The sequence below is a fragment of the Lepus europaeus genome, chromosome 14, assembly GCF_033115175.1.
Source record: "Lepus europaeus isolate LE1 chromosome 14, mLepTim1.pri, whole genome shotgun sequence".
NCBI classification, from domain to species: Eukaryota; Metazoa; Chordata; class Mammalia; order Lagomorpha; family Leporidae; genus Lepus; species Lepus europaeus.
The window spans coordinates 51,724,697-52,283,950 of NC_084840.1; the positions used below are offsets into that span (position 1 = coordinate 51,724,697).

Below are 559,254 nucleotides of genomic sequence, written 5' to 3' on the forward strand. Positions count from 1 at the left end.
CTGAGGAGCTCTGTGCAGGGAATACAAGGGGCAGGGGACAGGGGAGGTCAAAGATTCTCTTTTATACTTGATCTCAAAATGCCTACTAGTCAAACAAACCAGGATATCTAAGTTAGATATGAGTCCTGACTTAAAAACAGCACAAAATTGACATGTATTGCTTCTATGATGAGCTTCAGCTGGAATAACCAGGTTGAATGGACGAAGCAGAATCAGTGTAGAGAATGCTTCACTAAGTAATTCTTTCCTCTTCCCCATCCTAGCAAGCACTTCACACAAAATAGTTTACCCATCTGTCTGCTTTTGCCTCCAATTAAGAGGAAGCAGGGAAGCAGGGAGATAGTTAAGTCTTTAAACTGATAAAACATCATCTCTCTGACTATTGGGGCTGACAGAAAGACGTTCCCAGCAAAGTTGCAAGTTCAGTCACTCATTCTGCTCCCAGCACTAAGAACACTGAGCGGTGTAGGAGTCCAGAGAATGGAGCCTGGCCTGAGCCCCCTTCTCTTCCCCGCTAGCTTGGAGTTCATAGAAGGTTTTGTCTGGAAGGCTCACCCCCTGTGAGTGTGCCGAGAGCAGAGGCTTGTGTAGCGTGAGGCTATGGGACAGAACAGTAGAGAGGTGGAGGAGCCTAAGTAAACACATGTTGCATTGCACATTCTATGGGCAGAGTAGTTGGAACATCCAGTGATTATAGAAAGCTGCTTGCTAGACACAGATGATTTCAAGGCACAGTGAAGAATTTGGAACAAATAATGCCATATTAGCCACATGATTTATATGAAACCAAATGCTACAACTTTTACATTATCTTTAAGGGAGAAACCATTGTGTTCAGTGTCCAGATGCAAAAAGTAACTTCTTGTCTGTATGTTGGCATGAACATCTGAACAACCCAGGCAAGAGACGTCAACTCCGGAACCTCTCCATAAAAGGGGGGGCTTATAATTCAACTTGCAGGGAATATTCTGAGAAGCAACTGACCGCCTGAAGAGCCAGATTGACAGGCTCCTGAGCCATAAATATAAAAGTTGTGTATGGCAAAGTGGAGCTGCATGGTTGATGCTGGCCTAACAGCCACAAAGGGTCCTAGAGGCACTCCCAGGTCAACCATCTTTCCTTCTCTGTTGTGTGAACCCGTGCATGTGAGTGTGCACCGATACACCTGTCAGTAGGCACACACAAGGTGATTGTGCTCTCCTAGACAAGAGATTCAGCAGTTGAAGGAGCACTCACAGACCTCTCTGGAATGAGATGCGGGAGCTCTCTGGGCACTGACGTAGCAGGCGAATCACCATTTCTCTACAATTTGGGTTTCCCACTTTGGAGAGATTGCCTTTTCTGTGTTTTCCTCTAGGCACTCAGGGGTGACCTGACCACAGCTCAGGGCCTGAAGGTCAGTTCTTGTGGCTTGAGGACTGCAGGAGCCGCCAGCTGAGCGTGGCCTGTCTCAGAGAAGAGCAGCAAGACTATCAGCTTCCTGTTAAGACACATGGACTAAAGTTTGCATCTCCAGAGATTGCTGACCCAAGAATAAGGGGGCGTTGAGTCTCACTTATAGGGCTCACCTACTGTTACTCGTTGCTAATTCTTAGTTTACCAGGAAAAAAAAAAAGCATTACCATCTTCTTGCAAGGAGTATGGGATTCCCTACAACACCCTCCCTCCCCATCATCTTTCTCCCAGTTTCCAAACCCCTACATGCTTTAGAGAAATGTGAAGGCTATTTCCAAATTGAGTATCTCTATTACCTTTTCTAGAGGGATGGCTCAGCAGGTCAGTGAGTCCGTGGTGATACCCTTCATGGACTGTGTTTCTGCTTCCCTCATGTCAGCAAGAATCCAGGTTTCTGCCCCCTCCAACGGGAGGCAAGACAGGGAAAAAAGCCATCTCAGGATTTGCCCAAATGCCCTCACAGTAGAGGATCCGTTTTTAGAATAAAGTTTCAGCAAAACAAACGCCAGACACAGCAATAACTGTAAACATTTTAATTCCAAAAACAAAGGTGTGTGCAAGTGTGCTGTGATCCGTGGAGGTTGCTCAGCTTGGAAGACGAGCGGATGTTCCCGGGAAGCTCGCGGGACTGCGTGGAGGAGCGCCAGGTGGCTCCGCGATGCTCTCCACGCGCCGACCGGACTCGCTGGCCACTCACATCGTCACGTAGCCTGGCTGTTCCTAGAATACCTTAGGACTGCATGCATTGTCACGGTTCGGGTAGTGAAGCGGCCACTATTGTACACGGAACAACTGCGTAAAATGTTACACACAGATGAGGTTTTCCTGACACCTAGATGTTAACCAGCTGATGGTGTCTTACGTGGTGCTTTCCGTTCCTGCCTCGTGGTAACAGTTAATGTGTAAAATGCTGATTATTTAACATGCAGTTGTCTTATTTTCACCAGGGCACGAAGGAGTTAGTTACGGGCTCTACTTAACTTCAGTTGTTTGAAGATACTCAGTGGCTGTTGTTTGAAACGCCAGTCTGGGGAGTCGGAGGTGCTGCCTGCCTCCCGCTGCCCAGGGCATGGAGCTCTTGGGGGAGGAGGCGTGGTGTCTTTTTTTTTTTTTTTTCCCTCTATCATATGAGGTTTTTTTCAAGAACCTGAGTTAAAGTCATTCAGTTTTCTCGACAGCTCCCACTCTCCCACAGGATCAGCCCTACGTGGGTCGCAGTGGTAGCGCCAGCCGGCTGGGGGAGCCCAGGGAAGACCTAGGATGCTGAGAGCCGCGGAGGAGTCCGGCTCTCCCCGGAGCCGACGCATGCGCGCTACTGTTCGTCCGAAGCGCTTTGCTGGGAGGCCGTGTCGTCCAGGCCCATGTCCTCCTGGCTTGCTCTTCTGCAGGTCAGCCCGCGGCTCTCTGCCACTGCCTCAGCCAGACGCTGGTCACCAGGCTGCCCCTGCTCCGTGGTATCAGGTGGCTCACAGGGCTCGGAGAAGTGCTGCCAGGGAGAAGACAGAAGCAGTGAGCCGCTCAGCACTCGTTCACTGCCCACTTTTTTTTTTTTCTTTTCTTTTTTTTTGACAGGCAGAGTGGACAGTGAGAGAGACAGAGAGAAAGGTCTTCCTTTTGCCGTTGGTTCACCCACACCCCCCCAATTGCCGCTGAAGCTGGCACGCTGCGGCCGGTGCATCGCGCCAATCCGAAGGCAGGAGCCAGGTGCTTCTCCTGGTCTCCCATGTGGGTGCAGGGCCCAAGCACTTGGGCCATCCTCCACTGCACTCCCGGGCCACAGCAGAGGGCTGGCCTGGAAGAGGAGCAACCAGGACCAAATCCAGCGCCCCAACCGGGACTAGAAGCCGGGGTGGCGGCGCCGCAGGCGGAGGATTAGCCTATTGAGCCACGACACTGGCCCACTGCTCACCCCTCCCACCCCCCAAATCCTCCAGCTCTGGCCTCACTGTAGCAACCCAGGGCTGCTGTCCCAGCATCCCCAAGGGCAGGTTCTGAAGTCAAGTCAATGACATAGGACTGCAGGGCTGGCCTTTGAGGATAGCGTGCACGCACGCGCCTCTGAAGCCCTGAGCCTGACTCCAGCAGGCCATTGGATGTGGGACCTTTGCTTAGGTGACCTGGTCACACTGGGAAGAGGTGGCTCATGAGAAAGGCCAGTCACATGTCTGACTTCTCCAGGTCTTGCCCAGTATCACTTCGTACACGGGTACCTCTGTTACCAATGCCTAGTTCCTGCAGGTTTGACTGGACACACAGACCCTAGCACTCAGCCACCCTTGCCGGACAGGGTAGGAGCATTTGCCAGAGGCCCAGAACTATATCCACAGATTGTGACTTCAACTCAGACTAGGGTGCAGGAAGTGATGGTTTGTGCATTTTTATTGAGGAAAGGAAAAAAAGGAGATGAGGGAGTTAACACACTGAGTTTTCCAAACACAGGTGAAAGTCCTGTGGTGGCCAGCTCCTTGTGTGTAGCCAGTGTGGCCTGGGGTTTCCAGGAAGCCCATAAGCCACCCCGGTGCCAGCACACACAGATGGCACACTATTGCTGCAGCTCCGTGACTCCAGGCCAGGCCCTCCCACCCCAGCCTTGGTTCCCACTGGGTGGGAGGCACCTGCCTGGACAGCAGCTCCTCATGGAGGAGAGGGCAGGCGGCACCTTCTCCCCTACCTCCAGATCCCTACACTCAGAGCAGTGAGGGGCCAAGCTTCTGGGACTCCCTCCTGCACACGCAGAAGCAGCAGGAGGAAGTTCCAAACGTGGCTCAGTTTTGCCTCAATGCCACCTAAAACGTTCCCTCCCTATCACTCTACTTAAGGCAGCTGCTGGGTATTTGCTTACACTGGGGAAGCTCATGCGTTCATCTAATGACATCTAGCCGGGGATTCTGAACAAGTCATGACTGATTTGCATGATGTCCTTAAAACCTGCTGTCTAGTATTTAAATCACCAAATGTAGTAGGCCATCTCAGCAGCTTTAAAATTAGATCTATTGGATGAGAAGCAATGGTAGTTTAACTCCAGTGTGGATGTTGTCTTCCTGCCCTCCCTACTTGGACGAATGGGGAACACTGTCCCCCCACCCCGCTACACCGTGGCAATTGAGCTGCACACCTGTGCAGTGCCTGCCTGGTGTTACTCAGCACAGGGTACGAGTGCCCATCCTGTCCGCTTTGGAGATGAGCCATTGGGAGTCTCTGTACTTGCTGTCAACACTCTGGGAGCTATCAAGGAGGTGATGGGGTCTGCCGGCAGAAGGGCTGGGAGCCCTGGAGCAGTCCGTGGTAAAGCAGCCCAGGCCTGGAGCCCCAGCTCCCACCCAGACCAGCTCCTTACCCGGGTGGCCTGGCTGGCAGCCCTGGCCGAGGGGCCCATTGCGATGTTGACGCTGCTGGAGGACTGGGTGTCGCTGGTGTTGCCCCCCTCGGCGGCAGACAGTCCCGAGATGACGAGCGCGCTGGAGAAGCTCCTCTTGCCAAAGAGGAAACTGAGGGTGGAACTGGTGGAGGAGCCCAGGCTGGACCTGATGAGCGCCTCCGCCCGCTCGCGGACACTCAGGTGGCCCGTGGTGGTGACAGGCGGGGGCTGGGAGTGCAGGGATGCAGCCGAGGTGTGCAGAGAGAGCCGGCTGCTCGAGAGCCTCTGGGCCAACTCATGGACCGACGTGGACGCCTGCAGAAAGACCTGGCGGCTCTCTAAGATAGGGCCGGAGGAGCTCAGGGTGGGCAGCCTTTGGCTTAGCGCAGAGTGTGCCTGGACAGACTGGCTCCTGCCTTTCCTCCTGCCTTTAAGAGAAAACAGAACATTGCAGCAGGTGGTCACCAGCGTCAGTTTCTGTGCGATGCAGGCTGCCTGGTCTGTCTGGGCCCAAAGAGCCCAGAGCAGTCTGCCAGGTACTAGGCCAAAACAGCTCCCCCCTGCCTGGCCAAAGAGTCAAGGCCCTGAGAATGGAAGAACCAGCCCCAGGGAGCCCCGCTGGTCGAGGTCACCGTGGGGTGGAGAGCTGCAGCTTGGCGACCTACCTGCCAATCTGCCTGTAACGTTCCTGGTTTTAGCACAGAAAACCCTGCAGCCCTGGAAGACACTGTAGTCCAGGCAAATCAAGAGGATGCCACAGTGTAACGAAAGCACACTTGAACAAATCTGTTCTTGGCTCAGGCCCTTGGTTCTTATCTTTCTATGCTTATCTGATAAGTGGTGATAAGGAAAACGCAATGCCTAGGGAAATCAAGGGGGATGCCTTGGAACCACATGTTGAGGCCTCTGTGTTCTCAGAGTTCCCCAGATATCAAAATCTTGCAGGTCAAACCCTGAAAGGTGGTCCTGGCCAGCCCCAGCCTCAGGTCTTGTGGGTTTCTCCCCTGGTGTGGCCCTGCTCCTCTTGCCAGTCCTTCCCTCTGGGCCCCTCTGGCCCCAGCTCTTGCTGAGACTGGGCTCAACAAAGCCTTTTTTGAGAACAAGGAGTAGACTGCCCCTAAAGGTTTGGTCCTGTCCATGCCTCGGCAAGAAGGAAACTCCAGGTGGGTTTTCTGTGCCCCAGTCCCCTCTGCAGCATCTAAACCAGCTTCATCAGCTAGCGGTTGGAAGGAAAGCAGCTGCTTGCCAGAACACTGGGCTGCTTAACTTAAGCACCAGTGGTCACTAGGGTCTAATTTTAAGATACTACTCGGAAGAGAACAGCTGGCGATGTCACAGCTTCTACCAAGTGCCTCGGGGGTGTGTCTCCTGAAGCTGCCACCCTCAGGCAGGAAATCCACAAACATGGAGGAGCCTGAGAAGTGGGCACCGGAAAGGGCTGAACTGTGCGTTGTCTCAGGTCCCACCTCCCCGCAGCGCCCAAGACACTCCATGTGCTTCTGGTGATTCCAAAGCATTCGCATGTGCCCCAGCAGGGTGGGGGACGTCCTGTAAGACTCATGAAATCATTGGGTCTGGCCCAGCCGAGGCGACCGCATGCTTGACTCGAAATTCAATAAATCTAGAGCAGGCTCATTTTAAGTTGATTATTTCGTATGGCCCAGGGATGGTATAAATATCCAAATGGCCCTTGGCAGAAAAACGGCTCCCCAGCTCTGCAAGGGAATGGAGAAGGGCCACAGCATTTGAAAGCCAACCCCTTAGGGGACAAAGCTCACAATGGAAGGTCCAGGGGTCCCCTCCAGCCCCACTCCTCCCCGCAGCAGCTTACGGGATGAAAGGCCTTTCTGCCACAGTGCCCACTTGGATGCTGCCGTGGTGGGGTGCCTGTTGCCAGAGGGCATGGTGCCCCCACCTCACTGTCTCCTGCCCAGAGGCCGAGAAAACGGGGTGCTAACCCCACATTGCTGCTCATGATCCTCAGGTCTGGCATTAGCCTCCCCAGGATGCGTGCGCTCTGGGCTGCACACCTCTGCTGCCTAAGGGTGCATGCTATGGAGTTGAAAATGTGGCTCTTACAGAGCAAAAGGACCCTGACAAATCAGAACCAAAAACAGGGATGGTGTTTGCTGGTTTATTTCAGAATCTGGAGAGACCAAACATCTGTGTATAATTTTCACTGTCAGTGTCCAAAACTGTGCCACAGTCATCTGCAAGTCAGTGACTTTGATGCCCCAGAGAGGAGCCCCAGGCTTGGTGGGGCTTTCCCAGGTTTTTCTGGGAAAAACCTGTGTGGCAATGGGGAGTGGGCTGCTGTCCATATAGGACAAGTACCCGCCACCTCCTCCCTCCAATTGCATGGCTTTGGAGTTTCTCTTTGTTGTTGCTGTTGGTCTTTTGGTTTCAATTTTAATTCTGCAAGGAGAACAGCACCAACAAATAAGCAAACCATCCTAAATTCCTTTTTGCTACTCAGGATTTTATAATTTCACTTATTTTTCCAATGACTGCATTATCAAATTAGAAGTCTTTCCAGGGCCAACCTTTTAAGACCTGAATGGGAATACCACACAAATGACTTGTCTCGGCTCATTATCATAGCACTTATTCTCTGGCCTTTGACTGTTATCCGTAAGGTGGGGGAAAATCTTCACCAATAAAGAGCCTAGCCCTCCCCTACAACTTGGGATTCAAAGTGGCCATGATTTGGTAAGTAGGTCACCAGCCTCCAGGGCTGGGCCAAGCTCCTCCAGCCGTGATGGACACTTTTTGCCCCAGCATGAACCTTCTGGGTGGTCTGGCCCTGGCTGAGGTTGGCATAGTGAGAGCCTGACAGCTGGGCACGCAGGCAGCAGCATTCTGCTTGTGGGTCTCGGCAGGATCCCTGCGGATGCTTGGTGGGAACTGAGGAAAGGGCCTAGGAAGGGAGGGGACATTTGGGTCTCCAGTTATAGGAGTTTGGTCTTGGTCACCGGTAGTGCAACAAGCCCCTTGTTAGTATTTGGTTCAAATTCAGCACAACTGCTCACTCACTGCTATTTGATTAAGCCTCTCGGTCATGCCCTTCCCAAAGAGTCAGCTGCTCCACCTCTGAGAGGCCCCGTGACTACCTCTTGAACAGTACTTAGCACGCTGCCACAGCTGTTTGACACATCGTGCTGGCCACCATTTGCCCTTTCTGTAGCAAATGACAGCGGCACCGTTTCTATAAGCTCAGAACTCAGCACACTGACCGGCAAACAGGGAACATGAGGAACCAAACTCCAAAACTAACCTGGCAGGGACTCATTGAGTCCTAGAGTCTGGGGGTGGGAGAGCTTCTCAACCTTGGCTGTTAGGACCACTTGGAAAGAAGAAAAAACACCTTCACTTAGAGGCTGAGACCCACAAGTAGGCACCTGCAGACAGGCCTCCAGGGCCTCCAGTGAGGACAGGAAGTCCATGGGGTTGGGAAGTGAAGGTGATGTTCTAGAGTCAAAGATCAGGATGAGGAATGTTCTCCCTGTCACCGGGAAACGGCCTCAACATCCCAGGATGGGCCGAGCAGGTTCCTGGCCTCCTTTCTGGGGACTGCATCTCAATTCAGGTCACTGTTATATGCTTCAGCTGGGAGGAGGGCGAGTGGAGGCCAGAGAAGCCACGAGTGCAATAGAACCATTATGTCTGCAGCACTGACGGCTCCCCACCTGCGAGGTTGGGCTGATGGTAGATGGCTGTGGCACCTACCATCGCGGCACTGCCAATGAATCTGCTTTATTCTGCAGAAGCCACTGTTCAAGAGATTCATGTGGCTTGCTGAGCCAGGGAGGTACCCATGGCAGCCCCTATGCCAACTCTGTCCCCTGCCCTGACCACAGCAAGGAAGTAAAGGAGCCCTGGCTGGCTGCTTCAGGAAGAACTGGGGCGTCAGCTTTCCTGCTCCTGCCTGTGGAGCCCTGGCCAGCCTGGGCACAAGACAAACTCGCTGCAGGTGGGGACATTGTCAGCAGCACAGATGGAGTGCTGGGAGTGAGTGTGGTGTGCGAGGTGCTCAGTCAGGCAGTCCTGCTTCTCTCGCCTCACTCCCAGCACTGGGAGCAAGAGCTGTCCGCAGAGGAGGCAGCAGCCCATGACCAGCGCCATGGAAGGATCCCAGGTTCTGGGGCCATCGTGTCTGGGTCTGAATCCCAGATTAGCCCCTCAGTTGTTGAGCACCTCTGGTTAGTGCTTGCCTTCTCTAGACCCAGGCTCTTTGCCTGTAGAACAAGGATGGTGAAGGGGGATCTGCAGAGAAAGCATCTGGATGCTCCTACAGAACCACTCTGGACACCTGCTAATGTTTATCAAATATTAGCCCTGCAGCACGGGGCACAAAAGGATGGCGCAGCAGCAAGGTGGGTTTGTTCAAAACTGCTGGGGCTTGGCCAGGGACTTGGGAAAGGCCCCAGAATCCTGCAGCAGGTGTCAGAGCCTGGGGCGCACTCAGGCTTGGGCAAACTGCCAGTGGTCAGAAGGACTGGGAGCCCTGGCTGGTGGGTATTTTTCTAGGCCTGCTGTCTTAACTTGTAAAACATGGAAAGTCAAGGGTGGCCGTGGTAGGAACAGTTTTAAGAAGCAATAATGAAAAATTAACAGCTGGTTTGGGTGCTGGAAGATCTTGCTCCAACATCTGCCACAAAAGCTTATGATTTCTCAGATGGCTTCCAGCCACAGGCCCTGGAGGGGTGGGGCTTACTCCCCAAGGCCAGTGGATTAGGAGGAGCGGAAGGAACACCAGCTTTTCCAGGTCAAAGCCAGTTGCAGGTGCTGTTTCACTCACTTGTGAGAGAAGGAAAAAGGCATTTCATGAGGTCTGAGGCTTGTGGAGCCCTGATGCCCCCAGGCCCTCCCTAGACTCCAGCCTTTGTCTGTACAGACGAGTCAGCCACCTGGGCACACTGCTGCCTGCTGAACCCTGACTCACCTACCTTGTATTTTCTCATCTGCAAAATCACTTCCGTGATCTTGAACTTTACATTTTTCATGTGGTCCCCAGGCAGCCATAGCACTGGAGGCCTGGGGCAGGTGCTCTGCTGGGGCTCAGGGCAGGCAGCATCCAGCTGCAGAGGGGGCCTTTTATTCTTCTCTTGAGTAACTGAGATCATGTATTTGCCCATGTAGCTACCTACCAACCTACCTACCTATGTTTATTTATAACATGTATCTATTAATTCTCTACCACGTACCTGTTTTCCCCACCCCCTACCCCACCTTATGTATCTGTCTCCTCAATCTTGCCTTGCTCTGGGTGCTCCCAGAAGCCAGTTCTCCTAGCTTGTTGGGTGCACAGCTGGCCAGGAAAGCATGCACAATGATGCTTATTAATGTTTCTGGATGGTGAGGAAGAACTGAGGCCATAGGGTGAAACCATGAACAACCTTTAGAGGGCCATACCAGGGACCAGCAGGAGCCAGGCAGAGCATCTGTGTCACCTGCAGTCCCAAGACTCGTCCACCGTGAGCCTCGGACCTCCTTTCCCAGGTGAGCCGCCCCTTCTCCCTACACGGTGCCACCAGCAAGATTTCAGAACTGCACCCATCTGTTCCAGACTACCTATCTGGGCATTAGTTTAAACACAATTTTAAACTCTGGATTCAGCTGAACTTGGCCCCAGGCACCCTTCCTCCCCTTTTCTTAGAGGAAGTGGAGGAAAGGGAGAGCCAGAGGGATGCAGGAGAGGGAGGGCAGGCTGTGTCAGTGCACGCACCATAGGTGCTTGCAGAAGGGGAGGACACCATCCAGAGCCAGAGCTCCCACACAGCCAGACCCAGAGAGCACATGATCCAGCGGCCACAGGGACAGAGACGGCCGGCCGCTGCACATGCAGAGACGGATGTGATGGCCAAGGTTATGAATGGACAGACAGATGAATGATAAAAGGTGAATCAAACAGTTTTTTTTTTTTTTTTTCTGAGCACAGCCAACAAAAGTCAGTAAATTTCAGGCACCTGTTGGCCTGATGCTGATTTTTTATTACAACCTCTCAGGGGTTAGAATGACAACACAACCTGTGGCCTTGGTTGCTGTGACCAAATGGGCTTTTACCTGTGACCTGAGGTCCTGGCTGCACCTACCTGTGCTCTGCACCCCTTCCTGGGGTGAGGCCCAGTGCTGGGAGCCATGTTTCCTGGGCTGCTCTGCACTGCTCTCCTGGCTGTCACCACTTGGGGCGTTGCTGCTGCCTGCCGACGGGGCCCCGCCGCCGTCCACATCCTCAATGTTGCCGCGGCTGTGCTGGCCGGCACTGCAGTCCTTCCGCACTCTGTGTGAGGGAGAAATCCTCAGGGGACCCTCAGCAACACGTTTCCAATGCCCCTCCATGGCCCATCAGAGCCAGGTCTACATCAGGATCACACACCCTGCTCTCCAGGGGAGCAGCAAACTCCAGATTCCAGGTTGGGGAGGGGGTTTGGTTTCTCCCACCTCACTGTCTAACAAATAAAAAGACTGCACCCTCTCAGGGGAGCCCTAAGGCCTGGTAAGAAACTCAGTTATATTCAGGCAAACTTCCTAGAATTCATCCCAAGCAGGCAGAGACTTAGGGCTACAACCAGTTTAGCAGCCATATTGGATAAGAGCTGTGTGCTGGAGCTCAGGCCTGGTTCTTTCCAGCTGATGCAGGACAGTTCTCCCAAACACCCACAATCTCAGCAGCACTGCAAACATGCAAGCAGGCTCTCAGAGTGAAAAACGGTTAGGGGGAAAGAGATTCTCATCTGCATGAGATTGCCCACGGATTCCGAATCTGGGGTTGCTTGTTGAGACAAGTGATCTATCAGATGTCTCTCAGGTCCAGCAGTTTGAATCCACTGAGATGATGGTGACTGGCAGTGAAATTCTAACCCAGTTATGAGGCTGCTCCATGACCCCACACCCACCACAGCACCTAGCTACAGAAGGCTGTGTTGGTAAAAACCTACCGCAACCACTTGGTGCAGAACCACGTGCTGATCCTGTCCAAGGTGACGGGTCCACCCCAGACGTTCTTCAGCTGCCTGTGGGTCCCTAGATAGGATGTGGTCAACGGGGAGACAAACATGGGGTACCCCAGAGGCTGGTCACAGGAGGAGTTGATGAGGTTTCGGAGCACCTGCTTATTGTTCTGGATGCTACCGCGCTCCGGGTTGCGGTTGCGCAGGAAGATGAGCTCCTGCTGCTGTCCAGCCCACAGTCCTCGCACGCACTCTTTGTTGACCTGCAGATCATGGAAGGAACAGGGGACAGAGGCAGATGGTCTGTGTGTTTTTGAGTCTGTTGGATTTAGTGAGTGAGCAGAGCTCTGGGGCTGCATATCTGTGATGACAACACTTTGGCCTAAAGCTCTTTTCACAGTCAAGCCAGATGGCAGCCCTCTGAGACACATATGACGCTGTTTCCATAGGGAAACTGAGAGAAAAGAAAATACAGTAAGTTTCTGTTATAGTCCAGAGGTTTGAACTTCCATGAAGGAGAGTCGTTGGGAACAAGGCTCTCAGATTCAGAGAAAGGTTTGGAGCTCTGGAGGTCCTGACCGCCATCCACATGGGTGTCTGCCAGGCCTTCTTCCCACGTCCTTCCCCCAGGTGAGAAATGGTCTTGCCAGTGGATTCAGCACCCACCTTGACCGACCCTCCTCTAAGACTATGCCTCTGAACAGAGGGTGCTGGCCCATGCTAAGCACTGTTCTCTTTCTTCTCATGCATACCCACAAATAAGAGACGTGTGCCCATGGGAGACCTGGAAAGCATGGCTACCTTGCATACCTTGATCACCTTGAAGCTCAGGAAGCTTTTGTGCAGCATGATGACCTTGTACTCGTCGGAACCCTCGTCTACCACGTGCCGCAGGGTGAGCAGCTCCTCCTTATTGGACAGCACGGCGCCCCTCCAGGCGGGATCGCCCTCGTGGCAGATCACCACTTTCTTCTGGAAGGACTGGATGGCCTCGTAGAGGACCACTGGGTCCTCATACTCATCAGGGCAAGTGAACTGGTCCTGGTGGGGAGAAGTTCAAGCGTGGGTGCGGGGAGGTCCAGGGCAGTGTGCAGATGGTGGCTTGCAGGGAATTGCAAAGCCAACTTCTTTCCTCATCTCTCCCTCTCTCTCCCTCTCTCTCCTTTCTCCCTCCCTCCTTCCCTCTCGTGCTCTTCTTATGAATCCTGAGCTGGGTATAGGGGACATGCTCTCATCTCACTAGGCCTAAGAAAGGGCTTCATGGCTTAGGTTCATAATTTTAAATGCACTAGGCACTTCTGATATGTCACTGTCTCTGGCCAATAGCCCACCTCCTTCCTAGTAGAGTATGCCACTACCTAGCAGCTGTTGAGAACAGGTTGCCACTGACCAGTGTCAAGAGTATCTGAACGGCCTCAATGCTTAGTTACCTAATGAGTGAGTCCACTCATAATGCCATACAGAGAGAGGACTGCATTTTTCAAAGGTCATTTAATTCCCCTAAAGTTTCAGCTTCGTATATATTTTTAAGTGGGCTTTCAGGGGCTGGCACTGGAGTACAGTGAGCTAAGCTGCACCCTGCAGTACCATCATATCATATTGGAGAGCAAGTTCGAGTCCCAGTAGGATTTCTTATAATCCAGCTCCCTGCTAACGCATCTGGGAAAGCAGAGGATGATGGCCAAATGCTTGGGCCTCTGCCACCAACTTGGGAGACCCAGATGGAGCTCTGTGCTCCTGGCTTTGTGGATAGAAGATTTCTTTCTCTTTCTCTCTGTCACTCTCTCTCTCTCTCCCACTACTGCCTTCAAATAAATCAATGAATCTTAAAACAAAAGTAGCCTTTCACCTGGTGAAGTTTCAGGGACATCCTGATGGCTGGAGCAACAACTTTGTGCAGCAGGTCCATGTCAGCAAACACCCACTCGTCCCGTGCTGTTACCCTAAAGTCGCCTTTGAAGAGGGCATGGAGGCCATACAGGAAAGAATCCAGGCTGTAAGACAGAGTTCTAGTTACTATCAGTTCACAGGCAGTAAACATTCAGAATTTAGTCATTGTGAGCAAGGTTTGTAGCTCCCATTCACCCACATGAAAACCTAGTCGATCACCCCCAGGCAGAGCCAGAAGGGAAGGAAAGATGAGTCTGCACTCACCACATGCACCAACTGCCTCACCCAACCACCTGGGCTGAGACTCACAGGGCAACTGGTCATGCTGAGGCGTGAGAGTCACCTTCAGTCACTATAGGGGCCAGCAAGTACTTGATCTCTGACATACTAGAGGTCCAGGTCAGAAGTGACCCAACACATGTGCACACAAGGCCAGGGTTTGGCTGGTGGTTGGTTGGTATCGTTCAAGGCCAGTCTCAACCAAGAGCCCACGTCTCCAGCTTGCCACTTCTCAGGAGGTGACCATGGCTTAAGGACCAGGGTCCCTTTTAGTGTTTCCCTTCACATGGTAGACACTGTTTTTGGACTACATTACTCATAATAAAAATTGAAACCTAAAACAACACAGAGACAGGAAATAAAACCAAATGAAGTCTCATAGTGGCCACTTAGGTTCGCAGATACCATCCACTTCCTGGTGCCACCCAAGCACAGTGGGGATTAAAAATGGATGATGCTGTGGTGCGGCTGGTTACGCTGCTGCTTGAGACGGCTGAATCCTGTGCCAGAGTGCTTGGTTTGGGTCCTGGCCACTGTGCTCCAGGTGCCGTGTCCTACTAACCCACTTGGACAAGCAGCAGCAGCAGGCGGCGGCCCAAGCACTTGGCTCCCTGCCTCCCATGAGACAGACTTGGATGGAATTCTTGGTTCCTGGCTCCAGCCTGGCCCAGCCCTGACTGTTGTGGCCATTGGGGAGTGAACCCACAGATAAAAGAACTCACTCGCTCGCTCTCTCTGCTTTTCAAACAAGTAAAGAAAGAAATAGAAAAAAATAAAGAAAGAAAGACTACAGGAGCTCCCAAGCTTGTCTGGGTTTGCCCATTTCGAGTTTCCCTGCTTTGCTGCATTCCCTACACCTGAATGGAGCACAGTAGTGTATCCCAAAAGAAATCTCTCAGGGCCTGCAGCCTTTACATTTTTGATGAGCAGGGGGAGTAGGCTTGGAAAGTGACCCACCCTGCACTCTGATGAGAGGAAGAATGGTTCCTCCTTTTCTCTTCCCCCTTATTTCTATTACTATCCTCTATGGCAGCCACCTCTAGCAACCCTGACCTCCGGCTTCCGTGAGAGGTGGTTATGAGGCAAGTAGAAGAAACAGCATCCCTGTTGGGCTGACTGGGACAGGATGAGCAGGATGATCCGTGAGAAGGAGGCTCTCTGGGGACGGCTGCTCCTAAGGATTGAATGAGCTGGCTCACCGAGCAAGACGTTTCATTCAACAGCTCCTCTGATGACTTTGCTAGCATGCTGTCATGAAATGTGCCACCATCGCTACTTTCCTTCATGGACTCCCTTGAGAAAGTCGCTGAGGCTTTAGCAGACCAGGGGGAACAGGAGTGGTCAGTGTCTGGCCCCGGTGGAGCTCTGGGTGCTGTGCCCTGAATCTTCCAGAAAGAGATCCAGGAGGCAGCCTTTCTGGAAAGTCTCTCACCTCACAGAACAAAAGCTTCCTGGAGCTGTGAGCTTTCGCAGCTGCCTGGGACGCACTGACAGCGAAGTTGGAGGATAGCAGAGCAGGGCTGCAAGAACGCCAATGCCGAGAGTGCAGGCTTCAGAAAGTGAATAATGATTACTACCTGATCTCAGCTGATAACGTTAGAAGATGCTCACCAGGTAGAGGGCTCAGTATTAAAACGGGAGAGCTAAATCCTATACACAATGGGGGAGAGTTACTCAGGGAAGGATCAGGAAGACCATGCTACTTGTTCAGACTGGTCTTATACATGCCTAAGAGAAAAAAAACTCCCTCAAATGAAAGTAATGAAGGCAAATGAAGAGTAAGAGACTTGCCCAGAGACCCAAAGCAACACTGCCGAGGACAGGAGGGAGGTACTGCAGGCATCCGCCTATTGCAGGGCAGCCACTGACTGCTTACTGATCAGTAGGGAAACTGCTTCCAAAGCAGCCTCACTGAGATGCTCGCGTTCACACCTGAGGCCCCCACAATACACGTCTTACCTGATATTTCTATTTTCAGGGAAAATGACTCACTGTGGTGCTTAACGCTGTTCTGTTAAAATGATTCTCAACATAGAAAGCAGAGTCTGAGTTAGAATTACACTAGATGGATAGTATCCCTAGCACCTTAAAGATCAAGGCTTCCTACCACTAAGGTGTTTCATTACCTGCCTTTTCCCCTTGAGAGAATGAAGAGGAAGAAGGCAGCCAGCGAGCTATAACCAGCAGGGGAGGGGTGGGAGGCAGAGAGAGCTGCAGTTTCCGGGACACCTGCAGTATGTTTCTGACATGGAACTTCCCAGGGCTTGGTCTCTTTAAGACTCTACAGAGAAATGACAGCTCCTGCCTCCAGGACAACAGCTGGAACTGGGCTTCTGCTCTCAGGAACCAGTGTTGCCTCTGAGTCAATAGAGGGTGGCCTCCAGGGGGCTATGACAGCCCCCATCCCCACCCCTCTTGAGGATGCAAGTGAAGCAGGTCATCCCATCATCAAGTCTGGCAGCAGAGTGATGACGACCACATCCCCTTGTGTGGGATTTACATGGGGGCAGAGAGGGCAGGCCCTGGAGAAACTTGGCACATGTGTAATCAAAGGCTGTGGCTGTGATAGATGTAGGGAGTTACACGGCATCATGTGTGTAGTAAGTACTGTAATATTAGTAAAAGCCACACTAGGAAAGTATTACTCTTTGAAAAGATCATGAGTATCTAGGACTGAGTACATTTACAAAACAAAAACAAAAACAAAAACAAAAACAAAAACAAAAAAACAGAAAAGTCTGGTGAGCATTGCTTTGACCCTAACACTGCACTAGTCCACCCAGGTTAAACCCATCCCTTGTTGTCTTTTGGGTTCCTGCCCCAGCTTCTGCTAAAGGAGGGCATAACCAGTGGTGATGGGTATGGATGAGAGGCCGGGGGTGGGGGTGGGGGGGTTCAGTGGAAAGCACAGGTGTTCACAGTCTTCCTGGAAATGATGATTTTCTGATTTGAAGCTGGGCTGTTGCTAGAGCAGCTGTAGCTCTCACAGTCTCCTTACTTCCGCACACCTAAGCTTTCATGGCACTCACATTTTGGAGAGGGCCAGTTAAAGCAAACTTATGCTCATGCTGTTGTCCCTCTGCTTTCTTTATCCACTGAGGAGCCTCATAGCTCTGCTCCAGCCAGAAGTTCCTTTTGTCTCTCTAATATCCAGTCTTGTAGAACATCACTCACCAGCCTAGCCTAGTCACCACTTGCACCCTCTCTCATAGTGGTTCACAACTTATGGTGATCATTGAGCCCCAAGGAACATCTGGCAAAGTCTGGAGACATTTTTGGTGTCACAACTGATATAGGGGGTGGGGCACTATGGGCATCTAGTGGGTAGAGGCTGAGGAAACTACAATACACAGGGCAGCCTCCACAGCAAAGAACACCATCCACTACTGAGTAAACCTGCTATTTCAGAAACAAAGGAGCACCTCTGGAGGGAAAGAATTTCAAGTGGGAGATGATGGGATCATCATCTCAGATCAAGGCTTAATGTATCTTAGGGTTCAGAGAGAAAAATCTGAACACTTAGGTAGTTTCTGCAGGACACATAAGAGGATTCCCCAACACGATCACTCGTTGATTTCTGCGGATTTCCAAACAGGCTTGGATACTATGGGTTTACAGCGGCGCCTTCTGTAGCAGCACACTGCCATCAGTGGCAGCTTGTAGACATATGCAACCATTAAGTGTGATGTGCAGGCTGGGTTGCTTTGTGTTTACCTGAGTTCCTGCCCTTGGCTCAGAAAGCATCCCCATCTTAGGGACTGCAGCGAGCTCTCTTCACATGTGGCTTATCCCCTTTGGAGCATCCAGCAACCACACAAACATGCACTGGTTTCATGATCATTTCTATGACTCCTGCTATAGTTCCCCAAACAAAACCAGCAGCCCAGGTGACTAGCACCACCTTCTTGCATAAAAAATAAGGCAGGGTTGGCGTTTGTTACAGCACTTAGAATGACCACATCCCACTTCCAAAGTGCCGGGGCTTGAATCTTGGCTCCAGTTCCTGATTCCAACTCCATGATAATGCAGACTCTGAAAGACAGTAGGTGATGGCTCAAGCAGTTCAGTCCCTGCCATCCGCATGGGAGATCTAGGTTGAGTTCTCAGCTTCAGCTTGGACCAGATTTGGTTATTGTGGGCATTTGGGGAGAGAATCAGTGAATCAGGGATCTCTCTCTCTCTCTCTGCCTTTCAAGTAAATAAAATGAAAATGAAAAAAAAAAAGGCAGAAGAAAGGATAATACTTTTCATTTTTCTGGTGATTTGTGGATAACTAAGTGTTTTCCATTCCATAAACTCCAGTCATTCTCACAGGTGTCTGTTCAACATATAACTCTTTCAATTAATAGAAAACAGGGCAGAAAAAGTTGAGAAATTGAGAATTGGGTGGTAACAAATGCTTGGGACTTTGTATCACAATAAACAAGCATAGGAGCAAAGTCATGGCTATCTCCACACCTCCCTAGGAAACACAAAGCAGCTTTGAAGCCAGGTAGCTGGAGTTATCTTCTTAAAGGCAGCCCAGGTGCTGGTGTAGTGGGTAAAGCCGCCACCTGCAGTGCCGGCATCCCATATGTGCGCTGGTTCTAGTTCCGGCTGCTCCACTACCAATCCAGCTCTCTGCCATGGCCAGGGAAAGCAGTGGAAGATGGCCCAAGTCGTTGGGCCCCTGCACCCATGTGGGAGACCTGGAAGAAGCTCCTGGCTCCTGCCTTCGGATTGGCACAGCTCTGGCCATTGTGGCCATCTAGGGAGTGAACCATCAGATGGGAGACTTCTTTCTCTCTTACTCGTTGCCTCTCCTCTCTCTCTATGTAACTCTGACTTTCAAATAAATAAAAAAAACTTTAAAAAAAAAAAAAAGGCCAGCCCAGAGGTTGTGTTAGAATGACCTAATCCCTTTAAAGGCTTTGGGTTAGCCGCAATAGTAAAAATATTAAGAGAATACTGTTTTTGAATTCTCCCAGGCTTACCATCCCAAGGTCAGTCACCAGCAATTTTCTCACATTTAAATCTTTGCAGATACTCTGCACACATCTGGAGTTGATAGTGTATTAATATTGTTTTCCTGCACACTTCATCCAGGAAGTTATTCCATTGGCTCTAAAATCAAAATAACTCCTGATCGGGATCCCGGTTCTCTCCTACCTGCTGAAGAACATGCAGATTGAAAGCCACGGTGCCCTTCAAGGAGCTCCAAGCTATTCCATTTCCTTTAGAGTTCAGGGTCATCACTGGGAGGCAGCATATAGGCCAGAAGAGAAGCTTGAACCTTGGCTCTACTACTTGCCTGTTGTCCTCATTACCATCTATTTATTTCTTTGTTCATTTTTTCTTAATGTCACTTTTTTTCAGATTTATTTATTTGAAAAGCAGAATGTCAGAGAAAGTGGGATACAGTGGGGGGGGGGGAGGAGGGATGAAGGAAGGGAGGGAGAGAGAGAGGGAGGGAGGGAGGGAGGCAGAGAGAGAGAGAGAGAGAGAGAGAGAATCTTCCATTTGCTGGTTCACTCCCCAGATGACTGCCATGGGTAGCATTGGGTCAGGCCAGGAGCCTGGAAGCCCATCTGGGTCTCTGATGTAGGTGGCAGGGGTCCAGGCACTTGGGCCATCCTCTGCTGCTTTCCCAGGACATTAGCAGGAATTGGATTGGAAGCAGAGCAGCTGATACTCGAACTGGTGCTCCGCTATGGGACGGTCACCTTGAAGGAGGTGGCTTAACCTGCAGTGCCACAATGCCAGCCCCTTCTTTGTTCTTGAGATCAAGTACATCCAGGGGTATTTGAAGGCCTGGTAAGGGACTTGTGAAGAATCTCTTTACAAGCAATATTTTGAGTGATACAAGCAAGGCTTGAGGACAATGTGCGAGTGTTGGTGAGAGGGTGGGGGACGATCTTCATTCATGCTAGTGTCCACTGTTCATCTTGGCCTGTGAGCCCAGTGCCTGTACGCTGAGAGACACAGCAGATGTGTCTAAGTGAGCTGGGCAATCTGCATGCAGTGGGGTGGCAACCCCTATAGTAATGGCACTGGGCCAGCAGGAAAGGGTGAGGTGCCACCTTGAAGAGTGAAACATCTCAGAGCAGAGCCACACTGAGAATCAGCAGATAGCAGGCACCCCCAGTAGTTCTTGGCAACACGATCCAGCACAGGACACGATGACAAGGGAGTGCAAGTAGACAAGGAGGACATGGTGAATGTCCACACAGGCCTAGGGATGTCAAAGGCATTTCTACGGAGCAGATGCAGATGAAGTGCTGGGAGCTGATGTGTGCCGCACGGTCCAGGATGACGGCTGGCCCCAGTGTGGGTCCTCGTACTCAAGAGACGCTGAGGAGAAGCAGATGCCATCCTCTATGTCTGAGGAGTGCTGTTTCTTGGGGCCGGTGCAGTGGCACAGTAGGTTAACCCTCCGCCTGCAGTGTCGGCACTCCACATGGGCGTCGGTTCCAGTCCTGGCTGCTTCTCTTCCAATCCAGCTCTCTGCTACGGCCTAGGAAAGCAGTAGAAGAAGGCCCAAGTGTTTGGGTCCCTGTACCTATATGGGAGACCTAGAAGAAGCTCCTGGCTCCTGGCTTCTGATCAGCACAGCTCCAGCCGTTGCAGCCAACTGAGGAGTGGACCAATGGAAGGAAGACCTTTCTCTCTGTATCTCCCTCTCACTGTCTGTAACTCTATCTCTCAAATAAATAAAATCTTTTTTTAAAAAAAAGCATGCTGTTTCCCTTAGTCTGCTATGGGGGTGAAGAGTGGGTCGGTTAGACACAGAACCTCAGAACACAGCAGGGACCTCCTGCCACAGGGCAGCATGTGAGGGCTAAGCAGGGCACCTTTAGGCCTGCCTTGCGCTCTTGGCACTTCTGAAGATCAAATTTGCCTGACATCTTCTGTCCTCTTGCAAACTTAATCTCCTCCAAGAGTCAGTACAATTTCTTCTGTAAGCAAACTCTGTTGCTGCTGTAAAAGGCAGCTGTCTTCTCTTGCCCTGGTATCTCTATAAACTGAGCACTGGCCCGGGCCCACCTCCTCACCTTTCATGTGCATGAAGACAGTAAGTCAGTGAGGTCTTGGCTTCAGGGGTCAAGCATTGAATCCTATTTGTATGGCCTTCGTCAGCAGGAGACACAGTCCCTTAAAGAAGTTATGTCCCAAACCTCAAGTTTAAAACACTACTGAGTGCTCGTCATATCCATAACGGCCAGTTCCATCTCCACAACAGATCAATATTTTATCTCAGACATTTCATGGAATTGTACTTATGGAATTGTACAGCTGTGTCTAGCATATCACGTAAGATGACTCTCAACTGACTCATCTCCTTTATTTCTGCATGCACATGTCCACCCACCAAAGCTCTATCACTTTCATAAACACAAAACATTTCCCCAGCAAATCATTCCAGTGAAGCAGAGCTTGTGGCTTAGGCCACGCTCCTACATAAGACTTACCCAGAGAGTCAGCATTCAAAATCATCTATGACTCTTTAACCGCGAATGAATGGGTAGGGATGACTTGTTGAGTCTTAAAAAGCATGCCTAAGGGCATACTCCTGGCTTTAAATTATATGATGACAGAATCCTTGCACATGCACACACACACACATACATTATAAGCCACGCTTACTTGGAATATGGATCTAATGATTCCAAGTAAAATATTAACAAATTAAACCCACTGTTGTATAAAAAGAGTAAGCTATCACAACCTAGTAGAGCTTATCTCAGAATTGTTATGATGTTTCAACATGAAGAAATCTATTAACATAACCCATTACATTAATACATTTAAGGAGAATAATAAAGTTATCAGAATTCTTGCCTCAAGTTTAAAAAAAAATTCAACATACTTTCCTAATAAAAGCTTGAGCAAGCCAGGAAGAAAAGGGAATACCCTGACTTGATAAAAATGGTCTAATAGAAATTTAAAACAAGTCTCATTTTTAATGCTAAAATATTAGTCTCATTCTCCCATTACTGAATTAAGGCAAGAATCCTTTGCTGCTCCTACTTCCCTGCCCACTCCCGGGCAAATTTTTTTTTTAATTTATTTGACAGGTAGAGTTATAGACAGTGAAAGACAGAGACAGAGAGAAAGGTTCACTCTCCAAAAGGCCATCACAGCCGGCACTGTTCCGATCCGAAGCCAGGAGCCAGGTACTTCTTCCTGGTCTCCCATGTGGGTGTAGGGGCCCAAGCACTTGGCCCATCCTCCACTGCCCTCCCGGGCCACAGCAGAGAGCTGGACTGGAAGAGGAGCACCTGGGACTAGAACCTGGCGCCCATTTGGGATGTTGGCACTGCAGGTGGAGGATTAACCAAGTGAGCACAGTGCCAGCCTCCCCGGCAAAAATTTTTTTTTGATAGGCAGAGTGGACAGTGAGAGAGAGACAGGCAGAGAGAAGGGTCTTCCTTTTGCCATTGGTTCACTCTCCAATGGCCGCCACGGCCGGCGCACTGCGCTGATCCGAAGGCAGGAGCCAGGTGCTTCTCCTGGTCTCCCATGCAGGTGCAGGGCCCAAGCACTTGGGCCATCCTCCACTGCACTCCCTGGCCACAGCAGAGAGCTGGCCTGGAAGAGGAGCAACCGGGACAGAATCCGGCGCCCCGACCGGGACTAGAACCCGGTGTGCCAGCGCTGCAAGAGGAGGATTAGTCTATTGATCGGACTCCCCAGCAAAATTTTAAGAGGACCTGTTCCTGAGCACGTGGCTCTTTCTCAACGTCTCCTGATCTCTCTCCCTCTCCATGTTTCTCTCTCTCTCTTACTCTCTCCTCTTCCCTCTTTTCCTTCATCGATCCTTCCCTCTGGTCTGTCGGGTTTCCCCCAATAAACCCTTTCCCTTAAAAAAAAAATCCTGTTGCAGTCAGAATGAAGGACTCCAAAGTTATTCATGTCCTAAACCTTGGAACCTATAAATGGGTTACCTTACATGGAAAAAAGAATTTTGTAGATGTGATTAAACTAAGGACCTTGTGATGAGAAGATTATCTAGCCCTAGTCCCTTTGTAATAGTCAGGGTCTTTAGCGGGAGGCTGTAGGGGCAGTTTTTGCGTCAGTACAATGCTGCTGGCGTGAAGGTGGAGAAGCAGCCGCTAGAGCGGGGAATGGATTCTCCCTTCAGAGCCCCCAGAAGGAGCACAGCTGGGAAGACACCTGGCCTTAGCTTTGTGAACCCCATTTTGGCATCCTGACCTCCAAAGACTGAAAAACAATGTATCCAGGCAGCTTTACATCATGACATTTCTGATAATCTTCTACAGTAAGAAGAAACTAAGACTGATGCCAACCTGCAGCACTGCTCTGGAGGTCACAGCCAATGTAATCACAGAAAGAACTGAGTTATAAGTACCAGAGAGAAAAAAGTCAACATTGTCCTTATTTTCAGATGTCTTTCTATCAAAAACATAAAAAAGAACTTAATTGAAATATTATTGTTGTAAATACAGAATTGAATAGAAGTGCCCAGAATGAGATCAATATAAAAATATTATATAACTTTCCTGTATACAAGAAGTAACTAATTAGAAAATGTGACATGAAAAACAGTTCTATTCACATTCACAATAGACCTATAAAATAAACAGAAATAAACTCATCAAGAAATTACAAATCTCTAAAAAACAAAACAAAAAGAGAGAAAATTTTACTGAAGGACATTTTTAAAAAATCAAATGATCAGAAAGATATATCACATTATTAAATAGGATTGATTTTATCTTCTCAAATGAATCTGTATACTCAGTACAATCTTAATCAAAATTCCAACAGAGGTTTTACAGAATTTCACTTGAGGAGAAATATATGTGCACAGCATCTGGTGACAAAACTACAATAGACACAACAAAAATGAAGACAAGGGGACTTGGCTTTTCAGACATCAAAACAGTGTTTGTTTCACTCCAGCAAACCAAACATGACACCATGGTAAGAACAGACAAATTGATCACTTACACAGAAGTGTAAATCCAGGAGCACACTATTTATGTAGAGGAAAGTAGCATAGTTACATGTTGCCTCATGGTGGGGACATATTTGAGAGATGTGTTGTTAGGAGGTTTATGTCACTGTGCAAGCATCAAAGAGTATACTTACCCAAACCTAGACAGTTTAGCTCAATCCCTCAATGTGCTCTCTTGATGCAATTAAGACATGTGGTAAACATGAGATGTGTGAGGCTGTGCTGGCATGATGTGGCATACTGTTTTACAGCAAACAGTGTTTATAAGTAGGAGGAATACATCCTAAAATAATGACAAAAATTGCAGTATAGTAAATATATGAACCAGTAACACTCTCATTTATTTTTGCTGTCAAGTACTGTGCATCAAAAAGTAATGAATGGGCCATCCTTGCATATCATAGACAGCACAGTAGGTTCTTTTGCACCAGTATTGCCACAAGCACATGGGTAATGTATTGTGCTACCCAGAAAGATGACTCCATTATTTCTAGGCAGTAGGGATTTTTCAGCTGTATTATGAACTTAAGAGACCACTGGACTGAAATGTCAGCTGTGGCACATGACTGTAAATGAAAAAGTAAGGTTTCAAATCACTGATAATTTTTACTTACTAATGATGAGCTACTTAGCAAATGATGTGGGACTATCAGCTACCCTCTTAGGAAAATATTGAATCCCTATCTACTTTTCCTATAGTGCACAGAAATATGCCCTACCTGGACTCACTGGGAGGCAGAACTCTATGGGTCCTTCATTCTCTGATGCATCCTGCTGTGTCCACCAACAAGGCAAGGCCCAGGCTGACACTCAGGGTGGAGTTTGAGGTAATTAGACTAAATTATCCTAAGGCACAAGGTAACATCTCCCTCTGTTATAAAGCAGCAGGTTCCCCTAGGTCAGTGTTCTGTTATAATACAGAACAGGTACTCTGTGTCACCCCCATGAACTTTGGGGACAAAAGAACTTAGACAGATACTAGCATGCTCATAATGCTTGCTGTATTGTGAGAAATAAAGCCCTTTGTCTCTGACCCAGAAGTCTCATTATCCTCTGCCAGAATCCATGAAACAGTAAAAAGCTAGCTAATTAATTAATAAGTAGGGTAAAATCAAATCCCAGACAGGTCCATCAGGATTCAAAAATTAAATGTAAAGAAATAAAACAGAACTATCAGAAGAAAACAAAAGCTAGTATACAGATTTCTGTATCATGAGAAAGACACAAAATCCAAAAATTACAAACAAAATATTTAAAAAGGTGTCATAAGTAAAAATAAAAGACAAATGCAGCTTGGCAGAAAATATTTTTAACACTTATAACACAGGTTAATATCTTCATCCTCGAATACTTCCTAAATATTAGATAACAATGAGTACGGAATGTAAATGGGCAGCTCACTGAAAAATATAAATGACCAGTACCTCACTATTAATCACAGAAATGCAAATTTAAATGAAAATGATATAATTTGCAACCACGAGTCTAGAAAAATTTTAAAAGGTTGGAATACCCAGCAGAGGTGAGGGTATGGTGAAGTACTCTTGGTGAGAGTACAAATCAGGATAGCTTTCTTTGGAGAGTAATTGGACTGTATCTATAAAAATTATGTTTTGAAGTTTTTTTGGGCTCTGGAAATATTTTTTTCTAAGCAAAATCATTTACAGAAACCTAGTATATGAAATATCAGGCACAGCTGTTTGGTTCAAGAGAGGTGGGGGCTCTGCCAGGCTCCGGCTTCCACTCAGCACTGTCCCTCCACATCCCCAGGTCTGCGCAACCAAATCAGACCTTCATGGACTTCTGACTCCAACCATCAGCCTAGGGCAGACTGTAAAGAGGATGCTTTTCATAGATGCGGATGGAAAATAAAGTGCCTGGTAGGATTTTGCTGTGCTATGGGATCTCTCAGTATCCTGAACTAATCTCAGATGATTGAGTCTTTTCCTAAATTCTTCCCAGAGTTATCGCATCATTATGTTCACAACGAGTAGGGCTGACATAGAGTCGGAGAAACTATTTGAAACAAAGATCCCATCAAAGTAACATTTTAAAAAAGCAGTGGGTACTTAATCCAGGAGAAAGAAATCAAGTGGACCCACGAAGAAAGATTCACTGAATCAGGAATACTTGAACAAGTAACACAACGAATAAAACTAAAGAAGTCTTTGAAAATATATCTTAGATGGAATTGGAAATAATATTTGCGGCACTTATTTCCAACTTGTAAGGAAAATTTGAAATTTATGAAACACTTCAAATTGACCAAATGAGAGACCTTTCTAAGTATTTTAACAACCTGCCCCAGTGCTATGCAGTCTCATCTTGTGACGCAAGTACAAGAGCCTACGAAGCCCTTCTCAAACATCATTCTCTATAGTTCAATAAGAAGCCCATTCTAAGGGCCGCCTTATTCTGTTTTACACAGCCCATGAATGGGTCTTCTGCTAGACTCCCAGAAATCATCAGATTTAGTCCCATATGGTCACAGAGGAACTGGCCTGGGACCTTGGTGAGGCTGAGCCAGGTAGCAGGAGAGGGGCTGAAGGTCAGTCAGCTCCTCCCTAGAGAACATGCCAGCCACAGGTGCTAAAAAGATATGTTCAGGATCAGACATTTAACATTTCTTCCTTGTGAAGAAAATCACACAAGTCCAAGATGGAGTTGAAAGAGCAGCTAATGTCACAAATTCTAACTACCTTTGGATCTTTCCTTTCCATCCTGGGGACCCCAGGCTACTGTCTCCAGAGAGAAACAGAAATTGCTGCCTGTCACAACACTTCACCATTTATCAACTCAGAACTTACAATCGATGATACCTCTTGACACCTCACCACCAGCAATGACTCACAGAAATCCTCTTCAGGAAAGACATTTGGAAACAGTGGACAACAAGTCTCCTTGGGTTTGCTTATCTGATGTCCCAGAGTTATGAGGCAGTGCAATTAGACAAATACATAAATAGGTAGGGTTTTTTTTTTTTTTTTGGACAGGCAGAGTGGACAGTGAGAGAGAGAGAGACAGAGAGAAAGGTCTTCCTTTGCCGTTGGTTCACCCTCCAATGGCCGCCGCGGCCGGCGTGCTGCGGCCAGCGCATTGTGCTGATCCGAAGCCAGGAGCCAAGTGCTTCTCCTGGTCTCCCATGTGGGTGCAGGGCCCAAGGACTTGGGCCATCCTCCACTGCCCTCCCAGGCCACAGCAGAGAGCTGGCCTGGAAGAGGGGCAACCGGGACAGAACCGGTGCCCCGACCGGGACTAGAACCCAGTGTGCCGGTGCCGCAAGGTGGAGGATTAGCCTATTGAGCTGCAGCGCTGGCCAATAGGTAGGTTTTGTCCTTTACAGTTTTATAATCCATTATAATAACACAAAACCTATTCAAGTCTAATATAAGAAAAACCATTTTTGCAATAATATAGTGCAGAAATATTGAAGAAAATCTAGGTAGAGAAGAAACCAAGGAGGGGAAAGTTAAATAAGGAACCCTCTCTTTTTCAAGCTCCCTTGCTCCATGATATGGTTCTCAGTCTTGGCTATGTATTGAAATCACTGGGTGAGTTTGGCAAAGTCATGATATGTGTTCCCACCCACAGATGTTCTGATGGAATTGGTCTGGACAGGAAAGGCAGGGTATCAGGATATGTAAAAGCTCCCAGGAGATTTTCATGTGCATGGAGGGATGTGAACCACTGATGGAAGTGGTTTGAAGATGATGGATGAAATTAATCAGAGCAGCTGGGCTGCAGAGCTTAGGAGCTGTTTCAGATGCAGTGTGGCAGCAGGGAGCACAAGTACCTTTTCACTTGTGAAAGACACCCCCATGAGTGACAGAGGGTAACAAAGGGACAGGAGAGGGCTTAATTCTTGTTCTGTACGAAGAGATACCTGAGCTTTTTATGTACAGATGCATAAGATTCAGCAGAAACAGTTCAAAAAATAGGAAAAGAGGCAGGCAATTAATCAAAGCCCCACAGAGATAGGACAGTGGAAGGTCTGGATTACATGTGAGGAATTCTTTTGTGAAGAAAAACAGGGAAAGGGAACTAACATTCATCGGGCATCAGTTTCTCCGGGTACAAGCCAAGCACTTCATATGCATAAAGTTATTGAGTCTTCCCAGCAAATTCACAAGGACACTTGTAAGACAGAGGGCCTTATACTCAGAATCCCTGGGTCCTGACTGTTCAATAGTAATGATATTTCCAAATGTAACATTTGAAAAGATCACAGTGATCCAAAAAAAAAAAAAAAAAAAAAGAAGAAGAAGAAAGAAAGAAAAGAAAAAGAAAGAAGAAAAAAGTCCCAACATGATTTATCATGGAAAGAATATCTGAAAGAAGTGGAAGTAGAAGACGATTGAAAAAAAATCTGTCAAAAAGACAAAATGTGAGTGCCTAGAAGAGTCCAAAGCATCCCACCTGTCTTCCCCAGGTACCTGATGGCCATGTTGTGAGCTGCAGTTCCCAGAGCTCTTCTCCCCAGGATGCACAGTGCAAAGGACAGAGTCACCAAAGGAGAGTCCTCGTCACTGTCCAGGGTCTTTGAAGGCTGAAAGAGCAAGGACAAATAACTCAGCTTTCAAATAGGTTCCAATAGGTACCAACACAGACTCACATATGTAGAAGTAGAAGAGGATTTCTTGGTCATCCACTGTGGTCATCACGTGCCCTTGTTTCAACTGGCCTCAGAGAGAGGGAGCTAACCTTCTGCTCCTGAGACAGTTTCTGTTATGGCTGGACATGGACAAAAAATGGGAAAGATACTTTTGCAAAGAAAAGGGGACAAGATGTGGTTTAACTGATTTCCTGGGATTTCAGGGGATCTTCAAACATGTGCTCACCTTAGTGCTACCAAATGCAAGGGGAGATGTGCAATCAAGCAGGCAGAGAAAAAAGTACAGGAGTCCAGTGCAATCTTTGGTTCTCTTTAAATTGAGGGGCCCTTTGAATTGGTCATAAATCTACAGTAACAGCTAAATTAAAAGAAGCAAAGTCAGCTCTGTAAAAATGGCTGGCAGGGGAGATGCAAAAGAAATTTAAAGTCAAAATATCTTTTGCAAGAAAATGGCATTTCATAAACCAACTGAGGAGGGAGTTCTCATTAGAGAGGCAAGTGTATCAGTAGGTTCTCTGGCCATCTCAACCCCTGGAAGAGGCTAAGCATAGCTGAATGCTATCAGCATTTTCTCCTTGCTCTGTCTGGAGAAAGCAGCTTCTGCCACTTGCATTTTCTGCCACCTGCTTAGAATCATTCATAATGAAGTCCAGGACCTGTGCTAGTGTCACAGCTTGGTTTCCTCCCTGTAGACCATTGTGCATTCTTCAGCAGCAACTGAGGAAGTTGTTTCCAACTTGGACCCACTTTCTCTATCCACATCCATTGACTCAGCTTTCCAAATCCAGAGAAGCAAACCAACTCCCTTCATTCACCTCTATCTCCTTTCTCCCTACACCTTGCCTCTTCTGTCTTTGTGTGCTCTCATTGTCCTTGGCTTCATTTCTTTTTTTTAAGTTTTTTTTAATCTTTTTTTTTTAAGATTTATTGATTTATTTGAAAGTCAGAGTTACACAGAGAGAGGAAAGGCAGAGAGAGAGAGAGAGAGAGAGAGAGAGAGAGAGAGAGAGAGATCTTCCATCCAATGGTTCACTCCCCAATTGGCTGCAATGGCTGGAGCTGCACCGATCTGAAGCCAGGAGCCAGGAGCTTCTTCCAGGTCTCCCACATGGCTTCAGGGGCCCAAGCACTTGGGCCATCTTACACTGCTTTCCCAGGCCACAGCAGAGAGTTGGATTGAAAGTGGAGCAGGCTGGCGCCGCGGCTCACTAGGCTATCCTCCGCCTTGCGGCGCCGGCACACCGGGTTCTAGTCCCGGTCGGGGCGCCGGTTCTGTCCCGGTTGCTTGTCTTCCAACCCAGCTCTCTGCTGTGGCCTGGGAGTGCAGTGGAGGATGGCCCAGGTCCTTGGGCCCTGCACCTGCATGGGAGACCAGGAGGAAGCACCTGGCTTCCGCCATTGGGGAGTGAACCAACGGAAAAAGGAAGACCTTTCTCTTTCCACTGTCCACTCTGCCTGTCAAAAAAAACAAAAACAAAAACAAAACAAATTTCTCACAGCCAGTCTCCACTTCCTTTACCTACCTCTTGTCTTTTCTGTGCACAATACTGAATCCATTCTAGATAAACGTTGCAGAAGCTAGCTCGTGTTATCCCCTGGAGACATGGGACGTAGTCATCATCAATGTTAATGTTGAACATTGCGAGGTCACGCTCGATGTAATGCCACTTGGCAAAGGGCTGCAGAGACTTCAGAAGTGATTCATTTGTGATCCAGGAGAGGATTTTGGGGGATGTTACCATATAGAATATTATACTCTGCAGGGAGAGAGAGATATCAAAATTTTGAACTCCTGCACTTATTTGAAAGCTAGGAAGGTTTATTATTATTATTATTTATTATATATTATTAATATTATTATTAATCATATATTATCATTAATATTATTAATAATAATATTAATAATAATATCTCAAAATAATCCGAGGAAAATAGAATACAAAATCTCCACATGTGTTACCATTTGTTCTTCTCTCTAGGCTCAATGTATCAAACCAACGCCACTGAGACACTCTAAAATGTCCTCCCTTAAGGGTCACTGCAAGGAAGAAGAAAATGAGCAGGGAATGATGCGGATAGAATGTCACCGCACAGAATCCCATGATGAGGAAGAATGGTAGGCAGCCCTTTCCTTCCCGAGAGGGGCACAAGCCCACCCTTGGTGTGGTTGGCTGCAGCAATCTGTGGATGCCAGGCTAGACTGCTGCAGCTGAGAGAGATGGACAGAGCCTCCTCCAGGGCTCCAGTCAGGGAGGATTTAATACTCGAAAACAACTCCCTGCTTGTGGAGAGTAGTGATGATGTGAAATTGATCCCGGGTGCCCAGACAGTGAACATCTGTGACATGCTCCAAGATAACCCACGTTTTCTCCCTAATCAGACGATGTACTTACGGGGGTGGGGGAGCTCACCCTCCTCCTCAGGACTTATTATTCTGAGTCACAGCATTATTGAAGGCCATTGTGTAGTGTTTGAATGAATTCACCCTTCAAACAGGCCTGCACCTGGCCTTGAGAAGTGTAAATGTGACAGAAAATGAACATCCACGCCCAGCGTGGCGCGTCAGCAGCAGATCAGTCTGCTACTCCAGAGTCCCACGCAACAGGCACAGCGTTTTCATTATAACAGAAACATGGCGGTGGCGCTCAGGGCGACCCTGGGAGCGTGGCCGTGCATCTCATCCTGAAAGCATGAGGGGCGAGGGGAAGCAGCGCTCCGTGCGCCGAGGCAGGGATGTGTGCTCCCAGTGGAAGCAAACACTTAATTGATAGCCTTCTCTGTTTATAGAAACACATTCTTCCCAAGTGGGAGGACGGAACGTAATGAATACCAGAGGGCTGGGGACAAAGGCGTCAGTGACTGATGCCTGCAGAGAGGGCACAGAATCCCTCGCTCTCCTGCCCTCCCTTTCCCTGGGCTGGGAAATGAAATCCAGAGCTGAGGGTCAGGTTGCAGAGGTGTCTGGTGTCAAGTTACTCCGGGTCTGAGCAGCTGAGAGGACAGCCCCCTGTCATCTCTGATTTCAGAGAAAGGGCTGCAAACCCCCATGAGGCCTCTCTCTATTGTTAAGAGTGAAGACAGCCCAGACTTGGGAGAAGCTAATCTGTGGCTACTGGTGTATGGCCTTTCTTCCTTGGGCGTATTTTCTATTAGGCTCCCAACATAGGCAAGAAAGAAAAATGAAGTCTGTAGAAAGCCACTAAAATTAAGCAGTGTGTGTGTTCTCTGACTCTCTGTAACCCTGCACTCCAGGATAACCATGCCGGCCTTAAGAAATTCCTGTAGTACAGGGAGGAAGAAAGGGGCAGGGGGTTTAGGATAAGTGGCCAAACACAGCTGGAAGCAGGAGGTGAGAAAGACAGAAGCACTAATGATGTCCACTTGGCGTCTGTTGAGGTTAAAATGAGATGAGGCTTGTGAAGAACTTAGCACATGGCACATACGCGAGAAACAGTTCGAACAGTCATGTTGTTGGCATCTGTGACTTACCTACGCAGCAAGCAGGATGTGGGTGAGGCTCGGGGGAGGCAGCCAGCGGCAGCGGTAGCAGAAGCCCAGGAGAGGTTGAAGCAGAGGGGTGAGGGAACGGGGATGGCATTGGGGACATGAGACAGCTGCAGCTGTGGTGGCCATCAGAGTCACATGTGACATTCCAAAATGCACATTCTGAATCTGCAAAGGGTTTCTCTCGACTGGATCACTGACAGCTTCTGTGAGCAGGTGCTTTAAGTAGTTGGCCCAAAGTTGAGAGCCAAAGAGAACACGGTGGTCACCACCCATGGCCAACCACGGGCTGAATATTAAATGGAAAATTCCAGAAATAAAGTCTGTAAATTTACAATTGGAAGCCGTTCTCATGAGTGTGATGAAACTGTGTGCCATCTTGCTCTGTGCTACCCAGGGTGTGGACACGCTGTATCCACTGCCTGCCTGTGTTCCACCCAGGGTGTGAACACGCTGTATCCACTGCTAGCCCGTTAGTCATTTAGTAGCCTTCTGAGTTATCAGATTGTCTCAGCATTGAGGTGCTTGCATTCAACTAAATTTTATTTAATACTGGCCCCAAAGAGAAAGGGTAGTGATCCTGGCAATTCAGATATGCCAAAGAGAAGTCATAAAGTGCTTCCTGTAAGTGAAAAAGTGACAATTCTCAATTTTAGGAAAGTAAAAATATTACATGATAACATTGCTAAGATCTACAGTATAATATTATGTGTGTGAGAGATCACATTCACATTCATATAATTTTTATAGAGTATATTGTTAATCATTGTTCTACTTTTTAAAAAGTTATTTACTAATTAGAGAGAGAGAGAGAGAGAGAGAGAGAGAGAGAGAGATACTCCCATCCCAACCACTGGTTCATTCTCCAAATGTCCATGACGCCCAAGATTGGGCCTCAGCAAAACTGGGAACCAGTATTTAATCCAGGTGTCCCATCACGCAGGTGGCAGGGACCCAACTATTTGAGCCATCAGTGCTGCTTTCCAGGGTCTGCATTAGCAGGAGGCTGGAAGCAGGAAGTGGAGCCAGGAATCAAACCCAGGCACTCCAGTATAAAATGTGGGTGTCTTCATCAGCATCTTAACCAGGAGGTGAAACACCTACCCGCTAATGGTTCTCTTTCATTACTATTCTTGTTAAATTTTACGGTGCCTAGTTTATAAATTAAATTTTATCATAGTTATGTATGTTCAGAAAAACAAACAGTATATAAAGGGTTTGGCACTATTCACGGTTTCAGGCATCCATTGGGAATCAATCCTGAGGATAAGAGGGAGGGTTGGGGGGCTACTGTAATGATGCCCAAGATCTGTGCCCCTGGTCACAGGCACTGCTTCTCAGCTGAGCATGACAAAGAGAAAAGAAAGAAATTTGATCTCTCTAAACATCTGGCTCCAGCAAACATCTGGTCTAGTTTCCCCCAGTATATACTAATTACGTATCAGATAGGAAAAACAAACAAAAATCGAAAGACAAAAGTTTACCTTTTCATTCATTTCTAGGGAAGAATTAAAAACAACCCCACAACTCCATAACGAATGAAATCAGAATGGTTAATGAGGACTTTGAATTCCACAGGTTAAAACTCCCTCCTCTTGTAGCCCTGGCGTTGACTTTAGCACACAATTCGCAGCACAGCTCCAGCCCTCTCACAGCGCCCGACCCATTAACTGCCAGCCAGACCCCACCTCCACTTTATCTGGGCAGGAATTCTGTCCTGGAGACAGCCAGTGAGCTGTCAGGATGACATGGATCCGATACTAAGCACAGTGGAGAAGTCAGGATGGTGAAAATGAATTGACTTTGTAAACCTGAACTGCGCTGTGAGCCGAACGTCTACTGAATTAAATTCACAGTATCAGGCTCCTCCAGCAGGGCTCCTCCTGGTTTCTCATTTTAATTGTAGATCAGCATCTTCTATCAGACAACTCATTCCAGAAACGGGGCCTGGCTGGCAGGCCCACATGTGGGGTTTTCTCACTCCCTGCTCTGCCATGCAGGTGATAAGCGCATCTTCTCTCTCAGGGAGCCGCCCAGAAACAATGGCGGTGGGAAAACCAGGCCCCCACATTAAACTGGTTCCTTGATGGGTAAAAGGGTCTTCTGCGCTCATAAATTGAGGAGAGAGGGAGGGGACACCAGGGAAAACCACTAGTCATTGGGAAGGAAATGATTTCAAATATATTCAGAAGGTGGGGGAACTGACCCAGTTTGTTAGGAGATTTAAAAAAAAAAAAATCCTTTTGTGTAAAGGAATTATCTCAAATTTTTCTTTCTTTCCCATTTTCCAATGTAATTAGCAAATAATAAAAAGAACAAGGCTGAACTCTGGAAACTTGAAGTAATTCAGAGCTACAAAGGCTTTGCTTTGTCCCCCAAGCATTGGAGGCTGAAGAAGGCAAGACACATTGGTTCTTCACCCCAAAATGCCAACTCTTCGGTGCTAGTGGCTAGTCAGCCCTCCTGAAATCCTTCCTACCTGGCTGCAGCAGGGGGAGTGAGGGCAAGCTCTGAGCCTTCCCTCGCTGCAGGGCAGGTGCCGCACCTAGACAGCCAGCCTCATGCAGAATGCACCTGCTTGTGTGTGAATTACACAGGGAGGCAGTGGGAGGGCCCAAACCTCAGCCCCTCCTGAACAGCAATTTGGAGTTAAGAAAACTCTTGTTTCTATAGAGCAGAAATATCTGTGTAGTGGTTCCCAAACCTAGTTATGTTTCATGTCACTTAAGAAGCTCATGAAAAAAATATAGATCCCTGGGCCTCAGCCCAGGTGTACAGAACCAGAACATGATAGGACACAGCAATCTGTATTCAGCTAACTAGGGAGTCTGAGTGCATGGCCGGCTGCAGCTTGTGAAAAGTGCCATGGAAGACATCAGAGTGCCTCTCCTACCACTCCTGCAGCTCTGTCTGCCTTCATCCTCCTTTCTTGGGGAAGAGAGTTAAGGACACTGTTTTCCCACAAGCCACCCATATTACTTGGGAGGTTCTGGGGGACCTCCCTTGGCCATTTGTCCACTATCTTGGATTTATGTGTCAGATGTCAAATTATCATCCTAAAACTGAAGAGGGCATTGATAGGCACGTTTCTGGGAGTTAGGCGAGGAAGAAATGAGTATCAACTACAAGTCCACAAGAGGGAGGTATCAAAAATCAGGTCCAGGGCTGGTGTTGTGGTGTAGCAGGTAAAGCTGCTGCCTGTGATGGTGGCATCTCATATGGGCTCTGGTTCATGTCCCATCTGCTCTCAGCTCATGCTTTGGAAAAGCAGCAGAAGATGGCCTCAGTGCTTGGGCCCTGCATCTACATGTGAAACTCAGATGAAACTCCTGGCTCCTGGCATTGGCCTAGCCCAGTTCTGGCTGTTATAGCCATTTGGGTAGTGAACAAGCCAATGTCAGATCTCTATTTCTTTCTATCTCTGTAACTTTGCTTTTCAAATAAATGAATAAGTCTTTAAAAAAAATCAGGTCCAGGTGTGAGTCTCTAGTTTGGGCAAAGCTCAGAGGGAGGATTAGGCCAGATCCAGACAGGGCATCTCACCCGCATCCTCTTCCTTCACCATTCATTGTGAACTGCTGGCCACATGATGGAGGAGGTCTGTCTGTTACATACCTGGCCCCTGCAAAGGCTGTTTATGGGTTATTCCAGAGTCAGAGGCTTGGCTTCATATTGACCCTTGTTCTCAGCACCATGCCTGGAGCAGGCTGTTCAGACCCCTGCCCAGGTCTGGATCTCTTCTGCCCAGTCTCGGAATCCACATGGCCTGGAGGCTTTGTCCATTCTGTCCACAACATGCACTGGGCATGTCCATAAGCAAGTCATCCCACAGGGCTTTTGGGGGAGGGTCCCAAAGAGGAGTCAGGTGTGGCTCCTTTGCCTAGGAGTTAGCACTACAGGAAGCAGGAGGGTTTGCCGAGGAAGGGACCCTGGGCAGCATGGGAGAAGAGCTGTGGTCTGAGCTGCAGTTGGAAAGGAAGCTGTGGGCATCTCGGAGTGAGAGGAGAGAGAGTGCAGAAGCAGCAGAAGCAGCAGCATGCCATGCCTTGGGAGGCAGGGAGCACAGGGACTGTGTGTCTATAGATGCATGTTAAGTGGTGAGAGAGGCAGTGGGAACAGAAAACAGCTGGAAGTAACTGGGCGGGGGGAGGGTCATTGTAGCGGCACACAAAGGGGTCTAGCCGGATTTTTTTTTCTGATTTAAAAAAAACCTTTATTAAGCACACAGGACAGATCTATTTTATTTATGGTCCAATGCAAATCGAAGGAAGTGGTTCCAGCTCTGAAGGACTTGCCAGTTTCTAACTAGCAGCCATGATCAAACAAGACTAAGATGTAGCAATTAAAGGAATGCTCTAGCAAAAAGGGAGCTGGGGTCATTGGGTCTGAATTTCCTATGGGTGTCCCGGGGCTGCTTTGTGCACAGTGAGTAGCTGCATCCTGGGGCATGACTCAGGAGGTTCCTCTCCCAAAGGTGGGCAATGCCGGGGGTTGGGAAGAGTGCATTTGGGAAGGGAAGGCCTGCAGGCTTTCTCTACTGTTTGCACTGAAATGTGTGTTGCGTTTGGGAGTGACTTTCCTGGGGTTCTCCCCACCCTGCTGCCATTGGCTGGTCCTTTCCCTGTGGTTTGCCCTCTCCAGGTGCCTGGGAAGCTCTGCTCCCAAGGTCTCACCTCTTTCATTTCCTTTGGCCTCCCTGCACCTGAATTTTTCATGTGACCCTTCAGCACCTTAGCTCTGTTCCCCACAGCTTGACTTTCCCTGAGTACCCTCACCTGCTTTCGGTTACCTCCAATGGGGACCGTCCCTCCTGTACTCCATGCTTTTACTAGCCCAATTCTTGAAGCAACAGGGGATGATCAATTCCAGGGCCCATCCATCTGTCCTGTCTAGACTCCCACTGTTGGCCCCTGCTGCTGCTTCCTGGCCATTTGCCTAGTGGGTCCCTGTGTCTCCTTAACCAGTCAGCCCCTGGATCCAGCCCTTCCTGCAACACTGCATCCTGCTGCCTCCAGAGAACTGAAGGACACATTCAAGGAACACTTCCTGCCTTAAGAGGGAAGTGACAAAGATGACTGGCAGCTGTTTGTCTCCTGCCTTCTCCCTATACCATGCTCATACAGTTTCACTATGTGCTCCTTGCTGCTCAGAATACCTTTTTCAGGCCCCTTCCCTGGATCCATCCCAATTATATGTGACAACATTGTGGGCAACAGGCCACAGCAGGAGTAAACTGCGGCAACCCCTGGGAATCATTTGTGGGCAGCCAGTACGTGCCCTTGGCCATCATTTCCTTTGTCCTTTCCTCCCTCCTTTTCAGCTTGGAACTTAATCTTACAACCTGAAGATGGGGAGTGCACTTCAAGTGGTGGAGCTTGAGCTGGCAAGACTCAAGAGCTGGGTCCTTGAGTACTTTGTAGGGGCAGAGCTACCCTACCAGCCTTCCTCTGTGTGTGTGAGAGAAATGAACTTTAACAAGCGTGTTTCACTGTTAGGTCATGACCCACCAAATATCACCCCGTTGGTCCAACGAGTTTGCCTAGAGTTGACACAGTGTATGAAAAACTTCTTATAGTCTCATTTGCAATGGCCTGGGAAATACATTTGCTTCCCAAATCTTCCCCAACTTCTGTATAGCTGAACAAAATATTTATGGTTTTGTATGAAATTAGGATATCAAGGTCTGCCTCTTGCTAGCATCACAAAAGTGATGAATATGGATGGCTAAGTCTGTCGTACATCTTTTTCCCCCACAAAGGGCGTCACAGCATTTTCTGTTGCGGTCACCTCTGTTGTCTACCTCTGGGGATGGTAACTCAGAGTCATGTACCCTTGTGACTCTCACAGTCTATTTCCAGCAAACCTCTGCAGCTGTTGCAGACACTAGGGATCATCATGATAGCTATTTCTAACTTTGAAACAGCTGGGAGAAACTTCAGGTGCCCAGGTTGTCTTTTTATTCTGATTTCCTCACTTCTGCGAGACTACCTCTCTCAGTCTTAGCTGGCAGAGTGTGCAGGGGTTCCCCGGTAGATGAGCAGCCTCTGCTGCAACAGCATTAAAATGTGAACCCCTCTGTGGACCATCCAGGGTTTCCACCATGCAAAGGCTTCACCCAGAATAGGATGCACTACAGAGACTTCCTCAGCCATGCTGCCTTCCCTTTCCAAAAACACCTGAGTCCCAGTTAGCAATCTGCGTCCTTGTTCAAGTCCCACACTTGTTCTCCAGGAGACTGAGGCCAAACTGGCACATTTTCTGGAGTTGAACACAAGCGGGGCAGACATGAGCAATGAGAAACTGAAAAAGTGTGTTATCAGTCTCCACGTGTACAAGGAGGCAAGGCTGTAACAGCTAATCCTGATTTGCTTGTTTAGCTGTATTGTTGAGTTTTTATTAGGAATGTAAAACGTAATTCTGGTTCTAAAGCAGAGCATCCAATCTGACACAACCCAAACACTGAGGCTTGTTACTACTCCTAGGCTGTTTCAATTTGTCAACGCCATCACCACAGGCAGGTCCTGCTGTGATAGAAGTGAAAAAACAAACCCAGACAAGAAAATAGATTGTCTGCTGGTGTCTAGAACTAGAACGAAAATGTAGTCTACAACAAAGCCTTGTAGGGAACCAAACCGGGCTGGATCTCCAATTCAGAAGTGGAGGGGGAGCATCAGTATCCAGCTTTCTACAAAGCCCACCATTCTCAGACAAGTGTTTGGGAAGCAGAGCGATACCTTGACGTAGTATCGGATGAGGATCCTTCGGAGGTCAAACACCTGCAGCATGGTGGCTGCATTGTTGTCTATGATGCTGTAGCCCTCCAGGATGTACTGGGTTCTCATGATTTCCCACGTGAGCCAGCGAAGGTGAAACGCCGCGTTGCAGGACAGCAGATGGGGCAAGCGGCCCGGCTTACAGCAGCAGCAGCCTCTGTCATCCTCGTCGCCCTCCATGATGGCTTCCACCTCTCTCTGCTGGCAGTAAGTTCCTGGCCAAGTACAAACACGATGGACATCAGACAAGAGTCACACTGAAACTTGTGTTTAGAGCAAATCTCTCCTTGCTTTCATTAGAGTGGAGGATGCTGAAGAGAGGGTAAGAATTAGGACATTTGTTTAGTCTTAGTTCAGAGAGTGCTTCCCAGAGAGGCCACAGTTCCATAATAATTAACTCTCTCATTCAGTTGGTGCCCTCTAATTCTCATCTCTTCCTTTTAGTTTTTTCTTTGTTTTCTTTTGTTGTATTAAAGGAAGCCATGATCAGTAATAGCTAAAATTCAGGATGGTTGTAGCCTTGACTTGTAGACCATAACTGAGCAGATGGGAGGCTAAGAAAGTGGCAGATGGACTTGTTTGGGAGTATCCAGGTACCTGCAGAGGCACTGCCAGGAAATGTGACCTGCAGGAGGCGCCACTGCCCAGCTGCAAAGACACACTCCCTATTCCCACTTCATGGAGACGGAGATGTGGTGTGCACTGGGTACACTCCCAGAGTCTGCGATCTTTGAACGCTTCACACCATACCTTCAACATTTCCATCAGTGACTTGGAGAAACAACATGGTAAGGCCAATGGCATGAGGTCAGTTACAGCTTGAATGCAGCGCTGTAAGCTACAATTTTCTTAGGTGAGGAGAAAGGACAGAATCTAACACACTGAAAATTAGTAGGAATAAAGGGAGTACCCTTCATATAGAGTAAAAAAAACAAGTTATATGTTATGAATAAATCTGTATTAATAATTTGTATTTTATCTTTTTTTCTCCTTTAGTCCAGCTAAAAACTTTCCAATTTTATTGGTCTTTCCAGAGAACCAATATTTGGTTTCATTGATTTTCCTAATCTTATTTTTTTTTGGAAGATCAAAGTTTATTTACTACCTGCATACAAAAACATATTGCACATCAAACAACCAAAAAAAAAAAAAAAAAGGCTGGCGCCGCGGCTCAATAGGCTAATCCTCCGCCTTGCGGCGCCGGCACACCGGGTTCTAGTCCTGGTCGGGGCACCGATCCTGTCCCGGTTGCCCCTCTTCCAGGCCAGCTCTCTGCTGTGGCCAGGGAGTGCAGTGGAGGATGGCCCAAGTGCTTGGGCCCTGCACCCCATGGGAGACCAGGAGAAGCACCTGGCTCCTGCCATCGGATCAGCGCAGTGCACCGGCCGCAGCGCGCCTACCGCGGCGGCCATTGGAGGGTGAACCAACGGCAAAGGAAGACCTTTCTCTCTGTCTCTCTCTCTCACTGTCCACTCTGCCTGTCAAAAATAAAAAAAAAATAAAAAAAAAATAAAAAAAAGGTGGGGTGGTGGGGGAGAGATACTCTACTGAAGACTAACATGTAGTTTATACAGAATAAACCTTCTGGAAATTGATCTTTTCAGTAGTTCAGGTTATGTCTGAATGGACATGACTAATTCAGCTTAGTGTTTTTTAACTAAAGCTATGTTTGATTTTTAAATACTGTACACTTTAATAAATAAACCAAACAAAGCCTCAATGTAGAACAGTCACTGACAATATCACCCAGTGTCCCTGCAGATGAGTTTAACAAATGTATTCCAGTGGTCTGCAGATTTCTAATCTTAGTAATAGTCCATAGATTTTCCTCTCACCTCTTTTCTTTTACTTTTTCTAGTTCTTGAGGTTGGGACTTATGTCAGGGGTTGCCAATTTATTATTATTATTTTTTTGAAAGGGTGAGAGAGTAATATTTAAATCTTTATTGGCCACATAGGATCTCTGTTGCAACTGCCTCCTCTTCCTCCCCATTCTCTCCTGTTTTTCCTCCACTCATCCTCCTTCTTCTCTCACCCCTCTCCTGACTTTGAAAAATGCAAAAAGCCATTCTATGCTCATGAGCCATACTTTACCAAACTCGGTTTAGATCACTGATTTTAAACCTTTCTTCTTTGCTAATATAAACTTTTAGCGCTGTGAATTTTCCTGATGCATTGTTTAATTTGCACCCCAGTGTTTCATATAGGCTTTGTTTTTGTTTTTGTTCAGTTAATTTATTTTGTAATTAACCTAGTTACAATAAAAATATTTATGTATTTGAAAGTAGAGTGATGTTGGGGTCGGGGGAGAACAGAGATCTTCCATTTGCGGGTTCACTCCACAAATGGCTGCAGTGGCTGGGGCTGGGCTAGGCTGAAGTCAGTATACTGGAACTCCATTCAAGTTTACCACATGGGTGGCACATGGGCCATGGGTACTCAGATCATCATCTGCCACTTTCCCAGGCACATTAGCAGAGAGCTAAGTTGGAAGTGGAGCAACCAGTATTCAAACTGGCAATTGGATATGGGCTACTGGCATCATGAGCTGAAGCTTAACCTACTCTGCTAAAATGCTGGTTCCTAGTCATTTCTTTCTTTTAACTGATGGGTTTTGAAGTATGTTGCCGGGGCTGGTGCTGTGGTGTAGTAGGTTAATGCCCTGGCATGAAACGCCAGCATCCTATATGGGCGCCAGTTTGAGTCCCGGCTGCTCCACTTCTGATCCAGCTCTCTGCTATGGCCTGGGAAAGCAGTGGAAGATGGACCAAGTCCTTGGGCCCCTGCACCCACATGGGAGACCTGGAAGAAGCTCCTAGCTCCTGGCTTCGGATCAGCGCAGCTCCGGCCATTGCAGCCAATTGGGGAGTGAACCATTGGATGGAAGACCTCTCTTTCTCTCTCTCTGTCTCTTCTCTCTGTGTAACTCTGACTTTCAAATAAATAAATCAATCTTTTTAAAAAAAAGTACATTGCTTATCTTTCAAATATTTGGGAATTTTTGTGATATATATCTTTGTGAGTTTTAATTTCAATTACAGTGTTATCAGAGAACATTGTATTATCTCAGCTTCATGAAATTAGTTGTATTATATCTTGTTGCTTAGCTTTACTCTTAAAAAATTCTGTATTCTGCTGGTGCTTACATATTCTGTAAATGTCAAAAATTGTTTAAAATGATCAATTAAGTCATTCAAATATTCTGGTGCTAATATTTTATTTACTTTTCCTAGAAGTTACTAAGACTGGAGTGTTGATGTTTCCAAATCTGGATTTTTCTGCTTTTCCTTTTAATTGCCATTATATATATATACACACACACACACACACACACACATATATATATATATATATATATATATATATAGTTCTGTTAGGTGTATACACATGGAGGACTATTGTGCTGACTCATTAAATATCCTTCTTTATTTATTGATACAACTCATCTTGAAGTCTGACATTAATATAGATAATCTGGTTTTCTTATAACATGTTTAAAAGGGATACAATTTTCTTTTTTTCAAAATTTATTTTATTTATTTGAAACGCAGAGTTACACAGAGAGAAGGAGAGACAGAAAGAGAGAGAGATCTTCCATCTGCTGCTTCATTCCCCAAAGGGCTGCAATGGCTGGGGCTGGACAAAGCCAAGGCCAGGAGCTTCTTCTTGGTTTCTCATGTGAATTCAGGGGCCCAAGCACTTGGATCATCTTCTGCTGCTTTCCCAGGCCATTAGCAGGAAGCTGGATTGGAAGTGAAGCAGCTTGAACTTGAACTGGCACCCATACAGGATGTTGGCATCACAGGTAGCAGTTTTATCTGCTAGGCCACAACACTGGCCACAGGATATAATTTTCTATCCTTTTACTTTTTTATGTAGCAAAAATGGATGTGAGTGTCTAAGACTATATTTTTATATTTAAAATATATTGTTTATCAACAACATATGTTTATGACTTGGTTTTCAAAACTAGACTCCAACTTTTAATTATAGTGATTAGTCCACTTACATTTAACATGATTATTTATATGACTGAGTGAGGTCTACCATCTTGCTATTTGTCTTTATTTCTCTGATTTTTTTCTTTTGAATTATTTCCAGGATTTTTTTTTCTTTGAGAACAAGGTTTACAGTTAACTTTCATAATAAAACTCTTTGAGGACAGAGGTTCTGTATGGTAAGTTAGTGCACAGTGACTCCTGTTGTTAATTTAATAATTCACATTCTTATGTATGATGTCAGTGATCACTCGAGGTTCTTTACATGAGCTGCCTATGCTATGGAAGCCTTTTGAATCCACAAACTATGTTAGTATTTAGACAAGGCCATAAGCAAGGTGGAATTTCTCTCCTCCCTTCAGAGAAAAGTACCTCCTTCTTTGATGACCACTACTTTCCACTGGGATCTCACCCACCAAAGTCCTTCATGTAGGACATTTTTCTGCCACAGTGTCTTAGCTTTCCATGCCTAAAATGCTCTCATGGGCTTTCCAGCCAGACTAGAATGCTTTAAGGGCTGATTCTCAGGTCAGAGTGCTACTTAAAGTGACTGTCATTCTATTTATCTCCCGGTTGGAGCATTCACTCCTTTTTCATTCTATTATTATTACCAAACACATAATCCTATTTATATGATCACTTTAACACTTAATATATGATCACTTTAACACTTAAGACGGCATTTTTACCACCCAGCTTAACGGGATTTGGGGTTCCATGGCAAGCTTTTAAACCATACCCTTTGAAGTAAGTCCATAGGAATGTATGCAGAACTATACATATTTATAGGATTTTTAATGAAATTAACTTTTAGTCATTTATTTCAAATCCTCTATCAGTATTTTATCTATAATTCTTTATTTTTTATAGTTTCTCTAGGGACTACAATGTACATTTGTATTTTATCACCATCTACCACAAGTTAATTTAATATCAGTCATCCTATAACGGAAACAATTACAATGATATTTACTCTGTTATGTTCTTTGTATTACTTTTGACAACCATTTTACTTCAATGCACAATTTAACTCCACAGAACACTGTATTTATCTTGTTTTAAATAATCAGTTTTAGAATGCATTTTGAAAGGAAAACTCTTTGCTAACACTTTGCTATTTCTAGCAATCTTCACTCTTTTGGGCTGAATCAATTTTTTATCTGGTATTGTTTTCCTTTAGTCTGAAAAACTTCCTTTAATATTTCTTGTAGTGATTATTTCAGCTTTTGTTTATCTGGAAATATTTTCATTTTGACTAAATTTTCAGACAAAATTTTTATTTATTTTCATTTTTATTTGCAAGACAGAGAGAGAGAGAGAGAGATATCTTCCATCTCCTGGTTTGCTCTTAGAATGCTTGCAACAGCCAGGGCCAAGGTAGGCTGGAGTCAGAAGCTCAGAACTCCCTAATGGGTTGGCCCTTGGGTGGCAGGTACACAAGTATTTGAGCCATCATCTGCTGCCTCCAAGGGCAGTGGCTGAAGACATAAAGCAGGCACTCCAACATGGGGTGCAGACATCCCAAGTGGTAACCTAACTGAGGCACAACACACCCTCCATTAATTTAGACTTTATTTATATTTTTAAAGCTTTATTTATTGATTTGAAAGGCAGAGTTACAGAGAGACAGAGGCAGAGAGAGAGAGAGAGGTCTTCCATCCACTGGTTCACTCCCCAGATGGCTGCCAACAGCCGGAGCTGTGCCGATCCAAAGCCAGGAGCCAGGAGCTTCCTCCAGGTCTCCCCCGTGGGTGCAGGAGCCCAAGGACTTGGGCCATCTTCTACCAGGTGACAACAGAGAGCTGGATCGGAAGTGGAGCAGCCAGGACTCAAACTGGCACCCATATGGGATGCGGCACTGCAGGGGGTGGCTTGACCTGTTACGCCATAGCTCTGGCCCCTAGCCTTTATTTTTAAAGGATATTTTCTTATTTGTGGAACTATGGGATAATAGTTTTGTTTTTCCCTTAACACTTAAAAATATCATTCCAGGGACTAATTTTTGGCCTAACAGTTAAGTTGCCATTGAGATACCTGCATCCCATATGGAGTGCCTAGATTTCAGTTCCAGCTCCACTTCTGATTCCAGCCTCCTACTAATGTACACCTTTGGAGGCAGCATGTGATGGCTCAAGTAGTTGGGTCCCTGCTACCCAAGAGGGAGATCTAGATCAAGTTACTGACTCTGGCTTTGACCTGATACAGCCCCAGTTATTGCAGATATTTGAGGAGTAAAGCAGCAGATGTGAGCTTTGTTTGTCTGTATGCATGTCCTCTCTATCTCTGTTTCCTAAATAAATAAATTAAATCATTCCATTGTTTTCTGACTTGCATTATTTACTATGAGAAACGTAATTATGCACAGTGTTGCTTCCTTACATATGTGTATTTACATGTTTTTAAATTATTTCATGCCCTTATACAATGATGAAACAATTTCAAAAGCTTTTATGATTTTTCTTTAATCTTCAGAAATTTGGTTATTTTAGGCTTACATTTAGATTTCTTTGTGTTTATCCTGCTTGGGGTGTATTGAGCTTTTAGAATCTATGGATTGATACTTTTCATGAAGTTTTTAAAATTTTTGGATATTTATTCAATTGATTTTCTGCTCCCGTTTCTTACTCTCCCTTTTGTGACTTTAATTACTTATATGTTATCTCACAGGTCACTGGGTCTCTATTTGCTTTCTCCTTTTTATCATTCACACCAGAATGGATAGTTTTTCTTGCTTGTCTTTGAAGTCTTTGATCTTCTCTTCTGTTTAGCCCATTCATTGAATTGTTCATTTCAGATTTTGGTGTTTTTTTTTTTTTTTCAGTTCTAGAATACAAATTTTTGGCATACTTTTTCTCTCAACTAATGTTTTCTGTAAGTTCATTCATTATGATTAGTTTTCCTTTGATCTTCTAAACATATTAATATCTGTCTGAAACTTCTCTCTTAACTCCAAAATCTCTGAGGTGTGTTTCTATTTATTGATTTGTTTTACTGGTTATGGGTCACTTTTTCCCCTGTATCTTTGCATATCTCAAAACATTTATTAAATTCTAGGTAGGTATTCACAGTATAGGTTGAAAGTCTGGAGTTTTTGGTCTTAATTTAAAGAGAATTATGTTCTGTCAGATAGCTAATTTATTTTCACATCAGCTTGTCAGTTTGATCCTTTCAAAGCTTGTTTTAAATCTTTGAATGAGAAGGTCTAGAGTCATCCTTATTCTAAGGTGATAATATCTCTACTCATAACTTGGTCTTTCTGAGGGTTCAGTTGATTTCTTAGGATGCTCATTAGGGTTTTCCACTAGATGATTGGAGTTTCCACATCTCTCATCATTGTGTAGCCTACAAAGTCTTTATTTCTATCACAACTATCCAGTCATCATTCTCTGTCAGGCCTTGCCTGCACAAAACTGGGGTAATATTAATCCAATTACCAAAAAGTTTTCCATACAGGTTTCTGCAGCTCCTTCTCTGTGCAATTCATTCTTTTCCAGTTGCTCACACCTGAAATGTCCAGGTATTTCAGCAGCCTAGAACTCTGATTCTGTCCCCACTCACTCAACAAGAGCACAGTACTCTGGGCTCTGCTTCCCTGTACTGCAGAGAAGGAAGTACCTCTAGGCAGAGTGGGGGCAATTACAGAGCTCATTTTATGTTTCCTTTCTCTTAACGATCAGAGCTTTGCTCTGCCTCTTTTCTAATATCTGAAGATTCAATTAATATTGTTTCCCCAGTTTTACTCTTGTTTATTAAAGAAAGGAGAGTCCAGCACTGGTTACTCAGTTTTAGCCAAATTAGTAAGTCTTGGGGCTGGTACTGTGGCGTAGTAGGTTAAGCTTCCACCTGTGACACCAGCTCAAGTCCTGGCTGCTCCACTTCCAATCCACCTCCCTGCTAATGTCCTGGAATAGCAGTTGAAGATGGTCCAGGTGTTTGGGCTACTGCACCCATGTGGGAGACCTGGAAGAAGCTCCTGGCTTTGGACTGACCCAGCTCCAATGGTGCAGTCATTTGGGGAGTGAACCAGTGGATGGAAGACCTCTCTCTTTGTCTCTGCCTCTCTCTCTGCCTTTCGCAAACAAATAATTGTTTTTTTTTTTAAAAGTAAGTCCTGTAATTAACACACAATTATTCTTAGGTGTTTAAATTTAACTGAAAAGTGATCTCTGTTAAATATAAGAGTGGGAATAAGAGAGGGAGGAGATGTACAATTTGGGACATGCTCATGCTGACTTGCCCCAAGTGGTAGAGCTAGAAATGTGCCAGGGGATTCCAATTCAATCTCATCAAGGTGGCATGTACCAATGCCATCTCACTAGTCAAAGTGATCAATTTCAGTTCACAATTGATCATACTGATAGGTCTAAGAGTCAAAGGGATCACACAAACAAGACTAGTGTCTGCTAATACTAACTGATAGAATAAAAAAGGGAGAGAATGATCCAACATGAGAAGCAGGATACATAGCAGAATCATAGTCCTAAATAGCACTCTGGCCTCAGAATCAGCCCTTAAGGCATTCGGATCTGGCTGAAGAGCCCATGAGAGTATTTTAGGCATGGAAAGCCAAGACACTCTGGCAAAAAAAAAAAAAAAAAAAAAAAAAAAAAAAAAAAAAAAAAAAAAAAAACCTAAATGAAAGATCTCTGCAAGTGAGATCCCAGTGGAAAGAACGGGCCATCAAAGAAGGAGGTACCTTTCTCTGAAGGGAGGAGTGAACTTCCACTTTGACTATGACCTTGTCTGAATAAGATCAATGTCCACAAACTCAAAAGGCTTCCATAGCCTTGGCAACTCATGACAAGAGCGTAGGGTGATTACTGATGCCATAAACAAGAGTGTCAAATTGTTAAGTCAACAACAGGAGTCACTGTGCACTTCCTCCTCATGTAGGATCTCTGTTCTTAATGTGCTGTACATTGTGATTTAATGCTATAACTAGTACTCAAACAGTATTTTACACTTTATGTTCTGTGTGGGTGCAAACTGTTGAAATCTTTACTTAACTTATACTAAATTGATCTTCTGTATATAAAGATAATTAAAAATGAATCTTGATGTGAGTGGAATGGGAGAGGGAGTGGGGGTTGGGAGGGTTGCGGGTGGGAGGGAAGTTATGGGGGGGAAGCTATTGTAATCCATAAGCTGTACTTTGGAAATTTATATTTACTAAATAAAAGTTTTTAAAAAAGTAAGTCTCTGAATCTTTTTATATGTTTTTAGAGACATAATTGAAACACAAAGTTTTAATTATTCCCACTCTCACCCAATTTGTCATTCAGTTTTTCCAGAATCCCATATCATTATTTAGAGTCTGACACTTGATAGATGCAAACAAAGTTGTTGATTCAATGATTGATTGAATGAATGAACAAATGAAAGAATTCTAATCCAACCCATTGCATGTACTGCCAACAGATACTGTTTTGAGCAAATCCTTAGCAGATGCAACATACTGTATTACATTACATATGGAGGCAGATAAAGAAAGGCTATGTTTAGACTAAGTTTCTTTATAGAACTGTTGAGTGAGATGGCCATAATACATCAGAGACAGAAAACTGCAACTTTCAGATAATAATGCACACACGGAGCTATTAGGATAACAGTCTATGAAATAGGAGTCCATATCAGGAATGGGAAAGGAAGCAGGTTGCGTAACATAAACAATGAGACAGTAAATGGCTGATTCCAGATCTTAGGATTCCATTTTTCTTTCTATAAGACCTCACTGCTTTGAGTCTTAGCTAAAATATTCTTTTTAAAAACATTTCAAGGGTCTCTTAGCTCATTCTGTAATATAAAACTATCCTTCTCTCTGGTGAAGATGTATAGCAATGCATAGCTGGACAATAAACTATAAACATTATGCCTTGGTACGTCCTCAGTGAGTAATGATTTTGCCTCCTCACTGATCCACTCACTGGGACTCCAGGCTGCAGACACTAGGTTCCAGTGGTTGGGGAATGTCTCACCCCACCATAATGGCACATTAACAACATTAGTTTGCTGTGAGTTAATATTATAATTTAGGAGGCAAGCATTGGCTATTGATTAAGATACTTGCATCCTACTTTGGAGTACCTGGGTTTGATTCCTGGTCCTGGATCTTTTTGTTTTTGGTGTTTATTTATTTTCATCTACTTGAAATACAGAATGACAGAGAGATTGAGAGAGAGATCAAAAGAGACCTTCTATCCACTGGTCCATTCCCACATGGCTAAAATGACCAGTGCTTGTCCAGGGTGAAGCCAGGAGCCCAGAACTCCATCTAGGTCTCCTACATGGGTGGAAAGGGTCCAACTACTTGGCCAATCCTCTGCTGCTTTTGCAGACACATTACTAGGGAACTAGATCATAAGGAGAGCAACCAAGACTTGAAATGGGGCTCCTATAGGGGATGCAGGTGTTACAGATGGCAGCTTAACTCACTGTGCCATAATACCAGGCTCCTGGCTCTGGATCCTGGATCCAGATTCCTGCTATGCAGATCCTGGGAGACAACTCCCCACCACCCATATGGAGACCTGGATTGAATTGCCAACTCTAAGCTTCTGCCTGGCCCAGTGCTAGTTATGGGCATTTGGGAGTAAACCAGCAGCTGGGAGCTCGCTCTAGCTAAACCTGAAAAAGATGCAACAAAGAGAATGACAGACCAATTTCCCTGATGAACATAGATGAAAAAATCCTCAACAAAATTCTAACCAATCGAATCCAATAACACATCAGAAAGATAATCCACCCAAATCAGGTAGGATTTATCCCTGACATGCAAGGATGGCTCAATATGGCAAATCAATCAATGAGAACATCACATTAACAAACTGCTGAACAAAAAACATATGATTATCTCAATAGAAAGCATTTGATAAAATACAACACCATTTCATGATAAAAACTTTAAGCAAATTGGTATAGAAGGAACATTCCTCAACACAATCAAGGCAATTTATGACAAACCCATGGCCAGCATCCTATTGAATGGGGAAAAGTTGGCAGCATTCCCAATGAGATCTGGTACCAGACAGGGATGCCCACTCTCACCACTGCTATTCAATATAGTCCTGGAAGTTTTAGCTATAGCCATGAGGCAAGAAAAAGAAATCAAAGGGATACAAATTGGGAAGGAGGAAGTTAAACTATCTCTATTTGCAGCTGACATGATTCTTTATATAGGGGATCCAAAGAACTCCACTAAGAGACTACTCGAACTCATAGAAGAGTTTGTAAAGTAGCAGGATATAAAATCAATACACAAAAATCAATAGCCTTTGTATACACAGACAATTCCATGGCTGAGAAAGAACTTCTAAGATCAATCCCATTCACAATAGCTACGCACACACAAAAAAAATCAAATACTTTGGAATAAATTTAACCTACGATGTCAAAGATCTCTATAATGAGAATTACAAAAGAGAAAAGAAAGTATGTCTTGAAATCTGATATTCTGTTGCCTCCAGCTTTTTTTATGATCAAAACAGCCTGGTACTGGTACAAAAATTGGCATGTAGACCAATGGAACAGGATAGAAACTCCAGAAATAATTCCATGCATCTACAACCAAATTATATTTGGAAAGGAGCTAAAATCAAACCCTGGATAAAAGACAGTCTCTTCAACACATGATGCTGGGAAAACTGGACCTCTGCATGCAGAAATATGAAGCAAGAGCCCTACCTTACACTTTACACAAAAATCCACTCAAAATGGATCAAAGACCTAAATCTATGATTCAATACTATCAAATTACTAGAGAACATTGGAGATATTGGCACAGACAAAGAATTCTTTGGAAAAGACCCCAGAAGCACAGAGAATCAAAGCCAAAATTGACAAATCAGAATACATTAACTTAGGAGTTTTTTCATTGCCAAAAAACACTCAGCAAGAATGTCAAAGATCTCTATGGTGAGAATTAGGAAACATTAAAGAAAGAAATAGAAGAACATACAACAAAAATAGAAAAATCTCCCATGTTCATGGATTGGAAGAATCAATATCATCAAAATTCCATACTACAGAAAGAAATTTACAGATTCAATGCAATACCAATCAAAACAGTAAGGACATTCTTCTCAGATATAGAAAAAATGATGCTTAAATTCATATGAGAACACAGGAGACCCCAAATAGCTAAAGCAATCTTATACAACAAAACAAAGCCACAGACATCACAATACCAGATTTCAAGACATACTACGAGGGCGGTTATAATCAAAACAGCCTATGGCTGGTAAAAAACAGATGGTTAGACCAATGGACTAGGATAGAAACTCCAGAAATCAACCCACATGTCTACAACCAACTTATTTTTCACAAAGCAGCTAAAATCAATCCCTGGAGCAAGGACAGTCTCTTCATCAAATGGTGCTGGGAAAACCGGATCTCCACATGCAGAAGTATGATGCAAGACCTCTACCTTTCATCTTACATAGAAATCTACTCAAAATGGATCAAAGACCTAAATCTATGACCCAATACCATCAAATTATTAGAGATTATTGGGAAAACCCTGCAAGACATTGACATAGGCAAAGAGTTGTTGGAAAAGACCCCAGAGGCAGAGGCAATCAAAGCCAAAATTAACAAGTGGGATCATTTCAAATTGAGAAGCTTCTGTCCTGCAAAAGAAACAACAAAATGAAGAGGCAATCAACAGAATGGTAGAAATCATTTGCAAGCTTTGCAACTGATAAAGGGTTAATATCCAGAATCTATAAAGAGCTCAAGAAACTCAGCAACAACAAAACAAACAATGCAGTTAAGAAATGGGCAAAGTACTTGAACAGGCATTTTTCAAAACAGGAAATTCAAATGGCCAACAGACACAAGAAAAAATGCTCAGGATCACTAGCCTTCTGGGAAACACAAATCAAAACCTCACCCCAGTTAGAATGGCTGTCAGGCAGAAATCAACAGAGAATAAATAAATTCTGCCAAGAATGTGAGGGAAAAGGTACCCTAATCCACTATTGGTGGGAATGTAAATTTGTGCAGCTACTGTGGAAGACAGTATGGAGACACCTCAGAAATCTGAAAATGGACCTATCATATGACCCAACTATCACACTCCTGGGAAATTACCCAAATAAAATGAAATCAGCATATGAAAGATTGATCTGTACCCCTATGTTTATTGCAGCTCAATCCACAACATAAGATATGGAATCAACCCAGTCATCCAGGAACTGAAGACTGGATAAAGAAATTATGGTATGTATACACCATGGAATACTACACAGTGATAAAAAAAATGAAGTCCTCTTGACTTTTGTGACAAAATGGATGGAATTGGAAATCATTAGTGAAAAACACCAATCCCTAAAAGACAAATATCATGTGTTTTCTCTAATCTGTGGTAACTAATAAAGTATCTAAAATGTAACATATAGGAGTGAAATGGACATTTTGAGATTTGATGATTATTTCTCAACTGTTAAGGAACAGTGTTTTTTCCTTCATATTATTTGTTGAACTCTTTACTTTGTTATCCTTATGAGTATAAAATTAACTGAAAAATAGATTGTAAAAATTTAGAATGGGATTGGGGAAGGGAGGAGTAGGAAAGATGAGGGTGTGGGTGGGAGGGAGGACAGGGTGGGAAATATTGCTATGTTCCTGAATCTGTATGTAGGAAATACATGAAAGTTGTATACCTTAAAAGTAAAAAAAAAAAAAAAAGAAAGAAAGAAAGAAAGAAAGAAATAGGTACACAAGAAAGATTTTCACTTGAAGAGACTAACAAAACTCAACAAATGGCATACCTCAAAACTCTAAGTTTCTTTCATATTTTCCCCTTCATTTTTTTAATTTTTATTTATTTATTTATTTTTTTGACAGGCAGAGTGGATAGTGAGAGAGAGAGAGACAGAGAGAAAGGTCTTCCTTTTTGCCGTTGGTTCACCCTCCAATGGCCGCTGCGGCCAGCGCATCGCGCTGATCCGAAACCAGGAGCCAGGTGCTTCTCCTGGTCTCCCATGCGGGTGCAGGGCCCAAGGACTTGGGCCATCCTCCACTGCCTTCCTGGGCCATGGCAGAGAGCTGGCCTGGAAGAGGGGCAACCGGGATAGAATCCAGTGCCCCAACCGGGACTAGAACCTGGTGTGCTGGCGCTGCAAGGCGGAGGATTAGCCTGTTGAGCCACGGAGCCGGCCCCCTTCATTTTTCTATCCTAATCTAGCAGTTATCACATTAGGCTGAAAGCCAGGTCAATTTTTTCTTTATCTTCAACACAGAGAGCAGGATCTGTGCAAGTGTGCATCTACATATATATGAGAAAATGAAGAATTTGGATTTCTAAGTATCCAGGTAAAGTACATCATTAAAACAACAGTTAAGTAAAGCATTTGCAATGAAGGGTCACTTAAACTCAATAGATATAGTCTAATTGTCAACAGTTCAAATTCACTGCTGAGGTAGGTGTAGGGTGACCTCTCCTTAGGAACAAACAAGTCACACTCAGAATCATGCTGTAAAAGAGTATGAAAGTACTGAAACCTAAGCATTTTTGCAAGCATGCTAATTTTTTTCTGTACAAATAAAAATCAAGGTTCATACCCTCAGCAAGGTTTACAAGCTCAGTGTGTTCCCATGGGAGGGAATGCTGAAGGCCATTCCGCCCCCACATGGTGGCCTTTTGTAGCATGGGGGATGGAAGCCAAGTTGGCATGGCTTTTCTCTATCTGGTGTTTCCATTGACAATGACTCTTGGGACAGCTGATGGTGCTGTCTTCTCAGTGTCTAAGTTAGTGGGACAGAAAAGGCATTCAATAAATGTTTTCCTGATTTATTTTAGGAGAATCTTGAGTCCTTTAATTCTGATAGATGAGATTGCTTAATTAAAGGTAGAGAAGTTGAGGATTTGAACTGAAAATATGCCTAGAAGATCGCAGATATTTTGCCTCACAGGGTATGTACTGATTTTCTGCACGTGGCCACACTGTGGCACAGTCACTTCTGCTGTGACTGATCACCTTTTTAACCTCTTGCGTCTTTCCTTCTCTTGTTTCTTATTTCCAAAGGAGCAAGCATGCCTTTCTTTAGGTGAACTTTGTCACACCTACCAGTGCCAGACTTGGCCAGGCTTTTTTCTTACACTTAATTCCAGAAAGCAATCAAGTCAATCTAAAAAGGTAGGCACAATATGAAAGCAAATGAAAGAAAATGTAAGGGAAACCAGAGGCTAGAAAAACACCATAAAAATACAAGTAATGTCAAGAGTCTAATCTCCATTCTGTCATATTCTGCACATTTTGTAAAGGTAGGCCACGGATTTAATTTTAGGCTTTCTAGCACCCAATGCAGAAAAAAAAAATTGAGTGGTTTCTTGTGTCCTTAAGAGAAAAATAAAATAATTGCTTGGAAGGATCAGAGCTATTTCGGGCAGCGACGCCAGAGAGATGATATCCCCAAGATCCTCGTAAAGAGAACATTGTGCAATATGGTGAACAACATCCATAATAACACTGCATGGTAAGTGCAAACACAATGTGTGCTGAACTGTTTTAATATTTCACAGCACAGGGTGATAGAATATGGAAAACTGCAATAACGCAAAAACATTCTATAGGCAACAAAACAAGTCAGACGTGGGCATGTGGTTCTCTAGAGGGCTGGCATCATCCAAGGGCCATTCCAGACATTCTTGACAACTGGAAGAACTTCATACTTTTCAGTAAATTCTTGAGATGTGTAATTTCTGCTGTGGACTGAATGCTTGAGTTCCTCCCAAATTCATATATTGAAACCCTACCCAATTAAAGCCATTATGGGAGACAATTTGAAGATACCTCAAAAATCTGAATATAGCCCTACCATAAGAACAAGCCAACCCACTCTTTGGAATTTACCCATGGGAAATGAAATCAGCAAATAAAAGAGCTATCTGCACCTCAGTGTTTACTGCAGCTCAATTCACAATAGCTAAGAATCAACCTCAATGCCCATCAATGGAAGACTGGATAAAGAAACTATGGGATATATATGCTATGGAATACTACACAGTGGTTAAAAAAATGAAATCCGGTCATTTGCAACAAAATGGAGGAATCTGGAAAACATCATGCTGAGTGAAATAAGCCAGTCTCAAAGGGACAATTATCATATGTTCTCCCGGATCTATTACAACTAACTAGAGCACCTAAAAGGAAACCTGTAGAAATGAAATTGGCACTATGAGCAGCAATGACTTGATCAACCCTTGTCCTGACTGTCGAGGAACAGCTTACTATTTTATTCTTTTTAGTATTTTCTTTTCTACTTAATATCATTGGTTTAATACTCTACTTTTTTTGGGGGGGGGCAGGCAGAGTTAGACAGTGAGAGAGAGAGAGAGACAGAGAGAAAGGTCTTCCTTCCATTGGTTCACCACCTAAATGGTCACTATGGCCAGCACGCTGCACCTATCTGAAGCCAGGAGCCAGGTGCTTCCTCCTGGTCTCCCATGCGTTTGCAGTGCCCAAGCACTTGGGCATCCTCCACTGCCTTCCCAGGCCACAGCAGAGAGCTAGACTAGAAGAGGAGCAACCAGGACAGAATCCGGCGCCCCAAGTGGGACTAGAACCCAGGGTGCCAGCGCCACAGGCGGAGGATTAGCCAAGTGAGCTGTGGCGCCAGCCGGTTTAGTACTCTACTTAACACAGAATTATTCTTAGGTGTTTAAATACAATTGAAAATTGATCCATGTAAAAAATAAGAGTGGGAATGAGAGAGGGAAGAGATGTACAGTTCAGCATACATTCCCACAGACTTACACCTAGGGGTAAAGCTAAAATTTGCAATGGGACTCCAAATTCCATTAAGTTGGCAGGTACTAATGCCATCTTATATGTTAAAGTGAGCATTTTAAGTGTGTAATGGATCATATAGTTAGGATTAAGTGTTCAAAGGGATCATATAAATAAGACCAAGTGTCTGGTAATAACAATAGATAGAATTAAAAAGGAGAGAATGATTCAACATGGGAAGCAGGACACATTGCACACTCATAAAATGACAAATGCCCTTAATAGCACTCTGACCTCAGAATCAGCCCTTAAGGCATTCAGCTCTGGCTGAAAAGCCCATGAGAGCATTTCAGACCTGGAAAGCCAAGACATAGAGGCAAAAAATGATCTACATGAAGGATCTTTGTGAGTGAGATCCCAATGGAAAGAAGGGGCCATCAGGAAGGATGTACCTTTCTCTGTAGAGAGGAGAGAACTTCCACTTTGCTTATTTCCCTGTCTACTGATGGAGTTTGTGGACTCAAAAGGCTTCCATAGCCTTGACAGCTCATGATAAGTACCTCAGGTGATCACTGACATTATAAATAAGAGTTTCAATTGTTAAATCAACAACAGGAGTCACTGTGTACTTGCTCCCTATGTAGGACCTCTGTCCTTAATGAGTTGTACTGTGAGAATTAAAGGTAAAACTTGTCTTCAAACAGTACTTTTTACTTTGTGTGTATGTATGGGTATAACCTGTTGGAATCTTTAGTTAGTATAGAATTGGTCTTCTGTATATAAAGATAATTAAAAATGAATCTTAATGAAAAATGGGATGGGAGATGAAATAGGAGGTGGGACGGTTTGGGAGTGGGAGGGCAGGTATGGGAAGAAGAACCGCTATATTCCCAAAACTGGACCTATAAAATATATATTTATTAAATAAAAGATTTCTTAAAAAAAGAAAAGAAAAAAAGAAACCCTACGCCACAAGGTTACGGCATTAGAAGGGGTAGTTTTTGAGGATGTCAACAGGTCAGGAGGGTGGAGCCTTTGTGGATGGGATTGGTGCCCTTGTTAAGAGTAGGCATGAGAGCCACTTTGCACAGACACAACAAAAAGATGACCCCTTGCAAACCAGAAAGTGGGCCCTCATCAGGCACCAAATCTGCCAGCACCTGTTAGTTATTAAAGTGACTCAGCATATGGTGTGTTTGTCAAAGCTGATTGTTATAGTGATTAGGACAATTGCTCTCCACTTGGTTTTGACAATTGTGAATGAATGGCCATGAATTTGAGTGCATGCTCCCTGGCTAGCACATTGTTTAGCTTTTTTGTGTAGTTGACCAAGCGTAGACACATCTACTTTAATGGCTGACCAAGTATGGTGGATATTCTTCTGGAACAGTTGGGAAGCCAAAGGAGAATGATGATGGGAACTGAAGGTCCAGCCACCAAAAGTCAACTGAAAGAACACCTCCTGCCATTCACTCCAATGATCCTGTGGGAGGTCCCTTTCTGGCTGGAATCCTGGGTCAGAGGACCAGTTTCTCAAAGCCAGAAAGGCAGTGGAAGAAGGTTTTGGCAGGCTGACTGGAGCTAGATAAGGTAAGAGGCAGGCAACAGAGATTTTCAAGTCCCAAGGAAACATGTAAAAAGCTCTATTTGAGAAAGAGTCTCTGCAGCAACCAGGATTCAGGGGAACTAGACCAGGGATGGAGAAGTCAGCCTCTATGTCCCATTCCAGGCAAAAAGTGATGGGAAGAGGCTGGCGCCGTGGCTTAACAGGCTAATCCTCTGCCTTGCAGCGCCGGCACACCAGGTTCTAGTCCCAGTTGGGGCGCCGGATTCTATCCCGGTTGCCCCTCTTCCAGGTCAGCTCTCTGCTATGGCCCGGGAAGGCAGTGGAGGATGGCCCAAGTGCTTGGGCCCTGCACTCCATGGGAGACCAAGAGAAGCACCTGGCTCCTGGCTTCGGATCAGCGCAATGCGCCGGCCGCAGCAGCCATTGGAGGGTGAACCAATGGCAAAAAGGAAGAGCTTTCTCTCTGTCTCTCTCTCTCTCACTATCCACTCTGCCTGTCAAAAAAAAAAAAAAAAAAAAAAAAGTGATAGGAAGAACTAAGTGCAGATTGTTTACCAAGAGATAAGAAGCAGCAATGAAGATGTGGGGACTTCAAAGGGACTTATAAACATGGTCCCCCTACAGCAGAAAGCCTGCAGTGAGAGAAAAGGTTGGTGTGATTGAAAACCTCCCAGCAGAAACATGTATAGTAAAACTCACAACATGTTTAAAGATTGAACCCTGTGGCCCTTCAATTTTCTCTCTTAGTTGATATGGGTACTTTGAGAAACAGCTCTCAGTTGTTCTAAAGAATCTAAGTGCATTCCACAGAAAATCCTAAATTCATCAGCCTGATCATGTTTGATGTTTTCCAGATGAATGTCACAAAATAACTTGAATAGGCATTGATTTGAGCCAAGTTTTTAAATGGTCAGCACTGTGGTACAGCAGGTTATGCTTCTGCCTACAACACTGGCATCTTTTATGGGTGCCAGTTCAAATCCCGGCTGCTCTGCATCTGATCCAGCTCTCCGCTAATGCTCCTGGGAAAGCAGGGGAATATGGCCCAAGTGCTTGGGCCCCTGACAACCACAAAGGAGATGCAGAAGAAGCTCCTGGCTCCTAGCCTGGGCCTGGCCCAGCGCTGGCCATTGTGGGTGAGTAAGTGGGTGGAAGACCTCTCTGCCTCTCAAATAAATAAATAAATACTTCTTTAAAAAAAGTATTCACAGCTTTCAAACTTTTTGAACTTTAAAAAAAATTTATTTAATTTTATTTATTTGTGTTTGAAATGCAGAGAGACAGAGAGAAATAGAAACAGAGAAAGAGATTTCTTAGGCATTCTCCAAACATCCACAATAACCAGGGCTGGGCCAGACCAAAGCTAGGAGCCTAGAATTCAATCCAGTTCTGCTATGTGGCAAGGACCTAAGGACTTGGGCCATCACATTCTGCCTTCCAGAATCTGTAACAGCAGGAATAGAAGGAGGAGCTGGTACTCAAATCCAGGCACCTCAATATGGAATATAGGCATCTCAAGCAATGGCTAATTTGTTGCACAAAAGGCCTAACCTTCAATCAATTTTTTTAAAAAAGATTTTTATGTATGTATATATGTATATATTTCTTTTTTATTTTTTTTTATTTATTTGAAAGAGTTACACAGAGAGAGAAGGAGAGGCAGAGAGAGAGAGAGAGAGAGAGAGAGAGAGAGAGAGAGGTCTTCCAACTGCTGGTTCACTTCCTGGATGGCTGCAACAGCCAGAGCTGGGCTGATCCGAAGCCAGGACCCAGGAGCTTTTTCCGGGTCTCCCATATGGGTGCAGGGGTCCAAGGATTTGGGCCATCTTCTACTGCTTTCCCAGGCCATAACAGAGAGCTGGATCAGAAGTGGAGAAGCTAGGACTCAAACCGGTACCCATATGGGATGCCAGCACTGCAGGCAGCAGCTTTACCCACTATGCCACAGAGCTGGTCCCAATGTATATATTTCAAAAGGTAATGCAAGAGAGAGAGAGAGAGAGAATCTTCTAACCACAGGTTCACTCCTCAAATGGCCACAACAGTCAGGGCTGGGTTAGGCTGAAGCCAGAAGCCAGGAGGCCAGAACTCCATCCATGTCTCCCATGTGGGTGACAGGATCCCAAATACTTGGGCTATCTTCCACTGCCTTCCCAGCTATATTAGCAGGAAGCTGAATAGGAAGCCAAGCAGCCAGAATTCAAATTGGTACTCCAATACGAGATGCCAACATCCCAAGGGGCAGTTTAACATGCTGCACAATGCTGGCCCTCCATGAACTGCACCCGTATTTCAAGAAGCCTCAATTTGCCTTAAGATTGTCTAATAGGAATAAAATTCATATAGATGTTTCAATGTCTTCTAAGATTTATTTTTCTACCCATTTAATTATAAAACAGTGTGCTGAAAATTTGTTATTCCCTTCTATTGCTAAAAAGAAAAAGAAAAAAGAAGTCCTAATAAATGAGCCCCAAGGAGACAGCAACACTTACTTTTGCTCATCAAAGTAAACTAAGCAACAATCCTCCTGTAACCTCTTGGTTGTTTATTCTGATTCCAAAGATTCAAGTTTTTCCCGACTTGCAAAGGTGCAGCTCCCAGCTATTTCAGCTTCCCTGAAACCATCAGATTGAGAGACCGGAAGGCGCAGCATCTCTGGGGACTGTCTGTGCCAGCTGGGTCTCCACTGTAGGAGCAGCAGTTGCTGCCATCACCACCAACAGTATGTGTCCCAGGAGACTTCCTGTTCCTAACTGCTAAACACCCATTTGATAATCATTCACTTTACATTAGTCCTTCCTTAAAGATGGGCAAATAAAGTACCAAGAATACAGTGACATGACTAAGGTCACAGAGTCGAACTAAAGCAAGGAATAGGATCATCCTTTTGAGCCATTGAATGAGTTCCAGCATTTATTGGGGAGTGGACAGTTTCTCTTCTTGTTCCTATTTCCAGTCCTTTATCAACACTGGAGCCATGTACTTTTAAATGTGACACTGAGAATCTAGGAGAGGTATACTGGCACAGTGTGTGGTAGAGAAAAAAGACAAAAGTGTGTTAGAATAATATGTAAATTGTTTGATTTCTGTAGGCAAACAGAAGAAATGCTTTGATTTTAACCATTTTCTAGTCTTAAGCAGCCTCAATTTGCTTTAAGATCTGTCCATACGAATACCATTATTTCTGTGACCTATCTGGCAAGCTAGACTTAAAATGTGGTATAATGCCTTTAAATGAAACTTCATTGTTTTTGTCAAAGACATTTTATTTCTTTTTTTTTTAACTTTTATTTAATAAATGTAAATTTCCAAAGTACAGCTTATGGATTACAGTGGCTCCCCCCCCCCCATAACTTCCCTCCCACCTGCAACCCTCCCATCTCCTGCTCCCTCTCCCATTCCATTCACATCAAGATTCATTTTCATTTAAAAGACTTTTTATTTCATAATATTACTTACGGGACACTTATCATCTTAAAAAGTGATGTCTCAAACACTCATTTAATAACTTAGTTATGCCAACTAAAGTTCCCCTTTTAAAAAGGTGAACATTGACTCTCAAAACAGATATGTCCTTTGGAAGGGTCTAGTCTTTTGGATTTAAAATCAGTGTTTTTCTTTTATCACACACTGTCTAATAAGGTGTGACAAATTACAAGCCAAAGTTTCCCAGCTTTCCTAGTTTTCCTACCATTTCCTAGGATAAGATGAAAGTTTTCAAGTCACGAAGTACACAGTACACTCATATCGGTCACTTTCGGAGCATGAGCAAAAGGATTATTATAAAGTATGTCTGTGATTACTGTTATTTCCACTCTTACCCATGGGAAGAGTGAAGCTTTCGACTGTTCAGAAGAGTAGAGTCCTTTCTAATTCATATTTAGTTTGAAGTTGTATTGTTTTCCTTTTCTCTCACAAATTTACCTTTCAATGTTAAGATACCCAGACTGTCAATGGTCAACTGGAAGCCCTCAAAGCTCTCAGACTTGCTATTTAGACAAGCATAGTTTTGTTTCTTCTTACTAACAGGTCACATAACTTAAAGAAAGACATGTGTTGAGGAATTCTGAATGGATAACTTATTATTTTATGGATGAAGTTTGGAACCAAGGGATTTACAGGCTACTCAAGTTCTGCAGATATAAGAACAAAGGACTTGCTAATGACCTGATTGTTGTTATAGAGAAGAGAGAATATCAGATAGTTTCCAGATGAGTGGGAAAGCTACAACTACATGGATTAGCCAGTTGAGATAAAGGTTTGGGTTGGATTAACTTTAGATAAGATTAGGTTACACAGATATTTTAAGATGTCCCCATAGGCCAGTGATTATAGAGTGTTAGCCAAACTATGAGATAGATGGCTGATAACATGTCACAAAGACAGGAAAGTAAATTCTATTTTTTGATATTTTCCAGACCTGGAGGTAACGTATAGCTACATCCTGACAACTGTGCCTTCACTTTCCATGTTCGTTCTGCAGAAACTGTGCAGGTTTCATGGCTGCTAAGGCAGTCAGTAATTCAAGAAGCTGAGTTGCTGAAAGTATTTCATAAAGGTGGTACCTGATTAACATTTAGGAGCATATTTTGGTAAAACTTGTATTGTTTTTAATTACAACAAATAGATTTTAAGAAAAACTAATCATTCTTTTGTTTTGTATTGTTTCCTTATTAACCAGCCTTCCTCCTGCCTGCCCTCCTGCCTGCCCTCATTCCTGCCTTCTTTCCCTTCCCTCCGAGACTGTGGGGTTGACTGTAAAGATTATGGACTTGTAGTCAGCCACATTTAGGTGTTCATTGCCCCCTGACCCCCACCCCATCATTGGGGACTGTGAGGCCTTATTTACCCTCCTTCCTTTGATTCCTCACATCTAAAATAATGACACTTAGCTTATAAAGTTGCTATAAGAAACATTTTCTTTTTTTTTTTCTTTTCTTTTTTGTTTTATTTTTTGGCCAGGCAGAGCTAGACAGTGAGAGAGAGAGAGAGAGAGAGAGAGAGAGAGAGAGAGTTATAGACAGTGAGAGAGAGACAGAGAGAAAGGTCTTCCTTCTGTTGGTTCACTCCCCAAATGGCCGCTACGGCCAGTGTTGCACCGATTCGAAGCCAGGAGCTGGGTATCTCCTCCCGGTCTCCCATGCGGGTACAGGGACCCAAGCACACGGGCCATCCTCCACTGCCCTCCCGGGCCACAGCAGAGAGCTGGACTGGAAGAGGAGCAACCGGGACTAGTACCTGGCACCCCAACCAGGACTAGAATCTGGGTGCTGGCACCGCAGGCAGAGGATTAGCCAAGCAGGCCCTGGAACATTTTCATAATATAAGTAAAGTGCTTAGAATGGTACCTGGCATGTAACTGGTGTTTAGAAAACTTCACACTGCCTATTTTCTCACCCAGTCAATACGTAGTGGGCATCTCACTATGGGCCAGTCAATGCACCAGGGAGAAGCAAATGAATAAGGTGAGGGAGGAGCCTCAGCCTTTGAGGGGCTCACAGTCTAATAAAACATGGTTTAGTCAATTTGCATAACCTACAAGAATAAGCAACCAAATAGGCATACTTTTGAAGGAATACTGAAAATAAACTGGATTTACTTTTAGAATTGTTATTTATTACACTGATATCAAGAAGCATTTATTGACTGCCTACCATGTGGTCACATATCAAGCCCCATGGATTCATGGCCTTGCAGATTCATGACCAATTACATAGAAACACCTAAAAACAAATGTAAATTTTGTCACACTTTTCTTTTAGACAAGGACAAAATAATCTATAAATTTTTTTTTTTAACTACTAGAAGAGTAAAAACTGGAACCATACCATCTCATGGGAATGTAGAAAGCTTGTACCATATATAAATGCTGGACCACTCATTACAAGGAAATATTGAGAAATGAGTCAGTCCACAAGAAAAACATAGTTACTCAAGTAATAAAAAGAGCAAGTGCTCACATAACCCCATACGTTTCTGATATCATTGTTTCTCTTGAGCTTTCCCAAATCACACTTCATTAAATGACTCTTTTCTATTTCCTAAGTCTTCCTTTTAGACAATTTCTGGAAAACAGTTCTTGTTGTGACAAAAGGTAACAGTCCTATATTCATGAGGGTAATAAAAGCTGCACAAAGAATGACACGCATAGGTAAGCTTCCTTTCAGCAGTCTGGAAACTTTTCACACAGGGGACCTGGCCTTAGATTACAGGATCTGCTTTATCATCCCATGCATGTTGCTTCCCTGAAGCTCAAGTCACTTCCTGTGGGAAGCCCAGAACATCCTAACAACCACACTGGTCTACAAATCACATTGTCTGATTCTACCCTAACTGTCCAATACAACTCCTCCACCCCCTACAACCCCAAACTCTTGAAAGCATTTGACTGTGCCCTCTGGATCCCATGATCTATTCCAAAACAACTTCTCCAAATGTTCTCTTCTTCTCTTTACCTGACTCTTCTTCCGTCAACACTGCTTCCCTGCTACCCTGTCCCACCATGGATTGGGGTGGCTACTGTCCCACATGCCCCTCACCATGAAGTCTCAGTAAGAAGACATTCTCTTGTATTGCTCATTGATGTTCCAGGCCAGTCTCACCTTACCATATGTATTCTCCTCTGCCATATTCTACAACCTCTTAGATGCCCTCCCACTCCTTTTGTTAGATAGGAAGTTAAAATTAGCCTATGTGTGTGTGAGAAGCCTGAAGAAACCAGCACCTACTGCTGAAGCTCCCGAAGTGAGCATTTTGCACTTCAAATGCCCAGACCCCGATAACGTTCCAGGTGGTCCCAGCCCTTCCCCCAGTGAAAGCTCCCAGGAAAATTCTCTCTACTCAGGACCAAATAGGTTACCTGATAACATGGGGCAATAAAACCTTCATAGATACCCCTCTGCCCCTCTGCCTGGCTCTGAACCAACAAACCTGGGGAGGAATTTGCTATTTACTCTCCACAAAACTCTTTATCCTAAAGGAGAAGGATGAAGGAGTAAAGAGACTCCCTTAAAAACCCGGAGTCTAGGCCAGCGCCGTGGCTCATTAGGCTAATCCCCCACCTGTGGCACTGGTACTCTGGGTTCTAGTCTCGGTTGGGGCGCCGGAGTCTGTCCCGGTTGCTCCTCTTCCAGGCCAGCTCTCTGCTGTGGCCCGGGAATGCAGTGGAGGATGGCCCAAGTGCTTGGGCCCTGCACCCTCATGGGAAACCAGGAAGAAGTACCTGGCTCCTGGCTTTGGATCGGTACAGCGCCAGCTGTATCGGCCATTTGGGGAGTGAACCAATGGAAGGAAGACCTCTCTGTCTCTCTCTCTCTCTCACTGTCTAACTCTGCTTGTCAAAAAAAAAAAAAAAAAAAAAAAAGGCCAGCGCTGTGACTCAATAGGCTAATCCTCCACCTGCAGAGTCAGCACCCCGGGTTCTAGTCCCAGTTGGGGCGCCGGATTCTGTCCCGGTTGCCTCTCTTCCAGGCCAGCTTTCTGCTATGGCCCGGGAAGGCAGTGGAGGATGGCCCAAGTCCTTGGGCCCTGCACCCGCATGGGAGACCAGGAGAAGCACTGGTTCCTGCCTTCGGATCAGCGTGATGTGCCGGCCGCAGCAGCCATTGGAGGGTGAACCAATGGCAAAAAGGAAGACCTTTCTCTCTGTCTCTGTCTCTCTCTCTCTCTCTCACTATCCACTCTGCCTATCAAAAAAAATAATAATAATAAAATAAAATAAATTAAAAAAAAACCGGAGTCTAAACAAAGACTGCACACTCAGCTCTCTGCTCTCTGCTGAGTTGCCCAGGTATATTCTATTCTCTCCATTCAATGATGTAACCCCACTTTCCCTGAGTCCGAGTGGCTGGGCATTCTCTGTCCCTTCCTTTCTGATGAATGCTTTAACCCCAATAAAATCTTATTACTTCACTCTCTGTCTCACACCTGAATTCTTTCTTGCATGAAGACAAGAACTCCATGGCTTTTCCCCACGGCTTTTCTCTGGTGACACTTTAATGAAGATTTTTGCATTGGCTCACTTTAACTTCTACCATCATGCTTTGTCATCATTTTAATCATCTCATCTTCCACTCAACCTGACCACTCATACCCATGGCAATAGCCCCACCCTTGTACTCCCTAAAAGCACCTCCCTCTATAGATATCAATTTCTAGCATCCCACCCTCCAGCCTTCCCTTCCTAGCTGTCCAGCTCACTTCTAGTATTTCAATTTCGACAGTCCTTGTCTCCTTTCCCAGATCCACAATTTATTGGTCCCACTTCTCACTTCCCTTATACACTCACTTCTCTCCTTTTGCAACCTACACTCCATGGCCAAGCATGATAATCATCAACACATCCTTGCATAAATTCTCATTCCTTTGCCCTGTGTAACTTCATGATATTCACTTGGCTTACCTAACCCTGGTGAATTCCAACTCTGCCCTTCTTGGCTTGCACCCACAGAGCTGCATATTGCTTAGAATAAAAACCCCACAGTAATCTTAATAAATCTCTCTTTAAAATCATGATCACTAACCTCAAGTATGCTTCTCATGCTGTCCAACATTCATATTCTGTTTCCTCACTCCATTCATTCTCCTATTCTCATGTATCTCTAACTCCTACCCTTGTCCAGCATCTGCGCTCCACATCCTCCCTTCTCTCCTGTTACTGTGGGTGAAGGATCACGGATTCGATTCTCTCAGCTTTGTTCCAGCCTTCAAGATTCCTTCCTTCACTTGCCATTATATCAAGCCTTCCTCTTCCCTTTGCTTAAAATCCCTCTGCTCTTCTCCCTCACTTGATGGTCCTTCTGAAGCCCAGTCCTGTCACCAGCTGGTGGATCACTGTATCAGCAGGGACTCAACAGTCACTCAACTTCTCCACTGTGGTCCCTGCCCTGAAATGTCTAACTACTCCCTGAGAGGGAATTATATGCAAACTGTACCACAGAGGACCAAGTTTAACTTTCCTCCAAGTAGATCATGTAGTGTAAGCACGTTCCTGGAACACAGAAATCATAATGAGGCTGTGATGAAGAAACTGAGAAGACGATGAGCCAAGTCACTCATGATACTCTCTTGAATAGCCTGATAAAATGTGGGTTTTGTTCCAACCAGAAACCTGATATGGAGCACTTAACAGGCCATGCAAGTGATAGAAAGAATTATCTCCTAGTTACTTAGTGTTTAATGAATCAAATATATACTATAATGTACAAATTTCAACCAAATGTCTACTAGGAGGAATGAAAGAAGGAAGAAAAATGGTTAGGTAGAAATGATATGGTATTAGGGCCAGTGCTGTGGCACAGCAGGTTAACGCCCTGGCCTGAAGCACTGGAGTCCCATATAGGCGGCTGATTGGAGACTCAGATGGTTCACTTCCAATCCAGCTCTCTGCTATGGCCTGAGAAAGCAGTAGAAGATGACCCAAGTCCTTGGGCTCCTGTATCTGCATGAGAGACCAGGAAGAAGCTCCTGGCTCCTGGCTTTGGATTGGCGCAGCTCCGGCTGTTGAGGCCAATTGGGGAGTGAACCAACGGATGGAGGACTCTCTCTCTCTGCCTCTCTTCTCTCTGTGTAACTCTTTCAAATAAATAAATAAATCTTAAAAAAAAAAAAAAAGAAGTGATATGATATTAATTGTGGAGATAGGATTAGGCTCATGAGCTGGAGGCCACATCCCCACCCTGCCCTCTGGTGATCTCACACCTGTATAGGCCTACCTGTTAATCAGACTACATAACCACTCCCCTTTTGGAAACAAATAAAAGGCGTGGAGTGCCCAGGGGCCCGCCCCTGCTTGCTCCTGCACTGCACTATTTTGCCATCATTCCTGCCCAGTTTTTAGCACGCAGCTTTGGCCTGTGAATTCCTGCACGTGGCCCCTGATTTGCTCTCTGCCTGGTATGAAACTCCTGGTTCACCTTTCTGAATCCCCTCTCCCTTAAATAAAGCTTTCACGTTCATATGTATTTCTCTCACTTCCCAAATACATTACATTTTAAAATATGTTCCCTGATATGAGATGTTCTGGTTGAGAGAAAGAGAGACAGAGAGACAGAGAGACAGAGAGAGAGACTTAGGTGGGTCTGACTAACTCTACTACTAACTGGGGTAAGCCTTAGGAAAGCCTACTTATCCCTTGGCTTCCTTTTCTTTTTTAGACAGGCAGAGTTAGACAGTGAGAGAGAGAGAGAGAGAGAAAGGTCTTCCTGTTCTGTTGGTTCACCCCCGAAATGGCCGCAACAGCCGGTGAGCTGCGCCTGGCGTGCAACACAAATCCGAAGCCAGGATCCAGATGCTTCCTCCTGGTATCCCATGCAGGTACAGGGCCCAAGCACTTGGGCCATCCTCCATTGCCTTCCCGGGCCACAGCAGAGAGCTGGACTGGAAGAGGGGCAACCGGGACAGAATCCAGCACCCCAACCAGGACTAGAACCCGGGGTGCTGGCTCTGCAGGCAGAGGATTAGCCAAGTGAGCCGTGGCAGTGGCCCCTTGGCTTCCTTTTCCATCAGATGCTAGGAAGGGAGGGGCTTGGGCCCTTTCTGAGGGTAGTTATCACCTTCAGAGGTTTGTGTTCCCTCCTTAGTCCTACGTTTGAAATCCATACAAATGAAGGGTCTTCAAAAAGTTCATGAAAAAATATGCATTAAGGAAAAACTATGCATAGATTTCAAAGCCTTTTTTTTTTTTGCCTCAACATGTATCTTTTAACTCTATTATCTATCACCTTTTTGAAGTACCATTGTATATCTCATTAAATATCCTCTCCATTGCTTTCAGCTTTTTGCCCTTATCCTTAGCCTAAACCTCCTTAGACAGCATTTCAAGTTGTCTGGCTCCTGTTTTTGATTCCACATTCACTTTTCTCTTCTTCTAATAGATATAAGTGAACTCATTTAGCCTAGGGGACTGAAAGGGAACAGGAATGGGTTGAACAGATAATCAACTCTCACTTTTCCATCTTTTTGTGTCCATCTACTAGAATGATGGATACAAGGAATTTATAATCCAAAAGATAACATTTCTTTCCAAAAAAAAAAAAAAAAAAAAAAAAAAAAAGCAAAAACCTTAAAATGGTATCCTGGGGGCTATTGGCTTTCTAACATGAATTATCTCTTACTTTGACTTGGATTTGAAGCCAAAATCAATCTGTCAACTTTTGAATGTTTTCCTTAGTTTCCCTAGTTAGCAAGATCCAAGTTATTACTCCTGAACCCAGCAGTAGCAGGGCACTACAGTCCTATTCTCTTATGTCAACAGTAAAGTATTTACTTCCATTTCAGGATACATGGGCCCAATAGAATAGAAAAGAAAAATTTGGCTTCCCTATTTGCATTTTTGATGTAGAATTTGTACTAATCATTCACTTTGGTCCCACCCAGAGAAACAGATGTGCCATGGACTTTGATCATTCTGTTGGGTTATCCAAGATCTAAGCTCCTACTCTATGTTTGGGAAATTACACACTCTGCCAGAGACTGGCTAGCTGTGGTGTCACCACTGTTTCGCACATTTTCTACTGGGCACTCAGACAACATTCCCTAGCTTCTTTTGTAGATATACCAATTATGGACAGTAGATTATAGGAAGAAATTAAGTATTGCAGGGTCAAGCCTAGCACCAATCAATTTTCCGCTTCCTGCCAACTTGATACTACTGAAGCTCAAGGTGACCTTGAAAGCAACATTCTAACAAGTAGATAGAACTTCTGTTAGCCAGGATCTCTGGTGTAAAATCGAATTATTCACTATCCCTACTACCTTCATTCACTGATTGGACTCTGTGAATGCAAAATAAATCTATATGTCAATCACTGCAGGTGATTGTCATAGTATCTATCATTACTCGACCAATATACCCATATTATGAAGCTCAATGAAAGGTGGCAACTGTCTCCTACTGAAAGAACTCAAAAGTCAGACACTACTTTTATTTGGTTTCCTTGCATTTCAAGTACCCAGACATGGTCTTGATCTTGTCAATCTAAAGCATTCACATTAAACTTTGACCAAGAATTAGCAACAGAAAGAAGCAAGGGCATAGGGAATACATTCTGGAAGGGAGGTGGCAGCAGAGGCTGCTCACCCCACGTCTGTGGGCAGCAGTGGTGGTAGTAACACCATCCAGTATCCAGACTCATGGTGTCAATGATGTGAGGGAGGTAGCTGAAGTCACCAGCTGAGCTGTGCCGCCTTTGAAGCTGTGCTGTGATTTCAGACATGCCTCCTGTAGGGTAGCTGTCAGGTATGCTTTGCCTGGCTTCTCAGCAAGTCTGTGCCCTCTGCAATAACTACCAATAAATAAAACTGTCTTCTGCTTCCATTAGCTTATATTAGTTGATTACATTAGTTGATTTTGGTCACTTGCAGCTAAGAGCTCCTATTGACACAAATGTATCACTTTTAGAGAGAAGGGCAGTGGGACTGAGTGTCCCATGGCCTCAGGGAGTTTTCATCCTCTGGGGTATATTTTTCATTTCTTGAGAGATTCAGAGCCTGTGCCACGATTAGCCAAAGTCTCTACTGATTGCTTCAGAAGATTTCAGGAGAGAGAACCAGTCCATCTATATTTCGACTGCCCCAGGTTGTGCTGAAGTAGATTAAATTTGACCAAAATAAACCCTGCTATTTGGGAAATAGGGAATTGAAAACAAAACTTAGAAGAATACCCAAGGAGCTAGAAGAAAACAGGCATTCCTGGGGAATACTGTACCATATGTTGCAAAGAGAAACATCACAGAAGTCATTTTAGGTCAACAGGATTCTTTCTGGAACAAAAACAAAATCTAGATTTAGCCAAGCTTTATGCTCTTTCAAAGTCCCTATGTTCCAAACTATGGTCAAACTAGGTCAAAGAAAATATATTGTACAAGAGTGAGTGGTATTAAGGCTGATTAGCTGGTATTTTATGAAGACATCATGGTTGTGCCAAGGTGACCCTTCCAGCCAGTGTATGATTCTGCTGTGGTGGGCAGGAAGAAGGAAAATCAAGGATTGGGGCCGGTGCTGTGGTGCAGTGGGTTAACGCCCTGGCCTGAAGTGCCAGCATCCCATATGGGCTGCTCCTCTTCTAATCCAGCTCTCTGTTATGGCTTGGGATAGCAGCAGAAGATGGCCCAAGTCCTTGGGCCCCTGCACCCATGTGGGAGACTTGGAAAAAGCTGCTGGCTCCTGGCTTCGGATCGGCACAGCTCCAGCCATTGCGGCCATCTGGGGAGCAAACCAACAGATGGAAGACCTCTCTCTCTGTCTCTTCCTCTCTCTGTAACTCTTTTTCAAATAAATAAAATAAATCTTAAAAAAAAAAAAAAGAAAAGAAAATCAGGAGTGATGACAGAGAAACTTTCCCAAGAAATCTCCCTACATATACATGCTGCCTCTATCTGGGGCGTGGTCATAGCTGTTCCAGTTCTGAGCCTCCTTCTGAGTTTTCACCTGCTGAAGTTTTGGGAGTTTGGTATATTGTTGTAATATTGGGTTCTGGGGGAACCCATTCCACTGTGCACAGAGACAGGGCCACTTAATTTTACTGCCTGAATCTGGGTTATCCTTGGGAATGACTTTGGCCATCACAGTTTGGCAGAAGTGGTATCTGTCCCACATTGCCTGTGTCCCCCCTTTTTGCAACACTGAGACCGCTGTGTTATAAAGATACCTTGTCCAGGGCCTGGAAGCTGAATGGCCACATGGAGGAGATACAAGGTTCCAGGTTGGCAGCCAGTCCCTGGTCACAGCACCCTGCACATTCCAGCCAACCTCATTTGCTGAATGAATATGGTTGCATGAGACACCCCAGGCAACAGCAGCAGCAGAACTCCTGACCAACCCACACAAACAGTGAGAAACTGTATAGCATTTTTGTTCTAAACCAGTAAGCTTTGCAGTAGTTGGATATTCCCCAAAAGATGTTGTTAACATGTGACACTGTTAGGCAGGAAGTCAGAAATGAGCTTATGTGTGTGTGACAAAGGCCTAAGGAACTGACATCTAGATCCAGCGTCTGCATCTCAAAGTCACCCCGATAACCTTCCAGGTGCAGCCCAGTATCTGCACTTCAAACATCCTGTCCAGATCCTGATGACCTCCCAGGGGATCCTGCCCCTTCTACCTGATAACCATCCTTCCTCTAAGGTGGGGCCACGCCAGCCAGGCTTCCCCTGTCTGATAACTTCAGGGGGAAAACTCAGAAAGGAATTTTTCGCATTTACATCCAACAAGTCCTTTGTTCGGGAGGAGAAGAAGGAGAGAGGGAGGGAAGGCAAGACCCATCCCCTTAAAAGCCCCAGACTAAATGTAAACTGCGTACTCTCTCAGGTCCTGTCTGGAAAGGTGCCCATTCATTCTTACAGATGTCTCTACCCTAATAAACCTTGCTATTTTGCTTTCCACTACTCTCTGTCTCACACCTGAATTCTTTCTTGTGCAAAGACAAGGAAGCTTTGCTTCTCTGGTAACAAGACCAACACCTTTAGTGCGGTAGATTAAGAAGAACCCTTGTTTGTGTTGAGGAGCTGGAAGATAGAAGTACTGCAAACTTCCAAAATCTAAGTACCTTTGGAACTTTTATTGACTGCGATTATGAGTCTGTTTAAAACATCAAAGCTTAAAGTTTATTCAGCTATTCAAACTGAGCATTTAAACTGGAAAGAACCAATTGTCTCAGTTGACTATTCCACAAGCCTGAGTTTGGTTACAGTTTTTATATTTTTCTAACCATGTGCATACATGCATTGAGTCACATTTAAACAATACAGATTTATGTGTGGTTAGCAATCACATTGAAAATAGAATATTTGGTAACAGCTAATAGACTTGATTATTGATTAAGGCGAGGCATTCCATTCCCACACTCAATGTTATCCATACACAGGAAAAGGCAAACAATGGGGTCATTAATCACTCTTCCTACAATGGCCCTAGGCATGAAGCTCACTCCTTCTTAAAGTATAGCAGGTGTCTCCTTGGTCACAGTTAGATTTTGTTGAAAGGTCATGTTATCTGGGAACCAGGTGCAGGTGTCTCCAAAGCACGGACAGCATCCTAGCTGACTTAGGCCACTGCAGTCCCTGTTCCATGCTTAGACCATACTTTTAAAGATTGGTTAAATTTGCTAAAGGAGCAAAAACTGCATAGGATTTGTGATAGAAATGATAACTCATATTCAATTAAGCTAGTTTAAAAGTTCTTTCTTTGAATTCCATGAAAAACCGAAAAGTTTTCAAAATAGATAAGATACAGAAACTCAGAGAAAGTTTGTTGCATCATTGCACTGAACACTTAATTTCCACCACATCCTGTGGCATTTTCCTGCATTGCTGAGAAATTTAGGGGCAACACAGTTTCTGTGATTATTCTATAGAGTCTGATCACACTGCCTTGCCCAATAACCTTGTCCAAACGAAGTCCTTAAAATTAGATTTCTGAAACTCATAAAACTGCACAGAAAGTACATCTAAAACAGAACCAACTACTCTAGAAAAATAAAGTCTTCCATGCAGTGTGTTTAGGAATGTTAAAATCCACACAACTAATGCTTAGAGTTCTCATCCGTAGCATTGAGAGACTTAGTCCTCTTCAGGTAGTGGTTTGACAATTTGTTTTTGTCCTTTTGTCACAGTGAGGTTCTAGCTGGGTATGAGTTAGCTCCTGCTCATCTTTGTAGCATCATTTTGACGACTTTCTCCTAAGCTACTTGCTGGAAACCAAAGCTGTCAACTTGGTGCCTCTCCATCATCACACCTGCTGCCCCTTGGCAAGAAAAGCCCTGCCCCCTCTCCCTCTCAACCAAGGCTTCTCCCTTAAGAGCTAAGCCAGATCCTGACTTGACCAGAATGTCCCTCTGAGCCTCATAGAAGTGCTGCCAGAATGCTACCATAACATTCATCTCAGGTAAAACTGATTTCTAATTACATGTCTGATTTGTCTTCTCTGAGAGGCATCCAGAGTCATGGAGTAGGAGCCCTTACTTCTGTATTCAAAGACTTAGTATCAGTGCCAAATAAAAGCCTCCTGAAAGAACAGAAGATGAGGCTGCTATGTCCAATTAGCTGCTTGATGTATTCACTTGTGAAGCAAGGGCATCATAAAATTAAAATATACAAAATGGAGCTCCCATTTCTAGACTAAAAAAATCCTGTTTCTCATTCAGGTTTCCCTGTTTCAGTAAACACACCTCTCCCAATGCAGAACTCGACCTAGAATCTTGCCCAGCATCCCTTTCCCACAACTTCCTGGCTTGCTGTTTCTACTTTAGAGTCTCCTGGCACTTCCCTGTTTCTACTATCATCCTCTACTTGAACCACTACAACACATTCCTAAATGGTTTCCCTGCTTCCACTTTTGCCCACTCTAGTACATTCTCCACATGATCCATAAGAACAATCTCAAAGTGCAAAAGGGATCAGCCATCCCCCTTTCCAGATTCACTGCATGGTTCCCATTATACACAAAACAAAATGCAACCCCCTCACCCCGGCTGTGAGATCTCTTATCTGTTGACTTCCCTTCTTTTCTGTATCATGTTGTCCTCAGATTTACAGTCAGTTCTGGTCACTTTAGTCCTCTGTTGGGGGCTGGGAGTGCTCCAAGTTATTGCTTGACTCATACATTTAGCACACATCAGTTCCTACACCTGGAACCTTCTTCTTCCTGTATCCTCCTCTGCAGGTTTTCCTTGGTCATCCCATCCAATGTGGGACCTCGCATTCTCACCCTTTGCAGTGACTATTGGTCCCAGAACCCTAGTTACAACTTTCATGGCATTTGCCCTAAATCCTGATTAATTTGCTTGTTAACTAACTGATTTTCTATGTCTCTCGTTGGAGGTGAACGTCATTAGAGTTATGCTCTTTCATAGCATGTGTCCATTACATCTCCAGCCTTAAACATGAGAACATCCTCAGAAAACATGCAACAAATAAAGGAACAAATGAAGACTGAGAAGAGAACCCAAGGATGCATCAGTTATGCTACTCCCTTCATTTTCTATCATACAACTCCAGCTCCTGGTTCAGAGAAACAGTGGAGTCTCACTTTCAAGAGCCAGGCAGACTCAATAATTGCAAAGTAATGAGTATTCTTATAGTGCACTCATTTACATGATCTCATTTAAATCACAAAACAACTTTATGAGACAACTATTTTTATCATTATTATCATCTTGCAGATGAAAAAGAGAAGCTTAAAAGACATGAAATGATTTATGCATAACAGACCCCAGCACCAGTGACTAGCACAGTAGGTTCTATTTTATGTCTGATTAACTCCACATGGGGCCTGTGCATTGCTCTGGATTCTTCCCATAAGGATTAAAACCGATGTTCTGCTTTGCTAAATCACAGTTTTACATGGGATTATATGTTTCATGTCATTATTATTCCCTCAGTAGACTAGGGTTTATTAATACCAAATACATCACTGAAGGTTGTAGTAGCAAGCTTCTAACTCTCATTCAATAGGACAGGCACAACATTCTTCCCCCCTTTACAAATGACTTCTTATTAAAACTATGCCTGGCCATTAACTCAAGTGACTGAATTCTAGTGAATCGCACAATGAAGTCATTCATACCTCGGAATTCCAGTCCTCGAAGTTGAAAGGTGACAAGACCATTTCCAATTTCAATCAGGTGAACAAAGGCATTGAGGTCCTCTGAAGCCAGAATAAAGCAATCGCCAGAGCTGTAGTTACCCCAGCGACCAAGAACTAAGTCTCCACAGAGGGACTCCTGGAGGGTCCTTGTCAAGTGCTCATAAAAGATGGAATTGAGATTGTTGTCATCATTCCCTAAAGGCAGACAAGAAATAGGATCATTGAATGGTTACTCCCTGTGAGCTCAGGTCCAAGGAAAGACTGAGTTGTCCTCTGATTAAAGAGTAAAATCAGTCTCTTTGTATATGTAAAAACAGTAAGACTTGTTCCTCATCCATTTTAGTGGATTATCTGAGAGTCTCCTATTTTTTTTTTTTTCACTCTATACGCTCTCTGGCAATCTTATCTATACAAATGGATTTAGTTAGTATCTAAACAGATAACTTACAAATTCAGATATCCAGCTGAGATCTCTTGTCTGAGCTCTACACCATATACCTACTTTTCTACTTAACATCTTCTCTTGAATGTCTCAAATGCTCCTCAATTCCACGTGCTCACATCAGGGAACCCCTCGCCTGTGTTCCTATCCCATCCAGAAAGCAATAACATGGACCTTTTTTTCCACCTTTCTCAATTTTACCTTCTTCAGTTTATTTTTTGCATTTTCTACCTTTCTCCATTATTTCTACCCTATTCCAGGCTACTACTATTTCTCCTGTGAACAAACCCAGTAGCCTTGTGACTAACCTATGTTTATTCACTGGGACCTACTGTTCATTCTCTACACTACAGCCAGAATGAATGTCTCACACCGTAAAGCCGAATGTATTACCCAAGACCTTCCAACTTCATAACTTAAAATATTTAGTGACTCTTCAAGCTCTTAAGATAGAAAAATGACCCCTTAACATGGTCCATAATAGGGTAGTGATACAGCTTTTCATTCACAGGTGTAAGCCAGGACGTCTCTGAATAAACCTTGCTCATATGATCACACACAAGGCTCTGCATGACCTGCTTCTCACTTCGGCCTCCAGCCTCATCTTTCACTAACTCTCTTCTCAGTCTTTATGCTCAACAACACAAAACTTCTTCCAGCTGAACAACTCAAACGTCCCTTCCCACTCCCAGCCTTGCTCATACGGATCTCTTTACCCAGGATGCTCTTCAATTCTCTCTGGTATATTCATTATACCATTCTTCAGAGCTTAGCTCAGTTACCACTTCAGGGAAGCTAGCACTGACCACTGTGACAGGACACTGGTACAGTTCTCAGCACTTTAGACCTCTGCTTTGAAGTGCTTGTTCCAGTTGGAAGTTTACTCTGTGTGTGTGTGTGTGTGCATGCTTGTGTATGAAAATATGGTTATTTGATTAACATCTGGTTTCTCCAATGCACCATAAATTCAATGAAGACAGCTCTGTGTATGAGTGTGTTTATTTTTGTATCCCAATACCGGCAGAATTCCAAACATCTGTAGTGTGGACTAACTAAGTATCTGTTGAATAACATGTAGCACCATAGATCACATAGCTTCCTTAAGAGAAATGTTATTTTTAAGAACATCATCAGCAGGCGCCGCTGCTCACTAGGCTAATCCTCCACCTGCGGCGCCGGCACCCCGGGTTCTAGTCCTGGTTGGGACACCAGATTCTGTTCCGGTTGCTCCTCTTCCAGGCCAGCTCTCTGCTGTGGCCAGGGAGTGCAGTGGAGGATGGCCCAAGTGCTTGGGCCCTGCACCCGCATGGGATACCAGGAGGAAGCACCTGGCTCCTGGCTTTGGATCAGCGCAGCACGCCGGCCATAGCAGCCATTTGTGGGGTGAACCAATGGGAGGAAGACTTTTCTCTCTGTCTCTCTCTCACTGTCTAACTCTGCCTGCCAAAACAAAACACACACACACACACACACAAATCATCATCAAGTAACTCAGGATTTTTTAAAAAATCAAAGTCATATTATATGTTATATAATATGTTATATATAAAACATATAACATGTTATATATAATATACATTCTATGTTATATAATATGTTAAATATGTCATTAAATCTAAGATAATGCATATATAATATATACATGTTATATATATTATATATTATAATATGTACATGTTATATGTATATATTATATATGCATATTATATAAGTATACTAAAATAATTATTACCAGTATATTATACACAAATATAGATTTAATATATGACTATATATTACAAATATATATCCAAGTTATGTTGTATATAAATTGATGTCATTATTTATAATTTATAATGTATATAAAACAGGCTTACTGAATAATATTTTACATATGATAAAATTAATCTTTTCTTAATGAACTATTGTATCAGTCTTGAAAAATGCATGTATCTTTGTATCCACCACTCAGAATCATGCATTCATCCATGTTGTATGTAATGGTATTTTGTTCAGTTTCCACATTGAGCAGTATTCCTGCACTGTAGTTTCTTTATCTATTCATAAGCTGAAGGACATTAGGCTTTCCAGTTTCAATGATCATAAGTAAAAACTACTACAGATACTCATGAACATGAGTTGGTGTGCATTTGACCTTTCATTGTTCTTGAGGACACACAGATGGTTGTGCCACCTTTGCATCCACCCTTCAGTGATTGAAAGTTCTAGTTCTGCATCCTAGCAGGACTTGGTGTCACCAATGATTGTTTGCTGTATAATTTCAGTCATTCTCATGTGATGGATGGTGACAGGCAAGGAAGGCTGAAGGCAGGATGCAGTGAAGTAGCTGGAACGATGACGATCTAGCTTCACAGTGGAAGCCCATAGCTATGTGTTGGCAGGGGGTGGAATGGGGGTTACACAGTGCATTTCCTGTAACCTCCCAGATGGGCCCAGACTTCTTTCCCTCCCTCTATGGGATCTCTCAAGATGAAGGATATAAGCTTGGTTAAGAAAAGACTGGGAAAATTTGGAAGCCTTCCTGCTCTATGGCCTTGTGGGTAGAGGAAGCATTGGGAGGGACTAGGAGAAAAGTTTACCTTTAGGGGTTCTTGTTTTGGGAATGGCTTTTCTTCTGAGAGAAAATTCTGGCTCTGAAAAGCCAGAGATGCATACATGCACAGAGTTTTCACACAAAGGAAAAGCCTAAAGTAAATCTAAAGGATCCCTTCTGTTTTACTGGAGTGGAAACAGAATCGGGGAGGTGTGAGAGAATGACTACAGATCTGATCAGAGCACCTCTGTTCTTTACTCACATGAACCAGGATGCAATGGAGGAGTACAGATAGGTTAAGACACCCTACTGCACTTGCATAAGGCAGATGCCCATTCATCTATAAGAAATCTCTTAAGATAACACTATCAGAGTATGAATACTCTTGCCAGGCATTCATAATGGTTAAAAGCTGCATTGAAATTACTGCATTTATAGCTTAATTATAACTAATGGGAAAAAAACTGCTCTATGTACTGAGTCATGCCAGTAGTCTAATAAAGTATCAGTATGCTTAGTCATCAATGGATATGAAACCTCCTTGATCTGACATTATACTCATATTCTATAATGAGTCAGCACACATCCTGAGACACTAATGGAAGATTAATTTCAGTCTCCAGCACTTTTAAAGGAAAGCCTTGAATGAGAAAATTAGCCTTTGCTTAACTGTTCAAACTGTTGAATGTTTAAATAAAACAAAATAATTTAAATCACTTAAAGTAGAGATTAAACTCAGGGCATCTTAGAACATGTGGACCACACATCTGAATAATTAGATTAAAATGAAAAAAAAAATTTGCAACTGGCCAGAGCCACAGCTCACTTGGCTAATCTTCCCCCTGAGGCGCCGGCACCCTGGGTTCTAGTCCCGGTTGGGGTGTCAGATTCTGTCCTGGATGCTCCTCTTCCAGTCCAGCTCTCTGCTGTGGCCTGAAAAGGTAGTGGAGGATGGCCCAAGTGCTTGGGTCCTGCACCCACATGGGAGACCAGGAAGAAGTACCTGGCTCCTGGCTTTGGATCGGCATAGCGCCGGCCATGGCGGCCATTAGGGGAGTGAACCAAAGGAAGGAAGACCTTTCTCTCTGTCTCTCTCACTGTCTAACTCTGCTTGTCAAAAAAAATAATAATTGCAACTGATTAGAATGATGATGTGTTTGAGAAATGGTCTCTATGCCTAACACCAATAGTCCTGTAAGGTCACAGAGCCCCACAACTGCAGGTCAGAGATGCTTGTATGTCCATCCCCTTTCTGCTGTACTGACAGAGTTCAGCCAAAAATACACCTGCCTCGCTAGGTATTTTCACATCTCAAAATCTGATTTTAAATTAATCATGTATATATAATTCAAATATAGATAATGTGCCCAGTACAATTCTTCCTAGACAAAATTTTTGACACAAAGGAGAGAGTGAGATAGATGAGAATAGAGGCAGTTAAAATTTGCATTCTGTATGAGTAAGGTTATAAATGAAATAAATCATGAAAATAACAAATAATAATTTGCTTGCAGGCAAATCCCTCTATAGCTTACTGAAGTTTCTGAAAGTGTCTGGATGCTGCAATGGTTTTCCTTGAAGGACATCATAATGCTGACTTTTTTTTCTAAAAGATTGATCCCAAGGTTTAGAGTCTATGTTTGACATTTACCATACACAAATAAAAATGATTAGCAGACTCACTCAATACTGAACAAGAATCTAATCAATTCAAAATAATGGAGGAATGCATTTCCAAACCAGGATGTTTGATCAGTCTCCTCACAGTTTTCTTTTACAGTTGGCATATTTACCAGGATATGCATTGTCTCCATGGTGATTAAAAATAGTGAGTAGTTAATTCCCCTTTTTCAAATCCATCTATATAGCAAAATAAATAAATATTTTAAACAGAGGGAAGAGAGCTTACCTGGATCCCTTTCAATTTGAACTGCCAGTCTTGTGTTGGAATTATCCACTCGTCTTGTACTAGAAGAGGCCACAAAATGGTAAAAGATCATGATTAGATCCTTCCATGGGAGAAAGCTAGTTTACAGAACCAACTGTGTGAGTGAGAAATGCAGAGGAGTTGAAGCTCACACACTCAGATGATCGCTCCAGTTTGACATACTGCAAGAAGAGAGGAGCCTCTTGACAGCAAAGAGAGGTAAAAGCACAAGAAGAACATGGAGGAGAAAGATGAGTAGTTCCCTGCTCTGGGGAGAACAGTCTGTCTTCATCAGTTTTGAGCACCAGATGCACAAAATAAAAACAAGTATTTGAACTGCCAATGGGATGCCGCTAACTTTGAGAACTTGAAAGCAGTACACACATAGCTATCTTTCTTTTCAAATTGATTCCAGTCGCCACTGGCTTTTAAGAATAGGGTTCTCTTAGAGATCTTTCCTAGGTCAAACCCAACAACAGCTCTTAAAAACTTGAAGAGGGCCAGTCTGCAGCCATGGTAATGAATGGCCACCAGAACCAGTTATGAACATGCTCCATCATGACAAATGACATCCCAGCTTTTGTAAATCAGCCATTCCATGACAACCCTTTGCTTCTGAGAGCCAGTCAGTGAGGAACAGGCTCACCCCGACTTCTGAGCCTGTCCAGTAACCTCTTGAGCAGATGCTGTCAACCCATATATGTCTCAAAAACTTCTCCAGTTCTTGAACTTCATGTATCCCAGAAACCCTTTATAAGTGCAACAACGGGCTCTGCTCAGTTCCGGAGCAGCTTTGTCTCTTTATGTCAGTTATTGAGACGTGGTCTCCTCAACCTTCGAGGGATAAAATATGAAATTGATATTGATGATATTTAATAGTTTATGGCAATTTCATGTGGCTCCTGATATATCAGCCACTAAAAAGGAGTTTTCCCAAGAAAAATATCATCATTGAACATTAAGTTTATGTAAAGATTTCAATATAATGAGGGTCCCTTAGCATTTGTGAAAAGGCAGTTTTTCCACATGCCTGTCCCCTGCTTTTGCTAATGCACTCTTTTATTTTCTATGCTCCGACCATACTGACCTTAAGAGGGTATTTCAAAAGGTTCATGAGAAATAAAATTGACAGATGTTTGTTTTGGTGCAAAAATATTTTAAAGTCCATGCACACAAGGAGCCTTAAAAAAGTTTATGAAAATGTATGTTATGAAAAAAGTTATGCACATATTTTAATTTGTTTTATACCAAAAATAAACCCATCTTTATTTTTTTAAAAACGTATTTGAGAGGCAGAGAGACAGTGATAGGGAGACAACTCCAATCCACTGATTCACTCCCCAGCGACCACCACAGTTGGGGCCTGTCCAAACTGAAGCTAAGAATTCAATCTAGGTTTCCCACATGGGTGGCAGGAACTCAATTACTTAAACCATCACCACTGCCTTATAGGGTCTCCATTAGCAGGTTACTAGAACTGGGGCTAGAGCTAGGAAAAGAACACCCACACTCTTATTCAGGAAGTGAGTCTTAACTGGCATTGTAACCACCAGACTAAATGACTAAACTCGTCTTTTACTTTCATTTTCCCACTAACTTTCTCAAGTAGCCTCGTATTTTCCCACATCTTCAGTACGCCCTAAACTCCTACTCTTGTCACCCCTCCTTCCTCTGCACTCCAATACGTGCAGTAGTCCCTTTGCACTCCCACTTATTTTCACTTGTGTACCACTCTCATCCACGTCTCAGCTAAAAGGTCACTTTCTAAGGGAAGTGTCCCTAGCCCTTGATCAAGGTGAGATTCATGGGCTGTGGGCTCTGTTCTCCCACATGTCATAGCTCTTCCTTTGGAGCACTTGTCAATGGTCAGTGTTGATAATAATGATGGTAACTCACATTTACGCAACACTTGTTTGTGGTATGAGCCTATTCTAAGAACTTAACATGTTTTAACTCATTATATCCTCACAAATACTCTCTGGGGTGGATACTATTATTATTGCCACTCTCACAGAGAATGATGCAGAGCCACAGAGAGATTAAGTAAAGTGCCTATCATCACAGATACAGCAAGTGAAACCAGGTAGGCCAGCCCTGGAGCCTTACTCCACATCACACACATTTCCTTGTGTGATTATCTAATCATAGCTGCCTCCTACTCCAAATCCTAAGTATGATCAGAGTTAAGTTTTTTTTTTTTGCTCACATGATACTTAGGAGTCACTCAAGCAGTCGTTGTTGAATGAATGAAGATGAGGCTGCCTCTGGAGTTTTTGCTCTTATGGGACTTGCTAAGACAGGAGACTAGCTAACCCCTGATGCTGCTTATCTTGTTTATGTTCAAATGTGATCACTGACGGATCACTATGGTACAACCAGTGATGAACATTTGTCAGTAACGGTGTTTAAGGAGAAATGTCAGAATTCATACTTCTTTATGAACTTGTCCCTTGGGAAACAGAGCAGATAAAAAGTTTTGGATGGCATTGTAATTTGTAAATGAAAAGGCTGTCTTCAGACAAAAGTATTCTTGTTTTTCCTTGTGGCTCTCAGGCATTTGAGAACAATCTAGGCAGCATCCTATTTGAATAGATTTACAGATGGATTAGAAAGAGGTATATACTATTAATTCCTCAAAACGTTTGTGACCACCAGCATGGCATTCCACAAGTGTACTTTCAAGGTGTATTAAAAATAGAATCAAAAGACAAATTTATTTCAGCACAAAAATTTTAAATCCATGCATAGTTTTTGACATGGTATGTATTCCCCACAAACTTTTGGGAGATTTCTCATATTACTGCTTCAGCGTTCCTTCCAAATATTCTCACAGCAGCTTTGAAAATAAAAGAGCTCAGGGTAGCAGGAAGTAAAGCAAACAAAATTCTTTCTGATGAAGGCAGAAATCCCATGTCTGCATAGTTAGTCCCTAAGTGGAATTTTAATTTCACCTTAAGACCTAGGACAAATGGAATTTCCAGCAGCAGAATAAACAATTTTTAAAGTGGGATTGAGCCAAAAGAAAATAATTTACAAAACTCCTTAGGGAATTAAAACACCTTCTAAAACTGTGTTCACCAGAAAGCTATCTTTTCAAAAGGTTACAGCCTTTTTCTGAAGGCAAAGTGCTAACTTCTGATGAGCAATAGCTAAGTTGAGCTGCCGGGTACCCTAGGGCTTCTGGCTCTCCACCAATTCTCTAAGAAGGTGAACTGTCAGCCATACTGGGTAATTTGAGCTTTTCTCCAGCGCTTTCCTCCAGTAAATTTGGTGCTTACCACTCAAAGGTGCTAATTAGCTCAGTAATTGGATTTCTGCCTTAGCTGTCTTCCTGCATGAACATCAAATGTGTTGCGGGAAGAGAAAGTGGGTTTATGTCTCACTCCCCAATCTCAGTGGGCGCCTGCAATCCTGGGATGCTTTAGGTTTGCATCTGTACTTGTGCTCTTTGAGCACTTGCCTGACAAAGTCACTGTGCACTGGTGAGTGATACTGCCCTGAGGGCTGCAGGCCAACAGTCACAAAAGAGGCCTCTGCAGAGAAGGTGACTTACTTCAAAGCAAACTTGACCTTCCTGTCTCCCTTGGTCAAGCACCTCCTCTTTCAGATGGTTTCAAATGAGCAATTTAAAAAATTGAACAATAATTTTCTTTAATAATATTGCTTCAAATTCCCTTTTGGCAGCACTCAGGGGCTATTTATGGTAGAACTAATCCCACTTTGTGATGGGGAATTATGGCTGGCTAGAGTGAGAAGTTTGGGGGGGTGTCTGCTTCTATGGCAAACTCGAGATGGAGTTAGGAATGGGCTACAGTTCTATTCACAGGCAGGACAGCTTTCAAAATACCTGAACAATGAGAAAGCAGCAGGAGTTTGGATAGAAGGATACTTTCTTCCTCATTTATTTATCTATTATTTGAGAGTGGGAGGGAGGAAGAGAGGAGAGAGGGAAAGAGCACACTCATCCTATGGTTCATTCCCCAAATGCCATTGATGGCTGGAGCTGGGCTGGAGCCAGAAGCAAAAATGTAATCCAAGTCTTGCACAAGGGTGACAGGAACTCAACTACTTGAATGATCACTACTGGCTCCCAGGGTGTGCATTGGCAGGAGCCTAAGTGAGGAGCTAGAGACAGGCATCAGATCCAGGGACTCCAAAATGGGACACAGTTCTCTTAATCACTAGGCGGAAAACCTGCCCTGTCTCCTTCTAACTTGAATACATACACGAGGTATATACAGGCATGGGTTTCACCTTTTATTTCTGCTGCACCTACCAACTACTAATTCTTGCAAAGTGAGTGGCACTCTTTTGGCTGTGAGGCAACCATGTCCCGAAATGACTTGGTATGAGAAATATTTCCTGGGAACACATTGCTGTAGGACCATAGGGAGGACACTACGTCAAGTCAAATCATTCAGATGAACTCTAGTCTTGCAGGGCTTAGGCTTTGACTCCATTTGTCCTTCAAGACCATATAGCACAGCTGTGTTTCTCTTTCCTCTTCCGGTTGGCAGAGGCTACTGAGGTGAAAATGAGTATGAGGTTTGGGTGCTTGTTTTTGCCAGGATTTTGCTCTGAATTCAATAGAATTCTTCAAAAGGTTTTGAGAAATCAACAACTTGAGCTTTAAGAAAGTTTTAAAAACATGTATATTTCATCCAGTTTTCTTTAGTTGCTCTCATTAGGAGAATTTGGTCATAAATACCTAATATGTCATTGCTAGAGATTCACCTACTATTGCAGTTCATAGAAATGAATGGGGGAGGGGGAGGCGGTGCTGTGGCATAGTAGGTAAAGTCACCCTCTGCAGTGCCGCATCCCTTATGGGCACTGGTTTTGAGTCCTGGCTGCTCCACTTCCCATCTAGCTCTCTTCTATGGCCTGAGAAAGCAGTAGAAGATGGCCCAAGTCCTTGGGTCCCTGCACCTGCATAGGAGACTCAGGGGAAGCTCCTCGTTCCAGGCTTCAGATTGGCTCAGCTCTGGCCATTGTGACCATCTGGGGAGTGAACCAGTGGATGTAAGCCCCCCACCCCCACCCCGCCTCTCCTTCTTTCTCTGTGTAACTCTGACATTCAAATAAATAAATAAATCATTTAAAGTATTTATTTATTTATTTGAAAGAGTTAGAGAGAGAAGGGGACACAGAGAGAGAGAGAGAGACATTTTCTATCTGCTGGTTCACTCCCCAAATGGCCATGATGGGCGGGCTGGGCCAGGCTGAAGACAGGATGGAGGAGCTTCCTCCAAATCTCCCACATGGGTGCAGGGGCCCAGGCACTTGGGGCATCTTCTACTGTTTTTCCCAGGTCATTAGCAGGACTGGATGGGAAGTGGAGCAGGACTGGATTGGAAGTGGGTACTTGAAGTTCTAGCACACCTAGAAGTAATAAAGCCACTGCTCTATTTCTCCTGCTAGAGTGATGCCAGATAAACCAGCTCAAAGGTTTCAAAACACCCTGTCTCATAATACACAAACATGTCCAGATCTTAAGCAAATTACTTGTCATAATAGGAAACAGGAAGATCTCAAAATGAATGAAGAAGACAACTAGTAGATATCATCCTCAAGATCTTAAAAATAAGAGAATTATGGGGCCAGTGCTGTGGCACAGTAGGTTAATTCTCCACCTGTGGCATCGGCATCCCATACGGACGCTGGTTCTAGTCCCAGCTGCTCCTCTTCCAATCCAGCTCTCTGCTGTGGCCTGGGAAAGCAGTGGAAGATGGCCCAAGTCCTTGGGTCCCTGTACCCACATGGGAGACTAGGAAGCACCTGGTTCCTGGTTTTGGATTGGTGCAGCTCCAGCCGTTGCGGCCATATGGGGAGTGAACCAATGGAAGGAAGGCCTTTCTGTCTCTCCCTCTTACTGTCTGTAACTCTACCTCTCAAATAAATAAAATAAATCTTTTTTTAAAAAAGATAATTATTTGGCAAAGATTTTACATTAGTGATTATAAAAATGCTTCAATGAGCAAATAAGATCACTGGAAGTAAATGAAAAAATAGTCTCACCAAAACATATAAAACTCTTAGCAAAGAAATAGAAGATACAAATAAGAACCAAATAGAAATTTTATTAGTGAAGAATACAATCACCCAAATAAGAAGTTCAAAGGAAGGCCTCAACAGCAGTATGAAATGAAGAGAGAAAATAATCATTGAACTAAAAGAGAGTACAATAGATTGTTATTCACAAAGTGAACACAGAGAAAACAGACTAAAGAAAAAAATGAACAGTCTCAGAGACCTGTGAGACTGCAATAAAACAAAATCTAACATCTGATTCCCAAAAGAATAGAAACTGAAGGTAAAACCAAAGGAATTCACACTAAGACACATTATATTAAGCTTTTAAAGCTTAAAGACTAAGAAAAACTCTTGAAGCAGGCAATGTGGTATAGCAGGCAAAGCCACCGCCTACAGCACTAGCATCCCATATGGGTGCTGGTTCGTGTCCTGGCTGCTCTTCTTCTGATCTAACTCTCTGCTATAGCTTCAGAAAGTGCGTGGGCCCCTGCACCCACATGGGAGACCGAGAAGAAGCTCTGGGCTCCTGACTTTGGATTGGCTCAGCTCTGGCTGTTGTGGCCATTTGGGGAGTGAACCAGGGAATGGAAGACCTTTCTTTTGGTCTCTCTATCTCTGTGTCTGTAACTGTGTCTCAAATAAATAAATATTTAAAAAGAAAAATAAGGAGAAGTTTGGGGTGAGAAAGAATTCTATGGGTCCTAAAAGGGGAACAGGAGAGATCTTTCCGGTGATTGGAAATGTTCCAGAGCAAATGTTCTTGCATCAACCTCAATATCCAGGTTGTGATGGTTTTGTAAAATGTTACTATTGAAGGAAACTGGTAAAAGGTTCACAGAATAGGATTTCTCTGTCAACTGCATGTAAATATATCATTAGCTAAAAAAATTTTAAGAAAAAAAAAATCCATATCTAAATAGTAGGCCTAAATTTTGTGACTAGAAAACATTTACATGCAATTTTATCTTGGATTCTCACTTGCTTACCCCTCAAATTAGGATTGCTTCTCCTATTTCAGTCAGAAGCATCCAAGAGTACTCAACATTTTAAAGGCAGGATATGAAGTCCACCAATTCGTTCACTGGAAAGTCATAAATACTTAGAGGGTGAAAAGTTTTTCTTCTGTTTCTGCAAATGCTACTAATAAAAATAGTAATAAAAAAAATCCAAGTTGCACACATTTGAGCAGAGTCAGCCAAATGGGGACTTGAATAAATGGAGCAGCAGAGGATTGTAACTGGCTCAAAAGGATGAAATTCTCAGGGTTTTGCTGCATTCTTCTTCAGTCTTAAATAGCCTGATTCAAGGTTGTGACTTTTGGGTCTTATAGACTTCTGACTTTTTTAAAAAGGCCAGGTCATTTATTTGAGTGCTTTCTTTGTTTTCTTTAGACTTATAGGTGTAACTTCTCATGGGAATAAAGGCAAACTTTTTTTATTCATTAGTTACTTGTGATGTGCACAGAATTTGGATCAAGATGAATCAGGCTCTTGAGATATAATTCCCCCTATGGATAAAAACCTGATAATAATCCTTGGTAATGGAACTGCTGTAATTTGTGCAGAGACACACTCAGGACTGCCAAGCTAACTCGGTTCACTCTGTTTCATGCCCACTTGTCTCGGGAGAGATAATCACTTGGGAAGACACATTCTCTGGGTGCACTGTGTCACCAAAGGACATGGCACTTAATAAAATCACACCAATGCTTCTCGTTGAGATGAACTTAATTTTTCCTTTCCTATTTCCTTCACTTCCAAAGCATAACAAGGCCCTTTGTCCACATTAAATCTTAAAATGTATTACAAAACAAAGTCCAACTAAAATTATGCTCCTCACTCTACAACACTTTCGTATCTCATCAAAACATTCAAACATTAACTAAAATTTCAGATGAAGAAATTTATTTTGCAGTTGGCTGTGGCACAGCCAGCTAAGCTTCCACCTGTGATGCCAGCAACCTGTAAGGGCACTGGTTCAAGTCCCAATGCTCCTCTTCTAATCCAGCTCTCTGCTATGGCCTGGGGAAGCAGTAGAAGATGGCCCAGGAGCTTGGGCCCCTGCACCTACATGGGAGACGCAAAAGAAGTTCCTGACTCCTGGATTTGGGTCAGCCCAGCTCTGGCCATTGCGGCCATTTGGGGAGTGAACCAGAGTAAGGAAGACTTCCCTCTGTCTCTCCCCCTCTCTGTAACTCTCTCTCTCAAATAAATAAATAAACTCTTTTAAAAAAGAAATTTATTTTATGTAAGTTTGACATCTCATTCATATATTTCATGATGTCATACCCTACAAAATAATCTGGCCTGGAACTATCATACTATAACCAATGATGCCCAGAGACCCCCAGCTTCAAGCCACCAAAGTTGATTTCTAGTCATGATTCACTATATTATTTGAGGGGTGTAAGAGACAGAAGAATATCATTTTTCTGATCCTTGGTTTTCTGAGTGTATCAAATGCTGAATACATCACAGGACTTCTTGTAGGAAATTAAAACACAAAGTCATAGCTCTAACTGCCTACTGCAAAACATCGCAAGTCAATCCCTTTCACCATAGACCCAAGGGCACGGCACGTGGCAAAAACTGATCTTGCAAAAGCACTATTTCAGGCATGCCGATGGAAGCAGCTCCTGTCCCTGCTGTGCGCTTGCTACTTGCAGGTGGGGAGACTGTTTGGAGAGTGACCTTGCATCTTGGAAGTGGTGGTGTGTCCTCAGGAGAATGTGCAGTGTCTTGTAACAACTAATTTCAATGCAAATTAGGGCTCCATTGTAATGCGCTTTGTTAATGAAAATGATAAAATGATATATTGATGAGCTAGGGCACCTGTGATTTTTTTAAAAAATTGCGTCTCTGTCGGAGCATTGCTGTTTCTGGGACAGTACAGTGTGGAAGAACATTAAGTGTGTGTTTGCTCGCGCCTGGGAGCTGCTGCTCAGCTGTGAAATGGGGAGCGGGTGCCACAGATGACATTGGAAGTGATTGTCATTAAACATCACAGGCATAAAACACTTTGAACAACATAGAGGTGCACAAACAGTCAAACTTAGAAGTAGCAGTTACTGGCTTTATGTAATAAAGGAAGCATTTATAACTTAAAAAAAAAAAACTGATGAGAAAATGGTTTTAATGGCACTGCATCAGTTCAGTATGCCTGGGAATAGACTTTTAAGGGGAAAAAGGAAATGTAGTTTTTATTTGGACAACAGTTCACATTTGTTTTAAAATACTAAAATATGTTTCATTGAATCTTGGCTCTGGAGCACAGGGACAGAAGCCAACAGAAAATCAGTTCATTTGTCTCTCCCAGTCATGCTCCACCCTGCCCAGCTTTTCCCCAATAGCAGTTCTTCACCAGTGGTGGAACATCCTCAGGAGGCTGCCCCAGCACTCTCACTTGTCAATAACTTTACCTAGATAGTGAGTGCTCTATCATTCTGAAATGCTCTTACAATTAGGCTTTTTTAAAAATCCAGACTTTCTACCTGAACAGTTTTCTCCTAGGATCCTCTAAGAGCATCTCCCCCACCTCCTCCAAAACTCAAAGTATACCTCTCTTGCAAAGTCTTCTCTCATTACAGTATCATAAGCTCCAGCTATGCAACTTCCAAATAACAATTCTGAAAAATCCTACTAAGCCTTTATGAAATGTAAAAGGAATATAGTGCATTAAATTGTCCCTGTTTTATCGAGTAATTTTTCTTCTGATTCTCTCGTATGTAATTATTTTTACATTACTGGTCATTTTTCATTTAAAAAAATCCTGAGAGTTTACAGAATTGAGTGAGAGAGAGCCAAATACAGCAATGTGTACAGGATACAGTGTAGTAAGCCCTGTGGAGAGGGGTTGATAACAGAATGCTTTCAGAGTGACAAGAAAAATAAGAGACACTGTCTTCCCATGTTCACATTGTATATGAATTCCACTAATGAGTTCAGGTTGCTGTGTACTAAGAAGCAATGAAGCCAGGCATAGAAACATGCTTGAAGTAGGAAGATTAAATAAGCCCCACCTGATTACAAGAAGCCTATGGGAAGACTGCTAACAGAGAGCCTCAGATGCGAAGATCCCCCTGTACTCAAACCGGTTACTTAACAACGTGGAGGATGGGAACACCTCACAGTGTGGCCTGGACCATTCACTTCCGGTATTGACCAATCTCAGGGAAGGTGTTTTAATTTGAAGCACTCAGTGTTCTTGCTCCATAAATATTAGTTTTCCTTTTATGCACTCTTTTTATTTCAGTACCTATCAGACACAGAGTCCCAGTTCTGTTCTTTGAGCATCACAACCTTTCCAGGAGAACATCAGAATCTCTAAAGGCCACTATTTGGTGGTCTATCCAACAATAAACTGCATGATTAAACAACTTCAGCTACTTTCAGTGAGTGCTCAGGAATCTCACCATGTTATTTTCCAGCCTCTTCTTGGGTTTGGAATTTACAAGTGAGGCTATCCCCATCCCTTAAGAATTACCACCTCCCCTCTCTCCTCTCCACAAAGGGCTATCATGCAGCATCTTGTCAGTCCTGAGGGAACGGGTCTGTGCTTCCCTAGGCAGCCCTCAGGAGCTCTGTGCTCAGCTGTGGGCTCCTCCTTGGCCAGAGTCTGCTCCTTGTGGTCTCATCTGAATACCACACCCACTTAGACACACCTGCTGATCCTGGTGCAGTTTAGTTCAAGGCTGCCTCCTATACATGCCATCCTTTACGAAGTAGACGACAACCCTCCTCCCATATGCCACCTTCTTTTTCAGGCTGAAGATTCCTAACTGTTCCTTGTGTGATACAGTCCATACCTTGGGCAACCTATGTGCCCTACTTGGGTGCTTAGCGGCTTGTCTCCAGCCCTCCCCATCTCAGCCCCTACTTCATTACTTGCTCCAGACGTCATCTAGTTAGTTTGCCTTAGACAGCCCTGTTACTTCTGTGAACCAGATGGTCTGCTCTCTGCCTGCGAAATTCTAAAAGTTCTCAATTAATTCACTAACATTTTGACAAAGCTTCATTGTTCTGAGCAATTTAATTAAAATATTTATTCTTTACTTATTTGAAAGTGAGAGAGAGAGAGATAGAAACTCCAGTTTACTGGTTCACTCCCCAAGTATCTAGATGAAGCTATAAGCTCAGAACTCCATCTGGGTCTCCTACATGGGTGGCAGGGTCCTAATTACTTGAGCCATCACCTGCTGCTCTGAGGGTACACATTAGCTACAAGTTGGAATGGGGAACAGAGTCAGGTCTTGAGCTCAGGCACTCTGATAATGGGATGTGCGTGTCCCAAGCAGGGTTGTATCTGCTGCCCAAAATGCTCAACCTGTCATACTACCCTTGTGTGCGTGGTTTATGGAAAGTAAGAAATTCATATTTCCTCTAATGACTCTCATTTTATTGGGTTTAACTTCATATTCCAGCCTACAGGAATATCCCTCCTCTGCCCTCCAGCTTCCTAACTTTGGCTGCAATGGGATTTACTGTCAGCATCTGGGCCCTCATTTATAATTTGTTCATGGGCACGAAGAGGATGTAGACAGGTATCCTTGACTAGAGCAGTCAAAGAAAGAAACTCTCAACTTTAGACTTGATGTTCTTATTTTTTCAAAATGGATTTTGTTGAATGTTCTCTACCCACCAACCTCTTTTAGGGATAGCATTTAAGATCTTTGTACAAAACACTGAGCTCCTTAAAAGGTGATTTTTTTTCCTTAAGTGCCAAATAGGCACCTTATTATATCTTATGGGCTAATAGTAAAATGCAGCCCTATAATTAAAATTTTCCCTCCCTTTAAAGTTATGGAAGGAAGGGATTTACATAGTTTAGTCTGCAGTAAAGTCATCCCATAATTTATTCAGATATGTTATCAGGTGCCTGGCTATACCCTGGCAAAGGATTCAACATAGTTTCATTTGTTTGATGCTCTGGCTTTAGTTATTGCTGAAATAAAAAAACACAAAGCTCCTTTTTCCATTATGCTGATGGGCCCTGGATCTATTATTATTGATAATAATAAAGGTAGGAAGAACAAAGTAGCCTGCATAGCCATAACAATAGTGATCCTCATCCTTTATATTTATTGAACACCTGCTCATCTTCTCTAACATATTCATTCCAGCCTTCACATCTATTCTTCAAGCAGAGCTTCATTTTTCTTATCTGACAGATCAGAAAAAGGAAACTCAGGGAAGTTAAGCAAGTTGCCCAAGGTCACAGAACAAGTAAGCAGCTGAGCTAGGATATTAGCCCAGTTCTGTACTTATTTCAGGCCTTGGACACTTTCTATTATGTTCCAAAGCCCATCAAATCTCACACACACACACACACACACACAGAATGCCATTTGTGAAAGTGTCTGGCCCACAACAACTATGAAAGGGAGGCACAGTCACAAACGCCCTGTGTGGTCAAAAAGGTTGGTGGCAGCTCAGTGGCCTGAAGTCACTGGCTCCAAGGAGGGCTTTTTTTTAGTTTCCCAAGGAAGTATTCTGCAGAACCCTCACAGCAGGAAAGCTGGTAGTATGGATTTTGGTTCTGAACCTCAGTGTGATACTCAGGGCAGAACCAATGGGGTAAGAGTCAGTGCAGCTCACCCAAGACCACCCTTACAATCAGGCTGAGCTGTCACGCCTGTGATTACTGGATCACAAAAGTGTGGAGTGTTCCTCTTCAGGATATAGTTAGCAGCTGGCAAGTCTGGCTTGCCCTGTTCTTTGTGCTTCCCTGTGTACCTGGCCAGGTTCTCAACAGCTCCAGGCCCCAGTCAGGAAGGTACAAGAACAGCAATGAAGTTCAAGGATGCCCTGGGCAATGAGTGACAACTCGGGGTCCTGAATAAAGTCTCAGGAACCAAAATGAGAAGTCTTTTAAAGTGAATGATTAGAGAAATTCCTATTTAAAGCTGCTTATGGTTCTGTGTGCCCCTCTCTCATCCCCCCAAATCCATATGTTGAAATCCTCATCTGCAATGAGATGGGATGAGGGGTAGGGCCTTTGGGGAGGTGATTAGAAAATGACGGGGGCCAGCGCCGTGGCTCACTTGGTTAATCCTCCGCCTGCAGTGCCTGCATCCCATATGGGCGCTGGGTTCTAGTCCTAGCTGCTCCTCTTCCAGTCCAACTCTCTGCTGTGGCCCGGGAGTGCAGTGGAGGATGGCCCATGTGCTTGGGTCCCTGCACCCGCATGGGAGACCAGGAAGAAGCACCTGGCTCCTGGCTACGGATCGGCGCAGCACTGGCCATAGCAGCCATTTGGAGGGTGAACCAACGGAAGGAAGACCTTCTCTCTGTCTCTCTCTCACTGTCTATATCTCTACCTGTCAAATTTAAAAAAAAAAAAGAAAAGAAAAGAAAGTGACGGTAGAGTCCTCATGAATTGTGTTAGTGTCCGTATGAAAGGGACTGCAGAGAGCACACCAGCCCTCTTTCAGATATGCAGGAAGATACTGGGAAGTCAGCAGTCCCCAGCCTGGAGAGGAGCCTCACAAGAGCCTGACCACATTGACACCCTGATCACAAACTCCTGCCTCCAGGACAGAGGGAAGTAGACATTTGTTGTCTATAAGCCTATATTTATGTATTTGTTGTAGTTGCCTGAATTGCAATAACACGTGTGTGTGTATATATGTGTGTTTGTGTGAGTGTGTGTGTGTTGATGAGCTGCACACAACACTTAAGTGTGGGTGTTGACGAGAGAGACATGTTGAGGAGTTAAGATGGGTTAGCCATCACAGGACTACATCTGGGAGATAGTGGGTCCCCGGATTGACAGATAACAACCCAAATGGGAATGTGGGCCATGTCCTGAACATTCCAAAAGGAATGCAAGCAAAGGAAAAGCAGCAAGAGAAAGTCTTAGTTACACATAATAAAATGGAGGTGTTGAGTCAGGCTAAGGAGCCAAAAATGAGCTCAAGAGTTTAATATCAGAAAACCTCAGCCAAGTGGCTGGGGACATGTGAGCTGCCTCTGTGAACGAACAGGGCAGTGCCTGCCTCATATTTCATTTCATTCTGCTAAGACTCATGTTTGGCCACAGTTAGAAAGACACTGACAAGTAAGTGAGACTATGGCCAACAGGGCCAAGGCAACAGAAAGAAAAGGTGTGAAGCCTCATGTGCCAGACATCTACTGTTTCTGCCTGGCCAGAGTGACTCCCAGAACTTCGGGATAGGAGACCTGGCAGGTGAGGAGACATTTCTCTTTACACTGGACCTGGCAGGGTGGGATGCAAGCTCAGTGCTGCTGGCAGCCCTGTTGTCACCACTATGAGAACTGGCCTGAGGATACAGCAAGCACAGAGGAAGATAGGGCCAGGGGACATGGAGATTGATTCCTGATAACACCACCCCCATCCCAGAGTCTGAGCTGGGCCCAACAAGGCCTTTCAGCTTCATGAGCCAATGAATTCCTAATTTTGCACAAGTCATCTTGAGTTGTTTTCTTGAAATCAAAAGACTCCTAATAAAAGCGAGGGATAGCTTTTATCAAAGGGATTTCCCGCACCTTTGTCCATACCTTTTACTTTCAGGGAGTGACAGCACAAAGGCCAACCTTCATTTCTAAAAATCAGGGGATCTATGTGGTCTGGAAAGCTAAAGAAGGTGCCTGGAGCGCCCCGTGGTACCTCCAAGGCCAAGTGGCCAGTTTGGAGTTGGAGCCTCCTCCACCAGCTCTATTGCTGATGTGGCCTAGGACTTGGTTCAGTCTCTCTCTCTGCTTTCTTTTCCCATTTCTGACTTGAATTTTCTTAGCTGGAGTTCCAGGTCTGTGTCTCAATGATGTTGCTAAGTGGAAAATAAAATGATGAATGTGACCTCATCCTGCTGTTTTGCTGATGGCTGGGAAGGCTCTCACATGCGTACTCAAGGGTGAGATTTGACATTTGAGGTGTTGGTGATGAGCTATTATGCAGATATATTCCAGAAGGAAGTCACTTTTGAGGAACTCCAGTGCACTGAATTTCTCCAACAGCACTGGTTTGAGCTTGTTCTTCATTATGCTGTGGTGTATAATTTTACTCAGGGTCCTATTCCATTTTGCTGAGCAGTGAAAGTATTTGCAAAGTGCAGAGTAGTGAAGCAGGCCACGGGCTGCAGGATGGAGTCAGCCATGCCCACCTGCTTCCCAGCTGTCTGGTGCTGCTGACTCTTCAAGGTCACCCACGAGCGAGGCTCTGTGACTGATTCAGGTTGATGGATGGTTGCAGGGAGCTAAGTCCAGTCCAGCAGGAAGGCAGACTCTGGCTTTGAATCATTGCAGCAAGAGAGGAGAACCCTCAGCTTTCCCAGCTTTCAGGGAAGTGCAAGAGATGGGACTGAATGATTCTTAACAAAAGAAGGCAGGAAATATGCAGCTTTTAAATCCACATTATCTCAAATCCTTTTAGTGCCTTACTCAAAAATATGTGATGTGGGAGGTTTACAGGGTAGGTCTGAGGCATCCAAACACTGAGGTTCCACTCCCCTAGGCCAAGAACCTTGAGCACATCTAATTAAAACATCTTCCCTGAGACTGGTCAATATTCAAAGTGAACATTACAGGCTATGCTGTGACATGTTCTCATACTTTGCATTATTAACACATGACCACATTGAGTACATGGGTTTTTTTGCATCTAAGGCTCTGTGGAATCCATAGAATTCCATTATGCAGGTGGGGCTTGTTTAATCTTGTTGCTCTGAGTGTACTTCAAAGGCTGACCTTAATGCCCCCAGTCTTGCTGTGGATGCTGGCTATGGTTGTGATGGTATAAGATTTATGAAGGTGTTGATATGACTGTTCTCTGCCACTTTAGAAAGAATGCAGGTAGGTTGCAACGACACATAAAATATGTCAAGATGCAGTTGGATGAGAGAAGGTAGACATAAGAAAGGAGGACAAAATTTGGCTGAGAAAAAGAACAGAAACATTGCTAATGGAAAGGATCTACACATTCTTGACAGAACCATGTCTTCTTTGATTTTTATGACTTCTGAGAAGCACCTAGTCACCCCATTTTCCAGATGAGCTAACCAACTAAATAATTTCCCCAGCACCTAACCAAGCATATGAGCTGAGATTTTATTCAATGTCTGACCAAACCCAGAGCTTATATACCATCACTCCATCAGGAAGAGCTGAGGATTAAGCAGAGACAAGTACCTTCTTGCTGTTCAAGAAAGGTCTAAAGACATAGCCTGAAAAGTTGCTGCATTTGTGAAGTCACACAGACTGATTTCCTCCTGGTTAAAGCCTAGCACAGCGGCTGGCATTGTGGATTAGCAGGGTAAGCCACTGCTTGTGGTGCTGGTTTCCCATATGGGCACCAGTTTGTGTCCCAATTGCTCCACTTCCAATGCAGTTCCCTGCTAATGGGTCTGGAAAAGCAGTGGAGAATGGCCCAAGTGCTTGAGCCCCTGCACCCATGTAGGAAATCTGGAAGAACTTCCTGGCCCCTGGTTTTGGCCCAAGCCAGCCCCAGCTATTGAGGCTATTTGGGGAGTGAACCAATGAATGGAAGATTTCTCTGTCTCTCCCTTTATCCCTCTGAAGCTCTGCTTTTCAAATAAATAATAAATAATAAATATTTTTTTATTTGAAAGGCAGGAGTTACAGAGAGAGGTAAAGACAGAAAGAGAGAGAGAGGTCTTCTATTTGCCAGTTCACTCTCCAAATTGCTGCAACAGACAGAGCTGAGCCAAACCAAAGCCAGGAGCCAGGAGCCAGGAGCTTCTTCTGGGTTTCCCATATGGGTCCAGGGGCCCAAGGAGTAGGGTCATCCTCTGATGCTTTCCCAGGTGCATTAGCAAACAGTTGGATCAGAAGTGGAGGAGTGGGACTCAAATCACTGCTCATATGGGATGCCAGCACTGCAGGCAGGGGCTTTAACCTGCTGCACCACAGCACCGGCCCTTAATAAATAAATCTTAAAAAAAAAAGTCTAGAACAGTGAACTCACACACACACAGATACTTAACACACATTTGTTGTGAAGGATGATGCCCAAAACAATATAACATTTGTAAAACAATACAGAGAGTAATCTAGAGACATAACCACTATGATAAGCTATATTTTTCTTACAGTTAGCTGTTACATACCCATATGAGTTACATTTCATAAAAAAATTGACAAATCCAAGCAAAATCACTGTTACAGTAACTGAAAAGAGTTAACTCATTTAAGACAAGAGAATGTGGATTTAAAAGCTACACATTTCCTTTCTTCCTTTGTTTAGAATGGGAGTTTTCATTCTTTAAAGGAGCTGAAAATATTCAACTCATTCAGAGCAAAGATGTTGGCTGAGACAATTGGGCACATGAGTCATGTACTTTCCAGCTCAAATGTTTGTTTCGTGTTAATGACAAAGGTTGATTATTTAGTAACTATTTATATTCAAGTAGAATGATAAACAATAATATCTGAATATGTTTCTAAAGCTTTTACCAGAACACAAAGACAAATCGTTATAGGAATTCAGAAAAGGAATTTCCAATTGGAGAGATCAAGACAGCTTCATGGCAGAGTTGCCATTTAAATTGGACTCTGCCAAGTAGCTGTGGACAAGAAATGAAGAAGCAGAGGTACAGGGAGGGTAGGTCATTCTATGTGAAAGGAACAGCTCAAGGAAAGGTTTAGAATGAAATAGCCACAGTATACAACACATAGACAAGTGGTAAGAGATGAGATGGAAAGTGAGGACAAGGAGGGTCTGTCTATATCTGTACAATATGGTAGCTGGCTATTTAAGCTGAAAAGAATTAATTTTAAACAGAGCTGCAAATTCAGTCCCGTATTCAGAATAGTCACATATTTCAAAAGCTTAGTGGCCATGTGGGCTGGTGGCGCCATGTTGGAAAGCACAGACATACAGTGTTTCCATTGTCCTGACTTTCTTATGGGGGACAGTCTCGTCTGTGTGGTGCTTCTCCTTGTTCCTCAGGCAGAGTGAGCCAGCACAGGTTTTTGAGGACACTGACATATTGAGAGCTGTATTTCAGGACCACTAAGCTGGAGCTATGTGTGGGAAGAGATGAGTGAGCAGAGGATCTGGAGCCTAAGGTAATGGGGCGTGTAGGGGAAGACATGTTTGTCTCATGTGTCAGAAAGACACAGAATCAGGGGACAGGAATTCTGCACATTTCAGGACAGGCCATGTGGGGAAAACAGATGAGCCATAGTTATTGCTTATTACTTCCTTGACTTTTCAAATAATTTCATTAGAGTGCAGGGTTCACTGGAGATCTGTGAAAACCAAAGTCAGCTTTAAAAGCCTCAAAAAAGACTGTGAAGTAACAGGGTTGAAAAGGGAGAGGCATCCTAGAAGAGGAGACTACAAGTGACCCCCTAGAGGTGACCCCGAACATACACACACACAGGGCAGTGTGCTTCACCGTGGCTAAGTGCTCAGCAGAAAGAGCCTATGGAGGCCCTTTAAAAACGATGGAATGGCTTCTAAAAAATAAAGGAGAATCAACTACACAACTTGATCACTCCTTTGTATCAAACCCAAAAGAAGGGCCGGCGCCATGGCTCACTTGGCTAATCCTCTGCCTGTGGTGCCGGCACCCAGGGTTCTAGTCCTGGTAGGGGCGCTGGATTCTGTCCTGGTTGCTCCTCTTCCAGGCCAGCTCTCTGCTGTGGCCCGGGAAGGCAGTGGAGGATGGCCCAAGTGCCTGGGCCCCTGCACCCGCATGGGAGACCAGGAGGAAGCACCTGGCTCCTGGCTTTGGATTGGCACAGCACGCCGGCCGTAGCGGCCATTTGGGGGGTGAACCAATGGAAAAGGAAGTACCTTTCTCTCTGTCTCTCTCTCTCACACTGTCTAACTCTGCCTGAAAAAAAAGAAAGAGAGAGAGAGAGAGAGAGAGAGAGAGAGAGAGAAATTAGAACAGGTTCACATAAACTTCTCAATAAGAACACTAGAAAAAGCTTTAAAACAGAATGTGATTTCCAGAGTGTTTGCAAGCATGCAGATGAGATTTCCTGCCACTTCCTCTTCTGGTACCTGCTACTCTGCTGTCCTGAATCTCAACCACTGATTTTTTAAGCAGACGGGACACTGGATTCTATAATCTAAAGTATTCGCAGGAGGCAACAATAGATTTTCAGCAGACTGGGTTTTACACCAGGAACTCTTTCCTCTGGTGCACCTGAAAGCTTTCTTTCCCTTGGCTCCTTCAGCAAGACCTTGTAAAGGGAGAACATCCTTATGCATACCCACAGACCTTGACGTCCCCTTCCAACCCATGAAGTGTCCACCAACAATAGATACCCCTTCCCAACAAAGGACTAAGCTGTGTTTTTTCTTGATGAAAAGAATGGACTACAACAGAATCTGTTCTTTGTGAAACTGAAAACTCGGACCCAAACATATCCTAACAGGGCTGCAGACTTGTAGGAGTGAAGAGGTTAAATAGCAAAACACACTACTCCTACTTCCATGAAGATATTAGAAGTTCTTTGATATTTTCCTATATTAAACCTTAGCCTAGCAAAAAAGACTGATTCTCTGAGAACTGGAGACAAAAAGCAACATTTTTTTTATAGTGAGTCAATTTTAAAATGTTTTACATTTCTTTCACTGAGTAAGGAAAAATAATGAAATTCCAGCCCTGTTAACTGACAGCAAGTACAACTTTTAGGATTCCAAAAAGGTGCCCCAAATTGCTTTCTCCTCAAAAAGCTTATGGGCAAGCCAGTTCTGGTGATGGTCTTTTCCTCTCTACGTCTGTTCGTATGCATACCCGTTTAGACAAATGCAAAATTGAAAATTTGTGTATAACTTTCCAGATGACTTTACTTTCATTGGAACAAAAGATCTACTACTATTAGAAGAGGAGGAATCTTCCAGAAAGTTCCTCCCCTATCTCCTCATGATCTCCCAGCACTGGCTCATGGTAGAGCCCTTTGGGAGGGTTAGTTTTCCACAGGGCACCCCTGAACACAGACTTCTGAGCTTGCTGGGAGGAGAAGCACACACTCACGGTGAACACCTGTCACATGGGCCATGGTGGGACCAGGGCTTCTCTACAGAGCAGGCAGATAATATTGCCAGCTCAGGCACATGGGGTGCTTACTGTATGCCAGGCCCCAACCTAGGAGTTTTATGTATGGTAACTCATTTTCTGTGAAGTAGGTCCAATTATTTCACCCCAACTTTATCGATGAGGGAAGAGAGGCATGATGTCACCAGTGGTCAGTGGTGGAGGCGAGATAAGAAATCTGTCAGGCTGCATCCCCAGCCTGGATCAGAGGAGCATTTCACAGTCACATAAACCATCTCAGGAGAAAAGCGAGACTGTAAGGGATATGCGGCACTTGGTAAAGTGTGAGTGCTGCAAGATGTTAAGCACATCAGAGAAAAAGGATTAGGGCTTGGATATCACAGTAGAGAGAAGGCCAGAAGGTCAGGGCCCAGGAGATTTGACATGGAGGCCCACCCCAGCACACAGAGCAGCCAGCAGCCTCTGCCTAGCTGGAGTCAGCCTGGCTCTTGGGCCTCCTGCCTTCTGTCTCGGACTGTCCTCGAACCCTCCCCGCACATCCATTAAGAAGTCTTTAGAATTACACGGCGAGGAGGAGTCTGTATTGTGGTGCAGCAGGTAGCTTCCTGTTCCAGCCTCCAACCCAGCTCCCTGTTAATGTGCCTGGGAAGGCGCAGGAAGATGGCCCAAATTCTTGGGCCTCTGCTATGCACAAGAGAGACCTCCTGGCTTCTGTCTGGCAAAGCCCAAGCTGTTGTGGGCATCTGGGGAGTGAATCACAAGTGAAGAGCTCTTCCTATCCCTCTCCCTCTCCCTCTAATTCTGTCATTCTGCCTCTCAAACAAATAAATGAATATCTTTAGAATATGCATATATATGTATATGTATATAATTACTTAGTGAACTACTTCTCTTGTCTTTACCCCTTTCCTTAAAAATAACACCACTCACTCCACCCCTGCTCCAAAGAGTCAAGAAAAACTTCTACAAGTTCAAGAGTTTTTGTGCAGTGGGTCGTGTATGGCTACATTTTAGGAATGCTCACCAAGAGGGAAAGCGTGCCATCCAGGGACAGCCCCATCACCAAGAATGGCTTATTCAATAACCTTTCCTGGGTCAACGACCATAATCTGGCAGCCAGAACTCACTTTTCCTTCACAGCTGGTGAAACTTGGACTAGTATCTGACAGCTAATCTTCAATCAGTCATGTTTTTCCCAGGGCCCTGAACACCCAAGAAAGACAGGCCTGGCCCCATCCCACCCCACAGCAGGGCAAAGGCTACAGCTGGGGACCTTTTAACAGAGGCAGGAAAAGGAGCCCTCCGCAGTGCAAATCTGAGTGACACAAGTTAGCATAGATTGCAGGATCTTACTTGTAGTTTTTCTCCCAGAATTTCACTGGCCTGACATATGATGTGATGAAAATGACACTCCCAAGAAATGGGCTCAACGGAGTAGAAAAGATTGACGTGGCAATCGCCTGAAAGAAAAGCATGGCAGAGTCTGAGAATGTTGAGTTAAGGCAAAAAATATATATATGTTTTCAATTCTACTTCAGATTTTGCCAAGTTGTCTCTAAAGCTGTCCAGAGAAAGGACAATCTCTCTACACACAGATTTAGAAATATAAAACTTTCAGCAGCATCCTGCGAGGTCTCATTTCACCATGTAAACCAAATGATTCTCATAAACAAACCCCAGTGCTCTCAGTCTAATTCATGGCAAGGAGTTAATATCTAAGAATTGAAAAGAACAGTTTATTTGTTCCAGGATGTCATCAGCTGAACAGAACACACTGTGATACATTTACTAAAGGACTCAGTAGCTTAATAGATTATTAAAATTAAATTATACTCTAAAAATAGATAAATGGCATTGTCTGGGAAGGTGGAATTTCTGTTTCTTGAAGAATCTTTTGCCACTATTAAAAATTATATATAATATATATATATATTTGGAACAAGGACATAAGCCTCAGCCATTTTAGGTTTCTTATTACCTCTGCCTTTTTTCACCCCATCCTTGCATTCTTCCCCAGATTTGGAAGCCTGTGGACCAGACATGAAGAACCAGTATGGAGAAGCTCATCTCTGCCTAGCGCCTCCCCACTCCCACCCCTACCCACCTAAGATATAAAAGGGCCCATCGGGCAGATGTGGTCCAAGGAGGCCACACAGCATATCCTTCCTGTTCTACCAGGTGTGAAGACTAGGATCTCTCCACTCCTCTACTCCTGTCTGGTCCACCACCTACAAGGCTGATCTTGCCTACTGGAAGAGAATGACAGTGGTGCTCTCACTGCTGCACAAATGGAGGTCTTATCCTGCAGCTGGGTTGTTCAGGAAGTTTGGGCACTGAGTAAGAAAGAAATGCTTGGCTCTGATTGGGAGGCATCATCTGTCATTATCAAGCAGGACAAGGGTGTAACTCAAGCTTCAGTGTTCTAACAGAGTCTGATTGGCAGGGCCTCCGGTTCCTAGGTAAGGGTGGGGGTGGAGGCAGGAGTTCTTTAATGGCCCCATTTATATGTAAACTATAGAAAGGCAATTGAGTATTGTGCTGTCCACATATATGGTCCCATATATTTTCCTAGATTTAAGATCAGATTTTTGCTTTAAGAGTGGAGGTGCCTCTTTATCCACTTTCTATTTACTCGTAAACATCTTCAGGAATGAAATGATCTATTTTCTATTAATAATCCATTCCCTTGCGGAATTGTTTAGGTACCAAAGCAATCTCTGTTGTGCTGCAATTTAAATCCAATTCCTTTTATTTTGACCTGGGTGCACATGGAGAAGCAGAGAACAAGGTGCTACTAAAAGCTGAAAACACCTGTCTAGTGGCAGGAGTATTTAGCTATTTTCAGCTTTCTGCCTAAGGAAACTGATGAGTGATACGCATGTAGCATTCCTGTGCCTGTTGTCACTGGAGGAAAAGGGAATTGCATGAGATATCACTGAGTAAAGACATTGAAAAGTATTAGAAGGCAGAGTCAGGTTGCAGGAATGGGTTTCTGAGGGCAGATGTTAAGGAGGAAAGGAGAGGTAAGTGCCCTCTAGGGTGACAGAGGGTTGCTCCGCAGCTTGCAGGGGACCTAGGACAAAGCCAAGGGAAGCTGGGGCTGGGCAGGGTGCTATCGGGCATTGCTCTTTTTCTGAATTCTAACATGTCCCCAAAGATTATGTTGTACATTTTTAAATGCCAGAAGCAATTATCTAGAAATTAAGAAGTGAGGAAGCAGTGCTAGACTTTAAATAAAGTTCAGTGTGGTAGGAAAGGAAAGGAAGTCTAACTTGCTAGGGAGGCACAGAATTGAACAGATGGCCTCAGGGAATGTTTGACTGGGGAAAGATCAATAAAGAAATGCAGCTGGGTCTGGGCAGACAGGAGAGATGGTGATTGCTCCTGGGAAAGCTGTGCAGGAGAGAGGGGCTCCAGACACCCCAGGAATGCACAGCCCTCCTGTATTTCTTTCTGGGAGAAACAGCCAACTGAAAGCAAAATCACTAGAAGCTCAAAAAGATGTACCACATAGAAAGTAGCCTTCTCGACACACGAGTTTAGTAGAGAAAATCCGGCGCAGTCTCTAATTATGAGGAGACAGCCATCTTGTATGGTCTCTGTACATATTGAAAGGGTAGGCACTCTCATCTTTCCCTGGAGATTACAATCTCTGCAGCTAACAGCGGCTACCAAGGGAGAAAACGTGCTAGTACTAGAAAAAGCAATTTACCAAACAGTGCCCCGCTGGCCTAAAAGCTGATTCAGTTCCAAAATGGAGCAAATTAGTCCCTTCTCAATGCTGAGATGGAACCCACAGCTTCGTAATTGGGCGATAAAACAATTAAGGCTTCAACATTAGTCAAGATCCAAGACTAACATTTAGGAATGCAATAGCTTTGTCTGGATGGCAGACACATCCAGTTTTCTCAACTTGTTTATCTCATTATATTCTGAACAGGATGCTGTTGTGCTCCAGGTGGTACACATCCACCTTAACAACTGAGCAACCATGGGGAGGTGGCTGAAGTGAGAGAGAAGCAAGAAAGGCCCCCTAAGCCCCAACTGAGGGCCATCGGAAGCCTCCAAGGAAGCAGGTGTCACTAATAGGGCACTTTTAGGAACAAAGCATGGGGATTGATCTCCAAAACAGAACAACCAGATGCTCCATGAAATCGGTATTTCGGCCGGCCCCGTGGCTCACTAGGCTAATCCTCCGCCTTGCGGCGCCGGCACACCGGGTTCTAGTCCCGGTCGGGGTGCCAGATTCTGTCCCGGTTGCCCGTCTTCCAGGCCAGCTCTCTGCTGTGGCCAGGGAGTGCAGTGGAGGATGGCCCAGGTCCTTGGGCCCTGCACCCCATGGGAGACCAGGAGAAGCACCTGGCTCCTGCCATCGGATCAGCGCGGTGCGCAGGCCGCAGCGCGCCTACCGCGGCGGCCATTGGAGGGTGAACCAACGGCAAAAGGAAGACCTTTCTCTCTGTCTCTCTCTCTCACTGTCCACTCTGCCTGTCAAAAAAAAAAATAAAAATAAAAATAAAAAAAAATCGGTATCTCAAATGTTTCAGTTTTTTAAGAGAATGATTCTACACATCATCAACTACTTAAGATGCAATGTGTATAAGCTGAGATAAATGCTAATAGTACTTTTATTATTAGAGGAGATATTAAGTGCCAGGTATCATGCGCTTGTGTGTGAACCCTCAACACACACATAGGAGCCAAAGCAATTGACAATTATGGCTCCCAGAGCAATCTTCATCTGGAACTACAAAGGAATAATTAGCACTACTGAATTCACCTAACAAGATGTAATCACCCATAAAAAATGCTGCAAGATAGAAGTGAACCCAAAGTTATGATAAAATTGGGAATAATAAACTTCAACTTTTAAATTCTTAGTGTAACTCCTCAACTACAAATTTGCATTAATCTTATAATTTTCATTTAATAAACATGCTTTAAATTCTAAACAGGGAACCTTATACATACACATCAGAAATAAATAAAAAAATCATCTTGCAGTTCCATCTCTTTGTATTCATTTTAAAGGACTCTTTTAGAGAAACTAAAATGGCTGGCATTATAGAAAATACTTGCAGTTGAAGGGAAGGGGGTGTGTGCAAACTTAGGCTTTTACAAGTAGTTTTTTCCCCCTTAGTTTTAGTTTTGCCAAATATACCTGAAACACTTTAGAAATATCTGAAGATCAAAGAATAGAAACATGAAACAATGTGCATTGTGTGGCCAGTTCTTGGTATGCTTAAAAATATTTTTTAAACAAATGAATCTGGAAAATAGCCTTTTTAAAATATATAAAAATGTATAATATATTATCATTTATCTCAAGTATGTTTCTACTCCTGTATACAAAGGTCAGGTCCCAGATGCTCCTTATGAATTGTCTTAATGAGCCTTATGGAAATTTCATACGAAAGGAAGCTCCAAGTAGGCTTATTAAAACTGGCTAACATTCAGCCCAACTTCCAAAGTGACCACTGCAGCTGAGGGTATGGTCAAGTAGGGTCAGCAACATTGCAGGCAGAACTGTAAATTTCTTGTTAGAGATGCCCCCTGCCTTTACCTGGCCAGCTCTCCTCCCAGGCCAGCCAAGTAATGAAAGTCACAGCTGAATTTCTATTAAGAGCTATGGGTTATTTAAATATGTGCTTTTTTCAAAAATTTGAATAATCACCTTGTAACAATGATCAAATTTGGTCTATGTTATGTCATGATTTTAAGAAATCTTATTTCAACCAGATATTTTGGAGACATGATAGTTATCTTAATGAGAAAGCCCCAGAGGCTTAAAGGGTTAAATACTTGTAAAATCCTACAGGTGCTTTCAAAAATACTGTGAAGTAAGCAAGTGCCTCTTGTTGGTTGATGAGTTTATAATTTTAAATTGTCAGCAAGCGATCTAGGACTTGCTCCCTCATTTCTCTATTCTAAGCCCAACTTGTTCTTTCATTTCTCTATTCTCTTCAAGGTAGGAAACTAACTCTATTATGAAGGAATCTGTAGGATGCACAATTTAATCTTTAGACCTTATAAAAGAGATGGCTAACATTTTTCTGCAATAGCATAGCCAAAATAAGAACTCAAATAATAATCTCATAGCTAGATTCACTTTGCCATCAGCAAAGTATACAGTAAGTAGAAAAAAACCTCCCTTTCAGACCAAAGGGAAAGAAAGTTTTAAAGTGAGAATATAATTTTCCTCATGGGCATTGTCTACCTTAGAAAAACTACTACAGAACATGCCTGTGACTATAGACTTGTAGTTCAGGCCACCGAAGATTAGAGATGGGAAACGGGCACTCCCTTGACTTGCATCCTCTGGTCTGCTTTAACACAAACCAGGAGGAAAAGAAAGCTAGGCATCAGAAGCAATGGGTGGCAGGCCTATTAATGGCTGATCTGTACAGTGATCTGCCCTCAAGGAGACCCAACAGGCCAGTCCACTGCAGTGGCTTTCAATGTGGTAAGCCTGGGCTTCAGCAGAAGTCAGCTTGTGAAGAGCCCTGGCAGCTCTGCCAAGAGTTGGATCACTGGAAATGGACCTGCCCTGGAGTCGAAGGATGCCCAGGTCAGAGCCACAGATCTTATTGGCTCTAAGCTGAAAAGCCCTTCACTCAGCCCAACTTCCAAAGTGACCACTGCAGCTGAGGGGATGGTCAAGTAGGGTCAGCAACATTGCAGGCAGAACTGTAAATTTCTTGTTAGAGATGCCACCTGCCTTTACCTGGCCAGCTCTCCTCCCAGGCCAGCCAAGTAATGAAAGTCAACAGAGTGCCTTCCCCTAGGAGGTTCACACCTCCCTTAGGATATACCCCATGTGAAGAGATAGATAGGTCTTGGCCTCTGAATTTACAAGGCCTGAAGCCCACCAGATTATTATCAAGCCCCTTCTATCAGGTTCTATTTGCCTCTCAATCAGAAAACTTCATTGTAGCTTAGACAGCACCTTTCTTAGCTCCTCTAATAATGACTCTGTCCTTTGTTCTAGGCCCTGTCTAGTGCACTTGGGCCTCATTCCTTTGTAATCATAACCTCTACTCTACCACCAATGGCTCTACTCCCAACCTGTGTGTACTGATGGTCCTCTTCCCCACTTAATGCTGTATAATTGTTCAAACCTGGTAAATGCCACTCTTAGGATCATTGGTTACTATCCTCACTCTGTCTTTTATGACCTTGTCTAAATATGATCAGAGTCGGCAAACTTGGAAGGCTTCCATAGCCTTGGCAACTCATGACGACAGCCTAGGGTGGTTACTGGCGCCATCAACTAGAGTGTCAATTTGTTGGGTCAACAACAGGAGCCACTGTGCACTTGCTCCTCATGTGGGATCTCTGTCCTTAATGTGCTGTACATTGTGATTTAATGCTATAACTAGTACTCAAACAGTATGTTTCACTTTGTGTTTCTATGTGGGTGCAAACTGTTGAAATCTTTATACTAAATTGATCTTCTGTATATAAAGAGAATTGAAAATGAATCTTGATGCAAATGGAAGGGGAGAGGGAGCGGGAGAGGGGAGGGTTGCGGGTGGGAGGGAAGTTATGGGGGGGGGGAAGCCATTGTAATCCATAAGCTGTACACTGGAAATTTATATTCATTAAATAAAAGTTAAAAAAAAAAAAAAAAGAAAGTCAACAGAGTGCCTTCCCCTAGGAGGTTCACACCTCCCTTAGGATATACCCCATGTGAAGAGATAGATAGGTCTGGGCTTCTTAACTTACAAGGCCTAAAGCCCACCAGATTATTATCAAGCCCCTTCTATCAGGTTCTATTTGCCTCTCAATCAGAAAACTTCATTGTAGCTTAGACAGCACCTTTCTTAGCTCCTCTAATAATGACTCTGTCCTTTGTTCTAGACCCTGTCTAGTCCACTTGGGCCTCATTCCTTTGTAATCATAACCTCTACTCTACCACCAATGGCTCTACTCCCAACCTGTGTGTACTGATGGTCCTCTTCCCCACTTAATGCTGTATAATTGTTCAAACCTGGTAAATGCCACTCTTAGGATCATTGGTTACTATCCTCACCCTGTCTTTTATGACCTTGTCTAAATATGATCAGAGTCGGCAAACTTGGAAGGCTTCCATAGCCTTGGCAACTCATGACGACAGCCTAGGGTGGTTACTGGCGCCATCAACTAGAGTGTCAATTTGTTGGGTCAACAACAGGAGCCACTGTGCACTTGCTCCTCATGTGGGATCTCTGTCCTTAATGTGCTGTACATTTTGATTTAATGCTATAACTAGTACTCAAACAGTATGTTTCACTTTGTGTTTCTATGTGGGTGCAAACTGTTGAAATCTTTATACTAAATTGATCTTCTGTATATAAAGAGAATTGAAAATGAATCTTGATGTGAATGGAAGGGGAGAGGGAGCGGGAGAGGGGAGGGTTGCGGGTGGGAGGGAAGTTATGGGAGGGGGAAGCCATTGTAATCCATAAGCTGTACACTGGAAATTTATATTCATTAAATAAAAGTTAAAAAACAAAACAAAACAAAACAAAAAAACTGGCTAATAGCACCAAGAATGGATTGTTCAAGTTTAGAAGTGGCACACACACCAATGGGCATAAGAACCTCTAAGGAAGTCTGTGAGGCGTGGATTTCAAGATCCTACCCCCTGAAGCTTGAGGTAAAAAGTGTGACCTGGGTCCAGGAATCTACTTCTTAGCAAGTTCCTCCAGGGATTCAGGCACAAATGGTTTCTGAGCCACATCTTAGAAAATACAGGTATAGAAAATGTAAATTCAGTGGGTAAGGAAAGCTTTAAGGGTAAATTTTCTCTCTCTCTCCCTCTCTCTCTCTCCATATACACACACATAAGATTTAACTATCTATGTCAAAGTGATATTTAGGAAGAGCATCTCAAAATCATTTTGAAGTATGTTATGTTAAAACTAATGATCATTTTGTAAACACTTAAAAACATACAAGGAAACTGAGACTTCTTGGCTAATAGCTTCTTGGCTAAACGAAACCATAATTTATTTTTTCAATCTTCAAAAATACCTGGGTAATTCCAATACTGCCTAATTCTGAGTAGATGAATATTAGTGTAACATATATATGATAACTATATTACATCATAATATAATAAATGTAATAAATAATAATATATTCAATGTATCAACCCTATCCACAGTGTTCAATAATGGCAAATTGATTTGCATTATTTTGCAGAAGTCAATCCTATCATTTCCATGGTAATTTTCTTTTTTTTAAAGATAGGATATTTTAATGCAGAATTGGGCATGGGTGATGGAAGGATTAGAAAAAAGTTGAAGTAACTCTTAAATATGCGTTAAGAAACATCTTTTAAGGCCAAGTGGTCTAAAGGGAATCCAAAGTGCCTCCTCATGTCCCCATTAATGTGTAATATTAAAGACTTCAAAAATCCTTTTTTCTGCCAGAATTCAATGAAAAACTGGCATCTGTGAAACGTGAATCTCAGCTTGGGAGTGAAATCAGAAGGAGAAAGGATATGAGGGATTGCAAAGAGTTGAGCAAACACGTGGAAGGAAGAACCCCAAGCCATCTGCCAAGGTGCCACATATGTCATGACGAACTGTAACTTGTGAAGCAGGTCCCCGAGCTGAAAGCAAAAGAAAAAAGGTTTGATCAGAGGACAGCAACAGTGGTAGCTGCATCAAGGTCATATACAGAACATGTGTCAGTCAGAAAGGGCCAATGAAACTGATCTTTTCTCTATTCCTCTCACCTTCCTTTGTCCTGTCAGCATTGCAGCCTTTTGGTGGTATTTCAAAATAGCAACAGACTGATCAGAAGAAAGCCTGCATGATTAATCTCAATAAATTTATCATTTTGGCCTATGGACATGGTATATCTCTGCTGTTTCCTGCTTCATATGGGAACTTTTAGACACAGCGGTAGAGAACATCTGGCAGCCCATGAAATCATTTAGTCTGGCCCTTCCAAGGCAACCTCAGGCCGGACTCAAAATTCAATAAATCTGTTGTAGGTTATTCTTTAGGTTGATAATTTTGTATGGTCCACACATGATGGTATAAAAACCCAAATGGGGGCCGGCTATAGCACAGTGGGTTAATCTTCCACCTGCGGCGCCAGCGTCCCATATGGGCACCAGTTCTAGTCCTGGCTGCTCCTCTTCCAATCTGGCTCTCTATTGTGGCCTGGGAAAGCGGTGGAAGATGGCCCAAGTCCTTGGGCCCCTGCACCTGCATGGAGGACCCAGAGGAGGCACCTGGCTCCTGGCTTTGGATTGGCCCACCTCCGACCATTGCGGCCATTGGGGAGTGAACCAACGGACGGAAAACCTTTTTCTCTGTTTCTCCCTCTCACTGTAACTCTACCTCTCAAATAAAAAAAAAAATCTTAAAAAAAAATACCCAAATGGCCCTTGTCAGAAAAAAGATTCTCCACTCCTGCACAAACCTATTATTGACAGTATTGAGATTTTTCTGTATTAATTTCATTTTATCTCCTCAACTGTTCTTGCTGGAGAAAACAGCTCCATACCATTGAACTTCAAGACAGGATAAGATCTGGCAGTTGTTGCTTCGGCTAGATTAACCAGCACACACAAAAAAGTGAGTTTTGGGGAGATGTAGAGACCAGAGAAGAGAGACCTTAGATGGACCAAGTCCAAGTCAGGAGGAATACGAAGGGGTGAATATGCTCAGTGATTTTGGCTGGATTCTAGATTATGAATCTATGAATCATAATATTCTAGATTGTGAATATGCAGGGAAAGATGGAGAAAAATGAGTTTCCCAGTGTGTACACTACTGTTTATGGTTGGAATAGAAGATGAATCTCAAATGCAAAATTATGCTGCTGTCATTTCTAGATGCAGTCAATTAGTATTCTACCAGTACTCCCAACCCCCCAAATCCACATACATTCTTCATCCATAATGAAAACTTCAAGTGGTATGATGTGTTTGCTCCTAGGCTAAAACAACAAAACACATTCATCGAGGCCATGGATGTAAGAAGAGAAGGACAAATAGAATTTTTATTGGGCTTAATAGCTATTATATAGAATAACAAAAAGTCATCATGAAAAGGGGCCATGGGTTGGGAAATAGGGTGAGTAACAAAAAATTCAAGCACAGAGATAACAGCCCTTGAATGAAATGTCTACCTTGTGGTTTTGGAACCAAAAGATGAAGTGACTCTGATTTGTTCCATGAAAATATAATGACCCAAAGGAAGACTAATTAGAATCCTTCCCAAATCTTCCTAAATTTTTCTTGTCTCACTTGATTCTCACCAATATCCTGGTTTTGAAGAAAGTTTACAGTATAATTAAAGATTGTTAGAGAAACCATAGAAGATGAACCAAGGATAAAAGGCCTCTCAGAGGCACAGCGAGCACACAAACCCATTAGGAGGCCACAGGCATCTTGTTATGTATAGAACTTGGTTGGGGGCGAGCTCAATTTGTCCATCGGGGCCTTTCCTCAGAGACATTTTATGTGTAAACTGAAGAATTTCAGATAGAGAAAAGAGATGGGTAGGGTTTCCCAGGAAAGAGAGAGAGAAAGAAAGAGGGAGAGAGGTAGAGAGGGGGAGAGGCAGAAGGTGGAGAGGGGGAGAGGGAGGGAGGGAAGGAAAGAGAGAAGGAGAAAGGGAGGGAGAGAGTGGGAAGGGAAGAGAGAGAGAGAGGACCAAAGACAGAAGCAAAGAAGGAGGTGGGGGAAGATGAAGGGACAGATAAAAAAAGAAAAGAAAAGTGGAAGAAAAAGTAAGATGAGATTGGGTACGGGCTGCTATAACGGAATATGAATACTGGGAAAGGAAAACGTGTCTGAATTTTGCTGAAACTCTTCACTTTCTTTACTCTCTCTCATTTGCATCAACAGGAGGTTGAGCTCAATGGCATTTAAGTTCTTTCAGAATGACCACTATGGCTTTAATCCTGGGCTTTGTTTAAGCCACCAGAATCCATTCCAGATGGGATTCCATAGTTCCCTGTGCCTGTGAGAGTCTAATAATGGAGAACACAGCATTTTGGTCAGCTTGAGGTTCCACCTTTCACGAATAAAAAATAGAGTCTTCTCCCTACCACCCTTTTTTCAGCCAATAGGTGACTTGCAGAGAGAGAGAGAGAGAGACAGAGAGAGAGAGAGAGAGAGACAGAAGTTCCAACAGACACTTGACACACTTCTGTGAAAAGACACGATTTCTTTTCAAACCCAATATTCTTTCCTTTCATGCCCACCATTAGCACAACCAAGAAAAGACCATGTTAAATTGCACAAAGCATTCAAACACACGATGTCTGGTCTACAGCAAAAGCAAAAGTTCTAAGTGACGGCAAGCTCTTTTGCTAATTTATGTCTAACCATACTCTATCAGATAAAATATTTCTAGATTTGAAATTCTCTATTCACTGGACTGTTAAGCATTTCTAGTTTAGTTATTAAGAATTAATCTTATGACTCATTCCTAAGTGAAAACTGTAAGCGTAAACAAGACTACCTTATGTGATGGGTGGCCCCCAAATGCCCTAAAATGAATCATGGGTTATAGAAAGTTACTCCTGTTGGAGTTCCAGTGTATTACTGTATCCTGGGAGGCTTTTAAGCCACCTTCTGAAAAGCTGGTAAGTAGGTCAGGCATAGCAACTACAATCAGACAGGCTGCCCCAGGGAAAGCCTCATCTGCAAGTTTAAAGCTCTAACAAGTTCAACTTTGCTGCATTATGATTAAATGAATTTATTACAATTATTTTTTGCTTATCACAGCAACTTGTATTTACACATAAGCAAAGCCAGTAATCAGACATCTAAGGATTCCAAACACAAACACTCTCATGCTCTAATTGCAGCCAGGGCCCCAGGTATCTTCGCTCTTTTCCTGTCTCTCCATTCTTTGGTTTTTTCATGAATATGGTGAAGAATAAAATGCACGCTTTGTAAGAGATTTTCAAGATGAAGCTTAAAAATAGCCTTTGCTATTCTCAACCATTGAAAAGGACAGATCTCTTGAAGGTCAGTTCTTTATATATTTATAATTCTTCCACAACACAGCCATGTAATGCTTCTCCACAAAGCTCAGCAGAAAAGGGGATATGTTGTAGCCAAGTCAGACAGCAACACAGCACAATGTTTAAGAGCATGGGCTTGGGGAGGGCATTTGGTACAGTAGGTAAGATGCCTCTTGAGATGCCTGCATTTCATATCAGAGTGCCTGGGTTCAAGTCCAGGCTCGGCTTCTGATTTCAGCTTCCTGCTAATATGCCCTCTAGGAGGCAGCAGGTAATGGTGCAAGTACTTGGGTCCCTGCTGCCTACAGGGGAGACCCAGACTGAACTTCAGGCTCCTGGTTTCAGTTTATTTTAGCCCCAGCTGCTTGGGCATTTAGGGAGTGAACCAATGAATGGAGGATCTCTCTCTCTCTCTCTCTCTCTCTCTGCCTTTCAAATAAAAATCAATGAACCTTTTTTTTTTTTTTTTGGAAAGAGCATGGGCTTAAGTACATACTGCCTGGGTTTGAATCCAAGCTCCACGTCTATTCATAAATATCCTCATCTGTAAAACAGAGATGACTACAGTAACTTCTCACTGTGGCATCTGATGATTAGGTGACTTCATCTTTGCTAAGGACTTAGGACAGTGCCTGACAAATGTAAGTACAGTATAACAGGTTGAAAAATACATTTTAGGGCAAGTGGACACCTTTTTTGAGCATGTACTTTGCTCACAATCCAGTAATTTTACAGCTCTCTGGCCCTAAAATTGAAACCTACTGAGTCCAGGCCCTCTAGAGAAGGGAGCCAGGCTCAGAGAGGTTAAGTGGATTGCTTAGGTGACAGGATGTTATTGAACCATCTGAAACCAGAGGTTGAAGTTCTTGCTCCTCTTTCTAGCAGTGTTTCTACCAAGCTTTACCAAGTGCCCTTAAGGTCACAAGCCTTCTGTGAACTTCAGCAACCAGGAAAACCCTGCCTGACCCACAGCAGTGGAGTGAAGGTATTACTTATCCAGGCCTTCCTGCCCACAGGAAGAGGGGCAGAAGCCCAAGCATGGACATGGCAACTTAACAGATACAGCTACTACTTGGAACCTTGTTCTCCCAAGTGTCCAGAGATGAAGGACCACAATCTGTCCTGGTTCACCCAATCATAGTATCAATGCACAATTAATAAAATACAATACCAGCTAACAAACCTGACAACACTGAAGTGGATCTTAAAAGGCAGATTGCTGGGTTACTTGTGCTTCTGTGGTGCACAGCTACAAGATTTCTGTTGCTCACATATTTTATCATTAAAGTATGGGCAGGCATGATCTAGGTTAAAAAGACTCAACTTTGTATTTTCCCTTTATACTTTGTACTTCATTTCTTTTTTTTTTTGTTTGTTTGTTATATAGTTATTGTTTTTATTTAATAAATGTGAATTTACAAAGTGCAACTTTTGTATTGTTGTGGCTTCCCCCCCCCCCACTACCTCCCTCCCTCCTACGGCCCTCCCCTCTCCCACTCCCTCTCCTATCCCGTCCTTCATCAAGTTTCATTTTCAATTACCTTCATATACTGAAGATCAACTTAGTATATACTAAGCAAGGATTTCAACAGGCTGCACTCACACAACCACACAAGGTACAGGGTATTGTTCGACTAGCAGTGTTGTTCTTAAGTTTCATAGTAAAACACATTAAGGACAGAGATCCTACGTGGGCAGCATGTACCCAGTGACTCCCGTTGTTGATTTAACAATTGGCACTCTTATTTATAATGTCAGCAATCATCCGAGACTCTTGCTATGAGCTGTCTAGGCTATGGAAGCCCCTTGAGTTCACCGACTCTGAACTTGTTTAGTCAAGGCCGTATCACAGTGGAGGTTCCTTCCTCCCTTCGGAGAAAGGTACCTCTCTCCTTGATGGTCTGCTCCTTCTGCTGGGGTCTTGTTCACCAGGATCTTTCATTTAGATTGTTTTTTGCCACTGTGTCATGGCTTTCCATGCCTGTGAGACTCTCATGGACCTTTTAGCCAGATCCGAATGTCCCAAGGGTTGATTCTGAGGCAGGAGTGCTGTTTTGGGTGTTTGCCATTCTATGAGTCTGCTGTGTGTCCTGCTTCCCCCGCAGGATCATTCTCTCCCTTTTAATTCTATCCTTCATTATTTGCTTACACTGGTCTTATTTGTGAAATCTCTTCAACACATACCCTATCTTTTTGATAGGTTGTGTATTTATACTTATCACTTTACCAAGTGCGCTGGCATTGGTACCTGCCTCCTTGGTAAGATTGAGCTGAAATCCCCTGGCACATTTCTAGTTCCACATTGGAGGTAAGTCCGAGTGAGCATGTGCCAACCTATATATCTCCTCCCTCTCTTATTCCCACTCCTATGTTTAACAGAGATCACTTTTCCATTAATTTTAAACACCTAAGAATGATTGTGCATTGATTACAGAGTTCAACCAGTGGTCTTATGTAGAACAAACAGAGCAACAACAACAACAACAACAACAAAAATACTAAAAGGAATAAAATAGTAAGTTGTTCCTCAACAGTCTAGACAAGGGCTGATCATGTCATGTACTTCATTTCAATGGTAGAGTACAGGGAAGGAATAAAAAGTTTGTGGATATCAAAAAAGTGATTTTTAAGTACAAAATGAAACCTAAATACTGATCATCAATGAGAAATAAGAAACATTTTGTGCATCATAATCAGGCCACTGTAAATGAAATAATGAAACATTTAAGATAAGATTTAGTGAAAACAACCACACCAATCCCTTTCCAATAAGCACAACCACATCCAGAATACTACTGCATTGCCATACTTTAACTAGAAATCCCATTTAGATGAGCTATGGACTTTCTTAGACATTTGGAGGCTTCTGTTTTTATGAAGCTTATGTCACCCCAATAATGTTTTCTAAGATCTTAAATTGCCACACTATTAAAGAGTGTAATAAAAACTTCACAAGTTACTGAAGTATGACTACAAGGGAAAACAAAATCATTTGGGTCCTTTCCATGGAAATGGTAGGAAAAGAGCAAAGAAAAACACAATGGAGCAATTCTTTCTGTCTCCTAAGGAAAGACACCATACATACTCATTTCAAATGATCTATTTTGGAACTATCTTTTCAGTTAGGCATAGACATGTCACTATATGTCTGCTGTGAAACTCAACTTATGTAAATCCACAAACTATCTTAAATGTCACCAAATAAAGGTAGTTCCAAAATATTATCTTGCTAATACTTTCTGCAATAAATATAAATAAGTCACATGCTGTCTCTACTCTGCAGATATCCCTGCCTAACCCCAGTGACCGCTCACTGAGTTCTCTGATACTTGACCATTATCATAGGACATGTACATAAGCTATTCCATTTGACTGACACGCAGCTGCCCTCCCAAACCTGATCACCGCCTTTTCTCCTATTTCTCCAGTTTTATTAATCTCCCAGATCAGCTCCATCACTTGTCTTTTTTTGAAACTTGCAGTCCGACACAGTTAGTTTCCTTCTCATAAAGATGCATATTTTGGTTAACATCATACCAAATTTAGGACTACCAATATTTGGACATGCAGGGCATATGGGACTAAAGGGAGTTACAGAAACTGGCTGCTGTGTTAAAGGTGCATTTAGTTCACAATTAGAGAACAGTGAAGAAGTGGAAAGCAGGCAAACAAGATGAAGAGAAATTTGGAGATTGTACAGAAACAAGTTAATGCATTTAGGGAGAGCCTCATCAGGGCACTAAAAGTTGGGAACAAAGAAATTGAGGACAACTGCCTGACAATTTGAAAGCAAAGGCAACAATATGGGGTGAAGAAAAATATTCAGGAAGAAATGGAGAAAGTAATGCCAGTGACATCTCAAATGTGAGGCACCACTTTTTGCAGAAGGGGTATACCACTTTTATACAATAAAAATTTGATAACCTTCACATGACAATTAAATTTTAAGATAATAGATTTAAAACATAAAAATTCTGACAGTCACACTTCTACCCCTATGAACTACAGCAGAACCAGACCACTGTGTCACTTATAGACACAGCTGACACTAATTAAAGCAAAAGAAATCACTTCAAGGGTTACATCTATAGGTTCACCTAGAACCAAAGTGAAAGCCACAAGTCAAGTGATACTCTGCATTCAATCTAAATCATAAACTCTTTTCCAATAAACCTATTCCATAAAGAAGAAGATACTACTACACTAGATATGCAGATGTCAATGTAGGGCCACAGAGAACATAAGGAACAAGGTAGCATGGCACCTCCAAGAGAAAACAATAGTTCTCCAGAATTAGATCCTGATCTTAAGGAATTCAATGTACTGCCAGAAGTAGAATTCAAAAGGGTTGTAAGGAAACTCAATGTGATATAAGAGAAAATACAGATAAATTAAAGGAATGAGGAAAACAATGAGTGATATGAATGAGCATATTACTAAGGGGATAGAAATCATTAAGAACAAAACGGAAATTTTGGAGATGAAATATTCAATCAGTAAAATAAAAAATACGATTGAGAGTTTTAACAGCAGAATAGACCAAATGGAGGAAAGAATTTCTGACCTCAAGGACAAGACTTTTGAAATAATTCGTTCATACAAAAATAAAGAGAAAATAATTTAAAAGAATGAAGAAAGACTACATGAAATATGAGATGCTATTAAATACCAAATATATGTACTATAAGTAAATGAGAACCTGCTAAATGAAATAGTAGCTGAAAATTTCCCAGATCTTGAAAGACACATCGACATTCAGTTACAAGAAGCTCAAAGTACCCCAAGTAGATTTAATTAAAAAATATTTTCTCCAAATTAAACTAACATCAGACTTTTCAGCCTAAACCCTACAGGCCAGAAGAGAGTGGGACGATATATTCAAGGTCTTAAAAGAAAAACTCCCTTGGGCCGGTGCTGTGGCAGAGTGGGTTAAGCCTCTGCCTGCAGTGCCGGAATCTCATACGGACGCCGGTTCAAGTCGCAGCTGCTTCTCTTCTGATCCAGCTCTCTGCTATGGCCTGGGAAAGCAGTAGAAGAAGGCTCAAGTGCTTGAGCCCCTGCACCCTTTGGAGACCAGGAAGAACCTCCTGGGTCCTGGCTTCAGATAGTCCCAGCTCTGGCTATTGTGGCCATTTGGGGAGTGAGAAAGTGGATGGAAAACCTTTCCCTCTGTCTCTCCCTCTCTCTGTCCATAACTCTACTTCCCAAATAAATAAATAAATCTTTAAAAAAGAAAAGAAAAACTCCCAACCAATAACATTATATCCACTGAAACTATCTTTAAGAAATGTAAGAGAAATAAGGTATTTTCCAAATAAGCAAAAACTGAGAGAATATACCACCACCAAACTAGCCTTACAAGAAATTCTGAGAAGTAAACATGAAACAGAAGTAAACATGAAAACTCATGGCACCACCAAATACATTAACAGAACTGGTATAATCAGCATCCAATCAACAAAATGACAGGTATTAATTATTATCTATCAGTAGTAACCTTGAATGTAAACGGATTAAACTCTCCAGGCAAAAGACTTAGACTGGCTGACTGAACAAAAACCAAGACCCCACTATATGCTGCATACAAGAAACTCACTTCATAAAGTAAAAATACACACAGAGCAAAAGTAAAGGGCTGGAAACTCACTTCATAAAGTAAAAATACACACAGAGCAAAAGTGAAGGGCTGGAAAAATATATCAAGCAAATGAAAACCAAAAATAATCAGGAGTAACTATTATTATTAATACAGGCTAAAACTGACTGTAAGTGAAAAACTATAAAAAGAGAAAAAGGAGGACATTGTATTTTCATAAAAGGCTTGATTCAACATGAAAATTTAACAATCATAAATATATACACACCCAACACAACACCACCCAGATACATACAGCAAATACTAGTAGACCTAAAAAGGAGAGTTAGATTCCAATACAAAAATAGTAGATGACTTCAATATCACACTCTCATCAATGGACAGATCATCCAGACAGAAAATCAATAAAGACACATCACAGTTGAAACATACTATCGAACAAATGGACCTAACAGACATTTACAGGACATTTCACCCAACAGCTACATAATACACATTCTTCTCATCAGCACTTGGAACATTTTCTATGATAGGCCACATATTAGGCCACAAATCAAGTCTCAGAAAATTTAAAAAGATCAAATTCATACCATGTATCTTCTTAGGCTACAAAGGAATAAAACTAGAAGGCAACAACAATAAGAATAGAACATTCTTAAATACATGGAAATTAAACAACTTGTTACTGAATGATCAACAGGTTATTGAAGAAATTAAAAAGGAAAGCAAAAACTTTCTTGAAATAAATGAAAATGAAAACACAATATATCAAAACTTATGAGATACAGTAAAAGCAGTATGGAGGGAAGCTTATAACTTTAAGTGCTTCCATTAAAAAAAAGAAATGTCTCAAATAAATGATCTAATGATGCATCTCAAAGACTTAGAAAAATAAGAATGGTGCCAACATTGTGGCATAGTGGATAAAGTCACAACCTGCAATGCCAGCATCCCAAATGGGCACTGGTTTGAGTCCCAGCTGCTCTGCTTCCAATCCAGCTCCTTGATAATGGCCTGGGGAAAGCATCAGAGGATGCTCCAGGTATTTGGGCCCCTGCCACCCATGTGGGAAATGAAGTTCTTGGCTCCTGGCTTTGGCCTGGCCCAGGCCTGGCAATTGCAGCCACCTGGGCAGTGAACCAGCAGATGGAAAATTTCTCTCCCATTCTATCTCTCCCTAACTCTGACTATCAGATGAATAATTAAGTATTTAAACAGAAAGAAAGAAAAACAAGAACAAACCAAACCCCAAATCAACAAGAGAATGAAATAATAAGGATCCAAGCAGAAATAAATGAAACTGAAACTAAAACAATAACAGTGGCTGGTGTTGTGCTACAGTTGGTAAAGTCATCTGTTGTGACACCAGCATCCCATATGGGTGCTGGTTCGTGTACCAGCTGCTCAACTTCTGTTCCAATTTCCTACTAATGTACCTGGGAAAAGCAGCAAAAGATGGTCCAAGTGCTTAGACCCCTGCCACACATATGGGAGACCCAAAGGACGCTCCCAGTTCCAGGCTTCTGCATAGCTCAGCCTTGGCCGTTGGGCTACTTACAATAGTGCCTAGACTACATATTGGAGTAAGGATAATCTCTTCAATAAATGGTGTTGGAAAAACTGGATGTATATATGTAGAAGAATAAAATTAGACCCGTACCTCTCACCATGGACAAAAATCAACTCAAGATGAATTGAAGACCTAAATTTAAGACCTGAGACTATGAAGCTTCTGGATGAAAAAGTAGGGAAAACACTCCAAGATGACTTCTTGGATAAGCCCGACAAAGCACAGGCAATGAAATCAAAACTAAACAAATGGGATTATATCAAACTCAGAAGCTTCTGCATAGCAAAGGAAATGATCAACAGAGTGAAGAGACATCCAACAGAATGGGAAAAAATATTTGCAAGCTACCTATCTAACAAAGGATTAGTATCCAGAAAACATCAGCAATTCCAAAAGTCAACAATAACAACTACAAAACAAAGAATCCGGTTGAGAAAGGGGCGAAGGACCTCAATAGAAGGTTTTCAAAAGAAGAAATCAAATGGCTAACAAATATTTGAAAAAATGTTCAACATTACTACCCAGCAGGGAAATATAAACTAAAACCACAGTGAGATATCACCTCTCCACTGTCAGAATGGCTAAAATACAAAAGACAGAGAGCAACCAATGCTGGTAAGGATGTGGAGAAAGGGGAATACTTAAACACTGTTGGTGGGAATGTAAATTAGACAGCCACTGTGGAAAACAGTATGGAGATTTCTTAAAAAACTAGAAACAGACTTGCCATATGATCCAGCAATCCCACCACTGGGTATATATCCAAAAGACATGAACACATTGTATTAAAGAGATACCTGCACTACCATGTCTATAGCAGCACTGTTCACAATAGCCAAAATAAAGAATCAGCCAAGTTGTTCATCATCAGGTGAATGGACACACACACACACACTGGAATATTATTCAGCTATAAAAAGTACAAAATTGAACGATTTGAATAAAAATGGATGTAACAGCAGGACATCATGTTGAGTGAAATAAGCCTGACACAGAAAGACAAATACTACATGTTCTTCCTTATATGTGGGAGCTAAAATTAAAAAAGAAAAAAAAACTCATAAAACAAAAACAAAGCAAATAAAAGAAAGAAAAGCCTGTGTGTATCAGTATTGTTATACAGTTTTGTCAAACTTTGTTTTATATCTTTGTCAAAGCAATAGTGAAGAATGTTATACTATTATAATTTTAATAACTTGTGATTATTTTAAAGTTTACCATATATAAGTGAAATGGTCATTTTTGGATCTGATTATTGCTTATAGCCCTTGCCATATTCCTGCTGAACTGGGGTCTTTTTTACTTTTTTATTTGTTGAACCTTTTATTTAGAGGACCATTAAGCCCTTGACTGTAATGCAAATTTAAAATGTTATCTGAAAAGCTAAAAAAGAAAAGGAAGAAAGGAAAGAAGGAAGGGAGGGGAGGGGGGAAGACAAAAGGGAGGGAGGGAGGGAGGAAGAAGGAAAGGGAAAGAAAAAAAGAAGGGGAGGGAGAGTGAGGGAGGAAGGGAATATTATTAAATTATTAGAATTGGTTCCATGAACCACATTGAATCTGTTCTCTTTGTGTTAACATCACATTAACATGAAAACAAAGTATCAGATGATAAAAAAAATTGCAAAAAATATAGGTGGCTAGTCTTTGACAGGTTTAGTACATGGTATAATATTTGTAAATCTTTAATATATAGTTCAGAGGATTAAAAAAAATAGTAAAAGAATGGAAGTGTCCAGTAGTTGGAACCAAAGTGGTAATTTAAAATAAGAATGGTAAATCTCCTTTCAGCTAGAAGGGCCATCTTCCAGGAATTCACCAAGATGACCAACACAAAGGGAAAGAGGAGAGGCAGCCAATATGTGTTCCCCAGGCCTTTTAGAAACTATGCAGTTGTTCCTTTGGCCACATACATGCATGTCTAAAAGAAAAGTGATATTGCAGACATTGAGGGAATGAGCACTACTCAAAAAGGAATGCCCTATAACAGTTTCCGGAACAAATCTGGAAGAGTCTACATGTTACCCCACATGCTGTTGGCATTGTTGTAAAGAAGCGAGGGCAAGATTATTGCCAATAAAATTAATGTGTGCATTGAGCAAATTAAGCACTCTAAGAGCCATGATAGCTTTCCATGTGAAGGAAAATGTTCAGGAAAAAAAAAAAAGAACCAAAGAGAAAGGTACCTGGGTTCAGCTGAAGCATCAGCCTGCTCCACCCAGAAAAGTCCACTTTCTCAAAACCAATGGAAAGGAGTCTGAGCTGCAAGAATCCACTGTCATGGCATAATACGTCACAAAAAATAAATAATTAAAAGAACTCTGGGCTAAAAAAAAAAAAAAGGATGGTAAATCTGAACTGACATCACGGGTACCCCAAGAGAGCAAGGACATAGATGGAGGACTTAAAAGTTGAGGACCTGGGTTTTAATAGATTAAAGGGATTCCTTGTTCACAAAGAATGAATCAGAAAATCTCCATTTATCAGTGTTTGGAACAAAAGCAAAAATCTTGGCCTTTTCTGGCTTAGGGTAGAAAAAAATCTGACATCCACAATATACTTGAATCTCATAATGCAAGTGTGCATGGTTTAAACTTAAACTATTACAGTAAAGCAGGGATGCAAAAATAAGAAACTAACATTAAAAGTTGAGAGCACATGGGGCTGGCACTGTGGCGCAGTAGGTTAATCCTCCTTGTGCAGTGCTGGCATCCCATATGGATGCCGGTTTTAGTCCCGGCTGCTCCTCTTCTGATCCAGCTCTACTATGGCCTGAGAAACAGAAGTTGGCCCAAGCAACACATGGGATGCCACACTGCAGGCAGCAGCTTTATCTGCTACACCACAGCACCGGCCCCAGTAAATAAAATTAAAAAAAAAAAATAGTGAACACATTACAAATCATTGTATTAAAAGGCTAGAAACACAATATTCAAATTTCAAAGCATTAAAGGGTAAAAAGGATCAAAGAAATTTTATGCCACTTAACAGAAGGGAAGAAGAAAGAGATGGTGGGGTTGGGGAACATCATGAATATAAAGAGAAAATAAACTACCATGGCATGAAAAAGTTCAAACATACTAGTAATCACAGTAAATGTAAGTGGTTCAAATTTACCTATAAAAATAAAGGACCTTGGCCGGTGCCGTGGCTCAACAGGCTAATCCTCCGCCTTGTGGCACTGGCACACAGGGTTCTAGTCCCGGTTGGGGCGCTGGATTCTATCCGGTTGTCCCTCTTCCAGGCCAGCTCTCTGCTATGGCCCAGGAGTGCAGTGGAGGATGGCCCAAGTGCTTGGGCCCTGCACCTGCATGGGAGACCAGGAGAAGCACCTGGCTCCTGGCTTTGGATCAGCATGATGTGCCGGCTGCAGCGGCCATTGGAGGGTGAACCAACGGCAAAAAGGAAGACCTTTCTCTCTGTCTCTCTCTCTCTGACTATCCACTCTGCCTATCAAAAAAAAAAAAAAAAAAAAAAGAGGACCTCAGTTTGTATTAAAAGATCTTGCCAGATGCTTTCATAAGAAATATTAAAATGATCTAGGAATGTGAAAGAATGAGGAAACAAAGATACTAGGCAAACTCTAAGCAAAAGAAAAATTATTTATCTATAGCAGTAGTAGACAAAACAGATTTTTATTCAGAAATGACAAATAGCATTTAATGACAAAAGGGAATAATCACCAAGAAGATTAAATAATTGAAATGTAAACATTTAACCATGTGGTCTCAAAATATATGATGTAAACATGGGTAGCTACAAGGTAAGATTAACAAATCTACAGTTCATTGTGAAAAGAGTGGATTTTAAGACACCTCCTAACAAAACAATCCAGGTAGAAAATTAATAAATAAGCATATAAAATATGTGAGCAACAGAATTAAAAAACTTCACCTAAGAGAGACTTGCAGCCAACCTCAAAGAGAAAGAATGTAATTTTGAAGCATAGGTGTACTTATAATAACTCATTACTTACTAAGTGACAAAAGAAGTGTTAATAAATGTTAAAAACGCACACTGCTTTACAATTAAAAGTCAACAAGAAAAAGGTCCCAAATAACAATAGCAACCCACAGCTATGAACTACAAACTTTTTTTTTTTTTGACAGGCAGAGTTAGACAGTGAGAGAGAGAGAGAGAGAAAGAAAGGTCTTCCTTTTTCCGTTGGTTCACCCCCCAAGTGGCCGCTATGGCCAGCGTGTTGCGGCAGGCATGCTGTGCTGATCTGAAGCCAGGAGCCAGGAGCCAGGTGCTTCCTCCTGGTATCCCATGCAGGTGCAGGGCCCAAGGACCTGGGCCATCCTCCACTGCCTTCCCAGGCCACAGCAGAGAGCTGGGCTGAAAAAGGAGCAACCGAGACAGAATCTGGAGCCCCAGCCGGGACTAGAACCCTGGGTGCCGGTGCTGCAGGTGGAGGATTAGCCTAGTGAGCCATGGCACTGGCCCAAACTACAAACTTTTGCATTTGAATGTAATAATAATAGCAAAACAATAGTAAATTACTTTAGAAAAAAATGAAACAAATTTAGAAAATATGTAAAAATGAATGACAATGAGAAACAGTAATACCAATCAGATTGTGAAACTTGGCTAAGGCAGTCTGTGGAGGAAAAGATAAAGCCTTAAAATGTGCATTTTAGAATGACTTCACAGTGAATGTTGAAAGGCTATTTTTGGATACATAAATTGAACAAAAATGTTATGAGAAGGGAAAATATAAATGTTATCATTTATGATTTGAATTTAAATACAAAATCTTCAAAATATTTAGAAAATCAATCTATAATAACATAAAAACACATGATCAAATTTCATTCTTCTAATATTGTTTTAATATTTTTAAATGTCAATATAAGGGGGCTGCAACTGTGGCATAACTGGTAAAGCCACTGCCTGCAGTGCTGGCATCCCATATGGGTGCAGATTTGAGTCCCAGCTGCTCCTCTTCCCATCCAGATCTATACTATGGTCTGGGAATCCAGCAGAAGATGGCCCAAGTCCTTGGGACGCTGCATCTGCATGGGAGACCTGAAAGAGGCTCCTGGCCCCTGGCTCCTGGCTCCTGATCGGTGCTACTCGTGGCCATTTGGGGAGTGAACCAGCGGATAGGAAGACACAGTCTCTCTCTCTTTTTCTTTCTTTCTCTCTCTCTGCCTTTCTGTAAATCTGCCTTTCAAATAAATAAATCTTTTTAAAAAGTCAATATAAAGTACATAATAGACAAAAAAAAAAAAAAAGAAAGAAAGAAAAGAAAAACCAGACATTGTTCAAAAGGCACAGGAACGATGTTCAAAACGAAACCCAACATTCACTCAAAATATTACTTGCAACCTAGTTGTTAGAAAAAGAGCATGGATTGGTTCCTCCTCACACGGGGCACCAAAATGTTAGGAAATCAGGTGCAGAACAGAGGGAGTCAGAATACAAACTCGCAACCAGACCAAATTTATTCAGAGGAAATAAATCTGCAGAGGTCGACCAACTGCCATCCTGCTCAGGGACCAAACACGTGGCAGAGGCCCAGACCCCAGCAGGCTGGGCCCTTTTATATCTTAGGTGGGTAAGGGTGGGGGCCAGGGAGGCAGTAGGCAGAGATGAGCTTCTCCATACTGGTTCTTCAGGTTTGGCCCACTGGCTTCCAAACCCAAGGAAGAATGCAGAGGGTGGGGTGGGGAACTATACAGGGTGTGAGGTGGAACTGACCTCTTGATAGAAGGCAGGGGTAACAAGAAACCTAAAATGGCGGAGGCTTATGTCCTTGTTCTATCACTAGTAATAACAGAGCTCCTCTTAATCCTGATACAGGATATCAATACTATATTACAGTAAACACTATATTTAATATTTTTAATATTTAAATAACAGAATTATTCAGGCAAGAGGATGAATCTGATTAACCTAAAATAGGAAAATGAAAAGAGAACCATTAAAGGAGACTAAAACTGAAGGGAGGGGAAAGGAACCTAGGGAAATAGTTTATTACCTGTGATGCACAGTTTGGAAAATTTTAACTAAGAAGAGAAATAGGGATAATTCAGGGATAAGGGTACCCAGCAGGAGGAGGCTACTTAGGCAAATGAATGTAGTGTTAATAAAGGGAAATGCAGCTAGCCTTGATTCTCTGATTAGCCTTCTTTATGCAGCCAAACTCTGACTGCTCAGAGAACACAACAGACAGCAAGTATTAGATCATATTTCACATGCACTAATTAGTCAAATGCAAATGAAGTCACCACTGTGTATTGAAATTTTATACTCCAACATGAAGTAGGAATGCATTGAACTGAAAGGTCTTGTCTAGACCCCTGAGAATCATGAATTAAATGTAATCCTGTGTGTGTGTGTATGTGTGTATGTGTTTGCTTATGATGAGCAGTGCGGGTGCAGCTTAAGGATGAAGAGGGGGGGCAAGGAAGAAGGCAAGGGTGGACTTTAAGAAGGAAGAAACTGGAGATAATGAATGTTACCAGCTAAGGGAGAGACCTTTGTCCTTTAAGCATTCAGTCCAATTATACCTTAGAATAAAATGGTAGAAATAACATCACATATGCACATATTCTGCCTTTATTTTCAATTCTTTACTCTAAATTCCACAGGTTTTGGATTTTATTTAGTCTTTTCTTCCCTGTAGAGAAGAGGTAGTTTTCTGGATTCTGGTGTGGGCTCCCTCTCCAAGGTCTCCTATAATTCTGTGGGTGGCAATGGTGTCCTTGGGAAGGGGGTGTGACATCCAAGTCCATGAGGCTCCTGTCAGGACACATGCTGCTTGCTTTTTACAGGTACCATGTTTTAGCAAGAGAAGCAATATTCATGTATGAGCTATGAGGAAAGTTTTCCTCCATCTATTTGAAAAAACTCTCCTGCCCCCTCTATCAATCCTGCATACTCTTGGATATCTAACATATATACTGATCTGAGGTTTCACTATTTATAACAACATTTCATCAATCTAGTATATAACAGATGATCTAAACAGTGATTTTTTTTTCTCATGTAACTGCTTTAAGAGCATAAGTTTTCAAAATTTATATTTTATAAAAAAATTTAATCACATGGGCTCACATTAAAAATACAAAATTACATAAAATATGAAAGTTCTGAGGCTGGTGTTGTGGTATAGTGTGTCAAACCAGTACTTTTGATGCTGGCATCCCATATGAGGGCCAGTTTGAGTCCCAGCTGCTCTCCTTCCCATCCAGGTCCCTGCTAATGGCACCTAGGAAAAAAGGGCAAAATGGCCTAAGTGCTTGGGGCCCTAACAACCATGTGGGAGACCCAGATGGAGTTCCACGCTCTTGGCTTTGACCTGGTCCAGTCCTGACCACTGCCACCATTTGGGGAGTGAATGAGCAGATGTGAGATCTCTCTCAATCTTTCTCCCTCTCTCTCTCTCTCTAACTCTGCCTATCAAATAAATAAACAAATCTTTAAAGACTAAAGTTCTTTATACCCATTTTTCTCTGCTCTAAATTGCAGTACTAGTCATAGTTAATGATTGGTTGAGAAGTTACCTTTCCTGGCATTTTCTGAACATGCACGCACACTATACACATACGTTTGTACACATTCTTAATTTAAATTACATGAACAATATATAGAGTTCTGAAACTTGATTTTTCTATTTCATAAATCATGGGCATCTTTCCATGTATATACAAATTGCTCTACTTTACCTTCAATTACTTGCATACTACTCTATTTCACTAGATAATCTAGTGAATTATCATGCTACTGACATTTAGGTTGCAAAAAATAATTTAAAACTATAGTTGAATATAGTTTTGCATACTTGTCTAAGAGACCATCCAAAGCCTTTGAAGTGACTGTGCCGGGTCAATCATATTCTACCATCTTCTTCTGGACATTTTAATCAATGCAAGGATAGGCATGTGGCCCAAACAGGCCCAGAGCCCAATACACAGACAATAGTAGAGCATGTTATTCCCACCAGAGGTGCTATATGATGCTGGAACTATGCTGCTCCTTGTCTGGGGAAGAATCAATCACAGACAAGCAAGAAAAAGAGTATAAAAAGACGAAGCCCTGGTGAGATTGCTTAGGCAGCATAAGGTTATGCTGTGAGACAGACCCCACTTGAGCATCCCAGTTATGTGAAGCAACAGGTTTCTAGTTTTGACTTGGGTTTTTGTCATTTGCAATCAAAAAGCTTCAACCAATATGTCAGATTTATTCAAATTTAATTTAAAATTAAAAAGTAGTTCAAAAGACTTTGAAGTTTCTTCTCTGGGATATTGAAAATGCTTCTTCCCATCATGATAATAAAAAATTCAAATTCATTAATATTATTGTTTTTATTCCATTGGAAAACTTGGTTATAGAACATAGAGCCAAAAATCTAAGGAGAGAGATACCATCAAGGGGAGAAAAGACAGTGGGCCCTCATTCTCTTGGGGCAGATGCTATGAGCAGATGGGGGGAGTGGAGAGTTTAGCCAGGAGTTGATGAGTTGGTGAAGGCCCCGTGTGGGCTGGTGGGAAAGTATGAAGCCCCAGAAGGCATAGCAATCGTAGGCCCTTACTCCATGAACTCCTCTGGGCACTCACCAAAGACTGGTGGGAATGCCAAGAACGTGTCTGATGTGGTACAGACTGCAGGAAGGAAACAGCAGACACAAGCAGCGGTCCACGGCTCTGCTAGACCCTTTCTCCCCAGCAACACTATGGAACAAAAAAAATGTAATCTGTGGAAGAAAAGTCAACAAACACTGTTGATTTGAGGGCTTCAGTGAATACACACTGCAGCTAGGGGAAGGGAAAAATAAGAAAAAGCCCTACTCCTAGGAGAGGCAGGAATACCTGCTGCACCCATAACTACAGTTTGGTAGGATGGGAGAAGAGAGAAGGATGCATCCCTGAGACTAGGGACTCTGTGAAGACCAACACATGAGATTTAATTAGAAAACAGAGTGTCCTCCCATCCTCTGCCACCAAGCTAGCAGCTTCAAGTAAAAAGTAAAAGCACAGGGGTCAGTGGTGTGGTCACACCTGTGGCTTGTGACAGCAGCATCCAGTATCAGAGCACTAATTCAAGTCCCGACTGCTCCACTTACAATCCAGCTCCCGGCTAATGAACCTGGGAAGGCAACAGAAGATGGCCAATGCAACTGGGACCCTGCTCAATTATATAGGAGACCTGAGTGGAGTTCTGGCTCCTGGCTTCAGCTTGACTCAGCTCTGGCTGTTGCAATCATTTGGGAGTGAACCAGTGGGTGGAAAACCTCTTTGTCTCTCCTTTCTGTCACTCTGCCTTTGAAATAAATAAATAAACTTAAAAAAAAAAAGCACAAACCAATAGAGGAGGTACAGGAAAGGCACAGATCGTGAAGAGAGAGACTCTGAGTGCACAGGGACCTACAACTGATGCTTGAGCTGGCACCATTTTGGCAAACCAATCCCCAGCCTGAATGTTCACAAGGCATCCCTCCAGGAATTCTGAAGGCCATGGAGCTCTGAAAGTAACCATAGCAACAGCACAACCCAAACCTGGCCTGCCTCTAACTAGATGAACTCAAACCCCTGCATTAAATATCTAGTGAAGCAAAAGCATGATCATTTCCAGGCATAATTATTTACTTCTCGGGGGCCTGCGCCGTGGCTCACTTGATTAATCCTCTGCCTGCGGCGCCAGTATCCCATATGGGTGCTGGGTTCTAATCCCAGTTGCTCCTCTTCCAGTCCAGCTCTCTGGCCCGGGAAGGCAGTGGAGGATGGCCCAAGTGCTTGGGTTCCTTCACCCGCATGGAAGACCAGGAAGAAGCACCTGGCTCCTGGCTTTGGATCAGTGCAGCACCAGCTGTAGCAGCCATTTGGGGAGTGAACCAATGGAAGGAAGACCTTTCTCTCTCTCACTGTCTATAACTCTACCAGTCAAATAAAAAAAATTATTTACTTGTGTTTCTATGGCCCTCCACAAGATGCCCATCCTCAACAAAAACTACAAGGCAAACAAAAGGGCAATCACTCTTAATAGACAAAGTAATAATCAGAACAAGCCTCTCATATGCCACGTATCACAGATTCATCTGACAGAGAATTTAAAAAAACTCTGATTAATACATTAAAGGCCCTAACAGAAAAAACATAGAAGATGAAAGATTATATGGGTACTCTCATCAGAGATGGAAACTATTAAATACTCAAATTGAAATGGCACAAATAAAACACAATAACAAATACTGAATGCTTTCAACAGTTCATCACATTGGACACAGTAGAGAAAAGAATCAGTGAACTTGAAAATAGACAGGAAGATAGAAATGAACTAAACTGAAACTCAAAAATAAAACTGAGTTAAAAATATTTCTGATATTCATCTGTGGATGAACATCAAATTATACAACATAGGCATGTTTTGAACTTCAGAAAGAGCAGAGAAAACAAGGGCTACAAAATTTTTGAAGAAATAATAGCCAAGAACTTTCTAAAACATCAAAGCACAGGTTCAAGAAGCTCAGACAATACAAGCATAACTACACAAACAACAAAAACAAAATTATTTATGACAGCTGCTGAAAATAAGTCATATTTAAGCCGGTAAAAATCAAAGATGCAAAAAATCTTGATGGCAGCCAAAAAGGCACATTACAAGAAGAACAACGGTAAGTTACCAGAAACCACATAAGCCCTAGGTTAGGGAATGATACACTTTATAAGCATGAAAAAGCAGGCATGGTTTGGAGTGAAGATGTCAACATAGAATTCTAAACTCAGTGAAAATATCTATCAAAAGTGAAAGAGAAGGTGTTGTGGCACAGTGTTGTGGAATAGTGGTTAAGTGGCCACTCGGGATGCCCAGATCCCATATCAGAGTGCTGCTTTGAGTCGTGGCTGCCCCACTTCTGATTCCACTTCCTGCTAATGTGTACACTGGGAGGCAGTGGTGAAGCTCAAGTACCTGGCTCCTGCCATCGGATCAGCGCGGTGCGCAGGCCGCAGCGCGCCTACCGCGGCGGCCATTGGAGGGTGAACCAACGGCAAAAGGAAGACCTTTCTCTCTGTCTCTCTCTCACTGTCCACTCTGCCTGTCAAAAAAATAAATAAATAAAAAATAAAAAAATAAAAATAAAAAAATCCTGCCACCCATGCAGGAGAACCAAATGGAGTTCTGGATACCATAAGTTTTCAGGCAGAAGAAATGCAAGTTGATAAAATAAGTGACAATAAAATAAATTTTGTCATGTTTTTAGCATCTCTAAAAGAACAATATTTCTCCGAAGCGAGTATAGTATCAATGTATTATATGTTTATAGCCTATGCAAAAAATAAAACGTGTGACAACAATAGCACACAGGATGATAGGAAAGAATATTGTTGAAGTTATTGCACATGAACCACAATAGTGTTACTTAAAGGTAGATTCTGATGAACCAAACTTTTACCGTTTTTTTTAAGATTTATTTTATTTATTTGAAAGACAGAGAGGTAGATACAGAGAGAGAGGTCTTCCATTTGCTGGTTCACTCCCCAGATGGCCGCAACAGCCAGAGCTGCGCCGATCCAAAGCCAGGAGCCAGGAGCTTCTGCCGGGTCTCCCACACAGGTGCCGGGGCCCAAGGACCTGGGCCATCTTCTACTGCTTTCCCAGGCCATCGCAGAGAGCTGGATTAGAAGAGGAGCAGCCGGGACTAGAACCAGTGCCCATATGGGATGCCGGCGCTTCAGGCCAGGGCTTTAACCCACTGTGCCATAGTGCTGGGCCCCAACTTTTACATTCTTAATGGAGGAGTAATGTCTTAAAAGGAAGCACAAGGGGCTGGCACTGTGATATAATGGGTAAAGCCACCACCTGCAGTGCCAGCTTTCCATATGGGCTCTGGTTCTAGTCCCAGTTGTTCCACTTCTGATCCAGCTCTCTGCTATGGCCTGGGAAAGCAGTAGAAGATGGCCCAACTCCTTGTGCCTCTGCACCCACATGGGAGACCCGGAAGAAGCTCCTGGCTCCTGGCTTCAGATTGGCTCAGCTACAGCTGTTGTAGCTAGATGTGGAGTGAATCAAAGGATGGAAGACCTCTCTCTCTCTCTCTTTCTCTTTCTCTGCCTTTCAAATAAATAAATAAATTAAATAAATATTTTTTAATGGCACAAATAATAAATCAATAGTGAAATGCAATAGAATGAAAAAGTGGTGCAAACCAACATCAGAAACTTCAGAGAAAGTTTCTTCCACCATCCTTGCCCCTACTTCCTTGATTAATTTGCTCCCCAAGACTTTTCTAATAGTTGGCATAGTCCTTCCCATGACATGGAAAATAGTACAGAATCTTGGTAGCAAGAATGGGCTCTGCAGTCAGACTTGGATGCTCTGCCTCTCACTGGCTATGAATCAAGTTACAGTCCACCATGCCTTTAGTTTTCTCACATGCAAAGCAGACATGGCAGTGGTACCTAGCTCAGAAATGTACTATGCAGAATGAATCAGATAACTCAAGTAAGCTTTTGGCTCAGGACATAGACTATATTACGTGCTCAATGAATACCAGCTGTTTTATTTACTGCACATAGGACATTTCAAAATAATTTTTATATGTTTCTCTTGTATCAGAATTTATGTTCATTGGTAGTAAATACTGGTGTTATTTACAGCTTTACCCTATGTTCCAGCAGGTAATAGGCTCATAAGTGTTTCAATAAATGTATTTCAGGAAGTGGAACAATTTGTGAATGAAAGCATCAGATGCTTCCCCAATTACCCTTATTTCCTAATTAGCCTATATGTTCGTAGGCTATAGGGGCATGAGTTTGGTGGATTTTTTTCTTGTTACCGCATGATTCTAATTTACATGCCAGATCTTTGCAATTACCCCTGTTTTCCTGACAAGAGAGCTATTTACCTTCTCTTCTTCCCTGGGAGTTTCAATCTTAGAACACCCCCCTCGGTCTTCTTCAGAGCCTTTCTTCAACTAAGATAGAAACACCATGGTTTGGACCATGCAAAGCCTGCAAGCATAAGGATGGCACAGGCCAGTGGTCAGCCTTGCAAGGAAAATGTTGCCCTGGCTCAGAACTAGGCTGAGTTCTCCACTCAGAAAGCATTTTTAGAAGGGTTTTAAGAAGGGCACTCCTAGGTGCTGAATAAGGAGGTTTTCAAAACTCTTTCAGTGAAGTGAGTCTGGAGTGATCACCTCTCCTGAATTCCCTGTTGCTGCACTTGTAGCTTTTGTGCCATCAGCACACATCAGGTTCCTGTTCTTGTGAAGATTCAACAATAGCAGCTCTTTAACTCTCTGTACTAATGAAGGCTCATCACTGCTGTGCCCAGAAGAGGGACTGTACCATTGAGCCAATAGGCAGCCTCCTTCAGTACAGAACACTGAAGTCTTTAGAAAATGCAAAAATGCTCATAAATGCTTATTTGATATATTAGCAGAGACAAATTTTATCTTTGTACAACATGACCAAGTCCATAATTTTATTACAGGATACATTGGTATGAGAATAAATGCAAAAAAGTATAACTCTTGCATGCTAGGCTTTATGTCCCAAATGGGGAATAAAATCTGGCCCTCAGTTTGAAGGCTAAAATTCAGACAGTTGCTAGCATGCATTCCAGGCCTCTGTCACTTCAAAAGAGATGAATTGCAATAACTTGCATGGTTTGAGTTAAGGGAAATTCATCCCTCTGGTGTGTGGGTGCTGTACTGGGGAGCAAAGGACAAGAAAGTGGATATGTTGGGCTGTAAATCTTTGACTAACAGACTGTGAGTGGTGTGCAGGCACTTCCCAGAAATTCCATGATACTGAAAAAACCAGCCATAATTATAGCCACAATGCAGTGGAGCAGGCCAGCTGAGTGACATCAACTTGTCACCACTGGGGTGGATCTACAGTGAGAAGCAGATTGTGGTTCACCCCTCACAGTTTGCAAGGAGGGGAGGAGGGGCCAGATGACTACAGAGCTATAGCAACACACTCCCAGTGGAGCAGCCAGATCTGATAGTCATATGCTAACGCCCCCACAGTGAACCAGACAGCAGGCGGCAGGAAGGCAGCTAAAAAGATTTGTAAGAAGCCAAGAAAATAAAAACACACACCATGAGAAACCAGAGGAAGAACCCCAAGTGACCCAGATGCTCAATCTGAAACCTTTTCTTCTTCCACGTATTCTTCTCCCCCTCCACTGTGAATCATCATCTCTAGAATCACAAAACATCACCCAACTGCCACATCCAAGCTAAGACTTCATTTTTCAAAAACCAGTTTTCCATCTCTGAGGCTATCAATGTGTGCTGGGTAACTGTGACTACCTGCATGCTGTTAGCTGCTGCAGGAGGCAGAGCATAAATAAATATACCAATGGCTTTAACGTGTTGGGAACATTTCCAATCCTTGGGAACACAGATGCACTGGACTGTGTTCTTTGTTTCTGAACATAGTACAGAGCTTGTGAAATTCTCCGGAACCACCCTGTGCAGCAAATAATGTGTTCTCACGTTGAGTGTACTCACATCCCTGAAAGCCTGCAGAGTATGGTAGGTACATTCACGCAGTGGCTTCATGAAACCTCTATAAACTCTTTTTTCCTCCTGTGCTTTTGCAGACTGAGAATAGGACTGACGTCAGGCCTGGCTCTCTAACTGACATAGTATGGTTATTGAGTAGTTGGTGTAAGAGAGCAATGTTCAACAATCCAGAAATTTATTCCATACCTACTGCAAAGACAAACATCTTTCACCTCATGGAACTTACATTGTAGTAAGAGAAACATAATAAGTAAATTATAGAACACATTATAAGATGATGAGTGCTGTAACATAAAGGTAAAAAGTAGATTATGTGCTCTACTCAAAAAGGTACAGGATTGGGCAGTTGAGGTTGAGGGCAGAGTATAGTCAAATTACAATATGAAACTGAGTCTTCAAGGTAGGTGATATTTAGGTTACTAAGAAGGTGATATTTGAATGAAGTCTTCATAGGGAGGATGAAGTGTGTCCAGTAGATACTAGAGAATAGGGGCATTGTTAGACCTAAGAAACAGCTGGAGCAAGAAGTTTAAAATGGCAGCATACCTGGCCTTGTCAAGGGGACCCACGTGGGAGACCCAGAAGAAGCTCCTGGCTCCTGGTTTCAGATTGGCGCAGCTCTGGTCGTTGCGGCCAAATAGGGAGTGAACCAGTGGATGGAAGACCTCTCTCTCTCTCTCTCTCTCTGCCTCTCCTTCTCTCTCTGTGCAACTGACTTTCAAGTAAATAAATAAATCTTAAAAAAAAAATAGAATTGCAAGGGGGAAAATAGGAAAGGAGGTCAAAGTTGTAACAGGAACTAGTTGGTGTTGGCCTGTGGTTCAGTATATGGGAGTTGACTTGTATTCTATGAAATTGGGAGTCAGTACAAAATTTTGGGCTGAGAACAGGTAAGATTTGGCTTGTGGTTTAAAAGAAATAATTGAGAGACTCTTGGTTTCTGCTCTGATATGTAATGAACTTATAAACTGTCACTCTCCTATTTAATACAAGAAAAAGTTAGACAAGCTAAAAATCAATGATTCTTCTAGACCCATTAGATCATTGCTGGTGCAGGTCACTGTCCTTCCAGAACAAAGAGACACAGGTACACACAGTCACACAGAAATTGGCTTCCCTGGGCAGAAGCTGAATGTAGACTAGCATGAGACTAAGAAACTCTTGAGCACCACAGTCCTAGGGATTTTATCTTCAGAAATCCCAGTAGATTCTCATGGTGCAGATCCAAGAAACACCCCTTGTGGGTCTAGCAGGAGAGCAAGATCAACACTGTGAAGCACAAAGGCCTATTCATCAGAGTGAAAGGCTCTGCAGACGCCTTTCCCAAGGAGAAGCAAGGGAATTCCTCCTTCTGCGGTTTATCTCACTACAGGGAAGAAGAAACATAATTGCCAGGGATCAAGATTTCCACAAAACAGATTGTGAAATCTTCAACCAAAGAAATTAGTGGAGAGTATTAAGGAAAAAAAAGCTATACAACTCTGGAAACATTAGTGCATGTCACGGCTCTAAAATATATGTCTAATAATAATAATCAGTTGGAAGATGAAAGAATATCCTCACTCCTCCATATGTACAAGTACACTAACAAAGAATCAGTATAAACTAGCTTACAGATACTAGAGGTATAATTCATAAACTCTCTCTAAAGAAGTTTTTAGAGAAATCAAAAGTCAAGAGGACACAAAAACAAAGACACTGGAAAAATTTGAAGCCTTTGAGAGCTACAATAAAACCAAGCATTAAACACAGTCCGCCTCCTAGTCAGATTAACATAAACCTGCTTGAGTGGTATCACAGGAGATAGTGTGCTGATAAGAATTTCACCATCACTAATGAATGAGGCCACCCCCAGTATGATTTCAGTGGAGAACATCTGCAAAGCCAGAACTTTCATGGCTGCCCAACAGTAATGAGGAGCATCCCCACCTCCAAACACGCAATCACTCAGTCACTCAGTGCAGGCCAAGTGCGAACCTGGACTCTACCTCCTCCAGTCAGGAGTGAGGAGTACCACTTTGCTCTCCAGAGCAGTGTCAGGAAAAGTCAGCTAAGACAGGTTTAAATTATAGTCAGAGTCTGAGAGCATAATAAGAAATGTCCAGGTTTCAATAGAAAGTCATTCATCATATGAAGAGTCAGGACTATCTCAAACTGGATGGGGAAAAAAGAAAATAAGTATATGTAAAAATCAAAACGATATACAAAGTCATCATAAAATGCTTCAATAAGAAATGATATGACACTTAAAACAGATGAAAAAAATCAAAAAATTAAGCAAAGAAGTAGAAAATCTGAGCCCAAAATATAAGATAGAAAACCATTTAGAAATATTAGAAAAGAAAATATTGTAATTCAAATAAAAAACCCAATGGATGAGCTTAATAGCTCACAGAGAAGACAAAAACTAATACTAATTGGTTGAAGAAAGAAAGAGGGAGGAGTAGGGTAGGAGGGAAGAAGGAAGGGAGGAAGGAAATTAAGGAAGCTCTTGTATGCATGGAGTTATGTTATAATGTATAATGTATATCACTTACAAAATGGTGAATCAACAGGAATTCTCATTCACTGCTGGTAGAATGCAAAAAACAGTACAGAATTTAGCTGTTTCATAGGATGCTAACATAGTTTTACTATTTGATTCAGTAACCAAGTGTTTGCCCAACTGATTTAGAAAGTATTTCCACACCAAAAAATCTACACACTATTGTTCACAGCAGCGCTATTTGTAACTACCCAAAATTGGAAATAATCAAGATAGGCAAATGGATAAACATTCATACATTGGTGATATCAATGCTGATAATTTACACTGAGAGTGATGAGATTGGAACTTTACCTACATGGTCTTCCTCTCCAAAATCCATGACCAGAATATGAGAAAAACATCAAACAAATCCCAGGAGAGGGACATTCTAAAATATCTCACCAATACTCCTCAAAATTTCAGGTCACCAGAAACAAGCAAAATATGAGAAACTGTCCCTGCTAAGAGAAGGCAAAGGAGACAGGATAACTAAATGGATTGAGGAAAATCTATATGGAAACCTCACAGAGAAAAAGAACCTTAGGTAAAACTAAGGATATCTAAATGAAGTATGAATTTTAATAATAACACATCAAATTTGATTCATGAGTAGTGATCAATGTACCATTCAAAGATGTTAATAACAGGGAAACAATGTGGCATATATGAGAATTCCTTGCACTATTTTTATATATTTTCTATAAATCTAAGACTACTCTATTTAAACAAGTTTGTATATTTTTTAACATTTATTTAGTAAATATAAATTTCCAAAGTACAATTTATGGATTACAATGGCTTCCCCCCCCCATAATTTCCCTCCCACTTGCACCCCTCTCATCTCCCACTCCCTTTCCCATTCCATTCACTTCAAGATTCATTTTCAATTATCTTTATATGCAGAAGATCAATTTAGTATATATTAAGTAAAGATTTCAACAGTTTGCCCCCACACAGAACACAAAGTGCAACATACTGTTTGAGCACTAGTCATAGCATTAATTCACATTGAACTACACATTAGGGACAGAGATCCTACATGAGGAGGAAGTGCACAGTGACTCCTGTTGTTGACTTAACAAATTGACATTCTTGTTTAAGGCATCAGCAATCTCCCCAGGCTCTAGTCATGAGTTGCAAAGGCCATGGAAGCCCCCTGAGCTCGCCAATTTTGATCTTATTTCAGCAAGGCCATAGTCAAAGTGGAACTTCTCTCCTCCCTTCAGAGAAAGGAACCTCCTTCTTTGATGGCCCATTCTTTCTACTGGGATCTCACTCGCAGAGATCTTTCATTTAGGGTTTTTTTTTTTTTTTTTTTTTTTTTTTTTTTTTTTTTTTTTTTCTTACCAGAGTGTCTTGGCTTTCCATGTCTGAAATACTCTCATGGGCTCTTCAGCAAAATCCGAATGCCTTAAGGGCTGATTCCGAGGCCAGAGTGCTGTTTAGGACAACTGCCATTCTATGAGTCTGCTGTGTATCCCGCTTCCCATGTTACAAGTTTATATTTTTTAAAAAAGAATCTATTGGTCAGAGCGGCAAGATGGTGGAATAGGCAGGGAGCACACTATTAGTCCGGGGGAGAGACAGTTTAATATAAGTGGAGATACTGCAGGGTCAAGGACGAGTAGGGGAAGAAACAGCAGAGGAAACTCTTCCGGAACTAGTGATTCACTGTGGACCTGCGTGGAGAGCGTGGGAGCCCAAGTTCGGGACACCAGCGGCAGACTCAACACACCAGCACTGGAACGCCAGGTGAGCCGAACCTCAATAGCCCGAGACACCAGCGGGCAAGCGGAAAGAGGAGGTTAGAGGGAACGAGGCTTGAAACTCCGTGGGGAAAAGTTCACCAGGCTAACTAGAAGAGAGAGAGGAAAAAAAAAAGTGACTGCTACGGACACAAGTTTCTCTCTCTCCGCTCACCTCTCAAAGGCGAGCAAGACAGAACAGGCGCCATTTTGGACATACGTCATAAGCAGGGCGACCTCAGGTCTGCACCGGCCCTGAGCCTAGCAGAAAAACCTGACTCTGGGGGGAGGAGTGAAATAACAGGAGATTAGCATCTAACTTGGCAACCCAGTGGGAGACTGCAGGAGAATTGGAGCCCACACTGAGGGCAGCAGAGATTCCCTGTGTGGTCCTTGGGAAAGAGCTTCCGATCTCTGGCTCCTGTGGGTATATCATTTGCCTGCTAACTACCTCCAATTACGTTCAGCTGTGCGGAATTACTTCCCTTTTGAATCAAAAAAAGAAAGAAAGAGAGAGAGATTTACCACACCTAACCTGGGAGTGTCATCTTTGACACACCCTCAACCCTGAGGAACCAAACACAGCTCTCAGTCCACACTCATCTCAAGCCTCTAAGGCTCCACTGAAAGCAGACAGTCCACTTAATATAGAGCCATAGTGTAACAAGAAAAAACACCACAGTGAAGAAACCAAATATCTCCAACATGCCAAACAACAAACGCAAAAACCGAGGTAACAAGAACAAGGAAGATACTATGACGCCCCCAAATGAAAAAGACACCCCAATTCAAGATTATGAAGATGATGAGATCGAAGAAATGCAAGAAGCGGATCTCAAAAAATTGATAAGAACATTAAGAAGTTCTCAAAAACAAATTCTTGAACTACACAAATCCTTAATGGACAAGATAGAAAATCTCTCTCGTGAAAATGAAATATTAAGGAGGAATCAAAATGAAATGAAACAACTAGTGGAACAAGAAACTGTGATAGTGACGAGAAACCATAATGAAATGAAGAATTCAATAGATCAAATGACAAACACATTAGAGAGCCTTAAAAACAGAATGGGCGAAGCAGAAGAGAGAATATCAGACTTAGAAGACAGAGAACAGGAAAGGAAACAGGCAAACCAAAGAAAAGAAGAAGAAATTAGAAATCTAAAAAATATTCTCGGGAATCTACAGGATACTATTAAAAAACCCAACATTTGGGTTCTAGGAGTTCCTGAAGGCATGGAGAGGGAGAAAGGATTAGAAGGCATTTTCAGTGAGATACTAGCAGAAAATTTCCCAGGTTTGGAGAAGGACAGAGGCATCTTAGTAAAGGAAGCTTATAGAACCCCTAATAAACATGACCAAAAGAGATCCTCACCACGACATGTTGTAATCAAACTCACCACAGTGAAACATAAAGAAAAGATCCTAAAATGTGCAAGAGAGAAACGTCAGATTACTCTTAGAGGATCTCCAATTAGACTCACAGCAGACTTCTCATCAGAAACCCTACAAGCTAGAAGGGAATGGCGAGACATAGCCCAGGTACTAAGAGAGAAAAACTGCCAGCCCAGAATACTATATCCTGCAAAGCTCTCATTTGTGAATGAAGGTGAAATTAAGACTTTTCATAGCAAACAGAAACTGAAAGAATTTGTTGCCACTCATCCTGCCCTGCAAAAGATGCTTAAAGATGTGTTACACACAGAAACACAGAAACATGGTCACCAATATGAAAGAAGGTAAAGGAAGGAAACCTCACAGCAAAAGATCACAGGAAGCTCAATTTCTCTTTGACATAGAATTAAACTCTGATGCTCTGTTAAAGCAATGTGTTAAAGTAATCTATTATGTTCTCTTGATGTCTGTTAAATTCTAATTGTTCAAAAACAGCTGAATTTTTATTAAGAGCTATGGGTTATTTAAATATGTGCTTATTTTCAAAGATTTGAAGAATCACCTTGTAACAATGATCAAATTTGGTCTATGTTATGTCATGATTTTAAGGAATCTTATTTCAACCAGATATTTTGGATTTTGAGCCTTCTTGGCATTCTTGACAGGCATTCAAAAAATCAAAGTTTCAAACAATCTGGTCTCTAAAATTTCCAGTAAATCCTGGACTTTGGTTTTTCCAGTTTGGGCCCAACTGAAAAAAATCGAAGGACCTATGTCTCTCATCTTATAGAGACACCAACTAATCAGTCTATTTGGATTATATTAGAAGGACTGTCAAGAGGTGATGTGGTACCAGACTTTAAGTTTCTATAATGGAAAATGCTATTAATACAAATGTTTGAGAATTAAAAAGTCTAATGATCTTGTGTTACTAGACATGATAGTTATCTTAATGAGAAAGCCCCAGAGGCCTAAAGGGTTAAATACTTGTAAAATCCTACAGGTGCTTTCAAAAAATACTGTGAAGTAAGCAAGTGCCTCTTGTTGGTTGATAAGTTTATAATTTTAAACATGGCGACTTAAAGTCTTTTGTCATCCACAGTTATATATGATGTGCTGCTCATAAAACCAAAGCATTGTTGGTTCTGTGTTTAGCTGTCCTCTTATAGGTTCCTATGGACTTTTTCCAGCCACTTCTATTGTATTCAGTACTTTGGGATGGCTCTGTAAACAGATGAAGCCAATAATGTATTAACAGTACCAACTGAGAGAAAGTATGGTTAACTGAGGTTACTAAAAACAAAAAGCAATTCAAATCAATTGGCAATCTACAAAAAGAGTTAAAGATTTTAAAAGCTATTATTAAAATTGCTATATTGGTCTATTATGCTATGTTATATGTGTGTACATATTGTATGTCCACATGGGGAAATTTTATTAAGAGTTTTATTTTAAATGGCTTATAGATAAGATTGTCCATAAATTTAAGCTGCTAAAATCAATCAAAGATACATTTTAATTTGTGGGACCTGAATCTGTGTATCATATGTTTTAAACGTGTTGGTAGAAAGAAACTAAAAACATTTTAGATGGTTGTGCTTAAGTTTACTGGTTAAACAAATTACATCATATTAGATATTTAAGAGGTGTTTTCAAATACATGATTCTTAAAATTTATAGAAGGCATTGGACCTTCTGGTAAATGTTTTCTTAAGTTGTTATCTAATGGTTGAAACAGTTTGCTAAGTATTCATGTAATATTGCTATTGTCAGCAAGCGATCTAGGACTTGCTCCCTCATTTCTCTATTCTAAGCCCAACTTGTTCTTTCATTTCTCTATTCTCTTCAAGGTAGGAAACTAATTCTATTATGAAGGAATCTGTAGGACGCACAATTTAATCTTTAGACCTTATAAAAGAGATGGCTAACATTTTTCTGTAATAGCATAGCCAAAATAAGAACTTAAATAATAATCTCATAGCTAGATTCACTTCGCCATCAGCGAAGTATACAGTAAGTAGAAAAAACCTCCCTTTCAGACCAAAGGGAAAGAAAGTTTTAAAGTGAGAATATAATTTTCCTCATGGGCATTGTCTACCTTAGAAAAACTACTACAGAACATGCCTGTGACTATAGACTTGTAGTTCAGGCCACCGAAGATTAGAGATGGGATTTGGGCACTCCCTTGACTTGCATCCTCTGGTCTGCTTGAACACAAACCAGGAGGAAAAGAAAGCTCGGCATCAGAAGCAATGGGTGGCAGGCCTATTAAGGGCTGATCTGTACAGTGATCTGCCCTCAAGGAGACCCAACAGGCCAGTCCACTGCAGTGGCTTTCAAAGTGGGAAGCCTGGGCTTCAGCAGAAGTCAGCTTGTGAAGAGCCCTGGCAGCTCTGCCAAGAGTTGGATCACTGGAAATGGACCTGCCCTGGAGTCGAAGGATGCCCAGGTCAGAGCCACAGATCTTATTGGCTCTAAGCTGAAAAGCCCTTCACTCAGCCCAACTTCCAAAGTGATCACTGCAGCTGAGGGGACGGCCAAGTAGGGTCAGCAACATTGCAGGCAGAACTGTAAATTTCTTGTTAGAGATGCCCCCTGCCTTTACCTGGCCAGCTCTCCTCCCAGGCCAGCCAAGTAATGAAAGTCAACAGAGTGCCTTCCCCTAGGAGGTTCACACCTCCCTTAGGATATACCCCATGTGAAGAGATAGATAGGTCTTAACTTACAAGGCCTAAAGCCCACCAGATTATTATCAAGCCCCTTCTATCAGGTTCTATTTGCCTCTCAATCAGAAAACTTAATTGTAGCTTAGACAGCACCTTTCTTAGCTCCTCTAATAATGACTCTGTCCTTTGTTCTAGGCCCTGTCTAGTGCACTTGGGCCTCATTCCTTTGTAATCATAACCTCTACTCTACCACCAATGGCTCTACTCCCAACCTGTGTGTACTGATGGTCCTCTTCCCCACTTAATGCTGTATAATTGTTCAAACCTGGTAAATGCCACTCTTAGGATCATTGGTTACTATCCTCACCCTGTCTTTTATGACCTTGTCTAAATATGATCAGAGTCGGCAAACTTGGAAGGCTTCCATAGCCTTGGCAACTCATGACGAGAGCCTAGGGTGGTTACTGGCGCCATCAACTAGAGTGTCATTTTGTTGGGTCAACAACAGGAGCCACTGTGCACTTGCTCCTCATGTGGGATCTCTGTCCTTAATGTGCTGTACATTGTGATTTAATGCTATAACTAGTACTCAAACAGTATGTTTCACTTTGTGTTTCTATGTGGGTGCAAACTGTTGAAACCTTTATACTAAATTGATCTTCTGTATATAAAGAGAATTGAAAATGAATCTTGATGTGAATGGAAGGGGAGAGGGAGCGGGAGAGGGGAGGGTTGCGGGTGGGAGGGAAGTTATGGGAGGGGGAAGCCATTGTAATCCATAAGCTGTACACTGGAAATTTATATTCATTAAATAAAAGTTAAAAAAAAAAGAGAAAAAAAAAAGAGAATCTATTTCTGGCCACTTTGCTTAATAGAGGCTGTTGGGCAACAAGGGTGGCGACAAACAGGGCTTCTGGAGGGAAACTAAAGTAACACAGCAGGAGAGATGGTGATGATGTTAGGACCAAAATGGCAGCAGTATGGTTGGTGAAAAATGGGTAGGTTCTGGGTATATTTTTCAAAGGCCCGTTTCTGAATTCAGAATCCAGAAAGCAGTCAGAATTCCAGAATACGTAATGAAGTAACTTAACTCTGTTGTTTGTAGCTACTCCACCTCCCTCACAATACATGTATTTCATCTTGAAATTTATTCCCCCTTGCAACAGTATTGAGAATTTTGGCCTTCAGGAGGTAAGTAAGCCCCAAGGATTCTGCTCTCATACATAGGATTTGGCACCTTTTTAAAGATTTACTTATTTGAAAGGTAGAATTAGAGAGAGAGAGACAGAGAAAGAGAGAATATTCCATTTGCTAGCTCATTCCCTAAATAGCTATAACAGCCAGGGCTGGGCCAGGCTGAAGCCAGGAGCAACATGGGTGCACATGGGTGCATGGGCCCAAGTACTTAAGCCATCCTCCACTGCTTTCCCAGGCACATTACCAGGGAGCTGGATTGGAAGTGGAGCAGCTGGGACTAGAACCAGCACCCATGTGAGATGCCTGTGCTGCAGGCTACAGCTTTAACAAACTGAGCCACAGTGCCTTTGTTAAACCCTTTTATAAAGGGTTTTTTTTTTTTTTTTTGACAGGCAGAGTGGACAGTGAGAGAGAGACAGAGAGAAAGGTCTTCCTTTTCCGTTGGTTCATTCTCCAATGGCCGCTGTGGCCAGCACACTACGGCAGGCGCGCCGCGCTGATCTGAAGCCAGCAGCCAGGTGCTTCTCCTGGTCTCTCATGTGGGTGCAGGGCCCAAGCACTTGGGCCATCCTCCACTGCACTCTCAGGCCATAGCAGAGAGCTGGACTGGAAGAAGAGCAACCGGGACAGAATCCGGCGTCCCGACAGTGACTAGAACCTGGTGTGCTGGCACCGAAGGCGGAGGATTAGCCTATTGATCTACAGCGGCACCGGCTATAAAGGTTTAACAAAGGAAATTTCCACCGCACCTCAACCCCGTATTTCTCTCCCTTTCCTTTCGCCAGTTAAGATACAGGTGTCCTCCCTTCTGAAGGATGCAGAACAGGGTGCCATCTTGGAAGCAGATCTTGATCTTGGAGTTCCCAGTCTCCAGAACTGGAGAAAATTACTTCCTAGTATTTATGACCTACCCAGACTTAGGTATTTTGTTATAGTAGCACAGATGGATTAGACACTAGATGATGAGATGTTGAATGTCTCCTCCCTTCAGCCTGGGCACATTACCTCTCAGAACATGGGTAACTCAAAGTCAGAGCAGATATTACTCTCTTGCCTATTTATTTTTCTAGAACAGGGATTTTCTTATTGTAAAAAATCTAGCTAATAATTGCCTTTCCTATAAATGGCCTATGGGGTTCTTTTGTGGCTTTTGTTTGTCATGAAAACACCTGAATTGATTTTATTTTAACAATTAACACAGGACTAAAAATGATAAAGTCTCTGTTTTTGTCTCAAAAAAAACCCACATAAATAATTTCAGGACTGAAATTTATATTTCCATTATACTATTTACTGATAACTTCTACAATCCAATGAACACTTGAGGCCAGTACTTTACTTTTAAATTCGTTTGTACATCCTACTCTAGAATTGAATGATTAACAAGAGGTGGTCATGCTCACTGTGAAAACTGTCACATCAGTTTTACTTGTCATTACAATGATTGTGTAGCTCAGTTAGATATTATATAAAGTAAAGCAATGTAATCACAAACAAGAGTTGCTTCTATCATAACTAAGTAAGATGCATACTGGCTTGATAAGGCAAGCCTCTGTAAACATTGCTTTAGATATGAATGAGAAAAGACGGGAACAAAGAAAATGGGGGCTGCTTTTGGATTACTTCACAAGTAATGGCAACATCTTACTTTAAGTCGAATTAAAAAAAAAAAAAAAACAACCAGAAATGGAATCTGAACATTCTAGAGGAGGGGTGCATGTTTGTTAGCATGGTTCATTAAAGCTACATACAGTCTTGGGCAGCTATTCTGCCTATCAGTTATAACACTGAACTGGATGACCGAGTTCAATTCCCAGCTCCAGCTTCTGACTCATCATATCAGCTTTCTGATAATGCAGACCTTGGGAGGCATTGATGAAGACTCGAGTAGCTGGTTCCTGCCACCCGCCTGGGAGACTTGGATTGCAATTTCTGGCTCCTGGCTTCGGTCTGGCTTGGCCCCTGCCATTGCAGGCATTTGGGGAGTAAACCAGCACATAGGAGTTCTATTTCTCTGTTCCTGTAATTATTTAATGAATTATTTTTAATCATACATAGAGCCTTACTCAGTGGATTCCTACACAAAGAGAAGTCTCCGGGGGTCAACTCTATAGTGGAGTGGGTTAAACTGCCGCCTGTAGCACTGGACTCCCGTGATGCTATTGTGCCTTGGAAAGCAGTGAAAGATGGCCCTAGTATGTGGCCTCTACACCAACATGAGAGAACTGGATGAAGCTTCAGGCTCCTGACTTCAGCCTGGCCCAGCCCTGACTGTTGCAGTCATTTGGGTAGTAAACCTGAAAATGTATGATCTGTCACTCTCTGCCTCTCTCTCTCTCCCTGTAACTTTGCCTTTCAAATAAATAAATAAAGCTTTAAAAACTAAATTAATTTAAAAAACAGAAGTCTCTGCTGTCCATCAAAAGAATTATAATGGGAGTTAGTGTACAAGTTTTATGCTATTAAAAATTAAGTATGTACAAATCATTTTTAGTATTTCTTGCTTACTTTCTTCAATTAACTCATTATTATCTGCCAAATTTTGTTGAATATGAAGTTTCTACTGCACTGATCCTTCTTGCCTTCCTTCCTGTTCTCCTTCTCTTTTCACTGTTTCTTTCTCAGGACATCTTCAATGAGAAATAAGCTGCCAGTATGTGATCCAGAAAAATTTCCTATAGAAAGTTGTGGACAATTTAGGTTTTATCAATACATACATCATTTACTTAAATAAAGAACAGTGTACAGAGAGGACACTAGAGTATAAAGGCCTCATGGATTGATGTTATTAAGGAGGTTAGTCTTGTGCAATAGAGAGAAAACTGTGAAATGATCTTACTGAAGAATCAAGAATTATGAAAAAGATCAATAAATCTGACAAGTCCATTCTTCAGTGCAGCGAGGGAAGTGAGCTAAAAATAAAGTGAAAGTGGAAAATGGAGCATCAGTCAAAACTATTTTGCCAGAAAGATAATGTAGAGATGCTATGAGCACCACTTTGTTTCAGGATAATGAGAATTAATCCACATAATGACCCTAAAAAGGAAGCAGGTGCAGATGCAACCATCCAGCAATCCAGAGAAAGCAGAAAGAAGCATGCTAGGGTGAAAGGCACGAGGGAAAAAAACATTTGTTGTTCATGATTTTCCTGGCTGACAATGCCTACAAACTCAATTCTTATATTAAAAATGTCAACGCCTGCATTTCAAATCTAGAGACTGTGTCATTAAGTAAACATTGAATACTGGCCTTCACATCACACGTAGGAGGCATGTAAATTCCTGGCAAGCCAGCAGACTAAATCTTTCATACATAATAGGAACATCATGTTTAGAGCTGTTCATCTCTTCTAAGCCAATAAAGTATCAACAGCCCTAAAGCGGTTGTGATTGTGGTATTTTCACTTAGAGACAGCTTCACTGAATAGCATGCTATAAAGTGCCTCAAAAACTCCACATTTAAATACACTGACCTGTGGTCAATGAATATTCCTGGTCATTTATAAGCAAGGATTTAAAGCTTACCATAGCAAGGGCACGGCAACAGGTACAGAGAATACAAAGAGGAGGCCATAATTTGATTATCTGTTGCCCTGAACTCAGGAATTTGGTCCCCAGAGTCTTATGTTAATGGTATTAAGAGGATGGGAACTTCATCCAGTCATGGCGTTCAGAGGTGGGGCCTCTGGGAAGTGCTTACATTGGATTAGGCCATTAGGGTTGTGCATCTGTGATTGAATCCTTGAGAGTTTATAAGGAAAGAGAGAGACCATGCCTTAGGTGTTTTATTACAGTAACAAGCTGTAGTAACTGGTAATACAGAGGAATAACAAAACACTGAAGCACTGACTGTAACAGTGCCAGCCTCACTGTGCTATTGCTCTCACTAAGGACATGTCTGTTGCTAAATCCAGTGGCATCATTCCACTTTGAGGCCTTGATCTCTGTGAGGTCTAAGATGTTGCTGATCACTCTTTTCTTGTTTTCTAGTACACTATATCTTGTTTCATGAGACATTTCTCAATCTCTTTTACTGCATCTTCCTCCTAAACCTGGTTCTTAATTTCTGGTCACCCTTGTTGGGAGCAGTACAAGTTCAAGCAATTTGGAGGGCTCCTGTCTTAAGACCCTTTCACATTTACCCTGTTGACTTATCTAGCTCAATCCTAGGATTGTGTGCTTCTTGTGTGTGCCAGCTTGTTAATCATGGCCTTTGGAGTTGAATGCAGTGACCATCTGCCACTTTTGGCTTCTCTCCTTGATTTCCAGTCCTTGTAGTCTGGCCAAGTTTTACCAGCGGCTAAGTAGTTCAGGACTCATTGGCTAGAGGACTCATACCCCTCTGGCCACTGGACCTGGTTCTGGAAAGACCATGTGATACAAAAGGAGTCACTAAGGCCCTGCCTCAGGACTTTGGCAGAAACTGTCAGGAAGGATGCACTGTCTTTTTGCTGAGATTAGCAGGTATAAAATAGTATAAATCTAGGACTGCTAAGACCAGAGCTATTGCACTGTGGAAAGAGTCAAAGAATGACACCAACTTATGTAAAGAAAGAGAGAAAAAAAAAAAACCACAGAACTTCAATGCTATCATTTAAGCCTCTGGACTATCCAATTATTTACTGGATCTTTTAAATTCTTTTTTCATTAAGCCATTTCATTTGGGTTTCTGTGATTTGTGACCACAGAAGTTCCAATTAACACAGAAAGCTTTGAAACAAATGTCTCTTGATAGGGGAATGACTAGTCACATTCTGCTGTGTGCTGTGGAATACTGTGTTGAAGTCAAAAGCAAGAGGCAACATTACACATCCTATCAGACAAGTTCTCTAAGACATATTTTAAATATAATTTTGACATTTAAAAATGGAAGTGTAAGACATGTAAAGGATGGACTTGTTGATATTTTAAATTTGTGGTTGTATGTTTGGATATTTGTGTGTGTGTGTGTGTAAATACACAGGAGGACTGGGAGAATTTATTCCAAAATGCTTTTAAGAGTTATCATAGAAAAAGGATAAGGTTAAAGAATAAGGAATGTGTATAAAAATGGACTTTGTGGCTTTTGATTGTTTTCCTAATTTTATTATAAAGAGCGTGTATTTATGTATTACTGATGTAAGTTAAAAAACTAAAGGAGCAGATATTTAGTCTAGCAGATAAGACAACTGTGTTCCAAATGAGAGTGCCTTGGTTCAATTCCTTCCCTGGCTCCTGATTCCAGCTTTCTGACAATGCAGACCTTAAAACATAGTGCTGATGGCTCAACTACTTGGGCTCCTGGACTGAGGTCCAGTTCAGGCCATTGCGGACATTTGGGGAGTGAACCAGCAGAGGGGAGCATTCTCTCTCTCCCTCCTCTCTCTCTCTCTCTCATAAAAATAAAATTAAAATAGGGAAAATTCTGTTTCCAAGTTTTTTATTTTCAGTCTTCATTGCTTCTCATTGCATAATTCAGCACACCTAAAATCAACATCCTTTTCCTCCAAAACGTCTTTCTCCACTGGTTCACTCTACATTTCCTACTATGGCTAATGACATCATCTTCTACCCAGTATTTTAAGTGTGCTGAGAAATCTCGCAGATGTGACTTTCTCCCACAGTCACCACATGGTCACTGAATGTGTCACTCTCCCTCTTACACACTGCTGGGATGTGTCCCCTTCTTCTCCTCACTTATGCTACCCCAGTGCAAGTCCTCATCATGAGTTCTCTGACTACTGCAAGAGCATCCTTCCAGTTCCGGGACTCCATGGTTGCTCATCTCTTACCTTCACAGAGATCTTTCTAAAGTGCAATTCTGACCCTGTTATGCCTCTGCTTAACAACCTACAGCTGATGTAGCAATTAAGTCCAAACTCTGTAGAACAGCGTGCTATGTCCTTCAAGATCTGACCTAATATAACACCTGCAGTTTCCTAGCTCATACCCTGACCACCCATTCCCTTCCAATGTTTTCACACTTGAACTTGAGCATCTTATAGGACCCAGAACGTGCCAAACTCTCGATTCTGTACCTTACACACTCAGTTTCCTCTTCGTAACTCACTTTCCCTCCCTTTCTTGCCTTTCTCTTCAAAGCTTAAGGTGGGGCTGGCATTTTGGCATAGCCGGTAAAGCCAGCACCACCTGCAACAACGCCAACATTCCATATGGGCACAGGTTTGAGTCCTGGCTGGTCCACATCTGATCAAGCTTCCTGCTAATGCGCCTGGAAAAGCAGCAGAAGATGGCCCAAGTGCTTGGGCCCCTGTGCCCACAGGGTGACCCAGAAGAAAATTCTGGCTCCTGGCTTCTGCTTGGCACAGCCCCAACTATTGCAGCCATTTGTGGAGTAAACCAGCAAATGAAAGATCTCTCTCTCTCTCCTCACCCTCCTCTCTGAAACTCTGCCTTTCAAATAAAAGATAAATAAATAAATCTTTAAAAAAAATGAAGCTCAACTTAAGTGCCTTTGTTTCTGATTCTCCCAGGTTGGACTGGGTAGTATTTTGATGTGAGCTTTTGAAACTATGTCCTGGTCACCTCCCTTATCATAGCTTATGTAATTATCTCTTTACCTGTCTGCCTCCTTTCTCAGACTCCCCAAGTAGAAGGGAGGAGGACAGCATCATAAAATGGAGACTCAGAATCAGACTTCTTGGGTTTGAATCTTGCTCTCCTATTTTATTCATTTTAACTTAATCTTTATTATTTGAGGCAGGCAGACAGAAAGAGCTCCCATCTGCTGGTTTACTCTCAAGTGCCTTCAGTGGCCAGGACTGGGCCAGGACCAAATCTGGGAGTCAGGAACTCAAACCAGGTCCCCTGCTTGACTGGCTGGAACCCAATTACTTGAACTATCACTGCTGCCTCCCAGAGACTGTATTAGCAGGAATCTGGAGTCAGGAGCTAGATTCAGGAATCAAACTTGGGCACGCCAATGTGGAACACAGGCATCTTAAATGCTAAGCAACATGTTTGTTCCTGTTCTTCCATTGTGTACCTATGAGAACAACTGGCGATGCACTGAATTTCTGTGCTCCAGCTCCCTCACCTGTACCTCAACTACAAAGCTGCTGTGAAGATTGAGTTAACATGCTCAGTGTTCAGAATTGTGTCTGCCCACGGAAAGTGGAAGACAAGGATTTACTGTCATTTGCATGACTAATAATCTTTGTACTTTGTGCAATGCCTGGCACCTAACCGAAGTTCAAAGAATGAACAGCTCCTTTTTTGAACAAAGTGTTTTGAAGATATAATTTTGTAAAATGTATGCATTCTAAAAATATGATCCCAGTTTAATCCAAGACTTTCTACCTGTACTCACAAAATGAAGGAAAATGCCATAGAAACTGATTTCAAATGACTTCAACAATAATTGCAGTCATCCATAACACAGCCATCAGGGGCTTGGGTGCAATTGCTAACAGAGATTTATCATAAAAGCAACCTCAAACATTAATTTTAATTTCCTAAATGGTAAAAGCACTAGCCCCCTTGTTGAACTAATGGCCTGTAGAATCTCATGTTTAATGCATTCTGAAAACATTGGCAGGGTTATCTATGGCAAGATTTTTTCAAGTTTTGCTTCTACATCCTCTTACAACCAAAAGATTCTAAGACTTTCAAGACTGAATGATCTTTAAGAACTTACTTCAAGGCCAGTGGGACAGCATGAAAGAACTTTTGTTATCTTTGTTCCTATTATAACCAAATACCCTTACCTGCATGTCTTATTTCCAAAAACTAAGACAAATCCAGAAATGTTGCCAGTGAATTGCATGAGATCTTAAAAGAAATGAATGACTAAAGGGATAAGAGAGAGACGGGGAAGTAAATAAGAAAGGGGGGCTTGTGGGAATGAGGAAGTGAGGAGGTGATGCAACTTGCAGAGGTGTGGCTGGAGGGACACACATCTCTGATGGGACATGCAGGGGCCCTACTTTGTCACTGCCTGTCCCCCACAAACCCACACGCCTGGGGTGCCATCCACTATGAAGAGCTGCATAGACCATGTCAATGTTTGGGCAGCACTAAATCTGACCTGATAGACTCTGGGCCTGGAACTCAGTATTTCCTTTTTTTCACAGCTCTGGCAGACTGAGAAATATTCATCCCCCAGACTTCAATGAATTCTAGGAGGTGAGGAGTAACCTACAGGCAGGGCTTGGGCCCTCTGGAAGCCACCTACTCTCTTCTCAGGCCTCCCAGCATCATCTCTCTAATTGCCTCGCTCCTTTCTTTCTACCCATAAAGCCAGAAAGATTAGAAGCAACTGACTCAGAATAACAATGTGTTGTATATTTATGCAGCCCCTTTCTTCCAAGGAAACCATGTGCCCATTCAAATGTTTCTTCCATAATCTCAGTGCCCTTCTGGGAGGGGGTGGCCAGGCTAACAATAACTCTCTACTTAGTCAAATGGTTGCAGGCCTGTGGAAGGCCTTAGCAATATTTGCAATGGTCAGGTGATGTTGTAAGCAGAACTCATGAACCTACTAGACAAATAAACCTCAGAGTGTGTAATAAAACAAGATAACAGTGTTGCCTGCAAACACAGTATCAGAGGTTTCTTGAAAGCCTCTAGGAAGTACATTAAAAGAGAATTAAAAAAAAAATCTATGAAAGTGAAGAGAAGGAAGAAGAGGCATCACTGGGATTTTCTGGCAAAACCTTCCTAAGAGACAAAAAATGTAGGCTTTTCTTCGCCACTGCTGGCTTCTGTCACTGATATATATTTGTTTTGATCAGGGAATAAGATCTTGTTTTTCATTCTGGAAAACACACTGTGGCCAGCTTTCTCAAGATCAAGAATGACCTGGTACCAGGAGGAGTTTAGAGGGGTCAGGACTCAGAACCCACACTCTCTGACCTGCCATACAGCATGCCAATTTTCTGTCTTATGTCTTACTTGCTTTCCTATTTTTTAGATTTGTTGACTCTCCCAGACTAAAAGCAGGTTATTCAAATTATGTGTGTGAATGTGTGAATGAAAATAAGAAGGTTGCTACTACAGTTCTGTTTGAAATTATTAGTATTTTATTTAGTGCTTCAAAAAATATCATGGGGAAGGCAAAGTCAAGTGCCTGCAGCAGCTACATTTTCCTGGATTTGTTTTTTTTTTTTTTTTTTTTTTTTTACTTTTTGACAGGCAGAGTGGACAGTGAGAGAGAGAGACAAAGAGAAAGGTCTTCCTTTGCTGTTGGTTCACCCTCCAATGGCCACCGCGGCTGGCACGCTGCGGCCGGCCTACCGCGCTGTTCCGAAGGCAGGAGCCAGTTGCTTATCCTATCTCCCATGGGGTGCAGGACCCAAGCACTTGGTCGTCCTCCACTGCACTCCCTGACCACAGCAGAGAGCTGGCCTGGAAGAGTGGCAACCGGGACAGAATCCGGCACCCTGACCGGGACTAGAATCTGGGGTGCCGGTGCTGCTAGGCGGAGGATTAGCCTATTGAGCCGCGGCACCGGCTGGATTTGGTTTTGACTGTGTTCTGCTAGGTCCCACCCTCCTCATCCTGCACAGGATGGCACTGAGTGTCCTCAAGGACAGCAAGGATGAGTAGCAGCAACACACACATCCTTTCTGTGCCCTCACAAGTCCCATAGACTGGCACATGCATCTGGCCACATCTTTTCAGCAATGGCTTGCTCCCAGTTGGCCAGCAGGCAGCTAGATGAGGCATGGCTGCCTGTGCCCCAGCCAGTGAAAGTCACTGCTCCCACTGCAGATGAAGAACTATTTAGAAGCCACACTTCAGATTTTCATGATAGGACCTCTCACTCCTCTCTGCTATGTTTTCTGTTTACCTGGGATATACATTTACATAAAATGATACTAAATTGACAGTTCAGTGGAAAAACTAGCCACACTCCTTCAGAAACACTGTACAGCTTCTCTCTTCCTACTAATACACTGGAGAATAGGATCTCCTTACAAACTTATATTAGTGAATCCTTTCAACAGTTGGGTGAGATTGACATTATTTTCCATTTTACAGGAAAATAGGGTTTAGAAAGGAATGTATGAGGACTTTTCAAAAGTTCATAGGAAATGCATGTTATTTTAAAAAATGCAAAGATTTCAAAGATATTTACCCTAAAATAAATGTTTATTTTAATACTAGTCTCCATGAACTTTTAGAAGTACTCATAAATGTCACCATGTGGAAATATAAATAATGCCAGAGTCAGGAACTGAATTTATTCTGGAGCATTTCACATCTGGTGAGAAGCCCTAACCCCCAAGAACAGTATAATAATTTATAATAATTTCATAAAAGCATTTAAAATCATAGGATATAATTTGCATGGGAATTGATACATAATGAAGGAAAACAGAATCAGGAAGCCTGTGATGTGAATGGAAAAATGAGACAAAGTAACTTAGAACCAAGTAGAACTCACACAAACAGGAAACACATGTTTGTGGCCTGGGCGATCAAGCCAGGGTCTGAAATAAAGTATGAAGATTGGGACAGGCTGCACAAATGATAATGAGGAGCCTATGGAAGATGACACAAGAGGGACTCAGGTGCCTGAAAGACTTATTGCTCAGTTATAAGAGGAAACTTGCATGCAGTAATGGAGTGATGACTGGTACACATGGAATTCCTTTAATATGAGAGTTTCAATTCTTCTTAGAAGAAGAAAGATAGTAGAAAGAAAAGGGAACTAATAAGGAGAACATAACGATGAACAGAATTGATTCATAAAGAGGTGAAAAAACAAAATTCATAGGGGAAAAACATTAACATGTAAAAATGACTGGCCAAAGGGGTGCAGGTGTTGGTTAAGTTAGTCTCAGGTAGAAACCCTATGGCTGCTATTAACCTGAGTTCATTTACTAGCAGGGGTCTCAGCTTCTTTCCATGCCCGTTTACAGTCCCCGATTTGTGACAGCAGACAGACTACGTATAGTCATGGAGGCACTGCCAAGTGTCCAGATAATTTTATCTCCCTCATGTCAGATATTATACAACATCTCCCTATATTTGCCTGAATTGTAATTAGGATTTCACATTGCCCATGCACAAATTTATTAAAGAAGAAACCTGGACTTAAGACAAGTTAATGAAATGAAAATACTCCAGGGGACCCTACTTTTGGTATAAGGTGTCAAACTGTACTTTCAAGAGACAAAATAAGAAATGGAATAAATAAATGAATACATCTGGTTGTCTTCTTTTGTTGAATGGAGCACATTTTAAGATAAAGGGCAGATGTATAATGAGATTATTAACAAAAAGAGCATAAAATTTCAAGTCATGATAATGGCTAATTAATTTTAATTAGTGATTTTCAGCAGGTAACAAGGCATACGCATATATTCCATGGGGAATTTTCCCAAAATGGCAGCAGGAATGTGACATATATAAATAATTGCATTTTATTTCCTTCTCTCATTTTGTTGTAAAGAAAAAGTTTTCGATTCTTAAACATTTGATGAGAAGTACTCTCTTGAAAAAAAATGTTAAAATGAAGAAAATAACCAATTAACTTGCCTTGCTGAATAAAATCGACACCATGAAGAAATCCAGTAAGAAACTCTCTGAGATATCTTTGTAATCACAGTGGAAAAAGATGACAGTGAAGCTCAAGTTAACAAACTGGTGAACTGGGTTGCAGAAAGAAGTCCGCAACAGCTTCATGCCAGCCATGATCATCAGAAAAATGTCCCAGCTGTTGGAAAGCAAATAAAAACAGCAATCAATGACAGCACGCCAACTACAGAGGAGTTACAAAAGCCAACATTTCTTGGGCATTGATTGTGCATCGCACATTTTCCAGGCAGAAAAATCAATATGGTGAGCCCTGTGATTGTCTGCGTTTTACAGAGGAGAAGACGCCATCTCACAGAGTTTGAGCCACCTGACTGAGGCCTCGCAGGGGCTGAGCCAGGATGGAAACTCAGTCCTGAGCGGTGCTCAAACACTTGAACTCTGTCACTACTGACATTTCTTCCCTCATGTGCTTTCCTAATTCTTGTTCCTAGCAAGGACACAGAGCTCCTTTGGTGCTTATCTGAACTAACCACTGCGACAACAAGCCAGGTTCTGGGGAAAGCTGGACTCCAGGTAAGAAACAGACCACGTGCTGCCTTTCCCGGAGTCTGCGCAACATATGGCTTTTCAACATCAAAGATGTAACCATAACTGATATTAAGTTCTGAACGGAGATAACTGCAGTATCTTAATTAAGCCATCTCTATTTTTACATATTAACTTCCGATGTTTTTCAGCATATCTGTCATCCCAGTGAATGTTATGTTTCCTGGTCTCCCTTTTTTCACTCATAATTATATCATAATTTTTCCCTTCTATTATGCCCTAGGAGCTCCCCAAAGCAGAGATGGGCCAACAAACAGACCAGAATTTTCTTTTGAGAACAGAACTCCTACATGTTTTTGTTTAGGGAGTCCTATTATTTTAATCAGTATAGGAAGATGTGTTGTGTGTATAATTTCACTCGATGATAAAGCTGACTAGGAATAATGTATCTTGAAATTGGCAGATATGACAAAAACAATACAGCGTAACAGAGCAAGCAACTACCTTTCTAAAGTGCCTTTCTGAGAAAAAACTTTGAATATTTTAACTCTCCAGTTATAACACACTATTGGGGAATGCAAAGACAGTGAGGAAACTTCTAGAGAATGGTTGCATTTGGAGTTTTCTTTCTTTGGCTAAGTACAGAACCCTGGGGACATGCCTCAATTTCCCTAAGCCTAGAAGAATCCTAGATCTGACCCTAGACCCTTAACAATGCCTTATCCCAGGATGAAGGCATTTAAGAAGTTCTTTTAAAGTCTTTGCTCCTATCAAATACAAAATTGTCATTTTTGTCAACAACAAGATGTAATGTTGGCAATTCCATATGCCTGACTCTGACATCTTATATGCATTCAGGTTTTGACGGTTTCCACTCTGCCTCAGCATGTGCGAGGTAAGGCTTACCCAAGGCCCCACGTGTCAGGCTTGGACTTGGCTTCTGAGAAAAATTAGCCCTTGACTACATTCTGATTTGGGAAGAGCAGAAAAGTTTTTCTGGATCCTCAACACAGATCCTTCAGTATTCTTGCAGCAAAGCTGGATATTGTCCAAAGCTTGCCCTCTTTGTCCAGTGGACAACGAATGTCCCTGATGAAAACACAGGATGAAAACATGACTGTGGATCAAGTTGCCTCTGACCACACCTCAGGGTACAAAAACGTCAGAGCCCTATGGAGGAGCCCCAGTGATGCGGTATCACCAGCTTAGGTATATTGGTTTTCAAGAGAAATCAGTTAACCAGTCAAGATGCAGATGAGTGCAATCTAACTCTCTGGGGCAGTCGTTTGGTGCAGCAGTTAAGATTCTGTTTGAGTCACTCACATCCCACAAGGGAATGCCTGCTTTGGAGTCCAGGCTCTGCTTATGGTTCTACGTTCCTGCTAATGTGTACCTTGGGAGGGAGCAAGTTGATAAATTAAGTAGTAGAGTCCTACCACTTGCCTGGGAAACCCAGATGGAGTTTCAGGCTCCTTGTTTTGGCCTAGGCCATCCCAGGCTCTTATAAGCATTTAGGGAATAAAGTAGTGGATAGGAGACCTCTCTCTGTCCATCTTCTGTCTCTCTCTCTCTGTTTCTCTGCCTTTCAAATACATAAAAATAATTAAGTAGCATTTAAAAAATTAACTTTCTCTTTCACATAACCATGGTTCAACAGATTGAATTCATTCTGTTTGCTAATATTGACTGGTTAAAGCCATGGGATATTGCAAGGGCTGAGGTTCATGGGTTTTATAGCATTGAAACAGTTATGGATACTGCTAATCATTCATGCATTACTGTATACTTAGCTGAAGGTTTTATAATTACCTAAGTAGCAATCAGTGAACAATGACCTAGGACCAATGCAGAACATCCATTTACACAGGATGGGAAATAAAAATCTCTAGCAAGACATCACAATTCACCCAATCACCCATCTCCCTACTCCATCACCCATCTACCCATCCTAACATTTATCTGGGGACTTGTGCAGAAAGTTGAGGATGAACAGTGTCTGCTGCTGAAGAATTCACTACCTAACCAGCTAGTACAATGATTCTCAATAAAGGCAGAGGGTCAGATTTATCTAACTGGAAAAGGTCTCAAAGTAATCCTGATGGACAGCCTCCTGTTGTCCTGTTTGAAAAGAGCTAGTCTAATGGGCTGCCTGAAAGCTTGAGGGACTTTTCTTTTAGAATGCCTCAGATGGACACCTCAGGGAGAAAAACAAAGCATTAGTTCTAGAGCCTGCAAAAAATCACTCTGATAGAATCTTATGTGAATTAAAATTATTCCAAGGCATATACATAAGGTGTTTTCTTCCTGACTTTAGTGTCTGGGGAAAAAAATACAGGGATAGGGAGTAACATCACTTTAAACTGGGATCTCTCTGAACTATTTATTTGTTTCTGCTGGAGTCCTAGCCCTTGTATCTGTCTTATCTACCAGCACGACTTCAACCTGCAGTCTTAGGTCAAGGTGCTTATCCTAAATTGGATAGAGAGAACTTTAAATCCTTTTGGTCAATAACCCAGAGTGGAACTGCTTCCTTCTTTGCCACTCTGGCCATGACTGTGTGTCCTCATTCTAGAAACTGAGGATCTGCCAGGTTCTGGGAGGTAGTCATGGGTCGGTTCAGATTGCATCACACTGAGGATCCCTGCCACAGCAGAAGCACAGGATGTTCCAGATGTGGAGCCATCTCCTGGATCAGGCCCTCCTCAACCTTATAGCGTCTGTAGCCCCCTCATCTGCTGCTGCTGCTGCTGCTTCTACTTCTTCAATCCAGTGAGACAAGTTATCGTCCCTGAACATGAAGTCCAGGATGTTTGGTGCTAAATAATAAAGGACCCTTGCTCTGGCCTAACTGTAACAGGTCTGGATTGGAAGGAAGATAGAGCCCAAGAAGGACAGGAAGGTCACATGGTCATTTCATTTGGTATCTGCTGTGTGACTATGAATCTACTCAAAGTCCAACAGAGTATTACAACACCTTTTATCTTGGCTTGCTCAAGCTTTGGCAAATATTAATTAATTTGCCCTCATCACATGCTGAAAGGAAGATCCTGTTTGAATTAGTATGCTTGGGATTATGCATCAAGATTGACTTGGATACATAATGTTTAAACTCCGTGATAAAGAAGCAAATCGGGAAGAGGCTCTCCCGTCCTCCTACTCTAATAACTTATTTGACCAGCAACTTTCGCCTTTTGTCAGAATGACAAATCCACAAATTATCAAACAGATTTCCATTTGTAAATTCAGAATTAATTTTAATCTATGAAATCAACAACTTGGCTGTACACTGCTAATGCTTTGCAAAAACATGAGCATCTTGACAGTATGAAGTCTCTGTACTTCAGTTTTTCAATTATAAGCCTTCTCTTGATAAATGCAGAGAGAGCACTGACAATGATTAATTTACCCCTCCCCCAAGCACAAAATGATAGAGTATTTGCTAAATGAAATGACACAAAGCAGTTCACAAAGCTCCAAGCATGAGGGTAAAAACTCCAGGAATCCCGGATTCACACTGTGCTTCCGTCATCTTATTAAGGCTCACTGACTAAAGCTTTGCAGAATGATTTTCAAATCCACAGACATTTATTCACAACATCACTTCAGGCAGATCTTGCCTCATTTGCATCCTAGGCATTCTACAACAACATTCTAGCTCTGCAGGTTTGAGTAAAAGACCACCATGGCTTAATTTTACATGGCCAATAATTAGCAGATATAAGTTGGTCTCTTCTGCTGCCTGTTTAGAGAAAATTCACTTGATTTTGAAAATGTTGTGATCCAATTCATTATGAGAATAAACCATTATCCACTTACTGGGTACCAAGCCTCCGGTAATTGCTTATTGAAAATGCATCAATAGTGAGGGCATTCAAAATGATTGCTGGGTACAAGACATATTTTTCAAAACACTGAAGCCAAACATAGAGTCTTTCAAACCACATTAAATGGGCGACATCTGAAAGAAACACAAAAACCACTTAGAACAGCCAGAGGTCAAAGTAATTTGCTTTAAATACAGGTAATAATAGATTATATCCCCATCCCTTTAATTTGAAAGCTGTTGATTAAGAACTTTAGATACCTAGACATGACATACCAATCTTCTTTCTAGGCAGCAACTCTTAATGTTGCTTCTACACAGTTCACAAACAATAATATATAGTCATATAGATTGGCATCCCAATTTTTCAGCTCAATTGATGGGTTTATACATAGTTCTTGAAGACCAATGAAATGAGCTATCACCTTGGAGTAAGGGAAAGTGGCAAGTGAGTGAGGAAGACAGAAAAGGTTCCATGGAGTCACCTTCTTTTAATCTTGGGGTCACTTCTGAGTCTGGGGCTGGCTTCTGGGCTTTCCATCCTCTCATTTTAATCTTTACATTCCTGGGCAGTTTATACAACCAAGAGAAAGCAGATCCCCAAGGGCCTAGCATTATGTATCTATTGCACTTTTCTGAGCACTCAAGACAATGGGAGTAGCATGGAGAGTGAGTCCAATTTCATTAAGAGCTAATGTTTCAAGGCAGAGAAACCTGGGTACTGCATGTCTTTTTGCAAATATATGAGTACGTTTCTGTATATGTCTACGTATACTAGATTATTAAGTGTTCATACAGTGAGCTTTAGCATACATTGACAAACAATTTTCCAAAGTCATTATTGCCAATTTACACGCCTACAAACAAGATGAAAATTCCTTTTGTTTGCTACATTTTCTTGCCAAAATGTTTCCCTCTCCTCTTCCTTATAGCTATGCTGGTGGGTGTAGAGTGGTATCACATTAGGGTTTTATTTTACATTTTCCTGATGACTAACATAGTTGAGTACCTTTTCATATGTTCACTGGCAATTTGGATATACACTTTGGTGAAGTGGTTCCCCATGTGTATTGCCTGCTTCTTTTTCCTATTGGATTATCTTTCTTTCCCTTACCACTTTTTAGGAGTTCTCCATACATTCTAGTTATAAATCAGTTTATATATTGAGAATATCTCTTCCCATTTTATGGTTTGCTTTTTACTTTTTTAGTAGTGTTTTCTGGAGAAAAGAAATACGTAACTTTAACATGTTCTAATTTCTTATTACTTTTCTTTTTAGGACCATTAGTGCATTTAAAAGAGAAAGATCATGAACATGTTTTCCTCTGAGACCTCTTGTTTTACCTTTCACATTTTGTGCTACAAGCTATCTAGAACTGGTTTTTATGTATATTTTAATACAAGGCCAAGACTCTTTTCTTTTTTTGACATGTTGATATCTGATTAACATCATCTCTCAATGTACTGTTTATTGAAAACAACTTCTACAAGTATCTCTCTTTGCACTGCAGCAAACTAAGGTGTTTTATTCAGCTCTGAATTTGCTGGCTACTTTCCTGGAATGTCCTACAGTCTTTCCTGTTTAAGAAACTCTTAATATTTTTACAGGAACTGGCACCTTTCCTTCTGGTGATCTGAGGCCCCCACGATCCCCTGTTCCCAATACAGTTACCACCAGTGGCTGCCAGGCGCAGGGCATCTGAAGCACTATCCTGGTGGAGGAGGGTTACTGACATGTTTAGAACTTCAGGCACATGGTGAGAGTACAAAGGAGTCATGTTTACTGGCTGTATTATTGCTTTTAACTTCCTCATAAACAATGTACCCCCTTCCTGCCTGCTACTGGGTACACCTCCATCATTCCCCAAACCTGAGTGTCTTGGACTGCCATGTGTCTGGTGACCATCAGGTATCTACCAAACACTAAGCTAGGGGTTCTGCATCTACTACTCCTAGTTCCAAAGCAAAGTATGATATTCTTTCATACCATTATTGCACACTGTAAATTCTATAATTGTAGTATCTGTGACAGCTCAGAGTAACTATTCATTTAAATAATAACCTTCCCATTAGATTTTGAGTTTGCCAAGGGTAGGTACTTTATCTTATTTAGTTTGGTGTTTCAAGTATCTAGCAGAATATCTGGCACTGAGTTGCTGTTTAGTAAATGTTTTCTTATTCTCTTATTATCTATAGTAGTTAAGGAAATTCTGAACTATAAAATCAAAAAAGAAGAATTAAAAAAAGCAAGCTTTTAGAAAAACAAAAGCTCTCTAACTATGTAATATTAAACAAATTGTCCCATTTTAATCTCTCATAAAGTATGATCCATTACAGTTCGGTTTCCTTCTATGTAATTTTTATTCTGATTTCTCAATTTATAAGAGATTGAAAGTGTCAGATTGAGGCTATCACATCAAATGCAATTCAGCCTGCTTATAAAAATGCATTTATGGAGTTCTATCAGCATTTGTCACCAGTTCACAGAAACATGACAACCTTAGAAGATTCCTGCAAGAAAAAAAAAAAAAGTAAATGAAGAGCAATATAAACAAATCTCATCCATAGTATTGTTAGGAAACATCTGAATTTTTATGTGGTTCATCCCTATAGAATAATCCAGATACCATTTAGCTGGGGGAATGTGAGCCAAATCTTCCCAACCTTGTCACATTTACTTTTAGATAATAATGTTTTCCAATAAGTGGAGATAAGAATGATGTGGGGGAGGGGGGACATAATCCTATTGCTGTCTACAAGGATTTACTAGGGATCATGATAACAAAAACAGATTTTTGCAACAATTTTGGTTTATCCATTCCAGAAACACAGATAGCAATGAATTTCAAATGAAACAGAGATCACAAATAAGCTCTGAATTCACCATTCATACCTTTCTAAATATTTGAGAGTGAAATGACTTAGGCTTCAGCTGTGTGAGCTACATTGGGGCGAGGTATGTTTGTGTGTGAGACTACATCACAAGCACAACTTCAAGGCACATGATGAAGACACTTAGACTCTGGAAAGACTTGGATGGTAAGTGGTGTGCAGTTGGCTGGCTCCAGGCCAGTGTGTTTGCAGGGGCTATGTTTAGTACGGCCACAATAACACATCTGAGAATGGCTGCAGCCCCGGATCTGTGAGTCTGTAGTTCGAGACAAAGCAAGATGATAGCTATCAAGGAAATGTATATTGGATTTTTTGAATTGGGGGGGGGGGGAAGACTTGCAGAGAACTAGAAAGAGTTTATTCATCAGTTACAAAAGTCTTTATTATTTTTGCTAATAGAACTATTAGAGTCAAACAAACAAACAAAAAACAAGACTGAATTAGAAACCACACTGAACTGCATAACTGAGCTCTGCCCATGATCTCAGGTGCTGCAAGAGAAATGAAAGTGACACCTACATGTAAATATAAAAGCTGCCAATGCTTTCCACTGATTGCTTCTGAATCTCTAGATAAGAGGACAGTAAATATGTTTACACTGAGCACACACACCCCAGAAAGCACAGATACACACACCATACTTAACAGGGGAAAAAAGATTTCAGATAAAGGTTTGTCCTGAGGCACAGTTTCTATGGCGGGTATTTAGCATAATATCTCACCAAAAAAGTAGAGGGGTGTGTGAAAAAGGAGCTGAAGTGGTTTCTAGGGCTGCCAAAGTACAAAGAAAATTCTAGAGATCACCAGATCCAAACCCCTGATCTCAGGTTCTGTTAGCCCTGCAATTTGGCAGAAAACCAATTTCCCTTTAATTCTCACTTCCCTTAGAATGTGTCTCCAAGGTCAGTAATGTATCCTCATGGAATGCTTCAACTTCTAGATAAATCATTTAACAGCTACATGGCATTCATGCTAAGTGTTTATAGTTGGAGGTAGAGAGGGTCAAATTGAAAGGAGGAAGCTAAAACAAAATTTAAGATCAGTTTTCTGAATTCTCAAATACTATACTTAATTCTTTCTTATGGGTCAACCATGAAAAGCTAATAAAAAGGAAAGCTTGCAAGTACAGTAACACAATAAACATTTTTCATGTAAGTCCCCAGGTTGTCTTAGTATTCATACAAAGTAAAGTTAAAAGAAAATCTTTGCAATGATATTTTATAACTTCCTTTTTGTAATGTCCTGAATATGTAAAAAGATCATAAAAAGACTTCACTTTAGCAGTATTATTTCTCTTTTCTATGGAATATTAGGCCCTTGAGAAAAATAATGCAAACTAATTATGCCATTTACAAGTTTATATATGACTCATTACAACTAAAACCTTTAAATTTTCTTAAAAGCTTTTCAAGTTGTGTTTTATTTAGATGTTTCTGCTCCTAAAATAAGTCCTTCTCAATAATTAAAAGTGATTAAAAAATCCTCAGTATGTTTCTAACTTTGGGACGATGATCGTCTTCAATTTAAGTCCCGAATTGGTATTTAAGCTGCAAGGTTTTCTGCTTTGAAGGGGTCAGACACATTTCAGTGTAACTGCAGCTCAGATCAACTAGTGCAGATCGTTCTGCAGCACCTGAGGCAGAGAGACCCTGTGATGTGGAATGAACACACCCAGGTTGCTGGCATCCCCTTATTATAAACAACTCCTTTTTTCCTACAAGTATTTTTCACTCTCATTTTCCTGCTGGACCAAATTTCAGATTGCAAAGCCCTTAGCACTAAGTGTACACATATCATCATTTTTCCTCTAGAAACAGGCTTCACTTCTAAAACTAGGAACATGAATTGAGGGTAATTATTCACAAATGTGAAGGAAACCACATCACCCTTCCGCTCCAAGCCCTGGAACTCCATTTAGGATAAACCCAAGTTTCATGATCTATCTTTCCCCAAATAAGCTAATTCAGGAGCTAACTCATGGATTCCTCCTTTGCCTAGAATCCTCTCTCCCAATCTAGATGAAACTGAACTCATACTTTTCCTTTAGATCTCAATTGAAATGTTACTTCCTCAAGGACCCCTTCCTTTGCTTCAAATCTAACTTAGCAATCCTTAGCCACCAACATTTGCCCTTCACTGTACTTTAAGTATTGCACACATATATTAATTTGCATGATGTGTGTCCATCTCTCCCAGTGGGTTGTGACTGAGCCCGTAGGTCCAAGGCTGTCTTTCTTAGCCATATTCAGCGTTTTGCCGTGCTCCTTGTCCATAGGGGCCACTCAGTGTCAGGCAATACAGCTTATTAACTGGTTGATTAATAGCATAACTAAAGAAGGCACTCAGTGGAATCAACTCTGAGAAGCTGATGCTCCCCACAGTTGAGTCCTCCCTACCTGCATTGTATGGGTATGGGGTTAAGTCCTGTTCAAAGATGCTTCATATTGTCACAAGGTTCACACTCAGCTCTCTGGCATCCTGCATGGTGCTTGGCACATAGGAGGTATTCCATACATTTCTTTAATTAATTAATAAATATTCTCAGGTTCAATAATAGGGCAAACTTCTCAAAGAAATACAAGGTGGTCAAGAACTACATTCAGGAATCCAAATATTAAAGTTGACAATCTCCATGGGAAAAAAAAAAAAATCTTCCCTTGTCTCCTTAAGTGATTTTCCACTTTGGAGCCTATTTAGAAAATTCATTTTCCTTTTCCCCAGCCAAGATTATATAACTTGCCCTATATTTTCTTTCAGGGCTATTCTGGTTTTTTCTTTCTTCCTCCTCCCTTCCTTTATTATCTTTTTAAACATTTAAAATCTATAATACATCCGGAATTTCATTTGATACAAATTCTAGTTCAATTTTTTGAAAATTTTTAGCCCATCTCCTCAAATCTACCCCACTGATTTTATTATGATTATTACTTCAGTGGGAATAAAAACGTATCCTTCACATTTCCACAAAAGGCAGAAGAAACTCTTTGCAGAATTGACATACTAATGTGCTTTCTCTTCTTAAGAGAAGAGTTCTCTATTAACCATAGATCTCAAACCACAATATTTAAAACTTACAGATTTTCCACATGAAGAAAGTTAGGTCAACATTTCCACATGAAGACAAGAGGAAACTTCAGGTGTTCTGTCTATGGCCATGTGGTAGAAAATACTTCTTGTTAGAAGAATCTTCTTGCCAAGAGCAAGGGTATGTGCTGATTGAATTTTGCATTCTCAACACCTACATAGTGCCTAGTACATAGCAGGTGCTTGAAAAATGTCCAGTTTAGAAAATCACAAATCCTCTTCTTGTTAAAGTATGCTTTGTGTGTTATTTAAACTACAAGATGACTTTAAAACACGATTTCTAAATAGATTCTGTATATGATCCTATCATAAAGTAGTATGAATGTTAAACTACTTCAGATTCCAACAAATCTACCTTAGAGAAAGTGAATCAGGACTCATCACAATGACCACATTGACTACAGCTGAGAAGTGACATCATCCTCAAAAGAGCCCTTCCCATGCTGGTTGTGCTAACAGAACCCAAAGTCACTACAGCGCCACCCTCATACATCACATACTGTATATTAAAACTTATTTTAATATTATCTGCAACTACTGGCCATTCATTTTGTCTGCACGTTGCTTTAGGCTTATCTGCAGTTCAGGAGAATCCCCATGGTCTGCTTGCTGGAGAGCAGGAATCTACAGTTGGCAGCTGCTTGTGGAGCTCTGTCCGCAAGCCCTGCCCTTACTGCTGTCTGCAGTGGTCTGGCCTCTCCAGATTTCCCTCTGCCTCTGTTTGAGCAGAGGTAAAACTGGATTCCACTCTTCTTTTTGTCCTGCTGCAGAGTGAACTTGTCATCTCTGCCCATCTTCTTCTGCCACTTTCAGCCTTGTGGAGACTGCTGCAGGAAGATAAGAATCCCAGTGGGTCCGGGAGACGAGCCGGAGTGTGAGAGTGTGGGGGGAGCAGCAGGCAAGGAGGAAGACACAATGAGGGGAAGAGTAGGTGCAGGAAAATAACAGCAACAGAGGAAATAATTTATAAAGCCGGCTTTCAACTGACGGCTATTTTCCAAAAAAGTCTGAGTCACTTTTCGGCACTCAAATGTTCATTTACATACAAGCATCGTAGCATGTAGCAGCTATATTACCCACTAGTAATAGTTCAGTTCATGCTTTAAACAATGTTAGTCACTTTGAATTAAAAAGGCTTTGGAGAATTTTCCTTATCCTTCACTGCTTCCTGAAGCCAGTTTCTTTTTCACTGGAGAACAGAAGTGGCAAGGGGTACATTCTCCCTCCCCCAGTCTTGACATCTCCTCATCACACACAGGAAATGAGATCTTCCCAAAGATCAAAGCAGAGCCTTCATGCTCTGAAATCAGATAAGGCTTCTCATGTCATATTCCTTTAACCAGCATTGCAGATAGTTGAAAGGTTTTTTACATATATTATTGGGTTTGATTTAATCACCATGGAAATGCTGGAATGGGTCATGGAGATAATCCTATCACCTATTGAAAACAATTACATAACTGTAGGACATGCATAACTAGATTATCAAGGGCTACCAATTGCCTAGCACAATGGGGAAAATGAGGCCTTATAGCAAGGTGAAAAATGATGCCATTTCAAAGCCCTGGGGAAACCACTGTGCCAAAGGCTTTGCATCTCTTATGTTGATGAATTTCATCCCCTCACAATTCTTTGATGTAGGAATCTCCAGTCATAGGTGACAAAGTTTAATCATAATGGGTAAGCACAGCTAATATGTGTCAGGATTTCAGCCTGCCCAGTCTTGACTTAGAGGTTGGTCTCTGAACCATGACACTGTAATTCCCTCCTAAACTTCCAAAAGCTGTCTCCAAGGAAGAACCTACTCATGTACAAAGGACCAGGAGCCACAGAAATATCAAACTTCTCAACTGCAGCAGTGGAAGTTGAAAGACAACAGAACAATGTCTCAGAATTCTAAAAGAAATGAATGCACATAACCTGGCAGACCACACTGCAAACTATCCACTGAGTGCAAAGTAAAATAAAACATTTTGAGACAGAGGAGGTCTCAGCAAGTCTCCTTCTCATGTGTCCCTTTTTGCAGCAATTGACAGATGTGTTTCATTCCAAAAGAGGGAGGAAACAAAGAACAATGGCCTCCAGTTCCAGGATGGAGTCTGGCAGGGGGATGGGGCTAATAAATGATCTAGCAGTGCTGTCTGTGCAGAAAATTGGAAAAAGAAATATTTTACATAGCTATGGGAAAGGCTAGAAAATACAAAAACAAATATCTGCATAAGAAAGGAAATATAATCATGATATACTTCTGGACACAGAAATGAACAACATTTTAGACAATAACAACATTGTAGTTAGAACAGTGGGGGCAGGTGTTGTGGCCCAGCAGGGTAAGCTACTACTGCTTGGGAGGCCCACATCTCACATCAGCTGCTTCTAGTCCAGCTTCCTGTTAGTGCTCTTGGGTGGCAGTGGATGATTATTCAAGTACTTAGTTCTGGCCACCCACTTGGGAGACTTGGCTGGAGTTCCTAGTTCTTGGCTCCTGACTTCAGTCTGACCCAGTGCCAGCCATTATGAGCATTTGGGGAGTGAAGCAGTATTCGGAAGATATCTCTTTCTCTCTCTCTCTCTCATTCTTTGTCATTCTGCCTTTCTAATAAATAAATAAATCCTGTTGAAAAAGAACTATATATATTTTCAACAAAAATATTAAAACGAAACTGCAAGTAAAAATGTTAATGCATAGGTAAGATAAGAAAGATAAATCTTTTATCTTTCATAACAGGAAGTCAATAGAAAAGCAAATGAATTATAAAGAAGTAGCAGAACACGCACAATGTCATTATTTAGGAAAATTATGGTACATACCAGAAGAGATAGCTAAAGAGAAAAAAGTAAATCTTTTCTGGAGACGGGGGATCAGAGATGAAGAGTAGAGTTGACAGGTGTGTGCAGCTTTTCATCACAATCTGTTCTATTTGGTTTCTGACACTATGTATTACTTTGATATAAATGGAAAATACATGACAGAAAGCAATATCTCAGAATCATGTCTCTCACATGCAGAAACCACACTATCTACAAGTTGATAGACAAGATTTGTTAGAATGCAAGGTAAATCCCATTTAACAATTTCAAATTTGGAACTCATTAGTGAATTGATTCCATAACAGTGGATTTTTAAAAATTATAATTAAAATGCAATTTTTAATTGCTGCATTTTCCAATTTATATAATTCCTTATTCATTTATGTGAATGCACCCAAAAATTAAAGCTTAAGCTTTTCAGTAACCAGCAAGCTTCACACAAGTACATGCGAGTCCTTTAAATCACCCTGTGTCTCAAGAGGCTTTTTCTTGTAAAAAAAAAAAAGATTTTTTTAATGTAATTTCATTTGAAAGACAGAGAGACAGAAACAGAGCTGACAGACAAAGATCTCTCATCTGCTGGCTTACTCCCCAAATTTCCAGCAATCACCAGGGCTAAGCTAGGCCAAAGCCAGGAACTGTGAACTCACTTGGGTTCTCCCATGTGTGCAGCAGAGTCCCAACTACTAGAGCCATCATGTGCTGGCTTTAGGAATGTGGATTATCACTCTGTGGTGTAGCAGATAAGGTCACCCGCCTGCAGTGCTGGCATCCCATATGGGCGCCGGTTCCAGTCCCGGCTGCTCCCCTTCCGATCCAGCTCCCTGCTATGGCCTGGGAAAGCAGTAGAAGATGGCCCAAGTCCTTGGACCCCTGCACCCGCATGGGAGACCCGGAAGAAGCTCCTGGCTCCTGGCTTTGGATCGGCGCAGCTCCAGCCGTTGCGGCCATCTGGGGAGTGAACCAGTGGATGGAAGACTTCTCTTTCTGTCTCTACCTCTCTCCGTAACTCTTTCAAATAAATAAATCTTTAAAATAAAAAAATAAAAATAAAAAAATTTTAAAAATAAAATAAAAAAAGAATGTGGATTATCGCAATTAGCTGGCATAGCAGTTAAGGCCACCCGCCTGCAGTGCTGGCATCCCATATGGGCGCCGGTTCGAGACCCGGCTGCTCCACTTCCGATCCAGTTCTCTGCTATGGCTTGGGAAAGTAGTGGAAGATGGCCCAAGTGCTTGGGCCCCTGCACCCACGTTTGAGACCTAGAGGAAACTCCTGGCTCCTGGTATTGGATAGGCTCAGCTCCAGTCATTGTGGCCATTTGGGGAGTGAACAGCAGATGGAAGACTTCTCTCTCTCCGCCTCTGCCTCTGCCTCTCTGTAACTCTTCCTTTCAAATAAATAAATAAATCTTAAAAAAAAAAAAAAAAAGAATGTGAATTATCAGGAAGCTAAAAAGGGAAGCAGAGGTGGGAATTGAATCCAGCACACTAATGCTGTCACTCCAAGATGCATCTTAACTGCTAGGTCAAAAACTTGCCCCATCAAAAGGCTTTTTCTGGCACATCAGCCTAGAGGAAACCCTTCCTTCAGGGAATATACAAAGTACTACTCATTTACTTGTTCAGTGAACCAACATTTACTGAATATCTACTATGTTCCATATGCTAATTCAACATTTAATTATATGATTCCATATATTTTCCATTTAAATGCATATTCAACCAGTTGGACAGGATTAACTAAACGAAACATGGAATTAATTATAAACTCTTCACATAGTGCCTGAGTCTCTACTTCTTCCTGTTTTCTGCAGGACTGAACATAACGTTGTGCATCACAGTGCTGTGTGTGTACTAATCAGGGCTCTTCCATTGTGGCAAAGCCATAGTTTTACTTACTAGATTATAAACTCTTTGATGACAGAAACTATGTCTTAGTCATTCTTGTGTCACTGGTTCATGGGGCTTGTATAATGCAGGAACTCCACAATTATTTTTTGAATTAATGAATACAAAGCATATCCATAAGCATTTTCTGAGTGAATATATAAGTAAGCAAGTGAATACCAATGTATTTACTCTTTCTCAATATTTCTTAATTCCAATAAAACTCAATTTTATAGGAAGAATATGGTCATCAAATCAGATCATTTCAATTTTTCTTGAATTCTTAAAAGCTAAGAATTATATTATGGAAATTAGACCTTGGAAGATTATGTAAAAATGATCCAAACACATAATTCCCTTTTCAAAATAATATAACTATTTTGGAAAGTTCTTAGGTAAAACAAATTTTCAAACAGATTCAACTTTTTAGTCTTTAACAACTAGAGTCAGTCAATGAAATCATCTGTCTGGAATTATATCCTAATTAAGGAAATGGACTTTATGTTTTAAACATATAGTGCTTCTTTGATATTTAGTCCTAAACTACTAATAGGGTGCTCTCTCTATGGCTATCTACTCTGTCATGCTAAGCAGGATTCACTTAGATTGGTGGAAGATATGGCAGTTTTTAAAAAGTGATACCCACTAATGTAACTGTTATGCCCACATGATTCACCATGACAGCTGAATTGGAGTATAGTCATAGGATTTATTCTCTTAGCTCACATATTGGGGAAACAACATGTCAGGGTTAGGATAGGATAAGGTTTACTTCAAATAAATTGCCTCATGGAAAGCCAAGATACCATGGAAAAGAAAAAAAAAGAAGAAGACCTAAATGAAAGATCTCTGTGAGTGAGATCCCAGTGGAAAGAACGGGGCCATCAAAGAAGGAGGTACCTTTCTCTGAAGGGAGGAGAGAACTTCCACTTTGACTATGACCCTATCGGAGTAAGATCAAAGTCAGCGAACTCTAAAGGCTTCCATAGCCATGGCAACTCATGACTAGAGCCTAGGGAGATTACTGACGCCATGAACAGGAGTGTCAAATTGTTAAGTCAGCAACAGGAGTCACTGTGTACTTACATCCCATGTGGGATCTGTCCTTAATGTGTTGTCTAATGTGCAGTGATGCTATAACTAGTACTGAAACAGTATTTTTACACTTTGTGTTTCTGTGTGGGTACAAACTGATGAGATCTTTACTAATTATATACTGAATCGATCTTCTGTATATAAAGATAATTGGAAATGAAAAAAAAACAAACCTGGTGTTAAATTGGAAATGGCATAGAAAGTTAATTAATTAAAAAAATATTATGTAGGATCTCAGTCTTTAATGTGCTGTACACTCTTATTTAATGCTATAACTAGTACTCCAACAGTATTTTTTTCACTTTGTGTTGCTATATGGGGGCAAACTGTTGAAATCTTTACCTAATATATACTAAACTGATCTTCTGTATATAAAGAGAATTGAAAATGAATCTTGATGTGATTGGAAGGGGAGAGGGAGCGTGAAAGGGGAGGGTTGCGGGTGGGAGGGAAGTTATGGGAGGGGAGAAGCCATTGTAATCCATAAGCTGTACTTTGGAAATTTATATTCATTAAATAAAAGTTTAATATAAATAAATAAATAAATTGCCTCAAAGGTAAAGAACTAAATTGACTACAAAATGTTTTAAATTAGTATTCAACTTTAATTATAATATTAGTTTTATTTTATCATAGTCTGAATTTTATATCAAACTTAATGTGCTATGTCCATGTGCTGTCAGGTAGAAGCACAGATTCAAAGTATGGAGAAAGGAAAATAAACTGAAAGAAAATACATGCCCCAAATTCAGTATTTGTTCCAGTGAACACAAAGTTATGATATTCAAATTAAATGCAAATGATCAAATGTACCAGTGAGCCTACCTCTATAGGTGAGCACTAGAGGTTCAGCATGGGCAGGGCCATAGAGCTCATGGCCTACCTTAGGCAGTGTAGTCAGGGAGCACCTGGAAGCTTCCCAGATTTAGGAGATCAGGGAAGGACTTCTGTTGGGATAGATTTTTGAGCAGAGACAATACAACATATCAAAACTTAAGAAATACAGCAAAAGCAGTGCTAAAAGGAAAGTTTACAGCAACTGGTGCCTACATCAATATATTGGAAAGGCACCAAGTAAATGACCTATCAGTGCATCTAAAGCATCTAGAAAAACAAGAGCAAATCAAACCCAAAACTAGTAGTAGAAAAAAAATAAAATTAGAGAAGAAATCAACAAAATTGAATCAAAAAATACAAAATATCAGAAAAACAAAGAGCTAGTTTTTTTGAAAAAATAAATAAAATCAATACACCATTGGCCCAGCTAATCAAAAAAAGGAGAAAGAAGACCCAAACCAATAAAATTAGAGATGAAAAAGGAAATGTAACAACAGAAATAAAAAGAATCATAAGAAATTACTACAAAGAGCTGTATGCCCACAAACTGGGAAACCTAAAAGAAACGGATACTTTCCTGGACACATACAACCTACCTAAATTGAGCCATGAAGACACAGAAAACCTAAACACACCCATAACCAAGATGGAAATTCGATTAGTAACAAAGACCCTCCCAACAAAGAAAAGTGTAGGACCAGATGGCGTCACTGCCGATTTCTATTGGATATTTAAAGAACTAACTCCAATTCTTCTCAGGTTATTCAAAACAATTGAAAGGGAGGGAATTCTCCCAAATTCTTTCTATAAATCCAGCATTACCTTAATTCCTAAACCTGAAAAAGATGCAACAGAGAAAGAGAATTACAGACCAATTTCTCTGATAAACAAATACACAAAAATCCTAAACAAAATTCTGGCTAATTGAATCCAACAACACATCAGAAAGATCATTCACTCAGACCAAATGCGATTTATCCCTGTTATTCAGGGATGATTTAACATTTCCAAATCAGTCAATGAGATACATCACAGTAACAATCTGCAGAACAAAACCAATTGTTTACCCCAATAGATGCAAAGAAAACATTTGATAAAATACAATACTCTTTCATAATGAAAACTAAGTATATTCGGTATAAAAGGAACATTGCTCAACACAATCAAGGCAATTTATAACAAATCCACAGTCAGCATCATATTGAATGAGGAAAAGTTGGAAGCATTCCCATTGAGATCCGGTACTAGACAAAGATGCCCACTTTCACCATTGCTATTCAATATAGTACTGGAAGTTTTAGACAGAGCCATTAGGCAAGAAAAAGAAATAAAAGGGATACAAACTGGGAAGGAGGAAGTCAAACTATCTGTATTTGCAAATAACATGATTCTATATATAGGGGTTACAAAAGACTCCACCAAAAGACTATTGGAACTCATAGAAGAGCTTGGTAAAGTGGCAGGACATAAAATCAAGACACAAAAAAACAACATACTTTGTATACACAGACAATGTCAAGGCTGAAACTGAACTTCTAAGATCAATCTTATTCAAAATAGCTACAAAAAAATCAAATTCCTTGGAATAAATTTAACCAAGGATGTCAAAGATCTCTACGATGAGAATTACAAAACGTTAAATAAAGAAATAGAAGAATATATAAAAAATGGAAAAATCTTCCATGTTCACGGATTGGAAGGATCAATATCATCAAAATGTCCATTCTTCCAAAAGCAATTTACAGATCCAATGTGTTACCAATCAAAATACCAAAGACTTGCTTCTCAGATATAGAAAAAATGATGCTGAAATTCATATGGAAACACAGGAGAACTCGGATAACACTAACTCCCCATTCAGGACATCTGTCCTCAACAAGTTGTATTATGAGAGTTAACTATGATACTTGTTCTCAATTTGTGTGTGTGTGTGTGCAAACTGTCGAAATCTTTACTTAGTATAGAGTTGGTCTTCTGTGTACAAAGTTAATTGAAAATAAACCTTTTTTTTTTTTTTTTTGACAGGCAGAGTGGACAGTGAGAGAGAGAGACAGAGAGAAAGGTCTTCCCTTGCCGTTGGTTCACCCTCCAATGGCCGCCGCGGCCGGCGCACCGTGCTGATCCGAAGGCAGGAGCCAGGTGCTTCTCCTGGTCTCCCATGGGGTGCAGGGCCCAAGGACTTGGGCCATCCTCCACTGCACTCCCTGGCCACAACAGAGAGCTGGCCTGGAAGAGGGGCAACCGGGACAGAATCCGGTGCCCCGACCGGGACTAGAACCCGGTGTGCCGGCGCCACAAGGTGGAGGATTAGCCTGTTGAGCCACGGCGCCAGCCTGAAAATAAATCTTAATGGAGAATGGTACTGGGAAGGGGAGAGGGAAGAGGAGGAGGGGTGGGAGTATGAGTGAGAGGGCAGGAATGGTGGGAGGAATCACTATATTTCTAAAGTTGTACATATGAAATTTGTACTCCTTAAAAAATAAATTAATTAATTTTTAAAAAAAGAAATGGAACCTCTTTTTCATTATGCTCCTAATTTGTCAAACCTGTGGTTCTTGGCATCAGGCTGCAGGTGAACAACTAATGTGGGCAGGTGAGAAACATCTGCATGGTCTTTGCTGCAGCCTGTGGAGCAGTAGAGCATTTCCTAGCTCACAACCAGGGGACATGCCCAGGCCCATTCACACAATAACACACCACCCTTTACTTGTTCATTACCCTTATACAAGAAAGGTCGTGCAGGCTTAAAATAACTGAACGATTCCAATTTAACTGGTCTCTATTACATTCAGTGGAGAAAATAATCACACTAAAAAGAAAATCTTAAGTTGTTAACTGCCCACTCTTATCTTTCAATGTTGAATTCCTCATTGTGAACTGTCATAATGTCAGCAGCCCCAGCTGAATATGTTTCATTTTCCTTTCCTTCAGACTGGCCCAAGATCCTTTTCCTCACCACAAAGCATTAAATATGTAGGGATAAATGTAGGTCCAGGTCTACATCTGGGTCAGAATACACCATGAGGATAAGTATAGGTATAGGTGAAGGAGGGAGATACAGGAATATGTAAAGGTACAGGCACACATAAAGGTACAGGTACAGGTAAAAGTGTAGTTAAATATATAGGCACAAGTAAAGGTCTAGGTCTAGTTCTCTATCTAATTCAAGGTATAGACATAAGTGTAGAAATAGATAGTATAGATACACAGTACTACAAGTTAAAACTTAACACAGAGCTTCATCAACTAAAGATATCAAAATAAAAACTCCCAAACACTCCACTAATTTCATCCAAATTCAGTCTTTATAAAGGTTTAAAAGTGAAAGGGAAATATAACTTTCGTGTTGCAGAAGCTAGTCTTTTTCAACAGGCTTCCCTAAGGATACCCAAGCAGGCATCTGCTGGAATAGGGACCTTTCTCAACAAAGGACCATGAAATACACTAACCACTACGAATGGAGTCTGTTTTCTTTCACTTTTTCTAATACTGATAATTTATATTAAGTAGCATTTGAAATTGTACATACTCAGATTACACAGTTGATCATTAAGCTAGGTGCCTCGTTTTGTAGGTGAGAAAGGTAAGTCTATAGGAAGAGCAGAGTGAGCCACCTTTCCTGGGACTCTAAATGGATGCTGGTGACAGGTACATGACACTATTTCTTCATTAAGAAGTCTCCTCTTTTGGCTGTTTCTAATGAAGGCAGCTCCTTGTACCCACCTAGAGATGTTCCCTGTATAAATGTTCTCAGTATCTTCAGTAACTCACTTGCATCTTTGTTTAAAAAATTATTTCCCAACTTTTCATTTTGTCACACTAAACTACTCAAGTTGCTGGTGAAAAACCAGTACTTTCCTTTGTGTCTGCAAACCTTGATGCCCCTCACATGCCTTTGTGCCTGGACATAGAAACAACTCAAGCAACAACTGAGAAGTGACAATGAACAAAAAGAGCTGTGCAGAATTAGCAGCATTAGGCAGCATAGTTAACAATCTGTGATCAATAACTATGATGTAGCTTAACATGGGGATAAATCAGTTTTCCCATATGTTTAAAGCACAGAGTGAGGAATTGCAGAACAAAGGGAGCCCTAGCAGAGAAAGTCCTAAGTGATTTATCTAGAAGAAATCTGCTTCACTTATAAAAAGCTCTGAAATCATCATGATTACCAGGCTATAACTCCTGCTCTGGTAAACCAATCAAATATGGATACAGGTATAGTGTAGGTGAGCAAAGGAAATTAAGAAAATCAAGGCTTTGGACTCCTGACAGTAAATGGTCAGTCTCTGCTCCATCCTCACTGTTTTGTGAAGTGTGGTAGCAGAGGTGGTCAAGTCCCCAATCAACTCAAGATGATGAAAGACTAGTTTCTACAAAATTTCTGCAGCATGACGGTCATCACATTTCTCCTTCAGTTTTAAACTGTCAGGTGCTCTTCTCAGTCCCCAATCAACTTAAGCTGGAAGAATGTCATCTATAAATTGGAATGACAGAAATTAATTTTTCTGCAATGCCATAGCTAATTAATATTTGTAGAAAACATACTCCTAATTCATTCCATTTTCCACTTTCCTCTTCTGGTTGGCTAGAGTATCTGAGAACAATATTTTATACTCCAAGGTGCATACTCTTTTTTTTTTTTGGTGGCAAAATGTACATAATGTGGCATTTGTCATTTTTAGTGTACAGGTATGTGAATACACTCATATTTTGTGCATTCTCCAGTGAGAAGTACACCTACCACGTTTTTGTGTTTAATGAGGGATGTACCACTGACCTTTCACTTCCCGTTGCTGATATTCTTTGTTTTTGAGAATGGGGTGTGAAATCCACATCCACGGGTGGTGCTTGCGGAGCTGAGGGAGCAGGTAGTGAGTTACAAATCCCACAATGCCTGCCAGGGCGAACAGCACAATGCTGAGAAACGGCTGTAATTAAAAACAAACAAACAAAAAACCAGCAGTCTCATTATTCAGCATACAGAGCAGAGCAGAGACGGGATGCCCATAAATGCCTCTTCAAGAGTAAATCGCCTAACTCAGTACTTGTTTTAGGCCTCTGAAAGTTCCTTCTGCATGATCGGAAACAGACTCCTGTGCTGTGAATCAGTAGGCTGGGGATGGGGAACCAGCACATGGAAGTACAAAGACCGCTAAAATTATGGTCACTGGAATATGTGTTTTAAGTTGTCTCATTTAGCTAATAAACTTTTCCTCACCCAAAGGAGAGTCCCTAAATGCCCAATATTTTTATATGGAGATGTCAACTGATTTTAAGAACCATTAGCCAAGAAATCTTATCTGTAGCCTTCCACTTCTGCTGCTTCTAACTAAGAACTGTGTTCCAAAGATCCTTTAGGCTCTGTGACATCTGTCTCACCCCTCTAAATACCCTCATCTCTACTCATAGTGGTGTGCTGTTAGCCTGTCTCATCACTACGAATTGTCCTCCCAGTATCTTGTACACAAAACAACCTCACAGATGGTCGGAAGGGTAAATGACACACAATCCAACCTAGTCTGTGATGTGGACCAAACCACATCTTGGAAACAACTCTTCACCATCACATGGATATAATCCTGAAACTACTCAACTGGCATTTTGTTTTCTTCCTCTAGCTCAGCTGTGTGATCCGTATCCTACAGCTCCACAGCAACTGTTATTAAGGAGAATGAGGAGGTGGGAAGAGTACGATGTAGAAAGGATACATACTCGTAACGACAGGAATACAGTGCTGGCACTGACTGCAAAAGAGAGGACCGCAGCCACGGAGCAGATGATGAGATCTGATTTTAAGGTATCCTTCTGCAAAGAGAAGAGCAGCTGTAAAGTTCTGTTTCTCTCAGTAACTTTGCAGTAACAGGTGCACCAGATAATAAGACATTGACTCTGGATACACCCATCTTCTAGCCCATCACTTGCCTGACAAATCCCTGAAGGCACACATTAAATGGACAACTTGCTAGTTCCAGGTAGAGAAATTTCAGGGAGAACAGGATAGTAAAGGTTTTTTAAAGGTATAAGGGACAATAAAGTTCTTTTCTATTAACACAGAGCAGATACATGATGCCCAGAGAACCCCAGAGGGACCTTCCCTTACTAAAATCTGATAAGGGATAGCAAAGTGTTAATAACAGTCTCCAACTTGGCTACTGTGTGACTTGGATTTTAATATGCAACAGCTTGGGTACACTAAACAGAAGCTTCTTACATATTTCCTACTGCTTTGGATGAGATCAGAGTTTACATTTTAATTCACCAGTTTTCAGATCGAATAAAGGCCTCTTTAAAATTAATTAAATGTATATGGATTATGTACATACATTATATGCAGATAATGAAACGTTCAGTAACTTGCTAACAATTTTACATTACACAAAACTGGTGTCAGCAGGGGCAAAGGGGAAAAGAAAAAAAGCAAAGTTAGACACCCAGAATGCTACCAATACAGACATACAGATAATGTATTGGCTTTGACAGAGCATAATGCTCATTTAGCTGGTTAATAGATCTAAAAGGGACAAGAGAACATTGATTTTTTTCCCTTTATATAGAAGCACATTATTTATAATGCACAGTTACTGATCATTTTAAGGTACCACACTGTTACTTGAAAATTCTGAAAATACCAATACATGTATATCTCCCTTTCTCACAGTGAAAAGGAATTATGCCTCTCTAGTAATTGTTTTTAACATTTTCTGCCAGGAAATTTTATAGAAGATATACATTCATGTCTCTCCATCCACTCACATCCATTTTTTTCTCTTCTTGTTTTTAAAATTAAAATATAGAATTTTTTGCAAGTCATGCTGCAGGCTTGCTAACTATTAACATCCACAGTATTGGAAGAAATCAGGAAAACAGCTTAAACAGAGTAATAATGAACCCAACTGTCTGTTGTTGAGGAAATAATCAACATGGCTTGAAGATATACATTATCCGTACCAATATATGAATTACAAGGTTTTTTTTTTTAATTTCATCTCAAGAGTTTTTAATTCACCTAAAAGGACTGAATCAGTAAGAATAAAAAGTGATGAGGTAGGGATACTAGATTTATTCTTAGTAATGGTAATTTCATTTTTGAATAGGGAAAAATCATTGTTTTTTAAATTTAGAATTATGAAGCTTTTGTGATCAGAGATTTTCATAAAAAATTTACTACAAATAACAGGCAAAAATCCAGATATCACCTTTCATTTCAAACGCAAAAGACCAGACTCTGCCAAGAGCGAGTTCTATAATTCAGTAAATCTTCATGCTGTGGAGACATGTTAATTTTTCTTTTTCATTTTTCATTGGCATGGTTTTATGTCATCTAAAAGTTACTGAATGTGTATCCAAAAGGAAGATAAATATTTCCCAAATATTCAAATTTGAAATTAAATGTCATCTTTAATTGACCAATCATCCTTGTCTAAAGGAAAATTGTGGTCACTTGTACAACTTCTGGAGTGGGGCGGCAGGGGGTGAGGGGTGGAGGGTATTTCTAAGTTTCTTAAAGCAGGAGCTCAAATGAGCTCAAATTATTGTTATTTTTTCACAGTTGCGTGATCTATTTATGAAGGGTCTTCAAAAATTTCATGGAAAATACATATTATTAAAAAATATGCACTGATTACAATTTTTCCACAAACCTTTTGAAGCCCCCTTGGAATTCCACTATGATTTTTGTTAGTATTATGAATCACCCTAGTACTTATTAAAATGTTCTTTCCAAGTATTTCTTTTCTGTATTATAATTTCTAAGCAGCTTTATTGACATATAATTAACATACCAAAAAACTACATATATTTAACGTGTACAACTTGATGAATTTTAATATAATGTGTATCCCCATAAGATTATAATTAAGGAAATTAGCACATCCACACACCCCAAAGTTTCCTTTCCTGCTTTTGCCTAGTCTGTCCCTCTCCTCTTCGCACTACTGATATGCTTCATTAGAAAAGCATCTTTTCATTTTCCAGAATGCTGCACAGATGGAATCATAGAATAAGTACTCTTTCTTGGTATGGCGTATTTCACTTAATGTAATTATTCTGAAATTAAATCAATTAGTGTGAGTCGGGAATTCATTTCTTTTCATTGCTGAGTAGGATTCTTTGGTATAGATATATGAACATGTGCTTATATAGTCACCAGCAGAGAGATAAATTGAGTATGTTTCTACATTTCGGCTATTACAAACAAAGTTGCAAGGAATATTCATGACATATCTCTGGACATGTGCTTTCTTTGCTCTTGTGTGAATACCTGGAAGTTGAATGGTTGGGTTCTGTGGAGGTTTATGCTTAGCTTTTTAAGAAACTGCCAAACTGTTCTACAAGGTAGTCATAACCACTTTACATCTTTTTTTTTTAAAGATTTACTTATTTGAAAGACAGAAGATCTGTGTGCATGAGAGAGAGAGAGAGAGAGAGAGGGCAGAGGGAGAGGGAAAGAGAGAGAGAAAGAAAGAGAGAGAATATGAATGAATGAATATCTTTCATCATCTGGTTCACTCCCAAAATGGCTGCAACAATCAGGGCGGGGTCAGAACAAAGCCAGGAGCTTAGAGCTCCATCCGGATCTCCCATATGGGTGCCAGGGGCACAATCACTTGTGCCATTCTTTGCTGCCCTCTCAGGCATATCACCAGGGAGCCAGATTGGAAGTGGAGCAGCTGGGCTTGAACTGGCACCCATATGGAATGTCCATGTTGCAAGCAGCAGCATAACCCACTCCACCACAATGCCAGTCTCCTTAAATAACTGTTTTGCCAACTTAAATGTATAATACTACACACTTCTACTTTCTGAAAGGAGTGTGTGTGTGTGTGTGTGTGATTTTTTTTTTAGATGCATCATGTTTTACTCTCAGTTTTAGTTTTGTTAAACAAAGGGTGAATTTTAAGTATTACTTCTTCCTTCTCTGTTGTTTCTTTAAACAAAAGCTTTAGGGGCTGGTGCTGTGGCATAGTTGGCAAAGCTGCTGTCTGCAGTGCCAGCATCCCATATGGGCGCCAGTTCAAGTCTCGGCTGCTCCACTTCCAATCCAGCTCTCTGCTATGGCCTGGGAAAACAGTGGAAGATGGCCCAAGTCCTTCAGCCCCTGCACCCACGTGGGAGACCCAGAAGAAGCTCCTGGCTCCTGGCTTCGGATCGATGCAGCTCTGGCCATTGTGGCTATTTGGGGAGTGAACCAGCAGATGGAAGACTTTCTCTCTCTCTCTCTCTCTCTCTCTGTCTCTCTCTCTCTTTGCCTCTGCCTCTCCTTCTCTGTGTAGTTCCAACTTTCAAATAAGTAAATCAATCTTAAAAAAAAAAGTTTTAGAATCCACTTCCTTTAATAAATACCCCAAATCTTTAAAGTGAATCATACAATATTCGATCCTACAGAAACAAGTAAGGACAAAAGGGAATATACTAAAAGATTGAGAAAAATGGAAATTTAGAAGGTTTCTGCAATTTATATTATTAACTTTTCCATTATAGAATAATGCAATAACACTGCAAGACCCTGGAACACAGGAGAGAAAGGAGAAAATTATTCCTAACCATTACATCCTGACACTAACACCATTAACGTTTTTGTGTTTTTCTCAGCCATTTTTGGCTACGAATGTTGAACCATGGCTCTAGCTGTAATCATTGTTTATATTGATTTTTCAATGCATATTTTATAAAGGTCTAAACTTTAGTAAATCTCTACCTTCTCAGCAATGTCATCTTTTCAAAAAATACTTATATATGTAGAGACTTACTGGTATCACTTGATGGCCAAGTAATTTTTCAACTTGTGATGTCATATGTGTACATAAACACAAACATACATACACATACACTGCCACAGTGATTACTCAAAATATTAAGTTAGTGAATGAAATTTCATGAGCCATAGTCAGTGCAAACATTCGCTGACAGTCAGTGTTAGGTTGCCTTCCATCTTTTACCATGATGAATTAAGCAGAAATCATTATCATTATGCACTTAAATCTTTTTCCATATTTTGAGCTGATTCCCTATAAAAATCCAAGCATAAAGACTTACACCATAATAGGTTATATAATTTTATGATTCTTAGTAAATTATGTTTTTCCAGATGACTATAATAATTTATAGAAAAAACATATGAGTTCCCATCTTGTCACGTAGCACTAAATTAATTTTCCTGTGCTGAGTGGACAAAAACATGCGATTTTATTTTAATTTATATTTCTTTATTTACATGAGGGATAAACATGTCTCACACATTTACTTACAATATATGGTTACTAAATAAAATGGCTTTAATTTTGGTCTCAGATGTAGAAGTTTAAAATTTCTATGTACTTCAATCTATGTAAGTATGGGTGGGTGTGCACAGACAATGTGTATATGCTTTATTTACTTTATAGATTCCAAATCTGAAAAGTGATTATCTCTCTACAATTTGGATGAATTTTTTTATTTCATTTCAAAATATTTTGGAAAAACTACATGTTTTTAAATGTGAGACATGTACACACAACATTGCATGAAATAAGTATGTACAATCTGAAGAACAATTATCAACTGAAAGACTCTGTAGCCACCGACTAGCCCCAAATATTTCTAGCACCTAAAAGGCCACTGTATGTCACAAAAACCCATCTCTGGAGTGAGCACTGTAGCACAGAAATTAGCACCTACATCCCATATTGGAATGCCTATCTTCGAATCCCATCTTCACTTCCAATCCAACTTCCTGCCTCTGCCTGCTCTAGGAAGCAGCAGGTGATAGTTCAAACACTTGGATCACTGTCACCCTTGTGGGAGACTGAGATAGAGTTCCAAGAGCCTCACTTTGATCTGGCCCAGCTTGTCTCATTTGGGGACTGAATCAGTAGATGGAAGATCTCTCTCTCTCTCGCTTGCTCTCACTCTGTCACTCTGTCGCTCTGCCTTTCAAATAACTAACTAAACTATTAAAAATACAAACACTTCTATTTCCCTTGGAAGGTCCTATAAACTATTCTGACTGGTGAAAACCAATTACAAACTCTTTAGTTCAAGTTTTGCCTAGTTTTACCCTACAGATTGCATCATACTCTATGCATCTTTTGTGTCATACTTATTTTGCTTAACATTATATAGTTAAGATTTACTCGTGCCATTGCACATAGCTATAATAATGTCTGTCTCTTTGTTATATACTACTTAACCTACTGTTGGTGAAACTGCCTATTGCTTTAGTTAGGAGCTCTTATTAACAATACTACTATGAACAACCTTATATGTGTATTCATTCAGTTGTGCAAGATGTGTTTCAAAATAAATATAGCAGAGGCCAGTATTGTGGTGTAATGGGTGAATCCACTGCCTGTGACGTAAACAATTCTATGTGGGCATTGGTTCAAGACCCAGCTGCTCCACTTCCTGTCCAGCTCCCTGCAAATGTGCCTGAGAAAACAGTGTAAGATGACCCAAGTGTTTGGGTCCTTGCACCCACGTGGGAGACTGGGAAGAAGCTCCTGGCTGTTGGCTTCAGCCTGGCCCAGCCCCAGGCCATTGCAACCATTTGAAGAGTGAACCAGTGGATGGGAAATCTGTCTCTGTCTCTTCCTTTCTCTGTAACTCTTTTAAATAAATCTTTTTTTAAAAAAAGATTTACTTTATTTATTTGAAAGTCAGAGCTACACAGAGAGAGAGGAGAGGCAGAGAGAGAGAGGTCATTCATCCACTGATTCACTCCCTAGATGGCCACAACGGCCGGAGCTGCACCAATCCAAAGCCAGGAGCCAGAAGCTTCTTCCAGGTCTCCCACATGGGTGCAGGGACCCAAGGAATTGGACCACCTTCCACTACGTTTTCAGGCCATAACAGAGAGCTGGATGGGAAGTGGAGCAGCCGGGACTAGACCGGTGCCCATATGAGATGCCAGTGCTTCAGGCCAGGGCTTTAACCCACTGCGCCACAGCGGCGGCCCCTCAAATTAATCTTTAAAAGTAAATAAATACATATAGCAGTAGAAATGCTATCTTCAGGCCGGTGCCGCGGCTCACTAGGCTAATCCTCCGCCTTGCGGCGCCGGCACACTGGGTTCTCGTCCCGGTCGGGGCACCGATCCTCTCCCGGTTGCCCCTCTTCCAGGCCAGCTCTCTGCTGTGGCCAGGGAGTGCAGTGGAGGATGGCCCAAGTCCTTGGGCCCCCCACCCCATGGGAGACCAGGATAAGCACCTGGCTCCTGCCATCGGATCAGCGCGGTGCGCTGGCCGCAGCGCGCCTACCGCGGCGGCCATTGGAGGGTGAACCAACGGCAAAAGGAAGGCCTTTCTCTCTGTCTCTCTCTCTCACTGTCCACTCTGCCTGTAAAAAATAAAAAATAAATAAAAACAAAAAAAAATAGAAATGCTATCTTCAATTTGTAATACCTAATCATTTTACAAAATGGACTTAATAATTTACAGTCCCACTAGCAGTACATGAGTGTGCCCTTGTTCTACACTTTTACCAACACTTAGTATTGTGAGAGTGTTTTTTTTTTTTTTTGTGAGTTTGCAGGTTGGAAATGGCAAGTTAATATGGTTTTAATTTGTAGTTTTCTGAATTTTAATGAAGCTTCCCACATATTCATGCTTTATTATAATTTCTATTTTCTCCTTAGTGATGTATATGTACAAATCTTCTCTCATTTTCCATAGAGATATCCGATTTTCTTATTGATTTCTAAGAATTTAAAATTTATCTAGCTACTAGCACTTTATCAACTATCCACATTTTATATATATATATATTTTAAACTTTTATTTAATGAATATAAATTTCCAGTGTACAGCTTATGGATTACAATGGCTTCCCCCTCCCCCCCATAACTTCCCTCCCACCCGCAACCCTCCCCTTTCACGCTCCCTCTCCCCTTCCATTCACATCAAGATTCATTTTCAATTCTCTTTATGTACAGAAGATCAGTTTAGTATATATTAAGTAAAGATTTCAACAGTTTGCCCTCACATATCAACACCAAGTAAAAAATACTGTTGGAGTACTAGTTATAGCATTAAATAAGAGTGTACAGCACATTAAGGACAGAGATCCTACACGATATTTTTTTAAGAATTGATTAATTTTCTATGCAATTTCCAATTTAACATCAAGTTTTTTTTTTCATTTTCAATTATCTTTATATACAGAAGATCGATTCAGTATATACTAAGTAAAGATTTTATCAGTTTGCACCCACACAGAAACACAAAGTGTAAAAATACTATTTCAGTACTAGTTATAGCATTACTTCACATTGGACAACACATTAAGGACAGATCCCACATGAGACGTAAGTACACAGTGACTCCTGTTGTTGATTTAACAATTTGACACTCTTGTTTATGGCGTCAGTAATCTTCCTAGGCTTTAGTCATGAGTTGCTGAGGCTATGGAAGCCTTTAGGGTTTGCCGACTTTGATCTTATTCTGACAGGGTCATAGTCAAAGTGGAAGTTCTCTCCTCCTTTCAGAGAAAGGTACCTCCTTCTTTGATGGCCCCATATATTTTTAAAAATTTATTTATAATTTGACAGGCAGAGTTACAGGGAGAGAGACAGATGGGGAGAGAGAGAGAGAGAAAGAGAAAGAGAGAGAAAAATAGATTCCCCACATGGACACAATAGCTAGGGCTAGGCCAAGCTGAAGCCAGGAGCCAGGAGCTTCATCCAAGTTCCCATGTGGATGCAGGGGCCCAAGCAGTTGGATCATATTCTACTGTTTTCTCAGGTGCATAGCAGGGAGCTGGATAGGAAATACAGCAGCCAGGACTCAAACTGACACCCATATGGGATACCAGGATTGCAGGCAGGAGCTTAACCTACTGTGCCATGACACTGGCCTCAACTATCCACATTTTTAAAATTGTTTCTCATTTGTGCCTTTTTAAAAAAAAAATTCTCTTTTCTATATAATCTAAATAAATCAAAGTTCATAATTTTAATGACTTTGAATTTGTGTTTACACTTGATCTTAGCCAAAATTTGTGTTTAAAAAATTATCTTCTGATATTATAAAAGTAGTTTCCTTTACTATGATTCTAAGTGCTTTTAGGTTTTGTTCCTCAAAGTAAGATTTTATAATTCATGTGGAGTTGACTTTTAAGTATAGTATGACATAGAAGTCCAATTTGATTTTGTTACTTATACATAAGATGTTTTTTTAAAATGTTTTTCCATCTACCTGAAAGGTAGAGCGAGAGAGAGCAAGTGAGAACAAGAGTGACAGAGAATGAGAGTCGGTCTTTCATTTGCTGGGTCACTCCCCAAATGCTCACGACAGCACGGACTGGGCCAGGCCAAATTTAGGAGCTGGGAATTCTGTCCAGGTCTCTCAGGTGGGTAGCAGGAGCTCAAGCCCTTGAGCCATCATCTGCTGCCTCCCAGGATGTATGAGTAGGAAGTGGGGTCAGAAGCAGAGTAGTCTGGACTGGAACTGGCACACCAATATAGGATGTAGTTTGCAATAGCATCAGCTTAAACCATGCTACGATGCCCACTCCATCATCTGTTTTTTATCATTCCATTTTTCCTCTGTGTGGGTTTAGAAGCTGTATGCTGTTTTCATTCTTTTAGAAGGTACACTAAACAATCCAACACACATAACTGAAATTAATCAACATCTTTATTCTTTTCCTGGATATTACTAAGAATTTTGAAGTCTGGGAGTCCATTTCTTCTGCCATCTAAATTTGTATACTATTGTATACATGTATATTGATTCTATCTTAAATTTGTTAAGCCAATCACAACACTCTCATTATGATTTTATGCAGTAAATATTTGTTTAGATTTACCCACATTCCTGATACTTTTTTTCTTTGTTCATTCCTGTAAATCAGACCTTCTATCCAAGATTCACTTTCTGTGGGAAAATATTATTCAGAATTACATTTAGTGAGTATCTCTCTGCTTTTGTCTAAAATATTTTCTATTTTGCCTTCATCCTTGAATAGATTCACAACATATAGAATTTTAGCTTCGTAGTTATTTTTATTACCTTTATAAAATATATCAAACAATGCCTTTAGTTTCCATGATTGTTATTAATAAAGGGCCTTTCAGTCTGCCATTCTTCTGAATGCAATATGTTCATTTTATTTAACTGTTTTAAGATGCTCTGTGTCATAGGTGTACTGCAATTTCACGATGATCAGTCTGGTATGGATTTTTTTTTTTATTTCAAAGTCAGAGTTACACAAAGAGAGAAGGAGAGAAGGAGAGGCAGAGAGAGAAAAAGGTCTTCTATCCACTGGTTCACTCTCCAATTGGCCACAACGGCCAGAGCTGCGCCGATCCAAAGCTAGGAGACAGGAACTTCTTCCAGGTCTCCCACGTGGGTCCAAGGAATTGGACCACCTTCTACTGCTTTCCCAGGCCATAGCAGAGAGCTGAATAGGGAGTGGAGTAGCTGGGACTTGAACCAGAGCCCAGATGGAATGCCAACACTGCAGGCGGTAGCTTTACCCGCTACACCACAGCGCCGGCTCCGGTATGGATTCTTTCTTCTTTAATTTACCTTGCATGTGATTAACTGAGATTCTTGAATATTTAGATCAGTGTCTTTCATCGATTCTGGTAAATTCATACACGTTACCTCATCAAATATTTATGATGCTCCAGTCTCCCTCTCTCTTTCCCCAGGAACCCCAATTAGATATATGTTGGATCATCTCACTCTATCCTCCAAGTCTCTTCCTCTGTCATTCATACTTTTTCACTTTTTGTCCATTGATGTTGCATTCTGGAAACTTACCTAAGCCATTATTTTTCTGTTCATTAATTCTCTCTTCAGAGGTGTTTTATCTCCTATGGATGTAGTATTTTAGACTGAAACTGTCTCATTTGTTTGTTTCTTTAGGTATTGCTATTTTTCTCTTTCAAACATGTGAGATCATTTAAAAAATTCTGTTGTGTATAAAATGTAAAGTTTGCCTTATTACTTCTTTGAACATAGAAAGTATGCAATGGTACTTCAAAAAATTTGTGGAAAATTAATTAAAAGATACATTCACTTTGGTGGTGGAAAAGAATTTTGAAATCCACATTACATTTTATCCTAATATACATTTCCATGAATGTTTTGAACTATCCTTGCAGTTTTTTAAAATCTGAACCTGGGGAACAGTGCTATGGCATAGTTGGTAATGCCACTGCCTGCAGTGCTGGCATCCCATATTGGCACCAGCCCAAGTCCCAGCTGCTCCACTTCCAAACCAGCTCCCTGCAAATGTGCCTGGGAAAGCAGAAGATGCCCCAGGTCCTTGGGCTCCTGCACCCATGTGGGGGACCCAGAAAAAGTTCTTGGATCCTGGCTTTGGACTGGCCCATCCCTGGCCATTGTGGCCATTTGGGGAATGAACCAGCACATGGAAGAAATCTATTTCTCCCTCTCTCACTCTGTCTCTCTTTGTCTCTAATTCTGCCTTTCAAATACATAAAATCTTTTTAAAAAAATCTGCATCTGATACTTCCAATAATAGAACTATGTACCAATCTTTTTTTGCTGGTTCCTTGCTTTCTTGCTTAGTTTTACAAATTTTATGGTAAGCTGTTCAATTTCCTTGGAAATTTGGTTTAGGGAATACTTACAGGGGATCCTCTGGAGAGGGTTCTTGTTGGCTTCACTATGAGGCAATTCCAGGTGGGAACCACTTTAAATATATTCAAATATGAGGACTTCTGTTCCATCTGGTTGCTTGAACTTGGGCTGTAAACCCATGAAAAGTCCTAATTTCACGAGGGATTTTCTTGCTGTTATGCTCACCATGGAGGTAACTTAGTTGGCATTCCCTGCATTGAAGATGACAGAGCCAGCTTCTTGCAGATCATCCTCCCCCTGAGAGTGTGGCCCTTTAGTCTCAGCCTGAGGATCACGGGAAAGCCCGCCTTGGCAGGCCTGGGTTTTCATTTCTCCTGCCTACAATTTGATGGCTCAAAACAAGGCTCAAGACTTCCTATTTGGGCAGATGCCCCGACACAAAAGAAGCTTCCTGTCCTGATTTCTCTGGGTTTCCCTGTTTGCTTGAATTCTTATCTGATAACTCCATACTATCTTGTCAGTTTTTAAAGCAGTCATTTAGGTCCTTTCAGTCAGTTTGCCAAGAAGGGATTTAAGATGGATATTTTTAATCAGCAGAAAGTGTGGTATCTGGTTGTGGTAATTTACTCTGCAATAATATCTGACACAGAAAAGTCCCTTTGATTTTCCTCCCTCTTCCTCTCCCTTTCCACTTCTTTTCCCAAAACTGTTCAAGCCCTTTCTAATTTATATTGGTGTCTGGTGAGGGATTGGCACATGAAATTATTTTTATCCCCCACTGCTTAACAATTACCTCAATACCATACAATAAATAATTAGTTCTTGATTGTGAGATTTAATTTTCATATAATACATTCATATAAATAATTTGTCTCATTTCTGTATTTGATCCAGTAATCCTACTCTATAATCTGGAATGGGTCTCATATTTTCTTTCTGATTTACTTAGTTTTTAAATTATACTATTAAATCTCAAAGTTCCTATTCCTACTCTCGTTCAAGGTTTTAAAAATTGTTATCAACTGCTATTCCTCTAAATAAACCTTACAATCATTTCCTAATGTTGTAAATATAATTCTTTTAGAACTGTTTTGAACTATATTAAACCTATACATTTATTAGAAAGAGTTAGCGTCATATAAACCTCAGCCTTTCTATCCAAAATCAGGTTATATCTGTTTATCACCACTTATTCAGAACTTCATTTACATTTTAATAGGGTGCTGTGGTTTTCATTATTTGTGACACTGCTTGTTAAAAGCATGCCCATTATCAATTCATATATTTTACTGCCACCATGAGTTGTATCTTGTCTTCATCACATTTTGTAAGGTTAGTTCACTTATGTTAGAATGTTCTGGTTTCTCGAAATTTTCTTTTCTCTGTGGTATTTATGAATCTTCTTTTTACTCATATTTGATTTTAGTGAGCTTCTCTGTGCATTCTCTCTATATATAATACTCTTATCTATATTCATTTTCCTTTCTCAGGTTTTACACTAGCCAGGACTTCAAAACAACAGTCAATAATATTAATGTTTTACTCTCTATTTTTATGGTAAGTCCCCTCATGTTTAAACAAGAAATATCCTAGCTCTTGTTCTACTGAATAGTTTAAATGCACTGTGGCATTTTATGTAGCACTTCATGTTCCTACCCTAAAGGAAAGCTTTAGAAGCCCTGGCCCAGCAAATCATGTCCAGAGGGTTTAGAAAGCCTGGAACTGGGCCCATGCTGTGGTGCAGCAGGTTAACGCCCTGGCCTGAGGCACCAGCATCCCACATGGGCGCCGGTTACAGACTGGCTGCTCCACTTCTGATCCAGCTCTCTGCTATGGCCTGGGAAAGCAGTGGAAGATGGCCCAGGTCCTCAGGCCCCTGTATCCACATGGGAGACCCAGAAGAAGCTCCTGGCTCCTGGCTTCGGATCAGCACAGCTCTGGCCGTTGCGGCCATCTGGGGAGTAAGCCAGCAGATGGAAGCTCGCTCTCTCTCTCTCTCTCTCTCTCTCTCTCTGCCTCTCCTCTCTCTGTGTAACTCTGACTTTCAAATAAATAAATAAATCTTAAGAAAAAAAAAAGCCTGGAACCAAAAGAACAAATCTAGATGTCACAATCAATGGTTTAAAGAAAAATAATGTTTTTGGTCTCTGGGAACTGAGAAGGATGGATATAATGAAAGCAGCAAATGTAAACATGATCAAGAGTGCTGAAAATAATAAAATGAGTGAGGGTAAAAACTGAAAGGCCTGTGAATAAGACATGGGAAAAAGATTAAACTGGCAAGCCTCGTATGGAAAGTTTCTAGCTTAACTCATTACTGAGTTTCTGTAATTAGCTTTATGTGCATAATTTACCTTACTTTCATGGAAATCTATAAACCCACCATTATATCCCTGTGCCTAGATCAGTGTTTGCTGAAGCACACTCTGTGGGTCACCTGCACAGTATTCCTTGGACATTCTGGTTAAAATGTATTCAGCCCAGAAGTTGAGATGCCTGCATCCCACATCAGAGTGCCTGGCTTTGATATCCATCTCTGGCCCCTAACTCCAGTTTCCTGCTAATGTAGACCCTGAGAGGAAGCAGAGATAGCTCAAATAACTGGGTTCCTGATATCCACTTGTGGAACTGGGCTGAGATTCTGGTTCCTGCTTTGGCCAGCCCAGTCCCGCTGTTGAGGGAATCTGCAGAGTGAAACAGCAGATGGGAATTTTCTGTGTGTGTGTGTGTGTGTGTCTGTCTGTCTCTCTTCTTCCCAAATAGTTTTTAAAATGCAGATCCTAAGACCCCTTTACAGGCTAAGTGAATCAGAATAGGAGTGGAAGGGGCCTAGAAGACTGTAATCTAATGAGGCTCACTAGGCCATTTCCCATACAAACGAAAATTTACCCAAAGAGATTGGGAGACAGAGAAAATAAGAGGGAGATCTACAGAGAAATAAAATCAGAGACATTGTAGAGGGAAATTTTATACTTACATTAGAGCACAGGAGATATTTCACATCAAACTGTAAAAGCTGAACCTGATACTCCCATTAAAATACTATAATTAGATCAGAGACTTTGCCAAGAAATGAACACAAACATCATATTAAATCACCTAACAAGTCATGTGTTCTACATTGTACAAAGCATTTCAAAGGATATGAAAACCAAGGAAGGCAACACCGAGCTCATCACATCTAATTATACTCAGGAAATGCTATCAGCATCTATCAGGCAAACTCCTTGTCATGTTTCTTTGTAACTTATACATTATTTTTACTGCAATAACTCAGAAAGGAGAGAAGCAAATTCATTAGTTATGAAATCAACAAAGATGTAAGGGCATCTTTTTTTTTTCACATCTCCACAGGGAGATTTTTGGGTACACCTCCAAAAGACCTATGGCCTTTACAGTAGCTGACCTGTGAAGATTAGTTCGACCTTCTCCCTGCAAGTCTCCTGTGGAAATATTAGAGGTCAGGCTCTGGGTGCTCTGTTTGGATGTCAGATGCCTCTTTCCCATTTTAGCTGCCATCTCGTCAGCCTCAGCAGCCTCACCTCATACCCTGCTTCTAAATGTGTCTCTACTTTAAAAATTCATGATCCACACCTTTACTCATATTCATTCAGTGGCTTATCCTTCGATTCCCTTCTGGTGACAAACACGCTTCAATATCTTACCTTGAATTGTGACACACTCAAAGCCACACAGGGCTCAGGGTGAATATTTTTAAATATTATCATGTAGACTATGAGTCTTGCACATTTTCTTTCTGTATTTATTTCAAAGACAAAGTGGCAAAGAGGAGATAAAGTGCGGGTGCACACGCAGGAGAGAAAGAGAGAGAGAGAGATGGAGAAGGAAGGAGAGAGGGAGAGAGGGAGAGAGAAGGAGGGAGGGAGGAAGAAAGAGAGCCTCTATCCACTGTTTCACTTCCCCAAATAACTACAATAGTTAGGAGCAAGCCAGGCTACAGCCAAGACTGAGCCTGGCCGAAGTCAAGAGGCAGGAAATCCATCCAGGTCTGCCACATGGTGTCAGGGGCCTAAGCACTTGGGACATCATCTGTTGGCTTCCCAGGTGCATTGGCAGAAAACTAGATTGGAAATGGAGCAGATGGGACCCCAACCAGCACTCCAACACGGGATCCCGGAACTGCAAGTGGCAGCCTAACCTGCTGTGCCTCAATCCCTAACCTCTGTACACCTTTTTGAAACAAACAAAAGCTTCAATTTAACCCATGAATAGAGTGTCCTGAGCACTTATTCTGTACCAGGCACTGGCTCTGTGGATACCAAGACAAATGAGACACAGTTCCTGGCTGGAGTAAATTGTAACCAACAGATTACTGACCACTTTTCCTTTTAACAACCATTCCTAAAACACACAAGGACAGTCTGAGTTGAAGAAGTCAAGCTTGGGGCCAGTGCAGTGGCATAGTAGGTAAAGCTGCTGCCTGTAGTGCCAGCATCCCATATGGGCACCGGGTCAAGTTCCAGCTGCTCCACATCTGATCCAGATCTATGCTATGGCCTGGGAAAGCAGTAGAAGAACCTAAGTACATGGGTTCCTGCACCCATGCGGGAGACCCAGAAGAAGCTCCTGACTCCTGGCCTCAGATTAGCCCAGCTCTGGCTGCTGTGGTTATTTGAGGAGTGAACCAGCAGTTGGAAGATAGATCTCATTCTGCCTCTGCCTCTCTGTAACTCTGACCTTCAAATAAATAATAAATCTTAAAAAAAAATTCAGGCTTATCTAAACTCAATATGTAAATACATGAGAGTTGACACAACTACTGAGCATTGCTTTTCGAAATATTAATGGGCATCTAACCCAAGAAGGTCACATCTGCTCTGTGAATGTTCGAAACCACTTGGAGTCATTTTCTCAGTTAACAAGGAAATAGTATCATTACTTTACACTTTACAGCCTTAGGATTCTCCTCTTCATTTTTCCCTCATATTTTCCAAATAGCATGATTACTCCCTTCTGTGCTGCCCCAGCCAGAATCTAAAGCCCAGGGCTCCCTAGCAAGAGTTGTGTAGATGTCAGCCTTGAATCAAACGACACAGGCAAGGGTGCTCTGAGCTGAACATGAGGCTGAGGCAAGAAGAGCAGCAGGAGAGCTGTGCATAAGGCACATGAGGCATGCAGGCTGGCTGAAAGGTCTCTTTGACAAGCTTTTATATGTGCAGAGTCGCTGCTTGCTGCCAACAATGGGGAAAGTGACTTGAAGGCGGCTCACTTAAATGTCCAGGCAAGCTGTTGTCCACTGAGGATCAACGAGCACCTGTGGCACCTGTGCACATCCTCTGCCTTCAGGATGCTCAACAGTTCTGCATCTGGCACACAGCTCAATGGCCCAGTATACCAGGGATAGGCAAAGGTGGGGCACCTCTTCCTGCACTTGCCCTTCTCACATCTGCTTAGCTAGAGCCCCATTGAGTGCTCCTACTGTGTTGACAAGCCAGGCCCTCCCCTACTGCACTACACAATGCAGATGTCTCACCACGGAATCTTTCATCTTCTTGGGGAGAGGGTCTGCAGCTGACTCTTCCAGATTTTGATGTAAAAATTTAGGAAACAATCCGCATTGAATAAAGGACCTGAAAATGGAAAGTACACAGGTTTTACTTTTTAACAAATATGTACCTAGGACTGCGCTTGAGGTTAAAATTCTACCTTAGAATCTCACACCCACAAACAGCAAAAGCAAGTGCTTTCTCCACTAAAAAAATCATAGGAGAGGTGCCAAGTCAAGGGATCACAGAGATAATGTTTTGGTTATCAAATGTCATCCTATGAAAGCGTTAAGTTCCTGGGTGATATGGAACCCAATCCCTCCCACCTGTCTGTCATGACTGTCAACAGCAGGGGGACCTCCAATTCTGCCCCTACCACTCTAGGGCTTCATCCTGACAGAGAACAGCCAGCAGCAAAAATCAACATTCTGGGAACACATGCAAAGCTCAAAATTGTGCAAACCATGTTTAACTTTTTTCTTTTCTCTATTTTCCCATGCCTTTTCCCCTTGCTACACCTAACAGGCTAAAATTATGGTGGTGTCTCTGGGCCCCAAACAGGAAAGATTATCTTAAGTCAAAATATTTTGTAAATTTGGACAAATTACATGAGATGCTAACCTCAGATTCTGAAATTCACCTTAGCATCACATAAATGTTTTCCAGTTCCGAAGTAGGTATTTACCAAAGACTTAGGAAATGATTAAAGGAAAGACTAGAACTTATACTCCCAGGTGCAGGTGACCAACTGTTATATTACAAAACACAGGCTGGCGCTGTGGTGCAGTGGGTTAATACTTGGCCTGTGGGGTCAGCGCTGTGGCATACTGAGTAAAGCTGCAGCCTGCAGTAATGGCATCCCATATGGGCACCGGTTCAAGTCCTGGCTGCTCTACTTCTGATCCAGCTCTTTGCTATGGCCTGGGAAAGCAGTAGAAGATGGCCCAAGTCCTTGGGCCCTTGTACCCACGTGGGAGACCTGGAAAAATCTCCTGGCTCCTGGTTTCGGATTGGCACAGCTCCAGCTGTTGCGGCCAACTGGGGAGTGAACCAGTGGATGGAAGACATTTCTCTCTCTCTCTCTCTCTCTCTCTGCTTCTCCTTCTCTCTTTGTGTAACTTTGACTTTCAAATAAATTTTAAAAATAAATAAATAAATAAAAATTTAAAAAAAAACACACACACCTCCTTCTGTGGTGCCAGCATCCCATATGGGTGCTGATTTTAGCTCTGGTTGCTCCTCTTCCCATACAGCTCTCTGCTATGGCCTGGGAAAGCAATAGAAGATGGCCCAAGTGCTTGGGCCACTGCACCTGTGTGGGAGACCTGGAGGAAGCTTCTGGCTCCTGGCTCCGGATGGGCACAGCTCCAGCAATTGCAGACATTTGGGGAGTGAACCAGCAGAAGGAAGACCTTTTTCTCTATCTCTCCCTCTCACTGTCTGTAACTTTACCTCTCAAATAAATAAATAAAAAAATCTTATAAAAAAAAAACCAACACAATAAAAACCTATCATTTCAGAGGAGCTAGTAAGATCTTCACAGAGAAACTACCTAGGATGATGACAGTAGTGCTGCCTAATACAGCCAGCAAAGGCCCTTGTTGAGTCTGCTTCTCAGACAATTCACCTAGGCGAACATCACCAAAGGCTTGGATGCTGTCAGCTGTCTATTCTGTCATTGTGCATTTTACTCCAAAAGCATAAAAGCAAAGGAAGTGCTTGCTGGAAGTTCATTCTTGATTTTCATTAGCTCTGGGGGTCTTGCATTTGTCCTACCCTCACCCTCTGAGTGACCAGATAATCACAGAGCACTGAACAGCCAACTATCGCACCATCTCAGTGAGTGAGTGAACAAGTCTACAGGAACTTCATTACCATGCCCACAGACATGAAGAAGCCTAGCTTGGGTTACTCACAGGAGCACAGATGGGTCACTGCTCTGCCGGCTCAGATGATAGGAAAGTGCCACCAAGAGGCCACAGAAGGCTGAAAACAGTGCTGGGATATGTTGTGTACTCCAGGGTTCCTAAGGAAAAGACACCAGATGGTCACTGATGCTGGGGAGAGAATGGGTATGCTTTGGGACATCCCCAAGTTTCAGCTGGATGGACACAGTGTTCCTGTGGTCTGACAATAGGCAAACAAGATTATGATAAACACATAAAAAATTCACCTACCCTCTTATACACAGCTATTCTGAGGCAGGAGGGAGGATTTCAAACTGTACATATTTATGAGAATATGCTTACTTAATCTTTCTTGAAATTAAGCTTCAGATTTTCATAAAATGTGATAATAAGCATATATCACTTTTTCTGAATTCAATATAATACTTAACAACTAAGAACCATATTTCTTAGAGTTTATCAATAACTAATGCTTTAAAAGGTATATGGAGTTTAAGAATAGTATAAGAAACAAAATAGACCAGTAGACAAAAATAAAACTGGGTAAAGATTAGAGACAGTCCTTTGAAGTAAGAGAAAGATGATTTGAAATGAAAACAGCAACATACTTTAGGGTAAATATGATAGAAGCACAGATGTCATCCATCAACACATTGTACTTGGTGTGGCAAAGCAAAACTTGGTAAACACACATCACCACCCTGAGCCTTGTGGTGGCTTGGGACTCCCACTCTAGTGACACACACACATGCTATTCCTGCCAATACAAATGTGGCTTTTATCTATGTAGAAGAATATAGGCATATATTTAGCCCTGTCAATCATTAGCAATAGAAGTGCTGTTGATGGCTTCCCAAAGCTGAATTTAGTCAAGGACTTAAATATTATCTCCAGATTTGTTTCTTTGAGAAGGATCCATTTTTGATTGTGCTTAAAATCAGATCTACAAAGGAATGAGTCAAGTGTGTTAATATTTTATTCCTAACTGCTAAGATGCTCTGGAAAAGCAAATGCCACATAGGATAGAAAATGTGATTTTATTTTTATAGGCTGAGCTTTTCTAAAAAATGCAATGTATTTCTTCCATTTGTCCCATTGTGTAGGTCTAGGAGCTTGAGAGCAACATCTGGGAGCTGACCCTCGCAGAGGCTGTGGAGCCCCCGAGAAGCAGGGGCAGGAAGCAGGATAGACTGCCTCTACATGTCTCCAGGCAGCTGTCCAGGCTAGGGGACCTCCTCCAAGGCTCTCAGGTCAGCTTCCTCAGTGTCTGGCAACGTGATTTCTCCAGCATCCTCAGGCACCACAGCTGGGTTCATTCTTCTTCTGATTCTATGTGGATCTCTTTCCCACCAGTTTTGCTAGCGTTCCAGTCCAGTGATAAAAGCATTTTTGCATTGATCTCTTCTCCCTTTGCAGTTTCTTCAACATCCCCCCTTCCTGTGTTCCAGGAAGAGGTGCCCTTTAGCCTTGATGAGATCAGCCCAATGGGATGTCCCTTTTCTCATCCCTAGTTTGGAGGAAAGACATTCTCTCTTTTCATTGGTTCTGCCCATAAAAATGCTCCTGTTGCTAATATCTTTTAAAAAGAAGGCCTTCCCCTTACCCAGTTATCCATGCAAGCTACAACATTGCCTTAGTCTGTTTGGGCTGATAAAGCAAAATAGCATAGACTGAGTGGCTTATAAACAACAGCAATCTATTCCTCACAGTTCTGGGGGCTGACAAGTCCAAGTTCCAGGCACTGGAAGATTCAGTGTCTATGAGAGCTCACCTCCTGGTTCATAAATGGTGCCGTCTCACAGTGTCTTCACACAGTAGAAACAGGGAGCTCTCTGAGGCAACTCTTATAAGGGGATTAATCCCATTGAACAGGGCTTTATCCTTATTACCTAATCATTTCCCAAAGGCCTTACTTCCTATGAGCATCAACTGGAGGTTAAGATTTCAATATGAGGCTTTGGGAGGGTTCACAAACATGTAGTCTAAAGCATGCACTCTGCTTCGTATTTTATTCAGTGCCAGCCCAGCCTCTTGAGGCTCTAAAATGCACATTTCACTTCTCCATCTGCCAGCCACTCAAGACCATGTGGTTGGAGCATGGCCTTCAAGCTTGGCAGACCTGGATTTGGATCCTACTTCTGCTATGAACCGTATGGCCTTGTCTAAATCGCTTAACATCTCTGAGCACTCAGTTAGCTAACTCCTCTCACAGGGGAAAATCACACCTGTTCAAGGGTCTCCAAGAGGTACTCTTTAGTACTCTAGGTCACTGTTTGAAGTTTTGACAGGGAGGGGTCAATGCAGCCCCCATATAGTGACTGGCACCCAGTGCTCCCTGTCGGCAACCTGGTTGTCCTCAGAGCTGTTTTGTCCCCAAGATCTCCAGTCAGCCAATCCTCACATGTCATTGATACATCTTTCCAACACTTTTCTCGGGCTTCCTTCCATATTCCTTCCTTCCATGGCATCCTACCTGGGCAATGCCCCCACCATTTGTTCCAGCGCTACTGATAATGCTTCAGGGTGGGAGTCTCACACTCAGGTCTCCACACTCTCTTCTGCTCCATGGACCCCACAGTGTGTCTGCCACATGGATCACGTCATTGCCCTTCATTCTGTCCTTTTCATAGCTCCTGGTGGTCTACTGAAGACAAGGACTCCACAGACAGCTCCGATAGCCAAGCATTCAGCCTCATACCTTGTATCAGGCTGTGCACAGCACAGAAACAGTGAAGACAACTTGCTGGGATGGGCATCTGGCACAGTGGTAAAGATGACACTTGGGACTCAGTCCTGGCTCCTCTGCTTCTGATCCAGCTTCCTGCTGATGTGCACCCTGGGAGGCAGCAGGTGATGGCTCAAGTCCTTGGGTCCCTGATCCCCAAGTGTGAGACCTGGATTAAATTTCTGGCTCTTTGCTTCAGCCTGGCCCAGGCTTCACTGTTTTAGGCATTTGGAGAGTGAACCACAAGATGGGAGATCTTTCTGTTTCTCTGCCTTTCAAATAAATGAAAATTAACTAACTTTAAAAAATGTTAAATGGTATGATGCTTCCTGTTCTTCTGCCTCTGCACAAACGGTACTGTCTGCATAGAAAGCTCTTTCCGATTGCACTTCCCTCTGCCTGTGAGCTCCTACACATGCTTCTGTGCTCTGTGTACCCCTCATAGAAGCTCCACCCACCTAGTGCTGCCATCCCTGACTTCTCAGGCAGATTGGAGCTCTTCTCATTATCAAAATCATCTTTAAACACTGCGAGGGTAGCATGTAAGACATTTCATTCATTCTGTATGGACAAGGTTGGGCACTGCCCCTTTTCTGAGGGCCCTTAACTTCAAGAGTTATGTATACACATTTGCTAAGTCACAAGGACACAGTAGGTCATCAGTATGCTTTCACTGAATCAGCTGGATTAATAGAGCCTTTTATTATGTTCAGTGCAAAAACAACCTCTTATAGGACTTGTTGGCTCTAACTCCAAAGCCACTGGCTGGCTACTTTATCCCAGACAGAAAGGAGATCCTGATGTACCCTACTGGCACAATCACCCTTGAGACAAAACTTGCCTCATCATGTTTGAGCAGCCTTGTGATGCCACTGGGCTGTCCAGGCCCATATCCTGGGTATGCATCCTCAACTCTCATTGAGCCCTGATGTTTACATGTCTGATTCCCTGTTCAAAAGTGGGCTTGGTGACAAAGGGCAACTTTGCATGTTTCTTTCCTCTGTACCTGGCACAAATGTTAGCACATGGATGTATCCTTGAGAGAATGACTGCAAAGTCTCCATTTTCATAATGACCTGTGTAGACAAGAATTTTCAGCAGGAAAATGTAGCAAAGAAATTACCTAGCTTATAACAGTGTGGATTAGGCTGTGAAATGCCACAGAAATGAACATTACCAGAGTCAAGGAGATCCGTTGACTTTGTGCCTCTCATTTTTCCTGCTAATAGCACTCCTGATAACAGTAAAGCTATTCTGAAACTTGAGAGTTCGTTAGAGTTTAGTCATCAGATGTTTATTCACCAATACCACGTGCTATGCACCCAGAAGCACAACTGTGAGCACAACACAGGGCCTATGGAAAGTAAGAACTCAGGAGCCATTGCCGGCAGGCATGACAGGTGGGGCGACAATAAGGTACTAGGTGCCAGGCCATAGAGTAGGAAGCAAAAGCTCAAGCAAGGTGAGGGATGGTACTGGGAGCCCCAAACAAAAGAAATGCAGGAGCATGTGGCCTTCTCTTCCATGGCTTCTGGAAAGGCCACATGAGACTCCCTAAAGGATCCTTGTAGCTGCATGGAACTATCCTCAGCCATACTCCCATACTCCATATCCCGCTTTGCCCACCCTCCTAGCACTTCTCTTTCAATTCACAATTGGCCACTGTGAAAATAAATACAAAAACAAACAAACAAAAAAAAAACTGCAAAAGAGGAAGATCTTCGATTTCCTTCCATGAATTTCTGTGCACTTGCCAATGCTGTGTGTTTAATTCACAATTTTGTAAAGACAGTCTTTCTCTTACAGCCCATAGTAACAAACACTGAAAGCAACAACTGTGAGGACTTAGTAATTATGACCACGGAAGTCATTCTCTTTGCACAAAATAAAGACAAGACCAAGGGAAGCAGTGTGGGCAGAAGCTGACCACAGGCTTCTCAATGGCTGGGATGAGCAGTGCTGTTAAGAAGTTTCCACACTTCTGAGTGGCTCCTCTGTAAAAAGCTGAGGGTGATGCTTTCCTGAAAGTTTTTCTGCAATGACTTAGGAGATCTGAAACAGCCTTGTACCCTGCAGAGTAGCACATCATGTCAATTTTTCAATAATTGGAAAAGAAAGGGTACCCATGATGGATGGTCTTTGAAGATAATAAATTAAGTCCAGACTCTAAATATATTTAGATAATTAAGTTTATCTACTTTTATTCACCCAATACCCTTTACCTGATTCTGCTCTCATTTACTCTACTCCTCTATTTAATTATACCTCTTGAACACAAATGCCAAAGGACAGCCACACCTCACTGGTACCAAGGGACTCTTCCTACTAAAATAGAAATGACTAAAATATCCACTGAAGGAAAAGGCTGTGAGAGGAAAAAATATCAAATCAGAAACAATGAAGCTAGAGATGAGCAATATTGTCCCCTTCCCTTCTGCTTCCCAGCGTTTATCTCAGCCTGATTGCATAATGTGACTATTTGATTAAGATCTGAACCTTCCATTGAGTTGAGACCATTAACAGCAGGTACTCATCTGTCTTACCCCACTGTATTCTCAACACCTTGTGCAGAACCCAGGTCATGAAAGGAATTTAATATGGATAGAACCCATGTCCAGGGTTTGAGCAACTGTTACATCCATACTGTATAAGTAGACCTAAGATGGAGAATTCAGGCATGATTTTCTTTAAGTATATACAAGGACGGAGTAGGTTGGACTTTCACAATGCAGGACAGTGGTTAGAAGTGTGAGCTCCAGCACAGGACTGCTGACGTCAATCCAGACTCTCCTGGTGGCATGTACTAAGACATTGGGAAAGTTATTAAGCCTCAGTTTCCTTACCTTAACAAATGTAATGGTACAATAGTTGGTATAAGACACTCCACACATAACTTGCTATCACTATATATTCTTTACTTAGGGGAGTGAGGAATGCAGAAAAATCACATTTCCTGAAAATATTAGAATCGCCATTAAGTGTGGTATTTCTCTAGGAGACAAAGGGAAGAATAATGATTTTTGTGGGTTCCTTCTTGTATAAAATGAAAATTTGACCTTGCCAAAATGTGTTATTACTATCCCAAGCTGGACAGTCTGAACTGAGAGATCCTTATGATTTTTAAAAGTATTATTTAAAAAAATTTAACTGGCACACAAAAATTGCACGTTCCTATGGGGTACCATATAATGTTTGAATACATGTATACATTGTGCAATGTCCAGTCAAAATAAACATATAGGCCGGCTCTGTGGTGCAGCAGGTTAACACCCTGGCCTGAAGTGCCGGCATCCCATATGGGCACCGGTTCTAGTCCTGGCTGCTCCACTTCCCATCCAGCTCTCTGCTATGGCCTGGGAAAGCAGTGGGAGATGGCCCAAGTCCTTGGGCCCCTGCACCTACGTGGAAGACCGAGAGGAAGCTCCTGGCTCCTGGCTTCAGATCAGCATGGCTCCAGCCATTGCGGCCATCTGGGGAATGAACCAGCAGATGGAAGACCTCTCTCTGTCTCCACCTCTCTCTGTAACTCTGTCTTTCAAATAAATAAAATAAATCTGAAAAAAAAAATCTATTCTCTCAAATTTTTAATATTTCTTGATGGTGAAATCATTCAAACACTCTTTCTTCTGTTTTTTTTTTTTAAAGAGAAATGTACAGTACATTATCATCTATGTCCATCATACTTTGCAGAACAGTAAAACTTCTTACTCCTGTCTAATTTTAACTTAGTACCCATTAATCTTTCTCCATTCCTTCCTCCTTCTCCCTTACTCTCTTCCATCTCTGCGACCATCATTATACTTTTATCTTCAGGAGAGTAACTTTTTCAGATTCCACATGTGATTGAGATAATTTAGAGCACTTGTCTTTCTGTGTTTGATTTATTTCACTTAAGATAATGACCTCCATTCAGTTCCATTCATATTACTGCAAATAAAATTTCATCTTTTTATGGCTGAATAGTATTCTATTGTGCATTTGTGCCACCTTTTCAATATTCATTCATCAATGTCTGGACATCTAGGTTGTTTCCATTTCTTGACAATTGTAAATGGTGCTTCAATGAATGTAGGAGTGCAGATGTCTCTTTGACAGACCAATTTCATTTCCTTTGGATATATATGCAATAGTAGGATTTCTGGGTTCTACTTTTAGTTTTTTGAGACACCTCCAGTCTGTTTTCCACAATGGCTGGATTAATTTGCATTCCCATCAACAGTGTTCAAGAGTTCTCTTTTTGGCCAGTGCAGTGGCTAATCCTCCGCCTTGCGGCGCCGGCACACCAGGTTCTAGTCCCGGTTGGGGCGCCGGATTCTATCCCAGTTGCTCCTCTTCCAAGCCAGCTCTCTGCCATGGCCCGGGAAGGCAGTGGAGGATGACCCAAGTCCTTGGGCCCTGCACCCGCATGGGAGACCAGAAGCACCTGGCTCCTGGCTTCGGATCAGCATGATGCGCGGGCCGCAGCAGCCATTGGAGGGTGAACCAACAGCAAAAAGGAAGACCTTTCTCTCTGTCTCTCTCTCACTATCCACTCTGCCTGTCAAAAAAAAAAAAAAAAAAGAGTTCTCTTTTCTCCACATCCTATACAACACTTGTTATATTTGTCTTTTTTATAATAGACAATCTAACTGGAGTGAAGTGACACTGTGGTTTCGATTTGTATCCCCTGATGATAAGTGATGTTGAGCATTTTTTTTTTTTTTTGACAGGTAGAGTTAGACAGTGAGAGAGAGAGACAGACAGAAAGGTCTTCCTTTCCATTGGTTCACCCCCTAATGGCCACTGTGGGTGGTGCACTGTGACTGGTGCACTGCACTGATCTGAAGCCAGGAGCCGGGTGCTTCCTTCTGGTCTCCCATGCGGGTGCAGGGCCCAGCACTTGGGCCATCCTCCACTGCCTTCCCGGGCCACGGCAGAGAGCTGAACTAGAAGAGGAGCAACTGGGACGGAATCCGGCGCCCCAACTGGGACTAGAACCCAGGGTGCTGGCACCACTGGTGGAGGATCAGCCAAGTGAGCCGCGGTGCCGGCTAATGTTGAACATTTTTTAATTTACAAAATGGTCATTTGTATGTCTTTCTTGAAGAAATATCTGTTTAGATCTACTGCCCACTTTAAATTGGAGTATTATTACTATTACTACTATTTTGTTTTTCAGTTGTTGAGATCCCTATATATTCTGGTATTTAACCCATTGTCAGATGTTTAACTTGCAAATATTTTCTCCCATTCTGTAGGTTGTCTCTTTGCTCTATTGATTCTTTCCTTTGTGGTGCAGGAGCTCTTTAGTTTGATGAAATCCCTCTTGTCTACTTATTTTTGCTTTTGTTCCTGTGTTTTGGGGTTTTTTGAAAAAAAAAAAAAAACTAAAAACAAACAAAACTCTTTTCCACTCCAACGTCCTTAAGCTCACTGATTATTTTAAGCTGTAACACTCACGGTTTGTATCCATATCCGTAAAAGTCTATTCATTCTTCCATACATGTGATTTATTTTAAGCATAACGAATAATTTTAGGATAAATGGGAAGGCAGGCATCAATGGCAGTGGGACAGAAGGAATAGATACCTGCTTCAACAATATAAAAGCAAATTATGTTGGTTATGAGGGTGATCAGATGACAATACAAATCTCAATGAGCTGTACACTTAAGTGTATTTCTTGATATTTATACTGTATTTTAATAAAATGTTAAAAAACATAAAAGCAAGTTGATGCCGGAATGGCATACTTCTTCCAAGAAAAAGGATGGTGTGAAGGAGTTAATATTTCAGGTGTTGGTTTCCATGTTTTCCAGATTAACCTCAAATCTCCCTGCAACTTTTCTGAGAAAGAACCTGAGTTCTCCCTGAGTTTGGACAAATGGTCAAAAGGCAGAATGCCAGGATTTTCACAGGCTCTCTTGAGAACACCCACGTGCTCCATGTCCTTAACTTTGTTAACTGTTTTAACAGATGTGGATGTGCACACATACACACAGATATCAAACAGGAGTTCAATGTATCAAGAAATCAGGTTAAGACTGCTTGGATATCAACATGAGTTGTGTTGCATGCCAACATTTTTCAAAACCATGTCATCATCAAGAAAAGTTATTTTAGCACTGCAAGAAATCTCATAGTTGAGCTAGTCTCAACCCCTCAAATTACTGATCAAGCAAGAAGACTGAAACAACAGAAGACTTGGCCAAGCTGGCAAGAACAGTCCCAGATTTCAGATTCCCAAGATCAAAGTTCCATGTATCCCCACTGTATTAAACAGTTAACTCTAACAAATAGGTAGATATCTCACCATTTTACATGTAACAAGCATATTTTAAGTAATTGTTGTAACTTAAAACCTCCCAGCTTCACAGGCTGGACTGTTTTCTTCGTTTATTCTTTCCTCTCGCCAACAGTGTTTGCTCATCTATTCAGGTACCTGCCTGTTTTGATGCTTGTTACAACACATGGCTGAGTGAGGGCTCAGAGAAGAATGGATTTGACTTCATCTGGAAAAATCTCAGGGGCAACTTCATGGGGACCAAACGAAAATGGAGCCAGATTGTAAAAGAGGACTAGGAGGCCGGCGCCGTGGCTCACTAGGCTGGCTAATCCTCCGCCTGCGGCACTGGCACCCCGGGGTTCTAGTCCCAACTGGGGTGCCGGGTACTGGTCCTGGTTGCTCCTCTTCCAGTCCAGCTCTCTGCTGTGGCTCGGGAAGGCAGTGGAGGATGGCCCAAGTGCTGGGCCCTGCACCCGTATGGGAGACCAGGAGGAAACACCTGGCTCCTGGCTTTGGATTCGTGCAGCACGGCAGCTGTAGCAGCCATTTGGGGAGTGAACCAACGGAAAGGAAGACCTTTCTCTGTCTCTCTCTCTCACTGTCTAAATCTGCCTGTCAAAATAATAATAATAATAATAATAATAAAAAGAGGACTAGGAATGAGGTTAGGAAAGCACACCTAAGGGTACACTGAGTCACTTAGCCACAGGAACTTGCTCAAAAGCATGGGCCTGTCTGTGCTGTCAGATGGGAATAGCCAAGTGTCATTCAGAAGGCAGGACACATAATATTGTAGTAGGAAGAGTACAATTATAGGCAAAAGAATGGGAAAGAATTAAGCTTGGGGAAAACACATTTATTGGAAATCATCTTTACTTTTCTTATCAGCCCGTCATTTTCAGTACAGGGAAGAGAAGCAGCTAGCTGCTATGTGGACTCTTGTAGATCAAATATAATGAAATACGTGTCAGCAACAGCCATGGAATTTGAATGTAAGTTAAGGAAGATGTTTCTAACAGTGATGATTAAATACCAAAGTTACAATGAGAAAACACTAGCATTTCCTTTGCTCAAATTACTTTAAAACATGAGAGAGGTCTACCTTGGAGAGATAAGATATAATGTTGCCTCAAAGAGAAGGAAGGAAGAGAAGCCTCCTGAAGTCTTTCCTTATGTGTTTAATACTTGGAAAATAGAACTGTTTTAATAGGTCCACAGTCTGTCTGTCTGTCTCTCTGTCTCTTATACACACACACAACTCAACCAAGTCTAAGAAGAAACTACTTAGAAGAATTCTTTTACAGAAGTCAGACTGGGGAGGAGGGGAATGACAAGATAAACTTCCTTTCCCCCATTTTCCTACCCTCTTTCTATCATGATTATTCTCCAGACGCTCAGTCCTAATCAACCCTCCAGGGCCAGGCTTATCTCCCCTGTCCAGGCTCCTTGGGGAATTGTGCCCTGTAAGGAGGAACCTGTGACAGGGCGGTGCCAAGACTGATGGAGGACGGGGCAGATCCTATCTGCTCAAGAACATCGCACAGCCAGACATCTTAAAGGAACTGAGCTTGTCAAGTCAGAGGTATCATAAGAAAAAAAAATGGAAATATAATTGAGGGTTTTTTAATTTTAAAATTTATTGGGAAACAGAGAAGGAAATATTGACACTTGAGGTAGAAGAGATCAAGAAATCTGATGCGGGATTTTAAAGGAAAATGTCCGAATGCACTATATATTGGTCTGGATTGGTATGGTGCTCAGATTTGTTTCAACAAACAGAAGCAGTCAAAGAGAGGAAGTATTGATTGGCATCTCCAGTGAAGATTGAAACCTCTATCTCAAGCATGCAAGCATTAGTCTTGAATTATTTTGTACAATATACATGTACATATAACAGACGTGTACTGATTATTTATTGTATACACACAGACACACAACTATATATAGACCTATATTTCAAGTTTCAGAGGGAGGCAGGGTTTTAAATGATCCCTCACCCACAGGTAATAAAGCATATACCAGGTGACAGTTTGCTTCAAAATTAACATTCCTAATTGCTTTGAGATGTGTCTCATGGGCCCCTAAATTGGGAATGATATGGATTGATGCGTGCTGGTTTCCTAGAACTCCCATGGGTTTTGAAATCTTTTTATGAGGTAGAAATAAAACTGTCTGATAGTCCTGAAGACTGCGCTGGATTTCATGTGCATTAGGGAATTTTCTTGATGAACACACATAGGGTGGTTGAGCTTTTTACTAAGGCACATTCTGAAGGGAATCTTAGTTTCAGCATTTTTTTTTCTTGGAAATTTTAGACACCTCTTTTGATGGAATTAATGAAACAGATTGAGAGTTTAGATATAAAATGAATGTAAACAACTCAAGTTCTCACTTTGTTATGCCATACACAACAGATTAAAATGCTTTTTTTTTTTTTTTATCTTATCTCATTTAACATTGGAGCATTTCTGAGATTCAGGTTTTCATACATCCTGAAATAGGTACTAGATCATATCACTTTGACTCTAAGTCCTCATTTCTAGGTCTATTTTTGACATGACTGTCACCTTTACGTAAAAGCTACTCTGTGTCCATAAAGTTGCAGAAATTGAGTAAGATACAATGCAACCTGTCCTAAAACTATCTTCTCTGTTGATACTTCACATGTGGCCCATGGGCTTTCACGTGGCTCGCACATGTTGAGTGTGCAATGAATGTACTTCAGGCTCTGGGTTTCTCCAGCACCCAGTGGCCATCCCTGTAGCAGCTTCACTGATATTTCTCAAGGATCTCAAATCTTTTGAGGATATTCTCCCAGTGCCTAACACTGAATCTAAAGCAGAGCAGATAGTCAGCATGTGTCTAGTAAATAAGCAGTCACGTTAACAATTAAAAGTTAGACTTAACTGTTTGCTCAGAGCAGATTCTGCTTATTTTATACTGGATTTCATTTTGGGAAAAACACCATATGTTTAAGATTCAAGACAATATTCCACTGTTAGGAATTGGTACTGGAAAAAAAATGATATCATTGGCTAGCAAAACAGAATGACAAGTCCCATGTATTGAAGCCTATTTATATCTTCACAGATAGACACAAACATACATATACAAATATGTATTTTTTGAAAACACAGATATTTACTCTCCTTCTCATAGCCTTCTTTAAAACTACTTGAAATTATTCAACCCAACAGTTTATAGACTGTGTTTTATGACACACACTGGATTAAGCAAATAGGATATTAAAAAATACGCACATATAAACAGAAATCTATGACTTCAAGGAGCACATGGCCAAACTGGGAGCAGTGAAAAATGTGTACAACAAAAGTCATTCCTATATACTGAGTAATAATTTTCCTTAATATATATTATCACATTTTGTCCTCAGAACATCTTAAAACTAAATATTGGTCATTTTACACTTCTGGAAATAAGTACTGGGTGAACACCAATAGGCCAACATTATCCACAGGATTCTGGAAGCGAGAAAGACAAACTTCTGCTAGTATATCAGAACAATGCTTTCCATCACTATATGGATCACCATGACGCAGACCATGAGTCTGGGATGCTATTTCCATCCACCCCTACTTCTGTATCTAAAACTCTACACCATACACTTGCTGAACCCTGCCAATGTTGACTTCACTAGGTTTCCTAGATTTGATCTCTGCAGGTTTTCAGAACAAAACTTGAGTCCAGATCTTGTTCCCCTGCATACCTGCAATTCTGTTTTCACCAACTTCTCAGTTACTGTAATTCTTCCTTTTATGTAACCAAATCAGTGTCAACCACCACTATCAAAGTCATCCTTATCACATTTGATGATAATGCCAAGCTAGCATTAACTGGATTTGGGGATCAACTATACTTCTTCACTCTCTAGGAAGGGAAGATCCTTTGACAGAAGCACTCACTGCCTAATATCTGTTTCCCTTTTTTTCAGTAGCAACATCACTACAGCTGTAGAGACAGGTAAAAGATGCACAGTTCCACTTTCTTACAGCCAGAAGTGATATGATTCTAGCCATAATATGTCATCTGTAGTCTAAATAAATAAAAGTGAGTTAGAACTTATGTTTCATTTTCAAATGTATTATTATTAACATTGCCATGTGTTCATTATGATCATAACCATCAACTATTTATGCTAATGATAGTTATCGTTTGTGTTAGTTTTCTATTACTGCTAACAAATTATCACAAGCAATGGCTTAAAATAAAACAAATGCATTAACTCACAGTTTTTGAGGATCAGAATGTTGGGCACAGCATGGTATTCCACTCAGGGTCTTGCCAAGCTGAAATCACATTGTAGGCTGGGTCTCTGATCTTATCTGTGACTTGGGCTCCTCTTTCAAACGTACCACTTGTAGGCAAAATTCAGTTGCTTGCAGTTGTAGGACTGCAGTCCCTATTTTCTGGCTTTGTGTCAACTGTGGGAATCATTTTAACTTACAGAAGTTGCCCTCAGGTATTTGCTGTGTGGCCCCCTCTAAGAGCAGATCACAAATGGCTGTTTACTTCTTCAAAGCCAACATAGGAAGAGTCTGGCCTTGACATCTATACTCTCTGGTATAAATGTCCTCTGGTTAAATCAGATTCACGTTGGGTAATCTCCCTTCAGAAAAACCTCTTCATCTTTGCCAGACAACATAACCTAATCATGGGAGTGACATGCTTTTAACTCCACAGGTCCAGCCAAAAATCACAGGGAAGAAATTACCCAGAGTAGGTGCACTAGGGAGCAGAAGTTGTGGGGGGCAATCAGAATTTGGTTTACCACATCATTTAACAAGAACACTTGAGCCAGATCCTTTATGTGCATTATTGATTTATTTTCATTTACTTCTCACAATATCTATAGAAGGCAAGTATTCCTAACCCATTTCACAATTGAAAAACAATGTAACTAGTCATATGCCCTTCAGTAAATAACTTAAGCATTCTACACTTCAAGTTCACCACTGGAATATAGAAATGCTAATACCTTCCTTTTCTATTACATGGAGATATATTAAAGGGCAAATGAGTCAACACTAAAGAAATCATTTTGTAAATTAAAGTACTATAGGTCTGCAGGTCTTATTGCCTAGAAATCGTTCTGTTGGCTTGACAAATATATTTACACTTCAAATGTGGTAGGAAGGATGGAATATAAGAAGGAATATTGAAAAGACACTGATCTCAAATCTGGGATGTGTGATGTTAAATTATTTAATTTCTATCTGGATCTCAATTTCCTCCTTTTAAATGATAAAATGAAGGGAGTTGGACCATTATATCTAAGGTCTACTTCAGTGCAAAAAATATCCTAGAACTATGAGTTTGTTATATATCTACAATTAGATTTTAAATCCTGAGTGCAGGAAAGTGTCATTGTTTTAGGCTGCAATCTTGCACTACCTATAAAAAACAAGGGTAAAACTCTCCCAGAAGCAGTTGTTAATGATGCTTGAGAAACATTAAATTATAATAATGTGCTTCAACCTCTCGATCCCCTTGCCATCAATAAAAGAGACTCTCTTTGTAAGGGATGATAAAAAAAAAATCCTGTTTATCCAGACATATAGAAAACCCAGCTAATTAACGACTGAGCTATTTCTCCAGGGAGCATATATTCTGGTTGTTTCTGTACATCACTGTCAAATATTTATGTCAATGAGCGAGCCCATTTGTATGTTACTTGCTACCATCTTAAATGAGTCAAAGAGAATATAACATGAAAGAGGAATCAAATTTCTTTCATTAATTAATATTCCAGAAGGCAAAATCAACTCAAAGTCCCTCAATTTGCTTCTACTAAGCAATAACAGTAGAAATCAAGAAAATAAATATATATCAAGATGATACAGAGAAATATATCTCTGGCAAGGCAGATGACAAGCTGAAATATTTCACAATGACCCATCAATCCATCATGTTGACGTGGAGATGAAAGGGGGAAAAAATCAATTCCAGCAATGCAAAGAGTAAGCAAAAAAAGGCATAGACAAAAGCACTATTAAACAAGAAGTAGAATCACAGCTCTGGGTAAATGGGAGTAAGGTTGAAGATGGGTGAGTGTTTCTTAAGGACTCCCTTGCCAATTTACTAACCACATTCACTCAATTCACAGCATTTAATAGGTGCCACATCTTAAAGTGGAGAGTCAACCTGAGACCATTAGAAACTTTATGACTTACAAACTAAGGGAGAAATGCAAATTGCTCTATTTTTACCAAATAGTGTTTCAAAATTCAGCTAGAACATTAAGATTCTGTTACAACAGACAATACCTCTTAGCATAAGTGATCTTTGTTTTATATTGAGCAAGGGAAGTCAGTATCTCCCAGAGATGAAACAAATCCTGGCAAACTATGTCAGAAGTATCTGACAAAAGCCTGTTTCAATACCTAAGTAAACCCCAGGCCCTTAAAGTGTTCATTGCCACCACAGAGTTAGCAATGTGCTTTCTAAAAAGAATCTACTTATTCTGATCCAACAATTTCACCTAAAAACATGCTATAAACAGCATGCAAAAAAGAAATAAGTAAGTTTCAACTCAGATTTGTAAGTAGAGTTATCTCTTGGATGAGCTCTGATCATTTGGTATTGGCGCAGCATCCTATGGTGCCACTGACCTCAGTGCAAAAAAATAATGTGGCTTATTGGCAATGTCTGATATAAATATGGAGTCAGACTTGGGGAAGTAAGGGAATAATAACACTTGTTCCATAACTAAGTAAACCCTCCCCAAATTTATTACTTTTTCAATACCAGATACTTCAATAATTTCCAAACCTACTAAGAAAAGTCATGAGTGTATACTACTTTTGGTAATATTTGTATCGGTAAAATAATGAGCATTTAGCATCTTTTCAGTGAAACGGTTTTGGGTTGTCTTTGAGTATCAAACTTCTCTTTTTTAGAGATTAATCTAAGAAGTCTCATGAATTGTCCTTTTGTGGAAAGCATCCTAAAAACAGAAGAAGCTTCTATCTTCCATAGATTCAATCACGGTTCTATTATCAATGCATTTTATGATTTGCTGTCACATGAGTTTTACCTGACCAAAAGTATGAGGCATGAGACAAAGGCTGACACAAATTGAAGATCCAAGTAAGAAGATATGATTCAGAGGTCCCAAGATGGCAGTATAGCAATAATCTGAGTCATGCAGGGCAAAATAGTTAGTTAAAAAGGAGAGAAGATATACACCAGGGATAGAGTCGGGGAAATTCTAGACAGGAAGCCCAGGAGAGCAACAGAGACAGGACAAGTCCATGCCAAAGAAGCAATTAAGAAAGGGAAGTGGCAGAGGTTCAGACAGGGGAGGTTGGCGCCACCCCCCAGTGGACCAGATGAGATGGGAAATCCCAAGTTTACAGAGCTGCAAATAGCAGTGGGATGGATAGCTTGGTGAACTGCTTTTGAAGTTCCACATGGGAAAAAAGAGAAGTTATAGAGGAATGAACAGAGGTCGGGCACCCCTCTGTCCAATTCCCTACCCCCCTCCATACCTAGACCTGCAGCCAGCTTGGAGAAGCTATATTGTTTGTTTAAACTTTCAAACATAAGCAGAGGACTGACGTCTTTGCCTCCCGTGCACACACTCATCAATTGCAGGGGCCATCTCACTATGCCCCACCACCCAGGAATGAGGACCACAACATTTCAGAAGAATTTCTTCCCCACCACACAAGCTACACCACAAGAAGTCATGAATATAGAAAACTCAAGCCCACTTCATCCACCACTGAGAAGCGAGCCAGGCTACAGCAGATGGGGCTCCATGCTTATACCCACCTCCACCACAACTGAGAAGTAAGTTGGGCTCCGGTAGGCAGAGATCCGTGCTTCTACTTGCAAGGCACAGATACATAGCAGCTCATAACAGAGGGTAAGGTCAACACAAGAAAATCTCCACAGATTAGAGGCACAATTCATTAAGCAGGGTGATATAACACTGAACACACCAGAAACTAACACCGAGGTGTCCCCCAACTGTGAGGAAAAGGGCAGGTCATCTCCTTTAACCAAAAAATCAGAGGAAAGCTATAAAGCCCCATTGGGGTCTTACATTGGATATCCCCTCCATCCTGGAATACCGAACAGAACACCCAGGCCACATCCAGCACAAACCTCTTGGAACTCACTAAAAGTAAAGACATCCCACTAAATCACAAAAACACAAATTGAAGACAAAAACAACCAGACAAAAAAGAAAAAAATACACAAATGCCAAAAAACAAAGGAAAAACCCTAAATAAGAATAAAAAAGACACTATGAGCCCCTCCAAAGAACACTGCAACTTGTCAATAATAGAAGGTGAAGAAGAAGTGATCAAGGATATGCCAAACATGGAATTCAGAAAATTAATCATCAGATTACTTAGAAGCAATCAGGGGGCCAATGTGGCTCAATGGGTTAATGCCCTGGCCTCAAGCGCCAGCATCCCATATGGGCACTGGTTCAAGACCCAGCTGCTCCACTTCCGATCCAGCTCTCTGCTATGGCCTGGGAAAGCAGTGGAAGATGGCCCAAGTCCTTGGGCCCCTGCACCCACGTGGGAGACTTGGAAGAAACTCCTGGCTTCAGATCAGCACAGCTCCGGCCATTGCAGCCATCTGGGGAGTGAACCAGCAGATGAAGACCTCTCTTTCTCTCTCTCCCTCTCCCTCTCCCTCTCCCTCTCTCTCTCTGTGTAACTCTTTCAAATAAATAAATAAATCTTTAATAAAATAAATAAAAAATTAAAAAGAAGCAATCAGAGGCAAATTCATGATCTAAATGAAAAGTTCTCCCAATAAACTGAAATATTAAAGAGAAGTGAGAATGAAATACTAGAAATGATGAATTCAATGGGTCAAATAACAAATGCAGTGGAAAACCTTCACAACAGAATAGGTGAGACACAAGAAGGAATATCAGAATCTGAACTAGAAGACAAATTTCTGGAAATATTACAGTCAGACCAAAAAAAAAAATAAGAAATTAGAAAACTAAAAATCACAATTGGAAATCTACAAGATGCTATCAAATGCCCCAACATACGGATCCTAGGAGTTCTGGAAGGAATGGAAAGAAAGAAATGATTAGAAGGCCTTCTTAATGAAGTAATAACAGAAAAAATATCCCCATTCTGAAGACAGAATAAGACATCCAAGTACAGGAAGTACACAGAACTCACAATAGACATGATCAGAAAAGATCTTGACCATGACACATTGTACTAAAACTCCCCACAATAAAACATAAAGAAAAGATCTTAAAATGTGCATAAGAGAAATGCCAAATCTCAATCAGAGGAAACCCAATTAGACTCACTGCAGACTTCTCATCAGAAACTCTACGGATAAGGAGAGAATGATGAGATGTATTCCAAGTCCTAAGAAAAAAAAAAACAAAAACAAAAAACAAAAAACTATCAACCCAGAATACTGTTCCCTGCAAAGCTCTCATTTATGAATGAAGGAGAAATAAAGATCTTCCACAACAAACAGAAATTGATGGAATTTGTAACTATTGTAACTATCTACCCAGCCCCACAACAGTGCTCAAGTATGTGCTACACACAGAAATACAGAAACAAGAACATCACGAAAAATAAGATGAACTCAGAAAATGCTCAGTAAAAGTACCAAGATAACCCAAAGTAAAAACAAAAACAAAAACAGGACTATTAACAGAAATATAGCAGGGCAAAGTAGGTACTTAACAATAGACACCCTGAATGTAAATGGTCTCACTTTTCCAATTAAAAGACACAGACTGGCTGAATAGATTAAAAAAGAAAACCCATCTATTTGCTGCCTACAAGAAACACATTGTCTAACAAAGATGCATGCAGACTGAAAGTGAAAGGATGGAAAAGGATAATCCATGCTAACAGACTTCAAAAAAGAGCTGGTATAGCCATCCTAATATCAGACAAAATAGATTTTAACACAAAAACCATTAAAAGAGATGAAGAAGGGCACTATATAATGATTAAAGGATCAATACAACAGCAAGATGTGACTATTATAAATGTATATGTGCCTAATTACAGGTCACCTGTTATCTAAAATAAATGTTATTGGATTTAAAGAGAGACACAGACATATAAAAAATGTTCAGGATCACTAGCTATCAGGTAAATGCAAATAAAAACCACAATGATGTTTCACCTCACCCCAGTCAGAATGGCTTTCATACAGAAATCAACAAACAACAAATGCTGGTGAGGATGTGGGGAAAAAGGTACCCTAACTCACTTTTGTTGAGAATGTAAACTGGTAAAAGCACTATAGAAGACAGTTTGGAGATATCTCAGAAATCTGAATATAGATCTAACATATGACCCAGCTATCCCACTCCTGGGAATTTACCCAAGGGAAATGAAATCAGCAAATAAAACTTTATCTGCACCCCCATGTTTATTGCAGTTCAATTCACAATAGCTAAGACATGGAATCAACCTAAATGCTTATCAGCTGATGACTGGAGAAAGAAATTATGAGATATGTACTCTATGGAATACTACACAGCAGTAAAAAAAAAATTAATCAGTCATTTGTAACAAAATGGATTAATCTAGAAAACATCATGCTTAGTGAAATAAGCCAGTCCCAAAAGGAGAAATACCATATGCTCTCTCTGATCTGTGATAACTAATAGAGCACCTAAAAGGAAATCTGTAGAAGTGAAATTGACACTTTGAGAAGCAATGACTTGAACAGACCTTGTCTTGACCGTCAAAGACCATTTTTTTTCTTTTCTCTTCTTCATACTACTTGCTACACTCTTTACTTAACAGAGTTAATCATATGTACATAAAGTGAATTGAAAATAGATCTCAACAAAAATAAAAGTGGGAATTAGAGAGGGAGGTGGAAGTTTGTAACTGTAAAGCTGCATAGTTCTGCATACATTCCTATAGACTTACTTCTAAGAGTACAGTTTAAAAACTTGCCATGTGACCCCAAATCCCATTAAGCTGGGTGGTAAAAATGCCATCTTAAGTGTTAAAGGGATCATATTAATTATTAAAGTGATCATATAGATAGGATTAATTGTTAAAGTGATCATATAAATAAGATCAAGTGTCTGATAATAATAATAATAGATAGAATTAAAGGAGAGAATGTTCCAACATGAGAAACAGTCCACACAGAACACTCAGAATGACAATGGCTCTGACCTCAGAATCAGACCTTAAGACTTTCTGGTCTGGCTGAAAAGCCCATAAGAGCATATCAGGCATAGAAAACCAAGACACTGTGGTAAAAAATGTCCTATATGAAGGAACTCTGTGGGTGAGGCCCCAGCAGAAAGAAGTGGCTATCAAAGAAGGATGTACTCTTCTCTGAATGGAGGAGAGAACTTCTAGTTTGCTTTTGGCCTTGTCTAAATAACTGACAGAAATTGTGGGTTCAAAAGGCTTTCATAGCCATGGCAGCTCATTTCAAGAGCCATAAGTGATCACTGATGTCATACATAAGACTGTTAATTGTTAAATTAACAACAGGGGTCACTGTGCACTAACTCCCCATACAGGACCTCTGACCTCAATGAGTTTTGTTATGAGAATTAACTGTTCTCAAACAGTTTTGTGTGTGTGCATAAATTGTTGAAATTTTTACTTAGTATAGAGTTGGTCTTTTGTTTATAAGTTAATTGAAAATGAATCTTAATGGAGAATGGGACAGGGAACGGGAGAGAGAGGAGGAGCTAGGGTGGAAGTGGGGACGGGAGGGCTGGTATGGTAGGAAGAATCACTATATTCCTAAAGTTGTACTTATGAAATTTGAATTCATCAAATAAAAGGTTTATTTGGGGGAAAAAATACCTACGGTTATAAACTAAAAAAAAAAAAAAATGAAGAAGAAGAAGGTACTATTTAACAGCATGGAGAACACAGCTGACTAAGAATAAGGAGGGGGAGGATATAGGTCCTATTGGTCAGAGTGATTCACAAAGCCTGTGTTTACCATCACCACTGGGCTATCAGGTCATTTATGGTACTCACTATCTGAGCTGCTGACTCCCTTTTACTCTAAATTCTTTCTGTATATACCTTTTAAAAAAAAAGATCTAAATGGTATTTATTTATGAATTTATATATTTTTAAAAGACCTATTTATTTGAAAGGCAGAGTTACATACACACACACACAGAGAGAGAGAGAGAGAGAGAAAGAGTCTTCCATCTGCTGGTTCAGTCTCCAAATGACCATAATTGTAGGGGCTGGGCCAGGCTGAAACCAGGAGCCTAGTTCATCTGGTTCTCCCAAGTGGGAGTGGCAGAGACCCAAGCACTCAGGCCATCTGCTGCTGCTTTCCCAGGCACATTGGGAGGCAGCTGGATCAGAAGTGGAGCAGCCAGGACTCAACCCAGTGCCCATCTGGAAAGCTGGCATCAAAAATGGTAAATTGACCTGCTACACCACACTGCTGGCCCCATAACCACTATTCTTATAAAGCTCAGTATGCCCACAAGATTGAAAACAAACCTTTTTAGACCAGCATTTAAACTGTCCATAAGTTTGATGTATCCAGTCAAACTATTCAATGTTCTTATCATTCTGATGAGCAGGTAAATTTCCATATCAGTTGTCATGTTCCTTCTTTCCTATCATCAATGAAACTGTTTCACACAGTCAGTCAGGTTCAGGGATAAAATTTTGGAAGGCTGAGCTCAACAATTGCCTTTTCTGTGATCATTAACAGCACATCATCATGTTTGATGACTGCTAAGGCTTGCAGGAGAAAGGATCAGGTCCTTCCTTTCTTTCACATTTCTATACAACTTGGGATATTCCTGGCCTAACAAATAAATCTATGTTGACTACAGTGAAAGGGAAATTTTCAACTTTGTATCAGTTAAAGGGAACTTGCAAGGTCTAATTTCTAACAACCAAAGAAAATGCTATTTACTTCAAGTGTGTTATTCAGGATTACAGAGACAAGTGAAAAAGTATGGAGTTCATATCAAATTGCCATTAAGAGCAAAGGGAATCAGCTCTCCCCATCGTGGAAGAATACATTAAATGTTCAAGAAAATATTCAAAACATGAAAAGCTTGAATATTTTTGGGAACCAGAGAAGAAGGCTGTGTGCATGCCATACACTCTGAGGAATTTATAGCAGACTTTATATTCTATGTCTATCCTCCATTTGAGAGAGAGGATGTATTATGACAGATCTTGTTAAATCCCTGCTGGCATCACCTACATCAGAAATGGGAGTGCTCAGACGAAAGCAAACCAAGGAGCTAGCAGACAACTTATGGCTTGGATTTGCCCATCTAGGGTTTGGCAGTATTTGGAGACTACTACTATCTTGGAGACAGCAGAATTAATCTGATCAAGTTATGGATGAGGAAGTTACAGCCAAGAGAGTAGACCAGAGATAATCACTTCCCAGGGCTTCCATTACTATCTACTGTTGTGATAAACACTGTAATACAACTACCTAAAAAAATCTGTCAGTAAGACATTTTCCCAGGGGAATATTATCTTGAACTGGGAGTGTATTGCTAGAATAAGTTTTGATTTTTTTCCCCCTTTCTCACCATGTTTAAGATGTGAAATACCTCTGGAAAGATCTAGTCAGAGGTCAGCTCAAAGCCTACTTGTCTGTAACACAGGAGCCACAAAAATCTAGGTCAATGTGAGCAAACAAGTAAATTAAATATATTATGTGGGTCACATGGAAGAGATGAAAGGATATATATATATATATATATATACACAACATATACATAGATAACAATAGTGTATAGTACATACAAAAATCTGTTAGGCTAAATTTTGTCATATATTTTTACCACAAATATATATATATATATTCACCCCACATGTCATAATAATATACTATTTACATTATAATATTATATAAAATAAATACATAATGTATAATAACTAATACCATCCTAGCATGTAATAATTCCTCAACAAATATTTGGGTTATATTTTGTTGTTATTGAAACTCTAGAAAGTATACCAGGACACAAAAGAAAAGTGAAAAGAGAAGAAAATCATGAAAAGAAATAAAAGACATGAGAGATAAGTACTAAGGTCTGTAAAAAAATTATGCAAACAAAATCAACAATGCCATTAACCATAAAATGACAGGGTAAAATGTTTTTTATTTATAAAAAATCTTCAGTATGAAAAATGAGAACGGATATGGTTTTGTAGTGAACTTAAGGAAAAAGAACTATGCCTACCCAGATTCTGTTAACTTTTTTTTTAACTCAGATGACAAGAATTCTACAAGAATTCAAGAGGAAGTTTATCTTCTTTTTCTCCTCAAAGTCTCCTCAAAACTAAACACTGACCAGTGATGCCTCCACTTAAGATACAGAAATACACAAGAGCATTTCTTACACTCTGACAATAAGAAAATGCCAGGTAATTTACAAGAATCTAAGTTTAAGTAACTACAAAAATAACTAAGGGATTTAAAGGAAAAGGCAGACAGCATACTTGAACAGATGGGGAATTTCAAAAGAAAAATGGAAACTATATACAGGAATCAAGTGGAAATAACAGGCATAAAAGAACATGGTATAAGAGACAAGCTTATCATCAAACTAGATATATCAGAGAAAAGAATCAGTGAACTTCAAGGTAATTTGATAAAATTATGCAAATTAAAACTCAAAGGGAGTTCAAAAAACATAGAATGTAAAAGATGTGGAACAATATTAAATCATCTAATGTATGTACAATTGGAGGCTCAAAAAGGAAAAAAAAAATACAATAGAAAATGTATTTAAAGTGATATGGCCGAGGATTTTACAAAAATCGACAAAACAGAAAACAAATCAAAGCAGCTCACAGAACCATAAGTAAAATAAAACCTAAACACTATTCACTTAGTCACATCATTATCAAATTGGTGAAATCCAAAGTCAAAAAGAAACCTTGAAGGTAGAGAGAAAAGAAACTACAGAGAAAGAAATGGAACAACCATAGATTTTGATCAGAAATTCTACAAACTAAAAGGAAATAGAACAACATGCTTCGAATACTGAAAAGCGGCGGGGGAACCCCATAAGTGAGAATTCTTTACCAGTGAAGATACATTCTAAAAATGGAGGCAAAACTCAGAATGTTTCAGAATAAAAGCTAAAAGAATTCAGCACCAGCAGACCTTTATGAGATGTGCTAAAGTTCTTCAAAGGAGCTATAATAACATCAAATGCAAAGATGGATCTACACAACAAAAAAAGTACATTGGTAGAAGTTATAAAAGTTAAGGTAAAAAAAATACTTTCTCCTCATTTTTATATCTTTACAAGATGATTGCTTAACAATGGTATAAAACAATGTGTGTTCCACCTCAAGAAATCAGGAAAAGAGAGTAAATTATATTGAAAACAAGCCTATAGAAAGGAAAAATAAAGCAGAAATCAATAAAGTTGAAAAAAATCAGAAAAATGGTAAAGCTGAAAATAACTATTTGAAAAAATATAACAGAATTAACAAATCTCTCAATAAACTGATCAAGAAAAAGACAAGGCAAAAATTACCAATAATGGGAATAAACAAGGAGGGCATACCACCACAATGCCTATAGACATTAGAAAATAATAAAGAATGTTATGCCATAGTATAAAATATAGATAAAATATAGATGAAATGGATAAACTCTTTGAGGAATATAATGATTTTAATAATGAATAAATAACTTTTATAACTCCATGTTTACTGAATTTATTATTAAAAATCTTCCATCCAACAAAGAACATTGTGGGCACAGATCACTTCACTTATCAATTTTATCAAATATTTATGACATAAATAATATCAATTCTTTTAGAATATAGAAGAGAAGGAAATATTTTTCTGCTTTAGTTTGAATGTTCCCTCCAAAGCTCATGTTGAAATTTAATGCCATTGTAACAGTGCTGAGATGAAACCTTGAAGAATAGATTAAGTCAGGAGGACTCTGCCCTTCTGCGTGGATTGATGCCATTATTACAGGAGTGGTTTAGTTATCTTGGGAGTGGGCTCCTGATAAAAGCCTAAAGTCAGCCTCCTTTTTCTGCCACATATGCTCACTTGCCTTCCACTTTCCACTACAGGATAACACAGCAGATTCCAGTACCTTGGTATTTCACTTCCCAACATATAGGTTCCCCAGTCTGTCGTTTTCTGTTATAGCACTATAAAGTGGACTGAGACAATTTCCAACTGTTTATGAAGCCATTGCCCTTGTGCCAAAACAGGACGAAGCATCACAAGAAAATAAAAACTAGAAAACTAGAACCCTCATGAGATCAGACACAAAATTTCTTGAAAATAATTGGCAAACAAAATCAAGCAATATATAAAAAGAATAATATATCATGACCCAGTGGGACTCATCCTTAAAATGCAGTATTTATTTAACATTCAACATTCAACCATTGAAATTCCTCTTATCAACAGACTAAAATAAATAAATAAATACATGGATAAACAAATAAATATGAACTTCTCCATAGATACTGTGATCTTCTCCATAGGTGCAAAAAAATTGGCAAAGTTTCACATCATTTATGATAAAAATTCAGTAAAGTAGGAACCTAAGAGAAATGAACCCACAGTTCAATAAAGTACACTATAGCTAACATCATACTCAATGGTTGAAGACGTTTCCCTAAAACCGGTAACAAGACAAAGATGCTTATGTTAACACATATAGTCAGTGTTGCTCTCAAAGTCTTGACCAGTCCTGTAAAGAAAGAAAAAGAAACCAAAGGCATACAGATTGGGAAGAAAAATAAACTGTCTTTATTCTAGAGAGGATGAGTTACTAAAAAGCTACTAGAACTAATAAGTCAATATTCCAAAGACGAAAGATATAAGCCAAACTACTAAAAACTTATTTTTATATACTACCAATGAACCCTTAGAAATTTAAATCATAAAAAGATACCATTTAGAATAGCATAAAGTGCATAAAATACGTATAATAACTGTAAGTTTAAAAGTACAGAGTTTTGCTGGGATAAATTTAAAAAAGCCCAAACAAATGCAGCACTACACCATCTTTATGGACCAGAAAATTCAGTAATTGTTAAGATATTGCTTGTCTCCATAGATTCAACATAACCCAAATTAAAATTTCTCAACAATGGCAGGAATTGGAAAACATACTCTAAAAGTTATATCAAAAAAGTATAGCATTACTAACCACAACAGCTAGGTATAATATGAATTGTAAATGCTAAAATAGCTTTGAAAAACAATAAAATTTAAAAATGTATGGTATCTAATTTTAAATATTATTATAAAGCTGTAATATCAAAACATTGTGGACCAGCATAAAGACAGTCATACAGAAAAAAACTGTCACATACCTGAGCAATTGATTTTTGACAAGATTTCAGGGTAATTCAATGTAGAAAGGCTAGCTTTTTTCAATCAATAGTGCTAATAAATCTCAATCTTCACTCCATAGCATATACAAAAAGTGACTCAAAATAGATTATACATCTAAATGTAAAAGTTGCAAATATAAAGCTTCTATGAGAAAAATATCTGTGACCTTGAGCTAGGTCAATTTTTTTAGATAGGACATAAAAAATACAAACCATAAAAAAGTCTGATAAGTTGACTTCATAATTAAAAATTTACAGTTTGAAAAATATTGTTAATCAAATGAAAAGAAAACCTACAGCTTAAAAAGAAAATGGAGCATATATCTGACAAAAGGCATGTATTGAGAATAAGTAAGAGGGCTCTTACATTTCAACAATAAGACATACAATAGAATTTTAAAATCGCGAAGTATTTGAACAGCTAGTCTTATCAGTAAAAGAATATAATTGTCAAGTAAGCATATGAAAAGACACACTATCAGTTATTACAGAAACAAATTAAAATCATAATTAGGTACTATTCCTATTAGAATGCTAGTACATTTTTAAAAGCTGACAGTATAAGTGTTAACAAGATTTTGAAACATTTGGAAATCTCAAAGATTATTTATTGGGTAAGGAATGAAAAAAAATTTCTTAAAAGGAAGCAGAAAGACATTCTCAGAAGCACAAGGACTCAGAAAACACTCATTTAAGTACTTTATCCTGAATGAAATACCTGAGATCATAGGACTATATAAAGGAATATATGCAAGTCAAAAAGAAGAATGAAAGAAACACTGATGATCTACACAATCACTGGTCTACTTGATGGTACAAACATGGACATTTATGTATTTTTTACACAATTTTTTGTCCCTCTTCCCCCTCACTGATTTTGTTTTTTCTCAAAGAAAAGACCTATACAGAAGACATAAAAGATGTGAAAAGAGAATTAAACCACTGACTATGAAGATGAACTGTGAAGCACTGAGAATTAAACAGACTGAACTTCATCTAACACAAAAACAAATAATTATCTTCTTGCCACTGACACTGATACATTTAATAAGATTTTAAGTTAATATTTTTAAAAATTAGTTGAGAATTTTTAATATGGTATATATTAAAAACACTTTAGAACACATTCTTTTTACTTACTATTTTAATTTTTATTTGCCAAGAGAGCACCTAATAGTTTAAAATGTTAAGGGCAGGATGTCCATAAAGTTCAGAAATAATATTATTATTTTTTTACTGATGGAGATGCCCTGACAACATTTTGGGTGCTAGTATCTGAAGAATCTGGGACCACCTTCCAGTTCAACAACAGTGAAGACGGTGGTTACCACTGCATCCTCCCTAGCCCCAGTGCCTGCCAAAAGGGCACTGATTGTCACCTGTTTCATCTTCACATATTTGTTGGAATAATATGCTTGTTTTGTCATTTCTTGACTTAATTTTATAGATTACTTTCTGATTTTCTCATACGATAGAAAAAACTTATACCTCCTCCTACCATACTTCATATCCCTTTATCTTACATTATGGATATAATATAATGATTACCCAGATCATCATGAGTATATAAACATGATACACAGCTAAGTCATATGTGAAGAATAGTTACATGTCTTTTCTGATACTTTGTGTTGCTAAAGTTAATGACTTTTTATTTTTGATCATTTTAGGCTTTCCTTGTTGCCACCCTAGGTTTTTGTTTTCTCTATCTGGATGAGTCTATTGTCCATCTGTTTCCTAGATTCTAAAATTTTGTGGCTGCCATATCTAATCCTGTTCTTTTGTCTGAATAGCTTAACTCAACAGTACTTCTTTACCATCTTTTGAGTGGTATTTCAGAAGAAAGTGAAAGTAAACCATACCTGGGGCCAGCACTGTGGTGCAGTGGGTTAACGCCCTGGCCTGAAGCACCGGCATCCCATATGGGTGCCAGTTCAAGACCTGGCTGCTCCACTTCCAATCTAGCTCTCTGCCATGGCCTGGGAAAGCAGTGGGAGATGGCCCAAGTCCTTGGACCCTTGCACCCATGTGGGAGACTCGGAAGAACTCCTGGCTCCTGGCTTTGGATCGGCGCAGTTCTGGCCGTTGTGGCCATCTGGGGAGTGAACCAGCGGATGGAGGACCTCTCTCTCTCTCTGCCTCTCCTTCTCTCTCTGTGTAACTCTGACTTTCAAATAAACAAATAAAATATTTTAAAAAAAGAAATAAAGAAAGTAAGTAAACCATACCTAGTATCCCTCACTGTGCAGAAAGACAACTGCGGAAGGGTGCCCAGGCAGGGCCTTGTGCATCAGAGCAAAGCTTCTTTACCTGTGTTCCACACCAAGGTCTCCCTTAGTGAGGCGCTGTTACCCCTTGATCTGCTCAGATCCCATTTTTTTTGTAACTGGAGAAAACCTTTGCTTACTTAAAAAAAAAAAAAAGTCGATTGAAAGAATGTAGAAAGAAGGCAAGCCCACAGTCCCCGTACTTACCTTCACTGCGCTGAAACAGAAGGCATGGAGCAAGATGGCTGATGAGACACTCCGGGTCACACTGTAAACAGCTGATGTTATCCCAGAAACAGCTGGAACACAAACATTAATGGGACTTGTCTAGATTGGCCATTCTCAAAATCAATAAATGTTGTAAAAAAGTGAAGGTTGTAGCTTTCAGTAACAAGATGCCTGCCACAGGGGCAAAGGATAAGTCTACAGGATCCATCAACAAGCACCAGGTGACTATTACAGCAAGAAAGAGACCGACCATTTGTCAAAAAAATTCAAGAGAAAAGCATTTAGAAAGAATTCTTTATACTATGTGTGTCAGTGCAGAGGTAGTGAGACCTCAGGACTTAGAGTTGACAGCTGTTGGACAAGCAAAGGAGCACTTTCAATAGAAGACAGGGAAGGGAGGAAGAGGAAGGAGAAGGAACAACCAAGTATTCCTGATTGTGTGCACGTATGTATTTGTGTGTGTAATGGGGTAGTAACAGTAATTGCTTCTTGTATGTGATTTCATAGAATCTTGACAGCAGTTGTTTGAGGTCAACCTGTTTATTTCCATTTAGAGAAAAGAAGGTTGAAACGTTAAGCACTGTTTCCAGGTAGGTGTTCAGTGAGATTTCTATCTACCTTGGTCTAAATCTAAAGCACACAATATTAGGAATACAGGTCACCTGTCTTTACAGGTACACATACTCACAAGGTTATGCTCAGAGACTCACACTTATCCACTATTTGACTTAAATAAAAAACAAATACATACACACTTACATGCAGTCACCCACACATTCACACACAGAGACCACCTTTCTAAGCTATAGTTTTGAAGGCCCCAAACTCATTCCAAAGTACAGAAAATTCTATTCTTTCTTTTTCCTTTGCCTGTGAATTTACTCAGCCAACCAAGATGGACCATTTACAGTTTGGCTGAATGAGACTGGATGGGTCCACTATCACACAGACTGACCCAACTGAAGCAGTTTAACTGCTCAAGATGGAGAAAACCTGTCATCCTGTTATCCCCTGCCCAAGACTACTCAGCCCTTATCTAAACTTAGACTCCTTTACAGGAGTAGAATGTAAACAACTTACCAGAGCCTCCAAAAAGCAGCATGTCAATTTGCTCCAAAAGGTAAATGCAGAAAGTGTTGATTTGCGGAAAGAGCCCAAGGAGGGAAATTGCAGGGAAGCAATATAAAAAGACTGAAAACGAATGAACAAAATGGACCATTAGCATGAAGTAGCTGTCACCAAGGTTCCTACTGCAATGCTGCTTCCTTGTCCTTGCAGACCAACCCACCCTAACCCACCCAGGAATACTAAAGTCAGTGCTAGATTCCTCTTACCAGGATGAAACTAGAGACTGAGGTGGAAGCAACAAGCTGACATTGAGGAAGATGTCCTCAGGAAAGAAATGCAGATAAGCCCAGGACTAAACAAAGACCTCAGGGATGGTGAATGAGGCAGTAGAAAGGTCTTTAGTCTGGAATAGTAGAATTGGACTTGGGGGATATGAAGGTGGGAGAAAGAAGACTGGAAAAACTACAGAAACATGCAAAACATGCAGTTATGGTGAATCTTTTCCTGCATGATGGAGGGGAACAAAAATTGGAGCCAAAGGGGTTCTTTGTCTTGTGCTTCTGTAACCTCAAGCACTTGAGTGACTGAAAGTCCACTACATTCTAAACACCCATTGGTGAGTTGGAACCAAGTGAGGGTTCAAGACTCCTAAAGAGCACTAAGGCAGAGAGGCAATGAATTAAGTCACTGTAGCACACTGTGAAGATGAGGTGCTGATTCTAGGGAAGGTGAGGGAGTCACTTCGTAGATAGACATGCCCTGACTGGGGAAAGGAAATGTGTGCTACTTCCCATCATCGTAACAGTGAAATTGTGCAACCAGTTAACATTTTTAGATTATAATTCAATGTTTTACAGAAATAATTTGTCGGGAGGAGCAGAACTGCATTTTGTAACAACTATCCTATCATCCTGCCTTGCTTAGTTCTATTCAGGCTGAGTTCTATAGAAACACAGGAACACCCATAATACAACGGTCGTCCTGATTCAGATTACTGTGTCACTGAAGTTTCATACTGGTATATCTTAATCAAACTAAGAAAATCTGATTTAAAATCCAGTATGTCTAGACGTTGGAGCTATGTCTTAAAACTATTTAACCACACTGAACAATGGAGTAGGGATGACAAGACAAAGTGTTTTTGCTATGTCTGAAAAATAGGAAATACAATTTTCCCATAGTGAAATGGTAAGAATGAAATAATTTGTATATGTCTTTCTCTTTTCTGAGATCAAATGAGATCAGGTGCATTCAGGGTGGTATGGCTGTAGATTGACTTTCTCTTCAAGTAGCATTTAAAAGAAAGAATAGGACAAGTCCCTTTACAACATGCACTAAGGAACTGTTCCAACACTTTGGAAAGTAAAATGTTATGTGTGGAACATGGACATGGCCATAGATACTTTGCTTGGGAATGAAGTTATGATTTGATTAACATGCAATTTTGTTGTAGTGGTTTTTGTGGCAAGATTGTAACTGTATTAAAAAACGTAAAGCACCTGAAGCAGACATTCCTCAATCAAAGTAGGCAACATGATGCAAATACTAATGTGCTAGGCATAACTATAAAAGACACAATTTCTTTTCCAGTATTTACTAAAGGAATTCAGAGGTATGAAAGGAAAGAGATAAGAAATAAGCATAAATTTAATTATGGAGTATATAATTACAAACATAAAAAATTTAGTTCCTGTAATTCAGTCTTTCCCTTAACTTTGGAACTAAAAATTCAGCAATGAAGACTGTAAGCCATCCCAAGCCACCCAATTCTATGGCAGAGGCAGAGGTATGCTGCATTGAGATTTCATTAGTCTAACTTCCAAAGTGGGGTGTGCATGTTTGACAAACTTCAGTGAAAATGAAGAAAATACAAAGAAAATTCTTGGTGCGAAATGTCATTAAAGGCATCCAAACACTGTAAACTATTCAGCAAAGCATGAGTAAAGAGGTATTCTCTATAAGAAGTACATTAGCCAATGAAACCAAAACTAATGAAGTGAAAAGAACTGGGTTACAATGAATAATGACATGAGGAATATAAAATGACAAGCAACACCAGAGGTCAGCACTGAAGATGTTACAGCAGAGGGTACAGCACTATAACTTAACGAAACCAACTAGGAAGAACAGCAGGGAACAAGGAGATGCAAGCAGCTCTAGATATTCTCCAGAACATAGCAGAGGAGGAAAGCCCTGGTCTTTAAAAGTCCTAGAAGTGGAAACTGTCCTAGAAATGGATGCAACTATTTTTTTCTAAAAGGAAAAAATAAAAGGCCCCTGTGGTTCTTCACAATTTTCCCTTTGAGCAAACATTTTTTGTTAGCATACCACTGAGTAAGTCTGTTATTTTCTCTTTCCAGTTCCTTACTCTGGATTTCCCTAATATTGATCCTATATGCAGAAACTTCTGGTTCAATTTCATTTTTAAAGTAAAACTCATAAACAAAAGTGTTGCAGTTTAAGCCTCTTTATTTTGTTAGATGTGAATAATATGAATTGCTGTGGAGTCCATGTGAACATGTGTATTGGGTGTCTTCAACAGATCACATCTGTGCATGATGAACTAATTGCCCTCATCTGGACTAATGAGGCCAGAAAACAAACCCCAATACAAGACATGGATATGTGAGATCTGAGTGTTCAAGAAAGAACAGGAACCAGCCAGCAACTCGCTATAAAACCTCTGCTTATCTCCAAGGGTTACATTATTGAAAGTTGCATATGGAAGGCATGGATATATAGTCCTATAGACTAAAATGAGACAGACAACTCTGGGATCTGAAAGGATCACAGAGGCCATTTGGGAAAGTAGCCATCCAGGGTATGGACTCTGGCTGCAAATGATGGCACTCATCTCGCCTGAACCTTTCAAAGTCATGGAGCTCCTTGCTTCCCTAGGCAACCCATTCTATCTACCTAATGCAAATGACGGACGGTATAGGTCTTCCCATACCGAGCTATAATCCACTCAAGTGTTTATTCTCCAGATTGGGCATCCGCCATGCCATGACCAGTCTCCAGGCCTAGTGTTGCTGCTGTGGCTACCTATACTTCCCAGGGTATACATTAGCTTGATTACTGCTCTGTTTGACATATGGTGCTAAGAATATTGTCTTTCTCATTCATGGGATAATTACAAATCCAGTCTCATTCACAAGTTTTTGCTGAAGTTACTCAAATGAAAGTAATAAAAATTCTAGCCCAGAGGCCAGCAGTCTTTGACCGAGCACAGGAAATGAATGTTGACTAAGAAGGATTTTCACCTTATTCCTCAAAATAAAAATAATTTCTCCTTATAATGAAAAGAACATGCAGATGATATTCTGAATAAATATAAGAAATCATAAAAGAAAAAGAACTTACATAAGGATATTATCCTCAGTGTTACTATATTAACCTGTATCTCTTATCTCCTTAATTCAGTATAATTTCTCCTCCTTCTGTTGTTCCACTAGCTGACATTCTTTTCCTGCCTTTGAGATGTTCCTCTCCTTGTATCATAGGAAGGGGTCTTTAAAAAGGTTGGTGGAAAATGCATATTATATTATGTATGGACTTAAAAAATGGTTTTGGCTTAATAGGCTAATCCTCCGCCTGTGGTGCCAGCACCCCGGGTTCTAGTCCCGGTCGGGGCGCCAGATTCTGTCCGGGTTGCTCCTCTTCCAGTCCAGCTCTCTGCTGTGGCCTGGGAATGCAGTGGAGGATGGCCCAAGTGCTTGGGCCCTGCACCTGCATGGGAGACCAGGATAAGCACCTGGCTCCAGGCTTTGGATCTGTGCGGTGCACCAGTCACAGCGAGCCAGCCACAGCAGCCATTAGGGGGTGAACCAACGGAAAAGGAAGACCTTTCTCTCTGTCTCTCTCTCTCTCTCTCACTGTCCACTCTGCCATCAAAAAACAAACAAACAAAAAAATGGTTTTGGACCAAATATTATTCTTTTAATTCTATTCTTCCATGAACTTTTTGAAGCACTCTGTTTATAGGAGTTGCTCCATCTTTCCACCTACACAATGTTCACTCAATCCATCTCCTAGCACTGCCTTGGACATTCAACCCCCTCTGCATAGGAAGGCAGAAAGAGGCAGGCTCTCTCCCCACAAGCAGCAGATTCCACACTGTTCTCACTCCTTTCCCATTCCTGTTCCTCTGCCGCTGTCTCCTCCTCTGGTAATTTGACAGTGCTGAGATGAACCCAGGAACAGCATCGTGAGTAACAGAAATATCACCAACAGGGCATCACTGTAGGCAAAGCTTCATGTTCTCTGGCACTGTCAGAGGAGGACCAAGTCTACCCAACACAGTGGGAGGAAACACAGTTTACCTTTGGCCACAAGATGGTAAACAATGTCACATGTACTTAGTTCTTGCTTCTCTCTTGTCCTTTTTCTGAAATGCTCCTTGTTATGGGTTGAATTGTGTTCAACCCCTCCCAAAAATGTTGAAGACCCAATCCCCGGAAACTGTAAGCATAATCTGATTTGGAAACAAGGTCCAATAGGACTGGTCTAATAAAAACAAGGAGGAAATTTGGATTCAGAGACAGACATACATGGAGGGAAGATGTGTAAAGACACAAGACAAATATGTACTTAGAAGCCAAGGAGATGTGCCCTTCCACAGGGCCTTCAGAGACAGCATAGTTCTGCTAACCTTAATCTTCAACTTCCAGCCTCTAGAGTTATGAGACAATAAATTTCTCTTGACTAAAAACACCCAGTTAGTGGTACTTTGTTAGAGAGGCCTGAGGAAACTAATATACGCCCTTTTTCTACTAATAACTTCCATTTCCTCTGCATTTTCTTCTTCTTGCTATTCCTGCAGAGCAACAATGGCCATTGCTCTATATTACTTAGATCCCTTGATGATTGAGGGACAGAGGGTGAGGAAGCTCCACTAAGGAGAAATGACTTTGAATTGCCCTCCTTTTTCCTCATAAAGTTGGCAAATAATAGAAGCATCCATTTCCTTCCTCTTCCATTTGTTCTACATTTGTTTCATGATCTCTTCCTATTCTGTGCAAATTATTATGTTTAACACATTCATTCCATAGGGACTGCTACTGTTCTATTTTTCTATTTATCTTTTTTGGGGAGTAGCAAATTAAAGAAAAATAGGTATGAGGGAAATGCCCATGCACAGAAAAGCAATTTGTAAATGGAATATGTCATGCATTTCTTCCCCCAAATCTCTTTCTACAGATCATCTGCAAAAGTTGCTTATTAAGCCCCTATTTATTCTTAAAGCTGAGTTGAACAAGCCCAAATTGACTTTAGCTTCCCCTGATTTTTAAATGAAAAATGTTCCAAAAGTTTATTTGTCCATTAATTTCTTTAGTATTTAAAGCATGCTTTTATGTTCATTAGTTCATACACTTGAATACACATTTATTCAGTGCCTGTATATAGCAGATACTAGCCTGGGGCTGAGGATACAGTTGTGAGAGACCAGGCAGGGTCTCCACCTGCCAGGACTGAACAGATGAGTTAGTAATGGAGAGAGACCTTAATAAAACATCACAAATGTAAGCAGACTTCTACAAAACATATTAAGTGCTATGAAAAGTTTTAGAGGATAGAATATGGGGCCAAACTTTGGAAAATGGGTCATAATTCACCAGCACATGGCAGAGCTCCCGATCAGGCCACGTGTGATCTGTCACACGTGGAAGTCTGGCAACACTAACTCAACCTTGAAATGTGGGAAAAGATGTCTGTGAAGTACACCAGAAGGAATATGGGGTGCAGAGAAGATAATATTTTGATATAAGGGGCTAGCGCTGTGGCGTAGTGGGCTAAGCCCCCCCTTGTGGTGCCAGCTTGTCATGTGGGTACAGCTCCTCTTTCAATCCAGCTCTCTGCTATGACCTGGGAAAGCAATAGAGGATGGCCCAACTGCTTGGGCCCCTTCACTCACGTAGGAGACTGAAAGAAGCTCCTGGCTTCTGGCTCCAGATAGGCCCAGCTCCACCCATTGCAGCCATTTAGGGAGTGAATCAGCAGATGGAAGACCTTTCTCTCTGTCTCTCCCTATTTCTGCTTGTAACTCTACCTCTCAAATAAATAAATCTTAAAAAATATTTTGACATAAACAACTGTTTCCTGGACATCTTCCAAAACCCTTTTATGTCCCCCCTGCCTCAATTTCCCAGATCCTTGTGTTTCCTTTGGCTACAGACTCCAGCACTACTGTCTGTTAAAAGAAGGTGACAGGAAAAGCATTGTCCAAGAGTGCAATAACAGAGAGCCATCCCTGTCTGCTCAGACTCTGCCTTCAATGTGGCTGATCTAAGGAGGCAGATGGGGAGCTAAGTAATAATGAAAAGGTAAAAACGACTGAAAGCCTTTCTTGGTGTATGTGTGTGTGTGTTCCAACTGACAGAACTTCAAATAATATAAAAAGTAAAGTGAAAAATGTCGGGAAGGGTAGAATATATTCTTGGGCAGGAGGGCACTGGTGGGAAGTCTCTTCAGGGGATCCACTCTTGTTTTATTTGTCCAACATGTTTCTATTTCCTAACTGAATGCAGAGGTCTCTGAAAAATGGTGCTGAGCCCTTTGGCATTAAGAAGCTATGCAGCTCCCCACAGGATGTAATAAGAAAAGTGTTAGGATGCATATGAAGGTTGGCCTGTGGGGGAAGTTGGTGTGGGAAGAAGTGAATAGTTTGTTACCAACACAGCAGGAAAAGGAATAGGAAGAAGGGGACTGGGAAGGAAGTCAGAGGGTAGAGTGTCAACCAGAGTTTTCATCTACAAGGAACACAGAGAAAACTTACACCTTATCTGGGTGTCTTCCCCAGTTCCACTGGAGAGATTCAGGGAGGTGTCATGGGGGCTGGGAATAGGAACAGGTCAGACATAAGGCTTTGGCAGTCTCCTCTTGGGTAGGGTGTCTGGCTAGAAAGAAGGACATCTAGAGATGGTGCCTTTGATAGCTGCCCTTTATCAGCTCAATTGGTCAATGCTTATGTAGCCACCCACAGTTGGCAGGTATGTAAACCCCATAAATTCACTGTAGGACAAATGCCCTAAACAGCACTCTGGCCTCAGAATCAGCCCTTAAGGCATTTAGATACAGTAAAAAGCCCATGAGAGCATTTCTGGCATGGAAAGCTAAGGCATTGTGGGCAAAAAATGACCTACATGAAAGATCTCTGTGAGTGAGATCCCGATAGAAAGAAGGAGCCATGAAAGAAGGAGGTACCTTTCTCTGAAGGGAGGAGAGAACTTCCACTTTGATTATGTCCCTGTCTAAATAATGCCAGAGTTTGTGGACTCAAGAGACTCCCACAGCCATGGCAGCTCATGATAAGAGCCTCAGGTGATCACTGACATCATAACTAAGAGTGTCCATTGTTAAATCAATAACAGGAGTCACTGTGTACTTGCTCTCCACGTAGGACCTCTGTCTTTAATGAGTTGTACTATGAGAATTAATGGTAAAACTAATCTTCAAACAGTACTTTGTGTGTCTGTGTGGGTGCAAACTGTTGAAATCTCTACTTAGAATAGAGTTGATCTTCTGTATATAAAGATAATTAAAAATGAATCTTAATGAAGAAAGGGATGGGAGAGGGAGTAGGAGGTGGGATGGTTTAGGGGTGGGAGGGCGGATATGGGGGAAGAACCATTATAATTCAAAAGTTGTATCTATGAAATTTATATTTATTAAATAAAAGCTTTCTATTAAAAAAAAAAGAATTCTCAGGGCATCTTCAGTCAAACATTATAAGCCACAAGTCAATACAGAGGCAGACTTTTTACATAATAATGCCAACCATAACTCATGTCTGGTGCCAGTCATCTTTCTTTATGTTGAAATAAAACCAGTCTTTCAAAACTTCTAAGGTAGGAAAGATTTTTATACACATATTACTGTTGAATTTTGTTCAAGGTTATACATTTAGTCAAATGGCAGAGCTGGATTCAAACAGCCAGCAGTCTGGGTCCAGAGTCAGGGCACTAAATCACTACCATAGGCAGGTGACTTATGTAAATGAACAATTTTACATAAAAAATTGCCTAGACCTAAGAGCAACCGAAGTGTACCAGTGGAAGCCTAGGTGACCACAATATCCAGGACTGTGCTTAGACTGACAAGTGTACCCACCTATGCATTATCAGAGCCCCTATATCATGTGGATAGGGCTGTGGTGGCCACTCTGATGGCATGACCATTCTCAGCAGGCACGATTCTTCAAATACTACGTGCTGCAACTTCTTGGTCAGGGCTATCAAAATCCTTTCAGATAATTCCATTGTTGGAAGCTTTGGGCTCCCAGTCTTCCGTGGATGTGCAAGCCAAGAAGGAAACGTATATCTCCTTTTCAACAATCAAAAAGGAGGTTTCCAGGTATTGATCCAGAACAAAAAGGATAGATTTATTCTTTCTCAGCTATATTTTCCCCACAAACCCAAAATTAACTTACCTATTAAGTAGTCCCTGGCTGATTGCAGGGACGCTGGAGAGAAGAGCTTCAGGCCATACACAACATAGCTGGGAGGGTGCCTGGCTTTGGCCCCTGTATCAAGAAGCAAAATAAGGCCACACAGCACACAAAAATAGATTGGTCTGCTATAGGTTATGATTTGGTTGTGTCCCTAGAAAACAAACACAATATCTGAATGGTACTTTTTACTTTGGTTAAATGGCAAAAGCCTCAGAGTCAATTATATATGCCACATTATCCAGCTTATATAGCATAACACATTCCCTTCCTTCTCCTATCTTAATTCATACTTCCAAAATACTGGGGAAATAAAAAGGTCTGATATTTATTCTTGAAATCAGAATGAGAATATCAAAAAGGATGTTATGCCTCTCAATCACAACAAGATTTACCTAAAAATGTAATTACCATCCTGGGAGAAAGTCTGTATCTAATTCAATGCTTTTCTAAAAGTAAAACTTCCATTCATCTTGTTCCTTTCAAGTGTGAAACTAATTTAAACCATTATTTGCTCTACACGGTCTAACTTGGGCTCCAGTATTAATAAGAAATAAAGCTATAATTTTGTGGGTTTCAATTTCTTAACGTCTTAGAAAGCAAGACAATACAGGTGCAAAGGTATACTCAAAGAGACTGCATACAATGTTTAGTGTAGCACAACGGAATAATCCACTTTTTCAACTTGCTATTTATATTATTTATACAGTACTTTCCTCTGAGGAAAACCAAATACTTTGCAGCCTTCATTTTAGCTCTCAAAATATTATTATGAGAAGTAGAAACAGTTTTTATTTTTTTCCTTGAATGACAGGGAAAATACATAACTTCAACTTTCCAGGCCAAAAGCCAACAAATAATTTACATCTCACAATTCAATGCAAAATATTCAGAAAATTCATAAGATTCAGCACAATTTATACTATTCAGAAAAACAACCAAAATGAATTAGGGGGAAAGTATCCTTTGCAATTCATGAACTACCTTGAGTATAAAATATAAAGTGTATGATTTCAGATGTGAATTTTTAAATTAATTCCTGTAACACGCTATATTTAGAAATGCAATTTAAATTTGCCATTTATTTTATAACAGCAATAATTCTATTCTAGAATCATCTTTTCAATAGGAAGAAAAATACAGACTGTCCATGGAAGGACAGTGCCACATTCAGACTCAGTTTGGAAAAATATTTGCCCTCTGGGGCTGGCATTGCATTGCAGATGGTTAAGCTGTTGTCTGAGACACCAGCATTCCATATGGGGGCCTGTTCAAGACCCAACTACTCTACTTCTGATCCAGTTCCCTGCTGATATACCTGGGAAAGCAGTGGAAGATGGCCCAAGTACTTGGGCCCCTGCCACCCACATGGGAGACCTAGATGAAGTTCCAGGCTCCTGGCTTTGGCCTGACCCAGCCCAGGGCCATTGCAGTCATTTAGGGGGTCAGCCAATAGATGGAAGATCTCTCCCTCTGTCTCTCCCTCTTTCTCTTTGTAACTCTGCCTTTCAAATAAACAAATCATTTTTAAATAAAAAAGAAAAATATTTACAACTGTTATATGAAATTCCTTCAGAATCCAACTAGGCTATAGGTTAACGGATATGGGAATATTTCTTTGAGCTAAAAAAAAAATTGAAACCCAAGTCCAAGATAAATTTAAATGTACTATTCAAGTGAATAGCAAAGGTATACAATACATATGCATATGGGGCAGTTCCTCAAACTGACATGGTTTAGTAAATACAATCAAATAGCTATCTTCCACTTGTCCTGATTCTTCCTCCTATTAAAGGTTCAAAATTTATTATCTAGGAATTCAACGTGTTTGGCTTTGAGCAAGTTTGGGACATTATTTCAGATTTTCCAAGTCATACAATTTTAGGAACTGGAATGCTTTCTTTGTACTTCTAATTTATGAAACAAAACTTAAGGCAACCTTACAAAAGCACTGCCAACATCCTTACCTATTCTTCCAATCCTGTTTTGGGTCTGCAAAACATTGCAAACACATTGCTAACATGCTTCATAATTCACTTTTATTTGCCTTGACTCCTAAGAACATCTACTAATACAATGCCCCTGCTCTTCAGTTTCTACTTACACATGAGAATCAATCATCAAAACCCTCAGGGATGATTTTCAAATTTTCCAATAGAAAAATTCCACTCACTCCACTAGGTGAAATAGAATCATGATCTCTTAAAATGCACTTGACTAAGTCATTCTCCATCTGTTTTTTAACTTTAAAAACACACTGTGGCAAGCAGAATGCAGGCAGCAGAAGAATAAGATGAGAAAACCTAGCAAAAACTCCAAGGAGCCCACCTACTGAGAGCAGCAGTGTGTGTAGCTAAGGAATGAGGCCATTCTAATTATTCTCCTAGGGAGATAGTGGGATGGTCAATGCTCTAAACATTTTATCGTTGTTGAGGGGAAAAAAAAAGTTTGTATTATAAGGAAGATGGGTATCAGAGAATCTTAGAGTACCCAGGGATTAGAGTGCAGCTGGGCCTCAAAGGCGACTGACCCAAGGGCTATGCCTTGGCAGGCCAGGTTGCCTCCCCTCCATCTCTGCTTTACCACATGTGCCAGCTCCAGGTATCATCCCACAGAGCAGAAGGAAGCCACCTCACACCCAGCGAGTCTGCACATGTTACCATCTCAGTCACATTCACAGGTCCAGCTACTTTTGAGGAATTATGTAAAACAACAACACAGCTCATATGGATCTGGCCATCCCAGTGACCCAAGCACTTGCTGCTTATTTACTTGAAGTATATCCTCAGAACACCTTGAGATGCACAAAGTACGATTCTCATTTTTGATAAGAGTAAGTGGAGGCCTGAGGATGATGAAATTGCCTGAGGCCTCACACAGAAAACAGTGATAGAGCAAGGATTTGGGCTCCAGCTTCCTGGCCACCTGACCTTGCCGCTACCTTGCTCTATGGCTCCTCACAGTAGCTGGAGTGGTGTATGCATTTGGCACTGGATTCTTCCAGACCCATCTAATTTAACTAATGTTCATTCATAACATTATTCTGTGCTAGCATGATGCTTCTCATGTGAAGCAACTATACAAAGTACGGAAAATATTCATATCAGGTTCCAGGTGTCAGCTCTTCCTACAAGGACTATGGGTGGAGAAAAGGGTTCTTTACTCACAGGTATAGGAAAACCAAGCACGCTCTACCCAATCCGCCACCCCTGGCCTCTGTTTTTGGACTGTGATGTTATGTCCACCTACATTGAACTCTCATCACTGCCATAAGAAGGGCTTGCTGTTTTTATAGCTTCTTATGATGATGCAGGCTTACTTAAATATCACTTCTTGGTGGCTGTTGATTTCGCTTTAGTCTTAGCAGTTCACCTTTAGAGTCATCCTGAGAGTTTCCAAGAATGTACTTTGCTTCCTCTTATATGCAAAACAAAAGGAGGAAAGCTACAGTGGGTACCCTCCACTCTACAAAATGCTGAACCCCGCTGTGACCCTAGACAGCAGGTATTTTATTGACTTATTCTTTGTGCATATCAGAGAATCCACATTATTTTAGTGTGGATTGGGCAGAAGCAGCTGCCCAGCCAAGAGGTGATGAAACGGACAGATTCCTCAGCTGTGGTCCAGAGTGCTGCCATTCGGCTTCCTCCCAGTTCACACATTTTCCCACATCATCAGCATTTCCCTCTAAGGCAGTGAAACACCATCAAAAAGAGTGGTGACCTAAATTTGCTCCATTTAATTGTAGAAATTTAGAATGTGTGAATTACAAGAAGACAATTTGAATGGATACTGCTTTAAATTGTACTCTTTTGAGCAAAGTGAATACACAATTAATATAATTTGACTTTTAATCAAGACCTACTAAAACTAAGTTGACCTCATTTCTAGAGGCTTAAAAAATTACTTCTTATATTTTTTTACTCCATGTAATGATTCAAAGTCACTCCTCTGATAAACACTACCTTATCCTGGTGATCAAGGTCAGTGTCAACAGTGATAAGTCATACTGATAGCACTGATAGTATGTAATGTGATCTACCACACATTTTATCTCTGTGGTTTTCCTCCTGAAAATCCATTACCCTTATCTAATTATCAGATAAACACCAAACAAATCCCAACTGAGGGACAGTCTACAAAGTGCCTGACCAGTTCTCTTCAAAACTGTCAAGGTCATTAGAAACTATTATTACACTGCAAGTATAATATTGTGAAATATGGATTTGGTCTTTATCTCTGCTTCCTGGCATAGAACTATTAAAATCTTTGGAATCTCCCAAGTGATAGTGTCTTTTTGTATGTAATGAGTTGAGTGACAGCTGGCAGCCCCCAGGTAGTTGGATAGGATGGGAACTGGTGACCAGAAGGACCAAGGCTGGATTAGCGGGTTGGGACATTCAGTCCCACTCCCCTAACTTCTGTGGAGGGGAAGAGATTGGCCAGTGATTTAACCAATTATGATTATGTGATGAGCCTACCATAAAAACCTAAAAGGTCTGGATTCAGCGAGCTTTCAAACACTTAAACATATGGAGGGTTCTGCAGGTTGGGGTGCTCAGAGACAGCATGGAAGCTATGCACCTCTTCTATATACCTTTTGCCTTATACATCTCATCATAGGTATCTTTTATAATAAGAAGGTAAACAGGTTTCCCTGAATTGTTTGAGCCACACAAACAAATTAATCAAACCCAAGGAGAGGGTTCTAGAAACTTCAACTTTCAGCAGGCTATACAGAAGCACAGATAAAATAACTTGGGGGCTTACAACTGGCCCTTGAGGGGATGCAGCCTTGGGAACTGTGTCCTCACACTGTGGGGTCTCCAGACTGACAGGGTAAGAACTGGAGGACACCCAGCTGGTGACTCCTTACTTTGTATGTGAGAAAAACAACCCATCTAGTGTCATACGTCATCTGTGTTGTCAAAGGACAATAGGAGAAACTGAGTCTGAGTCTGTTTTTATTATTCAGTCAGTCTCTTCTTTCAGCATCCACCTTAATCCCCATTTTGCTAAGTGCTCTCAGGTCTGTTTTCTTTTAGAATCAGACTAGATTTTTTTCAGGCCTAGGGAGCATCTAAGGAATTTTCACAGCCAAGAGGAGTCCAGGAGACAGCATAGCAAAATGTCATTTGGTGTCCTTGATGAGAAACTCAAACAGGAAAAGGACATTAAGTGAAATCAGAGAAAAAATGGACTTCAGTTACTAATAATACATCAATATTGTTTCATTCATTGTGACAAATACAGCATATTGTGACTCATAGGATACAGAGTATATATGGCCCTGGGCTATCTTCCCCATTGTTCTGTAAATCTAAAACTTCTAAAATAAGTGTTTTTTTTTTTTTTTACAAGAATCATCCTCAATGATCTCTATGTAAACTGAAATGGATACTAAAGTCTTCACTGAATAGTGGCAACAGTTAATAGAATGAACACATAACAAAGGATAGCCCTTGTTCATTGGAGTTTGTGGTATATTTAAGGAAACAATGGAGTGAACATTTACAGGGAAAGACATAATTACAGAGGACTTAGTAAACTCAGTAAATTCTAGGACCTCTACTGGCTATTTACATAAATTTTCCAATACATTCTTTACCAAATCCAACTGCAGTTGTTATTGTTATCCATATTTTGCACATGTAAACCAATGTTAACATTTGCTAAATGCTTCCTCAGGGCCAGGTTCTGTGCTAGTTAGGGATAGACCTCATGCAGACATTTAAACTGCTAAAATATTATGGTAATGGTTAATGGATTAATGCTTGATGGATTAGGGTGGAAACTTGATCCAATTATGGTGTCTAAGGTGGGGCCTTTGTGGAGTGATTGCATTGGATTAGCACACTGGGGCACAGCCCATGATCAAATCATGACAGCATTATAAGGAGAAATCACACAGTCAGTAGAGGAGGAGCTTGCTCCTCTGCCTTTCTCTGCTTCTCGGTTTGCTATGTGATCATTCCTCTCTTATCCTCCAGCATCACCAGATGCTCAAACCACTGGGGCTGTCTGACCTTGTATTGTGAACCCTGAAAACTGTAAGGTGAAATAAACCTTTTTCCTTCCTAAGTTTCTCCTCTTAGGTATTTTAAAATAACAGAAAGCTGACTAATACATTGCTAACCCCTTGAAGTATCTTATCTTCTTTAATCTCCCTTACAATTCTGTTGTATTACTTCCTCTTTTGCAGATGAAAAACCTAAGATTCAGAGAAATAACTTTCATAAGACCACACATCATATATGGTAAGGTTGAATTCAAATCTGAAATCGGTTTGCTTCCAGTTACCCCAGTGTTTCTCAACGTGGGATCTGATGGCTCCACCGTAATCATCAAGGGAGCAGGGGTATGTAGATTCCCAGGTTCTGCCCTAGCTGCCTCAAACCAGAATCCCCAGAGGTTAGGCAATCAGCCTCTGATTCTGGCTTGTTCAGGTTGTCCCTACACACAACATTCCAGTTGTTTGCTGCCTCCAAGGTAGTCTACTGAATTTTGCTTTTGGGTTATCACTAACTGACAGACTTGTATGTAAAACTATAAACAAGTTATTGTAATTGTCCATACTATACAGCCAGCTTCCGACCCTCAGATTGTTTCCAGTATCCCCACTAACTCCCATCTCTCTAAGCTCTCCCAGACCTGTTAGAATCAGACTAATTTCTTTCAGGTCCAGGGCCTATATTATACCATAGCTCTTAACATGTAATTTTTAATTCTGCATTTAAAATTGCAATACAAGGCATGTTATGCAAAAATTTTATTTTCATTTTGGTATCTTCTGGTTTTAACGATCTGTTCAAAATTTGCCACCTTTACCCCTGGAGGCAAGCAAGAAGAGCCAATCAATAACTTTAAGGGCAAGGAGCAGGCTGAGGCTTTTAATAACCACCTCCCCACAGGTACACAAAGTCTTGGGGCTTTAAAAGCAGTTTGACTCATGTGACAGCTCCTTATGAATGAAAATCAGCCAAGGCTAGAGACAGCAATAGGCTGCTACCCCAAATCTTGGTTCACTCTCTTGCCATTTTCTTTCTGAAGTCTTGTCATCTATAAATTGGAGATAATAAATCTACTTTCTAAATACTTGCATAAGCTCAGTCAGATTGTAAGAGAAAATATTTTATGGCTACCCTATTTTCACTCTTCTTCAGAACTATTGGGGAGAAGCCAACTCAAATCAGGATCTAATTGGCTTAGAAATCCGTGCTAGTGAGTTAATCACTAAATGTCTGAGTGTGTCCTTCCCATGACAGTAAGATGAGTCATTTCTTACTGTCTTCCTCTGGCATGCTTGCTCAGATAAAAGAAGAGCAGTTTGGTCTAGTCCTCCTGGAGCTAGACAATATAACTCCAACTCACAACAGTGGCTCAGGAGTCACAGTAACAGGCATGACAAGGCCACATGGATTGTGCAGCTGTGCCTGCCACGGCCCCTTTCCTAGTATGTTCCACATTATTTCTGAAAATACATGCAGGAAAGGAATGCTTAATAGTATATCCCACCCTTCACTGAGTCACTCCTCTGAGAGAGGAGTTTACTGCAGGGGGAGGATGGTGCTGCAGCAATCTCAGGTGAGCTTGTACAAAACCCTTAAGAGTTGCACATCTCTCACATCACCTAACCCAGATTTCCAATGATAATCACAACAACACATCTTAATACCCTAATTATGCTGCTTCTACTTATCCTGACAGTCAGACAGGAGGATAAAAGAAGATGTATTATATGTAAACCAATTATGGGGAACAGAGGAATTTACAAGATAGCAGCGAATGCCATGTGATCATCCAATTATAAGCTTTCCTTAATTACTGTGAGTTAAACATGAGGTATGACAGATTTAAAATCAATTCTAAATCCTAGATATTAATTTTTTTGGAAAGCACAATACAGGGAAGATCAAGCTTTCTTTCATTAGAAGGGCTTTCAGTGGCTCCCAGGAGCTTGTCATATTAGGGAGAGAAGACTGCTGGTCACATGTCAGTGAACTTGGTGCAAAGGCATGGTCAGGGTGCATCATAGAAAGGGCCTGTCCCACAGCAGTGTAGGCCATGGCAGACCAGGGAAAGGGGCCGCAGGGTCACAGGAAGCCACGCGTGCCTCAGAGCTCAGACAAGAATGCCAGAGCACCAACAGATCCAGAGCAGGAAGCCCAGGGTCTCTTTGTGAGGTAGCGCAAAGTTATAAGGATAAAAAGGAATGCGAAATGAAGAATAAGATTTCATCTCACATCTGTTAAAATGACTTTCATCAAAAAGACAAAAGATTATAATTGTTGATAAGGACGTGAAGGAAAGGGAACACTCTTGCACTTCTGGTGGGGATGCAAACTGTAGAACCATTGTGAAAAACAGTATGGAGGTTTCTCAGAAAAAACTAAATAGAATGTATGATCCAGCAATCCCACTTCTGGGTACACATCCAAAGGAAATGAAAACAGTTTCTCAAAGAGATACTGATACTCCTCTGTTCATTGCACTATTATTCCCAAAAGTCAAGATATGGTCATATTTGGACTGTTCAGTCTAAGTATTCATCAGAAAACAAGCTATGTATGTGAGGATACATCAAAATATTTCTGTAAATTGGAATTAAAAATTTTTGAAACCCAAGCATAGGTTTTTCATAAATATGCATTTTCCATCAGTGTTTTGAAAACCAGTTGTATTCATGAATTCACAATCTTTTACACCAAAATAAATTTGCCTTTCAATTTAACTTTGCCTAAAGGTTTTGAAGTCTCCATATGTGTATAGACACAGAGAAGGGAAATTATTTAGCCTTGAAAAAAGGACACCCTCGGAGCCGGCGCTGTGGTGCAGTGGGTTAACGCCCTGGCCTGAAGTGCCAGCATCCCTTATGGGAGCCGGTTCTAGTCCCGGCTGCTCCTCTTCTGATCCAGCTCTCTGCTATGGCCTGGGAAAGCAGTAGAAGATGGCCCAAGTCCTTGGGCCCCTGCACCCATGTGGGAGACCTGGAAGAAGCTCCTGGCTCCTGGCTTCAGATTGGCGCAATTCCAGCTGTTGTGGCCAATTGGGGAGTAAACCATCGGATGGAAGACTCTCTCTCTCTCTCTCTTTCTCTCTCTGCCTCTCCTCTCTCTGTGTAACTCTTTCAAATAAATAAACAAATCTTTAAAAAAAGAGAAAGAAAAAAGAATATCCTGGAATTCTCATCAACATGGATGAACCTGAAGAATTCTATGCTACATAAAACAAATCAGATGCAGAAAGACAAATACCTGATCTAATGGTGAACATGGAAAGTAAAACTCATAGGAGTAGATGGTGGTTACCAATGGGCTGGGGTGCAGGTGGTATGGGGAAAGATTACTGAAATTATATAAGATTCAATTAGATAGAAGTAATGCATCCTGGATTCCTATTCTATAGCATGACAATTACAGTATACCTTAAAGTTTTACTGTATACCTTAAAATTGCTAAAAGGTTCTGTGCTAAATGTTCTCACCACAAAGAAAAAATGAGATGACACATATGTTCATCAGCTTGATTATTCCACAACATAAATATATAAAATTATCACATTATACCCCAAAATATATACATCTTAAAAAACACAATAATTCATGCCTATAATAACTGACATTACCATTAATAACAGCTTTTTAATTGAACAATCCCTATGTGCCAGGCACAGTTCTAAGTACAATGCATGTACTATATAATTCCCATAGGCCTTTTATTAGTCTCATATTCACATTAGGGAAACTGAGGTATGGAAAAGACCAGTATCTTTTTTTTTTTTTTTTGACAGGCAGAGTTAGACAGTGAGAGAGAGACACAGAGAGAAAGGTCTTCCTTCAGTTGGTTCACCCCCCAAATGGCTGCCAGGGCTGGCACTGCGTCGATCCGAAGCCAGGAGCCAGGCGCCTCCTCCTGGTCTCCCATGCAGGTGCAGGGCCCAAGGACCTGGGCAATCCTCCGCTGCCCTCCTGGGGCCACAGCAGAGAGCTTGACTGGAAGAGGAGCAACCCGGACAGAATCTGGCACCCCGACCGGGGCTAGAACCCGGGGTGCCAGCGCCACAGGCGGGGGATTAGCCTAGTGAGCCTCGGCACCAGCTGAAAAGACCAGTATCTTGCTCAGGGTCAAACATTCAAGTGGAGGCATCAGAAAACAAAGGTGGGCTGGTTAAAGAATCTCAGTCTTCCCAATCAGGCCCTGGGTCTTTCCTGACATGGATCCAGTGTGACAGCAAAGACTCTCCATACGGTACATTCTCCCACTACTGCCCATACCTTGCACACCAGAACTTCACCACCATACACTGATTACTATTATTACTATTTATAAATTCAAAATGTAGATAAAGATATAGATGGAGATTTTGCCTTTTGAATAGATGTTGGCCTTTTTTTCCCTGTCTTCAATACAAGCAAATAAGATAAGCTACTTGCCTGCATTTGAAACTTACGTGGATCGGTGAGGCAGGATCAGGCTGAACGCTCTAAAAGACAAATCAGAAGTGTCTGTGTCATCATCTCACGAGTCAAGGCTACATTAGTAAGAGCACTTGTTAGTGAGAAGAATAGATGTGATCTTGCCTTTAACAGCGAGTACTGGCAGCTGGCCATGACGAGGCAGAAGAGGAGCACCCACATATCTTTGCAAAAGCCTTGGTTCAAGGTCAGAAATCCAAGAAGGGAAACCAGGACAATGAGTAAAATTGCTAGCACGTTCTCCTTGACATCTTCAGTTCTGTGTAAAACACATAGGTTAAAAAAAAAAAAAGGATGTTTTCCACTGCTAAACAGAGAATACCTGCAGTGATAGCAGAGAAATGAACTTAAGCAAGCCTATGTATTTGGTTATAGAATTTTAAAGATATCTTTCTTTCCTTGTTCCTTTGCTACATAAACAAACTCTGTATTTTTAACCCTAGATTTATGTTACTGAAACAAATAAGTAGAATTCTATTGGATCTCTTTGACCACTACATGAGTAGTTTGCCGCCCCCTTCCAGAAGCACAAAGAACACCAGATAGAGAATTGAGAGGGAGCTGCAACCTCCCAACAGGCCAGGAGGCCAGGCAGAGATGATCATGTTGAAACATCCCCTTGTGTGGGGCAGAGAGGTGGGTTGATCCAGAGGTGGGTGCACAAACGAATAAGTTAAGTGAGTTTCAGGATATTGATATTTAGTAGAAAACTTCCAAAGAAGGACAAGATGCAAGGTGGAGCTATGAGACAGTGTCGCTGAAATGGATTAAAGGAGGATGGTGTGGACTAAGTCAAGAAACAAAGGGTCTAGCATATTAGATTGGTCATTCACAAGAATTCTGAGTGTATTTTCTACCCAACCAATTTTTGCTAAAAGACATATTGGTCTTCATGGGTAAATTATGACATTTTTTAGACAGAGTAATTGGCTACTTCATGCCTGGCATGCAGGCAGTTGTGAGTATTTTAATTCATGGACTTTATGTTTTAGAGACACTTTAGATTCACAGCAGAACCAAAGGGAAAGCAGAGTCCCCACAGACACACGCACAGCCTCCTGGACCAGCAGCATCTATACCAGAGATACACTGTTTATAATTGATGAACCTACACTAAGAGTTCATTCTCACCCAAGTTCATGTTACCATAGGTTCACTCTTGGTGTTGTACATTCATGGATCTTGACAAGCTTACCACAGCATATATGCAACATAATGGTATCACAGAGCAGTTTCACTAACCTAAATATTCACGGTGCTACACCTGTTCATTCCTCCCTTCCCCTAACTCCTAGCAACCACTGATTTTTGTATTGCCTCCATAGTTTGGCCTTTTCCAGAATGCTATATAGTTGGAATCAAACAGTAAGTAACCATTACAGATTGACTTCTTTCACTGAGTAATATACATTTAAGTTTCCTCCAAGTCTTAAAAAGTTTACTCATTAGGTAAGCAGTGCCATGATTAAGGCTGCACTTTAGACAGACAGCTTATTTCTTTGTGTCTCAGATAACATTTCATTGTATGGCTGTACTGTAGTTAATTTACCCACTTACCCATTGAAGGACATCTTGGTTCCTTCCAGTTCTGGTAGTTATGACTAAATCTGCATAAACATTCATGTGCAGGTTTTTGAACAGACATAAGTTTTCAACTGATTTAGAAAACTACCAAGGAACACAACTGCTAGATTATGTGTGGTAAGAATAAGTTTAGTTTTGTAAGAAACTGTAGAATTTTTTTCCAAAGTAGCTGTATCATATTGAATTCCCATCTGCAAAGAATGTGCACCCCAGTTGCTCCATATCATTGCCAGCATTTGGTGTTGTCAATGTTTCTGGCTTTTCATTACTCTAATATGTGTGTAGTGGCATTCCATTGTTTCAATTTGCAACTCCCTAATGACACATGATGTGGAACATCTCTCCACACACTTATTTATCTTTTGTGCATCTTCTTTGGTGTGGTGCCTATTCAAACCCTAAACCCATTTTGGGGTTGTTCATTTTCTTGCTGCTGAGTTTAAATGTTTACTATGTATTTTGGATAATGGTCCTTTGTCACAGGTGTCTTTTGTAAATATTTTCTTCTAGTCTGTGGAACATTTCTAATAGGTGAGCAAATAAACAATCTAGGTATCTATCATCCAATGAATGGATAAAGAAAATGTGGTATATATACAAAATTCAGTATCATTCTGCTGTAAAAAAGAATGAAATTCTAGCATTTGCAGCAAAATGGACACAACTGGAGGACATCATGTTGAATGAAATAAGCTGGACCCAGAAAGACAAATACCACATGTTCTCCTTTATGTGAGAGCTAAAATTTTTAAAAAACAAACAAAAAAGAAAGGTCTGTGTGTTATCAGTATTACTGCAAATATAGTACTGTAAAACTTTGTTTTACAATTTGTCAAACCAATGGTTAAGAATATTATACTACTACAGTTTTAATGACCTGTGATTCTTTAATATTTACTACATAAGAGTGAAATGGGGGGGGGGTGGTGGAAGGGAGCCTGATGCTGTGGCACAGCGAGTAAAGCTGTTGCCTGTTGCACTGGCATCCCATATGAGCACAGGTTCAAGTCCTGGCTGCACTTCTTCAGATTCAACTCCCTGCTAAGGCACCTAGGAGGACAATGGGAAATGGCACAATCCCCTGAGCACCTGCACCCATCTGTGAGATCCAGAAGAAGCTCCTGGCTCTGGCTTCAGCCTGGCACAGTCCCAGCTGTTGTGACCATTTGGGGAGTGAATCAGCAGATGCAAGATCTCTCTGTCTCTGTCTCTCTCTGCAAATTTGTCATTCAAATAAATAAGTAAATCTTTAAAAAATAGTGCAATGGTCATTTTCCCATTCAATTATTGTTATAGTTGTTGTCTATATTCCCATTAAACTAGGGTCTTTTTGTTTTTACTTGCTAAACTTCTTATTCAGTTAAGTATTAAGGCTTTTTACTATAGTATAAAATGCGTTATCACAAAAACTAAACAAAAAAGAAAGGGAGAAGGAATTAGGGTGTGAGGAAGAGCAGGGAGGAAAGGAGAATGGGAATATCATATGTCCTTATAATTATATCTACAAATCACATTGAATCTATTAAAAACTAATTAAAATAAAAAATGACAAAAAAAAAAAACTTGTAAAAGAAAAAAAAAAACAGGTGAGCAAATAAATGAACAACAACAACAAAAAAAAACCAAGATTAAATCTAATGCTGAGGGGCCAGCACCATGGCTTAGAGGGTAAAGCTGCTGCCTACAGTGCTGGCATCCTATAAAGGTGCCTGTTCAAGTCCCAGCCACTCCACTTCTGATCTAGCTCTCTGGTATGGTTTGGGAAAGCAGTAGAAGATGGCTCCAAGTACCCGCATGGGAGACCCGGAAGAAACTCCTGGCTCCTTGCTTTGGATCAGCGCAGCTCCGGCTGTTGCGGCCATCTGGGGACTGAACCAGCAGATGGAAGAACTTTCTCTCTGCCTCTGCTTCTGCCTCTTTGTAACTCTTTTAAGTAAATAAATAAATCTTTAAAAAAAGAAAAACTAATGCTGACACTTGATGCTCAGAGAGTAATAACTAAGTACAAAACTCTTGAGGAAACACGTAAGTGTAGGCATCATTTGAGAGGGACATTTTATACATAATTGAAGAGAAAAAACTATGGATATGGATATAAATTTCAGAGATTTGAAGAAATAGAAAAATAAATGACTAGGAAAAAAAAAAAAAAAACAAGCCAAGCTGGACTTGCTAAGAATATGGCCATGGGATTTCCACAGATTGGAAAGCAGAGAAAACAGTCAAGAGATGGAGTGTAGGGACCAGTGCTGTGGCGTAGCAAGTAAGCTGGCATCCCATATGGACGTCGGTTCGAGTCCCGGCTGCTCCTCTTCTGATCCAGCTCTCTGCTATGGCCTGGAAAAGCAATAGAAAATGGCCCAAGCTCTTGGACCCCTGCATCTGTGTGGGAGACCCAGAAGAAGCTCCTGGCTCCTAGCTTCAGATCAGCACAACTCTGGCCGTTGCAGCCATCTGGGTAGTGAACCAGTGGATGGAAGACCTCTCTCTCTCTCTGCCTCTCCTCTTCCTGTGTAACTCTGATTTTCAATAAAATAAAATAAATCTTAAAAAAAAGAGAGATGGAAAGTAATGATCAATTCCGATCGGACTGCAGCTGACATATTACTGAAAAATAAAAGCAAGGTGGAAAGGTAACACAGAAACATGTAGAAATGTCAAATATTCAGATACCATGATGTTCAACTTTCTGGAAAATCAAAACATACTAGGTGAAAAGGGAAATTTGTGTGCCTTTTATTATACATAATCTATTTTTACATTTCTTTTTTTTAGTTTAGGACTATAAAATTCATTACATATTTTTCATTGTAATTAATATCTATGTTCCTAGGAACAAAACAAAACAAACAGTTCATGAAAATACACTTTTTCTATCTGACAGGAAAGAATAAAGTTCCCAAAAAGTTTTTTTCCCATATTCTCCTCCACTTAGACTCCATTCCTCTATCTACAGCCCCATATCACTCCCCTCCCTTGGTTTCTCTTGTATCTTACATTTTAAAATTAGGTTAAAAATTTATTCAATAGGAGCCGGCGCTGTGGTGCAGCGGGTTAACGTCCTGGCCTGCAGCGCCGGCATCCCATATGGGCGCCGATTCTAGTCCCAGCTGCTCCTCTTCTGATCCAGCTCTCTGCTGTGGCCTGGGAAAGCAGTGGAAGATGGCCCAAGTCCTTGGGCTCCTGCACCCATGTGAGAGATCTAGAAGAAGCTCCTGGCTCCTGGCTTCAGATCAGCACAGCTCCAGCTGTTGCAGCCAATTGGGGAGTGAGCTAGTAGATGAAAGATCTCTCTCTTTCTCTGCCTCTCCTCTCTCTGTGTAACACCGACTTTCAAATAAATAAATAAATAAATAAATATTTTTTAAAAAATTTATTTAATAGGCAAGGAGTGCCAAGATTAAGACTGCACATTAACTTTGGCCACAGAATCAGCCCTTAAGGCACTCAGTTATGGCTAAAAAGCCCAGGAGAGCATTTTTGGCATGGAAAGCCAAGCCATTGTGGCAAAAAATGACCTACTTGAAAGATCTCTGTGAGTGAGATCCCGATAGAAAGAAGGAGCCATGAAAAAAGGAGGTATCTTTCTCTGAAGGGAGGAGAGAACTTCCACTTTGATTATGGCCCTGTCTAAATAATGCCAGAGTTTGTGGACTCAAGAGACTCCCACAGCCATGGCAGCTCATAACAAGAGCCTTGGGTGATCACTGACATCATAACTAAGAGTGTCCATTGTTAAATCAACAACAGGAGTCACTGTGCACTTGCTCCCCCACATAGGACCTCTGTCCTTAATGAGTTGTACTATGAGAATTAATGGTAAAACTAGACTTCAAACAGTACTTTATACTTTGTGTGTCTGTGTGGGTGCAAACTGTTGAAATCTCTACTTAGAATAGAGTTGATCTTCTGTATATAAAGATAATAAAAAATGAATCTTAATGAAGAATGGGATGGGACAGGGAGTAGGAAGTGGGATGGTTTGGGGGTGGGAGGACAGGTATGGGGGAAGAACTGCTATAATCCAAAAGCTGTACCTATGAAATTTATATTAAATAAAAGCTTTCTATAAAAAAAGAAACTAAACAGAAAAAAAAAAGGACTGCACATTAGAAAGATTTATTTACAGAGGTATACAGGGTGCCCTGGATGGGAAAGGGACCAGGATAAGGATAAATAGCACTGCTATGAGAAGCTGGAGGACCTGGGAAAGTGGCATGACTGGGGAATCGGAGGATGTGTGACTAAGACAAAGTTCAGAAAGAGGCAGAAAGAAACTTTCGATCATTACCAAATGAGATATGTATAATGAAAGCTGGGATGAAAATGTGAAGATGATTGCAAGATTTTCATCTTAAGAGGAAAAAACCATGGTAGAATCAATGGTGGGATTTTGGAAGGGCTGCTGATGTGCAAAGGGAAAGTTGGTTCATTGATTCATGCAACAAAGGTGCCAGCACTTGGAACAATACTGATGGAGCTTCCTTTCTGGGAGGTAGTGCCATAAAGTAAGCATGAACCAAAAAAAAAAAAAGGGGGGGGGGTATATATTATATAGTACATGAGGATGCTAAATGCAATAGAACAAAGTGAAAAGAAAGGCAAGAGATTTGGCTGTGCAGATGTCTGTAGGGAGAATGTCCCAGGCAGAGGGAACTGCCAATGCAAAGGTCTTGAAGCTGGAAGAGTTCCTGGCATGGTTGAAGATCAATAGGGAGGCCAGCAGAGGTAGAGACGAGTGAGCAATGAGAGGAGGTAAGCTCAGGGAGCAAAAAGAGACGGCTAGGAAATGGAGGACTTGTGGTCTCAGGATATCATCATGAAATTTAACCTAGAAACTGGAAGGATGGAGTGGTCATCAGCCGAGATGGGGGGAGATCACAGGTGGAGCAGGTGTGGGTGAGTTTGAGAGAAAGAGCTCAGTTTTGAAAAATGATCATGTCAGTTTGATAGTTAGATATACACACCTGGAATTCAGGAGATAGATCCAAGTTGGGGACACAAATCTGAGTCATCAGCATATTGACAGTATTTAAAACCACAAGACTCAATGCAATCACCAATGAAAAGAGGGAAGACAGAAATAAAGACCAAGAGATGTGTGGCATCTCAAGATTCCAACTCAAAAGATCAAGAGGCATAGAAGCTTTTTAAAACCTTCCTGTGAAGGAGCAAACATCAAGACAGAAAGAAAACTAAGTCCTAGAAGTCAATATGAGAAAGTCTACCCAGAAAGAAGGTAGGAGACGGTGCTGTAGCATAGCAAGTAAAGCCGCCACCTGCAATGCCAGCATCCCATATGGGCACAGGTTCAAATCCAGGATGCTCCACTTCTGACCCAGCTCTCTGCTATGGCCTGGGAAAGCAGTAGAAAATGGCCAAGTTTGTGGGCCCCTGAACCCGCATGGGAAGACCCACAGGAGGTTCCTGGCTCCTGGTTTCAGATCAGTGCAGCTCCAGCTGTTTTGGCCAATTGGGGAGTGAACCAGTAGATGGAAGACCTCTCTCTCTCTCTGCCTCTCTTTCTCTCTCTGTGTAACTCTTTCAAATAGAAAAATAAATCTTAAAAAAAAAAAAAGGAAGAAGATAAACTCTGTCAAATGCTGCAAAGGGATCTAGTCAAATGAGGAATGAAGAATGGGGCCAATGGTGGCTGTGGTCAGGGCAGAATCAATGGAATCCTGGGGTCTGGAGAGTCTGAATGGAATGAAATTATGGCAACAAGCATGTGCAACACTTCAAGAGTTTTGTTATGAATAGAGAAATGGACTGTGGAACAGAGAAAGTGAGGGCAAGAAAGGATTTTTAAGGAGAGTAGATATTGAGAGCATGTTTTCATGACAATGAGTTCAGTTTGAACAATATGAATGAGTTTCTCTCTACTTGTCATGTGGCTATCACCTTCTCTGATTTAACACAATGGAACTTCTAAGAGTTCAAGAAAGATGAAAATAAAAGATAAGCTTATTTTATTGCAAATTTTTTTTGAAATTTCATATATATAGATATATGTAAGATCTTCAAGGTTCATAGTAAACGTGTATTATGAAAAAATACATGTGGGTTTCAAAATTTTTCAAAATAACCTTATCTTTGAATTCCTTTTTCCAAGAATTTTAAGAAGGGCCTACAAATCTCTGTGCTGCTTCTTCAGAAAATCCTTTTGCATATACCACTTCTAACAGCAGTCTCCTTCCTCTGCCAGGATTTTCTATTTCAGGTTTTTACATGTATCTTTCATGGCACCTAACAGAACTTGCTGTTCCCCCACAAGAATGTAAGCTCCGCCAGGGAAGATACCAAGGTCCTCTTATTCACCACTCTCAATCAGGTGCCAAATACAGACCATTTCATAGAGTAGGTAATCAGGTAAATATTTGTTGAATGAATGAATGAAAAGTTGAAATGATGCACAGATGGGCAATTTCTTATTTTGAATGCTAACCAGATGAACTAGATAAATGAAAATAAAACCTTGGTATTTTGCAGGAAGGGATAATGGAGGAATAAGAAAAAAATAATAAGAGAAAATAAACAAGAACAGAATAAGTCCAAAAATATCTGAGTAGAATTGATAGAGAACTGAAAGCTAATAGAAGAGATGGCAATTATAGGAACCACAAAGCTGCTATTCAGAAACTAAGGAAACATTTTCAGAGTAGAATAGCCTGAATCCAAGAGTGAAGTTAGAAACTACCAGGCAGGAGACCCTAACCTAGGGGAGATTATAGCAATGGTTTAGTGCTTACTACTTACTGATTTCTTCCCCTCTGTGCCCAGTGCCTACAGTTTGGTTTTCATTGTATATACTTTTACTTTCCAAACTTGAAATTTTGGTAATTTAAGTTCATTCATCCACACATGACTTTAAATATAATGCCTCTAACTGAATATCAAGGTAATTTATTTATACCTTAAAAACTTGGCTATCATGAAATATAAAATTCTTGTGAATATTCCTGTTTTCTTCAGTTCTGAAAGATCTCAGCACTCCTAATTAAACGATGAGCTGTTTGAGTCATAGGTCTGAAAATCTGCATTCTTACAGAGCTCCGCACATGGATCTGACCCAAGCCAAGTTTGGGGATGTCATTCCTTACAATGTTCCCCAATTGCTCCTGCTTTCTAGGTAAGTATTTTGAGTTTCTTCTCCATTCCAACTATGAGCTATAGGTCCATGCAGTCCTTCTCTTCTGCTTAATTGACTCTGAACTGGAAAACCAGGTCAACAATTGTTCTAGGTAGGATTTTGTGGCTCTATAGGACGGGTGTGGCACCCATGAATTAAATGACCTAAATTTTAGTATCTGGATTAACAATGTCTCCTTTGACTGTCCTAATTTTATTTTATTTTTACTTATGTTTCTTTTTTCTGGGCTCTGGACCACATTACAGCTAATAATAATGATAATAACAACAACTAATATTTAAAGAACTCTTTTTATTGCCTAAATTTATTACTCTTCACAAATTCCCTATGATATAGGTTATCCTCATTTGATAGAAATCTGAGGCACAGAGAGGCTATAGTCATTGCAAGATCACAGCATTAAAAATTAGTAGGTCAGGCTCCGGCACTATGGCATAGTGGGTAAAGCCATCACCTGCAGTGCTGGTATCATAGATGGGGGCCAGTTCGAGTCCCAGCTGCTCCACTTCCAATCCAGCTCTCTGCTATGGCCTTGGAAAGCAGTTGAGGATGGCCCAAGTGCTTGGGCCCCTGCACCCATGTGGGAGACCTGGAGGAAGCTCCTGGCTCCTGGCTTTGGATTGGGCCAGCTCCAGCCATTGCAACTATCTGGGGAGTGAACCAGTAGATGGAAGACTTCCCTCTCTCTGTCTCTGCCTCAACCTCAGTGTAACTTTGCCTTCAAATAAATAAATAAATCTTTAAAAAAATTAGTGGGAACTGTGTTCAATTCCCAAAGGTTAGGGTGAGCATTTAGTAAAGCAGTTAAGACACTACTTGGATGGCAACATCCCACACTAGAGTTCATGGCTTGAGTCCCACCTCTGCTCCTGATTCCAGCTTCCTGTTAACAGATACAAGTAGCAGAAACCGTCTAAGTGTTCACAGTGAGGCCACAGCCTCCTGAATATCAGACATGGCTGCAGTCCTGCTCTGTTCCCCACACCAATGAAGGAACTATAGATAAGCATGGATATGGGGTGGTGCTGTCTCAGTCATACCTGAGCATAAAAAAATAAAATAAAATTCATTGTGAATTACAAGAAAAATGGTTAGAACCATAAAACTAAATACTTTTCAAATCTGCAGTAGTATTCTTTATCACTTTTAGATTCAATGTGATCTTCAATTAACTATTTTGTTAATGCATAGATTTTAAGAAAGCAAGCAGAGAAATCTACAGAAATATTTGTCTTTAACATGAAGAGTTAACACAAGCTAGCCCTTTAGTAATTTGTTTTTAACAGAAAAAAAACTAATATCTCAAAAAATTCCTCATCTAAAAGCATGTATTATCTTGGATTATTAGTTAAGTATTAAATGTTGCTCTTAAGTGTGTGCCCTGTGGGTAACAGCACTGTTATAAAAACCATTATAACTCCATTCTCTGACTCATGGGTCCTGAAATTTACTGTTGTAATTTTGCATGACTATCTTTTTTTGTATGTGATCACACCACTGAAGACATTGGTATAACAAATAGTCACTTGGGGACCAACAATAGTAAGGCAGGCAAGCAGGCAAGCAGCCATGTCGTTGTCTGCACTATCTAGCCTTGCACTATGAAACCCAGCATTTGTTAACGACAGTATTAATAATAGCATCTTATATTTTCAAACCAACCTCCATATCACTACACAGCCCTTAAAGATGGCAATCCTGTCATTTGCACATCTTGAAGGAGGGGAAGATAGAAACAGGAAGTCCCTACCCTGCCCCCTCCCTAGCATGCCATAACCAACCTTCACTTCATCTCATTTCTCTCCCCTCCCAGCCACCACATCTCCAACCCTGTAGCCTTTTTTTCTTTAAGGCCATAGTAAGAGGAGGTAAGAAATAGGGAAAGAGTTTAATGGAAAATTTAATATTCAAGTTAGTGTACATCAGAGTGAAAAATTAGAATTCAAGTTGTTCAGGAAAGAGCTAGAAATCACCCACTTTCATCATCCCTCCTGTCCCCAAGCCCACACCCAGTCAAGCCAAGCCTGTGCTACAGATAGAACCCCAGACTTTCATACAAAAATGAGGATAAATGTGAATGGTCAAAGGGTAATACTCTCCCCATGGTTAAACTTAAATTCAAACCATGTTACCTAATCCTTACCTCTCCCATCGGTAGCCGTGAAATTACAATTTTTTGTCACAATCTCACTGTTTAGACTTTGGGTTCACAACAAAAGAGGTATATACCTGGGAAATGTCCCAGGAGACCCTAACAAGAGCAGTTTTCTTTCAAAAGTGTGCACTGTCATGTCCCCATTGTATCTTTTTTTTTTTTAACTTTTATTTAATGAATATAAATTTCCAAAGTACAGCTTATGGATTACAATGGCTTTCCCCCCATAACTTCCCTCCCACCCGCAACCCTCCCCTTTCACGCTCCCTCTCCCCTTCCATTCACATCAAGATTCATTTTCAATTATCTTTATATACAGAAGATCAGTTTAGTATATATTAAGTAAAGATTTCAACAGTTTGCACCCACATAGAAACACAAAGTGAAAAATACTGTTTGAGTACTAGTTATAGCATTAAATCACAACGTACAGCACATTAAGGACAGAGATCCTACATGAGGAGGAAGTGCACAGTGACTCCTGTTGCTGACTTACAAATTGACACTCTTGTTTATGGCATCGGTACTCACCCTAGGCTCTTGTCATGAGTTGCCAAAGCTATGGAAGCCTTTTGAGTTCACCGACTTTGATCATATTTAGACAAGGTCATAGTCAAAGTGGAAGTTTTCTCCTCCCTTCAGAGAAAGGTACCTCCTTCTTTGATGACCTGTTCTTTCCACTGGGATCTCACTCACAGAGATCTTTCATTTAGGTCATTTTTTTTTTTTTTTTTTTTTTTTGCCAGAGTGTCTTGGCTTTCCATGTCTGAAATACTCTCATGGGCTTTTCAGCCGGATCCAAATGCCTTAAGGGCTGATTCAGAGGCCAGAGTGCTGTTTAGGACATCTGCCATTGTATAAGTCTGCTGAGTATCCCGCTTCCCATGTTGGATCATTCTCTCCCTTTTTTGTTCTATCGGTTAGTATTTTCAGACACTAGTCTTGTTTATGTGATCCCTTTGATTCTTAGTCCTATAATTATGATCAACTGTGAACAGAAATTGATCAAATGGACTAGTGAGATAGCATTGGTACATGCAACCTTGATGAGATTGAATTAGAATCCCCTGGTATGTTTCTAACTTTACCGTTTGGGGCAAGTCAGCTTGAGCATGTCCCAAATTGTACATCTCTTCCCTCTCTTATTCCCACTCTTATATTTAACATGGATCACTTTAAGAGACTATTGGAACTCATAGAAGAGTTTGGCAAAGTAGCAGGATATAAAATCAATGCACAAAAATGAACAGCCTTTGTATACACAGGAAATGCCACAGCTGAAGAACTTCTAAGATCAATACCATTCACAATAGCTACAAAAACAATCAAATACCTTGGAATAAACTTAACCCAGGATGTTAAAGATCTCTATGATGAGAATTACAAAATTTTAAAGAAAGAAATAGAAGAGGATACCAAAAGATGGAAAAATCTTCCATGCTCATGGATTGGAAGAATCAACATCATCAAAATGTCCATTCTCCCAAAAGCAATTTATAGATTCAATGCCACACCAATCAAGATACCAAAGACATTCTTCTCAGATCTAGAAAAAATGATGCTGAAATTCCTATGGAGATGCAGGAGACCTCGAATAGCTAAAGCAATTTTTGTACAACAAAAACAAAGCCGGAGGCATCACAATACCAGATTTCAGGACATACTACAGGGCAGTTGTAATCAAAACAGCATGGTACTGGTACAGAAACAGATGGATAAACCAATGGAACAGAATAGAAACACCAGAAATCAATCCAAACATCTACAGCCAACTTATATTTGATCAAGGATCTAAAACCAATTCCTGGAACAAAGACAGTCTATTTAATAAATGGTGCTGGGAAAACTGGATTTCCACGTGCAGAAGCATGAAGCAAGGCCCATTGTATCTTTTTTACAGTACCTTTGCATGCTCAGTTGCTTACCGATCAAGTAACGCCAACAAGGTGAGTCGATCATACCAGACTTTAATCCACTTGCCAGGGAAAATGATAAATTTGTAAAATTGCTCTCGGTTAAATTTTCCTTGTGTCGAAGAACATGATGAGTCTTCCAGATCCTGACTCACATGCTTTTAGATACCGAAAGAAATAAGAAATAAAGAGCTTCATATCAGCATGCCATTGTTACAAACAAACATCATAATTTAAAAATACAAAAAAGCAAATGTTCAAATTCTGAAATGTAAACACTCATTTAATGGATACTTAGGAATAGTACAGTAACCAACTTTAAAGGCCTTGCACAGCAACACTCTCCAATTCCATTATAATGTACCATTAATTATGCTACTCATCATATCTAAATACTGCTCTTCATTAAGGTTAAGACACTGCCATGAACGTCATTCCTATGAAAGATAAGAGTTCAACAAAACTCAACAAAGCATCTCAAATGGCTTAATTTTTTTTATTAATTTTTTTTTATTTTTTTGACAGGCAGAGTGGACAGTGAGAGAGAGAGACAGAGAGAAAGGTCTTCCTTTGCCGTTGGTTCACCCTCCAATGGCCGCCACGGCTGGCGGGCTGCGGCCGGCACACCGCGCTGATCCGAAGCCAGGAGCCAGGTGCTTCTCCTGGTCTCCCATGGGGTGCAGGGCCCAAGGACTTGGGCCATCCTCCACTGCACTCCTGGGCCATAGCAGAGAGCTGGCCTGGAAGAGGGGCAACCGGGACAGAATCCGGCGCCCCGACCGGGACTAGAACCCGGTGTGCCAGTGCCGCAAGGCGGAAGATTAGCCTGTTGAAATGGCTTAATTTTTGAGAAATGTGTCATTTAATATAATGTAATGAAAAATATTCAAATTTTACTAACAGAAAAAGAATGTCCATTGACAACACCTAGATCACTGGTGAAGCATGCTTTAAGAAAAATGAAATATTTGGGTTCAAAAACTAAATCAATACAACCGAAACACAGAAAGACTCAGATTCAGATTTTAGAAGTTTTAACCCCAAATTTATCCATAATTAGCTCTAAACCAATTGCAGTGGAAATGAATTCAATTGTGAAACAAAAGTAATCTTCATTGATCTATGAAATAAGTAAGGTGGGACACTTAGGAGCCGGCATGAGGCTAGAAACAGGAATGTACTAAAGAATACAGAAGTGGTGGGGACGGTGCCATGGCTCACTTGGCTAATCCTCTGCCTGTGGTGCCGGCATCCCATATGGGCACTGGGTTCTAGTCCCACTGCTCCTCTTCCAGTCCAGCTCTCTGCTGTGGCCTGAGAAGGCAGTGGAGGATGGCCCCAGTGCTTGGGTGCCTGCATCCACCTGGGAGACCAGGAAGAAGCACCTGGCTCCTGGCTTTGGATCGGAGCAGCGCCGGCCGTGGCGGCCATTTGGGGAGTGAACCAATGGAAGGAAGACCTTTCTCTCTGTCTCTCTCTCTCTCTCTCACTGTCTAACTCTGTCAAAAGAAAAAAAAAAAAAAAGAATACAGAAGTGGGGCCGGCGCTGTGGCATGGTGGGTTGGTGGGTTGGTGGGTTGGTGGGTTAAAGCCCCAGCCTGCAGTGCTGGCATCCCATATGGGCGCCGGTTCCAGCCCCAGCTGCTCCTCTTCCGATCCATCTCTCTGCTGTGGCCTGGGAAAGCAGTAGAAGATGGCCCACATCTTTGGGCCCCTGCACCTGCGTGGGAGACCTGGAAGAAGCTCCTGGCTCCTGGCTTCAGATCAGCTCAGCTCTGGCCATTGTGATCATCTGGGGAGTGAACCAGCAGAATGGAAGACCTCTCTCTCTCTGTCTCTACCTCTCTCTGTAACTCTGTCTTTCAAATAAATAAAATAATTCTTTTAAAAAAAATACAGAAGATAGTACAGACAAAATCAGATGCTGATTACATCAAGACAAGGCAATACACACACTAAAGAAGACGCAGGCTCAACTCTGGAGAAGCAATGGGGACAAGGACCTTGATGAAGTGAAACCAAAGAAATTTGCCCAAGGAAGAGCACAAAAAGCAGGAAGGAGAAAACACTTGAAAGGAGGAAAATCAAAACTTACCTGTTCTGACACCTAATATCCCAATTTAAAGTGTGATCGGTTAAACAAACCGTTACTATGCCAAGGGATTATATTTGCAATTAAAAAATCAATTAATATTTACTTCATGTATATTATCAGTGAGGAATAAAATGTTCCATACTGCTAAGTTTCCCAGAAAAAAAACAATTACTCTCTTAAACTGGATGTATTAAATATTCACTCTGATACAGCTACCTTCCAAAATTACGTGATTTGATCTCTGTGCTCTTAAATACCATCTATAAAGTGCAGTTCAGCATTTTCTTGCTGTGTCATGCACTCAGTGTTCACAGAGCACTAAATCAGTGAAAGGCCCAAAGACTCTGAAGTGCTTAGAGTGCGTTGTGTATATTTATTAACACTAGGGACCATACTTTAAAATAGTTTAATTATTAAATAAAAGCAAATACATATGTTAAAAATGTGTATAAGGTACAACAAAAGTAAATGAATATATGGGTATCACCCAGAATAAGAAAAACTAAGTCATCATTAGCACTGAAGTTCATGGATGTCAAGTCCCCAGTCCCATCACCTTGCTTCCCCCCTTCCTGATATTTGGGAATTAACATTCCCTGTCTTTTCCTATTTTGCTATTTTTACATCCAAAATCTCTAGATTCCTGTTTTGTGGCTTTTACTTTATAGATGTGAAATTATAGTTTGTGTATCTTTTGCAACTTTCTTATTACTTTTTTCCCACTTGACAGTATGTTCCTTAAATTGATCAGGTTGTGTTTTATTACTGTAACCTAGATTTCCATAGCTGTGTAGTATTCCATTATATGGATATGCTATAGTCTACTTATCTATTTTATTGTTGTACATTTAAAAGTTCCTTTTTTCAAATTTTGGCACCTATGAACATTCTTGGACAGGTCTCCTAGCCAAATGCATAAAAACTTCTTTAGAATATGCACCTGGGAATGGAACTGCTAGAAATATAAAATGTTCAACTTTACTCGAAAACAAGCTATTTGACTTTCCCAGGAAACACACATATTTATAAATAATGGAGTTGCTGGGTATGGAAATGTTCAGTTACCAGATAATATCAAAATTATTTTCTAAAGTGGTTCTGTCAGTTTATATTCCCACCAATAACTTAACAAATGTCTTTTCACTCCACATTCTCACCAACTTGATAGTGTCAGGCAATTTTTAATTTATGTGATCTTCAATGGACTACTTATTTATCTTTGATTTGTTTGTACTTGTATATGTATATATGGGTATGCATGTATGTGTATGTGTGTATATCTGTACATGTGTGTGTATACACTCATATGAGTTTTTGCTACTTATAGTCTCAATCCCTTCTTTTATTTCCTTCTACACATTAAATATACTGAATTCATCTTTCAAATCTTATAATTACAATTTCTAATTTCAATGAAAGTCTCTTTCCACTGTCTGTTGACTTTTGCCCATAGTGGCATGTTCTCTTGTATCCTGCATAATTTTTCACTTAACTGCATTTTTCTTGGGTCTTTATTTATGTGAATTATTTGAAAGCTATATCGAGTTATGTTATTCTAGTTAAAATTTATTTTTCTTTCCTTTTTAGGCACTAGAAGGCACAACTACTCTAGTACCATTTGAGATTCTTCATTTGGACCATTCATGTGAATGAAGGATGCAAACCTCCACGGAGGTTATCCTGTTGGCTGAAGTCTTAGGAGACATTTCTGTCCTTTCATTCAACACAAAGATTTGAGGTTAGCAGTTTTCCGTGCAATCCCTTAGTGGGGATGCAATGATTTAGTGTGTGAGATTCCAGATTAAGCAGAGAGGCACCTATTAGACATCCCACCTTGGGCTTTCTCTCCTATTCTCTGTGTACTGAGATAATTAAAACCAAAGCTCCCATTCATCTCCTCCTCCACTGTTTGGTTCTTGCTTGTCATTTCTTGCTACTATCCACAAGCCTTCTCTAGATGAACCAGCCCTTCTAGATCTTCTACTGCTAGTCTCTATGTTTTCAATTATGGAAAAAGTAAACAACATAAAATTTATAGTCATCAATTTTTATATTTATTTACTAATTTTTATTTATTTAAAAGGCAGAATGAAACAGAGACAGAAAAAGCAAAGGGTGAGAGAAAGAGAGAGAGAGAAAGATCTTCCATCTGCTGATTCATTCCCCAAATACCCACAATAGTCAGTCCAAAGCTAGGAACTCCATCTAGGTCTCCCACATAGGTGGCAAGGACTCAAGTACTGTGGCCTCTCAAGTACATCAGTGGAAGTGACACTTGATCCCAGGCACTCTGATATGGGATGTGGGCTTCTCAGCAGCAGTGGCTTAACACAGTGTGCCACAATGCCCTCCCCTTAACTATTTTTAAGTATAAAATTCAGTAGTTCTAACTATGCTTCTGTTCACATTGTTGTGCAACACCTCTCTAGAACTCTTTTATCTTGCGAAACTGAAACTTTGTACCTGTTGGACAACACCCCCATTTTCTCTCCCCTAACTCCTGGCAAACATCATTCAACTTTCTGTCTCTAGGGATCCGAATAATCTATATATCCTGTGTACATGAAATCATATAGCATTTGTCCTTTTATATGACTGGTTTAGTTCAGTCCTTGAGGTTCATCCATGTTGTTGTATGTGTCAGAATCTCCTTCCTTTTGAAGGCTGAATAATATTCCATTTATGTGTATACCACATTTTGTTTATGCATTCGTCTGTCGGTAGAAACTTAGATTGTGTCTACCCCTTCGGTATTGGGAGTAATACTGCTATGAGTATGGGTGTGCAAATCTCTCCTCAAGATCCTACTTTCAGTTCTTTCAGATCTGCACCAGGAAGTGGGATGGCTGGATCATCTGCATAAGTATTTATCTACTTTTTCCCTGGACTTCTCCAGAATCTATTTGAAGTGGGCTCTAGTTTCCTGTAAAGTGACAAACATAAGACCTAGGAGACTGAAAAGAAGGTCAATGACAAGGAATGGAATGACAAGGGACAGAACAGCAGCCCTGGAGTGGTACTGTCTGTAAAGGCAGTACATATTTCTCTCCAGTTCATAAAGCAGAAGGTCACACGGGGCAGACGTAAGCCTCTTCCCCTCACTCAGGAAAGCCACTGATGCCGAAGCACCTGGCACACATGAGCGCAGCACAGCTGCTCTGTGAGGGACACTGCAGAACTCTCTGAGAAAGCAGATTTCACCACGTCCCCATTCCCACATGTGAATTCACTGACTCAGCCTATGGAGCATAGAGTTCAGAATATAAAATATTAATGCAAAAGGCACTTGAAGGGAAGGCTGATTCATCACAATGCAATATATAATGGGTTAGGCTATTGAGAGTTGAAATCGTTAAGAGCTACTTTTGTCTGGATTCTATTCCAACGTAAAAAAGAATACCATAGAAACTGCCTGGTGTCATGTCAGCAGGAAGAGCTTCTTCTTTTAATGATGGTAAACTTGTGGTTCATAGTAAACCTCCATTCTGAAAGAGATCCTTTTATTTGATGCCCCATAAAGAAAGTGCAGGCAAGAAATCCATGCAAAAGTAACCATGGCTTATTGTCTTGTGATGTGGGAATCCACATATCGTATATAAATAGGTCAAGGGTAAACACCAGCCAAAAGATAACAGCATTCTTCCAAACAGAAAGAAAACCACATCCATAAGTTGAAGTTCAATATTACACCCTTAGCTTTCAGGGAAGGTCAGTGTGTGTATATATATATATATATATATATATATATGCATATACATATATACACATATATAAATATATTTTAAAATAAAAGAAGACTAGATGTATATGTTTTATAAACTATATTAAAGATTCTGGCATATTGTGCTATATTCAATGCTTCTTAGATGGAAATTCTTGGTTAAAAAATATTCCTCAGAATTTAATGAAAAAAATAAATTCTATTAATAAAATAATAAAATTTCCTGGTTGGCATTAAGTACCAAGGAAATTCAGAGCTTAATGTTTAAGTGAATACTAAAAACTGTTCTTAGATTGTTTTCCGTTATGAAATCAAATTGAAGTTAATTTTTTTCTCAATGTGTATCACTCATCCAACAAAATATAAGCCAGATACTATATATAATATACGCTGAAAAGGGAAAGGATAATGAGAAATTGTTGCTATATTAAAGAGGTTTAGAAATGTCTGGGATTTGACAAGCAATTCAGCCCTAATAACAGAGTGACATACATGTATAAACATATCTATGTCTGGGGCTGGCGCTGTGGCACAGCAGGTTAAAGCCCTGGCCTGAGGTGCTGGCATCCCATATGGGCACCAATCCCGGCTGCTCCTCTTCTGATCTAGCTCTCTGCTATGGCCTGAGAAAGCAATAGGTGATGGCCCAAGTCCTTGGGCCCCTGCAACCGCGTGCAAGACCCAGAGGAAACTTCTGGCTCCTGGCTTCAGATTGGCGCAGCTCTGGCCATTGCGGCCATCTGGGGAGTGAACCAGCAGATGGAAGACCTCTCTCTCTCTGTCTCTACCTCTCTCTGTAACTCTGTCTTTCAAATGAATAAAAATAAATCTTAAAAAAAATAAACAAACATATATATGTCTGAATCCCTATTTCTAGAGAGTTAGTTGTGCCTTAAGGCATGTAGGATTGCTATCCCTGGAGAAGGCATGGAGTACAGGGTTCCAAAGCAAAATCCCTAGGGAACATTAGCAACTGAGGGACTAGCAGAGGTGAGGGCCACAATGGAGACTAAGAAGGAGTTTCAGAGCTATGACTTTTTAAAAATGTCTTACTTCTTTATTTATTTGAAAGGCAGAAACACAAAATAGGCAGGTAAGCATATAATACATTTTAGAAATACTTCTGGCAGAATTTTTTAAAAGTCTAAGAATGGGAGCCAGTGCTGTGGCATGGTAGGTTAAGCCTCCGCCTGTGGTGCCTGCATCCCATATGGGTGATGGTTTGAGTCCTGGCTGCTCCTCTTCTGATCCAGCTCTCTGCTATGGTCTGGGAAAGCAGTAGAAGATGGTCCAAGTGCTTGGACCCCTGCATCAGTGTGGGAGACCTGGAAGAAGCTCCTGGCTCCTGGCTTCAAATCAGTCCAGCTCTAGCCATTGCAGCCATTTGAGGAGTGAACCAGCAGATGGAAGACCTTTCTCTTTGTCTCTCCCTCTGTCTATAACTCTACTTTTTCTCAAATAAATAAATAAAATCTTTAAAAAAAGAAAACATAAAATGTAAAAGGCTTGACTTTCCCTAGCTACTGAAAATCCTATTGTCCAAAATAATGCCACTTCTAAGAGTTCTGGAAAACTAATAAGAAATTTGATGTTATTAATAATTCCTACCAAATATTATAACTATAATTTTCCAATATACTGTTTCTAATCCTTACAAACTCTTAATAACTTTTCCAAATAGATGTTATAATCTACACTTAAAATATGAGAGAGAGGGGACAAGCTTTGTGGTGTAGTAGTTAAAGTTGCTGCCTGTGATGCTGGCATCCCATATGGGTGCCTGTTTGAGTCCCAGCTGCTCCACTTCCAATCCAGCTTCCTAGTAATGGCCTGGGAAAATCAGAAGATGACATAAGTGCTTGGGCCCCTGCCACCCTCATGGGAGACCCAGATGAAGCTCCTGGCTTCGGTCTGGCCCAGCCTTGGCTGTTTTGGCCATTAGGGAGTAAACAAACAGATGGAAGATATCTCTCTGCCTTTCCCTCTCTCTCTGTAACTCTTTCAAATACATAAATCTTTAAAAAATATTTAAGAGACAACAGCATTTTCTTTAGCAGTTAATACTGTTATGTCCCATATCAGAGTACCCAGGTTCAACTCCTGGCTCTGGCTTCTGACTCAGCTACCTACTAATGCAGACCCTGAGAGACAGTGGTGATGGATCAAGTAATAGGGTTCTTGCCACCCATGTGGCAAGACCACGTCTACAGACACTCCCCCACAGTTAGAACAGGCACAGATATTTTTAAATTGTAGGCCTCGTTTCTGGAGAACCTTGAACAACCACTGAAGGTTCTCAAAAGGTCTGTATAGGTTCTACCTAAAAGGGCAGGGGGTAGAGAGAAGAACTGGACTAATGAAGAGTAGACAGTGTGGAAAGCTACCAAACCCAGCATCACAAAGATGGAGTAGTGGAGACTATGGTATCAGAAGTTGGCTCATGAGCATCACAGCAGAGGCTGCCAAGGAAGATGTGAGATGAACTAGAAACCAAAGTGGTGACTAAAGGATGTGGAAAAGGAGCACTGATTCAGGGTCCCATTAAAGCAAAAGTTCTAGGACCCTCTGCGCTACAGTTTCCTTAGATGTCATACTCAAGGTGAAATAATACCTAACCACAAAAACCGTTAAGTAAGGTGATATTAAATAGAACACTTGGCACAATCCTGTGCACACAACCAGTGTCAAAAACACACAAGTGGAATGAGAATTATGTCTATATTTGAATAACACTTTGAAGGATAAAACATCTAAAGCAAATGTAGGATGACACTATTTAACAATGACTCTATGTAGCAGATGGAATTCATAATAAATCATGTAGAGTCTAAACACATATTTTAAAGGAACTTCTGAGCTTGATAAATGAAAGGTATGTAAATGTTCATTTTTTAAAGCCTTAATATACTTTCAAATAAATGAACAGATAGGATGAAAAAATAAATATGCTGAAGCATTATAATTAATGCCTCATCTCTTTCATCTCTATAATTATTTAGGCTGTTTAATATGTTAGTGAATGTTAATATTCTCATTAATTCTTCCTAGTTAATGATAGTAAATTAATGTTGTAAATGATTTTATTATATTAACCAGGAATAACAGTCAACACTGTTATTAATACAGTATACCCATTTTTGCAATTCTCCTCAATTCCAAATAGTTCAGGACCAATGAACTAGTTGGCTTTCATTATTTCAACAATAATAATAATAGTAAAATAATAATTCCACTATTATAAAGTTACATAGAACTATAGAGTTTACAAAGTACTTTCACACATGACACAATCTCATTCTGTAATGTAAGAAAAACTGAATGAGTTTAAGACCAGATCCAAGTGGGGGTAAATGGAAGCAAAAGAGGGTGTATGCACACAGATCCAATGCTGCCTGCAGTAGACTGCACCTGCCTCTCAACCAGCAGTGTAATGCAGAAGACATTTCAAAGGAGCTACTCAAGTACCTTGCCCCTCTAACACAATGAGGTGATGTAAGATTTTAAAAGTAATGACAATGAGCCTACAAAACATATCCTATGAGGCTGGAAGCACAAGGCACAGAGAATTACCCATTTATAATATGGAACAAAGCACCAGTTTATAATATGGGTGCACCTGACAGTGTGATAGATAATTAAAGCTCCTTAATGTCTGAATGCCAATTTCTAGCTCAGGCAACCATTTCCACCAGTTCCAATTGGGGATAAGTGGGAGAATATGTTCCCCTTTCCATTGTGTGCAGGAGCTAGGATTTTCAGCTATCATGAACAGAAAGAACCCCCACATATTGTTAAAAAAGAAGGTGACCACTGGAAGCTTCCTTTTCAGGGCCACTTCATTGTATTTGTGCAAAGGAAGAATTTCAGACAAATGTTTTCTCAGGCTTTGGTCCATCTCTTTGCCATCCGCCCAGCTGACCCTATAGAATTTGATCCATTGCTAGAGTTAGAAGAGATTGTATAAGATTGGATGGGAGTAGGGGTTCCAGGACTTGCTGCACTTGGGCAACAGAGAATAAAAGAGGAATGGAGTAAGAGAAGGGAAGTAATTAAACAGAGTTGATCTCAGAGTGCCAAGTCTCACCTGGTTTTACAAGACTTATCTAAGATCCAACTTGCTGCTCACATACCCAGGAGGCAGAGGATGATGGCTCAAGTACTTGGACCCCTGCCACCTATGTAGAGACCAAGATGGGGTTCCTGTCTCTTGGCTTCAGTCTGGTTTAGCCCTGGTTGTTGCAGCCCTTAGAGGAGTGAAAGATAGATGGAAGATCTCCCTCTCCTTCTTTGTCTCCCTCACCATCTCCCTGTATCTGACTTTCAAATAAATAAATAAAATGTTAGGGGAAAAAAAAAAATTTTCCAACTCATGGTGGTAAAAGAAGAAGTTCACTCAGTAAGCTCTTGTGGGAATCATGCCTACTGGCAACCGAAAGTCAATATGAATGAATTTCTAATGCACTTAAAAAAGCAATGAGATAACAGTCATCATGTTAACAGCAACTGAAGATCACCCGATACCTAAATAGCTTCTTTTCAGCTTCACTCAGTAGACTACCATGCAGTGATGTATCAACTGGGTGAAGCAAAATTCAGAGCGAGACTTAATTCTGGAAACAACCTGGAAATATGTGTTCAAATTTGCTGCTTCTACCTAAATGAAAGATCTCTGTGAGTGAGATCTCAGTGGAAAGAATGGGGCCATCAAAGAAGGAGGTACCTTTCTCTGAAGGGAGGAGAGAACTTCCACTTTGACTATGACCCTATCGGAATAAGATCAAAGTCAGCGAACTCTAAAGGCTTCCATAGCCATGGCAACTCATGACTAGAGCCTAGGGAGATTACTGACGCCATGAACAGGAGTGTCAAATTGTTAAGTCAGCAACAGGAGTCACTGTGTACTTACATCCCATGTGGGATCAGTCCTTAATGTGTTGTCTAATGTGCAGTGATGCTATAACTAGTATTGAAACAGTATTTTTACACTTTGTGTTTCTGCGTGGATACAAACTGATGAGATCTTTACTAATTATATACTGAATCGATCTTCTATATATAAAGATAATTGGAAATGAAAAAAAAAAAAAAACAAACCTGGTGTTAAATTGGAAATGGCATAGAAAATTAATTAATTTTTTTTAAAAAAATATTATGTAGGATCTCTGTCTTTAATGTGCTGTACACTCTTATTTAATGCTATAACTAGTACTCCAACAGTATTTTTTTCAACAGTATTTTTTTGTGTTGCTATATGGGGGCAAACTGTTGAAATCTTTACCTAATATATACTAAACTGATCTTCTGTATATAAAGAGAATTGAAAATGAATCTTGATGTGATTGGAAGGGGAGAGGGAGCGGGAAAGGGGAGGGTTGTGGGTGGGAGGGAAGTTATGGGAGGGGGGAAGCCATTGTAACCTATAAGCTGTACTTTGGAAATTTATATTCATTAAATAAAAGTTTAATAAAAAAAAAGAATATAAAAAAAATTTGCTGCTTCTAAAAACATCCACAGTGATTCTGGATGTGCATACCCGTGGGGTGTCTGATTGGGTCCTCCGAGCCACCATGAGTAAGAGCTGTTGTTGGAGAGCACTGACAGCAGGGTCCCCGGAAGACGGATCTGGACTCTCAGAAGTTGTGGTACTGGAGGAGCTGATCTGCATCTCTCTGAGGGTGGGCAAAACAAAAGTTTTTATTATAAACCAACAGGACACTAGTGAAGCCCAGTGCAGATAGTAGATGAATTTCTACAACCTTACATATGCAATTCAGAATAAAGTATTTTGTATACAAGGCTCCCTTTTGGCAGAACATCAATCATCCTGCACTTATTTGGGCTTTCTAGGGTTGGAGTATGCCATGAGGTAGTTAGGCACACGCCTGTATGATAACAGAGGACAACCTACATTTTCTTTTTCTTTTTTTTTAAGTTCTTATATTCTCTTGCATAGTAGGGTAACTATAGGTAATGATCATGTACTCTGTATTTCCAAAAAACTGGAAGAAAGTAAGTATTTTGAATGTTTCCACCACAATAAAATGATATATGTGTGAGCAGATGGGCTTACTCTGATTTGAACATTACACAGTGCACACATGAATCAAAGCATCACATGGTATCTCATTAATAGGCACAATTTTATGTATCAATTTAAATTTTTTAAATTGATACATATTTAAACGGAGAGAGAGGTAGTAGTAACAGGTTGTAGACTCATCTTTTGTGAAAACAATCAGTCATGGGCTTAATAATTCTCCAGACACTAATAAGGAAGAAACAGCGATTACCAACACTCTTCATCTTCTCCCCCTCCTACCCCAAAGAAAGGAAAGTACATATTTGATCAAAGAAATGCCTCAGGTAATTGAAAAGAACACATTAGTATATTAGCTATGATATATCTCTAAATTGTTTTATTATCTTTAATCACATTTATGGATTAACAAGACTTAAATGAATAAAACTCTTTCTATTGAGCAAACTCAATCCTGGCATTCTTCCTTTGGCTCAGAAAGTGAAAACTAGGACATAAGGACATATATTTACTCCATCTGACTCTCTAGCAAAGTGCCTGTACCTAATTTGGTTGTTTAACCAACAGCCATTTCTCACAGAATTAATGCTAACATAACCCCATTCCATTCACTCAAGACTATATGCTTCAGAACAGGGATATGGTCCTTTGCTAACTCCAGGGATTCTAAGTCTTTCAGCTGACCAGTTCTGGGCTTTGGAATATGAGTATAACAATTCAAAAAGGTCATCGAGAGCAAAGAAAGGTCAGCTTGAGATAGAGGAAGTCATAGACAAATTTTTTTAGATGTGAAAAAGTAACAAAATCCCTCCTGGCCTTTAGATGCTACATGAATATGAAACACATGGAACTACAGCAGCCACTTTGCCAACATGAGTGTCAAGCCAAAGGGCCACAAGAGCTGGAAGATGAGCTGGTTTCTTGACAACAGCATCAAGTGTTGGAATCCACCAGTATTGTTCTCATCAAAACTTTGGGCTTCCTGTTTTCTGAGGTAATACATCTCATTATTTAACCCATTTTGAATGGATTCTTATGATACCTGCAGCCCAAGCAACAGCAGCTAATACAGACTCCTCAGGAGTATAGATGTTACAATAACAGAATCACTTTTCATTTTTAAAATTTATGTATTGGGGCTGGTGCTGTGGCGCAGTGGGTTAACATCCAGGCATGAAGCACTAGCATCCCATGTGGGCGCCGGTTCGAGACCCAGCTGTTCCACTTCCGATCCAGCTCTCTGCTATGGCCTGGGAAAGCAGTAGAAGATGGCCCAAGTCCTTGGGCCCCTGCACCCATGTGGGAGACCTGGAAGAAGCTCCTGGCTCCTGGCTTCAGATCGGCACAGCTCCGGCCATTCTGGCCAATTGGGGAGTGAACCATTGGATGGAAGACCTCTCTTTCTCTCCTTCTCCCTCTCTCTCTCTCTGCCTCTCCTCTCTCTGTGTGCAACTCTGACTTTCAAGTAAATAAATGAATCTTTACAAAAAAAGATTTATGTATTTATTTGAAACACAGAGTTACAGAGAGAAAGAGATCCTCCAGCCACTGGCTCACTCCCCAAATGGCCACAACAGTCAGGTCTGGACCAGGTCAAAGCCAGGAGCCAGGAGCTTCATCCGGGTCTCTCACACAGGTGCAAGGGCCCAAGCACCTGGGACCATCCTCCACTGCTTTCCCAGGAGCATTAGTAGGGTGCTGGATTGGAGTTGCTGGGACTCCAACCAGAGCCCATATGGGATGTTTGCGCTGCTTCTTCCGAGTCTTAACCCACTGCACTCCTGTGCCAGCACCACTTTCTGATTTTTATTCCAGACATTTCATGGTAAAGCTTCTGATAAGTTTTCAGATCCTTCTTTCACCTAATTTCTTAATATTGTAGCAATAAATATACAAATACTTACTCTATATGGACAATGTTTAAAATATTTCTGGGTGGGGCCAGCGCTGTGGCACAGCGGGTTAATGCCCTGGGCTGAAGCGCCGGCATCCCATATGGGTGCCGGTTCAAGACCCAGTTGCTCCACTTCCCATCCAGCTCTCTGCTATGGCCTGGGAAAGCAGTGGGAGATGGCCCAAGTCCTTGGGCCCCTGCACGCGTGTGGGTTAGTGAGTTAAGACCCTGAAGAAGCTCCTGGCTCCTGGCTTCAGATCGGCGCAACTCCAGCTGTTGCGGTCAACTGGGGAATGAACCAGCGGATGGAAGACCTCTCTCTCTCTTCTCTGCCTCTCCTCTCTCTGTGTAACTCTGACTTTCAAATAAATAAATAAATCTTTAAAAAAGAATATTTCTGGGGCCAGCGCTGTGGTGTGGCAGGTAAAGCTGCCACCTGCAGTGCCAGCACCCAATATGGGCACCGGTTCAAGTTCTGGCTGCTCCACTTCCAAACCAACTTTTTTCTGGGAAAGCAGTAGAAGATGGCCTAAGTCCTTGGGCCCCTGAACCCACGTGGGAAACCTGGAAGAAGCTCCTGGCTCCTGGCTTTGGATCGGCAGAGCTCCACCATTGCGGCCAGTTGGGGAGTGAACCAGTAGATGAAAGACCTCTTTCCCTCTCCTCTCTCTGTGTGTAATTCTTTCAAATAAAAATAAACAAATATTTTTAAAAAAAGTGAAACAACAAAGATGTGTAAAAATTTCATCCTTGTGTTAAAAAATAAAATACTTCCATTATTTCCTATACACAAGAAGCTCATAATTCTAAGACATAATTTCTGACTGATGATATATTCAATAAAATTTTCTTTAAAAAAACCACTTAGGAGACATATAATAAATATCAGGGTTTAGGAAGTGAACCAAGAGGCCTAAGTACATTAAATCTGAAAAAATCCTGTCCTTCCATTATTTGGATGATTGCTCCTGACAGTGCCTTTCCTTTCTGTCTATATTAGTGGTATACTCACTGTCACTAAAGGACAAAAGATCAGCTAGATTTATAAAAACAATGTTCATTCAAACTTCTCAGGTTTGCAAAGAAACTACTCAGTAATGTAACTATCATTTCACATTGAAATACACAGGACTGGAAGCACCTTATTAATATAAATCCAAAGGAAACTAAATCTCAGCACACGCCAGAACTTCACTAAAACCAAAAAATTAATCTGACAGCATTGAAAGTAAGCTAGGTAATGATTATAAATAGGAGATAAAAACATATAATTCTATGCAAAAATCTACAAGGTGCATGGCACCCTCTATTGCCAACTAAAATAAACTAAGAATTGACTGTTGTATCAACAGTCAACCAACTTGCTGCCAGGAAATGTGATACATAAGGAAGTGTCAGCTTAATTTTTCTTTATTCCTTAGTACTTTTTTTTTTTTTTTTGAGATTTATTTATTTGAAAGAGTGACAGGGGGAACATAGAGAGCATGTGAATGCTGTTTTACCCTTTGGCTCTCTCTCCAAATGGCTGCAACAACCAGCATTTGGCCAGGCTGAAGTCGGGAGCCTGGAACACCATCTGGGTTCCCACGTGGGGCTGGATTGGAAGCAGAGTAGCTGGAACTCAAACTGGCATTGTGGGCTACAGGCATCCCAAGCAGCAGCTTAACTTGGTGTGTCACAACACTCACCCCTACCTAGCACATTTTCTGGTCGCTAAATAATAATAAATCACATTATTTTCATATATAAGCCATTTAGATATTAAAAATCCAAGATTTGATGTTCTTTTCAAGATCTTTTGGATGAGCTATAGAATTAAACAGAACTAGGTTTACGTTATTGCTCCATTATTTACTGTGACTATAAGCTTTATTCTGCTACCTCAAATTCTTGACTACAAAACAGAGAAAATATTTTCCTCCTGAGGATTGCTGTGATAATGAAAGCAGACTATGTCTGTGAAGCACTAAATAGTGCCTCCCCTATATTAGTCACATAATTACCATCCTTGATCTGTCTGCTTCCTTTTGTTGATATAAGACCTGGGTGATATAAGACTTGCTTATTTATTCTCACATTAAATTACAATATGGCCTCTATACTTTAGCACAAATAATACACTAATACCATTTGTCTCTAGTAACAGGCACAGGTGAAGAGTATGTTGGCCTCAACTCATACCCAACCTTCTTTATAAAGACAGATTGAAGCAGCATATTAAATTCCCTATTAATTAGCCTCTTTTATAATAGTTGATCATCCTAGACAAACCAAGAGATATGGGCTCCCTGTTGAGTCAGAAGGAGATCACAAGCTTCAATTCAATAAGCATTACTCCAATGGCAGACATTTATTCCCTTACTTAGATACAGTTCTCTAGGGTCCTGGTGGTATAGTCCTAATCCATGTGCACCAGCTTTCCTACCCAAGTACTAGAGGCCAAGATATCCAGAAAAATCACTGGCATGAACAGCTAAGCAGGAGTCTCCCCACCAATCTTTGAAGACTTTCTAAGTCTACCTCTTTGCTTGTATCTCTTCTTAGATTACCTGGTGCTTATTCTCCCCTTTTTAAAATTATGGACTAGGTGCTGCAAAATCATCTTAAAAAGACCATGTTTTACTAAGTAAAGGTCAAAGATTTCTCCCATATTAATAAATACACTGTGAAAGTGCTAAGTGCCAAGCTGATGTTGTGGCACAGTGGGTTAAGCTGCCGCCTGTGGTGCCAGCATCCCATTTGGGATCTGGTTTGAGTTCTGGTTGTTCCACTTTCATTCTAGCTCTCTGCTAATGTGCCTAGGAAAGCAGCAGAAGATGGCCCAAGAACTTGAGCCCTTGCACTCACATGGGAGACCTAAATGGAGTTCCAGGCTCCAGGCTCCTGGCTTTGGCCTGGCCTAATTGGGGCCTGTGGTCATTTGGGTAGTAAACTGACAGATAGAAAATCAATCTCTCTTTCTCTCATTGTAACTTCCCTTCCAAATAAATAAATAAATCTTTTAAAAAACAAAAGTGTTAAGTTTCAAGAGCTACAAGTAGTAACATACAAGTAGTCATGTGCCTTTCCTACATTTTCCCAGTGATAGGAAAAAACCTTTCTGAAATTCTTCATCTTCCCAAGATTTTAAAAACTAATCTCACTAGTGTCAAGAAGAGGGCTTCTCTCTCTCTGTCCTTCTCGTTTTTCAGACTTCCTCACAGGCCATGGAAGCAACACACACTGAGGATGGCCTGGGAAGGAAAGTCAGAGCAACACAATACATTCGATACATGGAATATTTAAGTAAAGCAGCACTGTTCTGAACACTAAAACCTATTTATTTAGAATTTTAACAGGGATTCTTGTTTTAAAGTTGACCAACAGCTCTTCTTTTATGTAACAGCAGAATTTGTATGAGTATCTGTGAAAAAGGAGATAGCAGCCTGGAAAGGAGAAAGGCCTGGAACCTGGGTTCTGACTGCCCTCGTGTGGTAGCTGTAGCTGTGACCATAAAAACTGAAAGATCCTCTCCAGACCCTGGCCTCCTGGCAGGTGTGCGGAGAACAGAAGTCTTTCCAGACTGGACTCATGAATCTCCCGTCCTTAGCACGCTGTGGATGGAAGTGTCATGTCTTTGTAATGCATCTCAGAAAAAAATAATACATTCAATGGAAAGAGAGAAAAGTCTGAAAGACAACAGGGAGAGGGCATTTTAGTGATTGAGGAAAGCAGAAACTATTCAAAGGCAGATCCCTGGGTGATCAACTGCATTTGGGGATCATTTTTACCTCTGTGTAAGCAAAGGTGCCTTAACCCCTAAAAGGTTTTTTATTTTTAATTTGAAACTGTAAACATATTTATTATTGAAATTAATTGTAATGCAGCTATTTGCCAATATTTGTGATTAGAGCTGAAATTTTCAAATTGCATATCAGTGTGACACACAATTGGGCATATCAAAATTGAGTGAAGTCACATTTCATTCTGCATCTTGCACATCTAATTGTCTTACTCCAGTGCTCACATTTCTGCTCAGCTATTGCAAATCAGAGGTCACTACTTCTTTCAACTAAAGTAAAAAATTGAGATCATCATTTCTTGCAACTTTCTGCTTCCTATCTTCTCTGGGAACCAGATACATACTTAAACATTCTGACTTTCTTGACAGCTAATCCCAGTGGATAAGGGAGGTTTCATGGAGATAAGGGGCAGACAGGCTGATAATATCAACAAAAGAGGAAAAACTCTGAGGAGGCAACAAAGATTAAGTACAGGGCTTCCACCTACCTTTGGAGTATGGTACACAATAGGCCTAGAGACTTAGGGCAGCTTTCAAAAAGAAGTCTAATTTATAGGCAGAATAATACTCCAACACATGCTACAATGATTCAAAAACAAGACATGTTTGAGTGAACTGAGATAAATACTACATAATCAACATACTCTATATTTTTTAATAAAATATATTGAAGTAACTTTTTAAAGATTCATTTATTTGTTTGCTCGTTTATTTTAAAGGCAGAGTTACAGAGAAAGAGGGAAAGACAGAGAAAGAAAGGTCTTCCATCCCCTGGTTCACTCCCCCAAATGGCTATAAACAGCAAGGGCTGATCCAGGCCAAAGCCAGAAGCCCAGAACTCCATCCAGGTCTCCCAAAGGGGAAGAGAAGGCCCAAGCACTCAGGCCATCTTCTGTGCTTTCCCACACACATTAGCAGGGAGCTGGACAAAGTGTGGAGTGCTCAAGCCTCAAACCGGCATTTTTATGGGATGCCAGCATTAATACTGGCCCCAAGGTAACATGTTTGGTACAAAATTCTTCAATAAAAGTTCTGTAAACAAATCTCCAAAATGACTTTTTGGATCAGCTGACTACTATGCCCACTTTATGAGCTGTGAGTGCTCTAAATGTATGTAAATACTATGTCTTTCCATTATATTTTACTGGGGAGCAGATGATACATATTTCACATGCATTTTCATCAGACTACTTATGACACTGGAAAACCTGGATTAATACCAAAGGATGGCTATAGAACTTTCATAAGAGACATATAAATCTTGGCTTAATAAAGAACAGAAACTATCAAGTTCTAATTGTAAGACCTACAGAAGAATAACTTAAGTCCACAACGATGAATCCTTCAGACATAAAACATCCTTCAGCTTCCTAGGCAGCTTCAGCTCCAGCTTGCTAGGCAGGTAGCTGACTTCAACTATCCAAGCAGATTAGCTCCTTTTAGGCTTTGAGCTACTGAAAGACTCTTATAGTCTAGGCAATAACACACTGAAGTGAATTTTTCCTTTAGCAGTTTTTTCAACAAGCAATTCTAAATGCTGCGCTGCAAGCCATAGTTCCTTTATTCTATTTTCTTGGGAAATCAGAACTATGTTAGATAATGGTACTGAAGGTACTGCATTATGGACAGTTATTGTGCAAGCAGAAAATATGTGTTTCTTCGGCAGGTCAGGAGAAGTTCACTGGTTCCCACAGTGACAGTGGGGCCAAGGAGGGAAATTTGTTTCCTCTCCTGGTTTCCTCCAGGAATCCCCAAAGAGACATGGACATCACAATGTTTACAATTCCCAATTCATACTTGGGAGTCCAGGATATAAAACTGTCACATGGCAACAGGGCTTACAATAGCCAAGAGTAAAGACTTTCTTGCCAATAATAAGAATCAGTGGTTTAATGGCCTAGTTGGAGGCAATCCCAGTCACTGAAGTCCCTTATAGTGAAAAAGTTGCTTTTCCAATATCTTCCATGGCTGGATGGCTTAGAACAACAGCCCTGACTAGGCATTCTTCCAAATTCAAAAATCGAAGTTCATGTTTATGATGATAGGACTCAAAATGTAATGGTACTAAAAGCCAGAGATAGCATTAAATACCAATGTTAAAAGTGCCATGGATTCCAGTATATTGGAACACAATAGGTTGACAGGGAGAACAAAAAGTCTTTAACAACCTTAAAACTAGGTAAAGTGATCTTATGTAAGTACTAGAGGAAAGGCTTCTACCTGGCCAAAAGTCAGGATCTTCTGTCACATAGTCATGGTGAACTGTAGCCACTGTCTTACTGCCTCTATCCAGGACACTAACATCAGCTAACATTTCCTGAATGTCCTCTATGGTAGGTACTGTCTTAATCAGGAATTAATATTATTGTAGTCATTGTAAAAATTAATATACTATTACATTTAATTTTTTAAAATTTCTATGTATTTGAGAGGCAGAGAGGGAGAGAGACAGGACACCCCCAACCACTGGTTTACTTCCTAGATGCCCACAGTGGTCAGGCCAGGCCAGGGCTGGAATCAGGAGCTGGGAATGCTAAATGATAGGTACTCAATTACTTTGGGCCACCTCAGGTGCTTCTCAGGGTCTGCATTAGCAGAAAACTGAAATCAGGAGCTAGAGAGGTGAGGAGTCAGATGAGTTAATAGATAGTCAGGGGATCCCAATAGAATTTGGGGTGTAAAATACTTGCAAAAACAAACCTGCCACCCTCCTTTCTTCGGAATCTCCAAATTTACCATGAGAATAGCAATGGAGCACTTCCTGAGCTTGAAGCTTATTGTGAAAATAAGTTATCTATCTCACCCTTAGCAGGCCAGACAGGATGGAGAATTATAAATGAGGTCTTTTGATGGTTTTTGTCTCCGCCTGGTCACTGAGAATGCCAATCTGATTGTCAATTTTTTTTCCTTCAAAATTGTACTTAAAGCCTACTGACATTAGTCCCCTTTGAATTTTCCTCTCTTGGAAGCCCCCCTCCACACCACAGGAGGTCCTTGATTCCAACAAATACTTTAACATCTCTTTGCTATCTGCTTGGAAATTCTTCTTCCATGTGAGACAAAGAACTGAGGTAACAATAATTTCTCTGCTGCCATTTTCCTGTAACAGAGCCAGGAATCAAACCCAGGTTTTCCAATGTGTTGTGGGAGTCTTAAATGCTTGATGAAATGCCTATTCATACATTTAATTTTTAACACAATTCAGTGAATTAGTTATGGAATTATTATCCCCACCTATGGTTTAGAAAACTGATGTTTTAGATGGTTAAGGATGTTACACAATGTTGTAAAAAAAATAAATATTAGTGCTGAAAATTTGTTTTCATGCTGCAAGATACTAACTCTCTGATTTCAAGGAAGTATGGTTTTCAGTGTCATATTTTCCTCCACTGTTAGCTTTTGTATGAACAGAGAAGTATTTCTCTATGAATTAAAAGAACACAGGACTAGAAAATCTAATTTGAGTCTCTACATCTGATTTCTATGTAGAATGGTTTAAAGAGCATTGCTTGGCAGGTTTCTTTTTGCGCTACTTTCCCATTTACTAAAGGTGAATATCACATTTTATGTTCAGATGTGTTGACCAAACAGACTACTGCTGCTCCAGGCTCCCCCCAGCTTCCTACTCCCAATAATATTCATGATGATTCCACATTCATCAGAGGTATTTCTCTCTTCAAATAGGTCTGATCACTCCTGCTACATAGAGAACAGAGCATGAACTCCTCAACCAGGCTTCATGGCCCCCAGTCCCTGTTCACTGTCCAGTTCAGCTTTCTGCCTGCTATTCCTGAATGCTGGCTAGTCTCCACACCATGGAGATTACAGCTGGTCCATTTTGGTCATTTTGAGTGATAGAAAATCTTTATGTAATGTCCATAGTCATCTCTAACCTATGTGGTGTGTGGTGATTCCAACAAAGTATTGGTCCACCAGCATCACATGGCAAATCCCAGGTCTTTGTCCACTGCTTTTATACCAACATCACTTGAAAGTGTTGTTCTTATGAGTTCTAGGAAAGAATAACACTTTGCCATGCATATCCTCTCTTTCTTGTGCTTTTAAAAATAATAATATACATGTTTACTTTTACATGTATAGAATATTTAGGAATACACATGATCTCTTTACTGCCTACTCTTTGAGAGTCTACTTTCTGAGACTCTTTTAAGTCACATGGCCTCATAGCAAAGTACTGCAGAAACACATTCAGTATCCACCTCCCATGCCCTAACTGTGTCCCTACCTGAGCCTGCCCAACACCCTTTCACTAAGACTGAATGTGTTGTGGTGAACCGAGTCCAAGTTGGTGAATGTTTTTTCTACCTATCTGTCTGTCGCTGTCTCTCTGCCTCTCAAATTAAATGATAAATATGTAAATTAAATGGCATTACAAGTTAAATAAATAAATATGTAAAAGTAGTTTTGGCTTCATTGCTCTGAATGATAACTATACCTCTAATCCCCTGCTTGGAAGAGGTTTAATGATGTGTTTGCAAGCTTTATCCTCATCCTTCTTGGAGTATTATTATGTTTACATAGGGTTCCCTCTACACATTATATTCATTTTTGGAAGTGATGTCAATGAAAATGATTCAGTTCATTTTTCATTATTCTACGATGTCAGATTTTTTTTTTCACACAAAACCACACACATTGACACCTAAAATAGATTAACACATTCTTTTTACACCAACCTCTTCACTTCATTTTCAGAATAGGTTGCATGCCCCCGGCAATGTGACAGCTCTCAAATCTTCACAGCTCTACTCACCGCGCCTGAGAGAGACGCTCATGATTTGATGGCATATACTGTGAAGGGCCTTCTTTCTGATTTCCAGACTTTAAGTAACAGGATCGAATTTCCCCTGTAAGGTCACAAAATTTCAGCAGAGAATATTACACAATTATTTGTATACAATCATTCAGCTTTTGCTACATTCAAGTTAAAGGGAACTCCCTCATTTTGGACTGTTCAAATAAGCACTGAAACTCTAGGCCCATTCCTACCCTTTCTCCACAGAATGTGACTAACAAGAACAAGAGGGACATCCAGAGAAATTTTACTAAGAAATCTTTCTAATCTCCTTAATTGTCAAAGGACTTTTCTGTATCATCTATTAATTCACTTTTTTATATGATTTCTCTTTTCATGTTATCAGCGTGATATGTGATAGCTATAACCACGAGTTGGTGTGGGGCTTTTTGTTTTTTTTTTGGAGGGGATACACATACATGAGTACCATGAGCAAAACTAGGCTCATTGAGCAATGCAATTTTGAGTGGAGAACCACAGGAGACCATCCCTGTCCCTGAATATGCAGATGAGTAAGCACCACAGCACACTGCCAGAGTGTCAGTCTGTTAATGTGGAAAAGCAATGGACTGAATTCATTTGCAGAGTTAAATTAGCTCCAATAAAGGGACACAGGGTATTGAGGTGTGGAAATCCATTCCCTTTCTAATGTAAACAGTCTCTTCCCAGAAGAATTCTTAAGAATAGCTTCTTCATGGGCACAAGAAGCATAATCAACCCTGTGCATGTGAGCAGCTGGAAGATGGCCCTCAATTCAAAGGTGGACTCTACCAGAAAACCATTATAGAAGCTTTGATAGATGTGCTAATATTATTCTTATAACTTGAAAGTATTTTTGTGGATACAAAAACACTTAACAGCTACAAACTTAACTATCTGGACTCCAGATAACCTAACCACACAATTTATTATCTAAACCAGGATCCTCTGAGAGTAAACTATCAAGTATTAATTGCTCTATAAGTGAGGAGGCAAGACCCATCCCAGAAAAACTAGGACCTATATCCATTTCTTTGGAACTTTAAACATGTCAATGATGATTCCCCAGGCATACTATTTTAAACTCTTTTTATAAGAAGGCACTGAAAAAAGATGTCAAGGTCATATTTTTAGTATATATCCAACAGATATTTACTGGGGTATTGGGCAGTGCCCTCCTGAAGTTTATTTACAATTGCAAGAAAGAAAATATGAATCAAATTATTATTATTGTAAGTAAATAAATAGCTACAGGTTGTAATACTATCAAATAAAGAAATGGACAGGGTATTAAGAAAGTAAAGAACAGAGGAACCCAACTGTGTGTGAGGAAGCTAGGAAAGATTTTACTGAAAAGCCTACCTTAGAACTAGGACCTGAAGGATAAATAACATGCAGGCATAGGGACACAGCACCTGCAAAGGCCTGGAGGCGGGAGGGAATGCATGCTGTTCTAAGAATAGTATATGGGCAATCTCAGGATTAAAGTTTTACATTCCAAAGTCTGGTGCTCAGTCTAAGGGACCATGTAGAATCCCAGGAAAGCTGCAAGCTTGTCCCCTTTTTGCTCATTAGTAAAACGCTCTCAAGACTCACCATGTTCATCAATGAAAACATGCATAGCGTCCACAGACATTTCTTCCTGCACAGATGTTTCAGGCCCACTGATGACTTGCAAAACAGAGCTATCTTGTTGGGAAGTTACCCTGTAGATGATCTGTCTTTGTCTATTGCCCTGGAAACTTAACATACAATAAAAGTTTCAGAAACAGTTAGGAATTCCTCCTTATCCTTCATACAGCATTAAAAGCAGCAGCCAGTGAATGAGGCTGTCTCCTACTTCGCATCAAAATGAAGCTAAATAAGTCATCCTTACAAGGCCGTGGTCCTGGCAGGTTGAGTGAACATGGGGCTCGTACAAGGATGGTCTTCACTTTGCAAGTCTGGTTTCCCTTGCTTGGAATTGTGTCCACTGGGTTTTTCACTTGCCAAGAATTCCTCCTTTTTCTCCTGGGAGCAATTATCTGAAAGATATTCCTTGATCTGTTAATATAATGTGAAATAAGAAATGAACATGAAAGCTCTTGGAAAAAAGTAACTGAAACCAAAACAATAGACAGTTGAAATAGCTCCTCTGAATTCAAAATATTTTTAAATACGTTTTCATTTTACTAATTATGAAAGTACATAAGTGCATTTGGAAAGCAGAAATGTGTATATGTTTGAGACATGTTGTTTAGGCCTCTACAAACAGCATCTATTTGCATCTGGATTTAGGGACTCCTTTGAAATAACTCAGTGACTGCAGACCCGCTTAGGCAGGGATAACCCATTTAGGTCACATGGGCATGAAAGGTTCATAACTCGGAAATGAACAGTCTCAGATGACAAAGAGAAAAATGATATAAACAAAGGTGGCTGTTTCCAACAAGGTCCCATTCACCATTTTAAAGCCTAATCATTGTTTCTTCTTGCTCATTCTCCAAATCTAAATTTTCAAGCTAAACGTAGAATTGGTGCCTTCATAAAGTAGATTGTGGGTAAAAAGCGTAACTGATTTTGAACTGCATGCTTAGCACCATGGAGGACACAGTGAAATTCAGCTCCTACTCCTTGTTCTGAGGATATCTCAAGATGAATGTGAATTCCAAGATCAGTAGCTACAGCGTTGGTTTTGTTTGGTATTTTAGAATTCTCTTTAAACCACAGACCTAAATAAAGGTCTCACTTACAGCACTATGCAAAATGGAATATGGCCCTGAGGGTCAGTCCTTCCCTGTCAGCCAATTTTTAGGTCAGAAGGGCTGTTGTTATTGTTGACCAAAGATATGGAAAACTACCTCTGGGCAAACTGTTGGCTCTAAAGCTCACAGGCCTGGGCCTGAGAGAACAGGACTGAATGGTTGGGACCAACCAGCCCCTTCTAAGACACCATTAGGAAAGACCATTAGGTTCTGCCTTGGTCCTCAAAAAATGAAACTGTTAGTGTACACAGGGTGGCACAGTTCTCCTGGCTATATATAAAACTGGCCCTCCACATCCACATATTCCTTGTCCAACCAAGTGCAGGTTGAAAATATTTGGGGAACCCCTCTGGGTCGGTACTGAATAGTGACAGATCTTTTCATCTTGCCATTATTCCCTAAATCATACAGCATAACAAGCAGTATTTACATAGCGTTTACATTGCATTAGTTGTTAGAAGAAATCTAGAAATTATTCAAAGTGCACAAGAGGATGGGTATGGTTAGATGCAAACACCACCCCATTTATACAAAGGAATTGAGTATCCACAGATTTTGCTATCTGTAGAGGTTATGGAATCAATTCCCCAGGGATACTAAGGGAGGAAGGTATAACAAAGTTTTTCATCCATAGACCTCAATTAATAACAGGAAATCACTGGCATCTATGTGAGTTTTTAGATTTATCTATTTTTAAGAATGTTTTATAGTCAATATATATATTGACAGAGAAGAAGAGAGAAACACATACACAGAGAGACAGAGACAAAGAGACAGAGATCTTCTATCCTCTAGTTCACTCCACAAATGGCTGCAACAGCCAGGGCTGGATCAACCTGAGGAGAGGAGCCAAGAACTATATCCAGATCTCCCACAAGGATGGCAGGGACCCAAGTGGGCCAGCATCCATTGCTTTATTATATTGTACTACATTGTATTACATTTATTACATTGTATATTATCAAGAAGCTGGATCAGAAGCATAGCAGTGGGAACCAGCGCTGTCATTTGGGATGCCTGCATTGCAGATAGAGGCTTTAACCCACTGTGCCACAATGCCAGCCCCTCTAAATAAGTCTTGAAAATAAATATTCTCAATACATTTGTGAAACTAATATAAGAATTTATTTGGACAAAAATGTTTGCATTTCATTTGACAGCTTGTCAATATAGAAGTTTTCAGTTTTCAAGAAACACATTTATGAGAAACAGCTATCGTAACAAAACAGCTTTAGTCAATGATCATGCCTCACAAAAAAATCACAGAAAGGCACATTTAAGACAGTATTCCCCTTCACACTACATGTATTTAGATTCATTTGTTTCACATCTCTTTCATCATATCTTGGTCTCTCCTCCTAAATGTATGTATTAATGGGGTCGGTGCTGTGGCACAGTGGGTTAAAGCCCTGGCCTGAAGTGCTGGCATCAAATATAGGCGCTGGTTCCAGTTCCAGCTGCTCCTCTTCTGATCCAGCTCTCTGCTATGACCTGAGATGGCAGTGAAAGATGGCCCAAGTGCTTGGGCACCTGCACCCACATAGGAGACCAGGAAGAAGCTCCTGGCTCCTGGCTTCTGGCTTTGGTTCGACACAGCTCCAGCTATTGAGGCCATCTGGGGAGTGAACCAGCAGATGGAAGACCTCTCTCTCTGTCTCTACCTCTCTCTGTAACTCTATCTTTTAAAAAAAATGTATTAATTACATAGGTCAACATATAGGCTATTTTTTCCTTTCTCCCTTTAAACATTTATAATAATATTTGTATATAAAACATAGTAAGCATTCATTGTATAAAATTAAAAACTAGAGAAAGAAAAAAACTTAAGAAACTCTTAATCATGCCATCCTGACATTACCATTAGAGCCCATTAATACATATCACACCAGTTTTTTTTCCCTAGACATACACTTTGGTTTATAAAAATGAAGCCATAATTGTTTTAGACCTATCAAATTTATCTTAAAGTATCATAAATATTTAATGCTATTAGGTATTCTATACCATTGAAAGAAAGATAGTGGTTATATAATATTACATGAACACAGTAAAATTTATTTAACTATACCTCTGTTGTAAAGTTAGATTGATCCAATTTTCTATATTATAGATAATTCTTCAATTAGTACCAATACATACATTCATAATTATTTTCTCAGAAATTTATAGAAGAGACTGAAATATAAATGCACAATAGCCAGACAATATATATGAACACAGAACTGTGACCAAAAATCTACCTCAACCAATTAAGAAAAATAATCTATTATCTATAATAACCAGCCCAGAAGGTCAACATAATATGTATAAGTCAGACTTATACATAGTTATACAACTTATACAAAGTTGAAAAATTGGGGCTGGCACTGTGACATAGCTGGTTAAAAGCTCCAGCCTACAGCACCCGCATCCCCTGTGGGCATGGGTTCAAGTCACAGCTGATCCACTTCTGATCCAACTCTCTGCTAATGCACCTGGGAAAGCAGCAGAAGGTGGTGCAAACCCTTGGTCCCCTACATGCACGTAGGAGACCTGGAAGAAGCTCCTGGCTCCTGACTTTGGATTAGCTCAGCTCTGGCCATTGCAGTCATCTGGAGAGTGAAGCAGTGGATAGAAGACCCCTCTATCTACCTCTCTCTCTATAACTCTGTCTTTCAAATAAATAAAATAAATCTTTAAAACAAGAAAGTTGAACAATTGTTTCTAGCAGGCAATTCCAGAAGGCAAACAATAGCCTTTCAATGATTAGTACCAAATGGCCAGGGTTTGATTAATAACCGATGATGTGGGGTGGGTATATGCCACAGTGGTTAAGGCACCACATGGGATACCCTCATCTCATATAGGAGTATCTGGATTTGAGCCCTAGCTCTATTTCAGGCATCCTGTTAATGATACCCTGGGAGGGAGTAGATGATGGTTCAAGTACTTGGGTTTCTGCCACCCACATGGGAGAACCAGATTGTCTTCCAGGCTCCTGGCTTCAGCCTGGCCCAGTCCCAGCTACTTCAACATTTAAAGTAAAGTAGTGGATGGACGATATCTCTCTCTCTCCCTCTCCCTCTCTCTTCCTCTCTCCCTCTCTCAAGTAAATTTAAAATAAATTCAAATTTAAAAATTAAAAAATTAGATGGTGGAATAGGGAGGGAACTTACTGTTCTAGTCTAGGTGAAGATAGTTTTTAAAAAAGCACATGGAGAGAGCACAGTCTCAGGGAAGAGTTAGGGAGAGAATGGCAGAGGAAACTGCACACAAATTAGAGGGACACTGTGGTTCTACATGGAGACCCCAGCAGCCGAGAGCCGAGAGCCTTAGCACCAGTTCTGGAGTGAGGTAAGACCAGAATGCAGCAGCTCAAGCCACTGGCAATAAGGGTGCAGGAAGAGCCTGGCAGAAGTCTGGCTTGGAGCCCTGTGGGGGACAGTATACCTGCCAACCTAGAGAGGAAAAAAGGGGGACACATTTCTCTCTCCCCAACTACCCAGCACTGTTGTCTAGTAACTAGCAGAGAGAGGGCAGGCACCATTTTGGACATATAAAACAGCTGTGTCATGTCATGTCTGCACGCCCAGCAACCAACTAAGAGAAGACGCCTGAGTCTGGGAGAATTGACAGGAGGCTGGGAGCTCATGACTTTGGGAGCCTTGTGTGCCAGGACTGTGAAAACACTGTGGCTGCATATGAGGGCGCAGGGTGTGGCTGGTATTTGGACAGTCACTGTGGGCAGCTCCACATGTTCAGGGCTCCCTGATGCCCTCGTGAGGGTCACTGTTGCAGGATCTACGTTCACATCGAGGACTGCACAGATCCTTTGTGTGGTTCTTGTGGCAGTGCAGATGAAAATTGTACCCATTGGGGCTAGCACCCAGGCACTGGTTTACTTTGAGGAGAGGAGGTGATTAAAAAACAATTTATTATACCCAACTTGGGTGTCACCTTAGACATTCTCCTCATTCTGAAGCACTGAACAGAACTCCCTAACCACACCCACTACATGCTTCTGGGTATGCATGGAAAGAGCAACCATTCCATGAAGCCACAGAGGCAGAGATCAAAGATAAAAACCATCACAGGGGAACAAAAAAAAAAGTATCACCACAAATGCCTAATAATAAATGAAGCAATTCAAGAAACAAGAATAAGGAGGACAACATGATGTCCCCAGAAGAACACAACACTTCAGTACTAGAATGTGAAGATGAAGAGATTGACAAAAAACCAGAAATGGAATTCAAAAAATTGATCATAGGATTACTTAGAAATAATCAGAAGCAAATTCATGAACTAAAGAAATCCATATATGACATGAGTGAAAAGTTTTCTCATGAAATTGAGATTTTAAAGAGAAATCAAAATGAAATATTGGAAATGAAAAATTCTATAGAGCAAATAAAAATATGGTGGAAAGCCTTAAGAACAGACTAAGTAAGGCAGAGGAAAGAATAAGTGAGTTAGAAGACAAATCTCTAGAAATTTTACAGTCAGATAAAAAAATATAAGAAAATTAAAAAACAGTGTCAGAGATTTGTGGGATGCTTACAAACAAACCCCGCATATGGGTCTTGGGAGTTCCTGGAGGTGTGTAAAGAGAAAATGGATTAGAAGGCCTTTTTAGTGAAATAATTGCAGAAAACATTCTCAATTTGGAGAAAGGAAGAGATGTCCAAGAACAAGAAGCATATAGAATTCAGGTAGAAATGACCAGAAAAGATCTTCACCATGACACATTGTAGTCAAACTCTCTACAGTAAAACATAAAGAAAAGATTCTAAAATGTACATGAGAGAAACGCCAGATTATTTTTAGAGGATCTCCAATTAGACTCACAGCTGACTTCTCATCAGAAACCCCACATGCTAGGAGAAAATGGTGAGATATATTCCAAGTCTTAAGAGAAAAAAAAAAAAAACTGTCAACCAGAATATTGTACCCTGCAAAGCTCTCCTTTATGAAGGAAGGTGAAATAAAGACCTTCCATAACAAAAGAAATTTAAAGAATTTGTCACCACTCATCCAACCTTACAAAAGATGCTTAAGGATGTGCTACACACAGAAACACAGAAACATGGTCATCACTATGAAAAAAGGTGAAGGCTGAAAGTCTCCCAGGTAAAGGTAAAAAGGAAATCCAGAGCAAAGAATAGGAATGTTTATGGAAAAATCACAGAGCCAAGTCATTACTTCTCAATAGTCACTTTGAATGTAAATGACCTCAACTCTTTCGTTAAAAGATGCAGATGGGATGAATTGATAAAAAACTAGACCCGTCTGGTTGCCACCGAGAAGAAACACATCTCACCAAAAAAATAAACACAGACTGACAGTAAAGGATGGAAAAAGTTATTCCATGCTAACAGAAACCGAAAAGGAGCTGGCGTAGCCATACTAATATCAGACAAAATAGGCTTTAACACACACTCTTGAAAGAGACAAGGAAGTGCACTATGTGGTGATTAGGGATCAATTCAACAGGAAGATGTGACTATAATAAATTTATATGCACCCAATTACAGGGCACCTGGTTATTTAAAAGAAATATTAATGGATATGGGTCGGCGCTGTGGTGTAGCGGGTAAAGCCACCGCCTGCAGTGCTGGCATCCCATATGGGTGCCGGTTCGAGTCCCAGCTGCTCCACTTCCCATCCAGCTCTCTGCTATGGCCTGGGAGGGCAGTAGAGGATGGCCCAAGTCCTTGGGCCTCTGCACCCACATGGGAGACCCCGAGGAAGCTCCCGGCTCCTGGCTTCGGATCAGCACAGCTCCAGCTGTTGCAGCCATCTGGGGAGTGAACCAGCAGATGGAAGACCTCTCTCTTTCTCTCTCTCTCTCTGTGTGTGTAACTCTGACTTTCAAATAAATAAATAAATCTTTTTAAAAAAGAAATATGAATAGATGTAAAGGGAGATATAGATTCCAATGCAATAATAATGGGACCACTTATAGCAATGGACAGATCAACCAGACAGAAAATCAGCAAGGAAACAACAGAGTTAATTGACACTACAGACCAAATGGACCTGATAGATATCTATAGAACTTTTCATCCTACAGATGCAGAGTACATGTTTTTCTTACCAGTGCATGGAATTTTTCTAGGCTAGACCACATGCTGGGCCATGAAGCAAATCTCAGCAAATTCAAAAAAAAAAATCAAAATCATAGCATGTATCTTCCCAGCCCACAATGGAATGAAGCTGGAAAGTAGCAACTCAGCAATCTCTAGAGCATATTCAAACACATGGAGACTGAACAACATGCTCCTGAATAAACAGTGGGTCATAGAATAAATCAAAAGAGAAACCAAAAAATTTCTGTAAACAAATGAAGATGACAATACAACATATTAAAACTTACGGAATATAGCAAAGGCAGTGTTAAGAGGAAAGTTTATAGCAATTGGTGCCTACATCAAGAAATTGGAAAGGCATCAAGTAAATGAGCTATCAATGCATCTCAAGGATCTAGAAAAACAACAGCAAACCAAACCCAAAATTAGTAGGAGAAAAATAAATAATTAAAATTAGAGGAGAAATCAAAAGAATTGAATAAAAAATACAGAATATCAGCAAAACAAAGAGCTGGTTTTTTGAAAACATAAATAAAATTGACACATCATTGGCCCAATTAATCAAAAAATGGAGAGGCAAGATCCAAATCAATAGAACTAGAGATGAAAAAGGAAATGTAACAACAGACAACACAGAAGTAAAAAGAATCATCAGAAAGTACTACAAAGAGCTGTATGGCAACAAACTGGGAAACCTAAAAGAAATGGATAGATTCCTGGACACATACAATCTACCTAAATTGAGCCATGAAGACACAGAAAACCTAAACAGACTCATAACCAAGACAGAAATTGAATCAGTAATAAAGGCCCTCCTGACAAAGAAAAGCTCAGGACAGGATGGCTTCTCTGAATTCTGCCACACATTTAAATAAGAACTAACTCCAATTCTTCTCAAGCTATTCAAAACAATTGAAAGGGAGCAAATCCTCCCAAATTTTTTCTATGAAGCCAGCACCACCTTAATTCCAAACCTGAAAAAGATGTGACAGACAGTTTAACAGACTTGAATAGCCCTTGTCACTGTCAAGGAACAGTTTCTTTTTTTTTTTTTTTCATACTATTTGTTGAACTCTTTCCTTAACAAAAAGTTAATTATATGTGTACAAAGACAATTGAAAATAGATCTCGGTAAAAAATAAGAGTGGGAACAAGAGAGGGAGAAGGAAGTTTGTAACTATAAAGCTGTATAGTTCTGCATACATTACTTCTAAGTGTACAGTTTAAAAACTTGCTGTGGGACCCAAATCCATTAAGCTGGATAGTATAAATGCCACCTTAAGTGTCAAAGTGACCATATTAAGTGTTAAAGTGGACATATAGCTAGGATTAAGTGTTAAAGTGATCATATAAATAGGATCAAGTGTCTGTTAATAATAAAAGAATAAAAAGGAGAGAATGTTCCAACATGGGAAGCAGACCACACAGCAGACAATCACTTTCAGTAGCACTCAGACCTCAGAATCAGCCCTTAAGGCATCCTGGTTTGGCTGAAAAGCCTATGAGAGCATTTTAGGCATAGAAAGCCAATACACTGTGGCAAAAAATGTATGTTCTGCATGAAGGATCTCTGTGAGTGAGACCCAAGTGAAAAGAAGTGGCCATAAAAGAAGGATGTATTTTTCTCTGAAGGGAGGAGAGAACTTTCAGTTTGCTTATGGCCTTGTCTAAACACTGACAGAGTTTGTTGATTCAAAAGGCTTCCATAGCCTTGGCAGGTCATGTCAAGAGCCTTGGGTGGTCACTGACATCATACATAAGAATGTTAACTGTTAAATTAACAACAGGAGTCACTGTGCACTAACTTCCCATGCAAGACCTCTGTCCTAAATGAGTTGTATTATGAAAGTTAACTGTAAAACTTGTTCTTAAAGAGTTTGTGTGTGTGTGCGAATTGTTAATATCTTTACTTAGTATAGAGTTGGTCTTCTGTGTATAAAGTTAATTGAAAATGAATCTTAATAGAGAGTGGAACTGGGAAGGGGAGAGGGAGGAGAGGAAGGGGTGGGAGTGTGGGTAGAAGCGTGGGTATGGTGGGAAGAATCACTATGTTCCTAAAGTTGTACTTATGTAATTTGTATTCCTTAAATAAAAGGTTTCTTTGGGGAAAAAAATGCAATGACTTAACAGCTTTGTCTCAACTGTTGAGGAACAGTTTTGGTTTTTTTTTTTTTTTCACACAATTTGTTGAACTCTTTACTTAGTACAGGGTTAATTGTATGTGTATACAGTTAATGGAAAATAGGCCTTAGTAAAAATAATAATGGTAGTAGGAGTGGGAGAAGGAAGAAGAGTAGGAGTGTGGGTGGGAGGGCAGGTACAGTAGGAAGAATGACTATATTCCTAAAGTTGTAGTTATGAAAAGGATGTTTGTATTCCTTAAAAAAAAAAAAAAAATTCTTGGGGGAAAAAAACTAGTGGTTTCCCTGAGCTTTGTTCCTGCTTCCATCTTCAGATTAACTGGAGGAAAGCCAAATATACATCCCCTATGGAAGAACAAAGGACTCCTGGATTCTAGTCAGTGGCCCAGCTCCCCTTGCTGACAGCCTCCAGCCAGGGCACGTGTTGAGCCTTCCCTTCTTTCCACTATCAAGCTGTGGCTCACCCCTGTCTTTAAGTTTCTGCCAAGACCGAGTGATGATGTCTGCCACCCTTGCTTTAATAAGTTCTAATAGCCTTTGCTTGTCCTTTTTGGGTCATCTTCATTTATTTCCTCAAAGAAAAAAAAGCTATAGTAAACAAACAGGGTTTTGAAGGCTTTTTGAGAAGTTGTGGTTGCCACAGACTTGAATTTTAGGACATTCTCGAGGTCTGAAGATAACCCTAGAACCTTCTGTGGAGATGACCTGGACTGGACGTTAAGAGTATGTGGGGCTCAGAAATCTCTGCTGCAAAGCATGGCACTGTGGCCCGCTAAGCACGTGGGTTCAAGGAAAAACTGAGGGTCTAGGCCTCTCTGTTCTTCCCTCGTCTCCTGCCCCAAGTACAGGGAGGGGCTCTTTCTGAACATCTCTTACCTGGCTGAAAAAGAGCTTCTTCCAGGAGGAAAGCAACTGTCTTGGACTCCTCCTCCAAAACTTCACTAACCTAGGAGGTACCTGCTCGAAGTCCTCCTCATGCCAGCCCAGACAGACTTCTATCTCTTCTCTGCAGGCTGTCATCTGAGAGGCTTTGTTTGCAAAGTCAGCTCTGCATTTATTTACCTTGCCTTCTCCCCAGCTTTCCCAGAGCCTAGAGGAACTTGCTCCTAAACTACGTGTTCATTATGTCCACTCCTTTTCTCTAAAAATAATTTACTCTGCCTCTAGCACTGCCCACACCCTCCAATTCCCTCTTCCCTGTGAAGAGTATTTAAGCCTCAACTGTCCGGCACTTCTTTGAGTTGCATATTTTGTGTGTCTCCTATGCACACATACAGGTTAATAAATTTGTATACCTCTTCCCCTGCTAATCTATTATCAATTTATTTTAGCAGACTCAATTATCAAACTGTCAAGGAATACAAAGTTCTCTCTCTTCCACAAGTATCTTAGAGAGAATTGAGAAATCAGGTGACAAACATGTGGCAGAGTAGACATGCATTCCATGTTGGAGTTCCCAATTTGAATCCTGGCTACTCCACTTCCGATCCAGTTTCTTGCGAATGGACACCCCGAGAAACAGCAGGTGATGACTCAAGTAGTTGAGTTCCTGCCAAACACATGGAAGGCCCAGACTGAGTTCTAAGCTGCTGGCTTCAGCCTGACCCAGCCTAATTTGGGGAATTGGGGGAGTGAATCAACAGTTAGAAGATCTGTGTGTGTGTGTGTGTGTGTTATCTCTTTTCAAATAAAGTGAAAATAAATAAATATTTAAGAGAAAATTGAGAAATCACACATATTTTTGCAATTGGGATCAGGTCCAAGCATCATCCTACCATCAGTCGGGAAAAAGATGGGGAACATTCCCTAGGCTGCCTGTATCATTAAACATTGTCATGTTTTGTAATTTATATATTATATTTACATTTACATAGATATAAATAAGTTCCAAAATTGGACTTTCAGATTACAATAAATTATTCTTTAGTGATAGAAGAACAGAAGATAGTTCCAGTATTAAAAAAGACATCAGGTATCGGCCAGCGCCGTGGCTGAACAGGCTAATCCTCTGTCTTGCGGTGCCGGCACACCAGGTTCTAGTCCCGGTTGGGGCGCCGGATTCTGTCCCGGTTGCCCCTCTTCCAGGCCAGCTCTCTGCTATGGCCCGGGAAGGTAGTGGAGGATGGCCCAAGTGCTTGGGCCCTGCACCCGCATGGGAGACCAGGAGAAGCACCTGGCTCCTGGCTTCGGATCAGCGTGATGAGCCGGCCGCAGCGGCCATTGGAGGGTGAACCAACGGCAAAAAGGAAGACCTTTCTCTCTGTATCTCTCTCTCACACTATCCACTCTGCCTGTCAAAAAAGAAAAAAAAAAAAAAAGACATCAGGTATCACTGGAAACTAATTTTCTGCCTTTAGCACTGACAGCCTTTCAAGAACTAAAGGACTTACTACAGTATTTCTTTCTTCCATCAGTTAGATACCTCTGTCCTTTCCTGAAAAAGACCTATTATAGGTTATCCACTCCAACTCCTCCCTACCTACTGTACCTCTGAGTTCCACACAAACCAGCCTGTCTATTCTTCTCCCTGGGAAACCTCACAGAACCTTCTCTCCTTGCACACCACTTCCACTTGGAGTCTAACACTGCTTGGAAAGAAGATCGCAGGGTGAAACTCAAGAGAACAAACCATATAAATCCTATATATGGCCAGATGGGAAAATAAGAATAACTTAATCAAGTACCAGGACTTTAGGAAACTGAATTCTCACAGTAAATCTGTAGCATATCATTATTCCTGCTTTATGGAAGAAAGTGTGAATCAGTGGATTTGGTAAGATGACACCACTGCTCCCCCCTTCCCAAGGTATTGCAGAACCAAAATGTAGCCCTGGACTATCTGGTCCCAAAGTCAGTGTTCTATCCACCAGGCACATTTCTTCCCAGAAAAACACATCCTCTGATCCCTTTGGATCTTGGCTGTCAAATACAGTAGCCAAAGACACATATTGACACTTACATGAATTAAAATTTAACAAAATTAAAAGCTCAGTTTCTCGTAGAAAGTTCTGTTGGACAGTGTTGGTCTAGAAATAGGATCGGATCCTTCATACTGATTAGGGGAACTCCCAAATTTTATATCTCAGAGCTACCCCTGCTGAGATGTACTGCCTATGTTTGTTAAAAAGTGTAATTGAATCAGATCAAATAGCTCAGAGACTCCAGTATGGAGCCAAAGGAGCCCTTGAGTATCCCAGAGGGCAGAGAATGGCTAGCAGCAAAGAAACTGTCCTAGTATGGGAAAATGTTACAATCTACAGCAAAGAAAATGAGCCATTGGACACAACCACTACAGCCAGCAAGCAATATTACGTTGCAGACACTATTATCTTAACAGAGAAATACACAGAAACAATATACCCAGAAGTCATAAATCATAGAAGCTTAAAGCTAAAAGACTTTATAAAAACTCCAGTACAGTAACACCATCTTATTGATGAGGAAACTGAGGTCCAAAGATATTAAGTGACCTGAAAATAAATGTGTCTTATCATCATACAGGACATGTCATATTTTTCTGAGGAGGGACCCTGGAATGAGGCTGCCTGAATCAAATCTCAGTTCTGGTATTTCCTGAACTTATTAAACTCACTTGTGAAAATCTCTGAACTGCATTGATAGAAACGAATGATAATTGTAATCATAAGATAAGGTTATTTGAGGAGGGAGTTGATTGGCATAATGTTATTTCAGGAGGGAGCTGATATGAGAATAACTGATTTATCAAGCTGGGAACACTTCTGAGAGGGAAAGTCAGTGCTTTCATAATTATGTTGGTAAAAAGAAGTTCAATGAGGACCATCCCAGGCACCTTAGTGGGCTGGCCACTCCTGGAGTAGCTGGCTCAGAGTCAGACTTTAAACTAATCCTCTCCATGTCAACCACTTTCAGGTGGAGGGAGCTTTCCAATTCACCAAGAAGTTTGGGGTACTTGCTGTACAACCACTCTAGTTAATATATGTAAAGTACTTATAACAATGCTTGGCGTAAGTCAAGAGCTGTAGAAGTGTTTCTTGTTACTATGTTTACAACTTGACATCATTAGGAAATTCTGTTCTGTGTAATAAAATTCAACAAGAAAAGGAGATTCACTTAATAAAAAGTTGCTTTATGATCAACTTTCCCAGAATGTGTCTATTCTATAAAGAAAGAAACATCAATTGTAAATTATTGTCACTATAGCAAAATAGAATTGCTTATTTCCCTAGAAATAAATAGTATTGCCTTCTATAAAATCCAAAAATTCATTATGCCTTAAATCTTCTAGTAGAGTAGCCATATACATATATATGCTCAACACAAAGCTTAGTATTGGCACATTCAGCAAATATCAGTAGCAAAGCTAAGCAACAAATCATGGCCCAATAAGTGTCCAATTATTTGTGAAATCTAATCCCAGAGGGCAAATGACAAAGAGATGTATTGCCTTCTGTGTCATCATCAGAAATGAATGATAGGAACCATACCTTCCTGAGGCCCACTCTCTTTGCTCTGCTGTGCTGAGACATTCATTTGATCGCATGCCACCACCTTGGAAGTGTTAATTGATTCTAACAGGGAAACAAATTCCAGGAAGTTGGACTCATTTGGTATTTGTCCTTCCTTAGCCTCTAAGTCAGACTTGGATGTTGGTATTGTTTTCTCTTTATCATTAATAACTTCTGCACATCTTTTACTCAAGAAGACATCTGTCCCACTATCCACGCTGAGCACCCGGGCATGTCTCTTTTCATGGCTGGCCTTACAAGACAATGGGTCAAGGTTATCCTGGCCTTCCTTTCCTCCCTCAGACTTGGGGGTCACATCAGATGTGACTGGGGGAACTGTTTCCCAAGGATGCCTTGGGGAAGGACTTCCTCCTTCCCCAGACCCGTAGCCAGAACACTGATTGGATGATCCTTCTACCTGGAGTCTTTCTGGAGTCTTTTCAGTTCTATTGCCTTCAGAACAAGTAACACCTTCTTCTCCATCTTCAGACAGTTCTAGCGTGATCACAGGAATTCTGATCTGCTCTGTGTTTGTTGGGCTGGCCACTCTTGGGATAGCTGGCTCAGTGTCAGACTTTCCACTGGTCCTTTCTGTGCCAATCACTTTCAGGTGGAGGGAGCTTTCCAAGTCTGTCATGGAGTTTGGGGTACTGCTCATCGTGATGACAATTTTAATGGGTTCGTGCAGACTCAGTGGGTCCCCAGGTTGAGAATTATCAATAAGAGTAACAGCAACCTCACTGTCTGAGTAGTCCGCTTCATGGTTCACGGGCAGGTCTACCTGACAGGAAGTTTCTAGCAGCTCCTCCTCAGGTTTGGCCATGATGGTATCACACTGAGGGCAACTGCTGCTCATGCTGTCCTGAGGTGACTTTTTTGGAAACTGTTCCCTTATGGAGCCCTGAGGACAATCTATGGGTTCTGGAATCAAGACTGAATTTTCACTCCCCCATGGCTGGAAAGAAACATCTGTTTCTAGTAAGTCATACTGAGACAAAGACAGGTGTGGCAACTTCTTCAGGGCTCCTTTGTCCACTAGGCCACCCTCAGATCTGTGGCGGAAAGGGGGCTGCCCCTTGATGCCTCTTTCCTTTCCCTTCCCATTGATGAGAGTTCCAGTGGCAACTGGTTTCACCAGTTTTGCTGACCTGGGTGTGGTTTCTTGCATGTGCACTTGAGAAGCAGGTAAGCTTTGTGTTTTGATACCTGGTGAGGTAGATGAAACTGGTGCTATAGGTTGGTCTTCTGACAGAATGACACCTGTAATAAGTAACAAATGGCAACTTTATTAGCACCTGAATTGGATGAATAATATCCCAGAGCAAGACCATATAATTTGTTAGAGATGCCCCCAGCCTTTACCTGGCCAGCTCTCCTCCCAGGCCAGCCAAGTAATGAAAGTCAACAGAGTGCCTTCCCCTAGGAGGTTCACACCTCCCTTAGGATATACCCCATGTGAAGAGATAGATAGGTCTGGGCCTCTTAACTTACAAGGCCTAAAACCCAACAGATTATTATCAAGCCCCTTCTATCAGGTTCTATTTGCCTCTCAATCAGAAAAATTACTTGTAGCTTAGACAGCACCTTTCTTAGCTCCTCTAATAATGACTCTGTCCTTTGTTCTAGACCCTGTCTAGTGCACTTGAGCCTCATTCCTTTGTAATCATAACCTCTACTCTACCACCAATGGCTCTACTCCCAACCTGTGTGTTCTGATGGTCCTCTTCCCCACTTAATGCTGTATAATTGTTCAGACCTGGTTAAGGCCACTCTTAGGATCATTGGTTACTATCCTCACCCTGTCTTTTATGACCTTGTCTAAATATGATCAGAGTCGGCAAACTTGGAAGGCTTCCATAGCCTTGGCAACTCATGACGACAGCCTAGGGTGGTTACTGGCGCCATAAACTAGAGTGTCAATTTGTTGGGTCAACAACAGGAGCCACTGTGCGCTTGCTCCTGATGTGGGATCTCTGTCCTTGATGTACTGTACATTTGGATTTAATGCTATAACTAGTACTCAAACAGTATGTTTCACTTTGTGTTTCTATGTGGGTGCAAACTGTTGAAGTATTTATACTAAATTGATCTTCTGTATATAAATAGAATTGAAAATGAATCTTGATGTGAATGGAAGGGGAGAGGGAGCGGGAGAGGGGAGGGTTGCAGGTGGGAGGGAAGTTATGGGAAGGGGAAGCCATTGTAATCCATAAGCTGTATACTGGAAATTTATATTCATTAAATAAAAGTTAAAAAAAAAAAGAATAAAAAAAAAAAAACTAAAATGTGAAATATCAGCAATAAATGTCACTGGGATGCTTAATTTCAAAAATATCACTTTCACTCTGAAATTGTTCTTCAGATGTCTGTATTTGAAATAACAACTCAGGCATTTAGCTTTTTTTGTGTCATGGTCTCAGAACGCGGAGTGATATGATTTAAAGAATGTATTTAGGTCCCGTGGCCAGAAAGACCTTAGCTCTGCTATCTTATAGATACATTATCTTGGGTATATAGCTTAATCCCTCTAAACCAAGATTTTTCCACTGTGGTACTAGTGACATTTTGTACCAGATCATTCTTTGCCATGGGGAACCATCCTGGGCACCGCAGAATGCTTAGCAGCATCCCTGGCCTCTGCCAACTCAATGCCAGTAGAAGCTCCACCCCTAGTCATGAACATAAAAAATGCCTCCAGATATTGTCAAATGTCTACCAGGGCGCAAAACCTCTCAGCTGGGAGCTACTGCTCTAACACTCAACATTCTCATCTGTAAAACTTGCATACTCTATTACTAGGAATAATAGGACACTATCAAAAACTGCATGTTCATGTTAATAGAAGCAGAAGCATTTGACAAAATTCAACATCCTTTTATGATAGATATACTAAAACAATTGAGATTAGAGGGAAATTTTCAAAACCTAATAAAGGCCATCTATGAAACATTCAAAGCTAACAACATACTTAAGAGTAACAGATTCAATTATTTCCCTGTAAGAACAGAAATAAGCCAATGCTGCCCACTCTCACACTATCTCAAGTCAACATTATACTAGAAATTCCAGGCAGAGTAATTTTCAGGAAAAGGGGGGAGGGGAGGCAGGGAAAGAAGGAAGGAAGGAGAAGGGAAGGAAAGAAGAATGAAGGCAACCAGATTGGAAAGAAAAAGGAAAAGTATCTTTATTTATAAATAACATCATTGTATGTACAGAAAATCCTAAGAAATTCATTTAAAAATTACTAGAAGTAATGATGAAGTTCAGCTAGTTTGTAAGATATACAACACAGATGAATCTTGAAAATATTGGGCTAATTGAAAGATATCATTCACAAAACACCACACACTTATATGATTACACTTACATGAAATGACTAGAATACTGCAATCTATAGATGCAGAAAGCAGTATAGTAGCTGCCTTGTGGGTTGCAGAGAATCAAGGTGATCGTTAACTGTGTGTGTGTATGCGTGTGTGTGTGTGTGTGTATGGTGGTGGGGGCTTCTTTGTAAAGGAACGAAAATGCACTAAAATTACTGTAATGGTGGACACACAAATTTATCAATATATTATTTTAATTTTTAATTATTTATTTATTTATAAATTTTTTGCCAGGCAGAGTTAAACAGTGAGAGAGAGAGACAGAGAGAGAGATAGTTATAGACAGTGAGAGAGAGACACTCCCCAAATGGCGCTGCGCCAATCTGAAGCCAGGAGCTGGGTACTTCCTCCTGGTCTCCCATGTGGGTACAGGGACCCAAGCACACGGGCCATCCTCCACTGCCCTCCTGGTCCACAGCAGAGAGATGGACTGGAAAAGGAGCAACTGGGACTAGTACCTGGTGCCCCAACCGGGACTAGAACCCCGGGGTGCCGGCGCCACAGGCGGAGGATTAGCCAAGTGAGCCACGGCGCCTGCCTATTTTTTTTTTTTTAAGATTTATTTTATTTATTTGAAATACAGAGTTACAGAGAGAGGTAGAGACAGAGAGAGAGAGGTCCTCCACCCGCTTGTTCATTCCCCAGATGGCCGCAACGGCTGGAACTGGGCCAATCTGAAGCCAGGAGCTTCTTCCAGGTCTTTCACACAGGTGCAGGGGCCCAAGGACTTGGGCCATCTTCTACTGCTATCCCAGGCCATGGCAGAGAGCTGGATTGGAAGAGGAGCAGCTGTGAGTAGAACCGGCGCCCATATGGGATGCTGGCACTTCAGGCCAGGGATTTAACCCACTGCGCCACAGAGCCAGCTCCATATCAATATATTTAAAAACCTTTCAATTGTTCACTTTAAATGAGAATTAATTGTATGGTATCTGAATTATGTCTCAATAAAGCTATTAAAAATAAAGTCAGTGTGCGTTTTAACAACAGAAGGAATTGTATATCTCATAAAATTGGACTAGGAAAAAAACCAAAAAGCTTTAGTGCAATGTTTTGCTAAAAATAAAACTACTGGATTAGTAAAAAGATATGGGTTTAAATACTATCTGTGTATTTTACTTGCTATGACTCAGAATAAAATGATGCCTCAAAATCTCTACCACAATTCCTAGTACAATTAATAAAAAAGGAAATAATTCTTTCAACAGGAATGATGAACAGACAATCAAAGGATATCAGGTAATAGATGTTAGAATATGTAGAATATGATGGAAAAGTTTATATTTATATTTGTATATAAAATAGAGACATAGTAACAATGTTAAGAAACTGAGTATAGTAACTAAAATATGAGAAACCTAACTAATATGCATTTCATCTCAGCAGTAATAACATAGACAGAATAGGGGCAGGTGTTGTGGTGTAGTAGATTAAGCCACCAAGTGCAACACTGGCATTTCATATGAGCACTGGCTTGTATCCCAGCTGCTTGCTTCAGATCCAGCTCCCTGCTAATGTTCCTGGAAAAAACATGGAAGATGGCCCAAGTACTTGCACCCTGCTACCCACATGGGAGACCCGATAGAGTTTATAGTTCCTAGCTTCAGGTTCAGCCTGCTGTAGCCTTTTGCCACCAGTTGGGGATTAAACCAGAAGATGGAAGATCTCTCTCACTCTCTGTTTCTCTGCTGCTTTACCTTTCAAATAAATAAAATAAATCTTTAAAAAATAATAATACAGGAGCTGGCACTGGAGTATAGGGGGTAAAGCAACAGCCTCCAGTGCTGGAATCCCATAAAGGCACCGGTTCAAGTCCTGGCTGCTCTCTTTCCAATACAGCTCCCTGTTAACATGCCTGGGAAAGCAGCAGAAGATAGCCCACGTCCTGGGGCACCTGCAACCATGTGGGAGACCTGGAAGAAACTCTTGGCACCTGACTTCGGATCTGCTCAGCTCCGGCCATTGCAGCCATTTGGAAAGTGAGCCAGCGGACGGAGGATCTCTCTCTTTCTCTCTCTGCCTCTGCCTCTTTGTAACTCTGCCTTTAAAATAAATAAATAAATCTTTTAAAAAATAATAATACAGACAAAATAATTTGGATAATCCATTATATACTGTTATAATAGAATGTAACCAAACAATGAAAAACAAAACTTGCTTTTAAGGATTCAGGGCCATGGTGCTAATTTCAGTTGTTTTCTAGAATATAAAATTTAATATTATTTTCAAAATTTAAATGCATAAAATTTGTCTTCATAGTGACATTGGAAAAAAAAAATAGAAGTTTAGAAAAAGGAAGAAGTTAATTCAGACCTCCACAAGGTATTTTATAAGCCTTTTGAAGGCAACCAATAAACAATAAAACAAAAGTTTAGTTAAAAAACAAAAACAAAAAAACAAACCTCACTAAACCTTTAGGTTAAAAAAAATGTTTTGGGAGGAAGAGATGGGAAAAAGTTGATTAACAGGTATTAACAGGTACTTATATATGGGAGTACGAAGTTCTGGGGTTATGTTACATAGAAGGGTTAACTATAGATAATGTACTGTATATTGCTTTAATTAGGGAAAAACGGGCAAATAGGATTTTGAATGCTCCCACCATACAGAAATGCTAAATGTTTGAGGAGATAGATATATTTTCCCTGATTGAACATTACATAGTATATACATGTATTTAAACATCACATGGTACCTCATAAATATATACAATTTTTATGTGTCTGTTAAAAAAACTTTAAAAGATCTGGTGATGTGGCGTAGAAGGTTAAACCTGGGCATGGGTTTGCTTCCTGGCTGCTCCACTTCTTTTTTTTTTTTTTTTTTAATTTTTGACAGGCAGAGTGGACAGTGAGAGAGAGAGACAGAGAGAAAGGTCTTCCTTTTGCCATTGGTTCACCCTCCAATGGCCGCCGCGATAGCGCGCTGCGGCCGGCGCACTGCGCTGATCCGATGGCAGGAGCCAGGTGCTTCTCCTGGTCTCCCATGGGGTGCAGGGCCCAAGCACTTGGGCCATCCTCCACCGCACTCCCTGGCCACAGCAGAGAGCTGGCCTGGAAGAGGGGCAACCGGGACAGGATCGGTGCCCCGACCGGGGCTAGAACCCAGTGTGCCGGCGCCGCAAGGCAGAGGATTAGCCTAGTGAGCCGTGGTGCCGGCCTCCACTTCTGATACAGCTCCCTGCTAAAGTGCCTGAGAAAGCAGCTGAAGATGGCTCCTGTGCTTGGGTCCCTGCATCCATGTGGGAGACCCAGAGAAGCTCCTAGCTCCTGGCTTCTGGCTTCGGATCACACCAGCTCCAGCTGTTGCAGCCATTTGGAGAGTGAACCAGTGCATGAGAGATCTGTCTGTCTGTCTGTCTGTCTCTCTTTCTCTCTCTTCTTTCTGTAGCCCTGCCTTTCAAATAAATAAATAAATCTTTAAAAAGGACTTTAATTTGGAAACAGTTTCCCACGTTCTTAAAAGAAATGAAGATATGCAGAATGCTCTATAATTTTCTTTGTCATTTTCTTTTTTTTAAAAGATTTATTTTATTTATTTGAAATACAGAGTTACAGAGAGAGAGGTAAAGACAGAGAGAGAGGTCTTCCATTCGCTTGTTCACTCCCCAGATGGCCGCATCGGCTGGAGCTGCACCAATCCAGAGCCAGGAGCCAGGAGCTTCTTCCATGTCTCCCTTGCGGGTGCAGGGGCCCAAGGACTTGGGCCATCTTCTACTGCTATCCCAGGCTATAGCAGAGAGCTGGATTGGAAGAGGAGCAGCCGGGACTAGAACCGGCGCCCATATGGGATGCCGGCACTTCAGGCCAGGGCGTTAACTTGCTGCACCACAGCGCTGGCCCCTTCCCTGTCATTTTCTAATGTAAATACTTAACTAAATTTCTCATTGACAGACATATTTTTAGTTCACAATGATAAATTTATCACATGTCCACTATTATGAGCTATATGGAAATGAGACACAGACTTAGAAAATGACAGTGAAACATCACCAATAAAATATCACAATTTGAATGTAGACCTGATTTACAAATTCTGATGGAAAACAATTCAAATTAAAAGTTAAAGAAATGAAGTTAAAATATAACTGTACAGTCTTAGAGTAGTCCTTACTGGCATTCAGTTCTATCCAAGTATTTTTTATTTCACTGAGGATATTGCTGTGATAAAATATTAAATATTCTACCTTTGAGATCTTCAACTGTTTCCTGCGCCGGCAACTCCTAAACAAATGAAAAAGTGAAAATCAATGCATGAGTCAGCTCACTGCACATTTCCAGGCAGCCAGCAGCCACTGTTTTCCTAAATGGCACGTGGTGAAAAAAACAATACAGTATCCACTTTCCTTACACTTCTATAAAATGGGGAGCAAAAACAAATACCAATAAATAAATACAAAAGGATGAAAAATAGAAGTCATTTTATTAAGTGACATAAGCTAGGCAAAGAAAGACAAGTACCACATGATCTCATTTATCTGAGTAATCAAAAAATTGATCTCATAGAGGTTGAGAGTAAACTAGTGGTTACCAGAAGGCAGGGAAGGGTCAGAGGGAGGGAGTGTTAGGGAAAGGCTGGATTTGTGGGGACTCAGTTGTCATTAGAAGAAAAAAGTTTTGGTGTTCTGTTGCATAATAGGGTGATTATAGATTTTTAAAAATGCACTATATGTATATATATATATATATATATATATATATTTTAAAAAAAACTACAAGAAAAGATTTGGAATGTTTTCACCCAAAGAGAAGAGAAATATTTGAGGAGATAATTATGTTCATCCTGAATTGAACATTGCATAATGTAAATATGCACTGAGACACCACATAGTACCCCATATATATGTACAATAAAAGATTTTAGGGCCAGCACCATGGCGTAGTGAACTAAGCCTCCACCTGTAGCACCAGCATCCCATATGGAGACCTGTTCTAGTCCTGGCTGCTCCTTCCAATCCAGTACTCTGTTAATGGCCTGGGAAAAGTAGTGGAAGATGGCCCAAGTGATTGGGTCCCTGCACCTGCATGGGAGACCCAAAAGAAGCTCCTAGCTCCCGGTTCCTGACTTCAGATTGGCTCAGCTGCAGCAATTGCAGCCATTTGGGGAGTGAACCAGCAGATAGAAGACCTTTCTCTTTGTCTCTCCCTCTTTCTGTCTGTAACTCTACCTCTCAGATAAATAAATAAATCTTTTTTTTTTTTTAAAAAAAAGATTTATGTACAAACTATAAAGAAAGAAAACTGTACTGCAGCCAAGGCGAGAGAGGGTGTGTGCTAATTAAGAAAGTAAAAGGAGAAGGATTAAGGCATGACTTACACAATAATAAATAGAGCCCAATACAGCGAATCTAGAAAAAAGGTGATCTATTGACTTTCCAAGAAACCAGTGTGATTTAGTGTGAAAAGCAGTGGACAGATGCAGTTAACTCTAGGTGGAAAGCATCAGGAATAATAACAAATTAAGTGAATGACAGGAGAAGAAAGTGAAGGTCTGCATATTGGTTCCCTGGCCAGGTGGCTGTCCCCATAGGAGGACAGCAGCAGAGGAGGCCAATGGGTATGCTCTGAACACATGACTGGGTGTTTATCTTATGGTCACAAGTGCACCCCTCAGGCCATTTCCATATCCTGAGATTGATCTTCCACAAGTAAAGGACCAATATTTACAGTACATGAACTACAATCACAGCTACTGTCTGATCCCTCTCTAAGAAGGGATCAACACTAGAGCAACAGGAAGAGAGTAAAACCAGAAACAAGAGCACTAACCAAAGGCCCAGAAGAGTGATGAGAATTCAAGCTCTGCCCTCTGGAACTGCAGTGGAGGGGAGGCGTAGGGAAGGTTCGAGTGGCCTCTTCCTTTCTATCATTGTGAATTTGCCTGTTATTGCTAAGCCAGCAGGATAAACACAAGAGCAGTGATATTGTTAAACAAAACTGATTCTTTAGGTAATAGTCCAAAAACTACTTCCCCCTAAAGTCTATTTTGTCATACGCTTTATATACATCTCTTCTTTATAAAAGAGGGTAATAAACATTACTTTTAAATTATTGGACATATTTTCTTAAAGGATTATAGGATAGGAAATAGTTTAAGAATTGTGACATGCTTACTATTCTAAATATTTCAATTCTATGCACGTATATCAATAAACACACATGCTTTTCATTAAAATAATCTAATATGCTCTAAGTCACTTAAAAAACAGGATACAAATACTGAAGTAAAAATTTTTGCAGTGTTAAGTCTAAGGCAAATTAATTGAGATCATGGTTTAAAACAATGTTGATGGTTAAATTGTGTTGATTATGAATATCAATTTTATTATTAAGCATATGCTTAAATATAAAGAGAGCATACATATATATGTGTGTCTATACTGGTATATTTTCATAAGTAATAAATGAGAAAGACTATTTTAATCAAAATCAAAACATTTAAATTATGAACTAACACGTTAATTGGAAAGGTTACCTTGGAATTTTGTGGTTAGTCATGTGTTCACTGTTGGCATCTTTGTCTTTACTTGACTTTTCTTTCTTTCTGGAGGGTCTTTTCTGAATTACTTCTCCTTTATCAAACATGAGGTGTAGGCGATAACTGACCAGCTTGATTATTGTGAAGAACAGAGTCACTGACATGCAGTAAAAAAATACAATGATGGCATTTGGAGGAAAAGCCTAGAGAAGAGAAAAAGAGACTCACTTGCTCACAGGATTTTCTTTTTGTTTTAAATCTAGAAGCATTTTTGAGCATAAACTGTGTAAGATTTCAAATTTTATTAGTTTTGTAAGTTATCCTGATTAGAATACCCAAGGAAGGGTAGGAGCATGGGCAGGAGAGAGGGTAGGGTGAAAATTATCCCTATGTAGCTAAATCTGTATATATGATATACATGAAAGTTGTTTCTCTTAACTTAAAAAAATTTTTTTAAATACCTGAAGAGAAAGATCTGATGTCTTTATTTTCTTGTTTTTTACATTGTTTTTGTTTCTCATCTGTACTAATTGCACTGATGACCAATATTTGATTTGCAGGTAGAAAGTCCACAGAATAAGATCGGTGAGAGGGAAACTTTCAATTTTCTATTAGCTGTTTTACATAGCTTCATCTGATTTCCCTATCCAGTCTTAAAGGCAAAGGAAAGAATTTTCAGGATGTTGTTTCCTTCAATAACACACAAAATGCCTTGTGAAGAATAGAGGGAAGAAGGAAGGAGAAAAGTTGGGGTAACCTCTTCTTTCCCACTCTGCTGGATTGACACCAGTGGACATTGGGCTTCCCCTGGGTGGTGATACATAAAAGAAGCCCTGAAAGGGTCCTTGTTCCTAAAGGAGGTGCATTATTTCAAGCAATGATAAAGGATCTCAACATAGATATTATGGTGAAGCTCAGCTCAATTCTGTCCAGTCCCTTCAAGAAACAAAAGCAATCATTAAGATCCATGTAATTGTCCCACTCTACAGCATCCCTCACATATCTTCCTAATTCTCTCCAATGACCAAGGACCACCACAGATACTCTGGATCTTCCAAAATGAAATTATTATCCCTTGGGATGGAAATAGGGATAAGAATATCCTCAGGTGCTCTCAAGGGCAGCTTCAATAGCCAGTGAGACTTTTACCCCCAAATCTCCCTGAAGGATCTTGGGAATGCAGCATCAGCCCAGCCTGGACTGAAGCCTAGAGAACAAGGAGACCTGCAGACAACACAGCACAGCCCATGTCTGCCCCTAAGCAACTCCTGCATACTTTGCCAGGTTCCCAGATGATGGCCCACCATGCAGATAAGACCATCTCTAAAAAACACTAGCCACAGGGCTGGCACTGTGGTAAACCGGGTGAAGCTGCTGCCTGCGGTGCTGGCATTACATATGGGCACCAGTTTGAGCCCTGGCTGCTCCACTTCTGATCTAGCTCTCTCCTGTGGCCTGGGAAAGCAGTGGAAGATGGTCCAGGTCCTTGGGCCCCTATGCCCACGTGGTAGACCCAGAAGAAGCTCCTGGCTTCTGGCTTCGGATCAGTGCAGCTCCAGCCATTGCGGCCATCTGGGGAGTGAGCCAGCAGATGAAAGACCTCGCTCTCTCTCTGCCTCTGCCTCTTTTTAAAAGATATATTTAATAACTAAATATTTAATAAATGTTTATTGTTTAATAAATATTATTAATATTTATTATATTATTGTTTATTAATAATATTTATTAATATTAATACTTATTGTGTGAATAATACTTATTATTAAGTAAATAGTCTTTAATGCTACTTAATAAATAAATAAATATATCTTTAAAAAAAAAAGACCAGCTAGAAATAAAAGAAAGAGTAAAATACCCCCAACAGGTTAAAGGCAAAGTGAAGAATTTCCAAAATCACACATTTGCTCTTACTTCATGGGGAAACAGTCCACCAATAATATAAATTAATGAATAAATGAAAGAAAGAATGATTAAATAAGATAGATAGTTAGGTAATAGATAAGGCGAGGTTCCCCTACTAGCAGAGGGTAAGTTTCAAATTTACATATGCAACTGCTGATATGAAACTGTAAAGAATTTAAAGCATTATGTAGAAAAGTTGTTTGCTGAGTGAGAGAGAGAGAGGAGAGCAAAAAGAGAGAAACACATACAACAAATAACCCAACACATTTTCTTGACTATTCCAAGTTTAAAAAGTATAGGCTAAACCCAGAGTTACTTTGAAGAAACTGGTATTAGAAGGAAAAAAGCCTCTCAGATGTCTATGAGAATATGAGATAAGAGTATTTTTACCTACAAATTATATTCAGAATTTGCTTGAATTTTAGTATCACTAGGGTTTCATAGAACTCTGGCCAATAGGAGTAGCAGAGAGACAGAGAGTTTCCTAAGTATTCCCTCTGCCCCTCTACAGTTCCCTGTATCTCTTGCAGTCAGGCTTAGGGCCGTGTGGCCACTTTTAGTTGACAGACTATTAGTGAGCAAAAGTACAATTATGAGCTACATGCCTCCTCTATCCCCCCTTTCCCCATTTTACTTAATGGTCTCAGAGATCAAGTTTCCCAGAAAATACAACTCTAAGACCATAACGTTTCCTTCAGCCTGGGTACCTGAGGGACTCTATGGAACACACCCAACAGACCCGAAATGGACTCATAACTGGAGTTAAAAATAAATCTTTGATTTATGAAACCGCAGAGATCTTGGATTTTGCCTACTATGAAAACTATCATTGGTTAATATAATTAATACAGGTGATTTCATCTCCGTATGAAAGCTTCCATTCAAATTAGATCTGAGATAAACTGAAAAAATCCTAAGGCATTGAGAAGAATATGTTAAGGAAACAGGGTGAGAATGCTAGGGAAAAAGTGAGAGAGAGAAAAAAGATTATATATGGCTCTTGGGAAAATTCACTTGGGAAACAACTGACTTGTCACAATAAGGAAATATAGTACTTTTTTCTTATCCACATAAATACAGACTACAGCATAAGCCTTGTAATTTTAAAGTTAAGAGACGTCAAGCAGTTAGGATTTGAAGTTAACACAAGCAATAATGTTTGGTTGCAACCCAGATATGAAGAGTGTGCTGCATATGCGCACATTCCTCCCCAAATTCTCTGATCTCACAATTTCTTAATAAATAAACAAATTAAATAAACAAATACCTTTCCCTTCAGCAGACCATAAAAAATAAATCTACCATCTTCCCAGATACTGCTTTTTATGACACGCAGTCCTGCTTAGCCCAGGCTCCTGCAATTCTACATTCCCACAGACATCATTGAAAGTCATTTTCAAGGCAACTGTCCTGCAGGTATCATGCTCAGTCAACAAAACACCTCCAGCTTCTAGGATTTGCTCTCCCAGCAGGTATGCATGAGAGGACAAGAGTAGGCTCTAGGGAAGAACATGAAATGGATGAATAGTTATGAATTTGTTTTTAACATATATCAGAATTTTCCTCAACATAAAGTTTATCACATTTTGAATAGACATTTCCTTGTTCTAAATTCCTTATTTCCATGAATGTTTCCTTTTAGCATATTCTGATTAACACCACAAGGCAAAATTTTTCAAAATAGTATTCTTGGCCAAAGAAAACACATCACTGTTAGAAGGAAACGAATTCCTCTCTACTCCTGTAATGCCCTGTAGAGGGGATTACTCCTCAACATGGCTGGCCTCTCTGTGCCTCTGACCCACACTGCCATTAGCAGCTTCTGACTGGTAAATTTGGAGAACAGGAACTGGGTGTGTCTTCCTTCCACCTCCTCTTTTGTTCTCTCAGGAGCTGGCTGGGTAAGGAAGAGGCATGGATCCCCAATGCTGCAAGGCTTCCTGTGTCAGGCTTCAACTCAGGGAGGGCCAAAGATTTTTACAGCTTTGTGACAGTCAGAAAATCTACTTGCCTGTGAGTATAAGTTACAATCCCAAAACCAGCCTCACAAGTAATACAGAACTCCATCTGCTTGACTCTTCTGCTTCCCTCAAGTGGCTCAGGAAAGGTGGATGCCATTTACTGGGTCATCAAATCTACACATAAAGTTCATGAACTTGACTGGAAGGAGAGCCTCTCTAAGCTTTGTTGGACACTTTGTGCTCTTAGTCTAGGCTTAAATTCATTGAGGTAGCTCATGTTCAACCTCATAAACTTTGTTTCCTGGCCCAAAGCAAAAATTAGAAGTAGACACAATAGTGCAACGAGACATGATAAATGAGGGCTTAAATCACGAGGGAAATAAAAAAAAAAAAAGAAACAAAGGAAGAAAAAAAAGAAAACCACATCTATAAAACAGCAAGTGCACTTCTATGATCACTTTCTGAGACACAAAAACACCTGAAGACAGTACCACAAAAGAGTAATAAGATGTCTAGAATTACAAAGAAAATGCTCCATGACATTCAATATACTGTTAGAGAAGGCAGGGAAATTTAAAGCCACCCCTTCAATGAGGCTAAAATAAATTGAGTTTTCTTGCTTAAAGGCTAAACTTTGAGTCATTTGGAAGATGTTTTTACTCAAAATATGTAGCTTAATAAATAAAGCATTAACCTGCAGAGTGTGACATTCATATTCATATTGTTGACATTTATATACCTCTCTGAACACACTAAGGTTTTTCTGTTTGGTCTGGGTATTCATGACGCGCAGGGCTGACAAGGGCTTTGGAACCCACTATTTCATTTTTCAGGAAGCCTGATGAGTTTTACCAATGTTAGGAAACCACAGATTGATCTAAAAAGATGGAATTCGGCATGAGCAACTTGAATTGTGTCATCTGCTGCACAGATCAGAGAGATTCTATTTTGCTGATCTATTTTGTCAACTTAAGAGAGATCACATTTGTCTGTCTAGTTATCTACTCCCCATTTACTCATTCATTCCTGTAACAGATAATTGTTTAGTGTCTTGTCTGTGTCATTTAAGTAGGACTTTTGGGTCCTCGTGAAGTAAACTTTAATGTCTTGGTGGGAAGGCAGTGTTGGGAATAGGTATGTATGCCCAAAATCAGACCACATGATAGAAGCTATCATTTGTATGCATTTATGTATGTGGAGGAATTTATGAGTTTTCAAATCCAAAATAACAGTTCAGTACACATTTCATAAATTTATGTTATGAAAAAATATTAAACAAATATAGTATTTTTCTGAGAAATCTGTAACTTATCTTTTGAGAACTGGAAAGAATCCAGCAGAATTTGGGATTTCAGGAATATATGCCAAGAATCTCTGGTGGCAGACATGTGCAAAGAACGTGTATGAACCTGCCTCGAGGTTATAAACAGGAAGGATTCAGAAAAACACCCCTTAGAATTAAGCCAGTCTTGCAAATACATATTTTAAAAAATCAGAGGGACAGAATCAAGAAATCTGAGTCAAAATCCAGCCCTATTTGCACTTCTATCTTGCAAAAATGGATGAATAAAAAAGGTACAATACATCACTTCATCTTAGGCCTGCTACTTGGTTTTCCTTGGGTCTGCAGCTTTTGTTTCTTATTATATCTGCTCTAATTTCTTTGTGCTCCTGGGCCTCTTTTTGGTGAGCAGTTTTGATGAGGGAAATGCTGGATAATGAGGTGGCAAGAGGATGCCTGTACTATCAAGACAGGGAAAGATAAGATGGAGCATTAGAATTCATTGACCAGCAAGGTCATTAAAATGAGTACCTTTGTAGATCTACCTGCTTAAAAATTACTTTAAAAACAGGAACATGCAATTATTCAAACCTGTCTCTTCTCTTCTCATAAACAGTATTGAGTGGATAATTTAGTCAATGAACGTTTAATACAGTCAAGAAATTTGGACTCATGCTTTTTTTTCCCCTGAAACTCATTATTTAAGGTATAGAAACTTCATGCATTTCATAAACGCAATGTTTGTAGCATAGTGATTCTTCCCCCTGTACCCACCTTCCTGCCTGCAGTCTCACCCATTTTCGTCCTCCCTCTCCTATTCCCATTACTATTTTTTACTGAGATCTATTTTCAATTAACTTTATACACATAAAATTAACTCTATATTAAATTGAGTTCAATGAATAATATGAAAAAAAAAAAAAACAAAAAAAAAAAACTTGTCCTTCAACAGTCCAGAAAAGGGCTATTCAAAGTCATCACATTTCAAACTGTCAATTTCACTTCTATAGTTTACTTTTTAGGTGCTCTGTTGGTTATCACAGATCAGGGAGAACACATGGTATCTGTCCTTTTGGGACTGGCTTATTTCACTAAGTATAATGCTTCCCAGTTTCACCCATTTTGTTGCAAAAGACAGGATTTCATTATTTTTACATTTGTGTAGTATTCCATGGTGTACATATCTTATAATTTCTTTATCCAGTTTTCAGTTGACAGACATTTGGGTTGATTCCATATCTTCAATATTGTTCATTGAGCTGCAATAAACATGGGGGTACAGATAACTCTTTCATAAGCTGATTTCATTTCCCTTGGTTTAAATTCCTGGAGTAGAATGGCTGGGTCATGTTGTAGGTCTATATAGAGATTTCTGAGGTATCTCTACACAGTCTTCCATAAGGCCTGTACCAGTTTATACTCCCACCAACAGTGGATTAGGGTACCTCTTTCCCCACGTCCTCACCAGCATTCGGTGTTTGTTGATTTCTGTATGAAAGCCATTCTAACTGGGGTGAGGTTTTGATTCGCATTTCCCTGATGGCTAGTGATACTGAGCATTTTTTCATGTGTCTGCTTACCATTTTGATTCCCTCTTTTGAAAAATACCAGTTTAAGTCCTTTGCCTATTTCTTAACTGGTTTGTTTGTTTTGTTGTTATTGAATTTCTTGGGCTCTTTATATACTCTGGTTATTAATCCTTTATCAGTTGCACAGTTTGCAAATAATTTCTTCCATTCTGTCAGTTGCCATATCACTTTGCTGAGGGTTTCTTTTGCAGTGCAGAAGCCTCTATATTTGATAATATCCCATTTCTTAATTTTGGCTTTCATTGCCTGTGTCTCTGGGGTCTTTTCCAACAACTCTTTGTCTATGCCAAAGTCTTTCAGTGTTTCCCGAGTATTCCCTAACAATTTGAAGGTGTTGTGTCATAGATTTAGATCTTTAAATAATTTTAAGTGGATTTTTTGTAAGGTGTAAGGTAGGGGTCTTGCTTCATACTTCTGCACATGGAAATTGGTTTCCCAGCACCGTTTGTTAAAGAAACTTTCCTTGATCCAGGGATTGATATTAACTCGCTCATCAAAAAATAAGTTGGTTGTAGATGCATGGGTTTTCTGGAGTTTTTATTCTGTTCCATTGGTCTATCCATCTGTTTTTGTACCAGTACCAGGCTATTTTGATTATAACTTCCCTGTAATATGTCTTGAAATCTGATATTGTGATGCCTCTGGCTTTGTTTTTGTTGTATGAGATTGCTTTAGCTTTTTGGGGTATCCTGTGATTTCATATGAATTTCAGCACTGTTTTCTCTATATCTGAGAAAAATATTCTTAGTATTTTGAATGATATTACATTGAATTTGTAAATTGCTTTCCATAGGACATTTTGATGATATTGATTCTTCCAATCCATGAATATGGAAGATTTTAACATTTTTTGTGTCTTCTTCTATTTCTTCCTTTTTTAAAAAAATATTTATTTATTTATTTGAAAGGCACAATTACAGAGAGCAGAGACAGAGGCAGAGGCAGAGAGAGAGGTCTTTGATCCACTGGTTCACTCCCCCACCAGACAGCCACAACAGCCGGAGCTGCACCAATCCTAAGCCAGGAGCTTTCTCTTGGTCTCCCACGTGGGTGCAGGGGCCCCAGGATTTGGGCCATCTTCCACTGCTTTCCCAAGCAGCTGGGACTTAAATTGGAGCTCACAAGGAATACTGCCACTTCAGGCAGCAGCTGTACCTGCTACGCAACAGCACCAGCCCCTACTTCTTTCTTTAATGTTTTGTAATTCTCATTGTAGAGATCTTCGACATCCTTGGTTAAATTTATTTCAAGGTATTTTTATTTCTGTAACTATTGTGAAAGGGAATGGTTTAAAAAGTTCTTTCTCAGCCGGCGCCGTGGCTCAATAGGCTAATCCTCTGCCTGCGGCGCCAGCACACCGGGTTCTAGTCCCGGTCGGGGCGCCGGATTCTGTCCTGGTTGCCCCTCTTCCAGGCCAGCTCTCTGCTGTGGCCCGGGAGTGCAGTGGAGGATGGTCCAAGAGCTTGGGCCCTGTACCCCATGGGAGACCAGGAGAAGCACCTGGCTCCTGCCTTCGGATCAGTGCAGTGCGCTGGCCACGGTGGCCATTGGAGGGTGAACCAATGGCAAAAGGAAGACCTTTCTCTCTGTCTCTACCTCTCTCACTGTCCACTCTGCCTGTCAATAAAAGAAAAAAAAAGTTCTTTCTCAGCTGTGATTGTCTATGTATAAAAAGCTATTGATTTGGTGTGTTCATTTTATATCCTTCCACTTTACCAAACTCTTTTATGAGTTCCAATAGTCTCTTATTAGGGTCTTTTGGATCCCCTTATATAGAATCACATCATCTGCAAATTGGGATAGTTTGACATCTTCCTTCCCAATTTGTATCCCTTTAATTTCTTTTTCTTGCCTGATGGCTCTGGCTAAAACTTCCAGGACTATATTGAATAGCAATGGTGAGAGTGGGCATCCTTGTCTGTTTCTGGATCTTTCTGGGAATGCTTCCAACTTTTCCCCATTCAATAGGACACTTGTCGTGGGTTTGTCATAAATTGACTTGATTTTGTTTAGGAATGTTCCTTCTGTACCCAATTTGTTTAGAGTTTTCATCACGAAAGGGCATTGTATTTTATCCAATTCTTTCTCTATATCTATTGAAATAACCATATGTTTTTTTTTCTTCATTTGTCAATGTGATGTATCACATTGATTGATTTGTAAATGTTGAACAAATCCTGCATCCCAGGGATAAATTTCAGTTATTCCAGGTGAATGACCTTTTTATGTGTTGTTGGATTTGATTGGCCAGAATTTTGTTAAGGATTTTTGCATCTATGTTCATCAGGGAAATTGGTCTGCAGTTCCCTTTCTCTGTTGTGTCTTTTTCAGGTTTAGGAATTTGGGTGATGCTGTCTTCATAGAAAGAGTTTGGGAGGATTCCTCTCTTTCAATTGATTCGAATAGCTTGAGAAGAGTTAGAGTTAGTTCTTCATTAAATGTCTTGTTGAATTCAGCAGTGAAGCCATCCAGCCCTGGATTCTTCTTTCTTGAGAGGGTCTTTATTACTGATTCAATTTCCATCTTGTTATTGGTCTGTTTAAGCTTTCTGTATCTTCTTGGCTCAATCTAGGTAGGCTGTACGTGTCCAGGAATCTAACAATGTCTTCTAGGTTTCCTTGTTTGTTGACATACAGCCCTTTGTAGTAATTTCTGATGATTCTTTTTATTTCTATGGTGTCAGTTGTTAATATTTCCTTTTTCATCTCTACATTATTGATTTGGGTCTCTCTCTCTCTCTCTCTCTTTTTTTTTTTTTTGATTAGTTGGGCAAATGGTGTCTCAATTTTGTTTATTTTTTTCAATAAGCTTTGATTTTTTTCATTTCAATGAGCTTTTATTTTTATTTCAATTTTGTTTATTTCTTCTCTAATTTTAATTATTTCTCTTCTCCTACTACTTATGGGTTTGGTGTGCTGTTATTTTTCTAGGTCCTTGAGATGCATTGATAGCTTATTTATTTGGTGCCTTTCCAATCTCTGGATGTAGGCACCAACTGCTATAAGCTTTCCTCTTAACACTGCTTATGCTGTATCCCATAAGTTTTGATATGTTGTATTGTCATCTTCATTCATTTCCAGAAATCTCCTGATTTCTCTTTTTGATTTCTTCTATGACTGACTGTTCATATTCAGGAGCAAGTTGTTCAGTCTCCATGTGTTTATATATGTTCTAGAGATTCCTGAGTTGCTACTTTGCAGCTTCATTCCATTGTGGTCAGGGAAGATGCATACTATGATTTTGATTTTTTTGAACTTGCTGAGATTTGCTTTATGGCCTAGCATATGGTCAATACTACAGAAAGTTTCGAGCACTGATGAGATAAATGTGCATTCTGCAACTGTAGGAAGAAAAGTTCCATAGATATCTGTCAGGTCCATTTGGTCTATAGTGTCGATTAACTCTGTTGTTTCCTTGCTAATTTTCTGTCTGGTTGATCTGTCCATTGCTGAAAATGGAGTATTGAAGACCCCCATTACTAATGAAAAATTGGAGTCTATTTCTACCTTTAGATGTATTAAAATTTATTTTAAATAACCAGGTGCCCTGTTTTGGGTGCATATAAATTTATTAGAGTCATGTCTTCCTGTTGTATTAATCCGTTAATCATTACATGGTGCCCTTTCTTATCTCTTTTAACAGTTTTTGTGTTAAAGTCTATTTTGTCTGATATTAGGATGGTTATACCAGCTCTTTTTTGGTTTCTGTTAGCACCGAATATCTTTCCCATCGTTTCACCTTCAGTCTGTGAATCTTGGTTGGTGAGATGTGTTTTGTCTAGGCAGTAAACAGATGGGTCTTGCTTTTAATCTGTTCTCCTAGTCTGTATCTTTTAACTGGAGAGTTGAGGCCATTTAAATTCAAGGTGACTACTGATAAGTAATGACTTTGCCCTGCCATTTTTCCATAAATATTCCTATTGATTACTTTTCAGGAGATTTTCCATCTTAACCTTCTTTCATAGTGGTGATCATGTTTCTGTGTGTGGCACATCCTTAAGCATCTTTTGTAAGGCTGGATTAGTGATGACAAATTCTTTAGATTTCTATTGTTATAAAAAGTCTTTATTTCACCTTCCTTCATAAACGAGAGCTTTGCAGGGTACAATATTCTGGGTTGACAGTTTCCTTTTTCTCTTAAGATTTTGAACATATCTCGCCATTCTCTCCAAACCTATAATGTTTCTGATATGAAGTCAGTTGTGTGTCTAATTGGAGATCCTTTGAAAGTAATATGGTATTTCTCTTGTGCACATTTTAGAATCTTTTTCTTTACTATGACGAGTTTGACTACAATGTGTCATGGTGAAGATCTTTTCTGTTCATGTCTACCAGGAGTTCTATATGCCTCTTGCACTTGGGCATCCCTTTCTTTCTCCAAATTAGGGAAGTTTTCTGTAATTATTTCACTTCTAATCCATTCTCTTTCCATGCCTTCAGGAACTCCTAAAACCCATATGTTGGGTTGTTTGATATTATCCAACATTATTTTTAGCTTCCTAATTTCTAAATCTCCAACATAAATCTCCAATATTGTTTTTAGCTTCCTAATATCTTCTTTTATTGATCTGACTGTAAAATTCCCAGAGATTTGTCTTTTAACTTGGATATTCTTTTTCTGCTTTACCAAGTCTGTTGTTAAGGCTTTTCACCACATTTTTTATTTGATCTATTGAATTCATCATTTCTGATATTTCATTTTGATTTCTCTTTAGGATCTCAATCTCATGGGAGAAATTTTCCTTTATGTTATGTATAGATTTTTTTAGTTTATGAATTTGCTTCTGATTACTTTTAAGTCATCCTATGATCAATTTTTTGAGTTCCATTTCTGGCATTTCTTCAGTCTCTTCATCTTCACATTCTAGTATTAAAGTGTTGTGTTCTACTGGGGGCGTCATGTTGTCTTCCTTATTCTTGTTTCTTGAATTTCTGTGCTTATTTTTAAACATTTGTGGAAATACTAGTCTCCCCCCACCCCCCATGATGGTTTTTATCTTTGGACTATGCCTCTGAAGCTTAGTAAAGTGTCTGTTCTTTCAGTGAATACCCAGAGGTGTGTGCTGGGTGTGGTCAGGGAGCTCTGTTCAGTGTTTCAGTTTGAGGGGAGTGTCCAAGGTGACACCCACAAATTGGGTGTGTAAAATCTCTCTCTTTTTTTTAATCAGAGGTAAGGTTTGATTAGCTCTGTTGGTGTATTCTCATATTCACCTCATCTCCTCCAAGGAGACCAATGCCAGGGCACTAGCCCCAGTGGGTACAATATTTATCCACACTGCCACAAGAACCACACAAAGGATCAGTGCAGTCCTCAATGTGAGCACAGATCCACAGCAATGACTGTCACCAGGGAAACAGGGAGCCCTGAGCACATGCAGCCACCCATAGTAACTGCCCAAAGACCCAGCCACACCCTGTACCCTCCCACACAGCCAGTGTTTTCACAGTCCCAGCACACAAGGCTCCCACAGTCAGAGTACCCAGCTCCCTGTCAAGTCTCCCAGCCAGACTCAGGTGTCTCTTCTCAGCTGGTTTCTGGGCCCATAGATAACAAGCTGGCACAGTTGTTATGTGTGTCCAAAATGATACCCACCCCACTTCGGCTAGTTATAGGACACTGGTACCAGGTGGTCAGGAAGAGAAAAAAACGTGTCCCCTTTTTTTTCCCCTCTATTTGACAGGTACACTGTGGCTCTAAGTCAGACTCACACCAGGCTCTTACTGCAGCTTTATCACCAGTGGTTTGGGCTGCTGCAGTCTGAACTCTCCTCATTCTCCAAAGCTGGTGCTGAGGCTTTTGGCTGCTGGGGTCCTGAGTTGTACACATCCACACCCTCCATGAAGAACCACAGTGTCCCTCTAATTTGCATGGAGTTTCCTCTGCAGCTTTCTCCCTAACTCTTCCCTGAGAGTGCACTCTCTCCACTTCTATTTTAACTATCTAGACTAGAGCAGTAAGTTTCCTCCCTATTCTGCCACCTTGGAATCCTCCATGATTTAACAGACTCATGTTTATTTTAAATGGTCATTGTAAGAATTAACATTTTGTTTACATTTTAATATATATTGAGATAAACAGAACAAATCAATCAATAAGCTTATTAAAGACAAAGTAATGTCAACCTTGAGGCAAAGACAAGCTCAACCATAAATCTGTACTGATGTTGAGATTGGAAAACCATGTCATGTGTTTCCTAATAGAAATAAATGTATTATTTATAATTAAAAATAAGAATTAAATAATTTGAAGGTTTGGGGCTAATATTGTGGCATAGAGGGTAAAGTCACTGCCTGTGATACTGGCATCCCATTTGGGTACCTTTCGTGTCCTGGATGTTCCATTTCTGATCCAGCTCTCTGTTAATGGCCTGGAAAAGCAGTGGAAGGTGGCCAAAGTGTTGGCCCCTGCCACCCACATGGGAGACCTGGATAAAGCTCCTGACTCTTGGTCTGGTCCAGCCCTGGCCATTCAGCCAGTTAGGGAGTGAACCAGCAGATGAAAGAATCTCTCTGTGTCTCTCCCTCTCTCTCTGACTTTCAAATAAATAAGTCAATCTTAAAAAAAAATAATTTGAAGGTTAACAAAATATAAGCTACATCTGAGCAAGGCTATATTTTACATGTAATATAAGACATATATTATATATATAGTATATAAATCAAAACAATTTATTTTTCACTTCCAGATTTGGTAAACCCACTTACTTACTACTGGAACATCTGAGTGAGTTCATTGCCACCAAGTGCCTTGTTAAGTGTCCTATCTACCAAGGACTGTCCAGTAGGTTTCTGCTCCTTCCCTTCAGTATTTTTGTTTTTTAAATTTTTTATGTATTTATTATTTATTTCAAAGTCAGAGAGACTAGAGGGAGAGACAGACAAACACAGACAGACAAAGATCTTCCATCTGCTAGTTCACTCTCTGAATGCTCACAATAGTTGGAGCTGGGCCAGGCCAAAGCCAGAAGCCCAGACCACAATCCAAGTCTCCTAAGGGTACGGAGGGAACCAAGTATTTGAGCCATCACTGCTGCTTTCTGGGTATATAGTAGAGGAATTTGGAATCAGAAGCAGAGCCTGGACTCAATCCCAGGCATTCTGAGATGGGATGAATGTGTCCCAGGCAGTATCTGAACCACTGTGTGTTCCTCAGTTGAATAAAAATAATATTCACATTTGGGGCACAGCATCTTCTCATTGTGTAAGATGTTTAGAATCTCAGTCCTCCACTATTTTGACATTTAATTTAAGTGCTTTTTTGATAAAAATGTACTGAGAGAAGTCCAAAAATGTTCCAAACAAAAACTTGCCAATGGTCATGGAGGTTATCATTCCCAATGTGCATCCATTGTGCTGACTTAAATACAATAAACACAGGTAGAAGGCATGCTGCTGCAGCAGAGGTCACGACATTCATGGACCTCGCCCATTAGTATTACATAATGGTCACTTTCTTCTTTAGCTCAGGGTTTCTCAATTTGGCTCTACTGGCATCATAGGTTGGATAGTTTGTTGTTGGAAGCTGTCCTGTGCACTACAAGAGGTTCAATAGTATCCCTTACCTCTAACACCAGGTGCCACAGCCATCTCTCCAGCTGTGACAACCAAAAATATCTCCAGACATTGACAAATGTCCCCAGAGAGTGGTTCAGAATCAATACACCCCATTTGCAATTGAAAACAAAGGCTTAGCTGACCAATGTATAAAAGTCATTACTTTGATCCAAGCCTACACATGATCATTAAAAAAAAAGTCCCTATATCTACAATTTCAAATTCATGAAAGAGATATAGAAGAGCAGACAATTTCAAAGTAAATTAATGAAGGTGTTATAATTCAATTAAATGGAAGTGTGCCCAATTTGGTTTGTGGGACGGAGGTAGTGGGCCAAGGAAAACATTCCAGAGAAGTGACATAATGTAAAAACTATGAAAGACACAAGAAAAGCCACATGGATGGAAGAGAATCTGCAAAGCACAGGACCTCCTAGGAAGAGCAAATACATATTTTGGAATAATAGACTTGGGATATTTGAAGTAGGAAGCTAATGGTAAGACACAAAGATTTTATATACTAAGATTAGGAGTCTGATCTTCAAGTTGAAGAGCACAGAAGGCTGCATAAGCGTGGAAGCAAACTGTCGGTGCTTAGATTTTATAAGCTCATCATTATATATGGACAGATGGAGAGAGAAGTGGGGCCAGCAACAAGAAGACAAGGGAGGGGCAGCCTACTTCATAGAATTGTGACAATGTTTAAGGAAAGCATACATGTGAATGCTCATTATGCAACATAATCTGTGATTATTCTCTAAAATTGCTTCAAAAAACAAAACACTGACTGGAACATCAGCTTCACATACCAGGATATTTGGGTTTGAGTCCAGGCTTGGTTCAAAATTCCAGTTAATAATACTCTGGGAGGTAGCAGGTGATGGTTCAAGTGCTTGGGTCCCTGGCACCCACATGGGAGATCTGAATTGAGTTTCCAGTCCCCACTGTTCTGGGCATTAGAAGACTGAGCCATCAGATGAGAGCTCTGTGTCTCTGTTTCTGTCTCTCTTTCATTCACTGTCTCTCTTTCATTCACTTGCTTAAGCTCTCTATTTCTCTTTGTCTCTCTGCCTCTCAGGCAAATAAATAAAAATTATTTCTTAATCTATAAAAAAGCTTGGAGCTAGCTCTGTGACACAGTGGAATAAGCTGCAGCCTGCAACACTGGTATCCATCTCATATCGGAGCACTGGTTCAAGTACTGATTGCTCTGTTTCTGACCCAACTCCTTGCTAATGAACCTGGGAAGGCAGTGGAAGAAGGCCCAAATATCTGGGACCTTGCCACCCATGAGGGAGACCTGAATAGACTTCCAGCCTCCTGGTTTTAGCCTGGTCCAGTCCCAGCTGTTGTGGCCATTAGGGGAGTGAGTTAGCAAATGGAAGTTCACTTGCTTGCTCTCTTGCTTCTCTCTCTCTCTCTCTCTCTCTCCCCTTCCCCCCCTCTGTCACTCACTCTGTCTTTAAAATAAAATAAAATAAAATAAATCTTTTTTTAAAAAAAACCACTGCCTCTGGCCGGCACCGTGGCTCACTAGGCTAGTCCTCCGCCTGCGGCACCAGCACTCCAGGTTCTAGTCCCGGTTGGGGTGCCGGTTCTTTCCCGGTTGCTCCTCTTCCAGTCAAGCTCTCTGCTGTGGCCCGGGGAAGGCAGTGGAGGATGGTCCAGGTGCTTGGGCCCTGCACCTGCATGGGAGACCAGGAGGAGGCACCTGGCTCCTGGCTTTGGATCAGCACAGCATGCCGGCCCTAGCGGCCATTTGGGGGGTGAACCAATGGAAGAAAGACCTTTCTCTTTGTCTCCCTCTCTCACTGTCTAACTCTGCCTGCCCAAAAATAAAAAACAAAAAACAAACAAACAAAAAAAAACTACTGCCTCTGCTCTCTTATGCCAGTATTAGAAACTCAAAAACTGTTTCTAAAAGAAAGCTTTGATAGCTTTAGTTTTAATAGCACGACTGTTGAAATAGCTGAATAACCTTGCAAGGTGACTACTTGAAAGGAGCCAACATATGTAAGTTGTTGTATTTTTTTTTATCTTAGAAAGTAATTGTTTAAGCAAAATACTGTGGCAGCCCCCTAAAGATTTAAACATGGATTTACCATTTGAACGAGAAATTCTCAAAAGAAGTGAAAGCATGGTCTCAGAGATATTTATTTGCCTTATTCACAATAGCCAAGGGATAGAAACAACTCAAATGTCCATAAAAGATAAATGGATGGATAATATATGCTACATACATGCAATGGAAGATCACTCAGTTTTGAAAAGGAAGGAAATGCTGACACCTGCTACAATATGGATGAACCTTGAGGGCACTATGCTAAGTGAAATGGTGCAATTCAAAAAAGGAAAAACACTGCATGATTACATTATATGCAGCATTTAGAGTAGTCAAAATAATATATATAGAAAGTAGAACAGTGGTTTCCAGGGGCTGAAAAAGAGAGAGAAATGGGGAGCTATTGTTTAATGGGCACAGAACTTCAGTTCAGGAAAATGAAAATGTTCTGACAATGAATGGTGGTTTTGTTTGCACAACAGTGTGAATTTACTTAACTGTACACTTAAAAACAGTTAATACTGGGGGAGGGGCAGCACTGTAAAACAGAAGGTTTAAGCATTGCCTATACTAGTATCCCATATGAGTGCTGGTTCAAGACCTAACTGCTCCATTTCTGTTTAGCTCCCTGCTAGTGCACCTGGGAAAGCAGTAGAAGACAGTCCAAATGCTTGGGCCCCTGTATTTACATGGAAAACTCAGATGGAGTTTGTGTGTGTGTGTGTGTGTGTCTGTCTGTCTGTCTGTCTGTCTCCCTCTCTGTGTAACTCTACCTTTCAAATAAATAAAAATTTATTAAAATGTTAATATGGTAAATTTATGTATACATATTTCATCTCAATTCTTTAAAAAGTAATTTCTCTGATTATGGAGGATATAAAACCAGAAATAACAGTTCACCAGATTTCCCACTGATTCTCCTTCTAGAATAATCTCTCAACTTCAAATTTTAGCCATTAAATCAGTATTTGAAGTCCAGAGAAACTGCAAGCAAAAGTCACAGATTGTCAGGTGAGTCATAAAGATGATTAAGTACATATTTATTTAGGGTTCCAGATATTCAGCAAAAGCTTATTAAACACATATTCTGAAACAGGCACTATGAATGGCTTTGGGGAGAGAGCTGTGAACCATCAGGCAAATATCTGTCTGCAAACAGCTTCCATTATAGCACAGACTAATTACAATGAATTGAAAAATTAATTGATTTTTTTTCCAATGAGGGTACTTAACCTAGACTGGAATGTCAAAGAATAATCTAAGGAATTGGTGTTGAACCTAAGCACTAAAGAATGAACTAGAGTTAATTTGGGACATGGAGTGAGGAGATTCTAGGCAGTGGCAACAGAATGTGTGCAAAGGATACCAAGCAGAGTGACAGATAAAAAGGCCTCTGCAGCTGACCACCCCAGTGAGAGAGAGGGGAGGAGAAAAGTACAGTGAGGCTGGAAGGGGGGGGGGGGGGGCAAGGCAGATGAAATGTTTGCTGGGCCCCTGTGTTCCTTTACTTCTTTCTAGGAGGCCAGTGGTGACCTGCTAGTTAATCTCCCCACCTCCACTCTCCAGTTTTCAGGATAGTGCCTCCCAAACACCACTGTAATCACATCACTGCCCTGTGCAAGCACCAACCTCTCTGTTGTACTTCTTATATCAGTGCCAAACTTCATGTTCAAGGCCCAGTGGGTCTCCAAGGCTCTTTGTGAATTGCGTAACAGGAGTTTGCTGTCTTCCACCAAGGGCAGGACTCCAAACCAACATGGCTTCAGCAAGTACACTATCTAAATAGAGATAAGATTAACGGGCATAAAATGTTGTGTAACCAATATAGAGTCCACACAACTGAAGGATTCACTCAAGAGAACTTCCCTACATGAGCATCAAGGCAATCCAATCACAGGAAGTGGAGAAGACCACCAAGAATTGGATTGGTTTTTTTTAACTTTTATTTAACAAATATAAATTTCCAAAGTACAGCTTATGGATTACAATGCCCCCCCCCCCCCCCCCGCCGCCCCATAACTTCCTGGGATTGTTATTAAGGGTTCCATGGTGTAGGAATTAGATAGCAAAGATATGGAGCAGGGATCTGGATGAGGGCACTTACCACTACCACATCTGGCAACAGGTGAAGCCAGAATAGCGATCTGACTCTTCAAGGAAGAAAGGTGATGATGAAACCCAGAGACAAATTCAAAGAGAAGTTTCCATTTGGAGAAAGGGGGCAATAGAAGCAAGCAAAGAACACGAAGGAGCAGTGAATGAGCGATGAGGAAAGCCTGGATTCATCTTTCTTTTCAAAATCATAGGTTATGCTAATCATTCTTTACTGATCAATTAATTAGTAAAAGCTTTAGTAAATGTGGCCAGCGTTTTGGTGCAGCAATGTTAGCACTTGCAGTGCTAACATCCATATCAGAGTGCCACTTTGAGTCCTGGCTACTGCACTGCTAACCCAGTTCCCTGCTAATGCACCTGGGAAAACAGCAGAAGACAGCTCAAGTACTTGGGCCCCTGCCACCAACATGGGAGACCAGGATGGAGTTTCTGGCTCCTGGCTTTTTCCTATCCCAGACCTGGCCATTGTGGCCATTTTGAGGAATGAATCAGCAGATGGAAAATCAATCTCTCTCTCTCTGTCATCTTCCTCCTCCTCCCTTCTTTTCTCCCTCCCTCATTTTATAGCTCTACTTTTCAAAATAAAGAATTTTTTTATAAAATAAAAGTTTCAGTGAATACTATGAGTTTTCCAAATAGACTGCATCTGCACTACTCATAGATGATTGTTAGACTTTTATGGACTCTATAATCAAGTAATTATAAACTACTTGAATGCAAGCGCTGTGTCTACCTTTGTGTGACCTACAGTCCCTGACACATAGCACAGGGCCCTTTCTAGTCGTCAGCAGCATGTTTGACCCTGATCTCCCACAAACCCATTTTCAAGGTTGTAGAAACAGTGGCAGTGAAGAACTGTACTCTCTCAAGAGCTGAGAAAACCAAGAAGAGGGAAAGTCTAGAGAGAAGACATCATGCCATGCTGTCAGGGCTACCAACCAGATCCTCTTAAGACAGCAAATCTCAGACGTGCAGAGCAGAGAGGGGATCCTGCAGCAATGACATCATGTGAGTGGGACCAGTGCCTTAAGTGCCAGTTTACTACCATGATTGCAAGCAGGGTCAGGTCGTTAATCTCATAGAGTGAAGAAGGTCTTGAGAACTGTGCTTGGTAGTGGGAATAGGGGAGACAGGCTACTATTTGTGGGGGGGAGGGTAGAGATTTCTAGAAAGTCAAGGTTATTTGACAAGCAAGAGACATGAATCAGATTGTGTATCTCTTCCATTAGCCTGGCTTCTTTAGTACTTCCCAGCTGAAGACACTGATGCTATCCACTCAGTCCCATTCAGGTGCCCACCACAACCAGTTGTAGGCCTGGGAGCAAATCTCACTGCTAACAGTCCAGCAACTCAAGCTGACAGAGATGAAAATTAAAACATTAATTTCTCCCCTCACCCCATAGGATGCAACTCACTCCTAAATGCGCATCATTATATTATGACTTCATGAGGGCTGAAACTGAAGCATATTTGGCCACATCTTTCCCCTTAATATGGCAATAGTGTTATTCACTAACTTCTCTAATTTTAGACTCCTCTTCTACATTTTTCTGGCCCAGATATGAAATGAGCCATTTCTCAAAGAGCCTGTGGTAGGTACTTATCACTATCACTAAATAACCTGGCATAGGGTACTTTTGAAAAAAAGCTTTATTACAGCTCATGATTTTGGAAGTTCATAGTCCAAGATTAGGCAGTTGCATGGGTCCAGCACCTGAGAAGGCAGTGGAAAGCAGAAAGAATGTAGTAGAATAATCACACAGAGGGCCAGGAAGCAAAGAGAGAATGGCTGGGCCTGACTCAGGCTTATATAAGGGCTCCTACTAGCCCTCTCACAAGAATTACTCTCTGAGGACACATCCCCAGTGACCTAAGGCTCTCCTAGCAGTCCCGCCTCCTAGACCAAGTCTTTATCATTATTGGACCAAGCCTCTTTCCTATCAGGACTACCAACCTATAACTTTGGGACTTAACCAGATACATGAGTTAGGAAGCCAAATCATGTTAAAACTAGAGCAAGGCCCTAGTTCCTTTTAGACAAAAAAATGGCATTTAGAGGTTAGAATCTAAGTTCTAGATCTGTCCACTCTCATTATCATTGCTTCTAGTTTTTTTTCAAAATACAGAACCAAAAATACTCACATGCATTTTTAGAAAGAAAAATCATGATTTCTAACTTTAAAGATTAGTTCCACATAAGGTCTTGCATTGTGCATTTTATTTTATTCTTAAAATTTCTTGCTAAAAATTTTTTATCTTCTTTACCTTTCAGTACATATATGATAATTTCAAAATATTTATAAAATCTTATAACAAAATGATTACTGAATGCAATTTAAGACGTCTTAGTGGTTCTTCTGTTTTTAGATTATATCATTATGCCGAGAAACTCTGTAGTTGAAACCATTTGAAATAGATTTGGTTTGGGCATATTGCCAAAATATCAAGCACGGTTAATCACCCATGTCCAATCTTACTACTTCCCTCCATTCATTCTTTCCTTCTGTAACTACTTTTTAAAATAACTTTTTAAATTTATCTTTTCTCTGCGTATTTTTTAAAAACATAAGCAACTGCATGTATACTTCACTTCTCCTTCCCTCTTTTTAGTCAACACATAACTTCTGACTTTTTTTGTTTGTTTCAGTTAAAAGTGTTACCTAGAGATCATTCTACAGTCATCTCTTTTATCATTCATTTTTTGAAACCTCATAATACTCCAAATTAGCTATACTATGGTCCATTCAACTAGTTCCCTAGCAATGGACATTCCTTTCTAGTCTTCTGCTATAAGAAATAGTGTTTCATGGGGCCCTCACTGTGGCATACTAGGGAAAGCTTCTGCCTGCAGTTCCAGCATCCTATATGGGCAACAGTTCAAATCCCAGATGCTCCTCTTCAGATCCAGCTCTCTGCTATGGCCTGGGAAAGCAGTAGAAGCTGTACCCACATGGAAGACCCAGAAGTTCTTGGCTCCTATCTTCAGATCAAGCCAACTCTGGCCATTGTGGCCATTTGGGGAGTGAACCAGAGAATGGAAGACCTTTCTCTCTCTCTTCTCTCTTGTAACTCTGCCACTCAAATAAATAAAATCTTAAAAAAAAAAATCTTTTAAAAAAAATAGCGCTTCAGTGATTCACCTGGTATGCATACCCCTTTGAATTTCAAGAATGGCTATTCATTTAAACCTCATTAGAAATTATCTTTTAGATCATTGCCATATAGATGCACAAAATTATATTGTTTTAATATATAATTCTTGGATTATTAGTAAAACAATTTTTCACACATTTATTTGCTATGTAAATTTGTTTGACAATTTTTTAAGCCACATTTAAAATATACATATTTTCCTCATTGCTTTGTATTAATTCATAATAGTCATATAAAATGATAAAGTCCTGAGCACAGGGGACAGATCTGTTTTGTTCTCTATTGCACTCTCAACACTGAGGTTTGGTATCCAGTAAATACTTAGTTAAAAATATTAGTAACTAAATACAACTATTTATGATAGCAATTTTACATGACGCACTTTTCTTAACTTGTAAAATTGTGCAGTCTTTGAAAGTTATTTAGCCTTTGTAAATCTCTATTTCTTCTGTGAAATGGGAATAATAGTTATTAATAGTATTTTTATAATGAATAAACAGATAAGTAAGAAATAATTAATATATTATCTGGTACATAATAAGCACCTTCCAATACTAGTGTCTCTGATTATCACTATAATTATCATCTACCCATCATTCATCAATACCATAGAATAGTAAAGCATAATAATAAATATATGCTTTAAGATGCAGCCAAGAACAAAGCAAATTTTTATTGCCTGAATAGACAGAGGCATTAACATATATTAAGAAAATATAATCAAAAAAATCTAAGCAACTGCTTTCTAGGGGAAATTATTTGTTTCAGGGATATTTCTTATATGCAGGTATCTTTCTTCTTCCCTGATTATTAAGTATCTGCCTGTAGTCTTGAAAGCAGAAATTAGTTAACAAAAGACAGAGATGATCAATGGGATATGAGTATTAGTTCTCTGACTTTTTTTTTTTTTTAATTTATTTTTGTATTTTTTGACAGGCAGAGTGGACAGTGAGAGAGACAGAGAGAAAGGTCTTCCTTTGCCGTTGGTTCACCCTCCAATGGCCGCCGCGGTTGGCGTGCTGCGGCCGGCGCACCGCGCTGATCCGATGGCAGGAGCCAGGTGCTTTTCCTGGTCTCCCATGGCGTGCAGGGCCCAAGCACTTGGGCCATCCTCCACTGCACTCCCGGGCCATAGCAGAGAGCTGGCCTGGAAGAGGGGCAACCGGGACAGGATCGGTGCCCCGACAGGGACTAGAACCCGGTGTGCCGGAGCCGCAAGGCGTAGGACTAGCCTAGTGAGCCGCGGCGCCGGCCTTTGGTTTGTTTTTGAGATGGTATTGACTTAGGGGAAGTAACTGAAACATACACATACTCCAATATAAGTATTCCAGTCAGAGAATAAAAGATTAGAAAATTCTTAAAGTCCTTCACAATTTAAAACTTCTATATTTCCTTTCTATATTTAAGACTCATCATTAACAATAAATCAGCTAAAACTCATTTTTATTTGGACCAATGACCTATTTCTCAAGTCCAAGTTTCTCATGGTAGGAAAATATGTACAAATTATATAAATACCACAAAGCAATACATAATCACTACATAATTAATGAAACAAAGGTTATCCTGGAGGCAATACCAATTTGAACTTCAAGACCTGCCAATACAAGGAAAAATGTCTCTGTTTTTAAATTCCATTTTTAAAGACCTCCTGGCCATAGCATTGTGGTAAGCCTACTGAAATGGGTCTGACCACAGACTGTTCTGTGTGCTATCAAAACTCTCTTCCCTTTACTGAGTCAGAGTCCATTAATGGAAAAAGCTATTTGCTTATCCACCATGTATGAAGCATCCAACAGGGGACCAAGAGGGAAATCAAATCACAGCCCCACACCCACAGATTCTCTGAGCCTCCCTTGATTCTAAACCTTTCTCCAGATGCTGTGCCATTTCCCTGCTTCTGCATGAAAGAACCATCTTCTCTACGGTCTTCATTTCTTCACCTCCATTGCATCTTAAACCCACAGCAATCTGACGTCTACTTCCCAACATTCCTCTAAAAGTGTTCTTGTCAATGTCTCTAAAGACAAAACATTACTACAATTTGCTAATTTTCTCAATAGCACACAATGCAGTTGCTCAGTTGCAATGATGTCTTCCTTCTTTTTCTAAGACATGTGCCATCCTGGCTCCTCCTTGCCCTGCTGACACTTCCTCTATACCCTATCTCTGCATGTGGAGCTCCTTGGAGCTCACTGCTTAGGTACATCTCCCATTCTACACACTCAACCTAGAGATCTCACTCATTCTCTTGGCAGTAAATAAAATCTCTATATTAATGACTATCAATTTCCTATTTTCAGCTTGGAATATTCTCAAAGCTCCCCAGATGTATATTCAACTATCTACCCAGCATCTCCACTTTGATATGAAAAAGGAAACTCCAAACTACTATGTGCAGATGTCAATGTTTGGTTTCTCATCCCTTCCTGATGACTGTCTTCTTCCATCCTCCTTCATCTCAGTCAACGGCAACCCACACACCTCTTGTTTAAAGCAGACAATCAGGCATTGCCCTCAATTCCTCCCTCACCCTATCTCCTTCACTCTAAAAATGAACTTATCACTAACTCCTAGCAAAACTTATCCTCATTTCTCTATCTTGCTGCCACCTCCATCTCTTGGCTCAATGACTAAAATAGCCTCTGAACCTCCACTTCTGTTTTTACTTTATCTGATCTGTTTTCCACCCAGTAGTCAGAGAAAGTTTCCGATAAAATAGTTCAGCATAACTTTTTATGTTTTCTTGAACAATGTTAATGTTTTAAAAATCTACAACACGAATTAAATCAATAAGGATGGAGAAATAAATTATATAGCTACAAACGAACCTAACTACATATCAAATTGATAATAAAACCACAAAGATGAGACCTAATGAGAAAATAATTAATCCATGTAGCTTTAGAATGCAGTACCCAGGTAGTCTATTACTGGTGGATATATACTAAATAACAACAACCTTTAAATAATCCTGAACTTTTCTTTAAGATGTGTCTCTGGTAGTGTAATAGGGGTTGTAAGTTCTGTGTGAATCTTGGGATTAAACAAATGGTATTGTGAACCAGTTCTCTCTTTGGGTGAAGTGAAATATAAATGTGGAGCAGGGGAAGAAGAAAAAGAGTCCTTTGGTTTAGATGGAATTGAAAGTCTCAGAATAAACTCTCAATGGATTGATTGTTTAATCAACAGATCAATCAGTCTCTCAGCTCTGTCCACTGAAAGGGAATATGGGCAAAGACAACCAAATAATTCATGAGCACAACTCTTGATGCCTTCATTTTGATTTCCAAATAGTACTACCCATCCAATGAATCAGGGTTCTTTGGACAAACAACTGTTTTGTCCAGGGCTGGGGCAGGCCTGGAATGCTTTGTTGGGGCAGAAGACAAGATAATTCTCATAAACTGGCAGGGACACAACCAAAGAACTTGCGAACTGGGTGAAAGATGTCCTATTTGTCAAATTGTGGCTAATTTGAACATCAAAAAGAATGATGACAGGAATGGATTATACTCCATTGAATTAAATAACTCTGTAAGACAAACTTTGAAAAGCACAAAAATTACAGGGGCAGAGAAAAAGGAAAGCTCTTTTTTACAGAATAACACCAATGAATAAAGGTGGGAAATAAATTAGAAATAGAAAAACTACCATTGTAATAGTTACTTTAAGCAAGAATCATCAATTTATTCCACATCGATTGAGTGAAAGTTTTTGGGAATACGATAGATTATCCTACAGGTTTCATTCCCACAGATTACTTACAAAACACAAAGGGGGAAACAGGTACCTTTACAGAAGAGAAATCTGGCCAACACCACCTTATCCAATGACAAACTTCATAGCACCAAAATATGACGGTTGAAAATGGATGGGAGAATGACATCATGTTCCTCTGATTGACTCAGGACAAGGACAAAATATTTGCTTAGTTGTAACTAGGCCAAAAAAAATGCAAAATCAGATATCTAATCTCAAGGAAATAATCAGAAAAAATCAAATTTAGAAATCTGCACAACAACTCTCAGTGCCATAAAAGAAGACAGAAAGGCTTGAGAACTTGTTCTAGAACCAAGGACAAACAAGAGATATGGCAATTGAAAGCAAAATATGATCTTTGACTGAATCCTGGGTTCAGAGAAATAAAATAAAACAAAAAGCTCCAACTATATAAGACATTATTGAGAAAACTGGGGAAATCTAGATAGAAAATATATACATAAGAAAGTATCATTATATTAATGAAAGTTTCCTTGTGTTTGATTATTTTGTGGGAGAACATCATTTTTCTTAAGAGAGAGAATGTCTTGATGTCTTCAACTTATTCTGAAGTGATGCAGCAAAATGAAAAAAAAAAACTATATAAATATATAAAAGAGGGAGCAATAGCAGATGTGGTAAAGGACTAAGAATTTGATAAATCAAAGGGATCACATAAATAAGACCAGTGTCTGCTAATAATAATTGATAGAATTAAAAAAGAGAGAACAACCCAACAAGGGAAACGGGATACACAGCAGACTTATAGAATGGTAAATGCCCTAAACAGCACTCTGGCCTCAGAATCAGCCCTTAAGGCATTTGGATATGGCTAAAAAGCCCATGAGAGTTTTGCATGCATGGAAAGCCAAGACACTGTGATAAAAAAAAAAAATGACCTAAATGAAAGATCTCTGTGAGTGAGATCCCAGCGGAAAGAATGGCTCATCAAAGAAGGAAGTACCTTTCTCTGAAGGGAGGAGAGAACTTCCACTTTGATTATGGCCTTGTCTAAATAAGGTCAGAGTCTGTGAACTCAAGAGGCTTCCATAGCCTTGGCAGCTCATAAAAAGAGCCTCGGGTGATCACTGACAAGATAAATAAGAGTGTCAATTGTCAAATCAACAACAGGAGTCACTGTGCCCTTACTCCCCATGTAGGATCTCTGTCCTTAATGTAATATACTATGCAAATTAACAGTTAAAACTAGTCTTCAAACAGTACTTTATATTGTGTGGGTGCAAACTGTTGAAATTTTTACTTTTAGTATATACTAAGTTGATCTTCTGTATATAAAGACAATTAAAAATGACTCTTAATGAAGAATGGGATGGAAGAGGGAGTAGGAGATGAGATTGATTTGCAGGTGGAAGGGTGGTTATGGGGGGAAAAACCACTATAATCCAAAAGTTGTACTTTCAAAATGTATATTTATTAAAAAAAATTTTCTAAAACAAAAAAGAATTGATCAATCTAAGTGAAGGATATGTAGTATTCATTGGGCTATTACAACTTTAATGTAGGTTAGAAAAACTTCAAAATAAACACTGGGAGATTAAAAAGTAATTCAGATCGTATTTCAAACTTAAAAAAAAAATCAGTGGATCTCAGTGGACTGAGAATTAAAACCAAACTACTCGTGGCCTACAAGGCATTATGACCAAGCTCTGTGGACCTTTGCAAACATATCTCCCTGCCCTTCCTGTCATCTGCTACACCCTTGCCTAACTGGCCCTCTTCCAGTTTTTAGACCACACTGGGATTCCTCACCTCCAAGCTCTTCCCTTTGTAGCAAAGGTTCCTCCCTAAGCTCATGGCTTGTGCTCCTCATCTTGAGATTTCAGCTAAAGGGACACCCACCCAAATAATCCTTCCCTGACCACTCAGCTTCATGTAACAGTCTCTCCCTTCCTTCTACTGTAATTTGTAGAACTTTTTTGTTTTTCTCCTAATTATCTTTTCCACCAGACTGCAAGCTTCCTGAGGGCAGAGCTCTGGCTGGTTTGTCACCACTATAAACTCTGCATGGCACCCACTAAGACGAGGGGATGAAAGAGCAGCCACACAGAAACTACAAAATCACAAAATGACCCAGTTTCTTCAATGGAGGAAGAAGTAAAATGCCCTATAGTTGACGAAAGGGGGCACTGGTAAGAGCAGATCTAGTGACATCCACAAGAGAAAACCAGAGGAAAATTCTGGAATATGATAACTTTCCTCTCAATAACTCAAAAAGAGGTGGACATCATCTCTCCTTAATTAAGTGCATGGAACATCCATGAGTCCCTCACCTGACACTCCATTTCCAAACATGGTCAGCTGCCCTCTAGCCCAACCTAAACCAAAAATAGCAATGTTCTAACAGGAGACCTCCTGAATAATAATCCACAGAACTTAAACATTAAACTCAGGCCACCCCAACAACATAAAAGCCACCAAGTTTTGTATAAGAGAAATTTTAAAAGTTCATGGAAAATTAAAATACGTTTATCGTGGTGTAAAAAAATCTGAAATTCATCCATGTATATGTTGGGGGGAGAGGGATAGTGTCTCCAAAGAGCTCATGGAAAATGTGTACTATGAAAAAACTGCATGGATTTCAAAATGTCAGTGCAACCCTAAAAGACTGAAAATGAGTCCCCTTCCCAAATTGGAGGTAGAGTTGGCTGCTGTCTGGTTCCTCCCCAGAAGACAGGAGAGAGAGACAGATTGGCTGGCTGCTCTGACAGAGGGACGGAGGAGAAGTTGCTGTGTTGATTGTGGTCTGCCCTCTGAGACTGTGGTTGACAAGGGAATAGGTGAGCATTCACGTGGACTGAGTCCAAGACCCTGCACAAGTCTGCTTTACACAACATCTGAAAGGGCTGCTAGAAACTGCAAAAGAAGGAAGCTGGAAGTGGAAGAAATAAGCAAGCAGCTGGGAAAGAGATTCAACAGCCTTCCTCAAGGAAACTACAGGTGGGACAACAAGAATGGAGTCTTCGAATGTGTGTGAATGTACCACATCAGAGAGGCAGCTGGGAAACTGTGGCATGCCTGGAGTACCCAAAGTCAGCTAAGCACCATTCCAGTCAGCAAAGAACATCCCTAGTCTCCAATGCCCAGGGAATCAGAAACATCATCCAATGTGTGCGGGAGAAAGGCGGCAAGAAAGAGACCATGTTGCTTCATACCCCTTCCTGTCTGGCCAATGACCTAATGGTTGCAGCTTTGAATCAAGCCCGTGTTTTGAGACTTTAAGCAACCACAGGACTTGTATTATCTGTGACCTGAGTCATGGGACTTCCTCATATTTCTATCTAGATTATGCAAAACCTCCTCTAGAGAGAAAATTGAAAGGGAAAATGGAAGACCAAAGAGGTTGCTTTATTGCTTTACGGTTAAACCCATGACCCCACACATAACATCTGCTCACATGTCTATAAAATAACATTGGAAGAATACACAAGATGCTGTGTTCAGTGGTTGTCTCTCAAGTGTGGGGAAACAATTAAGTTTCACTATACTTTTGGGCACTTTCAGTGTTGACATTTCTTCACACCAGTGTGCAGGGCATACATGTCCATGCTGTGAAATTACACAGTAGAGGCAGTATGGCTGAATGTGTAAGACCTCCACCTGCTTGGGCTCTAATTCTGGTTAAGTCATGACAAACTGTGTATCTGTAAGGCTGTTAATCAAGTTGTCTGGGCCAGTTGCATCTGCTGTAAAGTGGAATGACAGTGCCTCATAGGGGCATTAGGAGGGTGGGATGATTTAGCATATGCCAAGTTCTTACAAAAGTACTTGCCTCTCATGTGGTTAATAAGTGGTGCCTGTTATTATCACCCATTCCAATAATTATAATACAATACAATTTATTAATGCTAAAGGAGGAAAAACTATCAGAAAAAGATAATGGAAAAATCTGAATACCATGAAGAGCTAGTTTATTTTCTTCTTCCAGAGTACAGGAAAGAGATTTGGAGTGCACAAAGTGGGAATAAGCTTGGGGAGTGTTTAAAAGTAATAATTTAAGAAAAAAATGATTAAAGACAGAAAATGATAATCACCTGGTGTTAGGTTCCACCTAAGAGAATTAACACCATTGAACTGGATGCTTCAATTAAAATTAAAATCAATAAAGTGTTAAAGCTTTAGACATAACATGGGGAAAATACAGTGTATATGAAAAGAGCACCCTGCAAAATATCACTAGTCACTAATGAGGAAAAATCTCAAGATACCCTAAAAGAAGCAGGAGAGAGACGGGAGACATAAATTTAACTACCAGAAAGTCATGAACATGGAAAACTAGAATAGAATTAAAAAGCAGTCCTGATTTTCAAAGGGTGCCTGCTAATGCTCCTGGGAAGGCAGCAGATGATAGCCCAAGTGCTTGAGCCCTATCAAGGCATGTGGGAGACCTGGAAGAGTTCCTAGCTCCTGGCTTTGGCCTGGCCCAGTCCTAGCTGTTGCAACCATTTAGGGAGTGAAACAGAGAATGGAAGATCTCTCTCTTACTCACTCACTTATTCTCTCTGCCTTCCAAATAAATAAGAAAATAAGTTATTTTTTAAAAAAACAAGGTCTATAAGCCTAAATTCAAAAGGCAGAAGTAGAAACAGAATATGTCCAGCTAAAATAAAGGAAAAGAAAAAAAAAAAAACCATAAAGTTGCATCCATGAAGATCCAAGCTTTCTGTCTATACATGAGAGAAAGGGTGCCCATCTTAACAATAATTATCAGCCCTGGAAAATCCTAGATGATGTGGCCCTGCATGGGGTCTTCAAGGATAGGACGATTCCATCCATCTTTCCACTACTCAATTTTTCCTCTCTACTAGAGTTGACTAAAATGCCACCAAGAATGTCACAATCCTATTTTCTGTGTGTCTACCCGTCAGCAGAGTTCAAAGTACTCTTATGTGTAGATTGTGAACTAGCACAGTGTCATTCATGGAAAGGCCTAAGTTTTGGATACAACAGGACCTCAGCAAAAATTCTGAATTTTACCATCTATTATCTCTAAATGATCTTGGGCAAGTAACTGAACTTCTCTGGACCTTAGTTACTAAATGTATAGAATGAAACCTATTTTACAGATGGGAAAAATGAAGGTCTGGAGAAGTGAAGTAACTTGTATAAGGCCTCAAATTAATAACAGAAAAACAGAAACAATGTCTTCTGACATGAACCTGGTGCTCTCAGAACTTACAAAAGGTCAGAATCATGCACATGTTCTCCTGTTCATAAAGCTCTCCACTGAGTTTTTCATCTCAAAATAATAACAAATGCGATAAGTTAAAGTTTAAATATCTTTGAAGACAAATCTTTGCCCAAAAATAAATAAATAAATAAATAAGTAGACAATTAATCAAGTAAACTCCAAACTATCCAGATTGGAATAATGTTTTTCACTGTGTTTTATTTTAAAATATTTATTTATTTATTTGTTTGTTTTGAAAGACAGAGTTACAGAGAGAGAGAGAGAGAGAGAGAGGAGACTTCCATCCACTGGTTTACTCCCAAATGACCGCAATGGTTGGAGCTGAGCCAATCTGAAGCCAGGAGCCAGGAGCTTCCTTCAGGTCTCCCAAGTGGGTGCAGGGTCCCAAATACTTGGGCCATCTTCTACTGCTTTCCCAGGCGCATCAGCAAGCAGCTTGCTGAAGAAGTGGGGCAGCCAGGACTCGAACCAGTACCCATATGGGATACCAGTGCTGCAGGCCATGGCTTTAACCCACTGCACCATAGAGCCAGACCCTCACTGTGCCTTTTTTTAGCATTTCTCATAAGCATATAAATAGTTTATAAATGCTAATAAATAATTACTTTGCACATTACTATTCATATCTAAGTAAATTCTAGGGCTTAGAAAAATTCATAAAATTTATATTCATATATTCAGGGTTCTCATCAAATTGAAATGTGTATTCTCCCAACAGTGGAACTACCTTGATTAAATATGTTTCAAATGAAATTGTGCAAAAACCAAAAAAATCCAGGACACATTAAATAACAGAATTTTTAATAAGCTTCTGTTATCACTGAACAGTTATCTTTTTTTGGATCCAATTCTTGCAAGTAGAACAAATTGAAAAAGATGTAACAGTCACAGGCAGCACTGAAGTGCAGAGGAATATATTTTAGCATCAAGAGCAGAGGATAGAACCTTCAGATGGGGGAGGGAGACTTTTTTATCTAAGGGCACATTCAGAGGCCAGGAGACCAGTATAAGAAAAATAAACTGTCACTTTTGAAAATGAGATAACCCATATATTAAATAATAGTACAAAAATAGATGTATTCACAGATAATTATTCTATGATAGATAAAGGTACATTGGCATAAAGATACAAAAATTTTGGTATAAATCTTTTGATCAAAAAAGTCCAACACAAGAGTAAATTTAATTTTTTTCTTATTATTTGAGACAGCACATGCATGTCAGAGTGTGAGAGCACACTCCCATCTACTAGTTCACTCCCCAAATGCCTGCAACAGCCAGGTTTAGGCCAGGCCTAATCCAGAAACAGAAATCCAATTCAGGTCTCCCACCTGGGTGACCAGGACGCAGCAACTTAAACCATCACCTGCTGCCTCCCAGGGTGTGCATTAGTGGGTAGCTAGAATTGGAAGCAGAATCAGGAATTGAATGAAAGCACTTCAACACGAAATGTGGGAGTTCTAAGTAGCATCTTAACCTCTAGGCCAAATGCCCAACCTTCACTAAAGAAGAATTTTAAAAAAGACAACTTCCTGTTTCCAAATACAAGATATAAATCAAGGTACTTAGTAAAACATGATTAGGTAGAAATTAAGGGTTCTGATCACACGTATATATCAAACCTTAAGTGATGTTTTATAAAAATGAATCTGTAGGCATACAGAAAACACTGCAGAAACATAACATTAAATATTAAAACGGAGTGGTGTTTTAGGTGCAGTGTATGTTGTCTTGATTACCAGAAAATATTCATGTATATATGGGGGAGGGGTATGATAAAGGCAACACAAATGCTGGTTGGAACAGAGAGATGCACCAGTTTATGACATAAGATTACTGTTAACTAAATGCAGGACACTCAGCAAGGTACTACAAGAAAAAAAAAAAAAAAGATGGATCAACAAAATCAAAACCTATGCCCTCATAAAGCTTGTGATCTAGGGGTAGAGGTAATATACACACATTTCAACAACTAAGTGCAAAGCACTTAGAGAAGGTGGACTTCAAAAAGTGTTGTAATACTCATAGTAAATATAGAACAGTATAATAGCAAAAGAGAAAAGAAATTAAGACTAGCTAGATGGAATCCTAGACAGGGAGGGCATAACATTGGGCTTTGAAGGACAAAAAGATTTTAAAAGATGGAGAAGGAAATGCAAAAACTATCTCCTATTAAGCAGTTGCTATGTGGCAGGTATTGTGAGCTCTTCCATTCATGAATCCATTCTGCCCTCAAGTTCACTCCATAGGAAAGGTACCGTTTTGTCCCTGCTTTACAAACCAGGAAGCTGAACTTCGCTGAAGCTTACTCAAGCTTCCACAGCTAGCAAACAGAGCCAGGACTTGAACCTAGGCCTGTGTTCCTCAAGTCTCTGCTATGCTACCCTCTAGCCAAAGAAGAAACATCGGGACCTATAGGCTAAGAGAAAAAGATGCACAAAATCACAAAAGGAAATTTGCATTTATGGAAGGGCCTCCATGCAGTTTCTGTATTAAATGCTTTTCATATAAAATTTTAATTTTTTTGCCAGCGCCGCGGCTCAATAGGCTAATCCTCCGTCTTGTGGCGCCAGCACACCGGGTTCTAATCCCGGTCGGGGCCCTGGATTCTGTCCCAGTTGCCCCTCTTCCAGGCCAGCTCTCTGCTGTGGCCCAGAAGTGCAGTGGATGGCCCAGGTCCTTGGGCCCTGCACCCCATGGGAGATCAGGAGAAGCACCTGGCTCCTGCCTTCGGATCCGCGCGGTGTGCTGGCCGTGGCACGCCGGCCGCGGCGGCCATTGGAGGGTGAACCAACGGCAAAGGAAGACCTTTCTCTCTGTCTCTCTCTCTCACTGTCCACTCTGCCTGTCAAAAAAAAAAAAAAATCCCTGAAAAATAAAAAAAAAAATTTAATTTTTTTGAAGTGATCATCACCACATCCATTTTAACAAGGAGAAAACTAAGGTTTAAAGAGGTCCCATGTCAGCCTAAACAGCTAAACAGGGTACTTCAAAAAGTTCATGGAAAAAATGGAATTAAAAGTAACTTTTCTGGAAAAAAAAATTTTGGAAATCCATACATGTTTGTTAATACTTTACATTTTCTGTGAACTTTTTGAAGACCCCTCATAATACAACAGAACTGTAAATCCAAGTCTGAGTCCAATCCCAGGTCAAAATAGACATATGGCTTTGCCATCTCATTTAACTCCCCCAAACCACCCCATAAATATGGTACAATCATGTTTCTCATCTTCCATGTGAGAAAAATGAAAAAATTAAATAAGGTAAATAACCTTCCCCAAGGTCATAGAACTAGGAAGAAGTGGACCCAAAATTTAACTCAGGAAGCCTAAATTCACTCAGAATTCTCACTCTCTAGTTAAACTACCATAAAAAAAAAAAAAAAAAAAAAAAAAAAAAAAGGAAAAAGACAATGAATCATCACCATGCAAACTCATCAAAGATTTTTGCTTGTGGAAGACATGTCCAAATAACATTTTAGGAATAAAGTCCTTCAGCAGACACATCAAAATTAGATTCTCAGCACACAAACTTTAACAAGCCATGCAGCACTTTATCAATATAGATTTTCAAATATAAGTAGCTACTGCTTCAATTCGGTATATTTAATTTACCTAAGAAGGTCATGTATGTAGTTATTCAGCAAATATTCAACTCTAATAAACGTTCAGGTCCCAAGTAGGTACCATAACCTCTGTTTATGTTGGATTTATCCATTTCTATATCTCCCTAACAGATTCCTTTGCCAGCAGTTTGGAAATTGCAAGGTGAGTAACTGATAATGGAACCTGCCTTCTCCAAGTAAAACAGGAGGGGAATAGGGTGAAGGACGCGTTAGAACTGAAATAGGTTTGCCTTTGACATTTCGTTTTGCCTTTTTGTCTATCCATGTACCATATTTTACACCAAACATTATCCCAACTAACCAGCAATGAGGCCTAGGGCTGTCCGTCTACTTGAAGGGGTCAACGTTCCCCAGCGACAGCAGAGTCTGACTCATCTAAATACTTGGCAACAATTCTTAGTGAGCCCACAGAGTCCGGTCTACTCCTTGCCCTTCCATTGACTCCCCCACCCCACGACGCCCCGTTTCCCTGCTCGTTCTCAGCCCCAAATTCCTGAAGCCCTCCCGCCCCTGCACCCCTTAGGAGATCCTGACCCGCTCCCTCGTGAGGCAGAACGCGCCTGGGGTTCCCTTCTCTTTCCCCGGAGCTTGGCTTCCCCCCACTCACCAGGTGCAGGGCCAGGGGCAGCAGCAGCAGGAACAGCCACAGGTAGAGATGGCAGCTGTTGGTGAACTTGCTCTGCTCAGGGTCGTGGTACCAGCCGCCCGTGAGCGCGGCCCACACGCCCTGCCGAAGCAGCTGCAGCACCTGGGACACCATGCCCGCGGCGCCCCGGGGCCCGCGAGCGCCCAGCTGCGCCCTGCCCGCCCCGGCCCGGCCCCCAGGCCGCCTCAGATTTAACACCCGGGCCCTTAGGCGGCGCCACCGCCGCCGCCGCCGCCACCGCCGCCGCCCCCTCCGCCTCCTTCCACCCCTCGACTGAAGCTGGAGTTGCTCTGCCCGGACGCGCGAACCGCGGCGCGGGAGCCGGCTGCTGCCGCGGCCGGGCAGGTGGGCGCCATGTCCGAGGGAGGAAGGATTTTCCCGTCGTGCTCCGAGGCGGCTGCTCAGAGGATGCTCCCGAGGCCCCTCCCAGCGCCCGCCCCCGGCCCCTCCCTGGGCCTGCCTCAGGGGCAAGGGTTTCTCTAAGCCCCTCAGGCTTCTCTCGGGCCTCTACCGGGGCCTGCTTTCTTGACCTCTTCTCCCTGCTCTTCCTATTAGGGAGCATACAAGGCTTAGAAGTCGAGGGTAGCTGGGTCACTTCTTTGGTCTTGGTGTTTTTTGCCACCTGAGTCTCGGAACTCAAGATCCTGTCCCACTTCTTCCAAGCGCTGCTGACCCCAGACCTTCTATTAGCCCAAATGCAACCTGTCCCTTCGGCACTGACCTTTTCTCCTCCTCTCACCCACCCCTACCTCCGTCCCCTCCCCTGTTGACAACTTGGCATGTGAAGTTAACTACTTCTGTGGTTTAGGAGGTTTCATGTCTTTTTTTTTTTTTTTTTTTTTTTTTTAGTAAATATAAATTTCCAAAGTACAGTTTACGGATTCCATTGGCTTCCCCCCCCTCCCCATAACTTCCCTCCCACTCGCACCCCTCCCATCTCCCACTCCATTCACATCAAGATTCATTTTCAATTATCTTTATATAAAGAGGATCAATTCAGTATATACTAACTAAGGATTTCATCAGTTTGCACCCACACAGAAACACAAAGTGTAAAATACTGTTTCAGTACTAGTTATAGCATTACTTCACATTGGACAACACATGAAGGACAGATCCCACATGAGAAGTAAGTACACAGTGACTCCTATTGTTGACTTAACAATTTGACACTCTTGTTTATGGCTTCAGCAATCTCCCTAGGCTCTAGTCATGAGTTGCCAAGGCTATGGAAGCCTTTTGGGTTTGCTGACTTCAATCTTATTCCAACAGGGTCATAGTCAAAGTGGAAGTTCTCTCCTCCCTTCAGAGAAAGGTACCTCCTTCTTTTATGGCCCCGTTCTTTCCACTGGGATCTCACTCGCAGAGATCTTTCATTTAGGTCTTCTTTCCCCCCCCCCCCCCGAGTGTCTTGGCTTTCCATGCCTAAAATACTCATGTCTTTTTGTATATTAACCAGACTGCAATCCCAAGCATCATTCAGCTCTCAACTCTTTCAGTGCTATTTCAGTAAGAAGACCCACTGGAAGAAGAATCTTTATTATATATTTTATTATTTACAGTAGATACATTTCAGATTCCCTTCTGAGAGCAGGTTTTGGCAATGGAGGAGATAAAAGGGAACTCTTCCTCCTTCAGAATGAGCACAGGAAACCCTGTATGAATTAAAGCCTTGGAAAAGAACAAAGAAGACTCTATGATCCCCAAACATGCCTTCCCTGCATCAAGCTGAACTTGTCTGTCCCAAAAATATCACACTTCTCTCCTCCATGTGCCTACCTGACTTGTGGCTGCCTCTGGTCCCAGAAAGGCATGCCAACCTTGCCACGCTGAAGTGAGATGAGGAGGCAGTGCTAAGGAGATGGGAGATCACAGTGTTATGTCTGCCTTCAGTCTTAGCCGCTCTTCATTCTGCTCTGTATTCCCCTGTAGCAATGACTGACCGAAACGCAGCATGGCTGCTCCTTTGCTGGAAGAGTAATTTTCTCATAGAGGAGGTGGATGTTTGTTTACACATGTCCTCCATGCTTGAAACCTGCTGGGTGCTCTCTAAGTGTTTAATGAATGGACCAGTCAGTTAACGCCCCACTAAAAACCCACACTGAAGGATCATCTTCTTTTGCATGGATATAGGAGGAATGGCCATAAAATAGATCTTTTCCTGCACTGAGGGAGAATCTTGCTCGTTTGTCCTATCAATCAAATATTTGATGAGCATCTTCAGTGTGCTAAGCATTGGGCTGAAGACTGAGAAAACAAATACAAATAAAATATAGTCCCTACCATGAAGTTCACACACTGTAAGAGAAGACAGGAAAAACAATAGGACTTGAAATAAACTATGCTAAGAAAAATGTGCTGCATGCTATACTAGGCCAATACATATGTATCCAGAAATATGGAAGAGGAGGCCTGTGCAAGTGTCTATGAAGGAAGCCCCAGACACTAGGGCTTAAGGCTAAGCAGTAGCTCTCCAGACTCAAAACCATGAATAGCTCTCCAGGCAGAATCAGGATACTTCAAAAAGTTCCTGGAAAATGAGTTGAAAGGAAGGTTTAGGAGTGGGTGTTTAGCCCACTGATTAAATGTTCACATCCCACATCAGAGTACCTAGGTTTGTTTCCTGGTTCCAGTTCCTGACTCCAGCTTCCTACCAATGTGGACCCTGAAAAAGGATAAGAAGCCAAGAGGACCATGGATTACAAGGATTAATTGCAAAAACCACCAAGGCCAATGAAGTGACCCAGCTACCCTCGACTTTTAAGCCTTGTATGCTCCCTAATAGGAAGAGCAGGGAGAAGAGATCAATTATCCTGCCATTCACCGGTAACAGAATTAAGAAGAGTTGGGAGCCTGAAAAAGTGGGAAGGGCTCCTGAATAGCCTGGTTTCTTCTCTTGAGACATCCAATCTCTACCCATATCTTCCACTGATTAAAACTACCTGGAAATCATAATACAAAGAAGCCTGGGAAATGTAGTTACCTATAATTCAAATGAGAGCTGATGAAAGGGAAGCCAGGATGATCCTTCTAAAATGTAGAGTAAACCTGATTAACCCTTTTTAAAACCCTTGCCATCATAGTAAAAAAAAAAAAAAAAAAAAAGCAAACAGAAAACAGTGCAGTGCTCTCTAAGATCTTGCTGTTACCCAACCCCTCCAACCTCATCTCTGGAAACCCAAACTGCTTGTTTTTCTTTACACATCGGCTTTTCTCCATCCCTCTGTGCCTTTACTGATGCTATTCACTCATCATGTCAACCTAGCTACACACAAACACATAAATTGGTGGGGTTTCATTGGGATTGTATCAAATCTACTGATCAATTTTGGGAAAACTGATATCTTCAATATAGAGCCTTTCCACCATAAACAAGATATAGCCTTCAATAACAACTTCTTAATAACAGTTTATAGTTTTCTATATTCAGGCATGAATGATCCAGCTAGCTACAGGTAGGAGAAGCCATGTAAAAAAGTGAAATAATATAGAAACTGGAGTAATTGATATTGAAATAACATGGTAGGTGGAGCTGCATGGCCTCATAGCCAGAAGCAAATCCAGGCTTCACTTAACACATGGATTGTTTGCTAAATAAAGTGTGTTTGGTGAGCAGCCCTTAGTAGAGGAGTGTGGGCAATGTGCCTACAGAGAGGACAATGACTCAGCTGTTTGAGTCACCAAAACTTAAATAGCGAGGTTGGTGTGGATTATGATATCTGCAGAGCAGTAAAGTCCCCTAATGTACGTGGCTTCCAGAGACCTCCCTCACTTCTTCCTGTGGACTACCATTCCAAATGACACAGACTATCTTGATATCAAACTAGAATGGGCATGATGATAGGACTATGCCAAAGAGCAGACCCCAATAAGCTGGGAAGTCATCCAGAGCCCTGGACAAGGAATGGGCTGATCATAGTGGCTGGCCCAGCCTCTGTGCTCCAAGACTAGTGAAGAGGTGACTTTGCTGCTCAAGGATCCAGGTTGCTTCACCTGCCCAAGGGCCCCACTGAGTAGCTGGACTGCAGGCCGGTTCTTGCTCACTCGCTTCATTCTTGATGACTGCCCTTGGACTCTGAAAGTCTGAGTGTGAGCAAGTGAGAGAAGTCATACCTGCCAGTGAAATGAAATAGTGATTTATCAGATTCCTCACAGAGCTAACACCAGGTACAGATGTAATAAATCTAGGGACCCTCATTCATAAATATGAGCAAAAACTAAAAAAAAAAAATTAAAACCACTAAAAATATTAAAGTTCAAAAGCTAAGCACTCCAAGAAAATGGCCCCTATTAAAGCAGAACAGGAAAAAAACAAGATAAATTCATAAATATTATAATTAATATTCACCATGAAATTTGAGAAAATATTCCAATAGTTAAAAATAAAATAAAAGGACAATGTTAAGGAAGAGTAATCTGGGTTTTGGCTGTTAACGGAGCTTGTGATTATCATAGGCAAACACATTCAGAAAATGCAGAAGGAAAAATATTTGCTAACTCACTCTATTAGGTCAATATTTCCCCGATACTAAAAACAAATGAAAGAATGACCAGAAAATTATAGAGCATTTATTATCCTCCTTTAACACAAGCAAAAATGTTTCACAAAAGAGTAACAGTCTGGCTCCAGCAACATACATGAAGACTATATATCATAACCAAGCAGGATTCATGCCAAGAATTCAAGATTGGCTTACTGTCCCCAAGTCAAAAAGTTCTTGGAAAAGTTGTATTAAAATATAAGTTTTAAAATCTTGCATGTTTTTTTCTTCATAATATAAAAATTTTTGAAGTGCACTTGTATTTGAGGGGAACCCTAATCTAAGTCAGGAGGACACCACGAGTGTCTGCTACTCTCACACACTCTTTCTCAGAGCTACTGGAAAATACACTTCGTAAAAAGGAGCAAATGTACTGAGGAAGAAAAAGTCATGGAACTAGGACAAGCTACTATAAAAGAAAATAGAAAAAAAAAAAAAGAATTTCCTGGGTAACAGCTCACAAAACAGCTGGCCTAGAAACAATCAAGATAGATTCTGAATGCCATTATCTCTATTCATTTTAGATCACTCTGAATATTTTATTCCTTTTGTCTTTTTGGTAATGATATTGTTTTCTAGAAATGTATCCACTCCATCTAGATGTCATCCTTTCTTGGTGTAAAGTCTTATTTTAAAAATGTCTGCAAGATATGCAGTGCAGTGACACATGCTTTTTGCATTCTTAAAATCAATTATTTGTCTTTTCTGTCTTTCATGATCACTTATGAGGGATTTAATTTTTTTATTCTTTTCCAAGAAAAATGTTTTGGCTTTTTAGGTTCCTCTCTTCTACCATGTCTGAGCTTAATTTGTTCTTTCTCTGACTTCTTGAGATGGATGCCTCCCTTTTGTTTTTTGCCCCCTCCTACACCCAAATATACTGAGAAACCTACACATTTTTCTCTAAGTATGGTATTGGCTGCATTCCACAAATTTCAGTATATTCAACCACAATTTTTTTCTAATTTCCATTGGGTTTCCTTTGACCCACATGTTATTGGGAAATACATTGATTCTCAATAATGTAATGCTATAAATACATCTGAGCATTTTCTAATGGCCTTTGATTTCTTCCCTAATTCCAGAGAACATACCTGATTGTTAAACTTGATTTATAGAAATTTATGGCAAAGAACATGGCAGTTTTGTAAATATTTACTGTGCTTAAAAAGAATGATTTAGGGACCAGTGCTGTGGCGCAGATGGTTAAAGCTCTGGCCTGCAGCACTGGCATCCCATATGGGCACCAGTTCAAGTCCCGGCTGTTCCACTTCCAATCCAGCTCCCTGCTAATATGCCTGGGAAAGCAGCAGAGGGGGGCCCAAGCCCCTGCATCCACGTGGAGACCCAGAGGAAGCTCCCGGCTCCTGGCTTCAGATAGGCTCATCTCTGGCTGTTGCAGCCATTTGGGGAATGAATCAGCAGATGAAGACTTCTCTGTCTCTAATTCTCTCTGTAACTCTGTCTTTAAAATAAATAAAATAAATCTTCTAAAAGAATGATTTATCTGTATTCCAAAGCTGCAATGTTCTATAAATGTTCCCCAGTTAAATTTGTTAATCATTTGTTCAAATATTCTTTATTTTTCAATTGAAGTCTTGACGTTGGATGTTATTTTTCTACCTTACAAAATCTTTTTACTTATATTTTATTAAATATTTAATAATTTTTAACATTTTTCTCTTACTCATTGCATTTGTGGACATTATACGCATGCATGTGCACTGGATTTGTTCTTAAAAAGAGGGATCCTTGTTACTCATTTTTAGCGCTAGATGGCACCAGCACGCTGTTTGGAATACAGTAAAATACCACGGCCGGCGCCGCGGCTCACTTGGCTAATCCTCCGCCGGCCGCACCGGCACCCCGGGTTCTAGTCCTGGTCGGGGCGCTGGATTCTGTCCCGGCTGCTCCTCTTCCAGTCCAGCTCTCTGCTGTGGTCTGGGAGTGCAGTGGAGGATGGCCCAATTGCTTGGGTCCTGCACCCGCATGGGAGACCAGAAGGAGGCACCTGGCTCCTGGCTTCGTGATCTGTGCAGTGTGCTGGCCATTGGGGGGTGAACCAATGGAAGTAAGACCTTTCTCTCAGTCTCTCTCTCTCTCTCACTGTCTAACTCTGCCTGTCAAAAAAAAAAAAAAATACCATATTTTATTGGTGTTAGAAAGCAATGGAAGGATTTTAAACAAGGCGACAGCATTACTACAGAAAGTTTCTTCCTAAATGACAGTTTTAATTTTCACCTAGTTTGTTTATGTCTTGTAAATTTTATTGCATATTGTGTGTGTGTTTTTTCTGGATAACAGTATTATTTACATTTTAGGTTATTTTTTCTTAACCTTCCTTATGAATCAGTCTCCCTAAAGAACAGCATAGAATAATGGAGGAGCCGGTCTTGTGGAATAATAGGTAAAGCCACTGCCTGCAACATCAGCATCCCACTTGGGCAATGGTCCAGCTTTCTACTAATGTGCCTGGAAAAGCAGCAGAAGATGGCTTAAGTGCTTGGGCCCCTGACACCCATGTGGAAGACCTAGATGGAGTTCCAGGCTCCTGGCTTTGACCTGGCCCAATCCTGACCATTGTGGCCATTTGGGGAGTAAACCAGCAGATGGAAGATCTGTGTGTGTATTTGTGTGTGTGTGTGTCACTCCCTCTCTCTGTAACTATGCCTTTCAAATAAATTTAAAAACAAAAAAATCTAAAAAAGAAATAATGGAACCCAAGGAATATTCAAAGTTACAGTTAAGACATTTTTCCAGAACTAAAAGAGAAAGCATATGCTCAAATTTTAAAGGATATCTTAAAAAAAAAAAAAAAAAAAAAAAAAAAAAGGGCCAGCGCCGCGGCTTAATAGGCTAATCCTCCACCTTGCGGTGCCGGCACACCGGGTTCTAGTCCCAGTCGGGGCACCGATCCTGTCCCGGTTGCCCCTCTTCCAGGCCAGCTCTCTGCTGTGGCCAGGGAGTGCTGTGGAGGATGGCCCAAGTGCTTGGGCCCTGCACCCCATGGGAGACCAGGAGAAGCACCTGGCTCCTGCCTTCGGATCCGCGCGGTGTGCTGGCCGCAGCACGCCGGCCGTGGCGGCCATTGGAGGGTGAACCAATGGCAAAGGAAGACCTTTCTCTCTGTCTCTCTCTCTCACTGTCCACTCTGCCTGTCAAAAAAAAAAAAAAAAGGGGGATATCTTATGCTCCACACCAAAAACACACAAATATACAAAAGAAGTTAGCGTCTTGGGCAATTGACTTCATAGTCAAAAAGGACGGACCATGAGAACCTATTTTGCCCACTAGCACAAGGAACTAAAGCAAAGTAATTAAAATCTACCTTTTCATAGCTCCAGAAATTAAACAAAGCCACAGATATACCTGAAAGTCATCTATCCAGAAGAAACAATTGGACCTAAGTAAGACAGTGATGGTTTATGGTGATGGTGATTTAACAGGAGCTATTCCTACACCGCCTCCATCGCAAGGCCAGTGACCTGCCTTACAGAAATATAAAAAGAAAGAACACTATATAATAATTCAAATCAACACAGATAAATAAAGACCACCGGAAAGGTAGCAACATAGATAAATAAAAAAACAGTAGGGGCTGGAACAGTGGTGTAGTGGGTAAAAGCTGCTGCCTGCAGTGTCAGCCTCCCGTATGGGTGCTGAATGAAGTCCTGGCTGCTCCACTTCCCATCCAGCTCTCTGCTAAGGCCTGGGAAAGCAGTAGAAGATGGCCCAAGTCCTTGGGTCCCTGCACCTGTGTGGGAGACCCAGAAGAAGCCCCTGGCTCCTGGCTTCAGATTAGCCCAGCTCTGGTCATTGTGGCCATTTGGGGAGTGAACCAGTGGATAGAAGACTCTCTCTCTCTCTCTCTCTCTCTCTCTCTCTCTCTGCCTCTGCCTCTCTATAACTCTGCCTTCAAATAAATAAATAATCTTTTTAAAAAACAGTGTATTTTGTATATAACTTCTTTATCCTTATATTTGTTTTCAAATACAACTGTATAAAGCAAGAAGTACAAAACTGGTTTTGAAGGATTTAAATGCTAATAATATAATTTTTATGAAAAAAACAAAGGAATGAGAAGGTATGGATCTAAATTGGAGCTAAGATTTTATGAAATCTTGAAGTTAAATTAGTATAAATCTGAATTAGATTGTTTTAAGATGTTGGTTATAATCCCTATGGCTGTCACTAAGAAATTAAATTTTAAAATACAGTAAAAAGATAACAAGATAATTAAAGTAGCATGCAAAAATAAATCCACCTAGCAACAAAGAAGGAATACAAAACAAAAAAGACATGACGTGTAAAAATAAATACATATGTAAATATACAAATTTATATAAAATATTAAATATAAATAAGTACAAATGAATGAAACATTGAAATAAAAAGACAAAAGCTGTTATAATGGATTAAAAAGTGTGATCCAGTGTAACAGCACAGCAAAGACCCGCCTCAGAGTCAAGGATGTCTGTGACAGGAAGCTGTCGTGGAGCCATAAGATATAACCAGACCGGTCTCTGACTCAGGAGAAAATCCTCACGGCTGACCCAAACACCTGCTCAGGGTTTTTTAATAAGCAAGATTAAAATGTTTCATCCTGTTAAGTAACTACACTTTAAGGGTTTGTTTGTTATCACAAAATAACCTACTAACAGTATAACCAATAACTAACATAGAAACTGCTACCTTGAAATAGCATATAAGCATAGTCAAACCCAAAAACAGCTGGCAATGCTTTAGCCCTTGTTTAACGAGTAAGGAGCAAGGAAACACATTTACTTGGAATAATGTAGATCATGCAGTGATGAAATGTGTGGCAAACCTATCCTTTTCAGAAACGTGGATAACTGGAACAGCTACCAGGCCCATGGCTCTGAGGAAGAATTTGGAAGAAAAGAAAATGTGTGTGTTGGCTGTAGGTTTGCAAAGCAAACTGTTATAAAGAGAAAGAACTAAACTGTTTCAAAGAACACCAGGACCCTGAATGGCTTCAGCATAGAGAAGCCCACTCACTACCCCAAACATGTGTCTCTTACATGGATATAAATTATAATGGAAATAAATTTCTTTTAATTGTATTAAGTCACCAAAATGTGGGGGTCCATTTGTTATTGCTGCGTAGCCTAGTTCAGCTAATATAAAACACATGGAAAATAAATAAATTAGATATTAAAATTAAAAAAGAGAAAACAGTGAATCCAAGGAAAGCAAACAGAGGTATAATGAGTAGAAATGAAGAAATTAATACATAAGAGAAAAACATTAGAACTAAGAAACAAATACAAAATCTGTTTGGGTGGGGGATAAGGACAGAAGGGAACAACAAAACAGATAATTCAATAGATAACCTAAGGGGCTGGCCCTGTGGCACAGTGGGTTAAAGTCCTAGCCTCAGAGCTGGCATCCCATATGGGCAATGGTTTGAGTTCTGGCTGCTCTACTTCCAATCAGTACCTTGCTAATGCACCTGGGAGAGCAGTGGAGGATGGCCCAAGTCCTTGGGCCCCTGCACCCATGTAGGGTACCCAGAAAAAGTTCCTGGCTCCTGGCTTCAGATCAGCTTAGCTCCAGCAGTTGCAGCCATTTGGAAGAACTCTCCCTCTTTGTCTCTACCTCTCTCCAACTCTGTCCTTCAAATAAATAAAATATATCCTTAAATAATTTTTAAAAAATAGATAACCTAAGCAGAAGCACAGGGTCAATCACAAATAGCATAAATAAATAAATAATAAAATGGAGAAAATCAGTAGAAGTAGGTAAAGAATTATAAGAGAATACTCTACTCCTGGGTCTGTAAATAAATGCAGGAACCTAGGTGAAATGAGTAATTTTCTAGGAAAACATAACGTGCCAAATCTCACACTAGAAGAGAAGGAAAGTCCAAAGAAAACAAATAAATTCTGGAAGACATAGAAGATGTTATCACCAGGCTGTACATTCAAGAATCAGCAGGACCAATCTGTTTTGCAGATTTCAATGTAAACTTTAATAAAACGAGTAATTTCAATTTAATTTAAGCTATTTCAGAACACTTAAAAGATGTTTCCAAATTCATTACATGAAGGTAATAACATTCCAAAAATCCAATTAAAGTTCGTAAGTATAACCAATCACAACTGTGAATACTGATCCAAACATCCAAGTTAAATATTTGGTACAGAATGCAGCAACACATAACAATCTAAGCAAAATTCATTACTGGAGAGAGAGATGGTTCGACAGGCACAGGACTTCCATTGAGGTAGAGTATTCAGGGTACCCATTAGCAAGACTGTTATTTAATGCTGCTCTGGGCCACTGGTCAATATATTAGAAAAAGATTCATATGAATAAAACCTTAAAATGTTCTCAAAAAAAGAAAAAACAAAAAATAACTCAAACAAATAGAAAAGCATACAGTGTCAGGGATACAAATACATCAATTTTTGCTAAACGATTTTGTAACTCTAACATAACCTCAAAGCTATCAAATAAAATTGCACAACACAACACAAAGGAAGCTTAGAAATAAAAAGTTGAGCTCAAAAAGCTGCAAAGAACTCAGAACACAGGATTCCTTGGATACAAAATTAGAAAACAGGCAAACCTAACTCATGGTATCTGGCCAATGACTGGGAGGAAGCACCATGAGTTTCCAAGGTTCAGCTTACGCTCCATGCCTGGATTTAGGTGCTGCTGATATGCATGAAGTTAGTTTGTCTTCAGAGTGGAAAAATAAGCAAAGCAGAATTGCTAGAAATATTCTGAAAAGAGTATTAATGAGAAGGAATAGTGCTAGCAGATACTACCATGGCAGTGGGCAGTGAGTAGAGTTGTCATTGAAATGCATCTGAGAGCCAGGAAGTGGTTAGGTAGATAGAGGAAAATCATTGAGAAAGACATTTAGACTATGACCCAGAGAGTCTACATTGAAAAGGAAAGGAAAGGAAATGGAACATCCACATAAAAATATCATCCACAAAGAATGAAAATTCTAGACCAACCAGGAAAAACATATTCATCTAGCATCTAAGACACCCAAGTAAGTTATTCAGTAAGCACAGACCTACAAAAAACCAATGAATAAAGACCAATGAAAAATGAGGAGGGGCCAGCGTTGTGGTGCAGCAGGTAAAGCCACTGCCTCTAGTGCCAGCATCCCATATGGGCACCATATGGAGTCTCGGCTGCTCTACTTCCGATCCAGCTCTCTGCTATGGCTTGGGAAAGCAGTAGAAGATGGCCCAAGTCCTTGAGCCCCTGCACCCACGTGGGAGACCCGGAAGAAGCCCCTGGCTCCTGGCTTCCTATCGGCGCAGCTCCGGCTGTTGCAGTAATTTGGGGAGGAACCAGGGGATTGAAGACCTCTCTCTCTCTTTTTCTCTCTCTCTGCCTCTCCTTCTCTCTCTATGTAACTCTTTCAAATAAATAAATAAATCGTCAAAAAAAAAAAATGAGCAAAAGGAAACAATAGATAGTTCATTAAAGGGGTAATTCTAATGACTCAAACAGGAAATGATGTGCAATGTCATTTGCAATAAGAAAAGCAGTATAAACTATGGGAAACCAGCTGTGTCTATCAGATGGGTAAAAAACAAAAGTTCCATGCCATGCATTGTTGTGCAGGGTGTGAGGAAGCACATTGCTGGTGGGAGGGTAAAACGCTGCAGCCCTCATGGAAGGTCATTTAGCCAAATCTATCAAAAAATTACAAAATCACATGCCCTTTGACTCACTCAGCCCACTCCTAGGACTTTATCCTATTTGCATGCTGACACTTGTGCGAAAGGCAAGTGTATGGGGAAATTCAGGGAAACACTGTGGTGGTGATAGCAATTGGAAGCAACCTACATTTCCATCAGAAGAAGTCACTAAAGAAATTCTAGCACAGCATATAGTGAATATTATGGAACATTAAGGAAAATTTTTAAATTTTTATTTATTTTATTTGCTTAAAAGACAGAAAGAGAAACAGACAGAGATCTCTGGATGTTTCATTCCCCCAAATGCCTGCAACAGGGGGAGTAGGGCCTGACTGAAGCCAGGAGTCCAGAACTCAATATGGTCTCCCACTTGGATGGCAGGGACCCAAGCATTTGAGCCATCACTTGCTGCCTCCCAGAGTGCACAGTAGCAGGAAGCTAGAATAGGGAGCAGAGTTAGAATTCAAACTCAGGCTCTTAGATATGGGATGCAAGCATCCCAAATAACATCTTAGTTGCCAAGCCACATGCTTAGTCCAAGGCAGCTCTAAATGTTCTGCTGTGGTGCTGGTGTTATAGCACAGTGGGTAAAGCCACTGCCTGCAATGCCGGCATCCAGTTTGGGCCCCCATTCCAGTCCTGACTGCTCCACTTCCAATTCAGCTCCCTGCTAATGTGCCTAGGAAACAAACCCTGCACTCATATAGGAGACCCAGATGAAGCCTCTGGCTCCTGGCTTCAGCTTGGTCCAGCCCTGGCCATTGTGGCCATGTGGGGTGTAAACCAGCAGATAGAAAGTCTCTCTGTGTGTTTCTCCCTCTCTCTCTGTAACTCTGCCTTTCAAGTAAATAAAATAAAGATGAAAAAAAAAAAAAGTTCTGTTGTGGAAGAATCCTACAGCACATGAAAACAGTAAGGTTAACATATGTGTGTTTGTAAACATACATATATAAACATAAACATACTTGAATACATCCATCTCCACATGTATCATATTCATCTATCCCTGGAGAGATATAAATGATGGACTCAAGCAGGAAAATAGGTGTCTGGAGAATAGAGGGAGTGTGAGGTAGATATTTAAGTCTTCAACCTCTCCTTTTTTTTTTTTTGACAGGCAGAGTGGACAGTGAGAGAGAGAGAGAGAAAGGTCTTCCTTTGCCATTGGTTCACCCTCCAATGGCCGCCGCGGTAGGGGCGCTGCGGCCGGCGCACCGCGCTGATCCGATGGCAGGAGCCAGGTGCTTCTCCTGGTCTCCCATGGGGTGCAGGGCCCAAGCACTTGGGCCATCCTCCACTGCACTCCCTGGCCACAGCAGAGAGCTGGCCTGGAAGAGGGGCTACCGGGACAGGATTGGTGCCCCGACCGGGACTAGAACCCGGTATGCCGGCGCCGCAAGGCGGAGGATTAGCCTAGTGAGCCGCGGCGCTGGCCCAACCTCTCCTTTTGTATGCACAACCTTTTAAAAATATTTTGGCAAAAAATGTAATTAGAATCAGGCTTCCTAGGTTCCTTCCACATCTATTCTAAGCAGGGAAAATATTAAAAGATGGAGGCAACTAATCAAGAGACTAAAGCAGCTAAAAGAACATGAGCTTCACTTTTAAAATCAGGCTTAGTATCAATCTAGGTGCAAAAAATAAGGTTATGAGTCCTTAAGTTAACGTTAAGCAGAGGAGAATCGGAGTCAGCATTACGGCACAGCATCCCATAAAGCAGTGCCTGTTTGATTCCTGGATACTCTGCTTCCAATACAGCTTCCTGTTAATGCACATTGGATGGCAACTGAAGAAGGCCCAACTCTCTGGACTCCTGACAGCTATGCGGGAGACCCAGATGGAGTTCCTGTCTCCTGGTTTCAGCCTGGCCCAGCCCCAGCTGTTGCAGCTATTTGGAGAGTGAACCAACAGAAAGATGTCTCTCAATCTCTCTCTCTTCAACCCCCCCGCCCATTACCTCTCTCCCTCCCCCTCTCTCTATTGTCCTGCCTTTCCAATAAATAAATAAATATTTTTTAAAGATAAGCATTAAAGAGAATAAATATTCTATATAAATGGAAGCTGGGGTCAGAATGTATCTATTCAAAAATACCTACATTTGCTACTGTTTTTTTTTTTCCAGGATTTTTCATTTCAAATCATTGAGAGTTAGGCTGAAGTTTTTTTTTTTTTGTTTTGTTTTTAATTTAAGAAAGAGGTGGAGAAAGAGAGAGAGAGAAAAGGAGAGACAGAGACAATGACAGAGCAGACAGAGAAATGCTCCTTGTCGGTTCATTCTGTGGTAGCCCACAAGGGCCAGGTGGGTGGGGGCCAAAACCCAGAGTCAGTTATGCAATCCAAGTCTCTCATGTGAGTGGCAGGAACTCAATGATTTGAGCCATCACCACTGCCTCCCAGGGTCTACATTAGCAGGAAGCTGGATTCAGGAGCTGGAATGGGGTCCAGAATCCAGTTGTTCCACTATGGGACATGGGCACCTTATCTACTAGACTAGCTATAGCTCGTAGGCTGAGATTTTTTAAAAGGTAATCTTGGGGCTGGAGCTGTGGTGCAGTAGGTTAAAGCCATGGCCTGCAGCACCAGCATCCCTTAAGGGCACAGGTTCTTGTTCTGGCTGCTCCTCTTCCAGTCCAGCTCTCTGCTGTGGTCCAGGAGTGCAGTGGAGGATGGCCAGGTCCTTGGGCCCTGCACCCCATGGGAGACTAGGAGAAGCACCTGGCTCCTGCCTTCGGATCAGCGCGGTGTGGTGGCCGCAGTGTGCCAGCTACAGCGGCCACTGTGGGGGTGAACCAATGGAAAAGGAAGACCTTTCTCTCTGTCTGTCTCTCTCTCATTGTCCACTCTGCCTGTCAAAAAAAGAAAAAGAAAGAAACAAAGAGAGAAAGAAAGAAAGAAAGAAAGAAAGAAAGAAAGAAAGAAAGAAAGGGAAAAAGAGAAAGAAAGAAAGAAAGAAAGAAAGAAAGAAAGAAAGAAAGAAAGAAAGAAAGAAAAAAAGAAAAAGAAAAGAAAGGAAGAAAGCAATGGAAGATGTCCCAAGTACTTGGGTCTCTGCATCCATGTGAGAGACCCAGAGGAAGCTTCTGGCTCTTGACTTTGGCCTGGTCCAGCCCTGGCTGATGGGGCCATTTGGGGAGTGAACCAGCAAACGGAAGATTCTCCCTCTCCCTCTCCCTCCCCCTCCCCCCCTCCCCCTCCCCCTCTCCCTCCCTCTCCATCTCCATCTCCCTCTCCCACATTCTCTCTCCCTCTCTCTCTCTCTCTTTCTCTGTCTATAACTCTGCCTTTCAAATAAATACATATATATTTTTAAAAAGTACTCTTACTATTATCATAGAAAACCAGTTTGTCCAAGAGAATATTCAGATACAAAAATACCTCTGAAAGAGATACTTTCTGGCAGTTTTCACTCATTGAGCTCTCAATATTATCAAGTGACACTTCAGGGATACTTCATATAAGTCTGGGATTAGCAGCAGCAACCACAAACACAATGCTTTATATGTACATGGTACTTCATAGTCATTTGTTTTTTCAGGATAAGAAAAGCAAAACTAAAAAACAACATTCTAAGGTAACAATAACACCCAGAAAACCAGGAAAGCCACATCATCAGGTTTATGCTATGACTTTAGGTCATGGAGATTCTTGGCATAAAACGTATCACTTATGCACAAGAAAGCAGCAACAGGAATGCATTAAAACAATGTAGTTGCAACTGAATGTGTTCTATATTTATATATGAGGGAAGGAGAGGTCAGCTAGATTATTGCAGTGTTCTGAAGAAATTTTAAGAAACACTTTAAAAGACTGAGAAAAAAAGAGATTACTCCATGAGAAAAAGCTGAACTACAATTCTGAATTAGCATGTGCTACATACAATGATCAGAAAAAAAGTGTTCATGTTTATTTAGTGTTTCTCCTCTAGGAAGTTCAAAGGAGCTGTTTAATTTTGTCTTCTTATCATAGTCCTCGTTTTTCTTTACGGGGGTATGTTAATTTTATATATGGATTAAAAAGACGGCAGAGTTGAAACAAAAGCGGGAGTTCCCTATGAAAAGTCAGTGGTGTAAGTTTGCCTTTTGTTCTGTGTCTCTGTCTACCTAAAGGGAGTATTAATCTCTAAAATAGATCTGATATGCAGGAAATCATCATTTTCGTGGAATGAGTAAGACAAAAGGGTACTGTAAATTCAGTCGCCAAAACAGGTAGCATGGCAAGCTGCTGGCACGTAGCAACAAAGCAAAACAAGCACAGACTGCCACCCCACAACTTACTCACCATGACCTTAGGAGGATAACTTGATCTTTTCTTCTTTTTAAGTTTCTTTGTATCCTGTGTCCTATGTTTAATATTTTTAGCAGGTTGTAAACAATTAGGTCATTACATTTCAAAAGAGCCCAGTAAATTGTAAAGCAAATACAACTAAATTTTGATAGGACAAATGTACAAAAATGGTAAGTCAGAGAGGAATGGTAGTCTTCCTATCTCAGGTCCAAGGTCACAAGCTTGGTAGTTTTACTTCAGAAGGGATATCATCAGGGGTTTAAACTAGATATTGTCTTTCTGGGACAACTCAGGTTTTTACATTGTTGCATTACTCAGTGAAGTAATTCATTGTTCATTTAGCAATCCAGGCCTTAATCTGTAACTTTGAGCATGGATAGGCAGGGCTCCAGCTTTCTCCAGTGATTAAAGTTACAGAACTCTAAAATTTAGGGTTATTCCATCTCAAGCTGAAAGCCAGTTGAAACTTTGAGAAAAAAAAAAGTGACCAGACACACAGAGTGAATTCAAAGCTTAGACACTCAACAATAGGTGCCAATAAATGCAACCTTGTTTTTGCGTTTTTTTCATCGTTTTTCACCGCTGCTCATCTTCAAAAGTATAAAAATGAAGCTAGAGGATAATATTCAAGAGAAATGGCAAATTTACAATATCATAAGATATTCCAAAAGAACTTTATCCTACTTTTCATTCATTCATTTATAGTTAACCAACTACAGAATTGAAGTAATGCATTGGGCGTTTGGAGAATGTGAGAGTCAGAATACTCCCCTGTGGTATTCGTTCACTTAATCTTTCTCCAGATAATTGCTTGTCCAAATCTCTCTTGTCCTTCAAGTCTCTGCACATATTTCAAGGCAACAATGTGTGCCCAACTGAATGCCCCAGCACACTACTGTTCACACCACCCCAACTCCTGATCCATGCGTCCACGAGTCTTCCTTCTCATTTTTGTACAGACAGCAGTTATCAGATTCTAACACGCTAGGTGATTTATTTGTTTTAACAGTTTTACTTCTACTTCTGCTGAAATACAAGCTCCAGCATGACAGGGAGCTTTGCTGTGATCACCTTTTCCTTCCAAATACCTAAATGAGTTTTTGACATCCAAAAGAGGATTTAATGATGAGCCCATTCTGTTCTATCTCCTTTACAAATAAAATTGCTAGGTTTCTGATTTAGTTTTATTGTAGCATTGTTCATGATGAATAAAAAGACTGGCAACAACAGGAAAAAGGCAGAGTCTTACACAGATGTAATTTGGTTTTCAGAAAAAGCCTTGCATTTTTAGATGTGATATGTTGAAGAGACCTGGAAGTTTCCATTCCAATTTTTGATTCAGAGTATCCTGTGGAAATTTTTGAGTTTTTTTTTTTGGTACAATGAAACTGACTTTTCCCTATAGGGAATATACCAACAGTAAGCAAAAAAAAAAGGGGGGGTGGAGGGGGAGGATGAGTATGCTTAACATGCTTTCTATTGAGTTTTCTATTTTAATGGTCCTCTACAATGGTAACTAATACTAAAATGACAGCTAACACTTGCCAGCATCAATGAAGTGCTATGCTTTAATACATTAGCTTAATGAATCTTCAAAACAACAACATGCGGCTGACACTACTGTCTTGTTCCATTTTGCAGAGGGGACAACTGAAGAACAAACACTGGATTTCATGCAGTAAATAATGACAGAGCCAAGACTAGAACTCAGGTCTATTTGCAGATCCATGCTGTTAATCACACCTTCTTGCACTGCTTAGTAGTCAAGGATGAATTATACCAAGTTGTATCACGCAGGCAAAACATTGCACAGATGCACACGCACAATCTCCCAGAGGTAATACAAAGTCAATAATGACAGCCAGCCTTTTCAAAGTTTCAGGATCAAAGTGCTTTTTAACAGAACCTAACAAGGGCAATCTTCACAAAAAGTTAATCATCTTTCTAAAATGTTGTTTTACATCTAGCAATATGAAGGTCTGGGAAAACATTAAAAATTAATAGAAACATTTAATTAATTTATTTGGGGGGGGGAGAGAGAGGACAATTGATTTATTTACTGGTTGACTCCCCAAATCGGGGCTGGACTAGGCCAAAGCTGGGAGCTGGAACTCAATCGGGGTCTCTCACATGGATGGCAAAGAGGCAACTACTTGAGCCATTCCCTGCTGTCTCCCAGGGCTTATATCAACAGGAAGCTGGAACTGGGAGCAGACCTGGAGCTAGGACTCAAGGCATGCTGATGTGGGATGTGGGTGCCCTTAAATACTAAGCAAAACTCCCATCCTGAAGGAAATATTTTGTATTCTCCAGATTTCTCCATTTTTGGAAGACTTCATGCACATAGTTGTTGAGGGAATATTTTCCCTTGCCCCTCCCCCAGATCTGTCTGTCTTACCTGTGACTCCAGCCGGGAAGGCCCCTGATGGCAAGGGCAGCTCTAGATCAATTTTCACCATCTGCAAGCCTGCACCTCTCTTGATTTTCACTGTAAACTGTATTCCCTCCATCCTTCTGAAGCTGGGGTTTAAACATTAGAGTTCTCTGCACAGATTCTAGGGGCAATGTTTTCCTCTTCTTCCTATCTGCAGAAAGCCATGACTGTCCCTGTGAGCAGATTAGCTCTCCTGTGAAATGCATGACTTTTTTTTTTTTTTTTTGCCATTAGCTACTATTGTTCCTTTCAGACAGGAACAAGTCAAAGCAGGAGGGAGCAGAGGGGAAAATCTGCTTGCACTCTTGGCCCATAGTCTTCTTGTCTAAGCGGAAGTCCTGAGGAGAAAGCCAAGTGTTCTTGGTTAACGCAAGAGACTACTTTAATTTTGTAGACTCACTACCTTTCTCAACATCTGGCTTAAATGTCCATCCTTGTCTCTACTGGCCAGTAGTATTGCATGGAATTGAGCAAACAATCTGATACCCCTGTTTAAAAAAGAGCTTTATCAGCAGAGTTGATTATCTTCCTTTCACCTAGGAAAAGTCTGAAATTTTTATATTGCAGGACCCCTGTAAGTGCTTAAAAAACTAGTGACTACTCCAAAGAGTTTTTGTGTGTAGGCTTTATCACTGTCAATTTTTGTGATGGAAGTTAAAACTGGAAATCTGTAAAATATTTATTTGTAGGTTTATTTCAATGTAACAATAATCAACCCCATTACATGGTAACAATTGACCCATTTTGTTTCTGGAGAATGCTTTTTCCAAAAGTAAAATATATAGGTAAGTTGATTGGCATTGCTTAATATTTTTGCAAATCGATTTATGTCTGGATAAATAGAATGCAGCTGTATTTGCTTATGTTTCTGCACTTACCTTGTTCCAAAATATCTTTTTGGTTGAAGTATATGGGAAAATTCTGTCCTTGTATAGATATGCAGTTGGAAAAGGCAGAGCTGTTTTTTTAAAAGCTTTTTGTTTGGAGATACTTGTATACTTACAAGCAACTGTAAGGAATAATACAGAGAGAGATTTTGTAAACTTTCACCCAGTTTCCTCCAATGATAATATTTTGCATAATTGCAATATCACAACCAGGAAATCAGCATTGGTAAAACCCAGCAATCTTAACCACATTTTATGAATTCCACATGCATTCATTTGTGTGTGCTTAGTTCCATGTGACTTTATCACATGTGCAGATTCACGTATCCATCACCACAGTCAAGATGCAGAACTTTCCAACATCACACAGACTTCTCCTGCTACCCGTTGATACTTGAGGCTACCTCCCATTCTCCCTCTCCCCTGTTATTAGGTAACTACTACTCTTTAATCACCTTTTCAGTTAAAAATAGATGGGTCCGGTTTTGTGGCGTGGTGGGCTAAGCCTCTGCATGCAGCACTGGAATCCCATATGGGTGCTGGATCGAGTCCTGGCTGTTCCTCTTCCAATCCGGCTCTCTGCTGTGCCTGGGAAAGCAGTAGAAAATGGCCCAAGTCCTTGGGCACCTGCACCCACGTGGGAGACCCGGGGAAGGCTCCTGGCTCCTAGCTTCAGATTAACTTAGCTCTGGCAGTTGCAGCCCTCTGGGGATTGGGCCAGCGGATGGAAGACTTTTCTCTCTGTCTCTTGCTCTCTCTGTGGCTTTGCCTCTCAAATAAATAAATAAATAAATCTTTTTTAAGAAAGTGGATATTCTTGGATACCACACCAAAACTCAAAAAACGGTAGTCAAAGATTAGCTGCAGTGTGGGATCTGAAGCCATTAACAATGAACATTTCATAATTCACTTTGATTAAACCTTTTACTTTTATGTCATTTTTATTTTATGTCATTGTGATACCAAAAATGTCATTGGTGTTTTGACAAATATTAGTACACTGAGCTATATTGGTTTTCCAGATGTCACCACATTTCATTACCCAACCTCTCCAAATCATACTCATTCCTATTACCACCAATCTTATCAGCAAAGACTGAAAGTGCTATATTTGGAAAGTTATTGAGTTCATGATAGCAGCTGCAAGTTCCCCAGAATTCTGTTTTTTTCTCAGAAGCTTAGACTTTAACATGGACAATAAATATTGCCATTGCTTTTCTGTGGAAAACAGACCTTTTTTGTTCATTTCCAAGAAAATGTCTTTTGGGGCCAGTGCTGTGGCAAAGAAGGTAAAGCTCCTGCCTGCAATGTCAGCATCCCATATGGGCACCTGTTCAAGTTCTGGCTGCTCCACTTCTGATCCAGTTCCCTGCTAATTGTGCCTGGGAAAGTGGCAGAAGGTGTCCCAAGTCCCTGGGCCCCTGCACCCACATAAGAGACCCAAATGAAGCTCCTGGCTCCTGACTTTGGCCTGGTCCAACTCTGGCCATGGTGGATGTTTGGAGAGTGAACCAGCAGATGGAAGTTCTCTCTTTGTGTCTCTCCTCCTGTCTTTGCAACTCTGCCTTTCAAATAAATAATCTTTAGGGAAAAAAAGTCTTTCTAATATTCAAGTATGAATAACTATAAATTTTATCAGTCATTTTTTCAAGTAAAAATGATGTTCCATAACTATGAAAAAAAGTCATAAGGCTCAAAGAATCAATCAGCCAAGTGATTTTCCTAAAACTGCCATTACGCATGAGTATGCAGCAAACATACTTTGTACACATTTCCCATTTTGTCATATAAACCTGTGGATTATTTATTTGCAAATCAGAGTTATAAAGCGAGTGAGCGAGAGAGAGATTGATTTTCCATCCAGTGGTTTACTTCCCAAATAGGTGCAACAGCCAGGGCTGGGCCAGGCCAAAGCAAAGAGCCAGGAACTTCATCTTCTGCTGCTTTCCCAGGCTATTGTCAGGGAGCTAGATTGGAAGTGGAGTAGCAGGAACACGAACCAGTGCCCATATGGGATGTTGGCGTCACAGGTGGCAGTTTTATCCACTACACCACAATTGCTGGCCCCAACCTGTAGATGATTTTTACTGCTTTGTCGAGGGCATTTAAAAATGAATCTGTCATTTTTTCTTTTACTCCAACTGTGTGACATTGAAGACCTTTACGGCTTGAAATTGTTGCCTTGAGTTGTGCTACGCACCCTTGCTTTAGAGCAAATGTCAACATAGTGAAAAAAATCTAATATTTTTGTGCCAGTATGAAAACAGTTTTGACCTTGTGAATCCTCTGAAAGAGTATAGGGATCTTTCAGGGTTCATGGACCACACTTTGAGAACTGCTGAAGTAAGATAATAGGTACAGTGGAAATTAATTACAGGAAGATTCCCAAGGGCAAGGTGATTTTTGTTTTAACTTTTATTTAATAAATATAAATTTCCAAAGTACAACTTTTGGATTATAGCGGCTTTTTACCCCCATAACCTCCTTCCCACCAGCAACCATCCCATCTCCCACTCCCTCTCCCATCCCATTCACATCAAGATTCATTTTCAATTATCTTTATATACAGAAGATCAATTTAGTATATGCTAAGTAAATTTTTCAACAGTTTGCACCCACACAGAAACACAAAGTATAAAGTACTGTTTGAGTACTAGTTATACCGTTAATTCAACAAGGTGATTGTTAAGAGTTTTCCTCCCAAGAACCTCACTTAAAAATCCAACATTATATATTTATTTTTAAGATAGCAACCCCATATAGCCATTCCCTCTTTGTCAAACACTAGCCTGGTGTTGTTCTTTTGTCCAATTCTTTCATGGTCTTCCCTTAGTTCTTGTTTCCATCACCTTCTATTTATTTATTGTAAGATTTATTTATTTATTTGAAAGGCAGAGTTATAGAGAGGACTCAACAGCCAGAGCCTGGAACTCCATCCAGGTCTCCCATGTGCGTGGCAGGGGTCCAAGCACTTGGACCATCTTCTGTTGCTTTCCCAGGTGCATTAGCAGGGAGCTGGATCAGAAGCAAAGCAGCTGGGACTAAACAGGCAAGGGGCTGCAGGCGGTGCCTCAACCCACTGTGCCCCAACTCCAGCCCCTTCACCTTCTACATAAATACGTGCTTGTCACTCAAGTTCTGTGTGCTGCTCAGAACCACCAGACGGGGGACACACTCCCAAGAATCCCGCTGCTCCAGGTTCAAGGAGGAAGGCCCTAGGAACCCTGTTGTGGACTGTTAGACACATGGCACTACTTTTAGCACAGGTGTGTGACTCAAGCGAGGGGTCAGGTTTACCTAAGTTGGAAGGCTCTGCGGACCATTCTTCTTGAACAGGCTGTCCCTCAGGGTGCAAGCCACTGTGACACAGCTTTAGACAGGCTTCTAAGTCAAGGGCTCACACTGGGCTCCTGCAGGCCACGTGAGCCGGGAGACTCGGTGCCTGACATCCTGCTTACGGAGTGACGTCCCGAACGTGATTTCCTCCATCCCTGCGCACCCTCTCTGCTTCCTGATGGCCTCAGGTTCCCACTCTAACTAGTCGCCCCCAAAGTAACACGCCCATTAATTCCCCAGCCACTCCCACCGATGTTTAGAGTGGTGTCGACTTCCCAGCCTTCGCTTTGCCTTCATTTAAGGGTTTCTGAAAATGTACAGCGACTCGGCTGCCTCCGCCTGCCAGAACTCGTGGGGACCAATCACCAGGGCCCCGGGAGCGGGCGACCTGGCACCGGCGCCGACTGGGCGGGCTCGGGAGGGTGCAGCGGCCCCAAGGGGTTGGGCGGGCGGGCGGGGTGGGGACACTGAGGGGCGGCACTGACCTGCAGAGGGCCGGGCGGGTGCAGGAGGTGCTGCGGGCTTCGGGGCCGGCTCCAGGGAGCTGGGCGGGGCCCGGAGGGCGGGCCGGGCCGGCCCAGGAGGCGGGTACTGAGGGGCCACACAGACCTGGAGAGGGCGGGGCGGGCCCAGGCCACGGCTAGGCGGGCGTGCGGCGGGGCGGCCGCAGGCCCAGCGCGCCACCATGGTGCGACAGCGCCCGCGGGCTCGGGGACCGCTGGAGCCGAGGCGGCGGCCGAGCAGGCACGCGGGCTGAGCTGAGCCCTTCGGGAGTGGACGGGAGCAACGCCGTCCGGCTCCGACTCCTGCCCACCAGCCTCCCCTCAGGCGCGGACGGTCACCTCGCCGAACGATGCGCGTCCCCGGCCGCCCCGGGGGCTGAGCCCGCCGCTCCGCGCTCCGCCCTCGCCCCACCGGCTGCCCCCCATGGCTTTGCCCAGCGCCGAGGGTGCGGCCGACACGCCGGTGTCAGCGGCCCGGGGCGCCCGGGCCGGCTCCGCGTCGTCGTCGTCCGGCTCCTCCGGCGGCTCGGCCTCGGCGGGCCCCGGGCTGTGGGCCGCGCTCTACGACTACGAGGCGCGCGGCGAGGACGAGCTGAGCCTGCGGCGCGGCCAGCTGGTGGAGGTGCTGTCGCAGGACGCCGCCGTGTCGGGCGACGAGGGCTGGTGGGCCGGCAAGGTGCAGCGGCGCCTCGGCATCTTCCCCGCCAACTACGTGGCGCCGTGCAGCCCGGCCGCCCGCTCCGCGCCGCCGCCCGCGCCGCCGCCGCCACCGCGGCCCGACTCGCCCGTGCACGTCGACTTCGAGCTGCTGGAGCTCAAGGAGCTCATCGGCGCCGGCGGCTTCGGACAGGTGTACCGCGCCACCTGGCAGGGTCAGGAGGTGGCGGTGAAGGCGGCGCGCCGCGACCCGGAGCAGGACGCCGCGGCGGCGGCTGAGAGCGTGCGGCGGGAGGCGCGGCTCTTCTCCATGCTGCGGCACCCCAACATCATCGAACTGCGCGGCGTGTGCCTGCGGCAGCCGCACCTCTGCCTGGTGCTGGAGTTCGCCCGCGGCGGCGCGCTCAACCGCGCGCTGGCCGCCGCCAACGCCGCCTCGGACCCCTGCGCGCCGGGCCCGCGCCGCGCGCGCCGCATCCCCCCGCACGTGCTGGTCAACTGGGCAGTGCAGATCGCGCGGGGCATGCTGTACCTGCACGAGGAGGCCTTCGTGCCCATCCTGCACCGGGACCTCAAGTCCAGCAACAGTAAGTTGGCGGGGCGGGGGGGGGGGGGGAGGAGGGCGCCGACCACCCCTGTGCCAGCTGCGGGCTGGCTCCGCAGGGCGCGGTGCCAGGTGCCAGGAGGCGGGGGTCAGTCTTGGCGGCGCCGGCGCTATCTCATGCCCCGGCCTTGCAAGGCTCAGAGGTGCAGCTAATCCTTGGTTCCCTGCTGTGGGGCAGGTGACAAGCCTGCCTTGACGTCCTTGGGTGCCTTTTTAAAAACACGGACCGGACTTGCTAGCAGATGCCACGTTTGTGAAATACCTGAATCTGCTGGAAACCCTAGGCGGCATTTTGGTCTTGCGGTACCGTGGGTGGGCAGACCTTGCCTTCCACGGAGCGTGAGGGACCCGTGGTGGTCCTTCCCCACCTGGTGGCCCGCCTCACACTGCCCCTTGCTTTTCGCATTGCTTTTCTCTCACTTTAAACGTGGCTTCACTTGTTTTGACTTTTCCCAAACATCTTCATTCGGGTGTTTATATGAAATAAAATTCTATCATCCACTCGGTGAGTTCATTTCTCCGGACAAGAGGCACCTGTTTATGCTGCTATGCATTTTTGGCTTAGGGGAAAGTGTACAGTCCTTGCCCAGGTACTTGAAATCTTAAAGACTTGGGCTGGGCTGTGTCTCTTAACTTTTTGTTATTTATTTGAAAGAGTTACACACACACACACACACACAGAGAGAGAGAGAGAGAGAGAGAGAGAGAGAGAGGGATTCCATTTGCTAGTTCACTCCTAAGATGGCCAGAGCTTTATCCAGGCCTCCCACGTGGGTGCAGGGGCCCAGGCACTTGGGCCATGTTCCGCTGCTTTTCCCAGACCATTTGTAGGGAGCTGGATTGGAAGTGGAGCAGCCAGAACTCCAACTGATGCTGGCATGGGATGCCGCAGCCACAGTCAGTTTTTCTCACTGTGCCACAACATGGGCCTCATCCCTTATGTTATTTATAAATAAGGAAGAACTGCAAGCAACATTAATTTTTTTCTATATAAAAGAGCTAATAGATTGGCCATTTGAAGTTGTTTCTTTAATATTGAAGATCATTTCATTTTCTTAGCATGAGATGAAATCTCATGAAAGAGTAAAGGATGCAGCCTGAACTGGCATTGGCCTGCCACAGCTGCATGTCTTTCAGCCTTGTAAAACCTGCTAGGACAGGAGCTAACTGAAATGGAAACATTGTCCTCTGAGTGCAGAGAGAAGCGTGACAAGAAGGAGTGATATATTTGCTGCATTCTTATGTTCTTTCCTATTCAAAATTCTTCAGTACTGAAAATTTACTTGAAAATTACCACTGTAGCATTTTCATTATGTGCGGTGGATGTAACTTGAAGGTTGTAGCTTTATACAAGCATTGGATACTTTCAGGTTTTATGACCTTTCTTCCTGGTAAGTCTCTCATTATTTAGATTGCAACTGCTGAAACAATGGGAGCAAAGTCTAACAAAGTACGGTGTAGAGAGAGTGGTAGTGGTAGATGTGTTCTTAACCTGAAGGCCACCTGAAGGAGTCTAGAATGATTTGCATGCATTTAGACTATTTGGTAAAAACGAAACACATGATTTTCATTGCACTTTTTGTAAATGTTTTAAACCTAATACAGTCTTCACTGCCAATTTGTGCTTTTTTCCCCTAAAATATGCTTTTATTGAAAGAAATGTTTAATCAGCTGCTGTAGAGCAAGTGAATTTCCCATGTGTGCTGCTCAGTGACATCCTGCAAATCTGTCTGCTGGGAGCTTTCTGCAGAACCAGGTATTTTAGGGATAGCAGCAACATCATTCCCTCCTCTGCGTCTCGGCAGGTGCAGCAGCAGTGTGACAGTATGGAGCCTGGCCTTCCGCAAACTTATTCTGTTCTGAGATATCAAATCTCCAACAGAAACACCTCCAATTGCATAGTTCCTTTTATGAAAGAGTGACAGGGACTGTAGCATTTACATTTGTACTGGACTTAGTGTTGTTTGGTTGCAGTAATTCTTGAGGTCTCTGTTCACACGGCAGAGTCTGGTTGCTAGTGTTTATAAAGCATCTGAGGGACTGTTAATCCATGCTGCATTTTTGCAAATAGTGAATGTGTTTATGTAAGACGTAAACTTTTTTTTTTAAAATGTACTTATTTATTTGAAATTCAGAGCTAGAGAAAGAGAGAGAGAGAGAGAGAGAGAGAGGGAGGGAGGGAGGAGTGGCAGAGAGAAATCTTCCATCTGCTGGTTCACTTCCCAAATGGCAGCAACGACCAGGGGTCTGGGCCGATCTGAAGCCAGGAGCCAGGAGCTTCCTCTGGGTCTCATTCATAGGTTCAGGGGCCCAAGGACTTGGGCCATTGTAGCTGTTTTCCCAGGTACATTAGCAGGCAGCTGGATGGGAAGTGGGGCAGCCAGGACTTGAACAAGTGTGCACATGGGATGCCAGCACGGCGAGCTGCAGCTTTACTTGCTACACCACAGCGCTGGCCCCGAGATGTAAACTTTTTAAAGACTCCTATTGTTATTAAATAGTGAAAAGAACACAACCCTGGAATAATAACTATGGTCAAATAATTCGTGTGGACGCAAGAAAAAGTAGGACAGTTGCGTGTAGACTATGTGTTCATAGTAGATATTATGTAATTTGAAGGTGATTGCGTGCTACTAAGTTTTCAAAGACTTCTCACACTTATAAAAAAAATTCTCACTTTCTGGAGCATGTTAATTTCTATAATTGTCACATAAGAGTCCCTTTAAATTGTTATACCCTTCAAAAGACTTAATTGGCTAGTCCCCAGCCTAGCCAAATATTTGTTATCATATGACCATTATTATGGTTATTTAACTACCACAAAATGAAAATGTGCCTAAAGTGTGTGAATCATAGTGCCTAGCACATGGCCTTGTTTTGGCTGCTTCATTTTACTTGTTCAATGAATAAATTCAGGTATTTTGGAATTCTGCTATGATAAATGAAGCTCCAATTCTTGTTCAGACTTCTGAGCATAGCAGATACCCTATTAAAGTATATTTGTTTGACTTTACTGGATATTTGCTAATGGTGGTAGTGAGTTAATGATAATGTAAACAGGTTTCAAAGATCATATTGAATTTTATTTTCACTCCAAAGTCTACTTATGTAACAAAGAGCCAGTGAAAGACAGCTTGGAACAAAGGTATTGGAAATTATTGTTTAAAACAAATGTGTAAATTTGTCCAAAGGATATATTACTCCAGACAAATTTTCTTTCATCTTTTCTAATGGGTCTTACATTTTTATCACATCTTGTGAAACAATGTCTATGTTGAAATTATAGCTATTATGTTGTAATGATATAAATAACTTTGTCCCTTTGCTAGCAGCAACAGACTGAAAGTTGAGCCAAATTGGTAATCTTTAAGCATCATTTGTGTTGTAAAAACACTGAGTCTGGTAACTCCCAGTGTGCAAAATAGGTAGAAGACACTGTGCTTAAAGTCTGTTCATATATTTCAGCTAGGGAACAGTAGAAGGCAGCTTTGGGTTGTTGTGGAAGTTGCTCCTGAGCTTCAGCTCATTTATTTGATACCTTCTGAGTGCCTACCATGTGCTGGTCACCCAGGGACACACTGCCAAGCCTGAAAAACCTGCTGTCATAGAGTTGAGTCTGGTAAGAAAGACAAGAGGACATCCATGCAGCTACAGTTATGAGTATGTGGTGCTATCATGAAAATAAAGCCAAGGGTTGGAGAGTGACCGGACGGAGGATGGGGGTACTCATTCAGAGAGGTAGTGCAGGGAAGCTGCTCTAAGGAACATGAAACCCCTAAGCCAAAATCCAGGCAAACGAAGATGGAGCAGCAATGAGCCTGGCTTATTGGAGGAGCTGGGAGAAGACAGCGGAGGCTCAGGTCTCTAGGTGGAGAATGGAGGGCCAAGCAGGCATGGATCAAACCTTGTGGCATCCATCCATGTTGGATGGATGTTGGTTAGATGTTGGATCCTCCTTCATCTGAGGAGTCTTGGAACATTTTGTGCCGAGGAGTGGTGTGATCTGATCTCTGAAAAAAGACACGGGCTGAGGTGCAGGAGAGACTGCCGTGGCCCATGAGTTAGGGCTGTCCAGGTGGGCCAGGGTGCTGGCTGTAGATGTGGTTTTCAGAGCAATTCCTGGGGGAAGTGAAGCTAAAACAGCACACATAGGAATTGCTGAGGATGGTTAGAATTATTAGAATTTAGTCCAAGTGTTTTATTTATCCTGGCACAGTTCAGGCTTGAAGGAAGATCATGTGGTGTCCTTCATGTTTCCTTGTTTCTTTTGGTAATATTGCTTACTATAACTACCTTTGATTTTCTTCAGAGGAAAATGATGATTCAAAATGATGAGCCACACATTAAAGTAGCCACTTAGATACTTTTTATGTCAATGGTTAAGCATCTTTTATCTTGATGTTGTTAGCCTTTCAGACTAGTTATCTGTTATTTTACAACTACATTTAGACTCTATAAATAGACTAAGTAATATTTATGGCTGGCGCTGCAGCTCAATAGGCTGATCCTCCGCCTGCAGCACCGGCGCACTGGGTTCTAGTCCAGGTCAGGGCACCGGATTCTGTCCTGGTTGCTCCTCTTCCAGTCCAGCTCTCTGCTATGGCCCGGGAGTGCAGTGGAGGATGGCCCAGGTCCTTGGGCCCTGCACCTGCATGGGAGACCAGGAGAAGCACCTGGTTCCTGGCTTCAGATCAGTGTGGTGCGCCTGCCACAGCGCGCCAGCCGCAGCGGCCACTGGGGAGTGAACCAACGGAAAAGGAAGACCTTTCTCTCTGTCTCTCTCTCACTGTCCACTCTGCCTGTCCAAAAAAAAAAAAAGTAATATTTATTATGAAATGTGATTTTTAGTCCTTTTACTGGGACACACTACAAAAGGGATCTAATTTTTTTTTTTAGCTTTCCCTAGCACAGTGTAAATAAAGAAACTATTTGAGAAAATTATAGCAAATATAATCTCCAAATAAGATGTTTAAATAGCTCATAACAGTGATTTGGGGTATCTCTTAATGACACTGTTATCAGTTAAAAGATGAATGTCCTCTCTCCTTTGTTCTTTTACTGGAGGCACGTAGCTTCATGCTATAACTGCTTCCTGTTCAGGGAGCATAGAGAGGTCAGTCCAGGTATCTCTGTAGTAACAGAGACCTAAACCTACTCTTGGAACAAGGTTAGCTATAGGCTATATATTTATTAATAGCAATCTCAATACTGTCAATGCATCTTTCCCTACCATTTTCATACTTGGATATTAAAAATATAAATAGACCACATTTTTTGGGAACTTTTGGGCAGGAGCCATTATTTAGTTCTAGATTATGCAAACCATACATATCTAATCATTTTTTGTAGTCATTAGTTCTATCGAAGCATGATAAAGGAAGGCAGGGAGGAAACCTCTATGCCACCCATCTCAGAAGGTCATGGGTAAGCCTGCTTTCTCACACTAGCCTTTGCGTGTTAAAATGTTCCAGAACAGGGCAGTGAAGAGTAAGAGCCTTCACTTTAAAGTGCTAGTGTCGTTGTATACTAACTGTGTGACCTTAGCTATGGAACCTGAATTGCTTGATTTCTGATATTGTATAATGAATTCCTCTCCTGGAGATTGACAGAAAGTCTGCCTAATGTTTCTTACCCCTTCTTACCCCTTCCAAGGCAGTTGGTAAACACTGGCTCAGAAGTATATGGCCTTCTCAGGGAACACTGAATGGTTGGGTGTGGCTAGAATGGAAAGCGGGAAGGGAACAGGCAGTTTGCATGTGACCAGGCAGTGAGGGCCTTGGATGCCAAACCTTGCTGTCTGGCTATTTCACAGCACAGAGAGCCATGGAAGCTTCTAGAGGAGAAAAGTAGTGCAGTCTACTCCTCATAGACAGAGATCGGCACAGAAAACCAAGGCCAACTCCCTTATGACTGTACTGTCAAGGATGGTGAGAACTGCAGTTACTAATAAAATGATTTACTTAGACTTTGGTTTGATTTTAATTGTTTATCATTTACAATTGGAGACTAATTTTTATAATCCCAGGTTGTGTAGTATAAATTTAGACCACTTTCTCTCTCTTATTTCTAGCTCCTTCTAGAGTTACAAATTATTGTCTAGATTTACTACATCATGTTGACAATTTTAACTGCAAATGTCAGTGACTGTCCCAAACCCTGCAAGGTAACTGAGATGCTCCCAAAAGGTGGACACACCCTGATGATGAGATTTTATGGGGCAGAAGGGTTCCTGAGGAGGCTGGGAGAGTGGAAAGGATTTTATGGTGGAACCTACAACTTTACCTTTTTTTTTTTTTTTTTTTTTTTTGGTAGGCAGAGTTACAGAGAGGCAGAGGCAGAAAGAGACAGAGGTCTTCCATCCTCTGGTTCATTCTCCAAATGGCTGCAATGGCCTGAGCTGGGCTGATCTGAAGCCAGCAGCCAGGAGCTTCTTCCGGGTCTTCCAAGCAGGTGCAGAGACTCAAGGACTTGGGCCATCTTCTGCTGCTTTCCTAGGCCATAGCAGAGAGCTGGATTGGAAGTGGAGCAGGCACAACCTGAATTGGCACCCATATGGGATGCCAACACTACAGGCCAACACTGCCTTACCCACTATACCACAGCACCAGTTCCAGAAATTGAATTTAATTGTTTTTTTTTTGACAGGCAGAGTGGAGAGAGAGACAGACAGAGAGAAAGGTCTTCCTTTTGCCGTTGGTTCACCCTCCAATGGCCGCCGTGGTTGGCGCGCTGCGGCCGGCGCACCGCGCTGATCCGATGGCGGGAGCCAGGTGCTTCTCCTGGTCTCCCATGGGGTGCAGGGCCCAAGGACTTGGGCCATCCTCCACTGCACTCCCTGGCCACAGCAGAGAGCTTGCCTGGAAGAGGGGCAACCGGGATAGAATCCGGTGCCCCGACTGGGACTAGAACCCGATGTGCCGGCGCTGCAAGGCGGAGGATTAGCCTAGTGAGCCATGGCGCCAGCCCTAGAAATTTAATTTTTAAAATTCATCTTCAAGTATTTCTTCATCTTGAGTGCTTTTGACTAGATGGTAGTGATAATAGGAGTAACAGTTCACATTTATTTAGGGCTTATTGACTGTTGGGCACTGCTCCTAGGCTACCTTCAGTGATTTTGCACAGCAGCTTTCTGAGGCAGGTCCTGTATCATCCTTGTTTTATAGGTGAAGGACCTGAAGCCAGGAATTAATTGACTTGGTCAAAGTCACTCAGCTTGTCAGATGTTAGGGTTAAGAACTGAATACACTGGCTGGCGCCACGGCTCACTAGGCTAATCCTCCGCCTGTGGCACTGGCACACCGGGTTCTAGTCCCGGTCAGGGCGCTGGATTCTGTCCTGGTTGCTCCTCTTCCAGTCCAGCTCTCTGCTGTGGCCTGGGAGTGCAGTGGAGGATGGCCCAAGTCCTTGGGCTCTGCACCCGCATGGGAGACCAGGAAGTAGCACCTGGCTCCTGGCTTCAGATAGGCACAGTGTGCCGGCCACAACACACTGGCTGTAGTGGCCACTTGGGGGGTGAACCAACAGAAAAAGGAAGACCTTTCTCTCTGTCTCTGTCTCTCTCACTGTCTAACTCTGCCTGTCAAAAAAAGAAAGAAAGAAAAAAAAAAAAAAGAACTGAATACATGGCCTCTGATTCTAGCACTAGAGCTTATAACCTGTCCATAGAAAGCCTGGATTAGCAGTTGCCCAATACTTGTTTTTAGGACTCCCAAAGAGCTTTTGTTTCCATGGGATATAGCAGTTGATACTTACCCTATCCAATGTTTAAAATGATACATTTAAATTATTTAATAATACAGAAATAACAATGGGCGCATTACATGTTTAACATAGAATTTTTAATGGGGAAAATGAGCCCGTATTTTCCAAAACAAATTTAATAAGGCGAGTGACATGCTTTATACTTCTGAAGCTCACTTTAGTGCCACACTTTGACGGGAGACACATAGGTACTCATAGCTGCTCATACATTCTATCTATTGCCATGTTAGGGACCCACAGGTCCCAGGAACATGTACTAAGAACCTCTAAGGCTAAAGGATTTGTTTTGTTTGTAGAGAATTTCTCTGGAGCAGAAATTCCCAACAGAGCATCAGATAACATAAAATTCTGATACAACAGGATTTAGTCATGCATTTCCTTTCCAACATTTTTGGAAATCCTTAAATGCACAGAATTTTAAGCAAACATTTACATACCCTTTGACTAGAACCTGCCATTAACATTTTACCGACTTGCCTTAACACAGATCTAACTCTCATCCATCATTCATTAGTGCATTCAGTTTATCATGCAGCAGCATGTGTGTGTGTGTGTGTGTGTAAAATCTTCCAGTTGGTTCTAATATAGAGCCAAATTATTGGACCAGATTTGTGGAGTCTTTCTCATGGTTGGTTACCTGGGTTGATATATAAATTCTCCCATGGCCACAGGCTGTATCCAAATCAAGTTAATGATGGTTGCTTGTAGAATGTGCTGGGTGAGAGTATGCTTGGCTTTTCTGTGGCTCTCAAGAAACGAACACATGTAAGGATGTGACCCTCTGCCTCTGGGGACAACTGGTGATTGTAGTGTTTGAGATTTGAATATTGACTGCACTGTATGTGGGCCTGGCTTTCTGGATAGGTTGATGTGAGGATCCAGTGAGATAGTGTGTATCTGGGGTTAGCGAACTTTTCCTTTCTAGGCCAGATGGTAAACATTTTTAGCCTTGCAGGCATAATGGTCTCTATTCCAGTTCCTCATTGCTGCTCTAGCTGAAAGCATTCCTGATAATGTGTAAACCAATGAGTGTTGTTGTGTCCCAATAAAGCTTTATTTACAAAGGAGGCATGGTGTGAGATTTGGCCCATTGGCTACAGTTTGTCAATTTCTGATATATGTCAAAGTGTTTAATAAACTGTAAGGCAAAATCTACATGTAAGCTTGTACGTAGTTGCTTTTTTTAAAAAAAGATTTATTTATTTATTTATTTGAAAGCCAGAGTTACACAGAGAGAGGAGAGACAGAGAGTGAGTCTTCCATCCGATGGTTTACTCCCCAATTGGCCGCAACGGCCAGAGCTGTGCCAATCGGAAGTCAGGAGCCAGGAGCTTCTTCCAGGTCTCCCCTGCAGGTGCAGGGGCCCAAGGACTTGGGCCATCTTCTACTGCTTTCCCAGGCCATAGCAGAGAGCGGGATCAGAATTGGAGCAGCCGGGTCTCAAACTGTCACCCATATAGGATGCCAGTGCTTCAGGCCAGGGCTTTAACCTGCTGTGCCACAGCACCAGCCCCATGCATTTTTATATTTAGTTTAGGGACACTTGGAGTCCTTTAAATATTTCCTAATTTATTTTTATGTGAACTCAATGACACTAACAATTTTCTACAACTCTGTATAAGCGAAGAGCATTTATTTATTCTTTATTCTACACAATGTGGTACCATTTAATCATAGTTATCATTTTGTTTGTCGATAAGGGTAATTTAATTTGGATGAGTTGGTTGAGCCAGGTTGGTCAGGCAAGCACATGGGGAAACAGTCCATGACTTTGTTCTCTGTGGCAGAGCTGAGATCTGCATGTTGGGCAGGTCTGCTTGTGACTTGGGTTGATAAGTTGGGTCAAGGAGAAGGCATAAAGTAATAAATTGCTCTTGTAACTGTTTCATTCCCTTGGCTCATTGTTAGTTTGTGCATTTTTTTCAACTATTGGGAAAAGAGCAAATCATTTGCCATTTGGGGAAGTATTTTGATTTTATATACAGTGTTTGAAGATTTGGTTTCATAGGATTTTAAGTGAATTCTGTAAAGTTTTCTGCAAATAATACATTATTTTGCCAAAAATGTTGCTTTCTTTTTATAAATATATAAGTTTAGGATATTCTAGAAGATTCCTGCTTCAGTTTGCCTCACTGTTAAAATATGAAGTAGGTAGATTTTGGAACTAGATTGCATATAGAATGCAATCTAATATGTTTTCTAAGTTTTCTCGTGAACATTGAGTATTATATATGTGCATGAAATGCCTTGTTCTGTGAAAAGTGGTTCTGTTTTGTGGTGAGCATGCTGAAGCTCTGTTTTAGCTGACTGCTTCTATATTTTCCTTAGGGAAGTCTGGTATTTGCTAAGTTAATGTGTTCCTTCATACAGCGGTTACTTATTGATAGTGGACTGTGTGCTAGGACCATCCCTAGGCTCCTGGACATTTAGTAACTAAGAAGCAGGAAAAAATTCCCTCCCCTAATGGAGCACACATCCTAGTGGGTGAGACAGACATTAAGGAGAGTAAATGATAAAATATGTAGTATGCTGAATAGTGGTGAGTGCTTAGTGTAAAAACCAAAGTTGAAAAGGAAGATGAAATCGATGGAGTGAGCAGTACAGTTTTGGACTGTCTAAGGAAGGCCTTATAGAAAGTTTGATTTTCAGCAAAATCTGAAGTGAAGTTGATCATTTGGGGAAGGGCACTCTTGTTAGAGAGAACAGAAGTTGCAACATTTCTGAAAAAGAAGCCAGTGAAACAGGAAAGGAGTTAAGGAGTATGGAACAGAAGGACATGAGAGAGAAGCAGAGGTCAGTAAGGACACGCAGGGCCTTAAGAGGCCTTCCGAGGGTTTTGTGGTCCATGTTCCATTGGTAGCAGTTTGAGACTAGAGGTAGCAGGACCAGGTTGGAAATACAAACTTGGGAATCATCAGCATAAGCTGGTATTTAAAGCCCTGAGCTTGGCTGAGATTAACTAGGGAATGAGTGTAGATAGAGAAGACCAGAGGTCCAAGGCCTGAGTCCTGGAGTCTCCCTAAAGGTCAAGGAGGTCAGGAACCAGGAGGAGACAAAGTGAGAGAGTGTTCTCTGGGGGCCACCAAGAGAGTTTCAGGCAAGAATGTTCGGCAGTAGCAAGTGCCACTGATAGATCCGTATTCAGATAACTTTCACTATGATGATTTTAGTTTTCATTTAAGAAAAAAAGATTTATTTACTTATTTTAAAAGAGTTACAGAGAGAGAGGGAGACACACACACACACACACACACAGAGAGAGAGAGAGAGAGAGAGAGAGAGAGAGAGAGAGGGAGAAAGAGATCTTCGCACCACTGGTTCACTCCCCAGATGGCTGCAATGACCAGGGCTGGGCCATGCCAAAGCCAGGAGCCAGAAGCTTCATCCTGTTCTTCCACATGGGTGGCAGGGACCCAAGCATTGGGGCCGTCTTCTGCTGCTTTTCTCAGGCCATCAGTAGGGAGCTAGATCAGAAGTGGAGCAGCTGGGACCTGAAATGGTGCCCCAATGGGATGCTGGTGTTAACAGGCAGCCTCGTTACCCACTGTACCACAGTGCTGACCCTTCATTCCTTCATTGTATAATATCCTAATACATTTTCAGGAGGCTAGAAGTGAAATAGTTTTATGTAATTAGCAGCTGACAACATGACACAGCTTGTAATAATTCATCTTCATATTCATTCTTAATAGTATTCATTATCCATTTACTTGTTCATTTAACTACTTGAACATAAAAAAAATGTTAGTTGCAATACATTAGTTAAAAAAAGACATAAGTTCTGTCCTCAAGCTACTTTTCTTTTTATAATTTCTAAAAATTCTTTTAATTAATTAATTAAATTGTGTGTGAGAGAAAGGTCCCCCTCCCACCCCATCCACTGGTTCACTCTCCAAATGCCTGAAATGGCTGGGACTGGGCCAAGCTGAAGAAAGGAGCCAGGGACTCATCCAGGTCTCCTACATGGGTGGCAGGTACTCAACTACTTAAGCCATCACCTGGTAGATCCCAGGGTGTGCAACAGCAGGAAGCTGGAGTAGGGGAGCACAGCTAGGACTTGATCCCAGGCACTCTGATTTGACATGTGAATGTCTAAAGGACATCTGAACTCAGGCCAAATGCCTTACCTTCAAGCTACTTTTGATTTAAGAAGAGAGATGTGACTGTATCTAAGTGTAACAGGAATGGCACAGTCCAAATGTGTTAGAAATGTAGGGAATGTCTTGCTGAGAAAAGACAATGAGAATGTGTTCATTATGTATAGACTTACCTAGTTTTGGAGCAGGGTAGTGTTGAGATTCCACAGGCTAATGGACTTGTTAACAGCCTTGTAGTTAATGACTGGACTACTAGTCCCGTGCTCTGGTGCCCTGGTGCTGGAGTGGGAAGTAAGGTTTTTTCAGTGAGTGGAGGGGAAGATTGTTTCCTAAGTAGGCTTCCTACATGGAATTATTAGAATGTAGGGTTCATTTTGTACAGTACAAACAAGCCAGAAAGAGATCAAGAAGGGACTTGCATGTAGGCCAGGATGAAAGTTTGGGATTTACTCCACAGGCTGGTGAGCTGGGTCTGGGGAGGAGGCGGTAATGTCACAGTAGAAATGGATAGAAAGCAAAGGGAGAAACATTCTGTGGTCTGTGGGAGGTGCAGAAAGTTGCCAGTTATTGCCTGTGAATCCTTCATCATTGTCAGAGTAGAAATTCACAAGTCACTTTATGACTTCAGATTGCAAGAAGTAATGTTTGTAAATATATTTGTTTTTTTTTAATTTTTTTTATTTTTTGACAGACAGAGTGGATAGTGTATTTGTTCACACTGTTACTTTTCTCAACTTGTTTTCTTGCTTAAGACATTCCTTTTGGATAATATATTCCTAGTTAATGATTAACTGAAATCCATTTGTCTCATTAAGTGGAATTTGGACACAGTGATCCTATAAATGTTGGAGAGAATGGGGTAGAGACATTATAATTGCTTTTTAAAAAATATACATTCTATTCTATAACTCTGAAAATACCAACATGAAACTTCAAAGCACCTGGAAAAAAAGTCTCAATGGTTGAATGAATAGGCTAAGTACAAGGTTATAAAAACCACTTGTTAAAAAATAGGAACAACAAGGGACAAATGTCTTCACTCAGATCCCAGGAAAAGGTGCTCACAAGGATTTGCCACTTCTCTGGCCGTGAATGTTTGTGTACCTGGGTTGTACAGGGTAGTTGCTGGTGGGCAAGAGTGTTCTGCAGTTCTCCCTGGTGGACTGACAGGAAGCGGAAGTTGGCTGCCAACCTCCTGTCTTTAGGCTGAAACCTGGCCAGGCTCCTGATTGTATTACCTGTTGTGAGACAGGCTATTTTTGGTTTCGGTCACACTGCCCAAAAGATAAGGAATTTCAGGAATTCTGCTGGAACACCTCCGAAATACAATCCCAAACAATGGAGCCTTTCATGGAACTCTAAGTGTCTAACATTCAGAGTGTTATTGTAACTTGTTTCTGTTAGTTCAAAGTGTGGAGGCTTTTAGTTCCTGTGGAAACTTTAGACCTGGAGAAGGAGGATCCTGCCTTGCAACACATGCTTTTATCACATGCTGCCAATATCGGTGTGTAGGCAGGGAGCTCATTTTTTAATATTTAGTTTTCTTTCTCACTTTTAGTTCTGTTTTCATTTATGTCAGAGCTGTGTCTGGCCTTCGCATCTCAGGGGCTGCCAGCCCCTCCCTCAGGGTCTGCAATTTGGTACTAGTTTTGAGTTTGAGGCCTATTTTATTTTATTTGTTTTATTTTTAGATAAATTTACTTATTTGAAAGAGAGAGAGAGAAAGAGACAGAGAGAGGTCTTCCATTCACTGATTCACTTCCTAAATGGCCACAAGGGACTGAGGGGACTGGGCCAGGCTGAAGCCAGGAGCCTAGAACTCCATCTGGGTCTCCCATGTGCATGGCAGGGGCTCCAGTACTTGGGCCAATCTTCCACTGCCTTCTCAGGCACATTGGCAGGTAGCTGGATTGGAAGCAGAGCAGTTGGGACTCTAACCCATGCTCATATAAAATGCTAGTGTCACAGTCTTCACCCACTGGACCACAATGCCTTCCTATGTGGATTTATATAAAAGTGTGCTCTGGAAAACAAAGTTTTATAGGACCATAATCCATTGTTACCATCCATTTGATGTCTTTTTGATGGTTGGAACAATTATTGTTTAAAAGTCAAATTAAGTGCTCTTATAAGGGGGCAAGAGGAGGTAACAAACTACTTTTGTTTTGGTTTGCATTTCTGTGATTCCAGTAAATAAGAATAAAGGATTGAGGCTCTGAATTTCCTTTCCTGTAGGTATTTATTTTTCTTGATGTTCTTGAGTTATAAGGACCAAGAAGGAGATATGCCTTTAGCTGACATGGAAGAACATTGAAAATTAATCTCTTCAGCAATGTGCAAAATGAGGTGGATTTCTGCTTGCCTTGCCCCCTTGGTATAAGCAGTAGCGTTATGGGTAGCACGGAGGAGGGTGGAGAAAACGGTGATGCAGACTGCAGCTGAAACCCAGCCCTGTGTGTGCAGCCCTTTGATCCTGTGTAACCTTTGCAGATTGTAATTCTCACCTCCTAGACTAGAGTGAGGGTCAGATGAGATGGTGAGTTGTATGGAAGCAGCTCCACAGAGCAGGGCGTCAGCAAATGGGAGGCAACATTCTGATCGGGACTGGTGATAATTATTAACAGAAGCTATTCCATTGAACATTGTGATATGCAAGGAGCTATATTAGTGATATGGTGGGTGCAGGAGAAACTATAAAATACAGCTCCTGGGATTAAGGAGTTTGGATATAACTTAGGCAGAGAAATCTTAGGTAAAACAAAAACTGACAAAGCAATATAAAATCTGAGCAATGAATGATAGAACAAATGAAATAGTATCCAGTACGCAGGAAGTGTTCCCAAGGAAACTGGACGTTGAACATCGGTACAGTCTGAGGGATCTTGGGCAAGTTCATAGGAATGCATATTGTGAAGAAACAATCCATGATTTAGAAACTTTTTACACCAAAATAAGCTGATTTTTTAAAAAGATTTATTTATTTATTTGAAAGTTAGAGTTACAGGGAGAAAAGGAAAGACAGAAAGAGAGGTTTTCCATCCGCTGGTTCACTCCCCAAATAGCCTCAATGCTCAGGACTGGGCCATGCCAAAGCCGGGGGCCAAAAGCTTCTTCCACGTCTCCCACATGGCTAGCAGGGGCCCAAGCACTTGGGTCATCCTCTGCTGCTCTTCCCAGGCTATTAGCAGGGAGCTGGATTGGAGGTGGAGAAGCTGGGATACGAACTGGTGTTCATATAAGATGCTGCCCGTTAAGGCGCAATGCCACCCTTCCACCCCACCTTTTTTTTTTTTTTTAAGATTTATTTATTTATTTGAAAGTTAGAGTTACAGAGAGAGAAGGAGAAACAGATAGGAAGCTGATCTTTTAATTCCATTTCTCCACAAGCATTTTGAAGTACTCTCAGATAAGCAGGAAGACTAAGAGGCTGTTGCAAACAGAAGTGGGTCTCTAACTCCTTTTCCTTTCTCTCCTTCCTTTACTGCATGCCTCCCTGTGCATGTTGGAGAGCATTGAGATTGGAGTAAAAAAGGTGGTAACCATGGACTCATACCCACCCTAAACCTGATTCCCCATCTTGCTAATGGGTATAACATTGGAAAAAGGATCCTTGCTCTCTAAGTCTCATAGTTACAGGATCAAGTGGGAGAAGAAATGTGGCAATACATCCATTGTTATTTAGTACTGGTTACTTCTCTAGTAAGTCCCTCTTCAAATATCCCTCCGTGTTTAAACCTAGTGTGGGTCATCTCCAGTTGCATTAATTTTTAAGACTAATGACAGCATAATACAATGAAGTGCAAATCCATTGCTAAGTGAAATTTCAGACTTTGCCAGAGACAGGATTACCTAAAGTCAGGGTTAAGTCACCATCTGCAGCACCGGCATCCCGTATGGGTGCCAGTTTGAGTCCCAGCTGCTCCACTTCCAATCCAACTGCCTGCTAATGCACCTGGGAAAGCAGTAGAAGACAGCCCAATCCTTGGGCCCCTGAACCCATGTGAGACCTGGAAGAAGTTTCTGGTTCCTGGCTTCAGCCTGGCCCAGACCTCTGGCCATTTCAACCCTTTGGGGAATGAACCAGCAGATGGAAGATCTCTATCTCTGTCTCTCCTTCTGTCTCTGTCTCCCTCTCCCTCTTTCCCCCTCTGTTTCTCTGCCTCTCTGTAACTCTGCTTTTCAAATAAATAAATAAACCTTTTTTAAAAAGATTTTTTAAAAAGATTTAAAAGATTTATTTTTTAAAAAAGATTTATTTTATTTATTTGAAAGACAGAGTTGTAGAGAGAAGTGGAAACGGAGAGAGAGGTCTTCCATCCACTGGTTCACTCCCCAGATGGCTGCAATGGCCGGAGCTGTGCTGATCTGAAGCCAGGAGCCAGGAGCTTATTCTGGGTCCCCCATGTGGGTGCAGGGGCCCAAACACTTGATCCATCTTCCACTGCTTTCCAGGCCATAGCAGAGAGCTGGATCGGAAATGGAGCAGCTGGGACTAGAACTGGCACCCATTTGGGATGCTGGCACCTCAGTCTAGGGCTTTAACCTGCTGCGCCACAGCACCAGCCCCAAATAAATCTTTTTTTTTTTTTTTTTTAAAAAAAGAATGCTTAGTGTCCCAGGTTCTGTTCTAAGCACTTTATTATTTTTTAAAGATTTTTATTTATTTATTTGAAAGTCAGAGTTACACAGAGACAGAAGGAGAAGCAGAAAGAGAGAGAGGTTTTCCATCCTCTGGTTCACTCCCCAGTTGACTGCAATGGTCAGAGCTGCGCAGATCCAAAGCCAGGAGCCAGGAGCTTCCTCCGGGTCTTCCCACGCAGGTGCAGGGGCCCAAGGATTTTGGCTATCTTCCACTGCTTTCCCAGGCCATAGCAGAGAGCCAGATGGGAAGTGGAGCATCCGGGAGTCGAACTGGTGCCCATATGGGATGCTGGCACTGCAGGCGGCAGCTTTACCCACTACACCATAGCACCGGCCCCATCTAAGCACTTCACATGCACTACTATCCATTTAACCTTCACTATGTTTTTTTTTTTTTTTTTTTTTTTTTTTTTTGGACAGGCAGAGTGGACAGTGAGAGAGTGTGAGACAGAGAGAAAGGTCTTCCTTCCATTGGTTCACCCCCGAAATGGCCCCTTCGGCCGGCGCACTGCGCCAATCCGAAGCCAGGAGCCTGGTGCTTCCTCCTGGTCTCCCATGCGGGTGCAGGGCCCAATTTCTGACAAAAATGTCATTTGATAAATGGGGAAATAAACTGATTTTTACATTATTTTTCAGGGTAAAACCTAAAGAACAATTCTTCCACCCTCACACATTTATTTTTTGTGAAATTTGTATTGCTATTTAAGTGAATTCCCCTTGTCATTTTAGTTTTTCAGTATGATTTCTCCTTTGGTAATAAACGCCTATCTTTTTGGGATTTTGTGAGGATTGAATGAAATAGTGCATGTAAGGCATACAGTGAGCACTCAGTGCTTGTGTGGTGATTTTTTTTTCTTAATTATTTTTATTAGCTGGAAATGGCATGAGCAAAGTGCAGATATAAAAATATAGGGCCACGGCTCAATAGGCTAATCCTCCACCTGTGGCACCGGCACACTGGGTTCTAGTCCCGGTCAGGGCGCTGGATTCTGTTCCGGTTGCCCCTCTTTCAGGCCAGCTCTCTGCTCTGGCCTGGGAGTGCAGTGGAGGATGGCTCAAGTCCTTGGGCCCTGCACCCCATGGGAGACCAGGAGAAGCACCTGGTTCCTGACTTCGGATCAGCGCGGTGTGCCGGCCGTGGCACGCCGGCCGCGGCGGCCATTGGAGGGTGAACCAACGGCAAAGGAAGACCTTTCTCTCTGTCTCTCTCTCTCACTGTCCACTCTGCCTGTCAAAAATAAAATAAAAATAAAAATATATAGGGTGGTGAAGTTACCACTTAGGACGCCCACTTGCGACAGCAGAGTCCTGGCTCCTCTGCTTCTCATCCAGCATCCTGCTAATGTGTACCCTGGGAGGCAGCAGGTGATGGCTCGAGTCCTTGGGCCCCTTCCACCCATGTGGAAGCTATAGACTGAGTTCTGGGCTACTGGCTCTGATCTGGCCCAGCCCTGGTTGTTGGTGGGCATTTGGGGAGTGAACCAGTAGATGGAAGATCTCTCTCTCTCTCTCTAAAATAAAATGGAAACAAATATATTTTAAAATTTATTTCTTCTGTTAGAATTAAGTAGCTACTGTGAACCAGATTCAGCAGACTTGGTCAAAGAATTTGAAGAGGAATTGTACATGTTTCTCCCAGTCGACCACTGCCCTGAGAAACCTCTCCCTTGCTCGCTCTCTCTCTCTCTCTCCTCTCTCTCTCCTCTCTCCTCTCACTTCTCTCCTCTCTCCTTTCTCCGTCTCTCCTCTCTTGGTCTCCTACTCACTCAGAGCAGAATCTACTGCAGGAGCAGAGTTAAAAACAATTATACACTGTGCTTCCTAAATGCTTTAATAGAAACACACGGTTCATGTGCTTACAGAGGAGGAACATGTTACGTTGCTCAGGGCAATTTGGAAGTTTTCCCTGGGAAGGTAATATCCAAGCTGCACAATGAGCGTGTCTGGTGTGAGTAGACAGAGCTCACCTCCAGGGGAATGAGGTGCAGTTGCAATGTAGGTTGCTATGCAAATACAGAAGCTCATGGGTGCCAAGGTTAGGAGTGTGGAGATTGTCCCTGAGTTTCAAGGACCATGAAGTTTTCTTGTTTTTGATGCAGATTTGTTCAAGTCTGACTTACACATGTCAGTTCACCCCCTGGGGGGCTGTACAGTGTGATGAGTTTGGGCAGATGCTTATGTAATCCTTTAAGTACCCCCACCATCAAGGTCTGGAACTCCTACCTCCATCACATCCTCCAGTGTCCCTTTGCAATCCGATCTTCTCCTTTGCCTCTGGCAGCCACGGGTCTGGTTTCTGTCCCAGCAGTTCCTTATTCAGATTATGTACCTGTTATGTCTGGCTTTGTCCACTTTCCATGTAATGGTTTTGAGACTCATCCATGTTGTTGCCATGTGCAGTAGACTGCTCATGGAAAGTTTACAGAATAAAAGAACGCCATGATCTTGTGGGAGTCTGCAGTAGATTAGAGGGGAGAGAGAGCCTCCCAGGGAGTGTTTCTGCGGGGTTCCAGGCAGAGGAGAGTCAGCCAGAGGTGGGGAGTGCAGGGGGCTCTGATGGAGGATAGGATAGGGAGGGTGCAGGCAGGGAGGGACTGAAAGTATGTTTGCTGTAGCTGAAGGGACAGGAGAGCTCAGGGACAGACGTAGACGTGGGCCTTGTTCCTGGAAGCTGCTGTTGTGCATCTTGTGCATCTCTGAGGGAGCTAGGGAAACCAATCGGATGAGGTTTCTGGAAAGTTTTTACTTTTTTGCTAAATTCCAAGCTTCAGTACGTGGATGATATCTGGAAAATTATCTTAATGATTTTAAAGTCTCTATAAGCATGTTGCAGATTTAATATAATATTTGAAAATGAATTATGGTAATATTTCATCCATGTGCAGTGTGTACTAGTATTATGGGTAAGATACACTGCATTTAAGTCAGGAAAGAATTCTTTGGCAGAAAATAACATTTTTTTTTCATGTCAGGTAAACTTTCACAGACTTCCTGATCTTATCTGTGGTATCTTAGTAAATGTTTCTTGCCCTTAGAAATCATTTACTTCTCGTAAAAAGAAATACTCATAAAGAAGTATGCTGAATTGTGGCTGTGGAATTTTTTAAAAACTCATAACTGAGGCACAAATTACCCACTAAAGGTTATGATATGCAGATGTGCATGCTCTGAGGTGAAGCGGTGAAATACATGTTTATTCTTGTTTTCTCTGCCAGCTACAGTGAAAATTGTGTTCTAAATGCTATAGAAAAATTGTGACCGGGGCAGGTATTGGCCTAGTGGTTAAAGTGTTACTTCCACATCCCGTATCTGAGTGTGTGGGTTCAAGTCCAGGCTCCACTTCCAGTTCTATCTTCTGGAAGGCAGCGAGTAATGGTTCAAATACCTGGGTGCCTGCCACCCACATGGGAGACCTGGATAAAGTTCCAGGCTCCTGCTTTTGGCCCTGTCTAGCTCTAGCCGTTCTGGCATTTCTGGAGTGAACTAGCGGATAGAAAACCTCTGTCTCACATAGATAAAATAAACAAAACAATTGTGACTGACACAAGAATCTGAAAGTCTGCTGCATTTGGTTTCTCTTTAGTCTTGCTGCTGGAGAAGATAGAGCATGATGACATCTGCAATAAAACGTTGAAGATCACAGATTTCGGGCTAGCAAGGGAGTGGCACAGGACCACCAAGATGAGTGCCGCAGGCACCTACGCCTGGATGGCCCCCGAGGTCATCAAGTCATCCTTGTTTTCCAAGGGAAGCGATGTCTGGAGGTGAGTGCGTGTTGCCTGGAGGTGAGTGCGTGTTGGCTTCAGGAGGTGTCAACAGAGACTGGTTGCTAAGCCCCATTTCAGTGAGTCCCAAAATATTCAGTAATTCTGAGCATCCCTAGCAAAGGCTTTTTTGAAGACAGTGTTATGCTTTTGATCAAGATAATCATAGTGTCAATGGAACGGGTAACAAGTTTTGTTTTTTTTTTTTGTCATGATCTATTTGATAAGAGAACATTTTTGTTAAATCTGAAGTTTTATTAAAGACTGGTTATAATTTAACACTAATGCTAAGATTTCGTAAGGCCTAAATAAAATTTAATTTTCACTTTAACACACTTGTGATTCCTTGTGGATCACAAATAGTATTAGCATGGAAGGAGTTTGAGAACAAACTTTGGACTGATCCCTTCATTTTGTAGATTGCATCATGGGAAAAATAAAGCCTCCTGTTTGAAGATGGAAAGCTGCACCCCAGGGCAGCACCATGTTATCTTGATTTCTTATTCATTATGGAGATGAAGATGCTAGCAGCAGAACAACAGAGGCGTCATAAATAAATTTTTCATTAGAATAATATGCATAAAGACTATAACCATTTTGAGTGCTCTTGTTATAAACTGTAGTTACAAGGTATACAAATGCTGTACAATCAGTCATGCTCTATAGCGGTCTTGTGAATTATAAACATACAGAAGAACCAGGAAGCAGGGAGAAAAGGCTTCTGAATGCAATCAGAATATGAATTTTTTTATTAAAAATTATTTTTATTTCTTTGAAAGACAGTTACAGAGAGAGGTAGAGCCAGGGAGAGAGGTCTTCCATTCCACTGGTTCACTCCCCAAATGACCACAACGACCAGAGCAAGCTGATCCAAAGCCAGGAGCCAGGAGCCAGGAGCCAGGAGCTTCTTCCAGGTCTCCCATGTGGGTGGAGGGGCCCAAGGACTTGAGCCATCTTCTACTGCTTTCCCAGGCCACAGCAGAGAACTGGATTGGAAAAGGAGCAGCCGGGACTTGAACTGGCTTTAACCCACTGCGCCACAGCGCTGGCCCCTGAATATGAATTTTTTTTTAAAGATTTATTTATTTATTTGAGATTACAGAGAGAGAGAAGGAGAGACAGAGAGAAAGGTCTTCCATTCACTGTTTCACTACCCAAATGACCGCAATGGCTGTAGCTGGCCCTGTCCAAAGCCAGGAGCCAGAAGTTTGAGGTCTCCCATGCGGGTGCAGGAGCCCAAGCACTTGGTCCATCTTCTGCTGCTTTCCTAGGCCATAGCAGATCAGAAGAGGAGCGTCCAGGACACGAACTGATGCCTATATGGGATGCCAGCACCCCAGGTGGAGGCTTAGCTCACTATGCGACAGCACTAGCCCCAGAATATGACTTAAGTCCATACATTCATTAGAGAAGTCTGCCTCCCCAAATCTGTTCAGTTGTAATTTATCCTCAGTTTTACAGAGGGTGATAATCTTATTTTTTTAAGCAATTATTTAGAGAGGGGAGAGGGATGCCAGTGTGGTAATAGTAGAAACTGGTAGCTGAAAGCAAAGAGTGTGAGAGGAAGAAAAAAGCATGACTTAATATGAGTCAGACTGAGAAACTCCATGCACTGACAGCCACACGTCTCCAGCATGCAGCAGTATGGGCAGGCACATCGTAGAAGGTCAGGGTGAGTGAGGGCAGGGAAGGGCATCACTCTGAATTATACATCTGTGGCTCTAGAACCCTGCTGCATCATGTTCTCATATAAATAGTCTCATTGTGCTGGGGACCGGGGACTGTGGATTTCCCGACTGTCTTCTTCTATTCCCCTCCCTTCTTCCTTAGCAGTTATTATACTGCCTGGGAACTGTCCTATGTGTTGAAACAGATGCTATCAGCTACTTTTTACAGTAGCTCTTCCGATGACTGCGGTTTTACAGATTAGATAGCAAAGGCACAGAGATGTACAGAACCTGGCTCTGGGTGATAAAGCTAGTAAGAAGCAGACTCCAGTGCCAGGCTGTGATCCAGGACCACTAGCATCGCAGCCCTGATCTCAGGAAAGGTTGGATTATACTATCTCCTACCTAGGAAGAGATCAGAAAAGTACATATTACATTTTAGAAAAAGTTCTATCAAATTAGGTGTATTTTTCTCATTTTTTACCATGATATAAATCCTCTTCTCTCAGAAAAATGGCCTATCATGGATTATTCATTCTCTGATACTTCCAAGAAGCCAAATTATTTGGTTTTTGTTTATTTTATTTTGTTATTTGCCAGTAACTGTTTTTTTATTTAGACACATTTTAGTTATTCTCTCTAAGAATGTTTTAGGCCTCTCCTCTGAGGTAATTTTTCTTAATTTGTGAGTTCAATGTGCTTATTCTTGAAATTATTAAGGCCTCTACTAATGAACTCTAATACAGATAATTGTTAAGACACTAACCAGATAATTTGAAACATATTTCTTTCTTTTTTTTTTTTTAAAGATGTATTTCTTTGAAAGGCAGAGTGACAGAGACACAGAGAGAAAGATTTTCCACCTACTGCTTTACTTCCCAAATGGCTATAATAGGCAGGTCTGATCCAGGCTGAAGTCAGGAGCCAGGAACTCCACTTAGGTCTCCCACATGGGTACAGGGGCCCAGTTACTAGGGCCATCTTCCGCTGCTTTCCCAGGCAGATTAGCAGGAAGCTGAGACCCAAACCCACGCTTCCATGTGGGATGCTGCTATCCATTGTAAGCTATGGCCTAACCTCCTGCACCACAGTGTGGGCCCTATTTTCTTTTTAAATTTTTCTTTTAAACAAAATAGTGCTTTGAGGTGATAGAGCAGATTTCACTGCTATTTTATAGTTGAGTTAGTTGAAGATCAGCTTTAAGGGCCTAGTGAGTGGAGCTGTACCTTGTGAATCCAAATTCAAGTTTCTGCCTCCACATCCTGGTGCAGTTACTGCTCCCACTGAGCCCCCAAGGCTTGGCTGCAGGGCCTCAGGGATCACGTACCTCTGCCTAGGACCAGTAGGACATAGCTGGAGCATTCCCAGGGCCCTTTGATTGGCACATCCTGTTGTTTTCTGCATTCTCTCTCTGAATCTATCTGAATTAATCCAGAGTCCAGTAGGCACTAGTGGACAAGTCTTTAAATTAATGAACCTAGAGCCGGGAGAGTTCCCAGCCCTTTGTAGGTTAGGTCTTCTGAGTGGGCTTTTTCTGTTGTACCCATGATATTGTGAATCTCCATCTCTCTCTCTCTGTGTCTCTGTGTCTCTCTTTTTAATGATTTGTTTATTCATCTGAAAGGCAGAGTTACAGAGAGAGAGAGACAGAGAGAGAGAGAGAGAGAGAGAGAGATCTTTCATCCACTGGTTCTCTCCCCAGATGGCTGCAACCTCTAGAGCTGGGCCAGGGCGAAGGCAGGAGCCAAGAGTTTCATCTGAGGCTCCCATGTGAGTGGCAGGAGCCCAGGTACTTGAGCCATCATCCTCTGCTTTTCCCATGTGCATTGGCATGGAGCTGGATTGCAGCTGGGACACGACCTGGCACTGATATGGGCTGCCAGCATCACAGGTGACAGCTTTGCCAGCTACACTACAATGCTGGCCACTCTATCTCTCTTAAGACCAGGAAGTAATCATATGAGTTCTGTAACCAAATTTATGTAATCACTGGGGTCTTTGTCTTTCCTCTGATCATCTTTTACCACCTTCTGTCTGCTGTGTTGAAAAACCATGCTTAAATGAAGCAACACATGATGTGATGATTAAGTTGCCTTTAAACTTCCAACTTTTTTTTTTTTAACTTAAAGCTAATAGGATTTTGAAAGGTCAGGATAGTAAATTGGGCTCACTGGTTATGTTAAATATGACAATGTTTCTTATATGCTCATGGATTTGACCTTAAAGCCAAGTGGATCACCTGGAGTAACTTCTTTTTTTAATTAACAGAAGATAATAGAGTGTACTTTGTTTTGAAGAATAATTAAAGAAAATAAAATACTGACAAGTACAGTAGAACAGAATAAATATGTATAAGGTGCAGGGCTCATTCCTATGTCACTTTGTGCAAAGTTGAATTTTGGGGTATCTTTGCGTCTGCGAGATGGACAAACAGTGAAATGTTACTCTTCAGCTTCTTTTAAAGCGTTTATTTAGAAATTCTCCTGTGTCTTTTCCCATTCCTCTTTGTGACTCCTTTTGTCTTTGAGGAACTGAAGTAGCAGGAGCAGGGATTGGGGGTCCCAGGTGTGAATGCTTTGTTGTTGTTCCTTGCTTTTTACTCCCGTTTCACCTCACCTTCCTGCTTTACAAGAAGAAATGTCCTGTCCTTGCTAGGAGGCACAAGAGGCCCACACTGATTTCTTTCGTCCATTAATGTGAAGCAAGCCAGTGGAAATGTTAATATATAAAATATCAAGGGAGAGGCAGAACAATAAACAGTTTCAAAAAAAAACCAGTTTAAAAACAATTAATCAGCATGATTGCAGCTCAGTCTTGTGTTGAGCAACTTGAGATTTCTCTGGGACTGGGCTAATCAAGTATCCTAACAGTCCTTTAGAGGTTTGATTGAAGTGGGGTGAACATGAGGTAGAGAGAGAAACATCAGAACAACCACATTTCTCTGAGAGTCTGGCAAGCACTGGACTCTGTTGAAACCCGTCGGGTACACTCTAAGCTTTCATATTCATTAGGCCGTTTTAACTTCTAGAATGAATGCCTATGTGATTTCTAGGAAGGCATGTATTTGCATGGGTTTGAGTTGTTAGGTGGAAGAGCTTATCTCCTACCTTGGTACAATACAGCACAGGGCTGTGCTGGGAGAGAGGTTCCTCTTAGGAGCTGGAGGAAGGTACCGTTGTGTTTATCCCACCAACTGTGTCAGAAGGGAAGCTTCATCATGACAACTTTGCTTTCCAGCTATGGAGTGCTGCTGTGGGAACTGCTCACGGGAGAAGTCCCCTACCGTGGCATTGATGGTCTCGCCGTGGCTTATGGGGTAGCAGTCAATAAGCTCACTTTGCCCATTCCATCCACCTGCCCCGAGCCGTTTGCCAAGCTCATGAAAGGTATTTGTGCAGCCTTTGTTTTGTGTGTGGGGTCAAGGAGAATTGCTCATTAGAAAAGACACAACCAAGAAGTAATTTCTGTGATGCCAATTTTCAAAAGCTTTTAAGAGATTCTGCCATTTCAAGAATTAGAAAGCTTGTCTTTGATCTGAAGTGTTAAGTAAAGTTTTGATGAACTAAGTAACTTAAAAACGATCCAGTTTTATCAGTGACTCATTTATATACAAAACCCAACTGAATGGTAATAAAATTTTCACCGAGTACACTGGTAGTTCAAACACGATATTGATTTGGCTCCACATCTGCTCTTTTAAATTTAACCTAATGATCAAAAATGTTTTACAACCTTAACTGGTGTGGTTTTGCCATGACCTTGTCTATTTGATCCTTATCTTTTAAAAATTAACTCACTCAAGTTACCTTACTTGGTTATTAGACTATTTCTTAGAACTTCTCTTGTGATTATAACATTTTAGAGAGGCTTTCTTGAGCTGGCTTATGTATATAACTCTGTATCAGATACTTATCAGGCACAGCAGCTTTGGGCTGGAAACACAAAGTTCATGACAAGGTGTGGAAAGCACATGTGCACCTGTTACGTGTGGTATAATGTAGACAAGGCTAGCTGTGTTTAATAGTACTGTGCATGCCTCTGATGTGCGCACTGTCTAAAAGAGAGCATTTTGGTTTTTCAGATCATACAATCAAATCTTCAAGAAAGGTGGTGCCATAGACATTGGCTTCTGTTAGAAGGACAGGCATAAAATTGCATTTCTGTTTCAGTGCAGAACATTGTCTGGAGGCTCTGGTGGCTTGGAGATAACCTGCACTGTGCAGAGAGATGGAATTACTGTGATTCTTGTTTATTTTAGAATGCTGGGAACAAGACCCTCATATTCGCCCATCATTTGCCTTAATTCTTGAACAGCTGACTGCTATTGAAGGGGCAGTGATGACTGAAATGCCACAGGAATCTTTTCATTCCATGCAAGATGACTGGAAACTGGAAATTCAACAAATGTTTGATGAGTTAAGAACAAAGGAAAAGGTGAGAGAGCTTTTTTTTTTTTTAATATTTGTAGGTTAAGATTTTCTTATTCTATGTATTACTTTAAAGATTTATTTATTTTATTTGAAAGTCAGAGTCAGAGAGGTAGAGAGAGACCAAGCTCAGCCAGAACTGAGCCGATCTGAAGCCAGGAATCAGGAGCTTCTCTCGGGTCTCCGTATGTGTGCAGGGGCCCAAGCACTTGGTCATCTTCTGCTGCTTTCTCAGGAGCATTACCAGGGGGCTGGACTAGAAATGGAGCAACTGGGACACAAACCAGCACTTTATGGGATGCAGCGATGCAGATGATGACTTCACCTGCTATACCACAGCCCCAGCCCCAAGAGAGAGATGTCTAATTGCATAATATACTCACAGTTATGAGCATCCTGGAAACTATGACCCAAGAGCCACTGTTAGCGTTATTCTAAAATATTTTCAGATATCAGTGTTTGTTGATTCTTCCTTCAGGTTAAAAATAAAAACAATCAGAAGTGTACTCAAAATGAATAATTGGGAGAAAAAAGCTTTTTTATTTGTGGAACTTTCCAATGTTTAAAAAAGGAGAGACAATAGCGTAATAAACCTTTTGTATGCATTAACCAGATTCAATCATTGTCATTATCATTTTAGCATTTTATTCATTTTCTCTTCCCTGTTATCATGGTTTTAAAGTATGTACTTATTTATGTGAGAGAGGAGCTGGTTCACTCTCAAAAGATGCAACAGCTGGACATGGGCCAGGCTCAAGCTAGGAGCCAGGGACTCAATCCAGGTCTCTCATGTAGGTGGAAAGAATCCAATTACTTGAGCCCCAATTACCTTCTGCCTCCCAGGGTCTGCATTAGTAGGAAGCTACAGTTGGGAGCGGAGCTGAGACTCTTAACACAGGGATGTGATGTCTAAACTGCCAGGCCAAACACCTACCCGCCGTTACCATGTTTTAAACAGGAGAATTTGAAATCATATCCTAGATTCATGTCATTTTACCTGTAAGTGCTTCAATGTGCATTTCTAATTGGTTAGAATATTTTAGAATAACTTTCTTTCCATTGTTAAATTAAGTAACACTAATATCTTACACGGTCCATCTTGAAATGTTACAAAGATCCTTTTTTTTTTTTAATATTTATTTATTAGAAAGAGTTACACAGAGAAGGAGAAGTAGAGAGAGAGAGAGAGGTCTTCCATCCACTGGTTCAATCCCCAGTTGGCCACATGGCCGGAGCTGCACCAATCTGAAGCCAGGAGCTTCTTCCAGGTCTCCCACGCAGGTGCAGGGGCCCAAGGACTTGGGTTATTTTCCACTGCTTTCCCAGGCCACAGGAGAGAGCTGGATCAGAAGTGGAGCAGCTGGGTCTTGAACTGGCACTCATATGGGATGTCTGCACTGCAGGCGGCAGCTTCACCTGCTAAGCCACAGCACCAGCCCCCACAAAGATCTTTTATAGTTGATTTTATAATTGATTTGGGTAGAATTTGTGTTGTTTTTCATTACATGTTATAAAGTTCCTTAAAGTTCTCTCCTATTTGCCTCTTCTTATTTCCAAGATTCTTGCTTTATTGGAGAAACCAGGAGAATGTGTACATTTAGAACTCTTTAACAGAATGATTTGTGTTTGGTTCATACATTCTGAGGGGAAAAAATAAGCTTGTATGTTAAACATAGAGATACCACAGTGCACTTGCAAAGAGAACTATGGGAAATAAAAACATGCCTAATGAGAAAGCAGATAAGTTCAGCAGTGAGTTGAGTTGGCATGGTCTGTTTAGAATGGTGACAATTACTTTTTTTTTTTTTTTAAGATTATTTTTTTGAAAGGCAGAGTTACAGAGAAGCAGAGGCAGAGAGAGAGAGAGAGGTCTTCCATCCACTGGTTCACTTCCAAATGACCACAATGGCTGGAGCTGAGCTGATCCAAAGCCAGGAGTATGGAGCTTTTTCCAGATCTCCCATGTGGGTGCAAGGGCCCAAGGACTTAGGCCATTTTCCACTACTTTCTCAGGCACATTAGCAGGGAACTGGATTGTGTGTTTTTTTTTTTTTTTTTTTTTAAGATTTATTTATTTATTGGAAAGTCAGAGTTACACAGAGAGAAGAGAGGCAGAGAGAGAGAGGTCTTCCATCTGATGGTTCACTCCCCGTACGGCTGGAGCTGCGCTGATCCAAAGCCAGGAGCAGGAGCTTCTTCCAGGTTTACCACAGGAATGCAGGGACCCAAGGACTTGGGCCATCTTCTACTGCTTTCCCAGGCCATAGCAGAGAGCTGGATTGGAAGAGGAACAGCCAGGACTCGAACTGGTGCCCATATGGGATGCTGGCGCTTCAGGCCAGGACATTAACCCACTGTGCTACAGCGCCGCCCCAGGGAGCTGGATTGGAAGTGGAGCAGCTGGGACTCACTCAAACTGGTGGTACCCATATGAGGTGCCGACACTGCAGGCAGCAGCTTTACCCACTACACCACAGTGCTGACTCCAAATAATGACAATTACTATTAAAGGGCACTGAAGACCTTTTCATTCAATTCATAGCATGTACTGTTTTCACAATATTTGTAATATTTTTGTTTGGTTGAAAAACAAAGTTACTCAGAGACAGAGATCAATGCGCTAGTTCACCCCCTAAATGACCTCAATGACTAGGGCTGGGCCAGCCTGAAGCTAGGAACCAGAAGCTTCATCTGGGTCTCCCTCATGGGTACAGGGACCCAAGCACTTGGGCCATCTTTTACTACTTTCCCTGGGCCATTAGCAATGAGCTGGATTGGAAGTGGCTCAGCTGGGACATGAAACGGTGCCCACATGGAATGCCTGCATCACAGGCAGTGACTTAACCTGCTATGCCACAGTGCACGTTCCTTCATAGCATCTATTAAATTAAAGACATTTTTGTGGTACATGGGCACTTTGATAAATCTCATCTGAAGTGTATAATAGTTCAATAGTTTCAATTCTTCTGTTGTACATACAGTGTTTCCACTATATAGTCATAACATGTTGAAGTACAATGTTTTAAATTATTGATTACCTTATATCAACTCACATAATCTTCTGGAAAGGAATTTTTTTGTACCATGCACTTGTGTTGCTAAGCTAATAGAATTCTTTTTAGGCAGGGGATTTTACTTTGTTTCAATAAAGTGTTCATTTGTTTATTTGTTAATATAGAATGTTGGCATGTTCTACTCATAGAATCATAGCTAAGATTGAACTTCCCATGTTAAAGTTATGAAGTATGGCTTTGCATTGATTTCATTAGACATTCACAATGACGGTAACACTGAAGGCTCATAGCCAACCTGGTAGTTACAGTGCATAAAGTTTAACATCATGCTCCAGTATAGATAAATCTAATACTGGGTAGATTCAAGTGAGTTGCAGAAGAATAGTTACATTATATAACAGTTACGTAAATACAAAACAGAACTATTCCAATGTACAAAAAAAGGGATGGAAGTATAGGCAGGGGTAGGAACACACCAATTTAGTGAGCAGCAGATCTGAGGAAGCAGGGGATAGGATCAGAGTGTGGTACACAAGGGCCTTGAGCAGCTCTGAGACACATGTAAAAATTCAGCATCTATTAAATGTTCGTGACATAGGCACAGGTGTTTTGAATTTTAAAATGATTAAGAAATACTGATTAGACAGAAGAATGGCTGCTCAAGTCATTCTTCAAGAAATCAACGTGAAGGTAATTTCACTCTCTTGCTTTGACTTTTCAGGGTTTTCTAAGTTTAAAATTATGACCCAGCTAAGTACAACCCAAGACCGTGGCACCACTAATACATACATAGAATTCGTCAGTAAGAAAAACTAACCCGGTTTGCCCTGGTCAGAACACGCCCACGGCATTCTGAGTGACCGTGGGCACCTCCCAAGGACAGAGGCCCAGAAGGCAGGGAGCCTGGAAATCTGAGCACTTGGAGAACAGTAGTAACCCAGCCCGGGGCCAGGAAGGTCCGGCTAATGCTGCTCTCCAGTGCTGGGAGGCCTTCCAAGTAGACGAGGGAGGAAAGAAGTTGTACATTGTCTCTGGGTTTGGAGGTAACGACCTCAAGGTGAATGCCTTAGAAAATGTGAGTGGACTTAGGCTGAGGCTGAGGCCCAGTCCCAGGGAGTTCCAGGAACCTTGCTCGGAATGCTGGGAAGCCGCCCGCTGGGTGATGCTTTAACTCCTGCAGTTCTTTCAAGGATTGCAGTCAGTGATACCACTGAAACTTGAACACATGTTACTTAAAATGACAAGGAAAAGACTTTTTTTTTTTTTTAAGAAAACATTTCTCCAAATTACTTTCAGGAATTCTAAAAGTAAGTGTTTAATCACAAACAAATACATTTGGGGGACTGGAAAGTCCTTTGAGGAAAAACAAAGCTATAAATCAGAATTTTAAATTTGTAATGGATGTGATGTGTATTTGTTTTTAATTATTTGTGAAGCTGTAAGATATAGCCAGACCAGTGAATTCATTCTTTTTTTAAATTTTATTTATTTATTTGAAAGGTAGAGTTACAGACAGGGAGAGGGAGAGATAGAGAGAAAGGTCTTCCGTCCATTGGTTCACTCTGCAATGGCTGCAATGTCCAGAGTTGTGCTGATCTGAAGCCAGGAGCCAGGTGCTTCTTCCCGATCTCCCATGCGGGTGCAGGGACCCAAGGGCTTGAGCCGTCTTCTACTGCTTTCCCAGGCCACAGCAGAGAGCTGGATTGGACGAGGAGCAACCAGGACTAGAACTGGCACCCATATGGGATGCTGGCGCCACAGGCAGAGGATTAACCTGTTGTGCCATAGCGCTGGCCCCCAGTGAAGTCATTCTTAGCTGCATGTGGCCTAAAAAGAAAAGCAGGCTTCAAGAACGTGTGTCAGCTCTCTCCATTTTGTGGTGTGTGTTACACTTAAAAAAAAAAAAATTATGTTTTTAAAAGATTTTATTTATTTATTTGAGAGGTAGAGTTACAGACAGTGAGAGGGAGACAGAGTTCTGAACCCTTGGTTCACACCCCATTTTGGCCACAACAGCTGGAGCTGTACTGATCTGAAGCCAGGAGCCAGGCTTTTCTTCCCAGTCTCCTATATGGGTACAGGGACCCAAGGACTTGGGCCATCTTGTACTGCTTTCTCAGGCCATAGCAGAGAGCTGGATGGGAAGTGGAGCAGCTGGGACTCGAACTGGTGCCCATGTGGAATGCTGGTGCCTCAGGCAGAGAATTAACCTACTGCACCATGGTGTCAGCTCTGTGTGTTATGTTTTTGATTTTTGAGCTATCCTTTAATGGTGTCTTTTTTTCTTTTTATTTGATTTTTATGCAGTGCTCCTTGAAGAGTGTTTTGAGTATCTTGTGAACCTTTTAATTTCCAATTGAAGAATATATAATACTTTTTTTTTTTTACATAAAGGTTTCTTTGTTTTTTCTTAAACATGTATTTATTTATTAGAAAGGCAGAGTTACAGAGAGGCAGACACAGAAGTGCAGGGAGATCTTGCATCTGCTGGTTTACTCCCCAGATGGCTGCAACAGTTGGATTTAGGCCGATCCAAAGCCAGGAACCAGCAGCTTCTTTGTGGTCTCCCATGTGGGTGCAGGGGCCCAAGCACTTGGGCCATCTTCTACTGCTTTCCTAGGCCATAGAAGAGCTGGATCAGAAGTGGAGCAGCCAGGTCATGAACCGGCGCCCATATGGGATGTTGGCGCTGCAGGTGGTGGCTTTGCCAGCTATGCCATAGCACCAGACCCATTTTTTTTTTTCTAAGATTTATTTGCATAAAGCTTTCTAACTGCATCTTTTTGAAGGAATAGAAAGTACAGTGTATGTGCCCTATCTCCCTTTCTTGTTCACTGATTACTTAAAGTAGGAGGCGTTAGACTTGGAATTAATGGTCAGTAACTTGGCTGTGGTCTGTGTTATTCAGTAAACTGCAACCTCCATAGATACCAGGTCCTCCCTAAATTCCTAGCTTCTTATCTCAGAGTGTCTGTCTGTGTGCGTTCTGTGCCTGCACCTGTCTTTGACCCACTATGTGAAGGCATGCCATTGTTAATGATTAACAGCCCCTGTCAGGGAGCCGGATTGGCTATTACTAGAGTGGCCTGTGCCAGGCAGTTCAGTATCATTGCTAGTAATCTCATCAACCAGAAGCATTGTTTTGTGTGCTTCATAGTCTCTAAGTATTCTAAGATTTTAATGCTGTAGACTCTGCCTCCCCATTTTTTTACTTTTGACTATTTAAAAATTTATTTTGAAGAAAGATTATTTTGTTGCTTTCTCTTCTATCTTATTTTTTCTGAACTCTTAGGAAAGTCCTTTTTTTTAAATTCATGAAGTTGTTGCAAGGGGAATCATTTTATGTTGGAATCTGGCATTAAAGATGGTTTCTTCCTCAGTTACCATGGTTACCTACTAAAAAGCCCAGTTGAATTTCCTGCCCTTATCTCATTCTTAGGCCATTTCATTTAACAATAACTGATTGGATTAATGTCAGCACCACTGAAAAGTAGTATCTTAACAAAAAAGTGGATAATAATGAGTTACAAATTGGAAGTTTACTGGAAATCATCCATGTCCCCAGATACACTACATTAAAATCTCCTGTTTGTCCAGACCAGTTGGAGAAATGCAGCAGTTAAGAAACAGATTACAAAATTATTCTTAGTATATAACATTTTCCTTCCTTTTCAAGAAATAAATTCTCAATTATGTCTGGCATAAAGAAAAAAATAGCAGTCTGTTCTAGAAATTAGTTTTTGCTGGTTCATATTATCAGAAGCAGAGTGGCTTGAACATCAATTGGTGTAAAGTAATTCTCCTGAAGTTTTGTTTGTATGAAAAAAGTTAATTCAAAGAATATTTCAAAACTGAATATTTCAAATCTAGTAGAATTACTAGAAATTCAGAAGTAGACTTGAACAAACAATTTCTGTGTTGTTAGCACTTCCAATTTCTTCGTGAGATTTATTTGTGGGAGAATGGTCTTCCATGTGTATTTTGTTTTACATGACAGGTGGACTCAGAATACTCTTTGGGTCCATCCACAGAAGTCCAAGGCATGAGTAGGCTTAAATTGACCTTTTAGTCACATGATTTGACTAGTTTCTTCCATAAACCTCCATCCTGCCATCTGTTTTTCCTTTTATTTTCTCACTTTTTTTTTTTTTAAGATTTATTTATTCGAAAGTCACAGCTACACAGAGAGAAGGAGAGGCAGAGAGAGGTCTTCCATCTGATGGTTCACTCCCCAATTGGCCACAACGGCTGGAGCTGCGCCAATCCGAAACCAAGAGCCAGGAGCTTTTTCCAGGTCTCCTATGCGGGTTCAGGGGCCCAAGGACTTGGGCCATCTTCTTCTGCTTTCCCAGGCCATAGCAGAGAGCTAGATCAGAAGAGGAGCAATCGGGACTTGAACCAGCACCCATATGGGATGCCAGCATTGCAGGCGGCGGCTTAACCTGATACACCACAGTGCCAGCCCCTTTTCTCACTTTTTTTTTTAATAATTAAAAATATATTTATTTATTTGAAAGGCAGAGTTGAGAGAGAGAGAGAGAGAGAGATTGAGAGAGATTCCATTTACTGGTTTACTCCCTGACTGGCTACAATGGCCAGCTCTGGACCAGGGCAAAGCCAGGAGTTTGGAACTCCATCTGGGTCTCCCACATGTGTGGCAAGGACCCAAGCACTCAGACCATCTTAGACTGCTTTCCCGGGTGCATTAGCAGGGAGCTGGGTTGGAAGTACAGCAACCAGGACAGTTACTGGCAGTCTTATGAGATGCTGGCGTCATAGGCAGTGGCTTAACCTGCTGTGCCACCATGCTGGCCCTCCTTGCAGTGTTTCCCTATGGATTGGTATGGTGAGGTGGGCCTACTGAGAGCATTGGCTGGTTATATAAAGTAGGATATATTAGTACCACACTCATAGTGCTAGGTACTCACAGACCAAATCTCCACCTGAGAAGGGATCTACAACATCGAACAAAGATTGTGGTGTTAGGGATCTTTATGATTAAATTTTCCTGGAGGAGTGTTGATAAAAATCTGCAGATGCCTTGATCTCTGTGGAAGAGCTTTCTGTTCTGTGAAGAACAGAAAGTAGTTTGGCTAACAGGAACATTCACATCTCTAGTAAAGCAGAGCATACTTTACAGAAATGAAATAAGAATGGTCATGTACGGGCCAGGGGTTGTGGCACAGCAGGTGAAGTCACCACTCGGTTTGCCCACATCCCCTGTTGGAGTGGCTGAGTTCGAGTTCCACCTCTGTTTTCCATACAGCTTCCTGCCAGTGTGCACCCCCAGAGACAGCAGATGATGGTGTAAGTACTTGGATCCCTGACATCTACATGGGAGACCTGGAGGCTCCTGGCTTCAGCCTGACCCGTCCTGGCGGTTGTGGGCATTTAAGAAGTGAACCAGTAGATGGAAGATTCTCTCTCTCTTGCTCTATCCCTTTCAAATAAAAACCAATTAACTTAACAAATGGGCCTATATGTGGTTTTAAATCTCTTTATAGTTCTCAATTTTACATCTAGATAGCTTTTTTCTAATAGGAATAAAAGTACTTTTTAATGATAGATTTTCTATGTCTCAGAAGTTCATTAATTCTAAAGTTTTGCTTTAATCAGTAAGTGGAGGAACTTCCATTAGTTCTTTCATGAGATCTCTTGTAAAGTGATAACTTTCCTTATGTCCCACTTTTTAATGGAATCCTGAAAAATTCTTTGTTATTGAATTTATTTTCTTTTGGCTCATGATTTCAGAGGTGTTGCATTTTAATTTCTGACAGGCTTTTAGGTGACACCTGTTACCTTAGCTTTGTTTATGCCCTCAGTGTCTTCACCAAGACGTTTTATTCCCTAAGCAAACGCTTAACATGCTCTGAAGGAAGTCCCCAAGTAAAGAATTACAGTCTTCTGTAACTAGAATAATCATATTTTAATTAGTTGAGCTCTAACTTTTAGCTTTATTTTAAAATATGTCATTCACGTGTGTACTTTGATACTGTGTTATGTACATATTATTTTTTTAATTTTAATTTTTTATTTATATGAAAGAGTAGCGGCACTGTAGCATAGCAGGTAGAGCTGCCGCCTGCAGTGCTGGCATCCCATATGGGCGCCAGTTCTAGTCCCGGCTGCTCCACTTCCTATCTAGCTCTCTGCTGTGGCCTGGGAAAGTAGTGGAAGATGGCCCAAGTCCTTGGGCCCCTGCACCCGCATGGGAGACTGGAAAGAAGCGCCTGACTGCTGGCTTCAGATCAGTACAGCTCCAGCCGCTGCAGCCAATTGGGGAGTGAACCATCGGATGGAAGACCTCTCTCTCTCTCTGCCTCTCCTCTCTCTGTGTAACTCTGACTTTCAAATAAATAAATAAATCTTTAAAAAAAAAAAAAGAAAAGAAAGAGAGACAGAGACAGAGATGGACAGACAGAGATCTTCCATCTGCTGGCTCACTTCCCAAATGCCAGCAATAGCTGGGGCTGGGCCAGCCTGCAGTCAGGAACCTGGAACTCCATCTAGTCACCCACATGGGTAGCAAGGACCCAAGTTCTTGGGTCATCACCTGCTGCCTCCCAAGGCACGCATTAATAGGAAGCTGGAATCAGATGCCCAGCTGGGACTCGAACTCGGACACGCCAGTATTTTCGTATGCACACCCCTAAAGTACATTTGCTGTGTCAGGAGATTGTGAAGGCCAGAGACGAAGAGAGAGAAATGTTAAAATCAGGTGCAGATAGTTTGAGATGCCTCCTTTAGGCTCAGAGTTAGAATGGAGCCTGTGTGAGGGCTTTGGTTTTCATCTTAGCTAACGCAGCGCTAGACAGGTCCTTAGCTCCTGATTGCCGTTTCCCATGTGGGCCGGGGTGACCAGGGGTGGAGCAGCGTCCGTCTGTGTGCGGGAACCCGGCGGCCCGACTTCGCCGCGGCGCCTGACGCCTGTGCGGTGCGTCTCTGCGCAGGAGCTGCGGTCCCGCGAGGAGGAGCTGACACGCGCCGCGCTGCAGCAGAAGTCGCAGGAGGAGCTGCTGAGGCGGCGGGAGCAGCAGCTCGCCGAGCGCGAGATCCACGTGCTGGAGCGGGAGCTCAACATCATGCTCTTCCAGCTGAGCCAGGACAAGCCCAACGTGAAGAAGAGGAAGGGCAAGTTTAAGAGAAGTCGGTTAAAGCTCAAAGACGGACATCGGATCAGTCTGCCTTCAGGTATGATTCGATTTGATGTTTCCAAAAGATGTTTGTGCCTCATCCTTTTGTGTCTCAGCCGCTTCTGGGCTTCATTCTAACGGGAAACGCTGGGGAAGTGACCTGAGTCCCCACCAGTGAGGCAGCGTCGGGAATGCATGGCAGTTGATTGCACAGGAGTGTTTCCCCGTGCTTTCATGCTAATGGGTGGATGATTGATTTATTCCTTTTGAAATCAAAGCCCTGAACAGCGTTGTGAAAGTCCAGGACACCTGCGCTGTTGCTATTTCGTCATTAACTTTATTACTTCCACAAGGATCTCTGACGTCTGAGCTCCTCTGGGACACTGATACTGTTGTTTATCACCTTCAACAAAATATCTCAAGTCCTTCCCTTACTGTCCTGCTTTCATCCAAGGATTCAAAACCCTCGAGTTACAACAATCAATCAATTTTAGGGAAGCTACTAAAACCATGTGTCAAACATTACTGCCTCCATTTGGTAAGATGATTGGGAGAAACTAAACCAAACACAAAACAGCAAACATGCATTCATTCATTAAACTAAGTTCTTTAGTATTATGTATGGTACCAGATCTCAGGAAAACCTAAATACCCCTACGATGTTTTGTGATTATCTAATACAGGAAGTGTGTTCACAGAACAGGAGCAACTGACACTTTGACAGCATGTCTATTGAATGTCTCTGTGTCTCTGTGTAGATGGGTATTATATGTGTGAGAGTGCTCTTTGTGGATTCAAGTGTTTTCCTGTGACGTTTGTTAATGGCATGGAGATTGGATTTAAATTATAATGATGACAGCTTTGTTTTATACAGCATATGTATAAATTGTTTTGTAAAGTACTTAACTACAGAATGCTGGAGGCCTTGCCGCACGCTGTGACTTGTTAGGTCATTGTAGATGCCCTCAACTGGTTAGAAAGTTGCTGGGATGTGATAGTTCTAAGTACTCAGTGTACATTTTTGATCATTTGGTTTGATGAGCTGAGGAGAGGCCATGGGTCCTTTATACATTTTATCACTTTTACACATTTTCCACCCCTCTGGAAAGAGAGAGGGTAGTTTTCCAGGTTCTCTTCTGATGTTTGCATATGATGCCAGCTGTCAGTTGCTAATGAAAACTTTTTTATTTATGATGAGTTCTGCTTTTAAGCCTGGATGACAGAGAATTTTTTTGTTTAAGATCTGAATGGTTTATTTATAAGGCTAAGAGAGAGAGAGAGACAGATAGAATGATAGATATCTTCCATCTGCTGGTACACTTCCCAAATGATTACAATGGCCAGGACTGGGCCAGGAGCCTGGAACTCTGTCTGGGTCACCCACATGGTGGCCCAAGCGCTTGAGCCATCTTCTGCTGCTTTCCCAGGCACATTAGAAGGGAGCAGCTGGGACTCCAGCCAGCACTCATATGGGATGCCATATTGAAGGCAGAGGTTTAACCTGCTGTGCCACAACTCTGGCCCCAACACACTTTTGAGAGCTGTGTGAATTTTCTTTTCCAGTTGTCAGCCCTGTCAGCTTTTTTCTCTCTGTATTGGGACTGTGTTATAATAATTATATATAGGGTTTCCTTGGATACTTGGGACAGAAGAATAATATGAATCTTAATGGAAAGGGAAATAAACATGGAGAAAAATAAGTAAATAATTCTAATGGTTCTTTCTCTTTGACATAGTGATTAAATATCTTGGTATACCTAAAGCCAAACTTTGCCTCTTGCTTTTCTTCTCAAATGTTCCTTGGCTAAGCAGACTAGAAATATTTGACTATTTTTGCCAGATTTTAAAAAATTATTGTTTTATACTATTTGGGTTTTCTTTTTGTGAAAATAGATGGGAAATTTTTAGGTAATAAATATTTATTTATTTTCATTTACTTAAAAGGCAGAGAGAAGATGAGAAAGAGTCAGAGAACAATCTATCTGCTGGTTCACTCACTGTCCAAGTGCCTGCAACAGCTGAGGCTAGGCCAGTCCAAAGCCCAGAGCTGGAAACTCATTCATGGTCTCCCACATGAGTGGCAGGGACCCAAGTACTTGATCCATCACCTGCTGCCTCCCAGGGTGTGCATTATGAAGCTGGAATGGGGACAGTGCAGGGACTCAAAACCAGACATTCTGATATGGAATGTGGGTGACCCAAGCAGCGAATTAACTGACGTGCCAAGTGCTCTCCTAGATGGGGCATGTTTGTTGTGCATTTATTTACTTTGTGATGCTTAATAAAAGTTCCCAACTAAAGCATAACCACAAAATCTTTTTTTTTTATCATTTTATTATTCTTTTTTATAGAAAGCTTTTGTTTTATAAATATAAGTTCAACTTTTGGATTAAAGTGATTCTTCTCCCCCTACCAGCCCTCCCATCCCCAATCCATCTCATCTTCTATTCCCTATCCTATCCCATTCTTCCTTAAGAGTCATTTTTAATTATCTTTATATAGAGAAGATCAACTCTATACTAAGTAACAATTTCAACAGTTTGCACCCAGACACATAAAGTATAAATACTCTTTGAAGACTAGTTTTACCTTTAATTCTCGTAGTACAACATGTTAAGGACAGAGATCCTACATGGGGAGTAAGTGCACAGTGACTCCTGTTGTTGATTTAACAATTGACACTCTTATTTATGATGTCAGTGATCACCCGAGGCTCTTGTCATGAGCTGCCAAGGCTATGGAAGCCTCTTGAGTCCACAAACTCTGACCTTATTTAGACACGGCCATAATCAAAGTGGAAGTTCTCTCCTCCCTTCAGAGAACGGTACCTCCTTCTTTGATCGCCCCTTCTCACAAAATCTACTTTAACATTATTATTCATCATGAAGGAATGAAACTCAGCTTCTGGAATTAAGCCTAAGAGTTACCTCTTCTTCCCACAAGAGGGCACTGCATTATTGTAATACTGATAGCCAATGTTGAAACATGTTTTCTCGTTAGAATCCTCCAACTCCACCCCCCACACACACACCCTCCTAGAAAGGGGAATGAGAACTATGAAAATAGTTTGTTGCATCCAATATTATCATCTGCTGGGAAATTCTTTGGGTTATCAAATTCTAGTTCTGTTGAATATTGCAGTACTTTGAAAGCAGACATTTGGTGAAGTGGTTATAATGTCACTTGGGATACCTGCATCCCATAGTGGAGTATCTGAGTTCAGGTTTCAGCTCTGCTTCTGGTTCCAGCTTCTTGCTGCCGCACACTGAGAGGCAGCAGGTGCTGACTCAGGTATTGGGGCTCTGCCACTCACATGCAAAACTAGAATTGAGTTCTGGGCTCCTGTGGCATTTGAGGAGTGAACTAGTGGATGGGAGAGCTTTCTCCTGTCTGTCTCTGCCTTTCAAGAAAATAAGCCTATATTTAAAAATAAATTTTGGGGCCAGCGCTGTGACGCAGTAGGTTAATCCTCCACTTGTACCGCTAGCATCCCATATAGAAGCCGGTTCTAGTCCTGGCTGCTCCACTCCCGATCCAGCTCTCTGCTATGGCCTGGGAAAACAGTAGAAGATGGCCCAAGTCCTTGGACCCCTGCACCCATATAGGAGACTCCGAGGAGGCTCCTGGCTCCTGGCTTCAGATCGGCTCAGCTTCAGCTGTTGCAGCCATTTGGGGAGTGAACCAGTGGATGGAAGACCTTTCTCTCTGTCTCTCCCTCTCACTATCTGTAACTTTCTCAAATAAATAAAGTCTTTTAAAATAAATAAACAAATTTTAAAATAAGTCTGGTACTCAGAAATAAACATCTGAGTAATGAAGATTGAATGGTGATACTTTCCCATTAGGGAGTTGCCCTACTGAACTTCTTGGACTCCTTTTGTAGGATTTGGCCTGGTATGTAAGTAGCTTAGAGAATGGCTGTAAAACTCTCACAGACTGTTCCTTTGTGTTTGCACGTGTAGGTCTCTCAAAAATATACTAAATGGAATAATTAGTTCATTTATAATTTTGTCCTTAAGAATTTTATGAGTATGTATAACTATGATGGCTTGTTGCTGGAAAACTCATATATAGTCTTACTCCTGTTGGAATGCCTTCTTAACTGGTCACCAAATAAGGAACATTAATGCCCAGTATAATCTAGGAACTACATTTTAATACTATACCTTTGTAATTACTCAATTTCTAAGAATTTATAAAAAGAAAAAGTATGATCACAGTTGCTATTATTATTTTTTGGCCACTTTAAATTACTCTCTCTGTATTTCGTTTGTTTTGAACCAAAGGTGTCAGTTTAGGGCATCTAAAAACAAAGCAAAGAGGTTTTTAAAGATTCCAGAAGTCAGCATTTGTGTCAAGCAGTGGCATTCTAACTTCAAGAACCTGCAAAGGCCACCTGCCTTGGTGTGAGAGTGAGTATGAGAGTGAGAGCGAGTGTGCTCAGAGGGGCAGAGCAGGTGTCTCACCGGGTGCTGTGGAGGAAGGCCCGCTTGCCTGGCACCTTGATCTTCCCACGCAGGCTCTCTCAGCGTTGTTAATGAAGTGTCTGTATTTCCACAAAACCTGTGATCATGAGCAGGGCAGTTGCCATTAACAGATAATCTTTTTTTTTTTTTCCAATTTATTTATTTGAAAGGCAGAATTTTACAGAGAGAAATCTTCTAACTGCTGGTTCAGTCCCCACATGGCCAGGGCTGGACAAGGCCAAAGCCAGGAGCCTGGAACTCCATCCTGGTTTCCCATGTGGTCGCTGGCACCCAGGCACTTGGGCCATCCTTTGTTGCTTGCTCAGGAACATTAGCAGAAAGCTGGATCAGAAGCGGAGCAGTGGGGACTAAATATGGGATGCCAGTGTCACACGTGGCCACTTCACCTGTTGTGCCACAGTGCCACCTCTTGATTCAAGTAATTTGTCATCGAGATGCTGTGGCCTGGTGCCTTCTGCGGCAGGCTGGAGGGCCTCTCCTGCTGTGAAAGTTCACTGAGAATTGCTTCTACATGCAGCGGCAGTCCCATGGCTGGGTGAGCCTTTGTACGTCCCTGCCATCTAAAACAGCGCTATTTCTTTCTTGTACTGCCTGTTCTGCCACACCAGCTGCCCCAGATCCAGTCCTCATGTCCTCCTGATCTGCTTTCACGGTCTGCTCTTTTCCTCCTTTCACTGCTCTGCCCTGACTGAATTTTCCACGCTTTCTTCTTTGGTGGATGGAAGAAATCTCCCAACTGGTACCTCCCTTGCAGGTCACGTCCACCCTGCTCTGTATTTCTCAGCAGTTAACTTTAAGCACCGGTTGGATCCTGTAGATAAACCTTGGCACAACTTTCTCATTGAACAAATACTTGAGGCTCTACAGTGTACCAAGCACTAGGGGTTATGATTCCATAGATATGCCATCTGTACTCAGGTGACTTAGAATTTTAACAAAGAAAATATTATTTCAGCAATGTTTCTTAAGTTCCCTTTATGTGTAAGGTGCTGTCCAGTTTGGAGCAGGACTTGATGTGACAGAGGCTGGACTGCTTGCTGCTCCTACAGGGTTGACATTATATTGGGAGGGGCAGACCTTAGGCTGATAATTAAACCAGTGCTCCTTTACTTGCTGTAATTATTAACTCTGGGGAGGGAAAAGTCATATGACAGTGATTAGCATGGGGGTGTACAGAGTAACAGTTCAGTTGAGACTTTACCTAGGAAGTTTCCAGATACAGAGGGGCAAGGAGGTGAACTGAGTTAGACAAGCACATGCAAAGAAAGCTCAGTTCCTGCCAGGAATTGAAGAAGACTAGTGTAGGTGTGACCAGGTGTGACCCGGGCCCAGTCTTGCTCTGTTTTGTACAACTGGTGAACTACAAATGTTTTTCACACCTGTCGAGACTTGAAGAAATCAAAAGAAGAGTAATAATATTTTGTGATTCCTGACATTACATGAAATTCAAAATCCAATATCCATAAATAAAGTTTTACTGAAACCCATTTGATTTCATGTGGTTCAGGGGCTCCTTCTTACTACATCAGCAGAGGTGGGTAGCTGCAACAGAGACGGCAAGGCCCACAAATGCCTAAAATATGTCACTTTAGAATGTGGCACTTTGCAGAAGAATGCTGAGCCCTAGCCTAGATCCCAGAGAGTGGGGAGAAAATGGGGCAAGATGGGGCTGGAACAGCAGGGGGAACCCTGACTCAGATTTGCAGGGCTTACAGAGGCTATTACAGTCATAATCGGAAGTTTAGGAAGAATGAGAAGCCATTGAAGGATTTTAAGCAGGGAGTGAGTGACATGGTCAGCCATACATTTTTTAATGCTTTTATTTTAATTTTTAATTAATGTTTAACAGATTCAGTGTGATTTGTAGATACAATTTTAAGAACATAATATTTCCTTCCTCCCTCCCCTCTGTGCCACCCACCCTCTTTCTCTCTCTCTTCTTTTATTGTTTAAGATAGCATATTTTAAAATTACACTACAGTAAAAGTCTTAATACTTCACAAAATAAAAAGTTTAACAAGTAAAAAGAAAAAAGACCCTAGTTTAGTGAGAATATAGACAATGGCTGCAAACAATTGAATGGAAAAGTGACCATTTCATCCATATACAGTAAATTTTAATGTAATCACAATCATTAAAACTATAGTAATATAACGTTTTTAACCACTGATTTGACAAAGTTATAAAACAAATTATATAGAACTATATTTGCAGTAATACTGATATACACAGACATTTCTTTTTTTATTCTCTCTTTTTTGTTTTTTAAATTTTAGCTTCCACATGTAAGGGAGAACATATGGTATTTGTCTTTCTGGGACTGGCTTGTTTCACTCAACATTTTGCTGCAAATGATCGAATTTCATTCTTTTTTATAGCTGAATAATTCCATTGTGTATATATACACCACATTTTCTTTATCCATTCATCTGATGATGGACACTTTGGTGGTTGATTCCAGATTTTGGCTATTGTGACCATGCTGCTGTAAATATTGTGGTGCAGGTATCTGTTTGACATTGTGTTCAAGTCTTTTGGGTTTATCCCCAGTAGTGGGATTGCTGGATCAAATGGCAAATCTATTTCTAGTTTTTTAAGTAAACTCCACACTTTTCCACAGTGGCTGTACTAATTGACATTCCCACCAACAGCGTATCAGCGTTCCCCTTTGTCCACATACTTGCCAGCATTTGTTATTCTCTGTGTTTTGTATTTTAGCCATCCTGACATGGATGAGGTGATACCTCATTGTGATTTTGATTTTGATTTCCCTAATGGCTAGTGGTATTGAACATTTTTTCACATATTTGTTGGCTATTTGTATTTCTTCTTTTCAGAACTGTCTGTTGAAATCCTTTACTCATTTCTTAGCTGGATTGATTGTTTTTTTTGTTGTTGTTGAGTTTTCTAAGTTGCTGATATATTAAGGATATTAATCTTTTGTCAGGTGGTCTACAAATATTTTTTCCCATTCTGTTGAATGTCTCTTCACTCTCTTCACTTGTTTCCTTTGCTGTGCAAAAGCTTCTGAGTTTGATATAGCCCCAGTTGTTTGGTTTTGCTTTTGTTGCCTGTGTTTCGGGGGTCTTGTCCAAGAAGTTGTCTCTTATACCAATGTCTTGGAGTGTTTCCCCTACATTTTCTTCTAGCAACTTCATAGACTCAGGTCTTAAATTTAAGTCTTTGATCCATCTTGAGTTGATTTTTGCATTTGGTGAGAGGTATAGATCTAATTTCATTCTTCTCCCTATATACATCCAGTTTTGCCAGCACCATTTATAGAAGAGATTATTCTTACTCCACTGAGCATTTTTGTCAATAATCAGTTGGCTGTATATATGAGGATTAATTTCTGGGCTCTATTCTGTTCCATTGATTTATGTTTCGGTTTTTATGCCAGTACCAAGCTGCTTTAATTACTGTAGCTTTGAGTATGCTTTGAAATCAGGTATTGTGATGTCTCCAGCTTAGTTTTCCTTGCTCAGGATTGCTTTGGCTCTTCTAGGTCTTTTGTCATTCCATGTGAATTTTAAGATTGTTTTTTGTAACTCTGTGAAGAATGTCATTGGTATTGTGATAGGGATTGCATTGAGGCTGTAAATTGCTTTAGGTAATGTAGACATTTTGATAATATTGATTCTTCCATTCCATGAACAAGGATTATCTTTTCTTTTTTTTCTTTTGCCCTTGATTTCTTTTATCAATGTTTGATAATATTTATTGCAGAGATCCTTCACTTCTTTGGTTAAATTTATTCCTAAACATTTTATTTTTTGTGGCTATTGTAAATAGGATTTCTTTCATGATTTCTCTTTCAACTGAGTTCATCATTAGCATACAAAAAAGCTACTTTTTGTATGTTTATTTTGTAACCTGTAACTTTACTCAATTGGTTTATCAATTTAATGGCTTTTTAGTGGAGTGTTTAAGTTCTTCCATGTACAACATCATGTCATCTGCACACATGGATAATTTTACTTCTTCTTTGTCAATTTTGATGCCCTTTATTTCTTTTTCCTCCCTAATTGCTCTGGCTAAAACTTTCAGTACTATATTGAATAAGAGTGGAGAAAGTGGACATCCTTGTCTTGTTCCAGATCTCAGGGAAAATGCTTTCAGTTTTCCCCCATCAGTATGATGTTGGCTATTGTTTTGTTTTGAGGAATGTTTCTTCTATACCTAATTTTTGGAGGGTTTTTATCGTGAAGGGTGTTGAATCTTATCAAGTATTTTTTTCTGCATCCATTGAGATGACCACATGGTTTTCTGTTCTTCAGTGTATTGATGTTATATATAATGTTTATTGATTTGCAAATGTTGAACCACCCTTGCATTTCTGGGATAAATCCTACTTGATTGTGATGTATGATCTTTCTGATGTGGTTTTGAATTCTATTTGCTAGTATTTTGTATATTTGCATCTATGTTCATTAAGGATGTATAGGTCTGTAGTTTTCACATCCTGGCTTTTTTTGATTTTCGTATCACAGTAATGCTGGCTTCATAAAAAGAGTTTGGCAGGATTCCTGCTGTTCAGTATTTTAGAATAGTTTGAAGACTATCGTAGTTACTTTCTCTTTGAATGTTTTGTAGAATTCAGTAGTAAAGCCATCAAGTCCTGGCCTTTCCTTGCTGGAAGGCTTTTGATTATTGCTTCAATCTCATTGCTTGTGATGGGTCTATTTAGATTATCTGTATCTTCTTGATTTAATTGTGGTAGGTTATATTAATCCAGGAATTTATCCATTTCTTAGAGGTTTTACATTTATTAGCAAATAGGTCTTTGTAGTATTTTCTTATGATCCTTAGTATTTCAGTGGTGTCAATTGAAATGTCTCCTTTTTCATCTCTAATTTTATTTATTTGAGTGTTTCTTTTTTTCTTTGTCAGTCTGGCTAGAGTTTTATCTATTTTATTTATCTTCTCAAAAAAAAAAAAAACAAACCAACTGTTTGTTTTGTTTATCTTTGGCATTATTTTGTTCAATTTTATTTATATCTGGCCTGATCCTTATTATTTCTCACCTCCTGCTGATTTGAGGTTTGATTTGTTCTTGTTTTTCTAAGTCTTCAAGATGCACATTAGATCTTTAATTTGAGACATTTCTCTTTTTTGAATGGAAGCATTTAATGCTATGAGCTTCTCTCTTATTACTGCTTTTGCTGTGTCCCACAAGATTTGATGTTGTATTTTCATTTCCATTTATTTCAAGAAAGTTTTTGATTTCTTTTTTCATTTCTTCTATGACCCATTGATCATTCAGTAGCAAGTTATTTAATTTCTAAGTATTTATGAGCATTCTGTTGTTCTTCTTATTGTTGATTTCTAGTTTTATTCCTTTATGGTCTGAGAAGATACATGGTATGATTTCAGTCTTTTTAAATTTGCTGAGACTTGTCCTACTGGGAAGCCTGTAAGTGTACTGAGACTTTAAAGAAGTTATTTTCACAGAGTTTACATGGATGGTTAGTGGTAGTGATGTGAGCATAGTGTGTATTAATTTCTACTCCAGGCTGCTGCCTTGTACCTGGATGAACATTCTAAGTGCAGACACATATAAGGTACACAAAGTGATAAAAATTTATTCTAAAGGTGAAAAAGTGAGTACATGCACACACACAAGCATGGCTTTCTCCACACAGAGAAATTCTTGTCATGAGTAGGCAGTGGGCCAGAAGATTACCTGGAAGAGAAGAGATGGATGTGGGAGAGAGAAGGGGCATCTGCACGGCACCTCCAGCCTTGGTCTGTGATGGAAGAGAGAGAGAGAGAGAGAGCTCCTCCAAGCTGTTTACCTCATTTATGAGGGAGGGGGTAGTATCTCTACAGGTGTGAAGCCACCTGGGAACTATATGGCTCTTCCACAATTCCACATGAAGTTCAATACCACATTTCCATGATGTTTCCCTCCACCCCACTTAGGTCCTGGATGAAGCAGATGTGTGCTGGAATAGGGATCAGTTTGATTGACAAGTAGGAGGATAGAATTACGTATGGGGGCTTGTGGTGACTAACACCTCAGCAGACCTGCCTGTCCCACACCAGTATCACTGAGATTCAAATCCAAGATTGTTAACTCTGGAACCTGAAATACAAACATCTCTTGTGTAACTGTAAGAAGAATATATAACACAGATTTATGAGATATTTTGTGCTTGATGAGTACTTAGGGACAGGGAGAAGACAGATTTTCTGACGTCTAGCATGAATAATTAGATAGATGATTTTGCCTCCCAAATTCCCACTCTTGTTCATCTCAAGTACCAGGTGGGTCATTTAAGTTCTTTAAAGTATAATTTCCAAAGAGGTAAATGATAGCTCTCTTACAAATGTGAAATGCATATGTGTCAAAGATTTTATTCAACTCATTCATTAGTGAGAGACCAGATAAAACTGGTTGAAATGAAAATTTGAGGTGTTAGGTATTTATGGGCAATTGAGTGAAGAAGTGTCAGGATGAGACTGCTGGGTGAAATACAGACCTGGTTACTGCTCAGTATGGCAATCGCCCATAACCTTTGGGATCGTGTTTTTTCATCAGACAGAAATGATTTGCATCATCACCAGGCAAAAATCTAGAAGTTAACCTCTGTCCCTGATGAGTTGTAAAAATAGACCAGTCGATAGAAAATCAAAGGTTAGGCTCTCACCCAGCACTGGAAAGACAACCAATAATTTCTTTGGCCTACATCCAAGTTTTGAATAATTTTCCTAACAGTTTACAAAGTTTTCCCAGGCACTCTAATCCTCCCTCTAGTGATATATTACTGTTTATTCCGTGTATTCCCATATTACAGTTACATAATAGTAGCTGTCATTTGTAGAGTGCTTTGTCCACAAAAGGCTTTTACTCTACATTTTCTGTTTTTATTTATTTATTTGTTTGAGAGGGAGAAAATCAAGCTCATATTCTCTGGTTCACTTCCCCAAATACCTACCACAGCCAGCGCTGGCCCAAGGCCAGAGTCAGAGAGGGGAACATAATCTGAGTCTCCGTCATGGGTGCCGAGGACTCAGTCACTTTAGCCATCACTGTTGCCTCTCAGGCTTCTGCCATGGCAGGAAGCTGAAGTCAGGAGCTGGAGACAGGTATCAAACACAAGCTTTTCAATGTGGAATGCAGGGATCTTATCACTAGGCTAAACACTTTCTCCTCATTTTCTGTTTTAATCACTACAACAACCTTATGAAATATTGTTTGCATTTAACAAGTCTGGAGACAGGCTCGGAGCAGTTCCTTGTTGGTTTGAGATCCATGGTCTATAACCAGGATTTATTTTCATTTTCTTAAAATCTATGACAAACTGACTGCAGGTCCCTCTTTCTTCCTAGAAGATTGTGAAGCTCCACAAGGACCTAGTAACATTTCATTTTTCTGTGTATGTATAACTACGATATAAACCCTAAATTGTTTATTGACTTGAACCCTGAATTAAAGATAAGAAACAGATTCTGAAATACATGTCATAGTTGCTATCTGGCCATTTTTGTTTTTATTGCTCTAAGTAAAGAACATGGAGGGCTGGTGCTGCGGCTCACTAGGCTAATCCTCTGCCTGCGGCACCCCGGGTTCTAGTCCCGGTCGGGGCGCCGGATTCTGTCCCGGTTGTTCCTCTTCCAGTCCAGCTCTCTGCTATGGCACGGGAGTGCAGTGGAGGATGGCCCAGGTACTTGGGCCCTGCACCCGCATGGGAGACCAGGATAAGCACCTGGCTCCTGCCTTCGGATCAGCGCAGCGCGTCGGCGGCAACACGCCAGCCGTAGCGGCCACTTGGGGGGTGAACCAAAGGAAAAAGGAAGACCTTTCTCTCTGACTCTCTCTCTCTCTCTCACTGTCTAATTCTGCCTGTCAAAAAAAAAGAACATGGAATAACTTAAGACAATGGAATATCAATTCTTACCTTTTTTCATATCCAACAGATTTCCAACATAAGATAACAGTGCAGGCCTCTCCCAACCTGGACAAACGGAGGAGTTTGAACAGCAGCGGTTCCAGTCCACCCAGCAGCCCCACGATGCTGCCCCGGCTCCGGGCTATCCAGTGTAAGCTGTCCCCTCCACCACAGAGGGTTTTGGGGTTCACTTCAGTTTCTTGCCTTGGTTTCCAATTAAGCAAATGTGTTTTTGTATCAGGTTGTAAGTAAACATGTAACATTTACTAGGTGCTATCAACAAACTTTGCTGTTATCTCCCTTTTGTCCCCTTTTCTTACACTCAGAACAGCTCAGATTTTTCAGATCCTGCACAGTTGGTGATATGACAGGATACCTCGATTGAAGAGTAATTTGCCACAGCTTAAGACATTTTTTTAAACACTTGCATAACCACTTGCATAACCACTTCTGCTAACCATAGCAGAAGTTGCATATTTACAGATATTTTGAAAAATGGACTTGGGTATTTAGGAATACTTCCATGTCTTTTCTTGTTTTGTGAGGACAAACATATTTAGTTCTTAGAGGTGTAAACTTTAACCTGCTTTAGGTTTGACCAATGTAATACTTCAAAATGCTGTGCAGCATTTTGGGTGTAGAAAGAATGTACAGTCCAGAGGAAACAAGGCATACCACTAAATTTCCTGGCAGCAATCATTTAGACACTGAATTAGGGTTTAGTGTGAGATGAAATAAACGTAGTGATTTTTTCAAAGGTGAGTCCAACTAAACCCCACAATAGAGCAGAAAGAGACAGTGATGAATTCCTGTGTAGGTCTGTAAGCCATGTAGTGATGAGCCCTCATTATGTTCATCATTCTTTAAGAGCCTGGCCTTCCTCCACCAAACTTAATTTTCTGCTCTTTGTCATCCTTATTTGGAGAAAAAAAATTCCTAAAGAATATTTCCTCTAAAGGGGCTCACACTGAATTTCATTTATTTTCTCTTTTGGAGATGAAAACCTTGGCACCAGATGAGAGATTTCTCTTTTACTTTTTGGCAAGCTCCTGACAGCAGTCTCCTCATAGTGACAGAAAACTGGGATCTAAAGAGGGTGTAGTCTTAGAACTCACAGTACCATCATGCCGTTACAACTGATTTGTCACCCTGAGAGTGCATTTTTCATAAGCCATGCATTGTACCTTGCCTTTGCCCAGGCAGGGTTAGTTAAAGGAGCGAGCGAGGGTGTTGCAGCTGGTCCTCCAGCTCTGGCAGAGCAGGAGTGAATGGTTCGCCCTTGCCCAACAGTTTCTCTGCCCTCATTCCCTCTTCCCTGTGTCTTCAGGAGCTGTCCTTGGGAATCCCACTTTATGGAAATGGGGAGTGGCATTGGGCAGGCCAAGATTTGCTTGTGGGATATCAAGTAAATCCCAACGCTGTAGCATGGAAGTGAGCCAGGTTAGTGAGGAACATCTTCTGTGGCCATTCTCCGAAATAATAGACTGTCCACACAGGACCAGCTTCCTGTGCAGGAACACTGGATTCACATTCTCTAGTCCCCATCGTGGTCATCTTCATTGTGGTCCCGGGTTCTGCCAAACCGACTGCTGCTCATGCCTGTGTGCTCCTGGCCACTGGGTGTGCAGGTTCAGGACAGCCTGACGGTTGACCGTGAATGCTAGAGCTACTCTTGGATTGAGTCCTAATCTGGTCCCACCCCTGTGACCTGGGACAAGTTCCTTAACCTCATCACGTCTCAGACTGTTTCTGTGAACCGGGGAGGATAGTGGTGTTGCCAAGGCTCCATGTTCGAATCAAGCACTGACAGCACCTGGCACTCAGAGCCTCTCTGGGAGCTGAACCACTGTTATCATTTTTACTGCAGTGGTTCTGAAGTCCTTGTGGCCTTATGGTCTGTCACCATGGCCTGCCCGCTATAGTGTGAGCATATATTCATTGTGAAAACGTGGCCTCTTTTAGGTGCTTCAGTGTGCATTTATGTGCACATCCAGCTGGGGCGGATGGGCTTCCTTTCTGATGGAGAGTTGTAGATATCATCTGGCACACTGACCCACAGGAATAACCTGGAGTAAGAATAATTGATTGTGGGGGCCGGTGCCATGGCTCACTTGGTTAATCCTCTACCTGCGGTGCTGGCATCCCATATGGGCACCGGGTTCTAGTCCCGGTTGCTCCTCTTCCATTCCAGCTCTCTGCTGTAGCCCGGGGAGGGCAGTGGAGGATGGCTCAAGTGTTTGGGCTCCTACACCCAAATGGGAGACCAGGAAGAAGCACCTGGCTTTGGATTGGTGCAGCACTGGCCATAGCAGCCATTTGGGGAGTGAACCAATGGAAGGAAGACCTTTTTCTCTCTCTCTCTCTCTTTCTGTCTATAACTTTACTTGTCAAAAAAAAAAAAAAAAAGAGTAATTGATTGTGAAAGCATCAGAAGAAGCAAAAGTCCCTCTGAAACTGGAGGGCAGTTTTATGTATTGAGAGAGATAAAACCATTTCAGTAAAATTGAACAAAAGAGAGAGATTACCCCAAAATTTGTTAAAAAAAAAAAAAAAAAAACAAAGAAATGGGCCATACAATGTAAGCAAGACTTGGCTTAAAAAGGGAGTATCTCCATGCGAAAAGGATCATCATGTGCTAAAGAGAACACCGTCTGATACTCACACAGAATACCTGTTTTCCCACTATTTTTTCTTCCTATAGTTACCTCTAGTTGACCCTAATGACTGATGTTGTCATGTGATATATATAGGGCACACTTCCCTTTGAGTGTAGGAGTTGGTGGAATTCACTGATCCCCTGAGAATTGCCACTTTTTAGGGCATTGTCTCATCGTGGCTGAAGTTCTTAAGAGCAAAAGCACATTTTTCCCTGTTATTGGATGAATTCAAATGTCGGGAAGGTCAGTCACATAGCCTCCTGCTGTTTCACCATCCTGCTGCCATTGTACATTATGATATGTTTCCCAATAACAGAATATCGTGGTAAATGGTTAAACCTAGAGCATGATTTTTCTAAAAAGGTGGTACAAGGTACTTCAGTAACCTGTCCCTCCCCTACCCCATTCTACTTCTCAGGCTACACAACTGACACACACCGAGACAACTGTGCTATCAGGAGTTGATGATGACAAGTCCATGATAGGGTGGGAGAGGTGGGAACAGTAAACCAAGAGCTCTATAAAGTCAAATTTGACCTCGTGTCCGCCTTGGCACCTGGCACAGTTGTAGTAACAGTTAACATCCCACAGCACCTGCTGTGCTGTGGGCTCTCTTCTGAACTGATTCCACCTGCAAATCCGTTTGATTCTCAAGACAGCTCATCCGCTAGACACTCTTGTGCTCTCCAAGTGAGACACGGAGGTATACTCAGTTGGCAGCTGTGAAGCTGGATTCTGATGTAGCCTCTAAACTGTGCACCCTTCACCATACCTCTTCCAGCTTCTTAGGACAGTAGACACTCAATAAATATTGAGACAAAGAGAAAACAGAAGAGCAAATCTAGAGGAGGGGGAGGAGTGGGAAGGGAGGAGGAAGATGCGGAAACTAAAGGCGAGAGGTTGTTGCTGGCTCAGGTAAGCTGTGTAACTGAGGTAACTCAGGTCTGAGAATCCCTCTTCCTAAACCTTTCCTGCTCTGTTCTCCCCTGTGTGTCTCATTTGAATGAAATGAGACGTTTCTCTAATTCTACATAAGACTCTATTAATAAAGACTGAACAACTGACTCAAAATTGGCACACTGATACACATGCATCTACATATGTCTCTCCTCTTTCTTTCTGTATATATACACACACACATACACATTCTTACATCTATATACACATTAAAATTTGGAAAATATAGAGACAGAAGAAATAAGACATTTCTCTTGATGACTCCAATAATTTTTTTAATTTATTTATTTGAAAGGTAGGTAGACAAAGACAGAGACAGATTTTCCATCTGCTAATTTATTTCTCAAATATCTACAACAGCCAGAGCTGGACCAAACCAAAGCCAGTAGCCAAGAATTCAGTTTGGGTCTTCTACATTGGTAGCAGGGACCCAAATATTGAGCCAATCATCTGCTACCTCCCAGAGTTCTCATTAGCTAGAAGCTGGAATTAGAGAAGTGGCAAGCTCAGGCATTCTGAGATGGGATGCAAAGCACCCCCAAGTGGCATCTAACTGCTATACCCAATACCTTCCCTGATGCCACAATTAAAAAAAAAATACCATGAAAATAAATTTCCCTCTTTACATAAAGAATCATGTCCCTGAAAGGTAAATACTTCAATGAAAATTTGATGTGTGTAATAACTTCTCTCTTGTGTTTATATACACTCATGTCTAAGACAAGAAAATGTGTTATATGTAATATACATAATGTGCACATTGTCATTTTATCTATCAGTCATTTTTCATGATCACAGAATATTCCCCTGTGTATACATAAAATATCTTCAAACTATTTTAGACCATCTAGTATGTTCAGAATTATTTTCCTAAGTTTATAGTAATGGCAATTTTTTCTAGAGATTTCCAAGTCAATTGTAAGAGCACTTGAAGCATGTAAGTGTGTCAGTGAAATATGGATATTTTATATTTATTTAAAACTCTCTGTGAAGTGGTGAAAAAAGGCAAGACTCAGGAAACTATTCAATATTTTCAAACCTTTTTTTGAGAGAGAGATGGAGAGAGATCTCCCATCTCTTGGTTCATTCTCCATATTCCTACATCAAGTAGGGCTGGGCCAGGCTGAAGCCAGGAGCTAGGAACCCAGTGTGAGTCTCCACATAGATGGCAGGGCCCCAACCACCTGAGTTGGGTCACCTGCAGCCCTCACAGTGTGCGTTAGCAGGAAGCTGGAATCAGCTGATTGTTTTTTCAGCCCAAACTGATCTCAGGCCCTCCGATATGGGATGAGGGTATCCCAAGTGGCATCTTAAGCACTGTGCCAAACACCTGTCTCTGTTTTCAAATTACAGAAGGCAGCTGTAGCCAGTCTGTGGGGATAAGTAAGCAAACTGGTGATGACTAACAAAAATTGGCATAAATTATAATCTTAAAATACCCATGTCATCAGCACTTCGATTTGGTTTAAAAAGTAGGGTACTAAATTCATTTTAAGTTAAATGTTTATTTTTTCCAAGTAAAATGAAATCTTAACCGTCTGAGAATATTATTAGCTAAGTCGTCCATTCTCTGCTGCCAGTTTACCTCAAATTTGTATCTTTTCTGTTAATTTATTCCGCTGCTTTTGCTATTTTTATGATTAGAGAAAGAAATTTGTAATAGGGTAAACAAAAGAATGCATCTTCATTGTTTTCATGTTTTGGGCCAAGTAGTTTCACAGCTGATTTGATTCATTTAACATTTTTAACAAAGCTGCTAATGGCTACTGATGCTGCTCTGTTTAGTGACTTCAGATGAAAGCAATAAGACTTGGGGGAGGAACACAGGCTTCCGACAAGAAGAATTTGAGGATGTAAAAAGGAATTTCAAGAAGAAAGGTTGTACATGGGGACCAAATTCTATTCAGATGAAAGAAAGAACTGATTGCAAAGAAAGGTACGTGTGGGGTGCTGGTAGCATCCTTTGTGTGCCAGATTCAGAGCTGTGCTTGCGTTACATCACACTGGGCTGATTTAACTTTCAAAAGCCACTATATTAATACAGATACATGAATATTAATTCTCAAGGATGAGTTTATTGTACTAGATCATTATTTAGATAAGGGGTTAAATATTTGCTTTGATTTTTTTTTTCTGTCTCATTGTGAGGTCTTATTTGTATTTTGTTGGTTCTTCAAAACTCACAGTACAACTGTGTTCTGTTTATTGTCTTGCAAGTCGAGTTGACATGCATCTACTGAGGCCTCATTTGTGTATCCTTTGGTTCTATTTGATGAAGTTAAACATCTCTCTCTTATAGGATAAGACCTCTCTCAGATGGTCACAGTCCTTGGTCAACTATCTTAATAAAAAATCAGAACACCATGCCCTTGGATTCGTTGTTTGTGGACCAACCAGGTAAATGTGCTTCAGGAAGCAGACTGTGTTTGACTTGGACTTAGCAGCTGAGTGCTCTGAGGCTTGGCTTTGATAATCTCATGTGGTCACTGCAGTAGCAGAGGGTTAGTGAGTGATAGCATTCCCTACAGCTTTACATAAGCTCAGAAGTTATTTTCCATCAAGTCTTTTTGAGAGAAAGTCATTAGGTGCCACGTGTTTGGGGGGAATTTATAATTTTCTTCTTTACCAGAAAAAATTAGTATCATATAGAATGAGACGAATTTGGAATAGAAGATAGTAAATATGAACACGTAGAGCCCCCGAAAGTTCTACTGAGGTTAGGAGTGTGGCTTCTGGTTACATAGTTACCTGTTGTCATGCGGAAATCCTGGAAAACAGGGTAACCATGGAAAACTACCAACTGCAGAGTTTTACATTGGAATTTCTATTTAATTTAAATGACTCATATTAACTTATTTTTAGCATTCAGTGTTCATTTCATATTCTAGTATTAAAAGGTTCAAGATTAGAAATTATTGAAAAACTTCAAGGATGGCTATTAACAAAGAAACTTGGTCTTTACCCTTCACAATTTAAGGTGGCCCTTGGATACCATGATCAAAGTAGAGATGTTCTAGCAGAACATGGAGTAAGTTTCTTGAGGTTATTGTCAGTGCTGTGCTCAGTTGTTTTGTTTTTTTTTTTTTGACAGGCAGAGTGGATAGTGAGAGAGAGAGAGACAGGTCTTCCTTTTTGCTGTTGGTTCACCCTCCAATGGCCACTGCGGCTGGCGCATCGCACTGATCCGAAGCCAGGAGCCTAGGTGCTTCTCCTGGTCTCCCGTGCGGGTGCAGGGCCCAAGGACTTGGGCCATCCTCCACTGCCTTCCCGGGCCATAGCAGAGAACTGGCCTGGAAGAGGGGCAACTGGGATAGAATCCGGCGCCCCAACCGGGACTAGAACCCCGGTGTGCTGGCGCCGCAAGGCATAGGATTAGCCTGTTAAGCCTCGGCGCCGGCCAGTGCTGTGCTCAGTTTTACAAGCAGTTACCAGTCACCACTCAGGTTTCTCCCCTCTGAAGGAGAAGAGAGCTCAAGGGTGAGCATCATTGGAGATCACAAGGGCTTTGAGTGCAGGAAAAGAGCCTCCTGTGCAAAAGGCAACCAAGGCGTGAGCCAGCCTTGTTTGCAGACACACTGGCCCCCCAGAGCGCATTTTAGGTGTAGTGACATGTGACGGTGGAAAAACCGGAGGGTCTCTCTACTGGGGACTTTCTTCCTTTGGATTGGGGACTTTATTGTCTGACCCATTCATTGCTAAGCACAAAAGTGATGGAATCAGTTTAGTTTTTAGCTATAATTTGTGCCTGTAGGATTCCGGAACCTCTTTGGAAATATTCATCCATTGTAGTGGCCCCCAGACTTCAGTAAAGGCCTGTACAACACAGACCGCTGAACTCTTCCCCTGAAATTTCTGATTCCTCAGACTGGAGTAAGCTAAAAATGTGCTTTTCTCCAAGTCCCCAGGCACTGCTCTAGGCCACACGCTGCAGAGCAGTTCTTTTCCTCAAGGCAAGCTACAGATAATGGAGCCTGACACACTGATTGAGGAGAAATGAGAAGAAGGCACATTTTGTAGGATGTTGGTAGCACCCATATGTCTCAGTGGCTTGGTTTTCATGATTGTTTCTAGAGGTAGGGTCCTGGAATCTTGTTCCTTGAAGTCCTCCTGACAAACCTTGGCTGAATTGAAAAAGACTCCCTGTGTTTGATTTACTTGGTTTTAGCTGTGTTTCACAGGCTAGTGTAAATGATCTTTACCACAAACTGGTACTACAGTGTGTGTGCTTATACTTTATTTAGGTGCTTGTGAAGAGACAAAACTTCCCCCTGATGGATTAGAACACAGAAAACCAAAGCAAATGAAATCACCCAGTCCAGCCTGTGTAGATCTACCTCTTTGGAAAGATGGTCAGAGAGAGAATCCCGTAGAAGCTGAAAGCTGGGAGGAGGGCACCTCTGCAAGCTCTCCCACGGGTTCTCCTCAAGTGACTCCTACAAACAGCCTAGGAAGATCCATCCAGAGGAAGAAGACAGAGTCAGCTTTGTATGGGTGCACGGCGCTGCTGGCATCCGTGGCTCTGGGACTAGACATTAGAGAGCTTAGTAAAGCACCAGCTGCTGATGATCTCTTGCCCAAAGAAGAGAAGAAGAAACGAGAAGGACTCTTCCAGCGGGCGTCCAAGTCTCGCAGAAGCGCCAGCCCTCCCCCAAGGCTGCCCAGCAGTGCACCCTCTCTCCCACCCGCAGCTGCTACCAGCCTTTTCTCTGTGTCTTCTCTCTCCACCAAGTGCTTGCTGCAGCCTGATGCAGAAGAGCTGTTCGTGGACAGATCCCCAAGGTGTGACTCCAAGATACACACTCCAGGTTTTTGTCCTGCTGTTTCTGAAAGTAGCCGTGAGCCAACTCCCACGCCAACCCTCGAGACTGATCGGAGTGTGTTGAAAACCCTGCCTCCTCCTGTTTTGGAGCAGACGCGTGGGAATGTGCCTTATTTTGCTTCTTCAAAAGACAGAGCCTCGTGTCACAGGAGGACTAGGTCTGAGGGGAACCCGCTGCACACCCCGAGTAAGTTGTATTAATCAGGTAAAAGCATCAAGCATCATTGTAGAGCCCAGGATGTGAAATAGTATGGATGTGGTTTATTTTTTCCGAGTGGTTGCATTTAATCATTTGTTTTTACTGTTCACATTGGATTTGAATTTTACCTTCCTCTTCTCTTTTCACGTAAATACAGTTTGGACTCTGGGAAAAGTATATTTGAATTTCTGTAACTTCAGTATTGCATGGCAAGGTAGAAAGTGCAGGTGGAGAATAACTGACCCCTTTCCCCACTTCTGTTTTAGAAAGGACAAGTCGTTTAGTTGGAACTGCAACGGACCTTCTGGCCTCCCGTGGGACACCATGTCTCCTGTACCCCATGACTTCATTGCAGGGTTTATGTTAGGATTGAGTTCAGCAGGTGTATGTGTTTGCTAGGGCCGCCACAACAAAGTGCCACAGGCCGAGGGTTCATGCACTGTCTCACAGTTCTGGAGGCTGGAGGCCCATGGCAAGGTGTCAGAAGGGTGTGTTCTTCCTGAAGCCCCTCTTCGTGGTGGCTTACACACAGCAGCCCTCTCCCCGGGTCTTCACATGGTATCTCTTCTGTGTGTACCTCTGTCCCAATAGAAGGACACCAGTCAGATTTGATGAAGGGCCACCCTAATGACCTCATTTTTCCTTAGTCACCTTCGTAAAGAACCTGTCTCTAAATATAGTTGCATTCTGCAGTGCCGCAGGTCAGGGCTTCAACATACGGATTTTATGAAGACATGGTTCAGCCCGTGACAGCAGGAGATACCTTGTTGGTAGGGAATGCTGAGGACAGTTCCATCAGTTGTGTATCCAGATGTGAAGCTCCAAAGGAAAAATCTTACTTCCTAGTAGATTTTTCTACTCCATTAAACAAGAGGGGCTCGGCAACCTCTGGTGTTTCCATAGCACTTCATAGACAATAAAGCACTTTGACAGAAATCGTTCCTCTTACTGTTAAGGCAACTGTATTCCACCCCAATTCAGCAGCAATGAAATTAAAGTTCATGGAAAATTAGACTTATCCAAGATCACACAATTCAAAATTAGGATTTATACTTAGGATCTATACTTAGGATACTATATCATGGTTCCTTTCTCATGGTCCCTTTCTCTTCTTTAGAGCTGTGTTCTCTCCATTCCTAAATTTGATAAATATTTTTTATTTCATTATATTGTGATGTGCTGTAGTGTTACTTACCTTTGAGATTTCTGGGGCTGATTGGCACTTTCATACTGACCTTTGAGGAGGCTCTGTGCCTACTTGGGAAGAATATGTGATTTGGAGTCATTAGATTAAGGTTCAGGCTCTAAATGTACCACTTAATTAAGTTTGTGGTCCTGGGAAATTTATGTGACATGCTTCCTTGTTTGAATACCTTTATTAAAGGACGTCACAGTATCATGGTTTGTAGTATAGAAACTATCTGGATTCAGATTTTCTGTGGCCCATTTATCCCTAGTATGCAGATCAATAAATGTGATATAACACTTTGACAAACTGAAGAGTAAAAACTATATGAGTAAAAACCAATAGATTCAGGGAAAGCATTTGATAAAATACAACATCCTTTCATGTAAAAACCTTAAGCAAATTGGATATAGAAGGAACACACCTCAACACAATCAAGGCACGATAACAAACCCAGAGACAACATCATATTAAAAAGGGAAAAGCTGGAGGCATTTCCTCTAAGATCCGGAACCAGACAAGGATGCCCACACTCACCATTCCTATTCAACATAGTTCTGGAAGTTTTTTAACCAGAGCCATTAGACAAGAAAAAGAAGTCAAAGGAATACAAATGAGAAAGTAGGAAAATCAGATTATCCCTTTTTGCAGATATGATCCTGTTCATAGGGGAACCAAAACACTCAACTAAGAAATTATTGGAATTCATAAGAGAGTTTGGTAAGGTGACAGGATATAAAATTCACACACAAAAATCAGTAGTATTTGTATATACAAACAATGCCATGGCTGAGAAAGAACTTGTAAGATTAGTACAATTCACAATAGCTACAAAAACAACTTAAATACCTTGGGCTAAATTTAACCAAGGATGTAAAAGACCTCTACAATGAAAATTACAAAACATTAAGGAAAGAAATAGAATGAGACACACAAAAATTGGAGAAATTTTCATGTTCATAGATTAGAAGAATTAATATCAAAATATCCATACTCCCAAAATAATTTACAGATTCAATGTGATCCCAATCAAAATACCGAAAAATGGTCTTCTCAGATCTGGAAAAAATGATCCTAAAATTCATATGGAATCACAAGAGGTCCTGAATAGCTAAAGTAGTTATAAACAATAAAAATAAAGCTAGAGGCATCATAAAACCTGATTTCATAACATATTACAGGGCAGTTATAATCAGACAGCCTGATACTGGAACAAGAATAGACACATCAACCAATGAAGCAGACTAGAGACCCCAGTAATTAATCCACACAGCCACAACCAACTAATCTTTGACAAACAAGCTAATCACATAGCATATGTGCCTAGTGTCTTCATCTACAAAATGGGAATGATAATAATATACTTATTTAATCTTTATTGCTCTTAGAATGTGGTAAAATCAAATGGCACAGTAAGTGCTGTGTAGGGGTTGACTATTATTTCTCTTGTATGTGAAAATCATTACCATGGCCTCGTATATCTGTTATGAAAATTAAATGAGGTGAAGCATATAAAAAATGCTTTGTGAATTGTAAAATGCCTTTCTAGGGTTGATTATAAAACTGTGTTAAAACTGAAACTGCCTTCAGTCTCTTCATCTTTCCTGCTAACTCTTTAAATATTGTATTTGGACGTGCTATTTTTCAGGTGACTGTTCATTGTCTTTAGGTAAGTTTTATAATTTACTTAAGTTGACTTTCAAAAAGAATTTGTTTTCCTCTCCTAAGCCAACAGCAATTTGCTGAAATGATAACAGGTCAGTTCTTCAGTACAGACAAGAGAAAAGAGGTAGCATGTAAAAACCTAACTGCTTTTGTATTTTCATCAATTTTTTTCAAATTATAATCTAAAGTGGACTATAATCATGCTAACCATCATTTCTAAAGACTTAAATTTGTGCCAGGCCAACTGATTTTTTTTTAACTTTTATTTAATAAATATAAATATTGAAAGTACAACTTTTGGATTTTAGCAGCCTTTCCCCCCATAACCTCCCTCCCACCCGCAACCATCCCATCTCCCACTCCCTCTCCCATCCCGTTCTTCATCAAGATTCATTTTCAATTATCTTTATATGCAGAAGATCAACTTAGTATATACTAAGTAAAGATTTCAACAGTTTGCACCCACACAGATAAACAAGTATAAAGTACTGTTTGAGTACTAGTTTTACCCTTAATTCGCATAGTACAACACATTAAGGACAGAGATCCTACATGGGGAGCAAGTGCACAGTGACTCTGTTGTTGATTTAATAATTGACACTCTTATTTATGATGTCAGTAATCACCTGAAGCTCTTGTCATAAGCCGCCAAGGCTATGGAAGCCTCTTGAGTTCACCAACTCCGATCTTATTTAGACAAGGCCATAATCAAAGTGGAAGTTCTCTCCTCCCTTCAGAGAAAGGTACCTCCTTCTTTGATCCAGGCCAACTGACTTTAAAATAGTAAAGTATATCCTCTTTATAAAACACTGACAATGATTATTTAGCTCTGTTTACAGATATAATTTCCATGAATACCTTATAGTATGTTTAATATATATATATGTATGTATGTATATGTGTGTGTATGTGTGTGTGTGTGTGTCCTGACAATTGTAAACGGTTTGTGGTCTTTTTAAAATTTTTGGATTTATTAGCATTATATTTGAGAGAGACAGAGACAGAGTCCCATTATCTGCCAGATCTCTCCCCAAGCCTCCATCATCCCCTGTGGTCTTGTTTTTTGGTCGATGTTCACTGAAGTGGTCATGTTGGTCATCTCGCAGAATTTTCATCACAATTATTTTTCTTAAGTTCATTGTCTCTAATTGCACGCTGCCTTTTCTTTCTCATCCAGCCAATGCTGTGATTATCTCAGCCCCCAGAGCCTCTGAACTGCCAGTGCACTCCTCACCCAGCCCTCATGGTGACCCTCCAAGCGAAGTCTCACCTGAGAGACATGGAGCAGCTGCTGTGCTGCCTCGGCCTCGCCCTGCCTCCCTGAGAAGCTGCTCAGATGGGCCACAGGCGCCCCCACAGAGGACCGCGTTTCAGCCTGCACAGGACCCTCCAGAACTGGGCCCTGCCTGTTTTCTTGGTGCCAAGGAGAGAACTAAATTCCATGTGCCTTGTTACATGCCTTCCTTACTGGACGCCGACGTGGAAGGCCAGAGCAGGGACTGCACTGTGCCTCTGTGCAGAATGAAGAGCAAACCTTACCGACCATCCATCTATGAACTGGAGAAAGAATTTCTATCTTAAGTGAAGTGCCTTATGTTGTTCAAGCATTTCTTCTTTTAAGGTGAACAAATGAAAACAGTGTATCTACCTTTAAATTGTCTCATGCTGCTGTATTTTCAAAAGCTGTGGCCATGTTACTAAATTAGTAATGGAAGTCCAACTTCTCAAACAATGTCCTGGATGGCTTCTAGCCATCTATGTTGTTCTTCCACTGGATTCTTACCTAGTAACTTGAAACACAGAAAAGTATAAAACAAGAAGCGTGCATCCAGGTAACACTGTGCTGTGTGGGGTTACTTTAAGCACGATAGTATAGCTCTGCTCTCATTTGTGTTCTCCTCTGTTTGCAATAGAATAGTCACGAGGCTCACCATGTCTGTCTCCTTCCTTCCATCTTTCCATCTCTTTTTAAAAATGTCCTTTCCTTTCCCTTGTCTTCTTTTCTGTTACTGGTGCAACAGAACACCAAGAAATCACTATGGATTTTTTGACAAATAAGATATTAGTAAATAAAAGTGTCAACTTGAAAAATCTAATGACTGGAATAGATACACATCCTACGTAAAACCCTAAATTCAGACATAGGCATAAATGCATAAAAATTTGTCCCATTCCCACTTACATTATGCAATAACATTTCCCTGTTTGAGGAAATTTTACTGAATGTAACTTATACAATTTTTACTGAATGTAACTTATATGTATTTTATGCATTAGAACTCCAAAATAGATGTTAAAAGATCAGTGGTTAACATTTGGTTATGACCATATCGTATGCCTGTGAACACAGCCAATCCAAAGGTTTTTATTGTAGAAAGCAGTTTTCCTCTATCAGAAGCCATTATTTGGTATCCAGAAGTACAAAACGTTTCCATCCTCTAGTAGAATTTTTTTCTCTACTTGAATGCATAGCTAATCTGATAACCCCAAATATGCTTAAGTACTGCCAACTCAAGAAACAGCAGAACTGTTAGAATTTAAGTGTTTTGTTGTTATTTCACATTTAATTTAATTATGGATAATTGTCTGACAACTGGTAAGATAAGCTGAAATGGTAGAAATGAAATATAGATTTTCAGAAATGAATTTATAAAATGGATCTTTGAATAGCACCTCAAGATTTTAAATGATTTAAGAATTATTTATGAATCGCTTTTGTAATCATACTTATGTGATACAAACAGACTACTAGGGTATTGCTTGGGTTTTCTTTGTTAGATCTGTTGTGCTTCTCTTCTGTCACTAGAATATGGTTATTCAAAAGACAGGCAGATATTTAAATTTTTCTATAAGATGAAACACTGACTGCATTTCAAACATTGTTTGATATATCATTCAAAGTTGTACCTTAGTTAAGTTTTATTGAGTAACTGCAGTGTCAGCAATCTTAAAATAAATCAGATATGATGAACTATCTCACTTATAATAACAAAAAAAGGGGAAATCATATTATTTGGCCATTTTGAAACATCTTAATCCCCTAGCAGGATTGCCCCAGCCAATGATGGACAGGCCATCAAAGACTCCCATTAACATTGTGTACTGTGCTCTTAAGAAAAAGAAAATCCTGTATTTTGGATTCCTGCAGCAAAACCTCAGGTACTTAATACATTTTGCTGTATTATCCTCTGATTCGGTTTCATGTTTGAGTAGTTACTGAATTAAGATAGTGGAGATTTGATTTCCTCAAAACTTTACTGTATTTGAAAGCATAGTTGACTGCCTCATGGTTAGTCATTTGGAGGCAGGTAACTTCCAACTAAAAGTAAAAGAAATGTGCGTATAATCAATACGTGAAAGAAAACACAGGGACTATGTCCTCAGTATTGCTTCTACCCAAACATCTCTTGTGTGTGGTGCTTGTTCACGTTTGTGTGTGTGTGTGGGGGGGGTGAGGTGGTGGTAATCTGTCTTGTCTCTCTCTGTTCTGTTCTTGCTCCCCTTCGGGTGATTTTAGTGAACTCTACATTTTGATGAATTTAGAATTGAATCTGTGTGAAAAAGATAATTGCAATATGAGGAATCAGCCTCACATGTTACTGCAGATAGTCATTTTTTATTGCAATCTGTTGTACTTTTGTGATTTTCTCTGTGTGCTGGTATGCTGAGCAGGATCTGGTTATTTATTTTCGTAGAGATGTTTTAGCTCACAGAAAGATCAATTAAGCTGATTGCTGTTAGTCTACAATGGAGGTGCTCCCGCTGCAGAGATGTAAGGCATGGGCCTGATGTGCTGTACTATGAAGCCTTGTGACTGAAAAAAATATGTTTACATATGTTGTCTATTTTTTTAATAAACTTTTTTTATAGCTGATCTGTTCGCTCAGTGGCTTTGATCTGCTCCTGATGATTGTGACTCTAGTTTGTAATGGTTTATTTTGTTATTCAGTAAGGTAAAGTACGTTAATAAAGATTATCAATGTTTACTAAGCCAGATACTGCTCTGCTACGTTCATTAAAATGAAGATCGTGAAATGATTCTTGGGGTTGAACACATTTCACAAATCATATAAAGAAATACTTTATTTATTTAAAATGTTGTTTGATTTACACATGCCTTAGAAAGTTAATGGTAGTTAAGATAGTGGAGATTTGATTTCCTCAAAATTTTATTGTATACAAAATTGTATTGTATATTTTGCAGCTCAACTTTTCAGAAGGCACAATTTTGTAGAATGTAATTGTGCCACTGCCATCTACGTGTTCATTCTATTGTAATTATAATCATAGTATAGAAAATTAAGGTATCTTACATGTGAGCTTTGTAGCTGGTGTGTAAAGCTAAGAAGATATCTTTCACTTATCAGAAACTTCAGAAGGCTAGAAATGTATGAAGGCAGTGTATGGGCAGTGTTGGGCTTAGTGGTTAAGACACCACTTGGAATGCTTGCAGAGTTCCTGGGTTTGAATCCAGATTCTGCTTCCAATTGCAGTTTCCTATGGATGCACACCCTGGGAGGCAGCAGGTGATGGCTCAAGTACTTGGGTCCCTGACCCCCAAGTATGAGACCTGGAATAAATTTCTGGCTCCTGGCTTCTGCTTGACCCAGCTCTGAGTGTTGCCAGCATTTGGGGAGTAAACCAGCAGATGGAAGATTCTCTCTCTCTCTCTCTCTCTCTCTCTCCCTGCTGAATGAACAAGTAAAAAACTTTAAGAACATTAAAGTACCATATTAACTAGCAGTGGTTCATACAGTGAGATGATCTTCTATGTAAGTGTAAAATGAAATAGAAAGTGATAAAACATGCATATGCAAAATAAAGTATTTACTGTAGTCTGAATGTGTTCTCCAAAATTCATGTGTTGAAACCCTAACCCCAAAAGTGATAAGAGGAAGGGGGTGATCAGGTCAGAAAGGCCTAATCCGTTTTCCCCTCCACCATGTGAGGACGCAGTGAGAGAGCACCGAGTCTGAACCAGGAAGAAGGCCCTCACCAGGCACTGAATCTGCAGCCCCTTTAATGTTAGAGTCTCCAGCCTCCAGAACTGTGAGTGCACAGTGCAGGTTATGTGCTGCTGATCTGGGGGAGGAGAGGGGGAGGGAAGTGAGCAGGTTGTAGCTCAAATGCTGCACCTTCTGTGTTCTCACCAAGATTTAGTAGTTTTTAAAACCTTTTCTGTATGCCCTTAAATGACAATTTCTAGAGGCCTTCAATGCTTTTTTCAAATGGTTTTTATCATCATGCTTGTTTCCCAAGAGAGTAAGTCTTTGGAGCTCCTCATACTGCCATCCCGTAAGGGAATAATATTTCAGAGCTCATCTCTCATGCCTTTGTGAAGCTTTTCCTTCTGCTGGTTCGTGTGAGATCACATATCTAAGGTCATAGCTTTTTATTCCATGACTTTAAATCCATTTCTCTCTCAATAGTTTTTCTTTTTGTAAATATTTATTTATTTATTTGAAAGACAGAGTTGCAGACAGAGGAGAGGCAGAGAGAGAGGTCTTCCATCCGCTGGTTCATTCGCCAATTGGCCGCAACGACCAGAGCTGAGCTGATCTGAGGCTAGGAGCCAGGAGCTTCTTCTAGGACTCCCACGCAGGTGCAGGGGCCCAAGGACTTGAGCCATCTTCCACTGCTTTCCCAGACCATAGCAGAGAACTGGATTGGAAGTAAAGCAGCCGGGACTAGGATCGGCGCCCATATAGGATGGCAGCACTACAGTTGGCAGCTTTACCCACTATGCCACAGTGCCGGCCCCCAAACATGTACTTTTTTATAAAAACGATTCTGCTATAAGAATAAAAACAGTTTTTACTTAGGTTTGATCAGTGAACTACAGTGACCCTTGGTTATGTGAAAGCACTAATTAAAAACTAGAAAAATCTCTTGTTGCTGAATAGCTATTGAATTATTCAATAAACCATATAATTGCCTGGGAAATAGGTAGCTATTTATATAGGTGCAAACATGATGAAAATCCACAGATTTGTTAACAGTCGTTCCTCTTTGTCTCACCCAAAAGCTGAAGCCTCCCGGTTGTTTGGATGGGGTTTTCTCCTTTCTGCGCACTAGGTGGTGCTGTTTATATATTATTTCACAGACAAAGAAGCCCACACAGCTTGATTATTTGAAGAATCATAGCCAAATTAAATCCTCCCAAGAAAAAGACAAAATAATGGATATGACTTGTGAAGGTGTTGGAAAGATGAGAGGAGCAAAGGAAAGTGATTTCTCAGTAGTGGATACACAAGAAATAGAGAACTCTATAAGCGGATCTTTTCTATCTGTCTATTCCAAATAGGAGTTGAATAGCTATAAAATAGGCCAGGTCAAATCTCCAAATGTCTATGTCCAAACTAGGCAGAATTGAACCAGAACATCTCAAGTAGTAAGAGTCCTACCATCCTTACACACTGGCTGAAAGCAAACTTCCCCTCTGCCTCCAACAACCAACTAAAAATATCTGCTCAAGAAATTCTTTAATAATCACTTACCAAACATAAATTGATCTCATATTGCGTCCCATACTGGACACTGAAAGCACACCAAAACCACACAGCACACTTCACACTTAAATGCACAACACACATATATGACACATGAACTCACACATAATGCCTACACACTTAACACCTACAGCACACACTCAAACATATACATGTAACACATACATACAACACACACTTGGAACACACAAAACATAAACGCTGATACATATGCATTCCCACACACACTCATACACCCAACAGGCAGAACGATTCAATCTTGATGGAGGGAAGCATCTAGAATGAAGAAAAGGCAGAGAGGACTCTAGACACAACCTGACCAGGCCTCTGTATACAGGATACAGCAAGAGCAATGGGAAGGTTCTTTAGGGACAGACTTAGCATAGCAGTTAAGATGCCACATTGGAAAACCTGGATTCAGTTCTCTACTCCGGCTTCTGATTCCAGATTTATGCTAATGCAGAATTTGGGAGCCAGCAGTGATGGCTCAAGTCATGGCACCCATGTTGGAGAGGAGGATTGTGTTTCTGGTTCCTGGCTCCTGCTCTGGGCCAGGCCCGCTGCTGAAAGCATTTGGGGAATGAATTAGCAAATAGGGGTGTACTCTCTCTCCTCTCAAATAATCAGTTAAAAATTTTAAACAGTGTTAAATTTCAAGATTTTCTTCATTAACAGAAGAATAGCAAAATTAAAGAATGCAATAGTACTTTACATAATGACTTCAATCACTTGTATATCATGAAAATATGTGGGAGACAACACTAGAAATCTCTGAATTTGCTTTTGTCTCATCACTGTATTTACAGTTCTCTTTGGGGCATTTAATTGATATCAATCACCTGGAATGTTCTGGGTAAGTATAGTTCCGTTCTCTCTAGAGGTCAGTCTTCTTCTTTTTTTTTTTTGACAGGCAGAGTGGACAGTGAGAGAGAGAGAGACAGAGAGAAAGGTCTTCCTTTGCCATTGGTTCACCCCTCAATGGCCGCCGCAGCCGGCGCACCGCGCTGATCCAAAGGCAGGAGCCAGGTACTTACCCTGGTCTCCCATGGGGTGCAGGGCCCAAGCACTTGGGCCATCCTCCACTGCACTCCTGGGCCACAGCAGAGAGCTGGCCTGGAAGAGAGGCAACCGGGACAGAATCCAGCGCCCCGACCAGGACTAGAACCTGATGTGCCAGCGCTGCAGGTGGAGGATTAGCCTGTTGAGCCACCACACCGGCCTCTTTTTAAAGTGTCTAATGTCATAACGATGTCTGTTAAATGTAGTGTCAAAAATGTTTGAATTGGTAGCATCACAGTTTTTCACTCCAGTGTCCCATGGTTTTTTGTTGTTGTTATCTGGCTCTGACAATGTAGCAGCTCCTTTGATTCCATTATGTGTCATGCAGGATTTCACAATTATTAAAGCAATACCCTTATATCAGGATAAAGAAAGGTATTAGGCTGGCGCCGTGGCTCAATAGGCTAATCCTCCGCCTTGTATTCCGCAGTGGGCCGGTCGCAGAGGCCATTGAGGGGTGAACCAACGGAAAAGGAAAACCTGCCTCTCTGTCTCTCTCTCTCACTGTCCCCTCTGCCTGTTTAGCATTTATGGAAGGTTTTCTATGTGCCAGAAACTGTGCCAGGCATTTGCGTTCCTTTCCAATCTTCACTTTATAAGATGGGCACTATTATCATTGTAGTATTTTACAGATTAGGAAAATCAGGCTTTTTGGAGTCTGTAATGCTCGCCCAAGGACATCCACTTAGGAAGCACATAGGATTGTGAAAATTTGCACCCAAGCAATCTGATGTCGACCTGGACTCTTAAAAAATTACAAGAAGCTAAAACAGAATGGTTGTCAGACAGTTTTATATAATGCTGATAAATGCTGATTTATGATACAACCATAAGGTATATACTACACAGTCAGGAAAACTCATGTCATATGAAAATGCTGATAGTGGAAATGTTCTGGATAAAAGGTTGCATGGAGGGCTTAGCGTTGCAGCACCCCTTGCATTAAGCCCCCCTTGCATTATGGCCACCCCACTCTGGAGTGCTAGTTCGAGTCCCAGTTGCTCCACTTCCAATCCAGCTCCCTGCTAATGTGCCTGCAAAAGCAGTAAAAGATGGCCCACCTACTTGAGTACCTGCATCCTTATGGGAGACCTGAATGGAGTTCTGGGCTCCTGGCTTTGGTCTGGACCAACCCCAGCTATCGAGGCCATTTGGGGAGGGAATCAATGGATGGAAGATCCCTCTCTGTCTCCCTGCCTTTTTTATTTATTTATTATTATTTTTTATTTGACAGAGTTATAGACAATGAGAGAGAGAGACAGAGAGAAAGGTCTTCCTTCCATTGGCTCACCCCTTAAATGGCCGTTCTAGCAGGAACTGCTCCGATCCGAAGTCAGGAGCCAGGTGCCTCCTCCCAGTCTCCCACGAGGGTGCAGGGGCCCAAGTACTTGGGCCATCCTCCACTGTCCTCCCGGGCCACAGCAGAGAGCTGGACTGGAAGAGGAGCAGCTGGGACCAGAACCGGTGCCCATATGGGATGCCAGCGCCGCAGGCAGAGGATTAACCAAGTGAGCCACGGCGCCAGCCCCTCCCTGCCTTTTAAATAAATAAATCTTTTATTTTTAAGGCTGCATGGAGAAGAAAGTACAATAGGTTTTATTTTCAAACATCTGTTCTTCCATCTGTCTGTATAGTTATCTATCTGGAAAAAAAACAATATTGACTAAAACATTAACAGTGGTTATCTCTGGATGATATGCCTGTGCAGTATATTATTTCTGTAATTTCAATGTTTTCTCAGTTCAGATGTATTTCTTCTGTAATTATCATATGGGCCACACCAACAGTATTGTTTCACTCAGGAATGCAAATGCCTGGCACAGTTTCTGGCACATAGAAAACCTTCCATAAATGCTAAACAGGCAGAGTGGACAGTGAGAGAGAGAGACAGAGAGAAAGGTCTTCCTTTTCCATTGGTTCACCCCTCAATGGCCTCTGCAACCGGCCCGCTGCGGCCAGTACACCACGCTGATCCAAAGCCAGGAGTCAGGCGCTTCCTCCTGGTCTCCCATGCGGGTGCAGGGCCCAAGCACTTGGGCCATCCTCCACTGTCTTCCCGGGCCATAGCAGAGAGCTGTACTGGAAGAGGAGCAACCGGAACAGAATCCGGCACCCCGACCAGACTAGAACCCGGGGTGCTGGCGCCGCAGGCGGAGGATTAGCCTATTAAGCCGCGGCGCTGGCCCTCAGAACACATTTTAATAAGTGACCCAGGAGCATGAACAAGGAACAAAAATTATTTTCCTTTAAAATTGGTTTACTAATAATATTTAATTTGTGCACATTTTCACATCATAAATGTAAAAGTTAGCAAAAGCCTCCAAAATAAGTGCTGACGTTGTTATACATTGTATTTTCTCAACCTGACTTGTTAAATTTTTGCTGTCATGAGAGCATAAAGCTGCTTGAATATTTGCCTTTCTCAGGCAATTATTATGCTTAAAGCATGTGTGCTGTAGTAATAGCTTGCAAATGCAACTTTATGTGAGAAGGTAGGCAAAAACAATTTTATAAACACAAAGTATTGGATTATATTCTCAAATTCTTTAGCAATTACAAAAAATTCAAGTAAGATGTACAGACGATAGAAATTTACTCCCCAGCACAAAGCAAACTAACTTATAGGTGGTCTCCAAACTCTTCTTGAGTTTGGTTAAATATTAACTTCTACAGTCATGGAATAAGCTCCATGAAGTCAGACAAAAATCCACTTTTTAATCTGAAAGTTGCACCTATGAAATTTATTAAATAATAGCTTTCTATGAAAAAAATCCACTTTCAGTGAGAGAGCAATTGCTGGGGGTCAGGAAGCCTGGAGCACACCCAGGGTTGTCAGTTACTTGCATTCCCACAGCTACAGAGACCTTGTTGAAAATGAGAGAAACTTACAGAAACTTCAGAGACCATCGATCCTCCATTTTTTAAGAAAGAAGCTCGGGGCCAGTGCTGTGGCACCGTAGGCTAGGTCTCCACCTGTGGTGCCAGAATCCTATATGGGCATTGGTTTTAGTCCCGGCTGCTCCTCTTCCAGTCCAGCTCTCTGCTTGTGGCCTGGGAAAGCAGTAGAAGATGGCCCAAGTTCTTGGGTTCCTGCACCCACGTAGGAGACTGGGAAGAAGCACCTGGCTCCTCGCTTTGAATTGGCCCAGCTCCAGATATTTGGGGAGTGAACTAGTGGATGGAAGACCTTTCTCTCTGAAGACCTCTCTCTCTTACTCTACTTAAATATTTTTTTTAAAAAAGAAGAAAGAAGCTAAATTATGTCTAGTGTAAAGAACACTTGAGGTCTATCATGGGAAAATATATAAATACAAGTTTCTGAAGGGTCAAACTACCTGCAAATAACATGTGTTCTGCCAGGACAAAGACCAATACACTTTAAAGAAACACAACAAAATTTAGTACTCAAAGATGTAAAATTCACAATGTCCGGCACCTATAACAACTAGTAGTAGATATGCTAAGAAACAGAAAAATGATGATACAACAATCTAAATGTACTTAATGCCACTGAACTTTACATTTAAAAATTATTAAGAGGCCGGCGCTGTGGCACAGTGGGTTGAGGCCCTGGCCTGAGGCGCCGGCATCCCATGTGGGTGCCGGTTCTAGTCCCAGCTGCTCCTCTTCCGATCCAGCTCTCTGCTGTGGCCTGAGAGAGCAGTAGAGGATGGCCCAAGTCCTTGGGCCCCTGAACCCACGTGGGAGGCCTGGAGGAGGCTCCTGGCTCCTGGCTTCAGATTGGCGTGGCTCCAGCTGTTGTGGCCATCTGGGGAGTGAACCAGCAGATGGAGGACCTCTCTCTCCATCTCTATCTCTTTCTGTCACTCTGTCTTTCAAATAAATAAAGTGAATCTTTAAAAAAAATTATTAAAAAGGGCCGGCACCGCGGCTCACTAGGCTAATCTGGGTACTAGTCCAGGTTGGGGCATCGGATTCTGTCCCGGTTGCTCCTCTTCCAGTCCAGCTCTCTGCTGTGGCCCAGGAAGGCAGTGGAAGATGGCCCAAGTGCTTGGGCCCTGCACCCGCATGGGAGACCAAGAGAAGCACCTGGCTCCTGGCTTCAGATCAGCGCAGCCAATCTAATTCTACCATTTGGATCAAGTCCAATTGAGCATGTCCCAAATTGTACATTTGCTCCCTCTCTTATTCCCACTCTTACATTTAACAGGGATCACTTTTCAGTTAAATTTCAACACTTAAGAATAATTATGTATTAATTATAGAGTTCAATCAATAGTATTAAGTAGAACAAAAAAAATACTAGGGATAAAGTATTAAGTTGTTCATCAACAGTCGGGACAAGGTCTGATCAAGTCACTGTTTCTCAAAGTGTCCATTTCACTTCAACTGGTTTCCTTTTTGATGCTCGGTTAGTTGTCACTGATCAGGGAGAACATATGATATTTGTCCCTTTGGGACTGGCTTATTTCACTCAGCATGATGTTTTCCAGATTCCTCCTTTTTGTTGTGAATGACTGGATTTCATTGTTTTTTACTGCTGTATAGTATTCTATAGAGTACATGTCCCATAATTTCTTTATCCAGTCTACTGTTGATGGGCATTTAGGTTGATTCCAGGTCTTAGCTATTGTGAATTGAGCTGCAATAAACATTAAGGTGCAGACCACTTTTTTGTTTAAAATATATTTTAAAAAAGAAAATGGAGTTGTTATGAGTTGGTGTTGATGAGACTATCAAAACGTCTACAAGTTTTGTGTGTGCAGCTGAAACCAAGATGGCACCAAACTTGATCTTGACTTCTGATCAAATAAATGAGCCTGCTCTTGTGTACATTTGAGCCAGCAGTGCAGTCCAGTATAACAGCTGAGCGATGGGAGAGTACAGGATGTCACTTTCTGCTATGTTGAAATCAATAAACTCAGAGCAGGAGCCTCATGCTTCCCCAGCAACCCCTCAGGTCAAATCGTCTGGGAGTCAATGGTCTAAGAAATGAGGAAGGGAGCTCAGGGATTAATTGCTCAGTCCTTCATTAATCCAAGATAATCTGATTAATGTGACTAGGTATAACATTTGGTTGTAGGTAGTTAAAGATGCATACAGTAAGCCCTATAGGTAGTATTAAATATGTAAAACAGAGATGTAGATTTTGGTCTTTTGAAATTCCAGTACATTTAGTTATGAATACTTTTATTTTGGTTAATTGCAAATTCTCATTCTTTAGATGAAATATTTGAATCCTGCCTGCTGTTGTCCATGGGATGGAATTGTCCCACTTGCTCTCTGAGAAAATCATGATCTTGAACATTTTCTTCTCTTGGTAGTTGGAAGTATGATTCAGAGGTTTCCTGCTGCTCCAAAAAGAAAGTTCAAAAGCTTGCATCAATTACTATCTCAATCCTAATATGGAAAATTTCAGTAGGAGGTCTAATTTGCAGATTCAGAATATTTAGCAAATAAAATGTGAATATTATTTTTTAAAGTATTCCCCCCCTTTTTTTGACAGGCAGAGTTAGACAGTGAGAGAGAGAGACAGAGAAAGGTCTTCCTTTTCCGTTGGTTCACCGTTTTTTGACAGCAAAATATTAATTTATTTGGAGGCCAAATTTAATGATATATAATGTGGTACAAAATCTAAGCTCGGTATATGAGTTATTTTCAATATATCCTGCATTTTTGGATGACTTCTAGAACTTTTGTTGAATTGCCCTATTCCTAGCATGTTCACCACTTGAAGTACGAATGAAGATTCTTCTCATTTATTAGTAACCAGTTTACTGGAGAATCTGGACTTTGTAGAATACAAACAGAAAGGAAATTTATCCTTCCTTGCAGCTCATCATATCAGCCTGTTCATTTTTTCCTGGCCCTGAGTTAAATCTCAGGCAGAACCTTATCTGCAGTTACTTTCAGGGATTGTTCAATCTAGCCATCTGACACTTCCCATCATTCTATCCATCTCCTGTCCAAGTCAGTGCTACCTCAGCAGGTCCGTCTCCCCTGCTGGCCCTGTCTCCCATAGGAACTGGGGGACATTGAGGTAGGCAAGGGGAAGAGAGTTTTCTCTGCCAGTATGTTTGCAATTAGTGTTGGCTGGCTGCTTGGCATAGCAAATGTTCAGAGCTGACCCCCCCAAAGTAAGAGGTTGTCATGCTTTCCTCTGAGATGGTCCTGCTGGGGACTTCTGAGGGCAGTTTTCAGGTCCCAGGGCAGTCTCCTCTCACTGTCACAGCTAGCCCCTGGCTTCCAGCAATCAAGCTCCCACATCTCCGGAGTCCAGCTGGACAGGTCCATTTCAGGATGGCCCCCAAGGGCTCCATTTGTGAGTTTCAAGTTTGGTTCCTGGGACGCATGAGCTTTTCCCCTTTGTATATTTTCTCGTGGTTTCATGACCTCACTTCTGAGGAGTGAAACAGTGAGTGGAAGATGTGTCTCTCCCTCTCAAATAAATAAAAAAATAGAGAAACAAAAAGTTGAAATACTCACAAATATTTTAACAAAATTACAGTCCAATGGAGCCAGAGCTGTGACATAGCAGGTAAAGCCCCCTCCTTTAGTGCTGGCATCCCATATGGGTACTGGTTCGAGTCCCAGCTGCTCCAGATCCGATCCAGCTCTCTTCTATGGCCTGGGAAAGCAGTGGAAGATGTCCCAAGTCTTTGGAGCCCCTGTGCCCAAGTGGGAGACCTGGAGGAAGCTCCTGGCTCCTGGGTTTGGATCAGTGCAGCTCTGGCCATTGCAGCCAATTGGGGAGTAAACCAGCAGATGGAAGACCTCTCTCTCTGTCTGTCTCTCCTTCTCTCTCTGTGTAACTCTGACTTTCAAACAAAATAAATAAATCTTTAAAAAAAATAACATGGTGAGAGTCACTAGAAGGCCAGGTTTCTGTCTTTTGAATACAATGTTGTTAATCCTATTTTTAAATTTAGTTTCCTAGAAAAGCATTAACCAAAGTCCTAAGGGTTGAATAAAATATTCTCAGCCATTTTCCCAATTAGCATAATGCAAAAAGATGGAGTTTTCTTTATTGTTTTGTGGGTTGTGTTCATCATAGAAGGGGAAAATAGGAGATTGGACAGTCATTCTTCATTTGCTTCCCCAAAGTAATTTATGCAAACATTTTTTACATTTGCCCAACAGAGAGTGGAACAGAGTTTCTTGCAGTCCAAAAATCATTTACTATATGGTGTGCACCAGTAATCTTTTGCTCATATGTGGGAACCATGCTCTGTATTCCCTGGTCACTAACAACCAAAGACAGGCATGTCGGGACATTAATAACTTTTGAATGCCCACCTCGAGCAAGGCTTTCTCTGTGTTACACATCTTAATGGTCCTTTGCAGAACGAAGGGTATCTAGCATTATTCAGGCTGAATTATTTTTGAAAGCCTATTTAGATATGAAGATTCAGAAAAATTATATTCAGACTTACAGACTTTTAGATTTTATGCTTTTTGAATCAGGAAGTTGTAAAAACTTGTGAGCTTATGCATTTCAGAAAATAACTCGCGTTTATACTGTCACTTTAACTGGATACATTTTTAGGAAAAGGACAAATGTGTCTGGATGAGTTCAGTGCAGTGAGGCCCTGAGAGCTGCGTCTCCAGGGGGGCACTGAACTGCATTCCTCTCCTGAGCAGGCTTTCATAACGATTACTGAAATTATGAGCATGGTGTCTAGAGCAAGGTTACTTCAGTTCAGCATACATAAGAATAAGTTAGTATTCTGTACCAAAAATGACAAGTTCTGAGGCTAATTTTGTAGAGCTGTAACGAGGTTGAGGAATCAGCACTTAAACCACACACGTCTCCAGGTAATTCCAATGAGAACATTTCTACAGACCCCTCACAGACATTTTGGCCTGGTGAGAACGAACCTGACTTCAGGGGGCAGGCTTTGCAGTTTCAACACTAGTCTGCTGGCAGTAAATGCTTCATATACAAATATACCCACACAAACACAGGCAAACACACACATACACACACACACAAATACACTCCTCCTTACACATGCACTCAGTCACACAGCATACATTTAATGTGGTTCCTGTAGATATGGATTCAATTATTATTTTCATAAATTAGACAAGATTCTCATTTATCATTGTAGCTGCTTTTCTGAAAGTAGATGCTTAAGCTTAGGTCTTACTCTTTCTTCTGGGAAACTCATTTATGTAGAGGTGTTTCTTTCAATCTTAGAGTTGTCCTTAATCCTTCGGTATCACTATACACTGTGTTCATGACCATGAGTACCCTTAATAAATTTGATAACCCAAAACTGATAATCCATGATTGGGGAAAAAAAAGAATAAAACAGTTTGGCTGCAGGAATGCTTACCCCACACTAAATTCCTACTCCCCCTTTACTTTTCAAAATCTGACACATTCTCAAGTTAGTTTCAAGGGCTATAAGAATTTACAAGAATCTTCTAAAAATAATTAATTTTAAATACATTAATTATTGTCAATTATACATTAATTATAGTCAAACTAATCCACTCCTGAAAATTTTAGAATTTCCAGAATAGTTGAAAATCTCTCCTGATTAACTTAAAATACTCAAATCCTTCAGATATTTTAACTTAGCAAATAGACCTCATTTTATCTCATTCTTAGTGTGGTTTACATGGCACTGTTCGATAGGGCAGAAAAGTGGAATCAGGATGATTGCTCTGTGATAGGCTTTCAGCCAAGAATAACAGTTATACTAATAACTAAATTGCAAGGATCAGTAAGATTTTTAGTTGGAATTTTCTAAAATACCTCAGATTTATTCTGGTTGGTGAGGAGAAAGGGATTTAACCTAAATAGATAGTTATTTTCCCCTGATTATGTGCTCAAAACTGGAGAAGGCTTTGGTTGAAGAAGAAAAGGATGATCATCTCCAGGAAATGAGCAGGAGAAATTCTGTACGTATAATGAGTACAACAGAAGATCAGAATAAAAGAAGAGAGGTTATGCCTGTGTGTTATTTGTGAAATGTAATGAAACAGGGTCCCTGAATTGAATCAGGAGAGTGGCAGTGAGAGGAAAAGGGAAGAAGCTTATAGTAAATTTCTCATTGAAGATTTGGTGAGAATTAGCCATAACCCATCATCCTGCACAAATCAAATTGTTTTAACAATAAAAAAACATTTCTCAACTCCCACTATGCAAGGATAACAAGGCTTTGGGGAAATGAAACTATGAGTTAGCTCCAGTGAACTCCTCCAACCTCAACTGGGTGGTTTCACAGATAAAGTAGGTATCATAAAGTAGATATCTGTAACTATCTTTTTTTTTTTTTTTTTGACAGGCAGAGTGGACAGTGAGAGAGACAGAGAGAAAGGTCTTCCTTTTCCGTTGGTTCATCCCCCGTAATGGCTGCTGCAGCCAGCGCGCTGCTGCAGGCATACCGCGCTGATCTGAAGCCAGGAGCCAGGTGCTTCTCCTGGTCTGCCATGTGGGTGCAAGGCCCAAGGACTTGGGCCATCCTCCACTGCACTCCCGGGCCACAGCAGAGAGCTGGACTGGAAGAGGAGCAACCGGGACAGAATCTGGCGCCCTGACCGGGACTAGAACCCGGGGTGCTGGCGCCGCAGGTGGAGGATTTGCCTATTGAGCTGTGGTGCCAACCACTATCTTTTCTAATAATTTATTTGAGAGAGAGGGAGAAAGAGAAAGAGAGAGAGAGAGAGAGAATTTTCCATCCACTGGCTCACTTCACAAATGCCCCTAACAGTCAAGGCTGCAGTCTGGAACGCAATCCAGGTCTCCTATATAGGTGTCAGGAACCCAACTACTTAAGCCATCATCTGCTGGCTCCCAGAAACGTATTAAAAGGACTTGGACCCAGAGGCACTCCAATGTGAGATACAGCTTCCCAGTTGGCATCTTAACTGCTGTACCAAATTTCCATCCCAATCTGTTGCTTTTATTTCCTGTCTTTCATTTACCTACTTTGTGTAACTGTACCCTTTCCTGTACTTCTCCCTATATGATTCTATCCAGGCTGATGTCATCATGTTCTGTTACCATGTTAGTTTTGGGGATGGCCATGTGACCTAATTTGGGGCTCAATGGACAGACACTTCTTTTTACCCTGTTTGACTTGAAATTTAACTTGGTATAAGGATTAGAACAACTGTCATCTGCTACTATTATGTAAGAATTCAGGTGGAAGCCAAACATGGAAGCCAGAGCAAAGGTATGGACATAACAGAGTCCCAGTTGCATTATTTGAGCTTTAAATCCAGCCACGCCCATAGTTAGTTATATCCCAATATTTCTCAGCTTTTGAAATTCAGTAAATTCATTTTCACATTTGCCAGCTTGGATGTTTTATTTTGAAAGATGAGTATGTGTGCCTTAACACCTTCACAAGCCATTCTCATTGCTTCTAATGATGGTGTGCCCAATCGATCTGTGATCAAATCCAACAGCTGAATGGGACTCTGTGCCTGAAACAATATTCTTCGTCCTAGTAGTTCTGCAAAGATACATCCGACAGACCAGATGTCAATATCATTGCCATAATGATGGCTGCCCATCAGGATTTCTGGAGCCCAATAATACTGAGTAACAACTTCCAGAGTCATATGATGGGATTCATTTAATTCTTCAACTCTGGCCAATCCAAAATCACAATTTTTTGAATACAGTTGCTATTCACAAGCAGGTTCTCTGGCTTAATATCTCGACGCAAAATGCCAGCTGAATGGAGATATTTCAAACCTCACAAAATCTGATAAAGAAAAACCTTGACATGATCTGAGCTGAGTTGTTGAGGAGACACAATAATTTTGTGTAGGTCACTCTGCATCAATTCTGTGACAATGTATATTTCTTCAAAATAGTCAATGTGTGGAGGTTGGAGTATGTCAAGGGCAGAAAGCACATTATCATCTTTAAAAAAACACAACATAGGGGCCGGCGCTGTGGCGCAGTAGGTTAATCCTCCACCTGCGGCGCCAGCATCCCATATGGATGCCGGTTCCAGTCCTGGCTGCTCTTCTTCTGATCCAACTCTCTGCTATGGCCTGGGAAAGCAGTAGAAGACGGTCCAAGTGCTTGGGCCCTTGCACCCATGTGGGAGACCCAGAAGAAGCTCCTTGCTCCTGGCTTCGGATCGGTGCAGTCCATCTAGCCGTTGTGGCCATTTGGTGAGTGAACCAACGGACAGAAGACCTTTCTCTCGGTCTCTCTCCCTCTCACTGTCTGTAACTACCTCTCAAATAAATTAATAAAATCTTTAAAAACACACACAACATCTTCAATTCTCGGAAGACTCTTTTGCAAGAGACCAGATTATGGAAGACGTTGGGCATCTTTTTGAATGCTACTCTCTCTCCATCTCTTGGATCTGTTACTGACCAGACAACGCCAAAGGCTCCATATCCAGTCGGTCTATCCGGCTCAATGTCCAGCTGCTGTTGTGGGTGATGCGAGTGCTGATGATGGTGCGCCTTCACAGTGGCAGGCTGCAGCCTGTACCTGAGCTGGGGCTGCTGCGGCTGGTCCAGGAGCCTGTCCTGGTGCCGGTGATGGGAAATACGGCTGTTGTTGCCCAGGGTTTAACATGGCTTTAGCTGTGGCCTCTGCTGCCGTGCAGGGTGGACAGCAGCAGCCGACCCCGGATGAAGGTGGTGTTGAGGGTGGTGGTGGTGGTGAAGGTGTGGAAGGTGGTGGTGGTGGTGGTGGTGGTGACCTGCTGCTGCAGATGTACCACCATTGTAAGCCACCATCATTTTTTCATTGGCTCTTGTGCCACAAAGAGACATTTAAAAAAAATGCCCTTTGATTGGAAAGCAAACTGGGTCAAGCTGTCATTTGGTCATTGAAAAATGAAGAAAAACCACCCACTTCACCTCAGAAAACATAGAGCGAAACTGGCTTTATGTCTTCATCAGTCAATCCAAACAAGTTAGAAGATCTTGGTGTTTCGCTTTTGGGGTGAGTGTGAGTGAAAGGGTGTGGGTTGCTCCCCAATAAAAGCTAAACAAAGGAAAGAAAAAGGGGAAAAGCACCCCTTCCCCCCAGAATTCCTGCCACAAGTGGGTACTAAAACTCCATTCTTAAATTGGGGGAGTTTCCAACTTTGAACGTGGGAATAAAGGCCAAGCCTCCCAACCTCCAGAACTCCAAACACGAAAAGGATCAGGTAACAGAGCATCCTTGGATCTCCTAAGAAGGTTGGCTCATCTACCCCTTCCATTCCCACATCCTTTTCCAAATACCTACCACCTCCTCAAAAACACAACTGGTAAAAATTCCAACCACCCTAAATGAGACAGATGGAGGTAAATACTTAGGGAAGGCAGCTTCCCCCCACCTCGAACTCCGCAACTGTACATCTACCCCTACTCCCGGCTGGCTGGCCCCAGTGGGGGCGGGGGTAGAGAAGTTTGCTCGGCAGAAAAAGCCAAGGGAGGAGGCTGCAGGGGCCGAGTGAGGCGAGGAGACAGGCAGGACGGAGAGGAGAGAGAGAACAGGGTAAAAGGGAAGGTAAGGCGGTGCAGGGCGGGATGAAGGAGTAGTGGGCAGCACGGACGCCTCGACAGAGGGAACCGCCCGGGAGGAGGTGAGGGTCCCGGGGCCAGAGAACAGGAGTCCCGGGAGGCGGGCGGGGGACGGACGGTATCGAGCTGACTCCTGCCTCCGCCGTCCGTTGGAGGAGGGTTGGGGGGGAGAGCGGGTGGGTCCCCCCGGTGACGGCCACCCCAGGGCTCAAGGCTGCTCCGTCTCTGCCCCTCTCCCCGACCGGGCTTCCAACCCTGCGGCCGCTTTCTCTGCCGCTGGTGCGGCCGCGGCTTCACCTCCCCTAGCGAAGCCGGATAGACGGAGCCAGTGGCGGATACGCGCAACCAGCCGCCTGCCGAGGCCCCTGTTTATTTTTCTTTAAGATTTTCCGATACCAGATAAAATTTAGAAATTTGACAGTTAATTTCTGATTTTGGTAGCTAATTACAAATGAGTGGTCAAAAATGCATTTCTTTTTCACTTAAAAGAATTGAGTTGAATGGGTTTCCATTTCTAAAAATACTAACATTTCTTATTTTGAAATGTGAAAACATCTTTATTTTTCTTGAGTGTGCAATAGCTTCTTCCCTCTGTGCCATGCATATCTCTCTGAGTGACTCTCCTTTTTTATAAACACAAACCCTACAGTTCTTACTCTTGTGATTTTTTTCTTTCTCCAGGATTTGATGCTATCAATGAGATTTTTCTTATAGTATTCAGTTTCTTTATCAGGTCTGTGATAACTAATTTTGTTATCAACATGGCTGTGCCAAGGGGTGCCCTGATATTGGACTGAACATTCTTTTGCATATGTCTGTGAAGGGCTTCTGGGTGATATTAGCACTGCAATCAGTAGACTTAGCAAAGCAGGTGGCCCTCCCTAATGCCGAGGATGGGAACAGAACAAAAATGCTAAGAAAGAGGGAACTCTTCTTGCCTGGTGGGCTTCAAGCTGGGTGACTGTTTTGTTCCTTACCTTCCTTCGACACAGACTGAAACCACACCTCCACCTGGGATTCATGCCAGGAGGTCTCCAGACTGGAGCTACACCATCAGTTCTGCCAGCTCACCCTATAGATCCTGAGACTTGACAGCCTCCATTGTCTCATGAGCCAAGTCCTTGTAATAAATTTCATTTGGTAGTTGCGTACAAGCTTATTCAGTCGTCTCCTCTTATCCGTGGTTTCATTTTCCTCAGTGTCAGTTACCCAGAGTAGACAATGGCCCACAAATATTAAATGGGAAATTCCAGGTAAATTCACCTGTACGCAAGTCCGTGCTTTCTGAGTAGCATGATGGAATCTCATGCTGTTCTGCTCTTGTCCACCTGGAATGTGAAGCTTCTGTTTGTTTGCCATCACCATTCTGTAGACACTACAACCACACTAGTCACTTAGTAGCTGTCTCAGTTACCAGACTGAAATCATATTGCAGTACTTGTCATCAAGCCACCCTTGTTTTACTTAATGGCCCCAAAGTGTGACAGGAGTGATGCTAGAAATTCAGACATGCCAAGGAGAATCTATAAAGGGCTTCTTTTAAGTGAAAACGTGAAAGCTAATAAGAAAAAAAAAATCACGCGTATCAGTGTTCTGCAGCCACAGCCCCACTTAATTGCTGGCTTTTGGATCCCTTACAAATCTGGCCTCTCCTAGTGCCAAAGAAACTGTAGCCCAGGGGAATCAATGGCTCTTGATTGCAAAGCTTTGTGCCCCTTTTTAGTCCTCCTTTGGGGCCTTTCATGCTGAAACTGCTAATAAAATGTCCTTTTAAAAATTACAAAAGTTTCATTGTATGAAAGTTGAAAAGTTCAGGAAAATGCAGCAAAGACACCTGTATTCACAATGCTCAAATTTACTGTTAGCAGTTTGATTCATACTCCCTTGACTTTTTTAAACATTGTGTATATTTATTTAATCCTAAATTCGAGATCATGTGACATATTCTTTGATCATTCTTTTATTTTTTAGAAAGATTTATTTATTTAAAAATAGAGTACAGAGGCAGAGGTGGAAAGAAAGGTCTTTTTTTTTTTAAAAAAAAGATTTATTATTTATTTGAAAGTCAGAGTTACTCAGAGAGAGAAGGAGAAGCAGAGAGAGAGAGTCTTCCATCCATTGGTTCACTCCCCAATCAGCTGCAATGGCTGGAGCTGTGCCAATATGAAGCCAAAAGCTATGAGCTTTTTCCAGGTCTCCCACTTGGGTGCAGGGTCCCAAGGACTTGGGCCATTTGTACTGCTTTCCCAGGCCATAGCAGAGAGCTGGATTGGAAGTGAAGCAGCTGGGACTTGAACCAGTGCCCATATGGGATACCGGCACTGCAGGTGGCAGTTTTACCCACTATGCCACAGTGCCAGCTCTGAAAGAAAGGTCTTTTATCTGCTGGTTCACTCCCCAAATGGCCGCAATGGCTGGAGGAGAGCCGATCCAGTCCGAAGCCAGGAGCCAGGAGCCTCCTCCGGGTCTCCCCTGCAGGTACAGGGGCCCAAGTGCTTGGGACAACTACTGCTTTCCCAGGCCATAGCAAAGAGCTGGATAAGAAGTGGAGCAGCCAGAACTTGAACTGGCACCCATATGGGATACAGGCACTGCATTCGAAGGCTTTACCCACTAAGCCACAGCATCGGCCCCCAGTTTTATTTTTAACATTTGATGGGTGGGTATTTTTCCATGCCAGTAAATATTATTTTGCAACAACTTTTTTCATGTCAGCAAGTCTTTTCCATCATACTAATGTAATAAAATCTGTTTTTATATCATTACCATTGTTAGGTATTTAGGTTGTCTGCATTTTTACGAATATGGTATCAACGTGGCTGAAACTCTGCAGGAGTACTGTCAACCAGTGGATTCTTGAAGATTCATTTGGAGGAAGACCCAGCAAAGTCTGACTTGGGCATGTAAAGCCTTGGTAGCTAGCTGACATTCTGTCTTTCAGTCCTGAGATGACAGCTGCAAATATCCCAAGAGTATGGAAATCCTCCCTCCCAAAGCTGCGTCAACCCAGAGGTAAGATGTATTAGGAGGCTAAATGATGTTGGGAAGAGTGGGCTTGGTGTTGGGAAGAGTGGGCTTGGTGTTGGGAAAAACAACTCTTTCAGTCTTTGGTTAAGTCTTCTATTCAGGAACATTCTATTTTTGGAATAAGGTGAGAGCTTTTACAAGTCCTGTGAATGTTATCATATATAATTTTAGCAACCTGGAAACAGTTCTCAAAGAGTCAATTTGCCACCCTGAGGTTCAATTTTCTCACATCCAATATAAGTATGTGCCTTAAGACATATGCTAAGATTCTTTTCAATTCTGAAATCCTGCAACCCTGTGCATAGAAATAAACAAAGAAGTTCTCCTAGCTCTTCTGTGTGGACTACTCAGACAGCTGCCATATCTAGCTAGCATGTTCCAAAGAAACACAGATGTATGGAGCCATGACACACATCCTAAGAGGAAAGTCTAATCCTAGGCAGCAGAACTTTCTGGGAACTAGAATCAAAATGGGGAAGACTGAGTAATGTGGGCTGATAAAGTGAAGATCAGTAAAGAGCCCGTGATTAGAACCAACAAGCATTTAATTCATTTGTTTAAATAAATTCTTTGCTGGAGTGGATGTGGGGAGGAGAGCCTCTGATGGGCAAACAGGAAAGGATTCTACCTCTCTTCTGATTCCTAAGTCTTGTGTGAGTCTGTCTCGTTGGCAACACCATATTCCTATCTTCACTGTTCCAGAAGTCTGTGGAATGCAGTTCCCAGGCATCCAGCTTCTGCTGAGCAGAGGGGAGCAGAGAAGACTGGGAAGAGAACGGTTTGCCAACAGGCAGGATCTGACTTAGCCTTCTCTCTCGAGTTTTATTTTCTCAGATTGCACAAATAGTATTTTTTCTTATCTTTCCTGTCCCTTACTTCTGAGCCAAAAAATTGCCCAACTTTCTATCAATTCTCTATGTTGTTCAAGTATATGAACTCAAGTAGTTCAAACCAATTGCCTGGATAAAAGAATAATAATAGAAAAGTTCTCTAATGATGGTTAATAATGCACAAATGAAGTTAGATTCCTTTCTAAGTGAAAGGCTTTTTGAAATTGTCTTAATCATGTAGGTGAAGGTCATAGACAAAAGGGATTATTTTTCTTTAAATTTAAAAATCTAATCAGCTGAAAATTACCATGACCTTTGTTCTGACATATGAAAGCCTTCTTTTGATTTTCTTTGTGCTAGTAAGTTAATGTAGGAGGTAGTTTCTGAGCATTTCCTAAAAACATCACCACCAAAAATCTCTTGCCAGAGCCTCATTAGCTGCTGTCATTTATGGAAGAACAAGCTCCGGGCTTTTATCAGACTAATACCCATAATGTTAGTGCATCCTGTTGTGTCTTTGTTGTGTCTTTGAAGAAACTGTGTGGTGCTGGGAAAAATAATTGTATGCACCCATAAGAGAGTGCACCCAAAGAAATGGCCAAGTTTGGGTTTGTCATACTGTATGGATTTTCCATTTAGCTCAAATGAAGGGATAATATTCACAAAATATTTTCAGAACCAAGGCTTATTCCAGTCAAAACACTCTGAGAGAGGGAGAAGGAAAAACGGGGCATATTTTTAAAACTTATTTATTTGAAAGACAGAGTAACAGAAATTTGATTTTTATCACTGTGATAGTAAAGGTACTACCTCTGTCAACCTAGGAGTTGAATACAAAGAGCCAATAGAGTACTGGCCTCGAAATGCCTTCTTTTGGGGAATGTTTCTCAAAAATATTTGTCAAAATAAAATATTAGAAAGCTTGTCTTGCTCTTAATTTTCATTTTAAAAAGCCAAAGTGTTCTTTAAGGAGAAACTTTGAATTGCATAAGATCCACAATACTGCAGTCATAAAATGATGTGCCTGTAATAGAAGATGAAAAAGAAAGGAAAAGACAGAGCCAAGTGAAGAGGTCTCCCCTCAGAGGAAATTGCAAAGGTAGTGCCATTGACCAAGAGGGTGCTGAGGAAGGGAAAGACCAAGGGAGAGTTGGTGCTGTTGTTAGTTTACTGGTAAACATTGCAGATCTTCAGTGTGTGCCTTGTCCATACAGAATTTCATTGTCTAGTAATATTTTGAGGTAGGGATTTTCTCACATTCAATATTGTACCAAAACCTACCTTTTTGCTGAAAATTAAGGTATGATCATATTTCAGTGTTTCAAGTCCCAGTATTTGCTTTCTTTAGTTGTCTAATTGTAGGATGCTTCTTTCACCATAAGCAAAGGACTGTCGGAGTCTAAGGGATACCAGTCTGTTGTCTGATGATCTGTGCTCACTCAACAAGCACATTTTATCTTCTGGGCCTGTGCTGGCTGTTTGAGGAATGAGAATGGCCCTGATTCACCAGCACCAAGAATAAATCTCTCTAGAGGATCTGTGAAACCTTTCATTCAATAGCTTAAAATCTGTCATTGTCTTTTCCTCTGATAGGTGAGGCATTGATTAGTTGCCAAGATCTACTTATTTGGAAAACACTAAGCAAATGTAGTCATTGGACATGGCCTAGCCTATGTTTTAATATCTGGGTACTAAATCTAAGGATAAAATGAAACAATTTCTCTTGCCAGTCTGGAATAATAGTTCCATCTGCAAAGAGTTCTTCAGGCTCAAGTTATACACTTAAAGAATTGACTCTGCTTTCCAGAACCATATGACACAATCAAATCTGATAGGTGGTTTAGGGTAGAGTCCCTCATTATTAAATGTATAATCACCTTTGAATCCAGAAGGCATGCCTTCACAGTTTTTTAATTCACACCAGAAATCACAATTCATAAATAGAAAAAAATCGAGTGGCCTTACAAACACAATAAGCCTCAGAGTTATTTTGAATAGTGATATTCACTTTTTTGTCTTGCATTAGCTTAAAGACATTAACCACTAGACTGGAAAGCACAAGCCATTGCAACTTACAGGTGGTGATTGTTTTGCGAACATTGAACCATCCCTGCATACCAGGGATAAATCCCACTTGGTCTGGGTGGATGATCTTTCTGATCTGTTGTTGAATTCTATTGGCCAGAATTTTATCGAGTATTTTTGCATCTATGTTCATCAGGGATATTGGTCTGTAATTCTCTTTCAATGCTGCATCTTTTTCTGGCTTAGGAATTAAGGTGTTGCTGGCTTCATATAAAGAATTTGGGAGGATTCCCTCTTTTTCGATTGTTCTGAATAGTTTGAGAAGAATTGGAGTTAGTTCTTCTTTAAATGTCTGGTAGAATTCAGCAGTGAATCCATCTGGTCCTGGGCTTTTCTTTGTTGGGAGGGCCTTTATTACTCTTTCAATTTCTGTCTCAGTTATGGGTCTGTTTAGATTTTCTATGTCTTCCTGGTTCAATTTAGGTAGGTTGTATGTGTCCAGGAATCTATCCATTTCTGATAGATTTCCCTGTTTGCTGGCATACAAGTCCTTGTAGTAATTTCTGATGATTCTTTTTATTTCTGTGGTGTCTGTTGTTATGTTTCCTTTTTCATCTCTGATTTTATTGATTTGGGTCTTTTCTCTTCTTTTTTTAGTTAGTTGGGCCAATGGGGTGTCAATTTTGTTTATTTTTTCAAAAAAACCAGCTCCTCGTTTGGCTGATTTTTTGTAATGTTTTTTTTTTTTTTTTTTTTGGATTCAATCCTGTTGATTTCTTCTCTGATTTTAATTATTTCTCTTCTCCTACTAGATTTGGGTCTGGTTTGCTGCAGATTTTCTAGATCCTTGAGATGAATTGAAAGCTCATTTATTTGGTGCCTTTCCAATTTCTTGATGTAGGCACCTATTGATATAAACTTTCCTCTTAACACTGCTTTTGCTGTATCCCATAAGTTTTGGTATGTTGTGCTGTTATCCTCATTTACTTCCAGAAAGTTTTTGATTTCTCTTTTAATTTCTTCTATGACCCATTGTTCATTCAGGAGCATGTTGTTCAATATCCATGTGTTTGCATATGCTCTAGGGATTCCTGACTTGCTAATTTCCAATTTCATTCCTTTATGGTCTGAGAAGCTGCGTGGTATGTTTCTAATTCTTTTGAATTTGCTGACACTTGCTTTATGGCCTAGTATGTGGTCAATCCTAGAGAAGGTTCCATGTACTGCTGAGAAGAATGTAAAGTCTTTCTGTGTAGGATGAAAAGTTCTGTAGATATCTGTTAGATCCATTTGGGCTATAGTATCATTCAAATCTACTGTCTCCTTGTTGATCTTCTGTCCTGTTGATCTGTCTATTTCTGAGAGTGGAGTATTGAAGTCCCCCAGTACTATTGTATTGGAGTCTAAGTCTCCCTTTAAGTCCCTTAACAAATCTTTTAAATAAACCGGTGCCCTGTAATTAGGTGCATATACATTGATAATTGTTATATCTTCCTGTTGAATTGATCCCTTAATCATTATATAGTGCCCCTCTTTGTCTCTCTTAGCAGTTTTTGTGTTAAAGTTTATGTTGTCCAATACTAAGATAGCTACGCCCACTCTTTTTTCATTTCTGTTGGCATGGTATATCTTTTTCCAGCCTTCACTTTCAGTCTGTATGCATCTTTGTTGGAAAGATGTGTTTCTTGTAAGCAGCAAATAGATGGGTTTTGTTCCTTAGCCCAATCAGCCAATCTGTGTCTTTTAACTGGACATTTCAGGCCATTAACGTTCAATGTGACTATTGATAAGTAATAACTTTGCCCTGCCATTTGCCAAAGATATTTTCTAATATATGCTTTGAGCTCCCTGTGATCTTTTGCTGTGAGGTTTCCTTCCTTTACCTTCTTTCATACTGATGACAGTGTTTCTGTGTTTCTGTGTGCAACACATCTTTAAGCATCTTTTGCAGGGCTGGACGAGTGGCAATAAATTCTTTCAATTTCTGTTTGCTATGAAAGGTCTTTATTTCACCTTCATTCACAAATGAGAGCTTTGCAGGATAATATATTCTGGGCTGGCAGTTTTTCTCTCTTAGTACCTGGGCTATGTCTTGCCATTCCATTCTAGCTTGTAGGGTTTCTGATGAGAAGTCAGCTGTGAGTCTAATTAGAGATCCTCTGAGAGTAATCTGACGTTTCTCTCTTGCACATTTTAGAATCTTTTCTTTCTGTTTCACTGTGGTGAGTCTGATTACAACATGTCGTGGTGAGGATCTCTTTTGGTCATGTTTACTAGGGGATCTATGAGCTTCCTATACTAGGATGTCTCTGTCCTTCTCCAAACCCAGGAAGTTCTCTGCAAGTATCTCACTAAAAAGGCCTTCCAATCCTTTCTCTCTCTCCATGCCTTCAGGAACTCCTAGAACCCGAATGCTGGTTTTTTTTAATAGTATCCTGTAGATTCCCGACAATATTTTTTAGATTTCTAATTTCCTCTTCTTTTCTTTGGTTTGCCTGTATACTTTCCTGTGCTCTGTCTTCTAAGTCCAATATTCTCTCTTCTGTTTCACTGACTCTGTTTTTAAGGCTCTCTAATGTGTTTGTCATTTGATCTATTGAGTTCTTCATTTCATTGTGGTTTTTTGTTACTATCACAGTTTCATTTTCTACTAGTTGTTTCATTTCATTTTGATTCCTCCTTAATATTTCATTTTCATGAGAGAGATTTTCTATCTTGTCCATTAAAGATTTCTGTAGTTCAAGTATTTTTCCCCACGGAGTTTCAAGCCTCATCCCCTCTAGTCTCCTCTTTCCGCTTGCCTGCCAGTGTCTCGAGCTATTGAGTTTCGGTTCACCTCGCGTTCCAACGCTGGTGTGTTGATTCTGCCACTGGTGTCCCAAATTGTGGGCTCCCACGCTCTCCACACAGGTCCACTGTGAATCACTAGTTCTGGAAGAGTTTCATCTGCTGTTTCTTCCCCTACTCTTCCTTGAACCTGCAGTATCTCCACTTTTATTAAACTGTCTCTTCCCGGACTATCAGTGTGCTCCCTTCCTATTCCACCTTCTTGCTGCTCTCTCTAGTTATTTTTATTTATTTGAAAGGTAGAGAGAGAGAGAAGAGGGAGAGAGAAATCTTCAATCTGCTGGTTCACTCCCCCAAATATCTGCAACAGTTAAACTGAGCCAGGCCAAAATCAAGAGTCCAGATCTCAATTTGAGTCTCATATGTGAGTGGCAGAGACCCAAGTACTTGGACCATCACCTGTTTCTTCCCAGTGTGTACATTATTAGCAGGAAATCAGAATTGGAAGTGGAACTGGCACTCAAACCCAGGCAGTCCAACATGGGATGAAAGTATCCCAAGTGAAATCTTAACCACTTCACCAAATGCTTCACCTCTAAGCTTATCTTTCATTGCATCTTTTCACATGAACTTTTTGAGGTACCTTCATATATAATGATGAAATGGTAATAACAATGTTACTGGTAATACAATGAACCTACCTAAAATGTGATTTGACCTTGTATCACTTTGATTTAAAATTCATCAGTGGCTCCCATCAGTTAGTTTGAAAAACATTCCCTTAGCCTGTGTGGGGCTCCTCTGTTACTAGTGGCTGGTATTTTGAGCTGTCATTTCCCCTGCTTTCCAATCCTTTATACTCTGATTTATGGCTCAGTTGATCTGTGTGTTAGCTTTTCATCACTGTAACAAAAAACTGAGAGGAAATAGAGGAATAAGAATTGCTTTGGCTTGTACTTTTGGAGGTTCTCAGTCCAAGATCAAGTAGCTCCAGGTCTTCCATCCAAAGAGGGTGGTGGATGGTAGAATGCATGCATAGGAGGGAGCACATGGTAAACTAGGAAAAAGAGAGACAGGGACATGCTCCTCATCCCTGTCCATGTCATCTTTCCTGAGAAATCCGTCATGATTCAGCCATGGGAACTCTGCTCTAGCAGTCTAATCCAACCCAAACCTTCACATACCATAATTGGATCAAGTCTATGCCATTGTCAGTTTATCAATTTATGACTTTGGGGATTAAATCTCTGCATGAGCTGGGGAGTCGAACTTGATCAGGTCATACTGACCACAATGTGATGTTGTGGCTCGGATTGTGCAGGCTCTCATTGCCACCTGGACTTCCTATCCTACTTTCCTCCACCCTATCTCCATTTCCTTCCTCATCCATTATCAATGTATATCTTGTTCTCCTGGCAAACTCCTACACATCCCTCAAGTTTCAGCTTAACGGTTCACTTTTCTGAAATGCCTTTACTCTGTTCTCAGATTGCATCAGTCATTATAGCTAGGGCCTGATGACCTGTTTCTTAGTGGAGACTTACTAAATATTTGCTCAGTGAATGTAAAACAGCACACAACCTCAACTAACTGGATGATTGAACAAACTCTTGTCCTCCTAAATGCAAAATTCTCATAATTAGGCATTTTAATATGAATTAAAATTTATAATTTTTCATCAAAACTAATAAAATAAATGTAATTTGTGCTATATTTTTGGAATCTATTTGAATCTACACCAAACCTTTTTGAATGTTTTCACTTGCAAATTAAAGAATTTTGGATACTGAGACTGTTATTACTTTCCAAAATGCTCTAATACTAAATCTCAAAACTGAATGAGACATTATTTTTTTGTTATTAATTGCTTAAATCTAAACCAAAGAAAGCTTGGAAAGCTTCCAGGCATATCCACCATCTGGCTTTACTGTGTATGGTTCCAGAATCTTGTAAGGATGTAAGACAATGTAAAGGGGTCACTTTACAACAGGTTTAAATTGAACTGAATCAAGACAGATGATGCTGTCTTCTTGACCTCACTGCCTGTGAGTAACTCATAAGATGCTGTGTTAGTGACAACCCAAGGCTGTTTTGGAATCCCATATCTCAAAGAATGGGGTTTGAACAATTGAGTTTACCAATGTTCTCTCACAAAGAGTGATGAATAGTATTGACGACAACAACAAAAGAATATTTGTGTTAGAAGATGAAACAACATGAAGATATATAGGTGGAGTTGCTATAGATATGACCTACCTAAATTTGTGTTGATAGTAGTCAGGTCCATGATAGAAGTCTAGTACGTGAGTAAATAAGCAAAGAGATTACTTAAAATTTGTAACATTCACGAACCAGCTTAATTAATTCACGCCTTGACTAGAGAAGGTGAAGCTATGTTTCCCTCTGCTATACATCCCTTTGGTACTTCCAGAGCACTTTTATATCGTAAATGTTGTTCATTCATTGTTTTAGTCTACGAAGCTATAGACTCAATGGGTCAGAGATTTATTCACTCTGGTACCTCTAACAACTATTATGATGCTTTGCATGTGGTAGGCACTCTAATTGCAGAATAAATTGGTTCTTACAGGATATCATAACTTTGTCTCTCACTTACTGTTGTGAATCTAGCCCATAAAATAATACCAATATGTTGGTGTATGTCAGAAGACCCCAGGAAATATTTCTTAAGTAAATGAATATTAGAGGCAATCATTTCTACTTTTCACCTTTGAGATGAAGATACATCTGATATGTGCCTAACACAATGTCTAGAACACATTAGCTTCTCACTACGCTTTTCTTTTGTCAGCTTTGAAATGCAAAATGAAGTGTCCAAGTAGTAGAAAAAAAACCCAATAATTAAAAATAAAACTTCCTTAAACATATAGCACTCTTGGAGGGACTGTTGCTATAATCAAGCAAATAAAAAATTATCTCCTAATACAAGGGCATATGCTCATCAGTCCTTTAAAATGCTTGTGGATATTTAATATTTGAGATAATGAAATGGTAGAGTTGAGAAGACTCTGAAAGATCACCAAATCCTTCCTCAATCTGAATGGGAGGATAAGTGGTATAGCGGTTAAGGTGCCACTTGGAATGCCTGCATCCCATACTGGAGTACCTGAGTTCAGATTCTGGCACTGCATCCAATTCTGGCTTCTTTCTAATGTGCATTCTGGGAGGCAATGGATGACAGCCCCAATACCTGAGTTCCTGCCACCTCTGTGAGAGAGGCTGAAGACTGAATTCCTAGATCCTGGCTTCAGGCTGACCCAGCCTCAGAGGTGGTGAGCATTTTGGGGAGTGAACCGACAGGTGGAGGATCTTTCTCTGGTTGTTTCTCTCTCTCTCTCTCTTTCTCTCTCTCTTATCAAAATAATAAATAAATAAAACTTTTCAAAGAAAGAAAGAAAAGGGATTTTCATGAGCATTAAGCAGCTGGCCATGTGTTCAAATGTATTTGGTTGCCAAACAAGAACAAACTTCAGGTCTCTTGTCCCTAACTTGGAGCTCTTTGCATTATATACTAGGTGGCTCTCATAATAATTTATGTCAAGTAGAAGAAAAATATTAAGCCTTTCACTTATCTATATAGATGATGATTCTTAGATTTTTCTAAAAACTAAAAGAAAAGCTATTAATTCTACATTTTAAAAATGTTTTTGGGGAGGAGGTAGGAGAAGAATATAGCTCTGTGATCAACATTTGATTTGTGATCAAACTTCATGAATTCCTCACACTTTTAAGATATTTACATGAACTCAAAGCCAGTGTTTAACAACAAGAGATGCTTAAGCCCCATGCCCAGGAGATACTGGCTATCCATGGGACCCCAGAACCTGTACTTAACACAGGAGACAGGTGTAAAAAGTGTTTAAGAGCCAAAAATCTCATTTAGGAGCAAGTGGGGAAATGATGCTCCCATGCTTAGAACTCACAGCCCTGGAGAGTTAACTCCAAAGGCAGAGAACACATTTCTGAAATTAGCCTGTTGGACTCAGAGCAAAGTAATTCAATAATGTGGCTTATGGAGTGATAAAGGCTGGAGTCCAGGGGCTGCTGTTTGGTTCAGCATATTAAGCTGCTACCTGTGGTGCCAGAATCCAATATGTGCACTGGTTTGAGTATTAGCTGCTTCACTTTTTTTTTTTTTGACAGGTAGAGTTATAGACAGTGAAAGAGAAAGACAGAGAGAAAGGTCTTCCTTCCGTTGGTTTACTCCCCAAATGGCCGCTATGGCCAGCGTTGTGCCGATCCGAAGCTAGGAGCCAGGTGCTTCTTCCTGGTCTCCCGTGCGGGTTCAGGGGCCCAAGCACTTGGGCCATCCTCCACTGCCTTCCCTGGGACACAGCAGAGAGCTGGACTGGAAGAGGAGCAGCTGGGACTAGAACCCAGTGCCCATATGGGATGCTGGCACCACAGGCAGAGGATTAACCAAGTGAGCCACGGCACTGGCCCCGCTCCACTTCTGATCCAGCTCCCTGCTAATGTGCTGGGGAAAGCAGCAGATGGCCCAAGTACTTGGGCCCCTTGCTACCCACATGGGAGACCTGGGTAGAGTGCCAGGCTCCTGGCTTTGGCCCATCCCAATTCCAGCCATTTGTAGCCTTTTGGGAAGTGAACCAATAGATGGAAGATCTTCCCTCCTCCCCCTTTCTCTATAGCTGTCTTTTAAACACATAAATCTTTTAAAAATATCTTTTAAAAAATTTAGACTGGAATCTAAATTCCAGTTGTATTACTTCCTAGTTTATCTTGGGCAACCTTTAAATTTTTCAAAGATTCGGTTTTCTAATTTGTAAAATAGGTATGTTAATGATAATCGTGGGGGTTTGCACTGTGGCATAGTGGGAAAAGCCAGTGCCTACAGTGCCCGCATTCTATATGGGCACTGGTTGGAGTCCCAGCTGCTCCACTTCTGATCCAGCTCTCTGCTATAGCCTGGGAAAGCAGTAGAGGATGGCCCAACTTCTTGGGCCCCTGTGCCCGCATGGGAGACCAGGGAGAAGCTCCTGTCTCCTGACTTCAGATCAGTACAGCTTTGGCTGTTTGGCCATCTGGGTAGTGAACCAACGTATGGAAGACTTCTCTTTCTCTCTGCCTCTGCCTCTCTGTAGCTCTGCCTTTCAAATAAATAAATAAATCTTTTAAAATAATAATCATAATAATAATCTTGTACGTGAATGAGGCATTCAGCACAGTGTTTGGCATTTACTGAGGATAAATTATTGAAAACTTAGTTCCAAAATATTCCATGGGCATAGAAATTTCTAGGAACAGGTCTTCTCAGCAAAGCCAGGTTCCATTCAGCAGGAACTAATTTGTTTGTGATTTCCTGGCAAGCAAGGGGGTTTAGAAACTGGCTTCCCCTGGAAACTCAGCCTGGCATTGAACCCACAGCAGGTGGTTCAAGGACACTTGCACTTTCCTCTTATCTTCTCTCCACAAACTCTCCCATTTATCTCTCTTACTGACAGGATGAAGCACAACCTTCGTAGTTTGACGTTCTATCCTGTCCTCTACTGACGTTACTCGTGTTCTAATTCTCTCCGAGAGCTCAGTGTGTGACATCTGGTTATCCAGGAGTACTTCTTCCTGTAAGGGGTGAGAAGGTGCCATTACCTTGTGGAATTCCACACTTGCCCCATGCGTCCCCCAAGGTGGGAAGCAGGGCTGCATTTTAAGGGCAGACCATTTCACTACAGTCAACACTTCTTTAAACGTCTGTATTCTATCATGTGCCAAGCCTACGTAGGAACTACCCAATCCGGGAGGCAGACAGTTGCCAAGACAGCAGCTCAGAGGCCCCAAGAACCTCACAAAGCCCTGCTGCACTTGCCTTCTGAGTAGGTGTCCAGAGAAGGGAGAAGGAAAAAATGGAAGTGATGTGGTATCCTCTCTCTCTCTTTATTTTATTTTAAGATTTATTTATTTATTTGAAAGTCATAGTTACACACAGAGAGAAGGAGAGACAGAGAGAGGTCTTTCGTCCAGTGGTTCACTCCTCAATTGGCTGCAATGGCCGGAGCTACGCCAGTCCAAAGCCAGGATCCAGGAGCTTCTTCCAGGTCTCCCATGCGGGTTTAGGGGCCCAAGGAATTGGACCATCTTCTACTGCTTTCCCAGGCCACAGCAGAGAGCTGGATAGGAAGTGGAGCAGTCAGAAATTGAACTGGTGGCCATATGGGATGCTGGCACTGCGGGCAGTGGCTTTACCCGCTATACCACAGCACTGGCCCCTGGTGTCCTATTTCTTAGAATTTTGGACCCGAGAAAGGTTTCCTGGGAAGCCCACTTAATGCTGAGTATCTTGGAAAAGGGCTCCCTGAGCTATAATTCCCAGGTTGTTCCATGAATCCCACAAATGTGCAGGTTGTTCCCAGGGCAGAAGGAAACAGTGTTTCTCAGGAGTGTGACCCAAGGAGAAATCCTAAGGTTGGCTGTGGGGACCAGGTGGAGTCTGTGAAGTTTTTGCTCTTGTGCTTTTACTTTCTAACTTTCTGTCTTGGTCTCAGTGAGCCTGTGAACTCTTGTGGGCCCAATCTCTCTGTTCTCAGCAGAAAACAGCTAATAAATTCATTGAACTTAGTTGTTTGGTGATTTAAAGCTTAATCAAACTTAGCTTAACCTTTTTCCAGGGGTGTTTGGATTTTAAAGGATAATTATCAGACAGACTGTGTTTAACTGGAAAAAAAAAAAAAGATTCGTCAAGGTGGCGTTTCCAGCAACAGAGAAGGAGGTGTGTGGCCGTCCCCACAAGGATTCCCCACTACTCTTCCATTCACTCAGGAGTTACTTGATGTCTGATCACAGGTGAGAACTGTGGACAAAGGCAACTCTACCCACTTCTAAGGATCTAAGGTCTTCTCTCTCTGCTCTTTGCAAAGTAGCTATACCTTGCCTACCAATGTGATCATGCAGCACACAGCCCATCGGAATGGAATTTTTTCCCTTTATATTTTATTTATTTGACCGCCAGAGAGACTTAGAGATCTCACCTGCTTGTTCATTCCCCTTAATTGCCCTCAACAACTAGGACTGGCTTAGTCTAGAGCAGGGAGCAAGAAATGGAATCCTGGTCTTCCACATGAAGATAGCCTGAGCCATCACCATTGCCTCCCTAGGTCTAAGTTAGCAGGAAGCTGGAACCAGGAATCAAACCCAGGCACTCCTAGGTGAGATGTTGGCATCTGAGCCAGCCGGCTAAACACACATCCAGGACCTGTTTTTCAAACCAAAACCTGTAGATGTCACTGTTGGACCCATCTTAGCTTGTTTCTCTCCTTAAATTCAAGGTTTCCTGTGTTTCTTTTAAACAGATGTGTAGATAAAATGGGCCTTTTGGTCTCAGAGGCTAAAGAAAAAAAAAAAAACTTCCTTTTTCTCAGACTTCCATTGCCTGCTTTGTGGGGAGCGGATGTTGGCTGGTATAAGCTGGGGATGGAGGCAGGATTGGATTTTTTCTACAGTCGCTTTCCCAACTTAAAATAGGCTTCTCCCCTGCTGAACTCCCTAGCAGCTTCCCCTCTGGGTTCTACTGAACTACGGAGCAGCCCTTCTAAGGTGGAGGTACTCTCTTGCCTCTCAGTCGTTCCCTAATAACTCTTTGTAGTCCTTTATAAAGTAGAGGGCTCAAAGTATGGTCCACAGACAAGTTTCCAGGGGACCATTTCTCCCTGGTTTATGACAAGATGAGGCACAGTGTCAGAACAGAAGTTTAACAAGCACACCATGGAATTCAGTTTATTGTTTTCCTTACCATGACTCCCTGGATGAAGAAGCAATGTGTTCTGATGCAAGCTCCTTGTCTTGTCACAGATGGGCGTTTTGAGTAGGTCTGTTTTAGTACAGGAGCAAGACGCCTTCCTCCGGGAAATCTCTCATCGTTCCCCACACCCACCTCCTCTCTCCCTTGATGATCAACAGCACCATATTTGTATCTTTGTCAAAGCACCTGACAGACCACATCGTAACCATCTGCCTTTTCTGAGTGCTTTTTAAGCATCTCTCTATAAAGGGCAAAAAAATCCAGTGAAAGGGTCAATGAATGCATTTTTAATTCTGGTAATTTCTTTTGTATGTTAATAGCAGGTTAAGAATTTTTTAACATTTTGTACAGTTTTGGATATTGTGGCGCCATCCTAGTGGTTGAAGTCTCCACTAAGATTTCAGAGCTGGAATAGATGTAGTCTTTAAGATCAGTTACCCTTTTACCCTTCTCAGTGGCATCATGCGGAACCTGGGAAGTTAATCCACATCCACGTGAATAAGAGGTTCCTGTTTATTGCCGTCATCTTCAACTGTAAACACGGTGGAGGGTGATGTCTGAGATGGTTAGCCCTCACATCTAAGTTCGGAGATACTGGCTCTTTGCCTATCTCCCCTCTGGAATCTCGGGGTCTTGGATGTGTTCAGGGCTGTGAGAGAAGGTCAGGTGGAACAGAGGTTTTATAGTCTCCTGATGTTCCCAGGACACCCCCTTGTTTCTTACTAAAGCCCAGATTTTCTTCAAGGAGTACCTAGAGCTTTCAGGGGTCATGCGATGCAGAAACCTAGCTGTGATTTTTCAGAAGACGCAGTTTCAAGAGTGTGTTTGCTTTTCCCTGTGCTTTGCTCCCGTGGCTCGTAATAAGCCTTCTCTTTGTCAGACAATAGATCACCCTCAGCTCCAGATTTGAGAATGGTAAAACTGTAACCAACCCACAATCCATTCAGCCAAAACAATGTCTTCCTACCAAGAAATCAAATGGGCAAGGGGAAGATAAAACTCCCCAGGAGAAAAAACTAAATAGGTGTAAAGCAGAGCTGGTTCATCAAATTCCTGAGCCTCTGCCTCCTGACATGAGAGTCCTTTCTTCCTCCATGCCACGCGTGGTTGTCCAGTACTCTGTGAATGAATACTTTAAATAAATTTTCCAAATGCAGCTACACAAACATTTTTAGTGTTAACGCTCCTTACTCTAACTCTGATTGACATTACTAAGCTATTTTAGGGCTAAAATAGCCAGAAGAGATGAGTGTGATTGGTGCTGCCTGGGTGGTGGTAGACTTTGCATTACGTGACTAATTCAGCTAACTTAATTTTCTGTTCTCAGTAAAATTGGCCTTCCAAGCCAGGAAGATCTTGGATTAAAGGCAAAAATTAAAGGTAGCCTGTGAATTGTTGCCAAAGGAGATTTCATTAGCAATGATTATACAAGTCTGACATTTATAAGATGACTTGAAATTGTCTAATTGCGTTTCTGTTACCTCACTTGATCCTTTAAAACAACATTTACTTTTGTCATTTTAAGAATGAAGAATTTGAGACTCAGAATTTCAGGTGTTTTCCCTGAAACTTCACAGACAGTAAGTGGCCAGTCAGGACCCAATGTCATACATTCTGGCCCCAGGTCTGGCGTCTTCCATGCCTTTGGCTTTGGCAAGGCCGTGAGAGGTATCCACTAGAGAGTTCTGTGAGCTAAGAAAGAGCAAATACTAAATCTGTGAGAGATTATCAAAATCACTTTTCTTAGATAGGTGTTTGGTGCATATGGTTAAGATGTTGCTTAGGCTGCCTGCATCCCATATTTTGGAGTCCCTGGTTCAAGTCCCTGCTCCATTTTTGATCCCAGCTTTCTACTAATGTGGATCCTGAGAGGCAGCAGGTCAATGGCTCAAGTACTTGGGTCCTTGCTACCTACATGGGAGACCAAAATTGAGTTTTGGGCTTCTGAATTAGGCCTAGCTAAGTCCTAGCTACTGTGGGCATTTGTGGAATGAACCAACAGATGGAAGATCTCTATCTATTTGTCTTTCTGCCTTTCAAATAAATTTTTAAAATTGAATAAAGAAATAAAATGTTGCTGATTTAAATATTTATTTATTTGAAAGGCAGAGTTACATAGATTGGGGGGGAGATCAATCTTTTATCCATTGGTTCACTCCCCAAGTGGCTATAATAGTCAGGGCTGGGGGCCAGGCAGAATCTAGGAGCCAGGAGCTTCATCATCCAGGTTTCCTATGTGAGTGGTAGAGGCCCAAGTACTTGGGCCATCTTTTGCTGCTTTCCCATGCATTAGCAGGCAACTGGATTGGAAACAGACTTGAATTAGCACTCATAGGTATGCCAGAGCCACAGGTGGCAGCTTAACTGGCTGTGTCATGACATTGGCCCCAAGAAATAAAAATTTAAAACTAGGAAGCAAACTGTTCTTTCATCCTGCTATCAGCCAGGAAGGACTGAAAGAAGGTGGCCACCTCCAGTCTGTAAGGCAGAGTCTGTTAAATCAGAGTCTGGTGGTGTCTGAGATACACCTGTTTCTCCTCGGCCCTAATCAGGCCTTCACAGATAGGTCAGTATCTGTTATGGCCCTAATCAGGCCTTCACAGATAGGTCAGTATCTGTTATGGCCAACTCCAGAGCAGCAGTCTCTAGAACCTTTCTTTTCTTTCAACATCAAGGATAACAACATGCAACATATAGTTTCTTTGAACATCATTTGTCTCTCAAGTACAAGATGAGTTTAATGATTTGGAGATGGGGGTAGGGGCAGAGTAGACTTAATCATGCTAAAAAATAGTCTGTATTTTAATTTACAAACCATATCCTTTTTATCATAATTTCCTTCCATCCTCAGTATTAGCAGCTGAAATCTTAGAATTAAATGAACAGCTCCCAAGGTGTCCATTAACCTTGCCAGTTGGAGGTAATTATTTCACTAGAGCTGTAACCCAAGCTGAAAATATTACATGTTTCAGCATAAAGTAGCTAGAAAAGTCTGCTGAACATTTCATCTGATCTCTTCCAATTTGCTTGTGAGGATTGCAATGAAAAGGAAATGTAAGTCACATCCAAAAATTGCTCATCTTTGTTAAGCTATGCCAGTTTGAAGGTCTGAAAGAAGGATATTAATAATGTGTTTATTGAAGACAGGTCAAAATAAAATCTTTTGTCTGCCTTTGTGTTTTGATCACTCAGACATCAGCTGTAGGAATATTTCAAAATTAGTAATAACAGAGGCTGGATTAGCCTCTCTCCACCAGAAAGGCAACAGAGGCCGGAACAAAACCCTCCACAGTTGGCCCATGGTCCTCAGAACTCAAGTAAGGACTGACAAAGCCTGCTGGCAACAATGCCAAAATAGAAAATAAAACCCAAATCATGTGGAAATGGAAGAAAGAAAAATGAGAAGATAAGAGGGAAAATAAAGGGGTGAGTGTTACAGGACAGCAGTTTTCAGGTGCTGCTTGGGACACCTGTCTCCCTTATCAGAGTGCCTGGGTTTGAGTCCTGTTCCACTTCACAGTCCAGCTTCCTGCTAATGCGTATCCTGGGAGGTGGCAGGTGATAGCTTAAGTGGTTGAGTCCCTGCCACCCACATGAGAACCCAGATGGAGTTTCTGATTCCTAGCTTGGGACTGGCCTGGTCCAGGCCTGGTCCAGGCTGTTATGGGCATTTGGGGTGTGAACTAGTGGATAGAAGATTTCATTCGCTCTCTCTCTCTCTTTGCATGTCTCTGACTTTGAAAAATAATAATAAATAAATATGAAAAAGAAGAAGAAGAAGGGCCCCAAACTGTAAGCCTGTCAGTCACTGAGTGTGGAGGTTGCCTGCCTCAGCTGGAAAGGCCTGTACAGATGCGAGTCTATACTCCTTGTCATGCCGCCACGTGAAGTAGCCACTATAGTGCACACCAGATGACCAAGATGCACCACACAGGCTGCTGAAAAGTCGGGGCTATTGCTGCCAGGGCCACACTTGGCCATAACCTTGAGCCAAAGCCCAGAAACCTGTCCATGTGTGTGGGTCTCTAACTATGTCAGATCCCTACATGGGGACAGCATGGTAAGCGTTAAAGGAAAGGCAAGCAGAACTGCTGGACAGGAGTTACTATTGTGTTTTGCAATGAAGGATCACCCCCCACAACACACACAAAAACACACACACACACAATGGAATACCATGCAACTGAAAAACACAATGACATCTCTACCTCCTGACACAAAAAACTGACTGTTGAGAGCATCAACCATGTCTGAAATAGCCCTATTATTTAATTTGTTGTCAATAATATGAGCTATTTAACTCTTTTTTTTTTTTTGCCAGGCAGAGTTACACAGTGAATGAGAGAGAGAGAGAATTATAGACAGTGAGAGAAAGACAGAAAGGTCTTCCTTCCATTGGTTCACTCCCCTAATGGCCACTACGGCCAGCGCTGAATCGATCTGAAGCCAGGAGCTGGGTACTTCCTCCCGGTCTCCCATGCGGGTGTAGGGACCCAAGCACTTGGGCCATCCTCTGCTATCTTCCAGGGCCACAGCAGAGAGCTGGACTGGGAGAGGAGCAACCGGGACAGAATCTGGCGCCCCAACCGAGACTAGAACCTGGGGTGCCTGCACCGCAGGTGGAGGATTAGCCAAATGAGCCGCAGCACTGGCCGAGCTATTTAACTCTTTAGACTGCAAATATACATATAATTTTCTCCAAACTCAGAGAAAAAGAAAATAAAGTGTGAGGTCTTTCTTCAGGTGTTACCCTCTCCTGTGTGATAACTATGCCTGAATTCTATGGAACTGTGCAGTGTGCACTGCCGTATAAGCTCAACCCCCACAAATCAGCTGATCATCAATATCCTACTCCTTCACCTTTTCATTTTCTGCCAGTTTACAGAGCCCAACCTTGCTCCATACACACCAGCAATGCTCCATCAGTGCTGGTCAGTTCAGTAACACACAGCTCCTGTTTGTTCTTAACTGTATTTGCTAGGCCATGGGAACATTTTATTTCTTGAGTTAAGACAACTAGAAAGACAAAATATGGTCTCGATGAGAAGTAATGGCCCATCAGTGAGAAGTTAAACCCATTTTGCATTCAGCATTATGTGATTTACAAGCTCTCTAGGGAATAATTGCCGCCTTTGGGGAATCTGCAGTGTGGATGGGAAAGCATGCAAGGGTAAACAGGGATCATAGCAAGCAGAAAAATGTAAACAACCCCCAGGCATCTGTCCTTGCTGAGGCATTGTCACCAGAGGAGAGATTGCCTGGTGTTTCCCAGAGACCCCACACGGTGGCCCTCCACACCTTGGCAACTTCGGTGAGTCCCACAGACTTGGAAATTTAATTTTCCCACTTGTCTCTTAAAGGCAGACTCACATCCACTAAGCTCAAAGACTGACACTGAAAGGCTGAACACCAATGTATTAATTCATTTGAGAAATTATTGTTAGGGAACCAGAAGACTCCCACTGGCCAGTAGGTTTTCTGCCTGCTGAAAGACTTGTACAGCAAGCTCATCCAGGGGGAGAAGGCTGAGGAGGCAAGTGAGGCTGGAGCAATGGGAACTGACCATAGTGCCCAGCTGGTACCCAGCCACTGGGGCTGTCCAAGGCCTCACCCCATGGGGCTAGACTGCTCACTGAGTAGTGGGATTCATGCTGAAATGAACTAGTGAAGTAGGCCCTGTTCATTACAGGATCCAAAAGGAGTAAACAACCAGGGTGCTGGTCTCAAGGGGATATAGCCGTTGGTAGAAAAAATGGACATTGTTGATGCTAGATTTGTTTTGGTATTAGCTATGTTTTAAAAATTGAAATGCTCCTTAACTGATAAATGTTGTGTATAGCATGTTGTTTTAAAATATGGACACATTGGAGAGTGGCAAAATTGAGCTAATTAGCATGTATTAACCTCACATACTTGTTACTTAAAATCAGAAGCACTTAAAATCTAGTCTCTTGGTGATTTTCCAGAATATAGCAAACTGTTATGTTGATGAGTATGGTCATCATGTTATACAGTAAGGCTCTTGAACTTATTCTTTCTGTCTAAATGGAATCTTGTATCCTTTACTAACACCCGAGAAATCATTTGTATAGCCTTCTTTTACAAAAGCTCTTTCAAATATTGGATGGAAACTAAACCCGATTTTGGCCAACTAGTATGAGAGTACCTCAAGAAGTTTGGAAAATGGGATTAAAAGATGGGTTTATTTTGTTGTAAAAAAAAATTTGAAACCCATACTCATAGAGAGTTTCAAAAAGTTCATGAGAAATGTGTATTATGAGAAATCTATCCAGAGATTTAAAAAAAATATTTTGCACCAAAATTTTATTCCATTTTCCATGAACTTTTTGAAGCACTCTCATGCTGCATCAGTGGTAAACACCCTCACATGCTGATACCGCACTCTCTCCACTTCTGATATTCCTGCACTGCTTGGAAAGGACTAGCTTATACTTTGAAAAAATAAGTTTATTGTTTTAAACTTTTCGCTTAAAAATTTCACAATTTTAAAAATTTTGACACTTCTGGTCTAGACATTATATATGCACACATATGCTATTTTTTTCTCAAAAACAGACATTAATATCACAAAGTGAGAGATTCATGATAATGATTATGTGGGGAAAGAAGGGTATATTTTTATGTACAGTATGACTCATGGAAGCAATATTTATAACTGTATACCACATGGTAGGATGTCCACACAATTTTTATACTCTTATATTAACTTCCACAAATAAGAGGAAACATGATATTTCTCTTTTTGAGTCTGCCTTATTTCACTTAGCATAATGATCTCCTATTCCATCCATTTTGTTGCCAATGTCAGAATTTCATTCTTTGTTTTGGCTGAGTAATATTCCATTGTGTAGACAATATTTCCTTTATCTGAAAGCTTATACTTGTAATTGACCTTAATCTCCAAGAAAGGTCAGAGGAGCTCCAAGTATAGCAATGCTGAGGATTCATCTTCGTGAAAACTTTTTTGACACCCAGAAAAAAAAGTGAAATAAGTAAATAAAGGGATGTGGTAGGAGAGACATCTGAGTGATAAAGAAGTAAAAAGGGAAGCAGCTTTGTGCAGAAGAAGTCAAGAGTATGGAGTGATCTCATCATTACCCACTCTTATGATAACTAATGGGAGTCCCAGGAGAACTGCATTAATTCCTTCTCAGGGCTTGCCCCTAATCACCTTCCCAAAGGCCCCTCCTCCTCAAGGCACCACCACCTCTTGCAATACCAAAGCAAGAAGCAAGCTTCCATGGGTGACAAGTCATATTCAAACGGCAGCACCTTTGGATACCAAAATCCAAGGTGCTCAATTCTCTTGCATAAAATGTTCTAATATTTGCATACAACCTATGTATTTTTCCCCATTTTCTTTAAATCATCTCTATATTTCTTATAATATCTAATTCAATGTGAATGCTGTGTAAGTAGTTCCTATACTTTGTTGTTCACAGAATAAAGACAAGGAAAGGCAGTCTGCACATGTTCAGCACAAATGCACGCATCATAGGCCTAACTACGTAGTACCGGATCTGTGGTTGGCTGAGTTTGTAGATGGAGACGGTGTGGGTATAATTGTACAGCGATGCTGTGTGAGTCCTGAGCTCAGGGCTTTGCAGCTTCCGTCTCCCCCTTTCTCCATGCTGTTGTCATCCTTGAAGAAAAGAAACCATGTGCAGGGAAGCTGATCTCAGCTGAGGACCCAGATTTACAAACGAGCCCAACTGAAATCAGGAGCAAATCAGTGACTGTGTTTTTAAGCTGCTGAATTCTGGGGTGGTTGGATATAGCTCTGGGGGTGTTTGTAACAGATTTCTCATCCCCTACATGTCTGAAACAGGCTTTGTGAGTAATGGCCTGGGTGCTGCCACAAGCTGTGCTCCTCTCCCTCCTCACTGTGTTTTCAATGTCTTCTAAGGGCCACTGCTATGGAGGGGGACCCTCATGGTCTCCCACTTGCATCCCTGCAACAGCCTTGCAAGCTGACTCAGCCCCTTCTCTCCAACATCTCTCCTCTGAGAGGCCTCTCTTCACCTGGTGAGGGGCAGAGCCATTCACTGCCCAGATTCCCTTCCCAGCTGACCTTGTTCCCACGCATGTGGCTCTAGCTGCTTTCCCTTGAACTACGCACATTCTGATTTAAAGAGATATGGTCCTTACTGCACAGTAAGTGCCCAACACACATTTGTTGGGTAAGCGAATGATGCCAAAGGCCCCCATCCACTACTCAGCTTCCCACTAAGCATCTTCCCTCTCTAATCACTGCCACACCCTAAACATGGTGGCCAAATAACAATAATGTTATGAAGGTGATGCTGAATTTTGCTAGTTAATTGCTTAAGTACATATGGTTTATTAGAAGGAAATCTACCCCTCCTCTCTTAGCATTCTCTCCATGGGAGGTTTGATCCAAACAGGGTTGTGCCTGTGATATTCCAAGTAGGATGATGTCTGTGAGAGCATTGGCCATGACAGTGGCCTTTCACTACCAGCAGGACAAAAATGAGTATTGTTCCTGAGTCACAGTCTCACATGTGTCTTCTGTGAGCATGGCTCTGTTGGCCCAAGTTCTTGAGAGAGCAATGGAGAACACCAGAGGACACTGAGTCAGTCTTGGGTAGTTCACGTGCACACGTGTGGTTGTTGTTCTTTGAAACAGAACTGCTGAGCCCAGGGCAGAGTACAGTGACATCTACCACCTCCTGGGTGCTAGCACGCTGTACACACACCAATCCTGTCAATGGCCACGAGACCCTTGTCTTAAGCCAGGCCCATCATCCTGTTCTAAAATATATGGCACTGGGGCAGGTCTTTGGTCTAACAATTTAAGACACTTGTTATGATGTCACGTGTCAGCTCAGAGAACTGGGTTAGAGCAATTCCAACTTCTTACTGATGTGCATCCTGGAGGCAACAGGTGATAGCTCAAGTAGCTAGGTCCCTGCTATCCACGTGGGAGACCTCATTGCATTCCTAGCTCTTAGCTTCAGCATCAGTTCAGTCATGGTCTTCATGCTATGCTTTTTCCTTCACATTCACATCTATGGTAAAGTTTAACTTATAAATTAAGGAAAGTAATTAATAACAATAATAATAAAATGGAATAATTAAAAGAGTATGCTATAGTAAAACATTTAAAATTCATGAATTGATTATTTCTGGAGTTTTCCATTTACTATTTTTTTTAAAAGATTTATTTTATTTATATGAAAGACAGAATTACAGAGAGAGAGAGAGAGAGAGAGGGGGGTGTCTTCCATCCGCTGGTTCACTCCCTAACTGGCTGCAACGGCTGGAGCTGTGCCGATCCAAAGCCAGGAGCCAGGAGCTTCTTCCAGGTCTCCCACGCAGGTGCAGGGGCCCAAGACCTTGGGCCATCTTGTACTGCTTTCCCAGGCCATAGCAGACAGCTGGACTGGAAGAGGAGCAGCCGGGACTAGAACTGGCACCCATATGGGATGCTGGCACTTCAGGCCAGGGCTTTAACCCGCAGCACCATAGTGCCGGCACCTTTTCCATTTACTATTTTGGGAACATGGTTGACCCTAGGTAACTAAAATGGTACAAAGCCAAACAGTGAATACATACTCTTCATACAGGAGTAGCCAAAGTAATTGTGAAGAACAAAACCAAATCAAAAGTGTATATTGTAGCAGTTGGGGTGGTGGAAAGAGCAGCAGCAGCCGGGCAGCCCAGCTTCACCAAGGCTTTCGCTGCACCATAACCCGCTGGCACCCAGCACATTCCTTCCCCGCCACCAAGATGCCCTCTAGAGGAAGGGTTGCTGTGCAGAAGGGGAGATGAAGGAGGAGTCTAAGAGGAGGTCTTTGAAGCTGGCTCTTGCAAAAGTGGAAGCGAAGCCCAAGAAGGCCGACGGGAAGAGTTAAGTCATCAGACAAAAAACTGCAAGCAAAGAGGAAAAGGGAAGCAAAGGGGAAAGCAGGCCAAGGTGGCTAAAGAAGAACCTAAAGATTTGCCGGCAAAAATGGAGAAACTAAAAATGAGAGAGAGAAAGAGAGAGAGAGAGAGAATCTTCCATCTGCTGGTTCACACTCCAAATGGCCACAGCAGCCGGAGCTTGGCTGGGCTGAAGCCAGGAGCTTCTTCCGCGTCTCCCACATGGGTGTAGGGACCCCGTACTTGAATCATCTTCTGATGCTTTCCCAGGCATGTTGGCAGGGAGCTGGGTCAGAAGTAGAGCAGCCAGTTCTCAAATCCATGTCCATGTGGGATGTCAGAATTGCAGGCAGAGGCTTAATCTGCTATGCCACAATGCCAGCCCCTGTGATCATAATTTATCTGAACTTTGCAACATTTTCCTTCTTAGTTCTAACCACATCAAATACATGATGCTAAGATCACATTACAAATGCAGTTCTAATTACAAAAGAATTTGACCTAGTACATGCTATCAAATTGTTGATTCTCCATATTCTCAATAGTGTTTATGGTAAGACTGCTATAAATACCTAACAACTGCACCTTCAAGGTGTACAAGATTAGGTTCATGTCAGCCTCTGATCCCATTCTCATCAGCTAACCAGTATGTAGCTTTTGTTGTGTGTTTCTGTTTATAGACATGTTACTTAGTGTTGTTGACTCATTAATGTTATGACTCATTAATGTTATACTCATGATGAACAGCACATCCTGAACATATGTGCCCAGCACATGTATTTTCTCCATAAGGCCCTTTGCAGCAATAGACGTCATTGGGACATGATGCCTAGAGGCCGAAAGTAAAATCACTGACAAGAACCGAAAGAGGACAGAATGACCTCGGCTGGGAATATATGTGTGGAGCAGCTCACATTTGTCACTGCTGGGTGTCCATGCATGAATATGGAAAGTGCCACAAGTATTGATTTAGAAGTTTTGAAAAATTTTGGCAATAGGCAAATCCATCAACATAGGATCTAGAAATAATGAGGATTGTATTTTTAAGATGTGGTATTTGGATACAAGTAAAATCTACATTGTGTTTTAAATGCTTAAGATTTTAAAGATCATAGCAATGACAAAAATCAAGCTTTTGCTCACTATTTTCCCCTTGATCTACCATGCCCAGCCTCTAATGAAGCAGAAGAGTAAGAAGCCACATCTGATTAATATCATATACTATGTCTTATCAGTGGTCCCTGTCTTCCTTCTTGTACAACCCAGAGGAATATTTTTATCAACTATTTTGTAAATGCAAGTTTAGTAGCTCTAGAAACATTTTTAAGATGGAGAGAAGCCCACCTCATCTCATTTTTTAAGTGTAAATGATTTTTTAAGAGGTGAAAGCATTTGCTGGTTGTTATTTTTTGGTACAACTAGAAAATAGCGGCATATTGAATTATGGGAGGCTTTGACTCTCTTTGGTGTCAGTTTAACATTCCATAGATTAGGAGAGGTTGTATCTTACAGTACAAGGCATACTAAATGGCAATTTGGAGTCTCAATTGTTCATTTAATCTGTTTTGAGGGGCTGGCACTGTGGTACAGCAGGTTAACACCCTGGTCTAACACGCTGGCATCCCATATGGGCATCCGTTTGAGACCCAGCTGCTCCACTTCCGATCCAGCTCTCTGCTGTGGGAAAGCAAGTCCTTGGGTCCCTGCATCTGTGCGAGAGACCCGGAAGAAGCTCTTGGCTCCTGGCTTTGGATCAGCCCAGCTTCAGCTGTTGTGGACAATTGGGGAGTGAACCAGTGGATGAAGACCTCTCTCTCTGCCTCTCCTCTCTCTGTGTAACTCTGATTTTCAAATAAATTAATAAATAAATAAATATATTTTTAAAAAAATCTGCTTTGAAAGTTTTGAATTACTTCTCCCATGTTGTTTAGTAGAATTGTTTCCTACAGAAACCGGTGCCCATATGGGATGCCGGTGCTTCAGGCCAGGGCATTAACCCACTGTGCCACAGCGCCAGCTAGCCCTACAATACTCTACATTTGGTAATGAGTAAGGAAGGACAGAAAGAAAAAGAAATTCTAGTTGCCCTATCTTTCCCATTCCTGCTAGGTCATTTTCAGTATAAGTGATTGGCCAACTTACGAAGTTATTACATAAGTAAGGAAGACTATGAGAGAATCTCTTAGTCATTCATGTTTTCTAGAATGCCATTGCCCTCTTCATGATTTCAACAATAGTCATGGCCTCCCATGGTTATCAGAACCCTAGCTTAGGCATAAACACAGCATGCTTGCCTTGTACTGTTTTGAGTCTCCCAAACATCCAGGGTCTATCAGAATTCTGTGCCTGTAGATGCAGAAATGCTACATATGAATGGGGTGGCAAGGAGTGGAAGTGGCCATGTACTCATACACATGTTCTGTTATCCCATCAACTTCACTTGCAAGTATCAGTTGAAAGACAAATTGATTAAGAATATTTGCATGGTGGCTGACAGCAGAGCATTAAACAAAGCACAGGGATCTTCTGAACACAGGCCTAGGGCAACAGCACAGTTTGCACACCCATGAAACCACCCCTGGTATCAAGGCATAGATGCTCTCATCAGGTCATGTTTGTGCTCTGGATCAGAAGCACTTTGACTGTGAAGCATCTAAATATTGAGCCCTCAGAGACTCTCACCTGCCCAGGAGCTCACCTATTGGAAGAGGGTGGAGGCCATAGAATCTTCTAGATGGGAAAGAAAGTAAGATTGCAATAGGAAGTATCTCTCGATAAATTACTGAGAAATATTCTAAAGAGATCTCAGAAGAAAACAGACCTGAATTTTCTACGCTCCAGTAATTTGTTTTGAATTCGTTGTACATTCTAAAACAATTACTTTCATATTTAATTCTGTAATTGTTTTTTGGAAGAGATGTTCCAAATGATATTAGCTTCAGGCTCCAGAATATCATGGCTGTGCTGAATTCAGGAGGGAAAATAGAACTGCTAATATGGTTGTTCTCATCATACTAATCAAAGAACCCAAACCACAGGAGTCTGTGCTTCGTTAACTTTACACCTGTCACATTTGCCTTCCAAACACAAGACAACATCTGAATCCCATTCCAAGGAATCCCTATTTTTCTTCACCATCATGCCAGTGTTCCATTCCCTTCAAGGTCCACATGCTACATCACAGTTTATCTGAATAACATACATTACCTTTGTAAGATTATTCTTGAATGCTGTAGGGAATTATTTTTCAGGGCGAAGGGCCTTCAAATTGCTTATCTTTAGAATAAACAAAATTTTTGCTAGAACAACCTAAGAAATTCAATAAATTTGGGGCCAATGTTGTGCCATAGTGAGTTAAGCTGCCACCTGGAGTGCCAGTATCTCATATTAGATCACTGGTTTGAATCCTGGCTACTCTGCTTTTGATCCAGTTCCTTGCTAATGCACCTGGGGAAGCAGCAGAATATGGCACATGTACTTGGGCCTCTGCCAGCCATGTGGGAGACTTGGATAGAGTTCCTGGCTCCTGGCCAAACCCTGACTGTCACAGCCATTTAGGGAGTGAACCAGTTAATGGAAGATAATATCTCTCCTTCTCTCTGCTCTCTTTCTCTGTCATTCTGCATTTCAAATAAATAAAAGAAATTCAATAAATCCTTGAAAACTGACATGAGATATTGAAAGCAAAAAACAAGAACTTCATTAGGTAAATAATGACTTTCATTGAGCAATGAATCAGTGGACTCATTTTGGACCTACTGAACTTAACAAGACCTATGTGAGGCTGTTAATGAGAAATGGTCAGGAATGGAGGGTTGACTACCTAGAGGACAGGGGTAGGGTAAATGTGCTGAATGTCAAGAGCAACTCAGAAATCTTTTGTGTCAAATATCAAAAACACAGGTAGATGCCAGTTTTGGCAAAAGTTCCAGGCAACAGGCTTGGCCTTCAGGGCCCAGGCAAGCTAGGCAGTGTTCTGACCCAGCCAGGGAATAAAGCCATGCCTAGAAGGGCACCAGCATGGAAGCAAGCAGAGCATGAGCAGGTGAGGAATCCTCCAGTCTGGGTGAATTTTGGCAAACAGAGAAGGAGAGGAAGACACAGCTGTGACTAAGGGCAAGGAGACTGCCCAAAATCAATCCCTGGGGAGGTAGGCTGGAGTGTGGTGGTGGGGCTTGTCCTCAGAAATGCTGCAGATTTAATGAACCCACTGTGCTCCCAGTCTGCTTTATACAAGTTCCAATGGTTGGGGCAGGGATGACTCAAAAACTAGAATGATTGGGACTCTAAGGGAGGCACCTGTGGCTCCATTGGAGAACATGTGGAGCATGGTGGCTGGAGAGTGAATGTGAATGTTGACAGAACCACATGGAAATCATCAATAGAGTAATGTTTCTATAGGCAGAAACCCTACAGACTGAGAAGTATGCTCACTGTCAAGAAGGAAAGTTAACTAATGCCCTCTTCCAATGTGGTCAGAGTATGTGATGGAGATGGACAACTTTTTAGAGGATGGAGACAGGGCCATGGAAAACAAGGTAATGAAGAACCACTCTAGAGAACAGAACCTGGCCCAATCGAGGAGCACCCCTTACCCAGTGTGGAGGGACTGGCATTGTTAAAGTAGGCAGATATCAAGTTTCCTGTGGATTGATGACTGCTCAGTTTTCCTCATTCTTCCCTTTTTCAAATGGAGGTGTTTATTGTAGTCACCTTCTTTGCTCCATCATGTTGTATTTGGTATGTGAAAGTAAGATTGTATCTCTATAAATCTATATTGGCATCTATGCTATGTCAATATATCTGTATCTGTATTATCTATATCTATATCTATCCATCTATCTATGTGGACTTGTGAGAAGCTAACTTGGTGTCAGATGTTGTAACTTTGCAAGACTTTGGTAGTGAGTGAAATTTGGTAGTATATGTGAATAATTGGGACCAATAGGGCAGACTGTGTACATCAAATTATTGGTCCCAATTCCTCACTCTCTGGTAGCAGCCTTACATATCCTCATGCTAGCCGTTTACTCCGGCCTCTGAGTGAAAGGTCCACTCCCCTGGACCTTGACTTTGGATTTTGCCATGTTGTTTACTTTGGCCATTGAGATGTTAGTTGAAAAAAATGTAAGCAGAAATTTGAAACATGCCTGTATGGTTGGACTTCGACTCTTGTGCTTGAGTGACTAGCACTCCCAAAGCAGGTTCTAAGGCTGAACCTTTAGGCTGGGCCCAAGAATGAAACACAAGGAGAGCTCATAAGCCCCAGGTATCTGCTGATGTAAGGGTATGAAACATAATGGAGCAGATCTGAAACCACTAGAGCTTGGAGTTCAAAACCAGGAGTGCTGAGCTGCTAGCTCACCCTAAACAGATCCATTGACCTTTGACTTAGGGAATAAATAAGAGTTGTTTCAAGCCTCTAAGTTTGGGCTTAAAACTTAGAGAAAATTGTTATGAGAAGAGATGAATTATGCAGGAGATTGTATCAAAATTGAGATTTTTTTTTAAAAATAAAAGACTAATGTCTTTGATTTTAGCTTGAGTTAATACAAAGCTATAACACCTTCAAACTATGGGCCGGAGGCTGTTACAAGAATCTGAAATTTCCATGTTTTGCAATTACTCAGCAAAAGAAGATGTGCAGCAGTCTTACTACAACCTGTTTCAGATCTGTTTTACCTCAGATAAGCAGCTCCTTGCGTGTTCTCCTGGCCCCCCAGAGGCATCTCTTCCTAGCACAACAGCCAGATGGTACTGGTACAGAGACCAGGAACAGCAACCTAGAAAGTTACTGAGAACAAAACATGTGAAACATCCGACACTTGAAATATGGGGGCCACCAGCTCTGGGGCCTGAGAAGAACTCTGGCAGCCATACTGACCTTTCTGTATAGCCACACATTTCATTTCCACGGGCTTCTCTTCTTTGTCTCTCTAGTTGCTCCTTTTTCTGAGCAACCTGTTTATATTTTATGGGTGGAATATCTCTTCTCTCTCTCTCGGTATTTACTATGGTTTGTTTTGTGGTTTTCATTTTCGTCTTTTGCCAGTGCTGTCTCTGATTTTTCTCCAAGTTACTTTTCTTATGCTGCTGTTTTGTTTTTTCTTATTTTCATTTAAGACTTTTTTCAAATGCTTCCCTATCCCTGTCCACTCCTATGTAAGAGGGCCTAGATGTTTGGTGGAGGTTCTTTCTTGGATGGCTTTCTTCCCAAGGATCAACTGGGAAGATACGGCAGTGAACGGAACTTTTTGTTGGGGAGCCATTAAATGACTGGGGAAGGCAGTGGAGGATGGCCCAAGCCCTTGGGCCCTGCACCCACATGGGAGACCAGGAGGAAGCACCTGGCTCCTGGCTTCAGATCGGCGCAGCGCGCCAGGCATAGCAGCCATTTGGGAGGTGAAGCAACAGAAGGAAGACCTTTCTCTCTGTCTCTCTCTCTCACTGTCTAACTCTGCCTGTAAAAAAAAAAAAAAAAAAAAAAAAAAAAAAAAAAAAAGACTGGGTTGAGGCTTTTTCTCAACAAGGGGCCATTCTGTTTCTCCACAAAAGAACCATTGGCATCTTTCCTGGGAGGGCATATATTGGCCCACGAGTCATCAGGAAATGGGATAAGAAGAAATAAGTTGAAATTCTCTTGGTTCATTATGGAGATACTCTCTGTTCCTGGAGTTCCATACCACTCTTCCATCCAGTGTCATAGAGTTCAGTATGTCTATAATTTTTCCAGAAAATAAATCTCCAATCCCTTTCAGGGGAATAGACGGATAGCTCCTTATAATGAGGTTTGGGGAAGACCAACAGCTTCCAAATACAAAGTCCCCTGTTTCTAGTTTACGTTGCTGTCCATGATACCTCCTTCTGATGCACCTGCAGGTATCCAGTGAGTCCACTTCCATCATACTTCCTTCTGAAAGGACTGCCATGTAACTTATTCCATCTAAGCATCCATTCTTCTTCCAAGTCCAAGCATAAGTTCAACTCTTTCATTTGCTCTCTTCACCACTCCTTTTTTTTACTCCTCCCAGAATAAAAACTTCGAATTTTTTGTTTTATTTAATTTTATCAGGGTTTGGTAGAGAAAGGAGATAAACAACTGTGGCCCATTTGCTAAACTGAACCAAAAGTCAACTTCCAACTTTTCATTTAGTCTCTGAAATTGCTAGTACAGTGATGTACATAGAATAGCCACTCACTAAGAATGCACTTGCCAGCGAATGCAGTCATGAAAACATGAATATGTTTGTGTGCTGTGAACACATGTATGAATGTGCATCTCCAAAATACTGTCTGCCTTATCAGGTGACATTCATTTATGGGAAATATCATAACTACAACCTTTCACCTGTTCATTAACTCAAGATTATTTTCACAGGGAATTCCAGTTAACTCTTGATAGGTTTCAGAATTCAGTGTGATATGTCTCTGGAAACTAGTTGGTCTCCTGAGGCCATTACAAGGCATGCAAGGTATTCCTCCTCTCTGTCTGTTGCTGTTGAACACACTTGATGGTCTCTCACCACAGCCCCTCTGCATGTTCCAATCAAGAAGAGCCAAGAAAATGATTTAATGATGCTGCCAAATGTCCTGCCCTCCGAATGCCAGATTTTCTTCAGAATTCTATGAGAGAAATGCCCTCCAACCATCTCCATGCCATATTGTATGTTATCTGGGTCCCAACGTATCACTGCATATGACTGGAGCCTCAGATAATATCCACGTCAGTCTCATCTCCAGTCCAGAACTTCTGCTGTGAAAACAGACTGTTTACCTCTAAGGCTCATCCCTGCTTGTTATTATAATTGCTGAAATTTAGTTCAAAGGAAAAGAACAGATGCCCTGAGTCTCATCTCCTATGTTGTCCTCATTCCTCTTCTCCCCCTCAGATTTACCCTTGACTAAACCCTTCCTTCTCCCCCAAGGTTGCAAGCAGAACCCCTTGCATGTGAATAGAGGCCATGGAGACTAGTAGTGAGAGAGGGGCAAGATATTTATTCTAGGAGAGCTAGCATCTAATTAGCCAACCGTAATACCCTGAAGCATGTGGGTGGTCTGTGTGAGTGTATATGCATGTGTGCTTCTTTCCAAGCTGCCGTGAACTTGGGAATGGGGGGTTAAAAGATAGACTTTCCTTTGTTCTTACTTTTTATCAATTCCCTTACAATGTTGCATAATGTGGTAGATTTCTTAGGTAACCCTCTCATCACTTAATTAAAACTCTCCCATCAGGGTAAAGAAGATCATACTGGACCTAAGCAAGTGTATGCTGCACTAGCAGAGACTAAGGATTCACATGCCTTTGAGTTGTCTCAAGATGTCATTGTTGAGCTGTGGGCACATGGCTCAGTTTTCTCTGTAGTGATGACTTGGTAGGAACTGCAAGAAAACTAGCTATTGGTGTTCTTATACAAGTTAGCTCGAATTGAAGGAGAAATAAGAAAACCAGAAGCTAAATGGGTATAATTTTCAGTGGAATGAAAGATTCTTGCAGGCAAATATTGATTCCACTGCCTGAAATGGGGGTATCGATCCTGCCCTCTTCATTGAAAGTACCAAGTTTCATTTTCTACTCAATTGAAGACTATAATTTAGAAGTAGGCAGTCTGATTAAGTGAGCCTGTAGGAGTCTAATGACTTACTTGGAAGGTCTCATGGAGTGTCCTGACTTTTGAAAAAGTCTCAATATTCTTCAGGCTCAGAAGGAAAAGGAAACTTCATTGATTCTTTCAACAGTGGTATATTAAAACATTACCAGCAGTCAAATCGAACTTCGTTACAGGAAAATTTAAATGATGGCAGCATTGGGAGGCATTTTCTATTCAAAATTGCTTAGCTCCTCTCTCTTGCTTCCTGCAGCCATGACTGATATTCCATAGAGAAAAATGAGAAGTTACTCAAACCATCTCTGGTTGGCCTTTCACAATATATTGTGTCAGTCATGGGGATAAAGAGTCATTGGAAACAACTATTTAGCAGTCTGCTGGGCAGACAGTAAAAATTTCAATATTCACAGGGAGAAGCACTTGGGAGATTAAGGAGCAATTGTTTGTATATCTTTTATTCTTTCTCAAGGTCACAAAAGCATCCTTTGCAGTTAATTGATGTTTATCAATTCTGAATTACTATTCAGAAATCAGGGTCATGCATGAACTGCAGTCTCATTTGACAGTGAAAAGTGTCACTGCAGAGAGAATAAAATGATTGGGCCTAGAATGCAAGTCGAAGTCCAGATTTCTCCCATTCTAATGAGGATTCCCCATGGCAGTTACACAGGTTCCTTCTGTGAATTCTGTCCTTCTTTTTTAAGATTTATTTTATTTACTTTAAAGGCAGAATGAGAGAGAGAGAGAGAGAGGAGAAAGACACACAGAGAAAGAAAATTTTCCACCCACTGGTTCACCCTCCAAATCACCACAATGCTGGACTAAGCCGAAGCTAGGAGCCAGGGGCCTCATTCAGGACTCCCGCATGTCTGCAGGGGCCCAAATACTTGGGCCATCTTTCACTGTTTTCCTAGGCACATTAGCAGAGAGCTGGGTTGGAAGTGGAGCAGCTGGGACTAGAACAGGTGCCATATGAGATTAACCCACTGTGCCACAACACCAGCCTCTGAATGTGTTTCAGAGCTTCTGAACTCTGAAAGCATAGGAACAGATACAGAGGAGACTCAGGGAAAGGATCACTTTTTAAACAATGGGCAGTGAGTCTGGTAGTCCTAGCCCTGAGCTGCCTTTGGGAAGACACGGCTTGTATTTGTATTCACATGCGGTGATGGTAATGAGTGGGATTCTCCTCACACAGGATGCTGGCTATGGACTCACAGGCATTTGTTGTAGGAGCAGAAGATAATGCATTCTCCCTCCTTCTTCCTCTTTTCTGCACCTCTGGAGCTCTCAGGGTGTGCTTAGCATGGAAGCTGCAGTTGGGGGAGGCCAGACAGTGAGGGCGTGGGTCTGCCCCCATGGAGACAAGGCTAATCCTGCACAGACGGGGCAGACTTCTCGGGGCCACTGCACTGTGCCAGGATCCCAGTCCCCGAGTGTGATGGTGTACTCCCCCTTCCTGGGAGCAGATGAACAGCAGATGGCTGTGTACTTCTCAAGGACAGAGCCTGCGGCTTTTCCCAGCCAGATACAAAAAAATGAATCTGAATGAATAAGAGGTTTTAGGATAAAGCGGAAAAAATTATGCTCTCTGTACCCAGGCAGCATAGCATGCCTTCCTGGATAGAGAGGGAAGTAGTGAGCTGAATGTGAACGTGATGGGCATGCTAGGAAAACCAACGCTGCTTCTCACGGGGCCTCTTTATGTCCTGAAGTACCCAGAAGTAAGGAAACAAAAAATGAGAGGTTGATTTTCCTAGACACAAGTTTCTGCTTCTTTACCCTCACAAGAAAGCCATAAGCCTGTTAAATGGAGTACCTCTTTCAGCCTTTAAACTATAATTCTCATCAAGATATAATGTTTTAAATAGATTGTTAAGCATAAAAGTAGTGACACTGGATGACAAATGCTCTTTGTGGAGAGAATAATAAGTGCTCAAAGGTGGGAAGAGATTGTGTGTCTAGAACTCAGTACAGTTTCATATACCAACAGGTTATATCATTGCCCACATCAGTTATAGTGAGCAAAGTTTTTTTTTTAAAGGAGCCCTTTCTGGGAGCAAGCATTTAGCTTAGAGGTTAAAATGTCATGTGTCACATCAGAGCACCTTGGTTTGATACCTGGCTCTGCTCTCAGTCCAGCTTCCTGCTAATACAGACCCTGAGAGGCAACGGTGATGACTCAGTTAGTTGGGTGCCTGCCACCCAGGTGGGAGACCCAGACTGAGTTCCTAGTTCTTAGTTATGGCTCAAGCCTACCTCCAGTTGTTGTGGGTATTTGGAGAGAACAAGTAGATGGGATCTCTCTCTCTCTCTCTCTCCTCAAATCAATAGTGAAATATTTTATTTTATTTTATTTTATTTTATTTTATTTTATTTTTTACATATCAAGAGCCCTTGCAAGTGATAGAGGTATTGATAAAGTCCTTTGTGGTTAGAGTATGTTGAATTTGATAATCATTACATAAGAAACACAGTTGCGTTTAGAGTAAAGTATTATACACTGTCCTTAACTATTAGACCATAAATTCCTTGGGCCACCAGCAACTTGCACAGAACATAGCACAAGTACACACCTGTTGACCATTTGTTTTTTGTTTGGTTTCGTTTCTTAATATTTATTTATTTTGAGAGGTAGAAATAGAGATTTTTCTATCCACTGATTCACTCCTCCAAATGCCCACAACAACCAGGGCTGGACCAGGACAAGGCCAGGAGCCCAGAACTCCATCCACATCACCCATAGTGGGTGGCAAGGACCCAAGTACTTGATCTATCATCTGCTGCTTCCCAGGAAGAAAAGGAATGAGGACTCCAACCAGGTACTCTTCATATGGGATGGAGGTGTCCCAAGTAGCACTGTAACTGATGTGCCTAATACGTCCATGCGGTAACCATTTGTTGAATGTTGGCCTGGCTAAAGATCATCTGTTCTCTCTTCTTGGAATCCCTTCAGTCTTAGAATTCTTTTGTGGGCTACAGGTAGGGCTGTAGAGAACAACAGATTGATTTAGTTATATTGAACACTTTTAGTAGGAGATCCCAATATTGAAAGGGATTCATAGGTCAAATGTCAGCCCAGCTTCCTACTGGACACAGCAATCCCCTCTCCAGCCCCCTATTCCCCGCCCTACCATTTTAGTCAGCATCTTCACTCAACTCCAGTTGTTAGGAGATTCTCCAGCATGTTGAAACAAAATCTCACTGTTAGTTTTCTAAAGCAACTGCATGGAGCAAGTCGCTTCCTCTTCTACTCTACCACCCTCCAAGCAGTTGAGAGCAATGATGCTCTCTGCCTTTAGTTTTCTCTTACTGAGGCTAAGCATGATACCTCCACAGCCTTGGGTGCTCCTCATGTGATAAGGTTCCCAAGTCTTTGACTTCCAAATTACATCTTCTCTGAGAATATTATAGGCAGTGAATGTTTCTCTTAAACTAGAGAGATTACAATGGAAAAGATAACATGACAGGGAAGATGGACACAGAACTCTGGTCTATAACTGCCTGTCCCTTGGACATAGAACATGATAATCTTGGAAAATTTTTAGAGGATGGGGATTACCTGCTTTGTACAATTGACTCATTTAAAAATTTTGGTCTACAAAAGTGTCAAATTTTTTTAAGATGCAAAGTCAGATCTTCTTCTTTTACATTTGTGTTCTTGAATTATTCATTAAATGCAAGACTATAACTTTATTTTTATTGAAAGTTGTTTTATTGGCTTCAGTCTCCTTGTATGATAATATTGACTTTAGCAATATTTGAATTTAGCACTCACAATAGGAGACATCCATTTAAACACTCAGGCATAGGAAAATTTATTGATGTTGCTTTGTCCTCAATCAAAAATTTAAAAATGACAAAAGGCCAGAATCAGGGAGTGAGTCTAGGAAAAACTTCCTAGCATAATCTTGCAGATTGAGAGGGAGCTGTTAAACAAAATATCTGCTGGCAGTTTTCTTTCTTTTTTTTTTTTTTAAGATTTATTTTATTTATTTGAAAGAATTACAGAGAGAGGTAGAGACAGAGAAAGAGAGAGGTCTTCTATCTGCTGATTTACTCTCCAAATGGTTGCAATGGCTGGAGCTGAGCTGATCTGAAGTCAGAAGCCAGGAGCTTCTTCTGGGTCTCCCATGTGGGTGCAGGAGCCTAAGGACGTGGGCCATATTCCGCTGCTTTCTGGGGCACATTAGCAGGGAGCTGGATTGCAAATGGAGCAGCCAAGACTCGAACTGGCAGCCATATGGGATGCCAGGCTACAGGCCAGGGCTTTAACCTGCTGCGCCACAGCGTCAGGCCCTGGCAGGTTTTTTTTAAACTCATAGTGCATAGTGGAGGGTTAAGCTTATGATTATAAAGTAATTTGAAAGTATATCATTATAAAAATTAAAATAAAAATAACAGGGCTTGTGCTGTGGCATAGCAGGTAAAGCCGCTGCCTGTGGCATCAGCATCCCATATGGGCACTGGTTCGAGTCCCAGCTGCTCCACTTCCTATCCAGCTCTCTGCTTTGGCCTGGAAAGCAGTAGAAGATGGCCCAAGTGTTTGGGCCCCTGCTCCTGCATGGGAGACCCGGGAGAAGCTCCTGGCTCTTGGCTTCAGATCAGTGCAGTTCTGGCCATTGTGGAACTGGGGAGTAAACCAGAGGATGGAAGACTCTCTCTCTCTCTGCCTCTCCTTCTCTCTGTCTGTAACTTTTACTTTCAAATAAATAAATAAATCTTTTTAGAAAATAAGAAAAGAAGGAGGATAAATGGTGGAATAGAAGGAGGGAAGGTATGCTGCAAAGTATCATTATACTGTTAAAACTGTATGTATGTGCAGGGGATTCCAACACAATTCCATCAAGATGGCATGTACCAATGCCATCGCACTAGTCCAAGTGATCAATTTCAGCTCACAATTGATAGCTCTGATAAGTCTAAGAGTCAAAGAGATCACACAAACAAGACAAGTATCTGCTAATACTAACTGATAGAATCAAAAAGGGAGAGAAAGATCCAACATGGGAAGTGGGATACACAGCAGACTCATAGGATGGCAGATGTCCTAGACAGCACTCCGGCCTCAGAATCAGCCCTCAAGGCATTCAGATCTGGCTGAAGAGCCCATGAGAGTATAGCAGGCATGGAAAGCCAAGATATCATGGGAAAAAAAAAAAAGACCTAAATGAATGATCTCTGTGAGTGAGATCCCAGTGGAAAGAACGGGGCCATCAAAGAAGGAGGTACCCTTCTCCGAAGGGAGGAGAGAACCTCCACTTTGACTATGACCCTATCGGAATAAGATCAAAGTCAGCGAACTCTAAAGGCTTCCATAGCCCTGGCAACTCATGACTAGAGCCCAGGGAGATTACTGACGCCATGAACAGGAGTGTCAAATTGTTAAGTCAGCAACAGGAGTCACTGTGTACTTACACCCCATGCGGGATCTGTCCCTAATGTGTCGTCTAAAGCCAAGTGATGCTATGACTGGTACTGAAACAGTATTTTTATACTTTGCGTTTCTGTGTGGGCGCAGACTGATGAGGTCTTTGCTAATTATATACTGAAGTGATCTTCTGTATATAAAGAGAATAGGAAATGAAAAAAAGAAAAAAAAAAAAACAACCTGGTGTTAAAATGGAAATGGCATAGAAAATTTATTTTGAAAAAAAAAAATTATGTAGGATCTCTGTCTTTAATGTGCTGTACATTGCTATTTAATGCTATAATTAGTAATCCAATGGTAGTTTTTTCACTTGATGTTGCTATATGGGCAAAATGTTGAAATCTTTACCTAGTATATACTAAACTGATCTTCTGTATACAAAGAGAATTGAAAATGAATCTTTACATGAATGGAAGGGGAGAGGGAGCGGGAGGGGGGAGGGTTGCGGGTGGGAGGGAAGTTATGGGAGGGGGGAAGCCATTGTAACCCATAAGCTATACTTTGGAAATTTATATTCATTAAATAAAAGTTTAATAAAAAAATAAAATAAATAAAAACAAAAACAAACAAACAAAAAAACTGTATGTATGAGGCCTGCGCCACAGTTCAATAGGCTAATCCTCCACCTTTCGGCGCCGGCACACCGGGTTCTAGTCCCGGTCGGGGCACCGGATTCTGTCCCGAATGCCCCTCTTCCAGTCCAGCTCTCTGCTGTGGCCTGGGAGTGTAGTGGAGGATGGCCCAAGTGCTTGGGCCCTGCACCCCATGGGAGACCAGGAGAAACACCTGGCTCCTGACTTCGGATCAGTGAGATGCGCCGGCTGCAGCGGCCATTGTGAGGTGAACCAACGGCAAAAGGAAGACCTTTCTCTCTGTCTCTCTTTCTCACTGTCCACTCTGCCTGTCAAAAAAAATAAAAAAATAAAAAAACTGTATATATGAAATACATGAAAATTATTCCCTTTAAATAAAAAAGTAAAAAAAAGTTTAAAAAGGGAAGCTTATTGCCTGTGTCTGCCAGTGTTTCTGACTTTCTCCCATGTTTCTCTTTCCTCTGTTTGTATTATTTTCATCTTCATTCTGTCCCTGGTTACCTTATATGTGATTTGCCTCATACGGTTTATGTAAACAAAAAATCATGCATTTTGCTTTGAATTAAGTATGTTAGAAAATATTTTATTTAATCCTTTAATTTTGATAAAGGGAAACATCTATCAAGCTGCTTCATTGAATTTTAAAAATCACATTGGGGCCGGCGCCTGTGGCTCAACAGGCTAATCCTCCACCTTGCAGCGCCGGCACACCGGGTTCTAGTCCCGGTCGGGGCGCCGGATTCTGTCCTGGTTGCCCCTCTTCCAGGCCAGCTCTCTGCTGTGGCCCGGGAGTGCAGTGGAGGATGGCCCAATTGCTTGGGCCCTGCACCCCATGGGAGACCAGGAGAAGCACCTGGCTCCTGGCTTCGGATCAGCGTGGTGCGCTGGCTGCAGGGTGCCAGCCGCAGCGGCCATTGGAGGGTGAACCAATGGTAAAGGAAGACCTTCCTCTCTGTCTCTCTCTCTCTCTCTCACTGTCCACTCTGCCTGTCAAAAAAAAAAAATACATTTACTTAAATATCAGTTACATTGGAAATAATTGATGGTAAGAATAACCATTATCTTCTGCCCTTATTATATTACTTTTCACAATTATCTAAGAATTTTTGTATTTTGGATGAATAACAGAACAAGTTGACAGTATCAGTAATCTGATTTTTTTTTTTTTTTGCATTAAATGCAAGAAAACACAATGCCGGAAATTCACCTTTTTTGATTAAACAGAGTCACATTTTAGCTTTATTGGAAATTTCTTTCAATCCAATTATTAAGAAACTCTGTTTTTTGTTTAGTTTCCTGGGTGGTAAATAAGTGTTATCCTTGGTTTCTCTTCTAGGGAAGAGAAAGTAATTTGCAACATGGAACCCAAAAGAGAAAGTGATTTACAACGTGGGGTCAAAAAACAAATGCAGTTTTCAGTACAAGAGATCTGCTCCACTACCTTTCTTCCACTGGAGCTTATTTCCTGAGGAGCATTAATGATTTCATTCCCCACACCCCTCTTTTTAAAGAGAATACTCAGGGAGTTAAGCTTCTACAGCATCCATCCATACTTCTCTTGTTGCCCAAAACCTTAAGTATTATCTTTATCATATCACTCCTCACACAAAAAAATACTTACATTGGTTTTCTATTTCTTATTTTATCCTTTACTTCTTAGAATGCAAAAATAACATGTAACAAACTCAGAAAGAAATGGACTTTATTCATTCATTATTCTCAAAGGTGAACTCTTGATTGATGTCTAGTTTTGCTCATTTTCAACATCATAATATTGCCCATAAACAAGGCACATAATTTAGTACCCATGTATAAGAATCTGTTGTGAGTGAACCCACACTCTGTAATGAAAGTGATCAGTACCATGCTAAAAATAACAGGATCCATATTGATGGGTACATGTCAAAGAGACACCAGAGTGAATTGAAAAAGCTCTCAGATGCCCAAAGCTGGAAAAATTGGAACAGTAAAAATAAACAAAGTCTTCCTATACCAATGAATCCTATGAATCCATACTAATACAAATAAGTGGCTGAATAAATTAATGGGGAATGGGGAAGAATGGGCAATTCTCCTTTGCAGAAGAATCTCAAGCAATTTATGCAGAAGCTCCACCCTTACGGAGGTAGAGCATATTCTCTACCACTCAATATTCCTTCTGAGAACATAGGGTTGGGGGAGGGGCAAGAGGGTAACTTTCCATGGCAGAAACGTGACAAACATCTCAGCCTCCAGGTGATCGGGGTGACATCACTGAGATCAGTTATGTTACAGAAGTCACACTGGATAGGGTGTAGTGAAAATGGCACTTTGCATCTCTGGCCCTCCTTTAAAACCTGGATATCCAATTTAATTATGACCAAAACATCAGATAAATTCTAACAAAGGCATTCTACAGGTTACCTGACCAATCCTCCTTGAAATTGTCAGTGTCACCAAAAACAACAAAAACCTGAGATACTGGCACAGCCATGGGACCCTAAGGCAACATGAGGACTAAATATAACCTGGTATCCTGCGTGAGACCCCGGAACAACAATGCATCTAGCAAAAGAGATTGCATTTTCTATCTTCTTTTATGACTTGGGTGGCCGGGGGCCCCAGGAGTGACCACTGAGATGTTAATATCAATTTTTTTTTTTGACAGAGTGGACAGTGAGAGAGAGAGAGACAGAGAGAAAGGTCTTCCTTTACCGTTGGTTCACCCTCCAATGGCCACTGCGGCCGGTGCACTGCGCTGATCCGAAGCCAGGAGCCAGGTGCTTCTCCTGGTCTCCCATGCAGGTGCAGGGCCCAGGGACCTGGGCCATCCTCCACTGCACTCCTGGACCACAGCAGAGAGCTGGCCTGGAAGAGGGGCAACCGGGACAGAATCCAGCGCCCTGACCGGGACTAGAACCCTGTGTGCCGGTGCTGCAGGCAGAGGATTAGCCTATTGAGCCGCGGCGCCCGCCAGTATCAATTGTTGGTTGGAGGTGTGGGCATGGGATTTTGTGGTTAGGAAGTCTGTGCCCTACACTGGAGTGGCTGGGTTCAGTTCCTGTTTATCCATGGCTCCTGCTTCCTTTTGATGCAGATCCTGGTTGTCAGGAACCGTGGCTCAGGGGAATGGATTCCTGCCACCCACACTGGAGACTTGGATTGTGATCCTAGCTCCTGGCTTCATGGTGCCTCCCCTTCCCTCTGCCCCACAGGCCCTGGCAAGCACTTAGGGAGTGGGACAACTGATGGAAGCTTGCTCTCTTTTCCCTATTTCTCTCTCAGTCTCTGTCTATTCCTGCTTCTCAAATAATTTTCTGAAATAACTTAAGGGAAATGATTGGATAAAGCTTTTTTGAACTGAAAGCTCTTTTCAAGAATGATAGACAGTTGGGTCCTATTTTTTGTGCTTCCTCACATTGCCTTACTTCCTATACCAAAACTGACGTGGCTGCTGCAACTCCAGCACCCTCTTGAGTTGAGGGTCGCTGAGGGTGGAAGATGAGCTAAGAAAAGAGAAAGAAAACAGAAGAAACAGGATTAGAGTCCCTCTGTTCTCTCTGTAGGTATGACCTCCTGGATTCTGTTATAAGGAAGGAATTTTAGCTATCTTGGATCATCCACCTTGTGCTTGCTGTCTATCACAACAGGTGAGATAAGTTTTTAAAAAGATTTACTCACTTTTTTTTTCTTTTTTTGATTTATTTATTTTTTTGAAAGGCAGAGTTATAGAGAGGCAGAGAGAGAGAGGTCTCCCATCCACTGGTTCACTACCCAAATGGCCGCAACAGACGGAGCCAAGGTGATCCAATCCGAAGTCAGAAGCCAGGTTCTTCTTCCCGGTCGCCCATGCAGCTGCAGGGGCCCAAGGACTTGGGCCATCTTCCGCTGCTTTCTCAGGCCACAGCAGAGAGCTGGATTGAAAGTGGAACAGCTGGGACTTGAACAGGAGCCCAAATGGGATGCCGGCACTGCAGACCAGGCTTTAACCTGCTACGCAACAGCGCCGGTCCCTGCTCACTTTCTTTCCTTAAAGGTATCAACACTCTCCAAACCCTGCATATTACTGTAATTGTAATGAGAAAATTCAAGTTGATAAAGGAAATAGCTTGCCAATAATTCCTGAACTCTATAAAAATATAAAGCAGCCCATTTCTAAAAGCCCACATGCTGTCTGGGTTTCCTTTGGAGATGAAACTGTTCTCCAAGATACGTCACTTTGGGGTTGCAGTTCTCTCTTCTAAATCAGGTCTGCTTTATAGTATAAGGAGAATGCATTCTGGTTGTATTCTGTTTAACTGAGTGTTATCATTTGTTTGGTTCTTTAATTATCAATTTTTTTTTTTTTGACAGGCAAAGTGGATAGTGAGAGAGAGAGAGACAGAGAGAAAGGTCTTCCTTTGCTGTTGGTTCACCCTCCAATGGCCGCCGCAGCTGGCGCACCACGCTGATCCGAAGCCAGGAGCCAGGTGCTTCTCCTGGTCTCCCATGCGGGTGCAGGGCCCAAGCACTTGGGCCATCCTCTACTGCACTCCTGGGCCACAGCAGAGAGCTGGGCTGGAAGTGGAGCAACCGGGACAGAATCTGGCGCCCCGACCTGGACTAGAACCCGGTGTGCCGGCACCACAAGGCGGAGGATTAGCCTATTGAGCCGCGGCACTGGCTATTTTCATTCTGTTCTTAATGGCCTCCAAATTGCAAGAGAAGTGCTCTGTGCACTTCTGAGCATCATGTTCAAATTCCAGGTAAAAGGAATCATGAAAATTAAAATCTAATGTTCTTTCTCCAAATCAGACATTATTCAGGAAAGAAAGTTCTCTTCAGGTAAATATCCCATGACTTATGGACCCAAACTGTGCTACATGGTAACACCCTTGGCTGGAAAGTGATTTGGGAAAATATTGATATCCAAACTCAAACTGGATTCTATTTCCTCTTAGAAAATAAGAAATGGTGAGGAAATTGGGTAGCCAACCAGATGATCTGCTGCATAGGACAATGCTATTCTCTTTGTCTGAAGAGTCTCAGTTGAAGATGAAGGGAAAGTAGAATGTAAAGAGAAGTACAACAAAACATCTTCTTGCCAAAGAAAATTCCTGTAGACTAAGCTATTTTGACAACTGTAAACTGCATTCTTCCTTTTCTACTTGTCCTTTTTCTGTGACATCATTGATTTGAATTACAAGAGACACTACCCATGAGAGTCACAGCAACCCTAAGCAAAGCAATAATGAGGCCACTAGCCATTGGTCCTGCTCAGTGCTAAGAAAAGTTTGAGAAGTCAAGGTCATCTCACTTGTAATGAACCACCTTAATGAAGGATAAGGTTTTTGGGATTTTCTCTATAGGTCATTGCATAAAAGAGATGATTAAGCCTATGGCTGAAGGACTTTTATGGAAGATTCTTACCTGAAACAAATTTGTCATTTTCTCTAGGCTTTGAAAGGTGAAGACTACTACACATTCTTAAGAGATTTAGTCAGCTCATAGGAAGTGAATTTTCTGAAGAGTAATTAGAAACAACTGCTCTGTAGGCATCTGTTAAGCATAAGCTTAGCAAACACTAAGAGATGACCCCTCAGACAGAATTTTTCAGAATTCCAACCACAATGCTTAATTGAGTGGATCTTTATAGGCAAAGAAAACAATATCAGTTCATTGCGTAATTCAGACTCAACCCAAGTTTCTACCTGGTCAATGTAATAATAGTGCTTCATACCAAATTGTCAAAATGTGGTCTGCAAGCAAGTACAAATGGCTATAGCGTGTGAACAGTCTGTGCAAACAGTGTACAAATAACACATGGTATCTCTTTTTCTCTTTTTAAAATTGAAGTATATTTTTAAATGTCAGCACTTGCAATTTCTTCTTTTGTAAAAAAATTTATTTGAAAGGCAGAGGTGGGGGTGGCAAGGGAGACACAGACAGGGAGATCTTCCAGCTTCTGGTTCAATACCCAGATGACCTCAGCCAGGAGCCAGAAACTCAATTTGGATCTTCTTGGTAGGTGGCAGGGTACCAAGTACCTCAGGGTATGCTGTCTCTCAGAATGTGCTTTAGCAGACAGTTGGATCAGGAGCAGAGGTCAAGCAACGGCCGTAGCTGCACCGATCCGAAGCCAGGAGCCAGGAGTCAGGAGCTTCTTCCAGGTCTCCCACACAGGTGCAGGGGCCCAAGAACTTGGGCCATACTCTATTGCTTTCTCAGGCCATAGCAGAGAGCTGGATGGGAGCAGATGGGACTAGAACCGGCGCCCACATGGGATGCCAGCACTGCAGGCGGCGGCTTTACCCACTATACCACAGTGCCGGCCCCAGAGGTGGGACTAGAACACAGAGGCATTCCATTACAGAATATGGATTTATCAAGTGCTGACTTAACTCACTGTGCCACAACACCCATAGTAAGTTTTGAATTGAAGAAATTACAAGGATGGCACTGTGGCACAATAGGTTAATCCTCCACCTGAGGTGCTGGCATCCCATATGGGAGCCGATTGTAGTCCTGCCTGCTCCACTTTCAATCTGGCTCTCCAGCATGGCCTGGGAAAGCAGTGGAAGATGGCCCAAGTCCTTGCACCCCTGCACCCAGAAGAAGCTCCTGGCTCCTGGCTTCAGACTGGCCCAGCTCCGGCCGCTGTGACCATTTGGGGAATGAACCAGCGGATGAAGACCTCTGTCTCTCTCTCTCCCTCTTGCTGTCTGTAACTTCACCTCTCAAATAAATACATAAGATCTTTTTAAAAAAGTCCTCTGACTTTGACTTTTATCAATAATTTTTTTGACAACTTGGGGCCACTTCTGTTTGAATTTATGCCTTTAAGCCTGTATTGAAGGCAGTTTTTTGAAAAGTTTTGTCTAGAAACTGCAATATCAGAACTTCCTTAGGGATAATTTCTGCCCATGCATTTTGTTCCTTTTTAAAAGGGTCTTTACTTCCATGCTTCTTCATGTGCCTTATTATATATATTTTGCTGAAAATTGCACTTTTGAATATTATAATGCATTAACTCTGGAACAGATTATCCTGTTTACCAGGGTTTCTTCCTCCTCCCCCTTATCATCATTGTTGGTCATTATGATAATAGTCCTCTTATTTAGTGACTTTATTAGATTACTTTTGCAAAGATCTATTCCTTGTCATGTGCTGTCATAGAAATGTCTATTCTTTAGCTTATGTTCAGTTTGTATTTTGACAAAGATATCCTTGAATATCAGAAAGAAGAAACAAACAAACAAACAAACACACTTCTCTCAGTTTTTGTGGATTGGCTCTTCCTTCAGTACCTGGCCAGGCTTGCACTTAGGCTAGATATCATCCCAAAGTGAAAGCTTGGGATCTTCTCACAGATATCTTCTTAGCGTGGGTCTTGCTGTTGGCATGCATGTAGCTTTCTAAATTCTTCCATGGTGGCTTTTGAATGTCCTCATTTCTAGAGAAACTTTGCCCAGATTTTGCTCCCAGGTCTTAAGAAGTCTACTTTTTATTTCAACTATAGTCCTTTGCTCAAGAGTAGTTGGTTCAGTTTGCAGTGTTTTTAAATATGTGTCCGTGGAGTTTCTGGCTTGAGTTCTGAGTTGGGGGAAACAAAGATAGTTTCCCTCAGTCCTTCAGGTAGTCCCCAGACAAGTCATAATAGAGGTACAGAAAAAGTTTGTGAATAAGGCCTGCCTCAGTTCCTCCACAACCAGGTGCCAAGGTCCCACACTCCCACACTGGCAATGCAGTTCCTCCACAACCAGGTGCAAGGTCCCACACTGCTATTGCTTCAGGGAGTAGGAGATGGGATGGTTGCTGGTAGGAAGGATGTTATGGGGGAAAAAACCGCTATAATCCAAAAGTTGTACTTTTGAAATTTATATTTATTAAATAAAAGGTTTCTAAAAAAAAAAAAAAAAAACCAGACCAAGAGCAAGATCTACCATGATAGTGGGGCAAACACAAGTAAATATACCACAGTACTTCTTCTTTTTTTTTTTTTTTAACAGTCAGAGTGGACAGTGTGAGAGAGAGAGACAGAGAGAAAGGTCTTCCTTTGCCGTTGGTTCACCCTCAAATGGCCGCTGTGGCCAGCGTGCTGCGGCCGGTGGCGCACCGCGCTGATCCGAAGGCAGGAGCCAGGTGCTTCTCCTAGTTTCCCATGGGGTGCAGAGCCCAAGCACTTGGGCCATCCTCCACTGCACTCCTGGGCCACAGCAGAGAGCTGGACTGGAAGAGGAGCAACTGGGACAGAATCTGGCGCCCCGACCGGGACTAGAACCCGGTGTGCCGGCGCCACAAGGCGGAGGATTAGCCTATTGAGCTGTGGCGCCGGCCCACCACAGTACTTCTTACTATTTTGCTTTTGCTCTCTTCTTGATTTAGTGTTCACTTTGTTGCCATTGACTATTTTTCAGTTTTCTAACAACTTCTAATAGTTTTAAATATTTCTGTGGAGATATGATTTTAGAGTTGTCTATAATTTTATTGAAGTGACTCCTGAATTAATTTTTGAAACTGGAATGAAAAAAGGATCAAGACTCATTATTTTACACACAGATATTCAGATGTTCAGCTCCATTTGTTGAAAAGACTTCCCTTTTCCCTTTGAATTTTAAGTGCTGAAAATTTTTAGCTGTCTTAGATAATTTAGCTCCATCACGTACAAAACTTGAGGATAAATCAGATAATTTCTTCAACATAGCTTCTCTTTTCCAGAATTGAATTACATTGGTTGATTTTTCAAATGTGAAATAAGTCTTATATTCCTGGGATAAGTCCCACTGGATGATAGGATAGGATCTTGAAAAAAGTGAGATTGTGCATTCATGTGTATAGCATCTCCATTTGTAATGCCCAAGAATTATAAACAACCTAAATGTCAGTGAACAGATTGTGCTGCATATTCCCAAGACCACTGACACACTCAATGGTTCCCAAGAAGGGCTCATAAGCCCTAGAAGTCAATATATTCATAGGAACAGTTTATTACAGTGAAAAGGTACAGATAAGAATCATCAAAGGGAGAGGCACATGAAAAGACTGGTGGAAAACAGGTGCAAACTTTTAGTTCCTTCTTAAGGAAGTTTCATGGGATGTGCTTAATTTTCCAAGCAATAATGAGTGACGGCACATAAAATATGTGGTCCTTAAAGGCACTTAAGTGCCTAACCTAAGTGTGTAGGGTTTTTACTGGAGTCAGTCATGTACACATATAGCATCTGTGTGATTAGCCTCAGCTGCTCAAGCTTGACTCCCAGGGGGAAAGCAGGTGTTCACCATAAACCACACTGTTCACGTTTGGGTAAGCTGGTACAGTATGGTCAAAGTCCTCAGGCATGCAAAAACGCTCTTATCAGATAAAAGAGCTGAGAACTCAGTTTCAAGGAGATGGCCAAGGGCCAGTCCTGGAAACTGGCCTTTCCTGAGAACATGCAGAGTTTGAGCAACTTGGATGTATTGGTTAATTTTGTGTGAAATGGACTAGGCAGTGGAGCCAGTTGTTTGGTCAAACACCAGTTCAGACGTTACTGTGAAGATATCTTTCTAGATGTGGGCAATACCTAAATCAGTAGACCTTGATTAAACAAGATTACCTTTCACAATGTGAACGGGCTTCACTCAGTCACTGAAACACCTTAAGAACAAGATATCAGTGAGTATATAAGAGAGAAAGTTGTTTTTTTTTTTTTAGTGGGAGGTAAAATAGCAAGGTTTATTAAGTAGGAACATCTGTAAGGACGGATGGGCACCTCTCCAGACAGGGCCTGAGAGAGAGTGCCCAGTCCCTCAGACTGGGGGAGAGGGGGGGCTGCATGGGTGAGTGGAGAGTACACCCGGCCAGGCCAGGCGGGCGGCTCAGCAAAGATGCAGAGAGCTGAGCGCGCAGTCCAGTTGAGGCTGGGGGTTTTTAAGGAGATGGGTCTTGCTTCCCCACATCTGCTCCTCTTGGAACAAAGGGCTTTTTGGATGTAAATAGAAAAACTTCTCTTGAAGGTCTGAAACAAAGGACTTTATGGATGCAAATGTTATCAGATCTGAGGAAGGGAGCAGGGTGTTTGAGATGCAGATACTGGGCTGCACCTGGGAGATTGTGGAAGATTTATCAGGCAGGAAGCAGGAGGGGTGAGGGCCTCCACCTGGCAGGTTATCAGGTAGAAGGGGGCAGGGCAGGCAGGATGCGAAATCTGGGCTTCCCCTGAAACATTGTTAGGATGACAAAGTTTTTGTCATCACATGTAGGGGTGTATGGAAGTTCACACAGGCTCAATTCCAAAGCATCCTCATAGATTGCTGTTATGGTAATAAGGATTAAGCTCTTCCTGAAGCAAAGATCTTAATATTAAACTGCAACAATGGGTGAGCTTTGGATACTTTTGGTTCCATCTGTGCAGACATTGCCCTTGCAGTGGGATCTGGACCAGTTCAAGGTGGCTGGTGATTGTAGCTTTGGCTGAAAATCTGAAGGACACTACTGGAGAACATCAGATGCTTTTAGGGTCTTGAAATCAATATGAATCACAATAAAGACTTTTGAGTTGCTTGGGCTTTCTCCATTGATAAGCATATACTCTCTCTCTCTCTCTCTCTCTCTCTCCTTTTTTTTTTTTGCAAGGTTGCATGCATGGATAGTCCCACCATGTTCTTCAAAGCTGTTTGTGCAGCGGTATTAGTTTTAGAGTAGATAGAGGCACTGATGGAGGAATTAGGGGATGTCGGTCAGACTGCAGTGAATGCGTGTGTGAAAGAGATAGAGGATGAGAGAGCACATTAGTTGCTCATTCACATTTCAGAAGAGCAAGGGTTCAGAGGAAAAATAATGACTGGTGGTTGTTAAAAGAGTCAGTGCCACAACTGACTGGCTGTTTGACCAGGACAACATGAGAGCACTTGCTCTTACTACCAGGATCTATTCTGTGGTGTTGAACATGGTGGTAGCTGTGAACAGAAACATGTTTCACAGTTCTGCTCTAATTAGAAGCATCATAAAATGCCATCGAATTCCCCAATCCAAAATATTTGGCTCATTAAGAGTTTTCTCACATCACTTAAGGATTTAATTAGCTAAACTCTTTAAATTAAATCCTTAATCAGCATTGTAAATTGGCAGAGATACAAAATTCTCTTCCTTACATCTCTTGAAAGTTCATACAGTAACATGAGGGAAGCAGTTTTCTATATATGTTAAACAATACATTTCTAAGGTAATCTTGACGTCCGCTTAGAAGGACGGCTGAGAAAGAAGACATTGCTCAATGTGAATGTCTTTTCATGTTCTCCGGTCAACTGACTAAATGCCTGTCAACAATGAATAACAGTAAAACAGCACCAGTTAGAAAATTTCTCTTTACAGTCCCATTATTTATTCAATTAACTTGCTCTCTTTGGGTTGTTCTGGTATGCATTGAGCATTAAGATACCCCTACACTATACAAAAATTTTCAGTGATGGTAGGGGGATATTGGAAGGAGCAGTGCATTTAATAATAGTTTATGTCATTTCCAAGTTAAAAACTATCTATATTTAATTATGTAAAAGTATAGATAAAACATTTAAAAACATGGAGAAATAGGAAAAGAATAGATTTTGAAATAACCATGCATATATTGAGAAAAGAAATCACAATGCATACTGTCTTAGTTTATTTGGCCTTCTATAACAAAATGTGGATATAAACAACAAAAATTCAGGGCCAGCGCTGTGGCACAGTGGGTTAAAGCCCTGGTCTGCAGTGCCAGCATCCCATATGGGCAACAGTTCGAGTCCCAGCTGCTCTACTTCTGATCCACCTGCTATGGCCTGGGAAAGCAGTAGAAGATGGCCCAAGTTCTTGGGCCCCTGCACCCGCATGGGAAGACCCAGAGGAAGCTCCTGGCTCCTGGTTTTGGATTGGCCCAGCTCTGGCTGTTGCGGTCATTTGGGGAGTGAACCAGCAGATCAAAGACTCATTCTCTCTCTCTCTCTCTCTCTCTGCCTCTCTGTAGCTCTGCCTTTCAAATAAATAAATCTTTAAAAAAAAAAACAACAACAGTTGTTCATTGTTCCTAGTTCTAAAAACAGAAGTCCAGGATCAAGAGCCATGCAGATTTGGTGACTGGTGAGAGCCTGATGGCACCTTCTCAACATGTTCTCACATGGTAGAAGGAACTCCTTAGAGTTCTCTGGGATCTCTTTTATAAGAATAAGAACCCCAGTTTTAATCATGAAGGCTCTGCCCTCGTGACCTCATCACGTCCCCAAAGCCCCACTTCCTAATTTCATCACTTTGAGGGTTAGGATTTCAAAATATAAAATTTAGGGGAACACAAACATTCAGACAATATCATTGAAATGGAGATGACATTAAAAATATTTAATGTTGGGTACGCAAGGGGACTTTCAACCAGAATAGGCATTATTCAGGAACAGCTTCTCTTAGACCTGGACAGACCAGATGATACCAATGTTAGCCATGACACATGTGTGTACATGAGTGTGTGTGCATGCCCACTCTGAATTTTTGTGCTGTGCCAACTGCATATGTGTTAGCTGCTTAACGTGAGAAAGGAATGAAAGTACATAGACCAAGGAGACAGGGAAAGGAGATGGGAAAAGTCAGGGAGATGATGGTCATCTAAGACTGGAACTGTGTAGGCTACAGAGAGTGACTACACTTTGCTAATTATTATGACTTACATATTTATGATGTACTGACTTTTTCATCCTGTGTCATTTTGACCTCAAAGTCAAATCTGGCAAATTCTCTTGCTTTATAGCTTTAGGAGGGGACTAAAAGGATGAGATAAAAGAAGTTGTCTTCTGACTCTCAAGTCAGATCCTCTAAAAATGGCTTGGAACTGAACATGTTTCTCAGATTCTGGTTTCAGATGCTTTTGCCCTTACACCAGGTGAAATCAGTCTTCAAGGGAAGGAGTCCAAAGAGGCCCTGTTGGAATAGATTTGTGTGGACAAGTGGGTGCCTTGATTCTTCGGCCATCCTCTGTGAACTCTGTCCTGGGATCACCCCTCACAGTCTGATTGCCTGGTTCTACCCAGATGTTGTCTGTGTTACTGACCTTGGCCCCAGCTCAGTTTTTAATGATCCTTTGAAGAATACAATCTTCATCAGCACCTGTTTCTAGCTTTATCATTCCTGTGTCATTCCCAGTTGCTCAGTGAGTCTTGGTTCTTTATGTGACTAAAAAAGAGCACATTATTCTCAATTTTTGGCATGGATAGCATTTTTTTTCTTGCCAGTTGAGCAAATGAAGCTGTGTAGTTCACTTTCCCTAGATCTTTTCAGAGAGTGAAAATAGGGTTACCTTTATTATTATAACCACAATAAACATTGCCTATCTTTTAAAGAGCTTACCTATTCCCATTTATTTCTATGAGGCCTCATAGACTTTTCATTTGTGCTTCCAAATGGTGTCTGTTAATATTTCTTGTCTGTTTCTGAACCCTGCCCAGCCCTTTTTAGCAATATGTCTACAGCTGACTCTATAAATGTGTATGAACCCTGTGTAGATGTTTGGTCAACATCAAGGGTGCTGCCATACAGGACAAAGGCACTATACCCTCTCTCTTCTTCTAAAGCTACATTTGTGCTTTCTGTCCTAGAATGTTCAGCTTACTATAACAAAAAACAGATAGAATAATTTTTAAACAAAAAAATTACTTACTCATGGTTCTAAAGGCTGGGAAGTCCAAGATCCAGGCACCAGCAAATCTGCATTGGTAAGGGCTGTCTGCTTCATGGATGGCACCTTTCATTCCATCCTCACATAGTAAAAAGGCAAATAGGCTCCCAGTGGCCTCTTTTCTAAGGGCACTCAGATGTTCGGGAGGGCTCTGCCCTCATGACTTAATCACCTTCCAGTAGCTCCATCTCTTAATATTATTGCATTGAGTTTTGACATAGAAGGGGGTCTTTGGCCAGCGCCACTGCTCACTTGGCTAATCCTCCACCTGTGGTACCGGCACCCCAGGTTCTAGTCCCATTTGGGGTGCCAGATTCTGTCCCGGTTGCTCCTCTTCCAGTCCATCTCTCTTCTGTGGCCTGGGAAGGCAGTGAAGGATGACCCAAGTACTTGGGCCCTGCACCTGCATGGGAGATCACGAGGAAGCACCAATCCGAAGTGGCCATTTGGAGGGTGAACCAATGGAAAAGGAAGACCTTTCTCTCTGTCTCTCTCTCTCACTAACTCTGCCTGTCAAAAATAAATAAAATAAAAAAATAGAAAAGAAGGGGGTCTTCAAAACAAAAAATGAGAATGTGAGACAACTACACATGAATTTCAATTTTTTGCACCAAAATGAACATATCTTTTAATTCTATCTTTCCATGAGCTTTTTGAAGAAACCTTGTGTGAATTTTAGGGGAACACAAACATTCAGTCCATAGCACTTTCTAACTGCTTCTGTTATGTCTTTTTTTTTTTTTTTTAAGATTTTATTTGTTTACTTGAAAGTCAGAGTTACAGAGAGAGAGAAGGAGAGGCAGAGAAAGTGAGATCCTCCATCTGCTGGTTCACTCCCCAGATGGTCTCAATGTCTGGAGCTGTGCCAATCTGGAACTGTGCCAATCTGAAGCTAGGAGCCAGGAGATTCTTCTGGGTCTCTCACACTGGTGCAGGGGCCCAAGGATTTGGGCCATCTTCTACTGCTTTCCTAGGCCATAGTAGAGAGCTGGTTTGGAAGTGGAGCAGCCGGGACTTGAACCAGCACCCATATGGGCTGCTGGCACTGCAGGTGACAGCTTTACCCGCTATGCCTGCCCCTTCTGTTATGTCTAGCTGTTGCTAAAGATTCTACAGGCACTGGTCTCTGACACCAGAGTGCTTCTGGCTGTGTTCCCCTAAGGATGTTGTTTGTGTGTGTGCCAAGACACTCAAGGCTCTATTGGCGGCCATATTCTATAGAGATTCCATGGGGCCAATATTTCCTGGCATAAAAGGAAAAATGTCTTTCCTTCACATTTATGTTAATTTCTGTTCAACAACTCCCTAGACTCTAGAAAATGAGAATGCATTGGATCATATGTAGCTGTATGATTTTAGAATCTTCAAATGCTCACCAATTTTAGAATAAGTCTCTCCTCATTCTCTCCCCTTTTCTCTCTGCTCTCCTAAGTTGATATTCATCTCTGCCCATTTCAAAGCTCTGCATTTTGCTCTCTTTTGGCCTCTTTCCCACTTACTATGGACAGAGCGTCTTGGGCATTGTGATGAGTGTGACAAGAAATGACCTGCAACTGACCTAGGCTTGTGTCATGCTCACTTAACAACTTCAGAGAAGAGATACTACTTCTCTTTGAGTAATCAAATAAAAAAAAGAAAAAGAAAACCATCACACAGATGATTTGAACTAATTTGGGTCAAGTATTTTCCCTTGGGCAAATCACTCCAGGGAATAAGATGTTGGGATTGAGTGTCTCAAAATATAAAGCAGGGACAATTCAACAAAAGAGAGAACACACTGCTATCAGAAGAAGAGAGGAAAAGGATGCTTGACAGTAGGAAAAACTGCTTGGTTGAAAAATAGATGTCTTAAAGAACTTTTGATGGGAAAATGTAAGTTTTTATTGCCACCTGTCTCTCTATAAGTCAGAGGACAGCACACAGAGGGGAGGCAAAGTCACAGTTTAGTGGTCAGCTGAACTTGGAACCTCTTCTTCCCAAGGCTGCAATTCTGGCCATAGCTGGGTACAAACTCTTTTTCTGAATGAGCTCCTTCTTGGGGGACTCTACTTTTTTATGCAATAAACTCATGGTTGGCCATCTCAACACTAGCCCCATAAACAAAATTTTTATTTATTTTTTTTGAAAGGGAGAGAAAGGCAGAGACAGACAGTGACCTTCCAAATGCTGTTTCACTCTCCAAATGCCCATAAGACCCGAGTCTAGGCTAGGCCAAAGATGGGAGCCAGGAGCAGTCTAGGTCTCCCACTTGGGTGGCAGGGACTTAAGTACTTGAACCATTATAGTTGCCACCTAAGAGTGTGCATTAGCAGAAAGCAGGAACTGCTGGGCACTCTGACTTGAGGTGTAGTATCTCAGGCAGCATCCTAACAGTGCTCTGCTGATCACAGAAATGGAACACAAATAGGTGAATAGTGTAATGAGAAGAGGTATTATTGAGCAGATAGAGTGGGAAGCCTTTGATTGTGAACCTTATTAGACCTTACATAGGAGCAAATCAATGTTCCTCATTAAGCAATTGACCTTGACATCAATCTAGTACTTGTATAGGTAAAATAAGATTGGAAATTGGCGGACAGTAAAATCCCCTGGCACTGAGAGAAATTTTGATGAATGTACTAATTAACTCTGCCATGTTTTTATCTAGTATGCAAGTAGGTAACGTGGTGAGGTCATATATATATATATATATATATATATATATAGATGTGGATCTCATATTTGAGGTAGAACTTTCCTTTAAAGTGTGAAGAGGTACATTTTCCTAATTCTTCATAGGTGAAGAATTTTGATTTATATCCTGAACATTATAAATGCTATATTGTGGAGGCCCTATAGTGTGTGTGTGTATGTGTTAAATTTATTTACTTATTTAAAATGTAAATTTACAAAGACACACACACACACAGAGAAAAATCTCCCACATGGCGGTTCACTCCCCAAACAGTCTTAATGGCCAGAGCTGGGCCAGGCCGAAGTCAGGAGCCCGGAACTCCATCTGGGTCTCCCACATGGATGGTAGGGGTCTAAGCACTCGGAATACCTTCCATTGCTTTCCCAGGTCCAGCAGCAGGCAGCTGGATTAAAAGTGGAGCAGCTGCCTGGCTTCGAATCAGCGCAGCGCGTGGGCCGTGGAGGCCATTTAGGGGGTGAACCAACGGAAGGAAGACCTTTCTCTCTGTCTCTTTCTCACTGTCTAACTCTGCCTGTCAAAAAAAAAAAAAAAAAAAAAAAGTGGAGCAGCTGGGACTCCAAAGGGTGATGGCTTAACTCACTGTGTCACTGTACTGGCCCACTCTGTATTCTACTGTATTCCCCTCAAAGAGTGTTTTGTTGTTATTTTCATAGGCAATTAACTTGGTTGGATTCAAGTTACAAATGAGGTGCAGCCCAACTCTTCCTTCAGTTCTTTTCTCTTTAGTTGAAGGAAGCCTGACTCCTACATGTGCATTCAAGGGCCAACAAGATTCTTAGATAAATTATATATATCGGTGCTTCTGTCTGAACTTTAGTTTCCAGAACTTTGTCCTCACTTGCCGGTAGATACGATTTTCCTGAACTCTGTTGCAGTGTTTTTCAAGTCAGAACAATGTGAGTTTATATCTGGCTTTTAACTATCCAGGGCATTGTAAACTGAAGGCTGCCATTAGGCTAAAAGCCATCACAAATGGGAACCTAATCCCCTGCAGGGTCCTTCCTCCAAATGCTGCTTCCCTCCAGACACTGCCTGCCTTGTCTAGTGTTCAGGCCGTTTTCTTTATGTTGCAGCCAGTGCTGAAAATTGTCATCTCTGGGAGGAGGAGGTGAGTTGTCCAGACCTTCAGTGAACTTGGCCTCTCTGGGGTTTTTTTGTTTTAAGATTTATTTTATTTACTTGAAAGGCAGTGTTCCAGAGAAAGGAGGGGGAGAGACATATCTTCCACCTGCTGATTCACTCCCAATGTCAGCAATGGCTGGGGCTGATCCAGGCCAAAGCCAGGAGCCTGGAACTCCATCAGTTCTCCCACAGAGGTGGCAGGGGCCTAATTGCCTGGGCCGTCTTCCTTTGCTTTCCCAGGTGGATTACCAAGGGTCTGGATCAAAAGTGAAGCAGTTGGGACTTGAACTGGCACTCCTATGGGATGCTGGTGTCGCAAGCAGCAGCTGAACCTGATGCCCTGCAATGCTGGCCTCAGCTGCTCTTGTTTTAATCCCACTTCGTCACTTGTTACTTGTGTGAACTTGGGCAATTTACTTAATTTATACAACAGTCCATTTCCTTGTCTTAAAATGAAGAAAATAATATTATTCATATGTAGGGTGGTGGAAATGATAATATGACATAGCACATCTAAAATTCTTAGGGAAATCATTATTATCATTGAATAACTGTGTAGAGGAAATAGGGCCACAACCAGAGACAAAGAAAGAGAAGCAGGGCCCTCCTCCCAACACAGACCTTGAAAAGTGTGTGCTCACAATTAACTAGTGAAGTAACTGCCCGCTGTTTTCCTGTCTACGGAGGGAAGAAGTCCCAAGTTCTGCTTCTGTAAACTCCAGCCATACATCTGTCCTAATAAATCTGCCCCTGGTATCTCTTCTACAAACATACCAGGCCCACCGACCATTGAAGTGTGGTCCTAAGTCAAGCAGGCTGCAATTTAAACCCACCAATGCTGTAACAGCTAAGGTGTGATGCTGATGAACCTATAAATATTGTAAGAAACTTGGGATTGTCGCTCAGTTCTAGGGACATGATTCCAGCTGAGCCTACTGGCGTAATAAACTACTTCAGTCCTCCACTGTCTCTGGTGCCTGTTTGAACAAAGGGAGTCTTCCACCTCGGATTTCTGTAACACCTGGAAGTGTCATTTTTGTCTCATTTTTTAAATCCTCCCATATCTGGCCATTTCCTCAGCTAATAATTATTATGATTCATTTCAAATTTTTAGGGAATTTATCATTTTGGAAAACATGAGATGAAAAATTCCCTGATAAATTTTCATAAATGCTTTAAGTCTCAAGTCATTATTTTCATTTCAGGTTATGTTTCCCTATTTGCTCAAATATGAAATTACATTGTATCTTATTTCCAATGTCCCAGTTATAATTTATAACTGATTCTTGAACTGTTAGAATTCAATGTATAGTTTTTCACACCATTCTCAAGGCTTTATTATAATTCCTTATTGTCAAGTAAAAAAATAAGATTGGAGTTGAGCTATTTACAGTCATTTGTTGGGGAAAATATTTACTGACTGCTCACTATTTAGAACAAAATTTACAGAGATGCAATGCCTACAAAAAGGTAGTGATATTGTTGTTGATGTTCAAAACATTTATTTTGTAAGTTTTCCTTATTTAGGGTTAGAAAAACTAATGCCTATTTTATATGCTAATATTTTAGCATGATTTTATAGCAGTCGATTAGAATCCCCTACAGCATTTAACAAAAATCTTTGAAGTTAGAAACATGAATCATATGGTCCCTAAGGCGCAAATAAGAGAAAAATCATCTTATTTCACTTAGAATTTAGAGCCAAGAATTTTTTAAAAATCCAACAAGGAGGGCTTGAACAAGGAGGGCTTATTTTTTCACATAACAAAAATTCAGATGTTGGCAGCCTAAGGCTGTTGCAGCTACCCTAGTTAGTTAGCAAAGATCTAGGCTTCTTGTGCCCCTTTCAAACACTTGGCTTTTGTTTCCCTGGTTAAGATATGGCTGCTTCAGTTCCTGAGGTTGTATTTGCATTTGAAGATAAAGCATGAAAGAATTAAAAAAAAAAAAAAAAAAAAAAAAAAAAAAAACTAGAGAGTGTACCTCTGATTTGGTCCCATTTTATCAGAGAAAAAGACAGCTCCTGGCCCCCAGAAACTCAATTTAGATTTATTTGGCAATAACCGGTCATAACTCAAGGCTGTTTGGCAAGGTGAATGTTTTCACTGTGCACAAAACCAGAATATTACCAAAGAAAAATTGGGATTAGTAATAGTAAAGAAAAGAAACAATGAAATCCAGTCATTTGCAACAAAATGGAGGAATCTGGAAAACATCTTGCTGAGTGAATTAAGCCAGTCCCAAAGGGACAAATACCATATGGTCTCCCTGATTGGTGACAACTAACCAACCACAAAAAAGGAAACCTGTTGAAGTGAAAGGACACTATGAGAAACAGTGACTTGATCAGCCCTTGTCCTGACTGTTGATGTACAATTTAATACTTTATCCCTTTCAGTATTTTTTTTTTGTTCTAGTTAATACTATTGGTTGAACTCTGTAATCAACACACATTTATTCTTAGGTGTTGAAATTTAACTGAAAAGTGATCCCTGTTAGATATAAGAGTGGGAATAAGAGAGGGAGGAGATGTACAATTTGGGACATGCTCAATTGGACTTGCCCCAAATGGTGGAGTTAGAAATGTGCCAGGGGATTCCAATACAATCCCATCAAGGTGGCATGTACCAATGCCATCTCACTAGTCCAAGTGATCAATTTCAGTTCACAATTGATGACTCTGATAGGTCTGAGAGTCAAAGAGATCACACAAACAAGACTAGTGCCTGTGAATACTAACTGATAGAATCAAAAAGGGAGAGAACGATCCAACATGGGAAGGGGGAGACACAGCAGACTCATAGAATGGCAGATGTCCTAAACAGCACTCTGGCCTCAGAATCAGCCCTTAAGGCATTCAGATCTGGCTGAAGAGCCCATGAGAGTATAGTAGGCATGGAAAGCCAAGACACCCTGGAAAAGAAAAAAAAAAAAAAAAAAAAGAAGACCTAAATGAAAGATCTCTGCGAGTGAGATCCCAGTGGAAAGAACGGGGCCATCAAAGAAGGAAGTACCTTTCTCTGAAGGGAGGAGAGAACTTCCACTTTGACTATGACCCTATTGGAATAAGATCGAAGTCAGCGAACCCTAAAGGCTTCCATAGCCTTGGCAACTCATGACTAGAGCCTAGGGAGATTACTGATGCCATAAACAAGAGTGTCAAATTGTTAAGTCAACAACAGGAGTCACTGTGTACTTATGTCTCATGTGGGATCTGTCCTTAATGTGTTGTCTAATGTGAAGTGATGCTATAACTAGTACTAAAACAGTATTTTTACACTTTGTGTTTCTGTGTGGGTGCAAACTGATGAAATCTTTACTTAGTATATACAGAATTGATCTTCTGTATATAAATAGAATTGGAAATGAAAAAAAAACAACCTGGTGTTAAAAAGGAAATGGCATAGAAAATTAATTAATTTTAAAAAATATCATGTAGGATCTCTGTCTTTAATGTGCTGTACACTGTTATTTAATGCTATAACTAGTACTCCAACAGTATTTTTTCACTTTGTGTTGCTATGTGGGGGCAAACTGTTGAAATCTTTACTCAATATATACTAAACTGATCTTCTGTATATAAAGAGAATTGAAAATGAATCTTGATGTGAATGGAAGGGGAGAGTGAGCGGGAAAGGGGAGGGTTGTGGGTGGGAGGGAAGTTATGGGGTGGGGGGAGCCATTGTAACCCATAAGCTGCACTTGGAAATTTATATTCATTAAATAAAAGTTAAAAAAAAAAGAAAAGAAGTAATATTGTTATTTTAAAAAAAACTCCTCCTAAACCCATCTTCTTATTTTTTTTTAAAGACTTATTTATTTACATGAAAGTCAGAGTTACACAGAGAGAAAAGGAGAGGCAGAGAGAGAGAGAGGGGACTTCCAACCACTGGTTCACTCTCCAGATGGCCACAACGGCTGAAGCTGTGCCAATCCGAAGCCAGGGACCAGGAGCCTCTTCCAGGTCTCCTACAGGGGGGCAGGGGCTCAAGGACTTGGGCGATCTTCCACTGCTTTCTCAGGCCATAGCAGAGAGCCAGATCGGAAGCAAAGGAGCTGGGACTCGAACCGGTGCCCATATATGATAAGAGCACTGAAGGCAGAGACCTTACCCGCTATGCCACAGAGCCGCCCCCCCCCATCTTCTCTTTTTTATTTTGTAATGTTTGTGTAGGTAACACGAAAAACAGGAATGAAGTTGATGGTGACCACTCTCTCACGTTAGGAAAGTATAACATTCATAAACAGATATTTGAACTACTACTACTAAAAAAAACCCTGCCCACCTAATTAAAAAGGAATTGAAAATAAAAATTCATGTTTTCCATTTTGTGATTGTCAAAATGTATATTGTAATTAAAGTATTTTGATTGCTATTGTACTAATACTTATGATTTGAACACAGAAGAAATTTTTGTCAGTTATTGTCTATGGACACCAATTTAGAAGCAATACATAAAAAATACACCTCCACATATTTATGTATGTTGGAAGGTATATGATTGCTCTGGTATTTAGAATTCATTGGATATATAATGCAAGTATTTATATTCTATTGGGTATAATTTTAAAAGTAAATTTAGCTTATTATTTTCTTTTTTCTTTTTCTTTTTTTTTTTTTTACAGGCAGAGTGGACAGTGAGAGAGAGAGACAAAGAGAAAGGTCTTCCTTTGCCATTGGTTCACCCTCCAATGACCACTGCGCCTATCTGAAGCCAGGAGCCATGTGCTTCTCCTGGTCTCCCATGGGGTGCAGGGCCAAAGCACTTGGGCCATCCTTCACTGCACTCCCTGGTCACAGCAGAGAGCTGGCCTGGAAGAGGGGCAACCGGGACAGAATCCAGTGTGCCGGCGCTGCAAGGCGGAGGATTAGCCTATTGAGCTGCGGCGCCGGCCTAGCTTATTATTTTTATTTAGTACTTTTGTATTGGGTTTAGATTCACACTATATAAGTATGATAATAAATTTACTTATACAAAATATTTTAAATATTAAAAATTTTAAACTATTTAAAATGCTAGACTAACAAAATTTTTGATTATATAAAATGAAATGAAAAATATAGATGTCAATATAAAAATACAGTTTTTCACAATCCTTGGGGAGTATGTGAGCAAAAATGCTTAGATTATAGATAAAGACAACTATCAGTGTAGTCTACACTTTCTCCCTCTCAGATTGGTTGTCATAAAGCTATCATTTTGTGACTAGGTCTCAAATATATCTCACAAATTCAGTTATGGAACCCTTAAAAAAAGCTCCTGAAATTTACAGCTGCTGCCACCAGAGGGAGTGACATGGATATCGACTGGAATCATTAAACAACAAATGCTCTTAAGCATCTATTATGCTGCTTATGGGTACCTTGTGGATCTTAAAATAAATAAGAGATGCTATCCGCCTTCACAGGTTCACAGCTAACCGTGTAAATAAGACGTTATCATTCCAGGCATTCGCTATTCTTACAGAAGTCTGAACAAAGAGTTCTGGAAACCGAGGGCATTGAGAGGAGTAGTCATCAGGGGGAACTCTACAGCAGAATGTTTAGGTACCTGTCCATCCCCACAGATATATAATCACACATGCTTTTCTCTTATTTTTACATAGAAAGGTAGGTATAGATACATTTATAGTAATAAACATTCTTCCTTTTTTAAAAGATTTATTTATTTGAAAGTCAGAGTTAAACAGAGAGAGAAGGAGAGACAGAGAGAGAGAGAGAGAGAGAGAGAGAGAGGTCTTCCATCCACTGGCTCACTTCCCAGTTGGCCGCAAAGGCTGGAGCTGCGCCAATCCGAAGCCAGGAGCCAGGAGCTTCTTCTGGGTCTCCCACATGGTGCAGGTGCCCGAGGACTTGGACCATCTTCTACTGCTTGCCCAGGCCATAGCAGAGAGCCGGATCGGAAGTGGAGGAGCTGGGACTCGAACCAGTGCCCATATGGGATGCTGGCACTGCAGGCGGTGGCTTTACCCGCTATGCCACAGCACTGGCCCCCTTCCTGTTCTTTAATAGAATTTACTTATAGTAGTTATATAATATCTATGTGTTGCAGGTAAGTAGAATTTTATGTTCTTTTATTTTGCCTTCTGAATATTATCATGCATATTTTCAGAAAGAGACAACATTATAACATTGAGAAGCACTTAAAGTAATCCAAGCCCAGGGTCTTATTAGGTGTGCTTATCCCTAGATACAATTCATACCATCCAGGGTTAAATATATACCTGTGATCAAAATATCCCTGTGGCTGGCGCTATGGCTCAATAGGCTAATGTTCTCCCTGCGGCGCCGGCACCCCGGGTTCTAGTCCTGGTTGGGGCACTGGATTCTGTTCCAGCTGCCCCTCTTCCAGTCCAGCTCTCTGCTGTGGCCCGGAAGTGCAGTGGAGGATGGCCCATGTGCTTGGGTGCCTGCACCCGCATGGGAGACCAGGGGAGGCACCTGGCTCCTGGCTTCGGATCAGCGCCAGCCGCAGCAGCCATTGGAGGGTGAACCAACAGTAAAGGAAGACCTTTCTCTCTGTCTCTCCCTCTCTCTCACTGTCCACTCTGCCTGTCAAAAAAAAAAATCCTGTAAGGAGTGGCATTGTGGCACAGTGGGTAAAGCTGCCGCCTGCTGTGCCAGCATCCCATATGGATGCACGAACCAGCAGATGGATGATGGCTGCCTCCCCTTTCAAAAAAAAAAAATTCAAAACCAATAAAAAATTTAAAATGTTCTTTTAGGGAGCTGGTGCTGTGGCTTAGTGTGTTAAGTCTCTGCCTGTGGCACCGGCATCCCATATGGGTGCCAGCTCTAGTCCCAGCTACTCCACTTCCGATCCAGTTCCAGCCGTTGTGGCCATTTGAGGAGTGAACCAGCAGATGGAAGATCTCTCTCTCTCTCTCTCTCTCTCTCTGCCTCTGCCTCTCTGAAACTCTGTCTTTCAAATAAAGAAATCTTTTTTTAAAAAATCCCAGTAAGACTTAACCTGAATCTTAAATTAAATTAGCTGAATGATGGGAGCCTCAGAAGAAGGAATCCTTGTAAAGACAGAGGAGTCACAGCCTTAGGGGAAGCTGACTACAGAGGTAATGCAGGCAGCACCTCCTGGTACCTTTATAAAGATGAAATGTGGGAGAATGAGAAGCCCCACCAGAGATTTCCAGATTGTTTTGAAATTCTGTGCTTTTTCAGATTTAAGCATATTGGTGTATTTGTTTCCCTGTTTTGTTCTATCTATTAGCTATGGGTAATTAGATGTCTACTACAGAGTAAATAATGTGGGAAATAGAGCAATAGGTAGAATTCTATCCCAGTCAATGCTTTTTCATTTTTGCCATGATGTGCAAAGATAAGATGTATCTAATAATCTTTATACAATTCCCACTTGGTGTGATTTGAGATAAAGGATCTTTCATAGAAATGATAATGGAAAAGGTAATGGTTTAATCATAGCCAAGAAAAACCATGGTACATCCTACAGGAGGGACAATAGTGTCTTTGTGAGCTACAAAGGAGGCCTAGCATAATTGATGACATAGGTGTTTCTCTATCTACCAGATACTCATCATACCTCTGGAGAAGCAAAGCATACACATCTCAAACTACATGAAAGATAGAACATCAGCTATATTGTGCCATGTTCTGTTCTAAAAACTTAAATTTCATAAAGAAACCGTTCTGATAGCTATAAGCTGGTAGCTGGCCTGGCCTCCACAGGAACATTATGATGCTCTTTTGCTAATCATAAACAATTACACAGGGCACTGACATCAGATGAAGTCACTCGGTGGCCATGATTCCATGAGATGAAACAAGACTCTTGTGTTATCATGCTTGAAGAAGGACAAAAACAAGAACACAACACAACCTACAAAAATGGCCAAATGTTCCTTTCTCCCAAGTCATAGGCATGACTACTGCTTTTTACAAATCAATTATAATTTGAGCCTTCTTTCCCCTAGTTTCTGTATTTTAAAAATTCAATTTATAAAATTTTCCCTGCTTTGTAAAAGCTGACTTCTAGACAATCGCCCATTTCCCTCAAAGCCTCCCCAACATCACCCAGCACAGCAAGCTCAAATATTTTAATAAGCCATTTCTCATACTCTTCTTTGTGTTTTTTAAAATTATCTATTTCTTTGAAAGGCAGAGTTACAGAGAAGCAGAAGCAGAGGCAGAGAGAGAGGAGCCCTCCATCCTCTGGTTCACTCCCCAGAGGGCTGCAACAGAGCTTCCTTCATGTCTCCCACACCGGTGCAGGGGCCCAAGGACTTGGGCCATCCTGCACTGCCCTCCCAGGCCATAGCTGAGAGCTAGACCAGAAGTGGAGCAGCCAGGTCTCAAACCGGCACCCACATGGGATGTCGGCACTGCAGGCAATGGCTTCATCCGCCACGCCACAGTGCCAGCCCCCTCATACTCCCTTACTGAGATGCCACAATTTTCCTTAGTTCCCCATGGTACGCATCTCCCTTGCTGCAGGGAATAATGAACCCAGTTCTGACATCTTCCTCCTAATCTTTGGCTGATGGGTATGTACAATGCATGAATTCATTTAAGCCTTGCGATGACCCCTTGAAAAAAATATCATTGTTAGCATCAATTTTACAGATGATAAACTGAGGCACACAGAGGTTGGGTAAACCAGCCAAACTTACACTGTTGGAATTTTTTCTTGTTTTTTGATGCCAACTCATCACTTCTGTTCAACATTGTACTACAAGTCATAGACAGTGAAATTATGCAAGAAAAAAAAATACAAACATATTGACTGAAAAGGGTGAATCTGCGGCTAGTACTGTGGCATAAGCGGGTGAAGCCACCATCTGCGGTGCCGGCCTGCCATGTGGATGCCGGTTCGAGTCCCGGCTGCTCGACTTCTGATCCAGCTCTCTACTGTAGTCTGGGAAAACAGTAGAAGATGGCCCAGGTCCTTGGGCCCCTGCTGCCATGTGGGAGACCCAGAGGACGCTCCTGGCTCCTGGCTTTGGATCGGCGAAGCTCTGGCCATTACAGCCATCTGGGGAGTGAGCCAGTGGATAGAATACCTCTCTCTCTCTCTCTCTCTCTCACTCTCTCTCTCTCACACACACACACTCTGTCTCTCTGCCTCTCCTTCTCTCTCAGTGTAACCCTGACTTTCAAATAAATAAATAAATCTTTTTTTAAAAAAGAGGTAAATCTGTCTCACACTATCTGGTTTCAAGATTTACCATAAAACTATAGTAATTGAGAAAGTATAGTTTTGTGTAGGCATAGACCAAATAGATGAATAGAAAATAATAGAGTCTAGAAATAAATGTGGAACTGTACTAATAATTGCTTTCTGTTTATTTCAAAAGGGAGGGTGTTTTTTAAACAGAAGTTATTGGAGTAACCAAATACACAGTTTTTTAAAAAATGGAACGTCATACCCTTTGTCACTCCATATATATCAAGTAATGGATCATAGACATAAAATATAAAAGCTTAAATTTAAAAAATCTTCTATAGGGAAACAGAGGAATATATGCAAAGAAAACAAGAAGCTCCAATCACAAAAGAAAAAAAAACACAAACTGGGTTATATGCTAACTAAATTTTTTTAAAAAGATTTTATTTATTTATTTGAGAGGTAGAATTACAGACAGTGAGAGAGAGAGAGAGAGAGAGAGAGAGAAAGGTCTTCCGTTTGCTGGTTCACTCCCCAAATGGCTGCAACTGCCTGAGCTGCGCTGATCCGAAGCCAGGAGCCAGGTGCTTCTTCTAGAGCTCTCACATGGGTGCAGGAGCCCAAGGACTTGGGCCATCTTCCACTGCTTCCCCAGGCCACAGCAGAGAGCTGGATTGGAAGAGGAGCAACTGGGACTAGAACCGGTGCCCATATGGGATGCAGTGCCGCAGGCAGAGGATTAACCTACTGTGCCATGGCGCCGGCCCAATTTTTTTTCTCTTAAGAAGTTATCAAGACAGTCAGAAGGCAAACGCTGCTCTGAAAACATTCACAATATATTTACCTAGTATACATGGTTTTAAGTTTCTCCAAATCAAGAGTTAAATGAACAAACAGCTCAATTAAAAAAAAAATCCCAAAGTGATCTTACACAAAGATGCTCTAATGGCCAGTAAGTACATCCAGAGATACACAAAATCATTCACTGCCAGGGAAATTCAAAGTAAGCACTAACAAAATACTATTTTGCCTACAGTGGAATAGCTAAAATATAAAAAGATATAAAGAGACTGATAATGCCAAATGTTGGCAAAGATGTGGAATAAGTGAACAGTTGTTGGGAGTGTAAAATAGTCCAATTACCTGACAGAACTATTATATATACAAAGTAAAACATACACCCGCCCTATGACCCATACATTCCAAATTTAATTATTTGCTTCCAATTATGAAAGCATATATTCAAAAAGCAATTTGAAAAAGAATATTAGCAACTTTATTCATAAGAGTCGATGGAAATAACTCAACAGGAAAATGGCAAAACATTATATTCCTATTCAGCAAATAAAAATCCACTAATATCATTGCATCATCCACATAAGAAACTGGATAATCAGTCTCAAAAACATTTTGGATAAAAGTAGATGCAGAGGGGTGGATGACATATAATGTATTGCATAACATCCAAGGCAGGAAAAATGCAATGTGTGCTAGATGACTCCAGAAATCTGCTACAGTTTGGGCATGAATGCCACTGCGGGGTGGGGAAACTTACTTGGAAAAGGGCGCAAGGAAATTTCAGGAGTGCTGGAAACATTATCATGTTTTATGCTGTGGTCATACAGGTCTTGATCATTATCAAAATTCATCAACTTGAACATGTGTGCATTTTATTTTATGTAAGATGTAGCACAATTCATAAAACAAAAACAATAAAAAATATATTTGCTGGGGCCGGCACTCTGGCATAGCAGGTAAAGCCACCGCCTGCAATGCCAGCATCCCATATGGGCACCAGTTCAAGTCCTGGCTGCTCCACTTTTGATCTAGCTCTCTGCTATGGCCTGGGCAAGCAGTAGAAGATGGCCTAAGTCCTTGGGCCCCTGCATCCACATTGGAGACCCAGAAGAAGCTCTTGGTTCCTGGCATCGGATCGGCCCAGCTTCAGCCATTGCGGCCATTTAGGGAATGAACCAGCGGATGGAAGACCTCTCTCTCTCTCTCTCTCTTTATCTCTCTCTGCCTCTGCCTCTCTGTAACTCTGCCTTTCAAATAAATAACTAAACCTTTTAAAATATATATATCTGCAGAGCAAAGGCCACACTAATAGTTAAGTCTTCTATTTATACAACAGGCCCAGTGTCAGTGATTTGAAAGGCAAAATTTCTCTCCTCATTGCAGTCGCACAATTTAAATATTATTACCAGTCTGCAAATGTAGAAACAGATTTATAAAGGTCAAGTGACTTTCTAAAGTCACAAAGCCAGTGGGGGGCAATTTCCCAATGTTCCCAGAGGGGATAAATAGGCAAATTAAGAGAGGAACTCCGGCTGCGAGACAAATCTGGCTGGCTGTATTCCTAAGTATTAATCCTGGAACTCCGAGATTCTAGTCATCAAGGATCTGAGCAGCTTTCTATTTTCTTGTGGCAGAGAAACAGAGATGAAAGCTTCACAATTTTTAAATACACTTGGCTTTAGGGAACAAATATGGAAAGAATAGGCCTCAACGAGGCCCATGGAGCTGCTATGGCTTGTTGCAATTGCTAAGCTTAGAAACTTTCTCCTCTCAGATCATCAACATAAAGTTGCAAGACTCAGGTGGGTGCTATCAGTACTGACTGCATTGCATGTTCTCAGGGTATAGTGAGGAATTATTTACATTTTTATAAACTTTTATCATACTTCCATTGCAGAGCAACAGCATGCTAGAACACCTGAAGATAAAACAAGGAGCCAGGTATTCCAAAAAATGCTTCTCTCACCTTAGTGATTCTTGAGTCTAGGTAACATGTGAACTTGATTTATTCCATAAATGCTGCCAGATAAGAGGAAACCAATAAAATGTGCAAGGTGGGCAATTCTGTCTTCCTCCAGATTGGCTTTTGCAAGCTAGTGATTGTGTTTGAGTCAATGCCACCCATTCTCATCCAGCTTGTTTTATGCTTTGAACTGCTGAATCTCCCATAAACAAAAAAGATTGATTTCAGCAGCTTTCCACATGGGATTATGTTATGGGTACAGTAGGATTTGTCTCTCCAAATTCATGCCAGGGCTGATAGATTAAGAGTAGAGACTTAATCTAATTATGGTGTCTGAGAGGTGGGTCTGGTAGGAGGTATTTGGGTCTCTTGGTGGGGGTGTGTGCCCTCAGTGAGGAGGGGATTCTTGGGACAGGGTTGATTATTATTATTTAAAGGATTTATTTATTTATTTGAAAGTCGGATTTACACAGAGAGAGCAGAAAAAGAGGTCTTCCATCCACTGGCTCACTACCCCAATTAACCGAAACAGCTGGAACTGCACCAGTCTGAAGCCAGGAGCTTCTTCCAGGTCTCCCACCTGGGTGCAGGGGCACAAGGACTTATGCCATCTTCTGCTGCTTTCCCAGGCCATAGCAGAGAGCTAGATAGGAAGTGGAGCAGCCAGGACTCGAACTGGCGCCCACATAGGATGCCGGCACTGTAGATGGTGGCCCTACCCACTCACCACAGCGCCGGCCCTGATTTTTATTTGAGTTTAAGTTCTGCCTATCTTTTTCTCTCTTCTTCCTGGATCATCATGTGAATGTGTGGTTGCTTATCCACACCCATCGTGACAGCCTCCACAGATGTTGAACTGTGGGGTATCTTGATCCTGAACTATAAGCTGAATTAAACCTTTTATTTCTCCAATTCTCAGTTAAAGAAATGAAAAGAGAACTAAAACCGACAATGTATGTCCAAACTGTTTTTTTGTTTGTTTGTTTGTTTGTTTTTTAAGAAGCCCTAAATTTGTGTGCAATTATTTTTTTTTTTTCTGTAATCAGTTACGGTACTTACACAATTAGCTTTTCCATTTTAGAGGATAGAATTATGTGACTCAAAACATAATTCTCAAATACATCCATGCTTGTACAAATAAGTGGTAAAGTTAGTATTTGAATTCAGAGATGTAGCTCTTTCTTTTCCATTTCCATGATAACCCCTTTAGCTAGGTCCAAATGTTAACACTTCAGTTTCCTCCAGCAGTAATTCTTTCTAAACTGTAAATACATACTTCTTCCAGCTTTCTAGTCACTCAGTGTTCCACGATATTTTACAAAACACATCATGAATTTTCAAGTTCTACTAACTTCCTGGGAACCTAATGATCAGTTCTCCTGGAAGCTGTGTTCTCAGCCTGAGTTGCAAGCAGCATGCCACACACTGGCTCTTCTGTAGGTGAATAGAGTGGATGCTGGAATCCACATCATTTAAAAACCAACAATATTGCTATTGCTTTATTGAGCTCTATGTGTTTTGTGTTTTAGTCTTGGAGAAAAATATAGGCTAGATGTTAAGCTTCTTGGAAGTTAAGGAAATGCTGCCTTCCTAAATATAAATATAAACCAAGGTGAGCACTGTATACAGGATCTCTGGATGAGAATGAGCAGCTGAACTCCAGCTGTCTCCCTCAGATTCAGTCTCTAAGTAACTATATGGCTGACACTTTCCATGCAGGCCCCAGGCAGTGACAGCACCTTTCGCACTGGCCCTGTCACTGCTTGAGACAGCAATGCTGCGAAGAACTTTTGTTCCTGCATAATTCCACTCCACTGATCTGAATGTCTGTTCTTGTTCCAGAACTACATGTCCTTATTAGTGCCACTTTCTAGCTCCTTCCTGTGTGATGGGAGAGCAGCTGACACTTGAGTGGATTATATTCTGCATGACAGCCTGATATGTTCTATCCATTGTTAATAGTAAACATGATACCTTCAATTCTTTAATTAATGTATTCCATTTGCATGTCACAAAATCAGCTTCCAGGAATTAATCAACAACCTGCTGTTTCCAAAAGCTTAGAGACACAAAAAAATTGAAAATACAGTTCAAAAAGATAGTCAGTTATTTTTCCATCACATAATGAGTGTCATCCAAGCAAAACCACACAGGTGAAGAGCACTGCATCAGGTACAAGAACTGAAGCACCTTCGTATCACTCAGTGCTAAGCATGAGGTTGGGAGAGGTGAAGAAATAAGTAGAAGTGTCACCCTTGTAAGGGGGCTCCTGTCCTGGTTCCCACACATTAGAATATCCCACTGTGGTTACTCCTTCTCATGGGGAGAAGATTTTTCAGGTCATGGTCCCCCTTTGAACTCATTACCCTACCATCTAGACCATATTTTGGATATACAGAAACCTACAACGCCTTCCCCATTTGTCCTCAGTCTGCTTTTTTAGCTTGAGTGGCCTCCATTCACCAAAGTCATGTCATTCCACTAACGTGTCCACATGGGCATGGCAGGTTGTCAAGGGGTGGCTGTTGGCAGAGGGTTTGGATAGAGTTCAGAGTTGAGGTTGACATGGTTCCTCATGGTATGAAACACAGCAAGGAAGAAGGGGGTTGCATGCAGGTCAGGGGCTTGGGTTTGACACCAGCTACCCCATACAGGTATGTTCTGTCATGGAACTCTGAGAGGCCTGAGAATTCTAAATTTGAATCTGGACTTCTAAAGAAGAAGAGTTCAATTTATTTTATTTCTCAGTTTGTTAAACTTGATTTATGACATCTTCTAAGTGGACTTTCATTTTCCTTCTTGACTCTTCTATTGTTTGACGTGAGCTTGCAGAGGATGGTTTTGTTGGGAGCATTGCCCCAACCTCTGGTCAGTGGACGTCTCTCAAGGCAGTTACCTGTAGGGAAGTGATTTAGGTAGAAAAAGAGCCTATTCTAAAGTTAAATCTTGGCAGTAAAAGGGCAAAGGCCGAAGCAGGAAAGCCAGTAAGGGAGATGTGGAAATAATTTAATGCAAAGATGAGGAAGACTTAAACTAAGATGATGACTTTGTGAACAGAGACACAAAGTCTGCAAGATTATTTCTGAATGATGAGAAAGAGCTTCCTCTATCCCATAGGTAGACACTGAACTTACAGGTGACAGTCATAGGCTGCTGGTGGAGTCCTTCATAGACCCTGGGCTTCAGACACAGTGGTTCCCAGGCAGAACCATTGGCTCCAAATTCCACCTGTATGTATTTGTTTCCAATGGTTGCTGTAACAAATGAACACAAAACTAGTGACTTAAAACAACACACCTTTGTCATCTTGCAATTCTGGAGATCAGAAATCTGAAACAGATTTTGCTGGGCTAATATTAAGGAGTTTGTGAAACTACGAAATTCCATTTTTTTTGCCTCTTTCAATTTCTAAAAACTTCCCACATTTCTTGACCCATAATTCTCCATCTCAAAGCCAGTAATGCCAAATTGAATCTCACATCACATTACTCCAACTCCCTCCAGTTCTAAGGATCCTGTGGTTACACTGGCCCCACCCAGATAATCTGGAATAAATCTCTTTGTTTTAAGGTCAGCCTATTAGCAACCTTAATCATATCTGCAATCTTAACTTCCCTTTGCCATGTAATGTAAAATCTTTTGAGATTATGGGGATTAAGCTCTGGACACCTTAGAGCTTGTTGCTTGCAGTTCTTGGCTACAACCTTGGAGGAGCACACTGTGAGTGAACTGGTGAAGCCAGATGGGCAAGATCTTTGACCATTTTATGGAACTGCTTTAATTATGTTTGGAGCTCGGTATGGTGTGTCACTAGGAACCTCATTTGCTGAAAGTAGTTTGATGATGTGTAGCCCCCAGGATATGCTGCCTGTTGAATTCATCCCCAGAGCATTTTCTATAGAGTGATTTGGAAGTAGCTTCTTTCTCTAAATCCTTGTTCCAAATCAACTGTGGGTTAGATTTCTGTCACCCCAAAGGAGTTAGCCTGTTATAATTCAGTCCTCTAAAACTGGTTACCAGATTACCCTGCATGCAGTTTGATGAACTCGGCCCTCGCTGACATTGTCTATAGGCCAAAGGAGGGAAGAGTGAAAGGAACATCTGGCCAGTGAGGTGGGCTGCTCTGAGTGCTGTGGTGGTGCAACTCTAGGGAGCAGAAGGCTGCTCAAGCACAGGAGTAGGGGACAACAGTGGGAAGCCCCAAAGGCAGAACTAGCTGAACTCACTCTTCCAGAACTGGCCTTACTGGTACCTAAAGTCTTTGATGCATCAGCTCATTCCCTGCTCTAGGCACTCCTAGGCAGAGGAGCCAGATGCATTGTTTGTACTGGTTTCTGCTTTCCCTGCTGAGAAATGGAAGTAAGGACTCAGAAATCGGTCCTGGGAAATCTGTTGGAATCCTGTGGAACTATGGTCTGCATCCTCCGGGGAAGCAACCAGAGACAAGGGAGCACCCAAAACAGAGCCAGCTTTCACTCTTTCCTTAGGCCCAGCCCCAACCGCACAGCAGAGCCCTGGGAGTAGTTCACAGCATCATATGTAACAGTTTCTGCAGAAGCTTTTTAGACAAAGCAGTACATGGGGTACAATGAAAGGAAACAGAGCCTTGGGCTTTTAGATTTTCAGAGATTGTTTTGGTTCTGTCCCTGTAAGTAGCAGGCTACAGAACAGTTCAAGATTTAATGCGGAGTTATCAGTCTTTCACACATAGCTTCTATTGATTATCTCCTCCACATTATTCTTCAAAACCCAAGAATACCATTTTTAAAAACTATTTAATGTATTAAGGGGGTTGCACATTTAAGCTCACAAGAAACACAGAATAGTAAAAAGAAATCTCTTATGGTTTTCTCTTATGGTAAAGATAAGTTAACCAGGTTGTACACATCTAAACTATAATGCTTAGATTAGTAGATGCACAATCAATTGCTATCTTAATGATAATTACACCAACAATAAAAGAAACCACTCTCACATTTTTACTAACTCTCCATTTGATATTTTGAAATGTCAAATGGAATAGTTGACCTTATTTAGCAAATAAACAACATGTTTATGTTGAGTTGCAATAATTTTGATAATTGTTCTTCTGTACAATAGCTAATTTGTTACACAGGTTATGATCCCCCCCACACAAAATAGAACTCACTGTCATTTATATGACATCACTTGATCATATAATATTCCCTGGTCTATATGATCTGATTGGAGATTGGGCTGTGAGAATAGTATTGCTATGGTAAATAGTGCTACAAAAATAAGAAACAAATGTGTAAAATAATTATAGAAAGTATAGAAAAGGGCCCAGCATATATTTTATATACTAACAAACTACAGATTGCATTTCTTGTTTGTTTCCATTTCGCTTTTTTTCATTGCCATTAAAATCATTCCATATTCTATTACAAGTATTTTTGAAATGTACTTTGCAAATGTTTTGGGACAGAATAGTAAAATTTTTCTTTTGTAAAAAAAAGAATAAAATGCATTCAGAAGTGAGCATCTTGTTTTAATTCCTTAAAGCCTAGATTTGTCAGTTTCAGCACTATTGACATATTGGGTCTAATAATTGTTGTAAGGTTCTATCCTATTTATTATAGGATGTTTGAAAATGTTTCAATTCATTTTCACTTTATTTGAAAGGCAGAGAAACACACACACACACACACACAATCTTCCATCAGCTGAGTCACTCCCCAAGTACCCACAACAGCTGCATCTGGACCAGGCCACAGCCAGTAGTTCAGAATTCAACCTTGCTCTCCAAGTGGGTAGCAGATACTTAAGTACTTGAGCGATCATTTCTTGCCTCCCATGGTATGCATTGGCTGGAAGCTAGATCAGAAGTAGAGCCATGACCCAAACCAGGCACTCGGATATGGGGTGGGAGCATTCCAAGTGGTGTCTTAACAACTGGGTCAAATACCCACTCCTATTGTAGGATGTTTTAGAAGCATCCCTGGTCCCTGGCCCCTAGATGCCTCCTCATAGAAACCTCCAGTTGTGACAATTACCAATGTCTCCAGACCAATGTCCCCTGAAGAATACAATTATTCCTAGTTTAGAACCACTTATTTAACTTTTTAAAATAATTAAAATGAGTGATATTATTGGATACAAATGGTAACAACCATTAAGAATAAAAGGAGAAGTGTGTGGACCAATACTTCATATATTTATCTCTTTCCCCACTTCACTTCTTGCCTAAGGGAAAATGTAGATAAGAAATGATTGCCAAATGAGAAATGAAATGCTTCTATATTTGTAACAATAAATTTATCAGTAGAATTTCTGATCACCTACCTGTAATTTCAAAACAGGGTTTCTCTAGTCAAACTAACCATTTTATGCCTAAGTGCCCTCTAAGCACTTCTTAGGGTTGTTTGGCATAAAGTACTCAATAAATTGATCCTCTTGAAAAAAACTATAGTTCCAGCTGAGGAAAACACTATTTGACGGAATTACTGGGACACAGCTTGCAGCGTTTTCCATGCTCCCACTTGCATCGTCCCAGTCCTTACTCCTTGATAGCTTTTGCTTCTCTGTATTTTTCCCTTTCTGTTTCTTATGGCTTTGAGCACCTCAATCTTTCAGCTCTTGGCATCACCTAGCAGTTCCTGATACCCTGTGACTCTGATTTGGACCACAGCTTTGGGCTTGGCTGCTGAGCCTTTATTTTCAGTGTTGACCTTGAGTGCCCTTAGGTGTTATTTCTGTTCTAGTCTACTCAGCAGGATGCTTGCCTCTTTGTTTCTAAGGCAGAGGTGCCAATGCCCGGCTTTCAGTGCGGACTCCTCTGCTGTGCTCCTGACCCATGTCTTCCGCTGTCCTTTGTAGCTAGGGTTTCTCTCACTGTGCTGCTGCTCCCAATCTTCAGGGCTTTCTCCTTTCTCTTTCTTTCTTTGGCCACTAAGTAAGATCAGTGTCTCCCACACATTAAAAAAATAATAATAACTGGGGTGGGGTGTGCATGTGGCCTAGTGATTGCGACTAGAGGACACGTTGGTGTTCCACATCGGAGTACCTGGGTTTGGTGCCTGGATCTTGGTTCTTGATTTCAGCTTTCTGTTAATGCAGATCTTGGGAAGCAGCAGTGGTGGTTCAAGTAACTGGGTCCCAGCTATCCACATTGAAAATTTAGATGGATTTCCCAGCTCCTGCCTTCGGCCTGGCCCAGTCCTGACCATTGCAGTCATTTGGCAAGTGAACCAGCAGATTGGGCCTCCATGTCTGTTTCTCAAATTCTCATTCTCTCTGTGATTCTCTCTCTCTCTCTCTCTCGCTCTCTCTCTCTCCTTCTCTAACATAAATAAATAATTGCTAAAATGTACCTCTTTCTGGCCCTTTCCTCACCACTCATGGACAATATTCTGAAAAGACTCATCTAAACAGATGTTCCTCTGATGGACTCCTCAGTTCATTTTAGCTTGACCACTTGTCCATCTCTACTTCCAGTTTTGCTAAAAAAAAATACTCAGTGTTACCTGGGCCAGGCCTTTGTCTCTGGTCATTAAACACTCTGTGAAATGAGGGTGGGGTGTGTTGGAGATTTGGATTAATAGCCTTGATTTCAAAGCCCTTTTTAGCTCTGTGTAAGACAGATGAATATGATAAAAGGTTATTATTGCTAATTTCATTGCTTCATTTATAATAATTTCCACTTATATGAAAAATTTTAAGTAAAGAATGATTCTGAAGAAAACTGTTAGTAAGAAAAGGGATAAATGGGACTGTTAATCATTTCTCTCTTTTTAAGATTTATTTTATTTACTTGAAAGGCAGAGAAGGGAGAGAGAGAGAGAGAGAGCGAGCTCTTCCACCTATTGGTTCACTACCCAATACTGGGACTTGACCAGGCTGAAGTCAGGAGCCAGGAGCTTCTTCCAGTTCTCACATACTGCTGCAGGGGCACAAGCACTTGGGCCATCTTCTGCTGCTTTCCCAGTCACATTAGCAGGGAACTGGATTGGAAGTGGAGCAGCCAGGACTTGAACAAGTACCCATTTGGGATGCCAGCCCCTGATCATTTTTTATAATGGGTCAGTAACATCATCACATCTGGCTCTGATATCTTTGAGGGCTTATGATATGTAGTGTATTCTTGTGCCTGGAAAGTTGAAATGCGTACTCAGAGATGTTAGCCAAACTAGAAAATAGCATTTATAAATTTATTGACCTGTTTGATCTGAATTTAAGTCAGTAAAAAAAAATGAAAATGGAATATATTGTCTATAGAGCAAATGAAAGAAGGATGGGCTGTCTTATTCTTACTTGAGTCTAAAATGATTGCATATAATTTTTCTAATCCCTTCTATGCATATAAATACTGCTGGCAGTGAATGACAGGCAAGTAGCCCATGGTGACAATAACCATCATATTTGGGTTTGAGAACTACACACTAGGAAAACACATATTTCCAATGTGGTGTAGAACAGTCAAGATTTTAGTTTTACAAGAAGAACAAGTCTGATAGCATTTCTTTCCTCTTCTTCCTCATTTCATGCCACTGACTCGCACCTTGTAGTACTGTCTTGTATCATGGCCTCAAGAATGTTCCTGGGGCAGAAGAGCCCTTTCCTTTGAGAACATCTCACTAACTCTTACATTTACTACCCTCATTTGTTAAAAAAGAGGAGGCACCCCGGTGACCTAAGACCTAGAGCAACCAATGCGGACACTTGCTATAGATAGTCTATTTCAGAGCCGGGCCTGTGCAGAAATATTTTTTATAAAAGACTTCAGGGTTAGCTCTATTGGAGAACAGAATAATGATAATGAACCTGTTTCAGATTTGCATAATGCCTTGTAATTGTACATATCAGGCTGGCTGCATTTTGTTGCTTTATACATAAGGGCAGTTATTCTCATTTGAAATTCTTATTTTGTTTTGTGGATGCTTGAAGTAATCTTTTGAAAAAATTAAAATTTAAATATGACATCAACTGAAGGGTAGTGGAATATGCCACCCCAAAATATACCCACTTTGGCACAAAGATTTTCTTAAGCTGAAGGCAGTAGAAAAAAGTAAATGAAGAACAGATCTGTTTGCTTCCTTTATTTGCCTCAAAGCAGGGTGTACATTTACAAAGGCTTCTCCACTCACCTCTCTACCAGGAAGGACAAAGGTTGATCACTGGAGATGATGTTAGGCTCTAATCAACCTGGAGACCGGATCAGAGGAATTTACACAATAAACTTTTACCAACCAATTTTTATCTACCAGATATTTCCCTTCCTGTATTTTGCAAAAGTCTTTTTTCTTCTTGCTTCTTCAAAATTGTGTTGTCCTTTGTGAAGACACAACATAAGCCAGAGTTCTATTCTGTGGATGTCTCCCATGTACATATAAACTCCTGTTTGGTTTTTTTCTTAGAAATCTGTCTCTTGTTACAAGGATCCCAGCTTAGAAGTAGTAGAGGAAAAATTATTGTTTTCTTTATTTAAGCGTCATAAAAATAGGTCAGGTAACTGAGGAGGAAACAGCAAACAGAAAGCTCTATGTGCATCTCATCTCATCAGACCCCATCCTTCTCCCTTTCTTTCATATTTGAAAACACAGCAAATGACTTCCATGCCCAGATCTTCCTCCAGCCTTGCCACTATGCAGGGGCATTTGGTAAAATAGACAGGTAGGCTATTGACAATGATTCATTATATAATGCAGTACCTTAAAATGTTTCCTCCATGAGCAATTTTTGCTTGGTTTTTGCTCAAGTTGTACCCTCAGTTTAGCACAACTCCTCTGTCTTATTTACCCGCTCTCCAAATTTTTATTCAAATATCGCTATCTTCGGGGCCAGTGCTGTGGCTCACCTGGTTAATCCTCCGCCCAAGGCACCAGCATCCCATATGGGCGCTGGTTCCAGTCCCGGTTGCTTCTCTTCCAGTCTAGCTCTTTGCTCTGGCCTGGGAGGGCAATAGAGGATGGCCCAAGTGCTTGGGCCCCTGCACCCGCATGGGAGACCAGGAGGAAGCACCTGGCTCCTAGCTTCGGGTTGGCGCAGAGCCGGCCATGGTGGCCATTTGGGGAGTGAACCAACGGAAGGAAGACCTTTCTCTCTGTCTCTCTCTCTCACTGTCTATAACTCTACCTGTCAAATTAATTTAAAAAAAAATCACTATCTTCAACAGCCTCTCCTGATAGTTCCTCCCCGCACCATTGTGAGGGGTCACATCTCCCCCTGGAAAGATGCTTGTGATTCCGGGAGACATGGACTGTGTCTGAGTCATCCCTGCATCTTCCATTATGACACAGTCTTTTGAACGTGGTATAAGCTCATCATTTTTTTTTGAACGGGATATATTTAAGATAGAAAGATTAACAACTTCTCCTGGCACAAGCTTCCAAGATGAAGGACCATTGCCAATGCAGCAATCAGCAAAGTATAAATTGCCTACAGGGGAAAAATGAGATATAAAGGTTATATTATGCAGAATTCATTGGGAAGCAAAACTCCAAGACAAAATACAATGTGTTGGAGAAAGAGCGTTGTGTCCTACTTAAAGTGCATAATGTTGGGTTATTCTAGAGACTTCATTTTCTATATCAGAGCCCACAAATTGTTCCCACTCCTCCATTCAGCTTGGCCCCTAAGGAGAAGGCAATGACAGAATCTTAATTTACAGCCTCCCCACTTTCTGTATCCACATGCAATCATACACAGTGTGAAATAATCACCTCCCACACTCACAGTCCTCTTTCTCATGAAACTGTGGAACTAGCAGAACAAGATTTTCTTTAAAGAAATCAGTGTGGTTGGTGACTGAAGTTGTATTACACTTTTCTTCCTCTGTCAACAATATTCAAATAGTTAACTAACTATTGATCCATCATAGTAGAACTTTTTTAATAGTTAATTTCCTAACAATTCTACATTGGAAACAAAGGAAAAGAACCTTTGCAAATTACCCTTATGAGTCCTTGTTCCAGCTTCTGTGGATAAAATAACTCTAACTCAGCTGCCTCCTCTCTTACCCCCACCATTTGTTCCTATTCTATCCATGAAAAAAACTAAGCTTTTTGCCCACCAAACCAAAAGGAGCACACCACTGTTGTCTTTCCATAGTTTAGCGAATGGTTTTATCAGTTTATCTGTTTCCTAGCAACCATGTGCCAAGTAGAGAGGCAGGAGCAAAGCCGACAGCCAACCAGGGAGCAAAGTCGACCAAGGGGCTGGCTGAGACATTCAGTGCAAATGATTGAGCAGATCATGGGATCTTAAGCCGACTCCTATGTTGGAGTTGTTAACCAATAAGAGAGTTATTGTCATTATTTTGCCTTTGTTATTAGCGTTCCTTACTTGCCTGCTAAGGAACCATGAATTCAGATTTGACATTTTTTGGTTATGCCATATCTGGCTGAATGTTTCAGTCAAAGTAATTCTGCACAGTGGGCGTTATTTATCCCCAGGAAAAGGGAAATAAAGTGACTACTTGAAGTCTATAAATGCAAGAAGGAGAATTCCAGACTAGATCTGTCAGACTTCAATGAAATAACGGTATTATCTTGAGTGCACATATTTAAAGTGGAGGAAGATGAGCACACATCTTTGCCACTCAGATTTTTAATGGCATCCCAGTGTGTCCCTTAATTATTTTTCACTTTTTCCTAATCCTGTTCTCTTCCCAATTCGCTGCATTTTATGCTGTGAGTATATCTCTTCAATTTAAATAAAAATATTTTATTTGTAAGACAGAGACAGATTGACAGTAAATGAATTGTTTCATTACCCAAATGCCCATTACAGCCAGGTTGAAACAAGGAGACCAGAATTCCATGTGGACCTCCCGCATGGCTGCCAGGGACTCAAGCACTTGGTCATCACCTGCTGCCTCAGGTGTGCTGTAGCAAGAAGCTGGAACCAGAAGCTGAGGCAAGACTCAGACCCAGGCACTCTTCAGATGGAATGTGAGCACCCTGGGCAGCAGCTTAACTTCTATACCAAGTGCCTGCCGAGATATCCCAAATTAGGAAGAAGGGTGGGTGGAAAAGGAAGAGATGAGGGAGAGAATCAGCATTTTCTCCAATGCGCTCCCTCTTATAAGTAGATTGAATGTACTGGGGATTGCATTTAGCCTTCCTAGAGCTTCCTCTCTTTCTATTCAAGCTCAGGACTAATTCTCCACACCAGCTTTTTAGTAATTCAGATGATCAGCCAAGGGACAGACAACAAAGTGCTGTAGAATTGATGGAGTTTTTGTTGAAGCAGATTACAATGGGCTATAGTCACAAGAAACTCTATTTTATTTACAGCTGCCTTTAGAAAAAAATAAATCAATAGAATTGTTAATCCATTCATCTTTGGTCTGGTGTTGGTAAATCAAATTCAAAAGTGGTCTGTCATCAAAATGAGAAAAATCAACCCAGTCATGTAAGTTTAACATTTAATCATGCTAAGAACTGGATACTTAGGGGCCAGCACTGTGGGGTAGTGGGTGAAGCTGCCGCCTGCAGTGCCAGCATCCCATATGGCTGCCAGTTCAAGCCCTGGCTGCTCCACTTCTGATCCAGCTTTCTGTTATGGCCTGGGAAGGCAGTGGAGGATGGTCCAAGCACTTGGGCTCCTGCACCCACATGGGGGACCCAGGGGAAACTCCTGGCTCCTGGCTTTGGATCAGCGCAGCTCCGGCTGTTATGGCTAAGTGGGGGAGTGAACCAGCAGATATAAGACGTCTCTCTCTCCTTCTGCTTCTCTGACTTTCAAATAAATAAATACTAAATAAATAAATAAACTGGATACCTAAAGGGTTTCCTGAAGATTTTAACCTATAATATTTCTAATTGCTTTCCAATTTTAAGTAGAACCTACATTTGAAATTTTAGTCTTGGTTAACAGAAGAACAAGGTGAGAGAAGAAATTTAATTTAAATAATTATTATTCTAGTTAGTGCCATTCCATCAAGTCAAAATGACACTTTTTAAAAACTGAATTGGGGGGCTGGTGTTGTGGCATATTGGGCTAAGCCGCTGCCTGCAATGCCAGCATCCCATATGGGTGCCAGTTGGAGTCCTGGCTGCTCCACTTCCAGTCCAGCTCCCTGCTAATGCTCCTGGGAAAGCAGCAGCAGACGATCAAGTCCTTGGGCCCCTGCACCCCTGTGGGAGACCTGGATAAGCTCTTGGTTCCTGGCTTCAGCCTGACCCAGCCCTGGCCATTGTCATTTGTGGAGTGAACCAGTGGATGGAAGATCTCTCTCTCTCTCTCTCTCTCTCTCTCTCTCTCCCCCCCCCCAACTCTGCCTTTCAAATACATTTTAAAAAACCCAAATCTTTTAAAAAATAAAAACTGAATTGAGTATATTTCTGACTGTCCTGCTCATAGATGCCTATTCCTTTTGGCATCAGGACCACCTGCTGTCAGCTGCTGCTCATGAAGTACCTGACATTGTTATGGTACACAGGCGGAGAGCTTTCCTGTGGACTCTGGGTTGCATATTGTTCCCTGCAAATTCATTTATTGAAGTCATAATCTCCAGGACCTCAGAATCTGATCTTCTTTAGAGATAGGGTCTCATCTTTCATATAGCTGAGCAGATACAATCCATCATATACGTGTTTTCAGGATTCATGCTAATTTGCCCTTATGTAGGGAGGCCTGACAACACCATTTGCTGAACAGTAACCTAGTAATTGTTGTGGTAGCTAATTGCCTTCATCTGAAAGAAGAGAAAAAGTTTTCTTACTGTATGACAAATAAGGTAGTTAGCGCTTAGGACAAGCTCCCCCAGTGGTAGAGTCCCTATCTTCCTTAATGTTTATATTACATAGAGATGGATCCCAGGCTTTAAAACTGAAACACTCCTGGATTGTAAGGCTGGAAAGAGACTTGCCTTTAAAAGGTTTACATGCATATTAAAGGAACAGAGGGAAGACTTATCAATACTAATATTTTTTTCAGGGACAATTCTAAGAAAAAAAAAACATGAGAGGGAGGAGTCTCTTTCCCTTTTGTCCAAAGGGAAGACTCATTTTTTTTGCCCTTGTACAAATAACATCCTTCATAAGGAGAGAATTCTCAATAAATCAACAAAATGTAATCACAATTGAAAAATAGATAATTGCTTTGAACAGATGATTTGCAAGAGCAGAGTTCATGTTTATTTGTTTATTTGAAAGAGAGAGAGATCTTCATTCCACTTGTTTACTCCACAAATGGCCACAACAGCTAGGGCTGGACCAGGCAGATGCCAGGAGCCTGGAACTCCATCCAGGTCTCTCACATGCGTGAGCCCAAACAATCAGGCCACCTTCTGCTGCCTTTCCAGATGCATTAGTAGGAAGCTGGACTGGAAGTGGAGTAGCTGGGACTCAGAGCACTGAAGTTTGTTCCTCTGTGCTGCAACGCTGGCCCCAGATATTTGGTATGTATGTATGTATGTATGTATGCATGTTTGTATGTATTTGAGAGGCAGACTGAGAGAAAGAGAGGGAAAGAGAGGGAGAAGAGAGAAAAGAGAGAGAGAGAGAATCCCTTTTTGTTGGTTTACTCCCTAAATGCCTGCAATGACTTCCAGCAGGGGCTAAAACCAGGAACTCAATCTCCTACATGGATGGAAAGGACCCAACTACTTGAACCATCACCTGCTGCCTCCCAGGGTGTGTGTTAGCACGAAGCTGGATTAGAAGCAGAGAAGACGTGCCTGAAACCAAGCATTCGATGTGGAATGTGGGCATCCAAATTGTGTCTTTCATATTTTCTTTCTTTTCTTTTTTTGACAGGCAGAGTGGACAGTGAGAGAGAGAGAGAGACAGAGAGAAAGGTCTTCCTTTTGCTGTTGGTTCACCCCCTCAATGGCCGCTGCGGCCGGCATGCTGTGGCCGGCGCACTGCGCTGATCCGATGGCAGGAGCCAGGTGCTTCTCCTGGTCTTCCATGCGGGTGCAGGGCCTAAGGACTTGGGCCATCCTCCACTGCACTCCCGGGCCACAGCAGTCCTGACTGGGACTAGAACTCAGTGTGCCGGCGCCGCAGGCAGAGGATTAGCCTATTGAGCTGCGGCACCGGCCCCAAATTGTGTCTTAACTGCTATCTCAAACACCCACCCCACATGCAAATTAAAATGCCTATTAAATATATGAAAATAAGCACATTTCAGTAATTATCAAGGAAATTAATTATTAAAATGAAATCACACACCAATTTGACAAAAGTTTGAGGAAAAAAGACAATACTCAATATTGACTTAGGTGTAAGGTCTCTATAGTTTCTTCTGGTAGGAGCATAAATTGATACGATTTTGCTGTGGAACAACTTAGCAAGGGTGTTAAAGCTTTTTATAAATGTTCATAATTCTGCTGTTGTGAGCTGAATATTTTTGTCCCCATCCTTTCATCCCCAGCTCAAAATTCACATATGGAATCCTGATCTCCAAGGTGGCAGTATTGACAGGTGGGCCATTCAGAAGGTGGTTAGGACATGAATGGGATTTGTAGCCTAATAAAAGAGGTCTAGAAGGCTCCCTTGCCCCTTTTACTACGTGAGGATGAAGGGAAGAAGGTGGCTTCTATGAACAAGGAGCAGGCCTCACCAGGCACCAAATCTCTGGGCACCTTGATCTCAGACTCTGGTTGTTTATAAGCCACATGACCTGTGGTATTCTGTGATACTGGACTGAATAGCCCAAGACATCCATTTTCAGTGGCTCATCCAAAGAAAGTATCATACCTGTACATGGAGATAGATATATAAGTGTATGCTGCAAGGCATTATTTAAAATATTAAAAATGAAGGAAACTTTTAAAACTGAAAATTCATTCAATTTTGGTATACTCATAAAATAGGGTATAGCTTTTTTTGAAATCTAATTTTTGAGGGCCAGTGCTGCAGCATAGTAGATTAAGCCTCCATCTGCAGTGCTGGCATTCCATATGGATACCAGTTGGAATCCTGGATGCTCCACTTCTAATCCAGCTCCCTACTACTGGCCTGGGAAAGCAGTGGACGATAACCCAAGTGGTTGGGCCTCTGTACCTATATGGGAGACCCAGATGAAGCTCCTGGCTCCTGGCTTTGGATCCACCCAGCTGCAGCCATTCCAGCCATTTGGGGAATGAACCAGCAGATGGAAGACCTCTCTCTGTCTCTTTCTCTCTCTGTCTGTAACTCTAGCTCAAATAAATAAATCTTTTTTAAAAATCTAATTTTTGTAACACACTTAATGGCAGAAAAAATGTCAGTGATCAATGTTGGTTGAAAATAGTCCCAAGGGGGGAGAAATTATTGAATTTATTAATGACCTCCATCTCTAGCTACAGTAGCAATTATGATTTTACTTTTCTCCTCTTATTTTTCTGCCTACTAAACATGTATTTAAAATTTAAAAGCCCCATGTCTTTAAAAGCGTTGTTTACTTGTGCAGAGACAAGCAAGCACACAAAAGGGTTGAACAAGCTGCCAGCCACAGAGCACTACATCTGAGCTTCTGTCAGACTGAGGACCAGCTAGAGGTCTTGGCTGTGCTCTCAGGCCAGTGACCCCTCCACAGTGCCTTCCTGGCAACCTCCCATGTATGGTGACCTCACTTTCTTTCATAGTCTTAGAATACTGCTGTGTGAACTACCCACTTTGCCCAATATGAGCTTGTGTTCAAATAAAAATTACAGCTGGAAAGAGCTTGGAAGGTCACCTGGCTCAACCCCAGAACGTTGCAGCTGAGGTGAATGAGTCCAAAGAGATCAATTAAATAAGCATTTATTTCTGTGTTCAGCTTTCTGTTCTTCACACAGGGGAAAGGTGAGGCACTGAGATTACCTCCAAGAGGGAGTCCAGGGTTCACATCAGGGAAGGGAACTGAGAAAGACGATGACTTCAGAGGGCTTCAGATATAGTTAGACCCTTTAGGAGGCAGTTTGGTGACCAGAAGTCTTTTCAGTCACAGAGTCCCTACCCTCTACCCTTACATTTTATCATTATAGAGACTCAGTCACTCTACTGACCTAACCACTATTCTCTGCTAGCTTTTTCCTTCTGTCTTGGTTTTTACTGAATCATAGTTTCCACTGCTTTCTGGCTTCTGTTTCTTTCAGCATCATACTGTAAAAACTATTAATGATTATGTTCTTTCTGTAAGTCAAATTCAAACTTTTCTTCCACCACACTAAAAATTTAGATCCTATTGTTACAGGAATTCAGTGCACTGCATGGATGCCTCTTCTTTGACTTTTTATTTTTGGACACACAGAGTGGACAGTGAGAGAGAGAGAGAGACAGAGAGAAAGGTCTTCCATTTCCATCGGTTCACCCCCCAATGGCCGCTGCGGCCGGCGCGCTGCAGCCGGTGCACCACGCTGATCTGAAGCCAGGAGCCAGGTGCTTCTCCTGGTCTCCCACACGGGTGTAGGGCCTAAGGACTTGGGCCATCCTCCACTGCACTCCTGGGCCACATCAGAGAGCTGGCCTGGAAGAGGGGCAATGGGGACAGAATCCGGCGCCCTGACCAGGACTAGAACCCGGGGTGCTGGCGGAGGATTAGCCTATTGAGCTGCGGTGCCGGCCTCTTCTTTGACTTTCAAAGGCTTTCAGCCCAGGCAAGGTCTAGTTGGTGCACAGATGTTGACCACTGCAAGGAAATTCCACAGGACGGGGCTAAGGCAAGCAGGTATCATAATACTAGGTCTGCTTTGCTCCAGTCTGCTTTGTTACTACTCCCACTCCCTTTGCATTTTTTCTTCCCATTCAATTGTGTAGGAAATTCAAAACTGATATGGATGCATAACTGTTAAACAAAATATTTGCGAATGCTGACCCTTCATCTATTGTTGGTAACAAATTACTTTTTGACCACAAGAATGAGAATCAATGAATGAATAAATTTTCTCAAAATCCTTTAGCTTGTTACTTGCAGGACCAGACCAGAACTCCTGAACCTCAGTTCAGAGTTCTCTTATGATGGAGTAATATTCCAATATATATGTGTAGACCTCATTTTGTTTACCCATCTATTTGTGGATGGATATTTGGATTGCTTCTACCTTTTAGCTATTATGAATAACACTGCTATGAACATGGATGTGCAAATCTCTCTCTGAGATCTTGTTTTCAATTCTTTTGGGTGTATAAACAGAGGTATAATTGCAGGATCATATGGTAATCCTATTTTTAATTTTTGAGTAACCACTAAATACTGTTTTCCATAGTGATTGTACCATTTTATATTTCCACCAACAGAGTGAAGATTTCAAATTTCTCCAATACTTTCCAACACTTTCTATTTATTTATTTTTTACAAAAGCCATCCTAATGTGTATAAGGTGTATCTCATTGTGGTTTTCAATTACATTTTCCTAATGATAAGTGATGTTGAGCATTTTTTCACATGCTTACTGGTAATTTATATGTCATCTTTGGAGAAATATCTGTTCAAGTCCTTTGCTTCCTGTTCCCTTCCCCGCACATGCCTTTTAAAATATTTGTTTATTTACTTGAAAGTTAGAGTGGGTGATAGAGGGAGAAAGAGACAGAAAGTTGAAATGGAGGATAGGGATGAGGTAGGATAGAGATCTTCTATCTTCCAGCCCCAAATGGCTGCAATGGCTAGGGCTGATCCAGGCTGAAACCCGGAGTCTGAGGTCCATCCAGGCTGCCTATGTGGGTGGCGGGGGCTAAACATTTGGGCCATCCCCCTCTGCCTTCCCAGGGGATCTGGACTGGAAGTGCAACTCTGATATGGGTTGCCAGCGTGGTAAGTGACGTCTTAGCTCACTACACCAAAACACTGGCACCAATTTGCCTTTTTAAAATGGGGTAATTTGGGGTTTGGGTTATTGTTAAGTTGTAGAAGTTCTTCATATATTCTGGATAGTAATTGCTTATCAGCTATGTGATTTGCGAATATTTTCTCACACTTCAATAATTACCTTTTCACTATTGATTGTATCCTTTCACACATAGAAGATGTCTCATATAAGCAAAGGTTTATTTTCTCAGGTTCTTTTTTAAAAAAAGATTTATTTTATTTATTTGAAAGGCAGAGTTACAGAGAGAGGTAGAGCCAGAGAGAGAGAGAGAGGTCTTCCATTCTGTTGGTTCACTCCTCAAATGACTGCAATGGCCAGAGCTGAGCTGATCCGAAGCCAGGAGCTAGGAGCTTCTTCAGGCTCTCTCATGTGGGTACAGGTGCCCAAGGACTTGGGCCATCTTCTACTGCTTTCCCAGGCCGTAGCAGGGAGCTGGATTGGAATAGGAGCAGCCAGGACTCAAACCGGTGCCCAAATGGGATGCCGGCACTGCAGGCGAGGGCTTTAACCCACTGTGCCACAGGGCCGCCCCCCTCAGTTTCTTAACCTGCTGAAAATTATATAACAAGATTCCTTAATGTTATGTACCAAATATATTTTTAATTTATTCAAATAAATTCAGTGGATGCCTTTTTCAGTTTCTTTTTAAAAAATCATACACAAATATAAAACAGACACCAAAGTGGATCAAACCATTTAAAAATTCATTTAGATAGAAATGTAATTCTCTTTAACCAGACTCAGAGAAAATCTGGATTTCCACAGATGGCAAACAAATACTGGTGATTTATTCTACTGAAAAATCATTTAAATTTCTTTTAAATATCAAAGGTATGGAAGTGAAAGAAAAATTACAGAGTTTATACTACGTTCCGGGTATTGTTATCTCCTTTAATCTTATTGCAACCCACTTGAGGTGTCAGTATGGTTTTTTCTTCCAACAGTGACTATATGAATTTGGCTGACATTTGTGCAGCTAGAAAGTCTATCTTTGGCAGGTGCTTGGCATAGCAGTTAAAATGCTTCTTGGGATGCCTGCATCCCCAGGTTCATTCCCAGCTCTCAATTCCAGCTCCTTGTGTACCTAGGGAGGCAGCAGTGATGGCTCAAATTGTCGAGTCCCTGCCACTCACTTGGAGACCTGGACTGAATTTGTGGCTCTTCACTTTGCCTGGCCTAGCCCTAGGTGTTGTGGGCATTTGGGGAGTGAACTAGTGAATGGGAAAGGCTCTCTTTGTCTGTCTGTCTCTATCTCTTTGCCTCTCAAATAGATAAGTATTTTTAAACATCTATGTTCTTGTAATTATCCGAACTGATATTGTTTGAATGGAAAGAAATGACATCTTTCCCATCTGACTCCAAATTACTATTAACTTCACATTGGTTAGGATTAGAATTGACCATGTGAAAAACTACAAAAACAAACAAAAAAACCCTGACTTACCCAGATAAAATTGACTCTTTTGTTACATAAGAGAAGTCCAGAAATAGATATTCCAAGAATGGAGTTCTGTCTTCACAGGACTGGGAGCCCAGGCTTCCTCTAACTTGCTGTTCACCAGCTGCTTTGCAGCACACAGAAAAGAAAGAGGACAAGCCCCTTTCCTGCAAACACCACTGCTACTTAGAACCCATTGGCAAGGATTTAGTCATGTGATTTTCTGTAATAAAACAGCAGCACACATCATTCGTTAGAAAACATTTCAACAAAGTGATGAACCCTTTCCTGCCTTACTCAACAAGCCCTGACCAGTGTGAATAAGTTACCATTGCCTCTTCCAAATATCCGTTTCACAGTCTGCTAACTCACAACTCTAACACCCACCTTTGAAACCTTCTATGATAAGAAGGAAGTTTTCTCCTCTGCCAGCTGTTGAATACAGGGAACTTCCTCCCCAGCTAAGCACAAGGCTTAGAATAGATCTCAAGTTAAACTTGTGTATCAAAGAAATCCTATAACTTTTATTTATTAATTGTCTAATAAATATCTTATTTTAAATTTGATTTTTATATTATTTGAATCACGACATCTAGACAGATGCATGCAGGAGTAGGATATATAGTTATTATTCCCTCTGTCCATAGAGTTCATTACTAAAGAAGAAAAAGAAGACAAAAAGTAAGGCATAACCAATAGTCTCTTTTATATCCTTCCGCAAAGCATCTGTCCTTGGTATAATTAAATAAAGACAACAAGAGTTTTAGCCAAAGTATTCTAGATCTGCCTTTCATTTCTCGATAGTTGAAATTGGTAGTGAGTTGATACTACCTAGTCCCAAGTTTCCTGGCTGTGCTAAAGAGAAGTATATTTACACTTTTTAAAGGAAGCAGCAGGAAAGGAAATGACCTTGTGAGGGTGAAAAATAAGAGATTTGACCAGCAGGATTCACATCTACCTTGCAGTATGTGATCTGATATCAATGTCCTCTGCATATATCCTCTCTTCCCTCAGAGTGAGCTTGTCTGGGAATCAGAACAACATGCAAAATGTGTTGAGAGGTGAAACTTATTTCTTGAAATCCTGAGTGTTAGCTCTGGGAACTAATATCAGTGCCAACTTGGTCAGCTTTTGCTAGGCCCCCACAGTTTGCCTCTGGCTCCTGGTGGAAGGTGCTTAGGCAGCTATGGGGATTTGCAGCTCTTACAAAGCTTTGCTCATTTTCTGGGACCTGCAATGTATGTGCAAAGAGATGAAACAAAACAAAAACCCACCTTTTACAACATTCACTAGCTAAGGACCAACCTAAGGTCTTGCATACTTCATTAACAGCATTCCATTAGATATGTGCTATAATGTGATGACTGGGTTGAAGGCAGCGTAGTACATTTTTAAACTTTAACATGATTTCTGTAGAGGCTTTGGAAGCAGAAAATCTTTTTATAGATCTGCCCACGTTCATGAACTTGGCAGTATTTGACCAAAGCAAATGATTAACATATTAATAAACTATCACAGGAGGACAGCTATGAGATTAGAGAGTTATAAATCTATTTGTTATGATTTCTATGATTTCCAGTCTTTAGTAACTGTTGCGAAAATGATATGTTACAGATAATGAATAATGATGATCACAGTCAGTAACAGATTCCAATATTTGGTAATAGATATTCTAACTTAGTATTAAAATTTACAACATAAAAAAGCCAAAGGAAAATTGGAATTGTGCATAATGTTGGCACAATGCCTGGGAATCAAGTTATTTACTCCAATATAGCCTTCGTTTTTTTTTTTTTTAATGTTTTCATTCTTTCAATATATGAGAGGACTTCAAACTTTTCATGGAAAAACATAATTAAAAGAAAAGTTTGTTTTGGAGCAAACATTTTTTGAAATTCATCATCAGAAGCATTTTCCCTGAGCTTTTGAAGACTACTTGTACATTTCTGGAACTTTTATCATATGTTAAGCCCAGTGTTTGGTATTGGAATTGTAAAGATAAATTTGATACTGTCTCTTCCCTTAAGGAAAATAGATTTGAGAACAATGAAAACAAGAATAGAAACAACCCAAATGCTTTAGGACGCAGTGATACAGAGTCGTGTACCATATTTTAATCTTCTATCAAATTGTTAAGAGTCCACAACTTTCTTCTTTTTGGTTAGTTCCTAGCATCGTTCTGGGCACTTAGAATGTAGTTAGGGTAATTAATTGAGAGGAAAGTCTGCCAAAATATAATAAATTTACCAATAATTGAACTGAATTTTTTCATTTTTGCTTCTAACTCTCTACCTCATTCAAAGTTTGACTACTCCAGAGAGCTCTCAAAAAAATAATGATGGAACGAATGAACTTCGGTTTTTCTGTAATTCTCCCTGGAGTTAGATTGCTAAACCCTGTCTTTATGCATACAGAATACTGTGATGGTACTACTAGAGTTTTCCAATTTGTGTTCTGCTGTGTTACCACGGTGTTTATAACTTATCACTGCCTCCAGTTACTTTTTTGTCTAGTGGTAATGTAGCTACTTCTGTGCAGTTTTCAATAATGGAACAAGAACTGGCAGTACAACAGCAGGTCACTATTCAAAGCCTAGTACTATTTAAAAACCAACCAATAACACTTTAGGTTGTGATATCATTTCCTTATAATGTCTTTTTCATCTTCAAAGCTGGTTTCCCTCTCTAATCTCAAGCACACAGAAATATACTGGAGTCTAGAAAATACAACAAATTATACTATCAACATAAGAAGAAAACTCTCATACTGCACCTTCAATCATTAGGATGCTTTTAAAATTCCAAAAAATAGAATGTGCGAAGAAGAATTTTTAATAAAAGAGAGCAGATAGAGTATGTGTTCTCTGATGGCAATCTGTAGGAAACTAAAATGGGATGACATGTTTTAATATAAGTGCCTTCAGATTTTCAATCTTCAGAAAGCAAAGCAATTTCCTCTGCAGGCAAACGTGGCTATGTTTAAAGTAAACCACTCATTTTTCTGCAGTTAAGAATAAGGAAAATAATTTCAAGAAAGAACAACAACTTCAAAGTTTAATTTCCTGGTTATAACAACATACTAACTAAACATGTTTTCAATATTGCGTTTTTAGCAATTCTTCATTTCCCAGCTTCAGCAGAGAAAATAATTTAGCACAGGTAAGAGATTATAATCGAGGAAATGCACAAGGAGGGGAAGAGGGCTATGGGTGAGAAGGCGTGGGGGAGAGAGAATAAAGGAACGAGGAATGGAGACATTTCTAGCTTATATCACACAGCTTACTGCCTTCCGCTGATGTGGGCCTGGATTAACATCTATTGCTGTGACTCCTCACCACAGGCAGGGATCAAGTTATATGCACAGATATATATGCAAATATGCAGTCTAATCTTCCCCAAGCCCCACTGCCCCAGAATCTTAATGCAGAGCTACATGAGAAATATTCCAAAGCTTTGGAGCAGAGGCTTTCAGATTATTCCCTTAGATGCTGCCATTCTCAGACATAGAAATGATAGGTAGCTTACATATAGGTAACTCTAACTGTGCACATGTCAGTTAAGACTTGAAGCAAGCCTGCCTGCTTCTCTCTTTATCTCTTTGTCTCTCTGTCTCTCTCTGACTCCCAAATAAATAAATGAAAGAAAAGAAGGAAGGTGAGGGGCAGAGATGACTTCCCAAAGGGCATTCCCCAGTACCGTGACAGTAGTCACTGAAAAGGTAGTGTTGGAAAACTTGAGGTCAAAGGTTAGTCGATAGAACAGTGGGAGTTTTGTTCTCTTGTCCTTACTCTGAACCACAACGTGACACCAACCCTCAAGAGGCATTGTCTGGGGCAGGCATTCCATTCAAGGTTTGGAACACCAGTTAGGAGGCCTGTATCCCACATAGAGGCGCCTGGATTCCAGTCCCAGCTCTGTTCCTACTTCAGATTCCTGCGAATGCACATCGTGGTTGGCAGCAGGTGATGGCTCAAGTAGTTGAGTCCTTGCCATCTACCTGAGGAGACTTCAATTGAGTTCCCTGCTCCTGCCTTTGTCCTGGCCCAGCCTGAGTCACTGTAAGCAATCAGGGAGATAATCAGCAGATGGAAACTCTTTACCTCTATCTTTCTCTGCCACTCAAATAAGTGAATTAATTTTTTTTTTTAGATTTTATTTAATGTACACAAATTTCGTGTATTTCATATATGCAGATTTAGGAACATACTGATAGTTCCCACTCTCCCTTCCCTCCTGCCCACTCTCCCACTCTTCCTCTCCTATTCCCATTCTTAATTTTTACAAAGATCTATATGTTTTTCCTGATCTGTGGTAACTAATAGATTACCTAAAATGTAAGGTATAGGAGTTAAATTGACATTTTAAGATTCGATGATTGTTTACAGCCCTGTCTCTACGGTTGAGGAGCAGTTTTTTCCCCTCCTATTTGTTGAACTATTTACTTAGTGTAGGATTAATCTTATGAGTATCAGGTAAACTGAAAATAGATCTTTATGAATGAAAATTTAAAAGAAGGAGGTTTATTCATGGGGCATCCCTCAAATTCAGACCCCAATATTCAGAATAGGATCCTAAAATACAAGTAAAATAAGGAAACACAAAGGTATTCAAAAAAGGTTTGCATAAAAAAATTTGATGACCAGAAATGTTATTGATATTCATTTCGGATGTTCTGTAATGGTTTGACTGTGTATGTGATGCTCTGACTGTAGTCTCTTCCTGCCCCCGAGGAAATGTGGGGGAATGATCATTATATAAACACTGGGGAGGAACGCTGTGGAGAGCATCCCGAGAGGACAGCCAAAGAGTGCTCTCCACAGGAAAGTCTACTTCTCCAGGGTCTCCAGAATCTACAAATCTCAAATATTGTAATATCAAAGCTCAGCTAAACATAATCTACAGTATTCACAGGGCATGCATCTTCAAATCAGAAGTACTGCTTTTAAATTTTTATTAATTTATTTGTTTTCTTTTTCTTTGAAAGGGGGAAAGAGAGGGAGAGATACCTTTCGTGAGCTGACTCACCACCCGAATGCTAACAACCAGGTGAGCCAGGCACCAGGAGCTTGGAACTCTCCTCAATTCTTATAAAACTATAGCCCTTGTGCTTCAAGTTTCAAAAGGTGTTGTTCAAATATTCATGCCAATAAAAAGTAAATAATAAATTTCAATTAACTTGATATTTTGTCTTCATTGATTAGATATCATGAAGGAAAACATTGTCTTCAACAATTTTTCTTAGCATCTCCTTTTTTGCTCTCATCTACTGCCATCCCACATTGTTTCAATTTCTGTATTCTTTAAAAAACATTAAACAAAAATCCTCACTTCTAGCTTTTGCATCTCTCAAATGACTCCTGCTTCCTTTTTATCTCATTTCTCCTGTATAAAATTGAGCTATCACCCACATATGATAAAATTCATTCTTTTAGAAAAGTAGGCACTTTGGTGGGTTTGAGTATGTTCACAAAATTGTGTAAGTGTTCCCTCTGATGCCAGAACAGTATTATCACCCTCCAAAGAAATTCTATGCCTTCTAGCAGTCAGTCTCCATTCCCCTCTCTAGTTCCTGGATAACACTAACCTACTTTCTTTCTCTATGGATTTGTTTATCCTGGATATTTCAGATAAAATGACATCATACAACATGTGGTTTGTGGTGTCTATTTCATTCAGCACAATGTATTCAAGGTTGATCTTTGTTGCTACATATATCACTATTTCATCCATTCTTGTGATTGAATAGAATTTCTCTGTATTATATACTACGTCTTTTACTCATTCATCAGTGGATGGATATTTGGATTTTACTTATATTAGTTTTAAATAAGATTATTAAATTTTAAAATTATTTGTCTTTTGCAACATACCAAGCTATCCTAAAATTTCTTGACTTAAAACAACAATTATTGGGGTCAGTGCTGTGGTGTAGCAGGTAAAGCCTCTGCCTACAGTGCTGGCATCCCATATAGGTTCTGGTTTGAGTTCCAGCTGCTCCACTTCCGATCCAGCTCTCTGCTATGGCCTGGGAAAGCATTGGAAGATGGTCCAAGTCCTTGGGCCCCTGCACCCATGTGGGAGACCTGGAGATGCTCCTGGTTCCTAGCTTCTGGCTCCTGGCTTCGGATTGGTGCAACTATAGCCATTGTGGCTATTTGGGGAGTGAACTAGCAGATGGAAGATTCTCTCTCTCTCTCTCTCTTTCTCTCTCTCTCTCCACCTCTCTGTAACTCTGCCTTTCAAGTAAATAAATGAATCTTTACAAAACAACACATATTAATTAGTTTCTGAAGGTCATAAATCTGTAGGCAGCTTAGCCAGGTGGTTCTTGTTCAGAATCTCTCACAATGGCCCATTAAGTACTTGGCTAGAACTGTCATCATCTGAAAGTCACCACTCAGAACCATACCCAAGCCCACCCACATGCTGTCAACTCGCAGTTCCTGACTGGCAGTAGAGCAGAGGCCTCGGCTACTCACACACAGGCCTATCACAGTCCCCTTCCTGTTCTCAAAGATTCATCTCTGTCCTGCATGCAAAATATATTCCCTCTAACCCAGTATTCCCCAAAGTTGCAACCCATTACAGCAACAACTTACAGTTCAAAATCCTATCTCAATCATCTAACTCAGAATTGGTTGAGACCTTGGGTATTATCGCCCTGGGGCAAACTTTTCCACTTGTGGATTTGTGATAATGGAAAAGATGTTATCTTGTTCCCAAACCACAAAGTGGTACTGACATGAATACCAGTTATAGACATTCTTATTCAATAAAAGGAGGAACATGGTGGGGGAAGGATTCACCTGTCTCAAACAATTGCAAATCAAGCTGGAAAAACAGTATTAGGTGTAAGTCCCGGAATAATCCTCTTTGATTCACAGTTCTGCCCTTTGGGATCAGGATTTTATTCTCTGAGCTGTCAACTCTGCCCTGTGAGTCATCCTTCCTTCTCAATAAAGGCTTAAATATGTTTGCAGTTGAGTATTTGATCTGCCTATAAAATTTTAGGAGTCCTATAACCTTCTTTCATTTCATTTTTTTTCCCTATTAGCCCAACCTGGCAGTGTTTCTATGGCTATAAAATTCTTAAGAACCTTCTGAGCACTGATGTATATAATAGAGATTCAGTCGTTAACATCAGTGCTGCATCCACAGGTCTCTTCCAGATAATCCTATTTCTAATTCTGGCTTAGGTTAAGATGGCTGGGGAGATCCATGAATCACAAAAATGTTCTCTGTGTGACTAAATACTGTGACCTTTGTTCTCTCTGAGGCATTAGCCAAAGGTTGTCCTTGAATTTTTCTCCAGAGCATGCTTTCCCAAGAATCTCCAACTTCTAGTATTTGTTGCAGTCTAGAATAACCAAGAATTTCCCAGATCATCAAATGCCTATTGATTTTTGGCCAATAGGTCTTAACTCAGTTGTTCTCTTTCTACTCACATTTTATGATGAAAAGCAAGAAGAAACTAGGCTGTAACTTCAGCACTTTGCTTGAAAAGCTTAACTAAGCATCCAAGTTCAAAATATATAAATTCTTTTTTAAAAGATGTATTTGTTTATTTATTTATTTTAAAGGCAGAGAGAGAGAGAGAGAGAGAGAGAGAGAGGTCCTCTATCTGCTGTTCTACTGCCAGATGGCCAGCAGCTGGAGCTGTACTGATTTGAAGCCAGGAGCCAGGAGCCTCTTCCCGGTCTCCCACACTGGTGCAGGGGCCCAAGCATTTGGGCCATCTTCTAGGGTTTTCTCAGGCCATAGCAGAGAGCTGGATCAGAAGTGGAGCAGCCAAAACCCAAACTGGTGCCCATATGGGATGCCAGCACCACAGGCAGCGGTTTTTCCTGCTACACCACAGCACTAGCTCTAACGTATAAATTGTTGTTTGCAAATAACTGTGGGAAAAAATTCAGCTCAAAATTCAATTCTCTTTTTTTTTTTTCTGTTTTCCAATAATTATTCTTTCATTTCTTTCTGAATGCCTACAAGTGCCTTTAACATTCATATTCCTATGAACATTGTGTTTATGTCAACTTATATATTCCATATTATATATTCATTATAGATTTCCTCTACCATTTTCTTCATTTCTTTCTGAGTCCTTAGTAACAGAATCATTATTTCCACCTACAGGCTGTTAAAGGCAATCTGGGCTTTTTCATTTTTCTAAAGATTTATTTATTTATTTGAAAGAGCTACAGAGAGAGAGGAAGACATAACACACACACACATACACAGTTCTCTCCCTAAATGACCACAACAGCCAAGGCTGGGCCAGGCTGAAGCCAGGAGTCAGGAGATCTCCTACATGGGTGCCAGGACCCAAGGACTTCGGCCATCTTCCGCTGCTTTCCTAGGCACAAAAGCAGGGAACCGGGTTGGAAGTGGAGCAGCCGGGACGTGAACAAGCACCCATATGGGATGGCAGCATCACAGGTGGCAGCTTTACCAGCTACACCACAGTGCCAACCTGGGCTTTTTCGCTCATGTTTCTCAAAACTCTGCCAGCATATACTCACTGCCCAAGTCCAAAACCCTGTCTCTGTTTTTAGGTATTTGTTATAGAAGCACTCCTGTATTGCTACCAACATCTGTATTAGATTTCTATTGATGCTGTAACAAGTCACCACAAACGCTGTGGCTTAAAACAACACAAATGTATTATTTGAAAGTTCCAGAGGTGAGAAGTCCAAAATAGGTCTAATAAAAACAAGGTGTCAGCTGGCGCCGCGGCTCACTTGGCTAATCCTCCTCCTGCGACGCCAGCACCCCAGGTTCTAGTCCCGGTTGCTCCTCCTCCAATTCCAGCTCTCTGCTGTGCCCAGTAAGGCAGTGGAGGATGGCCCAAGTGCTTGGGCCCTGCATCCACATGGGAGACCAAGAGGAAACACCTGGCTGCTGGCTTGGGATTGGCACAGCGCGCCAGCTGTAGCTGCCATTTGGGGGTTAACCAACGGAAGGAAGACCTTTCTCTCTGTCTCTCTCTCTCACTCTCTCACTGTCTAACTCTGCCTGTCAGAAAAAAAAAAAAAAAAAAAAAGGAAGTAGAGCTTTACAGCTATGCCCCAGCACAAGCCCCATCTGGCATTTCTTTGATCTCCTCATTTAAAACAAACAAACAAACAAACAAACAAACAAGGTGTCGAATAAAGACAAGGATGTCTTAGGATAGGACTCATGGTCATTTCAGTGCCTTTTCTGGCTTTTAAAAGACACCTGAATTCCTTGACTTGTGGTCTCCTTTATCCAGCGATGTAGCGTCTCACTGACCCTGCTACTATCTTCATATTGTTCTCTAACCACAGCTGGGAGAGATTCTCTAACTATAAGAACCCATTTGGGTAAATTTGTCCCACCTGGATAACCCAGAAAACTCCATCCCAAAGTGCTTAACTTTAAAATATCTGCAAGTCCCTTTTGTCATGTAAGGGTTAGGTTCACAGGTTCCAGAATATCTTTAAGGAGCCATTATGCTGCCCGCCATAACATCTTTCTTAACATTTATTTCTGGGCATTTGATGTTGTTTGATGCTGCCAAAAGTGTTATTAGAATTTCAATTTTCAATAATTTGCTTCAATACATAAAAATTCAGTTGATGGTCCTGTATTAACCTTATGTATAATGATCTTCCTAAATTCAATTAGTACTTCAAATGAATTTTGGACTTTCATGTATCCTATGTACTAAATTACTTCATCTGCAGATAATAAAAATTTAAAAATTTATGTAATTTAAATTTATATACTTTTTTAACTTATTTTACTATGACTCTAGTACAATATTTTTCTTTTTTTAAAGATTTATTTATTTATTTGAAAGTCAGAGTTAAACAGAGAGAGAAGGAGATGCAGAAAGAGAGAGAGGTCTTCCATCCACTGGTTCATTCCCCAATTGGCCACAATGGCTGGAGCTGTGCCAATCCGAAGCCAGGAGCCAGGAGTTTCTTCCGGGTCTCCCATGCAGGTGCAGGGGCCCAAGCACTTGGGACATCTTCTACTGCTTTCCCAGGCCATAACAGAGAGCTGGATTGGAAGTGGAGTAGCTGGGACTTAACTGGTGCCCATATGGGATGCCAGCACTGCAGGCGGCAGCTTTACCCACTACGCTGCAGTGCTGGCCCCTAGTACAATGTTAAGTAGAAAAGTTTCTTAAGAAGAAATTACTGAATGTCTTAATTATTCACATTGCTAGCAATGGATATGTTATAACCCCTACAAGTACAACTTTCTGGCTATTCCTAGTTTGTTCTAAACCTTCATAATGAAACAATGTTGAATATTATGAAATACCATTTTATAACTATTGAAATGATCATATGAATATTTACTTTGTTGTATTAATATGGTCAATAACATTGATTCTCTTATGTTTTGAATTCCTAGAATAAATTCAACTTGAAAATGAGAAATTATCCATTTTATTCACTGCTGTTTTGATTTACTATTATCTTTTCCCCTTAGAGACACCAAGAGACAGCCAGACACAGATCTCCAATTGCTAGTTCACTCTCCAAATGCCCCCAACTGCCAAGGGTGGGCCAGGCTAAAGTCAGGAACTCAATCTGAGTCTCCCATGTGGGTGACAGGGACCCAAATACTTGAGCCATCACCTGCTGCCTCCCCAAATGCACATAAGCCAAAAGCTGAGATTGGAAACAGAGCCAAGACTTGAACTCAGGCACTCCAACACGGAACATGGGCATCCCATGCAGCATCTTGACCTCTGCACCGAATGTCTGCGCCTGGCCCCTGTTTTGCATCTGTGTTCCTGAGAAAGATTGCACAATAATTTTCTGTTGCTGCAAGATGCTTGTAAGGTTTCCTATCAAAGTTATAGTGGCCTTATACCATGAATTGGCGCTTCTTCATTCTACAATCTCACTTAGGCCGAGGAATCTTATCTCACCCCAGCCAAAAGTTGAGCAGGATCAGGACTGGGGTCCAGTTTTAGTGGGGTGTTGTGTTCCGGATTGCCCAGATAGAAAGAACCAGCGAGACTCACCAAAATGCAAAGAACAAAGGGACTTTATTTGTAGGTCCAGCATGCTGGGGCCTTGGCTTCCCGTGCAACGCAGTGCTGGGAGACCAAGACACCCTTCTCTTTGTTCCCATGGTTTTTATAGTCCCTGGGCAAACAAGTATTAAGTCCGTATTCTTTCTTCCCCTGGCCCTGGGGGAACAAGGACAGCCCACCTTATTGGTTGCCCCCACCTGGTCCTGTGGGACCAAGGACTGCCTGGTGTCAGGTTTCATCTTCTCCTACCAGGTGTGTCCTGGGCCTAGCCAGTTCCTTTGTCTTGTGAGAAGCCTGTCATGGCATGGCTCTGGCCTCTCACAGAGGCTCAATCCACAGCAGGTTCACCCCTATTCATTTTTTTTTTTTTTAATATGAGCCAGGAACTCCAAGAGTGCAAAACCTGAAAGTGGAACTTTGTGTAGTCCAGGAGCAAGCCCAGGCACAGGAAAGTGATGCAAGTTTCTAGAGAAACTGGCTCTTTTTTTTTTTTTTTTTTTTGACAGGCAGAGTGGACAGTGAGAGAGACAGAGAGAAAGGTCTTCCTTTTTGCCGTTGGTTCACCCCCCAATGTCCACTGCGGCCGGCGCATCTCGCTGATCCGAAGCCAGGAGCCAGGTGCTTCTCCTGGTCTCCCATGCGGGTGCGGGGCCCAAGGACTTGGGCCATCCTCCACTGCCTTCCGGGGCCATAGCAGAGAGTTGGCCTGGAAGAGGGGCAACCGGGATAGAATCCAGCGCCACAACCGGGACTAGAACCCGGTGTGCCGGCGCCGCAAGGCGGAGGATTAGCCTGTTAAGCCACGGCGCCGGCTACACCCCTATTCATTACACTTGGGCCTTTCAGGACTTTAATTGGAAATCTGATAGCTTCATTCCCTGAGAATCCTTCATTTCATGGGTTTAGAGATGATCTCTTCAGTTAATGAGAAGGAGTAGAGGAATTTTTTTTTTTTTGGTCCCCTTGCAAATGAGATTTTGTTTCTCAGGTTCTACTGAGGGACAGTTCACTCAGACTTTCAAAATCAAGCCCCTAACTTCTTGCACACTCTGAGACCTCAGGAAGCATTCCATGTGGAAAACACAGCCAGGCATTTTCATCTTCTGTCATACCACAGCCCACACACCCACATGAATCAGTTATTTCCCATCAAGAAGACTTAGAAGAGACTTAGACTGGGGAGCCACACCTACCCAACTCATATTAGCTGTCCTCGGGCCTTCTCTCTTTAACTTGATAAGCAAGGGATGTCAGGTATCTATGGAGAGAACACAGCATGAAAGACAAAAATCAAAATAAAGATTAAAAATGGGCCCTGCAGAAAGCAGATAATACAGGGCATATAATGTCATGGAACAAAAATGCTTGTTCTGACAAAGAATCAGAAAGGAAATTTGAGTAATATTACTATTAAACTCTATGAAAACAGAAGAATCAGAGAACACAGTGATTTTCAATATGAAGCTTGTGTTTTTTAAGATAAAAATTCAGTAGGTTAGAAAACAAAGTCTAGAGGCCAGCACTGTGGCATAGTGGGTAAAGCTGCCGCCTGCAGTGCTGGCATCCCATTTGGGCATGGGTTCTAGTCCCGGCTGCTCCTCTTCTGATCCAGCTCTCTGCTATGGCCTGGGAAAGCAGTAGAAGATAGCCCAAGTCCTTGGGCCCCTGCACCTGTGTGGGAGACTCAAAAGAGGTAGGCCTGGCTTCAGCCTGTCCTATCCCTAGCTGTTGTGGACATTTGGGGAGTGAACCAGCAGATAGAATATATCTCTTTCTGTCTCTCCACCTCTCTCTGTAACTCCGACTTTCAAATAAATAAAAAATAAATCTTAAAAAAGTGAAAAAAAGAAAGATTAGTAATTATAAGGAGTTTGGGAACTTTACTTGACAATGTTGATGAGATCATATCATAAATTGGTTCTGTTTTGGGAGAAAGCACATTTGCAGTATTCATTATTGATGTTTTCATGGCTAATAGTAATAAAAGCTTAATTAGTATTGTTTTGTAATGTTGTCCTGAGAAAGCAATATTTTCAGCCAAATAGTTGTCCAAAAGTTATTTTTCTGAGTTAGCATCCTGTGCTTTGGCAGAGAAGGCACTAAGGGACCATTGGATGCTCCTGGTGGTACAGAAACTGGAAGCCACATGGCTTTTGAAAAATATCATGGGAGTGGATGTTGGGACTCCGCGGGTTAAGCTACCACTTGCAATATCTACATCTCTTATCAGAGTGCCAGTTCAAGTCTCAGCTACTCTGCTTCTGATCCAGTTTTCTGCTAATGTGCCTGGGAATGCAGGGGCTGGTGGCCCAAGTACTTGTTACCTGCCACTCACATGGTAGACCCAGATGGAGTTCCAGGATCCTGGCTCTGCCTGGCTTTTGCAGCCAATTGAGAGTGAGCCAATGGATGGAAGACGTTTCCCTCTCTCTATCACTCAAATCAACGAATCAATCAATATTTTTAAAAACATCATAAAATGCTGATATATTTAATTTCATCCTATGGTTAATAAATTAGCTTAGGTGGCCGGCACTGTGGTGTAGTGGGTAGAGCTGCCGCCTGCCGTGCTGGTATCCCATATGGGTGCCGGTTCGTGTCCCGGCTGCTCCACTTCTGATCCAGATCTCTGCTATGACCTGGGAAAAGCCGTAGAAGATGCCCCAAGTCCTTGGGCCCCTGCACTCATGAGGGAGACCCAGAAGAAGCTCCTAGCTCCTGGCTTCAGATCAGTGCAGCTCCAGCTGTTCTGGCCATCTGGATAGTGGAACATCAGATGGAGGACCTCTCTCTCTCTCTCTGTAACTCTGCCTTTCAAATAAAATAAAATAAATCTTTAAAAAATAAATAAATTAGCTTAGGAATTTTTAAAAAATTATTTATTTGAAAGACAGAATTCCAGAGAGAGAGAGGAGGGAAAGAGAGATCCTCCACCTGCCAGCTGTCAGAGCAGGCTGGGCTTTAACCCATTGCGCCACAGCACCGGCACCAGCTTAGGAATTTAAATTGTTTTAAATGCACACTTGTTTAGAACTTAAAAGTACACATCATGAGACCATTAATACAGAGTCACAAAATAACAGAAAAGAATTGAAACTTTAACACTAACTGTACTTTCAGTTAGCATTTGCTTGCTTATTATTTGTTCACTTTTTTTTTTTTTTATTTTTGACAGGCAGAGTGGACAGTGAGAGAGAGAGAGACAGAGAGAAAGGTCTTCCTTTGCCGTTGGTTCACCCTCTAATGGCCGCCGCGGTAGCGCGCTGCGGCCGGCGCACCGCGCTGTTCCGATGGCAGGAGCCAGGTGCTTCTCCTGGTCTCCCATGGGGCGCAGGGCCCAAGCACTTGGGCCATCCTCCACTGCACTCCCTGGCCACAGCAGAGAGCTGGCCAGGAAGAGGGACAGCCGGGACAGAACCGGCACCCCGACCGGGACTAGAACCCGGTGTGCCGGCGCCGCAAGGTGGAGGATTAGCCTGTTGAGCCACGGCGCCGGCCTATTTGTTCACTTTTTGTTCATTAGTGTTCACTGGGTGACTTTACTATATAGGGGGAAATTATCATGAGAACATTTATTTATTTCCTTTTCTTCTTTCTGATTTGAGCTGAAAAGATGTGTCCTTACTCTGTTCTAGTCCCAGAACACAATGAATGAGTTCCTTATTCAGTGCTGAGATGATTAAATGCTAGGAAATAAAACTATGATGAGAACCACATTCAGGACCACGGTGTTGTTAGTTGATAGCTACCTTTCTCAAAGATACTTGGAGAGACACAAAATAAGTAATTATTTTTCACATTTTGAACACATAATTTCTTGCTTTTATGTGTTATCTTTTTGGATTTTTGGTATAGACACTCACTAAATAAGGATGTTTTGATCAAGAACAGACAATGTGTACCACAAGAGCCCCATAAGATTACATCACCCAGTGATGTCATAGCCATTTCAGTTTGTGCAAGTGCACTTTATGTTGCTCATACAAGAACAAAGTTGCCTAATAATGCATTTCTCAGAACTTACCCCTATTGTTACATGACACATTACTGTGTTGTGAGTTAATTTTAGGTGTCAACATCACTGGACTAAAGAATACCTAGAGAATTGATTAAGCATTACTTCTGGGTGTATCTCTGAGTTATTATAAGTAAAGCTTCTATGAATATTCTTACAAAAATCTTTGGGGATATATATTTTTTACTTCTGATAGGTTGTAGGTTAGGTGTAAGCTGAGTTTATAAGGGATACATTGAGTTTTATGAGAAACAACCAGATCTTTTTTTTCAAAATGATATATCATGTTATACTCCTACCAATATTTGTTCCATTTTTTAAAAGATTTATTTATTTATTGAAAGGCAGAACTACAGAGAGGCAGAGGCAGAGAGAGAGAGAGAGAGAGAGAGGTCTTCCATCTACTGGTTCACTCCCCAGATGACCGCAACGGCTGGAGCTATGCCAATCCGAAGCCAGGAGCTTCTTCCAGGTCTCCCACGCGGGTGCAGGGGCCCAAGGACTTGAACCATCCTCTACTGCAGTGGAGCAGCCAGACCTCGAACCCGACATCCAGATGGGATGGAGGCATTGCAGGCAGCAGCTTTACCTGCTATGCCACAGCGCTGGCCCCATTGAATTTTTTAAGGTGTTGTAAACAACAGTCCTTGTCATATATTGTATTTTGTGAATATTTTCTATGTGTTTGTGACTTGCTTTGTTTCCCCAGATGGCTGCAATAGCTAGAGCTGAGCCAGGCTGATGCCTGGAGTTTCACCCAGGTCTCCCACATAGTGGAGGGGCCCAAACACTTGATTCATCTTCTGCTACTTTCCCCAGGTCAATAGCAGGGAGCTGGATAAGAAGTAGAGCAGCTGGGACACCAGTTGGCACCCATATGAAATGCCAGCATCACAGGCAGAGGCTTTACCCATTACAGCACAGTGCCAGCCCCCTGCTCTTCTTTTAATCTAGCTTCCTGCTAATGCATCCTGGGAGACAGCAGATGATGGCGCAAGTGCTTGGGCCCCTTCCACCCACAAGGGAGACTCAAATGGAGTTCCTGGCTTCTGGATTCGTGGGGGAGTGAAATGGAAGATGAAAGCTATTGCTATGTATCTATCTATCAGTCTGTTATCTATAATCTATCTATTATCTTCTATTTGTCTATCTATCAATCATCTATCTCTTTCTCTGTTGCTCTACCTCTCAAGTGGAAGAAAAAAGCAACAAATCCTACTGACATTTTAGACTAATACCCAACGTGGTTGATTAGTTAAACGAAAAAGTAATTCCTTGATTCTGATGAAGGGACCCAATTTTCTGCATAATTTTACAAGTGAAAATTCTGCACTTATAAACTCGACATCAAAGTTTCCATGGCAATATTTCCTTAGTCTTCTGGTACATAATGTATGTATAATCATTTTTCAGTACATGGACCAACAAAACACAGGATATAGTCATAGCATTTAAACTGTGTAAAAGAAACTTCTCAAGCCAAGTACAATAGAATGTGAATGGGTTCTCTTTTATCAGTATATATAGAATGAAAGAAGACAGAATTTTTGGTGTTTATTTACCACTTAACTTGCTGTAGCTGATTAATAAATACAGAGCAATGATGGACTGGTTGATTCTAGTGGGATTAAGAATTTCTTGGGCAGTGACTTGCAGGGTTTTAGGTCTTTAAATCTTTGGGGGTCTCTGTGTGACAGATTTCAGCCTGTTTTCTTTTGATAATGACTAACAGAGCATGATCAGAATATGGACAGTAGTGTTAGCCGGAGGATGAAGTCGGGAAATACAGATTCTTACAGAGCAGTTCATCCTCAAGGGCTTTCTGTCTTGAAAAAAGAAGAAAACACTGAGAAGGAAAATTAAAGATTTGTTTTAAAGATTTCACAGAGGATTGTGTGAATACATCATGGATGGATTTTAACCACCTTATAGTTTTTTTTTTTTTAAAAAATCACTTTGAACCATATAAAATTGCTGGTATTTAATCATCATTTTATCTGTAAAAATAACAATTTGAAAAGATTCAATGGAATTTTGTAAAATGCTAAAATATTTACTAAAAATCAAAGTAAGGATTTAGGACTGTTGTAGGTTTATAATGGCTTATCTACCAAATCCATAAACTTTGTCTGTTTTGCTTAAATGCATGCATTTTGAATATTTTTACTTCTTACCTTTCTGGCTAAGTATGTTTGGATAAGATAGAAAGCAGATATAAAAGTCTTTCTCTCTCCCTCATGTGTTAATGCAAAAATGCTGAATTCGTTCTTAGAGTTGCTCATTTCAGGGAGATTTCTGACATCTTAAAAATCTGAATTGAAAAGACAGTAAATCTTTAAAGTAATAAAAACCCACAGAAGCAGTAACTGAGGTCTATCAATTCTTATTTTTCAGCAACTACTTTCTGTTGTTTTAGACTATGCTTGTTTTTTTAAATGTAACCACCACTCAATCATTCCAATTGATTATCTGTTACTGTCATCTACATTCATGTGGTTTTCAGCAGAGAACAAATATATTTCTCAGTGATTTGGAAGATGAAAAAATAATAGTGACAGGAAGTGATTATTACTGAGTCCTTAGGTTTCATTTTTAAATATATCACCAGTGCATCATAACTGCTTTGTGAGCGGGCTTCCAACAGCCCTGTCAGCATGCTGTGTAACTCTGTAATCTTTGAGACAGGCCCCTCTGTAACATGAAAGAATATTGAGCCAGGATGCCCTTGAAAAAGTATTTCTCATATTCTTAGTTCACTCATCTGTAAAAGCTGGGTAATAATGCCTGGCCTATTTACACAGTTATTGTAATGAAACGACCCTAATGAATTCATCTAATGAATTATGTATATGGCAATGATCCACAAACTTTAAGGCACAAAATCAACGTGAAATTATTTAAAAAAACAAAGAAAATAACAGAAAAGATAGTAAAAGTCAATGAAAGAAAAAAGAAATGCTCTGAAAGTAAGTTAATGGTTCATCTAGGATGAAAACTTCTGGGGTACATCACATATTCAGGGAATAGTGACAAAGATGAGCAAGGTTGGTGTTTGGTTTATTGTGACAGTATTTCTGAAGTTGAAAGTGACTGTGTTCTTAGATCCAGCACGGAGTAGGAATGGAGGCAGAGACAGTGGGGATGCAAGCAGAAGCAGAGTCATAGCCTGCTGACCAGGTGGAATACGGCCTGGACCATCCAGCCTCGAGTCACAGCTGCCCCTGTGGCTGACCCAGGCTGCTTTACACTCCTCCATACATCCATCCTTTCCTCTGTTCCCACTGGTTTCTTCTTCCTCTTGCACAACCAAAGTCCCCCTTGCTCTGCTGTTGTAAAATGTTTTCCACCTTTTAGGATCCTTTTATTAAAACCAATTTACATACTTTATCCAGTCATAGAATACCCTCTGCCTCTTTGCATTCCTGAAGTCCAAGTACTTGGACCCCTGCCACCCATGTGGAAGAGCCGATGGAGTTCCAGGCTCCTGGCTTTGGTCTGGCCCACCCCTGGCAGTCACAGCTGTTTGGGGAATGAGGCCAATGGATAGAAGATAGCTCTCTCTCTCTCTCTCTCTCTCGTTCTCTCTCTCCCTGTGTTCCCCTCCCACTCTGTAACTTTGTCTTTCAAATAAATAAATCTTCTTAAGGGTGGGAGGGAAGTTTGGGAGGGGGAAGCCATTGTAAACCCTAAGCTGTACTTTGGAAATTTATATTCATTAAATAAAAGTTTAATAAAAAAAATCACTGAAGCATTCGTGAGTAAAATTCAATTAGGAATCGAGTGAGAATCATGTGATTTTTAAAAATGACAGAATCCTATGGATTATCACCACTGCAAGTTTGTAGACTCTAACATCAAGGTTTCTCAACATTCATCTGCTTCTTCAGTCAGCTTTCTCTCACATGTATATTTCCTCAAATCCACTACTGAGAATCTTTTAATTATCTCTTGGGAATGAACTCACCGGTTTCCTCACAAATCTCCAAGTCTGATGCATGGGTGGCCATCTTTCATGGTCTTTCCAGGAGCATCAGAAGAAAGCTGGATCAAACTAGAGTAACCAGGACTTGAATCTGCTCTCCAGAATGGGATGCAGGCATGGAAGGGAGCACCTTAACCTGCCGCCCCTCAACCAGGCTCCAGATTAGTTGTCTTTTGATTTTCTGTTGTAGTAGTTTTCTGTTCAGGATTTATTATTAAAATAAGTTTGTCCCATTTCACACCTTATACTTATCGCTTGACACTTCACACTTCCTTCTTAAATCCTCCCCATATTCCTCCCCACCTAGCACTTTCCTTTTCCCATTCCCTAATTCTCATCTTATTTCACAGCATAATATTTTTATAAGAGTGAGATCTTACTTGAACTTCATTCATTGTGAGAATGTTATCATATCGAACTTTTAACCATAATATAAAACTCCATCTTATGGTGTGATTGTGTTTCAGACTTGGTTTTCTCTGAAGTAAATTATGAGGAAGGAACACATATGCCCTTACATTTACCACTTACATAACATTATCTGCCCTACTTATTCCTTTCTGTAGATCCAGGATCTGGTGACATTTCTTTCAGCATGAAGGACATCATTCAGCATTTTGTGAGTGCTAATTCTCTCAGCTTTCATTGATCTTTTTAAAGTCCTCCCTTTTAAAGGATGTTTCCATTCACTGTAGAATTCTGTTAGGTCTTTTTGTTTTTTTCTCTCAACAGTCTAAAGTGCTGTTCCATTGTTTATGGCTCCCATTGCTGATCAGCTTTGTGTTATATCTTGTGTTCCTGACTGTTTTCAAGGTCTTCGCTTCTATTTTTTTTGTCAGTTTAATTATGATGTTCCTAAATGTGGGTCTCTTTATATTTATATACCCTAAGTTTGTAGAGCTTTTTGTATTTTTTTCTCTCTGATACTTTTTGTGTTAATGTAATATTAATACAGAGAGAACAGATTTGATGTAGTTCTTAGATACAATGCTAAGAATATAATGATATGGGGCTAGCACTTCGGTGTACTGGGTAAAGCAGCTGCCTGCAGTGCCGGCATCCTATATGGGCACCGGTTTGAGTCCCAGCTGCTCCACTTTCTATTCTGCTCTCTGTTGTGGCCTGGGCAAGCAGTACAACATGGCCCAAGTGGTTGGGTCCCTGCACCCATGGAGAAGACCTGGAAGAAACTCTTGGCTCCTGGATTTGGATCGGAGCTGCTCAGTCATCTGGGGAGTGAACCATCGGATGGAAGACTTCTTTCTCTGCCTCTGCCTCTCTGTGGCTCTGCCTTTCAAATAAATAAATCTTTTTTTAAAATATATAATGATATTCTCTTCCTCCCTCTCACCTTTCTCTTCCTCTCTCCCTTCCTTCCTTTCTTTTTTAGCTTTTGAGATAACATATAGCATTTTCAAGTATTCTGTGAGAAAGATTAATCCTTCTCTTGAACAATCTTTATAAATCTATAGTTTTTAGCCAATATTTTTACAGATGTTTTCTACTTTCCTCTTTAATTGTCTTTTTCCACTTGGTATTCCAATTGAATATATTTTACACTGTTTGAAATTGGCCCATAAGTATTTAAGACTGTTTATCTTTTTTCTTGATGTTGTTCATGTCACACCTTCCATGCTCAATTTCATACTCTTTTTCTGCCATTTTGCATATGAGTACCTAGTGAACTTTTTACTTGTTATTATACTTTTCATAGAATTTGTACTTGTTTCTCTCTCTCTTTCTTTTTAGAGATTTATTTATTTACTTGAAAATCAGAGTTACACAGAGAGAGAAGGAGAGGAAGTGAGAGAGAGAGAGAGGTCTTCATCCGCTGCTTTACTTCTCAATTGGCAACAATGGCTGGAGCTGTGCTGATCTGAAGCCAGGAGCCAGGAGCTTCTTCCTGGTCTCCCATGCGGGTTCAGGGGCCCAAGGACTTGGGCCATCTTCTCCTGCTTTCCCAGGCCATAGCAGAGAGCTGGATCGAAAGTGGAGCAGCCAGGACTTGAACTGGCGCCCATTTGGGATGCTGGCACCCGCAATGCCACAGCACCAGCCTTTTGTTTCTCTTTTATACTTTCTATTCATCTGTAGAGATTCTTTGTCTGTTCTTTAGTTATAATCCTATTGTCCTCTAATTATTTTTACATATTTATGATAGCTACTTTTTTGGTTAAGGCAAATATTTCTGTTACCTTGTGTTTTGTTTTTATTGACTTCATGACTGTGGTTTATATTTACCCACATATCATATATCTGGAAATTTTTTTTAAAGATTTATTTATTTGTTTAAAGTCAGAGTAACACACAGAGAGAAGGAGAGGCAGAGAGAGAGAGAGAGAGAAGGAGAGAGAGAGGTCTTCCATCTGCTGGTTTACTCCCCAGTTGGCCACAATGGCTGCAGCTGGGCTAATCTGAAGCAAGGAACCAGGAGCCAGGAGCTTCTTCCAGGTCTCCCATGTGGGTGCAGGGGCCCAAGGACTTGGGCCATCCTCTACTGCTTTCCCAGGCCATAGCAGAGAGCTGGATTGAAAATGGAGCAGCCAGGACCTGAACTGGCACCCACATGGGATGCTGGCACCACAGGTGCTACACCAGCCCAGTGCTGGCCCCCACCTGGCAATTTTTAATTGAATATTGGATATCCACAAAAATATGTTATATAGACTCTTAATTTTTGTTAACTTTCTCTTAAGTGTGTTGAATGTTACTTTAGCAGGTAGTTCAACTAGTGACCAATCACTTTGAGCTTGTGTTGGCTGAGTTGTGGGCTTTGTTAGACTGGCTCTCTTGAAAGTCTACAGCATTTCCATGACTCTCTCTTTGATAAGACTCAATATCTCAATTCTGTATTTCCTAGGGATATTTTTAGGGTTGATTTCAGGCTTCTTTGGACAAAGCTAAGGTAGATCTCACTCTTGGGCATAGTCTATACTCCTAAAGCCAAATCTTTGCAGGGCACTGGAAAACTCAGTCAGCCAGATACCAACATTACTAACATGATGCTCCTCAGGCTGGGTTGGAACGTCAGCAGTCTGCTTTCTCCAGCACAGATCTACCTGAAATATCTCTGCACCACTGCCAACCCTTTAATGGCTACCATGTGAAAAGACACTGTGCATGGACAGCCTCGCCCTCATAACAGATTCACAAAGAAATCTTCCTCTTCTCAGATATAAATGCTGTAAATTCCAAGTACTTCATTTGTGCTGGACTCTAATAAACTACTCAGCTCAGTGAGACTGCCATAATTTTATTGTTTTCCTTTTCTCAGGGATCGTCACCCTGTGCTCCTGTATCACTGAGAAAATCGGCTCAGGATTTTGTCCAGTTGTGTAATCGTTTATGTCTGGAAGGCTAGTCTGGTACCAGATACTTCACTGGGGCTAGAAGTAGGAGGGATCTACTATATATTGTGAATTAATTAATGAGTAAATAAAAACAAGGAATGAGGTAGGGGAAAAATCAGAAGTCCTTTTATTTTTGCTAAAAAAATATAAAAATTCACAACCGTCGTGGGGACTAAACTGTTGAAGAGGGAGATTGTAAACATTGAAGGTAGTGGAACTATGGATAACAAAGTGAGAGATCATCATGATGTGTGAGAAAATCAAGACCCAGAAATGCATAACATTTTCAGGTACTCAGTAACTTGGGTCAATAGATGAAATAGGATCAGTGCCTAGGGTGATGAAATCTCAGGCTAGTTGTCATTCCATACTAAGTGTAATCACCTGTGAATGAGTTCTTTAACAGGTGGGAATTTCTGGAACACTGGAAGCACTTATATTCATTCTTAATCAATTGGTTTGCATCACAAGTCACAGTAATTGAAGACATTTTGTAGCTCTCCATGGCACAGGCATCCTCAGTGACTGCGCAGCAGGGTCTGTTCACTGTTTTCCTGGCTTACCGCTCCTTCCTGCGCAGTTGTTGTAAACTGGAGTTGTCTCAGCCAAACTAAGTTATCCAACCACTTACCTGGTTCAAACTCAGTGATCTTCTAGTAAGAGCATAATACAGAGGACAATAATTTATTCCATTAGTTTTAAGTTGAAGAGTTTCTTAATCATTTTATTTTTTCACTGTGTTAGGACTTGTGAAAGTTACAGACAGGAAAGTCATTTTCTCTGCCTAATTCAAAGAATTAACAATCAAAAAGCATACATAAAAGCAAGCT

At 41.4% G+C, this 559,254-nt stretch overlaps 2 protein-coding genes and 1 pseudogene across 3 annotated transcripts; 1 reads left to right on the top strand and 2 right to left on the bottom strand.

Annotated features, from left to right (window-relative positions):
* Window positions 1-2,013: 2,013 nt before the first annotated feature.
* On the bottom strand, window positions 2,014-340,346 carry PCNX2 (pecanex 2). Its single transcript, XM_062210622.1, has 33 exons — window positions 340,194-340,346; window positions 305,368-305,573; window positions 304,662-304,782; window positions 303,080-303,116; window positions 295,490-296,770; window positions 281,947-282,094; window positions 281,667-281,812; window positions 280,050-280,143; window positions 269,097-269,232; window positions 257,760-257,905; window positions 245,051-245,204; window positions 244,921-244,953; window positions 234,454-234,625; window positions 226,038-226,148; window positions 224,937-225,028; window positions 196,139-196,248; window positions 194,210-194,306; window positions 177,902-177,994; window positions 176,967-177,117; window positions 159,571-159,712; window positions 155,209-155,386; window positions 100,930-101,036; window positions 79,539-79,597; window positions 74,634-74,849; window positions 38,741-38,994; window positions 30,026-30,259; window positions 28,324-28,436; window positions 13,613-13,757; window positions 12,574-12,804; window positions 11,752-12,026; window positions 10,906-11,093; window positions 4,793-5,241; window positions 2,014-2,941 (listed from the first exon to the last, which is right to left on the bottom strand). The coding sequence occupies exons 1-33, from the start codon at window positions 340,344-340,346 to the stop codon at window positions 2,768-2,770; spliced, it is 6,246 nt and encodes a 2,081-aa protein (XP_062066606.1). The 3' UTR covers window positions 2,014-2,767.
* A 23,983-nt stretch (window positions 340,347-364,329) lies between these two features.
* MAP3K21 (mitogen-activated protein kinase kinase kinase 21) lies at window positions 364,330-429,495 on the top strand. Of its 2 annotated transcripts, none has more exons than XM_062210623.1 (10): window positions 364,330-365,149; window positions 385,249-385,429; window positions 390,334-390,482; window positions 391,355-391,530; window positions 401,488-401,728; window positions 414,078-414,200; window positions 419,449-419,599; window positions 419,963-420,060; window positions 421,905-422,669; window positions 426,710-429,495. In XM_062210623.1, the coding sequence occupies exons 1-10, from the start codon at window positions 364,330-364,332 to the stop codon at window positions 427,111-427,113; spliced, it is 3,108 nt and encodes a 1,035-aa protein (XP_062066607.1). In that variant the 3' UTR covers window positions 427,114-429,495. The 2 variants fall into 2 exon arrangements, with proteins under 2 accessions (XP_062066607.1, XP_062066608.1); XM_062210624.1 differs by having other exon boundaries at window positions 421,905-422,687; window positions 426,710-426,759.
* Window positions 429,496-443,330: 13,835 nt separating this feature from the next.
* On the bottom strand, window positions 443,331-444,785 carry LOC133773429 (serine/threonine-protein kinase NLK-like; annotated as a pseudogene).
* Between the last annotated feature and the right edge of the window lie 114,469 nt (window positions 444,786-559,254).

Coding starts and splice junctions, on each gene's coding strand:
- PCNX2 (XM_062210622.1), bottom strand. CDS start 340,346: ATGGTGTCCCAGGTGCTGCAGCTGCTTCGGCAGGGCGTGTGGGCCGCG. Junction 101,037..155,208: donor TGTCGATTTTATTCAGCAAG/GCAAGTTAATTG, acceptor CTTTTCTTTCAG/GCGATTGCCACGTCAATCTT. Junction 5,242..10,905: donor GGAAGGGGTGCAGAGCACAG/GTAGGTGCAGCC, acceptor TTTCTCTTAAAG/GCAGGAGGAAAGGCAGGAGC.
- MAP3K21 (XM_062210623.1), top strand. CDS start 364,330: ATGGCTTTGCCCAGCGCCGAGGGTGCGGCCGACACGCCGGTGTCAGCG. Junction 390,483..391,354: donor GTTTGCCAAGCTCATGAAAG/GTATTTGTGCAG, acceptor TGTTTATTTTAG/AATGCTGGGAACAAGACCCT. Junction 401,729..414,077: donor TCGGATCAGTCTGCCTTCAG/GTATGATTCGAT, acceptor CATATCCAACAG/ATTTCCAACATAAGATAACA.